This window comes from Chlorocebus sabaeus, chromosome 24, assembly GCF_047675955.1.
Source record: "Chlorocebus sabaeus isolate Y175 chromosome 24, mChlSab1.0.hap1, whole genome shotgun sequence".
Taxonomy (NCBI): domain Eukaryota; kingdom Metazoa; phylum Chordata; class Mammalia; order Primates; family Cercopithecidae; genus Chlorocebus; species Chlorocebus sabaeus.
In genome coordinates this window covers 11,930,728-12,507,443 of record NC_132927.1, presented here as the reverse complement: position 1 = coordinate 12,507,443, position 576,716 = coordinate 11,930,728, and the positions used below count along the sequence as shown (strand labels likewise).

Here is a 576,716-nt window from a genome sequence, read left to right as displayed (position 1 = left end):
TTCAGGGTATCTAGAGCACACCCTTGATTCTTAGTGCTTCTGATGAAGTTTCTGCTTCAATGGGACAACGGCTTTCTATCAAAGAGTGTCATAACATCTTATAAAAGACTGTCATAACACAGAACCCTTCTAATTGGTGTGGAGAGCTCTGCAAGAGCACAGTAGTTGTAAGCCATAGCATCACCTCTCTTTAGGGAGAGGGAACAAAATTTAATACACAGGGCGACAGAGAGATAATTAATTGCCTTCTTGGCAACCTACCACTCTACTGCCAATGGGATCACTGTGACAAGTTATGAAATTCAAGTCAAAATATTTAACTCAGCCACTTACTCAAGTGGTAGACCCAATTTTAGGCACCCCACAGTTAGGGTGCTCATAAAGAAAAGTCTTCTCTTCATTATTCTGCAGTAGCACATGTAACTGTTGGCATCTATGGGTGTTCTGTTGCCTCTATGAAGGATATATCTGTCTGTAAAATACACTCATATATTTCTTTCAGTGTAAGGAAGGAATGAGGAATACAGAGAATTATAATAAGCTGAATAGTTCCAGGAAAAATGCAAGAACTAGATCAAAAATGAGAAAAGATTAGTACTGAAAGTCTTCAAAAATAACCTGATACAAAGTGGTCCAATCAAAAGGGTGTAAGGGGATGAATTAACCAGTTTTCCCAAAAGAAATGCTGATTACACCAACTGGATCCACAGCTCCTGGAAGATGATAGGCCACCCTAATAAAGTCTAAGGATGTGAATTATACAACCAAGGCAGGAAATTCTGTGACCTAAGATTCAAGGGTCAGAGCAAAGGACAGGAGGCCCTAGGGAATGACTTGGAAGTAGGAAAGGGGAGGAAGGAAGGAAGACAGTTGTGTCTCTGTATTGATTAAGCCAGGGTCTTCACCTCCTCACTGGGTCAAGGCTGACAGAGCCAGGTTACAGGATTTCTTTTTTTTGAGAGGTAACATCTCCCTAATGAGAATATACAGAAAGTATTTCCTGCTATGTTTTAAGATTCGCAAACAATAAAATACACTTCGAGTACACAGTTTGATACGTTTAGATAAATGTAAACTATGGTGATGATTTACATCCATGTAATCATCACCACAGTCAAGATATATAACATTCCCATCATTCCAAAAGTTTCCTCAAGCCCTGTACAGTACCACCCCCAACCCCTAGGCAACCACTCATCTACCTTCTATTACCGTCAATCATTGCCTCTTATTGATGTCCATATAAGTGAAGTTCTGCTTTATATACTCTTTTTGTGCCTATCTTTTGTTAAGAAAAATTTTTATATTAATTTGTACTGTTTATAGCAGTAGTTCACTCCTCTGTATCGCTTCATAGGATTTCACTGCATGAATACACTATATTTATCCATTTACCTGCTGATGGACACTTCAATTGTTTCCAGATTTTGCTTCCAGATTTTTGGCCATTATGAATAGTTACTATGAACATTTGTACACACATCTTTGTGTGGACATGTTTTTATTTCACTCGCCTAGCAGTGGATTGCTGAATTGTATGGCAAAAAAAAAAGTGAATATTTTAACTTCATAAGAAACTGCCAAGCCATTTCCAAAGTGGCTGAATCATTCTACATTCCCACCAGTGATGTGTGAGAGTTCCCTCACTTCACATCCTCGTCAGCACTCAATATTATCTGTCTTTAATTTTAGCCATTATAGGGTATGTATGGTAGTACTTCATCAATGGTTTAATTTGCATTTTCGTGATTAATAATGTTGAGCATCTTTTTATATGCTTATTGACCATGCATATATCTTCTTTTGCTGAAGTGTCTGTTAAAATCTCTTATTTTTAAATTGAGTTGGTTCTTGCTATGTTGACTTCAATGTTTTTCTAAGAATGACAGCACTTCTCATCAATTTGATTTAGAGCTAGTAATTTGAGGCTCTCTAATGGCACTGCCAGGCTAAAAAATTGCTAGCCAAAGTTCAAGTGAAAGGGTCAAAAATGGATGGAATACATAAATCAGATCATATCACTCTCCTGCTAAAAAATCTGCCAATGGCTTTCCATGGCAATTAAAATAAAATCCAAACTCTTTATCTTGGTCCCCAAAGCCCCATGTGATTTGACCTCTGCATCCCTCTCCTACTTCATCTCTTGCCATCTCCCCTCACTCACCATGCTCCTGACACCTGCCTTTCTTTTTGTCCCTTAAACACATGTATTTGCTCCTGACGTTATCCCCTCTGCCTGGAATTCTACTCATGGAGAGCTTGATGTGCTGCCTCCTTCGAATGATTCAGTCTCAACTTTAACAACAGGGCTTCGCCACCTAATCCTGACAAACAGCACCCCTTAGTTCCTCTGTATGTTAGCATTTGTCACTACCTGCTATTATTTTATATTTTTATATGTGTTTATTGTCTGTTTCTTTCCAATATAATTCAGGCTTTACGAATACAGAAACTTTGCCTGGGTCATTGATTCATCTCTGGAACCTATAAGTGATGCCAAGAATATAATATCAGCTCACTCTGGCTATTTTTTTTAGGATAGTTGGTTCTCTTCCTTCTCAGCTGTTTCTCCCAACAAAAGATCCCAGCCTCTAGCATCAGAGTAGCCTTTGCTGGAGTCACAGAAGCCATCACTAGAGTATGCAACAAATGGATTCAATTTGAAGGCATCATCACCTCCCTCAGGTAAGAGCAATCTGACTTGTAAGATGAGATGAGTAAGAGAAAGGGGGGTAGCTTTCCGCCACAGGAGGGAAAAAGGACATTTCAGGTATTATTTTATAGACAATAAGTCTCTTTTTTTGGGTGGCCTCGAGTTTCTGGGGCATTATCTCTTCTCATTGTGGCAAAAGCTTTCAGTGTTCACAATGTTTTGATTGTTTCCTCTGAACCTCTTCAGTGGCAGAAAGCTTCAGCTTGCTTTCCAGGCCAGGTTCCCATCTGTCACTTCTAACCCTCATTTTTATTTCTTCTAATTCATGATCTGATCACTTCGATCCTTTGTAAAATACTTTAAACTCCATTTATTTTAATTCAAATTGGAAATGTAGAGCAAATATGGTGTTTTGGTTTTGGTTTCAGTTTTTTCTCCTGTCCCTCTGGGTTTCCCATCTTTTTCTCCTGGTCACTTAAAAATACGATAGATTAAATAGATTGATTGATAGAGACAGAGAGAAAGACATCCATATATTATTTGTGTTGTTGTCTGAGAGCATCTTTCAAGGCCCTCATGGCTGGTGACCACACAGAACCACTTTCCTGTTTCCTAAGTGTTATTTTTCCAATGCCAAATCTGGAAAGCACACATTCTCTGCCCATGTCCCAACTAATGAACCAAGTTTCCTCTGCTTCCAATTATTATAATCTCTATAAAGCCACAGGCCTTCTCTTTATGTGTTTAGTAATAAATAAAAAATAAAAATTAAATAAAAACCATTCCCAAGTTTTGAGTCAACTTTATGTATATAACACTTCCTAAATTACATGAAAGCCTTTTCCTTTAAGATCCCCCTCTGTAGAATTCATTTGTGAATTTAATCATTCATTTTGTTTTATTTATATTTTTTAGATGGAGTCTCACTCTGTCGCCCAGGCTGGCGTGCAATGGCACTATCTCAGTTCACTGCAACCTCCGCCTCCTGGGTTCAAGCAATTCTACCTCAACCTCCAAGTAGCTGCGATTACAGGCATGCACCACCACACCGGCTAATTTTTGTATTTTTAGTAGAGACGGGGTTTCACCATGTTGGCCAGGCTGGTCTCAAACTCTTGACCTCAAGTGTTCCACCTGCCTCGGCCTCCCAAAGTGCTGGGATCACAGGCGTGAGCCACTGCACTTGGCCTATTCATCAATTTTATAAGTAGTTAGTGAAAACCTAGCATATGCCAGATGCTGGGTATAGGTAGGAGGGGGAGGCTAACACATTCAAGAAACAGTAGACAGCTGCCACTTCTAAATGCTTTTGTTCTTAATGATGTACTAAATAATTACACATTATATGTTGTATTAGGGTTTTCCACAAAAACAGAAGCAATAGGATGTGTATATAGAGAGAGATTTAAGGAACTGGCTTGCATGATGGAGGAGGCTGGCAAGTCCAAATTCTGCAGGGTCGGCCAGCAGGCTGGAGACTGCACATGTTGGTTAGCCATTTAGAGATCCTCTTTTACGAAGTGCCTGCTCAAGTCTTTTGCCCATTTTTCTATTGGGTTACTTTTTCATCAGTTTGGATGAGCTCTTTATAAATTTTGGATTTGAGTTTTTTGTAGGGTATGTATTAATGTTTTGCAAATATCTTCTCCCACTCTCTGGCTTGCTTTTTCAGCCTCTTTGTGTTGCCTTTTGCTGAACAAAAGGTCTTAATTTTAACTTAGTCATATTTATCTATCTTTTCCTTTAGCTTTAGTGCATTTTAAGTCCTGTTTTTTAAATCCTAGCATTCTCAAGGTCATGAAGATATTCTTCTTTGTTTTCTTCTAGAAGTTTTATTTTTTACTTCTTGCAGATGTTTAATTTTCACATTTATAACTATAATCAACCTGAAATTGACATTTCCATATGATATGAGGTACTTATTATAAAGTAAAACATAGATGCAGAAAATATCACGAGGCAAATGTATAGCTTAATGAATTATTATGAGTCAAACACCACCCACGTCAAGAAATGGAACTTAACACATGCACTCATATGTTCATTGCAGCACCATTCACAATATCAAAGACATAGACTCAACCTAGCTGCCCATCAACCGTGAACTGGATGAAGAACACGTGGTACATATACATCATGGAATACTATGCAACCACAAAATGAATGAAATCATGTCCTTTGTAGCAACGTGGATGCAGCTGGAGGCCATTATCCCAAGCAAATAAACAGAGGAACAGAAGACCAAATACCACATGTTCTCACTTACAAAAGAAGCAACAATACATACTGGGAACTACTGTGTGGGGAGGGAAGAAAGGGGACAAGTGTTGAAAAACTAACTGTTGGGCAGTGTGCTCACTACCTGGGTGACAGGATCAACTGTACCCCAAACCTCAGCATAATGCAATATACCCAGGTAACAAACCTGCACATGTATCCCCTGAATCTAAAATAAAGATTGAAATTATTGGAAGGAAGGAAGGAAGGAAGGAAGGAAGGAAGGAAGGAAGGAAGGAAGGAAGGAAGGAAGGAAGGAAGGAATTTTTAGAAGAGACTGTTATGTTGCAATTAAAATTATGTTTATGAAGAGCGGGGAAAAAAAAAAAGAAATAGAACTTTGCCTGCCAGTACTGGAGCTCCTCCAGGTGCCCCTTCCCAATTTCAATCCTCTCCCAGAACCTGACTACTGAATGCTGTCAGAATTCTCCCATATTGTGCCAAAATGGCCAGGAGTTTATACCTCACCTCATTCCATCATTGCATGTGGGCTGCCCTGGGAAGGTATGATCCCAGGAAGGCAGCTCTTTGCAACTGAGACAGCTCCTGAAGTAGCTAACAGATCTTTGCAGCTAGGCAGCAAGTCTTCCCTGGGTGGCACATCTCCATCCCTCACACACCATGTCACCTAGTTTTGTTATAAATACTGTCTACTGCAACTTTATTTGAAATCACACTAAACCTACATAGATAAATTTGGAAGAATTTACATCTTTACAATATTTAGTTTTCCAGGCCAGGTATGGTGGCTCATGCCTATAATCCTAGCACTTTGGGAGGCCAAGGTGGGTGGATCACTTGAGATCTGGAGTTCGAGACCAGCCTAACATGGTGAAACCCCATCTCTACTAAAAACAAAATATTGCTGGGCGTGGTAGCGGGCGCCTCTGTAATCGTAGCTACTTGGGAGTCTGAGGCTCGAGAAACACTTGAACCTTGGGGGCAGAGGTTGCAGTGAGCCGAGATTGAACCACTGCATTCCAGCCTAGGTGACAGAGCAAGACTCTCTGATTCATCAAAAAAAAAAAAAAAAAAAAAAAAAAAAATTACTTTTCCAATACATAAAAATGGCATGTCTCTTCACTTAGTTTTATAGTTTTTATTTATAGAGAAGACTTACACATCTTTTGCTAGATTTTTCTTCTAGTTATCTAATGTTTTTGATGATATTGTGTTATTTTAAAAACTTTATTTTCCAATTGTTTACTGCGTTTTATATTGACATCATAGATAAGGTCCTTTCTAGATTCACTCATTACTTCTAACAGTTTTTCTGCAGATTTGTTTGGATTTTCTACACACATAATCATGCCATTTGCAAATAATGAAAGATTTATGTTTGTTTATTTATTTTTATTTATTTTTTATTTTTATAACTTTTATTTGCCTTTTTCTCTGTCGAGGATTCCCAGAAAGTGTTGAATAGTAGTGATGAAAGCAGTCTGTCTCATTCCTGATATCAAAGAGAAAGCTTTCAATATTTCACCAATATGTATGAAGTTGCTATAGGGTTTGTTTTTTTTTGTTTTTTTGTTTTTTTGTTTTTTGAGATGGAGTCTAGCTCTGTTGTCTAGGCTGGAGTGCAGTGGCATGATCTCAGCTCACTGCAACCCCCACCTCCCAAGTTCAAGTGATTCTCCTCCTGCCTCAGCCTCCCGAGTAGCTGGGACCACAGGTGTGCGCCACCACACCTTGCTAATTTTTTGTCTTTTGAAGACATATATTTTCAGATTAAAGAAGTTACTTCTATTCCTAAGTTTTCTTAACAATCATTGAATTTTGTTAAATGTTTGTTCTGTATCTTCTAAAATAATCATATTTTTTCTTTATTCTTTCATGTTATAAGTTACCTTAATATTTTTAATATTAAAGCAACTTTGGTGTAAAAGTAACTTGATTGAGATATAGATATTGTTTTATAAATCAATAGATTTGATTTGCAAATGTTTTATTTAGAATTTTTGCATCTTAGTTCACAGAAAGATTGGGTGTACTTTCTTACAATGTCTTTGTTACGTTTGGGTATGAAGGTTATGTTGACCTTATAAAACACGTTAAGAATAATTACTTTTTTTCTACTCTCTGGGATAATTTAAGAATGATGCTTTTTTAAATGAAGATTTGAGCATCTAGGCTTAGAGATTTCCATTTGGGAAGATATTCAACTTATTTTAATGGCTATAAGACTACTCAGATTTTCCATATCTTGTTGTATTATTTTTGCTAAGCTGTTATTTTCCAGCACTTTGTCCATTTTATCTACATCTTCAAAATTATTCACATAAAGTTCTTTGTAAATCATCTTATTTTCTTATTAATTTTGTAGAATCTGCAGTGATGTCCCCTTTTTCATTTCTGATATTAGTTATTTTGTGCCTTCACTCTTTCTTTCCCTGATCAGTCTTGCTAGAAGCTTATCGATTTGTTAATCTTTTCAAATAATCAAATTTGGCATTTTTATTCTATTGTATGTTTGCTTTTTACTTCTTTAATTTCTGTTTTCATCTTCATTTTTTTCCTTTTTTTACATTCTCTGGGCCCAATTTTCTGTAGCATTTCTAATGTCTTCAAAATGAATACTTTGATCATGACTTTTTCAGTGAAATAATGTAAGCATTTTAAGGCTAAAAACTTTCCTTTCTGCATGGTTTTAGTTATATTCTACAATAAGTTGTGCTATATCATATTTTTCATTCTCATTCAGTTGAAAATATTTTCTAGTTTTCATTGTACTGTCTTCTTTGACCCTTGTGTAATTAAGTAGTGTATTTCCAAAGATTTGGGCATTTTGTTGTTATCGCTCTGTTATCTAGCTTAACTTCACTGAGGCCTAAGAACATATCTGTAAATTTTTTCCTTGTCAAATGTGTCAAGAAATGCTATATGGCTCTGCATATGTGCAATATTGATGATGTTCCATGCTCTGCAGTTGCTGGTTACAGTATTCTATCTGTGGATAACATTGATTTTGTTAGTTTCATTAATCATATTAATAAACTTATATACTTAGAGTTTTGTGAGGTTCATCTTTTAGTTCTATCAATTACTGGTGGACATGTTTTGGAGTTTCTCACTATGATTCTGGAGTTTCTCACTATGATTCTATTTCTCCTTTAGTTCTAAAAATTTTGCTTCCTATATTTGGGACCTAGGTTATTAGATGCACACAATTTTATAATCACTTTATTTGAGGGTTCTTTGACCCTTTATCATTTTAAAATGTCTTTTTTTCATTGATAGTAATGTTTGTTTTTGGTTGATATCAGAATAACTCCTTTTGCTTAGGTTTTCTATGGTATTTGTTTTATTTATTTATTTATTTATTTATTTATTTATTTATTTATTTTTATTTACTTTGAGACGGCATCTCGCTCTGTTGCCCAGGCTGGAGTACAATGGTGTGACCTCGGCTCACTGCAACCTCCGCCTCCCAGTTCAAGCAATTCTGCCTCAGCCTCCCAAGTAGCTGGGACTCCAGGCATGTAACACTATGCTTGGCTAATTTTTGTATTTTTAGTAGAGACAGGGTTTCACCATGTTGGCCAGGATGGTCTTGATCTCTTGATCTTGTGATCTGCCCGCTTCAGCCTCCCAAAGTGCTGGGATTACAGGCATGAGCCACCATGCCCAGCCTTCTTTTAACTTTCAATCCTCCTTTGTATTTACATTCAAGATATATCTCTTCTAAGTATAATATAATCGGACAGAGTTCATTTTTAATATGGTTTGGCAACTTTTCTTTTTAAATTGGAGAATTTAGTCTATTAATATTGAATGTACTTGCAGATAAGTTTGGGTTTATATTTACCAACTTGTTTGTTTTCCTGTTTTACTTACCATTTCTTCAACTTGTTTTATGTTACTTTTTCTCTTCTTCTTGTCTTTAATGAATTACGTATATTGTTGTTCCATTTTCCCCTCTATTAACTTGTTAATTATATATTATTTTACTATTCTTTTAGTTGTTACCCTCCTTGACAGCATGCATTCTTGACTTTTTTTTTTTTTTTAGAGTACAAACTAATTATTTTATTATTCCCCAGACAATGTTAGGGTCCTTAGCATACTTTAACTCCATTTCCCCCCGACCACCACCTTCTTTATTATTTTCATTGTACACACATTTTAAACCTCATGAGCCCTTTGTTTGTTTATATAGCAAACATTCATTTATATTTGTTCTATTTGCCTTTTCAACTACTCTTCATTTATTCCTGTGCTTCTGTGGGTCTATCTGGAATCATTTTGCTTTTACCTAAAGACCTCCCTCTGGTACTTTATTTTTAGTAAAGCCTGTTTGTGAACAATTCTCTCAGGTTTTTGTCTGGAAATATTTTCATTCCACCTTCTCTTTGAAGGATACTTTTGCTGAGTAAAGAATTCTAGGTTGGCAGTTACTTTCTTCCAGTTGTCCTGGAGATTCTGAAGGCTACCTAATAACTTTAGCTAATTTTAGGCAGAAGGTAATTTATTAAAATGTGTTTTGTTGTCTGCAACTAGGAACTTTGATGACTACAGGGTTGAAAATCACTAGTCAGGTGTCCCATTCAATAATAATTGATGAGTTAATAATAATAACGATGAGTTGTAATTACACTTTTATCACATACAAATGTCTTATACATACTAAACTCTGCTTCTGAGTTTCGTATTACATTTTACTTATTATTCTTGCTATGGAAACAAGCTGTTATTTATTTTTAATTTATAATACATTAAATATCTAATAATATATTCTCACTTTGCTGCTTTTCTTTTTCAAAATTTTACTCATATATTCCCATCATTTTTTTCTTTCAGGTAATCTTAAGAATCATTCTACAAAGTTAGAAACAAAATCCTAAATATTATTAGGATTTTGATACGAAAGTGCCATATTTATAAATTAATTTACACTAAATTTACAATATGTCTTTACTCCAGGAACATGTTGGCTTCTGAGTTATAGAAGTTGCATGTCTCTGAGAAGACGTGTGTGTGTGTGTGTGTGTGTGTAGCCTGTACATTGCATCTTATTTTTGTTCATAAGTATAGAAGCTTTTATAGATATAAATGAAGTAGTTTTCAAAATGTTTGCTAACTGTTTGGCATACAGGAAAGTCACCACGCAGAATGCTCTAGTTATAATCATTTTTCCTTAATCCTTTTGACTTTTCAAGGCACACAATTCTATAATCAGAAAATAGGGACAATTTTACCTTTAATTTCCCAAGATTCGTGCTTCTTTTTAAACTAAACTTTAAACAACTTAAAGGAAAATGTTAAACATTGTGAAACATGGCATAATCCTACAATGTAATATTATTCAGCCATAAAAAATAATGAAGTGCTGATAAATACTACAATCATGGATGAACCTTGCAAACATTAAGTGAAAGAAGCCAGGCACAAAAGACCAAATATTGTATGATTACTTTTATACTGAAATCCAGAATAAAGAAATCTATGGAGACAGAAAATAGATTAATGGTTGCTTAAGGGTGGGGGAGAGGGAGGAATGTGGCAGGGGAGGGAGGTGGGATGGAAGGTATAAAGCTTCTTTTTAAGGTGATGTCTAAAATTGATTGTGGTTGCACATTATCCATGAATGTATGGTATGTGAACTAGATATCAATATACCTCAAAAAAATAAGAGCTGTCTACAGAATGAGAGAAAATTTTTGCAAACTATGCATCTGACAAAAGCCTACTATCCAGCATCTAGAAGGACCTTAAACAAATTTACAAGAAAAAAACAACCCCATTAAAAAGTGGGCAAAGGACATGAACAGACACTTTTCAAAAGAAGATATACATGTAGCCAACAAGCATATGAAAAAAAGCTCAACATCACTGATCATTAGAGAAATACAAATCAAAATCACAATGAGATAGTATTTTACAACAGTCCAAATGGCTATTACTAAAAAGTCAAAAAATAACATGTGCTGGCGAGGTTGCAGAGAAAAGGGAACGCTTATATACTGTTAGTGGGAGTGTAAATTAGTTCGACTATTGTGGAGATAGTGTAGCTACTCCTCGAAGACCTAAAAATGGAACTACAACTTGACCCAGCAATCCCATTACTGGGTATACACCCAAAGGAATATAAATCTTTGTATCATAAAGACATACGCACATGTATGTTCGTGGCAGCACTATTCATAATAGCAAAGACATAGAATCAACCTAAGTTGATTATCCTTAGCAAAATAATGCAGGAACAGAAAACCAAATACTGCATGTTCTCACTTATAAGAGCTAAATAATGAGAACACAGGGACATATAGATGGAAACAACACACACTGGGGCCTACTGGAGGGTGGAGGGTGGAAGGAGGGAGAGGATCAGGAAAAATAACTAATGGGTACTATGCTTAATACCTGGGTGATGAAATAATCTGTACAACAAACCCCCATGACATGAGTTTACCTATATAACAGACCTACACATGTACCCCTGAACTTAAAAAAAAGAGTTGGGATAACCTGAATCTTTGGCTTGTCCCTGACTTTTAAAAAGCTAGAATTTCAGTTACGTACAATTTTGGTTATAGGTTTTATATAGCCAATCATTTTGCTCTAAGGCCTCATTCACAAGTTTGTGCTTTGATATATATGGTAAGGAGACAGGAACACTGAAAACTGCATCTTCCAGACACTCTTCCGACTAGCTTCCAGTATGTTCTGCCAATGGAAGGCACTGGGAGAAGACTGGAAGACTGGAGGATGGAAGAAGCCATCCTCTTCCTATTTCTGGTTTCTGATAGTATATCTGATAGTGGCAGCAGCTGCAAGGACAGTCTAAACTTGATGCAGCAGCGACAGTAATACCAAAAGCAGTGGTAGCCAACAGCAGCAGCAACAGTGGGATGGCAGCTGAGGTTCCTGGATTCTGTCCAGCAGCTGACTCTCAAAGCAGGAGCCTCTGCGGCATGATGCCCTGACTGCTGGAAACCTGTGCCTTGAATACTAGTTGTTGACAGCAGTTGCTTTTTTCAGTAAACTTGTCTTCCTCCAGTCCTGGTTTAGGATCCCCCACAAAAGCAGAGCCTGATATAGGGACATTAGTACAGTAATGTACTTGAAGTGAGGGAGTGGAGAGATGAGACAGAGACAGAGGAAAAGACAATAAAGGGTATATTGATGAGCTATCACTACTGAGGGTAACTGGGGCTCCATTCTCCTTGGGGATCCTCAGAGGAACTGTGTACCATGCATACCGGAATGCCTCCTTATTGAGTTTTAACCCCGGTGGCTGATAGTTCTCTTTGGGGACACTAAATCCCCCGCACTCCGGGGCTGCTCCCGCATGCAGGCTGAGCAAGCTCCCAGGGCTTGGGGAAGTCTGAGACAGAAGAAATAACAGACTGGCTGTGGTGAAGTCAGAACCCACCCTTGCCCCATGGGATGTGGGCAGGGCACCAAGGCATCTTTGTATGGAAGTTGTATATGTTGTTTTCTTTGAGCATCAGAGTGATTATAAAATGCATTGTGAAGCTTTGAAATATTTAAAATAGTATCTCCTTCACTGAAGTTTTAAGGAATCGGTTTGTAAAACTATGAATCCAGTGCTTTTCTGGAGGTAGATCTTTGTTGACTTTTTACATTTCAAGATGTGCCTTCTTTTGCTGCATTTAAATCAACTACAGAAATAGGATGGGATTAGTTGGAACCCGAATAATTGACCAGATAACTAGAGGTTGTAAAACCTGCAATTATTTTTGCACCAACCTAATAAAAAGAAATCACAAAGCAAAATTTTCAACTGGCTTAGCTGCAGGCAGATATAGATCATAGACATAGATTTGGATTTTAAATATGCTCATCTCTATCAAGCAAAAGAATACGGAAAGAGTACCCAGAGATCCTGCCCACCAAAAAGGCCATAAAGAGTGCCAAATTTATAATATTCACTGAGGATAACTGAATTAGTCATGCTTGGTATTTCTGATATAGCACATCAGGGCATATAGAATACTCTCTATATGAATAAATAGAGAAATATACCTGAGGAAAGAGACAGCAAAGATAGAGGGATCCCTGGGGCACAAACAAAAGATACTTATAGTTAGAGAAAGTTCATTTTTTTCTTATTTTAAAAAACAAGTTATTTAAGATTTTGCATGAAATGTTTCGACTTTCCCTTCAGTGCAAAACCATTTTTCCCTCAAACGATTTACCTAATAGACATGAAGAACTGCTATCAAGGCTTTGCTCATGCAGTTATAACAGTGAGAAAATTATTTTACATCAGCTGCTGACAACTAGTCCCCCTCTCAGGGGCACATAATGAGAGAACTGTCAGGCAGATGAGTGTCCAGTGCGGAAATATTTAATTAATGAGCTCTTGTCTTGCCTCTAGGTAATTCTTCACAGTCCTAAGGATAGAGAGAGAGCACCCTCTGATCAATCCAGGGAATTAAAAAAACACACACATTCACTGCTGAAAGAATTTCAGTTTTCATTTTTTTTAAATCCAAGTTACCTATAAAATTTCATGGACTTATTTTTTTTAACATGCTTAAACTTTTAAAAGAGGAGACTGCCATATGATCTAGACTTAGCATTTCATATTTTAGATCTTAGGTCTTTAAGGAAAAATATAAGAGAAAGCTACTATGAATTCATTTCCACTTTTAATAACTGTAATTTGATCGTTTAAACGGCACTTCCATAGATTAGAAAACAGTAGCGCAATACATGGGAGATATTTATTCAGTGCATTCACAGTGTCTGCTGTGTGTTCTAGAGCCACAGATCCCTGTAATATATTTCCACAGTCCCCAATTTTGGAACCACCCCATACTTAAGACTGGAACAATGCCAGGCTGCTCTGGAATCCTGCTTTCTTGTATCAAGGCCTTTTGACTCTTTCTTGGAGAATCTTAACCTCTGGTCATGAGCTTGCATGTTCCCTTTAAGAATAACATATAGCATCTTATTCCTAGAAAGAGTTTCTTCCCTCTGTTGTTGCTGTTCTACAACAAAAGACTGGGGCTTGAGGGCAGGTGGGGGAAGGGGGAACTGAGAAGGTGAGGTGGGGGTGCAGAGTGGAATTCAGGGAGGTGTCACACTAAAAGCCAGATCTCTGGGTTTCTAATGCAATGCTCCCACCTTTAAACTAAGTAAGCAGAGAAAGCATTAAAAGAGTGGCTGGGCCTAAGCGTCTCCAGGATTTTTCCATCACCATTATTCCCCTTGTCCACCAATCCACAACCCACAAAAAGTTATTTTACTCCTGGTGAGATTAATAGAATACGTTATTTTTTTAATCGCACAAATTTGTGGGGTACATCAGACATTTTGTTACACATAATGGGTACTGAGTGACTCAGGGTATTTAGGGTGTCCGTCACCTGCGTACATGTTTGTTAAGCATAATCATCCTACTCTGCTATCAAACATTGAATTTATTCCTTCTATCTTACAGTATGTTTGTGGCTTTTAGCCCACTTCTCTTCATAACAGCATATTTTAAAGATAGAATCCACCATAGTTGTAACTCCTGGAAACTGACTCTGGCTTCTTCTGGTATATTTTTAGCATGTTTAAATCAAATTGTAATATCACTCTCGACTTCATCTAATATTCTAGAATTCCTAAAGATTACCGGTATCCATTTTTGTAATATTAATCAATTATCTACTTAATACATTTAGAACAATATAAGATCGTTCTATTTAAGTAAAGGCTAGGGATATTAAAATTAATTTTATAGGAGAACATTCTGAAGATTATTCTAAAAAAAATGAAGATGATCACCTGACATGACAATAAATTAACCCTGTGTAAAAATATTGGGGCAAAATGGAAGTTTATAATTTATTTAAAAAGAAAGTAAGAGAACATTGTATCTTGTAAAGCATTAATGAAAGCCTCTTTAGCAAAATATGACTAAAGAATTCAGGCATATCATTCGCAACACAAAAATACTGCAGATCCTGTACCTACTACAAATGGCATCCAGGTGACCAAGGCTGGCGTTCCCAGAATGTCACCGTGTCTGGTGTCTGTTTTGACTGGTCAGCATCCATGCCATGCTAATTATTAAGTATTTTAATATTATTCTTGCAAGTCTCCCCAAAATAACGTCAGTATCTGTTCTGTTCCCAACGGTCTTTAGCAACAGTTGCAAAGCACCCTCCTGCTACAGTAAAGAATTCTCCTTTATATCAAATCTAAATTACTTCTGTATTAGACAGAACCCTTTTAATTGCAAGTAACAGAAACAATACAAATTAGCTTGAGCATAAAGGGACTTTATTGGCTTGTGTTCCTGGATAGAGCTGGCCTCCAGAATTCAAAGTACATCATCTAGTCATCCTTGTTCTCTCTCCCCCTTCTCCTTTCCTCTTTCTGCAGCTCTCAATGAATTGACTTCCTTGCCTCCTCCTGAAGCCAGGCTTCCCCTAGGTATATGAGTTGGGAGCAGGAGAACAAAATTCCATATAGAAATCATATCTAGTCAAATCTGGATCACATGACAACCACTCCTATGAAGAAGGTAGAAGGAATGTGATATGGAAGGCACTGTCTTTGGCAACCCCACACCCAAGCAGGATGAGGAAGGGAAGGAGTCCTGCCACTCCCAGCAGGCCTCACATCAGCAGAATTAGTAGCTGGTGAGAAATGCAGAATCTGGAGCTGCATCCCAGACCCACCAAATCAGAATCCAGAGTTCAACAAGATCCCCAGCTGACTCCCATGCACTTTATAAATGGAGAAGGTTTTTCTCCTGGGAAATGTGCCGTGAAGGATGACATCATTACAGAAAGGGGAAGGAGGAAAAAAACAGATGTTCACTCACACACAACTGTGATGCCACGCAATTTCCTTTTGCCTAGTCTTCAGTAAAAATGATGAACTAATTATTATTCTAAGTATCACAAACATCAATACTCATTTTAAAAAACAGGCCAGGTGCAATGGCTCACCCCTGTAATCCCAGCACTTTGGAAGGCTGAGGCAGGCAGATAACTTGAGGCCAGGAGTTTGAGACCAGCCTGGCCAACATGACGAAAACCCATCTCTACTTAAAATACAAAAATTAGCTGGGCATGGTGATGCACGCCTATAGTCCCAGTTACTCAGGAGGCTGAGACATGAGAATCACTTCAACCCGGAAGGCAGAGTTGTAGTGAGCTGAGATCATGCCACTGCACTCCAGCCTGGGAGACAGAGTGAGACTCTGTCTCAAAAACAAACAAAACATCTGTAGATCTCCCTATAGTTTCTTGTTCTTTAAAATTCCTATTCTCCTTTATCAAGGCTAGCAGCTAACTTAGCTATTTTTAGTCTCACTTTTTATTTTAGAAATTATTTGCTATATAATGGCCAGGCACAGTGGCTCACACCTATAATCCCAGCACTTTGGGAGGCCAAGGCAGGTGGATCACTTGTGGCCAGGAGTTTGAGACCAGCCTGGCCAACATAGCGAAACCCCATCTCTACTAAAAATACAAAAATTAGCCAGGCATGGCAGCATGCACCTGTGGTCCCAGCCACTCAGGAGGCTGAGGCATGAGAATCACTTGAACCCAGGAGGTGGAGGCTGCAGTGAGCCGAGATCGTGCCACCGCACTCTAGCCTGGCTGATGGAGTGAGACTCTGTCTCCAAAAAAAAAAAAAAAGAGAGAGAGAGAGAAAGAAAGAAATTATTTGCTATATAAGGATTGTTGTTAGGAGGAAATCAACACTATAACTGTTTCTGTCTTTGACCCTGGTTAAATTACTCTATATTCTACCAGCATACCTACTTGCTATTGATAGGGGTAGCACAACCTAGTAGTTATGAGCATGGATCCGAAGCTAGGGGCTGGTGTAAATCATGATCTGCCACTTACTAGCTACGTTTCTTACCTCTCTTACCTTGATTTCCTCATCTGTAAAAGGGGCTCATCATAGTTGTGAGGAGAATGAAGTGAACTAATATTTGTGCCTGGTATGCAGTAAGCACTATGTATGTTTTTGAAACAAATAAACGTTGTTGGAGTGAAACCACCCAACATATCTCTAATGCTGCTTTGTGACTAATGGATTAAGTGAGCACTTTGAAAATATATATATTACTTGAGTGATTAAATTGCCAAGCTTCCCATTTCATTTACATCTTATTTCCATTTCTAGTGAATCACTCCTTCTAAGCACAAGGTTGTGAAAGGAAATCTTCTACACTAATAATAGCATTACAAGCTACTATAACCAAGGCTTACTTACATGATATCACCAAAGCTCCAATAAATTTCTCAATTTAAATATTAAAGTAAAAATCAGTCAATGATCTGTTAGCTGGAAATACCTGGGGTGAAAGAGTGATTACCACTAAAAAATAGATTGAAGCCATTGTTGCTTTTATAGCCTAGAGAAATGCAAAGATCTGTTATTCTAGGTAATTTACTTACTCTCTCTGCCTCCTTTATGGGCTGCTGGAAAGATTAAATGATTAATGTGTGAGAAGTGCTTAGAACAATGCCTGGCTCAAAGTAAGTAATCAGTAAATACCAGTTCTTATGATCACAGGTATTCCGAATATAGGTTGTGGCGATCAGGAGTTATGATGACCATGGCAGGTGGCAATGCCCCAAAGTGCAGAAGATGTCAATTCCTCTTCCACATCCCCAGTCAACACTCACATTCCTCTCCACAACCAAGAGAAGTGGGCATTAAAGAAAGGAAGGGCAAGAGGAAAGACAATTCTAAAAGATCACCAAGGCGTACGGTCTGAATTATTTGGACTAGCTCTGCTGTGATCTTAGCCAATTGACCCTCTGCCCTAATTTCCCTACCTGAAAAAAGAAGGCCAATTTATTAAGGGCTTTTTGATGCGTGGGTGAAAGAGGCTGTTAACACTCAAAAGTATTATAGATTAACAATCTTTCTAACCATTTTAAATATTAGCAAATGTTCCAGCTCACAAAGTGCCATGGTTTTAGTGGCCTGGAAAACGCTGCAATTTGTTCAAACATCAGTGGGTGTTATTTCTGGATGTTAATCAGTACCATTTACCTTGAGAACCTGGAAAATGTGTGGACTGTGCAAGTGCGCCATCTGCTGGTCCTGGAGACTCTGCGCCGCAGGGCAGGGATGCTTGTCCAATGAGGCCGGCACAGGAGCTCCTTGGAGAGCAGCAAACCAGGCAAAGCTGTTCCCACCACCTCAGGTCCTGGTGCTGAATTATCACAGTGAACACGTTGCTTTCCCACAGGCAGATGATGTGTTTGAGAGGGTATGTGTATGATCTTTAAATAGTTTTGTTCTTTGTGCTTACATTATCATCTAGGAACAAAAGATAATTTATTGCATCTCAGAAATGAAACGACTCTGAGATAGCATCTATTTCAAATGCCTCATTTTACACGTGAGAAAAAAATGTGGTCCAAGAGTCAGACAACTTTCCCAAGTTACTCAGCCAATAGTGGCAGGACAGGATCCCCAAAGCTCCTGCCTGGACACTTACTCTCACTACCTTGGAGAAGGTGAAGGAGGGCAGAGGAATCTGCCAAAACGAAGAAAACTTCCCAGCCAGTGTCCTGGGTCACTGTATACATCTTACTGACATGGGCACTTTAGCCATAGTTCGCAAAGAGCTTTAACTTCTCTTTTTATACCCATATAAAAACTTTCACCTCTGGTTGTAGCCAAAAGCCAAAGCCCTTTTATGCCCTATTGCACTTATGAAAGGGGAAAAATACAAGTGAGGATACTTTATCTTGTGATTATTTTCACTTCCTGAAAAGCCAAAGATCTAGCAGTTTAATCATAAAGTCTGTCCTGTCATTCAGCAGCAGATGCCAACCTCTTGCCTGGCAGTCACCAGAATAGACACAAGAACCCAACAGGTCAGAAAGTCTACACTCTTATTTCTCTACCAGAGAGAAGTCTCTCTTACCTTATACAGGCCAACTATTGTTTTTTCATTGGTCTTAGTCTAATACTGACATATTTGCCTGGGTCACCTGCCAGTCAACCAGGAGCGCTCATTCAGCCAGGGTGTGGGTACAGAGAAACTCTAGTGCCATCCAACAGAGGGCAGTAGTGCACAGACACATAACCACCCTGCTCAGCTCTCTCCTATCAGAAAAAAAGGGGGTGGGGGGCACAGGTGCATATTCTTGCTGCTCTGTGTTCTGAGAGTGGAGCCAAACATTTTTCAGATGCCAAAATCAATCTTAAAAGTCAATGATCTGACAAGGACAAATATTAATCACTAATTCCTGTTTCCCCCACTTCACGATGCTCAGCTTCATACTCTGCCCCTGAGCCTCCCAAACCAAAGTTCTTTTACCACGTCACAGAGACACAAGCCTTGGATCCATCCGAAAACAAGGCTGACAAGTTTCTCACCACCTAGCAACACAAAAAACTCTAAACACAATCCAAAGAATCCCCAAGGGAAACAGCTTCAAGAATCTTGAAAATCATACCTATTTTTGTTTGTAATGTGTGAAATTATTACAAGTATGTTCACCAAGAGGACTATTGATGGATGACTCACAATTTAGCTAAATTCAATGAACCACACACTGTGCCTATCCCAGTAGGTGACTCATGCATTTTTTATTTCAAGTATCAAGTGTTTGCCAAAAACAGTATTTAAAAAAAGTAATGAAAATTGTTCTGAAAGAGCTTATGAATAGGGTAGGACTACCCACCGACAGCCTCATTTGTGCTCTGACCACTTACATGGGATTTGGTGGGTGTGCTAGAGCAGTGCTCGACAGAGAGTGCGCTCCCCACAGCAACGCTGGCAGGCGGAGGGCAGGCTCTGCAACTCACCACGCGTGGTCATCTCCCTCAAACCCACGTCTCAGCAAGGACTCTAAAGCCCAGTGATGTATATGTGTTGGGGGGGGGCGGGTACATATAGGTTTTGCTAAAACATAGTAAAAATAATTGCATACTTACATTCAATTCCTGTTTGTCTTCTATTGAGCTTACCATTTCTCCCCCTACCTTTTGTAATTTAAGAAATCTAATTATCAGAGAAAAATGGAGGGAACGAAAGGTCACTGAGCAGAAATAATTAAAATGATTGCTGGTGAGGAACAGTTGAGGGGTGCAGACTTTATTCGGACCACTAGTGTTTTCACGTGCACCTGCTACTAGGCTATTCACAAAACCCTCAGTAAGATTCCCCCTTTCTCAGCCTGCTTCTCTGACCAGTCAAAGGAAAAGTTTTTAGGTCCCACTGACTTCCAAAAAAACCCTCAGGTTCACTGACCACCCGATAATACCCTTGTAAAGCTCAGAAAGACATTACTGCCTACTGATTTGGATGTTTTCATAAATATTTACAGCTTTGTGGTATTTCAAGGGGAAAGGATTTTCACACTTACAAATGCCTTTTCCAAGGATGTGAGGATGAGACAGAGTTCCCAGTGCTGTTAGTATTTATTGCTAAAGCTTACTCTTCTTTTAAATCACAAACAGTGACCATTTTTCAGGTTATGTGTTGACTTTTTAGTTTGCTGATCATTGCAAATTATGATGAAGTGTACACTTTCCTTTAAGGTCCCAGGAGACTTTCCTCCCCCCACGCATTGTGGACATTGCTTCTTTCATAAGCAGGTTCTAAAAAATAAGTGCAGGAGGAACTTAGTTGGCTGACCCAATGCTTTGCATTATATGGTCACTCCTTATAGGTTTCTGATATCTTGTTGCTTAGCAACATCTACACAGATATAATTTCCATCCGGTAGTGAAATCTAGTATTTTTGGCCTCTGTCAACATCAAGATAAGCTGATATCTAGAGACCCCACACAGCCAAGGATACTTGTTGCTATTTTAAGAGATAGAAGAGGCTCTCTTCTTCTTGCATGCCTCTTCTCTCTTCTGTTTATTAATTGCTGCATGACAAACTACCCCCCAAAACATAGTGCCCTAAAAAAACTCCTCATACAGTCTGTAGTTTGCCAAGGCTCGGCTGGATGGCTATGACATTTGATCCTTTATGCAACTGCAGTAAGATGGCAGCAGGAGCTAGAGTCTTCTCAAAGCCAGACTAGGCTGGACATCCAAGATGGCTTCTTCCCTCAAGTGACTGGTGCCTAGGCTGGGATGGCTGGAGCAGCTGGAGACTGGGCAGACATCTCCCTTGCCACAGGGCTAGCTTGGGCTTCACAGCACTGGCTTGCAGGAGGCAGGGTGGGTGGAAGAGGCTATGGGACTGATCCAATCATGGGAAGGGATATGTTATCACCGAGCCTTGTTAAGAATTGCTTGTGCATGCTGATAATAAAAGGAAGACCAACTTTTAGTTGGTTTTAGCATACTTTTTAAATTCTTTATAGACAATGCATCCCTTTAATCTCTGTACTTTTAAGTGGACCATTCCCACTGCCCCCAGCCTTGGTACACCACTGCCTCACAGCATGGCTGTTCCAGAGAGTTGGACTTTTTGCCTCATGACTAGCCTCCCCCAGAGCCTTCCAGGAAGAAAGGCAAAATCTGTGAGCCTTCTTATGACCTAGCCTCAGAAGTCATATAGCACTGCACCCCCAGCACTGTGTGGGGGCAAAAGCAAGTTGGGAGGACCATCCTAGATTCACGGGGAGAAGATCAAACCAGTATGAGTGCTGGAAAGGAGGCTTCCCTGTGTGCCATCTTTGGAGATGAGTAACCACATTCTCCATTACCACTTGCTCCATGTGGTTCAGAACCACATGATGATTTAACCAAAGCTGGGGTTGACTACACTTCAACTAACTGGAACCTACTACAATAGTAAGTGACTTTGCTGAAAGAGATTTTGAATTCAGAATTTCACTGGGCCTTAGGATCCTCTGATTGAATTTTCCTTAACTATTTCTTGCTGAAATAACAGAACTTCTGGTACATAGGGCTGGCCTACTGCCATGACTTCTGAGTCAATCAATTTAACTCATCTTAGCCTCAGGCCAAAATTCTCGCAAATGGCTATATTCATACTCAATTCCATTTCTCAAGTGTACTCATCTGACCAATTGGGAACTTTCCAGAGCCAGCTCTGGAGTCATAATTCAAAACTTTTCACAGAGGTCCTAGGCCAGCTGTGAATAGAATCTTCAGGTTTCCTGAACCCACAAACTATAGCCAACCTGGATGTCAAGACCCTACAGGCTTAACTATTTCTTAAAATAGCAATAGCAAGCCCTTCTTATGAGCCAGACACTGTTCTCTGCTTTACTAATAGTAACTCATCTAAAATTCATAACAACACTATGGGTAGTAACCATTATTATTATTTACAGATGAGGAAACTAAGACCCAAAGAGGTTAAGGAATGTGTCTTAGATTCCAAAGATAGCAAGTAGAAGAAACATTACAGTCAGATTCTAGAACCCAAGCTCTTAATCATCACGGAATGATACTTCATAAGTTGTACAGTCAGTATGGCTGGCAATAAAGGACATTTATATAATTATGCACCATATCCTTGAAAAAAGTTCTTTTAGTCAACAAGTAAATCAGCCAAATGTCTTAGACATTGTTTTAGTCCATTCAGGCTGCTATCACAAAATACTATAAAAGGGCTGGCTTATAACAACAGGAATTTCTCACAGTTCTGGAGGCTGGGATGTCCAAGGTCAAGGGACTGGCAGATTCAGTGTCTGCTGATGGTCTGCTTCCTGGTTCATAGATAGCACATTCTCACCACGTCCTCACATGGTGGAAGGGATGAATGAGTTCCCTTGGGTCTATTGTACAAGATTGCTAATCCCATTCACAAGGATTCTACCCTCACAACCCAATAACCTCCCAAAAGGCCCTACCTCCTAATATTATCACCTTGAGGGATAGAATTTCCACATAAAAATTTGTAGGGAAGGAGACACAAACATTCAGACCATAGCAGATGTACTAAGGGATACTAATGATATGATTTGCTCCCCCAACACAAATAGTTCAATATGTTCTGGGAGAGGCAAGACTAACACCCAAACAGTAAATGAACAGTATCAGATGCTACCATATGTAAATAAGACCTGAACTGTGTGGTGATTTAGACTGCAATATTCAGCTGAGGTCAGAAAAGATATTGTGATGCTGGACACGGCACTTTTCCATTCAGCCAAATCACAAAACTTGTATTTTTTTTTCACACATGCAATGTCATTCATGCCTTACGGTCTCTGTATAATGACATGATTAATACAGAGTGGTCCACTGAAAATCAGATCCATGGCATTACACAGCAGCCTGCCTTCAGTTGACTTTCCTCACGAACAGGCTATCACTCTGTACTCTTAGGATGTCATGAAGCAATAACAAAGATGAATTGGTTTTTTAGATGTTTTCACAGGGGGCGTGACTTACTGTCCCAGAGAGCAGGTTTCTTGCAGAGGAAAAGCTGAGCCCTCAATTGATTCCTTTACTGAGGTAGAAGTGTGGATTGTCTCAGGGAATAAAGCACCCTAAGGACTATCATATTCCAAGCTCCAAATCTGGCTCTTGCCTTAGGCTGGTCACTTAACCTGCAGACAGAGCAAAAAACTAAGGGTAAAGAACTTACAGGTAAATAACAACATTCAAAACATATTTTTCTGTGGTACAAAAATACTAAACAGACACTGCATTTGGGTGAAAACTATCCTTCAAGAGAACTGACCTATTCAAATATATCTACTTAACGGAATATTCTGGGTTCAGAATTGAGTGTGTTTTAAATTAAGACCCATATTTTTACTAATGAAGCACGAACTGAAAAAAACAGCATTGGGAAGAGAAAAATCAGATGTGTAGCATGCAAGAAGACTGCTTTGCTGCCTCTGCGGGGGAAATAAAGTTATGAGCATCATGCTAAAATTCAGTTAATTCATTCCTATCACATCTAATAGGACTACTTGAAATCACAAAGTGTCAGCAAATAATGATTCTTACTTCAATGGTAAATAAATACCTGTCACAATGATATTAAATTGCTCAAGACTAGACTCTGAGAGCATAACAAGTTGTTGCAGATCTTAAACTTTGAGCAAGAGCATATTTCAAAGAAATACCTTCTTTTAGGAGGAGATTTAAAAAGAATCAGTTATATTAACTGAGACTTCCTTAAAAATGAATTCAGCAAAGGCTGCTTATTGTTCTCTGAATATCTGATTAGCACGGACAGTTAATAGTCAAAATTCAAAATTCATCAACAGATTTTTATGACAACAGCTATCTTAACAGCAGACCTTTTAATATTATATCTTCAATGGCTTTTATGAAAATCCCCAGTTACTGAAAAATATATACTATTTTTCATGAGATTAATTTAACAAAAGTCTATCTCAAAATTTTTGAAACATTAAAAGATTTCTCACAAAGAAATCAGAATAGAGCTGTTGCAAAAACAGATAAAAAATCTATAAGATCACCTAACCTATTAAAACAATTATGTAATTGAATAATTTCTTAGTATAATAAACAAAATTATGTGTTCCTGATGCCATTAATTGTGTCAGCCCAATTAATTAACACTAGATACTATACGGAAAACAATCTATTTATATTTAAATTTTATAAAAGAACAAAAATATTTTTATTTTAAATTCCCAATAAATACCACACACCAATGGTCTTAACTGACCTAGTTTTAGCTAAAAGTAAAAACTACACTTAGGTTCAACCACAGAAAAGAAGAGGCCACTTTTCTAGATTAATTATTATGCTTCAATTATCTGGGAGCCATTAGTTCAGCTCTCATAATTCTAGGAAAGAGTTCTATCACCGTGTCACAGAAACCTTAAATTATATTCTAGTCCACGCTTAGAATTGTCTTACTGTCTCTTCCATACTTTTAAAAGCTGCATTCAACACTTGTCTTTGTGGTCTTTTGCTAAGGATCCGGGAGGCCTACAGGTCTGAACAAACACATTGTGGTCTTCCAACTGGTACCTGGCTTCTGCTACTGGATCTGCCAAGTGACTCCTCCCGTGACTCTGGAAGCCTTGAAAAACTTGGCATCATTCCTTCATCGTAGATTAACAATAACTTTATCCATCTTCTTTCCCACAACTATGGGAAAGGCTCTGAAAAAAAACAGAAATCATAACTTTGTACCTAATTTGTGATTTTTTTGTAGAAGGAAGTAAAGTTCTCTAGCAAAATTAAAGTAGAGATTGCACAATCTTTAAAATACTAATAATCATAATCTCAGCAATCTCTTTGCTATATTTAAAAACTTACAGGAATTTATAATAGCCTCAAACTGGAAACAACTTAAATGTCCATCAACAGGAAAGTAGATTCATACAATGGAATATTATTCAAGCATAAAAAGTATGAACTACTAATACATAAAACAACATGGACAAATCTCAAAAACATTATGCTGAATGAAAGAAGCCAGACTCATAAGAGTACTCATTGTATAATTCCATTCCTATGAAAGCCAAATACAGGTAAATGAATCTATGGAGCTAGAAATGAAATCATGGTTGCAGAATTAGGGTAATTTACTAGAAAATTGCACAAGGAAAATGGCAGAGGGTGGAAATGTTCCATATCTTTTTAAGGGGTGATATTACACAAGTATATATAATTATCAAAAATGTGAGCACTTAAAATCTGTGCATTTTATTGTACGTTACTTATATATATGTTAATAAAAGAATCTTAGCAAAATGTCTCCTACAGGAGTTACAATTTGCTAAGGACTCTTCCTCAGACCATAAGAATTGACTGAGAACTAATAATAGTATTAATCTCTGGGAGAAAGAAATGGGGACCAGGATTAGAGGTATTGGTCAAAGGGGACTCTAGCTTTATCTGTAACATTTTTCATCAGTTTAGCAGCTTGCTCTTTTCCCTTTTATCTAGGAGATGAGTTTATATTGGTATATGGAGCTGCCACATTATTTTTTAAGGTCATGTAGTTGTATCAGCCGGAGTTTATCAGGGAGGCAAAACCACTTAAAGTTATGGGCTGAGAGAGATAGTATAGAAATGAGACCTTGTACAAGTGTTGGGGGAGCTGAAGAAGTAAAGATCTGGGAGGGAGAATTTGACATTTCTGAAGAGTTGCTAGTCAATATGAGAAGCCCCTACAGTACTTCAGGCCACAAAGCGGTTCAACAAAGGGGAAGCTGGGGGGAATCTATGGGAAGCTGTTTCCTCTGTGAGTCTCTAGCAAGGTGCCAGTCAGGAGGAGAAGTTGAACATGGGGCAAAGAAAAGTGAGGGCTTGCCAGCAACCACCAGCCTCTCTGAGTCTGTCTCCCATCCAATCTCCATGCCTTTAAGAGAGTAACAGGTGCTGTTCACTTCCATCTTGCAGATGTCCCACTAATTCCTCTTTTGGCCAATTCTCACTTAGAATCCTACAGGAAAGGATTCTGGGAAACATAGTTCTAAGTTTTACCCAGTTAACCTGGTACTGGTACAAACTACCATGATAGTATTTCTTTGTACGGCTTTACTGTAATTTAATCAGTCACCTATTGATGAGCACTTGGGTTGTCACTGAGCTTTTGCTGTCACAAATGGTGTTGCAATGAATATCCCTGTCAATTCCCTCCCTCCACACATGCAGGAAGGCATCTGTAGAATACAACCCAGGTGAGGATTGGTCCAACTTGATCCAAATGTCCGTACCTAGTCCCCCAAAATTGGACCCAGCCTTGTGGGTGCTCACTGTAAGAGTCAGAGAGTAGGTACTGTGGCTTACTCTGTAGGTATTATGTAGGCACTATGTATATGGTACATAGTATATACTATGACTACTAGGTAATTTTGGCTCCCCCAAAATTACACCATTCAAGTAAAGGAAAACAGTTCCCAAAAGCAAAATAAACAGTTTTTATAGATTGAGGTTTTTCACCCTCAGTGCTGTTGACATTTAGAGCTGAATAATTCTTTGTTATCACAACAAAAATATCCTCTGAAAGGTAAACTCATACGTACACCACCACCCACCAATTGAGAACCACTGGAAAAACAACAGATTTTAAAATTTAGAAGTAGAGCTAAGTCATTTTGCATAATACAGAAAGAAAGGACTGGGGTTTGGAGGTGATAACATAGGTAAAAAGGGGACTGAGTATGGTGGCTCACTACTGTAATCCCAGTACTTTGGGAGGCCAAGGAGGGCGGATCACTTCAGGCCAAGAGTTCAAGGCCAGCCTGGCCAACATATCAAAACCCCCTATACTAAAACTACAAAAATAAGCCAGGAGTAGTGGCAGGTACCTGTAATTCTAGCTACTTGGGAGGCTGAGGCAGTAGAATCGCTTGAACCTGGACACGGGGGTTGCAGTGAGCTGAGACTGCACCACTGAACTCCAGCCTGGGCAAGAGAGGGAGACTCTGCCTCAAAAAAAGTGGAGGGGTGGGGGTTAAGAATATTAAACAAGGAAAAACGTAATTGAGAGAAGGAGTCAGAGAGAAAACAGCTCACAAGATAGGAAAGTAATATTGGACGTTGGAATGTGTCCAAAGAGGAACTATTTTTAAATTTTTGACATTTTAATTTTCCCTCAGGGTCTAAGAACAATCATTTCAAACATTGTGTTAATTTTTTTCCTAATTTTAATTATCTTCCTTATCCTCAGATCTTCAGGAAAAGTTCTCTACATATAACCACCTTATCTATGTTACTGGTACATTGAGGAGGTGTCCAGAGACAAAGAAACAAGATGGCAAACGCATGGACAAGATGCTATGAGGGAGTGGGATTCAGAAGAATGTCCCAGAACATAACACCGCTGGGAATCCACAGAAATACTGGGGAAAAGGCACAGTGGACTTCCCACTTTCCGTGGATGGGGTCTTCACCCATTTTAAGAGGCTATTAAAGGAAAAATTGACTGCAGGAGGCAGGTCAACTTGGAAACATGGGATATATTTTTTTTAATTTTAGTCATGGAGATATGGGAGGATGCATAGAGGCCTGGTATATAACTAAGAGCAGGGACTCCGGAGTCAGAGGGTCTGCGTTGGAATCCCAACTTTGCCGCTTATAACCATGTACTTTTGTGCAAGTTATTAAAGCCTCTGAGACTCCAATTCCTTCTCTGTAAATAGGGAAATAATAATACCTACCTCATAGGGTTGTCAAGAGGAGTAAATGAAGCACAATTGTAAAGTGGATGGACAAGAGCTTAGCGTGTACAAATTGCTGTACAAGGGCTTGTTAAATCATATAAATAAATATGCATCAAAATGTTAACAGTGATTCTTTTGAGGAATATTATTATGGGAGTTTTGAATTAAATTTAATATTCACCTCTGAATTGTTTAAATTTCCTACAAAGAGAATGTATTAATTCTAAAATCAGGAAAATATAATAAAAAGATTCCCATTTAGGAAGAAATGCAAAGTATCCATGAGAATCTTCATGATAAGCATCAGAAGCAAATTCTTTTCTACAACAAATGATAACAATCTACTGATTATAAAGTTTTCTGTTAAAATATAACCCCTATGTTTTAAAGAAGTTCAAATCTGGACATGTGTCCAGCTCAAGATTCAACTTATCTATCATCAGAAGACAAGTAAGACTAATGAACACATTTGTTCAGGCTCTGGTTCAATGATAAGAGTCTATTACCTTCATAGGACTCATTAGTGTCTGTCTGTAAGAGAGAATATGCTTGAATCATACAAATCTTGCATTTCTTAAACAGGGACCAGGTTCATTCATTATGGGTGAATAATTAAAACTGCTGTAGCTGTGTCTTTAATAAGAGTATCATACATCTATAACTATTATAGATCTATAATAGAATTATCAATAAATAGGACTCTGCCCTCTTATTTACACTTGGAAACAATAGCGATGTGCATACTGCATGCAAAATGCTCACATTGGAGGAACTTTAAAAATCACAATGTAACTCAGCTACATCTCTTACATTTTTACACAGGTTAAACTTGGTTTAACATAAAATCTACAAATATGTGTTACACTTTCATGCTGTGTAAGAACCGTATTCAGAGATTCCCAGGATTTAAAGGCATGCATGCTATTGTTCTTGCCTCCTGGGTGGCTTACAGTCTACTTGTGAGGACCACACATGTTCTTTGGCTGGTGGGGGCAGACAGGAGGGAGGAGTAGGAAAGGGACTTGTATTAGGAGACACTCAAATCTTCTTCTGCACCTACTGCAAATACCATCTGTCAGCCTATCCTTTCCCTCTTCTGTAACTCAGGCTAATCGATTACAAAAGCAGTAATAGACCCACCACATAGACAAGTGTGGGGCCCAGGAAACACTGGCAGTTTTGTTTTCCAAGAAGTAGACAGTGCAAGACCCCCGCAGCTTACATGATGGGACTATAGAACATCTAGCATAGAAGTCCCAACCTGCTATAACCAATAGAGGGGAAGGGAGAATTAAAGCAAGGATAGGGTGCTACTCCAAACTATTTTATGGACCAACACACTGAGAGTCCTTGCCCAGCCACGGGCCTCCATCTTTTAGCAAATGTATTCCTCCCTCATGATGGAATTAATTTCCCCCTTCCCAACTCCAACCACATGCTTACAGGAAAATGTGGCATGTTCTTATATGATCCTGACCTTCTTAGTCACAGCTGGCAACCAAGGCTGAGCAGCCACCTGACCCAGCCAACCAGAGTTCTCCCCTAACTTTTTTAAAAAAATGGATCTGGGAGAGTCAGTCTGTCTCTCTGATAGAAGAAGCTGTAAAAGGGGAACTCCCATGTAAGGTGTCAACAACCCCATTAACTGCCAAGTGGACAAACCTGGTCTGCAGTGGGAGAAAATAGAGCCAGCACCAGGAGAAGTAGAAACCAAAAAGAGAGACAAAGTCCTGACAAGCTGGTTCCTGGTTCGAGGGTTCCTGAGGCCCCGCTGCATTCCTTCCTGCTCCACTGGTGACTTGGTCGTCCTACTCTTCTTTCAGTCATGTCAACTACCCCAAGACCCTTCCATTAAATATCCCTTTTGCCTAAATGAGTTAAATAAGGACTTCTGACACTTATCTAACATCTAGTAACTCAAATTAGTTTTTCTCAACCCAAATAAACAATGGAATAATCCTTAAATATGGCTTGGGTACAGACAGCATATTTCTTTACAAAACAAATTCAGTGCTATGTTGATATTCTATTAGATTGATTGTTGTAATGGATTTCTCTAATTTGCCGAGATTTCATACCAAATTTGTGTGACAGATTTTTATTACTGAATTATTAGATTACCTTGAAGGACAGACCTTTGTATCTGTATTTTCCTTCTTTCTTTTCAATGATATTGTCTTATATTTGGTGGCAAGCAAAAACCTCAGGAACAACTTGGTAGACTTCATTTTCCAGGTATAAATTGTCCTGTGTATACATTACTCTTGGTCATATTTCATGAGGTTATAGTGTTTTAGAACTGGAAGGAATTTCATTATCTTTATAAACCTTTTGTTAGAAGCCAACTGGAGTCTGATAAAAATCTTGAAGAATCAAATAAGTATATATTCAATCAATACAACCTCTTTAGAACACTTCTAAATTACTACTTTCAGTCCAAAAAACAATAACACTATTTTCAATATTAATACCTACATTCAGTTTGGGAACCTTAATATCCCTTCTTTCTCAGTCCTTTAAGACAGAGACCAATCTGCCTTACTATAAAAGGAACAATAACAATATTAAAACAAATTGGTAGCATAAATAAAAACCATACAACCTCATTACCTTTGTGGAGTAAGTGATTACAGTGCTGCTGATTACCTGCAGAGGCAAAATGCTACCAGTGGCAATTTTGGTGAATTAACTGGGGTTTATTGGCATACTGTCAGGAATTTAGAATGACTCATGGAATGAGTGTTAATGGAGTGAAACCTTCATTCCATCTACTTGGCAAATGGCAAGGCAGTCTAATTGTTTTTCCCTAAAGCAACACAACAATCAGATATTTAGACAGCGCATTACTTCCTTTCCTACTGGAAGAAACAGGAGTCCTGAGACAAGAGAAGAGATCTAAAAAGCACCGAGATTTTTCTTTGAGTTTCATTAGATTTGCTGAACCTGCACTACATGTCTGAAACGCAGGACTGAACAAAAACAACTGCATTTCTAAGGTAAGCACAGTATCCAAGGGAGAAACTTTACGTTAATAAACAAATGTTACTGAGTACCCACTGTGGACTAAGCTCTGTGCTAGATACTTCTCAATCGTATTACCTAATAAGAAAGCAACTATGAAAAAAAAAGTATGAGACCATAATTAAAACTAGTTTGTAGAGTGTTCATATCACGGAAGTACCTAAGTCATACAACCCCTTACTATTCAAAGGGCGATCTGCCCATCGCCTGGGAGCCTGTTAGCAATGCTGAATCTCAAGCCCTACCCCAACCCATGAAATCAGAGCTACATTTTAACAGTCTCTCCATTTGCACATTCAAGTTTAAGCAGCACTGATTTAACCGACTGTCTTGGCTTATAATTGAGAAAAATAAGGCTCAGGGTAGTTAAGTGATGTGTCTGACCAAACAGCTAGTTAGGAACCCAGCTGGGACTCCCAGGTCTCTCAGCTCGCAGGCCAGTGGAAGGCAGGATACTGCAGGATTTCAGACAACAGGGACTTAAATGTGTGTCATTCCTTCAAATGACCACTGATTGCTCCCATCTTCTCTGTGCAAAGCACATACGTACAGAGAGCCTGAGTGAGCCCAATCATCCTGCCTCCTCCCAACACCTCCTCCCACTGACACTCCTGCACAGGCCTCCCTGGAGGGACTTCCCCTTTGCCTGTCCTCATTCTAACCTTTTCGAAGGCCCTGATACAGAACCAGCTGGCCCATGAAGCCTTCCCTAATGACTCCAGTCCTCTTCAGTTTCTGCCTTTTTAATTCAGATTTGCTCCTACATTCTGCATAGGGCATTCTAAACAGTTACTTATTACACCCTGACACATTTTCTAATATTATATACTAGACATATTGGCATATGGTTATATAACAATAATATAGATGCAATCTTTTTCTCTGTTGTGCTTTTCAATAATTGTATCTATGTATCCTTTCCAAAATAGATTACTTGTATTTTATCATATTAGACCATCACTTAACACAGTATCAGAAACAATACGAAACTCTTGGTGGTGGAAGGGATCCTCTCTAAAACATCCCCAAGACATAGACATTCAGTGTTTTACTTGCATACGTCCTGTGTTAGGAGGCTCACTACTTTTTTAAAAAACAGTACCTTTTTAATTCCTAACTTTAGTTATTAGAAAATTTTAAGCCAAAATCTACTTCTCACTAACTTCTACCAGTGTCCTCAGTTCTGCCCTTAGAGGTAGTTTTGAACTGGCTGAATCCATCTTCCACAGGAAAGCACTGCAAGTATTTGAACTAATTTAACAAAAATAATTTGGAAACACAGAAAGTCTAGCAATTAGGAGCAATGAAGACCTAAGCCTGTATCCTGCATTTCCTGTCTGTATGCTTCTTAATGAATTCATACTATCCATAAATTTGTGTTGAACACCCACTATGTGCTGGGCTCTATGGAGGACATGCCTTGTGGAGAGATTATAGGACAGAGGAAAGATGACGAGATCACACATACCCCTGAAGCTGCAGAATGGAAACAACTTCACAATGGAAGCTTGAGCCCATCTCATCTGACCTTGCATTTCATCCAGGTCTTCCTGAGCTACCAAAGTATAAGCCCCTCTAGTCATCCCACCCCTCCCACACACTCACTCCAATTTGGTTCTATGTACTTCCTTAGCAAATAATCTTCCCATAGCTGCTCTTCTAGAATTCCAACTCCCAAGTTAATAAACTCCGCTGAACTCTCAGCCTTTTCCCAGAACACTAACTCCATCTGCGTGGCAGGATTTCCACTGAGGATGCTGCCTTCCTCTCTACTAAAGTGAAGGCTGCTTATTTTCCCAATGATGACTCACAACAGAGCAAGAAAAGAAGGAGCTGCCATTCTTTAAGCCTCCCAATGGCCTTTTAGATTCCTCACTTATTCATTCATTCATTCAAACTAGGGTCCTTCACCCAGTATACAAACACATCTTCTAAGGCTAATGCATTCTAGTTACAGGAATAACTAGAGAATCTTGTGATAGTCCCTCTCAGCTCTAAAGGCAATTTGTCCTCTCTGGACAACTGTAACACTGAGTCAGGAACGGCTGAGCTGAGGACAGATTTTAGATTGTATTTCTGAATTCCATATTTCTTCCAAGGGGAGAAAAGTGAGATCTTTTCTGCTATTTCATCATCATATTACGATTTGGAGAGGAACATTCTACCTTCATAAATGCTAGAGAATGAAAGATAAACAATGGAATGTGTAATGCTAAAGGCTTATAAAGTTTAAACCTACCATGATTTAAAACGAGGTATCTGAGAGGAAAGAGGTGGTTGGTGCAGACTCCAGTGTGGGGGATTTTAAGGTGCCATGAGAGATGACAGAGGACAGGGTCATGGTGGGCGCTTTGGTTCCAGAAGAGGCCCAGGAGGAGGGTTCGGGCTCTTTGTGCCACATATCCTATTTGATTTCTGTGTGAAATGGCCTTCCCCCCGGGTTAAGCCAGCACCTGATGAAATGTCCTTCAGTGAGGCCTTGCTGAAGAGAAATCAGTACCTGGCTCCCGACTCTGCTGAACAGGACTCTTGTCTTTTCTCTGGTGATAAGAATAAACAACGTGACTGATATTTGATTGTGGCTCTAATTTGAAGTGCAAATTCAAGAAGTCTGACAGGTGGGATCATACAAAGAGAGAACGATGGCTACAGGCCACAATGCAGCTGCCCCGGTGGTAATACTAAAGACTCTGCCAACACTGGAAGCTGTTACTGCCCTGGGGAACAAAGCTGTGGAAAGCCTCACAGTACAAGATCCTGCTGAAGTTTTGACTGTGCTGACCAACAAAACTGCCTTAAAATCTCCAGTGAAAATTCTCACTACAACAGTGTCACTCCATCTTGGAAAACCGGACCCCAAAGTCTATTTGGAGAGCAAGGTGTTGCAGAATGCCTTGGCAGCCATCCCACCTGCCTGCTGGATTGAGAGAAATGCCTCTCAGTCCATAAAGTTCTCATCAGACTACTCAAGGACTTGAGGATTCGTTTTCCTGACTTTGAGCCACTCACATTCTGGATCCTTGAGCTACTGTGTCATTCTGCTGTGATGAACAACCTCACCAGACAGCCTTTGGCCCTGTTGCATATGAGCATTGCTTGCAGATTCTGGCTGAAGAACCGTTCCTGACAGGGTCAGTGGGTATCACTGACCCCTGTGAGAGTACACACAATCTGCAGGACATGGTCTGCACACTGCAGGACGTGGTCTGCCACACGGCTCCGACTCTGGTCCGAATCCTCTCACATGGTGGCTTTAGGAAGATCCTTGGCCAGGAGGGTGATGCCAGCCATCTTGCTTCTGAAATATCTACCTGGGATGAAGTGATAGTAACACCTTCAGAAAAGGCTTAAGAGAAACTGCCAGAGAAACAGGAAGGAGAGAAGAAAAGAAGACAGAAGAACCACCTCAAGGAGAGAAAGAGGAAAGCATGGAAACTCAGAAGTGGCCTTCCCTTCACTCCCTTTCCTACCCAAGGGGGAAGACCGGAGCCTAAGCTAGCTCCCACATGGTGGCAGGCATTTTCATGGGTCAGGAAGACAACAGGAAGGAAAATAAACCCTGTAGAAGGAAGTGTCAGTCCAGTGGGTTTTGATATTGGCTTAGCAGCCAGGGTCTCCCATTTGTGACCTATGCCGTCCATCTGTAATGAAATGAGATACCAACATTTCTTCCTCATACTCTAGAATCCCCAGCTCCTGAAAACCCCTCCCTCAACTAATAACTTTGCTGTTGAAATGTTGTGAGCTGTTAGTGTCTGGAAATCTTTTTCTAAGAAAAACAATGTAAATACTTCCTAGTAGGGCATATATAAATAATAAATATAAAAGGAGATAACCTGAGAGCAAATACTGCTTTGAAGATCTACAAATTTCTGCTTTTTCCTTAGTGACATAACTCCCAGTGAAGCTGTTGTTTATAGATTTTCCCTTCATTAATTTGGATGATATGAGCCTGAAGACTAAGGGACTTGGTAGAGAAAGAGAGCAATGACTATGGATGACTTTTATTGTGAACTTTGCAAATTAACAAAGCCATCTGGCTACAGAGAACCCCACTGGCTGACACTCAGGCCATGTCAACTTCTGTCTTTAACCAAGCTTTCACAACTTAAGAGATCTTCCAGCCTAACCTCACTGCCTGTCCTGGACTTCAAAAAGTATAGCTATGTAATTTGTTTATTGCATTCTATTTCATATTCTATTTTTATCCCCCAAATAGAGCTGCCTGAGAACAGAAACTGTTCTTCCTACTTCGTCTACAAAAAAGGCATAAAATCAATACATGTTAAGTTGAGACCTTTTGTACTTTCCTCATCAGAATACACAGTGTTTTAAGAACAGACTGCAAATTTTATCAGTGGAGTGTTACATATCAAGGAGGCCATCTTTTCTTTCACCTAAGATAGGGCTATATTAAAACAAGCACTTGATAAATGCCTTTTAGTGACACTATACTAAAAAAAAAAATCATTATAACGTTTAATAGATGCCTGCCACATGTACAAATATATACAGTAGTTTTAAAACAGTAGGTACAAAATAGAAAGGTTCCCATATCTTACCAAGTTGACAGCTAGCTTTTAAATAGCTGCAGCACACTGATAGACATTATGTAAGTGAATCCGTACTTCCAAATAGGCATGTTTTACACTTCTGAATATGTGAATAGAGGAATTGTTCTAAGGTATTCACTACACACGCATGTGTGGGCACACACATGCGCGCGCGCGCACACACACACATTTTCATCATTGGCAACTTTTTCCTGGATTCCTCAGACTTGAGTCAAGTGTGTTCACCCTCTCTGCCTTTCACCAGTGCCATCTCTTCATACACCCGTAACTATCTGGCACAGGGTGAAATCATGATTTAGCAAAAGGGCAAGTAGGAGGCAAAATGGAGTGCTATCTTCCGTAATTGCTATTTAAAGGAGACAATAAAAAGGATGAAACAAATTAAATTAGCAAAGAAGCAAGAGCATCCCAATGAACTGGCCAAGATAATCAACTTGGAAAATTAGCTATTAAACCTTCATGCATACTCATTTTCATAATTTTTTGTGTGTGCTTCTGAAATGCAACCCCCCATTGAAACAGCTGGGATGAAGGTGCTTCATTTCCCTGAGATAAGTCATTTGCAATTGGCCTTAATGAAATTAGAAGTGAGGTTTTTTAAATGCCCTGGTTCATCATTTCCCATTGCAGTACTGGAGTGTTTTGACTGGAGTTGGGGAAGTACGTAAAGGAGGTGAGAAGCTGGCTCAGACTAGTCACCTTTCTGAATTCTTCTACTTTATTTTATTCTCTTTTCCAAATGTATGTGCTAGAGTATGGATTTTGGTTTTCATTATCATTACCTTTATGTATCATCATCATCACCATATCATCATTATCACCATATCATCATCCTCATCATCATTTAAAAGACCTGATTTTTACTTATTTGCAGACTATCTTCCTTAAATATTTAAGGGTACGAATTTCTATGCATATTTTTTATCTTTTAATCTCATCTTATGCTCTCAATGTTAGTCCTTCTTATGTATAGGTCTTCATCCTTATGAAAGGCTAATCTTTTTTACAGCAGTCATTGAAAAGACCACAAGCATTAATAAAATCTATAAAGAATAAATATCCACACTTACTTTTACCCAATAATTCTAATTTTTTAGTCTGTGAGCTGTTACTAAAGTACAAAATAAGTAGCCAAACGCATTTATTTAAGATTCTTCTTTGGCACTTCCTTTCTATTCATCGGTTTGCTAAATTGCTACCTGGGGCAAAACAGGAATTAGAGCGCGTATTTAAACAGGACAAATTTTAATAGGAAGAAAAGCAATGAATTTGGATTATGAATTTGGATTATTCACAATCAAAAATTGTGAGAGCCAATGTCCTGAAGATTAGCTATTCACATAAGAATGTTTCCAATGAAGATTAAGAACATATCTTTATATAGCAGATTTTAGTGTGGTCTACTCCTCTTTTCCTTGATTTCACTTTTTCTAATTAAATATTTTAATCTACTGCTGAAGAAAATAATTTCTATAAACCCTTTTCTCCACATGTGAACAGTGAGTGGCATTTCTGAACTTAGGCAAGATTTAATAATCCCAGAACTCTCAGACCAGAATTTCAGAGGCCCCTAGATGTGTTCTGAGGCAGCTTAACAATACGATTTCACAGGCCTTGGGTGGCAGAAGGAGGTCCAAATGTATGTTTGGTACCTAAAAGGCCAATGTTCAAACTAACTAGTGCTCTGCATGTTCAGTCTTATTAATTCTTTATTTCTGAGAAAGAAATAAAAGACCAAATGAAAAGAGAAACTCTAAATCACGGGTGTCCAATCTTTTGGCTTCCTTGGGCCACATTGGAAGAATTATCTTAGGCCATACATAAAATACACTAACACTAATAATAGATGATGAGCTAAAAAATAAAAATAAAAATCACAAAAAAATTCGTGATGTTATAAGAAAGTTTACTAATTTGTGTTGGGCCATATTCAAAGCCATGTTGGGCTGCATGTGGCCCGTGGGCCGCAAGTTGGACATGACTGCTCTAAATCAAAGTAAGTAGATGGTACTTCAGGCCAAGTATTTGATATTCGTGTTAACTTTAGCTAAATGGAAAATGCCTGATGGCATACAATTAGATTAAAATACATTTTCACTAGAAAGACAAAGAGGTCTTACTTTTTGAGGTATCAATAAATAGCCCTTGGTAGATATACATCCTCGTAATTGTGCATTACTATTAACTTTGTATATTTTAAATTTATCAGAATAGGATGATGTGTGTCCCTGGTTCATAATTGTGTTAAAACATTTAAAATGAAAAACACATGTATTAAACTGTCACACCACCTGATGCATTTTTTCCTTTGTTAGGAATCAACACGTTAGATTTTCAAGTTGTTTTCTTGCCTGTTAAATTTCATTCCTGAAACATTTTTGAGTGCCTACTATTTCCCAGGTTACTGTATTTACTCTGGGAATTCAGTATAAGGGATGAATTAGACATACCCCCTGCCCCTACTAAAGAGACCACAGATACAGAGTTTGATGACAAACAACGAAATGTTACTATGCAACTTGGAAAATGAAATGTTTATGTTGTAAAAGATAAAGTAGACTATGTGTGTTTTATTGTTTTTCTGTTTTTTTTGTTTTTGTTTTTGTTTTTGAGATGGAGTCTCACTCCATCGCCCAGGCTGGAATGCAGGGGCACGATCTCAGCTCACTGCAACCTCCACCTCCTGGGTTCAAGTAATTCTCCTGCCTCAGCCTACCAAGTAGCTGAGATTACAGGTATATACCACCACACCTGGCTAATTTTTGTATTTTTAGTAGCAATGGGGTTTTTCCATGTTGGCCAGGTTGGTTTGAACTCGTGACCTCAAATGATTCACCTGCTTCAGTCTCCCAAAGTGCTAGGGTTACAGCCACGAGCTACCATGCCCAACCAATAAAGTAGAATATTTGCACTTAGAAACAATCCATTTTGTTCTTCTGGGTTTTATTTGTTTATTTATTTAGAGACAGGGTCTTACATTGTTGCCCAGACTGAAGTGCTATGGCCCATCAGAGCTCACTGCAGCCTGGAGCTCCTGGGATCCAGGGACCCTTCTACCTCAGCCTCCCAAAGCACTGAGAAGCATGAACCACTGCCCCTGGGGCCAAATTCTTTATTCTTTTTTTTTTTTTTTTTCGAGAAGGGATCTCACTAAGGCACCCAGACTCGAGTATAGTGGCATAATCATGGCTCACTGCAGCCTCAACTTCCCAGGCTCAATCAATCCTCCCACCTTAGCCTCCCTAGTAGCTGGGACTACAGGCGCACACCACCATGCCTGGCTAATATTTATATTTTTTGTAGAGACGGGTTTTGCTCCTGCCTCAGCCTCCCAAAATGCTGGGATTAGAGGCATGAGTCCCCACGCCTGGCCCTAATTCTTCATTGTTTGTTAAATCTTATGGTTGCAAAGAGCAAAAGGAGAAATGGTAAACATACATAGAATCCCAACTCTGTTCCAGGGATTTTATATTTTAAAATAATGCACCCTTGTCTCAAAGAATCATAAACCATAAGAGTTGAAAGAAAACATATTTTAAAAGTTAAGATTTTGGCCAGGTGCAGTGGCTCAAACCTGTCATCCCAACATTTTAGGAGGCTGAGGCTGGCAGATTGCTTGAGGCCAGGAGTTCAAGACCAGCCTAGGCAACATGGTGAAACCCCATCTCTACCAAAAAAATAAAATATATACATATATATATATACACATATACAAAAATTAGCCAGTATGGTGGTGAGCGCCTGTTGTCCCAGCTACTCAGGAGGCTGAGGCACGAGAATTGCTTGAACCCAGGAGGTCAAGGCTGCAGTGAGCTATGATCACACCTCTGCACTCCAGCCTGGACAACAGAGCAACACTCTGTCTCTAAAGAAAAAAGTAAGATTTAAATTAAAACTAAACTGATAGAGGAAGAGGTTAAACATAAGTTTTGAGGAACATTAATCTAGGTCACATGGTAAATAAGTGGACTTTTATGGTCTATTTGGGGTACCTGTGGTAGATTAAGGATGACTGCGAATTCTTTGCCACTCTTTCCACTGAGTAGACCACCTCTCCTTGAATCTAAATGGCCTCTATCACAATTTTGACAAACAGAAATAACGCTGAACTAGTTTTTCAGGCCCAGACCATAAGAAACTGGCAGCTTCCACTTTATATCTCTTGGAACACTCACTCTTGGAATTCAGCCCCCATCCTGTGAGGAAGCCTAAGCAGCCCCACAGAAAGGCCCTTGTAGAGAAGAACCAAGGACCCTGGCCAACAGCCCCCATCCAGCTCCCAGCTGACAGCCAACACCAAGTTGCCAGCCATGTGAGCCACACTGGAAGTGAATCCCCCAGCCTCAGTCTAGCTACCTCAGTTGACAACAGGTAGGACAAATGTAAACTGCCCAGATGTGCCCTTTTTAAATTTCTGACCCATAAAATTGTAAGTAAAATAAAATGTGCAGGGGGAAGAGGGTAGATTGTTATACAGTAACAGATCATCAAAACAGAACCTAATTATGATTCATACCATCAACTCTATGTGCAAAGTGGGTAAGAAAACAGGTTCCAGAGTCAGACTGCTTGGCATCCAGCTATGTAACCTTGAACAATTTGATATCTCCATGCCTCAGATTATTCTGCAAAATTAGGTTAACTATAATCTAAGTCAAGGATTTTTGAAAGAATTAAATGAGACAATTCACATAAGCACTTAGAAAGGGCCTAGCCCATAGCTAACATTATTGAGAATTCACTATTATCATCGTAGGAAAATGTGCTGAAAAGTTAGAAACTACCAATTTTAAATGGCCTTTAAAACACATATGTTCACAGCTCAAGACCTGTCTGTCTATCTATCGGATTCTTCAGCTTTACTCTCCTCAGCTTCCCATATAAAATCATGAGCATATCAGTGACTGTCTCCCTCAGGGTTAATTTGGTGTTATCCCAAGCTCTTATATTTCACGTACTGTGAAAAATATTGTTTCAAGAAATGGTCCACTCACCAAAATCGTGTATCTCAATTGTGTTAAGTATATAATGACTTGCCATGTTAGCAAGATAAATCCAGGGTTAATTTAATGTGAGCATTTGAGATTTATTTTATTTTTTCTGGTTCTGGGAACTTAAACATTTCTTCCACTTGATTTTTTTTCTCCCTTGTTTTTAGTTAGAAGCAGCATTCCACCAAGTAGATCCACAAGATGAATTTGCAAATAGCAGTTTCCAAACTTTTGAATTGTTCAACCTGAGGGACAGTTCCATCCCCATGAATACTTCACATAGTGTTTATCCTGCTCTTAAATGTTACCTGACTCTGCTACTACAAATCAAAGAACTGGTGATTTGTCTTGGGGTCTTAAATTAATTTTGAGCAGCTCTGCGAGTTGTGTCCCGTGAGAGAGCTTGTGGGGAGGAAAATCAGAGAAAAGCAAAAAAAAAAAAAAAAAAAAAAAAGGGAGAACAAAAACAAAAGAACACCCACAGGTTTGCAAACAGGTCTGAGTAATACACCAGTCCCATTAAAGTATGTTGTGAATCCCAAGACAATTAGTCTTCCTGTAAGAAGTGTATGTAGGAACACATTCTAAGTACATAGATTGTTGTCTGAAACTCAGAATAGTATCGCATATCAACCCAAAATGATCTCGCCACAGATCATAAATGACATTACTTGAAATATCTTAATTTATGCATCAGGTTCTTCGACATGGGAAAATTCCCTGAATATTTGTACAAAATGAAAGCGAAGAACACTATAAATTGAAATGTAATAAAAGGAGTTTATTTCCAAGCCACAGCTTGGAATCATCTCCGTTTTGAATGTTGCTGGCAAAGAATGTATTCTTGATTAGGCTTTGTTGATAGGCAAAATGTGGAGCATATTTCCAGTTCTATTAAGTCTCTGAGGCTCTAGAAATTCAGTTCTGAGCTACATAAAATAGATCAGCACAATTTCTCCTCTCCCACCAAGAGAAAAAGAAGCACCCAACCAAAATAGAACCGACAGTATACAAGATAATTCACAATTTCTAGGATGATCTCTGGACATATATACAAAGATGAAATGCCATGGAGGGGAGCAAAGTTAGAAGGTCTTAAGAAACAGCTGGCCAATGCCAATGATATAGGAGAAAAAGATGGAAGGAATGGGGAAGGGCAGAGAAACAAGCATAATTGGGAGGGAAGCAGGGAGAAATTCACGATGATATTACATCCTGTGTTAACAGAATTGCTTCTGGAGGCAACTGTGCCAGAAGTTGTTGCCCCCAGAATTTGCAGATATCTTATAGAAGTGAGAACGAGAACCCCAGGGGCCACTTCCTCATTTTGCCACTGGCCAGCTGTATGATCTTAGAAATATTAAATATTCTGCATTTGTTTTCCCAGATATGTAAAAAGAGCAATTACCACATGTTCCCTACTTGTCCTATAGAAATCTCTGAACTAGAATTATTTGAAAGTCTATGCAACTTGTAACTTATATGATACAATTTCACAGTTAAAATTTTTGTCATCCTCATTCTAAGAACCTATCCAAGGTGTAAACCTCATAAGCACTAAGGCCACACCTCAGCATCTTGGTTCTGCTTCTTACCTTGCAGGGAGGCTCAAAACCATCACAGAACCACAGAGAATGTCATTAGTTTTCTTACTTTTCTGGTTATTGTTGACCCTTAACTACAGGTCTCCTTCCTGGTGGGTTCCCCCCTCCATGGCTCCCCACGTCATGGGGCTGCATTTTTGTTGTCAGATTACCTCTAAACACACGGTCCCCCAGCAAACATTAAGTCCAATAAAAACATTACCAAAAGGTATTAAAAGTTGAGCCTGCGTTTTCACATTTCCTCTGGAGTCTTATTCTTGATAATTTACATAACTGCTTCAGAATATTGAACATGCATTTTTAAATGTCACTGCTTGCAGGGATTATTTGTATATTGCCTTAATTAACTTCAACTTCAAAATCTGGTGATCAGAATCGGGTTTTTTTTGTGCATTGTATCTCCTGGCCTCTCTAGCAGTGGTTTAATTAGGTTCCCAGCTTGCTTTCACCTAGATCAAAAGCGCGAAGAGGGGACTTGAGGAGGATTATCATAATAAATAAAATACACTTGCTTGTTCTTTCTTTCCTCATTCTGTGTGCATTTTTGCTTTTTTTTTTTTTTGGTTCATACTGTAGAAATAATGAATGCACAACATGCCTATTCTACATATGATTGTGTATCTAGCATTCTGCAGACATTTAACTTTTTTTTTTTTTTTTTTTTTTTTTGAGATGGAGTCTCGCTCTGTTGCCCAGGCTAGAGTACAGTTGTGCAATCTCGGCTCACTACAACCTCCATCTCCCAGGTTCAAGCCATTCTTCTGCCTCATCCTCCTGAGTAGCTGGGACTACAAGCGTGCACCACCACACCCAGGTAATTTTATTTTTTTTTTTTTTTTGTATGTTTAGTAGAGATGGGGTTTCACCATGTTAGCCAGGGTGGTCTCGAACTCCTGACCTCAGGTGATCTATCTGCCTCTGCCTCCCAAATTGGTGGGATTACAGGTGTGAGCCACTGTACCTGGCCTGACACTTAACTATTAAACCAAGAACTGTGTATTCCAAAAACTAAACCTACTTTCAAGCTCAACATTATGTCTCAAGGGAATGCAGAACAAATAACTCATACTATGTTTTTAGTGTTTTAGGTCTACACTCTTTCAGAAATGCTGGTATCAAGGAAGAAATGTCATCCAAACTATTTATTCAAAGTCATATTAGTTTTCAAATTGACAGAGAAATCACAAGATGGAATCATCTATCATCAGAATAGGCAAAGAGAAATGGGAAAGATCTCTGATTCATAGAAAAATGAAATCCAGATAAAATATTAGCTAGAGGAAATCTGTGTATATCATTCAATCTTTTGATGCTCATTTGGCCATTTTTCAAAAAATACAGAAGTATACAGTATAAAAAGTAAAAGGTTACCTATTCTCTCGCAGTCCTTCAACTAACTCCTCCTCCTCTTTCTTGGACAGCCATTGCTCAGAATTTACTGTGTAAATGTTTTCAAAACATTCTAGTACCCGATACACAATTGATATGTGTGTGTATATATAATGTTTATAAATATCATCGTGCAAATAATATCTATATGGATGTACACAGTTATACATCCATTTAATGATTTCCTTTTGATGAATATTTAGGTTGTTGAATATCCTAGCAGATACATCTTTGGGCACAAGTTTCAATATTTTTGGAGTACGTATTCCTAGGCATGGGGGAGTGAGGCTCCTGTTGGGGGATTCCAGCTGGAAAGAGGAGAGAAAATATTGAGGAATCAAGCAAGTGGTGGTAAGATGAGAGAAAGCAAGTTCTACTATGGGTACAAGAATGAGAAGAGGCTGGGCACAGTGACTCACACCTGTAATCCCAGCACTTTGGGAGGCCAAGGCGAGTGGATCACCTGAGGTCAGGAGTTCGAGACAAGCCTGACCAAGATGGAGAAACCCTGTCTCTACTAAAAATACAAAATTAGTCAGGTGTGGTGGTGCATCCCAGCTACTCAAGAGGCTGAGGCAGGAGAATCACTTGAACCCGGGAGGTGGAGGTTGCAGTGAGCCAAGATTGTGCCATTGCACTCCAGCCTGGGCAACAAGAGCAAAACTCCGTCTCAAAAAACAAAACAAAACTAAACAATGAGAAGAACCCTAAAATTTCCAAGTGTTGGAAACAGGAGCAAACATCAGACTTTTTAGCAAGATGTGCTAGTGTCTAAGGATGTAAGCCCTCTTTAATGTCTGACATTGAACAAATGAAGTGCAACAATCTGTCTAATTCATCAACAAATCTTCATTGACCATCTCAGACATACAGGCTTTAATCTGAGCTAGTGGTTTGCCTTGTCTTGGACTCAAATACTTGGCCTTATACATCTTTTTGTAAAACTCATTTTGTAATATCATGGAAGTGTAGTAGTACGGTTTTACTGTTTTGTTTCGTTTTGTTTTTGAGACAGGGTCTTGCTCTGTCACCCAGGCTGGGATGCAATGGCACAATCACATCTCACTGCAGCCTTGATCTCCAGGCGTTCACCACCATCCTGAGCAACATAGAAAAACCTCATCTCTACAAAAGAATTTTTTTTTTTTTTTTGAGATGGAGTCTCATTCTTTCGCACAGGCTGGAGTGCAGTGGAATAATCTCAGCTCACTGCAACCTCTGCCTCCCGGGTTCAAGTGATTCTCCTGCCTCAGCCTCCTGAGTATCTGAGATTACAGGCGCACACCACCACGCCTGGATACTTTCTGTATTTTTAGTAGAGATGGGGTTTCACCATGTTGGTCAGGCTGGTCTTGAACCCCTGACCTCGTGATCCACCCACCTTGGCCTCCCAAAGTGCTGGGATTATAGGTGTGAGCCACTGCGCCCAGCCAAAACTTTTTAAAAAATTAGCTGGGTGTGGTAGGGCATGCTTACAGTCCCAGCTACTCAGGAGGCTGAGGTAGGTGGATCACTTGAGCCTGGGAGGTTGAGGCTGCAGTGAGCTGTCATCATGGCACTGCACTCCAGGTTGGGTGACACAGTGAGACCTTCTTAAAAAAAAAAAAAAAAAAAAAAAAAGGAACATCTGGGCCAGAAATAGGAAGAAGTAGGAATATAACTATGAGCAAATCAATGGTACAACATCCCTAAAGAAAGAAACTGTTGGTCAGAAGGAAAAATGGTTAGGTTGGAACATAGAAAAATGAATGCTTATCCACACATTTGACCAAGGAAAAGGATGGCCCACTCGGGGACCAGCTGTAAGAGAAAAATTTCTTTATTATGGTTGCACGTTCATCAGACTCCCTGGCACTCTTATACAGAATTATGAACCCTCCTTGACCGAATTCCAAGCTTCTGACTTTAAACCTTTCAAGGTACTTCTACACAAAGAGTGTTCCCCATCTCTTATATTTCTTAGTACAGATTAAATATTTTATCTATACAACCATCAACAGTTTGGTTAATATGACTTTTTCCTTGAGAAACTGAACCACTATTAGTATACTGACATAATCCTGGAATAAATCAAACACTTATGCATATGTGCACAGTATTTAATTTTTTGTAGGAAACTGATTTAAACATTTCAAAAGGTCTACCATGATAGACTTCAGCAATTTTATAGAGAACCCAGTTAGCCCCCTGTAAAGCAAGGGTCTAAAAGAAATTTCACTTACGTTACCTATACTTTCACCTAATTATTTGTTTGGTTGAAGTTTTAGACTTCTATGACCCTTAATGGAAACAAAAACAGAATAATCATCCTTGCTTCAAAGTGCGGAGCCACTTCAGGATAGAGACAGCATAATGTAACAAAGAAGCAAGCAGTGTGAAAAGAAAACTGCAAAAAGGAGAACTTTCAGAGCCTTCTGAAGCAGGTCTCCTTAGAATGGCTTGAAGAGAATATCAGGTGTAACCACATAAACAAAACAAAAAGCTGGGCGTGCAGTGGCTCATGCCTATAATTCCAGCACTTTGGAGGCCAAGGCAGGTGAATTGCTTGAGTCCAGGAGTTTGAGACCAGACTAGGCAACATGGCAAAATCCCGTCTCTACAAAAATTACAAAAATTAACTGAGCCTCATGGTGTACACCTGTAGTCCCAGCTACTAGGGATGCTGAGGCAGATCACTTGAGCCGAGGAGGTCAAGGTTGCAGCAAAATGTGATCGTGCCACTGCACTCCAACCTGGGTGACAGAGCAAGACCCTGTCTCAAAAAAAAAACAAAAAAGCAAAAAAACAAAACCAAAAAGTCCCTCACTTCAACACTTCCATTCTTACAAGTAACTAAGAGCTGGCTATAGTCAGAATGGCAAAAATATTCCAAAATGAGTTTTACAAAAAGATATATAAGGCCAAGTATTTGAGTCCAAGACACAGCAAACCACTAGTGTATACCTGTATACTGATACGTGCTGCCAATGGTGTGTGGTAGGACTGCATATTTTAGAAACTGGAAGAGACCAGTTACGTGATATAAGAAATAACAATGTTTAGCAAATCAAATGTGCTATCTGTACAATAAGATTAGCAGGGTTTTTAAAAGTGCTTTTAGCCTAAATAATTTTTGGAAAACTCTAGAGGAGAGTGGTGGGGATTAGTGCTGCTGAGAGAAAGAGACAGAAAAGGACACTTAAGGTTTAAACTTATTTAAAAGTTAAAAATATTTTAAAATATCAAGAAGAGAGAACAAGAACCTCAGAAATGTAAAATGGTAAGACTAGGACTCTCCTAATATATTAAAAAGTGACAAGTATTTTAATGTAAAGGCATAAAAAATTAAAGGTAAAACTAGGAATAGATATAGGCTGGGTGTAGTTGCTCACACCTGTAATCCCAGCACTTTGGGAGGCCAAGACAGGTGGACTGCTTGAGGTCAGGAATTCAAGACCAGCCTGGTCAGCATGGTGAAACCCTGTCTCCACTAAAAATACAAAAATTAGCCAGGCATGGTGGTGCACACCTGCAATCCCAGTTACTCAGGAGGTTGAGGCCGGAGAATCACTTGAACCTGGGAGCCAGAGGTTGCAGTAAGCCCAGATTGCGCCACTGCACTCGGCCTGGGAGACAGAGTGAGACTCAATCTCAAAAACAAACAAAAAGAATATTAAACGATAAAATCATTATGCCTTAAAAATAAAAAATAAAACCAGACAAATTAAAATGGGTCAAATATATTCAAACAACAAAAATTCCAAAGCAGGTTTTTAAAGCATTTTGGGGCCAGTTTCTTTTCTTTTTTTTTTTTTTTTTTTGAGACAATCTCGCTCTGTTGCCCAGGCTGGAGGGCAGTGGCGTGATCTTGGCTCACTGCAACCCCCACCTCCTGGGTTGAAGTGATTCTCTTGCCTCAGATTCCTGAGTTGCTGGGATTACAGACATGCGCTACCACGCCCGGCTAATTTTTGTATTTTTAGTAGAGACGGGGTTTCACCATGTTGGCCAGGATGATCTCAAACTCCTGACCTCAGGTGATCCGTTTGGGGCCAAACTTTTTAACTTTTTATTATAGAGCATTCACATATATAAAAGGAAAGAAAATAGCAAGGTGCACTTATGTACCTCACCTGCTCAACAACCATCAACCTGCAACTAACCTTATTTCACCTGTACTTCCTACTTCCTTTCTCCTCCTCACTCTTCTACCTTTCCCCAGCTTCCCCTAACCCAGATTCTTTTTTGAAGTGCTCTGTTAAACACCGCTTCTCTCTGGATGGTGTGCTCATTTAATGACACTTAAATGCCCAATTCCTCAAGCTTTCACTGTTCGATTATCAAAACACTCTCATTCTGGTTCTTAACACTCTTGTTCATCATAAAACTCCATTCCCATTTTCATTTTAAGACTTCCCTCCTACCCCACACCATTTTTGCCTGCTCTCTGTCCCTTTTTCCCTAGTGCAGACTAGTCTTGACTCCCAAGACCTGGTGTGGGAGGAATCGTGGCCCACCCTCTCATAGCCATTTCTTCCAGATGCTTACCCAGCTGTGTTGGCAACATTTGAACAAAAACAGATTCCCATTCCCCAACTTAGTGAGGCAGGGAACCATTCCAGAATTGCCACTTCTCTTGGGGTGGAGGACAAGTGGATGACCCACGGCCTTCACCACTTGAGACAGGGGAAAAGGGGGGAAAGAGTTGTCACTCCTCGAACTGTGCATTCTCTCAAAAGGCACTCCCTCCTTGCCCCCAGTCCTCCTGGGAAGAGGTTGGCTGTGATGTTTCTGTTCAATGGCCACTATTCTCACTTAGAAGTGAATGATTCTACACCTTTTCCACTCAACTGTTACAGGACTGACTGCATAATCTGTAAGACCCACAGAAAAATAAAAATGCTAGGCCTCTCATTCAAAAATGATTCAGAATTTCAAGGTGGAGGACATTAGCAAGATGGTGCAATAGGAAGTTCCTGGCTCTAATCCACCTCACAAAAATACTGACTGGCAACTTCACAGACATGAATGCCTTTGTGAAAATCCCTGAATGCAGGGATGAAGTGGCTGAAGCATCCACTGTGGAGCTCAAAAATGCAGAAAAACTGCCTTAGAAGGAAAAGGTCAACTTCACTTTGACTACGTCACCCCTCCCTGAGGCCACACAGCACCACACCAAGTAGAGTTACAGTTTCTCCAGTGGGAAAAAGAAAGCCTGAGGTAGACATCCAGCTTTCCCAGTATTCTGGGCCCAGGGAGTCTGGGAGACCCACTGCCATCTCACCTCACAGGGTATGCTAAGGGAATTGGCAGGGCTGGACCACCTAAAGTTAGGTAGAAATAAAGAGACAGAGTGGGACTCACAGCAACCAGTGTCAGGATCTTGATGGTGTCACCAAGTCCCTGACATTAGCATTGCCCAACTAGAGAGCCCAGTCTGCCTACATCCAACTACAAAGCACAGCCTGCAGCCCTGCCTGACCAGGGAGCCCAGCCTACAGACCACCTAACTGCAAGGCCCAGACTGCAGTCATGTCAATCTAGAAGCACAGTAACAACCCTGACTGAGTACAGAGCACAGCCAGCAGCCCCCTACAACAAGAGAGCAGCCACACACTACCACACACTACCTTGGGCATGGGCAGCAGCCACACCCAACAGAGACCCAAGGATCAAGCCCCACTGGCCCACAGACACTATCAGCTGGCTGTTCCACAACCCCAGGCTGGGCTAACTGGTGAAGGTATTTCCCTGCCAAAGCAAACCTCTAAAGGCTAAAAGAGGGGACTGCTTCCTCAAATGCACAGACACCAATGCAAGGATAAAAAGATCATGAAGAATCAGGGGAGTGTGACACCACCAAAGGAAGCTAACAAAGTTCCAAGAGTCAGCCCTAAAGAAACAGAGATCTATACATTGACAAGCAAAGAATTCAGAATAATCCTTTTAAAAGTTCAATGAACTACCAGAAAACACAGATGCCAAAACTAAATTAGGAAAACAATATATGAATAAAATAAGAAGCTAACAAATAAATTAAATAACTAAAGACTTTCCCAGACAAATGAAAGCTGAAGGAGTTCATCACCACTAGACCTGCTTTATGATAAATGCTAAAGGGAATTCTCCAATCTGAAATGAAAGAACACTAATTACTAACATAAAAATGTATGAAAATATAAAACTCACTGGTCAAAATAAGTACATAATCAAATTCAAAATACCCTAATTCTGTAATGGTGGTGTGTAAATTACTTATTCCTAGTACAGTCATACCTCAGAGATATTGCAGGTTTAGTTCCACACCACCACAATAAAGCAAATATCTCAATAAAGCATGTCACATGAATTTTTTGGTTTCCCAGTATATATAAAAGTATTATTTAATTAGGTTGCAATGTTTATTAAGTGTGCAATAGCACTATGTCTAAAAAAATGTACAGACCTTAAAAATTCTTTATTGTTAAAAAAATGTTAACAATCACCTGAGCCTTAAGCAAGTTGCTGGTGGAGGGAGGGTCTTGTCTCAATGCTGACAGCTGCTGACTGATCTGGGAAGTAGTTAACTGAAAGTTGGGGTGGTTCTGGCAATTTCTTAAAATAAGACAATAAAATTTGCCACATTGACTGACTTGTCACAAAAGACTTCTCTGTAGCATGTGACACTGTTTGATGCATTTTACCCACAGTAGAACTTCTTTCAAAATTGGAGTCAATTCTCTCAAACCTTGCCACTGCATTATCAACTAAGTGTATAAATTTTTTTTTTTTTTTTTTTGAGACGGAGTCTCGCTCTGTAGCCCAGGCTGGAGTGCAGTGGCCGGATCTCAGCTCACTGCAAGCTCCGCCTCCCGGGTTTACGTCATTCTCCTGCCTCAGCCTCCCGAGTAGCTGGGACTACAGGCGCCCGCCACCTCACCCTGCTAGTTTTTTGTATTTTTTAGTAGAGACGGGGTTTCACCGTGTTAGCCAGGATGGTCTCGATCTCCTGGCCTCGTGATCCGCCCATCTCAGCCTCCCAAAGTGCTGGGATTACAGGCTTGAGCCACTGCGCCCGGCCAATATAATTCTAAATTATTCGTTGTCATTTCAACAATGTTCACAGCATCTTCATCAGGAGTACTTTTCATTTTAAGGAACTACTTTCTTTGCTCATCTGTAAGAAACAACTCCTTATCTGTTCCAGTTTTATCATGAGGTTGTAACAATTCAGTCAGATCTGTAGGCTCCACTTCTCATTTGAGTTTTATTATTTCTACCATATCTACAGTGACTTCTTCCACTGAAGTCTTGAACCCCTAAAAGTCATCCATGAGAGTTTGAATCAATTTCTTCCAAACTCTTGTTAAAGTTGATATTTTGGCCTCCTCCCATGAATCACAAATGTTAATGGCATCTGGAGGGATGAACCCTTTCCAGAAGGCTTTTAATTTACTTTGCCCAGATCCATCAAGGGAATCACTATCTATGGCAGCCTTATGAAATATATTTCTTAAATAATATGATTTGAAAGTTGAAACTACTCCTGGATCCATGGGCTGCAGAATGGATATCGTGTTAACAGGCATGAAAATAACATTGATTTCCTGTACATTTCCATTAGAGCTCTTGGGTGACCAGGTACCTTATAAATGAGCAGTATTACTTTGAATCAAATCATTTTGCTGAACAGAAAGTCTCAACAGTGGGCTTAAAATATTCAGTGAACCATGTCTAAACAGACATACTGTCATCTAGGCCTTGTTGTTCCATTTAGAGAACATGGGCAGAGTGGATTTAGCATAATTTTTAAGTGCCCTAGAATTTTCAGGATGGTAAATGAACATTAGCTTCAACTTAAAATCACCATCTGTATTAGCAGATGAGAGTCAGCCTGTCCCTTAAGCTTTGAAGCCAGCATTGACTTCTCCTCTCCGCTATGAAAGTCTTAGATGCCAACTTCTCCCAATATAAAACTGTTTCATTTACATGCAGAATCTGTTGTTTAGTGTAGCTCCCTTCATCAATGATCTTAGCTACATCTTCTGGACAACTTGCTGTACCATCTCCATCAGCACTTGCTGCTTCACCTTATACTTTTATGTTATGGAAATGGCTTTTTCCTTAAACCTCATGAACCAACCTCTGACAGCTTCCAATTTTTCTTCTGTAGCTTCCTCACTTCTGTCAGCCTTCATAGAATTGAAGAGAGTTAAGACCTTGCTCTCCATTAGGATTTAGCTTAAAGGAATGTTGTGGGTGATTTGATCTTCCATTGAAACCACTAAAACTTTCTCCATATCGGCAATAGGCTGTTTTACCTTCTTATCATTTGTGTACTCACTGGAGTAGCACTTTTATTTTCCTTCAAGAACACTTTCTTTGCATTCACAACTTGGCCATTTGGTACAAGAGACCCAGCTTTCAGCCTGTCTCAGCTTTCAACATGCCTTCCTCACTAAGCTTCACCATTTCTAGCTTTTGACTTAAAGTGGAAGACTTGTGACTCTTCCTTTCACTTGAGCACTTAGAGGCCATTGTAGGGTTAATAATTGGCCTAATATCAATATTATTGTGTCTCAGGGAATAGGGAGGCCCAAGGAGAGGGAGAGAGAAAAGGGAATGGCCAGTGAGTGAAGCTGTCAGAACACATACAACATTTATTATATTCACCATCTTACATGGTGTAGTTTGTGGTACCACAAAATAATTATAACAGTGATATCAAAGGTCACTGATCATAGACCACCATAATAGACATAATAATGAAAATTTTGAAATATTACAAGAATTAACAAAATGTGACACAGAGACACAAAGTGAGCACATGCTGTTGGAAAAATGGCACCAACACACTTGCTTGACAAAGGGCTACCACAAACCTCCCATTTGCAAAACACACAATATCTGTGAAGCACAATAAAATGAGATGTGTCTATATAAAGGTTAAATTACAAAATGGTTAAAAAATCTATAGCTACAATAATTTGTTAAGGGACATACAATAAAAAAAGATGCAAATTGTGATCTCAAAAACTTCATGTTGAGGGAAGAAGTAAAAGTACAGAGTTTTTGTATGTGATCAACGTTATCAGCTTAACATAGACTGTTATAACTACAAGGTATTTTATGTAAGCCTCATGATAAACGTGAGCAAAAATCTGTAATAGATATACAAAAGATAAAGAGAATTGAATCAAAGCATATCTCTACAGAAAATCATATCACAAAGGAAGACAGCAAGAAAGAGAGAAACAATAGAAAGAGAGAAACAATAGAAGCACAAAACAGCCAGAAAACAATTAACAAAATGGCAGTAGTTAGTCCTCACCTGTCAGTAGTTACCTTGAATGTAAATGAATTAACTTCTTCAATCAAAAGACATCGAAGAGCTGAATGGATTTTTTAAAATAAGCCAAACTATATTCTGCCTACAAACAAGAGACTCATTTCAGCTTTAAGGATACACTTACACTGAAATTGAAGGAATGGAAAAAGATATTTTTTGCAAATAAAACCAAAAGAAAGCCAGAATAGCTATATTTACACCAGATAAAATAGACGTTCAGTCAAAAACTGGCACAAGAGACAAAGAAGACCATTATATAATAAAGAAGGGACCAATTCACCAGAGGATATAACAATTATATATGTACATACACACGAGCGCGCACGCGCGCATGCTGGGCACAGTGGCTGACACCTGTAATCCCAGCACTTTAGGAGGCCAAAGTGGGTGGATCACGAAGTCAGGAGTTCAAGACCAGTCTGGCCAAGATGGTGAAACCCCATCTCTACTAAAAATACAAAATTAGCTGGGTGTGGTGGCAGGTGCCTGTAATCCCAGCTACTTGTGAGACTGAGGCAGAAGAATTGCTTGAACCCGGATGGCAGAGGTTGCACTAGCTGAGACTGCACCACTGCACTCCAGCCTGGGCAACAGACTGAGACTCTGTCTCAAAAAAAAAGAAAAAGAAAAAATATATATATACACTCAACATTGGAACATATAAATGTACAAAGCAAATATTAATAGATCTAGAGGGAGAGATAGAAACAATACAATAATAGTAGGGATTTCAACACCCTACTCCAGCAGTGGACAGATCATCCAGACAGATAATAAGGAAACATTGAACTTGGACTACACGTTAGACCAAATGGACCTAACAGACATATACAGAACATTCCATGCTATAATAGCAAAATACACACTCCTCAAGCACGCATGGGACATTCTTCAGGCCCAGACAGTATGTTAGGCCAAAAAACAAGCTTAACAAATTCAAGAATATTAAAATCATTCTGGATATCTTTTCTGAACAAAATGTTTACTAGAAATCAGTAACAAGAGGAAAATTCACAAATGCATAAAAATAAAACTACACATTCCTGAACAACCCATGGGTCAAAGAAGAAATCAAAAGGCAAATCAAAAACTATCTTCAGGCTCCAGACTGATACCAGACACAGAACCAGAACTGAAAATGAAAGAATTAAGGAAGGTTACATACAAAATGGTGGTACCCCCACCAAGTCCCCTTCTCCCACAGAACCTCAGAAAAGCAACAGCCAGAGTTCTACCTCTTCTCCCCACGCCCAAATCTACTGTTCCAACTAACACACACCCAGGGCAGAACATGGAGCACCTGTCTCTGGAAAAAAATAAACCCAGACCTTCAGATCACCAAATAGCCTCACAGAGAAGCCCACTAGCCAACAAGCCTTACCACCAACACACATACACATACAAACACACACACACACACACACCCCTTCCAATCAGCCTCCTGGTGTCTAACTAACTCTTACAATAGACAGCCTCAGAGACCAAAACAAACAGGTAAAAAAGAAAGAAGCCGAAAAAAAGAGACAAAATATAGAGCTGAAAATAACTCCAAATAAATCATAATACCTCACAGAGTTAAGAAAATAAACGTATCCATGAAGCAAGAACAATACACAATCAGAAATCAAACAGCTCTTGAAAATTAAAAAATATACAGTAGTTGAAATATTTAAAACTTAGCAGATTTGAAAATCTAGGAAAAATACAGCACTTTGGGAAGCCGAGGTGGGCAAATCACAAGGTCAGGAGATAGAGACCATCCTGGCTGACACGGTGAAACCTGTCTCTACTAACAAATACAAAAAATTAGCTGGGCGTGGTGGCGGGCGCCTGTAGTCCCAGCTACTCGGGGGGCTGAGGCAGGAGAATGGCCTGAACCCAGGAGGCGGAGCTTGCAGTGAGCCGAGACCGCGCCACTGCACTCCAGCTTAGGCGACAGAGCTAGACTCCACCACAAAAAAAAAAAAAGAAAGAAAAGAAAAGAAAATCTGGGAGAAATAAGTGATACTCGATGCTCAATAAACATTCATTAAAGCATTTATGCATGCATGAAAAAAATGAATGAATGACTACCAATTATTTTCATCCCCATTTCTTTCATAAGATTTCATCTTGTATTTTAGTTGCCAGCTAAATATTCTTATCTCTTTGTTTGGCATATCAAATTCCAGAGGCATAAAATGAAAATTTCCAGCAAATGGCATTTCTCAGTTTCTCAAATGCAGCTCACTTGTAAAGTCTACATTTCTGATAATAGTACAATCCCTCTCCCAACCCTGTATGCTAGAAATCTTGAGATTTCCCTGGGACTGTTTCTTTCCCCTTTCCCTCTACTTTCAAAAGTCACTGGGTCTTCTCAGATCTTCCATCACAGCATCTCCCATGCTTTCTTCCTCTTCTCTTACATCTCCATTCTAGTTCTTCCATTTAGTCTCACACAAACTGACACTCAGGCTAATGTAATTGAGTCCTAGCATCATTTCCCTGCTGCAGGCTCAGTTCATTTCAAACAATCCTAATGTGGCTGCTGGACCATCTTCTTCACATGTTGACTGCCATTCTATTGCTCAAAATCCTTTCATTAAACTCCCCTAGTACAATTCCTTTAGAGTCTATCCATCAGAAATCCATAGGATGGAAAACTATATATAAGTTTAAAATGAAATTTTCTAAAACTGTTTGATAATAAAGAAATGATTAAGATATAATTGAAATGAGAAAATAAGTCACCTAACTATATGAACAATACACTCCTAATTATGTATGTCTGTGTACAACAAAACTAGAAAAAGATACACCTGAGAACAGTGTCTGTGTCTGAGTTGTGTCATTATGGATAATTTTGTTTTCTTCTTTATGGTTTTATATATGTTCCAAGTTTTTAAATGAACTGTTACTATTGGATTTTTTTTTTTTTTTTTTTTTTTTTTGGATGGGAGTCTCGCTCTGTCACCCAGGCTGGAGTGCAGCGGCGCAATCTCGGCTCACTGCAAGCTCCGCCTCCTGGGTTCAGGCCATTCTCCTGCCTCAGCCTCCCGAGTAGCTGGGACTACAGGTGCCCGCGGCCACATCCGGCTAATTTTTTGTATTTTTAGTAGAGACGGGATTACAGGCGCGAGCCACCGTGCCTACTATTGGATTTTTAAATTAAATCTATCCATCCTTCAAGGCCAATTGAAACATGACTCCATTCATAAAGCCCCCTTGATTACTCATGTAATCAAATAGAAATATCTCTTTAATCTGATTTCTTACTATTCTTTTTTCATTCTTAAGACATTTGTCACAAACTGCCTTATACTATAGTTATTTTTTACAAGTCTTATATCACTTATTATATATTAAGCACTTTGCAGATACATTATGCATCCCCTAAAGGGCCTGGCACAGTGACGTGCATAAATAAATCCCTCAATAAATATTTATTAAATGATTTAGAGTATTTTCAGTTTATACAAAGGAGTACTAAATAATTCTCAAGTTGTATTCTATCACTAAATCTTTGATATTTATTTCCAACAGCATGCAAGTACAGAGTCAGCATCTAGTTTCATTTTATCAAAAGCCAAATTTGGATATAGAAACACTCCTTGAAAAGAATAGAACTTCTGCTGGGCATGGTGGCTCACACCTGTAATCCCAGCCCTTTGGGAGGCCAAGATGGGCAGATAATGAGATCAGGAGTTTGAGACCAGCCTGGCCAACATGGTGAAACCCTGTCTCTACTAAAAATACAAAAATTAGCCAAGCATGGTGGTGCACACCTATAATTCCAGCTACTCTGGAGTCTGAGGCAGGAGAATCACTTAAACCTGGGAGGCAGAGGTTGCAGTGAGCTGAGATCGCACCACTGAACTCCAGCCTGGGCAACAGAGTGAGACTCCATCTCAAAAAAACAAAATCAGATTTTTTGTATAATTCAAAAAATTGTGTCTTATTAAGAAATTGAAAAATCTGGAGAGAAAAACATTTTTAAAGTCTAAACCACCATATGAAGAAAGGCTTATTACAATAGGAATCAACTATGTATATAATTGTTTGTTTGTTTGTTGTATATTTTCCCACCAGATTGTAAGCTCCATGAGAGCAGAGATATTTGCAGCAACAATAACCAACAATTAGTTCGGTGGCTAGTACATACAGAGTGTTCAGTAAAATTTGTGAATGAATGAAAGGAAATAACATTAAATATAAAATTCCTATTGATGACAAAGATAGATATATTTTAAAGGGATAAACTTTGTAGATCAATGACTTTGTAGAAAAATAATAGAGAGGCTGTGTTCTGTTGCTAAGAAATCAAACCTCTTCTTTATGATGCCAAGACCAAATCTCTTTATACTATTCCAATTTTCATTTTCAGTTACTAGAATTCAGAGATTGGACCCAAGTATTTTTAATCTCTAGTTTTCAGAGTTTCGTAAGGCTCTCAGAACTAAAAGAAGCTATGCCAACACTTCTCTTGCTAGTTCATTCTTCTAGTTATCTGGATTTAACTGTCAATTAAAATAAAAAAATGAACTTGGAGGTTAGGAATAGCACTAACAGTAAAGAAACCCAGAAACCCTTGCATCCCAACAGACAATGAAAGGAAAGTGCCACTCTCCTTTCAAGTTCAATTGACAGCAATTAGTTCAGTGGCTAGTACATACAGGGTGTTCAGTAAAATTTACAGCAATCAGCAAAGGAATAAGCTGCCCATCCTACAATGTCTTTGCATCGGCTTACAGATCAGTGCTCAGCACTTCAGTAACAATGGAGTAAACCTTCGTGAGTTCTATATTTCAGCCATGGCTTTACTTTTTCTTTTTCTTTTTCTTTTTCTTCTTTTTTTTTTTCAATGGAGTCTTGATCTGTCACCAAGACGAGGGTGCAGCGGCATGATCTCGGCTCACTGCAACATCTGCTCCCAGGTTCAAGCAATTCTTCTCGTACCTCAGCCTCCTGAGTAGCTAGGATTATAAGTGTGTGCCACCATGTCCAGCTAATTGTTTTGTATTTTTAGTAGAGACCGGGTTTCACCATGTTGCCCAAGATGGTCTCGGACTCTTGAGCACAGGTGATCCGCCCACCTCGGCCTCCCAAAGTGCTGGCATTACAGGTGTGAGCCACCACGCCCGGCCAGCCATAGCTTTTCATGAAACGTTAGCAAAGGGTATTCCTCATAACATTAAAAGTAAAAAAAAAAAAGAGTCAATTATCACATATATAATGAGAGCACAGAAAACTAGATTTAGTCTAGTACATATTACACATTTGCCTAGGCATCTTCACCAGAAGAGACATAAAAATGCACAACACTCACCCCAAAATCACAAACAAAAGCATCATGTGGTTCTAGAATATGTCCAAGTTTAGAGTTACAGTTATCATACCCATGGGCTAGTCTAAATAACTTCGTACAATATCTGGATTCCTTGCTGGAATACTCTTCCCTTTTCCCAGAGTATCAATCAGGCATATCACAAGCTATTTAGTTGAGGCCAGACACGGTCTCACCAGGTCCAGTATGGGGAAAAGGATACAGGAAAGCTTGCTCGTTAATTGCTTACCTGGCCTCAGAAAACAGCAAATGTCATTTTCTAGTGGTGTATATTTAGCCACCCTCACCACCAATAAAATCGTATCTTTTCTTTTTTCTAAGACCTAAAGGGGTTGGAAGGAGTCAAGCAATATCCAAATAATTAACACTATTTCAAGGTGCTGAAAGTTTCAGAACTGCAGCAGGCCGCTCGTGAGTCAGGCTGGGACACTGGGACACTCTTAGAAGCCAATTTGAGACCTGCCAGCTCTACCTTTTCCTCCACAAACACTGTCACACCTTGCTCCCACCTCACTAAAATTCATCACCCCAAGGTCACAAGAGCTCAAAAAAAACAAAACAAAGACCAAAAAAAATTAGGTCAGTGCTTTTTGTGATTTAAGAAATCCAGTTCACATCCTATAAATTATGAAAAAGAGCTTCTCTCTAGAGCATGACCTGGACAAATTAGGAGACGTTACTCTCTTGTTAAACAGCACAAATATGAGTACAACTTCAGAAAAATACCACTAGATTTACTCTGAAGCTACTCTATTAAGTATCGGAAAAATTATAAAGTCTGCCTCCCATAGGAGATTTAACAAACTATGCACTAGCCAAGTAACTATTAGGCTAAAGTTGGGCATATTCCTGCGAGTAGTTGAGAGTAACTCAATTCCCTGCCCACACTATTAAGGCACCATGCATGGCTGAGGGTGGTTAATTGACTTGTCCCTGAAAGAGCTGTTTTCTTTACCCAAAGGATGGAGGTCCAATTATATGGGACCCTTAAAACAAATTGGAGTCAAATACCAGAAAGTATGCTGCAGAAAGCAGCCTTAAATGACAACCCAGGAAAGAACCTGATAGATAAATGTCCTTTGCAACGGCCATACTTTAGATGTTGCTACCCCATCATTAAGACCTATATGGTTGTTGTGGATGTGCAAGGCCCCAGAATCTAAGAGAGGTTGAAGAACACGATCACTTAGACTCACTGTTAGTAACCTGGATGGAAAAAGAAAAAAATAATGGTACGTGATGAAAATTTGAAAAAAAAAAAAAAGGCCTAACCAAAATACTGAAGAGTCAAAAGAACCTACTAGGAGAACAATAAAAGCTTAAAATATCATTGGCAAAAAAGCAAGGTAAGTGTATTAATCTACTCTTTAATTTGGCACCCCTAAGCAAAAAGTTAATATAAATGTCACCTTATTTTCATTCTAATCTTGTGTGTTGAAAATAGTGAAAGATAAGAGAGGTGGGCAGGATTTTTTTTTTTTTTACCTCTTTTAGTATCATCACTACTTGACCAGGCCACTTAAGAGAAATGGGTGACCTGAGGGAAAGATAGTAAGAAACTGTTTATCAACAAAACACTCCTTCTCTATAAATTCTGGATTATATCCCAACATAAAGAATACATGGGCTAAAAGAATCATATAACAAATTTGATTGTCTTACTCCATTTGGGTTGCTATAACAAAATACCTTAGACCGAGCAGCTTATAAACAACAGAAATTTATTTCTCACAGTTCCGGAGGCTGGGAAGTCCAAGATCAAGGCACCAGCCGATCCAGTGTCTAGTGTGAGCCTACCTCCCCTAGATGGTGCATTCCATCTGTCCTCACAAGGTGGAAGGGGCAAACAGGCTCTCTCAAGCCTCTTTTATTAAGGCAGAGCCTTCATAACCTAATAACCTCGCAAAGGCTCCACCTCTTAATACTCCCTCATTAGGAATTTAGGCTTCAACATATGGCGGTGGGGGCGGGGACACATTCAGGCCATAGCATTAACCAAACTCTACTTGATAAAAAGAATATCAGTATTTTTCTAAAATAATCAAAATCTTTATTATTACAGTTTCCTCTAAGTGGGATTGGAAGAATTAGAGTATTTGCCATGATCAGATTTAGATTTTTATAGGAGCACTAGAGGTGCTAGAAAGAGAAGAGACTTGAAGGAGGGAGAAGTAGCAAGAGTAGAAGAAGCAGGGAAACTAGTTAGGAAACCAATGCTAAGTTCCAGGAAAAAGATAGAGATGGCTTAGACCAGTGTACCAGAAATAGAAATGGTCACAAGTGATCAGATTTGGGATTTATCTTGAAGGTAGCACTACCAACAGGATTCTTTTAATGGAACAGATACATGATGTAAAAGAAGAGAAGAGTCAAGAATGATCTCAGATTTCTCTATTTATTTATTTATTTTTGTCATGTGAAACCAGGTAAAGAGTTTTGCCAGCTGCTGAGATGGTAAACAATGGGTGAAAAACAGGTTTAGGAGAAAAAAATCAACCTTTGTTTTAAATGTTAAATATGAAATGTCTATTGGACATATAAATGAAGATATTTAAAATAGTGTCTACATACGGGGAAAAACAGAGGTTAAAGATACAAATGTGGGTCATCTGCATGTGGATATTTGAAGTCATGAGACTGGATAGATCACATGAAGAGCAAGTTTAGATATGCAAAGAAGCCTCCCAAGCATTTGGTATCACTAAGAGGGGGAGGATACAGCAAAGATTACTGGGAAGAAGCAGCCACTGAAAGAAAGGAAAAGACAGGGAAAGAAAGAAACCACGAAACTAAGACACTACAATTCTCTGGAAACCAAATGAAGAAAATACTTAATGAAGTGGGAAGATTTTCCGTGTTAAATGATGCTGAGGGATTCAGTATGGTGAAAACCAAGAACTGAGCATTGGATTTGGCACCTTCCAGGTCATTGGTAACCTTGACAATGAAAAGAATTCTGTGGTAAAGGATACAAATCATAAAATGTACAGTTTTAACCATTTTTAAATGAACAATTTAATGGCATTAAACACATTCACATTGTCATGCAACAATTACCACCTTCTATCTCCAGAACTTCATCTTCCCAGACTAAAACACTGTATCCATTAAACAATAATTCCATAGTCCCTCCCCTGACAACCACCGTTCTACCTTCTGTCTTTGTAAAATTTGACTACTCTATAGGTCCCTCATATAAGGTGACTAATATAATATTTGTTGTCTTGTGACTGGCTTATTTCATAACATCTTCAATTTCAGATGTTTTCACATTCTGTCAAAGTGAACATTGGGCCAGGCGCGGTGGCTCACGCCTATAATCTCAGCAATTTGGGAGGCTGAGGTGGGCGGATCACTTGAGGTCAGGAGTTCAAGAGCAACCTGGCCAAACTGGTGAAACCCCATCTCTACTAAAAATACAAAAAATTAGCCAGGCATGGTGGCAGGTGCCTGTAATCCCAGCTACTTGGTAGGCTGAAGCAGGAGAATTGCTTGAACCTGGGAGGCGGAGGTTGCAGTGAGCCGAGATCGCCCCTTCAGCCTGGGCAAGAGAGTGAGACTCTGTCTTAAAAAAAAGAAAAAGAAAAAGAAAAAGAGAGAGAGAGAGAAAAGAAAAAAGGAAAGGAAACTTGAAGAAAGTGAGTTTAGTGACTTTCAACATTATAGAAATCATCAAGAGCAGCAAGATCAAAACTGGAACCAGGTTCCTGTCCCACAATCTTTCCAATTTAAGCCTGAGTGATTTGCTTTCTCTGAAAAACCTGTACATTTTCCCAAATAGGAAACATTTTAAATTGAAAAAAGCCCATTTGATTGTTCTGAAATAAAAGAATATTATATGTATAGATAAATCTTTTAAATTGAAACAATAATAAAATTGTCACTTTTGAGCCAAACAAGTACCAAAATAGTAACTTTCTTTTCACCAAGTTTTCTAACTTCATGCTTAATGTTCACCTTATAGACTAATGGAACAGAATAGAGAACCTAGAAATTAATCCATACAGCTACAGTGAACTCATTTCAACAAATGTGTCAAGGACGTACCTTGTAGAAAAGAGTCTCTTCAAATAAATGGTGCTGGGATAACTGGATATCCATATGCAGAAGAATGAAACTAGATCCCCATCTCTCTCCATATACAAAAATCAAATCAAAATGGATTAAAGGCTTACATCTAAAACCTCAAACTATGAAACTACTAAAAGAAAACATTGGGGAAATTCTCCAGGACATTGGTCTAAGCAAAGATTTCTTGAGTAATACCCAACAAGCACAAGCAAGCCAAGAAAAAATGAACATCAAGTTAAAAAGCTTCTGCACAGCAAAGGAAATAACTGACAAAGTTAAGACATAACCCACAGAACGGGAGAAAATGGGTAGTTTGCCAACAACCCATCTGACAAGGGATTAATAACCAGAATATATAAGGAACTCAAACAATGCTGTAGGAAAAATTTTAATAATCCGATTAATAATGGGATTTTTAAAAATCTGAATAGATATTTCTCAAAAGACATATGAATGGTAAACAGGCATATAAAAAGTTGCTCCACATTATCGATTATCAGAGAAATGCAAATCAAAACTATAATGAGATATTATCTCACCCCAATTAAAAAAGCCTGTATCCAAAGATAGGCAATAACAAACTCTGGCAATGGTGTGAAGAAAAGGGAACCCTCTTACAATGTTGGTGGGAATGTAAATTAGTAAAACCACTATGGAGAACAGTTTGGAGGTTCCTCAAAAACTAGAATATGATCTACCATATGATCCCGCAATCCCACTGCTAGGTATATACCCAAAAGAAAGGAAATCAGCACATCAGAGATATCTACAATCTAGATATCTAAACATTTTAGATATCTAAAATGTTTATGGCAGCACTATTCACAATAGCCAGGATTTGGAAGCACCCTAAGGGTTCACCAACAGATGAATAAAGAAAATGTAGTACATATACATAAGGGAATACTATTCAGCCATAAAAAAAGAATGAGACCCCGCCATTTGTAACGACATGGCTAGAACTGGAGGACATTATGTTAAGTGAAATAAGCTAGGCACGAGAAGACAAACATCACATGTTCTCACTTATTTGTGGGAGCTAAAAATTAAAACAATGCACTCATGGAGATAAAGAGTAGAATGATGGTTACCAGAGGCTGCGAAGTGTAATGGAGGCAGGGGGCAGAGAAGTGGGGACGGTTAATGGTTACAAAAATATAGCTAGATAGAATGAATAAGATTTAACATTTGCTAACACAACATAGTGATTATAATCGACAATATTGTACATTTTTAAAGAACTAAAAGAGTGTAATTGGAATGATTTTAACACAAAGTAAGGATAAATGCTTGAGGTGACAGCTCATTTAGCCTGATGTGATTACTATACATTGTATGCCGATATCAAAGTATCTAATGTGCCCTATATATATATACACCTACTATGTACCTGTAAAAATAAAAAATAAAAATAAATCAATAGAAGATCTTCCAAGTGATCACTTAGAAGTGATCTTTCTAAAAAGCACTGAACTCTTCAGAAAAAAATAATGATGTTGATCTTAATGATCAATATTTGGGCATAAGTTTTGCTTTATTATGTTATTATTAATTAGATATAATTTTTCTAGGACTATTATAAAATAAAAACAGAAAATGCTCCATATTTTTTAATGAAATTTTATTCTGGCCAAAGGATTACTTTGATCTTCTTTTAAAAGGAAAAACAAATTCTGGGTTAAAAGAATAATATGTAATTAGACAAACTGAGAATACAAAGGCATAGATCTGTTTCCAAAACACTTATACTCCATCAATGAATGTCATTAAATCTGTACTATAGGCCAAAGTTACACCATGAAATACCAGTATTTGAAATAATTTTGGACTAAGCATGGGGCTATAGAACTCACTTTAATTTGGGAACAAGTAAATACCTTTGTAAAAGTCTAAAATTCCTCACCCACTATATATTTGCAGTTTAAAGGAATATGCTTTGAGATCTCCTTAGTGATCTCCATAGAATATTTTCTCAAATTACACATGAAATCGGTAAAAAATATAGTACAATTTGTCACAAAGTGTGCCAGATCAAGAGGTAGCAGGGAGAGAAATTAAGGGGGAAAGGAAAATATACATATGTTTCAGATGCTGTAAGGTTATTCATATATAGGTCAAGAACAACCAAGCCCAAATCATCGTATAGAAACAAAGACAGGGATTCTTAATAGAAACTTAAAGCTCAAACAAATTATTGATGGTCAGATGTGTTTATTGTCTCCTATATCACATTTTAATCTCTGGACACTTTATGGTTCATGTAAACAAACTGTTTCAGTTCATTTTACTTTCTCTAGTCTAATGAGGTCCTGGGGTGTAGGGTTTACCATTCATAAAAGGTTTTTAAAGACAGCACTATCAGATTCAAACCTAATAGGCCCATCACATGTAAAATAGATCTCATCTTAAATATCCCTTCACCACATACCCACACAAACACACAGCTTTACTAATAGTATATTTGAAAATACTTTCCAACTCAGTGCTGGTGAACATTGAGAGTGGATAACTGGCTACCTTATACAAGCACAGCTGTATATATGCCCTTAACACTAAGTGTAATTTGGAGGAAAAAGCATACTAGACAGATGTCTGCTCCATGGTTTATAGGAGTATGTGATACCATCCGCACTTTTCACAGCTAAACCCTTGAAAACTTGGAGACAGACAAAGGAACCCAAACGTGAAGAGCATTCATTAAAAGATGTAAATAGCTAAGATCCGTGCTGTTTTGTTTCAATCTTCTTTATACTGCTGAAAACAGGAAAGCCTCCTGTCACGCAGACTCTGGGATTCTCAGAGTCCAATAAAGGTTAGTGACATTTTCAATTCATGTTTGTTTTCATTCTTCTAATCATGAACCCTGTGTCAGCCTGAGAAACCAGCTGAGAGTAATCCATAACCTTTTATAAGTGAAACATTAACTCACAGCTCGTTCTGATGTCTTTTTAACATAACACAAAAGCAAAAGCAAAAACACAATAATATACATGATAAAAACACGGTAGCCAAATGAGAAAGTTTGTTGAAACTTTCACAGCACAGAGTACCACCTACTTTAATGGCCAAATATTATTTACTAACTAGCCTAGATTGAGAATAAATATAAATACACCAACCAGAGTAACATCCAAATAGATATCAAGAAGAAATTACTAAAATATTTCAAGATTGCCATTAATTACCAATGCAGTGTCCATAATAGAATAGGCATGCACCACAGAAAATACTTTTTTCTTAATCCGTAATTTGTATTAATGCATCATTCCTCGGAAGGTAATAGTCTTCACTAAATGGGTGAGTTTCAAAGCTGATCAGAAACATACTGCTGTATCATCTTCCCTAATACCTATACCCACTGTTCTATAAGCTGCTCAGCAACATAGACATTTAGGCTGAAATCTAAATTGTAATACAGAATATGGTTCCTGATTGTTTCGCTGATGTCGACAGTTTGAAAGACTGAAGTTGGGTCTCCAAAACTATCTTCTGAGAGACATGAGTGTAATTTCTCCTGGAGAGTACATTCCTAATCAGATATTTAAGAAACTGGCTTTGCCATCCCAGTTGAGACACTCTGTGTATCTGGGTACTAAGTGGCATGATCATCAAAGACTTAGGGACACCAAGGAAGTGACTAATAAGCAAAATCCAGTTGAATTACACAACGGAGAGGCACTAGACCTGAGCAGTTAACTCTCCAATGTCAAGAGAGATCAATGTTGACGCCAAGAAGTGCCAATTTCCTAACCCAGGTAAAGAAAAGACAGTATATGAAAGTAAAAGCTCTGTGGAACAAGGCATGATTTATTCATCAGAGGGAAAGGGGTACCTTGCCAAGAAATACACCAGACCATGAGAAGCCTTCTACAGGGATAACAGCAAGAAACATGCAGATAACAAAGGCTTCTATTCTTCATCCCTATAGCTTCCAACATACAAAGAAACAAGCATCAATGGCTGAAAAGATTCCAGTGAATACAACACAACTCGAAGTTTGGAGAAATTAGAAGGAGAAGGGAAGAAATGGGCTAGCGATCCTAGTCTTTATTAACGTTTATTTCATTAGCTCTAATTGCTTCATTATTATAAACATTATTATATTCATATTTGTTTCATCTCAAACTAATTTAATTGGTAGAATTGTGTCCTTGCGATTATGTGATACAATTAGCTCTCATTAGTTCACATTTCACTCATTTTCTCCTGACTGATTGCACTACATACTGATGCTCACTAATATCAATATGTAATGTAATCAGTCAGGAGTAAAATGTTGTTAGTGTCTCTAAAACTATCATACTTATCATTCTGATTGTTTTCAAAGTACCAATATTCTTTCAATAATTTCTGTCTTAATAATGTGAAATTTGGTGTTAATAATACAATTTTTACTATACTTATTGACACAATGGTGAGCCATCATTTAAGTAATTAGAGAGAGCAAATGATTAATAAATTTAAAAAGACAAACTGCGATTTGCTCATGCAGCCTTTAAATCACAGAAAGTGAAGCGCCGATTATTTTTTTGGTTTTCTTCTGAATCATTAGGTTTTTCCCTTCCCCTCCCTAATCTTTTATTTTTCTTCATTGTTATGATCCTTCTATAATCGTGTGGAGAGCTTCAGGACAGCAAGAACCTGCAGCTGATGCTTTCTATGGGAGGTGAAGAGGTCCCTCGAATTGTGCTACTGTTAATTTGCCCTTTGAGCATCTACAGCAGGGAGTCCATAAAGACAGAAGCAAAGCATGGAGGTTTGTCTATCTGATTATCACGTCAGAAATGCTAAAGACTAAAAGGGAAGAAAAGGGCAAAAGGCTTTTTGTAATCAATTTTATAAAATCCACTGGGCTTTCAGTAGGGTCCATTTGGAAATACCCTGCTAGTTTACTCAGATGAAATACACACAGAGACTCTACATTCTCCTCCTGGACTATTTGAGCACTATTACTTAGAATGTGAATTTGTACATACATTTCTAAATAAAACACTTGCTGTCCCTTTTTCCCTCACCAAGAATTACACCCTGTGGTTCCCACTAAACTACAGATCATTCTGAGAGATATAATGGCACAGCAAACTCGACTATATTATTCCTCGGAGCAGAGCTTCCCAACAATACATGTATTTAACAGTCTTTTCAACTGGTCTTGAACAAGATCATAAGGTATAAACACACACACACATCCACACACAATACTCAGTGCCAGAAAATTTAAAGCAGCAAATGGCTTAATGGTTTTGATTTTTGCAAAGTTCTAAACAAAAATCATTTTAAGTAAATTCTAAAAAGAAGATGAATCTACATTACTTTTGCCAAAGCTAAATCCTACCTCAAATAATGGCAGAAGACATTTAAATACCAGAGTTGCTATAATAATCCCTGTTTGAATCATGGTTTCCCTGAACTGGGTTAAGCCTTTAGACAGAAACTAATTGCTACAAACACTAATTTTCAAGTCCCTTTTGTTTCCCTTTGCAGGCACCTCTGGACACAGAAGGTACCCAATTAGCAGAATTCACGGTCCTGATTGTGTATTGTGGGGCTAGTGTGTGGGCTGTATAAACACCGTTGATTACCATTCCTCTGTAATGGCTGATTTTTTGATTGCTTAATAAGGCCATCTATTCTGCATCAGGGCCTGGCAAAGCAGTTGGTGAAATCAGTCAGGTCACTTTTTTTTCTGGTCCGAGTAGCAGGAGGAGTCTGTGATGGTGGCAGTTGACTAAAAACATAATTACAGGCTATTTAATCGCATCTGTTTCCCCACTTAACATTGTTTGTTCAAGTTAGACATAGTTAAGTAAATCAAAAGGACAATAACAGCAAAAACACTAAAAAATTACTATTACATGGTTAAAACTCTAGGGTTTGATATAATTACAGAAAACATAGCTTGCAGTGACTTTTTTAAGGTACTAATTTTTATTAGATTCTATGCACACATTTTGCTTATTGGTTGTTGTTTTTTGGAATTTTTTAAAGATTCTGTGTTATGTAAATAACTATTTGTCTGACGGGACTGATTTCATGTGAAGGGTTCTACAGGGATGATATTATTTATGATGATGATTTTTATGTGCTCATCCAATGTTATAATTAGCAGTCAAGTAACTCCTATCCTGTTTCGTGATTAATAACTAATCCCATAAACACACCTTCCACTACATAGAATTGTCTAGATGGATGAGTCCAAGTGAGCATCAGACCCAAGGGCACCACCATTCACTCTGAGCTGCCCCCATCCTCCCTCTGAGTACCATACCTGTAATTTATCAATAACGCAAAACTGCTTGATAATCAAAGGGATAAAACTGAAAGGCACCCAGACAGCCAGAGCTGCCAACAGGCATCAGGCCAATGTTCCAACACAACTAAGCTAGCCACTGAATCCAGTAAATACAATGAATCAATATAGGGTCAGATGAAATGAGAGGCAGCTGCTCTTTCAGAAACATACCCCGTGCTCAGTACCACATGTAGCATGTTCATAAGATGACTTACAACCACATCCGGCAGATATTTTACTAAGCAATCTGCAGTACATGTTTTAGAATAACTGTCTTTTGTAAGTTGATGCAACAGAGAAAGTTGTCTTTTGTAACCTCCAACAAGACTGTTACAATTCAAGGCCTAACAGAGAAGGATTTGTAACTGAGAGCTACCCTCCACTCCTGGAGAGTCTGAAAGGAATCCTTAGGAAAGGAGGGTCATCTCCCTCAAAGTGTAATTGTCTTTATTAAAGATGTTTTTCAGGATAAGGAAACTACGTCTCAGTATTGATGTTAAATGAAGCAAGCATCATGCACATTATGAATAGAAGTTCTTGAAATATACTACCTACATGACAAATACCAAAGTATCCATTATGGCAGAATACACAGTTTACATTAATTTTAGTATTTTTGCATGATTTTAACTATTACATAGCTTTTAAATGTTTTTAAATATGTAAAGCTATCCTGAGGATAACTGGCACAGAGCATAGTTACCATAAATGCAATTAACAAAATCTTTCACTGATTTGCTATCTTATACAAAGACAGAGTGCCATTCCATGGAGCATCGTGTTTGACAGCTACTCATTATCTGTTTAGTGTTAAAATACATATTGAGGGCTTACTGCATATCAGGTACTGTGCTAGATATTGAGGTTAGAAGAGTAGAACACTGAAGAAGGCACAATCCCTGGCCTCAGGGAGCTTACAGTCTAGTGATGCAGACAGACAAGTACCTTAACAGGTAAATCACTGCCATCTGTGATAAGGTCTATGATGGAAACATATAATGCCCCACAGTGGAATGACCAGGGAATTTGATTCAGAGAAGGCCTCCAAGAAATTCCTTTTTAGCTGAGACTTCAGTGATAAGAAGGAGCTGGCCATGTGAAGACCAGGGTGGATGATGGAGAAGCAGAGCATTTCAGGCAGACCTATGGCATGTGCACAGGCAGGCCCTGAAGTGGGGAAGACATCAAGTGTTTAAGGAAGTGCCAGAAGTTCTTTGTGACTGCATCAAAGTTAGTAAGTGGAGAGATCACCAGAGGAAGAAGGAGACGTGGGCACAGAAGGACCAAGCAGACCCCAATAAGTCAAGGTAGGGGGTCAATTAAATTCAAAGTCCACCAGGAAGCTTCAAGTAAGAAAGCACCAAGATCTGATATAGATTTTTGAAAGGTCATTCTTCTATGGGAGAATAGACTAAAAGCAGCAAGATTGGACATGCTGGAATGAGGTAGGAAGCTGCAGTAGTCCAGGCAAGAGGAGATGGTATCTCAAATCGGGGAGCAGAGTTTGAATATGGAGAAAACTAGGGTATAGATTATGGAGATGGGAAGAAGAAGACACATTCGATAAATAATTTAGAGACAAAATAAAAGGTTCTGTGTATGTGTGTCTTGTCTCCCAACCAGACTGCAATTTCTTAGAGAGCAGAACCTGTCTTCAGACTTACACTGGGAAATCTCTGTCCAGTCAAATGTCAGACATTCACTTGGAACGAGGATTCTTTCCTCCTGGTTCTCACCTGCCTAGCCTTTCCATCACTGGGGCCAGCTGATTTGACCTGAACAAAACTTAATGTCATTATAATGCCAGGTTCTAAGGTATCTCAGGAACAAGCCCGATGAGGAGAGAGAAAGAATGTGTCTTAGCGGGACAGAAGCCCCAGGAAGGTGGCCAGCAGTCCAACACCTACTGTCATGGGTGCACACACTTGGACCATTACCACTGGCAGGAAAGTACTCTCTGGCAGGCAGTCACTGCCAAGGAAGGTACACAGGGTCAGGTTAGATTCCAAGTCAGGAGGATCAGGATCCATCATCCTTACATTTCCAATGTATTTCCTGCCCCTGTGTTAATCAGAAACTGGAGTAACCCTAAGGAACACACATTTGGAAGCATGATGGCAAGGCAGGGAATTTATTCAACAAATATTTATTGTACAACTTCTATGTCCAGGCATTAGTCTAGGTTCAGGAGTAGAGCAGTGAGTAAAAGTCTTTGCCTTCAATGAGCTTATATCCTTGTAAGGAAGACATATGAAAGCAAAATAAGTAACACATTAGATTAGAAAGAAAGGCACACCACAAAGAAAAATAAACCAGGATAATTCCATTTGGCTAGAACATAGGATTTATGGCAGAAAAATAGAAGAGAGAAGACTTACATGAAAGGCTGATGGAAGGCAAATTTGCTGATAAGAGAACTAATGAGCTGCAAAAGTACAGAGAACTGGAGGTCATGGTGATGGCAATGAGGAAACTCAGCTAGAGTTGAAGAATAATATAATTTTGGAGCTAGAGAGGGCCTTAGAGATTCTGAATCAACCCCCTAACTTTACAATAAGGTGAGATATAAGGGCTAGCTACCCAGTGACTTAGGATCTCTGCCATTTTCCTCTGCTCCTGTTGCTGTTCCAGCATCCCCTGCCATCCTACCTCCCCATGGTATGTTCTGGTTCTAGAGAGAAACTCCAGATTCAAGGTCTTGGAGGCAGAGCAAATTTGTGTGACAGGTGAGGCCCAAGGTGTGATTAACCCTGTGGGCAGCTGAAGTGTAGGGAGGGTAATGAATATCACTAGTTCATCATCTGCTACATGCTAAGTGCTTTACATGCATTCCTAATTTAACTCTCTCAACAACCCTGTAATGTAGCTATTATCTCCCACAACAGACATAAAAACCCAAGGTTACACAGCTGGAAAGGATTTAAACCTGGGCACATTTAACTCCAAAGCCCCTGTTCTTTCTATTATGCCACACAGTCTCCTAGCATAGGCTCAGTGAGTTCAAAAGGGGGCAGGGTTAAGCAGGAAGGTGAGGGGTGGGGAGGTCGAGATAAATGTCACTGTTCATGTAGTCATGACCTCTTACTGCAGACAGAGGGTTAGGGGCAAGGCTTCAAGAGGTTGGCAGAGTCGATGATATGGATATTAAAGTTCCTGAGGATGATGTTTCTATGTGGAATACGCATGTGTGCGTCATGTGTACGTATGCACACATTTACATGTACATGCAAGTGAGGGAGAACAAAGACCAAGATCAACATAGCTGGAGTTGAAAAGAGGCCTGTGAGCCCAGTACTCAAGTTCTCTGTGACTGAGGATATTAAAGTGAATGCTAAAGGGTTTATCATGCTTTGATTTTGAAAGTTATTAAGAAACTCCAGAGACGTATATGTAAGAAATCCAATTAAATAACAAACGTTCTGGAATAGGAAAGCAAGAATAAAGCCCATTTGCTACCAAAGACACCAGTAAAAGTGTAGCTTTTTATGACTCTCAAGCCAAAGGGTAGGAACCTATTAACAATAACATGAGAGCAGACTCTTTATTCTCCAATATGAGAAGCCACTGACCACAGTCCCACACAGCAGCCCCCACAAACACACAGGTGACTCTGGACAATGTCCTCTGGCAGTAGATGCCTGGAGGCCCAGAGTCTCAGTCCATCTTGATTGTTTCTTTCTGGAGAGTAATGGACAATGATGACTTTCTCAGTGACTCTCAAAATCATGGTCCCAAGCCCAGCAATATGTCCTATAACTTGTGTAAGGTACATGGATGTGCTTTAGTCAAGGAATAGGCCAAGGCGGATATACAGGCCTGCATGACTCAGGGAGTCTGGCACATAAGCGCACACCTCTAGTCTTATAAAACCTGTTTGTGTAAGTTCATACTTGGCTCTATGCCACTATTGTCTGTAAAAGGCATAACTGTCCTTCTGACGCTGTGCAGGGGCTCTTGGGGGCTTGGCTTAACTCAGCTCAATATGGCTTAACACGGTAGGCCTGCTGATGCCGAGAGAGAGCCAGAGCTGTCCATCTTTGCAGACAGACAGGAGGGAGCCGGGACACAGCTTGACTTACTTGTGCCCAGAGAGAGAAAGAGTTAAGCTGCTGACCCTGAAGGCAAGGGAGAGCCGGCCACACAGCTGTGTGTGGGGGCGGCCAGCTCAAGCAGCTGAGACAGGGCAGACAGTGAGAAAACTGTTGATGGGAAAGCTTCTGGATAAAGCTACATTTCACCCGCCTACGGCCCCCCAAGTGTTCTTTCTGCCCATCCACCAACTCCCTTGGACTTCAGCATGGGCTGGACCCAGACCCTGGGATCTGACAATTGGCGACAACGATGGGATGAAGTGAGTGGGTCTTCAGCCTCCAGGGCTCCAGGCTCGGCTATGTGGCTGCAGCATGGGCTGTGGTACCCGGTGGTACCCGTGCTGCTTGGATGAGCCCTAATGGAAACATAGGAGGCAGTGGACGTATCCCCCGCGAGTGTACAGAAAGCACGGAAGCACCTGGAAGTACGCAGCACTGAGAAGCAGCATGCCTTTACCAGCAGAGTCAGGGGGGCTTCGTGACTGTGCTGCGGGAAGTGCATACCCAGTCCCTGCAGGATGCAGCGCAGGGAGGAGGAGGAACCTTCATTGCAGGCTGGCCCAGCGATCCGCCAGAAAATAGAGCATGAGCAGCTGTTGGGCCCCAAGGGTGGGCCCAGAGACCCCCATCATGGCGGAACACATTTCTTATGGTGCGTGTGCCCCGTTATGCAAATAATGTCTGCAGTCATGTGCAGACTTAGTGCAAGTCATTCAGGAGGAGGAGGACATTGCTGTGCTGCCCGGTCCCGCCGGACCATTCCAGTTCAAAGAGTACCGGCTGCAGCTGGCGGAAGTACAAAGCCTTTTCTGTTGGATAAGAAACTGGCCAAGATACCTGGCTTGCGGGGAGTACTGGACGACCAGAGTCACCTGTGGACTTGGCAATCCACTGGTCACTGCACCCGGATAAGTTTCCGGGCAGAGCTGCATTTATCGAGGGCCATGAAGACTGGTCAGTGAAAGTGAAACCTGCGTCTTGGCATCTTGGCATTGGCCACTTGGCTCTCTGCTTATGCAGTGTGTATGTCTCTCCCATGCCTAAGGATGGGATTCTGGGGATGGATGTTTTGCACGGCTTGGCAGCTGTGCCGTCTGTCACAGATTTCATGGACCACTGGACAATGGAACTGGGACAGTCCACTGAGAGCCAGGAACAGTTTGCTTTCATGGAAACATGACAATGGACTTTCTCAGTGTTATATGCATAGGGCTCAGGATCTAGGGGTGCCTCAGGCCCCATGGCCTTATCTTGCATTAGGACTGCAGGCCCCAAAACCTCTTGTAAATCTGCTCAGGGACTTGTACTTAGTGTACTTCACTGTTCTAAGCAGGTGGGCTTATGCATAGGCTATACGAATAGCCCTATCATATATCATGGTTTTGTTGATGATGTTATATTAACCTCTGATTCGCTTGCAGGTTTAGAAGTGGCAGCACCCCTCTTACCTGGGATTGGGATGATGCGGCTGAGACTGCCTTCCTGGTAGCCAAGCAGGCTATTCAACAGGTACAGGTCCTATGAGTAGTCAACCAGAGGTGCCCGTTTAAGCTAGATGTGCATACGACCACAGATAATTGCAGTTAGGGCCTATAGCAGTGCAGGGAGCGCCTGAGTATGCTAGTAGGCTTTTGGTCCCGACTATGGAAGGGAGCTGAGCTCCAGTATCCTTTAATAGAGAAGCAGTTAGTAATAGCGGGATGGGTACATTCATGGATAACCACCCCCCAGACTGGGAAAGCAGTTAGTAACTGCATATGCTACTCTTCAGGCTCATAAAAGCATGTCAGGACAATTACAGTCACATAAATCATGTCAGGACAGTTACAGTCATTGTGCAGACAACTTACCCAGTAGCAGGATGGGTGTGTTCGTGGATAACAACCCCCATAGTGCAGACATCCACTTTAATGAAGTGGGACACCTACTTCGAACAGTGAAGTACACTAGGTACAAGTCCCTGAGCAGATTTACAAGAGGTTTTGGGGCCTGCAGTCCTAATGCAAGATAAGGTCATGGGTCCTGAGGCACCCCTAGGTCCTGAGCCTTCACTGTTAGGAAGGGCATCCCCCATTCCTAATAGGGCATAATATACAGATAGGTCTAGCTGGAGTGCTACTGCTGTCTAGACTGTTGTCACAGTCCAGCCTTGTACTGACACCATATGGTTTGAAACCAGGTGTAAACAGAGCAGCTAATGAGCTAAACTCAGGGCAGTGTGAATAATAATCACCCAAAGGGTGACACCTATGGTAATCTGCGCCTATGGCTGGGCAGTTAATCAAGGCTTATGTATATCGGGCCTGCATGCCCAAAGCCTATGTATCATACCTGTGTATCCAAAACCTGTGTCTCCCTCAGCCTGGGGGGTAGAGTATAAGGTACATGGATGTGCTTTGGTCAAGGAATAGGCCAAGGAGGATATCCAGGCCTGCATGATTGAGTCTGGCACGTAAGCACACACCTCCACTTGGTATATAATCTGTTTGTATAAGTTCATACTGGACCCTATGCCACTATTGTCTGTAAGAGGTATAACTGTCCTGCTGACGCTGTACAGGGACTCTTGGGGGCTTGGCTCGACTTGGCTCAACATGGCTTAAAATGGCAGGCGCGCTGGCACCCAGAGAGAAAGAGAGTGCCAGAGCTGTCCATCTTTGCAGACAGACAGGAGAGAGCCAGGATACATCTCAGCTTGCTCATGCCCAGAGAGAGAAAGGGTTAAGGTGCTGACCCTGAAGGCAAGGTAGAGCCAGCCACACAGCTGTGTGTGGGGGTGGCCAGCTCAAGCAGCCGAGACACGGCAGACAGTGAGAAAACCACTGATGAGAAAGCTGCTGAAAATAACTGCATTTCACCTGCCCACGGCCCCCCAGGTGTTCTTTCTGCCCATCCACCCACTCCCTCGGACTTCAGCATGGGCTGGACCCAGACCCTGGGATCTGACAACTTGTTACAAATGCAAATCCCGAGGCCCATCCTAGACCTACGGAATCTGAAGCTCTGTGAGCCCCAGCAATCTGTGACTTAACAAGCCTCTAGGTGAATCTGATGCCTCCTGAAGCTTAAGAATCACCCCCAAAACATCTCCCAGGAACAAGAGACAGTCTGCAGGCAAGAGAGCTACTGAGTCAGCAATCAGGAGTTACTTAGGGAAACAAGAAACCCCTATGTAAGCGTCCTGTTTTCAACAATTAAGTCAAGATTATAGAGATTACAAAAGGTATTTAATTTTATTAGACTCAGTTTTCAAGCAAAAAGAAAGCTAAAATCATTAACTGCCCACCTTACTCCCCCAAGAATGGCCATTATCAAAAAAATTGAAAAATAATAGATGTTATCAGGGATGGGGTGAAAAGAGAACACTTCTACACTGCTGGTGGGAATGTAAACTAGTACAACTATGGAAAACAGTGTGGAGATTCCTTAAAGAACTAAAAGTAGAAATACTGTTTGATCCAGCAATCCCACTATTGGATATCTACCCAGGTGAAAAGAAGTCATTATACGAAAAAGATATTTACACATGCATGTTTATAGCAGCACAATTCGCAATTGAGAAAATGTGAAACCAGCCCAAATGCCCGTCAATCAATGAGTGGATAAAGAAATTGTGATATATATATATGATGGAATATATATATATATATGATGGAATACTGCTCAGGCATAGAAAGGAATGAATTAATGGCATTCGCAGCAACCTGGATGGGACTGGAGACCATTATTCTAAGCAAAATAACTTGGGAATGGAAAACCAAATATCGTATGTTCTCACTCATAAGTGGGAGCTGAGCTATGGGATGCAAAGGCATAAGAATGATACAATGAACTTTGGGAACTCAGTGGATGGGGAAAGGTTGGGAAGGGGCTGAGGGATAAAAGACTACAAATTGGGTTCAAGGTATACTGCTCGGGTGATAGGTGCACCAAAATCCCACAAATTGCCACCAAAGAACTTATGTAACCAAATACCACCTGTTCCCCAAAAACCCATGGAAATAAAAACTTTAAAAAAATCAAATTAAAAAAGAAAAATCCTTAACCACATAGTGATCAGAAAACTTCACATTTTATCCTGCAAGCGAGTCTCTCAATCACTTTCAGCAAGAGGCAGCACCAGCACCTAGGAGAGCATGCTGGAGAGTCTGGGGAGAAGCGCCTGCTGGGCATCAAAATGGTGATAAGAGACATCGAAACAAAACACAGCTGAGCAACTGAACGGCCACTGAATAGCAATTGCCCTTTCACCTCAATTACTCCAGAGGGCAACTGTGGATTCCATGCAATCATGGCAAAATAATTGATGCTCACACTAATGACACTACTTCCTCAAAGAACAGCTATGTTCAGCATACTCTTTAAGATGACCAGTTTCATTAAAAATGTTAAAGGGACACTTTAAGGGGTAAACTTTAGTTATCCAGAAAGCCGATATAAAACATTTAAAACATATTTCTCAACAATACCAAATAAATGAAGTCTTTTGTAATTTTTTTTTTTAATCCTAGGGAAAAAAGTGACAACAAAAATAATTGGAAAGGAATTTGAGGCCTGGCAACTAGTGTGACTCTAACACCAACAAACTGCGACAAGGGGCAAATTACTAAGCACTTGGACTGTACTTTCTCTGGATAGATCGTTCATTTCTTGAAGGAGGGAGTCTAGGTAACCTCTTATATCCCATATTGTTTTAAAAATCTTAATCTATCATATAAGTCTATAGTCTCACCCCAGGCCCAGAAATTTCTTCCCTTGAAACTGTCTCACCTGAGAATCTACAAATTCCCTCAGGAAGCTGTTCTTCCCATACTGTCTGCCCCCAGAAGTTAGAGAATTTAACAGTTCACCTTAAGTGGTTACAATTCTGAAATTCAATATTCTTGGAAAAGGGATGTTATACTACATTGTATTTTTTTCCAAGAAATTGTTTAATCTATATAAGTTATTTGACTCGGTCATTAGCAATCTTTGTGCCAAGATAGCTCCTAATCAAATTCTGGCAGAATATAAGTACCATTGAGAAGAAAGCATACAGATCTTTCTTTCGAGAAGTACGTATTTTTCTTTCTGGTTGAGCAATGTTATGCAACAAATGCTTCCAACTGGCTTTCTATCAAGGAAAATCATTAAAGATGAAATGCTCTAAGGGACATGATCATAGAAGCCTGAGATGCTTGTAAGTAATTACATTCATGCTGATAATTAGAAGAAATAGTCTGTGTAGTGGATATAGTACAATCACCTTTCACCACTGGTCTTGGATTTGATTTCTCCAAGGAATGCCAAGAAAAGCCTTTATTTAGCTGCAGTTTATGCTTCCCTCAATCCACTTATTTTGTAATGTAAAAAAGGAGAATCTGAAAAAAGAGAATGGGCACCTTGACATTTTAACTGCTTTGTTTTTAATGAAAATTTGCTTCTTTGAAGTGAATATAAAGCAGGTATGGGCAACAAGCCAGGAAGTGCTTATTTATCACCGAATAGCCTCGCATGTCCTCAAATGCCTTAACCTAGCGTTTAGAATACGCTCAGATTTCCCTGCTAGCTTGTATGCCATGCTTATACAAAGCAAAGCATTTCTTAACAGCCAAACAACAGCGCGCGCACACACACACACACACAGTGTGCCCACAACCTTGGCAACAGGTCCCAATGCTCAGAACTTAAGAAGAAAATCTGCCTCCAAAGCCATCACTAGGTCAATGTGCATACGTGGATAGAGCAATTTATCAGAATTGGTGTTTCTCCCCGACGAGCACATTGACTGTGGTGAGCTTGGAATAAAATTGACAGTAATTCTCTTTTATATTTTATAGTGAATCTGTTGCCTGTAATCACTGTGGACGAAAATTTGTTATAATTTCACTTCTTAATCAAATGGATGCTCAAAGAGCAGAGAGGGCACTAAACCAAAGAGATACTTCTAGGTCCTTAGCCTGTCTAAAATGGTTAATACTGTTGCTCTCCCCCTGCTCTTGAAACTCTATTTTGGATTTCCAGTGGCTATGTTTTCTAGTTCTCGTTTCTCTCTTCCATTTCACTGTCTCCCACTGCCTGCCCCTTGAGCACACAAGTTCCTCCAGGGTTTTCTACCCAGCCCTTTTCTTTCTTATCCTATACTCTCTCCACAGGAAGAGGCGGCATCTTCCGCTAAAATCAAAAACATCTCGATGGGAATCCCAGTTTTACCATCCACCTGTTATGTAATCCCAGGCCTCAGTTTCCACTCAAACTTTCCCTCACCAGGTCCCCATGAGGATCAAGTGAGAGTTCAGATATCTGAGCACTGAGCAGAAAGCCCGATCATAGGAGGTTGTAGGGGGAAGAAATATCCTTTCTTCCCATCTTAGGTTCATGGCTGAGGCCCCTATGACAAAAGACAGATTAACAAGAGAAAAGCAAATAAATGTATTTAAGGTGAGTTTTACATAACACAGGAGCCCTCAGAAATGAAGCCCTGGGCCAGGTGCAGTGGTTTATGCCTTTAATCCCAGCACTTTGGGAGGCTGAGGCAGGCAGATCATGAGGTCAGGAGTTCAAGACCACCCTGGTCAATAGGTGAAAACCCCGTCTCCACTAAAAACACAAAAATTAGCGAGGTGTGGTGGCACATGCTTGTAATTCCAGCTACTTGGGAGGCTGAGGCAGGAGAATTGCTTGAACTTGGGAGGCAGAGGTTGCAGTGAGCCAAGATTGCACCATTGCACCTCAGCCTGCATGACAGAGCGAGACTCCATCTCAAAAAAGAAAAAAAAAAAGAAGAAGAAGAAGAAAAAGAAATGAAGCCCCAAAGAAAGTATATTTTTGTATTTTTTATGTTAGGTTTGATGAAGAGGTGGACAGCCGTGGAAAAGTATGATTGGACAAAGCATGTATGAGCTAAAAGTAATAAACTCAGGGGGGACTTGGCAAGGCCTGCTTAGATTCTTCTTGAATTTTCTCCACATTTTCCACTCCCTTCCTCCAGGCATAGGGAGGGCACTTCTCAGATGAGGATCTCATGGCCTGCTGCAGGGTAGAAGAATGAGAAGAAGGCAAGAGGGGGCTTTCTGCTTCTGCTGCCTTCTCAAATGCTAATGTGTCACATTTGGGGACAGCAGGTCCTCAGCCCCATCTAGGTACTCAATGTATTTATGTTCCTCCTCTTTTTCTTCTTCCTCAGGCAAATGCTTCCTCTCCCACAGCTATGAAATAATCCATGGACAATTCTTCAGTAGATGGGTGTTCCCTATATGTAGATGATGACCAAATCTATGTACACAGTTCATACCCCATTTCTATCAGCCAGCTGATGCTGGGCCCACAGGCACCTAAAACTTAGCACATCCAACATTAATTGTTATCACCTCACACACCCCTGTTGAGTTTAAATGTGTGCCCCCAAATACTTCATATAGTGAAGTTTTAGCCCCCAGCATCTCAGAATGTGGCCTTATTTTGAAAGAGGTTGTTGCAAATCTAACTAGTTAAAATGAGGTCGCACAGGATAGAGTGAATCACTAATCTCGTATGACTGGTGAGCTTATAAAAAGGGAAAATTTGTACACAGACACACATGCAGGGGGAACACCATGTGAAGGTTAGAGTTATGCTGCCACAAGCCAAGGAAATTCCAGAAGCTAGGAGTCAGGCCTAGAACAGAACCTTCCTTAGTGCCCTTGGAAGGAGCTAACTATGTTGACACCTTTGTCATGAACTTCTAGCCTCCAGAACCCTGTGACGCCAATTTGTGGTACTTTGTTATGGCAGCCTAAGACACCCACCCTGGGCTGCACCACACAGCTCTGGAAGGTGAAGTTCCCCACAAGGTCATCTCCCCAGCCACCTGGGCTTCGGTCACCTTTGACTTGCCCTTCTCTCTCCACCATCTCATCTGTCTTGCACTAAATCCTTTCAGCTCTGCTCAGGAAATAACTTTCTGTCTTTTTCCCATCCTGCAGACATGGACAGAGTCTGCCTCATCATCTGTCATCAGGCGACAACATAATTGGTTTTCTGACCTCACTGTACTTTGTCCACTTTAATCCTGCTTCCACACTGCCACCAGAGTCACTTTTTGAAATCACAGATCACAGATTGTAATGGTCCTTATGATTTAACCCCAATCTATCTTTTGGTTCCAACTTACAATGTTCTCTTTCAACCTCTCCTCTCACCCTAGAGTCCCTGCTAAAACATCACACTGCATCTCCAGACACTTCTGGGCAACTCCACCACCCCTAAATCTCCAGCCCTCTGTGCCTTTGCTGGTGCTTTTTATCTGGTTGGAACGCCCAGCATCTTTCTTCTTCAAAAGTCAAAATATTACTCAATCCTATTAAGGATAGAGATAAGGTAAGAAGAAAACACTGGGTATTAGTGAGAATCAATCAGTGAGTAACAGAAGTAAAAGGTGGTTGACAGGTTTTCATTTTAAGTATTACAGAGTGTTTTTCAAACACCTAAATCTCAACTATGTCTGGGAGATTATCCTGGTGTATAACACTTTATAAATTAGCCAACTATGATAGTATATCGTAGTTCATACTTGAATGACACTATCAAGGTTGAAACACTGAGTATAAGATATCTCTCTGCTCATTCAATGACAAAATCAGGTAAGAAAAATTCTAGCAAGGCTAGAACTTAACAACCGCCTAAAGTGAAATATGCCTTCTTGTTAGCTGGGCAGCAGCGTATTTGCCTAATTACATTACAGGAAGTTACATTCTAATCCAAGATTGTTTCATTAACATTAAAAATATAATATTCCTCTTACAAATTGTCCAGATTCCACAGGAGGCATTCCATTTTTAGGTGTTATCCTCATGTTTCTGATTTTCCCCGAACTCTACCGATTACAAGGTGTTGCACACACCCTTCTTGAGGAACATCTTAAAGAAGTTGTTTTCCCAAAACCTCTTTGACTCTTGTCAGCCCCTTCATTCCTCTCAAGCTTAACAAAAAATACACAAGTTGCTAAATCTAAAACCTAGACTATTTTACCAACTTAAGTCCTCATTTATGCTGTAGAACCTGGCTGAACTTCTCCATAACACTTTGACCAACTCCATGTCATGGATTCAAGTTATGTTATCTCTGGGGTCCTTGAAAAAACCCAACACATATATACCTTACATGAACACACAAAAAGGATTTGTCACTCGCATTCTACAAGCAGCTTTACTGAACTCCAGACTCAACCCTCAAGTCTCCAAATTGAAATCCGATCACTTTCCCACTGCCCCACTGCAGAAAGGGAAACCATTGATATTGTCTTGTTCTTCACTAACCCCTCTCCCAGACATGCGCACTCTGTGCGGCCTGTGCCCACCCACTTCTGTATCCTCTGAGTCCCTGCATGATTCAACACCAGTAATTCCCTTTTGCCACTCTCTGAGGGTGGGGGAGAGGGGAGGACTGAAGAAAAACTATTTTCAAAAGTAATTTTTCAAAGTGGCACAGTCAAAGTGGCAAAAGGTAACTATTTATCATAATTATGGTAATAAAGAGCATTATTACACTGTTGACCTTTGAGGTTGGAAGAGAAGCTTTCAGCTTACAAACATGAACTAATGAACGATGAATTTTAAAACCACGTGCTCTTCTCACTCTCCCATCCCCTGGACCCCATGCCAATGCCCATTTTCCTCTTATTGGTTAAAGTTCAAGTGGGGGTAGCATTGTAAGCTTAAATTTGGTGCAAAATAAAACAGACATTCTATTAATTGCAAAATTAAAAGCTCTTCCTGGAAGGGGTCCACCATTTTCACAGCCGACACCGCCCTCGCTCCCCACACTGCAGAGCCTGCTTGCAGGGCTGTAGGTGTTCTTCCTTGTCTTTCTTCACTGCTAATCATAGAGTCAGGAAGTTAAGAGGAATACTTTTTTCCTTCTTTTTTTTTTTTGTATATCCTATTGTTTAAATTATTTTTGGCACATAATTGTTCATGTTTATAGGGTACAGAATGATATTGTGATAGATACACATATACAATGTATAATGAGCGAATCAGGGTAATTAGCATAACCATCACAGGAGGAATACTTTTGTTGTTTTTAATCCAATTTTTGCTCCTTCTGTAGGAAAACTTTTTAATTCAATGAATTTCAATAATTTCATTTTTTAACTCAATTCAGGGATATTTCCTTTTTGCAAACTATTTTTCCACTGGTATTTTAAAAAATCAGTTAAAGATTTTTCTGTTTTCAATACAGCTTCTCTCTGAATTTTTCAACAGCCCCTGGTTGCCAAATTGTAAAATCCTAGTTTGTTTACATATAACCCTTCACAGAGCCACCAAGAGAATCAAACCTAAAGTGTACTTCCACCTCACCATGAGGCAGTCCCAAACACTTCCCACCTTCACACTATACACAAACACAGGCGTACCCACATGCACACACATGCATGCATCTTCCTGGCATGTTTGGAGGCCTCAAAGTTTTCGAAGAAATTTGGTCAGGGCTCCAAATAGTACTAGATTTCACACCAACACATAATTTACTATTGTTGAAGATAGAAATCCAAATATGAATTTTTTTAATTGCCAGGATTTGAACATATGCTTACCTTAGACCTCTTATTACCTCAATAGACCTCTGTCGATCTGTAAAGTTATTTTCTCTTTTTTATGTTTCTCTTTCTACCTGCTGATGGGTGCAAATTAAATACAAGTACTATATTTAAAAAGACAACCATGCCATCATGCTTGAAGCACTCTGAAATGGTTTATTCCTTTTACTTTAACCTTTCATTCAAATTTACTTTCTCCAGTATAGGGGGACATGGTTCTTTATTTCTGCCCTAGACTGCAAGGACCTAAATTGCAAGAATTAGTTATAAGAGGGCATTTAACAATACTGAAGTTTGCTTTTATACCACGCTCTACATCAAAGCACCAACCTTCAAGGGCCAGCTATATTCCTGTTATACAAGTTTATGAATTGCTCTACATTTTGTTATATCTTCAGCTTTAAATGCAACAATTTCCTCATATAAAAACATTGAGTGGTCTGTGAAAGATGTTGAAACACTCAGGGTATGATTCTTCATTGCAGAGCACAAAACTTGTCTACGCCTTGGGCTTATTAATATTTCATCTTCCTATAAGAAATGAAGTTTGCGGCCGGGCGCGGTGGCTCAAGCCTGTAATCCCAGCACTTTGGGAGGCCGAGACGGGCGGATCACGAGGTCAGGAAATCGAGACCCCTGGCTAACACAGTGAAACCCCGTCTCTACTAAAAAATACAAAAAACTAGCCGGGTGAGGTGGCGGGCGCCTGTAGTCCCAGCCACTCGGGAGGCTGAGGCAGGAGAATGGCGTGAACCCGGGAGGCGGAGCTTGCAGTGAGCTGAGATCTGGCCACTGCACTCCAGCCTGGGTGACAGAGCGAGACCCCGTCTCAAAAAAAAAAAAAAAAAAAAAAAAGAAATGAGGTTTGCTTTCTTTCCATAAAATAAATGAAATGGACCCATATGAGCACCATGTGATACTATTATGTCTGAAAGGGAGACAAATGGAAAAGGATAAAATTTTTCATGTAAAACTTTTAAACCAAGAGTTTAAAATCAGACCATTGAAAAATAATGCGGTATGTATTACCATCTCCATTTACATGAGGACACTAAAGCTCAGAGATGGGACCACAGCTACATAATTTACAGGGCCCAGTACAAAATGAAAACGCAGGGCCTCTTGTTCAAAAATTACCAAGAGTGTCAAAGCGACAGCAACAGAGTATTAAACTAAGCTCAGGGACCTGTGTGACTGCACAGATTGCACACATATGAAGACATTCCAACTCAGACATTAAATAACTTCTGTAAGATCAAGAGTTAAAAAGTAACTGGAGTTTGAACCCTGTAAGCTTGATTTCAAAATTTAGAACTCTCTTATCCTCAAACAATAAACATCGTTTCTTGAATCAAGCCAAACATAAAGATTATCTCGAGATAATCCATACGATAGTCTAATTACATCATCATTGATCCTCATTTTGCAGACAAGGAAACTGAGACTTACAAAGGTTGAGTAATTGTCTACTGAAGTAGATGGTTGCTATCTTTTGACTATCCAGCATCCACAACTCCTCCCTAATAGCACATCAATTCCCTTTTGAAGAATTACCTTTAGCAGAACATAAGCACCCTAAAGGCAGGATGTTTTCCTGTTCTCACCTATATCCTCAGTGCTCATAACACAGGTATATAGTAGATTATAAGTATTTGCTGACTGAGGTGTGTGTACTGTTTGCCCACCACAGCAAGGAGCCTACAGCCTCACAGGCTCTCTCCCTCAGAGGTTCCCTCCCATCACCTGTGCAGCAGGAGAGGGAGGGCAGCACATGCCCTAAGTTAGCACTCTCCAGAACTTTGATTCTTGAGTCCCACACAGAAAAGTTAGTGCCTGATCATTTCAATGGTCTTGACCTGACAAGAAATATAATGGACCATGCTTTTGTATAGGTTCTGTCTTGATTCCAAGCCTCACTCTCTAGCCTTCTCATTACATGTATGAGCTACTCACTACAATGCATACACATACATATGCAGATGTCAGGTGTCCCAAGCCCACCCTCAGGTTCCATGATTTACTAGAAGAACTGACAGAACTCTGAAGAACTGTTATGTATACTCATGATTATGGTTTATTACAGCAGAAGGATAAAGATCAGAATTAGCAAAGAAGCCAGCTGTGGTGGCTCACACCTGTAATTCCAGCACTTTGGGAGGCTGAGACGGGAGAAATGCTTGAAGCCAGGAGTTCAAGACCAGTCTGGGCAACAAAACAAGATTTTGTCTCTACCAAAAAAAAAAAAAAAAGGTTTTTAATCAGGCATGGTAGCACCTGTAGTCCCAGTTACTTGGGAGGCTGTGGCAGGAGGATAGCCTGAGCCCAGGAGTTCAAGGCTGCAGTGGGCTGTGATTGTGCCACTGCACTCCACCCTGGGCAACAGAGTGAGACACCATTTCTTTAAAAATAAATTAATTAAAAGTAAAATAAAATCAGCAAAGGAAAAAGACTCCTAGGGTGGAGTCCAAGAGGAACCAGGAGCAAGTCTCTAGTTGTCCTCTCTGAGCAGAGTTGCATGGACAGCACTTAATTCTCCCATCAGTGATGTGCAGCAACAAGGAAGCATTGCCAACCACGGAAGCTCACCCAATTCTTGGTGTCTAGGGTGTGTCTATTGCCAGCCGGTCAGATAGCTAGGCAGCATCTGTGTGACCACTACTTTGCTACTCAGTGTCCAGCCCCCAGAGATCACACTGATACAACATGACACAAGGCCTCAGGAGTACAAAAACACTCGTCTCAAGCAGGATGTTCCAAGGGCTCAGAGGCTGTCTCCCAGGAACCTGTCAAGCGCCAGTCCTCCTAAAGACAGGCCTTTCTTTGGAATGTTCAGGGCTTGAGCAATCTGCACCTGCTGGGTTAACCCTTGACTGCACAACATCCAATAAATCTCCTGGCTTTAATTAACTACAATTGATTTCTGTTGTTTGCAGCCAAAAACCTGTGCAATCACACAGCAAATAATTACAGAAGCAGAAAGTTCAGGTCTTCCTGATTCTAAAATTTATGTCCTGAAAAATTGGTTGTTATGAAACATCATTTAGCAAAGGAATTTGTCAAGTGGAAGAAGACTAATGGGCCACAGAAGTTAAGGCAAGACTCAGCAGTTCTCTCAGAAACTATCCTGAGGAAATAGTGAATAAATACACAAACATGGGTTTCAGTATTTATATGTACAAATATATTTATTGCCATATTATTTTTATGGTACAAAATTAAAATCAATTTACACACTCAACACATATGATTGGTTAAATCAGAAGCTGATAAACTTTTTCTGTAAATGCGCAATATAGTAACATAGCTGTACAGCTTTCAGCTTTGAAGGCTACACATCATTGCAACTTCTCAGCTGCTCGCTGTAGCGCTGAGGCAGCCACAGACAATAAACAAATGATTGTGGTTGTTTTCCAGTAAAATTTTATCTACATGAACAAGTGAGGATTTGACCTGCAAGCTATAGTTTGCCAACCCTTGGGTTAAATTATAATAAGTATTATTATACACAACGGAATATTTCATTTTTAAAAATTAAGTACATCTATACCTGCGATATAAAAAAAAGCAGATCTATCTGTACAGATGTGAAAAGATGCCTACTGACATATAACTAAGCAAATAAAACCTGTGGACTCATACCATATATATATTTTTGAGAAAAAAGATATTTGTATATGCACAGGGAAAAATGTAGAAATAAGACTGTTAATAGTGATTATCTCTGGAAGGCTGAAATTATGTGAAACTTTTACTTGCTATTTCATACATTTCTGTCCTGTTTGAAGTTTTTATTATAAACATATATATTTACAATCAGACAGAAAATTCTATTTCAGAAAAAATCATTAAGGCTGCAGCCAAGACGTATACTTAATCCTCTACTAAATTATTCAAGCTTCTAGTAAATTAGAAATCCTGAATCCAGGATGACTTCTGTTTGAGGTAGCAGCTCTTCCAGCCCAGGCATTAGTGCCATCACTCCTTAAAGTTCCTTCCAAGCCACGGTTCTAGAGAATTTTTCAAAATCCGATTTATTTTTTCTCTTCCCATCACAATGACTATCCTACCAATAATATTCCCTCAAAGGAAGAGATTTTTAACTACCTAAAAAAATATGAGCCCTGATAGAAGAAATGTTATATTTTGAGTGTGGAGGAATAATCCTTATATACAGCTCTGTCACACTACAAATTCTTGGAAGTCCAGTTTTCACATTTCATTTCTAAAATAATACACAAACGCCTGAAACCACCTTCTTAGAATTTACAGAAAAGCAGCGCTAAGAAACCCAGAGCCCTTAGAAGTTAAAAATATAACACCTTCTTGAATTGAATTTATATGCTGCATAAATGTAATTTATATACTATAATACTGAAAATATCCAATGCTAAGTTCCTTAGGATATACAAAAATACAAACACACATAATCTCTTTCTTTCTTTCAGTATCTTTTTTTTCTTTTTGCATTTTAGATGACTGCTAAGTTTCCTGATATTTATAGAGAAGAATAAAATCAAAAAGACAAGAACCCAAGCCTTCCACAGACCTCGTTTATCTCTCCAAGGGGTCATTTTGCACCAGAAGCTGTCTTTCAAAAAGAAAGACCACTGCTCATAGAAGGTTGGGTTTTGTCTCTCAATCACAGTGTCATGTAATTTCAGAGCAATAAACCATGCTCTAGCATTATGTGTATCAGATATTCCTCAGGAAACAAGGATGGTCTTATCTTTAAGTGCTTTTTTTTTTAAGATTGTCCCGAACTTTCTTACGTGTTCATCAAAAGATGACAGCTTAGTATCTGTTATTAACATAAGAAAACTGATTTGTAGATAGTTTGCTTAGATCCAGTCAAAGGAAGCCTCCCTTTCTGTTAATTGGATAATTAATGGCATTTTTCAAACCAGCATTGATCCAAGTACCTTTTATGCTCATTGGCAGATTGATTATCCATGAAGAAGTTCTGTTATATTTATTATCCATTTGGATGGGAAGGAAGGCCTTGGGGAAGGGACAAAAGGATTAGCTTTGTTTACTCCCCACTCTACCCTTTCAACATTCAGCCTCCTTTGTGAGTTGGCTGTGATTTGAGTCTTAGAAAGGATGAATCTTGACAAAAATCTTTAATAGAATTAAAATCTATTTCAGCCATCAAAAATAGAGTTTGATTATGTCTGTGCATTCATGGTTTCTTGGGGGGAGGGGCACAAAACTCTTGCCTATATTTATCTGCCAAGCCTTTTTTCTATACCCCTGTCGCCCGCCCCTACCTCCCTCTCTCTCATATTTCTATGACTAAAAGACAAAACCATGGGCTGGTTACTGCAACAGTATCATTTATTTGTGTTCTTCAGGCAGCCTGCAACACAGCCAGAAGATAATGGACACCTCATTTATTCAAGCTCTGAATGATCATATTTAATTCCCTGTGACAGCTGTCTTCCCCACATTAGCATTGCAAATAAGTTCGGTTTTGTAATGGCCTTCTATTGAACATGATTCAATTATGTGTGGTCCGTATCGAGGCAGGATGCGGTCTTAGTATCTATAGCAATATTTCTGCAAGCTGCTGCTCTTTACACTGCTCACATTTAAGCTGCCTGTTTACCACAATGCTTTCCTTGAACTGTGTTGAACTCCGTACACTTTCAAATAAAATAAAGAGGAATGAATGTAATTTGAAAAAGCAGTTACTGGGTGTATAGATATTATATACCTCCTCCCCTTTACGTATATAATCAACCTGGAAGCACTTGGAAAAAATTGCCAATTGTCCAATTTTACAACCCAGATAATAAAATCATTATGGCCAATTAAATGATTAGACAATGCTAGACACTCTGGGGTTCAATGCCTGGTTTTACATATCACTAACAACACACCATCGGGCATTAAGGCAATCAGTCTGAATTCAGTCATTTTCTTGTAATGGAGGTGAGAACCCTGCGCCTGGAAGGAAAGCGGCTTCTTCATGGACTAAAGGAAGATTCTAAAGTAACAAGATCTTAGCAAGGGGTGAAATGCAGCCCTCTATCCTCAAAAACGTACACCTCGCCAATTGGCTCCTGCCTTCAGAAGTTCATCTGCAGATGTAGCCATCACCTGGATTTCCATGGGATCCTCCAGCCCTGCTAGCTGTGGAACCCGCATGTGATGGAAAGAGGTCGCTGGGTAGGACAGAGGGGCCTACTCACCCAGACTCCATAAGACATCATCAGAGACCCTATGTCACAGTGACTCTGAAGCCAGCTGAGCTGGCTGCCCAATGCAACTCGTGGTCTCCAAAGGGACAAAAGCTCTCAGAGTTTTTACATCTGATGTTAGGAAGGAGCACTCATTCCTCAGGCCTCGAGTTTCCAGGCAGAACGACTTACCTAGACAGGACTCCCGGCTTCCTCATTGCTAGGCGTGAGTGACCGGCTGGTAGGGCTGGAAGCAGGAACTTGGCGGCCTTGACTCAGCTCTTTTCCCCTTTGGCTCTCTCTGCCTGTTGAAAGGGCGCATTCTGGTCTGGTGTCTCGGCCGTGTAGAGAGCTTAGTGGGGCAGAGCTGCTAAAGAGGCCAGACATTTGGGAGGTTACATTCAATTCCGGGAAGAGTTAATAACTGTACTTGACTCAAGTCATGTCCTCCAATACAGCCTTTCTCAGTTAAAAAAAAAAAAAAAAAAAAGCTGGTATCATCCATCTATCTGATTCCTGGGTCTGTCTCTCAGTTGGTTGGGAGATGAGGGAAAAGAGAGTTACCTATTGGGCTCAGCCCTTACACCTGCCAGCTCAATCCTTCCCCTGCTGTTTGACATTAGCGTAATGTGGGGCGGTGCTTATCAGACTTTAATTGTGCATGCACATCATCTGTTAAAATGCAGATTCTGATTCAGTATGTCTGGGATGGGGCCTGCGATGCTACATTTCTAACAGGTGCCTAGGTAATGTTGCTTTGGTAGCAAGACCATGCTTTGGTAGCAAGAATTTAAAATGTGGTCTCCAGGCCGGGCGCGGTGGCTCACGCCTGTAATCCCAGGACTCTGGGAGGCCAAGACGGGTGGATCACAAGGTCAGGAGATCGAGACCATCCTGGCTAACACGGTGAAACCCCGTCTCTACTAAAACTACAAAAAATTAGCCGGGCGTGGTGGCAGGCGCCTGTAGTCCCAGCTACTGGGAGGCTGAGGCAGGAGAATGGCGTGAACCCGGGAGGCGGAGCTTGCAGTGAGCTGAGATCGCGCCACCGCACTCCAGCCTGGAAGACAAAGTGAAACTCCTTCTCAAAAAAATAAAATAAAATAAAAAATAAAATGTGGTCTCCAAAACCGAGAGAATTCAGAGCAGACCCAGCTGCAATAACAAGTGGGGTCAAGGTGTTCTGTATCCTCTTCCTTCCCTTAAGGTGGGGATCTGCACATTTTATTGTGGATTATTATCATCTGGAAAGTTCGCAAACTCAGATTACTGAGACTCCCAAGAATTTTTGCTCAGCAGGCCTGGGGTAGAGCACAGGGATCTGCATTTTTAAGAAGGCTTTTCACATGTAATATGTCTTCTAACAGGTTATTCTCATGCAGATGGTCCTAGAACCACACTCTGACACAGGCTAAGGAGTCAGAAGATTCTTGCCTAGAACTACTCAATAATGCCACCTTGCTCTGTATGGCTCGTTACATGTTGCAAATTTGCCAACCATACATCTGATAAGGGGTTAATATCCAAAGTAACTATACATAATGAATCCAAATAACTCAGTAGCAAGGAAAAAAACAACTTGATCAAAAAATGGGCAAAGGATCTGATTAGACACTTCTCAAAAGAAGACATACAAATGACCAACAGGTCTATGAAAAAATGCTCAACATCACTAATCATCAGGGAAATGCAAATCTAAACCACAATGAGATATTCACCTCACACCTGTTAGAACAGCTATTATTCAAAAGATGAAAGACAACAGTTGTTGGCAAGGATATGGAGAAAAGGGGGCCCTTGTTCACTGTTGGTGGGAATGAAAATCAGTACAGCCATCATAGAAAACAGTTTGGAGGGTCCTCAAAAAGTTAAAAATAGAACCACCATATGATCCAGCAATCCCACTTCTGGGTATTTATCCAAAGGAAATGAAATTAGTTATGTCAAAGAGATATCTGCACTCCCAGGTTCACTGCAGCATTATTCACAATAGCCAGGATATGGAATCAATCAATCTAGTCCATCAAAGGATGAATGGATAAAGAAAATGTGGCATTTACGTACATAGGAATACTATTCAGCCTGAAAAGGAAAAAAAAAATCTTGCCATTTGCAACATCATAATGAATCTGGAGCACATGGTAAGTGAAATGAGCTAGACATAGTAAGACAAATACTGCATGATGTCATTTACATGTGGAATCTAAAAATGTCAGTGTCATAGGAACACAGAGTAGAATGGTGGTTGCAAGGGGCTGGGATGGTGGGGGTGGGGGAGAGATGTTGGTTAAAGGGTACAAAGTTTTAGTTAAATCTGATGAATACGGTTTGGAGATCTCTTGTACAGTATGGTGACTGCAGTTAATAATAATATATATTTTTAAATTAAGAATGTTTAAAGTTAAGATTTTAAATGCTCTTACCACAAAAAAATGTTAAGTATGTGTTAATTAACTTGATTTAATCATTTCACAACATATACATATATGAAAACATCACATTGTATACAATAAAGGTATATCATTTTATGTCATTTATACCTTAATGGAGCTGGGGGAATCTTTTTTAAAAAAGAAAATTCTCTATTATATTTAAGTCTGCAAACTAGACGTTACTGAAAGACTTCTCATAATACTTTGCCCAAACTGTCATTTATGCTCTCCAATGGCATCAGACAAAACTGTAGCCATAAGATTGCCCTTTCTTTCCTATGAGCTAGGGAAGCTTATTAGAGGGGCAAGGACACTGATATCTTGAAAAAAGGTTGCATTTTAACACACTAAGAATTACAGAGACAGAAGCAACATACAGCAAAAAGTGAGAATGTGAGCCTCTTTTCTTTAACCAGAGAGCATGAGTAAATAAGTAAATAGTATATAAACATTAAAATTTTACCATCTGGCTGTTCATAGCTCACTATATGCCGTATTCACAAGGAAATTTCTCATCCTAAAACACCAAGTCTATCAGAATAAATGAAATAGCTCTCTCTGGTAACTTGTGGACTTGAGGGATCCTTTGAAGGACGCCTCCCTATTCTATCCTAACTCCTATTTCCTGTATTTATTTTCTGCAGCCATTTTCTTAGGCATATAAAATAAATCATTCTACTTGGCCCCTCCAGACATCTACTGATAAGTCTACTCTAACTTGTTCAGTTTCTCACAGCTACACCACAATGCCTAGCAGAATCTTTAACTTTTCCAACTTTTCCTTTCTTTTTTTTCTTCTTGTGACTCTCCGGTTGTACTCGAGGTATTCTAATCATACCCTCTCTCTTGTTAGCTCCAATGATATCCCATGTCTCAAACCATCCTGTATTTTTTTACTTTTTTATTTTATTTATTTTCTTCTTTTTGGAGACAGAGTCTCACTCTGTCACCCAGGCTGGTGCAATCTCAGCTCACAGCAACCTCTGCCTCCCAGGTTCGAGCGATTCTCCTGACTCACCCTCCTGAGTAGCTGGGACTACAGGCGAACGCCACCACACCCAACTAATTTTTGTATTTTTTGTAGAGATGGGGTTTCACCATGTTGGCCAGGCTGATCTCAAACTCCTGACCTCAAGTGATCCGCCCGCCTCAGCCTCCCAAAGTGCTGGGATTACTGGAGTGAGAAACCACACCTGACCCATTTTATTCTTTCATCTGAGAGTTTCTCGCATCCCAGGATGGCATCATCCCAATGCCTGAAGTAATACATAAATTTAGTCTCTCCTTTCTCAAAAGGAAAAACACTTACTTTTTTTTTTTTTTTTTTTTTTTTGAGACTGAGTCTTACTTTATCACCCAGGCTGGAGTGCAGTGGGATGATCTCAGCTCACTGAAACCTCTGCCTCCTGGGTTCAAGCGCTTCTCCTGCCTCAGACTCCTGTGTAGCTGGGATTACAGGTGCACACCACCACACCCAGCTAATTTTTGTATTTTCAGTAGAGATGGGGTTTCATCACGTTGGCCAGGCTGGTCTCAAACTCCTGACCTCAGGTGATCTGCCTGCCTCGGCCTCCCAAAGTGCTGGGATTACAGGCATGAGCCACCACACCCAGCCAGGAAAAACACTTCTTGAAAGGAAAATAAACATAGTCCCAAGGTGAACTCCTACACGATAAATCCAAAGTATTTCTGCCATGTGTTTTACCATAGTATCTTAGTTCAATTGTGCTACTATAACAAAATATCTGAGACTGGGTAATTTATAAACAGCATAAATTTATTCCTTACAGTTCTGGAGGCTGGCAAGTCCAACATTGAGGCATCAGCAGATTCAGTGTCCAGTGAGGGCTGCTCTCTGCTTCCAAGATGGTGCCTATCGTTGTGTCTTCAAAGGCAGTAGGCAGAAGGGCAAGAGGGCAAAAAAGAGGCCAAATTCCCTCCCTCAAGCCCTTTAAAAGGGTACTAATCCCATTCATGAGGGCATACCTCTCATGATTAATCACCTCCTAAAGGCCCCATCTTTTATACTATCACCTTGGTAATTAGGTTTCAACATGTGAATTTGGGAGGAACACATAATTCAGACCATAGCATACAGGAAGGGTGAGATATGCATATCTCTTTGACAGCCATGTTCTCCAATATGGCCAAAGTCCAGTTGCCCATAGCCCCCAATCTCCACCCCATCTCATTGCATTAAGCTGTTAGTCAATTTAGAGGCTGAAGTTAAAGCTAGGTGCGGTGGCTCTCACCGATAATCCCAGCACTTTGGGAGGCTGAGGCAGGTGAATCACCAGAGGTCAGGAGTTCAAGACCAGCCTGGCCAACATGACAAAACCCCATCTCTACTAAAAATACAAAAATTACTCAGGCATGGTAGTGCATGCCCAGCTACTTGGGAGCCTGAGGCATGAGAATTGGTTGAACCTGGGAGGCGGAGGTTGCAGTGAGCCAAGATTGTGCCACTGTACTCCAGCCTGAGCAAGACACCATCAAAAAACAAAAAAAAGAAGAAAGAAAAAGAAAGAGAGAGAGAGAGAAAGAGAAAGAAAGAAGCTGAAGATAAATATGGTCATTCCTTTACTTGAGTGTCACTTAATAAAGGCATTCCTTTTGTTGATGACATTAGTAAACAGAAAACACAATGGGATAATGGAAGTTTGTTGAGTAAAAATGCAGAAGTCATCACAGAGAACATTCTAAAATTCTGCATTGCATACCACTCAACCTGTAAATCCAAAGGCATTTTGATTTTACCTCCCACCCATTCCACCCCAGCTTACCCTTCCTGCACCTCACTGCAGCAGACCTTGGCATCTTTACCTCATGCCCCAATCCTCTCACTTCTTTACACTTTCCCAAGATACCTGAACTCAATAAACTGCATGCTCCCTGATTTGCAATTACCCTTGACTATGGCTTCTTCTGCCCTGGAAGTGACGGTGACTGGAGTCTTTTCCAGACCCATCTCCTGCCTTTGCACTTCCATCACTGCGCATTCCTCCTCCAGGTCCCCTGCTCTGCCTTTCACATTCCTCTCCCAGTGATTGGGAGGTGGGCCACAGAGCTGAACCTCCTTTTCCCACACAATAACATACAGAAGCTGTCTTAGCAACAGGGCCTGGCATAAGCACAAGTCCTCATTTCAGAACCTACCTCTGAGGCCAAAGGAGTCCCTGGCAGGAGTCACTGTACCATGCCCATGAGTCTCTGGGCAACCCCAAACCACTTCAGAATACTCCAAGCCAATCTTCCAGGCACTTCTCAGGAGGCTGGCTCCACTTCAGCAAAGTGCCCTGCACTGAAAGACAAATTTTCCATTGGTAACTAGTGCAGTTAATGAGAGCGCTGGACACTCTGGCACTAAGGAAATTAGCCAGAATTTAATTCTGCCAACAAATTGCCTTGGGCTTGATGTCCCACCACGAGCATCCCTCGGGCCTGTTTTAAATTGTGGGTGTGTTTTTAAGTCTTCAAAAAATCAGACTATATTGGCTCCAAGACTGTAATAAAATGTCCTTGCTATATAAAGCAGAGTCTGTTCAGCACTAAGTATCTTCTGTGTAACAATTTGCCACACCCCAAGACATGCACGTTTGCGATGGGTGTAAGACCAGTCAGAGACACACAGTGGCAATGTGTGCCACATGTTCAATTTCGTCCTTGGCCTCTCTCCATTTTTATTTCCTTAACCATCATCTCATGAGAGTACCTGTTAATGCAGTGAATGTGATTTGTTTGACTTAAAATCAGGTACCTTTTCCACAGGTTAACAAATTGTTTGTAGTCACCACTTGGAAATTTCCTTTACTTTTAATAATTCTTTTCTGATTATGTAAATTTTATCCAATCCTCAAAATATATAGTGCCGACAGTGTAACAACTAGAAATAAATGAATACATTGCATACGCATTTTTTTATTTTGAGGAAAACAAGAGGGTTCAATTATTTTAGACCTCTAATTTTGCGTCATTATCTTCCCCTGGAAAATAACGTGACATCCAGCACTTTAAGTTCATCAAGAGACCTCAGTTACCACCCTCATCTGAGACGCATCATGCTCTTTATTTTGAAGAACCTACTCCCATCTGCCCACACATGAGACGTACCTGCATCCGAGAAAACAGTAAATGCAAGAAAGTCAATAACAAATGAAATTAAAATCTCAGCATTACTTCCAATTACTTTTTCCACACCTAGATACATGCAAATGCATCTCTGTATATCTGTATGTAGATACATTACTTATTTGTTTTATAAGTTTGGGAATCATACTATATGTATTATTTTATAACTTGCTTTTTCCATTTAACAACATCTATGAGGACTTTTTTCATGCATGCTTATTTTTTATGTTTGCCTATAACTAGAAAATAGATTTAATAAACAGTTTTTTTCCCAAAGCAAAATCAATATATTACCTTAGCCAGAAATATATGACAAACCTAAAGCAGATGATTGTTCCATTAACTAAATTTTAATTTTTTTCTTTCTATTTAATAAATGATTAGATAATCAAGTTTGTTTTTTCTGTTAAAAAGAAACAGTGTTCAGAACAAGGTTATTCTCCCAAGAAGTCCTGGTTATGTTATTCCTGAAGTTAAGAAAAAAAGGTTAAAAATTTTATATAAAAGTATTGAATGAATTTATATAAAAATATTATGTAATTAAATATCGAGTAATTCATGCATTATGCCATATTATGTGAATATAAATATTTCTATGAAACTTGTGACAACATTTAATAATGCTTCCAAAATCATCCCCTGCCTATATACAACATGATATTCCAACACGAAAAAATTTTTCAGAAATGGTTACATACAGCGGGTACAAAGTGGAGCACTTTAACTCTGTAGACTTAGAGTCAGAAGTTACAGGGAGGTAAAAAATTATGTGTCCCTGTTCACTTATTTTTTTTAAGTTGGACAAACAATTCAGCACTGTTGGAGAAACCCGCAAATCCATCCCAACATGGATGAAAAAATCCATTGTCTCTGTAAAAGAAATCCTTTTCTTGAAACAGCTGCCAAAGAAAAGCCACCAGCTGGCCTGATGGTTTGGCCAACAAAGCCGGCTAATGTGGAGATGATTATCAGATGGCAATATCCCAGGGACCTGGGTATCGCCAGCCAGAGCCTGCTGAATAGGTGACAAGCACCTTGAGTCCCCCAGGCCAAGTCCCCACCTTTCCAGGCTGTCTGGCATACATCACACAGAACTGTTGGCAGTCAGCTCTGGTTATGGCCCTTTCCAAATAATTTTCCCACATGTGAATTCTGAACAGGGGCTTGAGTTAGTGAAGCAAAAGCAGGACACTCTATTGTACACAGTCTCCTCTCGAAGCAACCAGGGGAACACATGGGCTTCAGTCCCGGTTCCAGGGTGCAGCTTCTACCAAAGGACAAAGAAATGATCATGCCATTTTACTGCCTCAAATATTATGTGCTGGTTCAGGATATGATGCCATTGTCCAGATTTTACTCTGAGGAAATTCTTTACCAAACTGTATCTAATATAGGATGTTCCTCATCAAAAACTACAACTTCCTACCAGACCAGAGTGATTCTCCAATTTGACCACCTTGTGCCCAGGAACAAAGCAAAGAGACTTAAAGCAGTCAAGATGTTCACTCTACACACAGCCCTGTCCCACATCTACTCACCATTTTCCCTTCCTCATTCACACAGCGTCTCCTCAAATTAGTGCAGGAAATGGCCCCTTCTCTCTCAGAACAAGACCTTATCTCCCACTTCACAGAGAAGATATGAGCTCCCTTAAGCCTAGTCACCCTCATACATACACACTCACACAGGCATGCGCGCACACACACATCATACACTGACCACCTCCACACACATCTTTATCGCTTCCCCCTATCTCAGAGGAAATGTCCTCTCCCCTCATGCCATGCTTATTATTATTATTATTTTTTTTTTTTTTTTTGAGATGGAGTCTCACTCTGTCACCCAGGCTGGAGTGCAGTGGCACGATCAGCCCTCTGCCTCCGGCTTCAAGCGATTCTCCTGCCTCAGCCTCCAGAGTACCTGAGACTACAGATGTGCACCACCATGCACTGGTAATTTTTGTATTTTTAGTAGAGATAGGGTTTCACTAGGTTGCCCAGGCTGGTCTTGAACTCCTGGCCTCAAGGGATTCACCCACCTCAGCCTCCCAAAGTGCTGTGATTACAGGTGTGAGCCACCACACCTGGCCTAGACTATGCTTTTGTTCTTCCCCTACTTCAGGATCCCATCAAACGCTTCCTTAACCTTAATCTTTTCCATTCTACTGGCTCCTTTCCCACTGCACACCAGTATATTCAGGTTCCTGACCCCCAGGCTACTTTCAGCCACCAGTTGGTTTCCTTCCCTTTACTGCCAAGCTTCCTGGGAAAAAACCTTACATCAGCACTCCATCCTTAACACCAGCCCTCCATCCTTAATCTCTTTATTCAAACCACTCAAGTTAAATCCTGCTTCCTGTCAGAGCCCTAAAGGTACACATTCTAAATCTCACTTTTCTCATCCTTAAAACCAGGATAACGATACAGCATTACTTAGGATGAGGGCTAAGCCATTGTAACAAGGAGACCCCACATTAGAGTGGCTTACCATAGAGGTTTATGCTATTCTTGCTGTAACATTCCTAAAACGAGAGGAACAGTCATCGGGGAAGCCATGCTCCATGTGATCACTCAGAGAACCAGGATTTTTCTATGCTGTTGTTTCATCAGATTTTAATGTGCGGTGAATCATCCAGCTCTTGTTAAAAAAATGCAGGTTCTGATTTAAGGTCTGGGATAGGGCTTGAGAGGCTGCCTTTTAAAAATTTATTTATTTATTTATTTATTTATTTATTTTTAGAGATGGAGTCTTGCTCTGTCACCCAGGCTGGAGTGCAGTGGTGCTATCTCAGCTCACTGCAACTTCCACCTCCCGGGTTCAAGTGATTCTCCCGCCTCAGCCTCCTGAGTAGCTGGGACTACAGGCATGCACCACCACGCCTGGCTAAATTTGGTATGTTTTGGTAGAGACAGGATTTTGTCATGTTGACCAGGCTTATCTTGAACTCCTGACCTTAAGCAATCCACCCACTTCGGCCTCCCAAAGTGCTCAATTTACAGGCATGAGCCACCATGCCCGGCAAGAGTCTGCATTTCTAACAAGTTTCCAGGTGATGCCTGGCTGCAGGGATATGAAGCGTACTCTGAGTAGGAGGAGCCTAGGGTGCTGCCCTTTCCTGTTTGATCAAAACTGGGTCATAGGCACCTCTGTATTCCAGCTCTCTAGAAGGGAAAGAGGGCATATGGATGAGTGCATGCTCAGGGTCCTAAGGCCCAGACTTGGGAGGCCCCATCTGCTCACATGCCACTGGCAAGCATGAGTCATATGGCCACACCTAGAGGCAAACAAGAGTGGGGACTTAGACATTATTTTTATCTATGGTGGTATTTTCTGGGAGGCACTGAGAACAAAGAGCAGATATATTTGAGTGTGGAACACTCGCCAAAACCAAGACAATTATTGGAATATCGTCAGCCATTCCAACTGCTACGGAGTGAAATGGTGTAGAATGGTGATGGCTGGAGCTGACAGTGGTTGGACAGCAGGGTAGAAAAGTGAAGGTGTGGCTTGAAGCACTGCACTATGACCCTAGGAAGGCAAGTACATCTCTAATAGAAATGACAGCCTGGGACACCACACATTCAGAAGTAGATATAGGAGTCATTTGCCCTTGCTGGTCTATTGTTGGCTCTCATGGAGGTTCAAATGTTCCTGTATAATTCTGGATATTGCTCAAGATGCAGGACCCCTGCAAGACTTGCTCGCATGCTGCCCAAGCTGAAGGCAACCAGAGTATGGCTATGGCATTTCCCTAAATGTTAGCTGTACAAAAGCGCATGTTCTACAGCAAGACTTTCTAAGTTTAAATCCCAGTTCTGCCACTTCCTGTGTGACCTTAGGCAACTTACTTCATCTCTCTGTGCCTCAGTTTTGTCACCTGTAAAATGAGGATAGCTATATTACTCATGTCATGAGATAATTTGAAGATTGAGAGTAGTGATATATTTTAGAAGCTTATACAATACCTGATACACAGTAATTCTTTAAATATCATGCTATGTTTTATCTCAACTTTATTTTCTTAAACTGCTGTAACCATGCAAAGTGGGTTCTCCTTGTTTGCTGCCTAGACAGAACTGATTTATCAAGACAGGAGAACTGCAATAGCAAAACAGTTTAGACCATGCACAGTGGCTCACACCTGTAATCCCAGTACTTTGGGAGGCTGAGGTGGGTGGATCACTTGAGGTCAAAAGTTCGAGACCAGCCTGGCCAACATGGTGAAACCCCATCTCTACTAAAAATACAAAAATTAACTGGGTGTGGTGGCTGGCAGGCACCTGTAATCCCAGCTACTCGGGAGGCTGAGGCAGGAGAATCGCTTGAACCTGGGAGATGGAGCGAGACTCCAGCCTGGGTGACACTGTGAGACTCTGTCTCAAAAAAAGAAAAAAAGAAAGAGTTTAATTCACGCAGAGTCGGCTGTAAGGGAGAATGGAGTTTTATTAGTACACAAATCAGTTTCCCCAAGAACTCAGGGATTGGGGTTTTTAAGGATAATTTGGTGGGTAGGGGGTTGGAAAGTGGGGAATGCTGATTGGTCAGGTCGGAGATGAAATTATAGCGAGCCAAAGCTGTCCTCTTGTGCTGAGTCAGTTCCTGAGTGGGAGCCATAAGACCATATGAGCCAATTTATCCATCTGAGTGGTGCCAGCTGATCCATTGAGTACAGGGCCTGCAAAATATCTCAAGCCCTCATCTTAGGTTTTACAACAGTGATGTTTTCCCAGGGGCAATTTGGGGAGGTTCAGAATCTTGCAGCCTCCAGCTGCATGACTCCTAAACCATAATTTCAAATGTTGTGGCTAATTTGTTAATCTCACAAAGGCAGTCTAGTCCCTAGGCAGGAAGGGGATTTGTTGGGGGAAAGGGCTGTTATTGTCAGCCGTAACTTTGTTTCAAAGTTAAACTATAAACTAAGTTCCTCCAAAAGTTAATTGGCCTACGCCCAGGAATAAACAAGGACAGCCTGAAGGTCAGAAGCAAGATGGAGTTGGTTAAGTCAGGTCTCTTTCACTGTAATAATGTTCTCAGTTATAATTTTTGCAAAGGTGATTTCACTTCTGACTTCCTCAGACCGGTCCAAAATTCATTTCTCACCATTCTAGCTCCTTTTTCCCTCGGTCGCCCTAAGTTGAAGAACAAGGCAGCTCAGGTTCTGTGATGATCCTGGCAACCTCACATACCCAAGTATAATGAGTGTGGAAGAAACCCACCTCGAATTACACTGGAGCACAGGACACAAGAACAACTTCTCATGAATTGCTCTTACGGTCAACCCTAAAAGAGTAGAAAGAAAGCAGCACGATCACCCTGGAAACTCCTTAGGGTCCAGATGCATTCCTAATAGTTCATGCCGAAGTTAAATCATCTCACTGCTCCCTTCCGCTGAAGACCTTTTGTACTATTGGTTTAAAATTCCAAGGGCAATGCTGAAGAGAAAAATAATTACCAAAGGATTCCAATAAACATAAAAGGTAGAGTTTGATTGGACTATGGAGAAGTCCTAGCTATGGAGAATGCCAAGGAGATAGAGCAGGCCTGTGCTTTGGGGACAATGGAGAGTACAGGGCTGATTGCTTATGGAAGCATTCTACATCTCATTTTAGCATCTTCTGACAACGCCATCTCTTTATCCCTCTGATGCTTCTTCCTTAAACCGCTGCCATTCCCAGAAGCATGCTACCACCCAAAACTGGAGCCCCTGACAATCAAAGCAACTGGAAGTGGCCATAGAAAGCGCTACGTGATGGAGTGAGAGCAGATGTCCATTCATTAAGGAACTTTCTCCAATAGGAAGGGGAGCCCTGTAAGAGGATATGGATTGAATGGTTCCATTCAATCACTTCATTTTACAGATTAATTTTTTAATCTAGACAACAAATATTTACAAATTCCTACTGTGTGCTGGGCACTGAGAGATGAGGAACTAATCTAGAAAATTTCAAGTCACATAGTTTTGAATGCTGGACCAGAGCCCATGTCTTTTGATCCCTGGCAAAGCATTCTCCATCTACGTCCTGCTCCTCCTAAGGGTCCGCTGTGCTCTGAGAACATGGGTTAATGTCTGCCACAGCTTTCCATTCTCAGGCAGGCAAATTTCTGCACAAGCAAAACCACAAGCAAATTTTACAGAGAAGTTCCTCTTTCCTCAGGGCCCAGTGAGGCAACTGAGAGGCTGATAGAAGCAAAACCACATTTGTTGAGCGCTGCCTATGTGCCAGGGCCTCTTCTAAATACTTCACCCACACTGTCCCATTTAATCCTCACAACCCCCTCACAGATGGGTACTATTGTAGCCCCATGTTACAGATGAACAAAAGTTTACAGAGGTGAAGAAGGAAAAAAAATCTTGCTCAGGATCTCATAGCTGATGAGCAGAGATCCATGCCTTAAACTCAGCTTTTCCCAGCAACAAAGCCAGAATTGTTTTCCACAGCTCACTGCCCAGTCATTTAATGAAATAAACAACTGATTGTTTCTGAGATCACAAGAGTTTTGGCATATAGGAGTGACATGGGATTGTTAAATACTCTGTAACTACAATACCATCAGATGGGGGTGATTTGTTCTTATGGTTTGTGGACTCCCTTTGGCTCTGTCCACCAAATCACTTTTTGGGGTTTTGCAAAATAGGAAACAAAAGTGACAATATTTTAAATCAAACAGGATCTATGTATTAGTTATACTGTGCCTATATCTCTATGTAAATGTTAAGTGGTTTTCACTAATTCCCAGAGCCACCTTATATACCAGTTTCTCTCTAAACTGGAGAAACCACATTTGAAGCAAATCAGGCACGAGCGAGCAGTGTAATAGAGAACGCCACCACAAGGGGGTTTCTCGTGTGTCTGTAATGTTCCACTAATTAAACTTTGGAAGCATTAAAGACTGTCTTCAATGTGTATACATACCCACAGTGCAGCCTGACAGAAAAAAAAAATCCATTCCAATGAGTCATGCACCAACAGTAGTGAACAAATGGATTTGAATTGTTAGGGTCCATAATTATGTGAAATACAGTTTTCTCTCTATGAAAAAGATTAGTTGTTCAGACATGCAGCTTATGAACCCAACTTTATGCAACATATATGTTTTTTTTTTTTTTCTTGCAGTACATCAAATAACTAAGCACACATGCCAATGACTGATTGTGACGGTTTTATCAGGAAGCCCCAGAAGCTAAAGGGGCAAACTTTTTGGCAATGTGCTACAGGAAGTAAGAAGAGGAGACTCGTTTCTAAAAATAAAAGAAAGAAACACAGTGAAAACATGAATGAAAAACATTCAAATCAATGCTACAGATTTGCTTTCCCACATCTGGATGTACCTTCAAACAAATCTCATTACCAAATAAAAACTAAAGAAATTAAAACAAGTCATGATGTTTCACCAGCTATGATTGTTCTGCTCCATTCAAAGATGCATAAAATACTTTTAAGATACAGGCCTAAAATGAATAAATAAGTAAATAAAAAGATACACGCCTAACCATGCCTTAGTGTAGTAAATCCAGTATGGTGCCAGCTTCACACCCATTCATTTAATTAAAGAGCCTACTCTGCAATCAAACCAATCCTGTGACTTAGCATGGGCAAATAAAAAATGATTTAAGGTAAATATAAGAACCACAGAGCCTGTCATTCAATTTAAGCTCCATGGATCCCACCTTGCTCATCAATTTAAAAAAAAAATATGAACTTCAACCTGCAAGAGTTTTGCAAAGCAAAAATGATAATACCCATTGAAAAGCACTTTTAACTGGGGAAAAAACTGTTCTGTTTAACATAGTGCAGGGCTTGACAACCACCAAAAATTAGAGTGTCCAGGCCATGCCCAAGCGTCACAGCTTCTCTAAAAAGAGTATGTTTCAAACTCCACCTTTCCAGCCTCTTCCTTGGTCCTACAGTGGTCAAGTGACTTCTGAGCCAGCCATCTTACCACTCCAAAGATGAGGTTCTTCAGCAAAACTCCTACCTTACAAGGGAAAAAAAATGTATATTGGAAAACTGGAATTGATCAAATAAGCCACATCAGAAAGGACTAAAGTGCTGATGACTGAATAAGAGCTAGGAGCTCATTGAACATAAATATAGGCTGGAGAATTTACAGAGATTCTTCAGAGACTGGAGAGAGAGATCCAAATCGCCTTCCTGTACCTGGCACTCAAGCTTACTATTGCCCCTAGCCATCAGGAAGCTTTGCACTGACTGTGAGGACAGGCTACCATCCCTGCAACTGGTTAGTCAATGTGTCTCTTCCTCACACACTGGCCATGTGCTCATGAGAGCAGGGGCTGTATGTGCCTGTTTCATTCATACTTCTGGCAACATGCTTGGTATATGATTTGCACTTATAAATGTTTGCTGAATACATAAATTAACTACTTCATGCATGGGTTCATGCATCGCTATATAGAAAACTGTGACCTCAAGATACAGATACTTGGCTGGGCATGGTGGCTCATGCCTGTAATCCTTGCACTTTGGGAGTCCAAGGCGGGAGGATTGCTTAAGTCAAGGAGTTTCTAGACTAGCCTGGGCAACATAGCACGAACTTGTCTTTACAAAAAAAAAATATATATATATATATATATATATATATATGCGTGTGTGTGTGTGTGTGCATGTATGTGTGTATATATATACACATGTGTGTATGTATATGTATTTAATTAAATGTTCATGTGTATGTACACACACACACACACACACACACACAGATATTGGATATCTTAATTTCTACTTCCCAAATATATTGAGTTTTCCTTATTAAGTCAAAAAATACAAACCCAACTAACATAATAAGAAAGTATAACAGCATTCTGCCCTCTTTTCTATTTCATTTTAGTTGGTTTTCATGAAATCTGTGTTTGTGAGAACACTATTAATGTGTTTGATGTATAAAGATTTTTTTTTCTTAGTTTAGTAAAATGGGAGAGGCTTCTATCTCCTCAAGTCCAAAGGAAATAGCCTTTCACCTGTGGTTTTAACTTCTGAATTATACAGTCACACATGAACATGAGTCTATTTCAAAAGCCATATTACAATGAAATAGAATGAAAGCTACCCAAAACATGTATCTAAAAAGAGCTAGATAAATCACACTTGCTGATATTCATATATTTAACAAATTGTTATAATATTTTATAAATCATCTGCTTTCAAATCTAATTGTTTTTCTTCTTAACAAACAATATTCTTTTCTAGAATGAAATTCTAACAAGTGAGTCCACTGCTTAAACTATGTGAGTGACTCTGCATTGACCTTTATGGCAGGTCTTACTCTGACCCTTGTTTGCCTCCCACTTGCATGCCCCACCATTCCTCCATAGATTCTGTGCCCCAACTAGACCGGACTATATTTAGCTCTACAAACATGTCAGGCCACTCTCTGTCTCCCCTGAGTGTTCATGTGTGCTGGCCACTGCCTCGACCTTCCTCTACCTCCTCAATCCTTCTGCCTTGGTAACACCAATTTGTCTTTCAGATCTTAGCGGAGACGTCCAGAAAGCCTTTTCTGAACACCACCACTCTTCCGCAACATGAAGTTAGGAGTCTTCTCTGTGCCCCTTCAAATACCCAGATCATACCTCTGTGCTACCATATCCTTACCAAGTGATTGCTTATTACCTGTGTGTATTCCTAGATAGTAGCTACTCCATGAGTATTATTGAATGTATGCATGCATGCTAAAAGAGGTAAGATAGACGACAAAGTGGTCCTTTCTCGCTAAGAGTTTATGTTTTGTACCTCAGTCATGTGCATGAGTAAGAAAATCACCTTACATCATGGCCTCTCCCCATAACAATCTTTATAGTCCTTTAAACAACTTTACGTAATAATGATAGGAAGATCCTAGAAGGATTTGCCTTAACCTCATACTAATAGTCATCATCCAGTAATTATTATCCTAAAATTACTTTTTTAGATTTTTTTTTTTTTTTTTTTTTTTTTTAGACGGAGTTTTGCTCTGTCTCCCAGACTGGAGTGCAGTGGCAAGATTTTGGCTCGCTGCAACCTCTGCCTCCCAGGTTCAAGTGATTCTCCTGCCTCAGTCTCCCAAGTAGCTGGGATTACAGGCATGCACCACCATGCCTGGCTAATCTTGTATTTTTAGTAGAGATGGGGTTTCACCATGTTGATCAGGCTGGTCTTGAACATCTGACCTCAAGTGATCCACCCACCTCAGCCTCCCAAAGTGCTGGGATTACAGGTGTGAGCCACTGAGCGGGCCTAATTTTGTTTGTAAATTAAAAATAGAGACAGGGTCTCACTATGTTGCCCAACCTAGTTCTTAACTCCTGGGCTCAAGTAATCCTTCTGCCTTAGCCTCCCAAAGTGCTGGGATTACAGGCATGAGCCACCACACCCAGCTGGTTGTACTAAAATTCCTTTTAAAAACTAATTTTTAGAATGTTTCCATTGCTGGCCAGGCACAGTGGCTCACATCTGTTAATCTCAGCACTTGGGAGGCTGAGGCGGGCAGATCGCTTGAGCCCAGGAGTTTGAGACCAGCTTCGGCAACATGGTGAAACCCTGTCTCTGCAAAAAAAATACAAAAAATCAGCCAGGCATGGTGGCACACGCCTATAGTCCCAGCTACTCGAGAGGCTAAAGTGGGAGAATTGCTTGAGCCAAAGAAGTCAAGGCTGCAGTGAGCTGAGATGGTGCCACTGCACTCCAGCCTGGGTGACAGAGTGAGACCCCACTTCAACAAAAAAGAAAGAAAGAAAGAAAGAAAGAAAGAAAGAAAGAAAGAAAGAAAGAAAGAAAGAAAGAAAGAAAGAAAGAAAGAAAGAAAGAAAGAAAGAAAGAAAGAAAGAAAAGAAAGAAGGAAAGAAAGAGAAAGAAAGAAAGAAAAGTCTCCACTGCTTATGTGAAAATTATAGATACTTCATCATATACACACATCACATGATTAAATGAAACTATAAAAAGGGGCCTTAATTTTCACATTGTTTTCAATGTGCAGTTTACCTGCTTTTTTTTTTAATCTCTGCACATGACATCAGTAAATGTCCAATGATGGTAGTGATCATGATGATAACAGTAATAGAAATAAATAATATAAAGAATGACATATCATTAAAAGCTCCAAGTTGCCCTCTAAAGACTTGGAACATGTTTCATGTGAGGCTCGTTTTCAAAGCTGGACGCCATCGTGAAAGAAATTCCCAGTTTTAAAAAGAAAACCAATTCTGAAAGATGTTGTTGACATTTGTGACCCCATGGAAATTATTTCAATCTGTGGGCAATTTGTTTTCAGTCTTTGTGTACAGCACAGAAAATTCAGTCAGCTCTCTATCACACAACACCTATCTCTGCATTCACTCTCTTTTCTTGGCTCATCAGGATGCAAAATAACCTAAACAAAATGACTACACTGACGTTTTCTTCAAATACCATAATAATTGTTACATTGTACTGACCAGAGACAAAACGAAATTTTATTTTCTGTTGATCACACACATCTTTTAATACATGAAAAATCACAAGACTATCATTCTCCCAAGGCTGCTTCTGCCAACAACTGTGACTGATTGGGATTCACAGAAAGCCCTCGGCCTCGTATGAACACGACAAGAGTCAAATTAGGTGGGCTGGGAGCAAAACAAAGAGCTGCAGAAAAGGAATCATCTCAAACTCAGCATTTTGACAGAACCTTCTTCATGCCAGCGCGCATGCTGCCTCATTAAATGATGTAGAAAGGTCAAAGGTTAATCAGCTTCAATTTGGCATGCATATTGAGTAGTTTTTAGTCATCATTTTATATTTCCAAATAAGAACCAAGAAACATTTCAAGTTAGTGGAGCATTTTCTAATGACAACTTTTAACTCTTCAGAGACAGAATTTCTCTCTAAGTCGCCCCTTTTCTGACAGTTTTAGTGAGGTATAATTGTCATTTAATAAACCATACATATTGAAAGTATACAATTTGGTAAGTTCTAACATGTGTATATAGGTGAAAAAAATTTCCCAAATCAAGATAATGAACATAATCTTCGCTTCCAAAAGATTCTTCCTGCACCATTGTAATCTCGCCTTCTTACTCCTGCCTCACCCATACCCAGACAACCACTAATCTGCTTTCTATCACTATAGATTAGTTTACATTTTCTAGAACTTTACATGAATAAAATCCTATAGTATGTACTCTTTTTAGTGTGGCTTCTTTCACTCAGAGTAATTATTTTCGTATTTATCCATGTTGCTCAGCTGGGAATGGTAGCTCACACCTGTAATCCCAGCACTTTGGGAGGCCAAGGCAGGAGAATCTCTTGAGATCAGGAATTCAAGACCAACCTGGACAACACAGTGAAACCCTATCTCTACCAAAAAATACAGAAAAAAAATTTAGGTGGGCATTGTGGCACGTACCTGTAATCCCAGCAACTTGGGAGACTGAGGCAGAAGAATCACTTGAGCCTGGGAGATGGAGGGTACAGTAAGCTGAGACTGCACCACTGTACTATAGCCTGGGTGACAGAATGAGACTCTGTCTCAAAAAAAAAAAGATTTATTCATGTTGTTCATATAAGTAGTATTCCATTGTTTGAATCTATGATAATTTATTCACTTGTTGAAGGTGAATTTGGGTTATTTGCAAATGCTTTTGGTTATTTTCTGCTATTAAGATTTGTGTACAAGTCTTTGTGTGGACACATGCTTTCATTTTTTTCTGGAGTAAATACCTACGAGTAGAACGATTGCATCATAGAGTAGATATGTGCTTAACTGTTTTCCAAAGTGTTGGTGTCATTTTACATTTCCACCAGCAATGTAACAGAGTCTCAGTTGTTCCATGTCCTCAGCAACACTTGGTATGGTTGATCCTTTTAATGGTAGACATTCTAATATGTATGTAATAGAATAGTATCAATTGTGGTTTTCATTCCCTTTTCCCTAACAACTAATGATGTTGGGCATTTTTATGTACTTATTTACCATTACATATCTTCTTTGATGACATGTCTGCTCAAATATTTTTAAAACAACTTTTAAAAAACAATTCTTTGTTTATGTTTTTTGATAGATGTTCAAAATGGCTATTTTCATTCAACTCATTCCTTTGATATTTTTTATTGCTGTGTTTTGAGAGTTTTTTGTATATTCTAAATACAAGTCCTTTCTCAGGTATGTGGATTGCAAATATTTTCTCCCAGTCTGTGGCTTATATTTTTATTCTCTTCACAGTGTTTTTTGAAGAGCAAACGTTCTAATTTTAATGAAGACCAACTTACTGATTTTTATTTTTGGTGTTACATCTAAGAAATCTTTGCCTAATCCAAGGTCACAATGGCTTTTGCCTATGTTTTTGTCTATATATTTTACAGCTTTAGGTTTTATATGTAGGTCTATGATCCATTTCGAGTTCGTATTTGTATATGGTACAAGTTATGAATTGCTATGTGGTGGGTTTGGGGTTTTGTTGATTATTTATCTATTATTTATTTTGCATACAAGTATCTGATTGTTCCAGTACCATTTGTTGAAAAGAATATTCTTTCTCCACTGAATTACCTTTGCATCTTGGTAAAAAAATCAAGTGATCATATATGTGATCACTTGTTGCCTTTTAATTCCCACTCTTTTCTTCATGGGCTAGTAAAACTAAGCACCTAACAGTGTCTTTGACTAGAAACATCATAGCAAACCACTGACCCTGCAGGAAGTTTGAGTAGTTGTTATAGTCAGAACTCTCAAAGATCATGCAAGGCCAAAGAAGAAAATATAGTTGTAATATAAATTTAGAAAGAGAAAGACAGCACTGCCAGTTAACCACGGAGGATAGAATACAAAGTTATCTCTGCTCCATTCCTAATCCTGTTAAACAAATTAAGAGAAATAAAAAGACATGATGCCACAAGGATAAAGAGAGCAGGAGAGTAGACAACAGCAAATGAAAGATAAAGACAAACAAAATCTTGGAATCTGGAAAAAAGAAGGATGGATGGTCAGTAACCTAACAAACCAGAGAAAGTTAAAAACTAAATGCCTGCATTAAGGAAAGCCAATGAGATGTACATCAATTCTACAGAAATACCCAGGAATTTGGAAGACAGGATACAGAGTGAAGTTGAAATGGTAAAACTAATTCCTCTCCATATGAGTCTCATCTCTCTCTGTCTGGTCTCTCTGCATGGGCTAATTTGGATTCCTCAGAGTAGAATTGTTGGGTTCCAAGAGCAAGTGTCCCAAAAGAGAAAGAGCCAAATGGAGACTGCTTTTTTTTTTATGATCTAGCCTCAGAAGTAACATAGCATCACTTCTGCTACAATAGTAGTAGTTACAAGTTCCTGCCCAGATTAAGAGGAGATAACACAGACTCCCATCTCTTAGTGAGAAGACTACCAGTCACACTGTAAGAAGAAAATGTGAGATGGGATATATTCGTTGGTACAGCCATCTTTGGAAAATAAAATCTACCTACTTTCATAAAGAAACAGAGACCCAGAGAAGTCTGTATTATCCAAATCACAGTCAGTAGCAGAGTAAGACTAGAAACTAGAAATCTGAACCCCTATTCCATGTTCCTTCCACTAACTCAACTTGACTCTTAATTTTATAAAATTCACAATGGTGAGACTACAGAGTTAATGGATAGAGAGAATTTAGTATAGGAAAATTCTGACCTGAACCCTAGGTAAGATTTTCACGATTCAGTGAGTTCAGGCCATAAAGAAACTATTTATTCAGCAGTAGAGCTATGAAAGTTAGGAAATCCTAGAAAGGAATTTTTAATAATTTTCAGATAAAAAAATGTTAATGACATCAATGGAGGAAAGGTTTGTAAGTCAGGCTTCCTCATTGCTGAGTTTCATGGCTTTATAAAAATTGGTGAATATGTTTTCTACAGACAGCTTCATTCTTTTTTTCAGAGAGTAATACAAATAATTCTAGCATGATTTAACTATCTAACAACAGGAATCAGGTATGGTTTTCTGAGCAAGTTAAATTCCAACAGTGTTACTCATTTTGATATGTTTTACTCTGGTAATTTATATATTTAAAGTAATGGTTTAATCAGGCTGGGTGTGGTGGCTCATGCCTGTAATCCCAGCACTTTGGGAGGCAGAGGCAGGTGGATCACTTGAGGTCAGGAGAGAAGCCTGGCCAACATGGTGAAACCCCGTCTCTACTAAAAATATAAAAATTGGCCAGGTGTAGTGGTGCACACCTGTGGTCCCAGCTACTGGGGTGGTTGAGGCAAGAGAATTGCTTGAACCCAGGAGGCGGAGGTTGCAGTGAGCCAAGACCATGCCACTGCACTTCACAGTGAGACTCTACCTCAAAAAAAAAAAAAAAAAAAAAAAAAGACAGTAATGATACAAAAAGGAATGAGATTAAATAGAAATAAAAAAATCTGTGAAGTCTTACTACATAATTTATCGTAGATTTAATTGGCCAAGGGCACATGTAATCTCAAGGTTAACCAATAAAAGAATAGCACAAGGAACAAAATTAATGAGCTAATAGAGGGAGTAAATAAAATCATTAAAATGTTTAATTCAGGATGGGTACGGTGGCTCACACCTATAATCCCAGCACTTTCGGAGACCGAAGCAAGCAGATCACCTGAGGTCAGGAGTTTGAGACTAGCCTGGCCAACATGGTGAAACCCCAGCTCTATAAAAATACAAAAATTATCTGGGCATGGTGGCGTGTACCTGTAGTACCAGCTACTCAGGGGGCTAAGGCAGGAGAATTGCTTGAACCTGGGAGGTGGAGCTTGCAGTGAGCCAAGATCGCATCATTACATTCCAATCTGGGCGTCAGAGCGAGACTCCGTCTCAAAAAAACAGTTTAATTCATTAAAAAGACAAAAATAAGGAGGAACAAAAGAGAACAGAGAACATGGGACAAATGTAAAGGAAAAGACAGCATATATATCCCAAATATATTAGTAATTACAATAAATATGTGAATACACAATAATGCATCTATCCACTCCATCTCTCAAGGAAGTTTCAGGTGTTACAAGTTTTTGCTATTACAAAAATACACTAACAAAAATGAAAGTGGAATCACTAAAGACTGTACATCTTCCACTTTATCAGGTCTTGCCAAACTGCTTTCCCTCATCATAAAACAGCTCCTCCTTCACCACATTCCTGTCAATGCTTGGTATCACCAGACTTAAAAAATTTGCCAGTCTCATGGGCATGAAGTAATGCCTTATAGCTTTAATTTGCATTTACCTTACCAAAGGTGAAGTTGAATATCTTTTATATATTAACCAGGAGAATTTCTTCTTCTGTGATTTGATTTCTTATACCATTTGCCCTTTTATTGTTGTGTTGTTTGATTTGCTTCTTAATTTATTTCATATGTTAGTCACTGGCTTGGATTACTGAGTAGATAATAGTACTCTTCATACAAAGAGAAAATAAAGATACAGGTTGGAGCTGCAGAAGTAGAAAAGAAAGAAAGAAAAGAGAGAGAGAGAAAGAAAGAAAAGGAGGGAGGGGGATGAAGGGGGAGGGAGGTGGGAAGGAAGAAAGGGAGGGAGGGAGGGAGGGAAGGAGGGAGGGAGGGAAAAGAAAAGAAGAGAAAAGAGAGAAAGAAATTCAGGCACATTTTTTAGTAACAGTTCATGAATTCAGTTTCAGATAATATATTGCAAATATCTTCTCAAAATGACTAAATTTAACTTTATGGTACTTTTTGCATTCAAATTTTAATATGATTAACATATTTATTTTCCCTATCTGACTTGTGCTTTTCATGTAAAAAATTCCTTCCCAACCTGGAGATTAAAGATGACTTCAGGCCGGGCGCGGTGGCTCAAGCCTGTAATCCCAGCACTTTGGGAGGCCGAGATGGGCGGATCACGAGGTCAGGAGATCGAGACCATCCTGGCTAACACGGTGAAACCCCGTCTCTACTAAAAAAAACACAAAAAACTAGCCGGGCGAAGTGGCGGGCGCCTGTAGTCCCCGCTACTCGGGAGGCTGAGGCAGGAGAATGGCGTAAACCCGGGAGGCGGAGCTTGCAGTGAGCTGAGATCTGGCCACTGCACTCCAGCCCGGGCGACAGAGCAAGACTCCGTCTCAAAAAAAAAAAAAAAAAAAAAAAAAGATGACTTCAAGTTTAAAAAGTTTTAGTTTTCTCTTTTAGGTCTTGAATCTTTCTAGAATTTAATTTTGCTTGTGGTATGAAATAAATATTCAGTTCTTTTCCACATAGCTAGCCAATTGTCCCAGTATCATTTATTAAATGATCTGTAATTTTCTTATTGATTTATACTGGCACCTCTGTTATATTCCAACATCTCACATCTATCTATAGTCTAATTGCCTATGTTTATGCCAATATCACACTGTTTTAATTGCTATCACTTCTTTTTTTTTTTTTTTGATATGCAATCTCGCTCTGTCGCCCAGGCTGCAGTGCAGTGGTGCCATCTCAGCTCACTGCAAGCTCCGCCTCCCAGGTTCATGCCATTCTCCTGCCTCAGCCTCCCGAGCAGCTGGGACTACAGGCACCCGCCACCACGCCTGGCTAACTTTTTTGTATTTTTAGTAGAGACGGGGTTTCACTGTGTTAGCCAGGATGGTCTTGATCTCCTGACCTCGTGATCCGCCCACCTAGGCCTCCCAAAGTGCTGGGATTACAGGTGTGAGCCACCGCGCCTGGCCAATTGCTCTGACTTCTTATTAAATCTTGTTATACAGTAAGATATCCCTCCCCTCACTTTTTTAAAATTATTTTGGCACTTCTTAGCATTTTATTATTCTATATGAATTTTAGTTTCAACTTGTCAAGTTTCAAGAAAAAAAACTGGAACTCTTAATAGAAAAATCAACGTTATGGGTTACATTGGAAAAAAATTACATCAATATTGAGTCTTCTACCTGTAAACTTATTACATATCTCCATTTACTTAATTATATTTTATATCCTTTAGCAAAGTTTTACAATTAATTCCTTTAAAGTCCTGCATATCTTTTGGTAAATATATTCTCAGTACCTTACATTTTTTGTTGCTATTTCACATGTCATTGCTTTAATATTTTCTATTTTTTTGTATATTGAACTTTTTCCAGTAATATTGCTGAAATTTCTCATAAGGCCTAATAATTTATCTGTAAACCCTTTTTTCTTTGTTTTTTTGTTTTGTTTTGTTTTTGTTTTTGTTTTTGTTTTTTTTTAGTCGGAGTCTCACTCTGTCACCCAGGCTGGAGTGCAGTGGCACAATTTTGGCTCATTGCAACCTCTGCCTCCTGGGTTCAGGCCATTCTCCTGCCTCAGCCTCCCAAGTAGCTGGGACTACAGGCACACAAAACCACACCTGGCTAATTTTTGTATTTTTGGTAGAAACGGGGTTTCACCGTGCTAGCCAGGCTGGTCTCAAACTCCTGACCTCAAGTGATCTGCCCGCTTCGGCCTCCCAAAGTGCTGAGATTACAGGTGTGAGCTGTAGTGCCTAGACTATAAACCCTCTTTTAAGAGAGTACTTCATGAAGGACAAAGGAACTTCCAAATCAAGTACCTGAATCCATTACTCTCTGAGCCAGGAAACAAAATATAAAGTTTTAAAAACCGAGAGGAAAGGAAATATTATTTCTTTTCATATCCTTATACAGACTATCTAGTGATTTTACCCTACTGTGAGGCCTGGCATAAATAATGAGAGTAATGTTCAGCAATGGCTTTGGAGGAAGGTTCACTCTTTAATCACTCTTTATGCTACTATAGTTTAAAAAAAAAAAAATGAGACTAAAGACAGAGTCAGGTCATGACTGACCTGTGTGCCAGGCTTTGAAGTCTGTATTTTATCCTGAAAGTAATACACTTAGCTCAGATTTGCATTTTGGAGTTTTATTTTAGAAAGAGCTCAAGCAGTACTAAGAGGGATAGACTGAGCATGTGTTTTTGAGGCAGGGAGCCCAGTCGAGATGCATTGCAGTAACTCCCTACATTACAAGCTTCATGAAGACAGGGTCAGTCGGTTTTGCTCACCACTGAATCCTCAGAGCCTAGCACCATGCTTGACACACAACGGATGCTCAATAAATACTTGTTGAATTAATTGATTCACCAATTAATTAATCTTAGGAAAAATAATCAGGTGGAACCAAAAATAGAGAGTTGAGATGGAAAGGAGAAGACAAAAATCTATAAATATTTTAAGCAAAGAGGCAATTATATATTGAGAGTGAGGGGAAAGAAGAAATTTAGACTGGTTCCCAGATTCCTGACTAGGATAACTGCATAGATAGAGATATCCTACAACCAGAGAGGGAACCAAAAATATAGACATGTTTACAGGGATATTTAATAAGTTCAGCTTCAGAATGTTGACTTTGAAGTACTTCCAACAGATTTGTCCAAAGAACAGTTGTATCCGTGGATCTGTAGATGCATTGGGAGGTTGCTGAGGTTATTGGCATCAGGGAGTTATGCTGAAGAAGGGTAGAGTTCAAGTCTCTTTTCTCTATGATGTGCTATATCCATCTTAAGCTACCCTGTGGTCTCAGGGAAATGTTTACAAGGACTTGAGCAGATCTGAAGTTGCCTCTTAAAGAAAAATGTGACCCCACCATAGAAACCTGAGTGACTCACCTCCATTTGCAAGTGACATGACCCTTCATTCAGGTAAGAGCAGAACCAAATACGTCACCCCTGCCATCTGCTCATCTTTAATCCAAATCATATCAGTGTGCCTTCAACAGTATATGCACACTTACTTCTCACCAGAGAAGTTCACCTGGGATTGACTGCTCTCCAGTTCTGATGGAAGGCCATTGAGTTGAAAGGGTTGATAGCCTAAGATTTATTCTCTGTCCACTTCTCTAAATATTCTACCATGCAGTCTAGTATAAAGTACCACATTAACTTAGTTCCTTCACTGAGTACCTCTTCAGTGTTATTCTCAGATTTTAACAAAGCCCAATATAAGAAAGAGACATGAATAAAACCCTGGAGCGTTTGCTTTAAGGTCTTTTCTGAGGTACTGACCTCTATATTTGTTCAATGTCCTTTACACATATTTTCTTATGATAAATTCCTTGTTATTTCCACTGGCATTTTTATTATAAAAGTAATTTTTGCATGTTGTTACAAAAAAAAAGTTTTTAAGCAATAGAAAAACTCCCACATCTATCTTCTTTCCTACCCACACAATTCTAAGCCCCAGAGGCCATCAAGTAGTCAGGATTCTTTCCATTGCAAATGCAAGACCTGTAGCTTGAATTAGAATACAAGAGAGGAATGGGAAGGGCAGTCCTAAGGGCCACAGGGAATGGAATACGGGGTGTAAACTTCTTATCTCTGCCTCTATGAGCTGTTAGTCATTCTCTCACTTTTCTCTGGTGGAGGAGAACAGGGCTTCCAGTGATGAGGGACCATAGCTTTCCATCGCCATCATCCAACAGGAAAAGAGATTTTTTTCCCCCTTAGAAAAATTCCAGGGGCATGCTCTAATTGGCTTGGCTTAGGTCAATGAAACGTTGTGATAGGCAGTGCTCAGAAACTCATGACTGAATAGAAGAAAAGCATTCCCTTAAGAAAGGTGGACACTGTCATCAAAAGAAGCAGGAAGTTGTGCTAAACAGCAAAAGTGACTAAAGACATCATATTATCATTAGTAGTTTTCTAGGTTCCAGACATTTTCTCTGAATTTACAAGCATATAAATACAGTCTTTCTATGTTTTATACAAATAAGAATATACTATGGCAAATTCCTTTTAGGAGTTTATCAAAGAAAAAATGTTCTCTACAAAATACTACATACTTTCTTTTGATTTGATAGTGAGAAATCTCTAATCCAGTATCTCTTTTTCTTGACTGACAGGAAGCTCAGCGCTGACTACAACATTCGGTTACTACAATGTTCAGTTACCATAACTATATTAAATCTCATAAGTATTTACTTTCCTCCTCTTTTCATAATTTTAGATTTCTAATTTCTAGCATGTCTAGCTTTATGGTACCTCAAATGTCTTTTATTGTAAACCACCTCAAATTCTTTTTGAAAAAAGATGAAATTTTTATTAAGTTCTTCTAGTATCTAGTATTTTTTCACTTTATTATTTTTTCCATTATGAAAGTAATGACTGCTTATTATACAAAATTTAGACAGTAAGTAGAAAAGTAAGGAGAAAAAAATTGCCCATGTTCCCACCACTGTTCTCACCACACATTATTAACATTTTGGTGTAATGCCTAGTTTTAAGAGTCAGAAACAGCCAAGTCATATAATTAGCTCAGTTGAATAGGTTCCTTACTAATCAAAATATCCCTGGAGACTTTAAATTATGGAAGGATCCAAGGAGGATTAACAACAATAAGGGAAGTCTCTGAAATTTTGACAATGCTTACCCAGAATTTATTCTTATAAGATTAGCAGTAACACACAGTCTACTAGTCCATCCTTCCCAAACATTGTCTACCCACACCTAAACTAAAATAAAGCTCAAAAACCAAATGCTACGTTTTCCTTAAGCCCCTAAACTTGTATTAATCCATAAATTCAGTGGGAAAATTATTCCAACCAAAGCAAAAGGTCATATTTTCTAGATATCATAGCCAAAATTATGTTTTTGAGGCACACATTTGATAACTAAGTAACGTTTAGATTACTAATTGTGTAAAGTTGCCAAGGTGATACAAGCAAAAGAAAAGTTCTACAGAAACTTTAAGATTATTTCCGTGCCTGCCTGTTTCCCCTACAAACAGAGCTATACTTTGACTTTGATGGAAAATTAAGAAAATAATTATACAAAATATTATAATTTTAATACAGGGATATTAGTCAGCTTGGGCTGCCATTATAAAATACCATAAACTGTATGGCCTAAACAACAGAAATTTATTTTCTCACAGTTCTGGAGGCTGAAAGTCCAAGATTAAGACGCCAGCATGGTCATCTTCTAGTGAGGGCTCTCTTCCCAACTTGTAGACAGCCACCTTCCTGATGTAACCTCACATTGCCTTTTCTTCATGCCTGCAAGTGAAGAGAAAGCAAGCTCTGGTGTCCTACTCTTCTAGGACACTAATCCTATCAGATCAGGGCCCTACCTTTATGACCTCATTTAGTCATAATTACTTCCATAAAGGCCATATGTCCATAAAGTCACATTGGGGGTTAGTCACATGATTTTTGAGGGATACAATTTAGTCTATAGCATTCCATTTGCTCCAATAGTCATATTTTCTGGCAGTAATTTTATGTAGCTCTGAATGTTTTGAAAATAAGCATTTACAGAGGGGTAAGTTCTTCACCTCCTCTCTGAATAACATTTCACCAATAGCATCACACAACAAAATAAGCTCCATAAAAACTAAACATGATATGAAGACACACATGGCAAGATATACATATATACATGTGGGCAAGGAGGGAGGGAATAGAGAGGTTCAAAGTTCATTCACTTCTGAATCAACTGAAACCTTTTGTTTCACCTTCAGATTTAGGTCCTAAAATACCTGGTATCATGAAATATAGCTAGGCTGGTAGGTAGATAGGTAGCTATGTTGAAACCATTAAAAATCGATGACCAAAGTAGGTATACATGAAAGAACTGGATTCAGAATAAACAATGCAAGTTGAAATTAGAACATTTTGTTTTATGATACCTTTATGTAAACTATGCTTGTGTTTAAATATGGAATCAGGAAACTATTTTGGATCAGAATTTAAAATAATCCCATTCTTTTGTATGTCTGATTAACACATTTGTCTTTGAGGTTCTTCATCTGAAGTACAAAGCTAAACAGAAAAATATATAAATCAAATATTTTGGCCCTTCCCTGGTCTTCCTACCATGGGCTGATACTATTCAGAAAGCATGTCTTTTTCCTCACAACATCTGAAGTACAATATAGAAATTCATCCTTTTCTATATTGAAACTGGGCCTTTCCCCAAGATTTTTATTTTGCATTTAACAAAATAACAGCAAATATCAGGTATTAGAAGGATCGAAACAACCTCTTCTATTCTGTTGTCCTTAGAACACCATCTTTTATTCATAGCTTCTCTTGTGGTGCTGGGAGGCAGATTCTGTTGCTATAGCAACGCCCTGAATATCCTTGGGGATAGCTTACAGTTTTACTTTTTTTTTGAACAACAAAGAGCCATTGATACTACATGTTGCCAAAGGTTATAAAAGTTGAATTCTAAAATGAAAATATTTCTTCTATAGAAGTGGTACACCATATGCGTCCCACAAATTCAAAGAGATATGTAAGGATATGACCTCTGTGTGAACACTGATGAATCTAGTATAATACTGTTTGGATTCAATGGATTATTCACAGCAGAAGTAGTTGAAGTGTATGCCTTGTTTTCTAAGACCACTGTGGGGGATAAGGGGTTTATTCCCAGTATCTGTAAAGATCCAGGAGCAAGAAAAGAAAAATAAATCAAAGGTCCCATCGCTTACATTTGGTTTGTTACTTTGTAATCACCTTCCCATCCCCACCCCCACCAAAATGAACTGCTATATCAAAATCCAATTACACTTTGACAGTAAATAGATCCTCAAAGAGTGGTTGTTACTGAATCCTTGCTCCTCAGAATAGATATTAAATGTACGAGATTCTCAAGTGCTCTGAAATCTGTATTCCTTGCTTCATTTTAACTGGATTCTCTTCATCTATGAAAAAAATTCCTTAGCTATCTGCTTTGTAAAACTGGGGAAAAAATTTCAAGTATTTCTTTCAAGATAAGTCATCTCATCGCCCTAGAAACCTGAGGGGATGCAGGGAAAAACACAAATGAGTTGAAGGCGCCACAGATTCGTTTCCTGGGAAAACAGCCGTAAGAGCTTATAGAGGCTCAGGAGATGGGAATCTGGATTTTTCTCAATAATGGGAGAGAGTGGTACATGCGAAAATGTAGATAAAACATTAGAATTGATCTCAATCTCCTCCACTCACCACAGCCTGAGCAAATATACTGGGGTTAGAAGACCCTCCCAGCAGATCAAGAAAAACCCATGACCCAAGGCCATTCATTCATTCTTCCTTTCTTTTGTCCATATACTAAGTGCATGTTATGTCCCAAGCCACTCAAAGGCTTTCCAAATGCTTATTAAATGCCTGATTGTACTCTTGAAGAGTTAGTCTCTAATTCAATAAAGCCTTCACTGGCACAGGTTCTATAGGTATAATATAGAAAACTTTATTAAAAATAACTGGTTTAGAAGGTAAGCATAACTAGTAAAAACAAGCACACAAATGGTGTTTCTAAATACCATTTCTCACTGAAAGGAACCAGGGTTACTTGGAGAAATGACTGATTCCAGAAATGGCTGGAATAGGGAAAATACAAGACAACCTGGAATATCTTGTTCAAGAAAGCAAGACAGTGCTTACACACTAATAGAGGCATGTCAAAAGGACACAAGAACTAATTTGAAGGAGTTCCCACTCTCCATATCTTGGACAATTTGATCATTAAAATTAATAATGACAGAGATAGGTTATGATATTAAATAAAAAATAAATGCATGAGTCCATAGTGATACTTAGAAGAAGACAAGGAGGCAGAGAAAGGGAGAAAAGAGGAGGAGGAGGAGGAGGTAAGGGAAAAATAAAAGAAGAAAGCTCTACTTTACAGAATACCAACTGTTATGGACTGAATTACATCCCCAACAAAATTTGTAGGTTAAAGCCTTAACCCCCAATGTAACTGTATTTGCAAAGAGGATCTTTAGGGAGGTAATTAAGGTTAAACAAGGCTCTAAGGGTTGGACCCTAATTCCACAGAACTGGTATCCTTATAAGAAGAAGAACACACCTGGCGGGGCACGGTGGCTCAAGCCTGTAATCCCAGCACTTTGGGAGGCCGAGACAGGCAGATCACGAGGTCAGGAGATCGAGACCATCCTGGCTAACATGGAGAAACCCCGTCTCTACTAAAAATACAAAAAACTAGCCGGGCGAGGTGGTGGGCGCCTGTAGTCCCAGCTACTCGGGAGGCTGAGCCAGGAGAATGGCGGGAACCCGGGAGGCGGAGCTTGCAGTGAGCTGAGATCCGGCCACCGCACTCCAGCCCGGGCCACAGAGTGAGACTCCGTCTCAAAAAAAAAAAAAAAGAAGAAGAAGAAGAACACACCAAAGGCCTCTCTCAAGCTTTCTCTCTCTCTCCCTCTTTCGCCCCATGCATATACACAGAGAAGAGATCCTGTGAGGACAAAGTGAAAAGGTGGCAACTCCAAGGCAGGAAGAGAGGCCACGCCAGAAACCAACTCTGGCAGCACATTGATCTTGACTTTGTAGCCTCCAGAACTATGAGAAAATAAATTTCAAGTTACGCCACCCAGATTGTGGTGTTTTGTTTGGCAGCCCAAGCAGACTAATACACTAACTAAAAAATACTGAGGAAATGATAGAGTTAGAAAATCACCTTTTTTCAACCACCAATGTAAAAATGATTAGTGGATACCAAAATCACTGGGTCAAAGATTATGGTTTTAAAATATCACCACATGGGTTAACTTTACAATAGGGAAATCAGGCATGACATCACTATCGTAACCAAGTAATCAAACTTAGCATCACCAATAGTAGGACAGCCTGGTATGTGCCTCCTGCTGGATCCAATAAGAAATATACACCACCTGCGGAGCACGGTGGCTCACACCTGTAATCCCAGCACTTTGGGAGGCCAAGACGGGTGGATCACGAGGTCAGGAGATCGAGACCATCCTGGCTAACACAGTGAAACCCCGTCTCTACTAAAAAAATACAAAAAAACTAGCCGGGCGAGGTGGCGGGCGCCTGTAGTCCCAGCTACTCGGGAGGCTGAGGCAGGAGAACGGCGTGAACCCGGGAGGCGGAGCTTGCAGTGAGTGGAGATCTTGCCACTGCCCTCCAGCGTGGGCGACAGAGCGAGACTCCGTCTCAAAAAAAAAAAAAAGAAAAAAAAAAGAAATATACATCACCTATCCAATATTCTTGCAAAGCATGTTTTACCTGAGCCTAATTGTGAGAAAACAATCAGACAAATCCCCCAAAAGGAGACATTTTTGCAAGGCAACGGACTTAGATCATTAAAATAGAGTCAATATCATAAATAAAAGAAGTCGTAGACCCCTTCTAGACTAAAAGTCTCTAAACATTACAACCACAGAATTAATCAACTTTCATAGGATCTTGGGTCAACAAAAGCACCTAAATAGATATATTGGGTATAACTGGGGAAATGTTTAATGGGCCGTATGTTAGATGACAAAACTGAATTCACATTAATTGTCTTCGGTAGGAACAGTGTAATGGGTATATGGAAAATTGTCTTTACACTTAGATATAAGTGCAAACCAAAGTATTACTGGATCAACTATCACAATGTCTGCAACTTCAAGTGGTTCAATAATAACAGAAAAGGATACATATATATATAAATGGGGACCAGGCACGGTGGCTCGCACCTATAGTCCCAGCACTTTGGGAGGCCAAGGCAGGTGGATCATTTGAGCTCAAGAGTTCAAGATCAGCCTGAACAACATGGTAAAAGCCCATCTCTACTAAAAATACAAAAATTAGCCGGGCATGGTTGTGCACACCTGTGGTCCCAGCTACTCAGAAGGCTGAGGTGGTAGGATTCCTTGAGCCCAGGGGGTGCAGGTTGCAGCGAGCCAAGATGGTGCTACTGCACTCCAGCCTGGGTGACAGAGTGAGACCCTGTCTCTAAATAAATAAATAGGGAGCAAAATAAAGCAGAGGTAGTGAAATGTTAATAATTGATGGATGTAGTTGTAAAGGGTATATAATGTTCAATGTATTATTCTTTCAACTTTTCTGTGATTTAAAATTTTTAATTTGCAGTTTAAAAAATAATTAAGAAATATAACTATACTAAAGTGCTCAGAAACATTTTATGGCCTATCACTCACTCTAGCTATTATTGACCATGCATCTACTGAGACCAAATGGTATAACCTAATGGTTAGCAAGCGTAGATGTTGGTTCCCAACAGACCTGGGTTCAAAACTTGTCTCTCAGACTTCATAGGTTTAATCTTTCTGCAGTGAAATGGGAATAATACGTAAGTGATAAGCAGTTGAGAAGATTAAATGGGGCATATAAAATCTCAGGAGGCAATTATTATTACTGGTGGTAGGAGGATAGGGATTGGAGGCTACACGCTCTGGTGAGCAGTCTCCACTAAAACTATGACATCACTTACTAACAATGAATGACTGCATTATATTATCAGTGACCATTTTTGTGGCAAGAGTCTTTTCATCCAAATCAAAAGTTCCTTGAAGGCAAGAACCATGTCTTTCCTGATTTCTATATCACCCAAAGAACCTTGTACAACGTTACACATGATAATATTTCATCTGTACGTTATGCTTAATTAGTGCTTCTCAACTATGGCTGCACATTAGAATCGCCTGGGAAGGCTTTTAAAAAGTCTGATCCCTGGACCCCATCCCCAGATCATTTTTATTTTGTTAGTCTGAAGTAGGACTTGGGCCTCAAGGTTTTTTTAAAAAAAAATCCCAGGGAGATTGTAAAAGGTTTATATTTTGTTTCTCCTTAGGGCAATGGCACAAGTCGCTGCTGCCAACTTTCCACCCGCCTTGGAGTAACCTGAAGTGTCAGATTAGGTAAATTTGTGTTTTAACATGTCAGCCTTCTCCCATGAGCTGCTAACTTCAGACCATTTGTAAGACCACCATCATTTAGGCTGTTAACATAAAACATAACAGATTTGTGCTTCACTTTATCAAAATGTATAATTATACCTAATGCTGCTCTTTCTTCAGTTGATGAAAACTATAAAAGGCCCTTTCCTAAACCCCAAGTCTGAGTAAGTTTTCACAATAGAACAAGCATCCAAACAGCAGAAACATGACTGTAACATTGAATTAGTTGATAATGTGGACTTTCACAATTCAGAAAATAATTTCATTTGTGTTCCAGAGAAACGAAAACAGAGGGCAGAACACCTGAAGGATAAAACAAATGGAGATCGGTGGGAGCAGAGGTCAGAATCAGTGAGCATAATAAGAAATGAGAACAAGAGCATTTTATCACCTCCATTTAGCCAGCTGCCAATGTTGGCAAACAAGTTCCTAATATGAATTTACCCAGGCACTGGTCTGAAAGTTGAGCATGCCCCTCCCTGCATCTTCCACATGAAAGCCACTGTGACCATGAGTCTCAGCTACAACATGGTGGTCTGACATATCCATGTACATTTTCCCTGCCCTTGGCCGTACACTTACCAACCTTGAACTACTGGGAAAGCATCATGTGTCATTAACATAATAAAGAGAAAGGGCACTCAGAGGGCATAATAAGATATAATTATAGACCCAACGTGGTGGCTCATGCCTGTAATCCCTGCACTTTGGGAGGCCGAGGTGGGCGGATCACCTGAGGTCAGGAGATCAAGCCCATCCTGGCTAACGCGGTGAAACCTCGTCTCTACTAAAAATACAAAAAATTAGCCGAGAGTGGTGGTATGTGCCTGTAATCCCAGCTACTCAGGAGGTTGAGGTAGAAGAATCGCTTGAACCAGGGAGGCAGAGGTTGCAGTGAGCTGAGATCACGCCACTGCACTCCAGCCTGGGTGACAGAGCTAGACTCCGTCTCAAAAAAAAAAAAAAAAGATATAAATAAGACTTTGTTTCTGTAAAGGAACCAGGGCTAAACCATTTCTAAGAACTCTCTATGCAATTCCTTACTTAATAACCAAGTAACCATGGTCAAGTTACTTAGCTTTTCAAAGCTGAAGTTTCCCCATCTGTCAAACTTAGATAGTAAAGTGCCTACTTCATCGGGTCGTTATGAGGATTAGAGAATGCATGTCAATGTTTAGCATGGTTTCTCACACATAGTATTATTAGCTAAATGGAAACTATTATTATATCTCTGATATAGTAATAAATCCAAACCCAGCAGTTTCTTGGGTGGAAAAATAAAACAAAGATATGAAAACCCAAATTAACTCCTATTTCCATTAATAGGAGTTAATAAAAAGCTTAGATTTAGATAAAATTTCAACAGATAATAATATGATGATTTATCCCAACTTTGCTTTGGCAGTATCTTCAAACAAAATTGAGATATTTAAAATCATCGTCCTTAAAAGAGGTCCTAAAGATTCAATTACTTATTGAATAGACAGTTTCAAATTTTATAAACAAATTCCCATTTCTTCTAATCCTAAGCCACGCCCTCCAAAAACAATAACAAAGATGATGTTATAGTGTCTCCTAGTGGGCCCATTTTCACTCATTGCCAACACATGTGTGACTAACAGTAAAGCATTTGAGAGTAAATTTTTAACTAAAAAGAACAATTCAAATGAGATAAAACCATATTGGGCAAGACAACATGGAAGCACCATGCACTAAGAGCTGGAAACTGGAGGTGAAAAAACATACATGGACTTGATTGGAGCAGAAGGAGTGAGAATTTAGTGATTAGCTAATGTAGGGAAGGAAAAATCTTTTCCCTCTCAGGTTCAATATCTGGGGGCCTATGAATTAAACTGGCAAAAGACAGATTAACAGGAGAAAAGGCATAAATAGTTATTGATTTCATATGTTATGTGTGAGGGGCTTCACAGAAAATAAGTAAAAACCCAAAGAAGCAGTTAGACAGGGGGCTTATATACAATTTTAACAAAGGGCAATAAATTATAGAGAAGTGACTAGACAAAGGAAAGTGGGTTTGGGCTCCTAGGGGTGGTATAATAAATTGTGAGAAGGTGACTAGGAAATATATGATGGATAAAGGTTGTTTAGAAAGGTTTGTTATGCACACTCTTCTCTGTGCCCTCTCTGGTCTTCCTGGAATGGGAGAGGGAAATGCTTTAACAAATAGCAATCTCTGTCACCTTTACAAAGAGAAATTTATGCCCTGCTTTTAGGCAGAAGCAGAGAGGGCAAAGAACTTTTCCTGGGTCTGCTGTTTCTTCAGTTGCCCTCAGCTTAAAGTAATCCTTATGCCAAAGTGGTATTTTGGGGGTGGCATATTCTGGACCCCTTCGCTAAAAAACAACTGAAGCCTCAAGTTGAAGCGTTTCCAGGAGAAGATTCTTCTAAGTAATACAATGTAGGTGGAAAAAATTATTTTGCCTACACATTTTGAAGTAGCCTAAAGGAGAAATATTAGAAGTGAACTAGATAAAATATGCCAAAAGAAAGTTAGAGTTTTTATTGTTACCAGAAAGAGGTACCAATCCAGACCCCAAGAGAGAGTTCTTGGATCTCATACAAGAAAGAAATTCGGGCAGAGTAAAGTGAAAACAAATGTATCAAGAAAGTAAAGGAAGAAAAGAACGGCTGCTCCATAGGCAGAGCGGCGCTAAGAGCTGCTGGTTGGTCATTTTTATGGTTATTTCTTGATTATATGCTAAACAAGGGGTGGATTATTCATGAATTTTCCTGGAAAGGAGCAGGAATTTCCTGGAATTGAGGGTCCCTCCCCATTTTAGACCATATAGGGTAACTTCTGGGTGTTGCCATGGCATTTGTAAACTGGCATGGCACTAGTGGGAGTGTAGATTAGCATGCTAATGTATTATAATTAGCATATAATGAGCAGCAAGGATGAACAGAGGTCAGTTTTGTCACCATGTGTTTTTGGCTGGTTTCTTTATCACATCTTGTTTTATAAGCAGGGTCTTTGTGACCTGTATCTTGAGCTGAGCTCCTATCTCATCCTGAGACTAAGAATGCCTAACCACCTGGGAATGCAACCCAGCATATCTCAGCCTCATTTTACCCAGCCCCTTTTAAAGATGGAGTCACTTTGGTTCAAACGCCTCTGACAGTATGAAGGTAAGAGAAAGGGAACTGACTTTAGAAATTCTCGAAAAGGCAAAACTAGATTGTCTCAAAGGTTTGTTTTTGGGGAACAGCCACTTTTGATGTTGTTCTTGTTAGCTTTTACTAGAGCTTTAAACAGTTAGGGAAATATTTACTAGAAGTATCATAACACAGATATGTATGCAGCATATATATCTATTTTACATTTATTAAATTTAACATGCAGTAGAACAAATAATAAATTTAAGGATTCTAGCCCCTTAATAGGAAAAGACTTATAACTACTCTAATGAAACAATTCCCATAAGAAGATGAAGTGCTACTTTTAAATCCAGGCGCTAGGTGGGCCGTTGGCAGCCTGCTAAACCTCTGTAGGCTTCAGTAACACTATGGATATAACAGAAGAGCTAGGTTCAATGGACCCGGAAGTCCTCTCCCTCGTGCAGTTGTTTCAGTATAAATGGATATGAGTCTTGTTAAAATGTGTCTCTTCCTTTACCCTCAGCCACACTTTTTTTTTTTTTTTTTGAGACGGAGTCTCGCTCTGTCGCCCAGGTTGGAGTGCTGTGGCCGGATCTCAGCTCACTGCAAGCTCCGCCTCCCGGGTTCACGCCATTCTCCTGCCTCAGCCTCCCGAGTAGCTGGGACTACAGGCGCCCGCCACGGCGCCCGGTAATCCCAGCACTTTGGGAGGCCGAGACGGGTGGATCACAAGGTCAGGAGATCGAGACCATCCTGGCTAACACGGTGAAACCCCGTCTCTACTAAAAAAATACAAAAAACTAGCCACACTTTTTAAATTGTATCTCTTACTCAAAAAAAATAGCTGCATTATGTATGATGGGATAAAAAACACATTTTCTTTCCTTTTCCTTTTATAAAAAGAACTGGATTACAGGTATTTTTAGGTTCCCAAAATCTCATAACACCAACATTTTGAACATTTTAAAATATATTACTATCTCAAGAAGCGGTAAAGTTTTTAACCAAGTCCTAATAATTAAACTTGGTTTGTAATGAATTACTAGGTTGGTGCAAAAGTAATGGCAAAAATTGCAATTTTTGCTATTACTTTTGCACCAACCTAATATTAGTATAGTTATTTAAATACCATTTGGAAAAATTGCAGAATGCTTTTCAAATTTCATATGCATCTAAGTATTAGCTCTCAGGATATTTGCAGATCACATTAAGTATAAGGGACTAATATATCTCCCACAGAAATGTATACCTCAACAAGCAAGAGCGTGGGATTAATTCAAGTTAAGCATGTTTTTACTGACCATGTTCATAGACCCCAAAGTGATTTCTTAAACTTTTCCAGTTATGCTTTTCCTTTATCTTGTTGCAAAATTTCATACTTACATTTTTTTATCCTATATCTTAGAGTAAAAAAGTTTTAAAATTATGCTAATGTATTAAAGTTATAATCCTAAACATGCAAAAAGTTCTGGCTCTCAAAGAACATTTTCTAGTCCCTAAGAGCTTGAAAGTAGCTCAGAGGACCAGCAGTAAGAGGAATGTTGCCCGTGATCACCTTTCACTGTTAAGCATGCTTTTTCCAGTTCAGTTTTGCCCTTCCTTTTCATTCTAGTTATTTGAGGCCTTTTCTAAGTACTGTCAAATAGGAAATTACCACAAAGACAAGTGGAAGAAAAAAACATTTTAAAAATAACTTCACACAGCACCTGCAATTCCAGTAAATGCCTCACTCTCAGAGTGTGCGGGCATTTGGAGATTTCTGTCAAATCAGTTGGGCTGCCCCACCGCAGGGATGGGTCGGTGTTCCCTTTTCAGCTCAGTAATCAAATAGCTTTGACTGGTCCGTGTCTGCTTTTGTCCACTTCTGACCTACATGTTCCTGTGAGGGACATCTTTGTCTCACTTTTCTTTGGTCACTGAGTTCATGTACCTCAATAGGCTAAGTCTTGCAGTCCATTAATGAGAATTCTCAGCTCAGCCCTAGGCCACCCAGAAACCCCGGTTGCATGTTCTCACTGAATGGCTTCACTGGTGGCCCATTCAAATGTGCTAATGTCAGAAAAAAAAGTTGAATGGGGCACCAATGTACACCATTGCCGAGGCAAAGTGACTGCGGCTTCCAACAAAGCTTCCGCTGTGGCAATGTTAAGCAGAGTTATCAATGGTGCGGAGGCTGAGCAAGGACTAATGCTCCAATCATGCCATCAACAGGTGGCACAGATGCAGCCACTTCAATATGAAATCACAGTGCAAAGTTCGCTGGCAATTCAATCCTCTCTCCAGCTTCCAATCTCCAGATACATTGTGTAGATATGCCTCCTTCTCTTTCTGGTTCTGAGAACCAGAATTGAATTGGTTTGCAGAAGACACTTTGGGTGAGAGATGAAGTGAGTGTTTGTTCTAATGAGTTACACCTCCAGTTGAGAAGCTTTCTTAAAGCCGTTTATTTCCTCACAGGTGTACAGAAGCAGATAAAGCATTTTCTCGGGGCTTATCCCAGAAGCACTAAAAGGGCATTTGAGCTCAGCAAAGTAATGTTTTGATTGTGCAAAACAGATATCACATTATGGCCCCATATTGCTACTTCTCGTAACAGAACATCTTGAATCACAACTAAATTATGAAGAGCTGATGACCAAACCAATTCTGTAGCCCCTCTTCCCCTAATCACGGCAAATGAAAGAAAAAAGATGATGCAGCAGCCCCCAAGTTTTCCTTCTAAATAGATATTTCTGGGAAGAAACATAAAAGGAACTAAAAAGTGAGGATTGTTATAGTTATTTTAAAATTCTCTTTAAGATCCCTGAGTTTCTGAATTATTCACAAATATACAGGATTCCCACACATTCACATGGAAGAATAGCCCAAAATTATAATCCCACTATCATCCAAACTTCACATCAAGATGAACCAGTCCCAAAGTCTCCCAGATTCCTAATCCTTAAATGCTGGTGATAGTCTACAGAACGAGGTCATTGCATGACAACCTCAGCCTTCTCAGAGGGCCCAAGATTTTGCTTGGCTACTCACTACAAGTCAAAATATACAGAAGTAGTATACAAAATATACTACTTTAGTTCTTCAACTCCTTCAAAACCATTTTTCTACTCCCAAATGAAAAATAGCATACAAAAAATGTATAGCATATCCTATCTCAGCTAACTTTTCAAAGTTATAATTTTATTGGAAGATAAAGTCCAAAGCATACAGTACACACACACACACACACACACACACACACACGAGCTCAACCCACATGGGTTATTATTATTATTATTATTATTTAGACAAGTCTCACTCTGTCGCCCAGGCTGGAGTGCAGTGGTGTGATCTTGGCTCACTGCAACCTCTGCCTCCTGGGTTCAAGCAATCCTCCCGCCTCAACTTCCCGAGTAGCTGGGACTACAGGCGCATGCCACTACGTCGGGCTAATTTTTATATTTTTAGTAGAGACGGGGTTTCACCATGTTGGCCAGGATGGTTTTGGTCTCTTGACCTTGTGCTCTGCCCGCCTTGGCCTCCCAAAATTGGGATTACAGGTGTGAGCCACCACGCCGGTCCATGACTTTTTAAATTTTCCAGAATGGTAACATTGGGGAAACCAACTAAAGAGTAGGCCCCAACAACTTGCTATGATCTCGTTTAAAGATGAATGATTTTCGTGGAGGGAATTCTCAGGGGCCCACATCGTCTATCTGACCCTGCATAGGGGCCCTCGTGGTGCCTCACTGTATCTGGTCACCAAGCCAGCATGGTGCTGGGCAGCTCTCCTACAGGAGCTTCCTTTTAAGACTTCAGCTCTAAGGTGACCCACACAATCCTCTCACTCACATATGTTAATGTCTTATGGGGAATCGTATTCCAGGTCAGCAGTTCTAGGCTCAAGAGGGAAAGAGACAGGTGCCCCAAAGCCACTAACTAGCCCTAAGAATCTTTATTTTCTTTCTCTTTTGCTGGCATATAAAAGGTTTCTCCCTCACTATTCCTCGCCTTCTAACTCCAGTAAGTTTTTCCCACTATTTTCCTCAGGCTAGATTAATGATGAAGCAAGTAAAGAAGGTCTTGCAAATTATTTGGAATTTTTACGTAATGTCACATTCATTTTCCCCTAATTTTTCATAATGAAAGTGAATTAATTTTGTACTTAGAAAAAATTATTTTTTAAATAATAAAGTTAATTAATCTTTGATCTTTCATTCCTCAGAAATGGAATTTTGCCCTCAAATAGTTAAGAAAATTAAATATTTGCATTTCATGTTAGTAAAAGAAACAACTGGCTAATTTTTGTTTTGTACTTACTCCTACCAGTTTATTGTGAAGGATACAACTCAGGAGCAGCTAAATGAAGAGATGCTGAGGGCAAGGCACACTCTGCGTGCACCACCTTCCTAGTGCCTCAATGTGGTCACAGACCTAGATGCTTCCACCTGGCTAGTGGAAGCAGCTATTTATTTGGAAAGAAAATCCAAATTACACAATCAAGGGGAAAAAAAAGTATTTTTTCTCTCTCCATAATTTCCTTATTAATCATACTTCACCCAAAGCTATTTAAGATTTATAAACTTAAATTTTATTTTATTTTATTTATTTTGAGTCAGGGTTTGGCTTGTTGCCCAGGCTGGAGTACAGTGGTACGATCTCAGCTCATTGCAACATCCGCCTCCCAGGCTCAAGCGATTCTCCTGCCTCAGCCTCCTGAGCAGCTGGGACTACAGGCGCCTCCCTGCCTGGCTCATTTTTGTAGTTTTTTGTAAAGATAGGATTTCACCATGTTGCCCAGGCTGGTCTGGAACTCCTGAGCTCAAGGGGTCTACCTGCCACAACCTCCCAAAGTGCTGGGATAACAGGCCTGAGCCACAGCGCCAGCCTAAACTTAAATTTTTTAAATCTATGGCTTCTTATGGGGACCTGAAGGCTGCATGACCATCCTTCACATAAACAGCTCAATTTAGAAGCCAGAAGGATTAGTATGTATTCTAAAGTACAAAAATAGCATAGATCATTTAAGTGGGGTAGCATCTCAGGGTATTTAGGTCTTGGTCCAGGAAACTACAACCAAGGGATGCCCTGGCTTACCCATTTGGGTTACTCTGGCAGATTTCTGTAGAGAAAGAGAAATATCTTTTCCTCACCCATTCTATGATCATGGCTGAGCCCCCTATAACAAAAGAAGAATTAACAAGAGAAAAGGTACAAATTTACTTAATATAACTTTTGCATAACACTTTGCATAACACGGGAGCCTTCATAAGGAAATGAAGACCTGAAGAAAGTGGTAAACCTTTATAATCTTTTAAGTTTGACAAACAAGCAGAGAGTCACGAAGACACATGATTGGATAAAAAGTATGATCTAATGTAATAAATGGGGGTGGGGAGTATTTAGCAAGGCCTGTTTGTTCAGATTCTTCTCTGTGTCCCTGTGTCCTCAGAGGTAAGGATGTTCCTTTCCTCCTGGTAGAGGAAGGGCACCTCTCAAATGAGTGTCTTATGACCCGCTTCACAGGAAAATCAGAAAAACCTTCCAGGTTTTCTTACCTGCTTCAGGGGAAGAACGCGGACAGGGTGAGAATGACTTCCTTGCTTCTGCGTTTTCTCACATGCCAAGGTGCAATATTTTGGAGTACCATGTCCTGAACCCCATCATTGCCAAATACAAAACGTAATGGTCCCTTTTTACAAAATAAACGTAAGTGAAAACTGGATTGGGTTAGAACCTTGCCACCTGGCTTGCATTATTTCTTTTATCTTCATTTTTTATGCAAATAAGCTTAAGAAGTCAGACCTTAAATGGCACTTTTTAAAAGTTGCCTCTGGATTTTACTTTCTTCACTGGCTCTAAAGAAGTTCCACAATTGCCCAGAAAGAATGGGTCAATCCCCAGCTGTCCCTTTGTTTACAATTCCTTCCCTCCTCCCTGTGGTCTCCTTTCCTGCACTCCCTCCCCTAGTGGCCCAAACTTTGCTTTTGAAGACCTCCTTGACTTCAGAGAAGTTAGACCATGTCGCGAATGTCTCTTCTTTCTCTAAGGCAGGCTAATAGAGATAATGGGCCCTGTGGGAGAGAAGAAGCCAAAGAAAGAGAAGAGTTCCTTTGGACACTTAAGGGAATTATTGACAAGGCTCAGCCGACTCAAACTCACAAATTAAAAAAATAAAAAGCAGCTGAGGTAGTTCTGTTAGGTCTTTTATGCAATCAAGTGAAATAAAGTCTGCTGACTTTTAGGTGGGGGAGTTCAAAAGGGGGATTGGAGAGGGAAGTAATTTAATTTCTTAAATCTTGCCTATGCCACATGCTGAAGATTCTAAATAAAGTTTTTGGCTAATTGAAACTATTAGTTGAGACTACACCCAGAAAAAGTTACTAGCATTTTGTTCACTGGACAGAAATGAAACAAAGAATGAATTTACTTAAGTGAGGAAAAGTCAGTATCAATCATTTGATAAGGGTTAGAAAGCAAGCACTTAAATGCTATTGTAGGAAGAATCAGAAAGAATTTAGCAAAAATCCCTTTTTTCTTCCACCGGCCTACATTTTTCCCTGAAGATAGACAAAGGACAAAGTTACTTTCCCAATTTCCATAATTTCAGTAAAGAACTCTTTGCAAGATTCTTCTGGTGTTGTTTTCAAGTCCTTAAAGCTTGGCCTTTTCTTGTATGGACTAGATATTATGTGTAGGAACTCAAGGATGGGAATACATCCACCAGCGCGTCTCCTTGGAGCAAAATCTGCCTCCATTAACTTTAAAGCTGAAACTCAGTAACTCCTGTTCTTCCTCCATCCTAACTCCAAAAATTCACTCACACTTACCCCCTCCTTTCCAAAGAATGACTAAATTGGGAGGCTGAGACAGAAACATTCCAAATAAGAATCAATCATTACATTGGTTCCAATTCTTCCTCTATGGTTACAAGGTGAGGAAAGTGTTGATGATACTGGTGAGAGCTGCATGACCACTCTTCACATAAACAGCTCAATTTAGAAGGCAGAAGGATTAGTATACATCCCAAAGTACAAAAATAGCATAGGTCATATTTGAGACATTAATACAAATATACATAGTAAACATTCTCCTGTTTACTTTGTTATTATTGTTATTACAAACAAATATTGTTTTGGTTTTTGTTTGTTTATTTGTTTGAGACAGAGTCTTGCTCTGTCGCCCAGGCTGGAGTGTAGTGGCATGATCTTGGCTCACTGCAACCTCTGCCTCCCAGGTTCAAGCGATTCTTCTGCCTCAGCCTCCCGAGTAGCTGGGACTACAGGCGTGTGCCACACACCCAGCTAATTTTTGTATTTTTAGTAGAGACGGAGTTTCACCACGTCGGCCAGGCTGGTCTCACTCTCTTGACCTCGTGATCCACCTGCCTCGGCCTCCCAAAATGCTGGGATTACAGGCATGAGCCACGGCACCCAGCCACAAATATTATTTTTATGAAAAAAAAATCACGTTTATTTTTTACCTGTCTTCCTTTTGACCCTAGTGCAGAATTAGTCTGGCATTGTGTGGACTCTACTCCTAGGAGGCGAATCCCTTCATTGAAAGAAAATCTTGCTGCAAGTATTCCACACTCAGTTACTAGATAAAAAGAACTAGCTGAGAAAGATGTATAGAAGGTATTTTAGGTCAACACAGCAAATTCCATATATGCCCATGGGTAGATCTATATCACAGAGCAGAAACATTCCATAGAAGATCTATTCCCTTATGGAATAACTTTTCTCCCTCACGCCCACTAAGCTTCCAAACAAGCATCCAGCTTTCTTCTCCAACAAACAACATTTGCATTGTAGAATCACTTTTTAGCAAGACATACGTGGAGTCTGAGTTTTAAAAGCAAGTGCCAATTGAAACAATTTATTGTACACAAATTTTAATTGTCTTTAAGGAAGGAAAGTCAATTATGTCAAGATCCCTAGCAAAGCTACCACCTAGTGACATGCTGCATATTTGGCCACACTTCCAGAGCTTGTCATAAGAGCTGCAGACGCCATCTTCCTGGACCGCTTTTGAAGTTGTAATGTTTTTGCGTTTCAAAGAGGTACCAAGACAATAGTAGGAAAGAAGAGAGTAGGTCAGACATTCAGAAAATGTCTGACATATTTTATGAACCTATGTGGCTTTCTATTTCATCATCAAAATCTTCCTCACCAAAGGATTAAAACTATAGAACACAGTGGATTTTATTAATTAGTATGGTCTATTAAAGACTTTGACATAAAATATTTAGCAATGAATTCTCTACACCAACTGGTTAGTGTACACTTTTTTCATGGAGGTGGCAAAAATAAACAGTAGGGCCCTTAACAAAATTATTTCAGATCTATCACCTTTTCTGGTAGCATTCTTAAAAGACTCTACCATCATCAAATGACCCTTCTGTTCTCTTGAATTCCATTGGCAAGAGTTACATAGCTCCTGGGTTAACTCTATGTAATAAATTAACAAATCTGAGTAAGATTTGTGTATTTAAAAATCAACAGCTCTGACTTCACTGCTCAGTACAATTTTCTGTATTGTAAGGCCTGATAAAGTTTTTAATCTTTTAACAACTTACAAAGTAAACAGTGACTGGCACCCAAACCTGAAAGAAAGCCAGCAGCAGGTCTAATGAAAATCATGCAGAGAGCCCATTAGACATTAAGTAAATACTCTGCTTCTGTTTTCTAGTCTCTTTTTGTTTGGTTACCATGGTGACCTGTTTTTGTGGGGGTAACTTGGAATGTATAAGAATTTGCTGCAATTAGATGCTTGTGTCCTATTGGCCAGTATGACACAGATAGTTTCTTTTCTTAAACTAAAAAGAAATAAAAGAGAAGAAAAGACGCTGGTGAATGTGGACAAAGCCAACATGCACTTTGGGAACCAAAGAAAAATTTTGTAAGCCTACTTATCTTTCAGAACTGTTTTCACAGTTGCTCGTAATAAAAAAGTCCATCTCTCCCAGCCTGTGATTACTCTCCATATCCTCCAGCCTGTGATTACTCTCCATATCCTCCAGCCTGTGATTGCTCTCCGTATCCTCCAGCCTGTGATTACTCTCCATATCCTCCAGCCTGTGATTGCTCTCCGTATCCTCCAGCCTGTGATTACTCTCCATATCCTCCAGCCTGTGATTACTCTCCATATCCTCCAGCCTGTGATTGCTCTCCGTATCCTCCAGCCTGTGATTGCTCTCCATATCCTCCAGCCTGTGATTTCTCACCTTCTTGACCTTTCCAACTACTCCTTAGCCGTAACACATATAGTGCACTTCATTTTACTTTCGTTATTCAATCATTGTTTTATGGATATGTCTTATCCCTTTAGGAGATTGCAAAAGTCCTTCAGGGCAGCAACCACATCTTCTACTTTTGAGGCAGCGTGATACAATGAGGAAACCCATGGAAGTGGAATTAGATGCAAACAATTGTGGTCTAGGTTCTGAAACCAATTAGTTGTTCAGTATTTAGATAAGTCTCTTTAACCTCATTGAGCCTCTGTTTCCATATAAGATTCATGCCCATAAAGGTGTAATAATTGGATTATCTTATACTGACTACAGTATTAAACCTGTGGTATATATTTACTTCTTTTTTTTTATTTTGTGATGGGGTCTCGCTATGTTGCCCAGGCTGGTCTTGAACTCCTGACCTCAAGCAATCCTCCCACCTCAGCCTCCCAAAGTGCTGAGATTACAGGCATGAATCACTGGACCTGGCCATGTTTACTATTTATACCCTGAATTAAGTTTAATTGATTCAATATTGTAGTTTAAAATTCTGTCTCGGGCAGCCCTAAATATATGGAAGATTAAGACAACTGCCTCTGCTCCCAAACCCAAGAGACTTTATCACTTTGTTATGGATTCTCAGACCACAGATTTTAAATCCATGTTTGGGTAGGGTGAGGATAGACTACTTCTAAGATGAAAAAAGGAAGCAACTTAGTTGTCTGTAGTTACAAAGAAAAATAAGAGTATCAGTACAAGCTCAAAGACTTTCTTAGCCTTTAGTGTCACCTGACTCATGAGAAAGCAAAACAGCATTACTATTGTGTCTCACCTAGATCCAGAGACTCAGAATGACAGAGGAATTGTTTACTTAAAATATCCTCACTCCTTTTCTTTCAAACAATATCTATTAAAGTTTAAACCTATCACTAGACATATCAAAGGGGTTCAAATCTCAGCTAGATTGTTGTGCAGTCCAAAGATTATCTAAATTCTCCTTCACTCACTGTGATCACTCCAGATGCTTTAAGCCCTTGTTCAGCCTGCTCAAGGAGGTTACCCATTCAGGCTATTTCAACATCTTCAGTGGTGAGAAACTCACCATACTTCAAAGCTATTCATCCCATGTTCAAGCAGCTCTAATTGTTAAATAATTCTTCCTTATATTAGAATCAAATCCCTCTTCTCTGCTATTCTATACTTCGGTCCCAGGCTAGAATTTGTCCGGGATTGTTTGCAATTCTTTCCTTCTGGGTACACATCAGTTTTCCAAATCCTTCTTCAAGAGGCTCACAGAGCTAAACACAGTCCTCTACTCTAGCTGACCAATGCAGTGCCACCTCCATAGTTAATTCAACATCATGACTGTGTTTCTGTTGAGGGCTATATGCCCAAGATAGGAAGATAAGTTAGACAATATTTTTGGTTTCAAGGAGATAAAGGTCTATAAGAGGAGCCAAGCCGGGGGTGATGGCTCATGCCTGTAATCCCAGCACATTGGGAGGCCAAGACGGGCTGATCAGAAGTTCGAGACCAGCCTGACCAATATGGTAAAACTCCGTCTCTACTAAAAATACAAAAATTAGCTGGGCGTGGTGGTGTGTGCCTGTAGTCCCAGCTACTCGGGAGGCTGAAGCAGAAGAATCGCTTGAACCTAGGAGGCGGAGGTTGCAGTGAACCGAGATCACACCACTATTGCACTCCAGCCTGGTGACAGAGCAAGACTCCATCTCAAAAAAAAAAAAAAAAAAAAAAAAAAAAAAAAAAAAAAAAAAACAAAGGGAGCCAAGAAGGTTAGCAAATATGTCCAAAAGAAGGATTAAGGGCTAAGGAGGAAAGTACTGTAATGTTCCAAAGAGGATGTTTTCAGTTCTCCCTCGGGCATGGGAAAGGACCAGCAAAAGTTTCATGGAGGAGGTGTTACCAGACAGTCCGAAGAAGGAGCTTTCCAGGCAGAAGCAATTATAAATGAAGGCTCTGTCATACAATTCAACATGATAAATTCAACTTCAAAAAGTTCATTTTGACCAAAATGCAAGGTATGAGGCATGACCAGGCAAGAACTGAGGTTGGAGGTGTAAGCAATGGAGGACAGTGTGTGCCACACGAAGGCGTCTGAACTGTGTCCTACAGTCCAGGGGTCTCCAAACTGGGGTGCGCACACCACAGGGGACGCACAAGATGATCCACTGGGGTAAGTTATCAGAACTTCTATTTTATTTTTACTTCAAGATTTAGGAAAAAGTTAAACTTCACTAATATTTCATTTCAATTGGTAATCAATAGGTCTGAATGACAAACTGTCACATGTCATATACCGTGAGCAGAGCATCCTGCAGGAAAATGGAATCCCACAATATGAAGGGTTGGACCATCACCTCGTCATTCTTTTTTTAATTATTGTAACATGTTGCATTTTATGGTGTCCAGTTAAATAAACTTATGAATATTACCTAGTTTTAAGCAAATAACTCTCATAAAATAGATAAAATTAAAAGAACTCTTCCAAGAAATACCACACTGAAGATAATTCTAATAGAGTTAGCACAAGAGAAACTGAGAAAAAGGCAAAATGGATCCTTCTATTCCTTGTATAACATCTTTGCCGGGTAAAAATACTAACAATTCATTAACCACAAACATGTGAGTGTGTGTGTGTATGTGTGTCTGTGTGTGTGTGTGTTGTATGTATGTGTATATAGATATATACATATATATGAAGAAGGCTATTTAAAATATGGATTTATATCTAGGCTATGAAGACTTTACAAAAATTTACTAAATTTGATAAAGATTAAAAAGTCTCTTTTGCAGGGTTTTTATTCAACAGTACAAGTTAAAAATACCTGTTCTTTCTGCCTTAGGAAGCATGGTCAACAATACTCTGAGAGGCTGGGCGCAGTGGCTTAAGCCTGTGGTCCCAGGACTTTGGGAGGCCAAGACGGGTGGATCACGAGGTCAGGAGATCGAGACCATCCTGGCTAACACAGTGAAACCCCGTCTCTACTAAAAAAATACAAAAAAACTAGCCGGGCGAGGTGGCGGGCGCCTGTAGTCCCAGCTACTCGGGAGGCTGAGGCAGGAGAATGGCGTGAACCCGGGAGGCGGAGCTTGCAGTGAGCTGAGATCGCGCCACTGCACTCCAGCCTGGGCGACAGAGCGAGACTCCGTCTCAAAAAAACCCAACAACAACAACATTCTGACATTCTGAGGGCGGTGTGGTGACCTTCTCACAGGATGCAGTGGCCCTGCCCACATTCCTTTTGTCCAGATTGTGACTATGCCAGACAACTGCATCTTGTCGCGACACCTGTGTTCTCCACCTGAGGGCTCTCTCCAGGGCCACAGATAGGCAGGCCAGAAGTGCTTCATTATTGGTGTCTAGCCAATGACAGGCAGATAAGAGCTGGAGAATGTATTGCTTTCCATGTGAAACAACTCAGAAAAATTCTGCAGTGGCTCCAGAGCGCCCTGGGGGAGCTGCCCACAGCAGAAAACTGCTTGAGAACATTCCCTGTGGTAGCTTCATTTCCTGCCTTTTCTCACTGCTGCCATCCCTTCCTGGGATCTCTTCCTCCCAAATCTATGATTAATTCTTACACTCGAATCTGTGCCTCAGGATCTGCTTCCTTGGGAACCCAACCTAAAACAGTGACTAAAAGGTATTAGAAAGAAGGAGGAGGAGAAACAGAGCTCGATATTTGAAGAAATACATATTACAAAATTTGCTAAATAGCTGGATCAAATTATAAATGTTTCTAACAACTATCTGTTCTTTATGTTTGTTAGACTCTGTGTCAGTAATAAAATACTCGAAGAGCAACTTTTTTTGTGAGCCAAAAATAAAATGTAAGCATATATTTTCATCACTATTAAAACACTGTGTTAAGTAAATAGTATAAAAACTAACTAAAAAGGAGAAAAAAGAGATCCTAGGGTACAGTGACAAAGTTAGCACCATAGTGAAATTCATTCCCCACATCATTACAGGCAAGACATGCATGAAAAGACAGTGACACCATGTTCTCACTTATAAGTGGGAGCTGAACAGTGAGAACACATGGACACAGGAGAGGAACAACACACACTGGGGCCTGTCAGGGGTTGGGTGGGGGTAGGGAGAGCATTAGCAAAAAGAGCTAATGGGTGAGGGGCTTAATACCTAGGTGGTGGGTTGATAGGTGCAGCAAAACACCATGGCACGTGTTTACCTGTGTAACAAACCTGCACATGTACCCCGGAACTTAAAATAAAAATAAATTTTTTTAAAAAAGCATTATACAACAATGAAAGAAAGAAAGAAAGAGAGAGAGAGAAACAAAGAAGGAAGGAAGGAAGGAAAGAAGGAAGGAAGGAAGGAAGGAAGGAAGGAAGGAAGGAAGGAAGGAAGGAAGGGTGATGCCAGATGAACACTCTATTGATGGAATTAATTTTATTAAAACAAAATCTTTATAGTCAAATCTATAATATTTTAAAGTAATATTTTAATGAGGTAAAAAAATTACCACGAAAATCTTACATATTACTCAGAGATCTGTTGATTGTCTCACAGCAAAGAAGTTAAAAAGAACTTGCATACTTAAAGATGAGTTACATATATTTCTCATACAAATAAATGTTCAAAATGTGCTTACCGATTTTATAATGGGAATATATTGCCATTAACATATTTCTAAATAAATAGGCTTAATCCGTACTTTCAGAATAGAGGTAAGAGTTTAACAGTAAGTGAGAAAGCAACTGTTTTCCAGAAGAAATGGTGGACAGAGCATTTTCAAAATGGCAGCAATTTGATAATTATGTGCTTTCATTACCAAAAACAGTGTATGAGTATAGTTCTCATATCTGCAGACTTAAAAGCATGAAAAGGAAATTTTCTAACTTACTCAAAAACTTTGTAAATAAAAGGTTTCAACAGAGGTTTGTTGTCATTAAAAATGTTGAAATGTAATACCTCTTCGTGCACAAGAACAACTGATTAAAAGAAAGGAAGATGAACTTCAAAAAAAAAAGTTTGAAAAATTGAATGGTATTAAATAATAAAAATTATGTTTTACTTATAGCCAGTGATGCCCTTCTTTCATTTATTTTTGAGTTATCCTGTGTTTAACCATTACAGCAATCAAAAACAAGTATCAAAATAAACGTAGCCAGGCTTGCTGGCTCACGCCTGTAATCCTAGCACTTTGGGAGGCTAAGCGGGGAGAATCGCTTGAGCCTAGGAGTTCGAGACCAGCCCAGGCAACATAGGGAGACCCCATCTCTACAAAATAATAAGGAAAAATTAGCCGGGTGTGGTGGTGTGCGCCTGTAGTCTCAGCTCCTTGGGAGACTGAGGTGGGAGGATTACTTGAGCTCAGGAGGTGGAGGCTGCACTGATCTGTAGCTGTTCCACTGCACTCCAGCCTGGGCAAGAGAGTGACACTCTGTCTGAAAACAAACACAAAATTCAAAAGCCTCAACTTTGAATCACTACATCAAAATATTGTTAATAAGCCAAGTTTTTAAAAAACAATAATGTTTTTTAAAAAATATTATTTTAAAACATTATTTACTTAAGCATATTGCAAAAATAGGCTGGCTGTTTTAATTTGTACTATTAGTAAATGATATTCAGAACAAATTTAATTTTTATTGTATCTCATCCTTTTAAAATTTATATTTTGTGTATGGTTTATCATATACAAAACCAGTAAATATATACATATTGGGTATGTCTGCTCCAAATATCCTTACGGATAGGGCACATATATAGAGAGAATGAAAAGCCTGAATGAAAATTTATTAAAGGGTTTGGAGGTGAAAAATAACATAATGAGATTTGTATTTTAGAAAGTATATTCTAGGGCCAGGTGTGATGGCTCACACCTGTAATCCCAGCACTTTGAGAGGCCAACGTGGGCAGATCATGAGGTCAGGAGTTTGAGACCAGCCTGGCCAACATGGTGAAACCCTGTCTCTACCGAAAATACAAAAATTAGCTGGGCATGGTGGCCGGCGCCTGTAATCCCAGCTACTGGAGAGGCTGAGGCAGGAGAATCGTTTGAACCCGGGAGGCGGAGGTTGCAGTGCGCCAAGATCGCACCATTGCACTCCAGCCTAGACAACGGAGTGAGACTCTGTCTCAAAAAAAGAAAGTATAATCTAGAGGAAGAGTAGATAGCCATGCAAGTTTGGAAACAGATGAGTTGGGAAACTACCTTGACAGTCCAGTAGAGATAATTATGCCTAAATCAACATAGTAATGATGGAGAGGAGATATGAACAGTGGCTAAAGTGAATAGAACCTGGAAAACCAACTGTGTGTGAGGATCACAGAAGATTTGAAATGAAGATGACTTGGTTCTTACTTTTGGGCATAACTAACTTCACTGATGGTAGTACATTCACCAAGACAGGACCTCCCAGATAGAAAATACCAAGAGAATAACATTTAGGAGAAAAAGCTAATGTATCCACTGCATCTGAGATGCTTGTGGGAAATAAGTATTGATGTCAGAAGGCTGGGCTTACAAATATAAAATTGAGAATTATTGGTTTATATGACACTTTATTACTTTATCAATGCAGCCTAAAAACAGATTATTTTCCTTTTTTGTGTGGTGGGGGGTAAGTCAGTTTTACATCCAATTAATTCACACAGCTTAAACTCTTAAACTGTTTTCACATGTGATATTGCTAAGGCATTTCTCTCTATATTCTGTTATTGCCATTGAGTTTTTGGACCTAAGGACAAGACTTTACCCTTGCACCTATCTGATTTCATCTTGCTAAAGTCAACCCATCGATTCACTTTTCAAGCTCTCCCGGGATGATGATCACCATCAAGCACATCCGCCGTAGCTTCTGGCTTTATTTTGTAACTTTCTAGTTTCTGTAAATTGAAAAGTTTTGTGTTCTTTCTTTTTGCCTCTCTTGGTTCTCAGGTACATGGTATGAAATTGATTAGCTCATGGCACCCTATCGTCATCAGTACCTGCATGTCTATTACTTTATTTTATTTATTTTATCGAGATGGAGTCTCACTCTGTTGCCTAGGCTGGAGTGCAGTAGCATGATCTTGGCTCACGGCAACCTCTGCCTCCTGGGTTCAAGCAATTCTCCTCCTTAGCCTTCCGAGTAGCTGGAATTACAGGCACGTGTCACCACATCCAGCTAATTTGTGTATTTTCGGTAGAGATGAGGTTTCGCCATGTTGGCCAGGCTGGTCTCGAACCCCTGACCTCAGGTGATCCACCCGCCTCGGCCTCCCAAAGTGCTGGGATTACAGGTGGGAACCACTGCGCCTGGCCCTATTTTATCTTATTTTTTATTTTGTTATTGTTGTTGCTCCCCCCTTATACCACATTCCCAATATTGTTTCTTCCCCTTACATTTTCTCCCACCATATTGGAACTAACATTAAAAAACAAATAAATAATAAGGGCTGTACAATGTTAACTTTCCCATCTGTGAGAATGCCAGCCAGGCCCAGTAGCTCACACCTGTAATCCCAGCTCTTTAGGAGATCGAGGTGGGAGGAGTGCTTGAGCCCAGGAGTTTGAGGTTATAGTGAGCTATGATCATTCCACTGCACTCCAGCCTGGATGACAGAGTGAGATGCAGTCTCTAAAAAAACAAAGAGGGGAGAGAGAGAGAGAGAGAGAGAGAGCCATATCTCTCCATTTATTCAGAAAAGAGGCAAGAAAGAGAGAGCCATATCTCTCCATTTATTCAGATTCATTCATTCAACAAATATTTCTTTGGTCCCTACGATGTTCCAGACTCTAAGAGTTTCTTTATATCTTTTTTATCAAGTTTTAATATTTTTCCATCAGTATTTTCTGCATTTCAAGTCACTTTCTAGATTCTTCAAGCTTTGTTGCTCTAATAAACGCCATCGTATTTTCCATTGCATATTTTAATTGCTTGGTGAAAGTGTAGAACTCCTCTTAATATTTTTGTTGTTGTTATTGTTGGAGTCTATCTAGCAACCTCACTGAACTCCTTCATTAATTTTAATAGCCTGTCAGTTGTCTTAAGTTTTCTGTGAAAATGAAATGTCAAATCATCTAAGAATAATGGCAGTACTATCTCTTCCCTTCCAGTCCTTGGACTTTTTCTATATTTTCTTGCCTTGCTGCATTAGCAGAGACAATTACTTTCGCAAGGATTTACAAACCACTCTCCCAATAATTGATAATGAGACCACCAACCTACAGTTTACAAATTAGCTTCTCTTCTCTTTTTGGAAAAAAAAAAAAAAGACTATTGAATTTTCTAAGAGCTCTCATTTTCAATATCTTTTATAAAAAATCCTCAGTTCAAACATTTTCAGAATTTTTGTATGCATTTCCTGAGGCAATTTTAAATGCTAAATGCCATGTTTTGAGTTGTCTTATAGGGAGAGTCAGGTTAAGGCCTAGATGATGCTAGAGAAAGGTAAGCAATGAGATTTTATTTGAATCTCAAGACTTTATGTAATAGTAGCTGAAATATAGGTTACATATCTTAATTTCATTTTTAGTATAGATTTACTCCCATCACACTTACTATCATCTTCAGAGTTGACCCCTAAAATAATAATAAATGGAAAAGCATGCGATGCATCATAGGGGTTACACGAGTTAACAGATTTTAGTAAGACACCATGTAATATTATATGAGGATGAAGAACCCTGAAGCCGAAGTTCATTTAGTATGTCATGGTTAATTCAGAGTAAAATCAAGAGTTAGTACCTGATTTATACCTGTTATGTAAAGATGTCTTAACTTCACTACATGATCATTTTGTCACTTTTCAAAAGCACTGAATTCCTGTTCAATTGAAAATGTTTCAAGAACAAACCTGTTTGGTCATTTAATTGACATTGCACATTAGTATATGAATAAATTTTTGCACATTACTTATATGTACTTCTCTTCATTACGCTGAATTTTTTTTTTTTTTTTTTTTTTTTTTTTTGAGACAGGGTCTCTGTTGCCCAGGATAGAGTACAGTGGCAAAATCATGGCTCACAACAGCCTCAACCTCCTGGACTTAAGTAATCCTCCCACCTCAGCCTCCCAAGGAGCTGGGACTACAGGGATGAGTCAACATGCCAGGCTAATTTTATATTTTTTGTGAAGATAGGGTCTCCCTGTGTTGCCCAGGCTGGTCTTGAATCCCTGAACTCAATAAATCCTCCTGCCTCAGCCTCCCAAAGGGCTAGGATTACAGATATGAGCCACTGCACTAGCTCCACCATGCTATAATAACTCTGTGTATCATTACACTTTTTGGCTTGCTTGACTGTGTTTTAGTGTCTGGTTAGCTAGTGACACTGACACCAAAACAAAGATTTGCCACGCATTTGGAGTAGACTAGTTCATAGTCAAATTTAAATAGTTTATTGTGAAACCGGGAAATTGTTGTAAAACTACACACAAAAAAACGTATTTATTCAGCTAGTACGTGTTAATATTTATTGCTTGGATAAAGACATTAAAAGTCGTGATATTATGCTCTTCTCCTTCTCCAGTCTTATTCACTTACCTCCTGTGATAAGGTTTTTTCATCATCCTCAAATGCAACTTTTATACTCACTCAAAAAATAATAATTACAGCAAGAAAATAGCAAGTGATACTACTTATTTTACTGTATTTATCCTGAGATGTGTGAAGTATTAGTTTAAGTTTTTTTCAGCTGGATTGAATTTAATTAATAATTTGGAATACTAAATAATTTTTCCATGGAAATTCACAATGTGGCCATAAGGATAAAAAGAACTCACATTAAGAAGAAGAGAAAGCAATAGACATACAGTGACAAAATATAGTAGAGTTAGTTAAAAGCACTAACAGCAGAAACATTCACTAAAGAGTCTTCTTCGGCCTTTTCTAGAGCAACAAATCTAAACAGTGCTATGCTTTATGTTGCTTTCTTTCACTTTACAGATGCTGAAAACTTTCAAGTTTCTATCTCCTAGAAGTGGGGTGGGGGAAAAGCTGGTTATTATTCCTAAACCCATTGAAATTGCATTTGTGGCATCAAAATGGATTTTTTTAAAGCAGGATGTTGGATTGACAGTAAAGCAGCTGCTCTGCAACAAACGAAAGCAAAAATTAATAAGAGACCTTAGCAAAAGAAAGACTATTGGTTTTGCACACCCAGAGCAAATTGGCTGGATTTAGAAGAGCACACTTTGATCTTTTCCAGACTAATTACTGCTCTGTGGTTTGACTGTTTTGTGCATTAGTTGCCCTTCATACAAAACCGAAACTGCTATGGTACACAGCTGTAATACAAATGAAAATTTGACATTCAGTAAACAAAGCATGGCAAGGGTCATTCTTTCAGCACAATAACTGCATAATACAATTTTAGAATGCCTTTTGTATACAAAAAAAATGACACATTTTAAGGCAGTTTTGAACTCAGAGTAGGCAGTCAAGGCTGTTTGTAAAAGACAGAGAAATTGCTCCCAACTCTGATCTATAAATATAGATTAAAAACAGTTTATTTTGACATTGTAGAAATGTTGAGGAATTTACATATTCACAGCAATAAATGCGTTCATTTCTAGAAGATGGTTTTTCATTTTTCTATAAGGTTAATTGGGAGCAAATTTCTTAAGTAGCAGTTTGCAGTAGCAATAATGGTGTTTATTCAGCAATATGATTCTGGATTTGCTCCTGAGAAGGAATTCAGATTATTTTATACATAGGTTTCACATAAAAGTATTTAATGCTATATTTATTTTTCAGAAAATATAATGAATTAAATGATATTTTCAACAACTACTAATTATTTAGAGATCACCATAATTATTAAAGCATAAATCTCTTTCTGCATAAGGAATATATTTAACATATAACTGGGTTATATAATCCTTCTAAATGCATTTTTAAGATGGTTTTGACAGTCACTTGAACAAGCTGTATAATAAAGTTATCATCAAATACTAAAAAATTGATCAAATATATTTAAAGATTTTTATACTATAATACTTGACTCAGTATGTATTTAAACTAATTTAACCTTTGGATCTGTGCAAACTTTACCCAGTTTTTCCCAATGTACACATTTAAGCAACTTCAAATATACCTATACTTTAAAAGTCAAAGGGCTTACAATAATTCCACCACTTAATGATGAAGTATTTCAAATGTAGAGAAATATTTGATCAAAGAAGTAATCTATCAGAAACATTCCTAGCTAGACTAGAACTAAAAAAAACATATCTTTATGCTTTGTTTCTATCTCAAACTTTTGAAAAGAGGTGACTTAGAGACTATTTATGATATCATTCATTTAACTGTTCATTAGAAACTGAAAAAAGGTTTATGCAGGATTGACTGATGGCCAACAACCGTAACCAAGACACTACACCTATGGGTGTTAAAGACTGCAAATATCGAACTCTTCCGTTCAAGCATTGGAGAATATCCCACATTCCACGTTGAGCATGTTTTCTCTCAGTCATTATTTCTTTAATTGCTATATGAATTATATAAATCTTCTGACCTTCAGTGCCTTCCCTTTTTGCTTTCAAAGTTAGCCAGCAACATCCGTCATATACACACACAAAGCTGTTTTCTAAATGCCTGTTTTTGTCTGGCTCATTTACCTTTACCTAACAGAACAGCTCTCCTGGGGGAGGGAAAAAAGAGTAGTTACCTATTCACAGCAAGAGACTTGAGAGTTCAGCACAATAGATTTTCACAATGTGTTTAGGAGAGGCACAGAACTACGGTACTAAGCACCATGCAGAAAGGTAGATAAATATATAGAGATAGAACCACAGAGCTCATCCAAGTGGACTGTAGAATAACAGAGAATCTATAGTGCTTTCTACTTCAGCAGCAATCAAAGCCAACCTCTGCAAATTAATCAGCCTGCAAAATACCAAGAATGGAGAAAAAGGATATTGATTCCTGGAGAAGTCACCTATATTTTATTTTCCCATTAAAAAATGATCACAGAATGCTATTCTAAAATGTGAACATCAAGTATAAAACAGACTAGTTCCTTTTTGCTAATACTTCTATGAGCATCTCAGAATGACTCCATGAAACTCTTTTTGTTTAATTTTCAGCTGGGTAGAGAATTGTTAAATAAACGCTTAAAGCATCGTTTACCGTGTGTGTGTGTGTGTGTGTGTGTGTGTGTGTGTTTGTGTGTGTGTGTGTGTGTGTTTTCTCAAGGGTGTTAGAGTCTTGGAGTTATAGAAATTTACTGATGACTCCATTGAGTGTTCTTTCTTTCCTATGACCATTAATTATTCAATGTCCTTTTTCATTTGCTTTCATCCTAAATCCTGCCTTCAGATTCACATACTGTCTGCAAAGCAACAAGGAATTAAGAAAGAGGTTTTTCTTCAAAATAGGTTTTCTGGTTAAACGCCCAAATTAAAGACCCTTTCCAACCTACTTTACTCAAAAGTTAAAAAGAAATACATTCATTGAAATATAATTTTTTACAAAAATCATAATTCTGGAAAACAAATTATATTTTATTTAGCAGTGTGAGCTGTTTTCCATAATGTTTTCTTAATGGTCCTATAAAATAATAAAGAATTCTTTCATGTGCTGTGTACATCAGTTTTCGCCCTGTGGCGGAATGGCTTTCTGAATTCCCACCTACCCCCAACCCCAAATGGTTAATGTTCCAAGTTTGTGCTTTGGGGGTTATTACAGTCACAGGTTCTGTTTTAAATTAAACACCTAATTAAAAGGAAGCCATTCATAAGTAGCAATGCACATAAATCAGAATGGAATAATAGGAGCTCCATATATATCGCCTTTTCCCACAAGGCTCTTAGAACATGTTTTGTGCCTAAGAAAAAAAACTGAAATTTGTCAATTAGCTCAATTGCAACCAGACCTCTTTGCTGAGTATACAAATTGGTCTCCACTACCACTAGCATGTTTTGGTGTGACAGAATGGCAGCAATTGTCATTTGCCTCCTAGAAGTAACCCCTAAAGCAGAATGTTCTCATAGGTCATTTTGAGACTATTACCAACATTACTTTGCTTCCTCCTGGCAAGAAGCTAACTCCATCCAAACAAAGAGAGAAAAGAATTCTCAACCTTTGGGTGAAATGTAAGTACTTTCAGGAAATCTCATTAAAAATTTGCTCCACATATCATGGGGCTTTTAATTGCTCCCCAAACCATTTTTCATCTTCTTAAGGTTGGAGGTTACAAGGTACTTTCAAAAATGGATTTAACACTTGCTGGTCACCGAGAGATTAAAGGCATAACTAGCCATGACTGGATGGCAAGACTGCTACCAAAGGCTTCACACCACAACTGATTAATGCCTTCTTTTCACTTCTCTGCATTCAAACACTTACAAACAAGATTGGAATTTTCAGGATTTATCAACATCCAGAACAGAAGGTAGCGCATTCTGAGCATTCCATCATAAAGAGAGGGTTTATTATAGAGCTGATTGCCCAATGGCCTTAGGGAAGTTATTTCACATTTCTCTTCCCCATCTGTAAAGTGGGAATAAAAGATGGATTTGTGGGATAAAGCTTGACATGGGTGAATAAATGAAATAATGTCTTTAAATGGTTTTAAAGTCAGATACTATTTAAGTACAAAAATAATATCTTCAACACATTGTGATCTTACATGAAAGCACAGGGAATGTAATCTGCTGTCTTTTCATCTGAACACGTTCAGTAACAATCACACTTGTTAAACACTTGTATACACTTCTGTAATAAAAGTTGTGCTGTCATCCAGGAGTTTATTATCTCAAATGAGAGATTCTATGTGAAAATACATTGTAAGGAATAAAGTACTATACTTGCAACAATAATAGTAATAGGTATTAAGTGCTTGCCTATACCAGGCTGTGTGAAACAAGGGTTTCTACAAGGATTTATTTAAACCTCACACAACCTTGGGAGATATCCCTATTTTATAAATGATAAACCTGACAATGAGCGACACTGAGTCACTTAACTGTGCTACGCAGCAGGAAAGGGAGAAACCAGGGAAGAAGCCAAGGTCTGTCTGTCTTCCAACCTCATGCACATGACGCACACTATATTATAAAAGAGATTGTTATGGCGATAATGCTGTCTTTTTCCCCAGATTAGACTTTGGTGGTTTTATCATGACTGACAATTTATGTCTTCAAAAATGCACGTGTTGTCCTGAATTAGAAAGCTGAAATGCGTCATATTTTGTTCATAAAAGGATTTTTCTAAATTGCTTTTCTTATTCAGTACTTGCTTTTGTAAAAAAGAAAGTATTACACCCTAGCAAAAATTGCTTCTATTCTTATTTTGTTGTTCATATGGGTTTAATAAGTGTTGTATACGCGAACCAATAACATCATGACTTGTTAACAGATTTCTAAATATTTAGTATTAACGTTTATGACACCAGAAAATACTGGTGAGAGTGACATTATTTTTGTATTCAAATAAATGCATAATTGCCAATTCTACATATGAATTTTCTAATCTAGAAATTTTCCTGGTATGGAAATAACAGATGTATAAATAAAACAGTATTTTCTTAAATAGTTTTATTTTAGTTAAGAATTTATAAGACTCACATTTTCAGGCAGGATACAATGGTTCACACCTGTAATCTCAGCACTTCGGGAAGTGGAGGTGGGAGGATTACTTGAGCCCAGTTGTTCAAGACCAGCCTGGGAAACAAAGTTTGACCCTCATCTCTATAAAAAAAAAAAATCAAAAAATAGCTGGTCATGGTGGTGCATGCCTGCGGTCCCAACTGCCCAGGAGGCTAAGGTGGGAGGATCATTTGAGCCCAGGAGGTTGAGGCTGCAGTGAGCTATGATCACGCCACTGCACTCCACCCTGAGTAACAAAGCAAGACCCTAAGAATCCTAAGTTTCAAACATTCATCTTAACAATGATGAACTCTATTCCCATTTCACAAGGAGACAAAGAAAGATCTTCATAGATGGTGAAACAAAATATTTTAATTTATTTCACAAGTTAAGTAAATTTAAAAAATATATCTGGCCCAACCACTGAAGGGTACTTCTAACTTTAAAAACATTTTTACAAGAAAAAAAAAAAAAAAGAATTCTAAATACTCGTTTCCACAATTTACATTTTAGAGTATTGTAATTAATTTTAGAACATGGTATATGAATGAAAAAAGGACTAAAAAATTAACTATAGTAATGTAAGTCTTGCTAAGATAATGAACTGGGCATTTTATTACAATGCTGAAGAAACATTTTCTGATATCAAAATATTTTCTTCATTCTAAAATTGTAGTTACTCTGAAAAGTTTAGAAAAAGATTAGGAGCTATGTTTTGAAGAAACTTGGTGTGAACTCTGCTAACAATGACCCAAATAAGTTTTTAGATTACTCTTTTAAGAAATTGCAGTATTTCATGCAAAATGGTACCCACTTTACCACTAAGGTAATTTTTTACTCACCACAAAATGAAAATCTATATTCTGCTCTTCCTTGCATGTCTTTTTAAAAACCTCAAACCAGAGCAATGAGTCACATTTTGGACCGTTTTCTTTTTTAATCTTCTTTACTCCTCTATTCTGTTTCTAAAGGGATACTTAGTTTTGACTAGATTGCAATTTCATTTGAAAAGAATTGGACAGGTTTTCTAGAGTGAGTTAAAGATTACACATGGAGAGTATTTTTGCCAGTTACCTTTAAAGATGCAAGGATCTTTACCCATGTAACAAACTTGCACATGTATCCTGGAACTTAAAATTAAGTTAAATTAAATTTTGTTTTTAAAGATGCAAGGATCTATATAAAGTGGTACATCTAGATTTAACGCAGGTAATGTTTGTTTGTCGTTTGTTTTTAGATAGTAACAGTGTAATTGTGACATTGGCAGGAAAAATATGTAAAATGTGCTTTTCACTTTTCTCTTTGGGTAAGCATAATTTGTAGGATTTTATTATATTGAGAATGCTAAATACATTAGTGAATTCCTCACACAATGACAACATCTGGTTTTGTTTTTAACTCAAATGGTTATAGGTATACAACACTATTTCGTGTTACTTACAATTAGAGTATGAAACTCAAGGCATGTGGCAAAAATTATAAATTATATCATTTTTATGAAAAAGAAAGGATTAAGAATTAGGCTCCTTGTTTTGTAAACAGACACTAAAACATGTAGATCAAGCAAGCCAGGGAAAGCCCAAAGTACAATAAGAATCAATAATTATTTTTATATAATAGCCAATATATAAAAATAATAAATGACTAAATGTTTTCCATGTGTCAAGCACTGTGCTATTTCACAAAAATGATTTTAATTAATTCCTTATAAAAACCACAAGGTAAGTATCCATTGTGCAAATGAGGAAAAAGAAGCTTGTTTTTTTCTTCTTTTTTTTTTAATTATACTTTATGTTCTAGGGTACATGTGCACAATGTGCAGGTTTGTTATGTATGTATACATGTGCCATGTTAGTGTGCTGCACCCATTAACTCATAATTTACATTAGGTACATCTCCTAGCGCTATCCCTCCCCCCTCCCCCCACCCCACAACAGGCCCCAATGTGTGATGTTCTCCTTCCTGTGTCCAAGTGTTCTCATTGCTCAATTCCCACCTATGAGTGAGAACATGCAGTGTTTGGTTTTCTGTTCTTGGGATAGTTGGCTGAGAATGATGGTTTCCAGCTGCATCCATGTACCTACAAAGGACATGAACTCATCCTTTTTCATGGCTGCATAGTATTCCATGGTGTATATGTGCCACATTTTCTTAATCCAGTCTGTCACTGATGGACATTTGGGTTGGCTCCCAGTCTTTGCTATTGTGAATAGTGCTGCATTAAACATATGTGTGCATGTGTCTTTATAGCAGCATGATTTATAATCCTTTGGGTATATACCCGGTAATGGGATGACTGGGTCAAATGGTATTTCTAGTTTAGATCCTTGAGGAATCACCACACTATCTTCCACAACGATTGAACTAGTTTACAGTCCCATCAACAATGTAAAAGTTCTCCTATTTCTCCACATCCTCTTCAGCACCTGTTGTTTCCTGACTTTTTAATGATCACCATTCTAACTGGTGTGAGATGGTATCTCATTGTGGTTTTGATTTGCATTTCTCTGATGGCCAGTGATGATGAGCATTTTTTCATGTGTCTGTTAGCTGCATAAATGTCTTCTTTTGAGAATTGTCTGTTCATATCCTTTGCGCACTTTTTGATGGGGTTGTTTTTTTCTTGTAAATCTGTTTGAGTAGAAGAAGCTTGTTGTGTCCAAGGTCACAGTTACAGAATTCAAGTCACTAAAATCTTTAATATCATAGTCTAGTAACTGTTCCTCATTGTTTAACAGCTAAGAAACTAAAGAAAAGCATAACTTTATCCTATACACTGTCTATAAATTATGGTAACAAAATATACATTGGGATTATAGTTCTACATGAAGAAACTTAGGAATAGAGATTTCTGGTATATGTTAAATATACATTTATTAGCAAATATTTAGTAAGTGACTTCTATATTCTAGGCACTGGGTCAGGTGTCTATGATACAATGATGAAAGAGAACATAGATCTTGCCATCTAAATAATCATAGTCTAAAAGAAGACAAATATTTAAGAGATCATTGCAATAAAACAAGAGAAGTGCTATAAAATCGTAATAATAGGTAGCACTTATGGTAAGCCAGTCATTGTTAATAAGCACTTTATATATTTACTCAGATAATCCTCTCGGCAATCTATGAGATAGAAACTAAAAAGATACATTTAAGGGTCTATTGGAACACAAGGAAGAAAACACTTCATTTTGCCTAGAAAGGTCAGACATTTGAGCTGAGTCCTATAGGATAACTATATCAACAAGAGGGGAGTGATGTATCAGCTTGTATAACATAAATTTTGCCACAGTAACCAAAAATCCCCAAATCTTGATGGCTTATGACAATAAATGTCCAAGATTGCTTGCAAAACCTGTAAGGTTGGCATGGGAACTCTGGTTCCCATGTCAGAGCCTCCAGCATCTGGTGCATGGCTGGTGGCTACAGCAAGGAAAGGGGAAATGATGGATCATGTACTGGCTCTTTGCATCTCTACCTATAAGACAGGTGTCACTTCTGCACCATTTTCATTTGCCAAAGCAAGTCACACGATCATACCTAGTTTTAATGGGGAAGGGCAGTGCCTTCCTACAATATACTCAGAAGGCAAAGAGCAGGAATACTGAGGAATCACCCTAACACCTCCCAAGGATTGGAGTAGATAAGTAACTCCAGGAAAAAGGACACGTGCAAAGGCACAGAAGTGAAAACGTGCTTGGTGCATGGTGGTTCATGGTGATTTCGATGATGAAAGCACAGGATGCACGGGGGAGAAAAGCATGAGGAGGAGAGGAAAAGGCAGGTGAGTGTCGAATCATGAAGACTCAACACACTCGCAAAGTTTAGACTTCATCTTTTTGACCACAGGAACTTATTGCAGCATTTTAAGCAAAGGAGAAATACAATCAAAATTTTCACTAAGAAAGTTCGGGCTAACTGGACTGGGGAGAAATCTTCCAAGCTTCCTCAGGTCATTGGCAGAATTCACTTCCTTGCAGCTATAGGACTGAGGATTTTAGATCCTTGCTAGAGGCTACTCTCAGCTCCTAAAAAGTCACTCACAGTTCTTTGCCAGATGGGCTTCTTCAATAAGGCCACTGACTTCGTGACAGTTTATTTATTCAAAACCATCAAGAAAGAGAGACTGTCACCCCAGGGAAAGCCCAGTCTCTCTTTGAAGGGCTGTCACCCAATCAAGTAAGGCCCACCCAGGATAATCTTTCAATTAACTCAAAAGCTGATTTGGAACTTTAATTATATCTGAAAAATCTCCTCATCTTTGTCATATTCTGTAGGTGAGAAGCAAGTCCAAGGCTTGGCATACATTTGCAGGGAGGGAGTTATACAGGGCAGACCACCAGGGGTAGAATCACTGGAGCCATCCTACAGCCATTTAGTCTGTCCACAGCAGGAACCAATTGAAAGGATACTTCAATTGTCATGGTGAAAAGTTGTAAGGTCCTGGACTAAGATAGATTCACAAATGTTTAGGAGCTATACGTATAGCTTAAATATAAATTGACTTTAATAAAACTTTAGGGAATTATCAGTTTTGTTCTTTATCTGTAGAACTAACTTCATAATACCCAAAGCACATAGTTTTAAATGTCTTGACCTTTAAAAAGAAAAGTGCCACAAATATTTCACATATCTGGCTCATTCTAAGAGCTAAAATAAAACAAAATATATGAATATCAGCTTACCAAGCATTGAGTCCTATGCCACAACTTACACATGAAAACTAGGAATTACTTCGTAATGATGCCAATAGGGTATATATATGTAGCATTGTATGACCTGAAAAATAAGGTATAGACTATAAATTTGCTAATAAAATGTATGTTGCATTTGTATAGCTTACTGTCAAAACAATTGTTTTTATATCTATTCATACACACACACACACACACAAACTAGCTTGTGAAACATATTTGTCTTGTTTTTAAAGGATAAAATAATTAATAAGTATTGTGCAAGACCTTCACTCATGTAATCTGAACTCCAACTCTGGAGAAATGAAAACTAAACAAACGTAGAGATGTCAACTGAGCCAAGGGCACTGCAGTTAGGGCTGAAAAGCAGAGATACTTAATAGCTGTCTTGGAGAGTGACAAATCACCTGCCTCAATTGGTTCTAACTAGAAATATCAGCCACATGTGCTTATTATGAGCCATAAATGTCCATAATCGATCAAAGATGGAAAAAAAAGAAAGTCATGTATCCATTACCCTGCTTCACCTTTAGAGACTTCCTTAATGCCTGCATTCTTAAAATGTAATACAAGACAAGTGCACATGTAGTCCCAGCTACTCCAGAGGCTGAGGAGGGGGCTTATTTGAGCCCAGGAGTTTGAATCCCACCTGGGCAACATAGCAAGCCCCTGTCTCTAAAAAAAAAAAAAAAAAAAAAAAAAAACATAAAAAGTGACCAATACAATTATTTTAGATTCTATGTCAGCCACCATATAAATTGAGCTGAAATTAGAGGCAATTAGCGATTGAGAGAGACCAGATAAAAATTGATATAAAACACACTGTAAAAGAGGCTGATTTCACTCTTCAGGATTGAAATGCACTGGTAGAAAAGTTGTGGAGCAACCTTTGAGGACTCAGTCTCTTGGCTAATCTTTTTAACTCAAGGGTAAAAACCAGAGAGGGGAAAAAAAAAAAAAATCCTCCCAAACTTTCAATATCCTTCAAAGACAAATTTCATGAAGAATCTCTGCTATCCAGAATGTCCAAGGCTCCCAAACATTTATTCTTCCAGAGACATGTTTTGCATCCTGAGCTTTGAAAAAAATGCCATGTTATTTGCATCAAAAGGAAAAACATATTTAATGATATCACAGGAAACAAACCTGCAGTTTCTTTCTAAAAGCTTCCTTTTTGTATGTATGAAAACTTCATGATACTTCCAAGAACCCAACCAGCCTAGATACCACCTTAAGGTGCTGCTTTTTAGAATTGTGTGACATGCATACTGCCTGCTAAGGATCTGCAAGGAGAGAAGTCAGAGGATAACGAGACAATTTCAGATGTTTTCACATTCTGTCAAAGTGAACATCGAGCCAGGTGCAGTGGCTCACGCCTGTAACACCAGCACTTTGGGAGGCCAAGGCAGGTGGATCACTTGAGGTCAGGAGTTCAAGACCAGCCTGACCAATATGGTGAAACCCCATCTCTAATAAAAATACAAAAAATTAGCCAGGCGTGGTGGTACATGCTTGTAATTTCAACTACTTGGGAGGCTAAGGCAGGAGGATCACTTGAACCCAGGCGGTGGAGGTTGCAATGAGCCGAGATGGTGCCACTGCACTCCAGCCTGGGCAACAGAGTGAGACTCTGTCTCAAAAAAAAAAAAGTGAACATTGGAAAGTGCTTATCGCTATTATTTACACAACATTGAAAGAAAAAGGAGATTTTGCAATTTGTTTTTGGTCTCAAACACTTCATTAGTACTCCTTGGGTAATGACCAAAAGATGATCGCATAGTAACACTGCAGCATATCACTGAAAGGAAAGCACTGGGGGACACATGGTTTTATGATCCTGACCTTTTGTGCCTCCCCAGCTAATATTTTACCTATAAAAATTAGCTTACAAACATATTCTGGGGATTCTTCATTCCTATCACAACCCATTACTATTTGAACAAGGAAGAATGAATATACATCTTGAGAAAAATAAAACCTTTATTGAGATATAATTAATATACAATAAACTGATTATATATAGGGATAAAATTGGTGAATTTTGGGCAGAAGTTTTAAATTTTGATGAAGTCCAATTTATCAGGTTTTTCTTTTGAGGATTGTGCTTTTGTTGTTGTATCTAAGAAATCGTTGCCTAAGTCATGGTCACAAAAATTTTCTCATATATTTTCCTAGTAGTTTTATTAATTTTGGGCTTTACATTAGAACTCTAATCCATCTTTATTTAATTTTTATATACAATACAAGGTATTGATCAAATTTCATTTTTTGCATATAGATATCTAATTTTTCCAGAAGCATTTGTTAAAAAGTTTTCTCCAGTGTGTGATGTTCCCCTTCCCGAGTCCAAGTGATCTCATTGTTCAGTTCCCGCCTATGAGTGAGAACATGCGGTGTTTGGTTTTCTGTTCTTGTGATAGTTTGCTAAGAATGATGGTTTCCAGCTGCATCCATGTCCCTACAAAGGACACAAACTCATCCTTTTTTATGGCTGCATAGTATTCCATGGTGTATATGTCATGGGGAGGGGGGAGGGGGGAGCGATTGCATTGGGAGTTATACCTGATGTAAATGACGAGTTGATGGGTGCAGCACACCAACATGGCACAAGTATACATATGTAGCAAACCTGCACGTTGTGCACATGTACCCTACAACTTAAAGTTTAATAATAATAAATAAATTTTTTTAAAAAATAAATAAATAAATAAAGTTTTCTCCACTGATTTTTCTCAAAAATCAGTTATCTATGAAAGTATGTATATGTTTCTGAACTCTATTCTGTTCCTTTGATCCATTTATCTATCTTTATCCAAGGCCATATTGTCTTGATTACTACAGCTTTATATTAAGCCTTGAACAAAGTTCATATTAGCCCATGACTTTGGTTTTCCTCCAAAATTGTTTTAGCTATTCTATATCCTTTGATTTCCATAAGAATCTAAAGATTAACTTGTTAATTTTTATAAAAAGATATGCTGAGATTTTTACAGCAACTGCATTGACTTAAAAATCAATTTGGAGAGATTTGATATTGTAGTGTAACAGGTCCCCCACCAGGTTACTTAAGGTCAAATGTCCACTGCTTGAACCCTGAAGGCTGGGCGGTGAGCCAAGGCCATGGTGCCTAGCCAAGGAGCAGGTGTCCCTGAGAACCCAAACATCCTAGAGAGTATCTGAGAACCTACTAAGAAAAACAGTCTCATCACTCAAATATAATATGCAAAAAGCCAGAAAATTAGCTTAAAGGCATTTTAGAGACAGGAGGTGGCATAGATCTCTAGAGCTGTCCTGCCGCTGTCCAGGAGTACCCTGTATAAAAGTCATAATAAACTCATCTGCTCATCAGGCTGAACTTAGGTCTGAGTCATTCTTTGGTCTCTTCACTCCTTCCCTGTTTGGGGGAGATGTTACATTTCCAAATTTTTCTCATAACTATTGGCATCACCAACAGGATCGACGAGACCAAATGATGAGTTAGGAGGGGTGTCTGCAGGGAGAATCCCCAGGGTAGTTAGCAACATGCATGTCGGGTGGAGTTGCCCAACTACTCAACCCTGTGGGCTACTACATGAGTATGGGGACACTCAGAAAACACTGGTGGGACTGAGCATGTACTCCAAGAAGCTAAGACATGAAAGTACTATAAGGATAGCAAACATGCTATGGTTGCAGTAAGGCTGGGTACTGAGAAATCATTAAGAGTAGAAATGGGAGAAAGGGTAGAAACTCCTGGAGAAGTTTAAACCCATGCCAGGTTTTCTACTACTCTAGCTGGTTGTGTATTATGGCCCTTTCTTGTGCACATTTTAAAATTGGCAGGCAAATTACAAAAAATAAAAATAAAATCAGAGTTCAAATGGTTAACCTGCAACTACAGAGTTAAGTCGAGTCTTCTAACGCTATTTTCTTTTCTGCCTGCTTTGAATCTCCTGTTATTAAGCTACTGGTATTGAGATAAAACTCACTGTTTATGGTCTTGCCAATTCAAGGCCACTTGGATATTTTGTTTTTCTATACAGTTCAGTCAGTTCTAGCTAAGATGTAAAACATAACTAAGTTGGCTTTAAAATGATTGGCAAAATAAAAATAGAAATGTCTTCAGAATTGTCAGCATGCATTTTTGTCTGCATTTACTGATTAGATGAGTTTTATATTTTCTTCTGCAAATATATTCTTCAGCAACATATTTTGTGTCTGCTAAAATATTTTAAGATGTCAGGGCTTGATGTGAAAGTTATAAGATGATCAACCCAGCCAAATATAGAATGATCTTCGTGTATTATTTATTATTTTATTTATTTATTTATTTATTTTTGAAAAGGACTTTCGCTCTTGTCACCCAGGCTGGAGTGCAGTGGCGCAATCTCGGCTCACTGCAACCTCAGCCTCCTGGGTTCAAGCTTTTCTCCTGCCTCAGCCTCCTGAGTAGCTAGTTGGGATTACGGGCATACCCCACCACACCCAATTAATTTTTATATTTTTATTAGAGATGAGGTTTCACCATGTTGGCCAGGCTGGTCTCGAACTCCTGACCTCAAGCAATCCACCTGCCTCAGTCTCCCAAAGCGCTGGAATTACAGGCATGAGTCACTGTGCCTGGCCTGTTTGTGTAATTTTTTTGACAAATAAGGCTAATTTAATATTGTGGGTTCAATGAAAACAGCTAAATTTTCTGAGTTATCAGCAAAACTTCCCAAGTGTTTAAGTTTCTTGCTTAGGTGAACACCTGATATTCAGAGGCTATTAAAATGGTTAAGAAGGAAGTAACTTAGAATGATAATTAGCTTTGTCCAATGTCTTGGTTCTCATGAATAATTTAGATAAACTACTAAAAATGAATAAATTATGTAAGTATACATGAGGTAAATGCTTGTAGGAAACTTTTTGTGTAGTTTTAAATCTTAAAATTATTTTAGATACTCATTAAATATCTGGGTCATTTTCAACTTAAAAAGGGCTAGATGTGGAGCATTGGTTACACTTCTGAGTCCATTAATGGGAAATAAAATCTATGATATGAGGGAAGCATTGGCAGACTTCAGTGAGCTGGACAAAAACAAGAACAAAGTCCAGAAAGTAATCAAGGAGCAAAAAGAGGATGGGCCAGAATGGGTGCCCACACACCTGCCCCAGCTCAGGCAGGCAGTGAATGTGAAGCAATACCACCTGCCAGGAGGACACTCTGAAATCACCCAAACAACTCAGCAATTAAATAAGGTACAGATAGGCCAGCCCAGAGTCCCTATAATAGCCCTGTGTGACTTGTGAAGAAGCCAGATGGCACCTGGAAAATGATGGTGGATTACAAAGTGGTGTCCCCTATACATGCAGCTGTAGCCAATATTGCTCACCTGCTAGACTAAGTGATCCTTAAGCTGAGGAACATTCATGCTGTGATTGACTTGACTAATGCCTTTTCCAGTGTTCCTTTAGCAGAAGATTCACAAGACCAGTTTGCCTTCATTTAGGATGGCCAACAATGGACTGGCCAGGTGCTACCATAGGATACCTGCCTAGCCCCTGCCACAGTATGGTTGCACAGACTCTCTTTGCCAGTCTAGACTCTCTTTGCCAATCCCAAACTCCCTGTTTCACTATACTAATGATAACATGCTAACCTCAGAGTCTCTTGCAGATCTGGAGACTGGTTTTATTAGTCTGTTTCCACACTGCTATAAAGAACTACCTGGGCCGGGCGCAGTGGCTCATGCCTGTAATCCCAGCGCTTTGGAGGCTGAGGCGGGCGGATCACCTGAAGTCAGGAGTTCAAGACTAGCCTGGCCAACATGGTGAAATCCTGTCCCTACTAAAAATACAAAGAACTACCTGAGACTGGGTAATTTATGAAGAAAAGAGGTTTGACTCACAGTTCCACAGGCTTAACAGGAATCATGACTGGGAGGCCTCAGGAAACTTACAATCATGGCAGAAGGCAAAGGGGAAGCGAGTACCTTCTTCATAGGGTGGCAGGAGAGAGAGAGAATGAGGGGGAAGTGCCACATACTTTTAAACCATCAGATCTCATGAGAACTCACTCACTATCACGAGAACAGCATGGTGAAATCCACCCCCAGGATCCACTCACCTCCTATCAGGTCCTTCCCTCAACGTTGGGAATTACAATTCCACATGAAATTTGGGGGCACACAGAGCCAAACTATATCACTGCTCTACAAACCATCACAGATGTCCTAAAGGACAGAAGATGGGAAAGCAACCCCTAGAAGAAATAAGGTCCTGGCATAGCCATCAAATTCCTGAGAGTTACCTGGTTGGGTAAGACACAAAACATACCTAGAACTGTGATTGATAAGATAGCACAGCAGCCTGTTCCCCAGACAGCAAAGCAACTTCAGGTTTTCCTAGGTTTACTGGGTTACTGGAGGATATTCATTCCTCATTTGGCACAAACCTTCTAGCTATTAAACACCCTAATAAAAAATGATTTAAAAAACAAAAAAATGGCCAGGCACAGTGGCTCACACCTGAAATCCCAGCACTTTGGGAGGCCAAGGCGGGTGGATCACCTGACATCAGGAGTTCAAGACCAGGCTGGCCAACATGGTGAAAACTCCATCTCTACAAAAAACACAAAAAACTAGCCGGGCATGGTGGTGGGCGCCGTAATCCCAGCTACTCGGGAGGCTGAGGCAGGAGAATCGCTTGAACCCGGGAGGCGGAGGTCGCACCACTGCACTCCAGCCTGGGCAACAAGAGCGAAAGTCCGTCTCAAATGAAAAAAAAGGGATTGGACACATAGAGCAAGAGACATTTGACAAAACAAAAATATTAGTGAAACAAGTCCAAGCATTAGAGCTCCACTGCCGCAGCAGCTTTCTATATTAGAAGTTGCTAGAGATGCCTTGGGGATGAATGGGGTTTGTGGCAAAAGCAACCAACTAGAATAGTATCTGTAGGGTTTTCATCCTAATTATGGAAAGGGGCGGAATCCCACTATAGAGTCCTAGAGCAACAGCTATTGGCCATATATAGGGCATTGTGACAAGCAGAGGCCATCATCACAAAGCAGACCATCGCAGTAAAAACTATCTGCCCCATAAATGGGTGAATGAAAGGCCTCCTAGCCAAGCCCACCTCTGGGATGGCACAATCACACATCCTCCAGAAAAGGCATGCCTGTCCACCACGGAGGGGTGTCCTGTCCACTAGTCCTCGAAGTCAGGCACTGCAGGAGGTGCTCAGACCCACCCACTGTGAAGAAGTGGAAGGAGCTGACATGACCATAGAGCCACCTCCCAGGCCAAACCACCATATATGAGGGGACCCTACCAACACCTGTTGGGGCCTGGTACACTGAGGGGTCTAGCAAAGGTATCTGGGCATTAGAACAAAACATAAAATGGTAGTTTCATTTACCTATAACCCAACAGGGGCAGGCCTCATAGAAAAAAAAGAATGGTCTGTAAAAAACCCAATTATGTGCACTATCCCAGGACAGCTGGTTAAGGTCCTGGAGTACAGTGGTGCAGTCTTAGCTCACTGCAACCTCTGCCCCCGCCCCAAGTTCAAGCAATACTCCTGCCTCAGCCTCCCAAGTAGCTGGGATCCACAGGCGCAGGCCACCACGCCCAGCTAATTTTTTTGTATTTTTAGTAGAGACAGTGTTTCACCATGTTGGCCAGGCTGGTCTGGAACTCATGACCTCAAGTAATACACCCACCTCGGCCTCCCAAAGTGCTGATATTACAGGTGTGAGCCACCATACAAACTTTAAATGAATCACCCACTACCACACATGGCGTCACTCCTATGAATGGTTGGCAGGACCTGTAAAACAGGCCCCACAAACTCTCAGGGTTACCTCTGAGACACTGAGACATGCTCCTGAAGCAGACAGCTGGGCTATGCTCCTGAGAACATGCGTGGATCTGCCAAGCAGTGACGGCTACATGGACATGAAGTTGAGCTGGAAAATGCCCCCATATTGGGTCAGTTTTATGGCACCAGAGAGTGCCATGAAGACTACGGGAGGGGAGATGGTCCCAGCTGTGCTCCTTGATGGAGGTCCAAGAGCCTTAGACATCAACACACAGCAGCACCAATACCTGCTGGAGCAATCACAGTATGGGTAGGATGGGCAAGGCCAGAAACTTTTCAATTGGCTATTATGCCTGCTCCTGGGAAAGGAAGCCATATGTAATACTGTCAGCCAGGCCTGAAGCCTGTTGTTGCCTCCCTAATAGGGCCAATGGCAGAAAATACAATGGTAATAATATTACAAACAGTGAATGCACTCATGAATGCCCTTGCTAAACATGTATTTATGCCCATAGGCTGTTTTTCCTACTACCCATGGCAGCTGGTAATGTCTTTCTTTCTTTTCTTTTTATTAATTTTTTTTATTATACTTTAAACTCTAGGGTACATGTGCACAATGTGCAGGTTTGTTACATATGTATACATGTGCCATGTTGGTGTGCTGCACCCGTTAACTCGTCATTTACATTAGGTATTTCTCCTACTGCTATCCTTCCCCCATCCCCCCACTCCACCACAGGTCCAGTGTGTGATGTTCCCCATCCTGTGTCCAAGTGTTCTCATTGTTCGATTCCCACCTATGAATGAGAACATGCGGTGTTTGGTTTTGTCCTTGGGATAGTTGGCTGAGAATGATGATTTCCAGCTTCGTCCAGGTCGCTACAAAGGACATGAACTCAACCTTTTTCACGGCTACATAGTATTCCATAGTATACATGTGCCACATTTTCTTAATCCAGTCTATCACTGATGGACATTTGGGTTGGCTCCCAGTCTTTGCTATTGTGAATAGTGCCGCAATATACATACATGTGCATGTGTCTTTATAGTAGCATGACTTATAATCCTTTGGGTATATATGCGATAATGGGATCACTGGGTCAAATGGTATTTCTAGTTCTAGATCCTTGAGGAATCACTACACTGTCTTCCACAATGGTTGACTAGTTTACACGCAGCTGGTAATGTCTTTCTAAACTGAGCTCTGACTACTGCAGCAGTCAGCAACCAGTCTGATTATTGGCTATAAGTATACCTCCCCCTATCCAATAAGAATGATATGCCTTGGAATATTCTGCCTTTCTCCTCACATAACTGGAGTGACTGGTTCAACAGCAGCGATAATGCAACCCAGGTTCACTGGGGATTGCATCCACCTGGACGCCTGATTACCAACTCAACGGAGACCCAACAACATGTGCCCTTATAGGCACTACCTGTTGCACCTATAACCCTGATGAAGAGAACAATGTCACTGATACAGTTCGGCTGTGTCCCCACCCAAAATCTCATTTTGAATTGTAATCCCCATAATCCCCACATTTCAAGGAAAAGACCAGGTGGAGGTAATTGAATAATGCTATTCTCATGATAGTGAGTGAATTCTCATGAGATCTGATGGTTTTATAAGTGTTTGGTTGTTCCTCCTGTGTTCATTCTCCCTCCTGCTGCCTTGTGAAGAAGATGCCTTGCTTCCTCTTCACCCTCTGCCATGATTGTAAATTTTCTGAGACCTTCCCAGCCATGTGGACCTGTGAGTCAATTAAGCCTCTTTCCTTTCTAAATCATCCAGTCCTGAGCAGTTCTTTATAGCAGTGTGATAATGGATTAATACAGTCACAGATGCTTTAAATGATTTTCCAACTGAGATCCATGATATAACCAATCAGGTGTCAGATCCACGATATAACCCAATCAGTTATTCTCAAATTGGTTACACACCTTACCTACTTACTGGAGTTGGGTTTTTCTAATAGGCATCATAATTGTAGTTTCTGCTTTATATGCTGTTTTGTATACTGTAGATGTGGTCTGTATGCACAGCCATGGTTATACATAACAGACCCGTAAACTTCTACCCCAATACCCCATGCAGGGACCCTTGTGCAAGATTGGTGGGAAGAGTGTAAGAGCTGGGGAACAAGGTGGATGGTAGTGTGACAGGTCCCCCACCAAGTTACTTAAGGGTGTATGTCCACTGCCTGAACCCTGAAGGCTGGTTGGTGAGCCAAGTCCATGGTGCCCAGCTGAGGAGCAGGTGTCTCTAAGAACCCAAATATCCCAGAGAGTATCCAAGAATCTACCAAGAAAAACAGTCTTGTCACTCAAACACAATAGCCAGAAAGCCAGAAAATTAGCTTAAAGGCAGTTTAGAGACAGGAAGTGGCCCAGATCTCTAGAGCTATCCTGCCACTGTCCAGGAGTACACTGTATGTAAGTCCCAATAAACTCATCTACTTAATAAGCTAGACTTGTCCAAGTCATTCTTTGGTCTCTTGGCTTCTTCCCTTTTTTGGGGATATGTTACAGTCCCAAGTTTTTCTCATAACAGATATCTTTACAATACAGAGTCTTCCTATCCTACACCTCTCCATTAATTTAGGTCTCTAATTTCTCTTAACAATGTTTTGCAATTTCCAGTATATAAGTTTTGCACATCTGTTGTCAAATTTATTCTAAGTATTTCATATTTTTAATGCTATATAGATAGAATTATTTATTTCAATTTCTAATTGTCCATTTCTAGCATTCAGAAACATAATTTATTATGATTTATATATATATATATAAAATATATATATATATATATGACCCTAGTGCAGGGATTTAGGGTTGAAAATATATGTATAACTTTTCCCAATTTTTTTTTAGAGACAGAATCTTGCTCTGTCATCCAGGCTGGAATGCAGTGGTATGATCATAGCTCACTGCAACTTCCACCTCCCGGCTCAAGCAATCCTCCCACCTCAGCCTCCCAAGTAGCTGGGACTACAGGCATGTGCCACCATGCCCAGGTAATTTTTTAAAAAATTTTATAGAGATTGGGATCTTGCTATTTACCCTGGCTGGTCTCAAACTCTTAACCTCAAGGGATCATCCTACCTTGGCCACCTAAAGTGCTGATATTACAGGCATAAGCCAACATGCCTGGCCTGTGTATAACTTTTAACTCCCTCAAAACTTAAGTATTAATAACCTACTGTTGACTGGAAGCCTTACCTATAACATGAGCAGTCAATTAATACATAATTTATATGTTATATGTATTATATACTATATTATAATAAAGTAAGTTAGAAAAAAGAAAATGTTATTAAGAAAATCATAAGAAAAGAAAATGTATTTACTATTCATTAAGTGGAAGCATATTGTCATAAAAGTCTTCAGCCTCATTGCCTTCACACTGAGTGGGCTGAGAAGGAAATGGAAGAGAGGTTGGTCTTCCTGTCTCAGGAGTGGCAGAGGAGGAAGAATATCCACATAGAAGTGGACCTGTGCAGTTCAAAGCCATGTTGTTCAAGAGTGGACTTCATAATATATAAAATACATAATTATAAGATGGTTGACTATCTTACACTCTGCAACATTGGTAAATTCATATTTCATATCATTTTTTTAAAATCCTTCAGATTTTCTACATCTTGCCTGATTGTACTGGCTAGTGCCTCCAATACAGTGTTGAATAGAAATAGTGAAAAGAAATATCCTTGCCTTTTTCTCAACCTTAGGGAAAGTGCATTGTATCTTTGCCCATCAAGCATGATGCTAACTCTAGATTTTTCACAGATGCACTTTATCAGGTTAAGGAAGTTCTTTTCTATTTCTAGTTTGCTGAGAGTTTTTGTTGGTTTTGTTTTGGTTTGGTTTGGTTTTTGGTTTGCAGACATCTGCTTAGTATAATAGCAGTATTCTACAAGTTTTGATGTGTTGTGTTTTCATTTCAATTCAGTTCAAAATGCTTTTTAATTTTTCTTTTGATTTCTTCTTTAATTCATGGGTTCTTTAGAACTTAGAAATGCACTTTTCAGTTTCCAAATATTTGAGAAATTTCCAAAGATCTTTTGCTTATTGATTTCTGATTTAATTCCATTGTGAGTGGAGAATGCACTTTTTTTTTTTTTTTTTTTTTTTTTGAGACGGAGTCTCCCTCTGTCGCCCGGGCTGGAGTGCAGGGGCCTGATCTCAGCTCACTGCAAGCTCCACCTCCCGGGTTCACGCCATTCCCCTGTCTCAGCCTCCCGAGTAGCTGGGACTACAGGCGCCCGCCACCTCGCCCGGCTAGTTTTTTGTATTTTTTAGTAGAGACAGGGTTTCACCGTGTTAGCCAGGATGGTCTCGATCTCCTGACCTCGTGATCTGCCCATCTCGGCCTCCCAAAGTGCTGGGATTACAGGCTTGAGCCACCGCGCCTGGCCAAGAATGCACATTTTTATGTGTAAATACCTTTAAACTTACAGAGACATGTTTCATGTCCTCAAAATATGGTCTATCTTGTATTGTGTGCATGTGAAAAAAAATGTGCATTCTGCTGCTGTTGGAGTTTTCTAAAAAGGTCAGTTAGATCAAGTTGGTTACCAGTGTTGTTCAAGTATTTTCTGTCTAGTTGTCCTATCAGTCATTGATAAAAAAGTTTTTAAATCTCTGTAATTGTGAATTTGTCTATTCTGTACATTTGTGGTTTGTGTATTTTGAATCTCTGTTATTAGGTGCCTGAATGTTTTGTATTGTTTTTTGCTCATGATGAATTGACTCCTTTATCATTATGATATCACATTCCTTCATCCATGCTAATGTTGTTTTGAAATCTGCTTTGTTTGCTATTAATAACTATTCTAGTTTTTGTTTAATTAATATTAGCATGGAATATCTTCTTCTTTTCTGTTACTTTTTACCTGTTTGTGTCTTTACATTTAAAGTGTATGTCTTGTAAGCAGCATATAATTGGATTTTGCTTTTTTTTTTTCAATCCAATCTGATCAGCTGTGCCTTACAATTAGGGTATTCAGACCATTTGCATTTAATCTCATCACTGATATGGTTAGTTTAAATCTATTATATGGCTATATTTTATATCTTAATCTGTTATTTTCCCTTTTCCACTTTTTCTGTCTTCTTCAGGGTTCACTGAATAAAATAAATATATTCTTGCTGAGTACAGAATTCAAAATTAAAATTTTTTTTTCACTGCTTGAAAGATGTTTCCTCTACTGTTTTAACACTTATATTGTTTCAGGTGGGAAATCTACTGTCATTGTTATCTTTGTTCCTTCATATGTAACATGTATATGGTAGGTAAAACAATTATCCATGCCTGGTTTAGATGGTAAGATTTGAGACTTTTGAGTTAGTGAATAGTTCAGATTTTTGACTTTGCATTGATGCTATAATGGGATGAGACCTTTGGAGAGCTGGGGATGAGGTGAATGTATTTTGCATTCAAGACAGATAGGTATATTTAGGTGCCAGAAGACAGACTATGCTAGATGGAATAATGGCCAAGATGTGCACGTCCTAATTCCTGGAACTTGTGACTATGTTAGGTTATATGGCAAAAAGTAACTAAGTCTGCAGATAGAATTAAGTTTGCTAATCAGATTACCTTAAAATAGGGAGATTATCCTGGATGGTATGGCTGGGTCCGATGTAATTACAAGAGTCCTTATTGGAAGAGACAGACAAAAGAGAGTCAGGAAAAAAGATGTGACTATGGAAGCAGAATCAGAGAGATGCCTTATTGTTGGTTTTTGAAGATGGAGGAAGGGGCTATGAGCCAAGGAATCCGGGTGGCTTCTAGAAATTGGAAAAAGCAGGGAAACACTTTCTTTCCTAAAGTGTCCAGGAAAGAATGAAGCCTTGATTCCTTCGAATCACTGCTCACACCTTGATTTTAGCACAGTGAGGCCCATGTCCTTCTTCTGACTTAGAGAATTGTAAGTCATAAATCTGTGTTTTAAGCCTCTATGTTTGAGATAACTTCTACGGCAGTGATAGGAAATTAATAAATGATTTTTCTTCTCTGGCTACCTTTAAGATTTTCTTTTTATCGTTTATTTTGATACATAGCATTTTTACATGCCATACACACATCCCATCTTTTCCCCAGAAAAAAATACTAATAGAAAATGCAATTTTAAAATGTTTTGTGCCACTAAAGGAAAAAGCAATAGTTCAGAAAAAGAAGAAGAAAGTTTAACAATGCATATGTAGATTATTTCTCAAAGCAAACGCTTTCTATTAAAGGTTGTAGATAGACCTTAAAAAGACTCTTCTCATCTCTTAGTTAAGTGTAGTCAATACCAACATCATCTTTAGAATGATTATACATTATTATTGACAACCTAAGATTTCATAATAAAGGAAGAAAAAAGGTATATATTAAAGCTACTCCATGGAGGAGAAATGTTCACAAATCAGTAATAGAAATGTTTCTATGTGTACACTGAAGGACATATGATAGGCTATTTACCTTAATCTGGTTTCATAATTTATGTAAATAAAATGCTTTAATACTGCTATCTGTTAATCCAACTAAATTCTATATTCTATATTCTATCAGGATTATAGAATGATATTAGGCTTTTAAAGCTCCTTCTGAGGAACTCAGAGTACTGGTGTTTATAATATGGTTTTAAATGGTCACAGTGGTCCCCAAAATTTTATCAAGGTAATAAATATTCCTAAATAAGGCCAATTCCCTACCCCACTCCCAAGTGCTAACATTGGCTGGAATTAGGAAAACTTATTTTCTAACTAAAGAAACCCTGAGGATATTTTTAAGTAAATAAGGATTAAAGGTTAGAAGAGGGCATTCAGCTGTGTAGACACAAAATGACTGAATTTTGGCAAAGCAAATTCATAATTATCAGATAATTTGAGGCAAATTATTTCCATGGAAAAAAATTTTCACTTTTAAAAATTACATGTCATATGTATTCATTTTCAAAAATTAGAAAATGAAATTAAGGAAGAAAATATTAACCCAAAACCCCACTGTCAAGAATTACCTCCACTAACATGTTGTGTGTATATGTTGAGCTCAGTATTTTCTGTTTGTCCCTTTAGTGCTACTCCCAATCCTCTCCACCTTGCTTTGTGCCGTGGGAGACTAATTATATGGTCTTCATCAAAGACTCCCTTTGAGATCTGACTTCGGGTAGGGCTTACTCAATGAAGAACACCAGGGAGAGAGAAGGAGGAAGAAGGAAAGAGAGGCCAAGACATTCATTTCCCAGCAACCACGCTGTAGAGTTGCTGTGAGAGGGCTACACCCTTTTACAAAAAGTCACAAGTCCTGTCAAAAGGCCCTCTTCCCCATAAATCTTCCTACCTAATTCCTCTGGCTCCTTCAGACAGGCCTAGACACGGTACGAACATCCTATCCCCCACACTCTTACAAACTCCAGGTTCTATACTATTCCTTGTTGTTTCTCTATATTCTGCCTATGCCTTATAAATAGTCCCTATATTGAACCCTAGTCAAGTTACTCAATTTGAGTATGCCTCCTGTATCCTGCTGCTACCTTGGCTACTATGTCTATCCAGATTTGTTAGTGTATACACAAACACACACACACACACACACACACACCCCTCACATTCATTTTTTTAACAAAGTACCTGCAAAATATGCCAGTTATTGTATAGTTGTATCAAAATCTAAACAATATATTAGAAATTTAAATTGTTTCATTTTTCTATTCTAAATAATGCAATGAATATCTATGTACATAAATTGTTTCCTTTTTCTATTCTAAATAATGCAATGAATATCTATATACATATATATACCTTTGCCCTCTTGTCTATATTAGTGCTGTAAAATACATTCTTAGCAGGAGTATTTCTGAGACAAAGGACATGTGCATATCTAAGGCTTTAGATATTGCCAACAGTCTTCCATACAGGCCATAATTATATTCACTTCCCCATATAGTATACAAGAATGCCCAAATGCCCATCCACTCACTAACCTTCTGTATTAGTCCATTCTTACGCTGCTAATAAAGACATACTCAAGACTGGGTAATTTATAAAGGAAAGAGGTTTAATTGACTCAGTTCCACAGATAGGGGAGGCCTCAGGAAACTTACAATCATGGTGGAAGAGGAAGCACACATGTCCTTCTTCATGTAGCAGTAGGAAGAAGTAGTGTTGGGCAAAGGGGGGGAACCCCTTATAAAATCATCAGGTCTTGTCTGGGCACAGTGGCTAACACCTATAATCCCAGCACTTTGGGAGGCCAAGGCGAGTGGATCACCTGAGGTCAGGAGTTCAAAACCAGCCTGGCTAACATGGTGAAACCCTGTCTCTACTAAAAAAAAAAAAAAAAAAAAAAAAAAAAAAATTAGCCAGGCATGGTGGTGTGTGCCTGTAGTCCCAACTACTCAGGAGGTTGAGACAGGAGAATTGCTTGAACCCGGGAGGTAGAGGTTACAGTGAACCAAGATTGTGCCACTGCACTCCAGCCTGGGCAACAGAGTGAGACTCCATCTCAAAAAAATAAAAAAAACTATCAGGTCTCATGAGAACTCACTCACTATCACAAGAACAGCAGCATGGGTGTAACCATTCCCATGATTCAACTACTCACACCAGGTCCCTCCCATGACATGTGGGGATTATGGGAACTATAATACAAGATAAGATTTTGGTGGGGACACAGTCAAACCATATCACCCTCCACCAAAACATTTTTGCAGAAAGAAAAATTAATCTTGTCAGTTCTATTGTATTCACACCACTTAGTACTGTGTGCTAAAGCTCTGCCTCAGGTCACCAAGTTGCTAGTTGAAAACCAATTCAAAAATAAGCTCTTAATGCCAATTTCAGATATTACAAGATAGAGCTTCCTGACATTTCCTCCTTATCCCAAGTGTCCCCCAATAAGTACAGCCTTCTAACTCATAAACACAATGCATAAAAATGTTGATTTTTTAGGGGTGGAAAAACACATAAACGTAAGTCCCAAACTAAAAGAAAGTAGGGTGAATCTAATTAAATCCCCAGTTTCTTTTGTAACATTTAAAATAAAATTATCACAAAATAACATTTAAGTCAATCCTATAAAAATGACTTGAATCCCATGTTGTAGAAAACATTCGAGTAAACTGCCTTGGAAAATGCAGGGATGGGTGAAATGTGCTCCTCTCCACTAGGGCCTACTGTGTAATGTAGGAAGCAGACACACAGAGGAGCAATGCTAAAAGGTATCTTAAAAACAGTAAAATTGACAAATAAATCTAAAACCTGTTTCTCTGAAAATGAAAGTATATCCTAAACAAAATTCCAGCTAATCAAGAAAAAAGAACACATACACATAGAAAGTAATGAATGAAATGGAAGCTATAGTCATAGATATGGCAGGGTTTTTTCTCTACAAAATACTATCAGCAACTCTGCTAAAACTTTAAATATATATATCAAATACAGAACTTTCTGGAAAAAAACATGAATTAAACATACCCATTAGATCAAAAACTATGGGAAAAAAAATGGAAAAGTTATTAAAGCAGAATTGACTACATATTAAAAGCAGAGTCTTAAATGCCCTTGTCCTGTTGCCCTTCCAACCCTGGGGGACATCACCCTCTGCCTCATCCACTCATCCTCTGAGCTTTGCTGGAGAAAAATCAAACAGTCAAGTAGATGGAATCTAATACAGTTTTACTGTCATCAACCTCAAATGGGCTCTCAGTACTGAATGACAACTATAGAACTATGTTTTTCTAGTTATGGTACTTTCTTATTCTCTACATCTCTATTCTCAAACTTTTGGATTCGGCCACCTCCTATCCTGCCAAATCATTCAGCAGGCAATCTGAGGCAATCAGACTTCTGTTTTCAGAAGGGAAACAAAAGCCATCAGAACGACTCCCTCAAATTCCTGCCACCAGAACAATAACACAAACCTACCTATATATGAATCTTCTTGTCTTTCTTTCTTGTTTCAGAGGAACAAGTGGCCTACCTCTTATGCCTTGTCAAGTACCTTACTCTGTTCATGTTTCTTCTCTTTCCTGTATCTTTGAACTGCCTCTCTCTGCTTGTTCCTTCCCATTGCCTTCCAATATCTCCCCTCCTACAGTCTCCTCCCTTTTCTGCTCCTCTTCTTTTCTTCATCTCTTTCATTTCACAACCCACCATATTCTGATTACTGGTCTCAACAAGACTTCTCTTGTCAAATTCACCCCTGATCTCCATGTTGTTAAATCAAACTGACACATTTCAGCTCTTCTCCTGCTTGTCCCTTAAACAGTATTTGGTACTATTGACAATACTGTCCTCACCTTCCACCTTAGGAACAGGGTTTTTATTTTCTACTTAGCCCATATCTCCACGGATTGAATTTTCACTTTGTAATACAATTTGTAATGATACATTGGTGCAGTTATTTAGTCATTACCACAAGGTAAAAAGAACACATCCTGCCAAAGTAAGTCTCCTTCCCACTCTTGTGCCCCAGCCCCCCAATTTCCTTACCCAGAGGTCATGTGCCACAAGGACTCTGTAAGTCCTGAGCTGCACAGTGCCATCTTTCCCACCATAAAAAGACTCTGCTTGTTGAAGAGCAAAGGCTGCACAGAAGAAACAGAGCTGAGAGACGGAGAGAGGTAGGTTCCTGATGACATTGTTGAACATATTGAACTAATTGACTCTGAAGCCTACTCAATTTCTAGTAACGAAGAATACATTCCTTTATTTTGCAAAACTGGCTTGAATTGGGTTTTTGTAATTTGCAGTTAAAATGGTCCTGCCTAATGCTGAGGAGAGAGAGTTTAGAAGTTCCTAAGACACAAAACTGGCAGGGCTTCACGATCAGCTGGATGTGAAAGCCAAATTTTCCAGGTGGAGATTTAGGCTGGGATAGGGTTGGATAGCATCCTAGATCCAAGCCTGGCAAAAGAAGTTTACATTTCACAAAGTTGCCATATGCAATTATATGTGTTAGGGTGAAGATCAGAAACTAAGAGTTCAAAAGCTGATAATTTAGGTAGATGGTCCAGACTAAGCCAAGGAATCAGACACTAGGGAGTCTACAGAATCTCGATCTTGAGTAAGCCTTAAAATGGGAAAAAGATCATTTTAGTTAAGGGAATCTGAAATAACAGTTGCCATGAAAAAGTCAAAGATCTAGAAACAAAGAGATCAAAGTTACACTGGATAGGTCTAGGGGTAACATATCTCAATAATCAAGGCAGGTAAACAAGCATATGAAATAGAAAAAAAGGGAAAGAAAATGGTGGAAGAAACTAATACTAGCAACCAAAGCCCTAAAAGAACCTGAGAAGAACAAGGACAGTTTGTTCTTTGGCTTATTTTGCAGTTACTACTGAAGGAAGATAGCTCTGGGGACAAATGACTGCATAGAAAGTCACAGTCACTAGTGCTAGTGACCGTGAAAGCAGTCTCATTAAGATAAAGGTAGGGGTCAGAAAATTAGATACTTTGAAGTGTTCTTAATTTAAGATATTAAAATAATAGAAAGCCTAGAAAGATCCAAGAAAATTACAACCAAAAAGATCATTCATATTTTGGACAATAAAGATAAAAGCAAGAAGGAGACATTGATGTTCAAATGATTATGGGCAAAAGCCCACAATCCAGTTAACATTGATGTTGTTTTCTTTTAGATGTGACAAAGAGAGAATCAAATTAAAATACTGACCTTGAGGATCTAAGAAATTATGCTTAACATGAATGTGTTTTTAAGTTAAAAGTGAGCACTTCTGATTGTACAATAATTCACTGCACAGTTTGTGCAATGCTTCTCTACACCCTGTGTGAAGCATGAATAACTGTTCCATTTTGGGCTCTGTGTTAATTCAGGCATCCTCTCCCAGCCATACACAATTCAGGATGGAACTGGAAGACTTTATCTAAAATTAAGAAAAGTTGCCTGGATGTGGTGGCACACGCCTGTAATCCCAACACTTTGGGAGATCACAGTGGGAGGATTGCTTGAGACCAGGTGTTCAAGACCAGCCTAGGCAACATAGTCAGATACCGTCATCACAAAAATATTTTAAACTAGCCAGGCGTGGTGGTGTACACCTCTGGTCCCAGCTACTCAGGATGCTTAGGCAGGAAGATCACTTGAAGTCAGGAGGTCGAGGCTGCAGTGAGCCATGATCACATCCCTATACAACAGCCTGGGTGACAGAGAGAAATGCCGTCTCGACCAAAAAAGAAAGAAAAAGAAAAAAGAAGAAAAAGAAAAGCTGCCTGTACTATCTATATCTCTGAGTTTCCCAATACCTGCTAGTCATTCGTAAGGTGAAGCCTATGTTAAACTTTTCAATTAGAAAATGCATTTGATAAGACTTTGGGGATGTAATTTAGTGGTGGAAAACACTTTTTGCTAGGTATAAGGTTCCTAAAAATACGTTGGGAGCCGGAATAAGACTGCTTATACCCCTCAGACACTCTCATCCTCTTCTCTGAACCCATACAAATAAATATTAAAACAATCAGAAATAACATGGACCATCCAAAGAACTAGTGTATTCCTACTTGTTTTAACTGAGTTATAGTTATTCTTATTTGTTTTAACAAATAGTAAGAATTGAGAAAATAAGTAAAGATTAACATGCTCTGTATTGCAACCAAAGTATTCAAACCAAAAAGACAAAAAATGTATAAAGGTGCATCATAAAAACTCATTTTCCTTTCATGGAGTTCAGAAACATCCCTGGAGATTTCTACTTCCAGGAAACTAGAGTAGATGCAATTTTTCCTATTTCTCCCACTAACTACAACTGAAAACTTCAAACATTTTATCTAAAACAAATGTAAGATGACTCTGAAAGGTGGGGAAAAAAAAAAGACAGACTAGGTTCTTGGGATCTGAGGAGCGACATGATGGTGAATTTCTTGGGTTTTCCTTTGTGCCTCATATCCCAGACTTGCAGCTGAAGAAACTGGCAACTCACAATTGCCAATGGGTACAGATAAGAAAAGCCCCAACAAAAACCTCTCTCTTGCCAAAGGACCAGCAAAAAGGCAGCCTAGCAAGACAGACAACTTTAAACCATAACCACTCTACTTTAACCAAACACCACAGAAAAAGCTGTAACCCCACCCCAACCCATGCTAGTAAAAGCATAGATTTCCATTCTCAAGAAAATGTAACAGGCCAGGCACGGTGGTTCACACCCGTAACCCCAGCACTTTGAGAGGCCAAGGTGGGCAGATCGCTTGAGCCCAGAAGTTTGAGACCAGCCTGCTCAACATGGTGAAACATCATCTCTACCAAAAAACTACAAAAAATTAGTTGGGTGTGGTGGCACATGCTTGTAGTCCCAGTTACTAGGGAGGCTGAGTGAGAGGATCACCTGAACTCGGGAACTGAGGCTGCAGTGAGCCATGAGCACGCCACTGTACTCCAGCCTGGGTGACAGGGCGAGACTGTCTCAAAAAAAAAAAGGAAAGAAAAGAAAATGTAATAAATGATGTAACAAAGCACCTCAGTACTCCCACAGAAATGGAGTGACAGGAGGCCTAGTGGAGAGTCAGGTCTTCCACCATCACCCAACACTAATGAGGCCACTCCTATCATGGTGTAGTGCAGACCATGTAAGAAGCCATAGCTCCCACACTTGCCCAGCAGTAATGAGGAGTTCCCCCCATACAAGTGTCAACAAATGCCAAGTGAGAAACTTAGACTTCCACTCCTACCTGGCAGTAATAACACAGTGTCCCCCAGTTGCCCTGCCAGAGTAGTGTTAGTAAAAAAAATAATAATAACAAATCAGCTAAAATAAAAGGTTTAAATAAGATCCAGAGTGTCGTAACATGATATGAAAATGTCCAGGCTTCAACAGAAAATCATTCATCCTATCAATAATCATGAAAAGCTCAGACTGAATGAGAAAAGATAACCAACAGATGCCCACAGTGAGATACAGAGCAATGTTAGAATTGTCTGACAAAGATTAAAGCAGCCATGATAAAAATGCCTCACTGACCAATTAAAAACACACTTGAAACAAATTTAAAAATAGCCTCAGGCCGGGCGTGGTGGCTCACGCCTATAATCCCAGCACTTTGGAGGCTGAGGTGGGAGGATCACCCAAGGTCAGGAGTTCAAGTCCAGCCTGACCAACATGGAGAAACCCCCGTCTCTCCTAAAAATACAAAATTAGCCAGGCGTGGTGGCACATGCCTGTAATCCCAGCTACTCACAAGGCTGAGTCAGGAGAATCACTTGAACCCAGGAGGTGGAGGTTGCAGTGAGCCAAGATCACGCCATTGTACTCCAGCCTGGGCAACAAGAGTGAAACTCTGTCTCAAAAAAAAAAAAAAAAAAAAAAAAAAAAAAAAAAAAAAAGCCTCAGCAAAGAAACTGATGCTATAAAGAATCAAATGGAAATTTTATTTTATTTTATTTTATTTGAGACAGAGTCTTGCTCTGTTGCCCAGGCTAGAGTGCAGTGGCGCAGTCTCGGCTCACTGCAACCTCCGCCTCCCAGGTTCAAGCAATTCTCCTGCCTCAGCCTCCTGAGTAGCTGGGATTATAGGTGTGAGCCACCATACCTGGCTAATTTTTGTATTTTTAGTAGAGACGGGGGTTTAGGATTTCACCATGTTGACCAGGTTGGTCTCTAACTCTTGACCTCAAGTGATCCACCTGCCTCAACCTCCCAAAGTGCTGGGATTACAGGCGTGAGCCACCGTGCCCAGTCTCAAATGGAAATTTTAGAACCGAAAAATAACCAAAATAAAAAGCTTAGTAGATTGGGTCCTGTTTTGTAATTCATTCTGCCAATCTCTGTATTTTAATTGGGGTATTTTGACTATTTATATTTTACATGATTATTTTTATGTTAGGGCTTAAGTCTGCCATTTTATTTTTGTTTTCTGATTGTTCTCTTTGTTCTTTATTTCTCTGTTTTATTTTTCCTGATTTCCTATGTGTTACGCACACCTTTTTTTAGAATTCCATTTTAATTTATCTATAATATTTGGAATGTACCTCTTTGTATCGATTTTTTTTTACTGGTTGCTTGAGTACTACATTATATATACACAACATATTCAATCTACTGGTGTTGAAGAAAAATCTTACCTCCCTTATGTCCCTTTATCCTCCCCCATTGATAACATAATTGTCTTAAATATTTCCTCTATAGATATTTAGAACCACATTTGACAGTGTTATAATTATTACTTCAACCATCAGGAGTAATTTTAAAAACCAAGAGGAGAAGGAAAGGCTTTTATTTCACCATATTTTTTCTTTTATGCTCTTTCTTCCTTCCTGATGTTCCAAGGTCCTTCTTTTATCATTTTCTTTCTATTTAGAGAACTTTCTTTAGCCCTTCTTTTAGGGTAAATCTGTTTAGGGTAAATCTGTTGGCAACAAATAGCCTTCCTTCATCTCAGAATAACTTCATTTCCCCTTCACTCTTGACAATTATTTTCACTAGGTGACAGTATCCCAGGTGGACAGTAATTTTATTTTAGCCCTTGAAAAATATTGTGACACTTTCTTCTGGCCTCCATGGTTTCTGATGAGACGTTTGCTGTTATTCTAATTGTTTTCCCCTTCCCCCAATAAGTAAGTTATCATTTTTCACTGAATGCTTTCAAGATGTTTTTTATTTGTCTTAAGCTTTCAGAAGTTTAATTATAACGTATCTTGGTGTGGATTTCTTTGGATCCAACCTGTTTGGATACCAGCTTCTTGCATTTGTAGGTTTAGGTCTCTTGACAATTTGCTGTATGTTTTTGGCCATTGTTTGTTTGAGTACTTGTTCAGCCCAGCCTCTTTTCTTTTCTCCTTCTGTGACTCTATTAAGAAAATGAAAGACAACCTACAGAGTAGTAGAAAGTATTTGCAAACCACATATAAGACAAGGGACAAGTTAATACCTAGAATATACAAAGAAATCTCAAAATTCAATGGTAAAGAAAAAAAAAAAAAACAGCCGGCACAGGGGCTCACACCTGTAATCCCAGCACTTTGGGAGGCCAAGGTGGACGGATTATGAGGTCAGGAGATTGAGACCATCCTGGCTATCACGGTGAAACCCCATCTCTACTGAAAACACAAAAATTAGCCGGGCGTGGTGGCGCGTGCCTATAGTCCCAGCTACTCACGAGGCTGAGGCAGGAGAATCACTTGAACCAGGGAAGCAGAGGTTGCAGTGAGCTGAGATCACGTCACTGCACTCCAGACTGGGCTACAGAGGGAGACTCTATCTCAAAAAAAGAAAAAGAAAAAGAAAATAATTTAATTAGAAAATGGGCAAAACACATGAAGAGACATTTTACAGATCTTAAATAAATGAAATTATTTTCAATGTCGTCAGTCATTAGGAAAATGTAAATTAAAACCAAAATTAAGTATTACTACATGCCTATCAGAATTGCTAAAATAAAAATAGAAACAACATCTAGTAGAGTGTGGAGAAACTGATCACAGATACATTGCTGGTGAAAATGTAAAGTAGTACAGACACTGAAATACAGTTTGGCAATTTCTTAAAAAGCTAAACATGCACCATACAACCCAGAAAATGCAGTCCTGGGCATTTGTCACAGAGAAGTGATCATTTATATTCACACAAAAACCTGTACATGAATATGCATAGCAGCTTTCTTCACAATAACCAATAAGATCATTTTTTTAACTATGTCACATCTATACCAGGGATGTCCAATCTTTTGGCCTCCTTGGGCCACATTAGAAGAAGAATTGTCTTGGGCCGCACATAAAACACACTAACACTAACAATGGCTGATGAGGTTGTTAAAATTGCAAAAAAAATCTCCTAATGTTTTAAGAAAGTTTACAAATTTGTGTTAGGCCGCATTCAAATCCTTCCTGGGCCACATGCAACCTGCAGGCCACCTGTTGGATAAGCTTGATCTATACCATAAAATATTACTCAGCAATTAAAAGAGAAACAAGTTATTAATACATACAATACCTTGGATGAATGTCCAGAGAACTATGCTGAGTTGTAAAAGCCAACTTCAAAAAGTTACGCACTGTCTAAGTCCATTTATGTAACATTCTTGGCTGGGCAAGGTGGCTCGCACCGGTAACCCCAGCACTTTGAGAGGCCGAGGTGAGCGGATCACCTAAGGACGGGCATTCGAGACCAGCCTGTGGTGAAACCCCATCTCTACTAAAACTACAAAAATTAGGGCTGGGCACAGTGGCTCATACCTGTAATCCCAGCACTTTGGGAGGCAGAGGCAGGCTGATCACCTGAGGTCGGGAGTTTGAGACCAGCTGGGCCAGCATGGTGAAAACCTGTCTCTACTAAAAATACAAAAATTAGCAGGCGTGGTGGCAAGTGCTTGTAATCCCAGCTACTCTGGAGGCTGAGGCAGGAGAATCACTTGAACCCAGGAGGCAGAGTTTGCAATGAGCCCAGATTGCGTCATTACACTCCAGCCTGGGCAACACAGCAAGACTCTGTCTCAAAAAAAAAGTAAATATATATATAGTTATATATAGTTTTATATATATAGTTAACTATATATCGTTATATATAGTTTTATATATAGTTATATATAGTTATAAGCTATATATAGCTATATATATGGCTATATATAGCTATACATAGTTATATATACATATAGAGAGAGAACATTCTTGAAATGACAAAATTATAGAAACTGAAAGCAGATTAGTGGTTGCCAGAGGCTAAAGAGGAGATAGAGTAAAAAGAGAAGAAGTATGGCTCTAAAAGGGCAATCTAAGGGATCCGTATAGAGATGAAGATATCAATATCGTGGTTGTGATACTATACAATAGTCTTGCAAGATGTTACCATTGTGGGGAACTTGGTGAAGGGTACATGGGATCTCTCTGTATTATTTCTTACTACAGAATGTGAATCTCAAAATCAACAGTTTAATTGTTTTAAGCAGTCCTTCATTACTTTGAAGAACCAACCTGAAGTCCACAATTTGGATCTTTGGATGTAGTTCCTTTAGCGCAGCTCCTCAAATATAGTTCTTCTCACTCTAGAGAGACAAGTTATCTGCCTGCATGCACCTGACACACAATTGTGGGACAGGGATACCAAAAGTGATATAGACACATCTGTTCCAAAAAGGGAGAGAATGGGAAGTACATGGAAATGACTGGTCCATAACAATTCTAAAATCCAGCAAAGCAAATGTTTGGAGTTCTGTGATTAGGATTCAATCCCATTCCTGCCTGAGAATAACTCTCAAGTCCTGGCTCCACTCTCTGGGACCTTGGCTTGGCTTTCTGATTCATCCTTTCTTTCTATGAAAGACAGCCCTATTTGAAGTGTCTTCAGATTGTTTTTTGTCATAGAAATTGGGGTGCAAAGGCCTCTTTTCCTTTTGTACTGTCTCTACCACTTTCAGGTGTTTCTGCCAAAAAAATTATCCTAAAATATTTGTGGGTCTCCTATAAACCTGAGTGGGATTCATCCTATTAGACAAAGCTATGCCCACGAGTCTCTGAAGATAAGTTTTCTCTACCTGGGGTTTCTCCTGAGACTGCTGAAGTACCAAATCCTTAAGCTCCTTGGAATTCTCTGAGGCACTTCTCTAGGTCTTTCTGAGATCTTAACAGAAGATTTTAAACTTCTACCCATGGCTTTATCTGTAGTGCCATAGATTTTATCTTTGTTCAGAAGCCATTTCTTAATTTTAGTACCATTTGTTTTGGGAAAGGCTGGAGACATCAAGTCCTGACTCCTTTACATCTAATATTCCTTCCTTTAGCTTATGTCCTTTCTCTTGTTATTATAAGCAACAAAAAGAAGCCAGAAGTATCCTCAACACTGCATAGAAATCTCCTTAACTAGATCACCCAGTTCATTAGACAACTTTTCTACTTCTTCAATTTTTAATTTCATTTATTTTCATTTTTTTAGTCAGGGTCTTGCTCTCTCACCCAGGCTGGAGTGCAGGGATGCAATCATGGCTCCTGCAGACTCAGCCTCCCTGGTTCAAGTGATCCTCCCACCTCAGCCAGAGAAGCTGGAACTAAAGGCATGCACCACCATATCCACTAATCTCTATTATTTTTTCTAAAGGTAGGGTGTCACTAAGTTGCCCAAGCTAGTCTCAAATTCCTGGCCTCAAGTGATACTCCCACCCCAGCCTCCAAAAATGCTGGGATTACAGGTATGAGACACCATGTCCAGTCAGTTGTCTAATCTTTAAGTTACCACAGACAACAATTACTCAACTTTCTGCTACTATGTAACAAGAATCCCCTTCTCTCCAATTTCTAATAATGTTCTTCTCACTTTTCTTTAATTCCTCACCCTTAGCTTTTTCAGAAGTCATTGGGCAAATACTAACAAACTTTTCAAAGCATTTCAGGTTTCACTACAACTCTCCCGACAGTCCTAGCTTCTACCCATTAACCTAGTTTAAAAACCACTCCCACATTTTAGGTTTTTGGTGTAGCAGCTCCCCACTTCTGGGCACCGCAATCAGTATTAGTTATCTATCACTGAGTAACAAACCACCCCCAAATTTAGCTTCTTAAAATAGAAACGAGTATGTATTTTCTCACACATTTTCTGTGAGTCAGGAATCCTGTTTAATTAATCCAGTTTAATTAATGGTTCTGCTTAAGGTCTCTCATGGGGTTGCAGTCAAGGTGGTACCTGGGCTGCAGTCATCTGGAGACTTGACTAAGTCTAGAGGATCCGCTTCCAAGACGACCCACTCACGACACTGGCAAGTTGACCTCTTGGCAGAAGATCTCAGTTTCTTATCATGTGGACCTTTCCATAGGCCTGCGTGAGTGTCTGCATGACACAGCAGCCAGCTTCCTGCAAAGTGAGTGATCCAAGAGATATTAGTATATAAGTTATTTTATTTTTTATGACCTGGTTGCAGCAGTCACACTTCATTTGTATAATATCCTATTGGCTAGACAGGTCAGTCCCATTCAATGTGAGAGGTACTACACAAGAATGTGAATACCAAAAGGTGAAAACCACTGGGGACCATCTTGGAAACTGGCATCTACCATGGTAGAACAGAAAATCTCAGAGTGAAAAACAAGAATTCTGAGTAAGAAATGTGCATATTGCAACAACTACTACACCAACTACTGTGAATGGTCTGAGAGAAATGGTGAAGGTGATGTGATAAACACACACATTAGCTGAGAAAGTTATTCAATATTTTGTTCACTGCCATCTTTTTTGATTTTTTTGAAATGTGATGGTCAATCTGATCACTGTAATGGGAGATTTAATGTTGCATGTTCTATGGTTTAAGTTATGAAGAGAACTATGGAAGCATTTCCACTGTTAGCAAGAATGTTAGGATTTTCAAGGCTTTCATAGAAGTTGCATTAAAAACTTTCACTGTGCTTTTCAGAAGGGATGTTAGGAAACATGACATTTTTCTATTATGACAATTGTAACACTATGACAGAACTGGTACAAATTTTTCTTAAAATGGATAGCCTTCTTATTAGAAGAAAAAATAATAATAGAATAAAAATTTCAGAGGTGTTCAAATTCAAAAAATGCTGGATCTGGAGGGATAAATAGCAATAATCTTAAGAGTAGCATTCACTCTAATCAGTAATCTTTGACTTCATTTAAACTATTTTTTTATTTTGTTTTGTTTTGTTTTGAGACAGAGTCTCGCTCCGTCACCCAGGCTGGAATGCGGTGGCACCATGTCGGCTCACTGCAATCTCCACTTCCCAGGTTCAAGCAACTCTCGTGCCTCAGCCTCCCGAGTAGCTGGGATTACAGGCATGCACCACCACACCTGGCTAACTTTTTGTATTTTTGGTAGAGCTAGGATTTCGCCATATTGGCCAGGTTGGTAAGTAAGTCACTTTTAAACGATTCAAATATTTTCCAAGAAAGAAAAACAGTTATCAGTCACATCATAATATGCGGCAGAAAAGAGAATAGTTCAAAGTGCCAAAACAAATTCTTCGAGAACTGTGGAAAAGGCACGTTCAATTATTTATAGTAAATGAACCAATAAACTTAAACTATACCTTTAGTTTCTTAAAATCTCATTGAATCTTACAGTATTGCAGAATATTTAGAAGCTTATGAGTGGTAAAAGCCTGGAATAGATTTTGCTCACAGTAATTCCAATAGGACATACATATGACTTGAAAATTAAGGTAGAGAATAATTTATCAGTCAAGTATTTGTAAATCAGAACTCATAACTACATCCTGGGAGAAATGGTAGAGAGTAGTGACATACTCAAAAATATGAAAGATGCAGGGTGGTACTCTCATCATCTTTATTTAATGTACCAGTTGAGTCTCCCAAAAAAAAATCATACAAATCATGCAAAACAGTGGACTGCTATAAATTTAACTAAGTGGTAGCCCCAGTCAGAGCTGCTGCACTACAATTTGCTATCTTTAATGGGATAGACTGACAACTTCTGGCATATAGTATGTAGCTATTAATCTGGTGAGTGCAGTTTTTTTAACCGTTATTATTACTATTATTATTTTGAGATGGAGTCTCACTCTGTCACCCAGGCTGGAGCGCACTGGCGCAATCTTGGCTCAGTGCAACCTCCACCTCCCAAGTTCAAGCGATTCTTCTGCCTCACCCTCCTGAGTAGCTGGGACTACAGGTATATACCACCATGCCCGGCTAATTTTTTATATTTTCAGTAGAGACAGGATTTCACCATGTTGGCCAGGCTGGTCTCAAACTCCTGACCTCAAGTGATCCACTACTTTGGTCTCCCAAAGTGCTGGGATTACAGGCTGAATGCAGTCTTTTAAATCCTTATCAGGAAAAAAGATCAGAAACAAATCATATTCATTTGTAACAGACATCAATACACATTAACAGTCTTGTCCTAGGGATATATTAACTCTCCTACTTTCTGTTGCAATGTAGTCCAAAGAGACTTTGATTGTGTGGACATTCCACAAAACATGATACTGGTCAATTATATTGATGACATCTTGTTAATGAACCTGGGGGTAGGGAATGGAGGCATGAAATGGCAAGTACTCTAAATGTGCTGGTAAGATAGATATGCATCAGAAAGTGAAAGAGAGACCATGTGGTGATTCAGAGACCTGTCCCATCAATGAAATTATCAGGGTCCCATTGGCCTCAATCATGCAGAGACATCCTATCCAAGGTAAAGAACAATTTATTGCACCTTGCACATCCTACTGCTAAGAAAGAGGCACAGTGAATGGTAGCCCTCTTCAGATTTTTAGATAGTATGCAAATTTGGGGATCCAACCCATTTGTCAATCCATGTGACTCCAAAGACTGCCAGTTTTGAACAGCATCCAGAGAGAGAGATCTGCAGCAGATTTAGGCTGTGGTACAAGCAGCCCTGACACATAAGCTATAAGCCAGCAAATTCTGTGGTGCTAGAGGTATCTGTGGTGGATGAGGGATGCTATGCAGTCTCTGGAAAGTGTCAGTAGAAAAACTGGACCGCCAGTGTTCCAGAACAACAGCAGAGAATTAGACATTGTTTCAAAGGCAGCTTCTGGCTTGCTATTGGCCCTCAATAGAGACTGAGCACCTGACCATCAGACATCAAGGGACTGTAAGAGCAGAGCTGTTCATCAGGAATTACACACAATAGTACATAGGTTAGGGGTGCAAAGTTGATACAAGCCAAAAATCCATCTGGAATAATCTTTAAAATTATTTTATTGTAAAACAAAATATGAAGATAGAAAAATCAATTAGAACAAATTTATAACTGAAGAAATTATGATAAGGCGAACAACACCTTTGTTGTTCCAGAAGCTGCTTCCATGTGTCCCAACCCAGTCACAACTCTTCCTCTTCCCACATATGTAATCACCATCTGGCTTTTATAATAATAACTTTCTTGCTTTTTAAAAATAGTTTTGTCGGCGGGGCGTGGTGGCTCATGACTGTAATCCCAGCACTTTGGGAGGCCGAGGCGGGTGGATCACGAGGTCAGGAGTTCAAGACCAGCCTGGCCAACATGGTGAAACCCAGACTCTACTAAAAATACAAAAATTAGCCGGGCGTGGGAGTGGATGCCTGTAATCCCAGCTACTCTGGGAGGCTGAGGCAGAGAATTGCTTGAACCTGGGAGGCAGAGGTTGCAGTGAGCCGAGATCGTGCCACTGCACTCCAGCCTGGGCAACAGAGTAAGACTCTGTCTCAAAAAAAAAAAAAAAGAAAAAGAAAGTTTGTCACTCAGATGTGCATCCCTACATGTTATCTGTTAGTCTTACTTGGTTAAAAAAAATACATGTCTTGTAAATGTCTCTTATTCTGTAAGTTCTTCCTCCATCCCCTCATTTCCTCATACTTTTCAGTTAAAGAACCTGGGCCATTTGACCCATAGAGTGTCCCACATTCTAGATTTTGCTGATTGCATATTCTTGGTGCAACCCAAGAAGTTCACCTGTCCTCTGAATTTCTGAAAATTGGCAGCTGGATCCAGAGACTGACTCAGACTTAGGTTCAAGACTATGAGACATATAATTTCTAATTATCTGTTTTTCATGATCTTAGTAGCCGTTGATGTTTAATGCTTATTGCCATTAACTAGAGAGTGCCAAATGGTGATGTTGAAGTTCTATCATTTTATTTTCATTTATTTGTTGGATTACCTTTCTAATGAGACCCTTACTCTCATTTACTTGTTTGTTACCAAGTTCACATAGGAAAGGCAGGATAAGTGTTGGATTTCCTCCCTTTATTCACCAGTTTCTTATTATTCCCCAAAGGTCTCACACACACACACGCACGCGCACACACACACACACTCTCACATATAATCATTATAAACTTTTCAATTTAAACATTTTTATAGGCTTCAATCTGTTTTAATTATTATCATTATTGGAGCTCAAATTGTCCCATCTTTGGCTATTAGAAGCCCTTTAAACCTGTCCTCTGAATCCTTTTGACATGACCCTAGTAATATACAATGAGACCCTAGTAGTTTTCTTTCTGATAATATAAGACATTCCAGGCTTGTCATGTTCATTTCTTGCCTAAGTCCTGGAATCAGTCATTTCTCTAAGAAGCCCTTTTTTGTAAATGAGAAATTGTGGTGAGAATTGTAGATTGTTCCACAATCTACGCACGCACAAAGGATACTCATTCCTTCTGGGCTGATCATTGCTTTTAGGCCTATACAGTAGGCAGAACTAGAAAATATAAATAAAATGCCTGATGCATCCACATTGATCATTCCAATTTCAACTCAATTTTATGCAATCTCTTTTCTATTATATCTGTATCTCCTTTTGCTACATGAGAATTCTGGTTCTCAAAGATGCAGAGGATCATGGAATTAGTATATTCCATAATTACTCACTTGATTACCTCATACTACACACACACAAGTCTCAGAATAATCATATTAATATTACCACCAATATGATTACTGAAAAAGTTCTTAAAATCCATATTCTCTCTACAGTCTTAAATAGAAATATTCTATTGAGGATTCAGGTTCAAGATGGCTGACTAGAGACATTGGACACTCACCTTCTCCAGAAAGAAGACCCAAAATTATGAAAAGATAAGCACACCTTGAATAGAACATCCAGGAGAGACCGCTAGAGTCCAACAGAGAAGTCTCAGCAAGCACCTGAGGCACAAAGGAGAAGGAAGCGAGTGGCCAGTTGGGAGCCAGAGGTGCTCGCTATTGTAGGGAAGGGTAAGTGAGAGAATGTCAGTGGTCCAATACTCCCCACCACAAAATACTGTAACCCCAGCCATGGGAAGCTCCTCTAACCACACAAACCCTGATGCTAGCATGGAGAGTGACCTGCAGACCCTGTAAGGACATTACACTGACAGAGAATTCATGCTGGGTCACTCACACCCCCTGAGACCTAAGCAGCTGCAACAGGGCACTACTGGGAGAGCACAGCCATCATGAGACGCATTCTGCCCCGGGAGCTACAGCTCCCATCTGTCCACATCCCAGGAGCCTTCACTGACATCCCCCAGTGTCCACCCAGAGGAATACAGTGGCACATCACTGGCTGGCCCCAAAGGTGCTGCAAGGTCCCCAGTACTCTAGCCCACAGGGAGCACTACTCCCCAGCGACAGATCTCAATCAAAAAGAAATTCATGAAATCCTGGAAAATTGCAGTGCACCAAAAAGGCAGGCCTGGACAAAGGAAAATAAAGTGTATGCTTTCTAGAGCCTGAGAGCTTCCCTGTCTGGGGCTGTGAGAAGCAACCCTGCCCCCAGAAGCAGCACAAACTCTGTGCTCAGGCTTACAAGCAGAGAGTGAGAACCCCTCCCCACCTCCACATACTGCCACAGCAGTTTCTCCAACCAGAAGCCAAGGTGGATAATCCTGAGAGCTGACAGTCTGGGGCTGAGATAAGTGACCCCACCCCTACCAGCAGAGCAGCCTCTGTGCTCAGGCTTGCCCATAGACAGCAGGACCTTCTCTCCCCTTTGTCACACTGCTGCAGCTGTAGCCACTGCTGCTGCCACCAGGAGCTAGGACAGGCAAGACAAAAGGCTGCCTGTCTGGGGCTGAGTGGCAACATGCCCCAACTGGCAATGTGGCTTCCGTGTCTGGACTGATGTGCAAAGGGCAGGGTCCCTTCCCACTTCTATGTGGTGCTGCGGTGCTGCTGCCACCAAGAGCAGGCAAGCCTGTGAGCTACATGTCTAGGGCTGTGAATGGTGACCTCATATCACAGCCACTGCCAACACCAGTGCACACTACTCAGACCCAGAGAATCATCCTGCCACTGCCACTGCCAACACCCATACCACACCAGTTGCCTAGGTATCTGAGAACTCATTCACCCTCCTGGCCCACCACTGCCACTGCCAGTATTTGAGCAAGCCACCTGAAGGCTCAAGAATTGACCTGCCTGGTCCCACTAACACCTGTGCCAGCAAGAACTAGTGTTCTTGGGGCTAAGAACAAGCACACTCAGCCCACTGCTGCCACCACTGGGGCCTAAAGACTGGCCCACATGGCAGCTCTGTCCCCAGCAAAACCTCATCACAGCCTCTACTAATAAATGCACCCTAAACAACCAAAGAAATCACAGATATCATTCACGCCACCTACAGTCAAAGAAATCATGCGGAGACTACACTACTGCACACAACCAGAATCAAAGCCCAAAGGGCCCTATCCAAGCAATGCTATTGATACATCTTCAGGAAAAAGTCCTCCCATATGAAAGCAAATTTTAAAAATTGAAAGAAATTACTACTACACCAGATGCACAGATATCAATTTAAGGATGCAGGAAACATGAAAAAGCAAGGAAATATGACACCTCAAGAACACAATAATTGCCCAGCAACAGATCCCAATCAAAAAGAAATTCATGAAATTCTGAAAACAGAATTCAAAAGTGTGATACTAAATAAGCTCAGTGAGATACAAAAGAATTCCGAAAAACAATACAAAGAAAAAAGAACAACAATTCAGAATATGAACGAGACAGGTAACAAAGAGATAAATATCATTAAAAAGGACCAAATAGAAATTCTAGGACTGGAAAACTCCTCGAATGAAATATAAAATACACTTGAAAGCTTCAATGATAGGCTAGATCTGCTTTCTCTATCAATGACAGAGAACATCCTAAAAGTAGCAAGAAAAAAGCATCTGGTCACTTACAAAGGAGCCCCTATTGGACTTCTCAGCAGATACTTTACAGGCCAGGAGAGAATAGGATGATATATTCAAAGTGCTGAACTACTCCTACCCAAGGATAGTACATCCAGCAAAATTATTCTTCAAAAATGAAGGAGAAATACAGTCTTTCCCAAGCAAATGCTGAGAGATTTCATCACTACTGAACTGACCTTACAATAAATGCTCAAGAAAGTCCTAAACCTGAAAGCAAAAAGATGACAGCATCATGAAAATATACAAACTTATAAAACTCACTCTAAAGCAAACACACAAATGAGGAAAAGACTCAAATGGTACCACCATAGGAAAACAGCAAACCACAAGGACAAACAATAAGAAAAAAAGAAAGGAAGGAAGCAATCAGAAAATAATTAACAATAAAGCAAATAAAACCTCACATATCAATAATTACTTCAAACGCAAATGGATTAAATTCTACACTTAAAAGATGTAGACTGGCTTAAGAAATTTTTAAAAAGTGAACCAACTATATGCTGCCTACAAGAAACACACTTTACCTGTAAAGACAGATACAGACTGAAAGTAAAAGGATAGAAAAAGATATTCTACACAAACAGAAATCAAAAGTGAGAAGGAATAGTTATATCAGATAAAACAGACTTTAAGTCAAAAACAGTTTTTTAAAAAAGACAAAGACAGTCATTATATAATGAGAAAGGGATAAATTCAGCAAGAGAATATAATAATTTTAAATACATATGCATCCAACACTGGAGCACCCAGATTCATAAGGCAAATATTACTAGATCTAAAGAAAGAGCTAGAGCTAGACTCTGATACAATAATAGTAGGAGACTTCAACTCCCCACTCCCAGAGAAACATTAGGCTTAAACTGAACTTTAGATCAAATGGACCTAATAGACATTTACAGAACATTTTATCCAATAACTGCAGAATAAACATTCTTCTCATCAGACATGGTACATTCACCAGGATTGACTATATGTTAGGCCAGAAAACGTGTCTCCACAAATTTTCAAAAATCAAAATTATATCCAGTATCTTCTCAGACCACAATGGAATAAAACTATATAAATCAATACTAGGAGGAACTTGGAAACTATGCAAGTACATGGAAATTAAACAACATGCTCTTGAATGACCATTAAGATGGAAATCAAAAATTTCTTGAAACAACCGAAAATAGAAACATAACATACAAAACCTGTGGGACACAGCAAAAGCAATGCTAAGAGAGAAGGGTATAGCAATAAATGCCTACATCAACAAAAATAAAGATTTTAAATAAACAATCTAATGATACACCCTAAGAAACTAGAAGAGCAAGAACCCAAAATTTGCAGAAGAAAAAAAAACAAAGATCAGAGGAGAACTAATGAAATAGAGCAAATATTTCAAAGAGCAAGCCTATATATATATAGACATATACATAGGCTCTTTGAAAAGATAAAAGTTATAAACCACTAGACTAACCAAGAAGAGAGAAGACCCAGATAAACAAAGTCAGAAATGAAAAAGGATACTTTACAATTGATACCACAGAAACACAAAAGATCATCAGAGATGATTATGAACAAGTAACTATATGATAACAAACTGGACTATGTAGAGGAAATGAATAAATTCCTGGAAACAAGACCCACCAAGATTGAATCAGGATAAAATAAAAAACCTGAACAGACCAGTAACAGGTAGTAAGATTGAATCAGCAATAAAAAGCCTCTCAACAAAGAAAAGTCCAGGACCAGATGGAATAACAGCTGAATTTTACCAAATGTAAAAAGAATTAATAACAATCCTCCTCAAACTATTCCAAAAACTTGCAAAGGAGGGAATTATCTCTTACTTATTCTACAAGGCCAGTAAATATCCCTGATTAACATAGATGCAAAAACCCTCAATGAAGTACTAGCAAACCAAGTGCAACGGCACATCAAAAAGATGATACACCATGATCAATCTAAATTTATACTAGGAATGCAAGGATAGTTGAGCACATGCAAATCAATAAACACGATATACCACATCAACAAAATGAAGGGCAAAACCATATGTTCATCTCAATAGATGCAGAAAAAGCATTTGACAAAATTCAATACCCCTTTCAGGATTAAAAACTCTCAACAAACTAGGCATAGAAGAATCATACCTCAAAATAATAAAGGCAATATAGAACAAACCCACAGCTATCATCATACTGAATGGGGAAACTTGAAAGTCTTTCCTCTACTAACTGGAACAAGTCAAGAATGCCCACTTTCACCACTTCTATTCAACATAGTACTGGAAGTCCTAGCCAGAGCAATCAGGCAAGAAAAAGAAATAAAAGGCATCTAACTTGGAAAAGAGGAAGTCAAATGATCCGTCTTTGCAGACAAAATAATTTTATAAGAGACTTAAATGTTAGACCTAATACCATAAAAATCCTAGAGGAAAACCTAGGTAGTACCATTCAGGACATAGGCATGGGCAAAGACTTCATGTCTAAAACACCAAAAGCAACGGCAGCAAAAGCCAAAATTGACAAATGGGATCTCATTAAACTAAAGAGCTTCTGCACAGCAAAAGAAACTACCATCAGAGTGAACAGGCAACCTACAGAATGGGAGAAAATTTTTGCAATCTACTCATCTGACAAAGGGCTAATATCCAGAACCTACAAAGAACTCAAACAAATTTACAAGAAAAAAACAAACAACCCCATCAAAAAGTGGGCAAAGGATATGAACAGACAGTTCTCAAAAGAAGACATTCATACAGCCAACAGACACATGAAAAAATGCTCATCATCACTGGCCATCAGAGAAATGCAAATCAAAACCACAATGAGATACCATCTCACACCAGTTAGAATGGCGATCATTCAAAAGTCAGGAAACAACAGGTGCTGGAGAGGATGTGGAGAAATAGGAACACTTTTACACTGTTGGTGGGATTGTAAACTAGTTCAACCATTATGGAAAACAGTATGGCGATTCCTCAAGGATCTAGAACTAGATGTACCATATGACCCAGCCATCCCATTACTGGGTATATACCCAAAGGATTATAAATTATGCTGCTATAAAGACACATGCACACGTATGTTTATTGCAGCACTATTCACAATAGCAAAGACTTGGAATCAACCCAAATGTCCATCAGTGACAGACTGGATTAAGAAAATGTGGCACATATACACCATGGAATACTATGCAGCCATAAAAAAGGATGAGTTTGTGTCCTTTGTAGGGACATGGATGCAGCTGGAAACCATCATTCTCAGCAAACTATCACGAGAACAGAAAACCAAACACCGCATGTTCTCACTCATAGGTGGGAACTGAACAATTAGATCACTTGGACTCGGGAAGGGGAACATCACACACCGGGGCCTATCATGGGGAGGGGGAAGGGGGGAGGGATTGCATTGGGAGTTATACCTGATGTAAATGACGAGTTGATGGGTGCAGCACACCAACATGGCACAAGTATACATATGTAGCAAACCTGCACGTTGTGCACATGTACCCTACAACTTGAAGTTTAATAATAATAAATAAATTTAAAAAAAAAATACACAAGCAACAGTTCTGCTGTGTTTTTTAAAAAGGATCATTTTTTCTTACAGATTTTATAAGCACTGCTTCACTGCTCTCCAAATCTGAATTGCCATGGAGAAGACTGAGAACTTTGACTTGATACTTTCCTCGGTTGCCTAAAGTATTGATTCTCACCTTTGAAGTCTAGTAAACCTAACCAATATATGTCTCAAGGTTTATCATTACAGGCCAGTGTCTCCAGGACATGTCTGTCCCTTCATATATAAATATGCATAATATATATGCATATATAAATACATATTATAATATATGTGTTTACATATAAAATTATTTTTCTGATTTATTTTAAAGATATATTTTATCACCATGTTAAAACAAACTCCAAAAGCAAAATACAAATGTCCATTACAAGTAAAAAAATAATAATAATAATAATAATAATTTTATATCTGGAAAAAACAAAAGATACCACAAAAAAACTCCTAGAACTGATAAACAAATTCAGTAAAATTACAGGATACAAAAACACAAAAATTGGTAGCATTTTTGCTAATGAAATAATGAAATAGGCAATAATAACCAATAATGAAATAAGCAAAAAAAATCCAGGAGGCAATCCCATTTACAATAGTTACCAAAAAATATACCTAGAAATAAATTTAACCAAGGAGGTGAAAGATCTCTACAAGGAAAACTGCAAAACACTGATGAAAGAAATTGAAGAGGATATGAATAAATGGAAAAACATTTTGTGCCCATGGATTGGAAGAATTCATATCATTAAAATGACCATACTGCCAAAGTAATCTACAGATTTAATACAATCCTTATCAAAAATACCAATATCATTTTTCACAGAAGCAGAAAAAAAATTCTAAAATCTGTATGGAACCAAGAAAGAACACAAATAGCCAAAGAAATACTGAGCAAAAAGAACCAAGCTGGAGGTATCACACTACCTGACTTCAAGACAGACTGCAAGTAACCAAAACAGCATGATGTTTGTATGAAAACAGACAAATAGACCAATCTAATAGAATAGAGAGCCCAGAAGTAAATCCACATATTTATAACCAACTGATCTTCAACAAAGCCACCAAGAACATACATTGGAGAAATGACACCCTCTTCAATAAATGGTGCTGAGACAAGTTGATAACCATACTGAGGAGACTGAGACTGGCTATCAGATACATAACCTGAAGAAAAAAGAAAGAAAGAAAGAAAAAGAATGAAACTGTACCCCCATCTTTCACCATATACAAAAGTCAACTCAAAATGGATTAAAGACTTAAATGTAAGACCTGAAACTATAAAAACACTAGAAGAAAACAGGGGAAACTCCTCAAGATACTGGTCTAGGCAAAGATTTTATGGCTAAGACCTCAAAAGCACAGACAATTAAAAAAAAAAAAATAGGCTGGGCACGGTGGCTCACACCTGTAATCTCAGCACTTTGGGAGGCCGACCTGGGCATATTGCTTGATCCCAGGAGTTCAAGACCAGCCTGGGCAACATGGTAAAAACCCAACTCTACCAAAAAAAATACAAAAATTAGCCAGGTGTTGTGGCACATACCTTTAGTCCCAGCTATTCAAGAGGCCAAGGTGGGAGGATCACTTGAACCAAGGAGGCAGAGGTTGCAGTGAGCCAAGATCACACCACTGCACTCCAGCCTGGCCAACAGAGTGAGACCCTGCCACAAAAAAGAAAACAAACAAACAAACAAAAAAAAAAACCCACACAAATGGAAGTATACTAAACTAAACAGCTTCTGTACAGCAAAAGAAACAACCAATGGAGTAAAGAGACAACCTCTTGAATGGGAGAAAATATTTGCAAATTACTCCTCGAACAGGGGACTAATATACAAAATATACAAGGAACTCAAACAGATCAACAGTGGAAAAAATAATTTCATTTAAAAATGGGTAAAGGCCTTATTTATTACAAAACAGAAATGTCTCATGACTTATCTATGTGTACCATATTTTAATAGATCTCATATACCAGAATTCAGATCATGAATGACTGACAGAATATTTTGTTGGGCAGTCCTGATTTAAAACTAAGACTGGCTTGTGGTTAAATGAATATGTTCAGTTTTTGAATTTAATAGTAATTCCAATTCAGTAAATGCTATCACTGTTTACCCCTTCCAAAGATATGATTAGACTTCATTAGTAATGTTCAACTTTTCACAAAGATGGTGAGTGCCATCTTAAAACTTACTGGAGATTGGTTTTATTTAGATTTATATAACTGGTTTAAATACAGTGGAAATTCCTTCACTGTCTCAGAATCAAGTAAGATTCACCTGTGTTTTGTGTTCATTTGCCCCTTAAATGCAAGGGTTGAAGATAAATAAGGTAGCAATGTCTACTTTATATTTTGGGGCTTAACTATGCCAATATAATCAGAATTCCCTGTATTTAAAACAGTTTCTTTTACTTATTGAAAGGCATTTTAATGTGGGGTTTATGTGTAATATCAAAGATTATTTAACACTTTTCACATTTTATAGATCTATAAGGTCACATGCTTTTAAAATAGTAGCAAGAATTCACTCTTGAATTCTTTACAATCTAAGTCAAACTAAGTTATAATTTAGGATTGTCTTTAAACAGCCATTCAGAAACATAAAACCATAGAAATTGTTGTGTATTTGTGATTGGGAATTGTGCTTTTGCCAACTTAAAAGGAATAAAGTAGAGGAGATAGACAAAAATTTTTAAATTATGTGTGATTTTAAAATTTTAAAATTTTAAAGACTTAAGACAATAAGAAAACCACAGATCATGAAAAAAAAAAAAAATGGGCAAAGGCCACGAAAAGACATTTCTCGAAACAAGACATAAATGCCCTATAGGTATATGGAAAAATGCTCAACATTACTAAATGATGAGGGAAATGCAAATAAAAACTACAATGAGATAGTGTCTCACCCCAGTTCTAATGGCTATTTATTATTAAAAAGACAAAAAATAACAGATGCTGGTAAGGATGTAGAGAAAAGGGTCTTTATACGCTGTTGATGGGAATGTAAATTAGTACAACTACTATAAAAAGCAGTATGGAGATTTCTCAGGAAACTAAAAGTATTAGATTTAGTTTCAGTAATCACAATATTGGGTATCTATCCAAAGGAAAAGAAATTAGTATATCAAAGTGATACCTGCGCTCGCAGGTTTATCACAGCACTATTAACGATAGCAAAGATGGCCAGGTGCAGTGGCTCACGCCTGTAATCCCAACACTTTGGGAGGCCGATGTGGGTGGATCACCTGAGGTCGGGAGTTTGAGACCAATGTGACGAACATTCTGAAACCCCTCTCTACTAAAAATACAAAATTGGCCAGGTATGGTGGTACATGCCTGTAATCCCAGCTACTTAGGAGGCTGAGGAAGGAGAGTCGCTTGAACCAGAAGGCAGAGGTTGTGGTGAGCCATGACCACGCCATTGCCTCCAGTCTGGGCAACAAGTATGAAACTCTGTCTCAGAAAACAACAACAAAATAAAACAATAGCAAAGATATGAAATCAAACTAAGTATCCATTGATGGATGAATGGATAGAGAAAATGTACTATATATACACAGTGGAATACTATTCAGCCATAAAAAGAGTGAACTCATGGCCAGGCTTGGTGGCTCATGCCTGTAATCCCAGCCCTTGGCCTCCCATGGGAGGCCAAGGCAGGTGGATCACTTGGGAGCAGGAGTTCGAGACCAGCCTGGACAATATGGTGAAATCCTGTCTCTACTAAAAATATAAAATTGTCTGGGTGTGGTAGCACCCACCTGTAATCCCAGTTACTTGGGAGGTTAAAATACAAGAATTGCTTGAATCCAGGAGGCGAAGACTGCAGTGAGGTGAGACTGTACCACTGCACTCCAACCTGTTGACAGAGTGAGACTCCATCAAAAACAAACAAACAAAAAAAATGAAATCATGTCATTGCAGCAACATGTATGGAACTGGTCAGTATGTTGCAGAAAATAGGCCAAGCACAGAAAGACACATACTGCATGTTCTCACCCGTATATGGGAGCTAAAAACTTTGATCTCATGGACATAGAGAATTGAATCATAGATAGATGGTCAATAACTGGGAAGGGTAGGTGGAGGAAGGAGGAGGGGATGAAGAGATGAAGAGAGGTTGGTTATGGGTATAAACACACAGTTAGATAGAAGAAATAAGTTATATTGTTTGATAGCAAGCTAGGGTGATTACACTTAGCAACTAGAAGAGAGGACTTGAAGTGATACCAACACATAAGAATAATAAACATTCAAGGTGATAGATACCCCAATTACCCTGACTTGATCATGATACATTCTATATACCTAACAAACACTCATGTCTAACCCATAAATATATAAAATATTATATATCAATAAAAGAGAAAATACTTGTACTATATTTACTTTGTCAGGACCACTATATACTACACTCTCTCTCCCTCTTTTTTTTTTTGAGACAGGGTCTTGCTCTGCCACCCAGGCTGGAGTGCTGTGGCATGATCACGGCTCACTGCAACTTCGATGTCCCTGGCTCAAGCAAGCAATCCTCCCATCTCGGCCTCCCGAGTAGCTGGGAAGGTGTGCACCACTACGCCCAGCTACTTTTTTAAATTTTTCGTAGAAACAGGGTCTCCTTATGTTACCCAGGCTGGTCTTGAACTCCTGGGCTTAAGCAATCGTCCTCCCTCAGTCTCCTAAGTATAGGTGTGAGCCGTTGTACCTGGGTTAGTCACTCCCTCTTAACTAGTGATGTGCTGGAGCCAGTTCATACCAGCTCAGGAAAGCCATTGCTAAATTTTCAGGAATTTTGCAAGCTAGTTGTTAAGCACATCTGTTATGTAAATTAAATTATGTACTATATAACTATATATGGTGTATAAATATTACTATATAATGGTGTGATGAGCACATCTCTTCTCAACTCAACATTCAGTGACATCATGTTGCTATCCTGAAATCAGCTATGGTGGAAATATTTATACCATAGAAATCAGCCAATGCTACAAATCAGGACTTGATTTATTGTTTTTCATGATTATCTTGACTTAAGAAAGTGATAAAGAAAATATTAATAATACAAATTAAACTTAAAAGTCTATTGTGTATATAGGCATTACATTTTACATAGCATCCCAAAAAAGGAGTAAATATTTAAAAACTATTATCCAATACATCAAAGAAGTCCCTTATATCTTTGACAAATTTGTGAACTTCTGATATACATCTTCATTGTTTCACATTTGTCTTACTAACACAAACAAAAATATCAACCAACATTCATGTTAGAGGGAATCATTCATCAATGACATGAGCAACTTCTTTGTTGAATCAGATGATAGTCATGCATTTATTCATAGTCTGATATTTGTGATACTATTATTGCAGGGATAATTTTTAAAACTGTTAGTGGATTTTGCAAAAAAAATAGCATCTCACACTAAAGTTATAGGTACAGGCTGAAAAGCAAGGTATTTCTTTTTTTTTTTTTGTATTAATACAATTTATTAAGCAAAACTGTAAAATGAAAGAGAAAATAATTTTTTAAAGCTCCCTTGTAAAGCAAAAACAACGGGAAATCCTAAGTCTAGTTACTAAATCATTTGGTCTTTTTTCTTTCTTTCTTTTTTTTTTTTTTTTTAATACTTTAAGTTCTAGGGTACACGTGCACAACATGCACATTGTTACATATGTATACTTCTGCCATGTTGGTGTGCTGCACCCATCAACTTGTCAGCACCTATCAACTCATCATTTACATCAGGTATAACTCCCAATGCCATCCCTCCACCCTCCCCCCTCCCCATAATAGGCCCCGGTGTGTGACGTTCCCCTTTCAGAGTCCAAGTAATCTCGTTGTTCAATTCCCACCTATGAGTGAGAACATGCGGTGTTTGGTTTTCTGTTCTTGCAATAGTTTGCTGAGAATGATGGTTTCCAGCTGCATCCATGTCCCTACAAAGGACACAAACTCATCCTTTTTTGTGGCTGCATAGTATTCCATGGTGTATATGTGCCACGTTTTCTTAATCCAGTCTGTCACTGATGGACATTTGGGTTGATTCCAAGTCTTTGCTATTGTGAATAGTGCTGCAATAAACATACGTGTGCATGTGTCTTTATAGCAGCATGATTTATAATCCTTTGGGTATATACCCAGTAATGGGATGGCTGGGTCATATGATATTTCTAGTTCTAGATCCTTGAGGAATCGCCATAATGTTTTCCACAATGGTTGAACCAGTTTACAATACCACCAACAGTGTAAAAGTGTTCCTATTTCTCCACATCCTCTCCAGCACCTGTTGTTTCCTGACTTTTGAATGATCGCCATTCTAACTGGTGTGAGATGGTATCTCACTGTGGTTTTGATTTGCATTTCTCTGATGACCAGTGATGATGAGCATTTTTTCATGTGCCTGTTGGCTGTATGAATGTCTTCTTTTGAGAAATGTCTGTTCATATCCTTTGCCCACTTTTTGATGGGATTGTTTTTCTCTCATAAATTTGTTTGAGTTCTTCGTAGGTTCTGGATATTAGCCCTTTGTCAGATGAGTAGATTGCAAAAATTTTCTCCCATCCTGTAGGTTGCCTGTTCACTCTGATGGTAGTTTCTTTTGCTGTGCAGAAGCTCTTTAGTTTAATTAGATCCTATTTGTCAATTATGGCTTTTGTTGCCGTTGCTTTTGGTGTTTTGGACATGAAGTCCTTGCCCATGCCTATGTCCTGAATGCTATTACCTAGGTTTTCTTCTAGGGTTTTTATGGTTTTAGGTCTAACATTTAAGTTTCTAATCCATCTTGAATTAATTTTCGTATAAGGAGTAAGGAAGGGATTCAGTTTCAGCTTTCTACTTATGGCTAGCCAATTTTCCCAGCACCATTTATTAAATAGGGAATCCTTTCCCCATTTCTTGTTTTTCTCGGGTTTGTCAAAGATTAGATGGCTGTAGATGTGTGGTATTATTTCTGAGGGCTCTGTTCTGTTCCCTTGGTCTATGTCTCTGTTTTGGTACCAGTACCATGCTGTTTTGGTTACTGTAGCCTTGTAGTAGAGTTTGAAGTCAGGTAGCGTGATGCCTCCAGCTTTGTTCTTTTGACTTAGGATTGTCTTGGCAATGTGGGGTCTTTTTTTGTTCCATATGAACTTTAAAGCAGTTTTTTCCAATTCTGTGAAGAAAGTTATTGGTAGCTTAATGGGGATGGCATTGAATCTATAGATTACCTTGGGCAGTATGACCATTGTCACGATATTGATTCCTCCTATCCATGGGCATGGTATGTTCTTCCATTTGTTTGTGTCCTCTTTTATTTCACTGAGCAGTGGTTTGTAGTTCTCCTTGAAGATGTCCTTTACATCCCATGTAAGTTGGATTCCTAGGTATTTTATTCTCTTTGAAGCAATTGTGAATGGAAGTTCATTCATGATTTGGCTCTCTGTTTGTTACTGGTGTATAAGAATGCTTGTGGTTTTTGCACATTGATTTTGTATCCTGAGACTTTGCTGAAGTTGCTTATCAGCTTAAGGAGATTTTGGGCTGAGATGATGGGGTTTTCTAAATATACAATCATGTCATCTGCAAACAGGAACAATTTGACTTCTTCTTTTCCTAACTGAATACCCTTTCTTTCTTTCTCTTGCCTGATTGCCCTAACCAGAACTTCCAACACTATGTTGAATAGGAGTGGTGAGAGAGGGCATCCCTCTCTTGTGCCAGTTTTCAAAGGGAATGCTTCCAGTTTTTGCCCATTCAGAATGATATTGGCTGTGGGTTTGTCATAAGTAGCTTTTATTATTTTGAGATACGTTCCATCAATACCAAATTTATTGAGAGTTTTTAGCATGAAGGGCTGTTGAATTTTGTCAAAGGCCTTTTCTGCATGTATTGAGATAATCATGTAGTTTTTGTCTTTGGTTCTGTTTATATGCTGGATTACGTTTATTGATTTGCGTATGTTGAACCAGCCTTGCATCCCAGGATTGAAGCCCACTTGATCATGGTGGATAAGCTTTTTGATGTGCTGCTGGATCCGGTTTGCTAGTATTTTATTGAGGATTTTGGCATCGATGTTCATCAGGGATATTGGTCTAAAATTCTCTTTTTTTGTTGTGTCTCTGCCAGGCTTAGGTATCAGGATGATGCTGGCCTCATAAAATGAGTTAGGGAGGAGTCCCTCTTTTTCTATTGATTGAAATAGTTTCAGAAGGAATGGTACCAGCTCCTCCTTGTACCTCCGGTAGAATTCGGCTGTGAATCCGTCTGGTCCTGGACTCTTTTTGGTTGGTAGGCTATTAATTATTGCCTCAATTTCAGAGCCGAAAAGCAAGGTATTTCAACTTAAAATGTATGTCATTTCTAAAAAAAAAAAAAAAAAAAAAAAACACAGTGCTGCTATTACCTTTCAGTTAGCCTTAGTTATACAGTTAATGTATTTAATGCTTACCAGTTCTTATTCTGATGTCTCTAGTCATTCTGCTTGTCTAAAGCTCATTCTCTTGTAGATTCTTTAGGTAGTATTTATTGGAATAATGGTCCCTCAGTTTTTGTTTGCTGACAACGATGTGTGGCCTTATCTCTGAAAGTCAGTTTTACTGAATATAAAATCTTTAGCTCACATTTTCTTTCTTGCATATCTTAAATAGGTTACTCCATTCTTATCTAGTATAAAGCATTCTGTTGAAACATTCAGTAATGTTTCTTTTCCTTATAAGTCACATGCTCTTTTTTTCTAGATGTTTGCCCAGTTTTTACTTTTTCCTTAAAGTTTAGTAATTTTACTAGAATATGTCTTGCTATTGATTCTTCTGATTGGATATTCTCAGTTACACTTTCAATACATAATTTGGAATCTTTTTTTATTTCAGCAAAGTTTTCTATATTCCAGTTTTTATTATTTGTTCTGTTCCTTTACTTTGGTTTTCTTCTTCAGGGACCCTATAATCCATGTAGTCAATATATTATTTGCCTGTCTTTAATATTTGCCACTTCCTCTTGAATCCCTTTAGTGTCCTTTCACATTTGTTTTCTATGTTTAATTTTCCCATTTTGCACTTTCTATTTCTTTTATGGCAGCATTTATTGAGTTTGTTCACTTTTATGTTCCTTCTAGCTTAGTCTTTACTTTTGAAATTATTTTTTCTTTTGTTTCTTATTCTTTGTTGAATTCTGCCACCTCATTTCTGAGTTTTTCTAATTGTGATATATTTGTTCTGTCATGTCTAACTAACATTTTCTTCATATCTTAGTTGTTTTGAAATAGTAGGTCATAGTTTTGATCTTTCTGGCATAGAAATATTATTCTCTGTACCTCTTATTCTTTTTCTTTTTTTATTTTATTATTTATTGATTTATTATTTATTTATTTTGAGATGGAATCTTGCTCTGTCACCAGGCTGGAGTAGCACCATCTCAGCTCACTGAAACCTCCACCTCCCGGGTTCAAGTGATTCTCCTGCCTCAGCCTCCTGAGTAGCTGTGACTACAGGCATGCACCACCATGCCCAGCTAATTTTTGTATTTTTAGTAGAGATGGGGTTTCACCACTTTGGCCAGGATGGTCTCGATCTCTTGACCTTGTGATCCGCCTGCCTTGGGCTCCCACAGTACTGGGATTACAGGCATGAGCCACCGCTCCCAGCCTCTTTTTCTCATAATAACTTTGTATGAGATTTGACCTTAACATTTTTTAACTGCTTAGTTCATGTGAAAATAGTTTTTCTGGACACCTAGAATAAGCAAGGTACAGGAAACCTCTATCATCACAGAGTTACCTCTTTGCGTGGTTGGTGCCCAATAAGATGGTAACTTGCTTTCTAAGTTTTCTTGGCTCTGTTTCCATACTCCACTTCAACCTGAACCATGTCTTTCCTTTCATCTCTGTTGTTTCTGTCCTGCTCAATTTTGATGCCACTCCCATGAGTTTCTCAGTGTGGACCTCTTACCCAGAAGGGTCCATTGTCAGGTCAGTTTTGAGAACTCTTCAGGGATAGACTTCTCTAGTTTTCTCAGTTCTTACCGCAGAACCCTTGCACTCGCTTGGTGCTGAAGAAAGCAAAATCCCTCCCTCTACGTTTCAGCTGCTCTTCTCCAACCTTGCTTTCCGGTGAATGCTTGGTGGCTACTTTAGGGTTCTGCTCTTTTTCTGTTCTTCCTTCTTCTTTCTCCTGCACAGTGGCTACTGGTGTTTGGGCCCCACCCATTTGTAGTTTGGAGTTTGTGGGGGAAATTTTCTATTTAGTTGTGTTGTAAATGGAGTCCATGAGTTTTTAGTTCTGTCTCTCAGTTTATCTGACAGTTTTTATGTAGAAAATAAGAGACTAAAAAACTACCTTACGTGGAGAAATACAAAGATTGAAACTATGCTGCTGCCATCATCATCTCCCCAGAATTCTCCGTCTAAAGTTAATTTTGTATAAAGGTAGAGGCCCAATTTCCATGTTTTCCCACCTGGATAACTACTTTCCCAAAACCCTATAATAACTATTTTTCCAAAAGTCTACTCTGTCATTGTTTTGCAATCCTGCCTCTGTTGTACATCAAGATCTTTAACTTTACTCATAATGTAATAGATTTAGAGGAAACTTTTATCCAATTCAAATTTACTCATATTTTTAAGAGACTCTTGTTTTAGATGTGAATATATGGTGTATGTGTGTGTACATACACATGTACGTATTCAAACACATGTCCCAGTCAAAAAGTTTTTGAAAAATATTGCCCTATGTAATCCAGAAGACTACCTTGGTGCCAATTGGCTCTCTTCAGCTTCATTTTTTTCCTTTGGTGTTGACCTTCTTATTGACTAAATTAGACCATTTAAAACCCAGGTGTTTATTCCTGGGTTCCTTTCAGATCTCTGGGGCAGAACTGCTAACAGTGGCCTTGGAGTTGAATGGTGCTGGGAGAAGAAATCCAGGGAGTTTGCAGCCTCTCTAATTTCAACACACAGGACCATCTCTCACACCTGTTCATGGTGACAGCTGGGAACTGCGGCTGGGTTTTTTGTTTTTGTTTGTTTGTTTGTCTTTAGATGGCCTTATTCCTTCCCAGAGGGCACAGGAATTTGTAAATTGAGACAGGAAATCATAGGGGAATTGGTAAATGTTAGAAATGTCTTTACTTTTAGGGAAACAGTTTGGAGACAAATAGTCTAGAATCTTGGGCCACCAATTGGCATGAAATTCTAACATATAAAACCTCGAAGTGCCCTCTGCTGGCAGCCCGTGTTCACCGCCACTAGTCTGTAATTACAAAATCATGCAGACTTCATTGGTACATACTAAGTTTTAAACTGATACACAGGGAGTTATGCTATATTTACTATCATGTTCTCCAACTAACAAAATGGAAATGGCACCCCGTGAGTTAGAATAGCTCTAAGTTACACAGAATCTATTGTTAAACGACAGCTTTTGCTACATGATTTTAAGTATTACAAACAAAACAAGTCTATACACTAATTGAAAATGAAATGGACTAGTCATTTATAATCATTGAGAATAATTGTTATATTAAAACTAACTGTTTTGGCCGGGTGCAATGGCTCAAGCCTGTAATCCCAGCACTTTGGGAGACTGCAGTGGGTGGATCACTTGAGGCCAGGGATTTGAGACCAGCCTGGCCAACATGGCAAAACCCACTCTACTAAAAATGCAAAATATTGCCGGGCATGGTGGCTTGCACCTGTAATCCCGGCTACTCGGGAGGCTGAGGTAGGAGAATCACTTGAACCTGTGAGGCGGAGGTTGCAGTGAGCTGAGGTCACACCACTACACTCCAGCTACCTAGGCTGCAGTGCAGCCACTTTGAAGAAACTTTAATTAAGGAAACTTTAATTCAAGGTATAGATCTCTTTTGAGTTCTTACTTTACCAAACAGTATTTTATATAGCTAAGTAAATTAGGATATTTTTGATATGGATTGAATATATTTAAAAATTGTTGTTAGTTTTGTGATATTGTCAGCTTTCTGATACTGTTGTTATGTTAAAATATTCCTAATATAAGTAAGTGGAGAGCTGATGGATGAAACATGCATAGTGAAGTGTTGGTAATTGTTGAATGAGCATGATGGACAACAGCATTCACTATTCTATTCTCTCTACTTTTTTGTATGTTTTAAAATGTCTAAAAGATAACAACACATCCATAGACACACATACTCATACTCATACACACAAACACAAACTTACAACTACAGTGCAATGTACTTCAGATTGAAATTTTCTGATAGGAAAAGTACATCGAAGTGCCACCTTCTATATTGTTGTTCAAACACTATAGACACACCAGTGCCATTGGGCACTGAGTTGTTTTACTTAAAAAAAATAAAAACTAATAGAATAATAAAATAAAAATTAGTAGTAGTAGAGTGTACTACATTTATAAAGTTAACATTTTGTGAGCAAGTGTAACTTTAAAAGAATTTTTTGCAAGAATTCCCAGGAATATATGGGGATATATTTGTATGAATGAATATGAATATATATGAGTTCAATTCATTCACCACTGTATAAGTGCAAAACACTTGATATAAAACACTTATCAAAAATGTTCTGCTGGCCAGGTGCAGTGAGTCACACCCATAATCTCAGCACTTTGAGAGGCTGAAGCTGGAGGATCACTTGAGCCCAAGAGTTCAAAACCAGCCTGGCCAACATAGAGCGACCCCATTTCTATTATTTAAAAAAAAAAGTTCTACCTGGCCAGTGGCTCACCCGTGTAATCCCAGCAAGCACGTTGGGAGGGAGAGGTGGAGGCAGGAGCATCGCCTGAGCCCAGGAGTTTGAGACTAGCCTAGGCAACACGGCCAGACTCCATCTCTACTAATTTTTTTTTTAATTAGCCATGTGTGGTGGCACCCTATCTGTAGTCCCAGCTACTCAGGAGGCAAAGGCAGGAGACTTGCTTAAGTCCAGGATTTAGAGGCTGCAACCGAGCTATGATCATGCCACTGCACTCCAGCCTGGGTGACAGAGTGAGATCCTATTCCTTTAAAAAAAAAAAAAAAAAAAAAAAAAAAAAAACCAGTTTGAATTGTTCTGAAAAAATTAAAAAAGTTTGTTATTAACTAAGTTTAACAAACTAAATCTTTTCAATCACTATCAGCTTCAACATCAACAAAGGGAGAAAACTATCACCAAGACTATTCAGCAACACATATACAATAATCCAGATTCACCTAGTTCACTACCTACAATGAAGAGAGCCACTTCACAATTCTAGCAACTTTTATTTCACTCTCATCTCTCACCATTTCCTTCCTGCACCCCAGGCAATTTGCTGCTCCCCAAACTCATCCCAACTCCCACATACCTCTAAGCCTTTATACCAGCTTTATACTGAGCTCCTCCCCACCTGGTGAGCACTTACTCATCAGTCGTTCAAAACTTGATGCAGAAGTCTCCTCCAGTGTAGAAGCCTGGCTGTAGGATCCAGTTTGGGGTAGGTAACTAGTGGGAAGCTGCTGCCCATAACTGCTTTGTTGACCATAGTTACTCTGCTGTCCATAGCTGCTCGGTTGCCCAGAGGTGTTCTGCTGAGAGTAACTGCTCTGATCATAACTAGTCGGCTGTGTAGAGGAATAGCTGGTAGGAGGGTAGGATGGAGGTGCAGTGACTGGCTGCATGGGGTAGCTCCCAGGTACATGGGGATAACTGTAGTTACTCTGTCCATATCCTAGGCCAGGCTGGTTGTAAACCCCTATGCTAGATTGAGGTTGACTAGTCTCCATGGGCTTGTTACCATCCTACGGTCTTGTAGGTACAGTGGCTGCTGGCTGCTGCCCATAGGCTGGGTAAGCAGGCTGAGTGCCATATGCAGACTGAGCAGTGTGGAGGCTTGGGTGGTGGTGATTGTAAGAGTGGTAGTATCATAAGCACCAGTGCCACACCCCTGGGCAGACTGGCTGTGTGCCCGAGGGGCAGTTGGAGTAGTATAACCAGTGGGAGGCTGTCCATAAGAAGTTGCATAGCCCATAGGTTGCAGTGGTCCGATCCTGGGTATAGCTGACATCAGTGGGCCGTCCATAGGTTCCTAGCTTTGTTGCCCATATGCCTGGGTGGTCTGTGCATATCCTTGAGTGGGCTGGGCAGTGTAAGCACGGTAGCCCTGCTGCACTGCAGCTTGGCTATAGGTACTGTAATCCTTTGATGCCATTTTCTCTCCTTCCTCCTCGTTCTCTCAACGTCCATTTCCTTCTTGCTCCCATTTAACTTTTATCTAAAAGATTATAGAAATCCTATGCTTCCCAATTTTCAAAGCTCTAATAATCTCATGCCTATATATTGAGGTCACTAAAACATTACTATAACTTTGGACATAATTCAGTGGACCAATGATAATGTTTACTCTCTAAGAAAAGAAACTAAGGCCGGGCGCGGTGGCTCAAGCCTGTAATCCCAGCACTTTGGGAGGCCGAGATGGGCGGATCACGAGGTCAGGAGATCGAGACCATCCTGGCTAACACGGTGAAACCCCGTCTCTACTAAAAAATACAAAAAAACTAGCCGGGCGAGATGGCGGGCGCCTGTAGTCCCAGCTACTCGGGAGGCTGAGGCAGGAGAATGGCGTAAACCCGGGAGGCGGAGCTTGCAGTGAGCTGAGATCCGGCCACTGCACTCCAGCCTGGGCGACAGAGCAAGACTCCGTCTCAAAAAAAAAAAAAAAAGAAAAGAAACTATGAAACACTCTAGTTCTAGATCTTTATATAAAAGATCAACAAAGTAACTCATTTTCCAGTATGAATTAATATTTGTTAATTTGCTATTTGTAAATTATCTGTATTAAATTATTAGTTAAGGCATCCCTGATTAATAATATTATAGAGATTAAATTGATTATAGTAGATAATTAAGTAAAAACACAACCACACAAAATTCTGTTTTAAGAATTTTGAGGATAAAATTGGGAGAAATGTGGGACAAAAATCTACAACATGGTTATTGATTTCATAGATAAATATAAACTATGTAGTTAGTCCTCCACATCTGTGGGTTTCACGTCAACCAACCACAGATGGAAAATATTCAGAAAAAAATGAATAGTTTCATCTGTACTGAACATGTACAGTCCTTTTTTTCTTGTCATTATTTCCTAAACAATACAGTATAACAAGTATTTACACAACATCATATTGAGAATTACAAGTAATCTAGAGATGAATTAAAGGATGATGTGCATAGGTTATATGCAAATAACCATGTTATATAAGGGACTTGAGCATCTGTGGATTTTGGTATTTGCAGGGATCCTGGAACCAATCCCCTGAGGATACTGATGGATGATTATATTTACTGCCACATCCCTTCAGAGCACTTTGATCTGTATTACAAGTTCTCGTGTTTCCTTTTGCTTAATTACAAACTTTGTTTCTACAGTAACTCTAAAGCATATAATCAGTTGCAATGTCCCTAAGGCTTTTACATGGTGAATTCTTTTCAGCTAATAAAGAGTAATAACAATGTAATCCTTGTGTAGAACTTTATCTTCTTCCTAAACATCTCTTAATTAGTATGCAATAGGATTAAATACAACTAAGTCTCACTATACCATTTTGAATAATTAGGAGGAAAAATACAAATTCTAACCTAGGCACCTAAGTCTTGTAGGAATTTACTGCCACCTTCAGGTTTTAATGAAAATGCACTGGGACTGTAGCTTTTAGATTTCCAGGTGATAGTCCCTAGTTAATATAGTAGAAATATTGTTTTCTGGATTTAGAAGTAAAGTACTACCTAATTTAGATTGCAGTACAAATGCATTTCAGGAAATGCCTTTAACCTTGTCTTTTTGTCTTTTGTGATTCTTTCAATAATGTGTAATTGAAAATTAAAGCCTGTTCTTTATCAGCCATTATAATTATATACTGGAAGTTCCCAGATCTGTGTCCAGAATGTACTTTGTATCATAGTCTAAACCTACAGGGGCGGGGGGGGGGGGGGGGGAGTGGGGGGGGTGGAGGGAAAACCTCTTACAGCAAACTGTTTTAAATGTTCCATGTGTCAATGCCTTCCAGCCAAAGGCCGCCAGGAACACACCTGTAGTTGCACAAGTTGGGTTTCTTGCTCACTTCAGGGAGGGAGAAACCACACCAGAGGGAACTGTGGATGTCTGAGTAAGAAGGTGTTAAAAGGGACTTACAGGATTTGGGCTTTTATTGGGAGACTTTTGATAGGGTTCAAGGAAGTGGGCTTTGCTCTGTCATAAAATGCTATCAGGAAATGGGGGCAATCCCATAATTTAGTATCTTAATAAGTTTTATTTATAAAGCAGGCAGAATGAAGTGAGGCTAATGCCATAATTGGTAAAGAAGCAGAAGTCATTCACATTAGCCAGAATAGGGGAATGTATCACATTTTTTGTGGTTTGCAGACTGACTTTATTTTTGTCTATATTTAGACAAGATGTTGTTGGGGTGGGCGTTGACCCCACTTCCTCACGGTCATACAGTGACCTTGATGTTGGTGTTCCGTGAGATTGTTTATGTTCAAGAGAACACCAAGGCCTATCGGGGAGTCAGGCAGTTCCTACTTGTCAGAGACTGCTTTTCTCTTTCTCATGAGTATATTTGTAATTCCATGAATACCTTTTTTTAATTCCTTGAATTTGTGGTGAAATAAAAATAAAAATAAAAGTTTTTTTATTTGTAAAAAATAAAAGTTTGTTATGATTTTTAAAGTGGATATCAACAGAATATGAAGTTCTACGTATGCATCATATGTTGCAAGGGTGTGAAATCCAGCTCAATGTCATTTGGAAAAAGGGGAATTTATTAGAAGACCCATGTAACATGAGGAAGACTGGAGTGTAGATGGACTATGAGTCAGCTCATAGCACGAGGTTAAATGCCAAGAAACTTCCCATCCACCTCTCATCTCTTCAGCTGTCTCCACAGGGCGGGAAATGTAATTGCCTATAATTTCCAAACTTTATTGTCTCAGTTCCAACATAAGATGGAGACTGATACTTTTCCCTGCAGTTATAGTTTAAGAGATCCAAGAGAAAGGTTTTAATTGGGGCAGGCTGAGTTACACGTTCACCTAGTGCACTCAACTAGGACCAAGAATTGTGGAGTATTAGAGAAAGGATTGTTCTCATTGGAACCACACGGTCAGATCAGGTAAGAAGCATTTCCTGGAAAAAGTAGAATTGAAGTTCTGGGTAAGCAAAAGATTTGAAAAAAAAGATTTAAAGCTGGGAGGAAAAAAAATCAGTTCTGGGTTCTAGAAATGTAACATTTGCTATAAAGAGAAAAATGAAAATAAAATAAAAAGAGAGAGACCCAGTTAGGCCATCACAATTATTTCAGTAAAATATACCAGAGGCTTGAACTAGGGCAGCACCAGTGGGGATAGAGAAAAGAGAATGCTTTCAGTTAGAAATGTTTCAGAGTTAGAATCTATAGGACTAGCTAATTCCATAGATGTGAGGAGTCAAAATTCACAAATAGCCCTTACATAGGATTTATCATGTAATATGCCCTGTTCTACACATTTGATATATATTCATTAAGTCCTCACCACAACCTTATGAAGGATTATTTCCATTTTCAGCTGGGGAAATTGAGGCATAAAAAGGTTAAGAAGTTAACGAAGGTTGACCGGGTGCAGTGGCTCATGCCTGTAATTCCAGCACTTTGGGAGGCTGAGGCAGGTGGATCACCTGAAGTCAGGAGTTTGAGACCAACCTGGACAACATTGTGAAACCCCGTTTCTACAAAAAATACAAAAATTAGCCAGGCATGGTGGCACGAGCCTGTAATCCCAGCTACTCAGGAGGCTGAGGCAGGAGAATCACTTGAACCCGGGAGGTGGAGGTTGCAGTGAGCCAAGATCGCGCCATTGCACTCCAGCCTGGGCAACGAGAGCAAGATTCTGTCTCAAAAAAAAAAAAAAAAAAAGAAGAAGTTACCCAAGGTCATACAGCTGATAAATGGTAGTGTTCACATCCAGCTAATCTGGCTCCAAAATTCATGAGTTTAGCCACCTGCCACGACCTCTCCAAGGTCTGAATTTGGGTGGGTGGTTGTGTGCATCAAGGGTGGAAGCACAAATAGACTACATTCCAGACTGGGAGAGGAATGTGCAGAGGAGATAATATTTGGTTTTCTGTACATTAAGTTGTAAATGTGTTAAGAGAGTAATAGACGGAAATGCCCAATGGGCAATTTGAATATATAACTCGGGTAAGGGTAGAGGCTTAAATTTAGAATTTGTTAGAATCTAAATGGTAGCTGAAGCCAATGAGTGAATGAAATCTTCTAAAAGGAGTAGAACGACGGCCTAACATGCAGCCCAGAGAAAAACAAAGAGAAGGTAGAAGAATGATCTTCAATAATGACCTAGAAATTAACTAACCCAGTGTTTCTGATGATTAGGAGAAATAGGCATCATCATACACTGTTAGTAGGAGTGTAAATGGTACAATTTGTTTGCAGGGAAGTTTGGCAGTATCTAATAAAACACAAATTTTCCCTACCATTTTTTGACCCAGCAATTCTACTGGAAATTTATGCTACAAATACACTCCTTCCTAGCGTCAAAGATATATGTACAACAATGTTCACTGCAGCCTTGTTTAATAAGAAGGAAGAAAGAGAAGGAGGGACGAAGGAAGGAAGGAAAACAGCAACCTCAGTGTTCATTAGTATTGTGCTGGCATTCCATACCATAGAATTCTATGTGGTTATTCCATAAAAATAAATACCATGTGGTCATTAACAAGAACAAAGTAGATCTCTGGAAACTTCTTCTTTTTTTTTTTTTTTTTTTGAGACGAGTCTCGCACTGTCACCCAGGCTGGAGTGCAGTGGCACGATCTTGGCTCACTGCAGCCTCCACCTCCCAGGTTCAAGCAATTCTCCTACCTCAGCCTCCCAAGTAGCTGGGATTACAGGCGCCCGCCACCATGCCCAGCTAATTTTTTTGTGTATTTTTGGTAGAGACGGGGTCTCCCTATGTTGGCCAGGCTGATCTCGAACTCCTGACCTTGTGATTCGCCTGCCTCGGCCTCCCAAAGTGCTGGGATTACAGGCTATGGAAAGATCATCAACACGCACTAGAAATATTCAGTGATGGGGGAAAAAGACAAAAAAAAACAAAAAAACAAAAAACCAACAATGTTTAAAAAGAAAGAAAAAGAGCTAAGTTATATTAGTTCATTTTCATGCTGCTGATAAAGACATAACCAAGAAAGGGTAATTTATACAGGAAAAAGGGGTTTAAGGACTTACAGTTCCACGTGGCTGGGGAGGCCTCACAATCATAGCAGAAGGCAAAGAGGAGCAAGTCACAACTTACATGGATGGCAGCAGGCAAAAATAGAGAGTTTGTGCGGTTTTAAAAACTCCCGTTTTTAAAACCATCAGATCTTGTGAGAGTCATTCACTATCATGAGAATAGCGTAGGAAACACCGTCCCCCATAATTCAATCACTTCCCACCAGGTTCCTCCCATGACACAAGAAAATTAATTCAAGATGAGATTTGGGTGGGCATACAGCAAAACCGTATTAGAGGTATAGGAGAATACATGTAATGTTCCTTTAGTGTAAATAATAGGCCTGCTATACCCTTTTCTACTTACCTGGCAGAAAACAACCAATATAAAACGTAGAATCTTACAGAATCTTTTAAAATCTTCAGAATGGAGGTACAAGAAAAACAAATCCAGAGACCCAGGAGAGGTCACAGAAGGCACCAGGCAGGCAGCAGCCTCACCTTCTTGAGTCTCCTGCCTTGGCAGCCTTGCACAGAGTGGGCGTGAGCCATGACCTGTGCTGAGAATTTTCCTGGGAATGTGCACAGGGGAGGAGGGAAAGAAAAGCTCTAAAAGAAGGGAACGGTGAGTGCACACCCTTGAGCTCCCCTCTTTATGAGAAACCCGAGATGCCCAATAGAACATTTAGGCCTGAGAGACGGTGTAGCTCAAATATGTGCAGGAAAGACCCAAAGCAAGTTGGCCCTTGTGTAGTGGATAATCTGTTATTATATGTACATATATAAATACATCTGTAAAATAAAAGTTAACACCATGGAGTGTAAGGTTCAAATAAAAAACTACTAGTCAATGAATCATCTAAAAAGTACCTTAAGTCTTTAAAAAAAAAATCTTCCTTAATAAGTGCAATTAACCATAGATGTACTTAAACATAATATACTGAAATCACGCATTTATCTTCAAACAAGTTCAAGCACTTTACTATCTCTGCTATTAACAATGCCATTTTCAAAATACTTCAATAATAAATGAAATATGATATTTCCTTCAACATCCTTCTAACAGCCAATGTCATTTAGCCTCTGCTTAAGGGTCTGGTTTTCTCTCAGCAGTTGAACATCATTCCGTAACCTTTACTAGCAGAGATAAAATGCTACCATGTGGCTTCTGAACTAGAATTATGATAATTCTCTCAAGAGAATGCAACAGTCTTCTGGCAAGGTCACCACCTCAAACCTGTATTAAAAATGGGAAAACAGAAAAGGAAGAAAAAAAATAGACTCTAAAGACTGTTACTACATAACTTCTTCTCTTGACCTTCCTTTAATAAAATGTGTCTTGAAAGAGAACAAATTAGCTTCAAGTTTAACAGCAAAGAAATTTTAGCCTTCTACCACTAAACAGACATATTTTTCAGAAAGATTAGCAACATAAGATAATCAATAGTTTTAGAACATCCAGACTATAAATTTTGGACCGAGTGCAGTGGCTCACACCTGGAATCTCAGTAAATAATCCCAATGTAATCCCAATGTAAATTATTAAACTGACACTTGGCGTACACTTTAATCTGCTGTAAATTGACCAGTCTAACATCTCCAGAATTGTCACTTTGGGGCACGTATTAGTTTGTTAGGGCTGCCATAACAAAATACTGTAGACTAGGTGGCTTAAATAACAGAAATTTATTTTTTCACAGTTCTGCAGGCTAGAAATCCAAGATCAAAGACATGATTAACTTCATCACCTCTCTCAAGTCCCTATCATCAAATATAGTCACATTCTGAGGTACTGGGGGGCAAAGTTTCAATATATGAATTTTGGGCTGGGTGTGATGGCTTACGCCTGTAATCCCAGCACTTGAGATTACGGCAGGCAGATCATGAGGTCAGGAGTTCAAGACCAGCCTGACCAACATGGTGAAGCCCCATCTCTATGAAAAATACAAAAATTAGCTGGGCATGGTGGTATGCATCTGTAATCCCAGCTACTCAGGAGGCTGAGGCAGGAGAATCGCTTGAACCCAGGAGACGGAGGTTGCAGTGAGCCAAGATCGCACCACTGCACTCCAGCCCCGGCAACAGAGTGAGACTCCGTGTCAAAAAATAAATAAATTGTGTGTGTGTGTGTGTATATATATACATAAAATCCAATAACAGATCATATAAGGTTTCTGTACCTATGAAATAGAAAGCAAGACTTTGGCCCACGATGACCAGTGGGGAACTACCCCTGTTAAGCCCTAACTGACACACCAGCCACAACTCCTGTACTTCATCTATAGACAACATAAGGAACATTCATTTTCTCTAACTCCATTCTGAGCATTCATGTTCTTTTTAAAATATTTTATATTTCCTCATCTTTAGCAACTAAAATAGTTTGCATTCCAATTTAGCAAGAAACCACATAAATCCTAAGTGATGTATTAATTCATCCTACATCCAATTTTTTTTTTTTTTTTTTTTGGAAACAGTCTCACTCTGTCACCAGACTGGAATGCAGTGGCACGATCTCCGATCTCCGCTCACTACGACCTCCACCTCCCAGGTTCAAGCAATTCTCCTGCCTCAGCTTCCCGAGTAGCTGGGACTACAGGCGCATGCCACCATGCCCAGCTAATTTTTATATTTTTAGTAGAGATGGGGTTTCACCATGTTGGCCAGGCTGATCTCAATCTCTTAACCTTGTGATCCGCCCGCCTCGGCCTCCCAAAGTGCTGGGATTACAGGTGTAAGCCACCGCGCCCAGCCTATCCTACATTCATTTTCTTATAAGAGAAACTCATTTTAGTTCAGTTTTATTGTATCAGATTTACCGGGTCCAAAAACAAAAAGAAAAAACAGTTAACTTCTCCTGTAGGTGTTAAGTAGATTTTTTCTCATTCTCTTAACTCTTACTGTAACAGAAATTAAAGTGCACAAGACCATCAAAAATACATGATTTGGTTGTACCCTAAATATGGGGCACATGTCCTCAGGACTTCCTGAGGCTGTGTCATGGGGAAAAAAAAATAACATACATACATATATATATATATTATATATATATATATATATTCCAGCCAGTTGTGCTGCCATATTGAAGGTTTCAATTCTTTCTACTGTTCCTGAAGCTTTCGAAGTTTTTCTTCATTTTAAATAATTATTAATGAGGCATACATGGTTCTGCAACTGGTGTTCCAAGTAATGCATACATCAGAACAACTTTTACATGAAGAAGGCTGCAAAAAGTACTCAGTGTCCAGCCCACCAATACGAACAGTGATAAAGGGGACAAATCAGGAGTGTGCCATTACTATTTGCCAATAATTACTAGTTGAAGAATTGCATTAGTGATACTTAGACAGTATCTCTTTTTACAAACTAGGAAACAGCAGGAGGGGATGGAACAAACATGAAAAACTAGGAGCTGTGACAATAAAGGTCCAGAAATTGATCCTGAGACAGAAGCTGATCACAAACACAGGAGCAGCAGCAGCCACTACATCACATTTTGGAGTTTCTAACAATTTTCCTAAATTAAACTTTATGACCAGACATCTAACAGCAAACTGCCAACAACAAAATATATTTTATAGCATTTTAGTCATAGATAAGCATATGCTTTTCTGAATCTTAATATTATGGTAGAATACTACATTTGATATAAATACTAAAGTTTTAAAAGTAAATGTACTAAATCATAGTTTTAAAATAAAGATTTTCTAGGCCAGGTGCAGTGTCTCACCCCTGTAATCCCAACACTTTGGGAGGCCAAGGCATGTGGATCACCTGAGGTCAGGAGTTTGAGACCAGTCTGGCCAACATGGCGAAACCCCGTCTCTACTAAAAATACACAAATTAGCTAGGCACAGTGGCACGCACCTGGAATCCCAGCTACTCAGGAGGCTGAAGCAGGAGAATCGCTTGAGCCCGGGAGGTGGAGGTTGCAGTGAGCCAAGATTGTGCCACTGCACTCCAGCCTGGGTGACAGAGTGAGACTCCATCTCCAAAAATAAAAATAAAAATAAAAAAACAAAGATTTTCTATTTAGAATTTCATAACTTACACTGTACCTTTTAATCAAAGTACAATATATATGCATATATTTTAAAATTAAGTATAACTTAGCTGTCTTGAAGATCTAAATATACCACAGAAAGTGCTGGGATTACAGGTATGAGCCACTGCACCCAGGCCACCCCATATCTATTAACGTAAACCAATTCAAATCTTTCTTAGAAGTGGATAGGTTATAAAAAGAACTAAATACACATAAGTAATCCAAGACACTACAAATCACACTCAAACACATCTTTTTATTATATACTAAATTTAAAAATACAAATCTTATTAAAAATGCTTATCAAACATTGTATACATAAGTACTGTCAAATACTATTGGGTTATGACATTATGTACATTTGCTAATGTTAATTAGAAACAGAACAATGTAATATCACTTTGCTGACACTGAATTTCAGAAGTTAAGTGTTTTAAAATTTGGCAACTATGAAGTAGTGATCTGCACAGGAAGATGTTTGGAGAGGTAAAATAATAAGAAAACAAACGGAATAACGCAGATATTTCTGCAGTAAGTGTTAATGAGTAGATTTCTTCCTCATCCTCTTAACTCTTATTGTAACAGAAATTAAAGTGCACAAGACCACCAAGAATACTTGATTTGGTGTACCCTAAATATATACTACAGCCGGTTGTGCTGCCATATTGAGGGTTTTAATTCTTTGTACTGTTCCTGAGGTTTTGGAAGTTAATTTTGAATGTGGCTAAGGGAAGGGAGGCCAACACTTTCTAAATTGCACCAAATGGCCTTAAAGTGTAGAAATACCAAAGATAAAAATATTAATTTGGAAACAGATTCAAGGAAATAATCCCTGTCTACTTTGCCCTAGGAATAAAATTAGAATAGGACACAGTTTTACCTCTGGAAAATGCTTACTAAAATCTGTTTCAAAAGACCAGACATGTACAGCAAGCACAATACTGTCAGTTATTGTTCACCACTTATATACTGCATCATAAATACCAGGTATAAATACCTGCCTCTAAAGGGCCACTAGAAATACAGGTAGAAGCATGTGATCACTTTACGCAAATTTTACTCATTAGGTATAATTTGTAAAAATAGGTCACCGCCCCACCATACAATCAAGGAAGAGGAAAAGAAAAGTTGCTATTCTACAAAAGTGCTCCTTTTAGCTTTCAAACCCAATAGCTTAATTTTGGGTAAAACAAGATTGTAAGGTACGGCCATCAGTTCTAAATAAGCTGATGATGCCATATATACATCCTCATATATATACATATATATATACACTCATATATATATGTTTAAATTTCAGTTCTGATTTAACACTAATGTACTAGTACAAACCATTTATAGGAAACATTTTATAGACCTTATTTACAAACACACAATGAATGACAAAGATATGGAAAATTTTTTAAATTGCAGATAAATGTAGTCATAGTTTACTAAAGATAAAACAAATTTGCATAACTTTTTTAAAAACCAAAGAAAAATCTTTAGAAAGAAACCCCTACCATATACAGTATATCTATTGGTCATCAGACCTAAGAGGCAAATCAACGTAAGGATCATGATAAAATTTTTATTACTGTTTCTTTTAATAACATATCAATGAGATCTACTTAGAGTACTACCTACAAATACACATTCTCTCATGATTCAGTGAGAATATTAAGTTATTGAATACATTTTTTTTACTCTCATGGCACATTACATTTGGTAACACTAATAAGGTAAATTTAGATAACACTTAAATCATGATTATGAATGTTTAATTGAATATTTTCCTTTCTGTAGCTGTGAAATGTAAAGCTTAGATTTGCTTCCATCAGGTCTCTTAAACCAAACTTCATCATGGTTAATTGTTGTAATTACAGCACTAAAAAGAAAAAAAGAAAAGAATGAATGAATGAATTACAATATGTCTCCTCAATTCATTTTAGATTATTACCTATATAAAACCAAAATAAACTGGCCTACAACAGTAGACTCTGGTGTATAATTGTCGTTTACCAGAATGCTGCGTATCAGCAGTGCATGCTGCCAAAAATATCACATTCAGCAATACTTAGTAGATCATCCTTTTCTTAATAGAGTTGGTAAAATTTACTATTAGTACTATTAAAAGCACGTTCTTCCTACTCCATCCCCACCCCACCTCTTAAAAAAACAAAACAAAACTGGAGTTAAAAGCACTACTTATCTGGTATCATACTTGTAACTCATGTCAGCCCCGGCTTCAGAAAATCTTTCAAATACTAATCTCTAATTCCCAATGTCAAACCATCTACAGTACTTTTATACCAGTTTTTTTTTTTTCACTACTAATCTTTACAAAAAAAGATCTACTTCTTGAAATAGATGTGTATTTTATTCTTTTTTTAATTATTTATTTATTTTTTATTTATTTTGAGATAGAGTCTCACTCTGTCGCCCAGACTGGAGTGCAGTGGCGCAATCTCAGCTCACTGCAACCTCCACCTCCCAGGTTCAAGTGATTCTCCTGCCTCAACCTCCCAAGTAGCTGGGACTACAGGCACATGCCATCATGCCCAGCTAATTTTTGTATTTTTAATACAGATGGGGTTTCACAATACTGGCCAGGCTGGTCTTGAACTCCCGACCTCGTGATCCACCTTCCTCGGCTTCCCAAAGTGTTGGGATTACAGGTGTGAGCCACTGCACCCGGCCTAATTATTTATTTTTTAAAGAGTGAATAGGAATTTTTTGTTTGTTTGTTTTTTGAGACTGGGTCTCTCTGTCACCCAGGTTGAAATGCCACAATCAGGGTTTAACCTCCCGGGCTCAAGTGATCTCACCTCAGCCTGAGTAGTTGGGACTAAGGGTACCTGCCACCACACCCGAATGATTTTTTTACTTTATAGAGATGGAGTTCTCTACAAAAAGACCAGCTAGGGCTGGTCTCAAACACCTTGGCTCAAGTGATTCTCCTGCCTTGGCCTTCCCAAGTAATGGAATTACTACAGGAAAGAGCTATTGTACCTGGCCTCATCTCTTTTTAAACAACTTTTATGCTAAGTAGTGGTAAAATATCTCAAAAACAATAAAATAAATAGAAGAATCCAGGAGTATCATATATAAACTAGTAGTTAGTTCAATGAGCTTCTATGAGAAAAGCTATTATACACAATGTCCTAAAAATTTAAAGACAAAATTATAATCTTACAATTAAAACCACTGTATTTGGAAAATGCGTACTGTAGACTAAACTCAAGTTGTATTATTTACCACTGATACCTACAAAACCATATTTTGTTACCACAGAAGGTACTACTCTGAGAATTATATCCTATATCACTGGAGAATGAAAGATGATGAACATTAATATTTTCAAAAGGTCACAACCAGATAAAATTAGAAGGCTATATAAACAGTTTTATAAACTTTATTTAAGCCTAGACATACTATTAGGACTTTTAAAAGGCAGTTTTCAAGTTACACTTCATTGTTGTTGTTATTGTTAGAGAGACAAGGTCTCACTCTGTTGCCCAGCCTGGAGTACAGTGGTGTGGTGAAATGAGGCCAAGAGCCTCAAACTCTTGGGCTCAAGCGATCCTCCTGCACAAGCAGCTAGGACTATAAGCACACACTGCCATATCTGGCTAATTTTTTTTAAATTTTGTAGAAACAGGGTCTTGCCAAGTTGTCCAAGCTAGTCTTGAACTCCTGGCTTCATGTAATCCTCCTGCCTCGTCTTCCCAAACTGCTAGGATTATAGGTGTGAGCCACAGCACCCAGCCCTAGGTTATACTTTAATTACTATTAATCTTAAGGGTTTTATTAATTTTCCATTTATTTCCTATTGATACAAATTCTTTTTATCTAAAATACTCTAACACATCCAAAAAAGTTAAAGATTACTAGTTCCACCAAAAATTCATAATAGTCTGGTTTAAGGGTCATTATAGCACAATCCTAACAATTCATCTACTAGAAGAATTAAGAAACAGGATCAGCTACCTGGCTAAATAATTTCAACATTTCCCCTTGCATTAAAGTTTGTGTTCATAAACTTAATATGAAGTCTGGTTCATACACATTAACACTGCAGTACACACATGTAATCAAGCCATATGTCAAGTGAAAAAAAAAGGATCCACAAGCAACTAATGATATAGGTACACTATGGAGGCAGGAAATATTTCATTGACAACAATGTTGTAAATGACAATACTGAGCAACACTGAAATAATAAAGGCTTTTTTACCTTGTAGGACATTCATCTTTTTTATCTATACATATTGTTTGTCCACGTATATACCATTCACCATCATAATACAGTCTTCCCTCCTCAGATCTAGCACTGTGCAGATGTTTTTCCAGTTTCACAGGTGCTAAAGGGATCAGTTCAAAAACCGTTATATTAATAAAACACTGTCAGAAGAACAAAGGGTCTGAATATTAAGAATTAATATCAATCCATGCATATGTAAAAAAGGACTAAAAATATTTCTTAAATAACAAACCTAAAATGTAATAAAAAGATTTATTCCTTATATTCTTTTACATAATCATTAAGTTTTTAATATAACTACTAAACAAAGCTAAACAATGAACAATAAATCATCAATTGATTAATCAAGTACCAGAAGGGGAGGCAGGTATGTCATCAATTATTAGTGCTAATTTTAAGTAGTATATAAAATATAAATTGCCATATTTCAATTGAAAATTATACTTATTCTTTACCCTGCAGGCATCTGATATATCAAAAGAAGCAGAGTTTAATACATGTTCCAAGTGTTCCCCAGGCTTTTAATTCTAAAAAGGAAATATCCTAAGTACAACTTCTATTTTTAAATTCCAGAAATCATCTGGCATTAGTCAGATAACTCACACAGGAAAAATCATCTTTTTTATGGAAATACAGTGTCAAAAGCATACCATGAAGTCATTCAAATGTTAGCTCCTGAGAGGGCTTCCTAACTACTCTACCCACTCCTCAGCTAATTGTTATCTCAACTGCACAGTTCTTTTAGAGTAATTACTATAATCTGTAACTATTTTCTTAACTGTTTATCTACATATATATGATTCCACCTCCCCTAAAGAGGCTTCAGGAGGTTCATCTTTTTTTTTTTTTTTTACCATTGTATCCTCAGGGCTTAAAATACCATCTGGTATATTCTTTCATTTAACAAATGTTGTCTGAACACTTCCTATACACAAGGAAGTATGCTGGGGAAAAAGCCGTGACCAAAAGAGATATGGTTCTAGCCTTTGTGGAGCTTACAATCCAGTTAGGAGATAGACAAAATTAAAAAGTACAAATTGAGGCCAGACACAGTGGCTCACGCCTGTAATCCCAGCACTTTGGGAGGCCAAGGTGAGTGGATCACGAGGTCAGCAGATCAAGATCCTCCTGGCTAACACGGTGAAACCCCGTCTCTACTAAAAATACAAAAAATTAGCCAAGAGAGGTGGCGGGCGCCTGTAGTCCCAGCTACTCAGGAGGCTGAGGTAGGAGAATGGCGGGAACCCGGGAGGCGGAGCTTGCAGTAAGCCAAGACCGGGCGACCGCACTCCAGCATGGGCGACAGAGCGAGACTCCGTCTCAAAAAAAAAAAAAAAGGACAAATTGAGTGAAGTGCTGTAAGTAAAACTAATAGGATACAATGCTGAAGATAACAAGAGTGGGAGGGAGACACACTCAACTATGATAATGAGATTCTCAAAAGGAATCTATTACCCAAAAATGTTAAGAACCACTGCTCTACAGGTCTAGGCAGCTGCTCTGGCAGTTAATTCCCCAGGGCAAATACTGCTGCAATGTCCTCACATAATACAAAGTTTAAAGGAATCACTGGGTTAAAAATAAAATGGAATTTTTTTTTTTCTTAGAGATGGAATCTTGCTCTGTTGCCCAGTGTAGTGGTGTGATCATGGCTCACTGGAGCCTCGACCTCCAGGGCTCAAGTGATCCTCCCACTTCAGCCTCCCAAGTAGCTGAGACTACAAGTACACACTGCCAAGCCTGGCTAATTTTTGTATTTTTTGTAGAGATAGGGTCTCATCATCTTGCCCAGGCAGGTCTCAAAACTCCTGGGCTCAAGTGATCCTTCTGCCTTGGCCTCCCAAAGTGCTGGGATCACACTAGGCATGAGCCACCATGCCCAGCCTAAAACAGAAATTGGTCTCTTACAGATGACTTAAGCTGTTTAAATGTGACTAGAAATTCCTTTCCTAAGTATTTCAAATATGTTTTTCTTTTTAATCTAGCTTCATTGTCCTTAGAAGGATTAGGAAATCTCACCTATAGTGAAAGAAGGCAGAAATGGAGAAACTTATCCTAAACACTAACGTCAATCACATTTTGGCAGTGATTTTAGACTTAAAAAAAAAAAAAAAATCAAGGAAGTGTAACTTGATATGAATTTTACTAAGGCATATCAGAATGTGTAAATGTCAGCATTCTGATCTCTCTCCTCAGAAAATGCACATGCAGAGTTTTGCACATAATTTCAGAGGATTCACAGAATCTCTGAAGCCAACCCACAAATTCCAAATACTTCCGCTACAGAATGACAGAGCCCATAAAAAACACCACATAAATACTTTTTGAGTTACTGATCCAGTATTAGCAATAAGAATGTAGCTAAACACTGAAAGAATTATACCACATTCAGAAATTTTGAAACTTTTACATGAAACAATGACTCCAGAAGAATTCCTCATAATTTCAGGTACGGTGTTCACTGATGAAATAAAACCACTGATGGGAGAGTTCTTTAGTATGTAGATGATTTAACAACCTTGATTCAACAAGTCTCCAAAGAGAGTATTTCTCAACTCAGATTAAATGACTTACGTTCCGTTTTCACTCTGTGTGGCCCCAATGTAGCCATTGCCTTAATGAAAAAAAAAAAAAGGAAGAAAGAAGTCTGAGTTCAGACTGAAAATATATTTTGGTGTCTATTTAATATATACAATACTACTGATTAACTCCAGAACAAAGACAGCAAAGTATAACCATTAGCTGCTCTAATAAATTTTTAATGTCTAAGACCATAAAGAATATGAGGGATAACAATTTCTCCTAGAGATGTTTTTAATATCTGAAATAATGTCTAACTCTCAACTAAGAAATTTACAAAAATGAAAAACTATAATATGGAAAACAAGCCTCCACTTTTAGGCAAGAACAGAAAAGACTATAATTCTTGAATGTTTAATGATAGGATGCAAGACACATAAGGGTTCAAATGTTCTTTTGTTCAACAAATATTTATCAAGTGTTTTCTATAAGCCAGAACCAGCTAAAGGACTAGGCACAGATGGTGATGTTATTCTTTTTGGGCAAACTAAATAAATGTTTTTTGGACTTTTTCATAAATTATTAGTTATATTATAACAGAAAAAATACAAACTGCTGACTCTAACCCTTAAAATATCCTTGTAGTTCACTGTTATCTGTAATAGTATTAAATTGCCTTAGAAAAATGTTGCAAAAGCAAAGCATATTTACAATAATCATATTTTGATGTACTAATAAAAAAAATAGAATCTTAAAAAGACTATGAAAATATACTTGTGTTCCACTGCTCTTTAATCATACCTTCCTAATTGTTGTCCAGTCTTCAAGAATATCAAGATCTTGTAGCATATAAACTATATAGGGACGTTGAATAGTCAAGGTCAATTTAGCTGTAAGAATAACACACTTTGAATTATATTTCCAAAGTACTATGTTTCAGCAAATGGAACAATGATTTATGGGCATAATGCTTTGGCATCCTAAATTCTAACTTCAAATTATTCTTCAAACCACTTAGTACCAGCATAAATACAGTCTAGTACTTCTGATGTCATAACTACATGCCCTTAATTCCATGATATCATTGATTGTAATATATATCACTAACCTAATCACTGGTTTTTAAGGTGGAGAGGAAAAGATGGGGGTAGAGGGATAGTATCATAGGGAATGCCAAAACTGAATATACATATTAATTTATACTCCAATTTCGGAAACATTTAAAAATGTTTTTAAAAAGTACACGAAGCTAGGCGCGGTGGCTCATGCCTGTAATCCTAGCACTTTGGAAGGCCAATGCGGGCTTGGGCCCAGGAGTTTAAGACCAGTTTGGGCAATATGGCAAAACCCCATCTCTACAAAAAATACAAAAATTAGCCAGGCGGAGTGGCACGCGCCTGTAGTCCCAGCTACTCAGGAGGCTAAGGTGGGAGGAGCACCTGAGCCTGAGAGGTTGAAGCTAAGGTGAGCCATGATTGTGCCACTGCACTCCAGCCTGGGTGGCACAGTGAGACCCTGTCTCAAAAAGACAAAAAAGTACACGAGAATTAAACAATCATACCGTATATTAAGTGGCTATTTCACATCAAAGCCCTTGGTGAACAACAAGTCACATTAATTTTCAAAGTTGAGATCATGACTGAATTTCTTGTCCTCTCCCACCTCCCTTGACTTAAAGTATATACTATATCTTCTGTCTTCAGTCATTTTATAAATAAATCATCTTTTGCTTATTACAGGATCATGCAAATAAAGTCAATGTTTACAAATAAAAGTTATAAAGGCATGCACAATGGAAAAACATACATCAAGAAAAAAAGAAACAGAAAATTTGGAAAAGGATATCTGAAACAACAACTGGCTTCTTTTTGTCAGGACTGAAAGGATCCTTCCTCTTTTTTCTTGACTGAAGCTCATCATTCCACAGCTCTGGCAGGTAAATAAAGATTAAGTATTAGTGGGTTTCTGGTGAACGAAGGAGAAAAAAAGACTATAATTTTACGGTGGCTATTTAGTCACATGTAAAAATGTACAAAACTTCATTGGCAGTTGGGTATATATACATTAAGCTGTACATAATTTCATGAGCGCTACGTGTTTAAGTTTTCCTCTGCCTTTATTAAAGCAAAAATCAATTTGGCACTTAATGACTAAGAACTGATTACCATACTGTCATGCACTTTGTAAAATTTGTATTACATGCATTGTCTCACCTAATCCTCAAAGCTACCACTGAGGTAGGTATTCTTATTGTTTTCCTTTTACAGGCAAGGAGATTGATTTAGAAAAGTGAAGTAACTGTCCATGGTCACCAGACTAGTAGGTGAGGGAGCACTGGCACTAGGCTCAGCTTATCTGACCCCCCATGCCTACCCCAAAGAGAAGTAAACTTTGTAACAGATAAAGTAATATATACTCAAGAACTGTAGGATAACCTACAGGATAGGTAGGATAGACCTTCCACTCAATGCAGAAAACCTTTCTGTAATACCCTGAAAAAGCCAAATTCACACTTGACTGATCTAATCATTAATAAGTTATTCCTTTTTCTGAAACAAAAATCTAACCCCCTATAACTTCTATCAGTTTGTCCTACCTTGTATGATGTCAAAAAGGTTTTCATTCCTTCTTCCACATGACAGTCTTTTAAGACTTTCAGGGGAAAATATATACTGCAGCTAACTTCCAATACTATTCTTTTTTTTGTTTTTTGGGAGAGTCTGGAGTGCAGTGGTGCCATCGTGGCTCACTGCAATCTCGAACTCCTGGGATCAAATGATGCTTCCACCTCAGTCTTCTGCATAGCTGGGACTACAGAGGTAGATGTGCAGCACCACATCCAGCCCTGACACTATTCTGCCAGTAGGTTCCTGTCATACTTCTGTTTCGTCCCTTGTCATGTGCTCCATTTTATACATCTTTCTAAAGTGTGAATTCAAATTACAATAACAATATAATCACCATCACATGAAATTCTTTAGAGCTCTTCCCCTTTTCTTCTTTCCTGGGACATTTCATTTACATAATATTAATATTAGAAGACTAAGATATGATGAGACACTACAGTAAACCAAAGGTTTGGTGCCACTCAAACATCACAATCATATCATTCTCCTCACCTGAGGTAATATCAATGCTGTGCCTATCCTCTTCAAGCCTTCTTATCTTCTCCTCTAGTTCACTCTGGACTGTATCATATAGCAACAGCTTTTCGCTCTGGGGAGAAAAACAGATTATACTTAAGTAGAAGGAAAAAACTTGGTGTATTTTAATTAAGAGTACCAAATAACTTAAAGCACTTTAATATATGATGCTTTTGTTTGCTTTTCCAATTCAATTAAAAAATTTAAAGAAGAAATGTCAAATACATGAAAGAAATAAAACTAGAAAACATAGAATCTATGCATAGATTTAACTACATGCAATTACATTCTGTATAAGAACATCTAAATTATGTGTAAGGTACATTTAGAGGTAAATATTTACTTTAAAAAAACTCACAGCAAACCCCTATGGCCCCTTTTAAATATAAGTAGGTCCCATCTGTCACCATAATGGAAAATTTATCCTATAAAGTATATAATTATAAAATGGATATTTTCTCAAAGGAGTAATAATTGGGTCATTATGCCTCACTAATATCTCAGCATCATATTAAAATAGGCAAAGAGAAAGATTTAAGTACAAATTTTATAATTATTTAAAATAATTCAATTAGAGTCTAAATTATAAAATTACAGACTAATCATATCCAAATCTCTCCACAAAATTATAGACAGATTGAATCGCTAAAATAGACAAGACTGGCAAATAGACTAGAACCCAGGTCTACTAGCTCTAGTCCATGTTTTTAATTATAGAATGCTGTAGCCCTAATTTAAAAAGCCATAAAATGTATGTAATATATAAAGATTACATAAAAAACCTATAGCCACATGTTTATCTCTAGTGAAGGATATCAGATGATTGGATATAGCTAGTGTGACTGTCTTGCAGAAGCTATTGGGATATAGTTGGATATGACTATATGTAGAAAACACAGGCCACACCCATGTAGGCTGTATTCCTGGTGTCAATCAGGAAGCCCTCTCCCTTGAGTTTGAAATTTAGAAACTAGACATGCTTGAAGGGTTTCCTGAGTGTCAGGGAAAAGATGGCTTGTATGAATTTGAGGCAAGCCAGGAGCTAAGGAGAAAGCAACGCTGAAAACTAAAACTAGATTTCACATCAAACATGGTTTCATTGCATGCTGTTCTCTGTACTTACTTCCTTCTGCTTGTTCCCTTGCCTTTGGTAAAGCCTTATGAAATATTCCAGCCTTATCTATATTGTGCTACAAGACTTGGAAAATATCAGAGAAAAAGGGAGTGCAATCCCCCTCCACAAGACCATGGTAGCAGCTATAAATAGATCCAATCTCCCCAACCAAAGATGACTCTTAATGCAGAGTTGGAGTGATAAGCCTTTTGCTTTTAAGAATATGAACATTTAATTGGTGTATTCTCTTTTCTTCCTATTGACAAATTAGGCCAAGTAGAAATTCTTTTAAAAATCCACTAATCATTCTTTATTATTTTTTAAAAAGCCACAATGAAACTGAAATGTTTGAAGCATTGAAAGCATCTCTAAACATACCAGAAGTATACTTTAAAGCAGAACTGCCATGAATCCATTCTCATTCTTATTTCTCTTTCTTTTTCTTGGAAAGTTTTCTCCAGCTTCTCAAGACCCTCAAAAAGCTCCCCTGAAGGGAAAATGAAGCCCTAATAGAACAGCTAGAAGATACCAAGAAAAGAAGGGGGCAAACTCTCTTGCTTTGGTGACTGTGGAGGTTTTTTAATATATATACGCTTTAAGTTCTAGGGTACATGTGCACAACGTACAGCTTTGTTACATATGTATACATGTGCCTTGTTGGTGTGCTGTACCCATTAACTCGTCATTTACATTAGGTATTTCTCCTAATGCTATCCTTCCCCCATCCCCCCACTCCACGACAGGCCCAGTGTGTGATGTTCTCCACCCTGTGTCCAAGTGTTCTCATTGTTCAATTCCCACCTATGAGTGAGAACATGCAGTGTTTGGTCTTCTGTCCTTGTGATAGTTTGCTCAGAACGATGGTTTCTAGCTTCATCCATGTCCCTACAAAGGACATGAACTCATTCTTTTTTATGGCTGTATAGTATTCCATGGTGTATATGTGCCACATTTCGTTTTCTTAATCCAGTCTATCATTGATGGACATTTGGGTTAGTTCCAAGTCTTTGCTATTGTGAACAGTGCCGCAATAAACATACGTGTGCATGTGTCTTTATAGCAGCATGATTTATAATCCTTTGGGTATATACCCAGTAACGGGATGGCTGGGTCAAATGGTAATTCTAGTTCTAGATCCTTAAGGAATCGCCACACTGTGTTCCACAATGGTTGAACTAGTTTACATTCCCACCAACAGTGTAAAAGTGTTCCTATTTCTCCACATCCTCTCCAGCACCTGTTGTTTCCTGACTTTTTAATGATCGCCATTCCAACTGGTGTGAGACAGTATCTCACTGTGGTTTTGATTTGCATTTCTCTGATGGCCAGTGATGATGAGCACTTTTTCATGTGTCTGTTGACTGCAAAAATGTCTTCTTTTTAGAAGTGTCTGTTCATATCCTTTACCCACTTTTTGATGGGGTTGATTTTTTCTTGTAAATTTGTTTAAGTTCTTTGTAGATTCCGGATATTAGCCCTTTGTCAGATGGGTAGATTGCAAAAATTTTCTCCCATTCTGTAGGTTGCCTGTTCACTCTGACAGTAGTTTCTTTTGCTGTGCAGAAGCTCTTTAGTTTAATTAGATCCCATTTGTCAGTTTTGGCTTTTGTTGCCATTGCTTTTGACATTTTAGTAATGAAGTCCTTGCCCATGCCTATGTCCTGAATGGTATTTCCTAGGTTTTCTTCTAGGGTTTTTATGGTTTTAGGTCTTACCTTTAAGTCTTTAATCCATCTTGAGTTAATTTTTGTATAAGGTGTAAGGAAGGGATCCAGTTTCAGTTTTCCGCATATGGCTAGCCAGTTTTCCCAACACCATTTATTAAATAGGGAATCCTTTCCCCAGTGCTTGTTTTTGTCAGGTTTGTCAAAGATCAGATGATTGTAGATGTGTGGTATTATTTCCAAGGGCTCTATTCTGTTCCATTAGTCTATATCTCTGTTTTGGTACCAGTACCATGCTGTTTGGGTTACTGTAGCCTTGTAGTATAGTTTGAAGTCAGGTAGCATGATGCCTCCAGCTTTGTTCTTTTTGCTTAGGATTGTCTTGGCAATGCAGGCTCTTTTTTGGATCCATATGAACTTTAAAGTAGTTTTTTCCAATTCTGTGAAGAAAGTCATTGGTAGCTTGATGGGGATGACACTGAATCTATAAATTACCTTGGGCAGTATGGCCATTTTCACAATACTGATTCTTCCTATCCACAAGCATGGAATGTTCTTCCATTTGTTTGTGTCTTCTTTTATTTCGTTCAACAGTGAAGGTTTCTATGTTCAGTAGTTATTTTGGGTTTTTTTTTGTTGTTGTTGTTGTTGTTGTTTTCTGATAGGGAGTCTCCCTCTGTCTCCCAGGCTGGAGTGCAGTGGCACGATCCTGGCTTACTGCAAGCTCCGCCTCCTGGGTTCAGGTCATCTTCCTGCCTCAGCCTGCCCAGTAGCTGGACTACAGGCACCGGCCACCACACCCGGCTAATTTTTTGTATTTTTAGTAGAGACGGGGTTTCACCATGTTAGTCAGGATGGTCTCGATCTCCTGACCTCGTGATCCACCCACCTCAGCCTCCCAAAGTGCTGGGATTACAGGCGTGAGCCACAGTGCCCTGCAGTTATTTTGGTTTTTAAAAAAATTCTACTCGGCCGGGCGCGGTGGCTCGCACCTGTAATCCCAGCACTTTGGGAGGCCAAGGTGGGTGGATCACAAGGTCAGGAGACTGAGGCCATCCTGGCTAACACGGTGAAACTCCATCTCTACTAAAAATACAAAAAATTAACCAGGCGTGGTGGCGGGCGCCTGTAGTCCCAGCTACTTGGGAGGCTGAGGCAGGAGAATGGCATGAACCTGGGAGGCGGAGCTTGCAGTGAGCTGAGATCGCGCCACTGCACTCCAGCCTGGGAGACAGAGCAAGACTCCATCTCAAAAAAAAAAACAAAAACAAAACAAAACAAAAAAAAAACTACTACTCATAAGTATAGGTTTAGTTTCAAGATCCCACATCCCTCTAGTCTCCACATCTAGACTTACTGATCCTACTCACTAATAACCCCTTTCCCAGGCTGACACTGATGCTGCTTCTCATCAGGAGACCTTCAAAGAGCCCCAGGAAACTGGCCCCAGGCTTCCATTATTGTACCCACCTCACACGGACTTGTATTCAGAACTAACTCCTCTTTGGCAGTTCCCTGATTTACATGCATCACAATTCTCAACTTCTATCAGGACTGCAGCCCTGGAAGATTTTCATGGGCTAATATTATCAGAGACTGACACATTAAAAAGCTACAATAGTTTTTTTTGTTGTTTTTTTTTTTTTAAGCATACTGCATTGGAATAAAAAAATGCAGAATAGAATTTTAAAACTCAGAAACAGACCCTGGCTATGGAGAAATGACAAAGGTGACTTTTCAAATCATCTGGAAATCTGATATCAATAAATGACAATAGAAAAAAGAGTTTAGGCCAGCCACGGTGGCTCACGCCTGTAATCCTAGCACTTTGGGAGGCTGCGGCAGGCAGATTACTTGAGGTCAGGAGTTCAAAACCAGCCTGGCCAACATGGTGAAACCTCGTTGTCTCTACCAGAAATACAAAAACATTATCCGGACACGGTGGTAGACACCTGTAACCCCAGCTACTCAGGAGGCTGAGGCACTAGAATCGCTTGAGCCCAGAAGGCAGAGGTTGCAGGAAGCTGAGATCACGCCACTGCACTCCAGCCTGGGTGACAGAGCGAGACTCTGTCTCAAAAAATAAGAAAAATGAGTTTACCTATATCCTGAAAAGGTTTTGCTTTACATTATACATAATTTACACATAAAAGTAAATGGACTAAACAATTAAATTTATAAAATGAAACCTAAAAGAAAATATTAAAGAAATAATATATAAGAAATTTCCCAGAACTAAAGATACGAGTTTTTTTATTAAAAAGTTCATCTTGCCAGGCATGATGGCACACCCCTATATTCCAGCACTTTGGGATGCTGAGGCAGGAGGATCACTTGAGCCCAGGAGTTTGAGACCTGCTTAGGCAACATAGTGAGACCCCATCTCTACAAAATATTTTTTAAAATTAGCTAAGCATGGCAGCATGGGCCAGCTACTCAGGAAACTGACGCAGGAGGATTGCTTGAGCCCAGGAGTTGGAAGCTGCAATGAGTTATGACTGCACCACTGTACTCAAGCCTGGGCAATAGAACAAGACTCTCTCTCTTAAAAAAAAATTCAAATAAATACATAAAATCAAAAGCTCCTCTGGGTATCCAGCACAATGAACAAAAAAAAGACCACATCAAAGCACATCATCTCACAATCCCACAATACCCAGATGAGAATAAAGAGAAGATCCTAAACGTATTCAGGAAGAAAACAGGTCATGTACAAAGGATCAGGAAGCAAAATGGTAAGAGACTTTACAAAAGCAATGTTGGAAGCTACAAGATAATGGAACAATGCCTTCAAAATTCTGAGGAAACATGATTTCTATCTAGAATATCATACTCTTAAGTGTGACAGTGAAGATGTTTTCAGATAGGAAAGATGTGGTGGTTTTAAAACATATCAAGTAATCCTTTGATACTCCTAACTTCAAATGGTAGAGACTAATACTCTTTCTTGAATATGGGTAGGACAGGCCAGGTACAGTGGCTCACGCCCGTACTCCCAGCACTTTGGGAGGCTGAGGCTGGCAGATCATTTGAGGTCAGGAGTTCAAGACCAGCCTGGCCAACATGGTGAAACCCAGTCTCTACTATAAAAAAGGAAAAAATAAGCCAGGCATAGTGCAGGCACCTATAATCTCAGCTACTCGAGAGGCTGAGGCAGGAGAATCACCTGAACCCAAGAGGTGGAGGTTGCAGTGATCCGAGATCGCACCACTGCACTCCAGCCTGGGTGACTAAGCAAGGTTCCGTCCCCCCTCAAAAAAATGAGTAGGGCGTAGCAACTGACTTATAATGAACAGAATGTGGCAGAAATCTAGGTCATAAAAACAGTCACCTCTGTCTTGCTATCTTGGATCACTAAGTCTGGAAGAACCTGGGCACCAGGTTATGAGGACACTCAATCAGCCTGCGGAGAGACCCATGTGAGAACTAAGACTTCTCACCAAGAACCAGCAACAACTTGCCAGCCTGTGAATGAGTCACCTTGGAAGCGGATGCACCAGCCTAATCAAGCCTTGAGATGACTGCATCCCTGGCTGATATCTTCACTGCAACTTCATGGGATTGCCTGACCCAGAACCATCAAGCTAAGTTGCTCCCAAATTCCTGGCCACTAAGACTGCAAAATAATAAATGTTTATTGTTGCGTTAAGCCACTAAGTTTTGGAGTAATTAATTACAAAGCAATAGACAAGCAATACAAGAAGTCTCAAAAAACTAACTTCTAGAAATCCTCTCTCAGGATGCTACTGAAAGATACACTCTACCAAACTTAAGGAGAAAATAAGATGCTAGCAGAGGAGAGGTGAAGGGGACATCAAGGTTGGTGGTAAAGAGATGCCCCAAAAAGACACATGCAGCTGGCCTCCATCTGAAAGATGGAGCAGGAGGACAGGGGACAGGAGGGATAGAGGGGTTGCTTCCAGGAGGGAGTCCTTCACTCCCTTTCATACTTATACTTATAATCCCATACTTATACTTATAATCCCAGTACTTTGGGAGGCCAAAGCGGGAGGATCGCTTGAGGCCAGGGGTTCAAAATCAGCCTAGGCAATATAGCAAGACCCCCATTTCTATAAAAAAAATTTTTTTTAAAGAAAGGAATATAAGGGTAAAAATCCAAAGCAATTGATAAATGAGTTAGAAATATAATTGCCACTGGGATATAGAATTTAAAAATAGGACAGGAGACAGCTGTTTTTCATCATAAATTATAAAGCTATGCCTTCAAAAATATATACACACATTACTTGCCAACGACATATATGTGTGTGTGTGTATATATGTGTGTGTGTGTGTGTATGTGTGTGTGTATATATATATATATTTTTTTTTTTTTCCTTGAGACGGAGTCTTGCTCTGTTGCCCAGACTGGAGTGCAGTGGCACGATCTCATCTCACCGTAACCTCCACCTCCCAGGTTCAAGTGATTTTACTGCCTCAGCCTCCCAAGTAGCTGGGATTACAGGTGGGTGTGACCACGCCCAGCTAATTTTTCTATTTTTAGTAGAGACGGGTTTTATCATATTGGCCAGGTTGGTCATGAACTCCTGACCTCAAGTGATCCGCCTGCCTCGGCCTCCCAAAGTGCTGGGATTACAGGCATGAGCCACCGCGCGCGGCCACAGCAAATTTTTCAGAAGGGTGTCTACAGACATAGCATGCTCATAAAATGCTGCTTGAAAATAAGTTAGGATACAAAATAGTACATTCAAAATCATACCAGCTGGTTTTTTGAAAAATAGGCCAGGCATGGTGGCTCACACCTGTAATCCCAGCACTTTGGGAGGCTGAGGTGGGAGATTACTTGAGGCCAGGAGTTTGAGACCAGCCCCTGGGCAACATGGCAAACCCTGTGTCTACTAACTATACAAAAAATTAGCCAGTGTGGTGGCAGATGCCTGCTGTAATCCCAGCTACTCGGGAGGTTGAGGCACAAGAATAGCTTAAGCCTGGGAGGCAGAGTTTACGATGAGCTGAGATCGCACCACTACACTCCAGCCTGGGCGACAGAACAAGACTCTGTCTCAAAAACAAAACCCAAAAAAAAAGTACATACTTATTAACAGTGATTACCTCTGGTTGGAAGATTATAGTTGATTTTATCTTTCTTTAGACTTATTTCTCAATAGTCGTTTACTAATGTCATAATCAGAAAAAAATTAAGTGAATAAACAACCAAAAGATCAGACCCCTGAATACTTTTCACCAATTTTCTCAAGAACCTGAATCCTAACATCACCACTGAAGGCTTCTGACTGAGACCTTGCTACCACCTGCTGTCAGATCTTAATAGTCACATCTCAAGCCCTGCGGTGAGGCTTAACTGAGATAACCTAAATAAAGCATCTCCATCTGTCTTTGTGTCTGGCACATTGTCATATTCTATACATGTGATTTCCTTCCTTAATTTGATACAAACCATCTGCTGCCGCTTGCCCCTGTGGTTTCGGGGATACTTTCTGTATGCATGCCTGTGTGAACGTGTCCAGTCTCTGGTCCTGCCCCTCCTCTCTATCTGCTGCTAAACAAACTTTTATTCTGACAATCGGTAGGGTGTCTTCCTTCTTTCCACTTCCCTTGCCTCGCAGAATTATTTCCATATGAGTCAAATGTAAGAACAAAAGAATAAGCAGATCAAAAGCCCTGAATAATGACATTCAGATTAAATGGTAAACTGCATGAATGAGTAGAAAGATCAAATGATTTCAATCCTGGTTCTGCTGCTCACTAATTTTGTGACCCTAAGCAAATTACTCAACTTCTACTAGCCTCAGTTAACCCATTCATAAAATTGAGATAATTCCTATTCTATAATGTTGTTGAAAGGATTAAAATGACAGAGTAAATATAAAATATACAGCATTTTGGATAGGTTGCCTTTCACCCTGCTTCATTTCCTCTATCTAGAATGTCTTTGAACTACCAGTAACTTCAGATTAATTATATAATAGATGATTTAAAACAGATTACATGTTAAACATAAAAATATCAGGCCACAACTAAACTATTAATAGAAGAAATTTAGGTTAATATTTAGCATCTCCATGACTTTCAAAGCTGAAAAATGATAGAAGAGAAAGAAGACCAATGTGTTTGCTTTAATAAAAAATACTACTTGTTGACTTCTGCTTCTTAGAATACAGTAGACTAGATACCCAACACACCTAGACAGATTTCCTGGATAAAATATCACAAACATCCTTTTAAAGATATTCCTAAACTCTTAAGAAAATAAAGTTGTGGCTTGACACATGGCTCACACTTGTAACCCTAATGCTTTGGGAGGCTGAGGTGGGAGAACTGCTGAAGAACAGGAGTTCAAGACCAGCCTGGGAAACACAGCAAGACCCCCATCTCTACAAAAAAAAAAAAAAGAAAATAAAAGAAAATAAGGGATATCCCCAAGCACCCAAAATCAACAAGGAGCTAGAAACCAGCATGTTAACCTGATGAAGCTGTGGCTTCCTTAAAGGAATTTGCTGGTATCAATAACCTAGAGGCATGTTTTTCAGGGCTATCTGGGAAAAAGAGAAAGGTCCTAATGAGAGTAGGGAACTGGAACTGCGATCTCTGCACAAAGCCCTGGAAGACTACAATGTGAAAGTAAACTAAAAAGATCCACCTGAGGGAAATATAATATGTCTGTCTCTGCCTAGGCAGTAAGGGGTGGTGGGGGCGGGGGGGGGGGCAGTTTTCCCTGAAACTATGTCCTCTCAAGCATAACTTCTATGTACTTGAAATTCAAACACAGACTACCTGCACCTTCCAAGAAATCCCAAGCACAAAATTAGTCATTGGCTAGTGGCACACCATGATGTCTAGCTGAAACAATCCAGCAGAAATAAAGCTAGAGACTGAGGAGCTACATCCTCGGACCAGTGCTCACAGAATTCCTATCAATAGTCTGCCTTAGGTCAGAATCATAACATAGGGAATAAGCTGTGAGATATGGAAGAAATAAAAAACAGTAGACTTAGACAGCAAAGAACTTCAGATAATAATTTACAGAATAAAGAGATATGGAGTTCCAGAAGAAGGAAGTAGAGAAAATGGAACAGGAAAAATATCAGAAAAGATAATGGCTGAGAAATTCCAGAACTGAAGGAAAATATGAATTCAGAAAGCACAACAAACCCAAGTCAGGAGAGAAAAATAATCTATATGGGGACACACAGTAGAAAAACCAAAGATCAACAAAGAGCTTAAATGCAGCCAGTAAGAAGGAAACCCAGCTTATCGACAAATGACTGCAGACTTGCTCTTAAGCACAGACTGTGGAAAGTAAGATCCTAAAAACTTTAAGAGAAAATAACTGTCATCCTAGAATCTTATATTCCCCTACACTGTCCTTCAAGAATTATTCCAAATAAAGCTATTTTCAGATGAATAAAAAGTGAGTTTACCACTAAGAGACTCAGTGAAGAGATGCCTAGGATGTTCTTTAAGAAGCAAAAAGGAGCCTGCATGGAAGGGTTGTAACTCAAAAACAGTGAGCAAGAAACCAATAAAATATGGATAAACCTAAAAAGAACTAACTATATGAGACCAAAATAATGTCTCATTTGAAGGGGAAAAAGCAAGATGGAACTAAAATACTGAACAACTATAACTTGTATTACAATTTGGGAGGGAATGACTGTAGTTAGAGGGTTCTAAGGTCCTTTATAGTAAGAAGGTGGGCAGAGTTAATAATTTTTAGATTCTATTAATATAGATATGCATGCTGAAAATTTAAGGCAATTATTAAAATAATAGAAATGGAAGGTATGAGGGTAATCACTAACAGAAATAGAGGATATAACTTTATGACAAAATTTTTAAAACTTGATAAATTAACCCCTCCAAAAAAGTTATGAAGGAATTAAAAAGGACAAATCAGAACAAATGGAAAACTCAAAATACGTTAGCATTAAATATCAAAATATGGGTTGGGCACAGTGGCTCATGCCTAAAATCCCAGCACTTTGGGAGGCTGAGGCAGGAGGATCACTTGAGCCCAGGAGCTCAAGACCCAGTCTGGGCAACATAGCCAGACTGTGCCTGTACAAAAAGATTTTTTTTTTCTTAATTAGCCAGGCATGGTGGCTTGCACCTGTAGTCACAGCTACTTGGGAGGCTGGGGCAAAAGGATTGCTTAAGCTCAGGAGTTTCAGGCTGCAGTGAGCCACAATCACACCACTGCACTCCAGCTGAGCGACAATGAGACCGTCTCAAAAAATCATCATCATCATCAAAGTAATCACTATAAATATAATTGGACTAAATTTACCAGTTAAAAAGTAGAAGTAGTTAGAATGAATTTTTAAAAAATCATCAAGATATATGCTATTTAAAAAGTGATAAAATAAAATATAAGGCCAGAAAAAAAGTTTTTAAAAAAATGAAAAAAATTTCATCACACAAATGCCATGCCAAATAAAACTAAGGTGGCCGTTTTAATTATCAGACAAAATAGACTTTTAAAATCCCTTTTTAATGTTTTTCTGTCTCTGAAACATGGACAGAAGAGCATTAAAATAGGATAAATATTACATTTTTTAGAAGGATATAAAAATTTTTAAATGTCTTGAGTATGATAATAAAGTCTCTCTCTATATATATATAGATAGATAGATACAGATATAAAGCAAAGACTGATAGAAATATAAGGAGATATTGAGAAAACAATCCCATTTACAACCACAACAATAAAACAATTAGAAATAAACAATTAGGAATAAAACAATTAGGAATAAATTTAACCTAAGAGCTGAAAGACTAGTATATTGAAAACAACAAACATCAATAAAAGAAATTAAAGAAGACACAAATGGAAAGACATCACAGTTCGTGGATTGGAAGACTTATATTGTTACAATGTCAATACTACTCAAAGCGATTTACAGATTCATTACAACCCCTATCAAAACACCAGTGGAGTTATGCATGGTGGCACATGCCTGTAGTCCCAACTATTATACTTAGGAGACTGACTTGGGAGGATCACCTGAGTCCACGAGTTTAAGGCTACAGTGGGTATGATCATGCCACTGCGTTCCAACCTAAGTGATAGAGTAAGACATTGTCTCATCAAAAAATAATTCCAGTGGGTTTTTCTTTTATCTGGTTCACGTTCTGCCATGACAGTGGCATTTTTCACAGAAATAGAGAAAACAATCCTAAAATTCATAAAGGAACCACAAAGGACTCCATATAGCCAAAATGATGCCGATCAAGACAAAGCTGGAACCATCACATTACTTCATTTCAAAATATATTACAAAGCTACAATAATCAAAACAGTATAGTACTCTCATACAGACCAATGGAACAGAATAGGGAGCCTTGAAATAAACCCATCCATGTATAGTCAAGTGATCTTCAACAAGGGTGTCAAGAATACACAATGGGAAAAAAACAGTCTTTTCAAAAGATGGTGTTTGAATGCTACAATGAACAAGGAAGTGCACATATCTCTGAGCTACTGGTTTCGTTTTCTTCAGGTGTATGCCTGGAAGTGGGGTTGCTGGCTCACATGGTGGCTCTACTTTTAATTTTCTGAGGCACCGCCATACTGTTTTCCAAAATGGCTGCACCAACTGACATTCCCACCAACAGTACACAGGGGTTTCCTTTCTTCCACATCCTTTCCAACACTTATTTCTCTCAATTTAATTTATTATATTTTCTATGAAAAACACCTGTATGCTTAAAAGCTAAAACCACATGCCAAGGAATTCTTAAAAGAAATCTTAACCTCCTCCTCCTGTCTTCTTGCCCTTCCTCTCTCTCTCCTGTAGGTCTTCTATAGGTCTCCTATAGGGTTTTTTTGCTAGCTTTTTGTACTTCTTTTCAAAAAAATAAGCAAGCAACATAGAGAAGCATTTATATTTCTATCCCTCTTTTTTAAAGAGTAGTACACTATCTATACCTTTTTTTTTTTTTTTGGAACACTTTTTTGTTTAGACATCTGGAAATCACTTCATGTCAACTCATAGAGGTCTTCCTCATTCCTTTTTACATCCTCATGGTACTCCATTGCAGGAAAGTAGCAGAGTTTATTCAACCTTTCTCCTGTAGGCCAACACCGTGTGTGGTTTCACATTAACCAAGGGATCAAATAATAACTTGTAATGAAACAAATCCACCAGATGGTAATGGGAAGTACAGGGCATTATCTACAAGCTATTCTTGCCAAATATATTAAATCTGAGTCTAATCATGAGGAAGCAAAAGACAAATCAGATTGCGAAACATCCAAGATAATCTTCCTGGACTTTTCAACAATGTCAAGACCAGAAAAGGCAAAGCAATAAATAAGAGGGAGCTAAGAAGTGAAGGAAACAAAAGATATAAGAAACCAAATTCTGTGCTTGATCCTTGGGTGGGTCCAGGATTAGCTGAAAACTAAAACTGGACAAAACAAAACTAAATAATGTTTTGGGAGGCAACTTTTGTGAGAACTGTACATTAAATGAGATTATTAAATCAATGTTAAAATCCAAAAATAAAATGGTGTTGGGAAAACTGGATATCCACATGCAAAAGAATGAAACTGGACCCTTATTGCACAACACACACAAAAATAAATTCAAAGCAGATTAAAGACTTAAACGTAAGAGCTGAATGTAAAAGCTGAAACATAAAACTGAAACTATAAAGCTCCTAGAATAAAACATAGACGATAAGCTTCATGACACTGGTCTTGGCACTGCTTTCTTTGATATGACACAAAAAGCACAGTCAACAAAAGCAAAAATAGACAAGCGAGACTACCAAAACTAAAAAGCTTCTGCACAGCAAAGAAAACAACAGAGTGAAAAGGCAACCTACTGAAGGCCGGGCACGGTGGCTCATGCCTGTAATCCCAGCAGTTTGGGAGGCTGAGGCAGGAGGATCACCTGAGGGTCAGAAGTTTGAGACCAGTCTGACCAACATGGAGAAACACCACGTCTACTAAAAATACAAAATTAACCAGGCGTGGTGGTGCATGCCTGTAATCCAAGCTACTCAGGAGGTTGAGGCAGGGAAATCACTTGAACCCAGGAGGTAGAGGTTGGGGTGAGCCAAGATCACACCATTGCACTCCAGCCTGGGCAACAAGAGCGAAACTCCGTCTCAAAAAAAAAAAAAAAAAAAAAAAGGAAAGGCAACCTACTAAATGGGAGAATATATTTGCAAACCATATATCTGATAAGGCAGTAATATCCAAAATATGTAAGAAATTCTTTGGCCAAGCACAGTGGCTCATGCCTGTAATCTCAGCATTTTGGGAGGCCGAGGCGGGTGGATAACTTGAGATCAGGAGTTTGAGACCAGCCTGACCAACATGTTGAAACTCCATCTCTACTAGAATTACAAAAAAAATTAGCCAGGCCTGGTGGCACATGCCTGTAGCCCCAGCTACTGGGGAGGCACGAGAATCGTTTGATTCCGGGAGACAGAAGTTGCAGTGAGCCGAGATCACACCACTCCAGTCTGGGTGACAGAACGAGACTGTGTCAACATTAAAAAAAAAAAGAAAAAGAAAGAAAATATTCAACTCAGTAGCAAAAGCCCAAATGATCAGATTTTAAAATAGGCAAAAGACTTCAATAGATATTCCTCCAAAAACATACAATGGACAACAGGTATGTGAAAAGATGCTCAATATCATTAATCATCAGGGAAATGCAAATTAAAACAATGATTTATCACCCCACACCTGTTAGAATGGCCATTATCAAAAAGACAGGTGACAGGCTGGGTGCAGTGGTTCATAACTATAATTTCCACATTTTGAGAGACCAAGCTGGGAGGATCACTTGAGGCCAGGAGTTTGAGACCAGCCTGGGCAACATAGCACAACCCCATCTGCACAAAAATAAAATAAAATTAGCCAGGTGTGGTGGCACATGCCTACAGTCCTACCTACTTGGGAGGCTGAGGTGAGAGAGCTGCTTGAGCCTGGGAGTTTGAGGATGCAGTAAGCTATGATCGTGTCACTGCACTCCAGCCTGGGCAACAGAACAACACTGTCTCAAAAACAAACAAAAAGACAAAAGATAACAAGTGTTGGCAGCAGGAGTGTGGAGAAAAAGGAGCCCTTGTTCACTGTTGGGAACTTAAACTAGTACAGCCATTATGGAAAACAGCACAGAGGTTTCAAAAATTTAAAAATACAACTACAGGCCAGGGTACAGTGTCTCATGCCTGTAATCACGGCACTTTGGGAGGCCAAGGTAGGAGGATCACTTGAGCCCAGGAGTTGAGACCAGCCTGGGCAACACAGTGAGACTCTGTCTCTATAAAAAATTTAAAAAGAAAAAGAAAAAATACAATTTCCAGCAATTCCACTTCTAGGTACACATCCAAAGGAAATGAAATCAGTATGTCAAAGATATCTGCACTCCCATGTTCACTACAGCATTATTCACCTCCAAGATATGGAAGTTCATCCACTGATGAAACATAAGTGTCCATCAATGGATGAATTGATAAAGAAAATTGATATATATACACACAACAGAATGCTATTCAGCCTTAAAACAGAAGGAAATCCTGTCACTTGTGACAACATGAATGAACCTAGAGGACATTACTAAAGTTAAATAAGTCAGGCATAGAAAGATAAATATGATCTCATTTACATGTAGGATCTAAAAAAAATCAAACTCACAGAAGAGTAGAATGGTGGTTACCAAGAAATGTGGGAGTGGGCAGTGGGGCAGGGTATGGGAAATGTTCACCAAAGGGTACAAAATTTCAGTTAGACATGGGAAATAAGTTCTGGAGATCTATTGTACAGGATAATATTATAACAGGTAATAATAACGTATCATAGCCAGATGCAGTGGCGCACAACTGTAGTCCCAGCTACTTGGAAGGCTGAGGTAGCGGGCTCACTTAAGGCCAAGAGTTCAAGGCCAGCCTGAGCAACATAGAAAGACCCTATCTCTAAAAATAAAAAAACTAATAATAATAATAATAATGTATTGTATACTGGAATCTTGCTAAGACAGTAGGTTCTAAATGTTCTCATCACAAAACAAATGGAATGTGAGGTGATGGCTATGTTAATTACCTTGACTTAATCATTCCACAACATATACATATATCAAAACATCATGCTGTACACCATAAGTATATACAATTTAAACATTTGTCAATTTAAAATTAATTACTTTTTTAAAAAGAAAACAGTCTGGAGCATCCTGAAAAAAATATCACATAATCCAGCAATCCCACTTCTGGGTATTAAACCTAAAGAATTGAAATCAGCATCTCAAAGAAATATTTGTACTTCCACATTCATTGCAGCACTGTTTATAACAGCAAAGACATGGAAACCACCTAAATACCCACAGACAGAGGAATGGGGTAAAGAAAATGTAGTCAATACATAGATTATTATTCAGCCTTAGAACAGAAGGAAATCCTATCATTATCAGCAGCATATGGACATCATGCTAAGTGAAATAAGCCAGTCACAGAGGAAAATAGTGGATGATACCACTTGTATGAGGTATATAAGCTAGTCAGACACACAGAAGCAGAGAACAGAATGGTGGTTTCCAGGCGTGGCGGAGGGGGAAATGGGGAGTTGCTATTCAACAGGTATAAAGTCTCAGTATGCCAAATGATTAAGTTCTAGAGATCTGCTGTACAACATTATGCCTATAGCTAACCGTATTGCACCTCATCATTAGTACCTTTAGCCTCCAAATCTCAAACGGTGAGTGACTACTGTTTTGAAGAGAATGGTACATTGAACTTTTTAGGAAATAAAGAAGGAAACTTAGCCTGGGCAACAAACTGAGACCCTGTCTCTACAAAATATTTTTAAATATTAGCTGGGCACAGTGGCACACACCTATAGTACCAGGTACTTGAGAGATTGAGGTGCAGGATTAATTGAGCTCCAGAATTCGTGGCTTCAATGAGCTATGGTCGTGCCACTGCACTCAAGCCTGGGTGAACAGACCCTGTTTCTAGAAAAAAAAAAGAAGAAGAAAAAGAAAACTAACTGAAAAAAAAAATACAAAGAGATGGCCAGGTGCAGTGCGTTAGGCGTGTAATTTGAGCACTTTGGGAGGCAAAGGTGGCAGATCGCTTGAGCCCAGGAGTTCGAGACCAACCGGGGCAACATGGTAAAACTCCATCTTTACCAAAAAAAATATATATATATAAAGTAGCCAGGCTGGTGACACATGGCTGTAGTCCCAGCTACTGGAGATGCTGAGGTGGGAGGATTGCTTGAACTCAGGAGGCAGACGTTGCAGTGAGCTGTGATCACACCACTGCACTCTAGCCCAGGCAACAAAGGGAGATGCTGCATTTTGTTTTGTTTTGTTTAAAAACAAAAACAAACAAAAAAAAACCAGCAATATAAACAAATCCACCATCACAGAGAGAAATTCTGACATGTTTCTCTCAGTAAGGGAAAGATAAAGTAGACCAAAAAATGAGTTTAAAAAAGGAGTCCATATTTATATAAATTAATTAATTGAATGTGTTATGAGGAACAAGGTATTTGCATAGTTTCAAAGTCCTTCTCAAAATATTTATCACAATGGGAAAAAAGTAAGTTTACCTGGGGAAACCTGGAAGACATCACTTAAATCAAGTGATCAAAGTGGATATCACCAATAATGGTACATATCAAAACTGTGTACTGCTTGACAGAATTCAATGAGAAGAACACAGCATCACTGCTGAGATTTTTCTGCCAGATGCAAAACCTGATTCGAATCATGAAGAAATAGCAGACCAACTCAAAACTGAGGAACATTCTACAAAATAACTGGCCTGAAATTTTCAAAAATATAAAGATCATGAAAGTTTAGATAAGACTAAGGAATTGTTTCACATTGAAGGAGACTAAAAAGACATGAAAACTAAATGCAATGACAATGACAATATGTGGTCTGATTTTTTTTTTCTTTTTTTTTTTTTTTTTTAAGACACAATCTCACTCTGTCACCTAGGCTGGGGTGCAGTGGCATGATCATGGCTCACTGCAGCCTCAACATCGTAGGCTCAAGCAACCCTCTGCCTCAGTCTCCCGAGTAGCTGGGACTACAGGTGTGTGCCACCATGCCCAGTTTTTTTGTTTTGTTTTGTTTTGTTTTGTAGGGACAGGGTCTTTGCTTTGCTACCCAGGCTAGTCTCAAACTCCTGAGCTCAAACAGTCCTCCCACCTCAGGCTCCCAAAGCGCTAGGACTACAGGCATGAGCCACGGCACCCAACCCATTTCCTGATTTTGATGACTATACTTTGGTTATATAAAAGAATGTTCCTCATTTGTTTCTAACATACATTAAAGGGCTCAGGGGTAATAGTGCATCATGCTGTAAACTCACTCTCAAATAGTTCACCAAAATGAGTTCTATGGACTTTCTTACAACTTACTGAGTGTGACACTATTAAAAATCTATATCATAGCCAGGTGCAGTGGCACAGTCCCAGTTACTCGGGAGGTTAAGATGGGAGGACTGCTTGAGGTCAGGAATTCAAGGCTACAGTGCACTATGATCACGCTAGTGAATAGCCACTGCACTCCAGTCTGGGAAACCCAGTAAGACCCCCATCTCTAAAAAATGTGTGTATGTGTATATATATCACAAAGACCAGATGTACGAAACACTCATGGAACTACTGCACTCTTAACTATATACTTCTGTGGAAGAGAAAAATACAGAATATTCTTAACTGAGTTTATGAATCTTGTAATCAAATAAAAGACAGTACAAGAATTGACAATTAAATCAATTAAATCTCACTTGCAAACACAGAAGAAAAAGAATCATTCCTGGAATCCAAGAATGGTTTAACATTAGGAAATCCATTAACAACCTAAGTCACCACAGCAATAGATCATGAGAATAAAACCATGACTAATTCAATAGAGGCAGACAAAGCATTTAACAAAATTTAACTATTTGTAAAATTTCTGAGAAAAAAAGAAGAGGAAATTTCCCTAACATGACAAAGAGTATTTACCAAAACTCAAAAGAAAATATCATACTTATTGGAAAACTGTTAGAAGCATTCCCTTAAGATCAAGAACATAACAACGATATTTGCTTTCACTGCTTCTATTCCATGTTGTATTGGAGGTCCTATCAGTACCATTAAAACAAACAAAACAAGTAAGAGGAAGATGAGAATAAAAGAAACAAACTGCTATTATTCACAAATAACATTATTACATGGAAAATATGAAAATCTGCATGCAAATTATTAGAATTACGAACAGAGGTCCACCCTGGGCAATATGTGAGATCCCATCTCTACAAAAAAAAATTTTTAATTAGCTGGGTGTGGTGGCATACGCCTATATTCCTAACTACTTAGGAGCCTGAGGTGGGAGGATCATTTAAGCAGGGGAGTTCAAGGCTGCAGTGAGCTATAATCAGGCCACCACCGCACAGCCTGGGTGATACAGTGAGACCATGTCTCTAAAAAAAAAAAATTAATTAGAAAAGAGAGGTATGTAAGGTTGCTGGATGTGATATCAATATACAAAATTATTTTTGATATAGCAGCAAAAAATAAAAAGTAATTTTTTTAGTGATGTAGTCTTGCTATGTTGCCCAGACTGGTCTTGAACTCTTGGACTCAGCAATCTTCCCACCTCAGCAACTCAAGTAGCTGGAACTACAGGCGCGCACCACCACACAAAAGTAATTTTTTGGCGGTGGCTGGCAAGATGGCCAAATAGGAACAGCTCGAGTCTGCAGCTCCCAGCAAGATCAACGCAGAAGGCAGGTGATTTCTGCATTTCCAACTAGGGTACCTTGTTCATCTCATTGAGATTGGTTAAACAGTGGGTACAGCCCACAGAGGGCGAGCCAAAGCAGGGTGGGGCATCACCTCACCTGGGAAGCACAAGGTGTTGGGGAACTCCCTCCCCTAGCCAAAGGAAGCCAGGAGGGATTATGCCGTGAGGAATGGTGCATTCCGACCCAGATACTAGGCTTTTTCCATGGTCTTCACAACCCACAGACCAGGAGATTCCCTCAGTTTCCTACGCCACCAGGGCCCTGGGTTTCAAGCACAAAACTGGGCAGCCTTTTGGGCAGACACCGAGTTAGCTGCAGGAGCTTTTTTTCATACCCCAGTGGCACCTGGAACGCCAGTGAGAAACAACCATTTACTCCCCTGGAAGAGGGGCTGAAGCCATGGAGCCAAGTGTTCTTGCTTAGCAGATGCCACTCCCAAGGAGCCCAGCAAGCTAAGATGCAATGGCTTGAAATTCTCCCTGCTAGCACAGCAGTCGGAAGTTGACCTGGGACACCTGAGCTTGGTGAGGGGAGGGGCGTCCGCCATTACTGAGACTTGAGTAAGCAGTTTTCCCCTCACAGTGTAAACAAAGCCACCAGGAAGTTGCAACTGGGCAGAGCCCACGGCAGTGCCACAAAGCCACTGGAGCCAGACTGCCTCTCTAGATTCCTCCTCTCTGGGCAGGGCATCCCTGAAAGAAAGGCAGCAGCCCCAGTCAGAGGCTTATAGATAAAACTCCCATCTCCCTAGGATAGAGCACCTGGGGGAAGGTGTGGCTGTGGGCGCAGCTTCAGCAAACATAAACATTCCTGCCTGCCAGCTCTGAAGGGAGCAGTGGGGCACTCAAGCTCTGCTAAGAGAAAGACTGCCTCCTCAAGTGGGTCCCTGACCCCTGTGCCTCCAGACTGGGAGACACCTCCTAGCAGGGGTGAACAGACACCTCATACAGGAGAGCTCTGGCTGGCATCTGGTGGGTGCCCCTCTGGCACAAAGCTTCCAGAGGAAGGAACAGGCAGCCTCCACTGGTGATACCCAGGTAAACAGGGTCTGGAGTGGACCTCCAGCAAACTCCAGCAGACCTGCAGCAGAGGGGTCTGACTGTTACAAGGAAAACTAACGAACAGAAAGGAATAGCATCAATGTCAACAAAAAGGATGTCCACAGAGAAACCTCATCCAAAGGTCACCAACATCAAAGACCAAAGGTAGATAAACCCACGAGGATGAGGAAAAACCAGAGCAAAAAGGCTGAAAATTCCAAAAACCACAACGCCTCTTCTCCTCCAAAAGATCACAACTTACCAGTAAGGGAACTTACCAGCAAGGGAACAAAACTGGATGGAGAATGAGCTTGACGAATTGGCAGAAGTAGGATTCAGTAGGTGGGTAATAAACTCCTCCAAGCTAAAAGAGCATGTTCTAACCCAATGCAAGGAAGCTAAGAACCTTGATAAAAGGTTACAGGAAATGCTAACTGGAATAACTAGTTAAGAGAACAACATAAATGACCTGATGGAGCTGAAAAACACAGCATGAGAACTTCATAAAGCATCCACAAGTATCAATGGCCGAATCGATCAAGAGGAGAAAGGATATCGGAGATTGAAGATCAACTTAATGAAATAAAGCATGAAGACAAGATTAGAGAAAAAAGAAATAAGAGCAATGAACAAACCCTCCAAGAAATATGGGACTACATGAAATGACCAAACCTAACGTTTGACTGGCGTACCTGAAAGTGACAGGGAGAATGGAACCAAGTTGGAAAAAACTCTTCAGGATTTTATCCAAGAGCACTTCCAGGCTGACATTCAAATTCAGGAAATACAGAGACCACCACAAAGATATTCCTCGAGAATAGCGACCCCAAGACACATAATTGTCAGATTCACCAATGTTGAAATGAAGGAAAAATGTTAAGGGCAGCCAGAGAGAAAGGTCGGGTTACCCACAAAGGGAAGCCCATCAGACTAAGAGTGGATCTCTCTGCAGAAACCCTACAAGCCAGAAGAGAGTGGAGGCCAATATTCAACATTCTTAAAGAATTTTCAACCCAGATTTTCATATCCAGCCAAACTAAGCTTCATAAGCAAAGGAAAAATAAAATCCTTTACAGACAAGCAAATGCTGAGAGATTTTGTCACCACCAGGTCTGCCTTACAAGAGCTCCTGAAGGAAGCACTAAATATGAAAAGGAAAAACTGGTACCAGCCACTACAAAAACAAACCAAACTGTAAAGACCATCGACGCTATGAAGAAACTGCATCAACTAACAAGCAAAATAACCAGATAGCATCATAATGACAGGATCGAATTCACACATAACAATATTTACCTTAAATATAAATGGTCTAAATGCCCCAATTATAAGACACAGACTGGCAAACTGGATAGAGTCAAGACCCATCTCATGTACAAAGAAAGACATAAGCTCAAAAGAAAGGGATGGAGGAATATTTACCAAACAAATGGAAAGAAAAAAAAAAAAAAAAAGGAAGGGATTGCAATCCTAGTCTCTGATAAAACAGACTTTAAACCAACAAAGATCAAAAAAGACAAAGAAGGGCATTACATAATGGTAAAGGGATCAATGCAACAAGATAGTTAGGAACTAACTATCCTAAATATATATGCACCCAATACAGGAGCACTCAGATTCATAAAGAAAGCTCTTAGAGACCTACAAAGAGACTCCCACACAATAATAGTGAGAGACTTTAACACCCCACTGTCAATATTAGACAGATCAATGAGACAGAAAATTAACAAGGATATTCAGGACTTGAACTCAGCTCTGGACCAAGTGGACCTAATAGACATCTACAGAACTCTCCACCCCAAATCAACAGGATATATGTTCTTCTCAGCACCACATCATACTAATTCTAAAATCAACCACATAGGCCAGGCATGGTGGCTTACGCCTGTAATCCCAGCACTTTGGGAGACCCAGGCGGGCGGATCACAAGGTCAGGAGATTGAGACCATCCTGGCTAACAAGTGAAACTCCATCTCTACTAAAAATACAAAACATTAGCCAGCGTGGTGACGGGCGCAGGTAGTCCCAGCTACTCAGGAGACTGAGGCAGCAGAATGGCCTGAACCAGGAGGCAGAGCTTGCAGTGAGCTGAGATCGCGCCACTGCACTCCAGCCTGGGGTACAGAGATAGACTCCGTCTCAAAAAACCAAAAAAAAAAAAGGCCGGGCGCGGTGGCTCACGCCTGTAATCCCAGCGCTTTCGGAGGCCAAGGCGGGTGGATCACAAGGTCAGGAGATCGAAACCATCCTGGCTAACATGGTGAAACCCCATCTCTACTAAAAATACAAAAAATTAGCCAGGCATGTGGCCGGCGCCTGTAGCCCCAACTACTCAGCTACTCCGGAGGTGGAGGCAGGAGAATGGTGTGAACCCGGAAGGCGGAGCTTGCAGTGAGCCGAGATCACGCCACTGCACTCCAGCCTGGGCGAAGAGCGAGACTCCACCTCAAAAAAATAAATAAATAAAAATAAAATAAAATAAAAAGTTAAAATAAAAATAAAAAATAAAATTGACCACAGAATTGGAAGTAAAACACTCCTCAGAAAATGCCAAAGAACGGAAATCATAACAAACAGTCTCTCAGACCACAGTGCAATCAAATTAGAACTCAGGATTAAGATATTCACCCAAAACTGCACAACTACATGGAAACTGAACAACCTGCTCCTGAATGACTACTGGGTAAATAACAAAATTAAGGCAGAAATAAATAAGTTATTTTAAACCAATGAGAACGAAGACACAACATACCAGAATATCTGGGACACACCTAACGCAGTGTTTAGAGGGAAAATTATAGCACTAAATGCCCACAGGAGAAAATGGTTAAGAGCTAAAATTGACATCACAATTGAAAGAACTAGAGAAGCAAGAGCAAACAAATTCAAAAGCTAGCAGAAGACAAGATATAACAAAGATCGGAGCAGAACTGAAGGAGATAGAGACTCAAAAAACCCTTCAAAAAAATCAATGAATCCAGGAGCTGGTTTTAGATAGACTGCTAGCCAGACTAATAAAGAAGAAAAGAGAGAAGGATCAAATAGAACCAATAAAAAATAATAAAGGGGACATCACCACTGATCCCACAGAAATACAAACTACCACCAGAGAATACTATAAACACCTCTATGCAAATAAACTAGAAAATACAGAAGAAATTGATACATTCCTGGACACATACACCTTCCCAACACTAAAGCAGGAAGAAGTCAAATCCCTGAATAGACCAATAACAAGTTCTGAAATTTAGGCACTAATTAATACCCTACCAACCAAAAAAAAGCCCAGGACCAGATGGATTCACAGTCAAATTCTACCAGAGGTACAAAGAGGAGCTGGTACCATTCCTTCTGAAACTATTCCAAACAACAGAAAAAGAGGGAATCTTCTAACTCATTTTATGAGGCCAGTATCATCCTGATACCAAAACTTGACAGAGACACAACAAAAAAAGAAAATTTTAGGGCAATATCCCTGATTCATATCAATATGAAAATCCTCAATAACATACTGGCAAACCGAATCCAGCAGCCCATAAAAAGCTTATCCACCATAATCAAGTCGGCTTCATACCTGGGAAGCAAGGCTGGTTCAACATACACAAATCAATAAACGTAATCCATCACATAAACAGGACCAATGACAAAAACCACATGATTATCTCAATAGATGCAGAAAAGACTTTCGATAAAATTCAACACCCCTTCATGCTAAAAACTCTCAATGAACTAGGTATTGACGAACGTATCTCAAAATAATAAGAGCTATTTATGACAAACCCACAGCCAATATCATACTGAATGAGCAAAAGCTGGAAGCATTCCCTTTGAAAACCAGCACAAGACAAGGATGCCCTCTCTCACCACTTGTATTCAACAAAGTATTGGAAGTTCTGGCCAGGGCAGTCAAGTGAGAGAAAGAAATAAAGCGTATTCAAATAGGAAGAGAGGAAGTCAAATTATCTCTGTTTGCAGATGACATGATTGTATATTTAGAAAACCCTATCATCTCAGCCCAAAATCTCCTTAAGCTGATAAGCAACTTCAGCAAAGTCTCAGCATACAAAATCAATGTGCAAAAATCACAAGCATTCCTATACACAAATAATAGACAAACAGAGACCCAAATCATGAGTGAACTCGTATTCACAATTGCTACAAAGAGAATAAAATACCTAGGAATCTAACTTACAAGCGATGTGAAGGACCTTTTCAAGGAGAACTACAAACCACTGCTCAAGGAAATAAGAGAGGACACAAACAAATGGAAAAACATGCCATGTTCATGGATAGGAATAATCAGTATCGTGAAAATGGCCATTCTGTCCAAAGTAATTTATAGATTCAATGCTATTCCGATCAAGCTACAATTGACTTTCTTCAAAGAATTAGAAAAAACTCCTTTAAAGTTCATATGGAACCAAAAAAGAGCCCATATAGCCAAGACAATCCTAAGCAAAAAGAACAAAGCTGGAAGCATCATGCTACCTGACTTCAAACTATATTACAGTAACCAGAACAGCATGGTGCTGGTACCAAAACAGATATATAGGCCAATGGAACAGAACAGAGGCCTCAGAAATAACACTACACATCTACAACCATCTGATCTTTGACAAACCTGACAAAAACAACCATTGGGGAAAGGATTCCCTATTTAATAAATGGTGTTGGGAAAACTGACTAGCCTTATGCAGAAAACTGAAACTGGACCCCTTCCTTACACCTTATACAAAAATTAACTCAAGATGGATTAAAGATTTAAACACAAGACCTAAAACCATAAAAACCCTAGAAGAAAACCTAGGAAATACCATTCAGGACATAGGCATGGGCAAAGACTTCATGAAGAAAATACCAAAAGCAATGGCAACAAAAGCCAAAATTGATAAATGGGATCTAATTAAACTAAAGAGCTTCTGCACAGCAAAAGAAACTATCATCAGAGTGAACAGGTGAACTACAGAATGGGAGAAAATTTTTGCAATCTACCCATCTGACACAGGGCTAATATCCAGAATCTACGAGCAACTAAACAAATTTATAAGACAAAAACAACCCCATCAAAAAGTGGGCAAAGGATATGAACACTTCTCAAAAGAAGACATTTATGCAGCCAACAAACATGAAAAAAAGCTCATCATCACTGGTCATCAGAGAAATGCAAATGAAAACCACAATGAGATACCATCTCATGCCAGTTAGAATGGCAATCATTAAAAAGTCAGGAAACAACAGATGCTGGAGAGGATGTGGAGAAATAGGAATGCTTTTACACTGTTGGTGGGAGTGTAAATTAGTTGAAACATTGTAGAAGACAGTGTGGCAATTCCTCAAGCATCTACAACCAGAAATACCACTTGAACCAGGAATCCCATTACTGGGTATACACCCAGAGGATTATAAATCATTCTACTATAAAGAAACATGCACATGTATGTTTATTGCAGCACTGTTCACAATAGCAAAGACTTGGAACCAACCCAAAGGCCCATCAATGAAAGACCTGATAAAGAAAACGTGGCACATATACACCATGGAATGCTATGCAGCCATAAAAAAGCATGAGTTGATGTCCTTTGCAGGGACATGGATGAAATTGAAAACCATCATTATCAGCAAACCAACACAAGAACAGAAAACCAAACACCGCATGTTCTCACTCATAAGTGGGAACTGAACAATGAGAACCCATGGACACAGGGAGGGAGACATCACACACCAAGGCCTGTCGGGGGGTGGAGAGCTAGGGGAGGAATAGCATTAGCAGAAATACCTAATGTAGATGACAAGTTGATGGGTGCAGCAAACCACCATGGTACATGTATACCTATGTAACAAACCTGCACGTTCTGCACATGTATCCCAGAACTTGAAGTATAATTTTTTTAAGTTGTTACTTAAAAAAAAATAATAAAATTGGGGCCAGGCATGGTGGCTCAAGCCTGTAATCCCAGCATTTTAGGTCAAGGCGGGCGGATCACCTGAAGTCAGGAGTTTGAGAGCAGCTTGGCCAACACGGTGAAACCTTGTCTCTACTAAAAATACAAAAAAAAAAAAAAAAAAAAAAAAATTAGCCAGGTATGGTGGCACATGCCTGTAGTCCCAGCAACTTGGGAGGCTGAGGCAAGAGAATCGCTTAAACCCGGGAGGCAGAGGATGCAGTCAGCCAGGATCATCATACCACTGCACTCCAGCCTGGGCAACTGAATAAGACCTTGTCTCAGGAAAAAAAAAAAAAAAAAAAAAAAAAAAAAAACAGGGAAGAAGAAGAGAAGAAGAAAAAGAGAAAAGTAAGAGTATCAAGTTACAGAGTTATCAAGACTTACGAGACTAAAAGCAATAGAAAAAGATACTGTGATGCTGGTGCAGAAATAGCCAAACAGAACAAATGAAACAAATGGAACAAATGAAAAAAGTTAACAGGCCAGCTCATATATGGGCATTTGATATACAAAAAAGAGAAAATTGCTGATTTGTGGGGAAATAAGGGTGTATGTAATAAATAGTGTTGACATTACCTATCTATATACACAAAAAAATAAAATTAGAACCATACTTTTTTTTTTTGACCCAGAGTTTTGCTCTTGTCGCCCAGACTGGAGTGCAATGGCACGATCTTAGCTCACTGCAACCCCCACCTCCCGGGTTCAAGTGATTCTCCTGTCTCAGACTCCCGAGTAGCTGGGATTACAGGCACATGCCACCACGCCCAGCTAATTTTTGTATTTTTAGTGGAAACAGGGTTTCATCACATTGGTCAGGCTGGTCTCAAACTCCTGACAAACAGAGAGCCAAATCATGAGTGAACTCCCATTTACAATTGCTACGAAGAGATTAAAATACCTAGGAATATAACTTACAAGGGATGTCAAGGACCTCTTCAAGGAGAACTACAAACCACTGCTCGAGGAAATAAGAGAGGACATAAATAAATGGAAGAACATTCCATGCTCATGGACAGGAAGAATCGATACCGTGAAAATGGCCATCAGGTGATTCACCCGCTCGGCCTCCCAAAATGCTGGGATTACAGGCATAAGCCACCACATCCGGCCTAGAACCATACTTTATACCATATACAAAAACTAATTAAAGGTAGTTTTGCAATCTAAATGTTGAAAGCAAAATGTCAAATTTTAAAGGAAAACACATCTTTTTACCTCAAAATAGGAAGACACAAAAAGCACATACTTGGCTCACACCTGTAATCTCAACACTTTGGGAGTCCAAAGCAGGAAGACTGTTTGAGCCCAGGAGTTTGAGACCAGCCTGGGCAACATAGTGGAATCCCTTCTCTACAAAACATTTTTTAAATTAGCTAGGTGTGATGGCATGCATCTGTAGTCCCAGCTATTCAGGAGGCTGAGGCAGGAGGATGGCTTGAGGCCAGGGGAGTAGAGGCTGCAGTGAGCCATGATCATGCCACTGCACTCCAGCCTGGGTAACAGAGTGACACCCTGTTTCAAAACAAAAGAAACCAAACACATCCCATAAATAAAAAGATAATAAATTCAACTACATTAAAATGTAAAACTTCTTTGCAGCAAGTGATTAGAAAGAGTGAAAACATCGTACCACCTGGGCAAAAATATTTGCAAAGTATATAACCAGCAAAGCATTTATAGCCAGAATATATAAAGAACTTATATAGTCAATGAGGAAAAGACTAAAGGCCAACACAAAGGGAAGAAATACAAACAGGCACTTCTTAGGAAAAAATATCCAAGCAGCTAGTAAACGCCAAAAAGATAATCAATCTCAGTTGTAATTATGAAAATGAAACAATGAGCTCTATCGTTTTATACCTAACTACTCTTAGTTTATGGCATATTAAAGTGACAGAAGAATCGTTATAGAACTTGTCCTCTTATTTCTACCTGTATATCTATAATCTTGTCTTGATTTGATAAAAAGTTATCTGCAAAATGGGCACTATGGGGTTTTTTTTGTTTGTTGTTGTGGTAGCTGTTATTTCTGAGGCAGGGTGTCGCTCTGTTACCCAGGCTGCAGAGCAGTGGCACAATCACAGCTCACTGTAGCCTCAACCTCCCAAGGGCAAGCAATCCCCCCACCTCAGCCTCCTGAGTAGCTAGGACTACAGCCACCTGCCACCATGCCCAGCTAATTTTTCTATTTTTTGTAGAGGCAGGGGGTCTCACTATGTTGCCCAGACTGGTCTCGACCTCCTGAGCTCAAGCAATCCTCTTGCCTCAGCCTCCTAAACTCTTCGGATCATAGGTGTGAGGCACCATGCCTGGTGGGCACTATGTTTTTTATATGCTATAAATATTTTTAACCCGTTTATGCCTAGTGTTCCATTACTGAAATGTTAAGCTTGTGGGAATTATTTATATCCTACTGCTCAAGGTCATCACCAAGATCTGATTTTTCACATACACACAAAATTGCAACCTTCAGCATAAATGGGTTAAATGCAAAATAAACAGAACATATAGAAAAATACACCTTTTTTTTTTCCCCATAAATAGAGAATTCTGCCCAAAGATGTGGAAATAGGTCTAAACAGACAGAAACTAATTCTATAGCTCAAAATCCTAATTGCACCATTGGGTGTATATTTTGTAAGTAAGTCTAATCCACATTATACTAATTATACTAATATTGTCAACAATGCCAGGTGACATAATCATTGCAAAGTCTTTTTAAAGTAACAGCTGCAAAACTTCTAAAATTATCTCAGTTTTTTTCTATGGTCCTTTCTTTGTGTCCTATCTCCAATACAGCTTCCAATGCAACTCTATTCTTTTTTTTTTAGATCACACACAAATGATGAGCTAAAGTACTATTTAATTTTGTTTTACTTAGTTTACTTTTTTAACTACTACACTCAGAAAAGGCTTGAAGAGATGAAATTAGCTTAAAAGTTATGCAAAATGACAGTACCTCACAATGCTGGCGAGAAGCTTGAATTTCACATTCATATTTGTTCTTTACAGATTCTAAGCAGAGCTCTCTATAGATTCCTGCAACCAAACACAATTACTCTGATTATGTTAGCAATGAGGAGTTCCATTATCACTTCCCTACAGGAATTCTGTCCTCACTGTATTTAATAAGATGGATCAAGGAAAAATTGAAAAGTGAGTCTAACTTTATCTTTAAAGACTAAAAATAAAAAGGCTCACTTAAAATACATATCCAAAAAGATTAGAAATTAAGAGTTTCAGAGCTAGAAAGAAACTGTACTGCTAGTTTTTGTTCTTAACCTATTCTTCTAAAGATTACTCCTAAATGTTTGATACAGAATGATCAAAATGAAAATAAAACTCTTTTCCTATGAAAAACAATCTCTCGAGTTTCTCAAAATAGAAATGGAGACAATAAACTCTGGTGTCATCAATCACATATACTCAGAGTAACAGTTAGATACTATACCCCACCAAAACCACTTTTTTTTTTAACTATTATTTTCAATCCAAAGCTTCCATGAGGAGTAAATGTATATAAACTGATATAACAAAATCAATTATGTCTGGAGTGCTCTTGACAGGACTTTATCTAGAGGAAAGATACCCAAGATAGTTTAACTTAGACCTAACAGGACAATAGTATAAAATAGGTAACATGGCCATGCAAATATGTCACTACAAAAACGGCACGCAAAGAGCTCTGGATATGTATTCTAAGCTTTATGCCATAGTTGGCCCTAGAAATGTAATTATCTATCTTTGTATAGTAAAGGCAAGAGACAGGTATCTGGAACTATGTCATCAGCAACACATTCACACACACTACTCTGCAAAATCAAAATATAAAAGAGGCCAGAGTAGAAAAGTAAATAATCAACTCAAGTATTATTTCCTGATCATCCACGTAACCTAAAAGAACAAAGAAAATTAGGGATATTTTTGCTTCTAAGGGTACGTTAAGTCAATATGTAAAGATAGCAGTGAAGAGTATCATATCATCCACATAATACTAAGCACTCAAAAATAAAATTTGGTTAAAGGAGGGTTTAGTAAAAAGAACTTATTATCAACAATGCCTTAGGTATTATCTAACAGGTACATAAGGATCAATTAGTGCCGCATAAGAGAAAAACAACCAGCATCTCCACTAATTAAAGTTTAGTTTTTGACCATGAAAAACCATATATATCCCTTGATTACGAGTGCTAGGACATGATACTGAGGCTGGATCCCACTTACAAACATAAGACTGAAATGTAACCACACAAGTATAGTGCATCTTTGTTTATTCGTAGCCACAAATGAGTAACCAAACTTATCAAAGTAAAAAAGAAAAAATAAATTATCTAGTTCAAGGCAAGTTTCCTGTTCTATAATATCTTGATCAAACATTTTAAAATTTTTTTATAAATTAAAAAAAATCCTATCACTCTTACATATAAAAAAAACGCCAAGAGCACTTAAACTTTAATTTCTCTAATAGGGAATTAAAGCGTGACAGTAACAGTCTCTCTTAATCAAAGTATCATGGTTTCTAGTTGTTTCACCACATGTGGAACTATCTTCTCAACAACACTATAAGCAACTTGAGGGTTTTTTTTTTCTTTAATCCCCCACAGCATCAGAGCAAAGCAAGAGGTATTTAATACATAAAATGACTGTGGGCTAACTGAAAGTAAAATATTCTAGTCGATGTAAATATGCCTGTAATCCCATCAACATAAAACACTTACTTGATAAACACCTTTTAAAGCTATTGAAGAGTTTACATTCTATATATGGAAAAGATTCTTCACTTTCCTACCTGCTACCTTTGTACGAATTTGCATATTTTCCTGTAAAGTTGCCAGCGGTTCCAAGTATTCTGGTGCTTTTCCAGCTATGACTTCTTGTAGTTTTGCATCCACCTGACTTAATCGTTCTTTATAAAGTCTTAACAAAGCAAAAAATTAATACGTTAATTTAAAAATCTCAACAAAGGCTAACAATGTGCCATTTCTATACATTATTTGTTCCTAATATCATTTATATTCTAACAATCTATCAAATGTATTTTTGCCTTGATCTCAAGCAGAGAACTGTTACATTATTTGACTTTATGCACATAATCACAAAATAGATATCTATCATGTTTAAAGTATCACTCTTTAATGGTCAATTACCAATACAAAAAATAAAATTGAAATAACTACTTTTTGGCACTATTAATTTTGTTTTTGTTTTAACCACAGAACAATAAAACCAATTCTAAGACAAAAGGTCATTTAAACACTGAGTTTAAAAGAAACAAAGAAATCATTTTGAATAGACATTACCAGTTGTCAAAATAAATAATTACTTGGCTTCTCTCTACCTTTCCTGAAAAGGAGTCAGTATTACTGTATTCAGCCTACTTAATTTTATTTATTCTTTTTTTTTTTTTTTTTGAGACGGAGTCTCGCTCCATCCCCCAGGCTGGAGTGCAGTGGCGCAATCTCAGTCACTGCAAGCTCCACCTCCAGAGTTTACGCCATTCTCCTGCCTCAGCCTCCCGAGTAGCTGGGACTGCAGGCACCCGCCACCACGCCCGGCTAATTTTTTTTTTTTCTGTATTTTTTAGTAGAGACGAGGTATCACCGTGTTAGCCAGGATGGTCTCGATCTCCTGACCTTGTGATCCACCCACCTCAGCCTCCCAAAGTGCTGGGATTACAGGCGTGACCCACCGCGCCAGGCCCAGCCTACTTAATTTTTTAAAAGAACAAAGACGAAGTAGACTAATGAAGGTAAAACCAATGTCTTTATGACCTGACGTATTAAGTTTGTTTCAACTACAAATAAAGAAGCCATAACAAAATTAGTTGCTCAATGAACAAGGAACTCAAAAATGGGGCAGGAGGTCCCTGTTACTTACAAATACTCTAACTTGCCAGCTGTCACACCAATACCTTTAGAGTATGATACAACTCAGTGTTTATTTTGGCAATAATCCTGCAGGACAGAATTTTTTTTTTTTTTTTAAGACAGGGTCTTACTCTGTTGCCCAGGCTGCAGTGCAATGGCACGAGCACAGCTCACTGCAGCCTTGACCTGGGTTCAATCGATCCACCTGCCTTAACGTCCCAAGTAGCTGGGACCACAGGCACATATCACCACATCCAGCTAATTTTTAAGTTTTTTGTGGAGACCAGGTCTTCCTATGTTGCCCAGGCTGGTCTCCAACTCCTGGGTTCAAACCCACAAAAAACCCCTGCCTCCAAACCTTCAGTTTAGTTAATGAGGTCTTTAGTAGACAAACAATAGCTGAACCTCTTTCAGATTGGTCAGTCCCAAAAATACAAAATACAAAAGGAAAAACAGCTGAGACTGAATCTAGTTGCTCTCGTGCTAGTATACAAGTGACAAGGTTGAGATTCAGTGACAACAGCCTTCTAAAGTCACTACTTACTGATCTTTGAGATCGGTAAACTGTTTTTCAAGATTGGACATTTCATCCAAACATTCCATTCTTCTTCTCTCACAGTCTTCATCATCCATTTCTGTTAATAAAAACGCAAATATAAAAGATAAACTTAATTTTCAAATTTATCTGAACATCTCAAATATATCTGAACATAATTCAAATAGGAAGAAAAACTGTAATATGAAGGCAAGACCTATATTAAGCCTTAAAAGAAAATAAACATTTATCAAAAATAATAACTTCTGCTGGGCATGGTGGCTCATGCCTCTAATTCCAGCAGTTTGGAAAGCCAAGGCAGGAGGACAGACTGAGCCCAGGAGTTCGAGATCAGCCTGGGCAATATAGGAAGATCCCATCTCTACAAAAAAAAAAAAAAAAGATATTAGCTGGGCATAGTACCATGAGCCTGTGGTCTCACCTACTGGGAGGCTGAGGCAAGAGGATCGCCTGAGCCCAGGAGTTGGAGGCTGCAGTAAGCCATGATTGTGACATTGCACTCCACCCTGGGTGACAGACTGACCTAGTCTGAAGAAAAAAAAAAAAAAATCCACTGTAGATTTAATCTAAAATACAGATGAGTATATAAAACTATACCAGTCTCTAGACCCTCTTATTTTTATTCATTTTTAAATCACTTTAAAGGACTGACTATAAGCTATGACTATAAAGTAATTAGCCCACTTTTGGTTTGTTTTCCACCAACTCACCAGAATGTAGCACCAAAATGATTGTGTCCTTTAAAGGCTAACATTGCTCAAAAACACTTTTGGGATTCTTCTTTCAAACTGCTCACATGGCTGATTTGCCAGTCACATAAAAAAGAAAAGTAGCCAGGCGTGGTGGCTCATCCCTGTAATCCCAGCACTTTGGGAGGCTGAGGCCAGAGGATTGCTTGAGCTCAAGAGTTCAAGACCAGCCTGGGCAAGGTGGTAAAACCCCATGTCTACTAAAAATACAAAAATTAGCCAGACATAGTGGTGGATGCCTGTAGTCCCAACTACTAGAGAGACTGAGGTGGGAGGATTGTTTGAACTTGAGAAGCAGAGGTTGCAGTGAGCCAAGACTGCACAAGCCTGGGCAACAGAGACCCTGTCTCAAAAAAAAAAGAAAAGTGAAAGAAAGGCCAGGCACGGTGGCCCATGCTTGTAATCCCAGCACTTTGGGAGGCCAAGGCAGGTGGATCACCTGAGGCCAGGAGTTTGAGACCAGCCTGACCAAAATGGAGGAGCCCCATCTCTACTAAAAATACAAAATTAGCTGGGTGTGGTGGCACATGCCTGTAATCCCTGCTACTTGGGAGGTTGAGGCAGGAAAATCGCTTGAACCCAGGAGGTGGAGGTTGTGGTGAGCCGAGATTGTGCCACTGCACTCCAGCCTGGGCAACAAGAGCAAAACTCCATCTCAAAAAAAGAAAAAGAAAAAAGGAAACTAATCTTATTTTGTTTACCACAGGCTCTCCTGGTCTGCCATTCCTACGTTCCCATTGTTCTGTCTCCCCATGTTACTATCAGTCAGTGAGAAAGAGGCAAATGAGGAGGAAAATACAAACTTTTTAAGGAAAGCAACTGTTAATTACCAGGTCTGTCCTATAGTCCACATTTTCTATGTTCACATCACATATATTCATTCATCAAAATAACTGAAGCACAAAATGATCTGCATCTTGATCTTCATCAAATAAAAGTCAAACTATGAGAAAGAGTTAAATCACGTTCAATTATTTTTATATAACAAGGAAGGCTATGACTTTTTTTCTAATTTTCTAAAACAGATTAAAAATATTTCTGGCTCTTGATTGCTTACTTCTTGGCTACTTAAAACTTGGTCCCTCAAGATGACTCACTATCCAAGTTCTTTGGACAGTAGAGACTTTTCTGTAGCCTTAGAATTTGCTCAGTACCAACATTTGAGAAGAAAACACTGTGAAAGTTTAACATGAAAGACATATGGTAGAACAGAGATGCTTTAACAAGCAAAATGCAAAATGTATTTAAACAATTTCTTTGCACTTAAACTTTTGGCTTGCAGTTCAAATTATTACCACATTCTTCAAAAATTAAGTTGTCCATTATTTTCTGGGATGGAATTTTTAAAAGTTAAAAATCACAACAGTCAACATAAAAATTATAGGGGGAGAATTTTAACAAATGGAATTTTATGAGATCCTAGCTCCTATCATAAATGCAAGAACATTTGAAGATAAAATACTTTATAGAGCTAAGAAATATATTCACAAACAGTCCAGGTGCAGTGGCTTACGCCTGTAATCCCAGCACTTTGGGAGGCATAGGCGTGTGGATCACTTGAAGTCAGGAGTTCAAGACCTGCCTGGCCAATGTGGCAAAACCCCATCTCTACTAAAAATACAAAAATTAGCCAGGTGTGATGGCGGATGCCTGTAATCCCAGCTATTCAGGAGGCTGAGGCTGGAGAATCACTTTAACCCAGGAGGCAGGGGTTGCAGCGAGCCGAGATCACGCCATTGCACTCCAGCCTGGGTGACAGAGTGAGACTCGGTCTCAAAAAAAAATTAAAAAAAAAAAAAAAGAAATATATTCCCATACAGTCTAGATGTTCTCCTTTCTCTATATTCCCCACTTTTGAAATCTCACCTACTTTCAAGGCAAGGCAGATGACTTACAAATTATTCTCCCCTTCCATATCAGGCAGGTTCCAATGTCACACTTGCATTTGTCAGTTGGGCATTCTTAAACATACTGCCATCACTCCAAAAGCAACATGTCGGCCAGGCAGGGTGGTTCACACCTGTAATCCTAACACTTTGGGAGGCCAATGCAGGCGGATCACCTAAGGTCAGGAGTTCGAGACCATCCTGGCCAAGATGGTGAAACACAAAAATTATCTGAGCACTGTGGTGCATACCTGTAATTCCAGCTACTCTGGAGGCTGAGGCAGGAGAATCGCTTGAACCCCGGAGGTGGAGGTTGCAGTGAGCTGAGATCACGCCACTGCACTTCAGCCTGGGTGACAGAGTGAGACTCTGTCTCAAAAAAAAAAAAAAAAAAAAAGCAACATAACATGTCTGGCGGGGCACGGTGGCTCACATCTGTAAACCCAGCACTTTGGGAGGCCGAGGCAGGTGGATCGCCTGAGCAGGAGTTCAAGACCAGCCTGACCAATACAGTGAAACCCGTCTCTACTAAAAACACAAAAACTTAGCCGGGCGTTGGCGGTGGGCACCTGTAATCCCAGCTACTCAGGAGGCTGAGGCAGGAGAATTGCTTGAACCCCAGAGGCAAAGGTTGCAGTGAGCCGAGATGGTGCCATTGCACTCCAGCCTGGGTGCCAAGAGCAAAACTCCTTCTCCAAAAAAAAAAAAAAAAAAAAAGGCCGGTTGCGGTAGCTCACGCCTGTAATCCCAGCACATTAGGAGATCGAGGCGGGTGGATCACGAGGTCAGAGTTTGAGACCAGCCTGGCCAATATGGAGAAACTCTGTCTCTACTAAAAATACAAAAAGTTAGCTTGGTGTGGTAGTGTGTGCCTGTAATCACAGCTATTCAGGAGGCTGAGGCAGGAGAATTGCTTGAACCTGGGAGGTGGAGGTTACAGTGAGCCAAGATCATGCCATTGCACTCCAGGCTGGGCAATAGAGCGAGACTCCGTTTCAAAGAGAAAAAAAAAAAAAAAATGGCACAAGTATACATATGTAGCAAACCTGCACGTTGTGCACATGTACCCTACAACTTGAAGTTTAATAATAATAAATTAAAAAAAAAAAAAAGCAACATGTCTGAAATACTCTTATCTTTCACCTTCATCTCAAATCTTTCACTTTTCTATTTCTGTTGATGCTACCGCCACTCTCCTTGTATCTTGGTTTTTCTCTTACCTTCAATCCTAAACTTGCATTCATCAATCCTGTTTTGTGCTTTCTTTGAAATCCCTCACATCTATATTTCCTGTTCCTTTCCGACCTCAAGTTCTTCTCCCAAGGTTTTCACGCTTTTGAATAAGCCCTAAACTCTGGCCCTTGTACTTTTCCTTACATTCCTCTCCCTATAGGGATACCCGCAACCCCAACCCAAATTCTACTCATTCTTCAAGATAATTAAGGTAATCCCACCTTCTTCAGCTAGCCTTTGTGACCACCACCCAATACTGAAACGATTTCCTCTGCCTCTAAATTCCCACAGCAATATTTAGTTAAGCATTCATTTGGCAATTTAATCAAGTGGTGACGTATGACAGCTCTTAAGAGAGCCCAGATAATAACTATTTATCCCTCACATTGAGTACTATCCAGTGCTGCACAAAGAAGTCACTCATAAATATTTTTGGATGGCTGATTTATTGATTGAAATTATATCCTTCCATGGAGATTTGCTTTGCAAGGGAAACATGAAAAGAGGGCATGTGGATGATACTAGGCTATCATCAACCTATCATCAATGCTTGACCAAAATCAGGCCAAGACAAAGAAGTCAGTCTCATCTCCATCACTTCAATCGAAGGAAAATAATCCCGGTAATCACAAATTCCATTTCACTTTGGAATAAACATTCCTAAAAGTTCGCAAAATTTATTTGTGGTGTTAATCTGCCCTCCTTCTCCCCCACCCCAAAATAATTTAAAATAGCCCAAAGTTAGAAAAAAAATTGAAGGGAAGAAAAGACTTGGAGAATTTTCAACGCTGCCAAAACTCAGCCAATTTATAAGCATATGAAGATGCAAAATGAGCCCGAATGTTGGTCCCTTCCTCTCAGTCTTGCAAACTTCAGGGAGCTACTGAACGGGACAGCTCTCAAGTTAGCCCCCGAAAAGGCACTGACGTAAAAGTGCTGACCGGCAAGTTGACTTGGAAACTGAGGTTAATTACTAAGCCGACACTCGGCCCCGGCAACCCACCAGCGATGAGAAGTGAGGGTTGCAAAGCAGAAAATAGGGACAGAGGTCGGTGGGCTGGGGAGAGGAGGCATTTCCAGTTTGTCTGCTGTGGGAAGTTCTCCGCCTCGGCCGGTCGCTCCAGAGCACCACCGGGGGCAGGACTGCGCCTCGTTCGGGAGCTGGGCAAGCCCAGGCCCGCCCCGCCCCGCCGCCGAGACCCGTCATGAGCCAGACAGCGCCCAGCGACCGGTCCGGGTGCAGCCCAGAGCCCGGAGCCAGTCTCCGCCCCTTCCCTCTGTCCCCGCCCCGCTTTCCCAGCAGGACGCGGCCGCCTGGCGTGCAGAGAGCGGCCTGTCGCGCGCTGGGCGCGGGGACTCAGGGTCCCAGCCCTGCTGGGTCGCGCACCTGAGCTATCTCCATCCTCGGAGACCGACGAACTCTCAGTGTCCTCGTCCTCGGAGCTGCTCCCCTCATTTTCGGCGTAGTCCACCTCCATCTCATCGTGATGGTTGGTCTCCTTCTTATCCCCTCGGGAATGGACCGGCATTTTCAAGCCGCGCCGTCGCTTCCCACTCCCGGCGCCCAGCCCGGCCACCGCCGCTTCAGTGAAGGGCGCGCGGAACGCCCCGACCCACCCAGCGGCCGAGCCTGCTCGCCCCCTTGGCTCCTCCCCGCCCCCGGCCCGGGCCTCACAACCTAACCCGCAAGCTCTGCGATGGGAGCTCTGCCATTGGCGGAGGCGGTCCACCGAGCCAGAGGGCGGGGCTTGCCCTGCTCTGGTACGATTGGTTGTCCGTAATTACGACGCGGCCTTCCGATGCTTGCCGGGAGTTGTGGTTCGTAGGGCTCAGACCTGCAGGGGCTGCACCCTTCCATGCCTCGGCAGCCCTGATCACTTCTTTTTTCTGGACTTCAAGTCCCACAAGGCACGAAAGCTGACCCTCTGGATCGCAGTTTATAAACTAAACAGAAACAGATTGTGCGAATTTAGTGTGTATTTATCTATTTCCCGCCAAGTGATTGTTTGACCTGCCTGACTATCCGAGATGTTACTGTCAGATGTGAAAGTGTCTTTTGCCTAAAAGAATCTTTGCCTGCTCATTGAGCCTGGGGACCTGGAGAACCGTCTCTTTTACTAAGTACCTTTATTACCTACCACTAATAAACTGTTTTATTTAATTATTAACTATAGACGATAACTTGCAGTTTCTATGTTGCGCAAAAATCTTTATTCTTGAAACTTTTACAATACAGAAAGTAAGTTTTGTATTGGCATTTTCAATCTAGTATTTTTGCATTTATTTTTTACCAGATGCAGTCGCAAAATGTCATCAGTCCTGATTTAACTTTAGTTTTCAATGAAAAATACATACTTAGTGAGATGTACTTTCTCAAAAAAAGGGTACATAGACAAGGAAGACTCAGTAACTCATTAACTGACCACTTACCCTCTGTATCAGGTATCTTGGTAAGCTCTTTACATGAGTTTAGTGAGTTTAAGTCTCAATTTAATAGCCGAGTTAGGTGTCATTGTTATTCCCATTTTACAGATAAGGAAACTTCTTTTGCAGACCAATCTTAAAACTATATTTTACCCCTTATAACGACAGGGTTTCTTCCTGAAGTGGCAATTTGCTATTGAAAAATAGTACAGGCCGGCAGGGTGGCTAACGCCTGTAGTCCCCACACTTTAGGAGGCCGAGGCAAGCAGATCACTTGAGGTCAGGAGTTTGAGACCAACCTGGCCAACATGGTGAAACCCAATCTCCAGAGGCTGAGGTGAGAGAATCGCTTGAACACAGGAGGTCAAGGTTGCAGTGAGCTGACATTGCACCACTGCACTCCAGCCTAGGTGACAGAGTGAGACCCTGTCTCCTGTCTCAAAGAGAAAAAAAAAAAAGTTCATAGAATATTGTGAATTGTATAGCACTGCATTCTCAAAGACAAAGGCCAAAGATACGAAGTTAAATTTGCAATTTTATTTAGTTATCTATTTATTTAGAGATAGGATCTGGGTCTGTGGCCCAAGCTGGAGTGCAGTAGCAACCTCAAATTTCTGGGCACAAGCGATCATCTCCCCTCAGCCTCCCAAATACCTGAGACCACAGGCACATGCCACCATGCCCAGCTAATATTTTCTTTTTTTTTTAGTGACAGGGTCTAGCCCAGGCTAGTCTCGAACTCTAGTCTCAAGCAATCTGTCCGCCTCAGCCTCCCAAAGCACTGAGATTCCCAGGTATGAGCCACTGTGCCCGACCTAGATTTGTAATTTAATGACAGAAAACTTTGAAGTTCTACACATCTCTTACAGAGTAAAATACAAAATAAGGGATGTGTATTATATTTAGTGTCAGCCTACTTCTCCCTTTCTCATTGTACAGTATTCTCCAAAATTGAACTCCTTATAGTTTCTAAACACACAAGCTGTTTCTCATTTCAATGTCTTTGCACATTCTATTTCCTTTACAACCCTGTTCCTCTCCTTTTCTTTTTCAAAGCCACTTTTTAGACAACACACGTCACTGTCAGCACCTCTACCATTCAAGGCACTCCTGTTCCTTCAGGTGACTGCTGTATTTTGAAACTTGCAAGTTTATACTTGTTCCTATCACAATATGTTGTAAGCATATGTTAGCAAATGCATCTCACCTATTGGATTGTGAGTTCCTTGAGAGCAGAGGCTGTCTTAATCTGAAATGCAAATACAAAGGCATGCGGTAGTCAGGCAGGTCAAGTTACAAGATGTAAGCTTTACATGAGTGGTACCGATTAAAGGGGGCAGCTGCTTTTGGCCCCAGCCAATTGTTACTACCTGAGAATTTTGGCCTACTGATGTCAGACCTTCTGATTTCAAAGAGAAACCAGAAATTTGGATCTCTATGTGAAATATCTAGAACTATAAACATTATCTCAAGTGATGTTTTTTGTTTTGTTTTGTGTTCTTTAAACTTCAGATCAAACAAAAACAGCTGTGGGTAAAATCCCCGGCCTCTAAATATTTGTTATATCAGCAGCTATCAGAGTGTGTGCTAAATCATAACAATTAGATTTATGGTGACTCAATGTGCCAAGTGTGTTATGTGCTTTAAGTACATTAATTCACTGAATCTTCATAACAATCCTGTAAAGTCGATACTATTATGCCCTCCATTTTATAGATGAAAAAACCCAGGCACAGAGCAGTTACAGTACTTGGCCAAAGTCACACTGCTACTATGTAACAGATCTAGGATTTAAACTTGAGTAGTCTGACATAAGAATCTGTGTGCAACCACTGGCATGCAGTGCGCCCCTCGTGGTTGCTGTTTCTGCTGTTCCAGGAAAAACAGAGGGAAGGTGGAAAGGAGGAGGCATGGGTTCTTGCCCTCCTTCTCCTAGTAACCAACTGATAAAGTTTGGCAAACCACATAATCTCTGATCTGTTGTAAAATAAGAAGTTTGCAGTGTATTAACTTTAAGTTCTCTTCCAGCTCTAAAATTCCTGTCATCATTAAGTTTATTTTTAAGGCAGACAGAATAATAGGAGAGTATGCAATTAGAGTTGCATGAGAGTATTTTGCCTAAGGTAAGAGTTTCTCTCACCTCTTCTCAAACAGATTTTAGAAAAGATGCTTAGGGAATGTGAGAAGAACCGTAACAGGGAAAAGTTAATAAGGCTAAAAACTAATTTTGTTGATTTAGAAAATACAAAATAAAATAATGTCATGGAAGCAGAATGAAGTTTCCTTAATCAAGGCAGTTAAAAGGGTAATAATGATAATTATTATATTATTATTATTATTATTACGCAGTTGGGAGGTCCAGGATGCCTTACATTTATGTAGCACTTCACATTTTACATACAGCCTATACAAACATTAGATATATTTTAAGTCTCACTTGTTATTAATCATCCATATTTACATATTTGTAGAGCTCTGAAACTCATAGCCAGTCATCATCAAAATCTCCTATATCTTCATTCTCTTCCCTGAACTATTCCCTCAATATTCTTGTTCTAAAGGAAATATGGCTCTCCCTTAGGACCTTGCTTCCTTTGTACCCTCCTCCTCCTCCTGAGCCTTGTCATGGAGTAGATATGCTCCTCGTTCTTTTTTCATCCAGAGGCTCCTGCTTCCCTCTTGCCTAAAATCTGCCAGTTTGTCATCAGGATATACCACACAGTATATATGTGGGTGTCATCTATATACCCCAGGGTCACTCCCTCTCACGTTCTGAAGAATTTAGCTCCTGGCTCAGTGTCATTCTCTCCAGTAACACGCCTATCATAATTCTTGGTAGGTAATCTCATAGCACTCCATCTCCTACTGGGTTTGCTCTGGTACAAAGTAGACACATAGTAATGTTGGCATTTTCCTTGTAGTTTTCCTCCCCTATCTTCTTTGGGGTATACTTTTTTTCTAGTCTGTTTTGTGTCATATTTTAAGTCATAAATATTTAAACACAGAGAACGGTATTCAGAACATTGCATATGTAACACAGTACCTACCTCTCAGCTCTGTCTAATCTTAGCATTTTACATTTGCTTCCGATGCTTCTCAATCCTAATTCTCTCCTTCCCTTTCCAGAGTAATCATTATCTGGTTTTTGGTTACCATGTGCTTTTGGTTACCCATGCATCTATACATACTATTTTTGCATATGTATCCAAAAATAATGTATAGTATTGTTTGGCCTGTTTAAAGTGCTCATATTTTTATTTTATTTATTTATTTATTTATTGTTACTATTTTTTATTTTAGAAAAATTTTGTGGTTTTATTGTACCACGAGGCATTGAAACATCTGAACAAATCAATGTCTGGGCGGTGAGGCAGCTTCTTTCTCTTCACTTCTTTGGGTTACTAGAGCAACTTGTCAGTAGATTAAAAAAAAAAAAAAAAAAAGGACAACCTTTTGCATTACTTAAGTCTTTCCAAGGCATGCGCTGGTACAACACAAACGTCCCTCCTCAGATACAACTAGTCTAGCGTCCAGACATCATGCACAACACCTTGGCGGCGGCAGCGCACTGCGCCCACTCCCACCGCGGCCCTGCTCATTTGTGCGTGATATTTAGAGCATCTGGAGGAGTGAGAATAGCACTGGGCAGAGGAGGGAGGAAGAAACAACGTGAGTGCCTGCTGAGAGGAGGTCAGCCGAAGTTGTGCAGGGCGAGCCTAAACACGTCATTGGTGCAAACCCAAGCATTGTTGATGTTCTTTAATAGGAACATCTGGTGGAACCCCATGATGGGGGTCTTCATCTGCCTTAAGCTGGCTCACAACTGTGCTGATGATGCAGCTATGTGGCGTGGGCTGATGGTCCTGCGCAGTGATGCTGTGCTGCATTTTCTGAAACGGAAGGCTAGACAACTTCTCCACGATGGGAGCTTTCCCCTGGAACTGCTGTCCTTCCCACTTAAGGCATGATATGTCAATGTAAGTTGCACCTAGTTGGGTTCTATCGTTATCAAATAACTGGTGGTAATGTGGAATTTTATTCCACATTAGATTGGATCCAATCTGCTTCCATATTGGCTTGTCTCCCATTCTGGAGCGTCACCCGACCTCGCAGAGGGACCCGAGGGACTGGCATGATGGCTGCAGCGGCGGCAGCAAGCCAGCATGGTCTCAAAGTGCTCATATCTTTAAGTGGTCTCATGCATTACATATGCTACAACTTGACTTTCTCCTCAGTGATGTTTTTGAGATTTACCCGTTGTGATTCAGGTAGCTGTCATCCAGTTATTTTTACCTGCCATAACGTGTTAAATTTAGTAAATATATTCTACTGAATGAATATTACAGATTACCCATTTACCTGTTAATGGACAGGGAGGCTGCTCCCAATTTTTTCACTATTAAAAACAGTTGTCTCAGACCCAGCACAGTGGCTCACGCCTGTAATGCCAGCACTTTGGCAGGCTGAGGCAGGCGGATCACTTGAGATTGGAAGTTGGAGACCGACCTGGGCAACATGGTGAAACCCTGTCTCAACAAAAAATACAAAAATTAGCCGGGTGTGGTGGTGCATGCCTGTAGTCCCACCTATTTGGGAGGTTGAGGTAGGAGGATGGCTTGAGCCTGGGAGGTCCAGGCTCCAGTGAGCTGTGATTGTGCCACTTCACTCCAACCTGAGTGACAGACAGAGTAAGCCCCTGTCTTTAAAAAATAAATAAATAAATAAAATAGTTGCCTCAGTGAACATTGCATTTGTTTGTTTGTTTGTTTTTGTTTTTAGACAGAGTTTCACTCTTCTTGCCCAGGCTAGAGTGCAATGGCACCATCTCGGCTCACTACAACCTCCGCCTCCCAGGTTCAAGCAATTCTCCTGCGTCAGCCTCCCAGGTGGCTGGGATTACAGGCGCCCACCACCATGCCCAACTAATTTTGTATTTTTGGTAGAAATGGGGTTTCACCATGTTGGTCAGGCTGGTCTCGAACTCCTGACCTCAGGTGATCCACCCACTTCAGCCTCCCAAAGTGCTGGGATTACAGGGGTGAGCCACCGTGCCCAGCCTTGAACATTGTTGTGTGCACCTTTTCTTCAGGCATAATTGTGAGAATTTCTCTAGGTCAGTGTCTCCAAAGTGGGAGGGGTATATTCAAGAACTGTATCCTGGGGGGCAGGAAGGAAATATGAAAATATGTGTTTATAAAATTTTTAATTTCATCTTTGTTTGGAATAAAGTAGGTATAAGGAAGCAGTTAGAATTCCAGGTTTTACTCTGATTTACCTTCATTATATTCCTTGTGCTTGTTTTTAATCAGCAGACCCAGCTTCTGAAATAAAGCAAACGTAATTCCAGCTCCACCACATGGTGGGGCAGAGACATCAGCTACACAATCCATAAACTTTGTCTACTGATGGACTCAGGCCAAATGCTAGGAGTTGGAAAAACAAAGGACACCAGAGGCTACTACTAATAGCTAATATCGAATCAGGATAAATATTCTCATCATTCAAACTAAAGGGGCTTTAGGACCTACACTGACAACTAGATGAGACCAACTTATAATTATTCCAACTACATGAAACTGTGATTCCAATTTTTTAAGAATGAAACAATCCCCCAGGCTCAGTGGTTCATGCCCGTAAACCCAGTACTTTGGGAGGCTGAAGGGGGCAGATCACTTGAGCCAAGGAGTTTAAGACCAGCCTGGTCAACATGGTGAAACCCTGTTTCTTCCAAAAATACAAAAAGTAGCTGAGCATGGTGGTGCACGCCTGTGGTCCCAGCTACTTGGAAGGTGGAGGCACGAGAATTGCTTGAACCCAGGAGGCAGAGGTTGCAGTGAGTCAAGATTACAACACCACACTCCAGCTTGGGTGACAGAGCAAGGCTCTGTCTCAAACAAACAAACAAAAAAAAATTGCAAGCTGAACCAATTGAGATGTTTATGGTGTTGGCTATTATTTGTGCTGTAATCATCAGACCTCTTCAATCAGGGCATGACCAAGATTAACTTTTTCCTCCCAAATTGATGTGGATGGTCTAATGCTGTGGGCTTCATCTTCAACATCATCTTGTCCCTTTTTAAAATAAGTTTTCTGTCTGTAAACTGCTGATTTATTTGGAGCATCATCCCCATACACTTCTTGTAAAGCATCAGTGAGTTCACTATCCTTCCATCCAAGCTTCATCATAAATTTGGTGTTTGTTCTTGATTCAACTTTAGCAGAATTCACATTGCTCTGATAGGGGCTCTTTACAAACTGATGTTTTATTCTTCTTAGCGCCTCAAACTAGATTCTGTTCAGACATGTTATAACAAGTTAATATAAGCTTATTTTGTTGAAAAAAAATTGACATCTATAGTTTTGGGATTTTTCTTTGGTTTGTTTGTTTGTTTGTTTGAGATAGGGTCTCCCTCTGTTGCCTAGCTTGGAGTGCAGTGGCATGATCACAGCTCACTGCAACCTCTGCCTTCCGAGCTCAAGCAATCTTCCCACCTCAGCCTCCCGAGTAGCTGGGACTACAGGCACGTGCCACCATGTCCAGCTAATTTTTGTATTAGCCATGGACAACATATCTCACCATGTTGCCCAGGCTGGCCTTGACTCCTGGGCTCAAGCCATTCACCTGCCTCGGCCTCCCAAAGTGCTGGGACTACAGGTGTGAGCCACTGTGCTCAGCCAGTTTTTTTGTTTGTTTGTTTGTTTATAATACACATTTTTAATGAACTTTTTGAATACCCCCTCATATCTCTCTCTCAATTCTTGGAAGGCAAGATTAACAACCTAGTTTAGGTTTGGTGATGTGAAACTTTATCATGGGTGACTCCATTTTGATTCTTAGTCTGATCTGTGGGGGCCTAGTGCAGGAACTTAGTCCAAAACAATAGCCTCCTATAATTTGTATTTAACCTGAAGTACTGTTCTGGATTCAATAGATTCATTGGTGAACAAATGAGACACGGCTTATTACTTCATAGAACTTAGGGAAAAGTAGAGAGATAAATATTAAGCAGCTTTACAAACTGAGGTATGCTCTCTGATGGTGTTATGAGAGCATAATACAGAGACCCAATTGAGACTGGGAGTGGATGGCAGGTAAGGCTTCTCTAAAGTAGTAATATTTCAGCTAAGACCTGAGAGATGAGTAGGAATTAGCCCAGATTGGAATGAGAGGAGGGACATTATAAGCTGAGAGAATAGTATATTGAAGGTCCTGAATTAGAAAAAAACTTGGCATATTCATGTTTGAGGAATAAAGAGACTACTGTGGATGGTTATTAATGTTCAAGAATGAAAGAGACACAAGGTGAGATTCATGAGATAAGCAAAGGCTTGATAAGTTATGGTAAGGAAATTAGAATTTTTTTAAAATCCTAAATACAGTGGATATTATTGGGGAGTTCCTAAGAAAAGAAGATAAGATTAGATTAGTGATAAAATTACATTGATTTGAGATTAGATCTTATAAAAAGATGATTGGTTGCTTAGTAGAAAATGATACTTTATCTCAATATCAATCAGATACTGTGATAAAATATTCTGACAGCTTAAACAGGTAGAGGCTGTGTGGGGAAAACAAAATAGACAAATTTGAGATATTTGGGAGGTAAGATTGACAAAACTTGATAGTAAATTAAATTTGGGGCATGAGAGAGAAGATTAAAATATAGTTTACTTGTCTCTATATTGGAGTCATTTCCTTATGCTACTAAATAATATCAGCAGTCATTGCGTCAAGAAATTTTGACATATTTTGCTTGAGTTCCATACTCACTGTGTATGATTTTCAGCTCTCTGTTCATAATAAATCACATTTCATTTAATGCTTCTTGACTTGTCTGTGAATATTACTTGCTTTCTTTAAAAATTAAATATCAAAAGATAACTGAACACAATAAATCATGATCAATGCAATTACAACAGAAAGATATGGTCAGGCACGGTGGCTCACGCCTGTACCCAGCACTTTGGGAGGCCAAGGCAGGTGGATGGCTAGAGTACCCAGGAGCTCAAGACCAGCCTAAACAGCATGGTGAGACCCCATCTCTACAAAAAATACAAAAATTAGCCAGGTGTGGTAGTGCATGCCCATAGTAACAGCTACTCAGCGTGGAGATTCACTTGAGCCTGGGAGGTTGAGGCTGCAGTGAGCCGAGAATTGTGCATAGAAAGATATTACAAAACATATTGACATTGGAACTGATGTACAAAAGCAATGATGGGTGAAATAACTGGTCCCTTAGCATGAAGGCAGTGGTACCAAACTGTACTGATATTCATTGTATTCTTCATTGTCACACACAGTAAAAATGAAAAGCCAGTTTCACTTAGGACTGTCCTTGATGAAGCAGTTGCTCTTTATATGCTCATTTTGTCACATAAAATACAGAAACTATGTGTACGTAATGTTTAGAATTTTATAAGGAGCAAGGACTAATGCTGCATACTAAAATACAATGGTGGTCTTAATAAAAAAAAATTGTGCAATTGAGTTGTGAACTGACCTAGCGACTTTATTCAGAAAATGACATCTTTACATGAAAGAAGTGATAAACAAACTACAGTAATTCAGACATGGGTATTTGGCATATTGGCAAAAATAAATAGAATGCGCCTGTCATTTTAGGAGAACAATTGACATTATTTGTTACCAAGGATAAAATTTAAGCTTCTAAGTAAAAAATCAGAAATTTGAAAAACTTTTACCAACCATTGTGAGTATGAAAACTTTCCAACACTTAAAGGCTTTCTGATGTATGTGAGGTTTTTTTTTTATGTTATTTAATGCAATGTGTTAGCATTTTAAAGATCTGTGTAAGTCAGCAAACAATTATTTTGATGAATGCATAATGTTACAAAATCATGTATAGGTGAAAGATCTATTCAGAGCACAAGACTTTAATGTAAGGAGTACAAAATGTTTACTGATAGGCTTTCATATTTCGTACTGCAACTCATCTTTAAGAAACTACCTCTTGCTGGGAGCTTGACGTTGGGTACACGTGGACATAATCTTTATGGCAGACACTGGAGACTACCAGAAGGTGGCAGCAGGGAGCGGAGAAAGGGTTGAAAAACTATCGCGTACTATACTCTTTCCCTGCGTGATGGATACAATTGTACCCCAAACCTCAGCATCATGCAGTATACCCATGTAACAAACCTGCACATGTGCCCCCTGAATCTAAGATAAAAGTTGAAATTTTAAAAACTACCACTTGTTGCCTTTTATTGTAGTGTCAACAGTTATCTGAAAAAGATATTAAAACACTCTTTTTACCAATTACATATACATAGGAAGCCAGATTATCTTCATATATTTCAACCAAAAAAGAATAGCGTATGTAAGAATCCAGCTGTCTTTAATTAAGCCAAACTATAAGCAAATTTGCAAAAAAAAAAAAAAAAAGCAATAACACTTTTCTCACCAAATATTTTCTGTGATAGAAAAAAAAATAGATTTTTTTTTTTCTGCTGGGTAGTCTAGGGGAAATTTTTTAAATTTAAATAAAAATATATATATTTTTGAGATGGAGTCTCACTCTCGCCCAGGCTGGGGTGCAGTGGCATGATCTCGTCTCACTGCAACCTCCACCACCTCCCAAGTTCAAGCAATCCTCCTGCCTCAGCCTCCTGAGTAGCTGGGTTTTGACCGTGTTGGGCAGGCTGGTCTCGAACTCCTGACCTCAAGTGATTTGCCTGCCTTGGCCTCCTGAAGTGCTAGGATTACAGGCATGAGCCACCACGCCCAGCCAGAAACTATTCTATATGATACTGTAATTGTGGATACATGACCCGATGCATTTGCCAATAATCATAGAACTATTTTATAGCATATAGAATGAACCTTAATGTATGCATATTAAAAGAAATCATTTAAGAGTCAGAGGATCCTGGCTGGAACACAAAATGTGACAAAATAATCAAACTATATTATAATGTATGAAAGAACCTCACTAAAGAAGGTGTAGAAAAAGGTACTTATATGGGAATGAGTGGAATCTGTAAGACTAAAGGCAAAAGAAAATATACATATGCACTGTACTCTAGTTAATAAAGTTGCTTCTCATGGGAAAGTAGGTTAACAATTCTGATACTGTTATACATGTACACTGCAATTAAATAATTAAGTAAATGTTTGGTATATGGTGGGAACCAAGTATCTTATTGTTGGAGTGGGAGTTTATAAGTAAAGGGAGGAGGGTAGAATGATTCATCTAGTAATGGATTAGAGTTGAGGCACCACATAGGTATTAATTCACATTTAGCTTAATACAGATACAGATGGTTACATACAGAAATATTTATAGGTATGTGTATATAGATGTGCTAGTAAACACATGTGTACACTTGGCCCTCCATATCCATGAGTGCTGCATCTGTGAATTCCACCAACTAGGAATCAGAAAAAAAAATGGAAGGTTACATCTCTAATGAACACCTACAAATGTTTTTTCTTGTCATTATTCCCTAAACAAAACAGAATACCAACTATTTACATAGCATTTACATTGCATTATGTATTCAAAATAATCTAGAAATGATCTGAAGTATATGGGTGGGGGTGGAGCACGGTGGTTCACACCTGTAATCCCAGCACTTTAGAAGGCTAAGGCCGGCGGATTGCTTGAGCCCAGGAGTTCAAGACCAGCCTGGGCAACATGGCGAAACCCAATCTTTACTAAAAGTCAAACAAATTAGCTGAGTGTGGTGGTGAGCCCCTGGGAGGCGGAGGTTGCAGTGAGCTGAGATTGCGCCACTGCACTCCAGCCTGGGTGACAGAGTGAGACTCTGTCTCAGAAAAAAAAAAAAAAAAATAGAATAGTTTCACCACCCTAAAAAATATCCCATCCTTCACCTATTCAATCTTCTTCTACCTCCCCTCAATCCGCTTGCAACCACTGATCTTTTTACTATTGCTATAATATTGCCTTTTCCAGAATGTCATATAACTAGAATCACACAGTATGTAGCCTTTTCAGACTGGCTTATTTCACTTAGCAATATGCATTTAAATGTCATACATGTCTTTTTGTGGCTCAAGAACTCATTTCTTTTTATTGCTGAATAATATTCCATTGTATGGATGTACCACAGTTTGTTTATTCATTTAACTATTGAAAGATATCTTGGTTGCTTCTAGTTTTTGGAGTTAGGAATAAAATTGTTATAAACATTTGGGTGTAGGTCAGGCGTGGTGGTTCATGCCCGTAATCTGTAATCCCAACACTTTGGGAAGCTGAGGCAGGGGGATCCATTGAGGCCAGGAGTTAAAGACCAGCTTGGGAAAAATAGTGAGACCTTGTCTCTACTAAATTTGTGTGTGTGTGTGTGGGAGTTTCACTCTTGTTGCCCAGGCTGGAGTGCAATGGCGCGATCTCAGTTCACTGCAACCTCCGCCTCGCAGGTTCAAGCGATTCTCCTGCCTCAGACTCCCGAGTAGCTGGGATTACAGGCACGCACCACCACTCCCAGCTAATTTTGTATTTTTAATAGAGAAGGGGTTTCTCCATGTTGGTCAGGCTGGTCTTGAAATCCTGACCTCAGGTAATCCGCCTGCCTCGGCCTCCCAAAGTACTGGGATTACACGCATGAGCCACCACACCCAGCCCTCTACTAAAATTTTTTTAAAATTAGCTGAACTTTTTGGCATGTGCCTGTGTTCTCAACTACATGGGAGGCTGAGGTGAGAGGATTGCTTGAGTCCAGAATGTTATATATATATGTGTGTATATATACATGTGTGTGTATATATATGTTTGTGTATATAAGTGTGTGTGTATGTGTGTGTGTGTGTGTGTGTGTGTGTATATATATTTTTTTAGACAGAGTCTTGCTCTGTCACCCAGGCTGGAGTTCAGTGGTACAATCTTGGCTCACTGCAACCTCTACCTCCTGGGTTCAAGCAAATCTCCTTCCTCAGCCTCCTGAGTGGCTGGAATTCAGGTGCACCTCACCACGCCAGGCTAATTTTTTTGTATTTTTGGTAGAGATGGGGTTTCACCATGTTGGTCAGGCTGGTCTTGAACTCCTGACCTTGTGATCCGCCTGCCTCGGCCTCCCAAAGTGCTGGGATTACAGGCATGAGCCACCGCACCCAGCCCTCACAAGTAATATTTCAAAGGTAATTTTTTGGGTTTTATTTCCATGATAATTATGTCTGCTGTGGGGAAGACTTATGCTTTCAAAGAATTTTAATATTTAAATCAATGGGAAGAGAAAACCAGGCAGTGGGATGGGTGTGCCATATCTAAATCACATTATGCTAGTTTGTTTTGCAATGGTGTTTTCATTTTTTCTCAGGTATGCCAGCCATATAATTATTATTAATGATATGTTACATTTTTATTCTCTAAAATTATGTCACTCATTTGCCAAACATTTACTGAGTGCTTGTGCAAGAGAAAGGAAGGGAAAGTGACATTCATTTTTCTATTTGACACATATTTATTGAGCCTATCTTGCAAAGAGCACTTTGCAAGAAGACTGGGGTACAACTTTAGACAAAATCTATATGGTCTCTGTCCTCAGGGAGTTTACAATCTCATGAAAGAGCGAATCTTTAAACAGTTACACAAATTACTCTACTTAAATTCTATGAAGGAAAGGAATGTTACGAGATGTGTCATTATAGAAGTAACTTTCAATACTTTTCTCACCTAATTATCACAATCACTGATGTAGTTTACAAATGAGGAAAATGAGGCTGAGACTGAACTACATGCCAAGGGCCCAAGAGCAAGTAAATCCTTGCAAGTAAAAAACAGAATGTCTAATTTAGGTCTATGTCATTCTAAAGATCATGCTTGAAAACACTGTATTGTAGCCTAAATTTCATGAAACTGTGAGGGACAGACCTTATTTTGATTTTATTAATAAGAAAACTAGTGCTGAGAGGAGCTAGAACTAAAATCTCTTGAACAATCCCCTTATTTTTCTATTATGTTATAAGCTTCCTCAAAACTTGTATAGTTTGTAAGTTTGATGATACAAACAAACCATACATGGAGAAACTGAATAAATTTTTTGTACTTTAAAAAATATAGGATTGTTGTTGAAACAAGCTACCATTAAGCAAAGTACTTATATTTTAACACAATTCTGGCAAATGCCTTACATCTCTCCTTTGCTGATTTTGTTATTTTTCTGTTAATCGCATATTTCATTGGACAAGTCTATTGCTATGGGTCAGAATAAAGAAGGAAACAGTTCTTCAAACAAGCAAACTCACTCTTCATCAAATTATTTTGTGGAGGAAAGTTTCCTGATCAGGGGCAGTGGCCTCACGCCTGTAATCCCAGCAGTTTGGGAGGCTGAGGCGGGCGGATCACTAGAGTCTAAGAGTTTTAGACCAGTTTGGGCAACATGGCGAAACCCTGTCTCTACAAAAAACACAAAAATTAGCTGGATGTGGTGGCGCGCGCCTGTGGTCCCAGCTACTCGGTAGGCTGAGGTGGGAGCATCACCTGAGCCTGGGAGGCTGAGGCTTCAGTGTGCCAAGATCGCACCACTGCACTTCAGCCTGGGCGACAGAGACCTTGTCTGGAAAGAAAAAGAAAAATAAAAAAGGTACCAATAAAAATTTCAATTTATGTCATTCAGAATTTCACGGATTTTTTTCAGCTATTGCAGATTCTTCAGATGACTCCATCAATGCAATAAGAATCTTGAATTTTTCTTTGCAGAGGAAAAACCGACAACATATTCATCTTTATGTGGGGTGCAGATAGGGAAAAGATTTTTAAAACCACAATAAAAAAAGGAAAGCAAGATTACTTTTATTTAAAAAACCTAGATAGCTCTGCTTAAGCCTTTCTGTTGTCAAGTCGTTTGCAGCAAAAAACAGGGATATGATATAGCAAACAGAAAAAACATGAAAAAAATCACATACATAGTGCAGGAAATATTATTAGTAATAGATTTAGGACAGAATAAATTGCCCAACTGTAGCTTCGTTTATCTTTCTGCTAGAGGATCTGGTGGCCACAACAACTTATGCACATTTTCAAAGAAAGATCATGGACATATTTAATAAAGATTACTTCTCTTTTCTTATTACTATCATTTTGCTTACGATGGAGCACGCAGTAACTACCTTTCTTGCCTTTCTTGAGATTCTCCTTTGGCTGCTTACACAGGAAACCAAGGCGGGGAGTGCCACGGGTGATCTCATGCTGGCATGACGTCAAGAACCCTTGACGTCAGAAGGCGGTTGCCACGGACACCGTTCGCCACCGACGGCAGAGTCGTGAAACCCCATCACTACCACACTCGTCTCCGTTTCGGCCTCTGCAGGGTGTAAGCTGCTAAAGAAGCTTCAACCTTAAGGGGGCCTCAGGGAGAGAGTTGTGCTGCTGCCGCCGAGAGCTCCACCTCCGTGGCTCTGGGTCCGGGGCCCCGGCCTGTGGCGGCGAGCGGCGGCCGCTGGAGGCGAGCGGCGGCTGCAGGCGGCCCGCCCGGGTCTATCTCGCTCCGTGCAGGGCCGGGAGAGGGATCCGCCATATTGGAGCCGGGGCCGGAGGTGCCTTGGAGCCGCGGCGCGAGGCGGGTGGAGGTGGCGGCCCTGGTCTGGATCGAGGAGGAGTCGGCTCTGCCCTGGCCCGCAAGGCTGGGGAGCTAATGAGGCGCTTCGGCTAGTCTCCTCCCCGCCCACTCCCTCCACTTTCTGCCGCCGGGACCCGGCTGGGAGCCGGCTGTGGCAGTGGCAGTGGCAGTGGCAGTGGCAGCGGCAGGATGTTCTCCAAGAAGCCGCACGGGGACGTGAAGAAGTCCACCCAGAAGGTGCTGGACACCAAGAAGGACGCACTGACTCGCCTCAAGCACCTGCGCATCGTCATCGGTGAGGAGCAAGGGGTGGCAGCGCCGAGGCCTGGGTTGCCCGGCCTTCCCTTTCCTGGGAGCCCCTGCGGACTCTCCCTCGGGACCTGGCGCGGTGCAGGAGAGGGCAAATCGTAGCCTCTGCGGAGACGCGGGAGGGTGAATAATTCGGAGAAGCGAAAACTTGGCAGTTGGCAGCACTAATTACGGTTTACGCAGGAATATCTAATTTTGAGTTAATAGTCTGAATTCATTTTTTAAAATGGGTATTACTGTAAAAACTTAGATCTTTAAGACTTTGCGGGGAGACCTGGCATTGTGGATAATGGTGTTTATAGGATATGTTTGCCAGATGACTACTGCCAACCCCACCCAAGTAAAAAGAAAAATAAAATCCTTTCTCAGACAATATAAACCTTAATCTTTCAAGTTTCTTGGCAGATGAAGACAAGGAGGAAGCAGTCACACCTCTTTGGGAAGTGGGTGGTTCCCAAAAAGCTGTGGGAAGGAGCCCCGCCCTTTTGTTAATGCACCTTGTTCATCACTAGTCATTTAGAGGGAGAACTATTATAGGTAGTTTATCTCATCCTTTGCTTCTCAGGAATTGTATATAATTCTATTTTTATTTAATTAAAAAAATTTTTTTGTACCGTCGTCTGCCCTTAAGTTCTGTCTACTGCTGGTAGACCAAACAGTGCTCTAAGTTTTGAATATAATGTTAATCGACTCTTTTGAATACTTAGTCATTTGGTAGGCTGGTAAGGGTTGTTATAATACTTATGGAACTTCTGGTCCAGTAAATGGATTTTTTAGATGAAGACATTTGAGATGAAAAGGAAAGTTATTTTGCCTGTGTTGATACGTAGAGTTAATGGTAGAACTGGCTGAAGAAGATGCATTCATCCAGATGCCTGAATCCTAGTTCAGAGTTTATCTCGAGCTGTCTTCCTGATGCGTATTTGTTTTGGAAAGTGATGTTTATTTAGTGAAAAAAGTAAGTCCCTTATTTGAGGTACATGTTTCTCTAGTCTATTGTTTACTCATACCACCAGGATACCACCAATATTACCCAATATTACCCATTTCTATGATGCTTTACTGTTTACAGTGATTTCACGTAAATAATGATAATCCTTGCAGTAACTCTATAGGTAGGTATTATCATTCTCCATTTTTTACAAACAAAAAAGCTGAAGTTTGGAAACATCAAGTAGTCAGCCAGCTACTAGGAGGCTGAGTCAGAACTGGAACCCAGATTTGTGTCTCTAGTTTTTTTTTTTTATTCTTTCTACATTTATGACAGCTAATCTTTGTCACAAGTAAATTGTATTTATTCCAGTGGAGTAGTAAGAAAGCAGTTAATCCAGTTTAGAGCTATAAAAAGCTCAGTTTTCAAGAAAATATAAAGCTTCTAAATATAGTGGAGATTGTGATCTTTTTGTTTTCATTCTACTTGAGAATTAAGCCATTGAAATAAAGATTTAGCTGAGAATAGGACACAAAGTTAATATGTGAATGCAGGAGAGGGACCACAGGTAATGGCAATTTGAAATTGAACACTTAATGGAGCTTGAAACCTACTTGGGATAAGCTGTAGGTTAGGTAACGGCACAGCTATAAAGTTGAGTTCCAATAAAGTATTGAGATTTCCTAAATTAAGGGCTATACTTTATTTATAGAATGGTTAAGGAATTATTTATATATACTTTTTTGGCATAGAGTTTTTTTCCATCTGGGAGACATGGAAAATTAAAAGATAAATTAAGAGAGAGGTCACACATACAAGGTATTTTGTAGGACTTAGCTTGCTTGGTTTGAAAACAAAACAAATCTTTTATTGTTGTTGTTAATTTTGTTTGAAATACACTTAATGTAATTTCTAAGAAAACGAATGAGACAAAGTAGAATGACAAAAACTAGTGTCTTTTAGAGGTCTGCCAGTCAGGTATTTGATTTTGCAGATGGAAAAGCCACTTTCAGTCTTTTTTGGAAGAAGGTACAGGTTTTAAATAAGGTAAACACAATGAGGAAACTAGTTTGCAGAGTAACTGAGTATTGCCAGTTACACAGGCTTTTGATTTTTGTTTGGTCCCATAGTTCATATGGGACCAAACAGAACTGCTATTCACTCAGGGTACTTATAGGAGGATTCAGTGCGTCCATATGTATGAGAACATAATCATAATTTAAATATCCTCTGTAAACTTTTTTTCCTGGCGTGTGTTCCCACTGTAGGACAATCCAAGTTAAATTTATAGAACTTGACTCTGAGGATTTAGATTTAAATCTGGTATGTTTATTGATATTATTACATACTTGATTTGTAGAAACTAAAGTCAGGGTTTTCTTAAAACAGAAAAAAAAGCCTTGTCTGGTTTCTAAAGCTGTTGTCCTTTCTACCTACCCCCTCTCACCCATTTTACAAGTAATGGTAATGATACTATAAATTAGCACATGTAAATTGGCTAACATAATGTTTGGCATGTAGTGGGTATTGACTAAATGTTAGTTTTGTTTTACTTTAAAGCTAACAGTTCTGTCCTCTTGATGTAAAAATAAAAAGATAAGTGCTTATTTAGCTAAAAATATATTATTTATTGTTAAAGAATTCTGACAGCTTTATTGAGGTATAATTGGCATATAGTCAATTGCACATATTTAAAGTACATAATTGAATAATTTTTACATATGTATATCTCATGAAACTATCATAACAAAGATTTAAAATATCCAATCAAGATAACAAATATAGATAGGGACAATCAGGATAATATATGTATAATCAGCTGGGTGCCGTAGCTTACGCCTGTAATCCCAGTACTTTGGGAGGCTGAGGTGGGCAGATCACGACGTCAGGAATTCAAGACCAGCCTGGCCAACACAGTGAAACCCCGTCTCTATTAAAAATCAGGCATAGTGGCACGCACCTGTAGTCCCAGATACTTGGGAGGCTGAGGCAGGAGAATTGCGTGAACACCAGAGGCGGAGGTTGTGGTGAGTCAAGATCACGCTACTGCACTCCAGCCTGGGCAACAGAGCGAGACTCTGTCTCAGAAAAAAAAAAAAAGAAAAAAAATATGTGCGTGTATATATGTGTATATATATATATATATATATGTAAGTATACATAACCTCCCAAAGTTTTCTCATGCCCCTTTGTAATATCTTTTTCCCATCCCAGTTGCACTCTCCCACCTTTCCTGAGCAACCAGTAATCTACTGTCACCCTTGATTAGTCTGCATTATCTAGGGTTTTATATAAATGGAATTATACAGTATATAAATGGAATTATGCTGTACGATCATTTTATGTTTGATTTCTTCTGTTTTTTTTTTGAGATGGAGTCTCACTCTGTCGCCCAGGCGTGATCTTGGCTCACTGCAACCACTGCCTCAGCCTCTTGAGTAGCTGGGATTACAGGTGCCGCACCACCATGCTAGCCTAATTTTTTTTTTTTTTTGTATTTTAGTAGAGACGGGGTTTCAGTGTGTTGCCCAGGCTGGTTTTGAACTCCTGAGCTCAGGCAATCCACCTGCCTCAGCCTCCCAAAGTGCTGGGATTACAGGCATGAGCCACTGCGCCCGGCCTTTTTTTTTTTATTTCTAGTAGAGATAGGGTTTCACCATGTTGGTCAGGCTGGTCTTGAACTCCTGACCTCATGATCCGCCTGCTTCAGCCTCCCAAAGTGCTGGGATGATAGGTGTGAGCCATCGCGCCCGCCATTATTCACAGTTTTTAAATCCATTCACCTGTTGATGGAAATATGGGTTGTTCTTGGCTGTTACAAATAAAGCTGCTGTGAAAGACCTATGCTTTATTTCTCTTGGATAAATACCTAGGATTGAAATGTCCGGATCATATGGCAGTTGTACATTTAGCTTTGTAAGAGATGGTCAAATTGTTTTTCACCATTTTACATACTCACCAGCAGTGATGAGAGTTCCAGTTCCTACACATATGCACCACCAGCACCAATCAGTATGGCCAGTCTTAATTTCAGCCACTCAGCCACTCTTAAGTGTGTACTGGTTATAATTAGTAGTTCCTTGATACCAAATCTCTCTTTTTTTTTTTTTTGAGATGGAGTCTTGCCCTGTCTCCCAAGCTGGAGTGCAGTGTGCAGTGGCGAGATCTCAGCTCACCTCACCCTCCACCTCCTGGGTTCAAGCAGTTCTCCTGCCTCAGCCTCCAGGTAGCTGGGATTACAGGTGGGCACCACCATGCCTGGCTAATTTTTGTACTTTTAGTAGAGATGGAGTTTTGCCATGTTGGCCAGGCTGGTCTTGAAATCCTGAACTCAGGTGATCGGCCCACCTTGGCCTCCCAAAATGTTGGGATTACAGGCGGGCGTGACCCACTGTGCCAGGCCTCAGATATCTTTTTATTGTACTTGTTTGCCGTTGTATAACTTCTTTGATGAGTTTGTGTTTAAATCTTTTACATGTTTTTTAATTAAGTTTTTTGCTTTCTTAATTCAGTTTTGAAAGTTCTTTAGGCCAGGTGCAGTGACTCATGCCTGTAATCTCTGCACTTTGGAAGGCCGAGGCAGGTGGCTCACTTGAGGTCAGGAGTTCGAGACCAGCCCAGCCAACATGGTGAAACCCCGTCTCTACTAAAAATAACCAGGTGTGGTAGCACACGCCTGTAATCCAGCTATTCAGGAGGCTGAGACGGCAGAATTGCTTGAACCTGGGAGGTGGAAGTTTGCAGTGAGCCGAGATTGTGCAACTGCACCCCAGCCTGGGTGACAGAGTGAGACTCTCAAAAAAGGAAAAAGAAAGTTCTTTATATTCTGGATACAGATACTGTATCAGACACATGATTTGCAAAGTTATTTTTCCCAGTCTTTGGACTGTCTCTTCATTCTCTTAAAGTTTTCTTTGAAGAAGTTTCTTTGAAGAAGCAGAAATGCTTAATTTTTATTGTCTATATATCAATTTTTTCTTTATGGTTTTTGCTTTTTGATTTTGTATCTAAAATCTTTGCCCAACCCATGCTCACAAAGATTTTCTTCTTGCTTTTTTCTAGAAGTTTTACAGTTTTAGGATCTATTTTGCTCTGTGATTCATCTTGAGTTTTAAGCTATGATATGAGGTGGCTTGAAGTTTATGTTTTTGCATTTGATATCCAGTTGTTCCAGCTCTGTTTGTTGAAAAAGACTATCTTTACTGAATTGCCTTTGTACTTTTGCCAGAACTTAGTTTTCCAGAAATATGTGTGGGCCTATTTCTGGACTCTATTTTGTTCCAGTGATCTGTTTATCTTCGTTGGTGCCAGTACCACAGTGTTTGATTACTGTAACTTTATAATAAATCTTGAAATCAAGTAGTGTTGTCCCTCCCACTTTGTTCTTCCTTTTCAAAGTTTCTTTTTTCCCCAAATGCCAGGTCCTTTACATTTCCATATGAACTTTAAAATTTGTTGAGCTTGGTGTGGTGGCTCATACATGTAATCCCAGCACTTTGGGAGGCTGAAGTGGGCAGATTGCTTGAGCCTAGGAGTTTGAGACCAACTTGAGCTTGGACAACATGCTGAAACCCCATCTCTCCAAAAAGGAAAAAGAAAAAGAAAAAAAGCTGAGCTTGGTAGTGTGTGCCTGGGATCCCAGCCACCTGGGAGGCTGAGGTGAGAGGATCACGTGTGCCTGGAATGTCGAGACTGCAATGAGCCGTGATGGCACCACTGCACTCCAGCCTGGGTGACACAGTGACTGACACTCTGTCTTTTTTTTTTTTTTTTTAAAGGTGGTCAATTTCTTAAAAACCCACCACCACCACCACCAAAAAACCTATTGGGATTTTGATTGGGCTTATGTTGAATCTGTAGATCAGTTTGGGAAAATTGACAATATTGAATACACTGATTCATGAACAAGGCGTTTCTCCACCTACTTAAGACTTCTTTAATTTCTCTCAGCAGTGTTTTGTAGTTCAGTGTGCAGGTCTTACACATCTTTTGTCAGACTTATCCCTAAATATTTTCTACTTTGATCTTTTATAAATGTTACCTTTTTATCTATTTCTGATTGGATCTCATATCGGGAAATACCACTGATTTGTGTATATTGAGCTTATGTCCTACAAACCTGCTGAACTGACTTAGTTCTGTTATTTATTTATCTTTTTGAGACAGAGTCTCACTCTGTCGCCCAGGCTGGAGTGCAGTGGCATGATCTTGGCTCACTGCAACCTCCGCCTCCCAGGTTCAAGCAATTCTCCTGCCTCAGCCTACTGAGTAGTTGGGATTACAGGCACACACCACCAAGGCTGGCTGATTTTTGTATTTGTAGTAGAGACGGGGTTTCACCATGTTGGTAAGGCTGGTCTTGAACTCCAGACCTCGTGATCCACCCGCCTCGGTCTCCCAAAGTCCTGGGATTACAGGTGTGAGCTACAGTGCCCAGCAAGTTCTGTTAGTTTTTTGTAGATTCTTTTGGTTATTTTTCATAGAGAATCAGTCTACAAATATAGTTTTACTTCTTCCTTTCCAATCTGGATGCCTTTTGTTTCTTTTTCTCGCCTTACTGAAGTGACTAGAACCTCCAGTATGACATAGACTAGAAGTAATGAGAGTGGGCAGTCTCATCTTGTTCTTGATCTTAGGGGTAAAGCAATCGATTGATTTTTTTTCACTGTATAGTATGATACTAACTGTAGGTTTTTTGTAGATGCCCTTTATCAGGTTTAGAGAGTTTCATTCTATTCCTGGTTGGCTGAGGGTTTCCCAGGAATAGAATTCCCAGGAATCCAACATCAGGAATGGATGTTGGATTTATTGAATGCTTTTCTGTTTCTGTTGATATAAACAGAAGATTTCATCTAAGTTGTCAAATTTATAGGTATAAATTATTCATTATACTCTCTTATTATCCTTTTAATATTATAGGATTCATGTCCGAGTGTAGTGGCTGATGCCTGTAATCCCAGCACTTGGGAGGGCAAGGCGGGTGGATCACTTGAGGTCAGGAGTTGGAGACCAGCCTGACCAACATGCTGAAATCCTGTCTGAACTAAAAATACAAAAGTAGCCGGACCTTGTGGCTCATGCTTGTAGTCCCAGCTACTAGGGAGGCTGAGGCAGGAGAATCACTTGAACCCAGGAGGCAGAGGTTGCAGTGAGCTGAGATTATGCCACTGTACTCCAGCCTGGGCAACAAAGCAGGACTCTCAAATGTGTGTGTGTATGTATATATATAGTAGGACCCATGGTAATGTAATCTTTTTCATTTCTTGTCTGATAATTTGTCTTTCTTTTCCTGATCAGCCTGACTAGAGTCTTACTACTTTTATTGATCTTCTAAAGAACCATCTTTTGGTTTTATTGATTTTTCTCTCTCTGTGTGTATGTGTGTGTGTGTGTGTTTAGGTTCCTTGATATCTGCTTTGGTTTTTGCTATTTTCTTTTTTATTTTTGGAGGCGGGAGGTAGGAGACAGAGTTTCGCTCTTGTCACCCAGGCTGGAGTGCAGTGGCACAATCTTGCCTCACTGCAACCTCTGCCTCCCGGGTTCAAGCGATTCTCCTGCCTCAGCCTTCTGAGTAGCTGGGACTACAGGCGTGCGCCACCCTGCCTGGCTCATTTTTGTATTTTTAGTAGAGTCGAGGTTTTACCATGCTGGCCAGGCTGGTCTCAAACTCCTGACCTCAAGTGATCCACATGCCTCGGCCTCCCAAAATGCTGGGATTACAGGCATGAGTTACCATGCCCAGCAGTCTTTGTTATTTTCTTTCTTCTGCTTAGTTTAGTTTAATTTGCTCTTTTTGTAGTTTCATAAATGGTAAACTGTGGTTATTGATTTGAAACTGTTCTTCTTTCTACTATAGGCATTTAGTGATAAAAATTTTCCCCTAACTAGCATCTCACAACTTAGGATATTTTGTATTTTCATTTTCATTTATTTCCAAAATACTTTCTAACTTTCCTTTTGAGTTTTTTAATCTATGGGTTATATACAAGTCTGTTCTTTAACTTCAAATATTTGTAGATTATTCAGATACCTTTTAGTTATTGATTTCAAATTCAATTCCATTGTAGTTAGAAAACATTATTTTTTGTGACCCGAATTATTTAAAAGTTAATGAAATTTGTTTGATGGTCCAGAGATGTTTTAACTTGATAAATTTCCTTTATGCACTTGAAAGGAATATATATTCTGCTCTTGGTGGGTTAAGTGTTTGAAAAATGTCAATTAGGATGAGTTGCTTGTTAGTGTTGTTCAAGTCTTCTCTGTCCTTAATGAATTTCTGTCTGGTTGTTTTCATCAAGTATTGAGAGAAGAGTGTTGAAGTTTCTCACTGTAATTGTGGGTTTTGTCTATTTTCTTTTGAACTTCTATCACTATTTGCTTCATATATTTTGAAGCTCTGTCATTGGTTGTCTAAACCTTTAGGATTATTTCTTTTTGATGAATTGACTCCTTTATCATTTTGAAATGATACCTTTCTCCCTGGTAATAATCTTTGCTTTGGAATCTACTTTGATATTAATATAGCCATTGCCACTTTCATTTGATTAGTGTTAGCAGGATATATATATTCCCATCTTTTAAATCTACTTGTGTTTTTATATTTGAAGTGGGTTTATATTGTTGGCAGCATATGGTTGGGTCTTTTTTATCTAACCTAATTATGCCTTTTAATTGAGATGTTTGGATAGTTACATTTAACATGATTGTTGATATGGTTAGGTTTGAGTTTGTCATCTTTCTGTTGGTTTTCTGTTTGACCTGTCTGTTCCTTAGTTCCCTTTTTTCTCCCTTCTTTTGAATTAGTTGAGCAAATTTTATGATTCTTTTCCCTCGATTTATTATTTCAGTGATTGCTTTATGATTTATAGTGTACATCTATTTTTGTTTTGTTTTGTTTTGTTTTCCGAGACTGAGTCTTGCTCTGCCACCCAGGCTGGAGTGCAGTGTGCAATCTTGGCTCACTGCAACCTCCGCCTCCCAGGTTCGAGTGATTCTCCTGCCTCAGCTTCCCAAGTAACTGGGATTACAGGCACGCATCACCATGCCCGGCTTATTTTTGTATTTTTAGTAGAAATGGGGTCTCCCCATGTTGGCCAGGCTGGTCTCGAACTTCTGACCTCAGGTGATCTGCCCTCCTCAGCCTCCTGAAGTGCTGGAATTACATGTGAGCCACCGTGCTCAGCTTATGGTATACATCTTTAACTTGCCAGAGTATACACCTTTAAGTGATATTATACCACTTCCCATGTAGTATAAGAACCTTGTAAGAATCTAATTCCATTTCTCCACCCAACCTTTATGCTTTTGTTGTCATATATTTTACTTATCCTGCTATCAGCCATACACTATATTATTTTGTTTAAACAAGCAGTGATCTTTTAAAGATTTTTAAATAATAAAAAGTCTCATATTTACCCATGTAGTACCATTTCCAGTGCTTTTCATTTCTTTGCATACTTTTTATTTATTTATTTATTTTTTTGAGACAGAGCCTTGCTCTGTCGCCCAGTCTGGAGTGCAATGGTGTAATCTTGGCTCACTACTGCCTCCACCTCCTGAGTTCAAGCGATTCTTGTGCCTCAGCCTGCAAAATAGCTGGGATTACAGGCATGTACCACTACACCTGGCTAATTTCTTTTTTTTTTGTATTTTTAGTAGAGATGAAGTTTGCTGTGTTGGCGAGACTGGTTTCGAACTCATGGCCCCAAGTGATCGCCTGCCTGGGCCTCCCAAAGTGCTGGGATTACAGGCATAAGCCACCATGCCCAGCCGATATTTCTATTCAGTATAATTTTGTTTCTGTGTGAAGGACTGCCTTTAACATTTTTTTCTGTGATGATGATCTGCTGGTAATAGATTCTTAAAAAAAATTTTTTTTGGATACATAATTTGTAGGTATTTATGGGATACATGTGACATTTTGATACATGCATACAATATATCATGCTCGAATCCAGGTATTTAGGATATTCACCGCCTTGAACATTTATTATTTATTAGTGCTGGAAACATTTCAAGTCTTCTCTTACAGGCTGGGCATGGTAGATAATGCCTGGAATTCCAACACTTTGGGAGATCAAGACAGGAGAATTGCTTGAGCCCAGGAATTTGAGACCAGCCTGGACAACAATGCAAGATCCTGTCTCTACAGAAAATTTAAAAAATTAGCCAGGTATTGTGGCATGCACTTGTGGTCCCAGTGTTTCAGGAAGCTGAGATGATGGGATTGCTTGAGTCCAGGAGATTGAGGCTGCCTACAGTCAGCTTTGTTCATGCCCCTTCACACTAGCCTGGGCGACAGTCCAAGACCCTGTTTCAGCGGGGGGAAAAAAAGCCGAGCGTGTTGGCTCACACCTGTAATCCCAGCACTTTGGGAGGCTGAGGCTGGTGGATGGCCTGAGCCCAGGAGTTCAAGACCATCCTGGGCAACAAGGCAAAACCCTGCCTCTACAAAAAGTACAAAAATTACACAGATGTGGTGGCAGCCACCTGTGATCCCAGCTACTTGAGAGGCTGAGGTAGGAGGATTGCTTGAGCCCAGGAGGTCGAGGCTGCAGTGAGCCGTCATCATGTCAGTGCACTCTAGCCTGGATGACAGAGCAAGACCCTGTCTCCCAAAAAAAAAGTCTCTTCTAGCTTTTTAAAAATTTTTTTTGAGACGTAGTTTTGCTCTTGTTGCCCAGGCTAGAGTGCAATGGCGTGATCTCGGCTCACTGCAACCTCCGCATCCTGGGTTCAAGCAATTCTCCTGCCTCAGCCTCCCAAGTAGCTGGGATTACAGGCATGTGCCATCACACCCAGCTACTTTTGTATTTTTAGTAGACACAGGGTTTCTCCATCTTGGTAAGCTGGTCTCGAACTCCCAACCTCAGGTGATCCCGCCCTCCTTGGCCTCCCAAAGTGCTGGGATTATAGGTGTGAGCCACCGCGCCCGGCCTCTTCTAGCTATTTTGAGATATACAATATATTGTTAACTATATAGTCACCCTACCATGTTATCAAATGACAGAATTTATTCCTTCTAACTAACTGTATGTTTATATGCATTAGCCAACCTTTCTTTATTCCCCCTCCTCTGTATGTGATGGATTCTTTATGCTTTTGTTTGTCTGAAAAAGTCTTTACTTTGGCATCTTTTTTTTTCTTTTTTTGAGTCGGAGTCTCGCTCTTTCACCAGGTTGGAGTGAGTAGCATGATCTCAGCCCACTGCAACCTCTGCTTCCTGGGTTCGAGTGATTCTCCTACTTCAGCCTCCTGAGTAGCTGGGACTACAGGCACACACCACCATGCCCAGCTATTTTTTGTATTTTTAGTGGAGATGGGGTTTCACCATTTTGGCCGGGATGATTTTGATCTCTTGGCCTTGTGATCCTCCCGCCTCAGCCTCCCAAAGTGCTGGGTTTACAGGCGTGAGCCACTGCGCCCGCCCTTGGCTTCTTTTTTAAAGATACTTTTAGGAGGCCAAGGTGGCTGGATCACGAGGTCAGGAGATCGAGACCATCCTGGCTAACATGGTGAAACCCCATCTCTACTAAAGATACACAAAATTAGCCAAGTGTGGTGGCAGGTGCCTGTAGTCCCAGCTACTCGGGGGGCTCAGGCAGGAGTATTGCTTGAACCCAGGAGGCAGAGGTTGCAGAGAGCCAAGATCTGAGATCGCGCCACTGCACTCCAGCCTAGGCAACAGAGCGAGACTCCATCTCAAAAAAAAAGATACTTTTGTTCTCTTTAGAATTCTAGGTTGATGGCTTTTTTCCCTTTGTTCTCCACTGTCTTCTTGTTTGTATTGTTTCTGATAAGAAGTCTGCTATTATCTGTATCTTACTTTTTATGGAAGATGTCATTTTCTTTTCTGGGTGCTTTTAAGACCTCTTCATCACTGATATTGAGGAATTTGATTATCATGTACCTTGGTTAGTTTTTTTCATATTTCTTGGCTTAAGGTTCATTGAGCTTCTTGGATTTGTGGGTTTATAGTTTTCATCAAACTTGGAAAAATTTTGGTCATTATTTTTCACTTCTTTCTCCCCCTTTACGTTTAGAACTCTATTTACTACCGTATTAGGGAATATTAATATTAGAATATTAAGAAGTATTATTGGTATATTGGAAAGTCTCATAGTTTACTGATTTTTTTTCATGTTTTGGATTTTTTTCCTCTGTGTGTTTCATCTTGGATAGTTTCTATTGCTATGTCTTCAAGTTCACTAATCTTTTCTTCTGCCATTCTGTCTAGTTGATTTTTTATCTCAGAAATTATAGTTTTTATCTAGTTCATCTTGGGCCTTGTTTTATATCATCTATGTGTCTTCTTAACTTTTTGAACATATTGAATACAGTTAAAATAATATAGTTCTCTACTAATTGTGACATCTCTTTCAATTCTAGAATTTCAGTTTATTATCCTCCTTCCTTATCCTGGTTTGTTTTCCTGATTCTTTGTGTACCTGGTAATTTTTGGCTATCTGATATTCTGAATTTTACTTTCTTATATTTTGGACCCACCCAGCAAATCATAAAAGCAATATATTTTGGGAATTTTTCTATTTCTATAAATTCTTTTTTTGTTTCGTTTTGTTTTTGGAGACAGGGTCTCAGTCTGTCACGACCTCCTGGGCTCAAACGATCCTCCTACCTCAGTCTCCCGAGTAGCTGGGGACTACAGGTGCGTGCCACCACAGCCAGCTAATTTTTTTTTTTTTTTTTTGGTAGAGAAATGGGGTTTTTCCATGTTGCCCAGGCTGGCCTCAAGCTCCTGGGCTCAAGTGATCTGCCCACCTCGGCCTCCCAAAGCGCTGGGATTACAGGTGTGAGCCACCGTGTGCGGCCACCTATAAATTCTTGAGCTTTTTTCCGGGATACAGTTAAGTTATTTGAAAACAGTTTTATTATTTTGGGTCTTGCTTTTATGATTTGTTGGGTGGGTCCATTTTGGGTTAATTATTGTCTAGTATAAGGCAATACCTTCCTCAGTATTTGACCCAATGCCCCACGAATTATGAGATTTTATTTTTATAGTCCAGCTTTTGGGAACAAGCACTGTTCCCAGTCCTGTGTGAGCACCTGGTACTGCTCCCTCCAATACTTCAGCATGGTTCTTCTGTCTTGAGTAGTTTCCTCATAAGTATACTATCATCATACTTAAAGGGGACTCTCTGTAGTCTCCTGGACTCTCTCTGTGTGTAGCTCTCTCCTCCTTGGTGCTGTGTTCTGTGAACTCTGATTGCCTTGGTCTTCCTGGGTGCTCGGCTTCACTTTCTTAATTCATGGAATTTGCTGTGTCCACCTGGATTTGCTTTCCTCTCACCTTGACTTAGAAGCTGTCCTAAGGCAGTAAGCTGGAGTGGTCATAGGGCATACCTTGTTTGTTTGCTGTCTTTCAGGAATCACTTTCCTCACCTGATGTCTGTACATGCTGAAACAATTAAAATAACACACACGGAAAAAGCAACAGTTTTCAAGACACTGGACATCAGTTGCTGATACTAAGAGGTTCTCTTAAATAAAGGAGACTGAACATTGGTTTTATACCAAACAACTTGGTCCCCATTTTTTACTTTTTTATATTTAGAGAAGGAATTTGTTGTCATAAATTGATTAGTGAAAAATGTTTGTCTTTCTCTAAGCTTGAATGTATTTATGGGTTCACAAAGAAATATCTTTTTGAGTAAAATATCTTTACTTAGAAAGTATTCAGTAGGTATAAATGGTAATACATAAATATAAATTGTATATATTTATTAAATAAATGACTTAAAAATAGTATGGATTGGCTGGGTGTGGTGGCTCATGCCTGTAATCCCAGCACTTTGGGAGGCTGAGGTGGGCAGATCACGAGGTCAGGAGATCGAGACCATCCTGGCTAATACGGTGAAACTCCTTCTCTACTAAAAATACAAAAAAATTAGCCGGGCATGGTGGTGGGCGCCTGTAGTCCCAGCTACTCAGGAGGCTGAGGCAGGAGAATCCGGGAGGCGGAGCTTGCAGTGAGCCCACATAGCGCCACTGCACTCCAGCCTGGGTAATAGAGTGAGACTCTGTCTCAAAACAAAACAAACAAAAAAAAACAAAAACAAAAAATAGTACGGATTATCAGATTTGGCTGAAAATCTAAGAATGTGTGAACTGTAACCTGCCTATAAAAATAAACCAACTAGCACTTTGGGAGGCCGAGGCGGGCGGATCACAAGGTCAGGAGATCGAGACCATGGTGAAACCCCGTCTCTACTAAAAAATAGAAAAAAATTAGCCGGGCGCAGTGGCGGACGCCTGTAGTCCCAGCTACTCGGGAGGCTGAGGTAGGAGAATGGCGTGAACCCGGGAGGCGGAGCTTGCAGTGAGCCGAGATTGCGCCACTGCACTCCAGCCTGGGCGACAGAGCGAGACTCCGTCTCAAAAAAAAAAAAATAAAATAAAAAATAAAAAAATAAATAAATAAACCAACTAACTATATGTGTGTGTGTGTGCACATATATTCAGATATATATAAAATAAATTTATATAGAGATGGAGATTTTCCTGTGTTGCTCTGGCTGGTCTTGAACTCCTGAGCTCAAGTTATCTGACCGCCTCGACCTCCCAAAGTGCTGGGATTATAGGCGTGAGCCACTGTGCCCAGCCAAACTTGATTATTTTTAAAGAGTTTGATGTACAGTGTTAGTAAGTAATCCTGTATGCATGACATTAGATGCTTTAACATTCTTTAATTTGTATATAATGTAATACATGTTCTTTAATTTGAATCTGTCTGATTTGAAAAATGAATTTCACCTCATTGAACTACTTTATGTATTTCTGAAGAATTGATTTACTTTGCAGAATATTGACATAAACAGTGTTACTGATTGACCTTAATAGAACAAGCTTTTTCAAATATTGTAAATTGTCATTGTATTAACATTTTGTTTATTAAGGATTTTATTGCATCTGAAGGATTTTACGTGGCTTATAGGATTGAATAAAATGTGGAATAGAACAATTAATGATAAAACAGGCAACAACTGAATAGCCATCACTTAAAGGAAACATCAGTTTTCAGAGATGAGCTGATTACAGCAATAAGGCATTGAATTTGGTTCGTAGATTTCCTGGTACCTAGGGTGGAAAGAGAAATGTGTTGGGTTACAAGCTTTCAGTATCTTAGAAAAGAAAGCATCCATTTGTTGTTACTGTTTTTGGTTAAAACTTTTTTTAATTCTAAATTTATTCACTCTGTGTGTGTGTGTGTGTGTGTGTGTGTGTGTGATCTAATGTCTCTTCTCTCTGAAGGGTACACATCATAGAACTAGACCTTGGAGAAAATAGCAGAATAGGTGATTAATACATCTACTTTAATAAATGACATCACCATCCTCTCGTCATAGGTTACTAAGACAAGAAACTTTCATCTTTAACAATGTGGTAGAAAAAGATAAATAATTTATGTTGAGACTCCAGCTGGAGTTTGAAATGTCTGTGGGGCAACTTCACATCTCCCAGCCCACTCCTGTACTTTTCTGGCTTTATAATAATATTTGAATCTGTTCCTTTTTTCTCTGTTCTTACCATCATTTCTTTAGTTTAAATTTTTGTTGTTTCTTGCTTGAACTTTTGCAGCAACTTACTAGTTGATCTCCCTATGCAGGTCTTTTTTTTTTTTTCTTCTTGAATCTCTTACATGGTCCTGTCACAATCTGTCTTCTTTTCTTTTCTTTTCTTTTGTTTTCTTTTACTTTCTTTTCTTTTGTTTTCTTTCTCTTTTTTTTTTTTTTGAGACAGGGTCTCACTCTGTCGCCCAGGCTGGAGTGCAGGGGCATGGACTCACTGCAACCTCTACTTCCTAGGTTCAAGCAATTCTCATGTCTCAGCCTCCTGAGTAGCTGGGATTACCGGCATGCACCGCCATGCCCTGCTAGCTTTTGTATTTTTAATAGAGATGGGGTTTCACCATGTTGGCCAGGCTGGTTTTGAACTCTGCACCTCAAGCAATCCACCCGCCCTGGCCTCCCCAAGTGCTAGAATTGCAGGTGTGAGCCACCATACCCAACCAGGTCCTGTAGCAATCTTTCTAAAGCACATTAAGAGCATATCACTAGCCGGGCATGGTGGTTCACACCTATGATCCCAGTACTTTGAGAGGCCAAGGTGGGTGGATCACTTGACGTCAGGAGTTCGAGACCAGCCTGGCTAACATGGTGAAAGCACGTCTCTACTTAAAATACAAAAAATAGCTGGGTGTGGTGGCAGGCACCTGTAATCCCAGCTACCTGGGAGACTGAGGCAGGAGAATCTCTTGAACCCAGGAAGCAGAGGTTGCAGTGAGCCGAAATCGTGCCACTGTACTCCAGTCTGAGCAACAGAGCAAGACTCTTTAAAAAAAACCAGAAGAGCACGTCACTAACTGCTCTAAAACTCTCCATGGCTTCCCTTTGCCTACGTAATACAGTACAAAATCCTTGGCCAGTATTTAAGACAATCTATTATCTGATCCTAGCCTACCTTTTCAGCTAAGTGTTGAAGTACTTGAATTATATAAAAAACAAAGCAGCATAATAACATTCTTCAAGATGTTTCTTATAGAAATGATTTTTAGGTGACACTGTTGCAAATGCATACTTCTTTTTTTTTTTTTTGAGACGGAGCCTCGCTCTGTTGCCCAGGCTGGAGTGCAGTGGCACGATATAGGCTCACTGCAAGCTCCACCTCCTGGGTTCACGCCATTCTCCTGCCTCAGCCTCCCGAGTAGCTGGCACTACAGGTACCCTTCACCACGCCCGGCTAATATTTTGTATTTTTAGTAGAGATGGGGTTTCACCGTGTTAGCCAGGATGGTCTCAATCTCCTGACCTTGTGATCTGCCCATCTCGGCCTCCCAAAGTGTTGGGATTACAGGTGTGAGCCACCGCGCCCGGCCCATACTTTTTTTTTTTTTTTGAGACGGAGTTTCACTCTTGTCTCCCAGGCTAGAGTGCAATAGCATGATCTCAGCTCACTGCAACCTCCGCCTCCCAGGTTCAAGCGATTCTCCTGCCTCTGCCTCCCGAGTAGCTGGGATTACAGGCCCCTGTAGCTGGGATTACAGGCCCCTGCCACCAATGCCTGGCTAATTTTTTTGTATTTTTAGTAGAGACAGGGTTTTGCCATGTTGGCCAGTCTGGTCTTGAACTTTTGACTTAAGGTGATCCACCCACCTCGGCCTCCCAAAGTGCTGGGAGTATACTTTTTTAATGTAAATACTTTGCACATTAAGTTGAAAGACATATGTTGCATATGCCCTTATCTGAATTCTAATTCTCCTCTGAAGATGCAGATCCCCTTGTATCCCTACTCTAATAAGTGATGGATTCTCCTATGCCTGAAGAAGTCAGACTTCCTACTATTGTAATATTGCTACTGTTATGCCTCTGTTGCTGGTATTATACTTCAGCACCCATCTGAAAATTCATCTTGCTTTGAGGTGCATGCGTCTTGAGCACACCATCTTTCAAACTTTGTCACTGCTCTTATTTCTCAACCTCCTGGGTCACTTCATTAAGTTTATCAAGGACTTTGATACCTGGCTTATCATCTTAAGACTGCTTCATCTCTTGCTACCATTTTAAGGTCTTTTAATAGATAATGAAACTGCTCTTTTAACTTCTCATGTTCACTGTATTTGATACACTTAAATAACCACGCTACTATTCCATTTAAGCAATTACCCTTTTGCACACTTCTGTTACAAAAGTTTAACAAAAAGTTTCATAGGAAAATGTACATGACCTGATTTTTACATCATAATAAAATTGGCCCTTTGGAGAGGGGACTTGAATTTCTCTGCTGAACAACCATTATTTATACTTGTTCCAAGGTTTCTTTTTTTTCTTTTTCTTTTTTCTTTTTTTTTTTTTTTAGACAGTGTCATCTTGTTGCCTAGGCTGGAGTGCAGCGGCATGATCTGGGTTCACTGCAACCTCTGCCTCCCCAGTTCAAGCAGTTTCCCCACTGCAGCCTCCTGAGTAGCTGGGATTACAGGCGCCCACTACCATGCCTGGCTAATTGTTGTAGTTTTAATAGAGATGGGATTTCACCATGTTGGCCAGGCTGGTCTCGAACTCCCGACCTCAAGTGATCCGCCCTCCTCGGCCTCCCAAAGTGCTGGGATTAAAGGCATGAACCACCGCGCTTGGCCTGTTCCAAGGTTTCTAACACTCTGGTACTATTTCCTCATATTACCACCATTCCAGTATCATTGTTGCCTACTAGTTGCCATCTCCACATCTCTCTTGAGATTAATAAAGGGGTCAGATCCCCACAATATTCTTTGGACATGTCTGCCACAGTTTAACTTCAATTCTAACTTATTTTTTTTGTTTTTGTTTTTTGTTTATTTTTTGAGACGAATCTCACTCCGTCACCCAGGCTGGAGTTCAGTGGTGAGATCTCGGCTCACTGCAACCTCTGCCTCCTGGGTTCAAGCTATTCTTGTGCCTCAGCCTCTGGAGTAGCTGGGACCACAGGCGCATGCCACCATGCCAGCTAATTTGTGTATTTTTAGTAGAGACGGGGTTCATCATGTTGGCCAGGCTGATCTCAAACTCCGGCTTCAAGTGATCCACCTCCTTGGCCTCCCAAAGTGCTGGGATTACAGGCATGAGCCATTGCACCCGGCCAATTCTAGCTTCTTGTCTATACATTTTTTTCAACTCGGGAGAGTGAGCTTTGCTCGTGTTGACTACTTCATGGGCCCAGAGCTGCTGTGAAATGTAATTTGTGGCTTCACTCATGCTCCTGTGATAGCCCTGGTGTTTTGTGTTTGACCAGACTTTTCTTATGTAACCAAATCACCAAATCCTACCTTTAATGTTGATATTTTCTGGTGTTCTGTCCTCCAGCTCTCTTTTGTTCTAACTCTTTATATCAGTGGTCCCCAAACTTTTTGACACCAGGGACCAGTTTCATAGAAGATCGTCTTTCTACAGACAGTGGGGGTGAGGAATGGTTTCGGGATGAAACTGTTCCACCTCAGAAGATCATCAGGCATTAGATTTTTTTTTGAGACAGGGTCTTGCTCTGTCACCCAGGCTGTAGTGCAGTGGGACGATCTTGACTCACTGCAACCTACACCTTCTGGGTTCAAGTGATTCTCCTGCCTCAGCCTCCCTAGTAGCTGGGGCAACAGGCGTGTGTCACCACCCCTGACTCTTTTTGTATTTTTAGTAGAAATGGAATTTCACCATGTTGCCCAGGGTGGTGTGGTCTTGAACTCCTGACCTCAAGTGATCCGCCCACCTTGGCCTCCCAAAGTGCTAGGATTATAGTCCTGAGCCACCACCAATCAGGCATTAGATTCTTATAAGGAGGGTGCGTTCTAGATCCTTTACATGTACAGTCTGTGATGCCTGTGCCATAGCTAATGATATTTATAATACCAGACTGCCACTGCCTTCCCATCACCCTTATATCTGAAAGCTTCTACTCTTCTTTAAAATCTCAGGGCAGAATCTATAGATAGCCTCTATGAAGTCTTCCCTATCATGTGGGTATAGGAGCTTTTTGTACACTATGCATCTTTCCCTCTAGTAATTTGATTTTTTTTATTATGACATATTTATTTATTTACATGCCTTTCTGAGGGCAGATGTGTGTCTTTTCATGTTCATATTCCTAGACTTAGCATAGTGCCTGGCATATAATCAGTGTTCAGTAAATATTATTTAGTTCATGATGAATATATTAGGTTGGAGGGGAGCAAAATTGCTGTTTTGTGAGCAACTCGTGAGCGAGCAACTGACAGTGGTAAAAAAGACATGTAAAGTCAGCATTCCTTGGGTTGTCTTAAGTATCGGTGCAAAGAAATGTGGTTCATAAACTAATGTCCATAATGTAATATAGAAAAACAAACAAAAATATAAAACAGGACTTTAACTGAAAAATATTTATGATATTATGGCAGAGGTTATAAGATAATCTTCCTTGTTAAAAACTTTAGACAAATTAAAACAGAGTTTAATTGAACAAAGAATTTGTGAATTGGGCAGCTTCTCCACCCCTCACTATGTTCCCAGGCTGGTCTTGAACTCCTGGCCTCAAGTAATCCTCCTGCCTTAGCCTCCTAAAGCACTAGGATTACAGGCATGAGCCACTGTTTTTAAATAAAACTTTTGATCTTCGGTTTACCTGTATATAAAATAAAAATAATAATACCTCAAATATGAATGAAAAAATGAATTTGAACCACAGTTTACAGAAAAAGTTCAAACATCATTTGACTTTTCATAGGAACCTTAAGGAAATAAAATTGAATCAGGGATGTTGTGACTTGCTTAACGTTAAGAAGTAGAATTTGTTCTTAAAAAAACAAATTGAGGGCTGGGCGCGGTGGCTCACGCCTGTAATCCCAGCACTTTGGGAGGCCGAGGCGGGCGGATCACAAGGTCAGGAGATCAAGACCAGGGTGAAACCCCGTCTCTACTAAAAATACAAAAATTTAGCCGGGCGCGGTGGCGGGCGCCTGTAGTCCCAGCTACTCAGGAAGCTGAGTCGGGAGAATGGCGTGATCCCGGGAGGCGGAGCTTGTAGTGAGCCAAGATCGTGCCACTGCACTCCAGCCAGGGGGACAGAGCAAGACTCGTTCTCAAAAGAAAAAAAAAAAAAAAAAAAACCAAATTGAGTACCAGATGCAGTGGCTCAAACCTGTAATCCCAGTACTTTGGGAGGCTGAGGCAAGCAAATCACGAGGTCAGGAGTTTGAGACCAGGCTGGCCAACATGATGAAATCCCATTTCTACTAAAAATACAAAAATTTAGCTGGGCGTGGTGGTGGATGCCTGTAATCTCAGCTACCTAGGAGGCTGAGACAGGAGAATTGCTTGAATCCAGAAGGCTGAAGTTGCATTGAGCTGGTATCGCACCACTGCACTCCAGCCCGGGCAACAGTGTGAGACTCCATCTCAAAAATAAATAAAATAAAATAAAATAAAATAAAATACTGAGTAGAAATCCCTGAATGATCTTGATGTGGTTTAAATTCTATACTTCTGTCTCAGTCTTTATTAGAAATGGGTAAATTAGGGTCTGCGTGCAGTGACTTACACTTGTAATCCCAGCACTCTGGGAGGCCAAGGCAGGAGGATTGCTTGGGCCCAGGAGTTTGAGACCAGCCTGGGAGACATAATGAGACCCCCATCTCTACAACTTTTTTTTTTTTAATTGGCTGGGCATGGTGACATGTACCTGTTGTCCCAGCTACTTGGGAGACTGAGGCAGGAGAATCATGAGCCCAGGAGGTCGAGGCCGCAGCAAGACCCTGTCTCAAAAAAAAAAAAAAAAAGAAAAGAAAAAAAGAAATGGGTAAATTAGAAAATTATTTAAGCTATGTGTTAGAAAACAAAGGAGAATTAAATGAATGAAAGGAAATAAAATTTCTTGTTGATATTTATTTCAAAAAATGCAAGGAAGTCACCTAGCAACGATTACTCTTTCCTTTTCCACCCAAACCTAAAATAGAATAACTAGGATAAGAGGTGTGTTTGTGTTACCAAAAATTTGTTATTTTTATATGTGAATTCTTTTAAGTTGGTAGCTTCAAGGTTCCCAGTCGTCTTCCCTTTTCCATCAATTGTTCTTAGGGATAAGCTACTTACTGTAAATACGCCATTTCTTATAAAATGTGTTTAATAAAAATAATTACCTGTTCTTGCTTGTATCTTGTTCCTTGAAATGTGAAAATGATGGATCTGATCTGATCTCTATCTGATCTGATCTTCACAGATAGTTTGAGAACCATTTGAATGAATAGATACAGTACTTTGCTAAATTTTGGGTAACTGCAAAGGAGTAAAAGAGTTAATGGTATCGTAAAAGAGAATCATGTCAAATATGAAACATGAGTATAAAAGAGAAGAATCATATCTAAATAAGTGGCTCAGAGAAAGCTTCATGGGGCAGTGACATTTGATCTGTGCCTTGGAAGATGGTGATTAGAATTTCAATAGATAGAAGTGAAGAAAGAGAACCTTTTGTAGTTCATAAGCGTGATGATTGGGTTTTCACACTCATATATGAGATGTACCTCCCACAAACCTTTTTATGATGTTGGCACATTACCCATCTGATATGATTTTTTTTAAAAAAAAGACATGAAGGAAAAGCAGTTAGGATAAGAGCACAGACACGAATGCAGGCAAGTGGAAGGCAGTGGTCCTTCTAGCTTTTAAAAATGAAGATATTAGACCTCAACCTTAAAATTTTGATTTAATAGCAAGGTAAATAGAAAAGAACTAGTGTTTGTGAGAGATACTGTGGAGAGATACTTTATGGATTAGGTAACCAGATTTTTTTTTTTTTAAACAGAGTGCTGGAATGCAGTGGTGTGATCTCGGCTCACTGCAGCCTCCGCCTCCCGGGTTCATGCCGTTCTCCTGCCTCAACCTCCCAAGTAGCTGGGACTACAGGCACCTGCCAGCACGCCTGGCTAACTATTTGTATTTTTTAGTAGAGACGGGGTTAGCCAGGATGGTCTCAATCTCCTGACCTCGTGACCTCGTGATCCGCCCACCTCAGCCTCCCAAAGTGGTGTGATTACAGGCCAGAGCCACTGTGCCCAGCTGGTAAACAGATTTTAATCAAGATTTCAGAAATGGAGATGATGCCACTTCTCTGACTGTATCACTCTACTTTTTAAAACCCTGTTTTACTGGCAAATTCATAACAGGAACATATTTCTTTATTTCTTACCTCCAGCACCACTATCAAGGCTGTTCAGCCTACACACTGAAACTCTGTATCGCCGGGCGCAGTGGCTCACGCCTGTAATCCCAGCACTTTGGGAGGCCGAGGCGGGCCGAGGCGGGCGGATCACAAGGTCAGGAGATCAAGACCACGGTGAAACCCCGTCTCTACTAAAAATACAAAAAATTAGCCGGGCGCAGTGGCAGGTGCCTGTAGTCCCAGCTACTCAGGAGGCTGAGGCAGGAGAATGACGTGAACCCGGTAGGCGGAGCTTGCAGTGAGCCGAGATCGCGCCACTGCACTCCAGCCTGGGCGACAGAGCCAGACTCCGTCTCAAAAAAAAAAAAAGAAAAAAAGAAACTCTGTATCATTCCTTCTCTTATGTTTTTTTTCTTTGTGAGACAAGATCTCACTCTGTCACCCAGGTTGGAGTGCAGTGGCACAATCTCAGCTCACTACAACCTCTGCCTCCCAGGCTCAAGCAATTCTCCCACCTCAGCCTCCCGAGTAGCTGGAACCACAGTTGTGCACTACCACGCCCAGCTAATTTTTTGTAGTTTTTTGTTGAGATGGTCTCAAACTCTTGAGCGAGCACAAGTGCTCCACCCACCTCAGCCTCCCAAAGTGCTGGGATTGCAGGCATGAGCCACTGCGCCTGGCCCATTCCTTCTTTCCATAGTCAATACTATTACTCAAAATGTAGTCCACAAACTGGTACTAGTTTACTGACTGTTATTACAGGTCTGCAACAGCTTAATTATGGAAATTGAGTATGTTGAGAAGGTCATCTCAGTGGGTCATCTCAGTTTGACAGTACTGTGATATCCAAGCACGTGATTAGTGGACTTGTCTTATGAAATGGGGTGTAGATCAATCCTGGTGCTTTTCACCTTATTTTCTAGTAATACATTTATCGTAAAGCGTTGGTCTGTGACAAATTGGAATTTAAAAACAAAAACAAAAACACTCATCCTTCACTCGCAGTTCGAGAACATGAGCTATACAGTGCATTTAGAATTAACTTCCTCTGCTTTTATCCTCTGTTATTTCAAAGTATATTTTCTCTTCCGAGTATAACAGGATTTTTCTTATTCAGTGTAATGCATTTCCCAGTATATAAAACCTCTTTTTACTTCTCTATAATTTAAAGTATTTGCATTGTGCAAAAACTTAATGTTTATAAAATGTCTGCCTATATTTGTTTTAGCCACTTTAGATTTTAAATTTCCAGATACCGTATGTTTAATTATTTTCAGTATCCAAAAGAATGTCTTTGAGTGTTAGGGAAATGATTTAATGAATCAAGAAATTATCTGTTTTGGACATGTAGAACTAGATACAGAATATTGGCAGTACTGTTTTATTTTTTATTTATTTATTTATTTATTTACTTGTAGAGATAGGGTCTGGCTATATTGCCAGGCTGGTCTCAAATCCCTGGCCTCAAGCTATCCTCCCACTTCAACCTCCCAAAGTGTTGAGATTATGGGTGTGAACCACCATGCATGACCAGTAGTACTGTATTTTGATTACTCTCCTATTATCAGACTACTCAATTTAAAAAATGACATTATTTTGTATTCTATAATAATGGTATACTAATAGCTAGCTAGTCTTCAACTGCGTAAATGTGAAGGTAATGCATTTGCTTGCAATAAATATCAGTAACTTGATGATATAACAATGTGTAATATCTAGACATAGGGGGAAAAAAATTGCTTTTCTCAGTCTAATCTCCATGAGCTCTTCTGCTCCTTTTTAGGTTAATTCTTTTCAAACTGCCCAAGAAGGTAAAGCTCTCAGATTCACTTACCGAGGTAGGGTCTGGCAGATCTCACAAATTAGGATGTCAAGGGGTTGAATATTAGATGAGCTAAAAGGAATAGATCGACAAAAAAGGAAAAGAAACAAAGTCATACCTTTTAGCAGTCACTCCCCATTTCTCTTTACTTCCTGCCCGCGCCACCCATTACTTTCCATCTCTATGGTTGACTCTTCTGCATGTTTCATATAAATAAAATAAGAAATATATGGCCTTTTGTGTCTGGCTTCTTTCACTTAGCATAATGTTTTCAAAGTCCATCACATTGTGGCATATACTACTACTTCGTGCTTTGTACGGCTAGATAATATTCATTGTATGGATTATACCATATTTTGTCTCTCCATTCATCAATTGGTGGACATTTGGGTTATTTCCACTGTTTGACCATTATGAATAATAATGTTCTGAACATTTGGTGGGCATACATTTTGTTTCTTTTTCTTTTTTTGATAGAGATGAGACACTTTTGCCATGTTGCCCAGCCTGAGCTTATGTTTTCAATTCTTGGGTATATAATGTTCTAGGAATGGAATTGCTGGGTCATATGATAACTCTATATTTAACTTTTTAGGGGCTTGCCACACTGTTTTCCAGAGTGGCTTTATCATTTATATTCCTACCAGCAACGTACAAAGATTCAAATTTCCCCATATTGCCAACACTTGGTATTGTCTGTCTTTCTGATTATAGCTATTATAGTGGGTTGGAAGTAGTATCTCATTGTGGTTTTGCTTTGCATTTCCCTGATGGCTAATGATTTTTTCATGAGCTTACTGGCTATTCATATATCTTCTTAGGAGAAATATATATTCAAATCCTTTGATCATTAAAAAAATTTTTTTACAATTGTATTATAAGAATTATTTCTATATTCTGGATACTAATGTTTTAAAATCAGGTATATAATTGGCAAATATTTTCTTGCATTCTGTAGGTTATTTTCTCATTTTCTTAATAATGTCCTCTGAAGCAAAAAGGTTTTGAATTTTGATGAAGTCAAATTTATTTTTTCTTTTGTTGCTTGTGCATTTAGTGTCATACCTAAGAAAGAACTGACTGATTCAAGGTCATGTTTTATTCTGAGTTTTATAATTTTAGTTTTTACATTTAGGTTTTTGGTTTTTGATCCATTGAGTTAATTTTTGAAGTATAGTCTTCATTCTTTTCGACCATCTGTTGAAAAGACTTTTGAAGGGTACCGAACAACTCAATGAGAAAAAAAAAATCAACCATTTGTTAAAAATACTTTTTTTTTTCCTCATTGAGTTGTTTGGTACCCTTGTCGATGATCCATTGATCATCAGTGTAAGGATTTATTTCTGAACTCTCATTGTTCTATTCATCTATATGTCTATCCTTATCCCAGTACCATACTCTGTTGATTAGTGTAGCTTTGCAGTAAGTTTGAAATGAGAAAATGTCAGTTCTCCAGCATTGTTCGTAGTGGCTCATGCCTGTAATCTCAGGACTTTGGAAGTAGAGGTGAGAGGGTCACTTGAGTCCAGGAGTTTGAGACCAGCCTGGGCAACATGTGGCAACGCCTGTCTCTACAAAAAATTTAAAAAATGAGCCAGGTATGATGTCATACACTTGTAGTCCCAGTGATTCAGGAGGCTGAGGTGGGAAGATTGCTTGAGTCCGGGAGGTTGAGGCTGCAGTGAGCTGTGACTGCGCCACTGCGTTCCAGCCTAGGTAACAGAGTGAGACTCCATTTAAAAAAAAAAGACTATGTTGACTATTTTGGATCACTTGCATTTTCTTTTGAATTTTAGGATTAACTTGTCAGTTTTTGCAAAAAACTATGTTAGGATTTTGGTAAAGAGTGCATTAAGGCTGGGTGCGGTAGCTCACACCTGTAATCCCAGCACTTTGGGAGGCCATGGTGGGCGGATCACCTGAGGTTAGGAGTTCAAGACCAGCCTGGCCAACCTCGTCTCTACTAAAAATACAGAAATTAGCTGGGTGTGGTGGCAAATGCATGTAATCGCAGCTACTCAGGAGGCTGAGGCAGGAGAATCTCTTGAACCTGGAAGGCGGAGGTTGCAGTGAGCTGAGATCCTGCCACTGCACTCCAGCCTGGGCAACAGAATGATACTCTGTCTCAAAAAAAGAAAAAATAGAAAAAAAAAAAAAAGAGTACATTGAATCTTTAGGTATATTTGGGGGCTGTTGCTATCTTAACAGCATTCAGTCTTAAACACAGAGAATGTCTCCATTTGTTTTAGTCTTTTTTTTAGTAATGTTTTGTAAGTTTCCAGTATACAAGTCTTGTACTTCTTTTGTTAAATTTAAGTATTTTATTCTTTTTCATACTATTGTAAATGGAATTGTTTGCTTAATTTCACTTTTGTGTTGTTCATTGCCAGTGTATAGAAATACAGTTGATTTTTCTTATTGATCTTGTATTCTGCAACCTAGTTGAGCTTGTTTGTCAGTATGATAGGATTTTTTGGTGCATTCCTTAGGATTTTTGATATCCAAGATCATGTCATTTATGAGTAGAGATAGTAATGCTTTGGACTTTACAATGTGTATGGCTTCTATTTCTGTTTCATGTGTAACTGTCTTGGCTAGAATTTATAGTATAATATTAAAAGTAACAAAAAGACATCCTTGTCTTGTTCATGCTTTTAGGGGTAAAGCTTTCAATCTTTTATCACTAAGTGTGATGTTAGTTGTGACCTTTTCATAGATACCCTTTATCAGGTTAAGAAATACTGTTCTTTTCCTAGCTTTTTGAGTATCTTTAGGATGAAATGATGTTGGGTTTTGTCAGATGTTTTTTCTGTGTCTATTGAAACTATCATGTGAGTTTTGACCTTTATGTTAACATAAGGTGTTACAGTGATTGATTTTTGTATATTGAACCAACCTTGCCTTCTAGGATGAATGTCACTTAGTCATAGTGTGAATGTGTATGTGTGTGTGTGTATGCATATATATATATATATATAGCTAGATTCAGTTTTCTAGTATTTTGTCGAGGATTTTTACATTCATATTCATAGAGGATATTGGTCTGTATTTTTCTTGTAATGTTTTTGTCTGATCTTGGTATGAGAGTATTGGCCTCATAGAATGAGCAGGAAGTATACTCCATTTTTTGGAAGAGTTGGTAGGATTCACCCATAAGCCATTTGAGTCCAAGCTTTTCTTTGAAGTAGTTTTTTTCCCCCTCACTAATTCAATCTTCTCATTCATTGAAGGTTGTTTTAGCATTTCTATGTCTTCTTGAATCAGTTTTGGTGGTTTGTGGCTTTCTAGTAATTTGTTCATTTCATATAGGCTGTCTGATTTGCTAGCATACTTATAGTTGCTTATAGTATTCTCTTGATTTTTATTTCTGTAGGGTTAGTAGTAATGTGTTATATTCCAGTCCAGATTAGTGATTTGAATCTTATGTCTTTCTCATTTTGGACGGTCTAGCTAACAGTTTGTCAAGTTTGTTGAGTTTTTCAAAGAACCAATTTTTGTTTCAATGATTTTTTTTTGTTTTTTGTTTTTTTTTTGATCTCCATTTATGTCCTTTCTAATCTTTATTTCCTTCTTTGTGCTTTAGGATTAGTTTGCTCCTTATTTTTGTATGTATGTATGACCACACCTGGCTATTTTTAATTTCTTTGTAGAGATGGAGTCTCACTATGTTGCCCTGGCTGGTCTTGAACTACTGGGCTCAATTGAGACTCCTGCCTGGCCTCCCAAAGGGTTGGGATTATAGGCATGAACCAATGCGCCCAGCCAATGTTCTTACTTCCTAAGGTGGAACATTAGGTTGATTTTCAGATTTCTTTTTCATATAGCAATTTAAAGCTATAGATTTTTCTGTAAGCACTGTATTAGCTGGATGCCATAAGTTTTGGTATGTTGTATTTTCATTTACATTCATCTCAAAGATTTTCTGACTTCTCCTGTGATTTTTCTTTGACCAATTGGTTATTTAGTTGTGTATTGCTAAATTTCCACATATTTGTGAGTTTTCTTAATTTCCTTGTGTTATTGATTTCTAATTTCATTCCACTGTGGCCAGATAACATACTTTGTCTTCAGTCCTTTTAAGTTACTGAAGTTTATTTTATAGCCTTACATATGATCTATTTTGGATAGTATTCATGTGCATTTGAAAAGACTGTGTATTCCTTTGTTGTTGGATGGGCATTCAATAGATGTCTGTTAGATCTGGTTGCATTATAGTATTGTTTAGGTCTTCTATTTTCACTTCTGTCTTTTCTATTCATTATTGAAAGTAGAGTATTGACTCTTAAAACCATCACTGAATTGTCTGTATATTCCTTCAATTCTGTCAGTTTCTGCTTTGGGGTTGGGAGTTCTGTTGTTAAGTGCATGTATGTTCACAATTGTTATATCTTCTTAAAATATTAACCCTTTAACCATTATAAAATGTCCTTCTTCTCTAGTAATTTTTTTTTTTTTTTTTTGAGACAGAGTCTAGCTCTGTTACCCAGGCTGGAGTGCAGTGGTGCGATCTCGACTTACTGCAACCTCTGCCTCCCGGGTTCAAGCGATTCTTCTGATTCAGCCTCCCGGGTAGCTGGGACTACAGGCGCCCACCACCACGCCCAGCTAATTTTTGTATTTTTAGTAGAGATGGGGTTTTACTGTGTTGGCCAGGATGGTCTCGATCTCTTAACCTCGGGATCCGCCCACCTCGGCCTCCTACAGTGCTGGAATTATAGGCATGAGCCACTGCGCCCTACTGACAGGATAACCTACTGACAGGAAAATAGCACAGACTCATCTTGACTGGAATTACAAAACCCAGATTTCACTCCTGTTTGTAACACTTACTACCTATGTGACTTTTCACAGAACTAGACAAAATAATAATGCTTAACACAAAGTGAAAGTTTTCTAAACAATGCGTACTATTCTCAGCACTTCACAGAAACTAATTCCTATAATCTACATAGCAATACTACAAAATTAGTACCATTATTATCTCCATTTTACAGATGAGAAAATTTAGGTACAGAGAGTCTAAGAAACTTAGTTCATAAGCAGAGTCAGGATTTAAACAACAGGAACCCTAGGTCTATTCAGCCTCCAATGTAACACATCTGTAAAAAAAAGAATACTAAATATTTACCTATTATCTGCCTATAAGAATAATAGTCATCAAACACTAGTTAAATATATTTTATCAAATATCAAAATAAAAACACATACAACTGAAATAAAGAGGAAAGGTGTTCTAGTTTTCCCACAGAATAGTTTAAAGAATTATGAAATTAGAATAAAACAGGCTTGGGCTGAGCAAGGTGGTTGACATCTGTAATCCCAGTACTTTAGGAGGCTGAAGTGGGAGAGTTGTTTGAGGCCAGGAGTTTGAGACCAGCCTGGGCAACACATTGAGACCCCATTTCTACAAAACTAAAAAATCAGCCAAGCATGGTGGCATGTACCTATAGTCCCAGCAACTCTGGACACTAAGGTGGGGGAATTCCTTGAGCCTAGGAATTTAAGCTAAGTTGCAGTGTGCTATGATTGAGCCAATGCACTACAGTCTAGGCAACAGAGGGGGAGACCTTGTCACTAAAAATAATTTTGATCATTTTGATCACCCTAATTTTGATCATTTTTATTAGCATTAGAAAGTACATAATTTGGCCGGGCGCGGTGGCTCAAGCCTGTAATCCCAGCATTGTGGGAGGCCGAGGCGGGCGGATCACGAGGTCAGGAGATCCAGACCATCCTGGCTAACACGGTGAAACCCCGTCTCTACTGAAAATAGAAAACATTAGCTGGGCGTGATGGCGGGCGCCTGTAGTCCCCGCTACTCTGGGGGCTGAGGCAGGAGAATGGCGTGAACCCAGGAGGTGGAGCTTGCGGTGAGCCGAGATTGTGCCACTGCACTCCAGCCTGGGCGACAGAGCGAGATTCCGTCTCAAGGAAAAAAAAAAAGAAAATACATAATTTCCAGACTTTGTTAGCATGCCTTATGGGAAGGAAATCGAGAGACAATGTTTTGGCTCCTAATATGTTGCAAAATCTTGAGTTGATTCATGTTTGCTTTTGTTGTGTTTTTTTCTGGTTTGCTTTGTTATTGTTCCCATTTTCTCTTTTCTCCTAGAACATTGTGTTTTTGAAACATTAATTTTAGGAAATTTAGAGGTAATTATAGCAGCCTATTTCTTTCTTTATCATCATTATTATTATTATTATTTTTAGTGACAAGGTCTCCCCCTCTGTTGCCTAGACTGTAGTGCATTGGCTCAATCATAGCACACTGCAACTTAGCTTAAATTTCTAGGCTCAAGGAATTCCCCTACCTTAGTCTCCAGAGTTGCTGGAACTATAGGTACATGCCACCATACTTGGCTGATTTTTTAGTTTTGTAGAAATGGGGTCTCAATGTGTTGCCCAGGCTGGTCTCAAACTCCTGGCCTCAAACAACTCTCCCACTTCAGCCTCCTAAAGTACTGGGATTACAGATGTCAACCACCTTGCTCAGCCCAAGCCTGTTTTATTCTAATTTCATAATTCTTTAAACTATTCTGTGGGAAAACTAGAACACCTTTCCTCTTTATTTCAGTTGTATGTGTTTTTATTTTGATATTTGATAAAATATATTTAACTAGTGTTTGATGACTATTATTCTTATAGGCAGATAATAGGTAAATATTTAGTATTCTTTTTTTTACAGATGTGTTACATTGGAGGCTGAATAGACCTAGGGTTCCTGTTGTTTAAATCCTGACTCTGCTTATGAACTAAGTTTCTTAGACCCTCTGTACCTAAATTTTCTCATCTGTAAAATGGAGATAATAATGGTACTAATTTTGTAGTATTGCTATGTAGATTATAGGAATTAGTTTCTGTGAAGTGCTGAGAATAGTGCGCATTGTTTAGAAAACTTTCACTTTGTGTTAAGCATTATTATTTTGTCTAGTTCTGTGAAAAGTCACATAGGTAGTGTTACAAACAGGAGTGAAATCTGGGTTTTGTAATTCCAGTCAAGATGAGTCTGTGCTATTTTCCTGTCAGTAGGTTGTGCAGTCTTTTCCAAGGTAAAAACTTCCATATTGTATGAACTGACTATAATAAAGTAAAAATAATTAATTTTGTTAGTAATAAAACACATTTGAGTACATATTGTTTGCTCGGCATTGTGCCAATTTTTAGAAATCCTGAGGTAGACACAGTTTCTATTCTAAAGATGCTAGACTAGTCCTGGAAGAAAGACGATAAGACAGTTGAAACATTGTTCTTTCCATAGAAGATAAATGTACAGAATCCAAGGGAATAGAGAGGAAAGGCATCTATCCCTTTCCTTGTGGAATGGCAGAACAAAAAACAGTCTTGGAAAATCACATAGATAAAACATCACTAAAGAGTTACTGTGCCAGGTGTTGTGACTCACACCTGTAATCCCAACACTTTGAGACCAAGACAGGAGACCAGCCTGGGCAACATAACAAGACCCCATCTCTACAAAAGTTAGCTAGGTGTGGTGGGGAGGTACCTGGGTCCCAGGTACTTTTGGAGGCTGAGGTGGGAGGATTGCTTGAACTCAGGATGAAGCTGCAGTGAGTTGTAATCATGCCACTGCACTCTAGCCTGGGTGACAGAGTGAGACCCTGTCCCCTCCAAAAAATTATGATGAATATTCATAGGATATGATAATGAAAGAGTTTAAAGTACTATCTGTATGTTGTTACTATTTCACATTATTTTGAAATCTTCTGTTGAGCCTTAGTGCATTCTAAGAAATTAATTGATGTTTACCTTTAACTTGAGTTTATTTACAATGAGTATTTCTTTATTTCCTTTCAAAAATCTTTTATTTTTTCAGTTGCCTTTTAAAATTATATTTTGAGGCTGGACGCCATGGCTCACGCCTGTAATCGCAGCACTTTGGGAGACTGAGGTGGGCAGATCACTTGAAATCAGGCTGGCCAACATGGTGAAACCCCGTCTCTGCTGAAAATATACAAATTAGCCAGGTGTGGTAGTGGGCACCTGTAATCCCAGCTACTCGGGAGTCTGAGACAGGAGAATCGCTTGAACCCTGGAGATGGAGGTTGCAGTTAGCCGAGATTGTACCACTTCACTACAGCCTGGGCCGCAGAGCAAGACACCGTCTTAAAAAAATAAAACAGAAACAAAAAATTATATTTTGTATTGTAAGAGAAGTAATGTGCTTTTTATAAACAGTTTAGAATAGTAGGAAGTATATAAAGTAGAATTTCTCCACTCTTTTTCACTAATGTTCTCACTTACCCTGAAAATGAACTAAGCAACAATAAAACTAGTCATGCTCCCTAGAGGTAATGCTGCCTAGTTGTTTGGTATCTTCTATGCATAAATACATATACATATACATAAGTACATGTAAGCATATCTCAAGTCTACTTGTTTATTTTTATTAAAATGTTCTAAGCTTTAGCCAAAATGAATTTTTTTTCTAGATACTATCATAGCTCACGTTTTTCTTTCTTTTTTTCATTAATAAGTTTTTATTGGTAGCACTTAAAAATGATTTCTTTTTGTTAACAAAATATATTATTACAATTAATTTCCCCATGTCATTTTGTTTCTTAAAATGTGATTGCAAGGAAATTTAAAATCACGTATGTAGCTAATATTTGTGGGTTGCATTATATTTCTAGGAGACTGTACTGATTTAGACAGATTGCTGGTTCTGCATTTGCTAATCTCTTCCAAGAAGGACCCAGAAACTACAGTTCTCCAGTCTGGATCTCAGAGATTTTGAGAGAACCAGGCCACTTTGACCTTTTTTTTTTTTTTTTTTTAAAGCTTCATAGTAAATTATTTTTTATTTTTTAAAATTATACTTTAAGTTCTAGCGTATGTGTGTATAACACGCAGGTTTATTACGTATGTGTACATGCATACCTCACGTTTTTCTTCTTACTCCATGTATTTTTTATGCCTTGAATGTCCTTCCCATTCAACTCCACCACTTTATGTCTAGTGTTCTTCCTGTCCTTAAAAGTCTTTTCAGATATTATGTACTCTGTCAGGCCTTTTTTCTTTCCCCACCTTTGTGTTTTATTGAGCTTTGAAAGTACTCTTGTGTTTCTAAACTGCCATGTACTTTGACATCTCACTTTTAGTACTAACACTTTCTACTGTTCATACAATTATTCGTTTAATTTTACATGCTCTGCTCTTACTGACAGTTTCTTTAGAGCAGTACTGTCTGTGTTTGAGCTTTTTAATCCCTAAATACTTATTTACAAAGCCTATTTTTGGGTACCTATTTACTGAATAAATAGTTTCAGACATTATAAATTATTCTTTTTTTTTTTTTCCCTGAGGTGGATTCTCACTCTGTCTGCCAGGCTAGAATGCAATGGTATAATCTTGGCTCAGTGTAGCCTCTGCCTCCTGGGTTCAAGTGATTCTCATGCCTCAGCCTCCCAAGTAGCTGAGATTACAGGTGCACGCCAACACACCCAGCTGATTTTTGTATTTTTAGTAGAGATGAGGTTTCACCGTGTTGGCCAGGCTTGTCTCGAACTCCTGACCTCAGGTATCTGCCCGCCTCGGCCTCCCAAAGTGTTGGGATTACAGGCGTGAGCCACCGTGCCTGACCTTCCGATGTCGTAAATTATTATTCTGATTTTAAACTGTCTTGGAGAGAACGTTAGGGAAGCTGTAGCTATGAATTGCAAATAGAACTTAACTTTTTTTTTTGTACGATTAATTATTTTGGATAAGTTTTTCTGAGCCATTGTTTTCTTGATCAGTTTTTAAAATTAAAACTAAAATCTGCAAAGACTAAAGTTTTAAGAATGAGGATATAGACATAGAAATACATATTGTAAATAATAGAATAGAATTTTAGGAGCAGTTCTTTGACTTTGAAGGAAACTTGTCGCTGAATATTTGCTAAACTTGATTTAATATACATGTAAATAAACAGTAAATTGTTTTTATTTTTCAGAGAATGCAGAATCTATTGATCTTAAACAGTTTTTCGACCAACATTTTTCACATATATACTATGTGTTCTTTGAAAATTTTGTGACTATTGAAGCTAGTCTTAAACAGAAAGGTAAGATGCTAACATATATCTTGGCTTATGTTAATATTTCTAATAATTGTCATAAACATAACTTAAAGACTCTTGGACATATTGTTTCATTTATTTTTGTCAGACAACTTTTTGCTTTCCCTCTCACACTATTATCATAGGGCTAGTGACCTGTATTTGAAAGACAACTAACGTGTTAGCGTTACTATCCTTATTACTTTACAATGGCTTTGAAGATTTACTTTTTCACTGGTCAGGTTGATTTGTTCCCTCATTCTGCCTTCTTTGGTTCTGCCCTAGGAGCATGTGACACGTTTGAGCAGTCGTTTTCATATTTTCATTTTCAGAGCTTATTTGAAGTTCTTTGTAATATGTCATGATTTGTTTCTAGACATAAATATGTAGAACCTAAATTTAATTACAGTACTCAAAAGAGTAAAGAGAGTGACTATGATATTGTCGCCACAATGAATGGAGTATGCTTTAAATATTTTACTAGATAATTGCTGGGGGAAAAAAAAAAACCTTCATTCTTGAAATATTTTAAGTTCATTAAGTGATTGTTAACAATGAGGGCAAAATGATATGTTTTAAATGTTTTCTTATAAAAATGTTTTAGGTCACAAGTCTCAAAGAGAGGAATTGGATGCTATACTTTTTATTTTTGAGGTAAGTGCTTCTGAATCTAACTTTTCCCTTTTTCAGAAATAATTTTTGGAACATACAAAGGGATATATTTAAATTATAAAACATGTAATGAAACACTGTGAATTCGCCAGCCTTTCTAAGAACTAAATCTAAGTTTTTAAAATATGCCTGACTGAATCCTATACTTTTTGAGGTACAGTGTATTACTTTTTGGTGCAGATATAATTATGTTTTTATACATTTGACACCACAAAATTGGTATGATATTCAATGTGTTTGCAAACGATGAAACTTTTAATTTGTCAGAGGTTTAGTGAAATGGAAAACTTGTTTTTGTTTTAACTCCAAAACATTCTTACCTAAGAAGGTATATTACTGTAGCTTTTGTGTGCCTAAGGGACTTATTGTTTTGGTTCACTGCGTTTCATTGCAAACTTGTTTAAAATAGTCTTAAATATTTTAAAAATTGTCATTTTACATTAGATTGGAGATGGGGCAAGTCTATAAATAAAAGTCAGGAAACATAGCTCATAGGTAAATGAACAAAATTTTGATGCTCTGCTAATTTTTTTAAAAAAAATTTATCACACTCTTAAAAATTAAGACCCTTTCACCCCCCTTTTAAAATAACTCCTTGCTCTTGGCTGTGTGTGGTGGTTCAAAGTAATCCCTGCACTTTGGCTGAGGCGGGAGGATCATTTGAGCTCCGGAGTTAGAGACCAGCCTGGGCAGCACAGCAAGACAGTCTCTACTAAAAATCAAAAAAGTTAGCCAGGCATGTTGGTGGCAGGTGCTTGTAGTGGTAGTGACTCAGGAGGCTGAGGTGGGAGGATCCCTTGAACCCAGGAGGTTGAAACTGTAGTGAGCCGTGATTGTGCCACTGCACTCTTGGGCAAGAGAGTGAGACCCTGTCTCAAAAATAATAAGAATTCACTCTTTAGTATTTTGATATAATTTAGAAGAATTTGAATAACATCATTTTTATGTCTCTTAGCCGTTGATTTAGTTAAAGGGGGGAAAAAAAAGAATTTTTCAAGAGTTCCCAACAGCAGTAACACTGATGTTAGTATCTGTTCTGCAGTTAATTTTCATTAGTCTTGACCCCTGAGGAATTTGATTATATTACTTCCTGAAGTGTTTGCATGAACTGTTCACAAGGAGAATATTGAAACATACATGCTTTGAGAAAGAGTAAAAATATCCACAGAGAAAGCAAGCTAATGATTCCTGGAAAGTATTCCTTCAAATGTTCATGCTTGCCTTAAATTCAGGAAACTGAGATGATTGCTTAGTTAATAGAAGTCCTTTTGGAGTATTTCTTATATGTAAAAATAACTATTTTTCTCTATGTAATATATACTGATTATTTTTTATTCTTTACATAGAAATGTTTGTCTTTAATGGATCACTAAATTTTACTAGAAAAAAGATCTGAGATACCAGGTTTTCATCTTTTGAAAAAATCATTTAATTTTTGTGCTGACGTTCTTCTATTTATAGTGAGGGACCTCTACCTTTAGAAACTAAGGATGAAAAAGAAATCATAAATAAAGTGATTTCCTTTTTCTGGAACAAAAAGCATGATTATGTAATGTTAATAATATTATGGTAGAGGATTTATATTCTGTGCAGTTTAGGGCACATGTAATCTCTTTAACTTTTTATTTACGATATAAAAAGATATAAGGGGCTAAATCTAAAGTATAATTATTAGTCATAATTTAGAAATGCTTTTGAATAGTTTACAAATTTGTCTTTTCAACTTTTCTATAATTTTATATCTTTCTATACAAAAATAAATATAATTATGCAGTTGTTGGCCAGCTGTGGGAGACATAGGGAGGACAAAGGTAAAAGAGTTTATGTGTCTCATGTGGGACCAGCATTTATCTGTGTAGAACTTTAAAATTTCTTTATCATCCTTTCATGTGGAGTTTACTAAAGAAGATGATATCAAAGAGAAGACAAGGAAGTATAAAATATGCGTGTCATCCTTTGATCAGTATATTATCAAGGTAGAGGTTTTGGAAATAGGTGAATTGAATTTGGAACCTCTGTTCTTTCACTTTCTAACTTTGTAACCTAAGTGCACTACTTAACCCATTTCTTCATTTGTTGAATGAGATAAACAAACCCTCCTTTTGAATGATTGCAAGGATTAATGCAAGGTATATTAATTAATATATCATTATATAATAAAGTGCCTAGTGTTTGACCTTATGAGCATTCATTTAATGGTGTTCTAAATAATAGTAAGAACAGCAATAACAACAAACACACAAAAATGTCACTCAGCAAGTGGATGAGTATTGAGAGCACTGTTTAGTAGTAAGGTAGCTCTTGATCAAGAATAATCCACACAGGTATAATATTAAGGGAAATAAAAGGCAGAGTTTTGAACATATTTGTGTAAAGATTTTATTACTAATTAATGGAAACCTATATATGTTAGCTTAACTATAGGGCTCCTAAAATTGTAAATCCTGCTCTCTGTCCAGGTGCAGTGGCTCACACTTGTAATCCCAGCACTTTTGGAGGCCAAGGCAGGAGGATTGCTTGAGGCCAGAAGCTTGGGCACAGCCTGGACAACATAGTGATACTCCATCTCCACAAAAATAAAAAATAAAAAAAAAATTGAGCTGGGCATGGTGGCACACACCTATAGTCCTGTTTGGGAGGCCGAGATGAGTGAATCGCTTGAACCCATGAATTCGAGGCTACGGTGAATTATGATCACACCACTGCACTGCAGCCAGGGTGACAGGGTGAAACCCCCACCTCTTAAAAAAAAATTTGCTCTCTGCCGGGCGCAGTGGCTCAAGCCTGTAATCCCAGCACTTTGGGAGGCCGAGACGGGCGGATCACGAGGTTAGGAGATCAAGACCATCCTGGCTAACACGGTGAAACCCCATCTCTACTAAAAAAATACAAATAACTAGCCAGGCGAGGTGGCAGGTGCCTGTAGTCCCAGCTACTCAGGAGGCTGAGGCAGGAGAATGGCGTGAACCCGGGAGGCGGAGCTTGCAGTGAGCTGAGATCCGGCCCCTGCACTCCAGCCCGGGCGACAGAGCAAGATTCCGTCTCAAAAAAAAAAAATTTGCTCTCATACCTATATCCATCATAGCATCTAAATACCTTTAGTTTCACATGATTAACTCAGTATAAATATTTGATGGGGTTCTTATGAAATCAAAATATTTGCTCTAGGATTATCAAAACAGGAGAAAGAACCATTAGAAGAAAGAGAAAATGTCACAAATATTAACATCTGGAAGAATTGAAACTCATCATGATATCCACAATATAGAAATTCTAAGAATTGCTAGACATAGGGGCACGTGCCTGTATTCCCACCTTGTTGGGAGGCTGAGGCAGGAGGATCGCTTGAGTCTGGGAATTCAAGGCTATGGTGCACTATGGTCATGCTTCTGAATAGCCAGTGCACTCCAGCCTGTGCAACATAGCAAGACTCTGTCTCTAAAGGGGGAAAAAAAGAAAATCTAGAAATAGTAAATAAGTATTTTAAATATATTAGAATTAGCGTTTAATCATTAGGAAAACATATACCTTCTATATTATTGTAAAAGATATATTTTGTTAATTTCTTGTTCCAAGTACTGGTTAGTATTGCTTATTGTTTTTTGAGATTTTCAAATAGTGATCAACATGCTAGTGCTAAAATAATGTCAATACTATCAGATTAGCTTAGGTACTATTTTGTAGTTTTTTGTTTGTTTTATTTTGTTTAGAGACAGAGTTTTGCTCTTATTGCCCAGGCTGGAGTGCAATGGTGTGATCTCAGCTCACTGTAACCTCTGCCTCTCGGGTTCGAGCGATTCTCCTGCCTCAGCCTCCTGAGTAGCTGGGATTACAAGTGCCTGCTGCCACACCTGGCTAATTTTTGTATTTTTAGTAGAGACGGGGTTTCGCCATATTGGCCAGGCTGGTCTCGAACTTCTGACCTCAGGTGATCCACCCACCTCGGCCTCCCAAAGCACTGGGATTACAGGTGTGAGCCATCGTACCTGGCCTATTTTGTATTTGTTATACTTAGTGAGCCCTTTAATTTTTCATATTTTGCAGGATGTGAACTCATTACTTGGTTTTATTCTTTTCTTTTTTCTCTTTATATTGATTTTTAGAAAATTTTACAACTTCTTCCAGAAAGAATTCATCAGCGATGGCAGTTTCATAGTATTGGTGAGTAATTCAAGTATGTATTTCATATTTGAAACAAAGAATAATATATGAAAAATGCTCTTTAATGGGTTGTTAGTTGAAATGAATTAATAGGTGATGCTTTAGTAAAAAGAAAATAAAGAATACAAGAACAGATTGACTAGGAATATAAGAAAAATTATAGATGAAGGGTTTGTAGTCAAAATGCCATAGGAAGTTTTTGGATCCACTGCTTCCTTTATTCTGATACATTAACAGTGATGATAAAACTATAAAACAAAAAAGCAAGATTAGCGTCAAGACAAATATCTCTGTGAATCAGAAATGGAAGAAAAATGCAAAGTGCCAAACAGAATGGACATTTGTGTTGTTTCTAGTTTCTTTACTTATTGTTTGCTAGTTATATTTGTTTTATTGTGTATTCCTTTGGATTTACTACTATGATAGGGTTATATCTTCTGTGAATGAGTACAGTTACTTTTTTTTTTTTCTAATTGGATGCCTTTAATTTCTTCTTTATTTCTTTTTTGTTTATTGTGCCTCCAGTACAATATTGAATAAAAGTGGCAAGAAAGAGCAGACATTCTTACATTATTCCTGATTTCAGGGAGAAAGATAATGGTCAGTCTTTCACCATTATATATGATTTTAGCTGTAGTTTTTTTGTAGATGTCTTTTATCCAGTTGAAGACGTTCTGTTCCTAGTTTGAGAGTTTTTAATCATAAGTATACATTGTAATTTGCCAGATACTTTTTCTGCGTCTATTGATGCGATCATTATCAGTGTCATTGGTGCTTTTGTCATTTATTCTATTAATATTGTGTATTTTACTAATTGATTTTCAAGTGTCAAACCAACTTTCCATCCCTGAGGTAAATCCTATTTACTATTTATAGTCCTTTTTATTTGTTGCTTGTTTCAGTTTGCCTCTCTGTTTATGATGAATATTGTACTGTATTTTATTTTGTCGTCTTTATTTGGCTTTACTATTAAGATAGCTATAGAAGTTTAGAAGTGGTCCCTCTTCTGTTTTCTGAAAGAGTTTGTGAATGAGTGGTAGGTAGCATTTTCTTCTTTAAATAGTTGATAAAATTCAATAGTGAGGCCATTTGTACTTGGACTTTTCTTTGTGATATTTGTAATTATTACTTCAATTTCTTTACTTGTTATAGGTTTATTCAGATTTTATATATCTCTTTGAGTCAGTTTGATAATTTGTTTCTTTCTAGGAACCAATTTGTTAGTATAAAGTTGTTTAAGTTACTCCTTTATAGTAATCCTTTTAATTCTCATAGGGTCAATAGTGATGTCCCCTTTCATTCTTTTTTTTTTTTTTTAACATTACAGAAACTATTTATTTATTTATTCATTCATTCATTCTTTAGTGGTTTCAACTTTATTTTTAGATTCAGGGGATACATATGCGGATTTGTTACTTGTGTTTATCTCATGATGCTGAGGTTTAGGTTATGATTGATCCTGTCACCCAGGTGGTGAACATAGTACCTAATAGTTTGTTTTTCAACCCTTGTCCCTCTAGTACTTCCCAATATCTATTGTTGCCATTTTTATGTCCGTGAGTACCCAGTGTTTAGCTCCCACTTACAAGTGAGAATATGTGATACTTGGTTTTCTGTTCCCATGTCAATTTGCTTTAGGATAATGGCCTCCAGCTGTATCTATGTTGCTAAATGTTGCTACAGAGGACATGATTTTATTCTTTTTAATGGCTATATCCGCTTCCTCCTTGATTTTGGTCATTTATGTCTTCTCTCCTATTTTATCGGCCAGTCTAGCTATTTGTCATATTTGTTGATCTTTTCAAAGAACAAACTTTTGATATCATTGATTTTCTTTATACTTTTTCTGCTTTCTATTTTCTTGTTTTCCATTCTGGTCTTTGATTTATATATATATATATATATATATATATATATATATATTTTTTTTTTTTTTTTTTTTTTTTTTTAGATGGAGTTTCGCTCTTGTTTCCCAGGCTGGAGTACAATGCCACGATCTCGGCTCACCACAACCTCTGCCTCCCAAATTCAAGTGATCCTCCTGCTTCAACCTCCCAAGTAGCTGGGATTATAGGCATGTACCCCCACACCCAGCTAATTTTGTATTTTTAGTAGAGATGGCGTTTCTGCATGTTGGTCAGGCTGGTCACGAACTCCCGACCTCAGGTGATCCGCCCACCTCTGCCTCCCAAAGTGCTGGGATTAAAGACGTGAGCAACTGCACCCAACCTACTTATTTTTTGTAGTACTGTATTTGTTTTTTTTTTTTTTTTTTAAGAGACAGGATCTTTTTCTGTCACCCAGGCTGAAGTGCAGTGCTGTGATTGATCATGGTTCACTGAAGCCTTGAAATGGGCTTAAGCCATCCCCCCACTTAGCCTTTTAAGTAGCTGGGACCACAGGTGCACACCACCAGGCCCGGCTCACTTTTTAAAATTATTTTTTTAGAGACAGGATCTTGCTTTGTTGCCCAGGCTGGTCTCAAACCTTCAGCTTCAAGCAATCCTCCTACCCCAACCTCCCAAAGTGCTAGGATTACAGGTGTAAGCCATCATACTCGACCTCTTATTTTTTATAAAACATTCTGTGGCAGGCCTGATGCCCAATGCCTGTCATCTCAGCCCTTGGCAGAGGCTGAAACAGAATGATCACTTGAGGCCAGGAGTTTGAGACCAGCTTGAGCAACATAGTGAGACTCTGTCTTTAAAGACAAAAAAAAAAATTTTTTAAGTTAGCCTCACTTGTTGGCATGTGCCTGTAATCCCTGCTACTCGGGAGGCTGAGGCAGGAGGATCACTTAAGTCCAGAAATTCAAGGCTGCAGTAAGCTATGATCACACTGCTATACTCCAATTTGGGTGACAGAACGAGACACAATCTCTAAAACATGAAAATAAGGACAGATACAGTGACTCATGCCTGTAATCCCAGCACTTTGAGAGCCTGAGGCAGGTGAATCGCTTGAGCATAGGCGTTTGAGACCAGCCTGGGCAACATGGTGAAACCCCATCTCAGAAAAAAGTACAAAAATTATCCAGACATGGTGACTCCTTCCTATAGTCCCACCTCCTTGGGAGGCTGATTTGGGAAGATCATCTGAACTTGATGAGGTCAAGGCTGCAGTGAGCCAAGGTCATGCCACTGCACTTTAGCCTGAGTAAAAAAATGATACCCCGTCTCAACAACAACAACAACAAATTAATTAAAAAAGAGAGAAATTCTGCTTGCTTTGGGTTTAATTTACTATTCTGTAGTGATGCTATCTTGGCTCACTGCAACCTCTGCCTCCTGGATTTGGGCGATTCTCCTGCCTCAGCCTCCTGAGTAACTGGGACTACAGGCACATGCCACCACATCCAGCTAATTTTTGTATTTTTACAAAAATTAGGATTTCACCATGTTGGCCAGGATGGTCTCGGTCTCCTGACCTCGTGATCCACCCTCGTCAGCCTCCCAAAGTGCTGGGATTACAGGTGTGAGTCACCGTGCCTGGCCCTGTTTCTAGTTTTTTAAGATGTAACCATAGAATATTAATCTGATAGATTTCTTCTTTTCTGATATAGATATTTAAAACTATAAATTTCCCTCTAAGCTTTGCCTTAAATCCATCCCATAAATTTTAGTATGTTGTGTTTTCATTTTCGTTCAATTGAAAATATTTTTTCATGTTTTTTTTATTTCTTCTTCAACCTGTAACTTATTTAAGAGTGTTATTATTTTTAAGCTCTTCAAATATTTGATGTTTCCACAATTTTTTTCCTTTTTGATTTATAACTTAATTCCTTTGTCATCAGAAAAAATATTTTTGCATGATTTTAATCTTAAAGTTATTGAGATGTTTTGTGGCCCAGAGTATAGGCTCTCTTGAAGAATGTTCCAGTGTGCTTGGAATGAATGTTTATTCTAGAGTCATTTAAAATATTAAATTTAGTTTTCAATATGGCATTCAATAAAAATTATTAAATTAATGTATGGCAATTATGTAATCATTGAAGAACAAGAAAGGACTTGAATGAATAAATGGAATTTTGTGCAATATTCATGGGAGATAAACTTGATAGTGTAAAGGCAACAGTTTTTTAAAAATTTGCATGATATATTTATCCCTACTGTATTAGAGAGATAGAGACTAACTTTTCATTTTCAAGGATTGATGAACAATCATCCATAAGTTCTTGAAGTTGAGTAATAGGAAACTTGTTTTTCAAACCATTTGGCTACTGTAAGAAGTTGCTGGTCACAAAATGCACGTCCAGTAAACTACAGTCCTATTGGCAACCCTTGGTTTGAGAGTACAACAGGGATACTCACTGCTGGCAGTCCTGCCATGTTTACAGGTTGTGTAAAAATAGCATCCTGGGCACTTCCTGTTCTGTGGTCTTCTTTGATGAACTCCAAGTATGGTACTGCCTCACTCAAGGTGGTGTGGGAGTTAGCATACTCCAGAGTTAAAAGCATTCACAAAATCATTAGCAATGAGACATCTCACTTTCTGTGCTTTGATGAAATAATTTTTATATTTTTATGTTAACAAGAAAACATTTCCTGAGAGAATTCTTCCTCTTACAAAATCATTGAACCCTTCTCATCTGGTTGCAACATCCATGGCTTCAGTAGACACATCAGTGTCACATCTGTGACCATATTGTAGCCCATCAAATCTTGCTATACTCGATGCTGCTTCTGATATGCATAATAGATGGTAGCAGACAATTGAATAAGTGAACTTCAGTTACTTTGGTCCCCTCAGACTCAAAGAGGTCAGCAGCTTTGGACCAAAGAGACTGTTCTTCACTTGATAATTCCAGTACAAGATATTCCTTTGGAATTCCTATACATAGTTTGCTCACATTTGTCAAACTGGGAAGCATGAATGGTTTAACAGGATCCTGTACTGTGGTAGAATCCTTAGGGTCGTGTCCAGCCAGTACACCCAAGACAATTGCTGTATCATCCACACATCTGGTTAAGAGTCCTTGCACATCCATCAGATTCTCCGGGGAAATGAGACCATGATGGAAAACTATTTGAAACCAACAAGCCCACAGTAGGCAGCAGGATTTCTGATCAGTCCTCCTGTATCTGATCCTAAAGCCGCATAGCATGTGAATGCCGATACGGCAACTGCACTCCCACCTGAGCTTCCTCCAGTTATCAGCCAGTCTGAATCTTCATTCTCAAAGTGGAGATTCTACTTCCTCTTTTCTCTATATTGTTTTGAATAACTCCAGGGTTTTTTTTAACTGGTCCAAATACGCCATCTGTGTTTCCAGTTCTCATAGCAAACTCATCTAAATTTGTTTTTCCATTAGTAGAGTTCCCTAATCCAACAACTTCGGAACTACTATAGCATTACCTTTCAGCATATTTGATGCACATGTAAGACAATTTTTGGCTGGGTGCAGTGGCTCACGCCTGTAATCCCAGCACTTTGAGAGGCCAAGGTGGGTGGATCACCTGAGCCAAGGAGTTTGAGACCAGCCTGGGTAACATGGAAGTACCCCAACTCTACAAAAAAAAAAATGGAAAAATTAGCTGGGTGTGGTAGTGTGTGTCTGTGTTCCCAGCTACTGGGGAGGTGAGAGGATAGCTTGAGACAAAGAGGCTGAGGCTGCAGTAAGCCATGATTGTACCACTGCAGTCCCGCCTGGGTGACAGAGCAAGAATCTGTCTCCAACAAATGAATTTGTTAAGTATATTAACATTAATATTAAATGTATATACCGTGTATATAAAATATATATCATGTATATCAAATATATATACACACACACATATAACAATTATTAACATTCCTGTAGGGATTTTTAAATGTAGCCTAACAAATTTATCTTAAAGTTTATATGTAAAATAAAAGCCAAAGCAATTGGGAAGAATAACAAGTCGGACCAAGAGGGTGGTGGTGGTGGCTATTTTCATGCCTGATAACAAGATAAATTATAAAATTATACTAACAAAGACACTGTTACTGATGTAGGGATGGATAAGTGGGTGAATGAAAAGGAACATGGAGATGAGCCAAAGACCTAAGCTTATGTATGGAAGCTTGAAATATGATTGAGATGGCATTTTAGTTCATTTGAACATCATAAACCCCAAAATAGTACTATACTTGGTTTTCCATTTGCAAAAAAACGAATTCTCTTCCACCCACAAGGAAATACATTTCTGATAGATTTCAGGACCTACATGTGAAAAGCAACACATAAAAACTTTTTGAAGTGAATATTTAGTTTATAATTTTAATGTAAGGAAGGATTTCTTTAGACATAGAAAGAACACGTAAGAAAGAAAAACATTGGCAAATTGATTATATTAAAATTTAAGGCCAGGCAGGGTGTCTTATGCCTGTAATCTCAGCACTTTGGGAGGCCAAGGTGGACAGATCACTTGAGCTCAGGAATTTGAGACCAGCCTGGGCAACATGACAAAACCCCATCTCTACAAAAAATACAAAAATTATCATCCAAGCATGGTGGCATGTGCCTTTAGTCCCAGCTATCTGGGGGCTGTGGCAAGAGGATTACTTGAGCTCAGGAGGTCAAGGCTGCAATGAGCCATGATCACGCCACTGCACTCTAGCCTGGGTGACAGAGTGAGAACCTGTCTCAAAAAAAAAAAAAAAAAAAAAAAAAAGAATTAAAACTTATCTGCATCAGAATATACCACCTCCCCACCCAACAAAAACTTGAATTGTTTGGGAAAATATATTTTCAATTCATAGAAACAGACACAGAATTAGTAATACAGAAGGAACTCCATGTATATATATATAAATATAAAGAAAGCCAGGTGTAGTGGCCCACACCTGTAATCCCAGTACTTTGGGAGGCCAAGGTGGGAGGATCACTTGAGGCCAGGAGTTCCAGATCAGCCTTGGCAACATAATGAGGCCCTCTACAAAAAGTACATAAATTAGCCAGACCTGGTGGTGCACATCTGTAGTCCCAGCTACTCAGGAGGCTGAGGTGGGAGGATCACTTGAACCTAGGAATTTGAGGCTGCAGTGATCTATGATTGCACCGCTATTCTCCAGCCTGAACTCCAGAATGAACAACAGAACAAGACCCCATCTCTTTAGGGGGGAAAAAAGGACAACTAAATTTAAAATTGTACAAAGGATAAAACAGGGAAACCTTGAATGGCCAAATTAAAAGATGTTCAGTGTCGCTAGGAAATATCAAATGAAAGCAATATTAAGATAGTTAACATACATCAGATTATCAAATATTAGAGCATCTGTCAATGTTTTGTGCTGCCAACAATATGGTACTAGAGCCCTCCCATATACTGCTGGTAGTACTATTAATTGTCACAACTCCTTTGGAGAGAATTATCTAATATTTGGTAAAGCTGAAAGTGATTTTATTCCTATTTATATACCTCAGGGAAACTCAGGTGTGTACAGGGAATCATGAACAAGAACTATTTATTATGGTACTCTTGGAATAGCAAAAATCTGAAAACAAACCAAATGTCTTAATATAAAGATGATAAATAAATTTTGGTATGTTCATACAGTGGAATAGTTTGCACTTCTTAAAATGTATTAACTAGAGCTACATTGATAAGTATAGATAAATATCTTAAGCTAATGTTGTATGTGAAAAGTAACTTATAAATGACTTTTAAAAAATAAATGACTTGTATGAAACAGTTTATATTATTTTTATGGATTTATAAATGTGTAGTAATAATATAAAAATATTTTTGGAAATGATTAATACCAAAGCCTAGATAATGGTTTCCTCTGGGGAAGAAAGGAACAGTATGATTTGGGCCTCAGTGATACCTGTACGGTAAAGTAAAACATTGGAGATAATGCAGGTAAGTGAAACAAACATGGAACTATGTGTAGATTTATTCATACTGAATGGTGGTTCTCATGTTATTTTCAGTATTTTATTGTAGGTTTGAAATACTTCATGATTGAAAAGAAAAAAAAATTAATGACTTTGTGCAACTTAGAAAATTAGTATAATGGAAATATTTGTTAGGAAATATTACAGTTAAGGATGTTCATATGGTTAACTAAATGAAAATTTTCTATAGTGGATTTCATTTGGATAGTGATAAAGTATTTTATTCTTAGTCTAAATAAGAGATTTATAATAGATTGTTGTGTTAAGTGCAATTTTGGGCCTAGGTTTTGTTAATTAAAAAAATCATGTTTAATTGCAATAAAGCATGTGTTGAAAAGGTGATTCTTTTTATATGCCCTTCCGATCCCAAGTATGGCCAGAAGGATATAAAGGTCACCAAGAATAATTTGGAGGTTGCCAAGGACTTACTTAAAAGTGTTTTCAAGTCCGACCGAGAACTCTGACATTTACAAATAGATAAGATGTGAATATTTAAAATCATGTTTTCTTTTCAGGTTTGATTTTAAAGAAACTACTTCACACAGGAAACTCCTTAAAGGTACAACTGTGTTTATTTTCTATGACTTTAAAAATACTGAGTAGAACATACATGCCACCTGTTAACACTTTTCATACCTAAACTTTTTCCTAAAGATCTTTGAATTGTCTTCAGTTTATTTAATTGAAATGAATTCACTTAAAATGTAGCAAGAGGCCAGGTGCAGTGGCTCACTCCTGTAACCCCTGCACTTTGGGAGGCTGAGGTGGGTGTATCACTTGAAGCCAGGAGTTGGAGACCAGCCTGACCAACATGGTGAAACCCTGTCTCTACTAAAAATACAAAAATTAGCTAGGCATGGTGGCAGGCGCCTGTACTCACAGCTACTTGGGCAGCTGAGGCAGGAGAATTGCTTGAACCCTGGAGGCGGAGGTTGCAGTGAGCTGAGATCACGCCACTGCACTCCAGCCGGGCGGCAGAGTGAGACTGTATCTAAAAAAAAAAAAAAAAAAAAAAAAGTAACAAGAGTTTGTTTGACAAACCATTCTAGGTTGACTGGGGACATTGAAAAATTGTTGTACTTTGCCACTCAGTGGACTCATTCACCAGCAATCTTGCCTCTTTATGGTCCCCAGAAGAAAAACATTATTTAGTCATTCGACAGATTATTCTTCATTCCACCATAGCCACTATTAGATGTAGAGGGAAGTAGGGGAGATACATATATATATATATATAAACGTTTTTGTTTCTTTTTCATTATGTCATTGTACTGTAATAAGAGAAGCTGCCCATTCCGAAAATATCTTACTGTAGGTTAGATAAAGTAACATTATTACAGGGGCTTTTGACTTCATGGCTTGGGTATAAAAGTACAAAGGAATAAGCCTTCCTGTAGCTTTTCTCCTGTTATCTGGCTGAACCGTGAAAGTGACAGCAGTTGAATACCTTTGACAGTGGCCATGAACAAGCTCTGATAAGGTAATTTCCGAAGCTATCAGTGAGATTACATAGTGGAAGAATGAGTGTTTTGCTTGTCAGAGATTGAATTTTCCTCTATTTCTTTTACTGTTTTTATGCTGAGAGAATGTTCATTAATCAATTAAAATATTTATTGTCGTCTGTGTACAGGGTATTGTTTTAGGTGCTTTAATAGAGTAGAACAAAGTTGCTATCTTGGAGCTTAGAATCAAATAATAAGGAAATGAGATAATTTCAGAGAGGTTTTAAATAATTTTATTTAAATAATTTAAATCACTTTATTTTAACTTAATAATTTTAATAATTTCAGAACTTTTCAGGGGCAAGAACATTGAATTCGCAATGTGCCAGGATCCCCATAACCATTCCTCCTTTTACCAAACTCATTCTCACTACTAACAGTCATTGTTCTCTCTCTTCTTGCTTCTTGGATTAGACTGGTGGTGATGGGAGGTAGGCAAGGAGGGAAGCAGACAAGAAGGAAATGATTTTCTAATTTTTATAAATGGAAATTATAGAATAAAAATTACCTGATGCCTTTAGAGAACAAGTTCATTCTATACTTGTTAAAAATCCGTGCATTTGTATTTCCAAATAATGATTTCAATAGATGCTATTGATATGTCTTGTCTCTCTCCTCTTCCTCAACTTCCCTTTCCTTCCCTGCCTGGCCTTTTGAAAGTATCATTCTGTAATCATCATCTAGAGAACTTTGTTTTTCAAAGGAAGGAAGGATTTCCATTATAAATAAAAATACTGTCTATTTTCATTTTATTTTATTTTAGATTAGGCGAGAAGGTGTTCGTCTTTTCTTACTGTGGTTGCAAGCTCTTCAGAATAACTGTAGCAAAGAACAGCTCTGGATGTTTTCATGCTTAATCCCTGGATTTTCAGCACCACAGTCTGAACATGGACCTCGAACTTTAGATAATCTTATTAATCCTCCACTCAACCTTCAAGAAAGTAAGATTCATGGGATGTTACCTGTCAGTATGTTTAAGCTTTCTATGTAGTCTCTTAGTGTATTTTTTCAAATGTCTGTGCATTAATTAACTGGGTAATCCAAGGCAATGTTTTAAAGCATAGCTTTTACTATTATTCAGGTATCATGAAGTCAGCAGATCAAGAAAGCTGTTGAAATAATAGTTTGTTACTCACAGTTCCCAAGCGGAAGGGGCATGCCATGCCACAAGGGCTACTTGGAGAAGTACCAGAGTTGGTCAGGAGGCAGAGGGAACTGGGAAAAACATGGGCAAGAGTCTTTATTATGATTTCTGTGGCAAGAAACAGGCAACCCAAGTTAAGCAAGTTTAGGATTAGCTAGTTTGAATAATTCCAGTGGGCTGTAGGGCGTAAGAATTGTCCCTAGTTGTCTAGTACCCAGTCCTTTTGTAATTAGGGCAAAGGAGTAGTCACCCTGAATGTGAGTGTAGAGGAGGTGGTAGGGGTGTGGGCTCTGGATTGGTTGGTTTGAATATGAAAGGCATGCTCACAGGCTAGTCACTTACTGTCTCTAGGAACTGGCTAGCCCTGGGAAGGACATATTCTTTCTAGAATCAGTAAGGCTTCAGAGGTGTAAGCATCAAAAACCTGCGGTTAATACAAATCATTTAACATTTTTCATTAGTTACTATTACATATCACCTTGTATCCTGGAGTTAATTGGATATACATTGAAGTACAAGTGTGTTTTATTTTGTCCATTAGATATGACTGTGAAAATGTTATATGTAAATTAAATTTTTATAAATTTTCATAAATAGTATTGCTATTTAAAAATTTATAATTTCAGTGATGTTTAATTTTTGCTTTCATTCATTAGTGAGTCTTTGTGCTTTTTACCTTTTTTCTAATATTCTTTTTTTTTTTTTTTGAGACAGAATCTCACTCTGTCACCCAGGCTGGAGTGCAGTGGCGTGGCCTTGGCTCACTGCAACCTCTACCTTCTGGGTTCAAACAATTCTTCGGCCTCAGCCTCCCTAGTGCCTTGGGCTATTGTTGCCTATGCTGTAGTGCACTCCCATGATCGGCTCACTGTGACCTCAGACTCTTGGGCTCAAGTCAATAACGGACTACAGGTGCATGCCACCCACCACACCTGGCTCATTTTAAAATTTTTTGTAGAGATATGGGGTCTTGCTATGTTGCCTGGCTGGCCTTAAACTCCTAAAGTCAAGCAGTCCTCCACCTTTACCTCCCAAAATGTTGGGATCGCAGGTGTCAGCCACTATGTCTGGTCTACTTAACAGATGTTCTATAAGCATTTTTTCTTCTGCCTCTCTTTATAGAGGGGTTTTCTTTCATCACTTTTTTTTAAGAGGTAAGGTCTCAAAGTTGTGTTGCCCAGATTAGAGTGCCGTGGCTTTTCACAGGTGCGACCATAATGCACTGTAGCCTTGAACTCTTGGGCTCAGGCAGTCCTCCAGCCTCTTCCTGAGTAGCTGGGACTACAGATGCATACCACCACACCCACTCTTTCATCAGTGTTTTTGTGGATGACTTTAAAAATAATTATTATTCATTTTAAATACATTTGTGACTGACTTCTGCCCCTTCTCTTTTTGAGAATAGAAGTTTTGCTTTTTAGTCTATAAGATGTGGAAAATATGGAATCTCTGTATACTCCCCAGTGGAGACTAAGACATATTTATGGGAAGAGTGAGTATTAAGGGGATTTTTATAGCTTCACAAAATAAAGCTTTCATAAAGTGTGTTCTTCTGTATGATGACAGTGGTCCAGGAAGTCCAGAGTACAGATGATAAAGTTTGTACTTTCTTTTCTTTCTTTTTTTTTTTTTTTTTTTTTTTTGAGACAAGAGTCTCACTCTGTCGCCCAGGCTGGAGTGCAGTGGCGCAATCTCGATTCACTGCAACCTCCACCTCCCAGTTCAAGCAATTCTCATGCTCCACAGTAGCTGAGATTACAGGCACGTGCCACCACGCCAGGCTAATTTTTTGTATTTTTAGTAGAGATGGGGTTTCACCATGTTGGCCAGGCTGGTCTCGAACTCCTGACCTCAGATGATCCACCTGCCTTGGCCTCCCAAAGTGCTGGGATTATAGGCGTGAGCCACTGCGCCCGGCCTAAAGTTTGTATTCTTAAAGAATAATTTTTAAAAATGAATGGCAGAATAACATACCATGTATTATTTAAGAACTGAAATCTACCTCTGTTGTGAGCTTGCTGGTTGATATTTACTGAGAGTCAGGTTTAGGGACCTACATGTGTTTACCAGGTACTAATTGTTCAGCTTAGGAAATATTTAAGAGATTTCAGCTAATTGTGGGTTGACTTTCTTGCATTTGCATTTGTTATAATGAATTTTTTTGAACATCTGAAAAGTAAAAAATATAAAACTTTCTTATTTTGTAAGTGTTAACAGATTGGTACTTTGATAAATAACTGCATTATTACAAATGTTTGTGATCTTATGGAATTTTTGTAATGGCAGTCTTCATGTGAATTTCAAATTGCCAGAAGTTCTTTCTCAACTGAGATGTTACATACTTGTAATCGCTGTGTTATTTGTCTGTCCATCCCTTTGTCACATTCTCTCAATCAAGGGTTCACAAAACAGCTGATTATTAAAATTTGTGGCCAGGCACGTTGGCTCACACCTGTAATCCTAGCACTTTGGGAGGCTGAGGTGGGCAAATCACCTGAGATCAGGAATTTGAGACCAGCCTGGCCAACATGGTGAAACCCCATCTACTAAAAATACAAAAATTAGCTGGGTGTGGTGGCAGAAGCCTGGAATCCCAGCTACTTGGGGGGCTGAGACAGGAGAATCGCTTGAACCTAGGAGGCGTAGGTTGCAGTGAGCCAAGATCGTGCCATTGCACTCCAGCCTGGGTAACAGAGTGAGACTCCATCTCAAAAATAATAATAATAAATAAATAAAATTTATTGTTGTGATCAACTATCAGGGATGATCTCAAGATTTATTTCAAGGATCAGTCATTAGAAAGTTTTCTAGCAATTTTCATTGCATACACATTTTGCAGTTAAAGTTTATTTGGTTATATTATTGTTTACTAAATTTGTTTCGTAACTATACTATTCTTTTGTCTTTGGATAGCTCAAGTCACTATAGAAGAAATCACTCCTCTTGTCCCCCCACAATCAGGAGATAAAGGGCAAGAAGATCTCACAAGCTATTTTCTTGAAGCACTTCTAAAATACATAGTAATTCAGGTACTTGTTATCTTCTTTGATATCACACTCCTTACTATCCTATATGGGTGATTCCCTTTTCTCTCTCTTACCATTATTCTATCATAGTAGATATTTGCTTGTTTTCTTTTCGTCAGGGAGGTTGGAGGGGAAGGATCAATGGCTTGCTTTTAATTAGCTTTAGCTTTTAAGCTTTTGCAAGTGTAATCAACCAAGTGATGGTGGTAGGGGATATTTCCTACACTTGTCATGTAAACTCAAATTTTAGATTCTTCTTTGGGGTAAAATAGACTCTTCACTCTACAAGGGTATTCCTGAGTTACAAAAATTCTCTCTTCATGTTTTTTCCCTGTATTCCTCTATTCATCCTTGGCTGCCATAATAAAAAGGACAGAAAGTACAAGGACTTGTTTTTCTTGCATCTGTAGTGGAAACCTTAGCAGCAGACAGTAACTGCTCCAGGTTCATCACATAGTAGATGCATATATTTGCTTATTTTCTTGAAGAAGTGACAAATTTTTGCTACTGAAAATACGTTAATATCTCTTTCTCAAATCATTGGAGGGATGATGACACTCTTAGGAATCCAGACAGGGACATTTTTGTAGACTCTTTATGTGTATACCTTCTTATGTGAGACAGTTGCGCTTATTTTCTAATCCTTTCATTTGTAATCAGCAGTTGTGATACTTCAAATGAAAAGCTGAAAATTGTTTGATTTAGGAATCAATCTGCCAATAGGGAGGCGGGCTGCAGGATGATCAGGAGAAATGTAATTTACACTTAAACCTGTTTGTATCTTTTGAATTTCTAGGTGCGTGTATTTTGCAAGGTAACCTATTCACCTTTAGATATAAAATGTACATACCCTGATTGATGAAAACGCTTTTATTCGCACATTTCTTGTAACGGCTCCAAACACAAAAATTCCTTATACCTCAGAAACAAACATTATAAAGTTGATTTGGACCCTAAACTAGATTGCCAGAGTTTGAACCCTGATTCCACATTTTACTAATAGTGTGGCCATTGGCAAATTACTTAACCACTTGCTGTTTCTGTGTCCTTATTTGTAAAATAGAGATAAAAATAACACCATTTTGGTGTTTGAGGCCTAAATAGTGAAAAGTGCTCAGAATAAAATATTGCACAGCACACCGTAAGTGTTCTGTAGTGGGCAGATGTTATGATCATCATTGTTATTACTAGTTTTTCTTTAAAAAATACTTTTGTACTTCGTATAGATTTTAAATATTGCTTTACTGATTTATTGAGCTATAATTGATACACAATAAACTGCAACATTTGAAATTTAATGAATTTTATTACATGTATATATCCATGAAACCTTTACCACAATTAAGATAATGTATATATTTATCACCTCTAGGAATTTTCTTGGATCTTTGTTTGCTTTTTTATTTGTTTGTTTGAGACAAAGTCTTGCTCTGTCACCCAGGCTGGAGTACAGTGGCCCAATTATAGCTTACAGCAGCCTCAACCTCCTGGGCTCAAGTGATCCTGCCACCTCAGCCTCCCAAGTAGCTGGGACTACAGACCACTGAGCCGGGCTAATTAAAACTTTTTTTTTTTTAGAGCGATAAGGTCTCACTCTGTTGCCCAGGCTGGTCTCAAACTCCTAAGCTCAAGTGATCTTCCCACTTGAATCACAGCCTCGCAAAATGCTGTGATTATAGGTGTGAGCCACCATGCCCCTTGGATCCCTTTGTAATTCATCCCCTTGAATTACTACATCATCATTTTATCCTTAGACATCCATTGATCTGTTTTTTGTCATTATAGAATAGTTTGCCTTTTCCATAGTTTTATGTAAATTTAATCATAGGGTACATACTTTTTTTGGTCTTGTTTTCTGTTTGATTATTTTGAGAATTGTCTGTCTTGTACGTGTCGGTAGTTTGCTCCTTTTATAGCATTCCATTGTGGGGGATGCACCAGTTTATCCAGTTATTTGTTCATGGTTATTTGAGTGGTCTCTAATTTTTGGCTATTTAAAGTAAAACTGCTATGAATATTGGTAAACAAGTTTTTGCGTGAACATATAACAGTAGAATGGTTGGGTCAGATAGTAGGGGTATATACTGACTATTTAAGAAACTAGCAAACTGTTTTCCAAATGACTGTACCTTTTTACATTCCACCAGCAATATGTTAAGACTTATACAATTGCTTCATACGCTCACCAACAGTTGGTATGGTCAATTTGTAATTTTAGCTATTTTAGTGAATGTGTAGTGGTATCTCATTATGGTTTTAATTTGTATTTCCCTAACAGCTAATGGTACATTGAATATCTTTTTATGTGCTTATTTTTCATCCATTTATCTTGGATGAAGTATCTGTTCACTTTTTTTTGCCCATTTTTAAATTGGGTTGTCTTATTAAGTTTTTTATGTGTTTTAGAAAGAAGTCCTTAATCAGATGTATGTTTTGCAAATATTTTCTTCCAGTAGCTCGTCTTTCCATTTTCATGGCAGTTTTTTAAGAAGTTTTTTGTTTTGATGAAGTCCACTATACCACTTTTTTAATGGATCTGACTTTCAGAGTTGTTTCTAATCTTCGCCTAATCAAATGTCACAAAGATATTCTCCTACGTTTTCTTCTTGAAGTTTTATAGTTTTTTTTGGTTTTACATTAAGGTCTGTGGTCCATTTTGAGCTAATTCTGATGTATGAGCAATATTGGCCTTAATCCTTTGATTAAGGTAGTGTCTGCCAGGCTTTTCCAGTGTAATATCAGTAAGTATTGCACTGGAAAATCAACAAGTATTTTGTGGGAAGTACTGTGTAGCTACCTAAATATTACATTTCTTATAGAAATTTCACACGTTTTAACATCCATTGAAGGCTTTTGACTTTGTAGTTATGAGGGTTATTACCAAATGGTAATTTTTTAAAAACAGCTTTTTTGAGATATGATGCACATTTCATACAGTTCACTCACTTAAAACATACAGTTCAGTGTTTTTTAAGTATATTCACAAGGTTACACAACCATCACAGTATAATTTTAGTGCTAATAAGAAACCTCATACCCATTAGGAGTCAGTCATCCCCAGCCCTAGGCAAACATGAATTGATTTTCTGTCTCTGTGTATTTGCCTGTTCTGGACATTTCATGTTAATAGGATCATACAATATGTAGTCTTTATTGACTAGCTTCTTTTACTTAGCACATGTTTTCAAGGTGTATCCATGTTGTAGCATGTATCGATACTTCATGTTTATTGCGCTGAATAATATTATATTGTATACATATACAATATTTTGTTTATCTCTTCATCAGCCAATGAATATTTGAGTTATTTCCACTTTTTGGCCAACTGGTGATATCAATTCCATCATTAATTCTACATTCAAGAGTTGGCTACATACTGTAGGAAAAAGCTTTCTCCCCTCCCTGTTTGTTTACTTACTTATTTATCTCAACATGAATTTATGCATTCCTGTGAATTCATGTGTTAGTATTTACTACAGTTACTAATTTTGATGCTCAGATTGTCCTAAATTTGTCTAGTGGAAGTTCCTTCAAGCTGACTCCTATGCCTTTGAATTGTTTCCATCTTTGAGCACTTCCATACTTCCTGGCACCACAAGATGTTCCAAGCTCATCTCATACCTTCCTTGCTCTCTCTGGAATCTGCTGCTTCTCTAAGCTGTCATTCATTTTAATGAAGAATTGTATTCACAGACACAGACACACACAAATCCATATTCCTGTCTGTCTGTCTGTCTGTCTGTCTGTCTATCATAATGTTAATTCATACCCATTTTCCAAATTTCGATCTAGTACCACAGGGTTCGTTCCCATTTCTTCCTTTCCATATTTATAACTCTTACCTGTCAATGAGAAATGTGGCTCATATTATTCTCAGTGTATTTACTTATTTAATCAGTTCCCCCTTGTGTATGATCAATCTCCTGTTGCCACCATTGCCCTCCTCTGCAGACATTCTCCTTAACTTGATTGGGTTCCATTACCCCATTCTGGGCCTTTGCCAACCACCTGCTTGGATGTCTTTCTCGTACCCTATATTATACTACTGTATCTCTTTCTGTCCTCACTTCTCCCACTTCGTGGACACCCTCCTCACCCCTCTCAGACTGTGAGTCCCCACTGGGTTCCTGCCTCTGCTGTACCCTCTTTATGGATGCCTTGTGTCCTGTGCTCAGGCTCTGATTATCTGCACTTGACTGCTGCTACTGCTTACATACACACACTCCTACCACATATGCTTATGTATTTTGTATGATTTTTTAGGCTGAATTATTCAGGAAGGGACAAAAAGGAGAGAACTTTAATATTTTTGTCATTAGTAGGGCCAACTTTTGTATAATTTTCATAGTTTTTTGAAGCACACTTCTAGGATATTTTAAAAATATACGTAATGTACTTGTTTGACATTAGACCAATTTAAAAGATTTGTCCTTACGCTATGTATCATGATCTTTAGTGTTAACAATTCAGTGTATTGCAACCTTTTATAAGCTTGTTTATAATTGCTAATACTTCCTTTTAAGAGATTCTTTCTTCTGGAATGATTCTAATTATATAATTTATTTTTAGGTAAAAAGTTTAGAATGGAAGAACAAAGAAAACCAAGAAAGGGGATTTTCATTTTTGTTTTCACATTTTAAGAAATATTACTTGCCTTATATTTTTCCAAACATCTGTAAGGAAAACAGTTTATATCATCCTATACTTGGTAGGTAATGTTTGGAATTTTCTGAAAGAACACACATAAGAGTAAAATAATCTCTCACTGTAAAGTTGGCATTTGTTACTGCAGGAAACTGATCATATTTAATACTTGTATTGGTTGGTACAGATATGATACCTAGATTCATACTGAAAGCAAATTTATATTAATAGGAAATTTTCAATGAGAATGAGTTTTTTTTTTTTTTTTTTTTTAAAGAGACAGGGACTCACTCTGTCACCAAGGAGGCTAGAGTGCAATGGCATGATTATAGTTCACTGTAGCCTTGAACTGCTGAACTCAGGCAATCCTCCCATCTCAGCCTCCCCAGTAGCTAGGACAACAGTCATGCACCACCACATCTGGCTAATTATTATTTTTTTTAGAGATAGGGTCTCCCTATGTTGCCCAGGCTGGTCTTGAACTCCTAGCTTCAAGTGATCCTCCCCCTTGGCCTCCCAAAGTGCTGGAATTGTAAGCGTGAGCCACCACATACAGCCAACAATGAACAGATTTTTTAAAAACTCATTCTCTGGATCTTATCAATTAGAAAAGTTAGCCCACCAGAAATATTTGTGATTGTAAATTAAACTGAATTCTTGTTTGGTATGATCCTTAGACTATACTATAAATTTTATTTTTAAGGTCCCCCCATATGGGGGTTCAATCAAATATTAGTCTTATTCAAATTCTATTTGAATAATTACATAGCCATGTTTCATCCAGTATTTATATAGTTGGTGCAAAAGTAATGGCAGTTTTTGCAATTACTTTTAATAATTATTGCCCCAACATATCTCTTGGAGCCTTGAGCCTAGAGCCTTGTGTACAAATCCTGGGTTAGAAACTTATCTCTGCCATATATAGAAGGTATTGGTCATCCGTAGGTAAATTGTCTCTTTCCCAGAAAGGGGTTCCTAATACCAAGTTTAGGGAATTAACAGGCTTAGGTAAAACTTCATATTTGGTATGACTTCAAAATATGTGTTTCAGTGTTAGGTTAATTGAAGTGAGCTCTTATTTATTTTAAATGGTTCTGGAAGCTTCTTTGTACTTAGGTAGGTTTATTGAACTTTTTGATATTTTGTAAAAATAGATGTTTCTATATATCATCCTGGTATATATGGTTCACTCTTCTGAGTTCCGTGCAACATCTGGCAGATTTTGAAATGTCATTTTTGTGCTAAAGCTACTTCTAAAACCAGAATAGAGTAACAATATTTTCTTAAATATTTAAAAATGTAGGTCTTTTCTAAACATAATTTCTTTCTTATTTTGGTTTTCCTTTTCCTTTTATTTTGCACAGACATCCCACAGATGAGACCAAAGCCACATTATGTCATGATAAAGAAAGATGCTGAAACCAATGAAGCAATCTATTGTACAAAGGAGCCTTTCATTAAGGCTCGTGTTATTGTCATTCGTTGGCTGGTTTCTTTCTGGCTGGAGCCAAAACCACATACAGGACCTCATATTCCTGGGATGGAAGGTGAAGTCTTGCCAAAGAATATTCAGGTAATGCACAAATGAGGCAGGCTTGTTAAAGTTAGAAATGGCTTTTGAGATTTAGTCCATTGATTTCAATTGCCTTAGGTGGAGAGTACACTTAAATAATAGTGCTATTTTATTTGTATAAATATATTTTATAAATGCAAATTTTACTTATAGAGTTAATAAGTTTCTTAATAAAGAAATGAAACTTGGGAAGTATAGAAGATAATTTCATTAGTATATCAGTCTCAGCTTCTTATTTCTATATTTTAATTATACAATACTAAAAATATTCTTTATTGTACAGATAAATCTTACAAGTGAAAATAACTGTGATCAAATGGTAGGACCTTGATGGCCCTTTTTATTTGGGGGCATTCACAAAATGCAGATTAAAAGACCTGTTCACACCCCCTTCCCCCCTTTTTCAACAAAGACTCCCAGTCTAGAAATGTGATATAAAATCATAAAGCAATACAGTAGAGTAATATTTCAAGCTGTTGTTTTGGATTTAACAGTTTACCTTTTTTTCATACTTCTTTTTAATTTTCTCTTTTCCCTCATTTTACATTTTCCTAAACGTGTCTACATTACAGTATTTTTACTATTTTTATTTTCCTTTCCTCAGATTTTCTTACTTAGTTTTTAAAATCTTAAACTATGTGTGTTTTTTCTATAACACCTTAAATCTTTTATAAGTAGGATAAAGGTATAAAGTGTGTTTAATTAATCAAAATTCAGAAAATTTGAGTTTTATTCCTCTTAGTTTATTTATTTATAGCAAACTGTATGGTGTGTTTCCTCCAAAACTTTTCTCTAAGTTCTGTAAGTGTGAAAATTCTCAAGCAGAACTATCTGCTTTCTGATCCTAGAACGTAATGGATGAAAATCATAAATGTTTTTAGTTGGAAAGGTATATTTGAGATCATTTCTTTAAGCTCTGTTATTTTATGGATGACAAAACTGAGGCCAAAAATTGAGTAACTTAACAGAAAGTAATTTATACCACAGAATAGTGCTACTTCTACCATATAGGAATTTGCTTATCACCACCTTAAGACTTAATTTTCCCCTGTCTTTCTGGTTAGGCTTGATCTTCAGCCTTGGTGAAAATTCCATTGTTAGAATTACAGAATTTTCTCTCAAGTTTTCTAGTATTTTCTTTTAGTTTCGTTTCTACTTCTGTCATAAATTTTGTTCCTTTGTTTTTTGTTTTGTTTAAGAAGCTTTTACTTATGTAAATTTTTGTCCACAGTAAAATAGAGATAATTTTAAACCTTAAGGTTTTATTAGGTAAACATTCTGATGTTAAGTTATTTACTTATTCTTGAAGGTCTGAGCTGTCTCTAATTCCATTATTCATCCACCCAGCTTTAATTAATAACTTGTTTGAACTGTAGACTTACTGAGAAACATGTATAACTATAGGTGGATAGATGATTAATTACCACACATTTTGGAGTATCTCTGTCACTTAGATGTTGAGTTATTTGCATTGCCAATTAATTATTTAGAATGGCTTTTAGATGAAACTCTATGCTCAGAGTTTAAGCAGTGGTATAGATTACTTGGGAAATGTTTTGGATTTTGTCAGTATTACCTATTAAAAGACAAAATACACAGTGAAATGATTATGATATTGTGTCTCTCTCTCTTTTTTTTGTATTTTAGAGAGCAGCTGCTAGTTTAGTATCCAGAGAAGAAAGCAAAAATGATAATGCTGATAAAGCAGACAGAACTACAGAACCCGAACAGTCTCATTCCAATACAAGCACTCTCACGGAGCGAGAACCTAGCTCATCTAGTCTCTGTAGTATTGATGAAGAACATCTCACAGACATTGAAATAGTTCGCAGAGTTTTTTCTTCTAAAAGAAGTAATGTAAACTTTGTGACAGAGATATTTCGTCAGGTAACATACATCTCAGTATTTTTAATTTATAAGGGAGGCTTTTATCTTTAATATTAAACATACTGATTTTTAGCTGGGAACAGTGGTGTGTACCTTTAGCTGTAGTTGTTCAGGAGGCAGAGGTGGGAGAATTGCTTGAACCCAGGAGTTTGAGGGCACTTTGAACAACATGCAGAGACTGCATCTCTTAAGAAAGGAAAGGAAAGGAAAGGGAAAGGAAAAGGGAAGGGGAAGGGGAAGGGGAGGGAAGGGAAGGGAACAGAAGGGAAGGGAGACAGAAAGGAGGAAGGAAGGAAGGAAGGAAGGAAGGAAGGAAGGAAGGAAGGAAGGAAGGAAGGAAGGAAGGAAGGAAGGAAGGAAGGAAGGAAGGAAAGGGAAGGGAAGGGAAGGGAAGGGAAGGGAAGGGAGGGAGGGAGGGAGGGAGGGAAGGGAGGAAGGAGATTACTGATTATTAGCTATTTAAAATATATTCTTCATGTAGATTTTTTAAGTTTATACTTAGTTTATAAAATGTATCTCTAATCCTTTAGTATTTTCTATTCTTTATATATTTAGTTTGTGATACTTTTAACTTAATAATTACTTTTCCCCTTATACTCCTGTTACCAGAATAATTTTTAAAATTGCTCATTATAGATTGAAACTCTTCTATCATTTGATTAATAAACTATAGTGAAATTATTTTATCTTCCATTCTCTCATCAGTAAATGGTTTATGATTTTAGGAAGGGAGGTTTTTATTGCTTTTACCCTCAAGGCTTAGTTTTGTCCTCTAAGGCATTCTGAAGTCAAAGTTGATTAAGACAGATATTTCTTAGGGAAAATATAGAAAGAAAGGGAAAATAAAAGAACAAAAAGCTATTTCACATGAAGATAGCTAGAAATCCCTAAGTGCATGTTCTCAAATATGTAGAAATTTTGTGGAAAAGAAACCTTATGAAAACTACCATTTGCTCTTGATGGCAAAGGCACTTAACTTTTACAGGTAAACAACATTGAGTTTTGCATCTGAGGGGGATCATTCAGGTGTCTCAGCAAGTAAGTGGTAGATCTTCAACTATGAAATGCCCACATCCTGGTTCCCATGTCAGTGCTCTTTATTCAGTGCCACACTGCGTTCACATACCAGGGAGCTCTCTAGGCAAAGCAAATACTCTTGATCTCCCACACATGTTTATTGATGTGTAAAACAAAGCATGAGACAGCATTAGTCTTGTCAGCCTAAATTAAAGAAACAAACTTGTTTTCATTTTTTGTCCAGCGTTAGCAGTGGTTCTAGCCAGATTTAAGGTTTGTGTTAACAGAATATATAACAATTGGGAAAGGAAAGATATTTGACAAATTATGTTGGAATACTTGTGGGGAATTTTAAAGCTTTTAGAACTATTCAGCCTTTCCAGTTGTTGAGTCAGTTTAAATAAGTTTATTTTTCTAGACATTTACTTATTGTGTTTGTTTTCAAATTTGTTGACAAAGCTCATCACATCCTCTTATCCTTTTAACCTCTAAAGCATTTATATTCATATTCCTCCTTTTCATTCCCATCAGTGCAGTATTTGCCTGGTAATTTTTTAATTTTTTTGCAGAGTGGGGTCTGGCTATGTTGTCCAGGCTGGTCTTGAACTCCTGGCCTCAAGCTATCCTCCTGCCTTGGCCTCCCAAAGCGCTGGGATTACAGACACGAGCCACTGTGCCTGGCCCTATCCCTTGTTTGTTTCTCTCTCTCTTTTTTTTTTTTTTTTTTTTTTTTTTTTTGATGGTGATTCTTGCCAGAGATTTGTCAGTTTTATTGTTTTCTTTCTGTCTTTTTCTATCTTTTCCCCCGAGACCCCATTCCTTTTCCTTTAGTGGTTGTCGTATAAGTTTTAACATGTATACTTCACTTTTCAAGTTCTAAAGTTATTTTTTTACCCTCTTCCTAATCAATACAAGGACCTTAGAACCCTACTAGTCTGATTTTTCCCCCCAACACATATATTAAGTAATTTTGTTCTGTTTTTTGTGTTGGTGTATATTTGTTATATATTTGCCACTTTATTTTATCATGATTTCTTCCCTTTCAGATCTTCTATTTAGAATCACTTTCCTCTGCTTGAAGTTCATCATTTAGAAATTACTTTAGTGGATGTATGTTGGTATCAAACACTTTTAATTTTATGATTTTCCCAACTTTATTGAGGTATACCCAACAAATAAAAATTGCATATATTTAAGGTATACATTGTGATGTTTTGATATACCTATACATTGCGGATGATTACTACAATCAATCTGGTTAACATAATCATGGCCTTACGTAGATAAAATTTCATTTGCTTATATATGGTAAGAACACTTAGGATAAAATCTTCTAGCAAATTTCAAGTGTAAAATACAGGATTATTAACTATAGTCACCATGCTAGATATCCAGAACCTGTTCATCCCACATAACTGAACCTTTGTACATTTTGATCAGCATCTCCCATTTTGCCTACTGCTCAACCCTTAGTCACTACCTTTCTACTCTGTTTTTATAAGTTTGATTTTTTAAATTGCACATTTAAGTAAGATTATACATAAATTGTCTTTCTGTATCTAGCTTATTTATTTCACTTAGCATAATGTCTGCTGGGTTAGTCCATGTTGTTGCAAATGGTGGAATTTCCCTCTTTTTGTTTTTTTGAAACAGGGCCTTACTCCATTTCCCAGGCTATAGTACAGTGGTGTGATCACAGTTCACTGCTCAAGTGATACTTATGCCTCAGCCTCCTGAGTAGCTGGGACTACAGGTGCACACCACAATGCCTACCTAATTTTAAAAAATTATTTTATAGAGAGGGGTTCTCACTGTATCGCCCAGGCTGATCTCTAAGTCCCTGCCTCAAGTGATCCTCTCACGTCGGCCTCCCAACATGCTGGGATTGAAGGCGTGAGCCACTATGCCTGGCCCCAGGATTTTCTGCTTTTTTTTTTTTTTTTTTTTTTTTTTTTGAGATGAAATCTCGTGCTGTTTCCCAGGCTGGATATGGTGGCACTATCTTGGCTTACTGCAAGCTCCACCTCCCGGGTTCAAGGAGTTCTCATGCCTCAGCCTCCTGGGTAGCTGGGATTACAGGCATGCACCACCACGTCCGGCTAATTTTTGTATTTTTAGTAGAGACGGGGTTTCACCATGTTGGTCAGGCTGGTCTCAAACTCCTCACCTCGTGATCTGCCCACCTTGGCCTCCCAAAGTGTTGGGATTACAGGTGTGAGCCACTGTGCCCGGCCAGATTTTCTGCTTTTTGAAGGCTGGATAATACTCTGTGTGTGTGTGTGTGTGTGTGTGTGTGTGTGTGTGTGTGTGTATGTGTATGTTTCTGGCTCTCTGCTCTGTTCCATTGCTCTATATATCTGTTTTTAATGCTGGTACCATAGGGTTTTGATTACTGTTTTGTAATGTATTTTGAAATCAAGACATGTGGGTACCTCCTGCTTTGTTCTCCTTGCTCAAGATTATTCCAGGTCTTTTGTTGCTTCTTCATAGAGGAATTAACTGCTAATTTATGAACTTGAATATTCTGGTTTCTTTGACAGTTATTTCTCATTATAAATTTATAAATTATCACTCTGATTTTATACATCAGTTTTTAGCTATGGCTAATATCAGTTTTTCCTCACAATTCATATTTAGCATGTTGGCAAAATAATATTTTGAAATCTGCCAGGACGTAGGTCTCTGGTGTGTAGTAAATTCAAGCCACTGGGATGTAGTCTGACAATTTGTGTAATATTTTAGCTCTGGAGGATATTAACTTTTTAAGATTATTAAATTTTGTTTTTCAGTGTTTTAGATTGACAGCAAAATTGAGTGGAAAGTACATACTAATTTTTTAAAACAGGTTAATTTTTCTGTATCTTAGAATTTCTTTGGGATCATTTTAACTATTTTAATGTTTTAAATTTTATTTTGAATGTTTTTAAGGGAGGCCGAGCTGTTGCTACAACTGTAAAATAAATATTCTTAAAGCAGGCAGTGATGATCAAAATCTTACCATTTGACCATTAAGCTGCTAGAATATGAGAGTGATAATTTAGGAATGAGTTGATTAAAGAAAGTAACAAATAAAGTAGTTTACTAAGGAATTAATAATAGCAAATAAACAAAAGGATTAACAAATAACAATAAATATTCTGTTGATATTGCACGTTAACTTTTCATCATCTTGGGAGCTTTTTTGCTGGTTTCATTCAGATAAAATAAGTTCATTTGACCACATGGTTATTATTTAATACACCTACTGATATCTCTAGAATAGAAAGTGGCAGGTTTTAGGTAAGGGTTTTGTGATTTTTAAGGTTGATATTAGCAGGTAGTGTCATAAAAGAATAATAAAAGTAAAAGAAATTTAATTCTTTTTTTTTTTTCTTTTTTTTTTTTGAGATGGAGTCTCGTTCTTGTTGCCCAGGCTGGAGTGCAGTGGTGTGACCTCAGTTCACTGCAACCTCTGCCTCTCAGGTTCAAGTGATTCCCCTGCCTCAGCCTCCCGAGTATTTGGTATTACAGGCATGTGCCACCGTGCCTGGCTAATTTTGTATTTTTAGTAGAGACAGGGTTTCTCCATGTTGGTCAGGCTGGTCTTGAACTCCCGCCCTCAGGTGATCCGCCTGCCTTGGCCTCCCAAAGTGCTGGGATTACAGGCGTGAGCCACCGCACCCAGCAGCAATTTAATTCTATTTGCACCTAAAAAGTAAAGTAAAAATATTAACCCATAAACACAAACACACACAAGGAAAAGACTTTGGGTGATGAGATTAAGAGTATTTTTGCTGTTTTACTTTTCCATGTCTGGATTGTGTAAATCTTTTTCTATGAAAATGTGTATTTGTGATGAGGAAAATATTTATATTTTTTTAAGATCCCAGAAAATACCAGAAGAAAAGAATAACTATGAGATTTTTCTTTTAAATTTTGCCTTATTGTTAGACTATAGAACTTGATTATATGTAAAATGAAATATACAAGCCTTAACTTTTTTCTTTGTATGCTTGGAAAAGGTGAGGTACCTTATTACATATGATTTTTTATTAGATTTTGGAGGCAAATTTAATTTTTATTTTAAAATCAAAATCTATTTTAAAAGTAATAGTTCTCAAAAAGACAATGATGACTGGGTGTGGTGGTGTGTGCCTATAGTTCAAGCTACTCAGGAGACAGAGACAGGAGAATCGCTTGAGGCCAGGAGTTCAGTCTAGCCTGGGCAATGTAGCGAGATCCTGTCCCTAAAATAATAAAAAAATTTAAAAACCACAATAATGTAAGTTGCAAAAAAGTGCAACTTATGAAAAGTTGTATTTACATTGACCTTTGTAAGAGCTCAATTATTTCAGGAAGCAAGGAATATCACCATTCTGAGTAATACAATTTCAACTAATCTTTACTACTTCTACTTGAAGTCAGTTCCTGTCTACCACAAACATTCCTATATCAGTGTGCAAATAATTTGGAGACAACAGGCTTTTTATGACAATGAATTGGTTAACTTTTAAAAGTTGTTTTTTATCTCACATTTTATAATAAGATAGAAATACATGTACAGCAGGTCTTTTAGAAACATTGTTTAACTATAATGTTGATGGCAAAAAAAAAAAGATTCCCAGCAGGGGCCACTGTCTGTGTGGAGTTTGCATGTTCTCTCCATGTCTGTGTGGGTTTTCTCTAGGTACTACAGTTTCCTCCCATATCCCAAAGCTGTGCGCATTAGGTGAATTGGTGTGTCTAAATGGTCTCAGTCTGGGTGAGTGTTGGGGTGTATGTGATTGCACCCCACAATGGAATGGCATCCTGTCCAGGGCTGGGTTCCTGTCTTGGCCCTGAGCTGCTGGGATACACTGGCCACCAGTGACCCCGAATTAGAATATTTGGGTAATTAATTGTCTTACTTTTATTAATCTTTCTTAAATGTACATATAGCTCACATTTATTTCAGTGTTTAATATTGTAAGTGTTTTGGTCTCTATTTAGAAGTTTGGTGATTTTTTTTTTTTTACTAGAAATATCCCATAGGAACTTAACTCTTAATGACAAAATAAGTTTTGTTATATGTCATCGTTTTGCTTAAAGTTGCAGTTTCCAAGAATCCGTGATGTGATGTCAAAAACATTGCTCCTTTAGTGGTTTGTGGCAAAGGAAAAAGTATCATTATCTTGATTCTCCTTTTTTTCCCTAGGCATTTTTATTACCAATTTGTGAAGCAGCAGCCATGAGAAAAGTGGTAAAAGTATATCAAGAATGGATCCAACAAGAGGAAAAACCTTTGTTCATGCAAGAGCCTGAAGAAATTGTGATCACTTCTTCAGACCTCCCTTGCATTGAAAATGTCACAGACCATGATACTTCAATGGAAGAAGGAGAAAAAAGAGAAGAGGTAAAGTTATAAGATTTATATATTTTAGTGTTAGTCTAATAGATTAAGACTTTTGCAGAAACATAATAATGGGTTACCACAAATATACTTATTAAATGGGAAGATAAATATATCTTTCCATATATTTTGTAACAATTTAGGTAATATAACAGTAGTCATCTCAGTACTGTGGAGGGAAAGCCCTGTGATACCACAACTTTTAAAAATTAATATTGAGGTTGTATACTGATTCTTTAAGCCATTGTCTAGATAAAAATTATATACTATTATAAAGGTATAATATTTCAAACTGTGATACTACATCAAAATGGATTTTAAAATACATACTTTTGGGGGGGTTATTACCAAACCACAATTCCTCCTTCCCTGGAAGGAGTAACTGTTTAGGAGTGGCTACCCAGCACAAGCCATAATGTTTGTGCTCCCTCCTTGGAATCTTTTGCACTAGAGCTGATTTCAGAATGTGAAACTTCTTGACTTGGTAAAATAAGTTCTTTTGTGATAAGAAAGACTAGAGTTTACTCACAGCGGGGAAACGATGAGGAAAGAGAGAGTAGTAGAGGTGGCATTTGGGTCCCTGGTTCCATTTTTTCCTTTGGTTGTTCAACCTTTGTCACAGGTCAGGCTCTCCAACAGCAGATGCTAAGATGGAGTTAGGAGTGCAGAAAGTTTATTGAAAGCGATTTATCTGTTTTGTCTGATTTGCCTTTCACCATAAAGTTGTCTGCAATTGATACATATCTTGCTAAATCTAGATAGGAACGATTGAGTAATGTTTATTCACTTCAGTGGTTAATCTAACCTCATCAGTGGAATTTAGTCAGGATACTAATGTATGAATGAATAGGCCAATTCTGTAGGGATTTGATGAGCCTGAGCATTTGTGTGTGTATAAATGTGTATATGTATATATACACACATACGTAGAGCACCCTCCCTCCTTCTAAGAAAGGGAAAAATGTAACTGAGAAATGTAATTGAAGTAAATAAAATTAACCATATAAATTATGAAATAATATCTACAGTCCTAATTCTTACACAGCAATGAAAAATATCAAATTTATTGATATTTTTATGCTGGAAAATAAACCTATGAGTTTAAAAAGAATTTGCCTTCCCTGACCTTTTTAGTCATGATGTGCCATATATAATGAGCCTACCCCCACATCATTTACTATTCTTAAATAAGAATGATGGATAATATAAGCTATCTACATGTATAATTGAAAAACAAACAATGGAAGGAATGAAAGAGAGGAAAGGGTAGATTGGTGGTGTTAGGTGTGCTGTGTAGGTTTGTTCTATTTGTTACTCAAGTACTGTGACCAGCACTGACTGCCATTAGAGATGTAGTTTTTCAAAGTGGTAGCAACTCTTGCAAATGATGTGGACCAAACCCAAAAGGTATAATGTATTGGTTTACATTTCTGATACACTGAATATATAAAGGAGTCATTTAAATTTTTGGTGTTACAGTTATAAAGTGGAATTATGTTATAAATTCAGATAATTGTAAATGAATTTTTAATTTTATTTTTTATTGTTGTTATTATTTTGAAACAAGGTTTTCCTCTGTCGCCCTGGCTGGAATGCAGTGGTGTGATCTCAGCTCACTGTAACCTCCACCTTCCAGGCTCAAGCCATCATCAACCTCAGCCACCCGAGTAGCTGGGACTACAGGCATTCGCCACCACGCCTGGCTAATTTTTTTGTATTTTTAGTAGAGACAGGGTTTCACCATGTTTCCGAGCTGGTCTTGAACTCCTGAGCTTAAGTGACCTGCCCACCTCAGCCTCCCAAAGTGCTGGGGATGACAGGTGGGAGCCACAGCACTGACCTAAATAGACTTTTAAAATTCTCATAGTATCTGTGAGACATTTGAAAGACATACAGAATATAAGACAGTTTCTTTTTGTGTGTGTGTAGGACTGTCATGTGCTGTGTAGGATGCTTTGCATTCTCTGTCCTATTTCATTAAATTCCAGTGGTATCTTTTACTTCTTGTGACAAGAAAACACTCACAAATTTCAAACTACCATACAAAGCTTTTGGTTGCCCATATTGAGAACAAGTGTTGGAGGTAGAAACATGAGCAGACATTATTTCTACCTTCACATAACTTCTGGTTTAGCCGGAAGACAAACATACAAAGTAAGTATTATAAGACAGTGTTACTGTTATGATCCTAGAGCATGAAAAAGAGAATACCTAACTCTGCTTGGGGAAATCAGGGAATGCTTTATGGAAGAGGTAGTATAAGATAAAAGAGCAGGTAGGCAAATGGGAAAGATGACACACAGTGTGAATAGCATCTACAAAATGTATGAAAAACCTTGAAAATATTTCTATTTGGCTGCAGCGTAGAGTAGATGAGACAGAACAGCAGGAAATATGAGATAGACAGGATTAGATTCTGTTCAGTAACTTGTATGCCATGTTAGTGGATTTTAATTACATTCTAGAAACTGGAAAGCCTTTGAAGCGTTTTGAGTAAAAGAGTAGCATGAATAGTTACATACTTCAGAAGGTCATACCAGGCCCAGAATGGAGGATAGATTGTAGGTCAGTCTGTAGGCCAGGCGACCAATTAGGAAGGATTAGCAAAGTTCGAAAGTGAGTTGATAAGTACCTGATCTAGGACAGTAGTAGTTGCAGTGGAAGTATAAGGGAGAGGACAGATACATTAGTGTCTTTGAGGAATGGGGAGGTGTCGCAAGTTTCTTTCTTTTGCACCCGGAGTTGTTGCTATTCACACATGGATGGGAATTTTAAACAGCTCAAGTTTGGTGATGGCTAAGGCAGCTAGAGGGATTGGGTTGTCAGGAATGGGGAGAATCTGATTAATAAACTTATTTTTAAATATCTTAAGTTTGAGATGCTTGTGGGTCATTCAGGAAGTGCTCTTCAGAAGACATTTGATTACAGGGACATGGAGCTTAAGAGAAAGGCTAGACTAGACCATGGCATGTTGTATTGGCTACTCAGGGCAGGGTTCCAGTACTGTTTCTGGTAATGGCAGAGCTGTTTGTATTGGACTAAACCTCTTGCATATTACAAACCCTATAAAAAATATTTTTGTAAACCTTAACTAGTTAAAGATATTGGTAAGTGACAAGAAGGGAAAAACTGGAGGGACACTTTAAAAAGAGAACTAGAGTAGCATTTCTGTTTGTGCTTTTTAACTGAGGGAACTCCCTTGTCTCTAAGACTTGTTACTGCTAAAATGCAAGCAGAAAGCTGTCATCTCAGTGATTTGAAGTTTCAATATTCTTTGAATAATAAGAATTTTAGTACTCCTAAGTAGGATAAACATAAGCCATTTTCTTTGTCATTTATTTGGATTCTGACATTTAATTTAGAACAGAATTCATCTTTTTACAAAGCTGTAGGTAATATAATCCCATTCTTGAATGTGTGAGAGTATGAAAGGGAGGTTTATACATTAGACCTGTAGGAGAATACTCTCTGGAATGATACAATCTCTGACTGCTCATTATGGTTTTGTTGTTGTTGTTGTTGTTGTTTTACTTTATATTTTTGTCATTGAGAATGCTTTTTTACAGTGAATATACATTGTTTTTGCAATTGGATAAGACATCATCTATTTTGAGAGAAAGAAACCTGTTTAGCACTGGGACCTAATAATTTCATTTACCTTTTCAACTTAACTGACTAGTTGCAGCATTCTTATTAATGAAATATTAAAAACTTGTTATTTTGCTTCAGGAAAATGGGACCAATACTGCTGATCTTGTTCGAAATTCCAGTTGGGCAAAAAATGGCTCCTACCAAGGTGCTCTTCATAACGCCTCTGAAGAAGCCACAGAACAAAACATACGAGCTGGTACCCAGGCAGTTTTGCAGGTGGATCACTTTATGGCTATTTTTAAAAGTAAAATAATCATTAAATATTTCAGTTCAGTATTTCAGTATATAGTATACTTTTCACAATATAATAAATTCACCACCTACATTTATCATTATGCCATATTATTTTTATTTTTTCCTTTCATCACTTAATATATATGTATTAATAAACATTACATATTATTCTAGAGAATTTTAAATGTTATATAAATTATGTCATGGCATACTGTCATCTGCAACTGATTTTTTTATTAGCCATTCTGTTTATGAGATTTGTTGTTACTATGCAGCCGTAATTCATTTTAACTATTTTGTGATATTGTAGTTTATTTCACATTTTACTTATTCATTTTTCTGTTAATGGTCTTTTGTTTCCAGTTTTTCACTATTCCAAATAGTACTACAGTGAACTTTTTTTTTTTTTGAGATGTAGTTTTCACTCTTGTTGCCCAGGCTAGAGTGCAATGATGCGATCTCGGCCCACTGCAACCTCTGCCTCCTGGGTTCAAATGATTCTCCTGCCTCAGCCTCCCAAGCAGCTGGGATTAAAGGCGCGTGCCACTGTGCTTGGCTAATTTTTGTATTTTTAGTGGAGATGAGGTTTTACCATGTTGGCCAGCCTGGTGTTGAACCTCCTGACCTCAGGTGATCCACCCACCTCAGCCTCTCAAAGTGCTGGGATTATAGGTGTGAGCCACTGCACCTGGCTATGAATATTCTTTTTTTTTGAGATGGAGTTTCACTGTTGTTGTCCAGATTGGAGTGCAATGGCACGATCTTGGCTCACTGCAACCTCTGCCTCCTGGGTTCAAGCAATTCTCCTGCCTCAGCCTCCCAAGAAGCTGGGATTACAGGTGCCCACCACCATGCCCGGCTAATTTTTTTGTATTTTTGGTAGAGATGGGGTTTCATCATATTGGCCAGTCTGGTCTCAAACTCCTGACCTCAGGTAATCCACCCACCTTGGCCTCCCAAAGTGCTGCGATTATAGGCGTGAGCCACCGCGCTCCGCTGTGAACATTCTTATACATGTATTTTTATATGCATCTGGGAAAATTTCCCTAGGGTATATACCAAAAGTGGAATTACCACTTTTGGTAATTGTAGAATGTGTACATTAATAACTTTAATATTATCGCCCAATTGTTCTCCACTTTGTCAGAATAATTTACATTCCCTCTAGTTGTGTTTGGGAGTTCTCATTTCCTTATGTTCTCCCTATTACTTGCACTGTCAGATTTTAATTTTTTGCTAGTCCTTTACATGTGAAACATTGACTCATTTTAAAAAAAGGTTTATGTTTTTCCATTTTAATTTGCTTTTCCTTCATCAGTACTGAATTTGAGCATCTTTTCTTATCTATGAATTCATATGCTTTTCCATTATTTTGGATGTTGGTCTTAATGGTTTGTAGGAGTTCATTATATTCATTCACTTTTTTTTTTTTTGAGATGGAGCCTCATTCTTGTCACCCAGGCTAGAGTGCAGTGGCGCAATCTCGGCTCACTGCAACCTCTGCCTCCCAGGTTCAAGCAAATCTCCTGCCTCAACCTCTTGAGTAGCTGGGATTACAGGCATGCGCCACCATGCCTGGCTAATTTTTGTATTTTTGTAGAGATGGGTTTTTGCCGTGTTGGCCAGGCTGGTCTTAAACTCCTGACCTCAAGTGATCTGCCTGCCTCAGCCTCCCAAAGTGTTGGGATTACAGGCATGAGCCACTGTGCCTGGCCAGTCATTCACTTTTTAAATCAAACTGTCCTTGTCAAGGCCACATGTGACCTCTACATTGTTAAATCAGATGTACATTTTTTTAGTCCTAATCCTGCTTGATTAGAAGCATTTACAGGGTAGATCATTCCCTCCCCATTGAAATGCTTCTTTGCCTGGCCTCCAGAATAGCATATCTTCCTGTTTCTTCTCACTTCATTGTCCACTTCTTAAAGCAGATTCTTTCACTGATTTTTCTGTAAAGCCCTGACCTTTTCATGTTGAAGTGCCCAGGAATCAGTTCTTGGATCTCTTATTCTCTTGTCTCATCCATATAGATGGCTTTAAATATCATCTATATGCTACAGCTTCAGATTTTTATAAGTAGTCTAGGATCCCTCATCTGAACTCTGTGAATCCTTAACTAAAATATTCAGATATCAAGTTGTCATTTTCACTTGGCTATCTAATAAATATCTCAAATTTGAGTGCTTTTCCTGCAGTCTTCCTTGTTTCATTTATTGGCAACTCTGTTTTCCATTTACCTTAATGTTTGTCTAATTTAACGACAAATCCTGTCTGCTCTCCCTTCATAATGTGTATGGAATCTTACTACTGCTCAGCACACACACTACGTCTTTTGTCTAAGTGTCTACAATCTTTCATCTGTAATATTGTGGTAAGTTTCTAATTAGTCTCCCTGCTTCTGCCCTGCGCACCTGTCACTCTGGTCTGACCAGAGGGATCCTGTAAAATGTAAGTCAGATTATGTCATTTTTCTGCTCAGAACCCTCTAGTGGCTTTCCATTATCGCTAGGCAGCAATGCAAAAGTCTTTATAATGGTCTATAAGGCTTTATATCATTGCTCCTTAGAGTGTGGTCCATAGACAAGGACTGGCCCACAGCATAACTGCAAAACTGAGAATAAAAGTTTAGAAATGAAATAATTTAATATCTCTTGATTCTGTTAAAAAGTTTGCATTTGAATTTTGTCTTACTCTTTTTTCATTTCCTTTTGTCTATTCATTTTTCCCCCAGTTGATAGTCTTTATTTTTATTTTTTATTCTTCCATAGGTTATTGGGGTACCAGTGGTATTTGGTTACATGAGAAAGTTCTTTAGTGGTGATAGGAGATTTTGGTGCACCTATCACCCGAGCAGCATACACTGCACCCTATTTGCAGTCTTTTATCCCTTACCCCCTCCCACCCTTCCTACAAGTCCCCAAAGTCCATTGTATCATTCTTATGCCTTTGTGTCCTCATAGCTTAGTTCCCACATATCAGTGAGAACATACGATGTTTGGTTTTCTATTCCTGAGTTGCTTCACTTAGAATAATAGTCTCTAATCTCATCCAGGTTGCTGCAAATGCCATTAATTCATTCCTTTTCACGGCTGAGGCAGTATTCCATTGTCTCTATGTACCACAGTTTATCCACTCATTGATTGATGGGCATTTGGGTTGGTTCCACAATTGCAGTTGTGAGTTGTGCTGCTATAAACTTGCATGCTATAAACTTGTTGTGTGCATCACAAGTTTAAGTTTGTGTGCTATAAACTTGTGTGCTGCTATAAACTTGTTTTCATATAATGACTTGTTTTCCTCTGGGTAGATACCCAGTAGTGGGATTGCTGGATCAAAATGGTAGTTCTACTTTTAGTTCTTTAAGGAATCTCCACACTGTTTTCCATAGTGGCTGTACTAGTTTACATTCCCACCAACAATGTAAAAGTGTTCCCTGATCACCACATCCATGCCAACATCTACTGTTTTTTGATTTTTTTTTTTTATTATGGCCATTCTTGCAGGAGTAAGGTGGTATTGCATTGTGGTTTTGATTTTGAGCATTTTTTCATATGTTTGTTGGCCATTTGTCTATCTTCTTTTGAGAATTGTCTATTCATGTCCTTAGCCCACTTTTTGATGGGATCTTTTTTTTTTCCTTACTGATTTGTTTGAATTCATTGTAGATTTTGGATATTAGTCCTTTGTCAGATGTCTAGATTGTGAAGATTTCCCCCTACTCTGTGGGTTTTCTCTTTACTCTGCTGACTGTTCCTTTTGCTGTATAAAAGCTCTTTAGTTTAATTAAGTCCCAGCTGTTTTCTTTGTTTTTATACTGCTTTGGGGTTCTTGGTCATGAAATCCTTGCCTAAGCCAATGTCTAGAGGGGTTTTTCCAATGTTATCTTCTAGAATTTTTATAGTTTCAGGTCTTAGATTTAAGTCCTTAATCCATCTTCAGTTGATTTTTGTGTAAGATGAGAGATGAGGATCCAGTTTCGTTCTGCTACACGTGGCTAACCTATTATTCCAGCACCATTTATTGAAAAGGGTGTCATTTCCCCACTTTATGTTTTTGTTTGCTTTGTCAAAGATCAGTTGGCTGTAAGTATTTGGGTTTATTTATGGGTTCTCTATTCTGTTCCACTGGTCTCTGTGCCTATTTTTATACCAGTACCATGCTGTTTTGGTGACCATGGCCTTAACAGTATAGTTTGAAATCAGGTAGTGTGATACCTCCAGATTTGTTCTTTTTGCTTAGTCTTGCTTTGGCTATGTGGGCCCTTTTTTGGTTCCATATGAATTTTAGAATTGTTTTTTCTAATTCTGTGAAGGATTACGGTGGCATTTTGGTAGAGATTGCGTTGAATTTGTAGATCGCTTTTGGCAGTATGGTGATTTTCACAATACTGATTTTACCCATCCATGAGCATAGGATGTGTTTCCATTTGTTTGTGTCATTTGTGATTTCTTTCAGTGGTGTTTGTAGTTTTCCTTGTAGAGATCTTTCGCCTCCTTGGTTAGATATATTCCTAAGTATTATTATTATTATTATTATTATTATTTTATTTTGCAGCTATAATAAAAGGGGTTAAGTTCTTGATTTGATTCTCTGCTTGGTTGCTGTTGGTGTATCTCCTGTTTTGTTTCTTAATGAGCTTATTTGGATTTTCTCTTCTTTTCTTGGTTACTCTTTCTAATGGTCTATCAATTTTATTTATCTTTTCAAAGAACCAGTTTTTTGTCTCATTTATCTTTTTGTATTTCGTTTATTTTCATTTAGTACTGCTCTGATCTTGGTTATTTCCTTTCTTCTGCTGGGTTTGGGTTTGGTTTGTTCTTGTTTCTCTAGTTCCTTGAGGTGTGACCTTAGACTGTCAGTTTGTTCTCTTTCAGTCTTTTTTGATGTAGGTTTTTAGGGCTATGAACTTTCCTCTTAGCACCACCTTTGCTGTATCACAGAGGTTTTGATAGATTGTGTCATTATTGTCGTTCAGTTCAGATAATTTTTCTGTTTGATTGCTTGTTTGTTTTTGAGACAGAGTTTCACTCTTGTTGTCCAGGCTGGAGTGCAATGGTGCAATCTCAGCTCACCGCAACCTCCACCTTCCGGGTTCAAGCAATTCTCCTGCCTCAGCCTCCTGGGTAGCTGGGATTACAGGCATGCACCACCATGCCTGGCTAATTTTGTATTTTTAGTAGAGACAGGGTTTCTCCATGTTGGTCAAGCTGGTCTTGAACTCCCACCCTCAGGTGATCCACCCGCCTCAGCCTACCAGAGTGCTGGGATTACAGGCATGAGCCACTGCACCCGGCCAGAAGAACTTTTAAATTTCCATCTGGATTTTGTTTTTGACACACTGCTCATTCAGGAGCAGGTTATTTAATTTCCATGTATTTGCATGGTTTTGAAGGTTCCTTTTGGAGTTGATTTTGTTTTATTCCATTGTGGTCTGAGAGAGTGCTTTGATAGAATTTTAAATTTTTAAAATTTATTGATGCTCATTTTGTGATTTATCATATGGCCTATATTGCAGGAGGTTCCATGCGCTGTTGAATAGAATGTGTATTCTGCGGTTGTTGGATGAAATGTTCTGTATATATCTGTTAAGTCCATTTGTTCCAAGGTATAGTTTAAATCTATTATTTCTTTGTTGTCTGTCTGTCTTGATGACCTGTCTAGTGTTGTCAGTGGAGTATTGAAGTCCCCCACTATTATTGTGATGCTGTCTATCTCATTTCTTAGGTCTATTAATAGTTGTTTTATAAATTTGGGAGCTCCAGTGTTAGGTGCATATATGTTTGGGATTGTGATATTTTCCTGTTGGACAAGGCCTTTTACCATTATATAATGTCCATCTTTGTCTCTTTTAACTGCTGTTGCTTTGAAGTTTGTTTTGTCTGGTATAAGAATAGCTACCCCTGCTTGCTTTTGGAGTTCATTTGCGTGAAATGCGTTTTTCCACCTCTTTACTTATGTCAGTCCTTCTGTGTTTGGTGAGTCTCCTGAAAGCAGCAGATAGTTGGTTGGTGAGTTCTTATCCATTCTACAGTTCTCTATCTTTTAAGTGGAGCATTTAGACCGTTTACATTCAATGTTAGTATCAAGGTGTGAGGTACCATTCCATTCATTGTACATTTGTTGCCTGTGTACTTTGGTTTTTTTGGTTTTTGCTTTTGCTTTTTAAATTGTATTTTTGTTTTATAGGTCCTGTGTGATTTATGCTTTAAAAATGTTCTGTTTTGATATGTTTCTAGGATTGTTTCAAGATTTAAAGCACCTTTTATCCATTATTTTAGTGGTGGCTTGGTATTGGCAAATTCTCTCAGCATTTGTTTATCTGAAAAAGACTGTATCTTTCCTTCATATATGATGCTTAGTTTTGCTGGATACAAAATTCTTGGCTGATAATTGTTTTGTTTGAGGAGGCTGAAGATAAGGCTCCAATCCCTTCTACCCTGTAAGGTTTCTGCTGATTCAATCTCTGTTAATCTGACAGGTTTTCCTTTGTAGGTTACCTGATACTTTTGTCTCACAGCTCTTAAGATTCCTTCCTTCATCTTAACTTTAGATAATGTGATGACAGTGTGCCTAGGCGATGATCTTTTTGCAATGAATTTCCCGGGTGTTCTTTGTACTTCTTGTATTTGGATGTGTGCGTCTCTAGCAAGGCCAGGGAAGCTTTCCTTGATTATTCCCCCCAATATGTTTTCCAAACTTTTAGATTTCTCTTCTTCCTCAGGAACACCAATTATTCTTAGATTTGTTTGTTTAACATAATCCCAGACTTCTTGGAGGCTTTGTTCATATTTTCTTATCTTTTTTCTTTGTCTTTGTTGTGTTGGGTTAATTTGAAGACCTTGTCTTCAAGCTCTGAATTTCTTTCTTCTACTTGTTCAGTTTTATTGCTGAGACTTTCCAGAGCATTTTGCATTTCTGTAAGTGTATCCAGTGTTTCCTGAATTTTTTATTGCTTTTTCTTTAAGTTATTTATTTCCTTGAATATTTTTCCCTTCACTTCGTGTATCGTTTTTTGGATTTCCTTGCATTGGGCTTTGCCTTTCTCTGGTGCATCCCTGATTAGCTTAATAACTAACCTCCTGAATTCTTTTTCAGGTAAATCAGGGATTTATTGGTTTGGATCCATTGCTGAGGAACTAGTGTAATTTTTTGGTGGTGTTAAAGAGCCTTGTTTTGTCATATTACCAAAGTTAGTTTTCTGGTTCCTTCTCATTTGGGTAGGCTCTGTCAGAGGGAAGGTCTAAGGCTGAAGGCTGTTGCTCAGATTCTTTTGTCCCATAGGGTGTTCTTTTGATGTAGTACTCCCCCCCTTTTCCTATGGATGTGGCTTCCTGTGAGCTGAACTGCAGTGATAGTTGTCTCTCTTCTGTGTCTAGCCACCCAGCCAGTCTACCCAGCTCCAGAGTTTGTCTGCGCAGAGTCGTGTGATGTGAACTGTCTGTGGTTCTCTCAGCTGTGGATACCAGCAGCTGTTCTAGTGGAGGTGGCAGCAGGTGAAATGGACTCTGTGAGAGTTCTTAGCTTTGGTGGTTTAATTGTTTTTGTGCTGGTTGGCCTCTTGCTGGGAGGTGGCACATTCCAGAAAGCATGAGCTATAGTAGTATGGAAAGAAACTGATGGTGGGTGGGGCCCCAGATCTTCCTAGAGCATATGCCCTTTGTCTTCGTTTAACAAGGTGGTTAGGGAAGGCCCATCAGGTGGGGGCAGGGCTAGGTGTGTCTGAGCTCAGACTCTCCTTGGGTGGGTCTTGCTACAGCTGCTGTGAGGGATGGGAGTGAAGTTCCCAGGTCAATGGAGTTGTGTACCTACGAGGATTATGGCCGCCTCTGCTGAGTTATGCAGGTTGTCAGGGAAGTCAGGGAAAGTCGGCAGTCACAGGCCTTACCCAGCTCCCAAGCAATCTGAAGGGCCTGTCTTTCTCCCACCATGCCACCTTAACAACACTAAGTCTGTTTCCAGACAGTGGGCGAGCAGGGCTTGAGAACTTGTCCTGGGCTACCCTCCTCCCAGCTGTGAAAGAAAAGGGCTTTGGTTCTTCCCTTGCCTGTGGAGTCTGCACACCAGATTCACACCCTCCTTTGAGTTCTGGCCAGGAGGCTTCTTGCCTGGTTCAAATTGTTACAGAGTTCAGCTGGAGACTTCCTTCTCCTTGTGGCATTTTCCACGCACCTCTGGCTGCCATCCCAAAGGATCCCTGTGGTGCCAGGCAGGAATGGCCTGCCTGGGGACCCAGCGAGGTCCCAGGGCCTTTCCCACTGCTTTCTCTACCCCTGTATTTCCCTCAGCTCTCTAAATTTACTCCGCTCCAGATAAGGTCAGAAATTTCTCCCACAAACTCGACATTCAGTTTCCCCAGTGGGTGTATGTTTTTGGGAGAGGAGGATCTCCCTTTCCCACTTCTGCAATTTGGGAACTCACAGCATTTGGAGTGTCTTCCGGGTCCAGCAGGAGCAGTCCGCTTCCTTCAGAGGGTCTGTGGATCCTTTTGGGATTCCTGATTTGTTCTTGAAGTTGTTCTGGAGGTAAAATTCATGATGTGAGCCTACTTATGCTGCTCTGTCTGTCAAAGTCGGAGCTGCAATTTAGTTCTGCCTCTCATCAGCCGTGACGATCTCTCTCCCAATCTCTGTTCATTCTTAATTGTATTTTAAGTTAGGATTTGATCTGCAAAAGATTGGGGCTGGGGGAGACCTGTTCTTTTGCTACAGGTAGTGTGAGAAGCTTTGGTCCACATACTGTGGCTGTTTTTCAGCATCATCTTCCACTGCTTTTCCCCTGGTTTACTTCACTCTATACTCCTTGCTTTTCCTCAAGAATGTTAGGCAGGCTCTCACATCAGGTCCTTTGAACTTGATTTTCCTCTTTTTCCAAAATACTATTCTCCCAGACAGGAACATAGCTCCATTTGTCTTTTCCTTTTCAGTTTGCTGATATTTATTATCTACCACCCACTCTTCCTTTTATGCTTACTGGGCCCCTCAGATCAATGGGATGAGAGTGAGCGCCCTTGTCTTATTCTTGGCTTTTTGTGGTATTTCTCAAGTTCTGGTACTATGTATATACATTTTTTATACTTTTTTTATAAATGCTCTTTTTTATATTAATGAATGTTTGCTTTTTTCTTAGTTTACTAAAAATTGTTTTCAGTCATAAGTGTTGAATGCTTTTTCTGCATACATAGTGATAATAATACTTTTTTCTATTTTAATATTTTGATGAGATATAGTAATATATTTTTCTAATGGAATCTTTTATCACCAAAACAGATATACAAACATAAAAATAAATAAGAAAAAGAAGATACAGTGTTTTGAACAACTCATTCAGAAGATTCTTCCTGATTTAGATGTCATCTTTTATCCTAAACTATGTGTATTTATTCATTTTTTTTTTCAATTTATTACAGCAATAGAGCTATTATATTAAAGCTTCTCAGTTTAGAAGTACTGTTTTTTAGGCCAGGTGCAGTGGCTCTTGCCTGTAATCTCAGCAACTTGGGAAGCCAATGTGGGCGGATCACTTGAGGCCATGAGTTTGAGACCAGCCTGGCCAATATAGCAAAACCCTACCTCTAGTAAAAATACAAAAATTAGGCTGGCATGGTGGCACACATGCCTATAATCCCAGCTACTTGGGAGGCTAAGGCAAGAGGATCTGTTGAACCCAGGAGGCAGAGGTTACAGAGAGCCCAAATCATACCCCTGCATTCCAGCCTGGGTGACTAAACAAGACTGTCTCAAAAAAAAAAAAAAAAAATACTGTTGTTTGCACTTGGTTTATTTTCTTTGGGTACCTACTGTTAACTTGATATTTGTCTAGATAAACATAAAAATAGATAGGTTTAATGAGTTTACGTTTCAGTTATTAAGCTTGTGGTAGAATTAACCCACAGTGTGATCAGTGTCTGTTTCTCTTTGAATAAGAAATTTGCCATTGAAATTCCTTTGTGAATAGCTAATGATTTCTTTTGTCTTAGGTGTTTATTATAAACTCATCAAATATATTTCTTCTTGAACCTGCAAATGAAATTAAAAATCTTCTGGATGAGCACACAGATATGTGTAAACGCATTCTTAACATTTATCGGTACATGGTTGTACAAGTATCAATGGACAAAAAGACTTGGTAAAAAAAATTTTTATCCTTTGTGTCTATGTGTTTTTTATTGTGTACACAGGTATAGTAATTTTTAGAGAAATAGTGTCTGTGAAGAGGGCTTGTTTAGAATATTATAAGGGCTCCTATTATTGAATAAATATAAAATTAATCATAGTGACAATAGTTCCTTTCACCTTATCTGAAACATCTTTGTTCAGACTTCCATAAGACCCCTTGGACTATCTTCCTGAAGTGAGCATGTAATGGCCTCATCCTCCTCAACCCCTAAGGAATGAATACATGCATACAAACGTGTATGAGTAAATGAAGTTTACTTGTATGTGAATGAGTTAATGAATAAGTTGATGATTGACTGAATGCCTGAATCCTTCATCTGGCATTCAGAGCTGTATACCGTCAGGCCCTGCCTACTTTTCCTGTCTGAAGTCTAACCTCCAACTTTCAGGATAAGATCCTGCTTTCCAGCTTTATCAAGTTTCTCTTCCCTGGGCACCTTCTGAACTTTCCTTTAGAATGCCTAATTCTGCTATTTTTCCTAAACTGTGCCTTAGATTCACCTTCCTGTTTCTATATATCCTTACTTAAATTTTTTTCTTCTCTTGTTTCCATTTTATATTTGTACTTCTGTATAGTTCTTATGAAAACTTTCTTGATCCCTAAAATACTTGTGTAAATGTCTGTTTATCACCATAGAACCGAGAACCCCTAGAAGGTATTTACAGGTTGTCTTATTTTTATATTTCCTACATTTCTGAGTATAGTACATTATATATCATTGGTGCTCTATAAATACTTTTCTAATTGATTGGAAAAATAGACCTTTTGGGGATATGCAGTTCTGCAGTTTTTGTAAAAATGAAATGTTTATCATAAAATTCAAACAAAGAAAAGTTTAAAATAAGAAAAAAGCTCAGAGGTTCACTCTCTAGAGATGTTAGTGATGTTTGTGCTTTGGTGAATATCTAGCTCATCAAACCACACACACAGTTATATAGTATTATACCATATATATGCGCCATAATTTTCTTAACCAGTCTTCTACTGATGGACATGTAGTTATTTCTCTCTGTTTTGGGGCAAAGAGAGGACAATGAACATTCTTATATATATTTCATTTTCCTCTACAGTGACAAAACATAAATTAGGCATGTGCTTTGAGTAAGTATTCCTAATTTTTTAAGAAATAAGACTGATTATTCAAAGCATATGCCTAATTTATGTATAAAATGGCTTTATATTTTGAAAAGATTCTTTACTAACAGTATTAATAGAATTGCATGTAGAAGTAGTTATTATTGTTAACACATTTGGGACAATTCTTCGTGCCACGTAGCTTTCTAAGCGCTTTACACATATTTTCTTACTTAATTCTTACAGCACCCTATGATACAGATAATACTGGGAAGTTAAGTAACTTGTCCTTGTTCACACAGCTATTGAGCAGTGAACAGAGATTTGAACTATGGTTTTTCTGACTTCAGAGCCCAAGTTATTATTAGCCAGTAACTATACTACATTGGACAATTCTTTTGTTAGTCCTTTTTTTTCTTTCTGTATACTTTGAATCATTGATGAGCCAGATTATAGTGACTACCTTGCTATATAGAAAACAATTTTAGAATTTTTGTTAATTTTTTAACTTCCCTTGAAGTAATAGCATTTTGGGAGGTTTTTCATATATTTTACATTGAATTTTTATATTGAGAGAGACGGTTTCGCTATGTTGCCCAGGCTGTTCTTGAGCTCCTGAGCTGAAGTGATCTACCTGCCTTGAGCTCCTAAAGTGCTGGGATTACAGGTGTGAGCTACCACACTTGGCCAGAATTTGTAAAACTTTATTAATTAAAATCATTTTTATCATATTACAAAGTGAAAAGATTGTATGATTTATGGGTGAGTTATGGTTTGACAACAAATAAGATTTATTTGGAAAATCTATGCTTTATTGCATTTGTCGTTGATTTCAAATAGCTTTTTATTTCGTGTAGCTAAGCTGGAAGCATAAGGTTACAAATGTGGCACCTTTGATTTTTATTCTGTGAATAAATACATGCATTTATTTGCTAATATGTCCAGGATATTTTTAATGTAGTGATATTTTCTGTTTGATTCTACTCTGACTTCTCAGAAGAACCATGACATCTAGATCTAGGATCTGTTGCTACCCCTTCCACATTTCTCACAGTAACTGTTCCATGTATCACGATGCCTGGAATGGACTTGCAAAATAACCAGAGGGGAGGAGGCTGTGATAGAGAATTGGGCTGATATACCCAACTGAAAGTCCCTTGTTAGCCTCTTTTTTATATGTGGTTGAATCAAGTTTTGAAATATCAGTGTAAATAAGGTAGTTTTATGGTTTTAATAATAAGCATCTAAGAGAAAGAGACAAGGTAAGGATAATAATAGAATTGGTTCAACTTGCAGTACAGACAAAAAATTAAAGATTAAAAAATGGCATAATGAAAAGAGTGGAAAGAAACAATAGAGTAATGGCCCTTGATTAATTATGAAGCTCACTGCAGACTCAAACTCCTAGGCTCAAGTGATCCCCCCACCTCAGCCTCCTGAGTAGCAGAGACTATAGGCATATGCCACCACACCTAGCTGATTTTTGTTTTTTTTTTTTTAAGAAACAGGTCTTGCTATGTTGCCCAGTCTTCTTTGTGATCTATTAATTAAGATGTCATCTAATTTCTGAAATTGAGATTGGTATGATTCTGAATATGTAGTTATTCTCCATATTATAAAGATGGATTTGATTGGATTCCATCTGGGTAGAACTATATTGTGTAGATGAGTGTTCTTCAGATAGCTCCTTAAGATTGCTACTTGATTTGTGGTTGGGGAGACGGGAGCATTCTCCACATTATCACTTCCGATTCCTCAGCTTTTGAATAGGTTTTTATTTGATGAGAGGATATTGTGGCTGATAAATGATTTTAAATGATTGATGTTGATATATAAAATGGAATTTTAATTTTTAATATTTAAGGAACTCCAAAAATTTGAAATTGTCTTTCAAAGATGTTTGATATTTGAGTTTTTATAAGAAGTATATATCTGAAAGTTAACTGTTAACCAAATGCAAACATATGCAAGAAGGAAACATTAATCAATCTTTATTTTAAGGGAACAGATGCTGCTTGTGTTGCTCAGAGTCACGGAGTCTGTACTGAAGATGCCATCACAAGCTTTTCTACAGTTCCAAGGGAAAAAAAATATGACCTTGGCAGGTCGACTTGCAGGACCACTTTTCCAGGCAATAAAAATAAATAAATAGATGAATAACTGGATAGATATGGGTTTTTTGTTTTGTTTTGTTTTGTTGTTGTTGTTTATGTGTCTTTTGAGATTCATTGAACCCTGAACTTGTTACCAGGAAAAAAATGTTTTAAATTAGAGATTATTTCTTATTTATTAAGGGATCTTTTGTAGAGCTAACTTAAAAGTTGCTTATCTAAATAAGCTATTTGCCCTACATACAACCTAGTATGAGTGGAGGTAATATCAGATCTGTGAACAAGCAGGCTAATGATATTTATTTTATCTCTTGTGTGGTATACATAATGTGTGGTTGCAAAAACCTAGCAGAGTTTTTAGGGATAATGACCTGACTGCTTTATGAGTTTCCATATCTCTGGGACTGCTAGGAAAAACTGTCTTTTTATGTTATTCTGTAATAATGAAAAAACAATAAATAATTAAGATTGATTCTTATCATGCTTTCTTTTAATAAGACTTTATTCTCCTCCCTTCTCAATTGGTGGTAGTTTGATTACACAGAAATTCTATATTGTTTTTTAAATCTGAGGATAGAGTGTTGACTTGAAATGTATTATGGATTCTTTGAAAAATAGAAAACAAAATATTGTTTTTTAAGATGATACATGAAATACAAATACATGATTCTTAATGTCAAAGGTAAAAGCTGTCTCAGATCTAATTCTTGGCCATGGGTGTAGCCATTTAAATTGGTTGGAGTTTTTTTTTCATATATTAGCCATTTACCTAGAATTATATGCTGGTGTTGAACAGTCCTTTAAAACCAGCTACATGTATCATCTAAACTCCTCTTAACTTCATTAACCATTTTTTGTTTTTTCATTCAAGTTTACCCATTGTTAGAGCTAACCTGATGGTGGGAGCTACAGGAAGATAAAATTTTATCTTGCTATGTGAAACAACTTTTTTTTGTAGTCTGAGTATTAAAGTAGTCTTTTTTTTGGTAGTCTTTTTTTTTTTTTAGTCTGAGCATTAAATTAAAGATAAATTGGGAGGTCACTAGTTACTACAGGTCTGTACTTAAACTCTGTTCATTTTCATCTTTACATTTCAGGTATGAATTTATGTGAATTCCTTTCTAAATGTTGTAGAATTAAGCTTTTGAGAATCTTTATTTTATGACTTGTTTCTTCAATCAGAGGACATATCTTTAGTAGAAATCCACAAAATCTCAGGGGGTACTGGCTAATCAGTTTCTGTCCTTTTATGAATTTTTTTAATCCTGTGATCAGATTTATTACAGAATGCTTTTAATTTAAAATTTAATTTCAATCTTTACATATACATTTTCAAAAATACATTTGATTAAGTTAAATATATCTCTATTATGTTGTTTCTTTATATTATTAAAAAACATTTTCAAGTTGTGGTTAGTGGTTTCCATCCTTAATTTGGGAATGTAAGTTTTGGTTTTTTAGTTCAGTAACTCAACATTTTCAACACTTAAAAGTATGGAGACTATTTTTTAAATAGTATTTATTTAACATTAATGTAATGCAGCATAAGAGACAATTATTGATTTAGGGAGATGCCTTTTTAGTTTAGATTGCTGGATGTTGGGAGTTGGCAGTTGTTGAAATTTATAGTAGATTCTGACAATTACATGAATTGCTTTTACAAGTATTATCTACTAAAAAAAGCATGAGATTTTAAATTTTGCTTGTTTTTAAGTATTTTTTAAAGAATTGAGTGTCTGATTTTGAAGTCACACACTAAACACATCTTATTGTTATATCTGATATTTGTCTTTGTAGACCCTTATAGTTGCCTGGATCAAAGCAAACCTAAATGTGTACATCTCCCGAGAACTTTGGGATGACTTACTGTCAGTATTGTCATCGTTGACCTATTGGGAAGAGTTGGCCACTGAGTGGTCACTGACTATGGAGACATTAACTAAAGTTTTAGCTAGGAATTTATATAGTTTGGATCTCAGTGATTTACCATTGGATAAGCTGAGTGAACAGAAACAAAAAAAGCACAAAGGGAAAGGTAAGAATTGTTCATAGAGATGCTTTATATAAATTTGTTTAAATAATTGAGTCAGGGAAAACCATTCCAGGGAGAGGGTGAGGGTGAAATAAGTAGAATCTTAAATATGTTATTTTTAAGAATTAAACAAAATGAAAATGTATAAAATATGATTCCTTTTTATCATAAGCAGTTTTTTCTTAGAACTGAGAAGGTGGTTTCATGTTACTCTATTTAAAATGTACATAATAATTATTTTAAAAATGGTTTTTGAAAGCACTTACTTAGTTTTAACTAAAAGCAAACATTCCCTAGACATGAAATACGTGTCTGTCTAATGTTAAAAGGGAGTGGGGCAGTAGTGTAATGATAATATCATTAATATACGTTTTTTAAAAACTCAGTTTTTTAGGATTTTGCCTTTTTTTTCCCCCCCGCAAGACAGGGCCTCACTCAGTTGCCTAGGCTAGAGTATAGTAGCACAATCATGGCTTACTGCAGCCTCGACCTCCCAGGCTCAAGGGATCTCCCTGCCTCAGCTTCCCAAGTAGCTGGGACTGCAGGCATATGCCACCGTGCTCAGCTAAATTTTTTTGTCTGTATTTCTTGTAGTGACATGGTTTCACCATATTATCCAGGCTAGTCTCGAACTCCTGGGCTCAAACAGTTTGCCCACCTCCACCTCCCAAAGTGCTGGGATTACAGGTGTGAGCTACTACACCCAGCCAGTATTTTACATTGTTAAATATTAGTTGCTAGCTAGAGTTTACATCTAAGTCACATTTCATACTTTTGTCCAGGGTATTAATGTGCTCCAACTACTTTTTCCTGGACTATATTTCCCAAGTGGCTATTATTGGCAGATTAGAGATTTAGTAACCATCACCGCAGGATGGGTTTTGTTTAGCACATTTCCTGTCTTTTTTTCTTGTCTGAATGTTTCATTTTTATTCCAAAGCAAGTGGGTGGCAGAGAATTTCTAATAGCTTATTGCTAATGGTGTAATTTTAAAATTCTGCATCAGTTTTGGGATATGATTTATACCTAAAGTGAAGCTCATAAAAGCCTTACAGTACATAGCGTTTTATCTTACTATTTTATAATTTGTGTAAGCAAACCTAAGACTCTGAGGCAAGGTAGCACACATAACTTGAAGATATTATTGATCAAGTAACAGTATATTGAGATTGAAAATCTACATTTCTAGGAGTTGGACATGAATTTCAGAAAGTTTCAGTTGACAAGTCATTTTCTAGAGGATGGAGTCGTGATCAGCCTGGCCAAGCCCCAATGAGACAGAGGAGTGCAACAACCACTGGTTCTCCAGGAACCGAAAAGGCGAGGAGTATAGTACGGCAGAAAACTGTTGGTATGTACTCTTGAAAATCATGAGAATGGTACAGGGTGCTACATTTATAGTCCCTGGTAGCAATTTATATCAATATATCATTTTTCTTACCAGTTGATTGTTGTGAAATGAAAAACTGCCATAGCAAAGCCATTTTCCTTGTTATATCCTATGTTATCCCTTTATGCTATTAAGATTTATCAGACATTATGTGGTTTGTTTTACTGTAGAGAACCATAATTTTAAAATGTTATTTTACAGAATTGAAGAAGTAGAACTGTGATTCACTTTACAGAACTCAAGTATTAACTGGTATAGTTTCATTAAAGGAATTTACTCACAAATATGGAAAATTAGGGTAGCTAATTTCCAGTGCTACATTTATATAGTAGTTTCATGAACTTCCAACAAGAATCTCATTTTCTCTGCTGGCAGACAGCTGAGGCCAACATGGAGTCTATTCCTGAGTTTCTTGCTGCTTTTAACAAAAATGGAAGAACATTCTATAACCTGGGGGAACAGCAACAAAGGAACAATGTTGGGAACAATTTCTGGGCATAAAATCGCACAGCATACTGTGGAATTAGCTACCATCTCATTCCTTTTTCTCAGAGGTTTATAAACTTGGCTGAATTATAGTAGAAAGAGAACTGTAATGAGAAACAAGGAGGGCTTTTTCCTAATCTCTTTTCTTTCTTCTCTTTGATCACTACATAGCTAGGTAACCCTGGACAGTCTACCAAATGTTTGTAGGCTTTTTTTTAAAAGAGAGAGCTCACTCTGTTGCCTTTGTTAGATCGTAGCTCACTGCAGCCCTAGACTCCTGGGCTCAAAGTAATCCTACCTCATCCCTCCCCTGAGCCTCTTGAGTAGCTGGGACTATAGGCACATGCCACCATGCCAGGCTAACTTTATTTTTCAGAGAGACAGGGTCTTGCTATGTTGCCCAGGCTGGTCTTCAGTTCCTGGCCTTAAGTAGTCCCCTCACTTTGGCCTCCCAGAGTGCTGAGATTGCAGGTGCGAGCCATGGCACCCAGCCTTTTCTAGGCTTTTTAAGTACTTCAGCTGTGTAGTGGGAATGATAATACTGCTCATTCCTGAAACAAAATTGCCTGAAGTTATTCCAGGGTTTACAATCAGTGCTTCTGTGGAAAGAGAATTTTCCATGGGAATGTATCTGTATTTAATGGTAATCAGTGAAAAACACTTAATTTTAGAGAAATTTAAAGTCATTATTGTAAGGATACATCTTGTATAAAAAATTAGGTTCTAAAGTGTTAAGAATTATGGTTTGAAAGGAGGAAACAACTAGAAAGAAAATAAGAGAGTAAAGATTTTAAAAATTAAGATACATGGTTAATGTAAAATCCTTTAAAAGGATAACATATTCAGAATTGTCTTATGCTTTTAAAATAAGCATAGAATTACATTGATTGTATGTTCCAAGCTAGAATAATAAGACAATATATAAGGAAAAAGTTATTGTAGTATGAAAATGAATATAATGGGAATTTTACTATAAAATTACTTTTTGGAATCCTAAGGAAAATGATTATATTTGAAATGCCTTCCTTCATTTTATATTAATGTCACAATTATAGAAAATATTTGTGTATTAAGAAGAAATTGTTGGCTGGGTGCGGTGGCTCACGCCTGTAATCCTAGCACTTTGGGAGGCTGAGGCCTGCGGATCATGAGGTCAGGAGTTCAAGACCAGCCTGACCAACATGCTGAAACCCCGTCTCTACTAAAAATACAAAAAAAAATTAGCCGAGCATGGTGGCATGTGCCTGTAAGCCCGGCTACTCGGGAGGCTGAGGCAGGAGAATCGCTTGAACCCGGGAGGCAAAGGTTGCAGTGAGCAGACATCGAGCCACTGCACTCCAGCCTCGGGCAACAGAGGGAGACTCTATCTCAAAAAAAAAGAAGAAATTGTTCTTTTAAGTGTGAATTTTTATTTTATTTATATCTCATCTTTTTAAAAAAGTACATTTTTTTTTCTGATTATAGAAGTAATTTATGCTTAGTGTAGAAAGTAACATTTAGGGAAGCATAAAGACCCATTAGCTGTCTAATGAGAAGTAATCATTGTTAACATGTTGGCATATATCTTTGTAGTCTTTTACATAGCATGTAATGAGTAAAATATTCATGCTGACTTCATAGCTCATGGTGATTACTTTCTAGTTGTACTGATGTCAAAACAGCCTTGTCTGAACGGAACAAGCTTATGAAACAAAGTTAAAGCCTTAAAAATTTGTTGAGAAAGATACCTGCATAAAGTTCAAAAAAGGGGCAGCAGATTAAATTAGGATGTTGTTTGGGCATATTTTAAAAAATTTTTAACATTGGTGTTTTTTTTTTTTTCTTTCTGAGACAGAGTCACCTAAGCTAGAGTGCAGAGGTGCAATCTCAGCTCACTGCAGTCTGCCTCCCGGGTTCAAGTGATTCTCCTGACTCAGTCTTCAGTAGCTGGTATTACAGGCACACACCACCACACCCAGCTGATTTTGTATTTTTAGTAGAGATGAGATTTCACTATGTTGGCCAGGCTGGTCTTGAACTCCTGACCTCAAGTGATCCACCCGCCTCAGCCTCCCAAAGTGCTGGGTTTAACATTAATTTTTCCAGCCTGGGCAACATGGCAAAACTCTGTCTCTACCAAAAAAATACAAAAAAGTTAGCCGGGTGTGCTAGCACATGCCTGTAGTGCCAGCTACTTGGTGGACTGAGGTAGGAAGATCTCTCGAGCCCAGGAGGTTGAGGTGGCAGTGAGCTGAGATCACACCACTGCACTCCAGCCTGGATGACAAAGTGAGACCCTGTTTCAAAAAAAAAAAAACAAAAAAAAACCACATCCATTTTTTAAATTTATTTATTTATTTATGTATTTATTGGGATGGAGTCTCGCTCTGTTGCCCAGGCTGGCGTGATCTCAGCTCACTGCAACCTCTGCTTCTGGCTTCAAGCGATTCTCCTGCCACAACCTCCCAAGTAGCTGGGACTACAGGCATGTGCCACCATGCCTGGCTAATTTTTGTATTTTCAGTGGAGACAGTTTCACCATGTTGGCCAGGCTGGTCTCAAACTCCTGACTTTAGGTGATCCACCCACCTCGGCCTCCCAAAGTGCTGGGATTATAGATGTGAGCCTCTGTGCCCAGCCTTTATGTTCTTCATGAATGTACATGGTTAAAAATTTAGACTGTGATTAAGTGTATACATTGTAGTAAGTCTCCCTCATCAGTATTCCCCACCCTCCCATTTCACCTCACTAGAGGCAACCACTATTACCAGTTTCTTGAGCATCCTAAAGATACTTTATGTCTATACTGGCTTATAGCATAACATATACAATCTTGTGAATCATGGCTTTACACATGTGAATGAAAAACAATTCCTTTAAGTACTTACTATAAAATTGCTGTTCTATGCATTAAGGATATAGTTCTGAACAAAGCAAGTAAATTCCACCGGGGCTGACAATTCTAGTGTTGGGGAAGAAATATAATAAGCAAATAAACCAGTAAACATATCATGAGGTAGTAAAGTTATGAAGAAAAGTCAAATCAGGATAAAGGAATAGAAAGTGTTGGAGCTAAGGACATAGGACTGTTTTAAGTAGGGAGGTCAGGGAAAGCTTATTCTATCCTATAAGAACAAAGACCTGAATTGGGAAAGTGCATTCCAGGCAGAAGGAAAAGTGAAAGTCCCAGAGCTAGGAATGTGCTCTAGGGCTTTTGAGTGTTTGAGGAAGAGTAAGGAAAGAAGAGAGTGTTAGGAGATGAAGTCAAGCTATAATGATATATCTTAAAGATTATTATATATCAGAAAAATGTTGGCCAGGCACGGTGGCTCACACCTGTAATCCCAGCATTTTGGGAGGCCGAGGCAGGAGGATCAGTTGAGGCCAGGGGTTCGAGACCAGCCTGGACAACATGGTAAAACCCCATCTCTACTAAAACTACAAAAATTAGCTGATCGTGCTAATACACACCTGTGGTCTCTAGACCCTGCTACTCAGGAGGCTGAGGCAAGAGAATTGCTTGAACCAGGAGGCGGAGGTTGCAGTAAGCCAAGATTATACCACTGCACTCGGCAGAGCGAGACTCTTGTCTCAAAAAAAAAAAAAAGTCGAACTTCCTATATCATAATTACATGGAAGTACTATAATTTAACCTATCTCCTGAAGATGAATATACATTTTGTAATTTTGTGCTATTAAAAATGGTGCAGAATAGGCTGGGCACAGTGGCTTATTCCTGTAATCCCAGCACTTTGGGAGGCCGAGGCAGGAGGATCACCTGAGGTCAGGTGTTCAAGACTATCATGGCTAATATGGTGAAATCCCATTTCTACTAAAAATACAAAAAATTAGCCAGCGTGGTAGCGTGCGCCTGTAATCCCAGCTACTCTGGAGGCTGAGGCAGGAGAATTGCTTGAACCTGGGAGGCAGAGGTTGCAGTGGGCCGAGATCGCACCATTGCACTCCAGCTTGGGCAACAAGAGCGAAACTCCATCTCAAAAAAAAAAAAAAAAATGTATAGAATATACTTATGTGTTCTTCTATATTTTGTGCATATATGCAAGTATATCTATAGGTTAAGTCTGTAGGGTTTGAAATTAATTTGCCCTCTAAAGAGAGGAACCTTTGTAGCCTTAATAGATTTAAGCAAGGATCATTAGTAGATATCAAAAACATTAATAAGTAAAGGATTGCTTGGGAAGAGGATATTCACTTGTTGCCAAGGACTATCTTACAGATTATTTATATTTGCAAAGGGTAAATATACCTTTACAGTGGAGGGATCTGGAATCAAGCCATTATACCTAACTTCTAGTTTATAGTATATATAGGAGATAGAAGAACAAATTAAATGACTCCAAGAGAAAATAATTGAACAAAATTAGAATGTAGTACATTTTATGAGACAACTGGTCTAGCCTCTTCAAAAGCACAGTATCATTTTTAAAAAGTTGAGGTGGGATCTGTTTTAGGCTCAAGAGACAATAACCAGATGCAATATATGAACTCTTGCAGAATCCTTGTTTGAAAAATGTTATAAAAATTATTTTGGGATATCTTGGTAACTTTGAATATGGATTGAATATCAGATGATATGGAATTTGAGTAAATTTTTTTAGGTGTGATAATGGTGTTGGTATATAGGAGGATGATCTTACCTGTAGATGAATCCTGAAATATTTAGGGATGAAGACTCATGGTATCTGCAGCTTACTTTCAAATACTTCAGCAAAAATGTACACACAAATATAAAGCAAATATGGCAGAATGCTAAGCAGTTGAATCTAGGTGGAAGTATACCTGTTTACATTGCAATAGTCTTTTTTTTTTTTTTTTTGAGACAGAGTCTCACTGTGTCACCCAGGCTGGAGTGCAGTGGCGTGATCTTGGCTCACTGCAACCTCCCGGCTTCAAGAGATTCTCCTGCCTTAGCCTCCCAAGTAGAGTAGCTGGGACTATAGGTGCACACCAGCATGCCTGGCTAATTTTTGTATTTTTAGTAGAGATGGGGTTTCACCATGTTGGCCAGGCTGGTCTTGAACTCTTGACCTCGAGTAATCCACCCTCCTCAGCCTCCCAAAGTGCTGGGATTATAGGTGCAAGCCACCACGCCTCACCACCTTTTAATTTTTTCTACATTTGAAAATTTTCTTAATAAAAAATTGAGAAGAAAGAGGTTTTTTAAAAAGTCATTAGATGACTCGTATTGCCAGCAACATAGTGAACTTGATATTCTGGAACTATTAGATATTCTTGCTAGCATTTTGTCGCACCACTGGTTTGCAAACAGAGAAACCTGTAAGACTCTCCTTACTCACTTCCTTGACCAAAATAAACAAAACTATGGGCAGAAAATGGAGTGATGAGCAGTAAGCACACTGGAAAAGTGGGATGATCTTGAAGCAAATTGCTGATAATCACTTCTGGGATCCAGACTAAGACTTGAGCAAGCTTCAAGGTTGGAGGACTGAATTGAAGACTTCCATGTTAAATTGGTTATCTTGACAAGGATACAAGTTAATTTCCGGTCAGTAATGCTTCCTGGAAATTGTGCAAGCAAACACAAATTACCTCTGGAGTAATTCACTCTCAATTAGGCCTCCAGAAATTCCACAGATTAGAATCAACCAAATATGAGTTCACAAAGATTATTCAATAAACATGGAAACAAATTATATAAATGAGTTAGCAAAAAAGGGAGAGAGATTGAGATTCCTTAAGATTTTAATCCCTAATATTGGAATAAAATAACCAATTTTGTAACCAATAAAATAACCATGTTTGAAATGTTTAAAGAGGAAAATGATAAGCTCATTAAAATGATTAAAAGGAACCAAATAGAACTTTGAGAAATAAAAATATAATTCCTGAAAGAAAAAAAAAACAGTGTTAAACAACACATAAGATATAAATAAAGAGAGAATCGGTAACTTGGATTAGAAATTTGAGGAAATTACCCAGGACGTTGAGATGAGAAATGTGAAGGAGAGGGTAAGAAATTTGTAGAACAGGATGAGAGGGTCTGATGTGTCTAGTTGGAATACCAGAAGGAGAGATTGAAGGAGAGGCAGTATTTCAAGAATGACAGAGAATGTATTAAAGCTATGAGTCTATAGGAACAGAAGCATATAGTATACCAAATAAGTAAGTAGAAACCCATACTTAAACACACTGCAGTGGCATAGCAGAATGGAAAGACGAAGAAAAGAGCATAAAGGCTGCAAAGAGAAAAAATACATAATCTTTCAGAAAAAAACAGTTATGCTGAAAACAGTGTTCTCAGCACTGACAATGAAGACAGAACAGCAGGATAATATCTTCAAAGTGCTAAGGAAAAATAACTATCATTATAGAATTGTGTACTGACAAAACTTTCAAAATGGAGGGTAAAACAAAGACAACTGTGGATTGACCTTAATGATATAACTTCTAAAAGAATATGTCAGGAAAGAAAATCCCAGAATTAAAGTCTGAGATGTAAGAAGGATAAATGATCAAAGAAAGTGGTAAATGTGTAGGTAAATCTAAATAAATATTATCTGAATATAGTAATTTTGGAATTGAAGGTAGAATTTAAATACTGGTCATTCATAATATATAGTTCAGAAAGAGTTTAGTGAGAGTCTAAATATTCTCAAATACTTGTTCAGGGTGAGGTAGAGAGCTGGTGTTATTGCATTAACTTTAGACTTTAAAAATATAGGGTAAAAAGGCAACCCAATTAAAAATGGACAAAGGATTTGAATGGACATTTCTCTAAAGAAGATACACAAATGGCCAATAAGCACATGCTCAAAAACACTAGCTATCAGAGAAATGCAAATGAAAATCACAATAAGATGCCACTTTACACCCACCCACTAGGATGGCTATTGTTTATCAAAATACGAATATTAAGTGTTGGTGAGGAGGTGGAGAAATTGGAATCCTTATATATTGCTAGTGGGCATGTAAAATGGTACAACTACTTTGAAAAACACTCTGGAAATCAGTTCCTTTAAAGTTAAAATTATATGACCCAGCAATCCCATTCACAGGTATATATCCAAGAGACTTGAAGAGTGGCTGCTGTCATCAATTTTTTTTTTTTTTAATTTTGAGATGGAGTCTTGCTCTGTCACCCACACTGGAGTGCAGTGGCACCATCTCAGCTCACTGCAACCTCTGACTCCTGAGTTCAAGCAATTTTCCTGCCTCAGCTTCCTGAGTAGCTGGGATTACAGGCCTGCCACTATGCCTGGCTAATTTTTGTATTCTAGTAGAGACATGATTTCACCATGTTGGCCAGGCTGGTCTTGAACTTCTGGCCTCAAGCAGTCCACCCGCCTGGGCCTCCCAAAGTGCTGGGATTATAGGAGTGGGCCACCACGCCTGGCCCGCTCACTTCAATTTTATATACTTGTTGCCAAAATCAATTTTAAGTGCAGTTTATTTCCTATTCTCAAAAAGTTCATGACCAAAAATTAGCCAGGCGTGGCGTGTGTGCCTGTATTCCCAACTACTCGGGAGGCTGAGGCAGGAGGATGGCGTGAACCCGGGAGGCGGAGCTTGCAGTAAGCCAAGATCACGCCACTGCACTCCAGCCTGGGCTACAGAGCGAGACTCTTAAAAAAATAAAATAAAAGTTCATGACCTTCTGAGACTGCCAAATTAATATCCATATGCTCTAGTATTACTATAGTATTGGGACCAATCTGATTTATCTTAATGGATTTTTCTGGTATATTTTCTCACTATTCCCTTTTGCATATTGCACGTAAAAGCTGAAAAATAACTTCCCAATAATCCTGTAAACACAAAAAACTTTAGATTCCTCCTCGTCATTGAGAAGGGAGTAACCTGATAAAACTGTTTTTAGAGATTAATTTGGAAATGTTGAGTACTGTGAATTTAAGAAGAAACTAGTGGAACCTGAAGTGGGTAGCTTTATTAATGTAAAGTCAGGACCAGGGGTAAAGGACGAATGGTGGGGATAGAGAATAACGGAGTTGCTCAAGCTAGAAGTCTGGGAATTAGCCTCAACTCTTCTGACTCTCTCCTATATCCCCAAACTCTGATTGAATCATCATATCCTGATGATTATATCTTGAGCTAAGTATCTGTCACCTTTCTTCACTTCTTTACATTTCCACTGCTGCTATCTTGGTCCAGTACACCATTACATCTACATTGCTGCACGAGTTTCCTAACTTCCCTGCATCAGTTTTTCACAACCTCCAGATCCGTTTTCTACCTTATTGTCATAGTGGTATTAAGAATAATTTCAAATTGATGTCACTTTTTTGCTTATATTTTTCAGTGGTCTTTTATTGCTCTTGGGATAAAATTGAAAATCTTACCATGATTTTTATAAGGCCCTGCATGATTAGGCCTCTGCCCACTTTTCCAATCTCATTTTATTCCTTTCTCCTTTGCTCTCTACTTTCTACATTACTAGACTTCATTTATTAAAACAGTGAGAGAAGAAAATTCACCAACCTGGAGTTTTAGATCCAGCCTCTCCTTCACTTTTGAAGGACAAATAAGGGATATATTCTGAGACATGCATCAGTAGGCGATTTCTTCATTGTGCAAACATCATAGAATGTATTACAGAAACCTAGGTGACATAGTCTACTACATACCTAGGCTGTATGGTGTAGCCTATTGCTTCTAGGCTGCAAACCTGTACACCATGTAACTGTACCGAATATTGTAGGCAATTATAATACAGTGGTAAATATTTGTGTATCTAAGCATATCTAAACATAGAAATGGTACAGTAAAAATAAAGTATTATAATCTCTACAGCTAAAATAGAGTATTATAAATATCAAATCTACAGTAAAAAATAGAGTATTATCCATAAGGACCACCATCATACATGCAGTCTGTTGGTGACCGAAACATCATTATGCAGTGCATGACATGACTATGTTAATTTCAGATGAAGCAGACTTTAGAACAAGGAGAATTATCAAGAATAAAGAGGGGTGTTACATAAAGATGATTAATTCTGGCCAGGCGTGGTGGCTTACGCCTGTAATCCCAGCACTTTGGGAGGCCAAGGAGGGTGGATCACCTGAGGTCAGGAGTTTGAGACCAGCCTGGCCAACGTGGTGGAACCCTGTCTCTACTAAAATACAAAAACTTAGCCGGGCTTATTGGCACATGCCTGTAGTCCCAGCTACTCGGGAGACCAAGGCAGGAGAATTGCTTGAGCACAGGAGGCAGAGGTTGCAGTGAGCTGAGATCATGCTACTGCACTCCAGCCTGGGCAACAGAGCAAGACTCCATTTCAAAAAAAATAAAATAAAAGATGATTAATTAATTCTTCAAGAAGACATACTAATCCTTAGTGTGTATTCACTGACAACAGAGTATCAAAATACATGAGGCAAAAACTGATAAATCTGCCCAGAGAAATACAAAAAGTAATGGTACTGTGGCTGGATATTTAACATCTTTCTATCAGTAATGGAGGGATCCAGCAGGCAGAAAATCAGTGAGGACATAAATGAAGTGAATAGCACTATCAGTCAACTTGATCCAATTATGACATCTATAAATTGCTTAATCCAGCAGAGATTATACTCATTCTTCTCAAACTCATGCAAAACATTCACCAAGACCACATTCTGGGTCATAAAACTTGTCTTAATAAACTAAAAGGAATAGAAATCATACAAAATATACCCTCTGACTGCAATGGATTTAACTATAAATCAATGACGGAAAAAGTTGGAAAACTCTAAAATACTTGGAGATTAAACGACACACTTCTAAATAATGCACAGCTCGAAGATGTTTCAAGAGAAATTGTAGAATATTTTGAACTAAATGAAAATATAACATCAAAATTTGTGGGCAGTGAAAGCTGTGCTTAGAGGAAAATGTACAGTATTGAAAGTATATATTACTAGAGAAGAAAGATCTAAAACCAGTAATCTAAGCTTCCACCATAGGAAACTTGAAAAAAACAAATCCAAAGTAAGTAGAAGAAAAGAAATAATAAAAATTAGAGCAAAAAACTGGGAAGTTGAAAACAGGAAATCACTAGAGAAAAATCAACAAAACTGAAAGTTGGGTCTTAGAAAATATCAACAAAACCAATAAATCTCTAGCTAAGTTAAATAAGAAAAAAAATAAGATATCAATTATTAATACCAGAAATGAAAGAAGAACCATTACCAGTGATCCTTTTATTATTATTATTTGTTTTATTTTTAATTTTTGTGAGTATACAGTACGTATATATATTTATGGGATACATGAGATATTTTGATACAGGCATGCAATGCATACTAATCACATCAGTGTAAATGGGGTATTCATTACCTCAGACATTTATTATTTGTGTTTCAAACCATCCAATTATATTCTTTTAGTTATTTTTAAATTTACAATTAAATTATTTTTTGCTATAGTCACCTTGTTGTACTAGCAAATACTAGGTCTTATTCATTCTTTTTTTTTTTTTGTACTCATTAACCATCTGCACTTACCCTTTCCCCCACTATACTTCCAAGCCTCTAGTAACTATCCTTCTACTCTCTATCTCCATGAATTCAGTTGTTTTAATTTTTAGCTCCCACAGGTAAGTGAGAGCATGTGATGTTTGTCTTTCTGTGCCTGGCTTATTTCACTTAACATAGTGACCTCATATCAGGATCTCATTCTTTTTTATGGTTGAATAATACTTTATTGTGTATATATACCACATATCCTTTATCCATTCATCTGTTGATGGATACTTAGGTTGCTTCCATATCTTGGCTATTGTAAATAGTGTTGCAGTAAACGTGGGAGTGCAGATATCTCTTTGATAAACTGATTTCCTTTCTTTTGGCTATATACCCAGGAGTGGGATTGCTGGATTGGTAACTCTATTTCTAGTTTTTTGAGAAATCTCCAAACTGTTCTCCATAGTGGTTGTACTAACTTACATTCTTACCAACAGTATGTGAGGGTTCCCTTTTCTTCACATCCTGGCCAGGATTTGTTATTGCCTGTCTTTTGGATAAAAGCCATTTTGACTGGGGTGAGATATCTCATTGTAGTTTTGATTTGCATTTCTCTGATTATCAGTTATGTAGAGCACCTTTTCATATACCTGTTTGTCATTTGTATGTCTTCTCTTGAGAAATATGTATCAGATCTTTTGTCCATTTTTAATTGGATTATTAAATTTTTTCCTGTAGAGTTGTTTGAGCCCCTTGTGTATTCTAGTTATTAATCCCTTGTCAGATGCATACTTTGCAAGTGTTTTTTCCCATTCTGTGGGTCGTCTCTTCACTTTGTTGACCATTTACTTTGCTGTGCAGAAGGTTTTTAACATGATCTCATCTCATTTGTCCATTTTTACTTTGGTGGCCTGTGGATATTATTTAAGAAGTCTTTGTCCACTTCGTTGTCCTGGAGAGTTTCCCCAAAGTTTTCTTTCAGTGTCATAGTTTGAGATCTTAGATTTAAGTCTTTAATCCATTTTGATTTGATTTCTGCATATGGAGAAAGATAGGGATCAAGTTTCATTCTTCTGCATATGGATATCCAGTTATCCCAGCACCATTTATTGAAGATACTGTCCTTTCTCCAGTGTATGTTCTTGGCATTTTTATTGAAAATGAGTTCACTGCAGAAATGTAGATTCGTTTCTGGGTTCTCTGTTCTGCTCCATTGGTCTATGTATCTGTTTTTATGATCCTTTTATTTACTGATAAAAGAATTAAATTTGATAACCTAAAAGAAATAGACCAATTACTTGAAAGGTACAATCTACCAAAACTCATACAAGAAGAACTAGATAATCTGAACAGCCTGATACGTATTAATGAAATTGAATCAATAACTAACAACCTTCCAAATTAGAAAGTACCAGGCCCAGATGGTGAATTCTACTGAACATTTAAGAAAGAAATAATTCTCCACAATTTCTCTCAAAAAATAGAAGCAGAAGGAATACTTCCTAATTCTTTTGAGGAGTACTGCATTACCCTAATGCAATTCATCTCATCAGCAGGCTAAAGAAGAAAAGCCATATGATCACATTCATAGATGCAGAAAAGCATTTGGCAAAATCCAACACCCATTTAGGATAAAAACTCTCAGCCAGGCGCAGTGGCTCACGCCTGTAATCCCAGCAATTTGGGAGGCCGAGGTGGGCAGATCACGAGGTCAGGAGATCAAGACCATCCTGGTTAACATGGTGAAACCCTGTCTCTACTAAAAATACAAAAAAATTAACTGGGCATGGTGGCAGGTGCCTGTAGTCCCAGCTACTCAGGAAGCTGAGGCAGGAGAATGGCATGAACCCGGGAGGCGGAGCTTGCAGTGAGCCAAGATCATGCCACTGCACTCCAGGCTGGGCGACAGAGCCAGACTCCATCTCAAAAACAAAACAAAACGAAACAAAATTCTCAGCAAAGTAGGAAAAGGGGGGACTACCTCAACTTGATAAATCTGTTATAAAATAAAAACACAGGACAACCTACCTCTAGCATCATAGTTAATGGTGAGAAACTGGTTTTTTTTTCTGCTCAGATCCACAAGACAAGGATATCTCACTATTCCTGTAAGACAGGAAAAGGAAATAAAAGGTCTACAGATTGGGAAGAAATAAATAAAGCTATCTTTGTATATGACATGATTATGTGGAAAATTTCAAGGTGACAACCTCCTGAAACTAATAAGCCATTATAGCAAGGTTATAGGATGCCAGATTTATATATAAAAGTCAAGTTGCTCCCGCCATACCAGCAATGAACAACTGGACTTTGAAACTAAAAGCACAGTACCATTTACACTAGCACCAAAAATCTCCAAAACAATTAGGTATAAATCTAGCAAAATATTTACAAGATCTATATAAGGAAAACTATGAAACTTTGATGAAAGAAATCAAAGAATATCTAAATAAGTTGAGAGGTCTAGTTCATGTACATGGATAGAAAAACTCACTATTGGCAAAATGTCATTTCTTCCCTACTTAATCTGTAGATTCAATACAATCTCAGTTGATTGTGTTCTTAACAAGTTATTTTGTGGATATTGACAGAAAGAATCTAAAATTTATATAGAAAGGCAGAGCATGAGCAACATGACAAAACCTCTCTCTACAAAAAATACAAAAACCAGCTGGACGTGGTGTCATGTGCCTGTAGTCCCAGCTACTTGGGAGCCTGAGATGGGAGGAGTGCTTGAGTTCAGGAGGTCAAGGCTGCAGTGAGCCATGATTGTGCCCCTGCACTCTCTAGCCTGAGTAACACAGCAAGATCTTGTATCGGGGGGAAAAAAAAAAGGAAAGACAAAAGAGCCAAAAGAGCCAGAAGAGTCAACACAGTATTAAAGGAAAAGAATGAATTGAGAGAAGGGCCAGAACCTGACTTCAAAATTTACTATAGTAATCAAGAAAGTATGGTATGCATGAGAGAATAGACAAATAGATGGAATAAAATAGAGATGCCAGAAACAGACCCACACAACTAGAGTCCCCTGATCTTTGACAAAGGAGCAAAGGCAATTCAATAAAGAAAGGATGGTCTTTTCAACATGGTGCTGTAACAATTGGACATCCATCCACGTGCCAAAAAAAGATGGATCTATACACAGACCTTACATCTTTCACAAAAATTAACCTAAAACAGATCATAGACCTAAATGTAATGTACAAAAGTATAAAACACCTAGAAGACAACATAAGAGAAAGTCTAGGACACCTAGGGTTTGGCAATGAGTTTTATGATACAACACCAACAATAAAATTCATGAAAGAAAAAATTGCTAAGTTGGACTTTATTAAATTTAAAACTCTGCTTTGTGAGAGACATTGTTAAGGGAATGAAATAACAAGTCAGATTGGGAGAAAATCTGCAAAACACATAGCTGATGAAGGACTGATTCTAAAATATACAAAGAACTCTTAATATTCAACAGGAAGAGAACAACCTGAAAAATGGGCAAAAGATGTGAACAAACACCTCACCAAAGAAGATATAGAGATGGCAAGTAAACATAGGAAAAGATGCTCAACATCGTATGTCATTAGAGTATTGCAAATTAAGACAAGAAACCACTACACACCTAAAAGAATGGCTAAAATCCAAAATACAGACAACACCAAATGCTGGCAGGGAAGTGTAGCAATGGGAACTCTCATTGGTGGTGGAAATACAAAATTATATCATCACATTGGGAGACAGGTAGTTTCTTTCAAACCTAAACATAGTCTTACTGTAGGATCCAACCATAGCACCCTTTGTATTTACCTATATAAGTTGAAAACATGTCCACACAAACATCTGCACATAAATATTTATAGCAGCTTTAGTTGTAATTGTCTAAGATATTCTTCAATAGGTGAATGGACAAACTGTTGTACATCCATAAAATGGAATATTATTCCATGATAAAAAGAAATGAGCTTTCAGGCCATGAAAAAAAAAAAAGTGAAGAAACTGAATGAGTATTGCTGAGTAAAAGAAGCTAATCTGAAAAGACTACATACTGTATGATTTCAACTATATGACACTGTGGAAAAGGCAAACTTTTGTCAACAGTAAAAAGATGACTGGTTTCCAGGCACTAGGAATAGGGGGGTGGGGCTAGAAGGGATGAATAGGTGGAAGCAAGCACAGAGAATAAAGATGTGAAACTATTTTGTATGGTACTGTAATGTTATATATGTGTCATTATACTTTCTTAAAACCCATAGAAGGTACTACATAAACAGTGATCCCTAATGTAAACTATGGACTTTAGCAATACTGTATCAATATGAGCTTGTTAATTGTAGTGAATGTACCATGCTAATACAATATGTTAATAATTGGGGAAACTGGTAGGGAGGGAGAAAGGGATGTATGGAAACTCTTTGTAGTTGCCACTCATTTTTTATCTGTAAATCTAAAACTGTTTTGAAAAATGTATATTCTTTTTAAAAAATGTATTTTTCGGAATAGAAAATAATTTAGACATTTGAAATAACCACAGATTTATCTGTAAAATTTTTAATTCATTTTTTAGTTTGTATCATTCTCCATTTATTTATTTTCTGACTTGCATTGGGAGAAACAAATTGTATTTCTGACATTGATTTATATTTCTTTTTTATGAAGTGTTTCCTTAACAAACCTCATTGCTCTCTCATTAAAACTGTATTTTTTCCTATGATTTTGAATTACCTGATAGAGTGATAGAATATTTAACTTTTTCTGACTGTCTTAAACAGCTTTCTTTATACTGGTGATCTAAACTGATGTAAGCACCTTATGTCCTTACAATTCATGAAGGCACTAGTATAGTCTATGTTGAAATTTGCAAATTAGCAGTTTTGTCACGTAACGTTTCAAAGACTTATTTTACTGGTTGCTTTCTAGGATTTTCAGATAGAAATTGTAAGAGAATTTTTTTGTTTTTTCTTTGAAATTCTAAGATAATTTATTCATTATTTTTCACTTAATAAACATATAGGCAACTTACCTGCATTTAAAAAATATTAAGCATGATGTAATCCTTTTATCTCAGAATACTCAAGATGGCTTTATTAAGGTAAATTTTGTTATTAATAGTTAAGTTTAAAATGTAAAAAATGTGGAGAGTATGTCTGTGGTTTTGCTTATGCTAACAAATATTAAGAGAGATTGCAATGAATTTAAGAATCATTTTTGAATATACTCATAAGCAATGTAACTTGCTTGCATTTATGATATGGGACCTGGTGTTCAACTTCTGGAGCATATATATCACTGTTTTGTTTGCAGATTTTGCTTTTCAATTATGTGTATTATGATAATAAGCCTACATTTGGGAACTTCAACAGGTATTTCTGCCAATGGATAGGAATGTATACATAATGTGAATTTTAATAAATAGGGAAGAAAATGTATAATACTTTGGAAATGAGAAAATTCCGGAGTTGCCTTCCTCATGTTTATTTTTTGTATTTGTATGCTGTTAGTGATCCATCACATTTGCTGTCCATGGATTTCTTATGCTATACGGAAACTCCAGAGTACAAGTTACAGTTTTTTATATATTCTATATGGTCCGAGGTGAATTTATGGGAATGCATTTTTTTTTTTTTTTGAGAGGAGAAAAGATAAACCTTCAAAAATTGTCATGCTCATAATTTGAAAATCTGTTTTTACTTTTTGATGTTATGTTTTTCATACTGCCCATTAAGCATATTATAGATTTATGATCACTGATGTATGTGCTAATAGGAATGTCAGTAACTGTTTAGGTTAGTAAATCCCAAAAGATCTCAATAACTAATTCATTGTAAATAATTTTCTGTAGTGAGGGTCACATAGCTGTGAAGCCATTGATAGACTTCTAAGTATGTCTAAAGACTCAGAGTTTAGTTAAAACAACAACAGAAGGAGGTGACCATTTTTGCTCCATTTTTTAGGGTTTTTAAATTTGTTTTTGAGTCAGTCTTACTCTGTTGCCCAGGCTGGAGTACAGTGGCACAAACACGGCTCATTATAGCCTTGACCTCCTAGACTCAAGTGATCCTCCTGCCTCCAGCCCTCAGAGTAGCTGGGACCACAGGGACGCACCACCACACCCAGCTAATGTTTTAGTTTTTGTTTTTTGTAGAGATGGGGTCTCCCTCAGTTGCCCAAGCAGGTCTCGGACTCTTGGACTCAAGCCATCCTCCTGCCTTGGTCTCCCAAAGTGCTGGAATTACAGGTGTGAGCTACCACACCAGCCGAAGGGTAACATTTTTAAAGAATTCATTCAGAATCACAACACAGATGTATTTCATTATTAATGGAAAAAGTTCCAAGGCAAATGCCCAAGCTCTTCCTTCAAGTTTGTGTTGCGAAAGAAAGGAAAAAAGGAGTTTTTATTTCCCAGAAATTATCCCTAGGGGAAAAAAGAAAAACTTGTAATTTATCTGTGGAATCAAAAATTCAATTCAAGTTTTTAAAAAATGTATTTTAAAATTCTGGCTAATATGGTGAAACCCCATCTCTACTAAAAATACAAAAATTAGCCATTCGTGGTGGTGGGCACCTGTAGTCCCAGCTACTCGAGAGGCTGAGGCAGGAGAATGGCATGAACCTGGGAGATGGAGCTTGCAGTGAGCCGAGATGGCGCCACTGCACTCCAGCCTGGGTGACAGAGTGAGACTCCGTCTAAAAAACAAACAAAAAAAATACATACATATATATATATAAAATGTGATTACAACTATAGATGATATTTTACCCTCTGTGTAACACTTTAAGATTTGCATATGTATTTGTGTCTTTGACCAGTTTTAATGAGTGATTATGTTGGAGTCAACATAACTTTTGTTTCAAATTAGATTATAAAATTGTTGGTGACTTTCTCAAGAAGGAAAGAAGCTAGCAGGAAAACTGGAATAGGGTGAGATTCTGACATTTTGTATATGGGTTGTTTTTAAAATACACTTGATCTTTAATACATAACATGGTAAGCCATACACTAAAGACAAATTGTTGCCGTTATCTTAGCATATTCCACGCTTCTATATTTTTTACATACAGATTGTTCTTAAAGAATCCTTAATTTTATTGGCATTCATACATTTTTTTAATCTGTGATTATCTTTTTCCAGTTATAAACTATGAAATGCATTTAGTTTTTGGTTACTGTTTGTTTTTACTTTCTCCTCCGTATCTTCACAGCCTGAAATTGTTTTTCAAATGGTTAAGCTGGACTCCTACTCAAATATAGATATTAAGTAAAAGTAAAAAATTATTGCACTTATATGTGGTAGGGAGTAGGGATTCAAAGATCGGAAGATATGGTTCTTGCATTCGAAAAGTTGGGTAGGCTGACCTAAAAACATACAGTCCATGAGAAATAGATTGTAAGCTTTGCAAAAGTGGGAATTCTTGTTTGTTTTTGTTTATTGCTGTGTTGCCAGTAAAGTAAATAATTGTTTGGGAGAGTTAGAAAAGCCTCTCAGGGACTGGGCATGGTGGCTTATTCATGTAATCCCAGTACTTGGGAGACCAATATGAGAGGGTCGCTTGAGCACAGGAGTTCGACGCCAGCGTGGATAACATAGCGAGACCTTGTTTCCACTCAAAATAGAGGGGGAAAAAAAAAAAAAAAAAAGCCAAGCATGGTGACACATGCCTGTGGTCCCAGCTACTCTGGAGGCTAAGGTGGGAGAATTGGCTTGAGCCGAGGAGTTCAAGGTTGCAGCAAGCTATGATGATGCCACTCCTGCCTAGACAGCAGAGTAAGACTGTCTCAAAAAAAGAAAAAGAGAAAAAAGCTTCTCAGATGAGATGGTACTTCAAGTATGAAGGAGTATGTCAGGAAGAAAGAGACACCAAGGACATTAGCAACATACAAAGACATGATGTGATGGTGAAAGAGAATGAAAATTTTAAGGAACTTTGTAAAATTCTGAGTGATGGCAGCATGGGAGGACAGTAAAAGAAAACAAAGTCTTACTGAGTGGTAGCTTGTAGGCAAGTCTTAAAGGCCTTGTGTGCGTTGTGTAATAATCTAAGGAATTTAAACTTCAGGGAACCAAGTCTGTCCAGTAATCAGGGAAACTCAGGAATTTGAAATGATGTTAATATTCAAACTATTTATTTTACCATCATTGCTATTACACTGGATATTATTCAATATTGTTTCTTTCAAGTCCTTGATTCATGTGTAACAATAACTATAACTTAATCAAGAATCCTTGAAATAAATGTTTTTTTTAAAAATCTCTGGGAGATATAAACTTGATTATTTCTAAGTGAACTATAATTTATCTTTAATTTTTGTGAACTAGGGACTCTCCTAAGAAATTATCAAATACAACTACAAATGCAATTTTTAAAAAGTAATCCAGTTTAAAGCTATCTTTGAAAACAATTTTGTTTTTGTGTTTATGATTTGAATAAGCACAAAATTATCTATTTGTATCAAGAACCCAATTTTTCATGCTGTGCAAATTGTGTTTTCTATAAATGTTTCTATGTAAAAATTTTAATTATACTCTTATACTTTATTATAAAAGATACTGATTTGATTAGCATTCTCTTACCAGAAACATATACTAGCCATGAGATTAAATCCTTTTGACTATGAATTACCTAAAAATTTCTAAGAAAGACCATTGAGTGATTTAGAAAACTTTGTTAAACAGTATGAAAGTAGTAATGATTTGTTCTTATAATTCAGCCTTATTAAGAAGAATGGCTCAGGATTGCCTAGAAATATGCCCAAATATTGTTCCAAAAGTTTCTTTGAATTATTAATATTGAGTTATTTTCAATGTTTCCATTCAGTGAATTTCTCAACCCTTGGTTTTGAGAACATAATGCTAATTAAGGTGTCTGCTGTTGTTTAATGCTATTCCATTGTAACTGCTAATAATAGCATTTTCCTGCTTTATATAAAAAAATTATATTCAAAATGTGTGTGTGTTCTCTGATTTCTTTTCTTACAGCTTGCCAGTATTTGCCGTGCTGAAATGTTTTAATTTATAATTTCCTTCCTTTGTACCTTTTAGTTTTCTCTGTTGCTGCTTTTTCTGTGACACGAGCCTTTCATTATAGTCACTCTTCTTTTTTCCTTCCCCACTTCTTTCTTTTCCTTTTTTAAAGCCATGAGAAGCCGATCCATTGGTGAATGTGCTCTGCCATCGGCCTATATACGCAGTGCTAAAAGTGCTCCTGTTCTGATCCATACTTCCAAACCCTTCTTGCCTGATATTGTTCTCACTCCCCTTTCTGATGAGCTTTCAGGTAGTGCCACCTCTGCTAATTTCTGCACCACCTTTTTCACTTTTTAATCCTCTGCTTTCAAATTTTGCTTAATCAAATAAACTCTTTAAAGTTAATTTCTTTGGGGGAGGTGTGGGAAACTGGGAAAATGATTGAGAAATCAACATTTTGAGTTATTTGAAGTCTAATGCTGTCCTTGCAGTTCATTCTGGAAGTGCTAAGTTTAGTGCTGTGCCAATGTCCAGTATTTTTGGTTGTAAATGGCCAATTTTTTTTTTTTTTTTTTTTGCTCATGTTTTTTTCTTCCTCTCAGGTGGTTAAAAGAAGTAGTAGTATATATTTATATCATAGATGTCTTGTAAAAGATGACTTAGAAAGATAATCAACACTGACTTTTAATTTCCCATTGTTTTGACTGACAATATGGTAAATCTTGAATAATTTATTCTGCATTGTCTATAGGAATGGAACTAAGTAAGGGCAATCAGTATTTGGGAAAAGTATATAATCTAAAAGTTGCTTTGGAATAAATCTTTGTATTTATATTACATGTAATCATATATAGAATTCTAAGGACTCACTCATTTTTAAACCATTCTGTGAAGCCCTGACTTCCAAGGAGCCTCAAAACCTGCTTAGCTTTCCGGTTCTGCCTCAGGTCCTTGGTCTCCAGTACTGGGATGGTCTGCTCTTTCATTAAACTTTAATTAACATGTAATAAAATATATAGATCCATAGACTCAGTTGAATGAGTTTTGAAAATTGTACACACCCCTATTAACCCTCACCACAAACAAATTATAGAACATTTCCACTACCTCAGAAAGTTTCCCAGTGACCTTTTTGAGTCAGTCACCACGCACTCCTCCCCTCCACACAATTATAACAACTTTTTGCTGTTCATCACCATAGATCAGTTTTGTTTAAAAAAAAATTTGGGGCATAAGTAAAATCATACAATGTGCAAATTGTGCTAACTCAAAGAAACCTACTTGTTTTGTTAACTTTGGAACCATAATATAATTAATTATAATGAAATTGGAGTTGATTTTTCAGTTTAATCGATGACAATAATAGAAAAATTGGCCTCAACCCAAACCTTAATATCCAGTAAGTATTGATGGATGATGAATGGATGTATTTCACACCAGTAAAATTAAGCAACCTGAATATTTTAAGCTACCAGTGCAGAAAATTAGTAAGATTTAAAAATATGTAGATGTGATAATATGAATTTTAATAGATGGTAGGAAATAGCACACAATTTTGTTACATATGATGCTTAGCTACAAATAAAGAATTAGAATATTTTTGTCTCTTTAGTTCTCCATTTAAGCACTGTACCTCCTTATGTGAGTAGCACAGATTTTGGCTGCTTACATCAAAGTATAATCTAGTTACTTAAGATGGCAAACAATGTTTCTGTTCTTAAAACTGAATTAGATACAGCTAAAAGAAACTCTGGGTTTTTTTGTAAACTTCTCTTGGATACATTTTTTGCTCCTAGCTTTTATAAAAGACATACTTAGAACATTTAATGCAAACCATTCTTGACATGTTTAGAAAAATTAAAATGAGCTTTGGCCACTTCCATTATTATTTTATTCTATTCGTTTATTTATATTAAGCACAGAATTTGAATTCTTTTGGCCACTAATTCTTAAAAGTTTGATTGGATTAGACATTCCACTACTGTCTTAAAAAACTGTCGAAAGATTTATTTTTTTCTCCATATCTTAAAGGATTTACAGAATTTCTCATTTGTACCTTAATGTTTTGACAAATATTCATGTTAACTGCTAAAACATTTTTGAATAGCTAAAACAAAGATAAGGTTGTTCCTTTCAAAATATTTTAGATTGGTGCTATACCCAGGATGAGAAGTTCTTATTTCAGAATTCTTGTTTTGCTGTAAATACATAATTCAGAAAGTTTACCTTTTTAATGCTTTTATGATTTAAACATTTATGAACACTGTTTGAAAGGAATTTTCTAAATGGCAGTTTTATTTGTTGTATTCCTTTTCCCTATCTGGGGTAATATGCTTTCTATGATAAATTTAAAGATTTAGATAATGTTGAGACATCAGTCACTAAAACAAAACAAACTTTGTATCTGATTATCAAAATAATGTTCATTTTAGAAAACATGGATTACATGGAAAAGCATATGAAAAATATACATAATCCTCCAAAACCAGTGATAATTTATTGACGACTTCAGATGCTTTTACTGCCAGTTTTTTATGCTTGTGTACATTTAAAATATAAAAACATAATTACAGTTAGTTTTGAATTAAAAATCATGTTTTCTCTTAGAATAAGAGGCAAGGAACCTGCCACTTTAAAATAGCAGCAAAATCCCTCCTTTCCTGATAACTGACTTGTGAATGAAGTCAGGATTTTTCAAGCTGATGTAAATTTAGAATACTTTCCAGGAGATGCAAATTGGTGTATAGAGGAAAAGATTAAAGATTCATAGTGCAAATCAACATATTAAAGACCCTTAGAAAACCTGTTAAAAAAACAAAACTGTTGGCCTGGCGTGGTGGCTCACACCTGTAACCAGCATTTTGGGAGGCCGAGGCAGGCGAATCACGAGGTCAAGAGATCAAGACCGTCCTGGCTAACGCGGTGAAACCATGTGTTATTGATATCCTGTGATATTGATATCCTGTGCCATTAAGGTTCCAGAGAGAACCAATATGAAAATTAAACAGGATTAATCTTACACCAGTTTACATTGTAGAAATCTAAATTATTGGATTGGTTTTTGCCTCTGCAATTCTTAGAGGCAAATTAAAGGCTTGGAGTTTGCTTCTTCAGGTGTTAGGTGTACAGCGAAGAAGAGAGGAAGAGATAAGAGAAAATGTAGGGGTTATAAGAATAGAGATTTGTAAAAATAGTGCTAAATTAAAAAACAAAAATCACCAAAATCTTAGATCATCAACCAGTCATACTTTTTAATTGCTGATGTTTCTTCCAAGGTTTGAGTAAATTTTACTTTAGAATAGTTTAATGTACAGAGAATTAATAAGAAAGTGAACTGTATGAAGGGGAAAAAGTAAATGGTTTTTCATGCTTTTGTAGCTCTCCCTCATGTGAATTGGCTTAAACGAACTCATAAAATATTTCCTGAGTGTATCTCTGAAATCAGGAATCGAGGTTTCTTCAAGCACTTCACCAAAAAAAAAACCTCAGTGAAACAACTCGTAGACAATCTACTTCTAGCTTACAGTTAAAGGTAGAATTTGTCAGAAAAATATTTTTCGGATACTTTCCGATAACAGGAGAGGTAAAAGGAAAGTCCTTTTAAATCCTTTTTTTTTTTTTTTTTTTTTTTTTAACGTACTAAATCTATGAGAAAGGACCATGAGTTTTTTAAGTATTAAGTATCCTGCTTGGTTCCCAGCCCTTTTTTCCTTCTCCAGTGTTCTTGCTGTAACTGTCTGTACTACCTGCATTGTTGTAAGTATGATGCTATATGATAGAGCTTTATATACAGCTATAGACTAGTGTAGTTGAACAGTTGAGTATTCTTGAAGAGTTAAATTTTTTTTTTTTTTTTTTTTTTTTTTAATTTGCTCTGTTGCTTAGGCTGTAGTGCAGTGGTGCGAACATGACTCACTGCAGCCTTGACTTCCCTGCCTCAGCCTCCCATGTAGCTGGGATCATAGGCACATGCCACCACATCTGGCTAATTTTTTTATTTTTTTATAGAGACAGAGTCGTAACCCAGGGAATTTCTGAACATGAAGTTGCCCAGGCTGGTCTCAAACTCCTGGTCTCAAGCGATCCTCCCCACATTGACCTCCCAAAAGGCTGGGATTACAGGCATGAACCACCACACCCAGCGCTTAAAGAGTTTTTCTTAAGTTCTGGGGACCAGTTTGAGGGCACTGTGTCAATGCACTGTTTCTTAACATCAGACTCATCTATAACAGCTTGAAAAATATGCATCAAATTTGATACAATATGTTGGCTTGCACAAACATCTAATATAATTTATTCTGGTGTCTGGGCAAGTTCACTCCTTGACCGGCCTCTCATTGGCCTTTGATAATCACTTATTTGATAATTACTGTGCTAGATTGTATACGTTTGGTAACCCAGCCTGACAGTCATTATTTTCTTGATAAATGGTTAAGAGAGAAGCCAGAAATCTGAATCATTATTCTTAAGCAAATTGCTTTTACTGCCAAAAGTAACACTTTAGTGAAAAAAGGGATATAAAAGAGTATAAACATGGTAGGCAGCTTTATGTATACTTCCACACGTTTCTTATTATTTTCTAATCCAGTACTATGAGTTTCTCATCCTGAAATTAAGCTTACAGACCCAATTTCTTTCAACCAGTTCCCAAAACTTATTTGTCATTTTTGTTGCTAGTGGACTCTGGTCTATCTAGGCTGTAGTATGTAGACTGCTAATGTTGGGGACCGATCTCTTTTTATTAACAAAGCTTTATTATTTGAATTGAGCTCCTTATACTTCTGTTTTGTGACTGTTATCAACCAAAAATAAAATGATATGTCTCACAGGCCTATCCTTTTCCTAAATTCTGCCCATTATGGAGAATTTTTCATCTCATCAAAAAAGTAGGCCCTTCTTTATACAATCAAGAATTTTTTCCTGTCATCAATGTACAAGAGGATATTAATATTTTACAAATTTTTCACTTGTAATCTGCTGATTGTAGCATAATTCCAATTAGATTTTTTTTTAAGAGATAGGGTCTCACTGTGTTGCCCACACTTGATTGCTGTGGTGCCATCCTAGCTTACTGCAGTCTGGAACTGCTGGGCTCCAGCAGTCCTCCCACCTCAGCCTCCTGGCAAATTTTTTTTTTCCTGGAATAATTTACGTTAATTTTTTTGAGACAGAGTCTTGCTCTGTTGCCTAGGCTGGAATGCAGCGGTGTGATCTTGGCTTACTGCAACCTCTGCTTCCTGGGCTCAAGCAATTCTTGTACTTCAGCCTCCTGAGTAACTGGGACTACAGAAGCCTACCACCACGCCCAGCTAATTTTTTTAAATTTTTGGTAGAGATGGGGTTTCACCATGTTGGCCAGGCTGATCTTGAACTCTTGACCTTAGGTGATCCGCCCACCTTGGCCTCCCAAAGTGCTGGAATTACAAGTGTGAGCCACTGCGCCCGGCCTACATTAATTTTTAAAAAAGAACATCTCAGGAAAATGTGAAGCTAACTTAAACATGACATTATATAGCATACTCATTAGCAAAACACTATACTTTTCTTAACATAAAAAATGTATTGGTAGTTTATGTTAAGAATTTTAAAATCAGGAAAACAATATTAGAATAAAAAAGAAGATAGTCGACTGGGCTAAATTTTAGTAGTTTAAATGAAAACTATTGAGCTTGATTTGTTGCTTATAAGTCTTTTCATATGATTACAATAATGTAAAAACTGCTTTGAATTACCTACAAATTGAACATCTAATCTTAAAAAGATAGAATTTTAATAGCCTCTGTTAATAATATTTGAAAATAGATGCTCTATAGTTTTTTGTTTTTTTTGTTTTGTTTTGTTTTTTGCTGTATATAGTTTTTACTTACCTTAAAGTACATTGCCATTGTTGCCCAAATAGACAAAAACGTAGGTAATCAGCAGAAAAAAAACTGAGTTTCAAAATGGCATCAATTTCTATGTAAACTAGTTTAAATGATATTACGAATTCAGGAGCCATAAAAATATTACTGATAGCTAACATTCGTGCTTAATCAGTAAAATAATTTAACTTTAATAAAGGGGATTTTGGCACTTGAGTCTATGCATCATTTCAGAAATTATTAAAATTTTCTAGTGATATGGTAGTATTTTAACTGAAGAGTTTTTTTGTGAGTAACTAACTTGCTTTTTACCAATAAGCAGCTACTTTTTTTTTTTTAAGGCAAGCTTTTCTTCTACCAGTATTTATTAAGCCCATACTATATGACAGGTCCTCTTTCAAGCAATAGAGATATTGCAATGAACAAAACCAAAATCCTCAAGAAACTTAAATCTAGAGGAAAGGAGTACTTTTTTCTTAACCTTTTATAAGCTGGTAGTATACTTTAATGTACAGCTTTCCTTTCAAACTAACAAAGAAAACTTTTTGAACAAAATATTTCTGGGAAAAAACCGGTTTTTAAATCTAGAAATAATTGACACACTTTAATGCTAAACAGTATTAAGGAAACCCAGAGATAAAACTTGACATTTCTGTAACTTTATAGGCTATACAGGAAACATTTTCTCAATGTTCAAAAGCAGGTTTTGTAAATCACTTGAAAACTATTTTATTGTTTCACTCATTAAATGGTTTCTAATGCTTTAGATTAACATTTAATTGGAAAGACTATACTTTCAAGCATAATTTCTAAGGTGTGTTACTAGAGGACTTTCTCTGAACATGTGAGCACTGGAATACGGGAAGAGAGTGTGCAGTGTTCTCTTAGTGTGAAACAGACCTTTGGTGTTGCTTTGCTGCAGCTGCCATTTGCCTTGAGTGGTCATTCTTCTTTTCCTCCAGGAGAGTAAGAGAACACAGTTGGTTTCCCTTAAGAAAAAGAAAAGAAAGAGAAAAAACATATAAGATTTTATTTAAAAGCTTTCATTTTTAAGTTAAAATATAAGCAACATAATTAAATTGTTTTGAGGGCATTTTTGTTTAAACCTGATGCCACCATTATTTTTAGCAATTCAATACAAAGTTTTTTTTGTTGTTTCCTTCTGTATAATTTACTAACATTTGTTTTAGTTAGATTTTTATTTCTAACATTCTTAGCTTTATAGAGATAAATCACTATGCTGCTCTATGGGTTTTTAAAATTCATTTTGTTTATATTGAGATATAACCAAAGCCTGGCTTTATGGTTTCTTAATAATGCAATTAATTTTTACCAAGTTTTATTTAAAAATTAATAAATTATTTCATGAGTACAAAACATATATGATGTATTATTCAAGAGATTAAGAGTAAAGATTAATTTCTGCCTTACTTTACACCACAGCTCCTCACTTTGTAGCTGTGTAACTTTGGGTAAGTCACTTAAACAGTTTCTTCATTTATAAAATAGGCGTAGCTCCTACTTCATGGGGTTATTGTGAGGATTAAATGAATGATACGTCAGATGCTTACAAAAACACCTGGCGTATGGAAAATACTGTGTATAGTTTAGTTATTATTTAGTCTTTTTCTCAGTAAAGTTCAGCTGTAATGTATTTGTTCAACTAATGTAAGGCTTGTTAGAGTCAATTAAGCTTAATTCAGGTGCCATTTGTATTGACATAATACATCCCTCTTGATCTGAATTTAGCATGAAGTTGATTTCATGTCAGTGTTATTTTCTTCTTTGATTTTATGTAATTAGGATTGTTATGTGCCATGAAAGAACTGTATTTAAAGCTTAAGACTTTAAAACATTGTTTAAATTTAAATTCTCCAATACTACAATATTGGTAGAAAAAATCCAGTTACATTTTTTTTTAAAGCTGTTTCCCTCTTAAGCTTGCATAGAAGTTTTAGATACTCATATATGGTAACAAAGTTTTAGGGAAAAAAAATAGGCTGAAATACTGGTTAAGTTTTCTAATATACAAGATGTGAGGGCTGAGTTTGGGAAGGAATTCCTAAACACAGAACATCATAATAATCTTTCCTGGCTTCTTTAGAATGGAAAAATTGTGAAATATCAATAAAAGAAATTAAAAATTAAAACTAATATTTTACTTTTTCTGACATTCATATATTTGTTAGCATCATAATGTTTTTATGATTTTAATCTTTTGAAATCTTGATTTTGACCTTTGGTAAAATTAATTCCAAGCTATAAAATTTGTAAGAATTCTTATAGAACAGCTATACAGTCTTTATCCTTTGCTGAGTTCTTTAGAATATTGTGTGGAAAGAAATTGAGAGTGCATGCTGAATATAATCTCTGTCATTGAGGCAGAAGTTCTTATGATCCTTTATGGCAGATGTAAAAAACTGAAATATTTATGTTTGTCAAGATGCACAGATATGAGTTAGTTATCTGCTGTATTAAACACTTTATAAGTGCATCACAGTGAAGTTTGTAAGCAAATGTTTCACTTTTCATTTAGAAAAATTTCTCAATGGAGTGCATGAGGAAGAAAAACAATGTCATTTTTTAAAGTTGCACATTCCCCTCAGTTTAAGGACAAAAAGTTAATTATTTCAGCTTCAGAAGATACTATATATTTAACCTATGTTGAGAGCCTACTAGTGTATCACTAGGAATATACTAGAATCTTGGCATAATACAAACCTCTGTTGATCTCAATTTAGTATAAAGTAGGTCCGTTTGGACCTCATACAAAGAGGATGATATAAATGAAATTGCAGGAAGACTAGCCTTTTTCAGCCATAGTAACATGGATCCCAAAAATACTTTGAATGACTATCTCCATTTTATAAATGAGGAAACTAGTCTCAAAGTCTAGAGTAAGAATCAACAAATTACTTTGTAATCTTGGACAAGTCACTGCTTTGCCTCTGGATCTAAATTTTCTCATTTGATTGTTCAGTTATAGTTCTGTTTCATTTAACTTTTCTGCAAGAAGCCTAATAAGTAGCAACAGCTGACTTTTTGACTCTGTCCTTTCTTCATTATATTTTGCTGACTTCTGAAAACAATGTTTTTGTTGTTGTTATTTCTAAGTAACTTACAGACCATGATGGATTCATAGACATTGTATTTTGCTTTCAAAATTCCTGTTGAGAATTTGTATATACCTGAACAGTTAAATGATTATTTCTTCCTGTGATTTTCAATTTCATAAATATTTTTGAGGGTTTACCATAAACTTAACACGAAAGACAGTGAAAATAATGCAGTGATATGCAGCACTAAGCCTGTGTCTCAAACTTTTTTTATTGTAAATTTGATAAAGTAATTTAACCTCTCTGGGCTTCAATTTTCTCATTTGTGAGATAGTTAAATTAGATAATCTCTCTGTGAGATAGTTAAATTAGATAAAGAATCATCTATAATTCTTTTTTTTTTTTTTTTCGAGATGGAGTTTTGCTCTTGTTGCCCAGGCTGGAGTGCAATGGTGTGATCCAGCTCACCACAACCTCCGCCTCCCAGGTTCAAGCAATTCTCCTGCCTCAGCCTCCTGAGTAGCTGGGATTACAGGCAGGCACCGCCATGCCCAGCTAATTTTGTATTTTTAGTAGAGATGGGGTTTCTCCATGTTGGTCAGGCTGGTCTTGAACTCCCGACCTCAGGTGATCTGCCCACCTCAGCCTCCCAAAGTGCTGGGATTTTGGTGTGAGCCACCATGCCCAGCCTATAATTCTTAAAAGGAGATGTACGAAGCCAGAGATACAGTTTTTAGAACTTGATGGTTGTTTAATGGAAAGGGCCAATAACAGGCAGGTAAAATTTCTTCCTAGCAGATTTAAGTGGTGGTTTTGCCAAAAAACAAAAGAATACAATTGATTTTATAAAAAATATATTGACTTTATTTGATGTCAGTGAATAAGATTTTAATAGTGTAATAAAGTAAAACACCTTGGGAGAACAGTTTCCTGACAAAGAGAACTTTAAGAAGAGGGTAGGGAGTTTCATTTCTAATATGTAATCAAACAGAGAAGCAAAATTTGAAGAAAAGATGCCTCTTACCTTTTTGGGAAGGAAGCTGGAGGATTTATTAGACCCTATAAGAGTCTACAGTGGGATACTTGGATCGGCTTTCTGTGTTAACGTGTATTTTTTCTGCATGGAACTTAAATAAGTAGGAAAAATTTAATGGCATTTGAGTTGCTTGATTTATTGGCACAGCTCTATCTTTATCTGCACTTCCAAATGTTTCATCATCTCACTGTTTCTATGCATGTTAATATTTTAAAATGTGTTTTGGTAGTTTTCTAATTCATTGACACTACATGCTATATTGACTTGTGCCCATCATTTTTTTAAAAAAACAGATTTGTATTTTGATTTTTTTTCATTGAGCTTACAAAAACTCAGATTTTTTTTTTATTTTAAAGCATATGCTTTAGGGTATTATTGAAATTAATAATTATTTTTTATATTCATCTAGTTCTTCTCTACATAATTTTTTTTTTCTTTTACAGATATTGATGATGCTCAAATACTTCCCCGCTCAACTAGAGTCAGACATTTTTCACAAAGTGAAGAAACTGGAAATGAAGTTTTTGGTGCTTTGAATGAGGAGCAGCCATTGCCTCGAAGTAGCAGCACTTCTGACATCTTGGAACCATTCACTGTTGAACGAGCCAAAGGTGCAGTTCCTGTCATTGACAGTTCATCCCGTCATGCACCAAGCTTGCAGAGTTCCACAGAGGCTTCTTCAATAACTAGATCCACTGAAAGCCACATCACTGATACTCATAGTAGAGAGTCTTCTCTGGAAGTTGGTGATAGCATATATGACCATCTTTGTCATTTAATAGGTCCAGTAGAACTTGCAGATTCAGCTTTTGAACAAATCCAGTACATTGACCTTGAAGGAGATGATGATCTTCTTTCCACCCTGAAAGAATATTTTAAGGAAAACCAGGAAAATCATAGTAAAAATGAGATAGGTAAAGACCCAGCCTCTCAGGAAGTGACTATTGCAGTAAATAGGGGTGAAAGGTTATCCTTAGATAAATTAGAATGCACAGATCAGGAAATTGAATCAGAAAATATCACCTCTTTTGTTGGGACTCCTGAAAACCTACAGTTTCAGAAAGAACCAAACTCAGCTGTCTTCATGAGTAATATCGCACCTAACCAGTCAGGCAGTTTTATTAGAACACAAATTTCTGAAAAATCTAAGCAACCAAACAGTGATAAACAGCCATCAGAGCCTAGTTCAGATAGCCCTTGTGATAAAGAAAAAAGGAAACATCTGTACAGACAAGCAGCTACAGAATTAGATGCTTGTGTTGATGTAACACTAGTTGAAAAGCTTAAGAGTGTGCAAATTAATGAAAAAATCACTGTCCCACATGTTATGCGTGCCAAGAAAGCAACACTAAAAGCACCTGTTAACCGCAGAATGCCTCATGTTGCAAGTACTAGCAAACTTTCTCCAACTAAAAGGAGCTTGTCTGAAACAGTAACTCATAGAGCCAAAATCATGAAAATTGCTACTAAAAAACGAAATAGTGTTCATGTTACTTTTAGGCCATCCACTGAGTCCGTTCAGTTTTATAATCCTCTGGAAAACAAAGAGGCTCCATGGAAGATGAGACTGCGGAAGCTCGGTGGCTTTAGTAGTGGTAGCAGCAATAGCAGCACCAGCAACACCCATACCAGCTCAAATAGTGCTACGGAGCTAGTAAAACCTGGTGTGTACAGACCTCTAGATACACTTGGTACTGCATCAGTAAGTAGTAAAACAGTGAAGGAATCCACAGAGATTCCCACCACCATATTACAAAAAGAAGGAATTGCAAGTAGTCAGTTAGGTAGTCGTAGTACTCTTAGGTCATCAACTCATGAGGCAGGACTACAGCAGGGCTCCCTGGGTGGCGTTTATAAAACTGTTGTACATGCTCTTTCGAAGCCGAAGGCAAATGTTTCCCCACAGAGGCAGAACAGAATGCCACCAGAGGCTCCACTGAGGGATCTGTACAGTCATGTAATGGGCTATTTTGGAAGGAAAGCTGCAGGTGAGCACTAACAGTGTGCAGAGCGCAAAAGGAGAAAGACAGCACCAGTTTGGCTTAATGCAACTGAAGCAAGCTATAAGCAATCAAAAAGCTTTGGGATGGTCACTGCTTTCTCTCTGTTTGGTTATGCATGCGCCTTTTCCCAGCTGTATTTTTCCCAGCATAGAATGTTTATTTAAATTACTAATTTCCCTTATAAGGCATTTAGTTAAACCTCTTTGCTGCTGAACAACATAGGAAAGTGGATGTATAGGAAAATTTCAATGACCTATCAAAGACTACCTAAATCAAGTATTTTTCTGAGTGTGTACCACAAGTGTGGAAATTAAGTTTACCAAGGAGTTATTATGCTTTCTTCCCCACCCCACTATAGTTTAAAAGGGCACCAGATACTTCTAATTGAATTCATTTATTTTTACTGCTGATCTATTTGGTTTTGTATTTTTTCTTGATATAAATTATTTTGACAACTAACATAATAGGAATCAAGGTCCTACAGCCAGCACCAACATTATAGTTAACTATCAGTGATGAGGAATTATTTCTTAAATCTCAAAGTGAATTTAATCACTTTTCATTTAAGCCATTTCCAAACATGCTGTAGGCTTTTAGTTTTGCATTCATTTATATAGAATGCGAGTTGTGTCCTTGAAACACTTTCATTATTCTGGGATTTTAAATGTACATAAAGGTTTCACAGTAGCCAATCGTGATTTAAATATGGAACCTCTATGGACAGATAACAGAAAGCAAGATTATGGTAACGTTTTCTCTATCTTGAGTCAAAGTTAAAATAACTTTACGTATGTAGACTATTAACTTTCAGCAGTAAGGTTGGTTTTGATTTTATTTGTTTTAACATGGTTTTGTTAGCATGATTAACAACGCTGTATAATGCATCTTGCATTGAGCCATTAATGCCACCTGAGGGCAGTATTTGACAGCTTAGCAAAGCCTGGCCAGTAATATAAAGATAATGGTATTTCACAGTGAGCTTCTGACCAGTGTATTTTCTTAATCTGAAATACTTTGTAGTTTATTAGGAATATAAACAGTGCTCATTTTCCTTTCATTGCAGAGAAATCAACTTTTCAATAGCATAGTAGTGACATAGATACCGTATTATTTTCTATAAGTTAGTTTCCCAAGTCTAAAACTTTCTTGTTAATATAAGTGGTAAAAATACTAATAATGTAGAGATTAAAAAAATCAAAATAACTATTTTGGATTTTTTTTGTAAGAAAAACCTTTGTGAAAGTCAACTTTGTATTCTTAAAGCACTAAAATTAGATTTTATAGTGGATAGAAACAGCAGTATATCAAAACCATAGAATTTGTATTTATAAATACTCAAATGCATTTGTATCCCACTGAGTTTTGCATAGATTCAAAGGATATATTCCCTGAAAACATTCTTTGGGGGAAATAGGAAATTATAAATTGTTAAGGCTCTAAATAGAAACATTGAGTCAGGAAAAAAGATAAATATACCAGTTTCTTTATAGGCAATATTAACCTAACTTCAGCTAGTGCTTATCTATAAGCTTTCTTGCTGTTTAAAGTTATACTGAAGATTGACTAACATCTGCTTAGTTAAATAAAGTAAATATCAATTTACTAATTCTTAAAATTAAATCTAAAAGAAGGGAAATTATTCATAAATGCATGTTTGGCAAATAATTGGCAAAGACACTTTGTTTTGGGTTGTCGTTTGTTTCAAAGTTAGAAAATGCAGTTAAGTTTTTCCTCACTATATATAGTTATTTATTTATTTTTAGTCAATAAAGAGGACATGAGCCAAAAACTGCCTCCTCTTAATAGTGATATTGGCAGCAGCAGTGCTAATGTTCCTGATCTGATGGATGAGTTTATAGCAGAAAGACTTCGAAGTGGTAATGCCTCGGTAAGTTTTATTTTATATATTTGGTTTTATAGAGGAGGGTAGAAAAACTAACAGATATGTACCTTTTTACATATATGCCAATTTCTATATGGGAATTCTTATTCAAAATAACCTTTCCTCAAAATATAACCCTTTTTATGAATTAAGATTTTTGAATTACATTTTTATAATATTTTTTATCTAAAGACATAAAACAAACAGCCTCATAATTTTCACCAGGGTGAAAGATCAGACAAGTACCTGTGCACAAGTACACAGGTATAAGCAGCTACCTTCCTAGTCTCCCCTTTTTTCGTCTTTGCTCATAGGTTACCCTGGTGCCAGCTGCCAGCCCTCAATGGGAAAGAGCAATGGAGGCCTTCTGTCCCAGCTCCCATAGTTAGATAAATAAATAAATAAATATAATTTAATATATAATTTAAAATAAAAATACATATATAATTTTTATTTTTGTCTCAAGATCTGTTTGTGAACAAGCTCCCATTAGTTTTGCTAGCATAAATATTGCTTAACCATTTTAGATAACTTTGGAAGAGACTTAAAAGTTATCTTTATCTGGAATGTTAGGATTATGGCAACATGAAAGCAGAGGCTCTTTTATCTCTAATAATGCTTCATTGTTAGGGAAGGGTAAATACATGTGGAATTGCTTTCCTTTTGAGACGGAATCTCGCTTTGTCTCCCAGGGTGGAGTGCAGTGCTCACTGCAGCCTCCGTCTCCTGGGTTCCAGCAATTCTCCTGCCTCAGCCCCCCGAGTAGCTAGGATTACAGGCACACGCCACCATGCCTGGCTAATTTTTCTATTTTTAGTAGAGACAGGGTTTCACCATGTTGGCCAGGCTGGTCTCGAACTCCTTACCGCAGGTGATCTGCCCACCTCAGCCTCCCAAAGTGCTGGGATTACTGGAGTGAACCACTGTACTGGACCTGGAATTCGTTTTTTAAAATTGTCATTTCTTTGGATTTGACCTCTCTGTAACTCCATTATATAGCCCCTCCTTTTTTTTCTTTTTAGGCTTACTTTTTTTCCCTTGAGTGGATAAAAATCATTGAATGACATATTTGCTGTCATTCTTTCCACTCTCCCACTGTCTTTTTTGTTTGCTGCTTTTTTTCCACTTAAATTCTCTTTCTGCTGTTTTAATTTATATTCACTGCATGGATCCTACTGAGGCTTAAGAGTCACAGACCCAGCATCATATGATATTTCGGTCTTTAGGCAGGCCAACAATAGGTCAGGCAGGCTCTAGCTCCATTCAGTTACATAGATTATTTGGTGAGTGTGTTCTCTACTCCTACTTCAGCCTCTAAATCTCAGCATGTATTATGATGGTTTGGAAATTAAAAGTTTCAGATGCTTGAAGAGAATAAAAACTTTTTTTTAATAGTAAAATATTTCTTGAATTTTTAGACTATGACAAGAAGAGGAAGTAGTCCAGGCAGCCTTGAAATTCCCAAAGACCTCCCTGATATTCTAAACAAGCAGAACCAGATGCGCCCTATTGATGACCCAGGTGTGCCCTCAGAATGGACTTCTCCTGCCAGTGCAGGGAGCAGTGATCTTATCAGCTCAGATAGTCATTCGGATTCTTTCAGCGCTTTCCAATATGATGGCCGAAAATTTGACAGCAAGTATCTTTTCTATTTGGATACTATGTTTTATGTTGATTGTCTTCTATTCAAGACTGACTTACGGATTATGTAGCCATCACCTTCCTCTCCAATGTTACCTAGGCAGTGGCTCCCACATTAGAAAAAAAAAAAAAATTAGAGATAGGGTCTCGCTATGTTGTGTGGGCCAGTCTTGAACTCCTAGCCTGAAGCAGTACTCCTGCCTCAGCCTTCCGAGTAGCTGGGATTACAGGTGCAAGGTGTCATTCCTGGCCCCACTTATTTTTATTTCAATTTTCAGTGAAATTTCAAAGGAAGTTTTAGGGAATCACCTTAAGTCGAAGCTACTACTTTATTTTGCCAAATTAAGAGCATTAAAAAAAAAAAAAAATGTGATCCGTTCTTAAAAGAAATGACATTTTTAAGACCAAAACTGTAGAAAGGAAAATAATTTAGGTTGGACCTGTTACTAAAAACACAGTCATGATTATGAGTTACCACTGTTTCACACACTCATATTTGAGAACCAAATATTTGAATTATGTTCAATGCTACAGTACCCAGAACTTCCCTTGAATAATTGCTCCGTGTTACAGTAACATCAGTGATATTATTTGGTGCTGTATTGTTACCACTTAGTTATTCAGCTATAATTCTATATTGCACTTGGCAGTCAGTGAAGGGCACCAAATTCTTAAAAAAGAAGTCAAAACCTTGGGAACTAAGTTTGTGAAGAACTGGGAGATGCGTTGGAGAATTACGTTTCCTCCCTTCATGGCTTGTACACTATTCTGATCTAATTATAATCTTCAGAGTATTAAGATTATTTACACTTGTCTGAGTGATATGTAAACAGAATAGATGTACAGGGAATGTTTATGTTTGATCATTTTGGTGATTTAGCTCTCTTGTAAATATTTTTACTTTGTAATTGGGACTCATATAATAACTTTTATTCTTCCTGTAGATTTTGGCTTTGGAGCTGACACTGGGGTTACGTCCTCTGCTGATGTGGATTCAGGTTCTGGCCATCACCAGAGTGCTGAAGAGCAGGAAGTGGCTAGTCTAACTACTCTTCATATAGATTCTGAAACAAGCAGTCTTAATCAGCAAGCTTTCTCTGCTGAAGTTGCAACTATTACTGGTAAAGTTATTCATGGGAATGTGTTTCTTAATGTATTTTTTAAACCTCCGAAGAATTTGATTAAAATTTTGAGAGATTTTAAGTATTACTTATTACTATTTAAGTATTGGTTTTTTTAAATTCATCTTTATGTAACAGTGAAGGGGAGAAAAGACATTAGTTTCTTGACCTGAGGTCCACTGGGTTAAACTTCAGAGGACTCTGTGAACTCATAGTATCTTATGCAATATTTTGTATATATATGCACAACATTTTCTGCAGGATTAAAAAAAAAGTTTGATGGGAACATAATAGATGTATATGTATATGGAGTACATGAGATAGTTGGAGTGATTTTTAAAATAAATAAAGTTTAAAGTACTGGACTCTACCTTTGTCATTCAGAGTTAACCTAGATTTTTATGATTTCTTTAGCAAAGTATTTATTATAGAAAATATAAAACACACTGCTTAATAGAAGGCCTGTTTGTCAATGTACTAATATTCTGTGTTTAGATAGTAATTTGTGCTTTTTGGAAACTTTTTACATGTGATCAAACCCAACCATAATGTGATAAGTGGGGTCTTAAAGCCAATCATGTAAAATGCAGAGTCACATTATTGCAATGTTAGTGAAGTGATTAGAGTGAGCCTCAGCAGCTAATAGCCCATAGTTCTTGGGGGTTCCATTCTATAATCCAACCTCACTGTGGTTCCAGCTACAGTTTTCCCCTTGATGGGTGGTTATCCACTCCAGCTTAATTATCCATGGGATGGTTTTGCATCTTGTGGTTGGCTGGAACTTGCAAGACTGGAGCAGTGATTTCTGCATCTCTACACTAGTCAAGCATATTTCCTCACGCAACCCAGACAGAGGAAATTTGAGCCAGGGGAATTCTAAAAGTTAGAAACCCATTCTCTGTTTTCATATCCTGCCTCCTTTTTTCCCAGATGATAAGAACTTTAGCAGCGCCATTGCAGAATGGGGCCCTCGTGGAGGATGGGAACCAACTGGGTTAGAGCTACAGTTCCATCATTACAGGATTTAAATTACTCAAAGTGGAATACTAGAGAAAACTCTTATTTTATAATGAATACCTCTTACTTTAGTTGTTCTTAAATGTAAATGAAAAGATACTTAACATTGATAGTAACCAGGGAATGCAAATAAAAACCACAACGAGATCCTACTACATATACTGAAATTGTTCAAGTTAAAAACACTGAAAATCCAAAGTGTTGAAATGAGTGTGGAGCAACTAGAATCACATACATTGCTAGTGAGAATGTAAAATGATCAAGTCACTCTGGGAAAATATGGCAGTAACTTTTAAAGTTAAACATACATTTATTATGTGACCATTTTTAGATATGTATTTTCCTTGGACAGTTGTACACAAAAGTTCATGGCAGATTTATTCACAGTATTTAAGAACTGAAAACAAACCAAATGTCTATCAGTTGGTCAGTGGATACATTGCAGTATATTCATTCACTGAATATTCACTGAAATAATATGCAGTAATAAAAAAAGAATTAAATATTAATATATGCAAAAACATAGGTGAATCTTGAAAATGTGCTAAATGAAAGAAGTCAAATACAAAAGACTCCATAATTATAATTTATTATTCTATGTGTATAACATTCTAAAATAGAAAGGACTGTAGTGAAAACGTAAATCACCGCTTACTTGGAAAGGATAGGTGTCAGTTGAGGGGACTGACTACAGATGGGCATAAGAAAACTTTTTCTGGTGATGGAACTGTTTTATATTTTGATTGTGATGTTGGTTACAAGACCACGTACAGTTGCCATTTTCATATAACTGTATACTTAAAAGTGGATGTGTTTTAAAAAATAAATGTAGGCTTTATGTTCTATAACACAAATTTTAATACTATCAAAACTTTAAGCTATTAATCAGACTGTTGTGTTTTCAAAAGATTTCCATATATAAAAGACATTTTTTATTTCTTAATTGTCTGTAGTTATCAAAAATAAAGTTCCAAACAAAAGTTCCAAAAAATAAAATGATATATATGGAGAACTCATTTTAAGTCTTTTGCCTTTATGTTTTTTGGATAATTTAACTTCTAAGAATTCTTAATATTTATGTAACCTCTATTTACTCTATGTAGTGACTATTTTCAGGTCTCTACTGGGAAGTTTTATGAGGCATTCTAATCTTAATCAGTACCATTAGTAATAGTGCAGAGGTGTTGTTTAAGACACTAAAGCAGTTGTATTCATTTCTGTTTAAAAGACACAAAATTCAGCAAAGATAAAACTCCATATACACAATATATAAATGATTCAATACAGTATTTTCCAAGGGTGAAGTTTGTATACATTTTACTAACACAGTAGTACTTTATGAAAGGGATGTTAGTACTCCTGAAATCATCTATTTTCCTATAATATAAAAGTTTTCAGAAATTACGGAAGAAATCTAGTATAGGACACAAGAATGAAAATTAAATAACCTCTTTTTAGGTCATGAATATCTTTATAGGAATAGTTTTATTGCTTTTAAAAAAAAACCATTTAAGAGGAAAAAGCCTCTTAAGTAAGTGAGCCATTATAGAGTTTTAAAAATAAAATAGGCTGGGCGTGGTGGCTCACGCCTGTAATCCCAGCACTTTGGAAGGCTGAGGTAGGCAGATCACGAGATCGGGAGCTCGAGACCATCCTGGCTAACATGATGAAACCCTGTCTCTACTAAAAATACAAAAAATTAGCCGGGCATAGTGGCGGGTGCCTGTAGTCCCAGCTACTCAGAAGGCTGAGGCAGAAGAATGGCATGAACCAGGAGGCGGAGCTTGCAGTGAGCCGAGATTGCACCACTGCACTCCATCCTGGGGGACAGAGCGAGACTCCGTCTCAAAAACAAAAGCAAAAAAAAATAGAAAAATAAATTAATAAAATTAAAGGCAGTAGTGATTCTCTGGTGATTCTCTGATAGCTAATATAAAATTATTTAAAATCTTAGTTCTTGGCCTGGTGTGGTGGCTCACACCTGTAATCCCAGTACTTTGGGAGGCCAGGGTGGGTGAATCACCTCAGGTCAGGAGTTCGAGACCAGCCTGGCCAACACAGTGAAATCACGTCTCTACTAAAAATACAAAAAATTAGCCAGGTATGGTGGTGGACGCCTGTAATCCCAGCTACTTGGGAGGCTGAGGCAGGAGAATTGCTTGAACCCAGGAGGTGGAGGATGCAGTGAGGTGAGATCATGCCACTGCACTCCAGCCTGGGCAACAGAGCGAGACTCCGTCTCCAAAAAAAATATAATAAAATAAAATCTTAGTTCTTAAAAATGAATTCTATTTTTATGGATCAAAACAATACATGTAGATAAAGAGGTTTATATTTCAAAGCATTTGACCAAAGGCTGATGTCTCTTTGGCATGTACTTAAAAGTTTTTGGTAAACATTAAGGTTATAATTTTCATTATGTGTATGTGTTTGTCCTAAGATATAGAATACTTAAGTTTCTGTAACTGTCCTTTAACAAATGATTTTTCTGCCATATGAATTTACTCCAAATCTCAAATAAAGGAAAGGAAACTTTCTACCTGCTATGTATCATAATTGAGCCTAGATAGAATCATATGATTACTCATTTGATACATGATTATCATATGATTATATGATTATTGTGATAACACCTGATAACATAATCCAGTTCTATATGTACTTTTTTAGGCACTTACTGTGCTACTTAAAAAAACACCTATATGATATGTGGAATTCCACTTTTATAGAATTAATATAAATACAGATCATCCTTGACTTACCATGATTAACAACTTACAATTTTTCAACTTTACAGTGGTGTGAAAGCAATTCTTATTCAGTAGAAGCCATACTTCAAGTACTCATACAACCATTGTTTTTCGCTTTCAGTACAGTAGTCAGTAAATTACATGAGATAATCAATACTTTATTACAAAACAGGCTTTGCGTTAGATGATTTTGCCCAACTATAAGCTAATTTAAGTGTTCTGAGCATGTTTAGGGTAGGCTGGGCTAAGCTATGATGTTCAGTTGATTAGGTGTATTAGGTGCAATTTTGACTTACGATATTTTCAATTTACAATGAGTTTATTGGGTGTAACCCCATCATAAGTCAGGCAGCATCTATATGTATGTAATTTATATTGGTTTTTTGCTTTACTACGTAGAAAGAGGTAATGAGGGCAGAGGTTTACAGTTACTGAGTTCAAAATATTGATATTTTTCTGCTACAAGAAGCTTAACATAAAAAGACCTACTGTTTTAACAACTTGCTTGGTACTAGCAGCACTATATTATAACCACCACAAGTTGTTCTGTACAGCAGTAATTTGTGCTGTACTTTGTTTAAGTTAACAGAAGTACCTGCTGTGTACCAGGTACTATACCAGGCACTAGCACTACTACAGTATATAACAGAATTCCTGTTCTTACAAAGTTTATACTCTACTGGGGAATATTTAAAATTGAACAGGTAGTTTCAAGTCAGTGTAATGAGTGGTGTAATAGAGAGGTGCAAGGTTCAGTGAGAGCATCTAGCAGAGACTCTGTAATCATACTTGGCAGGATCAGGAGTAGGCTTCAAAAAGAAGATTAGGGCTCCATGCAAAGGAAAAAGCCAGAGGTATGATGTAATAATACTCTAATAAATACAAGTAGTTTACTTTCCATAATTGGACATAAAAGTTCTAGGTGGGTTGTGGAGAAGAAAGAAAGTTACAGAGAGACTTGAGAACCATACTAGGAAGTTGGGGCTTATGCTGAGGCCAGTGAGGGGCCACTAAAGGATTTTAAATGAGGAAGTGACAGGATCAAACTAGATTTTTAGATTTTTTTGCTGCCTTATGGAGAATGGATTGGGAGAGGGAAGTCGGGATGTCGGAGAGACTGAAGGACCACTGTAAACCAAGGATTGATAGTCACATATAGAGCAGCAGTGAGCAAGTGCCTCAGTTCTTAAATTGCTCCAACTCTGAATTAAGTGAAATAGAATGACAGTGGGTACTAGAGTTTCTATAGCTGGGCCAGAAATGGGAGTAGATAGTCTTACTTTCACTAATGGCTCCTGTCATTTGGTACATCCAGTCTTGATTCTATACTATCAATAGTCCCATGGTAGACATGAGACAAGACTCCTAGATATAAAAGCTTGTACAATATTATGATTTTCGTGACCTCCAGTTGTAAAGCCAGTTTATAACTGATTTTATCTTTCGGTGTTTAAAATTTGTTTTATTTAGGGTGTTAAACATTACATCTTAGGTAGGATATTGAATACTCTTTATGGTAATTTTATGAAATTATATTTACAGGTTCAGAAAGTGCTTCCCCAGTCCATTCACCTCTGGGCTCCAGGTCACAGACGCCTTCCCCTTCTACGTTGAATATAGATCACATGGAACAGAAGGATCTGCAGCTCGATGAGAAGCTCCACCACTCTGTTCTTCAGACACCAGATGATCTAGGCAATATTTCAAAATTAGATATTTACCTTTTTTCTTTTAGGGCATCAGTGTCAGGAGATCATAAATAAGGCATCTTGTATTTGATTATATATGATTATTGTAAATATTTTGGACTTTTCTAAGTCCTTTGGAAATTTGTTAATGTAACTTTTTCTTGTTCTTAAAGATATTTGTTGTCTGAGTTTTACTCGTTTTATTATAGTTGATTAGAGTCCTCAACTTAGTTATTGCATTATTTTCAAGTACTGTATTATCATTTATTGATATTGGTACTGTTTCTTAAAACAGGAAATACATAATTTGGCATCCTTATTCTTAGTTTTATACCTAAAGAACCTAGTAACCCATAGGAGAACATAGTAACATTATCACTTGTTAGTCAAGCTTTCAGTGAAACAATTTTTTAAACCATTTTTTTATTTTGATTCAGCAAATTTATCAACTAAATTTAATTTAAAAGTAGAAATCCAGATGAATATTTTCAAGTAAATGTTAAAAAGTGACTTGGGAAACCTAAGTAACTGCCAAGTTTTTTTAAAGGTTATTTTTGCTAGATTTTGTATGATGTAACAAACATCAGTTAGACATTTTGCAAATATACCATAAATTGGTCAAAGACACAGTTAATGAGATATTTACAATGAATAAAAAGCTAGTTTTCATTGGTAAGGTAGCACATTTATTCTCTGACCAAAGGAAGAAATTTAAAACTATATAACTTCTGAACTTTTTTTTAAAAGGCCCATTTCTTTTAAAATTGTCTGTAGAGGCGAGGTTTCGCCATGTTGCCCAGGCTGGTCTCAAGCTTCTGAGCTCAAGTGACCCACCTGCCTTGGCCTCCCAAGATTACAGCTGTGAGCCACCACACCCGGCCCAAGGGACCCATTCGTTAACATGCAATTGCCTTGTAATTATATAGCCCTAATTTTCTGGTTTTTGGATTATTTCTGATCTTTTCTTTTTCTCCTTTGATCTGCAGTTGTTTATTTGTTTACAGTTATTTCCCATGGAAAAAAACTTCAAAGTTATAGAAGAGTTTCAAGGCTAGTAAAATGAACACACATAAACCCTTTATATAAATTCATCAATTAATATTTTGCCACTTTGTCTATATATACACACAGCACATACATGCACAAAATACCCTGCCCTTCCCACATGTCCCCTGAACCTTTTTTTTTTTGCTGAGGCATATAAGAGGAAATTGCGAATATCAGATCCTTCAGACCTAAACACATTAGTGGATATGTCCTAATAATAAGTGTATGTTTTCTGCATAATCACAATATAATGGCCATATTCATGATATTTAACATAGATACATAGGTGATATTTTAGTCTATAGTCATAAGTCCTCAATTGTCCCAATAATGCCCTTTATGGCTACACCACCCCATCAGCAATCCAATAAAGAATTTAATCATGCCGGGTACCGTGGTTCATGCCTGTCATCCCAGCACTTTGGGAGGCCAAGGCAGGTGGATCACCTGAGGTCAGGAGTTTGAGACCACTCTGGTCAACATGGTGAAACCCTATCTCTACTAAAAATACAAAAATTAGCCGATCATGGTGGCACGCACCTGTCGTCCCAGCTACTCAGAAGGCTGAGGCAGGAAAATTGCTTGAACCTGAGAGGTGGAGGTTGCAGTGAACTGAGGTCGTGCCACTGCACTCCAACCTGGGTGACAGTGAGACTCTGTCTCAAAAAAAAAAAAAAAAAAAAAAAGGATTTAATCAAAGAGCACACATTGTTGCTTGCTTTTTAATAATTTAAAATTTTGTTAGCTTTGAGAAGGATAAGGTAGAGGCAAATCAGTTGATTTATCATTGTATTATGAAGGTGCTCTGGAGTAGGGAGGCATTAGCATCAATGGTTAACACTTCAGTGTGTTTTGTTTGTTTTAGTGGCTTTACACAAGAAGCCTTTTTTTTTTTTGTAATGGAGAAAGACTAGTACCTTTTTAATAATACAGTCAGTTGTATACTTTATATGCAAAGAGAAAAAAAGTTAACCATTAGGAGTAAAGAATACACATGTACTAAGAATTAAATTATTATAAATTCTCAATATGTTGGAATGTTTTCAAGCGTGAGAAATCATAACTTTATCGTTCTTTCAGTCTACAGAATTTTTAGTTCCCAAAGTTCTTTAGATGCATAGATATCTCTGTTGACTTTTTAATTATTTTCTATAGCCTTTTCCATTATATATATTGAGTAGAATAATGGATTTTTTTTTAAAGCTGGAGGCAACCTATAATGATATCTAGCAAAACCATCTATTTTACAGATGAGGACATGTATCCTTAGAGAGGTTATTAAATAACTTTTATAACACATAATTAGTAGCAGAAAGAGACTAGAACTAAGGTTACCTATCTTTCTTATAATCTTGTCAGTATTGTAGGCAAAATACAGTTATGGTAATTTTGATTATGTTTAAATTTTAGTTAAAATGTTTATTTTTCAGTCGGGTGCGGTGGCTCACGCCTGTAATCCCAGCACTTTGGGAGGCCAGGGTGGGCGGATCACTAGGTCAGGAGTTCGAGACCAGTCTGGCCAACATAGTGAAACCCGGTTTCAACTAAAAGTACAAAAAAAATTAGCCGGGTGTGATGGTGTGCACCTGTAATCCCAGCTACTTGGGAGGCTGAGGCAGGAGAATTGCGTGAACCCAGCAGGCAGAGGTTGCAGTGAGCCGAGATCGTGCCATTGCACTCCAGCCCAGGAGAGAGTGCAAGACTCCATCTCAAAAAAAAAAAAAAAAGTTTATTTTTCATGCCATTATGCTAACTCTTAGTGCTAGTCTGGGATGTAGCTACAAAGAAAAGGCTTATGAAGGCTTCCTACATGATCTGCCTTTAGCCTGAGGTTTTCCATTAATTTGATGATATAACCTGAAGTAGCTGTTAGATAAAAGTGAGAATATGTGCTTATAAATTTGATGTTTTTATCCAACATAGATTTCTCTATCTGGCATAGATAGAAATCTCTCTGTCTGCAAAGTAAGTAGTAGTTACATAGAAGCACTATTGAATAACTAGCTGTTGACATAATAATTATCTTATAATAATTCCTTATTATCTCATAATAATAAGTGAGGTTTTGACCTTATCAGGAAAAAAAAAATGTATGTTGATATTTCTTTTATTCACTTCTGTAGATATTTAAGATTGTTAATTTAGCTTGGTTTCTTGGGGGATTTTATGTTCAGTTCACTGAAAAATGGCTGACACTATATATATTTTTTTTTCTATAGAAATTAGTGAATTTCCATCAGAATGTTGTAGTGTGATGGCAGGAGGTACTCTGACTGGATGGCATGCTGATGTTGCTACTGTAATGTGGCGAAGAATGCTAGGCATTTTGGGAGATGTAAATTCAATCATGGATCCTGAAATACATGCTCAAGTTTTTGATTACCTCTGTGAACTTTGGCAGAATCTAGCTAAGGTAAAAAGAAATAGAGGATATAAGTGGAGAAGAAAATAAAAATATTTAAAAATAGAAGAAGCATTAGAAAACATTTGTGACACCCTTTTTGACTGTAGATAAACTGGTACCCGGCATGGTGAAGTCACTTAATTGTAATTAAATAATAAGTGCAGAAACTGGATTTGAACTTCAGTTTAAGGTAAACTGGAAGAGATAACAGTTTTCATACGTTTGTTTCTTTTTATTTGAAAATTACAGATTAGAGATAACCTCGGCATTTCAACTGATAATCTGACCTCCCCTTCTCCACCAGTTTTAATTCCTCCACTGAGAATTCTTACACCTTGGCTTTTTAAGGTAAGCTTAATATATAAAATGTGAGTTTAAAATTTTTCATTTAGTAACTCTTAAACATTTTATAGAGATTTTGGCTATTATATAGACTCCTAGAGCACTTAACTTTTTAAGCAGTATCCTTAGGAAGTCATTAGGCATTACATAGAGAAGAGGGTGAGCATGCTAAAATTAGTCGGGATATATTGCTGTTGATTATTTCATAAAACACAAGTGAATATAGAGAGGTATGTCTGTGTTGTATTTAACTGAATTATAAACTTCGAGTTGTATCACAGAGTATGCTGTGTATTAAAAGTTGTGACCTGGTGAGGTGACTCACGCCTGTAAGCCCAGCACTTTGGGAGGCTGAGCCGGGTGGATCACCTGAGGTCAGGAGTTTGAGACCAGCCTGGCCAACATGGTGAAACCCCGTCTCTACTAAAAATACAAAAAATCAGCTGGGCATGGTGGTGGGCGCCTGTAATCCCAGCCACTAGGGAGGCTGAGGCAGGAGAATCGCTTGAACCCAGGAGGCGGAGGTTGCAGTGAGCTGAGATGGCGCCATTGCACTCCAGCCTGTGCGACAAGAGCAAAACTCCATCTTTAAAAAAAAGTTTTAATTCTTTTTTGTTTGTTTTTTAAAAGACAGGGCCTCGCTCTGTCACCCAGTCTGGAGTGCAGTGGCATGATCACAGCTCACTGCAGCCTTGAACTCCTGGGCTCAAGCAATCCTCCCACCTCAGCCTTCCAAGTAGCTGGGACTACTACAGGCGTATGCCACCATGCCTGGCTAATTTTTTATTTTTTTGTAAAGACAGTCTCTTTATGTTGCCCAGGCTGGTCTCAAACTCGTGGCCTCAAGAGAACCTTCTGCCTTGGCCTGCCAAAGTGCTGGGATTACAGGCTTAAGCCACTGTGCCCAGCCAAAATATTTAATTATTTTAAGTATTGATATGTTTGGTACATTTTCCTAAGTGGAACAGTTTATGGTTATACCTACATTGTATCATTTTGGATGATGATAATTTCAGTAATCCTGATTTTTAGTTCATTAAAGAAATTAGGCCAACATGGAAATAAATGAGATTATATACATTGTTTGCCATATTCAGTTGCTTAAGTTATTTAGCAAATAGTATTTCTTTTTGAACATTAAAACTGATCTTTTAATTTTAGGCAACCATGTTGACTGACAAATATAAACAAGGTAAATTACATGCATATAAACTTATTTGTAATACAATGAAAAGAAGACAAGATGTTTCTCCAAATAGAGATTTTTTAACACATTTCTACAATATAATGCATTGTGGATTACTTCATATTGACCAGGTAACTATATATATATTATCTAAGAAGTAGTTTATATCATATTATCTTTGATTCTTGATTCTGTTTAACTCTTGCCTTTTAAGGTCTAGAAGTTAAACTCTCCCCCTTATTTAGTGATCTATATACAATTTACTTCAATTTTATGACCTTATTTGTTCTTGAAACATGGTTGAAAAATCAAGCTATTATTGTAGGTAGAGGATTGAGGTAGTTCTCCATCTTTAATGTTGTACCAACCAGTTCACTTTTTGAAGCAATTAAACCATCCTTTGCTTAGGCTGATACCTTCCTTTAATGTTCTAATGTGCCTACTCTTAGGCATTTTGTGACTGATACTTGAGGCATATGGATATGTTTATCTAGTCATGCAACAGTCAGGTTTTTTGCAGTCTAAGAATCAGCACATCACATTTTCTTATTACTGTCAATTATATTGGCATAGCGTACATTGATTTGATAATTATATGAGTTATAATCATTAAATAGTCATAAATGTAACCTTAGAATTACTTTGGGAGTCTTGATCTCGGCCATAAACTAAAAAGTGTAGGAGGTTGCAAGTCAAAATAATGTAAATATGTTTATCCTAATATGATCAACTTGTAGGTCATTTAGAGAGTATATTAATATTAAAGGTGATAATATCTCTTTCTGAAAAATGAAAAAACTTTTTGCATTAATTTAAAATTAGTGTGCTACCTTGTAAACATGTCTCAAAAAATAACTCTTGATTACTAGAAAAAGAGAGCTTTTGTTTAAGATAAGTTGTACTGAATAATACAACTGAATACACTGTATCCTCATAGTAAATTCCAAAGACAAAGTAAATTAATAATCAGGTTAGGAACATTCCCTTAAAAGTGCCTAGGTCTAGATTTCTGAGGCTAGATACCTATCATTAAAGGACTTCAGTTTATTTTAAAAAGAGAATCTTTCCATTGTCACATAACAGGTCATGTGGATTCAGAAACCAGAGTTATTGCACAGAAGCAACTAGGTGACAGGAGAAAACTGCTATGCAGTTTAGTTTTACATTGTGGGGGCCTTGTACTTTTAACCTTCTGAAGCAAAGAGCCTTCCTTAATCTCTAGTGTGAAAAAAGTGCTGTTATTTATGCCAGTTAAATGAATGTATTTTCAGTTTACTTTCCATTGATAGAATATAATATTAAGCATGGATTATTTGGAAGAATTGAAATTAGTCTTTCCAATTAGCCAATGTACAGTAATTACCTTTTTTATTATTTCATATATTATCTATTTTTAATGATACTGATTAGCTGATACTCAAGATTACATATGTGATATTCTTTTTTCCTTCTTTATTCTAAGGATATTGTCAATACAATCATCAAACACTGCTCACCTCAGTTTTTTTCACTTGGTTTGCCTGGTGCCACAATGCTTATTATGGATTTTATTGTAGCAGCTGGTAGAGTGGCTTCTTCAGCTTTTCTCAATGTAAGTCATTTCCTGTTCCTTATCATATAACGAACTTTAGTTAGCCAGGATTCAACTAACAGAGTTGATAAAACATAACAAGATGATATTCAGGAAATTTTGTAATTTAGTTGGAATTGATTGCTTCTCCTACATTAAAAAAAGTAAGAAATTCTGAAATATAAGAAAGCACTAAAATCAGTAAAATCTGATAAGCAAAACAGGATTTAAAGTTGAGGAAATCTAAAGAAACGGAGGGAAGAAAGCAAAGAGCGAGCAATGGACTATAGCAAGAGGTAAGAAACAATGGTGAGTCATCATCACACAGTGTATATGTATATGAAATCATCGTATTGTACACCCTGAATATATATTGTCTTTAACAATTTTATATATATTTTTTTTAAAAAGTGGTAAGACAACCACCATAGGAGGACATACGTCCTGGGAATAAACTCTCTCTCTCTCTTTTTTCTTGAGATGAAAGTCTCTGTCGCCCAGGCTGAAGTGCAGTGGTGTGATCCTGGCTCACTGCCACCTCTGCCTCTCGGGTTCAAGTGATTCTCCTGCCTCAGCCTCCTCAGTAGCTGGGATTACAGGCAGACACCACCACACCCAGCTGATTTTTCTATTTTTAGTAGTGACAGGGTTTCACCATGTTGGTCAGGCTGGTCTCGAACTCCTGAACTTGTGATCCACCCACCTCAGCCTCCCAAAGTGCTGGGATTGCAGGCGTGAGCCACCGCGCCCAGCCAGGAGTAAACTCTCAAACTGCATGTGAAGATTTTCATACGGTCGTGGAATTGTGAGACAATGCTAAGTAAACTGGTATAAATGGAATATGTTCATCTGTAAGTGGAAGAGGTGAGCTAGAGAGGAAGGCAGTAATGCTGAAAATGTTAGATGGAAGCCTAAGGAAGGAATGAATAACCATTGAAGGATTTTAAGCAAGGACTAGATGATCAAATTTATATTTTGGAAGGATCACTCTGGAGCAAAATGTAAATAAAAAATAATAACTGGAAGTCTACTAGAAAAAACTAAGGGTTTTTGTGAGAAAAATATACTTGTCTAGTACTGTGTAACTTGAAGAGCAGTTTAATATACCTTATTTCATTGTTAAGCTGCAACAGTGAAAGATCAATAGTGAATAGAAGGAGTTCTATTTGGGGCCTAGTAAGATGCATGTTAGACATCCATGAGGAAGATGTCAAAAGAATAATTGCATATACTCAAGGGACATGTCAGGACTGAAAATAAAAGCTGGGCAACATTAGCTTATAGACGATATTTAAAGCCATGAAACTGGATACAGTCACCTAGTGGAAACAGACAAAGCAGCAGCGGTATTTATAGCTGTATAACCCTGTTTTTCCAGTTCCCTGAAAACAGTAATCATGTCTTACTCATCTTGGTATCTCCAGAGCCTAGCATAGCACCATGCTTGGTTAGTTACTGAATATGTGTTCATTTAGCACCTAGTATATACTCAACCTTGTACTGAGCTCTTTTGTGGTTATTAAACTTCCTCCTCCCCTTGTGTACAGAATGTTTTTGTAGGTGAAATACAGAGGGATATAGAATAAATTGGATAATACTTTGTGCTCAAGCAACATAATGCCTGCTGCCGGGGATATGGAGAAGTATATTAACAACTCCAGAATGTAGGGCATCAAATAGGTACCAATAAGAGGAGCACAGCATAGTAGTTAAAAGCATTGTCTAGAGCTGACCTGCTTGGGTTCAAATCCTGGCTCTGCGACTTATGAGCTGTGTGACCTTGGGCAAGTTACTGAATGTCTCTGTGTGTCAGTTTCTTCATCTATAAAATAAAGATGGCCAGGCATGGTGGTTCATGCCTGTAATTCCAGCACTTTGGGAGGCTAAGGCGGGTGGATCACCTGAGGTCGGGAGTTCAAGACTAGTCTGACCAACATGGTGAAACCCCGTCTCTACTGAAAATACAAAATTAGCTGGGCATGGTGGCGCATGCCTGTAATTCCAGCTACTCGGGAGGCTGACACAGGAGAATCGCTTGAACCCGGGAGGCGGAGTTTGCAGTTAGCCGAGATCGCACCATTGCACTCCAGCCTGGGCAACAAGAGCAAAACTCTGTCTCAAAAAAAATAAAAAACAAAAAAATAAAGATAACTTGCCTCATAGGATTAGTTTATAAGGATTTGTAACATGATTGGAACATTATTTGACACTTTATATGTGCAATATAAGTTTGTTGAAATTATTTGGTAATTCAGAGAATGGAGAGATCTTATTTGTTTAGGGCTATCATGGAGGTTTCATGGAAAATATATATGACTATGTCCCTGAAAGATTAGTAGTATTTGTTTAAGTAAAAATGGAGATGAGGAACAGTATTCCAGACAGAGGTAAACAGGCATGAGGGAGATGTATTCAAGGAATGACAAATAATCCATTTTGTTTAGGAGCTAGTTAATCTGTAAGAGTGTAATAGGCAAAAAGAATAGAGAGGTACTTTATTTTTTAAAAAAAAAAATTAGCGAGATAAAATATACATATCTAATTTACCATTTTTATCATTTCAATTAATTTTTCTGTTTGTTTTGTTTTGTTTTTGAGATAGGGTCTTGCTCTGTAGCACAGGTTGGGGTGCAGTGGCACAATCGAGGCTCACTGCAGCCTTTACCTCCTGGGCTTAAGCAGTCCTCCCACATCAGCCTCCCAAGTAGCTGAGACTGTAGGCACACACCTGTAGTCCCAGGCACCATGCCTGGTAATGTTTTTAACTTTTTGTGGAAACAGGGTCTCACCATGTTTCCCAGGCTGGTCTTGAATTCCTGGGCTCAAGTAATCCTCCCTGCCTTGGCCTTGTAAGGTGCTGGGATTATAGGCATGAGTACCTGAGCTATCATTTTTTAATATACACTTTTTTTTTTTTTTTTTTTTTTGAGACAGAGTCTCTCTCTGTCAGTCAGACTGGAGTGCAGTAATACGATCTTGGCTCACTGCAATCTCTGCCTCCCATGTTCAAGTGATTCTTTCACCTCAGCCTCCCGAGTAGTGGGACTACAGGCACTTGCCACCACGCTGGGCTAATTTTTGTATTTTTAGTAGAGATGAGGTTTCACCATTTTGGCCAGGCTGGTCTCAAACTCCTGACCTTAGGTGATCTGCCCACCTTGGCCTCCCAAAGTCCTAGGATTACAGGCATGAGCCACCACACCCAGCCTTATATTTTAAATATATTTATATTATTTTTTTTCCCTCTTCTTTCCTCCTTTCCCTGCTTCCGGGCCTCTGGTAACCACCAATCTATTCTCTTATCTTCATGAAATCCACTTTAGCTCCCACATATGAAAGAGAACATGTGGCATTTGTCTTTCTGTGTTTGGCTTATTGCAGTTAACATAATGTTCTCCAGTTCTACCCGTGTTGCTGCAAATGACAGGATTTTGTTCTTTTTCATGGCTACATAATGTTTCATTGTGTATAAGTACCACATTTTCTTTATCCATTCATTTGTTGATGGGCACATAAGTTGAGTCTATGTCTTAGCTGTTGTGAATACTGTGTGGTAAACACAGGAGTGCAGGTATCTTTTTGATATCTTGATTTCCTTTCTTTTGTATATACACCCAATTGTGGAATTTCTGGATTATATGGAAGTTCTATTTTTGATTTTTTGAGGAACCTTCTTGCTGTTCTCCATAGCAGCTATGCTAATTTACATTCCCACCAACAGTGTATGAAGGTCCCCTTAGAAAGGTGTTTTAGATCTTTGCTACACAAAGTGTGATCTGCACATCAGAAACATTTAGCATGATCTGGGTGCTCATTAGTAATGCAGAATCTCAGACCCCATCCCAGACCTATTTACTGAATCAGAATCTGCATTTTAACTAGATCACAAGTAAGTGGCAAAATCATTAAAGATTGAGAAGCACTGCTTTGGACTACATTTTGGAAAGGTCTTGAATGCCAGGAATCAGATTATAATGCTATATTAGATAAACAGTTAAGTGTTGTTGTTGTTGTTGTTGTTGTTGTTTGAGACGGAGTCTCGCTCTGTCACCAGACTGGAGTGCAGTGGCATGATCTCGGCTGACTGCAACTTCCGCCTCCTGGGTTCAAGCGATTCTCCTGCCTCAGCCTCCTGAGTAGCTGGGACTACAGGCACGCCACCACACCTAGTTAATTTTTGTATTTTTACTAGAGATGGGGTTTCACCATGTTGGCCAAGATGGTCTTGATCTGTTGATCTTGTGATCCGCCCGCCTCAGCCTCCCAAAGTGCTGGAATTACAGGCATGAGCCATCGCGCCTAGCCGCAGTTAAGTTTTTTTAAAGTGGTGAGAGAGATGACTGAATCCATCCTTTGGGATTGTTAAATAAGTATTAATCTGGCAGTAGATTAATGGAAGACAAACTAGAGATGGTAAACAAGTCACAGGGTTATAGTATAATCAAAGTACATAGACTATAAATCTCTTGGATACTAGCAAAAGTTGATAGAATTCAGAAGATGCCAATATATAAACCAATGTCCTTTTTTATTAATTTACTGTGAAAACTAGTAGTGTTCAATGGGTTATTCCAGATGACTAGTCAGCACATTTCCTGCAGCTTTTTTCAAGATTCTGCAGGATAATTAAGCCCTAATGTCATAAGGCATCTATTTTGTGTAACTAATCCATTTGAAATGACTAATTTCTCTCTTATGTATCTAATACTGTGCATTATGTAACATCCTTGAGAAAATGTAGAATATAGTCATTTTTTGCATTCTCTGGTTCATATGAGGGATACCTGTTGAGAAAGGCTGCATAGGAAACTAAATCATTGCAAGAATCAAGCATAACATATCTCCATAATAAGGTTAAAACAAGTCATTTCCTCTGGTGGTGTTGGAAATACCCAGTCCAGGCTGGGCATGGTGGCTCACACCTGTAATCCCAGCACTTTGGGGAGGCTGACACAGGCAGATCACTTGAGGTCAGGAGTTTGAGACTAGCCTGGCCAACGTGGTGAAACTCCATCTCTACTACAAATAGAAAAATTAGCCGGGCATGGTGGTGCACGCCTGTAATCCCAGCTACTCAGGAGTCTGAGATGGGAGAGATGGGAGGATTGTTTGAACCTGGGAGGCAGAGGTTGCAGTGAGCCGAGATCGTGCCACTATACTCCAGCCTGCACGACAGAGTGAAACTCCTTCTTAAAAAAAAATAAATAAATAAAAAGGGAGGAAACACCTAGTCCAATTCTTGCTCTTTGTATTCTTATTTTAGATTTTGTTCATATCATCTCCCTTTTGTTAATGCTGTCTGCCCCCCACCCCCTCATCATCACAGTCACTGTTAGAACATCTTCATCATCACCATCTTGCTCATATACATCTCCCTACCCCAAACTCTTGGTAACTCAAATTTATGTTCTGTCTTTATGGATTTGCCTGCATATTTTATATTACATGAGCCTGTATTTTAATTGTTTGTTTACAAATCTCTCTCTCTCCCTGGACTGTAAACTTCTTAAGGATAAGTACAGTGTCTTAGCTAACTTCTTGTCTCCAGCCCTTAAGACAGACTATATTACATAGAAAGCTCGATAATGGAATAATTGATTTGGTTTTGCCTTTCTTAATTATGATCACATTCCATGTCTGCCCTCATTATATCCACATACCTGAATATTCAGTTACCTCATCTACCTATATAGAAAAACTCTCAGCTAATCTCTTTCATTAAATACTGATTTTTAAGATCAATTTCATTTGTATAAGATAACTTTTATTTTAAATTGGAATGGTAGATCTGAGTTCACTCTGCCCTTTTATACTGCTGCCTTGTATCTTTAAATCCAGATTGTTTTTTAATCTGGAAACAAGTTGTTTTGTTGAAAATCATGTAATAGAGTATTACACCATTGCCTCTATTACAATATTTATTCAGATGTGGAAATCCTCTTGGAGATTGGTTCTCAATTTATGTGAATAGAAGTATTATATTTCTAATAGATTTGTGCTTAGCATTTTTGTTAGGTATTATTAAACATATAAATCAATTTGCAGATGTTTTAGTAAATAAAACAATATATTAGTAGGAGGATGTTGATGTTTGATGGGCATGTAAGAAGGCAGAAGAGAAAAAAGAATTGTTCAGTGTTGGTAATTCAGAAATGGCTAAATACAGCTAAGGAAAAAAGATGAAAATTTACCTTCATCGGCAGTCCAAGTCCAGACAAATTCTAATGTTGCTTCTAGTAAGTGGTATAGGCAGTGCTTTTCTTATGTGCATAATATCATGAAAACCATCTAGATTGGTTCCTCTTTCATATAGTTAATGTTTTTTCTTCTTTATTCATGCTTGGTAATAAATATAATCTAGTGAAATTAAGTCATCAGCTTATTAGAACAGTATGTCACAATGTGTGAGTTACCTTTAAAATTATTTATATTTTTACTTATTAGGGTGAATTGATGCTTGTAGATAAGGTATATTTGTTTTTACAGTCTTACTAACTGTGGCCGATTTGAGGAAAGCTGTGCTACTTGTTTATTGCATTTATTAACAATAACAGTAGTTCATGTGGAAAGTATAAATGGAAACTTAAATCTTTTTGTGTTTTCCCTTTCCTTTTTAAATTTTGTTTTATATATCACTTCCCTGTCTAATGTAGTTGGATAATAAAGCATCTTTTCTGATAATTTCATAACACCAGTATATTTTTAAACTTTTTAAAAATGTGATACATAGGCACCAAGAGTAGAAGCACAAGTTCTTCTGGGATCTTTGGTTTGCTTTCCCAACTTATGTTGTGAACTGCCTTCTCTTCATCCCAACATTCCTGATGTTGCTGTGTCTCAGTTTACAGATGTTAAGGTAAGAAATGAGATGCTAATTTTTAGCACTCAAATTATTTTATAATCAGAAAGTATATGCAATAAAATTTGTATTCTTTCTTTTCTTTTTGAAATCTACACAATTGTTAAAGATTTTTGCACATTGATTTTTGTATTCTGAGACTTTGCTGAAGTTGCTTATCAGCTTAAGGAGATTTTGGGCTGAGATGATGGGGTTTTCTAAATATACAATCATGTCATCAAAGAGGAAGACAATTTGACTTCCTCTTTTCTTAATTAAATACCCTTTATTTCCTTCTCCTGCCTGATTGCCCTGGCCAGAACTTCCAACACTATGTTGAGCAGGAGTGGTGAGAGAGGGCATCCCTGTCTTGTGCCAGTTTTCAAAGGGAATGCTTCCAGTTTTTGCTCATTCAGTATGATATTGGCTGTGGGTTTGTCATAAATAGCTCTTATTATTTTGAGATATATCCCATCAACACCTAATTTATTGAGAGTTTCTAGCATGAAGGGCTGTTGAATTTTGTCAAAGGCCTTTTCTGCATGTATTGAGATAATCATGTGGTTTTTGTCTTTGGTTCTGTTTATATGCTGGATTACGTTTATTGATTTGCATATGTTGAACCAGCCTTGCATCCCAGGGATGAAGCCCACTTGATCATGGTGGATAAGCTTTTTGAATGCTGCTGGATTCGGTTTGCCAGTATTTTCTTGAGGATTTTTGCATCGATGTTCATCAGGGATATTGGTCTAAAATTCTCTTTTTTTTGTTGTGTCTCTGCCAGGCTTTGGTATCAGGATGACACTGGCCTCATAAAATGAGTTAGGGAGGATTTCCTCTTTTTCTTTTTTTTATTTTATTTTATTTTATTTATTTATTTATTTATTTATTTTAATTATACTTTAAGTTCTAGGGTACATGTACATAGCATGCAGGTTTGTTACATATGTATACTTGTGCCATGTTGGTGTGCTGCACCCATCAACTCGTCAGCACCCATCAATTCGTCATTTACATCAGGTATAACTCCCAATGCAATCCCTTCCCCCTCCCCCCTCCCCATGATAGGCCCCTGTGTGTGATGTTCCCCTTCCCGAGTCCAAGTGATCTCATTGTTCGGTTCCCACCTATGAGTGAGAACATGCGGTGCTTGGTTTTATATTCTTGTGATAGTTTGCTAAGAATGATGGTTTCCAGCTGCATCCATGTCCCTACAAAGGACACAAACTCATCCTTTTTTATGGCTGCATAGTATTCCATGGTGTATATGTGCCACATTTTCTTAATCCAGTCTGTCACTGATGGACATTTGGGTTGATTCCAAGTCTTTGCTATTGTGAATAGTGCCGCAATAAACATACGTGTTCGTGTGTCTTTATAGCAGCATGATTTATAATCCTTTGGGTATATACCCAGTAATGGGATGGCTGGGTCATATGGTACATCTAGTTCTAGATCCTTGAGGAATCGCCATACTGTTTTCCATAATGGTTGAACTAGTTTACAATCCCACCAACAGTGTAAAAGAGTTCCTATTTCTCCACATCCTCTCCAGCACCTGTTGTTTCCTGACTTTTTAATGATCACCATTCTAACTGGTGTGAGATGGTATCTCATTGTGGTTTTGATTTGCATTTCTCTGATGGCCAGTGATGATGAGCATTTTTTCATGTGTCTGTTGGCTGTATGAATGTCTTCTTTTGAGAAATGTCTGTTCATATCCTTTGCCCACTTTTTGATGGGGTTGTTTGTTTTTTTCTTGTAAATTTGTTTGAGTTCTTTGTAGGTTCTGGATATTAGCCCTTTGTCAGATGAGTAGATTGCAAAAATTTTCTCCCATTCTGTAGGTTGCCTGTTCACTCTGATGGTAGTTTCTTTTGCTGTGCAGAAGCTCTTTAGTTTAATGAGATCCCATTTGTCAATTTTGGCTTTTGCTGCCGTTGCTTTTGGTGTTTTAGACATGAAGTCTTTGCCCATGCCTATGTCCTGAATGGTACTACCTAGGTTTTCCTCTAGGGTTTTTATGGTATTAGGTTTAACATTTAAGTCTCTAATCCATCTTGAATTAATTTTCGTATAAGGAGTAAGGAAAGGATCCAGTTTCAGCTTTCTACTTATGGCTAGCCAATTTTCCCAGCACCATTTATTAAATAGGGAATCCTTTCCCCATTTCTTGTTTCTCTCAGGTTTGTCAAAGATCAGATGGCTGTAGATGTGTGGTATTATTTCTGAGGACTCTGTTCTGTTCCATTGGTCTATATCTCTGTTTTGGTACCAGTACCATGCTGTTTTGGTTACTGTAGCCTTGTAGTATAGTTTGAAGTCAGGTAGCGTGATGCCTCCAGCTTTGTTCTTTTGACTTAGGATTGTCTTGGAGATGCGGGCTCTTTTTTGGTTCCGTATGAACTTTAAAGCAGTTTTTTCCAATTCTGTGAAGAAACTCATTGGTAGCTTGATGGGGATGGCATTGAATCTATAAATAACCTTGGGCAGTATGGCCATTTTCACGATATTGATTCTCCCTATCCATGAGCATGGTATGTTCTTCCATTTGTTTGTGTCCTCTTTTATTTCACTGAGCAGTGGTTTGTAGTTCTCCTTGAAGAGGTCCTTTACATCCCTTGTAAGTTGGATTCCTAGGTATTTTATTCTCTTTGAAGCAATTGTGAATGGAAGTTCATTCATGATTTGGCTCTCTGTTTGTCTGTTACTGGTGTATAAGAATGCTTGTGATTTTTGCACATTAATTTTGTATCCTGAGACTTTGCTGAAGTTGCTTATCAGCTTAAGGAGATTTTGGGCTGAGACAATGGGGTTTTCTAAATATACAATCATGTCATCTGCAAACAGGGACAATTTGACTTCTTCTTTTCCTAACTGAATCCCCTTGATTTCTTTCTCTTGCCTGATTGCCCTAACCAGAACTTCCAACACTATGTTGAATAGGAGTGGTGAGAGAGGGCATCCCTCTCTTGTGCCAGTTTTCAAAGGGAATTTTTCCAGTTTTTGCCCATTCAGAATGATATTGGCTGTGGGCTTGTCATAAATAGCTATTATTATTTTGAGGTACGTTCCAGCAATACCGACTTTATTGAGCGTTTTTAGCATGATGGGCTGTTGAATTTTGTCAAAAGCCTTTTCTGCATCTATTGAGATAATCATGTGGTTCTTGTCTTTGGTTCTGTTTATATGCTGGATTATGTTTATTGATTTGCGAATGTTGAACCAGCCTTGCATCCCAGGGATGAAGCCCACTTGATCATGGTGGATAAGCTTTTTGATGTGCTGCTGAATCCGGTTTGCCAGTATTTTCTTGAGGATTTTTGCATCGATGTTCATCAGGGATATTGGTCTAAAATTCTCTTTTTTTGTGTGTCTCTGCCAGGCTTTGGTATCAGGATGATGTTGGCCTCATAAAATGAGTTAGGGAGGATTCCCTCTTTTTCTATTGATTGGAATAGTTTCAGAAGGAATGGTACCAGCTCCTCCTTGTACCTCTGGTAGAATTCAGCTGTGAATCCATCTGGTCCTGGACTTTTTTTGGTTGGTAGGCTATTAATTATTGCCTCAATTTCAGAGCCTGCTATTGGTCTATTCAGGGATTCAACTTCTTCCTGGTTTAGTCTTGGAAGAGTGTAAGTGTCCAGGAAATTATCCATTTCTTCTAGATTTTCTAGTTTATTTGTGTAGAGGTGTTTATAGTATTCTCTGATGGTAGTTTGTATTTCTGTGGGGTCGGTGGTGATATCCCCTTTATCATTTTTTATTGCATCTATTTGATTCTTCTCTCTTTTCTTCTTTATTAGTCTCGCTAGCGGTCTGTCAATTTTGTTGATCTTTTCAAGAAACCAACTCCTGGATTCATTGATTTTTTGGAGGGTTTTTTGTGTCTCTATCTCCTTCAGTTCTGCTCTGATCTTAGTTATTTCTTGCCTTCTGCTAGCTTTCGAATGTGTTTGCTCTTGCTTCTCTAGTTCTTTTAATTGTGATGTTAGAGTGTCAATTTTAGATCTTTCCTGCTTTCTCTTGTGGGCATTTAGTGCTATAAATTTCCCTCTACACACTGCTTTAAATGTGTCCCAGAGATTCTGGTATGTTGTATCTTTGTTCTCATTGGTTTCAAAGAACATCTTTATTTCTGCCTTCATTTCGTTATGTACCCAGTAGTCATTCAGGAGCAGGTTGTTCAGTTTCCATGTAGTTGAGCGGTTTTGATTGAGTTTCTTAGTCCTGAGTTCTAGTTTGATTGCACTGTGGTCTGAGAGACAGTTTGTTATAATTTCTGTTCTTGTACATTGCTGAGGAGTGCTTTACTTCCAATTATGTGGTCAATTTTGGAGTAAGTGCGATGTGGTGCTGAGAAGAATGTATATTCTGTTGATTTGGGTGGAGAGTTCTATAGATGTCTATTAGGTCTGCTTGCTGCAGAGATGAGTTCAATTCCTGGATATCCTTGTTAACTTTCTGTCTCGTTGATCTGTCTAATGTTGACAGTGGAGTGTTGAAGTCTCCCATTATTATTGTATGGGAGTCTAAGTCTCTTTGTAAGTCTCTAAGGACTTGCTTTATGAATCTGGGTGCTCCTGTATTGGGTACATATATATTTAGGATAGTTAGCTCTTCCTGTTGAATTGATCCTTTTACCATTATGTAATGGCCTTCTTTGTCTCTTTTGATCTTTGATGGTTTAAAGTCTGTTTTATCAGAGACTAGTATTGCAACCCCTGCTTTTTTTTGTTCTCCATTTGCTTGGTAAATCTTCCTCCATCCCTTTATTTTGAGCCTATGTGTGTCTCTGCATGTGAGATGGGTCTCCTGAATACAGCAGACTGATGGGTCTTGACTCTTTATCCAGTTTGCCAGTCTGTGTCTTTTAATTGGAGCATTTAGTCCATTTACATTTAAGGTTAATATTGTTAAGTGTGAACTTGATCATGCCATTATGATATTAACTGGTTATTTTGCTCGTTAGTTGATGCAGTTTCTTCCTAGCCTCAATGGTCTTTACATTTTGGCATGTTTTTGCAATGGCTGGTACCAGTTGTTCCTTTCCATGTTTAGTGCTTCCTTCAGGGTCTCTTGTAAGGCAGGCCTAGTGGTGACGAAATCTCTAAGCATTTGCTTATCTGTAAAGGATTTTATTTCTCCTTCACTTATGAAACTTAGTTTGGCTGGATATGAAATTCTGGGTTGAAAATTCTTTTCTTTAAGAATGTTGAATATTGGGCCCCACTCTCTTCTGGCTTGTAGAGTTTCTGCCGAGAGATCTGCTGTTAGTCTGATGGGCTTCCCTTTGTGGGTAACCCGACCTTTCTCTCTGGCTGCCCTTAAGATTTTTTCCTTCATTTCAACTTTGGTGAATCTGGCAATTATGTGTCTTGGAGTTGCTCTTCTCGAGGAGTATCTTTGTGGCGTTCTCTGTATTTCCTGGATTTGAATGTTGGCCTGCCCTACTAGGTTGGGGAAGTTCTCCTGGATGATATCCTGAAGAGTGTTTTCCAACTTGGTTCCATTTTCCCCCTCACTTTCAGGCACCCCAATCAGACGTAGATTTGGTCTTTTTACATAATCCCATACTTCTTGCAGGCTTTGTTCATTTCTTTTTCTTCTTTTTTCTTTTGGTTTCTCTTCTCGCTTCATTTCATTCATTTGATCCTCAGTCGCTGATACTCTTTCTTCCAGTTCATCGAGTCGGTTACTGAAGCTTGTGCGTTTGTCAGGTATTTCTCGTGTCATGGTTTTCATCTCTTTCATTTCGTTTATGACCTTCTCTGCATTACTCACTCTAGCCATCAATTCTTCCACTTTTTTTCCAAGATTTTTAGTTTCTTTGCGCTGGGTACATATTCCTCCTTTAGCTCTGAGAAGTTTGATGGACTGAAGCCTTCTTCTCTCATCTCGTCAAAATCATTCTCCGTCAAGCTTTGATCCGTTGCTGGTGATGAGCTGTGCTCCTTTGCCGGGGGAGATGCACTCTTTATTTTTTGAATTTCCAGCTTTTCTGCCCTGCTTTTTCCCCATCTTTGTGGTTTTATCTGCCTCTGGTCTTTGATGATGGTGACGTACTGATGGGGTTTTGGTGTAGGTGTCCTTCCTGTTTGATAGTTTTCCTTCTAACAGTCAGGACCCTTAGCTGTAGGTCTGTTGGAGATTGCTTGAGGTCCACTCCAGACCCTGTTTGCCTGGGTATCAGCAGCAGAGGCTGCAGAAGCTAGAATATTGCTCAAGAGCGAGTGTACCTGTCTGATTCTTGCTTTGGAAGCTTCCTCTCAGGGGTGTACTCCACCCTGTGAGGTGTGGGGTGTCAGACTGCCCCTAGTGGGGGATGTCTCCCAGTTAGGCTACTCAGGGGTCAGGGACCCACTTGAGCAGGCAGTCTGTCCCTTCTCAGATCTCAACCTCCTTGTTGGGAGATCCACTACTCTCTTCAAAGCTGTCAGAGTCCTTTGCATCTGCAGAGGTTTCTGCTGCTTTTGTTTATCTGTGGCCTGTCCCCAGAGGTGGAGTCTACAGAGACAGGCAGGTTTCCTTGAGCTGCTGTGAGCTCCACCCAGTTCGAGCTTCCCAGCGGCTTTGTTTACCTACTTAAGCCTCAGCAATGGCGGGCGCCCCTCCCCCAGCCTCGCTGCTGCCTTGCGGTTAGATCGCAGACTGCTGTGCTAGCAATGAGGGACGCTCCATGGGCGTGGGACCCTCCCGGCCAGGTGTGGGATATAATCTCCTGGTGTGCCCACGTGCTCAGTATTGGGGTGGGAGTTACCCGATTTTCCAGGTGCTGTGTGTCTCAGTTACCCTGGCTAGGAAAAGGGATTCCCTTCCCCCTTGCGCTTCCCAGGTGAGGGGATGCCTCACCCTGCTTCAGCTCTTGCTGGTCGGGCTGCAGCAGCTGACCAGCACCGATTGTCCAGCACTCCCTAGTGAGATGAACCCAGTACCTCAGTTGAAAATGCAGAAATCACCAGTCTTCTGTGTCGCTGGCGCTGGGAGTTGGAGACTGGAGCTGTTCCTATTCGGCCATCTTGCTCTGCCCCCCCTCCCAGATTCCCTCTTTTTCTATTGATTGCAGTATCCTCCAGACACAAAAGCTTGAATGCTCATTAGGAGCATATCCTTTTTTGTGTTTAAAACATAAATCTAATGGCATTTTTGTTCTCCTGAGCCACTATAATATTTGACCCTGTTGGTGTTCGTGTCCTTTTCTGAATGTCTCTTTGTCTTTTATTGCACAGATTCTCGCCTAAGTATTCTGACTCCTTAATCGACTAATTTTCTTTTCTCTATTTGCTAAACATATATCCAGTTCAATATTTTACCCTTGTATTTCTTCTTTGCTTTCTCCCCTTTAAATATTTTATTCATTTACATAATTTTAACTAATATTTTAACTTGTCTCAAAATTCATTGTCATATTTTACAAATTATTAAGGATGAATATTTCTCCCTTAGCTTTATTGAGGTAAAATTGACAAAAATTTTGTATATTTAAGGTGTGCAATATGGTGTCTTGATACACATATACAGTGTGATAAAGATCAAGCCAAATAACATATCCATCACCTCACATAGTTACCTTTTTTTGATGAGAAGGAGTAAGAGAAACCAAGATCTACTGTCTTAGCAGGTTTCAAGTGTACGATACTGGTACCTGTAGTCACTGTTAATTGTAGTCACCATGCTGTACATTAAGTCTCCAGAGTTTAGTCAGCCTACGTATTTGAAACTTTGTAACCTTTAACCAACATTTTCCTGTTTCACCCACTCCCTAGCCCCTGCTAACTACCATTGTACTCTCTGCTTCCAAGACTTCAACTTTTTATATTCCACATGTAGGTGAGAACATGCAGTATTTGTCTTTGTCTGCCTCTCATATTTCACATAGCATCATGTCCTCCAGGTTGATTCATATTGTCACAAATGACAAGATTTCCTTCTTTTTAAAGGCTGAGTGGTATTCTATTGTATGTGTATTCATGTATTTGTGTGGGTGTGTCACATTTTCTTTATCCATTAGTCCTTCAAGGGACACTTAGGTTTTTTCCGTATCTTAGCTATTGTAAATAATTCTGCAATGAACATAGCAGTGCACTTATCTCTTTGACATGCTAATTTCATTTCCTTTGGATATATATACCCAGAAGTCCGATTGCTTTGGATTGTATGGACATTTTAATAATTCTGTAATCTATGGACATGGATATGTTTCTATTTATTTCTGTCTTTTTCTGTTTCTTTCATCAGTGTTTTATAGTTTTCCGCATACAGATCTTTTACCTCTTTTGTTATGCGTATTCCTAAGTATTTTGTTGTTTTCGATGCTATTGTTAAATTGGATTATTTTCTTAATTTCTTTTTCAGATAGTTCACTGTTAGTGTAGAGAAACACAACTGATTTTTGTATGTTTTGTTTCCTGCTACTGTACTGAGTTTATTAGTTCTAACAGTTTTTTGGTGGAGTCTGTAGAGTTTTTTATATATTAGATTATGTCATCTGTAGACAGAGACAGCTTTAATTCTTTCTTTCCAGTATGGATGCCTTCTCTTTTTTCTGCCTAATTGCTCTGGCGAGGACTTCCAATACTATATTGAATAGAAGTGGCAAGAGTGGGCATCTTAATCTTGTTCCTAATCTTAAAGTAAAACCTTTCAGCTTTTTGCTGTTGATTATGATGTTATCTGTGGGCTTGTTATGTTGAGGTACACCCTCATTTGTTGAGTTACAACCTCATTCGTTGAGTTTTTATCACGAAAGGATGTCATATTTTTCATGCAAAAAAATTTTATATTTTATCATGAAAGGATATTCATACCTTTGAGCTATGTATTCTACTTAAGTGCTTTTTCTTCACCTATTGACATAATAAGATTTTTGTCCTTTGTTCTGTTAATATGATGTATTAGTTTTATTGCTTTGTATATGTTGAACCATCCTTGCATCATAATGATAAATCCTGCTTAATTATGACATATGACCCTTTTAATTTTCTGGTGAATTTGGTTTGCTAGTATTTTATTGAGGATTTTCGCATCTATATTCATCAGGGATATTGGCCTGTAATTAATTTTTTTTTTCTGGTAATGCTTTTGTTTGACTTTGATGTCAGGGTAATGCTGGCCTCTTAAAATGAGTTTTGAAGTATTCGCTCATCTTCAGTATTTTGGAAATGTTTGAGAAGGATTCTTCTCAGATTCTTTATTTGAAATACTTTGTAGAATTCACTGGTGAAGCCATCTGGTTCTGACTTGTAATGATATTTCTCACAATTTTTAAAACCTTCATACCTATGAGCTATTAATTCTACTTTAATTATCTGCCTTTATCACTCTTCTAATCAGGAAGAAATGTTATTTTTTTGAACATATGCTTTTGGCTATAAATTTCAGAAACTTTAGCTACTTTTATAAATAATATTGGTCTCTTTAATGGTAATATGTACATGAGAACAAAGACTGCTTTAATAACTACTTAGTAAATATTTGTAGAATTAATGAGTGAAAGCTCAGTCATTGCTGTTAACTATTTCCCCCTTATTTTAGGAACTTATAATCAAAACTGTATTAAGCTCGGCAAGAGATGAGCCCTCTGGTCCTGCACGGTAGGTCTTAGACTGAATGTAACTATTCTGTGTTTGGAATATTAGAAGTTGACTGAATTTTTATAGCAGCCCAGATTGTTTTAGATGCATAAAAGCCATTCTGAATTACAATTTTAAGTTACTTGAATGGTTAAGTGTTCTTACTTATTTTCATGATTTAAATACTAACCATTCTTCATAAACAGAATCCTAGTCACCTTTTTCAGTAACTTCACTCTTTATCTCTGAAATGATTTGTTTTAATTTTATTTTATTTAAGTACATTTTGTTTATTATTCAGTTATATTTGTCAGTGTCTTTTATGCAGTACCTTGAAATGCAGTAGCAGGTACCCAATGAATTTTTGTTAAATTGAATTAAAATAAAATATTTTATTATAGAAAGTAATATACCTAAGGAAATAGTATATTTTAATATTTATAAATATTTGATCAAGATTTTTAAAAATAGAATATAAGTCATAGTTTTCGATTTTTTTCTAAATGTCTTAAGAAATAAAAGCTGACATTTTCTCTGTTTTACAAAACCTTTTCAAAAAAAGATTGAGATTTAAATTAGCAGGTTACTAGTAGCATACCATGTTTCTTCTCTTCCCCAAAATAACATTAAGTCATATTTTATATTTCTTGATGCTAATTCTAATAGTACATCATTTGCCGCAACATTAGTCTGTGCTACTACTCCTCAGATCTACATCTCTGTAAAGCTCCCGTTTTCCAGTTATCTACACATTTTTTGACCCAAAGTTCAAAAGGTACAGATCATGGCTTTGATGATTTGGATTCTTATTCTAATTTAAATCTTTTTCCAGCAAATAAAAATAATGTACAGTGAACCATTTGTTTAAATTAAGACATAGCTCCAGTTTTTAAAATTTTAATTGCATATTTTTCTCTCTTAATAGCCAAGCTAACTAAAAACAAATATCTTTGAGAAAATTGTTCTTTTACGCTAATCCCAATTAAGTTTACAAGGATTTTCGTATAATATTGTTTCATTTAATTCTCATCACAATTTTGAGAGTTTAATAGAATCACCCTCTTCTTCCAGTTTTGCTAGCCAGATACCGATGCTTAGAAAGTTAACAGTAAGTCTCTGATAATGCATAACTGGTGGGACGGGGGTGTAGGCAAGCTAGCTAACATTTTTAAAGCCCTTTGTATGTGTGTGCTAGGCACTGTTCTAAGTGCCTTATATTTGTTATCTCTTTGAATTTTGTGATACCTCTATGAGACAGGTATAATTTTCATCCACCTTTTAACAGAAAAGAAAACTAGAACCCAGGGAATTTCAATAATCTGCCCTATCATCTAGATATGACAGAACCCTGGCAGTTTGTCTTCAGAGGCTCATTAGATGCACAATTAAGAAGTGGCAATACCAAGTTTGACCTTAGTGCTTAAAATTGTAGAGCTTTTGCTTTTTGAAAACAAAACAAAACAAAACTATGTTGCTCCTCAAGTGGAAGAATGTGGAAACCTAAAACATAGCTGCCTAGAAGTAGACCTGGGAATCATTAACACAACAACTTGTGTTATGGAGAATATGGAAAAACCCCAGAAGCTGAATTTAAGCATTGTCTCAACTTGTTTTTCTATACCTTTTTAGTATATGTTTTTTTAGAAACATATTCCCAGGCCAGGCATGGTGACTTATGCCTGGAAGCCCAGCACTTTTGGAGGCCGAAAAGAGCGGATCACCTGAGGTCAGGAGTTCAAAACCAGCCTGGCCAACGTGGTGAAACCTCATCTCTACTAAAAATACAAAAAATTAGCCGAGTGTGGTAGTGTAGCCCTGTAGTTCCAGCTACTCAGGAGGCTGAGGCAGGAGAATTGCTTGAACCGGGGAGGTGGAGGTTGCAGTGAGCGGAGATCGTGCCACTGCACTGCAGCCTGGGCAAGACAGAGTGAGACTCTGTCTCAAAAAAAGAAAAAAGAAACTTAATACTCCCAGTCTGAGCAGGAGCAGAGAATTAAGCTATATGCTGGGAATAATCTAGATTATTCTGACATCTTGTGGAGGGGGGTGTAGGAAACTCTACATGCAAGAAAAAAATATATATATCCTTTCTTACCTCCTCGTGTTACAATAAAAATTGTTAAACATTTGTATTCTCAGTCTCTGCCTTTAGTTAGCTGCATCCATGGAGAGCTTTGCTTCACTTCAGAGTTTATTGTTGCTTTAGGATTATAGATGTTTCCATAGCTAAACCCGAAGCTTGGTTAGTTAATGCTACAAATATTACCTAGGATTTATGGATGAACAACAGTAGGGAAAAAATAAAGTAGTAGACTTCATCTAGAAGACTCTCAGGTAATTTTCATAGTAAACAGTTTGGTAGCCTTAACACTCTAGACTAAAAGAAGAGACTTATATAAGTTTCTAAAAAAACATATACTAAATCTACTGTGTTAAGGAAGAAAAATCTGCATTGAATTTTTCTGAAGTTTAGCCTTCCACTGAAATTAAGAATATCAGTATCTGGACATGGCATATATAACAGGATACTAGAAGAAGATGACTGTTTTGAAACTTAGAACCATTATGCATTTTATCAGAAGCTTAAACTTGAACACACTAATAGAGTCCTTACTGATTCTAATCATTAAATAACTCTCTTCAAGCTGACACCCAGCTGAAATTATATTGCTATAGAAATGAAGCTTTGCAATACATTAGGGAACAGGATAAAAATTCTACAAGTTCTGTTTCTGTTGGATTTTAAAATAAGTTACATAAATTTTATGTTCTCAATTTGTTTTAAAAATAATGTGTAGCTAGAAGTGTTAAATTTAAAATATACAAAAATATTTAACATACTCCATCAGCTTCATGTTTTTACTTAAGTTCATTTTGCTGTTGTCAGTCAATAAAATTACACTTTCCATTTTGAAAGCAGGTTACATTTTGTTTGGGAAGGCTTGTAGCAATGTCAGTCTGTTAACATGGATTTTTTAAAAACGTGTGTGGTATCCCAGCCTATAGTCTTCTTAGTAAATTATAATAGAAAATTAGGCTCAGAAGTTTTAGGATTCTGCTTTCTTCATACTTTCTCTTCTTTGGTTACCAGTTAATGTTTAGAGTAACAAGTTCATTAATTCGTTTTAAATCGTGCATGTTCATTCTGTGTCAGTTCATTGTGGGTCATGTTTGTGGTGGTGGTTTCATTTTATGTAACCGTTGTTGTTTGCCTTTTTTGCAGATGTGTAGCACTTTGTAGTTTAGGTATTTGGATTTGTGAAGAACTAGTTCATGAGTCTCATCATCCTCAAATTAAGGAAGCTCTGAATGTGATTTGTGTTTCCTTAAAGGTAAATAAAACTGTTTAGTGAAATATATTAAGATAGTAGAGAATGCATGTTTTTTTCCTCCAAATATTTATTATATCTTGTGTAACATTTAGTAAATGTTTTCATTACTTTATTATTCTTTTATTTTCTTGATCCTGACTCATTCCTTAAAAATTGTTCTATTTCTTGAATTTAGGGTATCTTTATGGTGACTCATTTTTTTTTTTTTTTAATTTATTTATTATTATTAAACTTCAAGTTGTAGGGTACATGTGCACAACGTGCAGGTTTGCTACATATGTATACTTGTGCCATGTTGGTGTGCTGCACCCATCAACTCGTCATTTACATCAGGTATAACTCATGGTGACTCATTTTTATCTCAACTTTTTATGTATTTAGCTTTGCCCCTAAACTATATATGGTAGATGTCTAAAAAAGGAAACCCATGATTTAAAACATATATAGGATTTTTCTGTTTTTCTTTTTTAACTAGTATTTCTGTAACTTACTGCTCTTTGATCTTTATTACCACTCCCTGAATTCTTGAGCTGTTCAGTTTTTTTGCTTTATCTTTTCAAGTTAAGCGCCTTCTTTGTAGGCAGAACAAGATTTTTTCAGTAGTAATAATGTAATTATTTGGAGAGTCTGAATGAATAAATGAGTACTCTTTGTTTATGAAAGGATGCATGATATTATTGTTGTTTTAAGACTTGTAAAAAACCCACAGCACCTGTATAAGACTGTAAACATACAAAGTAGTTAATAAATATTTTTAAATAATAGTTACATGACAGATATTTCTAAAGATTTACTATGAGGCACGTTGCTAGACAGAGTGAGGGATAACAATAGGAAAAATTTATAAATACTAGCTTCAAGATGTTAATAGTAGCTGAAAAAGATTAAAATGAGAATAATAAAACATAAAAACCAGAGAGTACTAAATGGGTATATAATATAAACTGAGTGTATAATATAAACTGCTGATTGAGTTCGGAAGAAACAGAAATCATTTTGACTTAGTTATCAGAGAAGACTGGAAAAGAGGAGACACATTGGGGTTTGAAGTGTGGGTGAAATGTGGACATAGAGAAGCATAAGAAGTTTGTCTTTATGCCATTGGGGAGTCATCTGAGTTTTAAGCATAATGTCAGTATCATAACAGTGCTATAGAAGATTAATTTGGAAGTGTGGTGAATAGTTGATTGGAACGGGGCAAAGATTGATAAAAAGAATAGTGATTTAGAGGCCATTGCATAAATCCGCATAAGAGAAAATGCAACAAAACTTTAATGAGGACAGTCAAACATTACAAAGGAAAATTAAAGTTGTACGTGTCTTTAGAATGTGTTGTGATTTTTTTTATTTTGCAGCTGGAGATTTATCTTAATCACTTATAAATGTAGGATTTATAATCCTACAAATATATGAAATGTAAAAAATTTCAGCAGATAATGCTTTGATGAAAAGTTCATCAAGAAAATTTTTAAAACAATTTTTTTTTGTTATTGCAGTTTACTAATAAAACAGTAGCCCACGTGGCTTGTAACATGCTTCACATGCTGGTTCATTATGTACCTAGACTTCAGATTTACCAGCCTGATTCTCCCTTGAAAATTATTCAAGTAAGTAATTTCTCATTTATTTATTATGACCTTGTTAAATTTTTTTTAGATTTGGATACTTTGAATTGTAAAATTATTTAATAGTTTAAAATTTTTTTTACATAGCTAAATAATGGCTACCCATCATGCTTTTTTGTGGTATCAAAGTTCTTGATAGTTCCCTTGTCTTTTATGTTAGAAGACTGTATTCCTGGTTTTGGACAAAGTAAAAGCACTAGAAACAATTTATTAGGCCAAGCCCAGTGGCTTATGCCTGTAATCCAGGCACTTTGGGAGACTTTAAGTTGGAAGGATCGCTTGAGGCCAGCCTAGGTAACATAGCAAGACCCTGTCTTAACAAACAGTTAAACAAAAAACAATTTATTAGTTGTAGTGAAAATTATGTGTAAACCTATGTCATTGTCTTCATAAACATACATGTTGCTTCATTCCCGCTTCATTCCCTCTTAAGTAGGGAAAACATACCATCATTCCAGTTAGCAAAATCAGGACATTATTTTTTTTCTTTTTTCTTTAGCCAGTCATTTGTGAATTTTTGTTCATTCTAATTTGTTATCTCCTGTGCTTCCTGCAACACCTGACATACTTCAGTCCTTCATTATTTCTTTCTTGAGATATTGGTGTTGCCTCCTTCTGGTTTTTGTGGTCTTGCTCTTAAAGTCATCATTCACATTTACATGGCTCTTACCATATCACGTACCCGGAAAAAAAAAAAAAAAAAAAAAAAAAAGGACTGATTTTCCTTTGACTGTAAAATGAAGCCCAAATTCTTTAGCTGTGAATTCAGGGCCTCCACAGGAGAACTCAACTGGTTTTTTAAGAATCATATACAGATTCCTTTGAAACGCCATGTTGTTCAGGCAAATGAATCTGCTTATCATCACTTAAACATACCCCTGGCTTTCTTCCTCCTATCTGAAATGCTTTGCTTCTCTTCTCTAGTGCCCTCATCTTTCAGTGATTGGCTTAAATACCATCTCCTCAAAAAATAAAAATCCCCATCTGCTCTCCCTAACTAGAATTTATCATTCTTATCTTCCTGTCTTTATAACATTTTTAGGAAAGATGAGAACTCATATTTATTAAACACCTACCATGTACCAGTCACCTTTTCATATGATATCTCATTTAATTCTTAGAAGTTTTTTGAGATAGATTATTCCCTTCCCTGTCGCTAATCTCCCCCCTTATTTAAGATGAGAGAACTGAGGATTTAATAACTATATGAGAGTCATAAGCTAAGAGAACAGGACTCAGACCCAAGTCTGTAAGATTTCAAAGTTCATGCTTTTCCCACTCAGTCATCTTACCAGCCTCTGTTACAGCACTGAATGTAGTAAGTATCGCACTAGTGAGTAAAATCTTTGTCTGTATAAAGTGTATTTAGAGGAATTTTCTACTTACTGCATTGAGGCAATAATTTCTAAAAATGTAATAGCATACAATACAACGAAAATAAAAATACAATAAATATATACCTATACATTTTTAACATGCACATAAAAAAATTAAATGAGACTAAATGATTTCCGGGGTAAATGATAACACTGTATATGAAGATTTTGCCTTTTTTTAAGTAATGTCTTTTTCATTTACTTTGTATTCTGTACTTTATATTTATTCAAATAATATTCGGTGTATGATATATGTTAATTTAAAAAGCCACATTTGGCTGGGCACGGTGGCTCATGCCTATAATCCCAGCACTTTGGGAGGCCGAGGTGGGCGGATCACCAGAGGTTGTGAGTTCGAGACCAGCCTGGCCAACGTGACGAAACCCCGTCTCTACTAAAAATACAAAAATTAGCTGGGCGTGGTGGCCCACACCTGTAATCCCAACTACTCAGGAGGCTGAGGCAAGAGAATCACTTGAACCGAGAGCCGAGATCACTCGACTACACTCCAGCCTGGGTGGCTGAGTGAGACTCCGTCTCAAAAAAATAAATAAAAAGTCACATTATTTTAAAAAGCCGTGTGTGTGTGTGTGTGTGTGTGTGTGTGTGTGTGTTTAAATAAAAGGCCTGGAAAGGCAATAGAGTAGATTTCTTCAGGTGACTGGATTACAGTGGTTTTTTGTTGTTTTGAGACAGGGTCTCTGTCACCCAGGCTCCCAGAGTGGGTATGGGCCAGCCACTGTGCCCAGCCTATGATGGTTTTTATTAGTCTTTTTCTTATCTGTATCTTTTAATTTTTCTATAATGAACATATATTTTCTGTGTGTTTATACATATTGATTTACCCCGTTGAATTGGGAAGAAACCCATTTATGGTTGACACAATATATATAATTTTGGTTCCATACATGAGGATTATAAATAATTGATAGTTAAGTGTACTTGAAAAGCTTGCCTATTAAGCATTACTTTGAAATAACAGTGTTAATGTGTTTAGAATAAATTTGCAGCAGTAGGTTTTGTATCACTTCAGAATTTAACAATTCAGTTTCAGAATGTACCATTAATTTGACATATATAGAGCTCCTTTTTAAAAAATTTTTTTTTGCTTACAGATCCTAATAGCTACTATCACCCATCTTTTACCAAGTACAGAAGCTTCATCTTATGAAATGGACAAGAGGGTAATTTAAATTTTGTTTGATGATTAATATGTGGTTATTTAGTAAAGTATTTGTATTTTAAAACTTTAATGGTATGTGTATTTACATGGTAAAAATTTATCTTTGTTCAGAATCAACTATAGTGTGAAATGTCTTTCTGTTATGTAAGTATAACTAAATTATATTTTGGTTCACATTTCATTGCCATTTGATAAAATCTTTGAGTCTCAAGATTGTAAGGAACCTTAGAGGACATTCTGTCTACCTCTATTTCACTACATTCTGCCAAATTGTGTTCTTACCTATGCCTGAAGATTATTAATTCTGAGGAATTCATCACCTCTAAAGGCAGCCACTTGTTTTTGTATAGATAGAAAGTAAAGATATAATATATAGAGATATGTCACTTAAAAGAAGACATCTCCTCTGTCTGCCAAAACATTCTATTAGGTGTCATTTACCTCAGTAAATTTATTATAAGGGTTCTTTAATTTTTTCAGATATTATATTTACCAGTTCTGGAGTTTCTTTTTGTTTTGTTTTGTTTTTAAGTTTTCATATCTTACCTGAAATTCTGCATTTCTTCATCAGTTATATACATCTTCTCTTATAGATACTTTAACATATTTATAATAATTAAAATAGAGTCCTTGACTACTAAATCCAGTATCTGTGTCATCACTAACTCCGTTTCTATTGAGTTTTTTTCCTGTTGACTATGAGTTTCATTTTCCTGTTATTATGTCTATTTTTTAATTAAATGCCTGACATTATACATAAATGTTGTAGAGACTGTAGGTCTGTGCTGCTCACTATGGTAGCTGCTAACTGCTTATTGCTTTCAGTTTACATTAAATTTAAAGTTCACATGAAAAATGTAATTCCTTGTTTGCAAATACCAAGTGCTCAATAGCCACATGGGCAAATATAGACCATTTTCATCATTGCACAAAGTTCTATCAGACAAGGCTGCTCTAGATTCTATTAGTTTCCTCTGAGAATTATTCTCATCTCTTCCCATGTCACATCTCAATCTTGAGTTCTATTCTCCAGGTCTCCCCTTAACCATATTGTTTTGAAATCTCAAGTATGTTTTATTTACTGCTTATGTTCTTATTAATTTACAGAAATCTGAAGCTGTAGTTATGTTTCTGGACCTATTCCTAGTTATTTTCTTGTGTGGCATACATGAGGCTTTTATACTTTTTTCCTTTCTTACTGTCGGCCATTATCATTTCTTACTGACTTCATGTGTTTACTGCAAAACTTTTATTCTTTCCCTTTATATTCAGTTTAAACACCGTTTGAACAGATTGTTTAGCTCTTGATAAATACTTCATCATCATCTTCTTCATCTTTAAAAGAGACATATACTCCATTTTTATTTTTTTGATTTAAAATTTTTAAAATTTTTTTGAGGCAGAGTCATCTTACTCTGTCACCCAAGCTGGAGTACTGTGGCGCAGTCTCAGCTCACTGCAACCTCTGCCTCCCAGGTTCAAGCGGGTCTCGTGTCTCAGCCACTCAAGTAACTGGGATTACAGGTGTACACCACCATGCCTGGCCAATTTTGTATTTTCAGTAGAGATGTGTGTGTGTAGGGGGCAGGGTCGCATCATCTTGGCCAGGCTGGTCTCAAACTCCTGGCCTCAAGTGATCCACCTGCCTCAGCCTCCCAAAGTGCTGGGATTACAGGCATGAGCTACCTCATCTGGACTCCATTTTTAGCAAAGTGTCCTTCACTTTAGTGTCGCAGGCTATGGTCTAGAATTCCAAATCCAGTTTATGAATAATATCTGGATAACTAATTGTTCATCTTTTTCTATATCATCTTTGTCTTCCAGAAATCTAGCTATTAATATGAAAAAGCTATACTTCTAAGTTTTTGCTTTCTTGCCCACTAAATTTATTAAACTTTTTTTTATCATAAAATATGAGTGTGGCATTCTGCTAGGCACTAAACAGAGATAAACATGATACTCCCTGTTCTCATGGAATTTAAAAATTAGAGACACAAATGAGGCAACACAATGTAATAAATACTTAGTATAAAAAGTAGAAAAATGTGTAAGATACCAGGTAGAATAGAGAAAGAAGTAATTAACTATTGTGGAAGGGCTTATTTAGGAAAAATTCTTTTAAAGTTAAATAGAGACATAAATAGAGACAAGAAGTAGAATCAGAAACTTATTCCAAGTGGTGTGAATAGCATGTGTAAACCTGGGGACTATGAAATAGTATGGTTTGTTTTGGAGAAACAACTAGGCTGTTCCATATTTTAGAATGTGAAGTGAATGGTTAAGAGCTAGGAAAATGAAACTTTTAAGATAGGAAGGGGCCAGATAATGAAGGGCCTTGGATGCCACACTGTGAACGTGGGATTTCTATGAAAGTGACTTTTTCGAAGGGTTTTTATTTTAAAATATGACCAGATTTGTGAGAAATCACTTGAGAAAATGTGAAAGTTGACTTAAAAGTCAAATATGGTGATTATTATTAAAATCATCTTTATAAGAAAGGATGATGCTCTGAACTAAGGCTAAAGGAATAGAGAACAGGTACACAGAAAGTCGAGTCCACAACCAAGGTAAGGAATACAGGAAGGAGCAGCTTTGTTGGAACAGTGAGTTTCAGTTTTAAGTTTGTTGCATGTAAAAAGTAATATCCAGATGGAGACCACCAGCAAAGCAATTATATACCTGATTAGAAAATTTGATGCTGAAAATAAAATTATTGGCATTGTCAGTACTTGAGTAGTATTAACATTGTGAGAATACATGAGATCACTTAAGGCAATATAGTAGAGTAAGATGAGTCAGCAAAGTATAGCACATTGAAGAATAACAGTTAAGGAGAAGGCAGAGAAAGATGATTCAGTAAAAGTGACTGAAAGGCCTAGTAGGAAACCTAGGAAGAACACCAGGTCTAGGAGAGAGTAATCACGTAGAAGACAAAATCAAATCATCCTGAAAATACTTTTTTGATCTCAGATTTTATTCATTCTTTTTTTTTTTTTTTTTTTTTGAGACAGGATCTCACTCTGTCACCCAGGCTGGAGTACAGAGGTGCAATCTGGGTTCACTGCAACCTTCACCTCCCACACTCAAGTGATCCTCCCACCTCAGCCCCCAAAATGGGACCACAGGTGTACACCACCATGCTGAGCTAATTATTGTATTTTTAGTAGTGTGAGTCACTGTGCCCAGCCTATCATTCACTCTTCTTTTTTTTTTTTTTTTTTTTTTTGAGATAGAGTCTCGCTTTGTTGCCCAGGCTGGAGTACTGTGGCACAATCTCGGCTCACTGCAGCCTCCACCTCCTGGGTTCAAGCAATTCTCCTGCCTCAGCCTCCCAAGTAACTGGGACTAGAGTAGCTGGGACTACAGACACATGCCACCACACCTGCTAGTTTTTTGGTTTTTGTTTTTTGGGGTTTTTTTGTATTTTTTGTAGAGACAGGGTTTCACCATATGGGCCAGGCTGGTCTTGAACTCCTGACCTCGTGATCCACTCGCCTCGGCCTCCCAAAGTGTTGGGTTTACAGGCGTGAGCCACCCTACCCAGCCTCAAATATGCTTTATCTTAAACATCTTATTTATTTATTTATTTAGAGACGGAGTCTTGCTCTGTCGCCCAGGCTGGAGTGCAGTGGCGTGATCTCAGCTCACTGCAACCTCCACCTCCCAGGTTCAAGCAGTTCTCCTGCCTCAGCTTCCCTAGTAGCTGGGGCTACAAGCATATACCACCATGCCCGGCTAATTTTTGTATTTTTGTTGGAGATGGGGTTTCACCATATTGGCCAGGCTGGTCTCGAATTCCTGACCTCAGGTGATCCACCTGCCTGGACCTCCCAAAGTGCTAGGATTACAGGCATGAGCCACCACACCTGCCCTTAAACGTCTTTAGAATTACATTCCTCTCTGTGTGATAAACATCAGAATATTACCTAAATCCACTGGTTCTTCTCCACTGTGTTGCATTCCAGTATCTTCTAATTTTTTTGAATTGGGTTTTTTTTATCTTTTATTGGAAGCTTGCACACTACGTATGGACAAATAGATATATTGAAGCATTTTAATTGTGTTATTATTTCTCTAGGAACTCTTAATCTCATGTAAGCCACCAGTATAGGGAGGTATTTATCAGCATGGTATTCAGATTGCTGCTCCTTACCTCAAATGTTTAAGAATTTGAATAAACTGTATATGGGCCAGGAGTTTTTAGACTTCTCAAATGGCTCATTGTCATTGGTGAATATGGGCTTGGGCTAACAAGTTTTAAAAGATAAATTCAATAAAAATAAAGCAAAAAGAACATTTATATAGTGATTTTTTTAAAAAATCACGTGCCAGCAGTGTGTACTTTATATGCATTATTTCAATGTCAAAACAACTTTATAATCTTGATAAATATTTTTTAATCCCTATTCTTCATAGAGAATTGAGCCTTAGAAAGGTTAAGTTGCCTAAGGTCACTCAATTGTTACTAGATAATCAGAGCCAAGACTGGAATCTGTGCTTGACAGATAGATGCCAACATTCATATTGTTTTTAGTTAGAAACATCAGTTGAGAGCTTCCATTTGAGTTTTATGGTGGAATTGTTTTCTTTTAACATAATTTCAAGTTTATAGAAACATTGATAGTACAAAGAATTCTTTATATTGGTTCACCACATTTGCTGTATCCCTTTGTATGTAGTATGAAATACAGAGAGAAATGTATTACTGCTGACTACTTTATTGCATTTTTCCTAAAATCAAGCAATTCTCTTATATAACCACAAAATAGTTATCAACATGAGGAAATTAGCATTAGTATTAGTGATACATTTGTATTATATAGATATTTCACTAGTTGTCTCACTAATGTCCTCTAGGGCAAAAGAAATTCCCAAATTATGCCTTACATGCAGTCATAATGTCTCTTTAGCCTTCTATAATATGGAACAGGTTCTTAACCTTTCTATATTTCTTGACCTTGACATTTTAAAGAATATAGTCTAGTTACTGTATAAAATGTCCTGCATTTTGGCTTTGTGTTTCAGCACGATTAGGTTTGTCATTATTGGATTTAAATTAGGCATATTTGGCAGGAATACCTCAGAAGATTTTGTGTACCTCTTAATACATTTTATCAGGTGTCACAGATGTCAGTTTGTTTCATTACTGATTGGTGCTAACTTTAGTCAAATGATTAAGGTTGTGTCTGCCAGGTGTTTCCACTGTAAAGCTACTATTTAACCCTTTTCAATGAATTAGTATTTGTTAGACAATACTTTGAGACTATACTATATAAATATTTGGCTCCTTAAATTTCCACTAACTGGTTTTGCTAATCATTAATGACTCTTACCAGAAACAATTATTGTTTCAGTAGCTGCCAAATGATGATTTCCTAATTCATCATCCTTTCTACATTCATTAGTTAGCTTTCTGCTTATAAGGAAGAGCTCTCCTTTCTTTCTTATTCATCTTATTTCAGTGTGGGCTCATGATTGTGATTTTATGCAATGATTTGTAATCCTTAACTATTATTTATTTTGGTGCTCAAAATGTCTCATGCTTAGCCAGTGGGAGCCCCTTCAAAGTGGCTTCTTTTTCATAAATTCCCATTATTTTGGGGGCATGCTTTTAATTTCTGTCAGCACACAATTTTCCAGACTCACTTTGTGCTTTCCCTGTCCCAGCCCTGAAATTACCCATTTCCCCAAGAAACTCTGCTTCCATTAAGTGGCAAATGGTATTTAGAAATCAATATCTAAGAACTAGGCATGCACATTGCTATTGGGGTATCTTTTCTTAAGGCCCCTTTGGCAGATACAGCTAGGAAATACATAACACGTACACACACACACACACACCCATCTCTATGTCTGCTATAGACTGAATGTTTGTGTGTCTCCTGAAGTTCATATATGGAAATACTAATGCCCAGTGTCATGGGATTTGGAGGTGGGGCCTTTGAGAGGTAATTAGGTCATGAGGATGAAGCCCTCATCAATGGGATTAGTGCCCTTATAAGAAGAGAACTATATCCACCGTGTGAAGATACACTGGAAGGTGGTCATCTACAAGCCAGAAGAGGACCCTCACAGATACTGAATTGACTGCCACCTTTATCTTCATCTTTCTGGCTTTCAGAACTGTGAGGAATAAATTTCTCTTGTTTAAGCCACCCAGTGTATAGTATTTGTAATGCCAGCACGGGTAGAATAAGACGGATTCTAATTAAAAGTATTAAAAACCTTGAGTTCACACTGACACCTCCAATTCTTATTTTATTTTATTTTATTTTATTTTACTTTACTTTAAGTTCCAGGATACATGTGCAGAATGTGGAGGTTTGTTACATCAGTAGACATGTACCATGGTGTTTTGCTTCTCCTGTCAACCCATCACCACATGCGTTAGCTATTTGTCCTGATGTTCTCCCTCCCCTTCCCCCGCCGACAGGCCCTGGTCTGACACCTCCACTTCTTTTTTTTTTTTTTTTTTTTTGATGTAGAAAACTTTATTATTATTGTTATTGTTATGGTTGTGGTTATTTTTCACTGTGCCTTCCTCAGCACTGTAAGTCCGAAAGAGCCCTTTTGCAAAATTTCATCTTTTTCTTGTTAATAATAGAGATCACTGTGCCTCTAAATGGTGTTTGGTCAGTGAGTTTTGTAATCTTTTTTTTTAAATTTATTTATTATTATTATTATTATACTTTAAGTTCTAGGGTACATGTGCATAACGTGCAGGTTTGTTACATATGTATACTTGTGCCATGTTGGTGTGCTGCACCCATCAACTCATCAGCACCCCTCAACTCGTCATTTACATCAGGTATAACTCCCAATGCAATCCCTCCCAACACCTCCACTTCTAATCCAACACCACGAGATTCAGTCCATCCTTCCCCGTTTTCCTTATTTGTAACTCCCTGCTCCAGCAATGAAAAATCTGGTTTCCATATTGATTATTTATCTGGATATGTTTAGTTCTTTGTGCTGTTCTATTTTAAAAAATTATTAACTTATGCCTCTTTATAGTTAAGAGTTCTTATTGTCTTTACCAAGAGAGATTATTGTTTGAAAAATGTGTTCATAAGTTACTTGGGTTACTTCCTATTCCCCCTTTCCCACTTCAGTATGTTTATATAATTAACTTGAAATTCAGTTCAGGTCACTTTTTTCTGTTTGTATGCAGTGTAGGGTCTTTCCTCCATCTCTGTTGTTTTTATTTTTTTAGTCTATGGTTCATCCATCCTATGATTATTTTTTCACAAATGAACAGATGCACGTATATTGTCTTTTATTCCTTGTTTGTTACACATAAGCCTAGATAGTCTTTGCTTTGGATTTTTCACTTGACAGTGTATCTTGGAAATTCATAATACGTAAGTTCATAGAGATCTTCCCCATCTTTTTATTTATTTGAAATTTTTCTGGGTACATAGTAGGTGTATATATTTATAGAGTGCATGTAATATTTTGACACAGACATACAGTACATAATACATCAGGGTAAATGGGGTATTCTTCACCTCAAGCACTTATCTTTTCTGTGTGTTACAAAATAATCCAATTATATGTTTTTAGTTATTTTTAAGTGCACAATTCAGTTATTTTTTGCTGTAGTTACTCTGTTTTGCTAGCAAATATTTTATTCATTCTATTTTTTTAGAACCTATTAACCATCCCCACTTACCCCGTACTCCCCACTGCCCTTCCTAGTCTCTGGTAATCATCATTCTACTCTCTATCTCCATGAGTTCAATTGGTTTCATTTTTTTCTCCCACAGATCAGTGAGAGCATGCAATGTTTGTCTTTCTGTGCCTGACTTATTTCACTTAACATAATGACTTCCAGTTCCATCTATCTTGTTGCAAATGACAAGATCTCATTCTTTTTTATGGCTAAATAGTACTCCATTGCATATATGTACAACATTTTCTTCATTCATCTGTTGATGGACATTTAGGTTGGTCCCAAATTTTGGCTATTGTAAATAATACTGCAATAAACGCGGGAGTGTATATATCTCTTAGATATGCTGATTTCCTTTCATTTGGGTATATACCTAGCAGTAGGATTACTGGATCATATAGCAGTTCTCTTTTTTTTTAGTTTTTTGAGGAACCTCCAAACTGTTCTGCATAGTGGTTGTACTAACATAACATTCCCACCAACAGTGTATGAGGGTTCCCTTTTCTCCACTTCCTCGCCAGCATTTATTGCCTGCCTTTTGGATAAAACCCATTTTATTTATTTTTATTATTATTATTATACTTTAAGTTCTAGGGTACATGTGCACAACTTGCAGCTTTGTTACATATGTATACATGTGCCATGTTGGTGTGCTGCACCCATTAACTCGTCATTTATGTTAGGTATATCTCCTAATGCTATCCTTCCCCCATCTCCCTACCCCACCACAGGCCTCAGTGTGTGATGTTCCCCATCCTGTGTCCAAGTGATCTCATTGTTTAGTTCCCACCTATGAGTGAGAACATGCAGTGTTTGATTTTCTGTCCTTGAAGTAGTTTGCTCAGAATGATGGTTTCCAGCTTCATCCATCTCCCTACAAAGGACATGAACTCATCCTTTTTTATGCCTGCATAGTATTCCATGGTGTATATGTGCCACAGTTTCTTAATCCAGTCTCTCATTGATGGACGTTTGGGTTGGTTCCAAGTCTTTGCTATCGTGAATAGTGCCGCAATAAACATTAAGTGTGCATGTGTTTTTATAGCAGCATGACTTACAATCCTTTGGGTATGTACCAAGTAATGGGATGGCTGGGTCAAATGATATTTCTAGTTCTAGATCCCTGAGGAATCGCCACACTGTCTTCCACAATGGTTGAACTAGTTTACAGTCCCACCAACAGTGTAAAAGTGTTCCTAGTTCTCCACATCCTCTCCAGCATCTGTTGTTTCCTGACTTTTTAATGATCACCATTCTAACTGGTGTGAGATGGTATCTCATTTTGGGAGAAAAACCATTTTAACTGAGGTGAAATGATATCTCATTGTATTTGGTAGTTTTGATTTACATTTCTCTGATGATGTTGAGCATCTTTTCATATGTGTTCATATGAACTTGTTTTCATATGTTCATATGAACATATTAACTTGTTTTCCTTATTTATGTCTTCTTTTGAGAAATGTCTATTCAGATCTTCTGCCCATTTTAAATCAAATTATTAGAATTTTTTCTGTAGTGTTGTTTGAATTCCTTGTATATTCTGGTTATTAATCTCCCTAGTCAGATGGATACTTTGCAAATATTTTCTCCCCTTCTGTGGGTTGTCTCTTCACTTTGTTGACCATTTACTTTGCCGTGCAAAAGCTTTTTAACTTAATGTGATCCAATTTGTTCATTTTTATTTTAGTTGCCTGTGCTTGTAGGGTATTACTCCAGAAATCTGCCCAGTCCAATGCCCTCAAGTTTCCCCAGTATTTTCTTGTAGTAGTTTCATAATTTGAGGTCTTAGATTTAAGTCTCTAATGCTTTTGGATTTGAGTTTTATATATGGCAAGAGTTATGGGTCTAGTTTTGTTCCTCTGCATATAGATAACCCCAGTTATCTCAGCATCATATATTGAAGAGACTGTCCTTTCCATAATGTATGTTATTTGCCTTTGTTTAAAATGACTTCACTGTAGATGTACGATTTGTTTCTGGGTTGTCTATACTGTTCCATTGGTCTTTGTGTCCATTTTTATGCCAGTTCCATACTGTTTTGGTAATTATAGCTCTGTAGTATTATATGAAATCAGATAATGTGAGTCTTCCAGTTTTGTTCATTTTACCTAGGACAGCTTTGACTGTTTTGGGGTCTTTTATTGTTCCATGTAAATTTTAGGATTGTTTGTTCTGTTTCTATAAAGAATGTCATTGGCATTTTGATAGGGATTGCATTGAACCTATAGATTGATTTGGGTAGTATGGACATGATTGTTGAAAATAATGATTCTTTCAATACATGGACATGGAATAGCTTTCCATTGTTTAGTGTCTTTTTCAATTTCTTTCATCAGTGTTTTACAGTTTTTATGGTAGAAATCTTTAACTTCTCAGATTAAGTTTATTCCCAACTATTTAATTTCACTTGTAGCTATTGTAAATGGCATTACTTTCTTAATTTCTTTTTCAGACTGTTCACTGTTGGCACATAGAAATGCTACTGATTTTTGTATGTTGATTTTGTATCCTGCAACTTTACTGAATTTGACTTTGTTTATCAGTTCTAATAGTTTTTTGATAGAGTCTTTAGGTCTTTCCAAATAAAAGATCATATCATCTGCAAACAAGGATAATTTGATGTCTTCCTTTCCAATTTGCATACCCTTTATTTCTCTCTCGTCTGCTTGCTCTAGCTAGGACTACCAGTACTATGTTGAATAATAGTGGTGAAAGTGGACACCTTTGTCTTGTTCTAGATCTTAGAGGAAAGGATTTCAGTTTCTCTCCATTCAGAATGATACTAGCTGTGAGTCTGTCATATATGGCTTTTATTATGTTGAGATATGTTCCTTCCCAGTTTTTTGGGGGTGTAGGGAGGAGGTGTTCATCATGAAGGGATGTTGAATTTATCAGATGCTTTTTTCAGCAGCAACTGCAATTATCACAAAGGTTTTTGTCCTTCATTTTGTTAATAAAATGTATCACATTGATTGATTTGTATATGTTGAATCATCCTTGAATCCCTGGGATAAATCTCCCTTGGTCATGATGAGTGATCTTTCTAATGTATTGTTGAATTTGGTTTGCTAGTATTTTGTTCAGGATTTCTGTGTCAATGTTCATCAGGAATATTGGCCTGTAGTTTTCTTTTTGTAGATGTCTTTTGTTTTAGAGAGAATGAGTTTGGAAATACTTCCTCCCCTGTTTTTCAGAATATTTCAGAAGGATTGGTATTAGTTCTTTAAATGTTTGGTAGAATTTAGCAATGAAACCACTGGGTCCTGGGCCTTTCTTTGGTGACAGACTTATTATTATAGCTTTAATCTCGTTATATGTTACTGGTCTGTTCAGGTTTTACATTTCTTCATGGTTCAATCTTAATAGGTTGTATGTGTCTAGGAGTTTATCCATTTCTTCTAGGTTTTCCAGTTTATTGGCATATAGTTGATCATAGTAGCCTGTCTGTTGATCTTCTGATTTCTGCTATATCAGTTTTTAATGTCTCCTCTTTCATTTCTGATTTTATTTTGGTCTTGTTTCTTTTTTTCTTAGTGGCTAAAGGTTTATCAATTTTGTTTATCCTTTTAAAAAATCAATTTTTATTTCATTTCCCAATTTTTCATTTCATTGATCTTTTGTATTTTTGCCATTTCAGTTTTATTTATTTCTGCTCTGATCTTTATTATTTTTCTTCTGCTTACTTTGGGTTTGGTTTGCTCTTGCTTTTCTGGTTCTTTAAGATGCATTGTTAGGTTGTTTATTTGAAGTTTATCTGCTTTTTTGATGTAGGTGCTTATAGCTATAAACTTCCCTCTTAGTACTGCTTTCACTGTATCCTATAGGTTTTGATATGTTGTGTTTTTATTATTTGTTTCCAGATATTTTTCAGTTTTTTTCTTAATCTCTTCATTGACCCACAGATCATTCAGGAAGATATTGTTTAATTTCCTTTTTTTTTTTTTTCTTTTGAGACAGAGTCTCAGGCTGGAGTACAGTGGCACAATCTCGACTCACTGCAAGCTCCGCCTCCCAAGCTCACACCATTCTCCTGCCTCAGCCTCCCAAGTAACTGGGACTACAGGCATCTGCCACCACACCCAGCTAATTTTTTGTATTTTTAGTAGAGACAGGGTTTCACTGTGTTAGCCAGGATGGTCTCAATCTCCTGACCTCATGATCCACCCACCTCAGCCTCCGAAAGTGCTGGGATTACAGGTGTGAGCCACCGAACCCCGCCAATATTGTTTAATTTCTAAGTGTTTGTATAGTTTCCAAAGTTCCTCTTATTTTTGATTTCTAGTTTTATTCCATTGGGGTCAGAGAAGATACTTAATATTATTTCAGTTTTTAAAAATATATTCAGACTTATTTTTTGGCCTAACATGTGGTCTATCCTTTAGAATGTTATATATGTTGAGGAGAAAAATGTGCATTCCACAGCCATTGGATGAAATGTTCTGTAAATATCTATTAGGTCCATTTGGTCTATACTACACATTAAGTCCAACGTCTCTGTTGATTTTCTGTCTGGATGAAATGTCCAATGCTGAAAGTGGGGTGTTTAAGTCTTCAGCTATTATTGTATTGGCATATATCTCTCTCTTTAGCTCTAATAATATTTGCTTTATATATCAGGGTGCTCCAGTGTTGAGTGCATACATACTTATAATTGTTTTATCCTCTTGGTGAATTAACCCCTTTATTATTACATAATGACCATTTTTGTCTTGAAATCTATTTTGTCTGATGTAAGTGTAACTACTTCTGCTTTTTTGGTTTCCATTTGCGTAAAACATCTTCATCCCTTTATTTTCAGTATATGTGTGTCTTTACAGGGCAAAGTATGTTTCTTGTAGGCAACAGATCATTGGGTTTTATTTTTTTAATCCGTTCAGCCACTCTCTCTTTTGATTGAGTTTAGTCTATTTACATTCAGTGGTTTTTATTTTTTATTCTTTTTTCTTTCTTTCTTTCTTTCTTTTTTTTTGAGATGGAGTCTCACTCTGTCACTCCGGCTGGAGTGCAGTGGCACAATCCCAGCTCACTGCAGCCTCTACATCCTGGGTTCAAACAATTCTCTTGTCTCAGCCTTCCAACTAGCTGGGACTATAAGCACACACCACCACACCTGGCTAATTTTTAGTTTTTTAATAGTCTTAGGATTTCACCATGCAGGCCAGGCTGGTCTCAAACTCCTGACCTCAGGTGATCTGCTTACCTCAGCCTCCCAGAGTGTTGGGATTACAGGTGTGAACCACCATGCCCAGCCTCAGTGATATTATTGATAAGTAGGTACTTACTCCTCCCACTTTGTTATTTATTTTCTTGCTGTTTTTCAGGCTTGTCATCCTTCTTTCCTTCCTTCCTGTTCTCCTTTTAGTGAAAGTGATTTTCTCTGGTAGTATGGTTTTGTTTCTTGCTTTTTATTTTTTGTGTATCCATTGTATGTGTTTATATTGGAGGTTACCATAAGGCTTACAAGTAATATCTTATAACCCATTATTTTAAACTAATGACAACTTGACACTGACTGCATAAACAAACAAGCAAAAAGAAAATAACAACTCTACATGTTAACTTCATCCCCCTGCTTTGTAACTTTTTATTCTTTCTATTTATATCTTATTGTGCTGTCCATGTCTTGAAAAGTTGTTGTTGTTATTATTTTTGTTTGGTTCATCTTTTCATCTTTCTACTTCAATATGAGTAGTTTACACACTACAATTACAGCGTTATAATATTCTGTGGTTTTCTGTTTACTTACTATCACCAGTGGGTTTTGGACCTTCAGATAATTTCTTAATGCTCATTAACATTCTTTTCTTTCAGACTGAAGAAATCCCTTTAGCATTTCTTGTGGGACAGATCTGGTGTTTGAAATCCCTCAGCTTTTGTTTGTCTGGGAAAGTCTGTATTTCTTCTCCATGTTCAAAGAATAGTTTCACCAGATGTATCATTTTAGAATAAGGTTTTTTTTTTTCCTTTAGCACTTTAAATATGTCATGCCATTCTCTCCTGGCCTGTAAGATTTCTACTGAGAAGTCTGCTTCCAAATGAATTGGAGCTCCATTTTATGTTACTTGTTTCTTTTGTCTTGCTACTTTTATAATCCTTCTTTTATCCTTGATCTTTGAGAGTTTGATTATTAAATGTCTTAAGGTAGTCATATTTGGATTAAATCTGCTTAGTGTTCTATAACCTACTCATACTTGAGTGTTCATATCTTTCTCTGGGTTTGGGAAGTTCTATGATTTTATCCCTCTTAACAAACTTTATGTCCCAGTCTATTTCCTCTTTAAGGCCAATAACTCTAGATTTACCCTTTTGATGCTTTTTTTCTAGTTCTTATAGGTGTGTTTTATTCTGTTTTTCTTCTTTTTTCTTTCGTCTCCTCTGTGTATTTTCAAATAGCTTGTCTTCAGCCTCACTAATTGTTTCTTCTGCATGATCCATTTTGCCATTAAAGAACTCTGATGCATTCTTCAGTATACTAGTTGCATTTTTCAGCTCCAGAATTTCTACTTGGTTCTTTTTAATTATTTCATTCTCTTTGTTAAATTTATCTGATAGGATGCTGAATTTGTTCTCTGTGTTATCTTGACTTTCACTGAGCTTCTTGAAAACAGCTGTTTTGAATTCTCTGTCAGAAAGGTCACATCTCTGTCTCTGGGATTGGTCATTGGTGCCTTATTTAATTCATTTGGTGAGGTCATGTTTTCCTGGATGGTCTTGATGTTTGTCGATGTTCATCGGTGTGTGGGCATTGAAGAGTTAGGTATTTATCATAGTCTTCGCGTCTGGGTTTGTTTGTCTCTCCCCCTAAGCATTACCTTTCCTGTGTGTATTTCTGCATCCTTTCTTTTTACTCACTACTCTGATCTACCAGTAAACTTTTTAAATATTCTCACACTTAAGGTGGACTTTTTCTTTCTGGCAGGCTTTTAGATCAGTCTTAGTTTCACAGCAAGTTCCCATCTTCTCTCTTTCACAGTTTTTCCCAAACTACCTTTGCTTTTCATGAAAACCTGCAATGGGAGAATAGGAGAAAGGTGCTGGGATTTGCTTCATATTTTTCTCGTATAATTTGAGGCTCAGTGCAGTGGCTCATGCCTGTAATCTGAGCACTTTGAGAGGCCAAGGCAGACAGATCAATTTAGGCTGGGAGTTTGAGACCAGCCCGGCCAACATGGCAAAACCTCATCTCCCCTAAAAATACAAAACTTACCCGGGCACAGTGGCACATGCCTATAATCCCAGTTACTTAGGTGGCTGAGGCACAAGAATCACTTGAACCCAGAAAGTGAAGGTTGCGGTGAGCTGAGATCACGCCACTGCACTCCAGCCTCGGTGACAGAGCAATACTGTCTCAAAAATAAAAATTGAAAAAATAGATAATTTGGAGTTTGGATGTTCTTTGTCTTCTGATAATACGGAAGCTGTTGGTTTTGTGAGGTTTTATTGGACCTTCTTATTGTTCCTTATTTTATTATTATTATTTTTTGGAAGATATGTTAGAAAATGTAGACCAGAATTACTTGAGTTGGAGAGTTTGTCTTTAAAGATTAGCAGGTCTCTTGTTGCTATTTCATTGTCAGTTTCATGATACTATTTGTGATGCTTTAGTACAATGAATTCTGCTATTTTATTCCTCATTTTGTATAAAAAGTGTCCTGTTTATAGCATTCATTAGTTTAAAAGTGTCCATCCAGTCATGATGGTGTGCACCTGTAGTCCCAGCTGTTTGGAAGTCAGAGGCTGGAACATTGCCTGAGCCCAAGAGTTCAAGGCCAGCCTGGGCAATATAGCAAGACTCCATCTCTTTAAAAAAAACAAAAAACAAAAAAAAAACATGTTCAGTAGATTCATTTAGTAAAATGAGTAACAATTTCAAAAAGTACTTAAGGTAGTCTTACTGGCAGGATATTCAGTGAGATGTTGTTAAGTTAGAAAAGGAAAGTGGAAGTGATTATAATATATATGGACTTCCATTTGTGTTCCATTCCTTGAGCAATGAAGTAAGTATAGTTAATTGATATGTGTTGTCTTTTAAGCTTGCTGTTTTTATATTAATTTTAACATTTCTGTTTTTATTATACTTATTGTTTCATTATGCTTGCCCTGACATATGAAAGAGAAACCCACAATAATGTTCATATACAATATCTTAAAATCAGTTAGATCTAGGTAAATGTTAATAGTGGAACTTAGGGTTGATGATTCCAGAAACAAATTTTGGAAACTCAAGAATAAGAAAACGAATTTTTAAGAAGCGTGTATTTTATGAATGTGCAATTGTAATTATCCTATTGTTACAGTTGGTAGTATCTTTACTTCTCTGCCTTCTGGACTGGATCATGGCCTTACCTCTAAAGACACTGCTCCAACCATTTCATGCTACGGGAGCAGAAAGTGATAAAACAGAAAAATCTGTTCTCAATTGCATTTATAAGGTAAACTTCCTTGCTTTATTATTTATTTGATAACCAAGAGTTTTTAAAACTTAGAGAAATAACATTTCTCAGTATAACATTTTTATTCTTTTAGAGCTAGAAAATTTCTAAGGACACAGATTTAGCTTACAATGCCTAAGGGTAATTTAAAAGTACTTCCTACAAGACACTGTTGTTTCACTACAAAATTTTGAGAGGAATTAGATCATTGTTACATATGAGTATAATTAAATTTTAGTCATTCTTTGTAAGAGGTATTGAATTTTACGTTGATTTTTTTTTTTCTTTTTTTGAAACAGAGTTTCGCTCTTGTCACCCAGGCTGGAGTGCAATGGCTCAATCTCGGCTCACTGCAACCTCCGTCTCTTGGGTTCAAGCAATTCTCTTGCCTCAGTCTCCTGAGTAGCTGGGATTACAGGCACCCACCACCACACCTGGCTAATTTTTGTATTTTTAGTAGACGCAGGGTTTCGCTACGTTGGCCAGGCTGGTCTGGAACTCCTGATCTCAGGTGATCCACCCGACTCAGCCTCCCAAAGCACTGGGATTACAGGCATGAGCCACCACGCCGGCCTAATGTTTTAAAATATTTGCGAAGCTCTTGTGTTACCGGTTGATTTTTATGTTCCTTTAACTTTTATTTATCTATCTTTTTTTTTTTTTTAAAGTAAAACTGGGTGTTTTCTTTTCCCCTGTATTTTCAGGTTTTACATGGGTGTGTTTATGGAGCTCAGTGTTTTAGCAATCCAAGGTATTTTCCCATGAGCCTCTCTGATTTGGCATCTGTAGATTATGATCCTTTTATGCATTTGGAAAGTCTGAAAGAGCCTGAACCTCTGCACTCTCCTGACTCAGAACGATCTTCTAAACTCCAGCCAGTAACAGAAGGTAACATGAATTCTCTTCAGGACAATATTGTTGCTTGGGTTCTCTCTCTCAAGGTATATAACTTGAGGCCATGGGTGGAAATGTTGGAGGAGAGTAGTCTTACTTTGTAGTTGTTTAACCATGTATGTATAGCACAAGTTCATTATTAATTAAAGAAATAACTTCACATGCACAATTACTAATATTATATGTTGACATTCATTTTATGCAAATTCAGTATGCCTTATCTGAAATGCATGGGACCAGAAGTGTTAAAGATTTGGGATTTTTTAACCTTTTGGAATATTTGCATTATACTTATCAGTTGAGCATCCCTAATCTGAAAATCCAAAATCTGTAATGCTCCAATGAGCATTTCCTTTGAGCATCATGTCAACACTCAAAATTTTTGGATTTCAGATTTTCAGATTAGGGATACTCAACATGTACTTCTGGCTAAATTATTCTCAGAAGTTCTTTTTGATATTTTGTATATAATGGAATTTATATAGAATAAAAAATTTAGCTTTGGAGTCTGACCTGAATTTTGACTCTCAATTGCTGAGTATCTGTTTTCTTATTTGTAAATGCAGATAACACTAGTTTCCTCTAAGGTTTTTTTTAAGTACTAAGTAAGATAATATATGTAAAGCCCTTTGCACAATCCTTACTTAGTACATAGTTAACTCAGTAACATTTTTAAGCCACGTTGTTTCTACATTTAGAGCATTCTCTATCTGATAGAAGAGAAAGATATAATAGAAGCAAATAACATTATGAGTATAACAGTAGAAGTATATATAAGATATAGAAGTAAACTAGAGGAACCCAGCAATTGCTGAAGGTTTTAAGAAGGGGAGATACATGATATAATTTATATTAAGAGCACTTTTGATCATAGTATTTTATAGGAGTTGGTAAATTATGGCCCAGGCCTACCGCCTGTTTTTATAGTTTTATTGTTATACATCCATATTGCCATTATGGCTACTTTTGTATAACAACAGCAGTATTGAGTAATAGAGATTGTGTGGCTCACAAAACCAAAAATATTTATTATCTGGCCCTTTATAGAAAAAGTTTACTGACTCCTAGTATATTAGATTAATTTGGCCCGTTAACTCAGAAGCAGAGAGAGCAATTCTGAGGCTGTTGCAATAGGTTAAGCAACAGTTGCTGAAGGCTTAAACTAAATTTTTTGTTGAGTTACTGAAGAATGGTAGTAGGAATGGAAGGACAAGGTGAACTTGAGATGTATGTAGGACGTAAAGTCAGAAGGCTTTTGTAAAGAGAAGAGGAATCTAAAATAGGTTTCTGACTTGGAGATTGGTTAGATTTTCCCCAAACGAGAATAATCTTACTAGAGTAAGAATATTAGAGAAAGTACAGATTTGGGAGGGAAAATTAGTAGGGCAGTTGGAAATGGTTTAGTGTGGGGGACCTACTGGATATTCATGTGAAAACATCTAATGGACAGTTAGTTGTATATACAAATCTAGATCTTAGAGAGATCTTTGTTAGGAATATATATTTACATGTGTGGGTTCTGAGAAGAAAACATTGGAAAGGAAGGAAAATCAGGAGAGTAATTTCTCAGAAACCAAGAGAAGTTTTTTTGTTTGTTTTTTGTTTTGTTTTGTTTTGTTTTGTTTTGTTTTGTTTTTGAGATGGAATCTCACTCTGTCACCCAGGCTGGAATGCAGTGGCGCCATCTCATCTCCCTGCAACTTCCGCTTCCTGAGTTCAAGTGATTCTCCTGCCTCAGCCTCTGGAGTAGCTGGGACTACAGGCATGCGCCACTGCACCCAACTAATTTTTTTTATTTTTAGTAGAGACCGGGTTTCACCGTATTGGCCAGGCTGGTCTCGAACTCCTGACCTCGTGATTCGCCTGCCTCGGCCTCCCAAAATGTTGGGATTACAGGCATTAGCCACCGCGTCCGGCCGAGAAAGCTTTTAAAAGGTTAGCCAACAGTGTTAAATGATAGATCAACTACAAAAGTAATGACAAATGTATCAGCTTTAGTTCACCAGAGAAGTAGGCAGAGTCAGATGGCTGTGGTTTGAGGAGCAAGCAGGAAATAAGACAGTGGAGTTGGCTGGCTGCAGTGGCTCACGCCTGTAATCCCAGCACTTTGGGAGGCTGAGGCAGGTGAATCACCCGAGTTCGGGAGTTCCAGACCAACCTGACCAACATGGTGAAACCCCATCTCTACTAAAAACACAAAATTAGCAGGGCGTGGTGGCGCATGCCTGTAATCCCAGCTACTCAGGAGGCTGAGGCAGGAGAATCACTTGAACTGGGAGGCGGAGGTTGCCGTGAGCCGAGGTCGCGCCATTGCACTCCAGCCTGGGCAACAAGAGTGAAACTCCGGCTTTAAAAAATAAATAAATAAATAAAGACAGTGGAGTCATCCATGGAAAGTATTCTTTAAAGAAGCTTGACTTTAAAAATAAGTAAATAAAGGAAACAAAAATGCAATAAAACGGTTGATAAGCTAAAGGATGATTTAGGGTTAAAAGTTTTAGGGATGAAGAGAGTTGAACTTATTTATAAGCTGAGAAGAAAGTAAGTGGGAAGGGTATCATTAATAGAGTGAAGTCCCTGAGGGGATGAGCTAGAAAGTATAGGTGCTAGGATTAGCCCTTCTTCTGAGACCAGAAAGAAGAAGAAGATTTAAGTAATTAAGATAATTGACAGAAGTTACTGAGGCCCTAAGAGAAAACAAAACTCACAAAGTTTTGGATGCGCCTATCAACAATTAGTAAGATGGGTGTGGCAGAGAAATACAGAGGAGCTGTGGATTTGAGAATATTGGTATACAGCTTAGCCATGGAACCTAGGCTTGATAAGGATCAAACTGCTGCCAGGAAGTGGTTAGCTTTAAGTTGGGAGAAAATAGAGTGATCTAGAGAGTCATAAAGTAGATATGGTTGGTAATAAGAAGTTAGAGCAGTGGTTGTCAGCCTTGGCTGCATATTAGAATACTGACGTTCCAGTCCCATCCATAGAGATTTTGATATATTAATCTGGGATTTGCTGAGATTGTTTAAAGCTCTGCATGTGACTAATATGCAGCCACAGTTGAGAACCACTGAGAGCATCATTGGTATATTAGGACAGTTATTTTTAAAACTTTTTTTAGGTAGCAGAACCTCTTCAAATAAATTTTATAAGGAAGCTCAGTTTGGAAAACTTTAAAAAATAGAACCACAGCAGAGTGTAGGCGTGGGGTACTACCAGTTTCTTTCCTGTCCATCTCTAAGGGCCTTCCCCAAGAACTTTACAAAACACAATTGAGAAGTCACTACACTAGGAGGTTGTGGTCAAAGAGTGGGCTAGTAAGGAAAAGTTTGATTTTTAAACGTAGAATAGTTACAAATGAATAAAACATCTAAGATGTGTCCATGATAATGGATTGATGGCATACAATGAAAGTGAAAGTATGAACTTAGAGGCCAAGGAAGTTGAGCTAGGGTTTTGGTTTGACCATAAGGTACAGATAGTTTGTCTGGAACATAAATACCCTATGAAATAGGAATTTAAGATTTAAATTGTTTCTCAAATGTAAAAGAGATATAACAAGCAGTATAAAGCAAAAAAAAAAAAAAAATAGACAAAGTTTATATAAGCAATTTAAAATTGTATTTTTAGATTTGACATAATAAGATACCATGTTTATTTTACTTAAAAATATGGGTATGTGAAAATACTAGTTGACCTCTGCACATTTAAGGTGTAAAATGGCAGTTTTTATTCAAGACAGCAGAGTATGTTTCTTGAACAAAGCAATAGAGTTTGCTTAGGTCAAAGGAAGTTTTAATTTTAGATTTTGTACAAAATTTACCATACCAATATCAAACAGTCACTGTAAAAGAAACAAAGGAAAATATGTGAATAGATTAGCTTGATATTGATATCAGATACTCTGTGCAGTGCCCTTCTCTAAATGTATCAAGTTGTTCCCTTTGGACTTCCTCAAAGGTTTTACGGACCAGATAAGTGCAGAACCTTTTAGGAACAGCTGTGAGCTAACAGCACATAATTCTCTGGTCTGTAGTGACTACATGCTCTGGGTGTTTTTTAATGTGGCAAAAATGCGTGATCATTGTGCCCTTGTCTAAGGCATGTTTCATCATCTTCAAGTACTTTTTTGGCCAAAGAATTCTAAACATTGAGTGTCGCTAATAAGCTCAGTATTGGATTTAACAAGTCTGATTTGAAAACTATTGGCAGGAGTATCTGTAATTATTAAATTTACTAAAGAATAAAGCAAGGTAGTGAAGTTGGCTTTTTGTCAAATGGCAGTAGTCTTATTAGCAAAAAGTCATCATTTGCCGGGTCAGAGTGAAAGGAGGCTCCAAAGGATTCATTCTGTCCTAATTATAGTTTCACCTATACTTATTATGCAAAGCTAATATTTAAAGCATTTGCCAAAATTAACTTCCTCTGCATGTTCTATTACAGTGCAGTGAATTGCAGCAGCTTTTTATGTCTTGCTGCTTTTGTATGCCATAATAACCTGTAATTATGGGTTTGCTGCAAATGCTGTAGGGTTTGTTTAATCTGACAATCTGAAAAGACAACCCTGAATAGACTTACACAAAGCCTTTGAAACATCGATATCTCCATTTTACATTTTCTCACAAGACTGGTTATTTTAGAATTTTATTTTAAATATCTAAACTAGAGAAATTCATGTCTTCTTTATATCTTAGTAGATAAGTAGAAAAGAGATATGTATGTTGTATAGTTTATAGCTCAAAAATAAGTATAAATAAATTTAGTGCCCAGTTAACAATTTGAGAGTTTTTTATACCTTTATATATAGACGTATATCCTGAATTTAGAGAAGCAACTTAGGGCAGAAAATGCTTTACCTGTATCTGAGATTTAAATTTATTCTTTTCATGTTTTCAATGTGGGTAATTATGACAGACTTGTGAAAAAGCTCATTTAAGCTGCATACTCACTGTCTCTACCTTTGGGAAGAAGATATATGGGATGGACTGGTACTTGGGCTTGGAGGTTTATGTTTTAGGGAAAGACCTGGCTCATTCTGGGAGTTTATTTATAAGTAGGTTTGAAAAAGAGACTCATAAGACCTATGTTACTTATAATGCTCTTTAAATTGAATGATTTTTTTATTGTTTCTGTTATTTCCGGTTTTGTATGTAAGAGTTTTTAACTCATCTTTACAAATAAGTATGCAATTCTTACAGAAAAATGGAGTTTAAGGAATCTTACGTATTTGTGATCATGAATCACAGAGCAAGCCAAAGCCAGGGATTCTTCTCTTTTCTATAGTTGTTTCTTTTAAATTATATTCTTTCCCTTCTTCAGAATGTAAACTTCTATGTTATGCAAAGAGGACTTAATGCTTAAAATGAGTCATCTATTTAAGTATATCACTCAGAAGGGAGAGTGAAGAATAGAAAAATCTTTTTCTATATTAAAAATTTAAAAATGACTAGTTTTAATTTTTGTTACCATTTAAAATTCGATTTAGTCTTGATTTTTTTCCATTGATCTGTGCTTTTTATTTAGTAATTTATGCTAAGTAATACTTTTTTGAAGTTCTTATACACAGAGAAAAATAAATTTTGAATTCATTGTTTCCATATCTCACAAAGAAAAAGACAGTTTAACAAAAGAGAAAAAAGTATGGAAATTAGACCTGTGGTAAAGAGGGAAATAACACTGAGCTGGGAAGCAAAAGACATCTCCTCTGGTAGGCAAATCACTTAACTTTGCAAACCCATTTGTCCTCATGTGCAAAATGAGGACTACCAGCTAAATTATCCCCTTACAGCGTGAACTTTTTTTATATTCTAGGTTACAATTAGGGAAGGGAAAGCAAACACTAGATTCAAGCTGTTTCTTGTCATATAGCTCAAAATACTTTTTACTTTGCTTACATTCTTAAAAACAAAGGATTGAATTAGTGTTAATCATTTAGTGTTATTAATCTAGTGTTGAATGGCTGGTTATTAGTAACAATCATAAAAATAATTTTTAAAAATTTCAATATAATTGGAACTTTTATTTTTTTTACTTTTTATTTTTTTAAGACAGAGCCTCACTCCTATTACCCAGGCTGGAGTGCAATGGCGTGATCTCAGTTCACTGCAACCTCCACCTGCCAGGTTCAAGTGATTCTCCTGCCTCAGCCTCCCGAGTAGCGGGGACTACAGGTGGGCAGCACCACACCCAGCTAATTTTTGTATTTTTTGGTAGGGACACGGTATCACCATGTTGGCCAGGCTGGTCTCAAAACTACTGACCTCAGGTGATTGGCCCGCCTCGGCCTCCCAAAGTGGTAGGATTACAGGTGTGAGCCACCATACCCAGCCATTAATTGGAACTTTTAAACTAAGAAATGTTTGGCCGGGTGCGTCGCTCACATCTGTAATCCCAGCACTTTGGGAGGCCCTGGCTAGTGGATCACTTGGGGTCAAGAGATCAAGACCAGCCTGGCCAACATGGTGAAGCCTCTTCTGTAATACAAAAATTATCCAGGCGTGGTGGCACATGCTTGTAATACCAGCTATTTGGGAAGCTGAGGCACGAGAATTGCTTGAACTCAGGAGACAGAGGCTGCAGTGAACCGAGATCGTGCCACTGCACTCCAGCCTGGGTGACACAGCAAGACTCTGTCTCAAACAAAAACCAATAAATAAACTAAGAAATGTTTATATTTACATGTATGTAGATATAACTTCGTTGATAATGGGAAATTAAAATTTTGATACTCTGACATTTTAAAAGTAACCAAAGCCCAAAGGAAACTATTCTTTTTTGGAATTGGAGAAGATGGTATTAACATTAATGGCATAGTAGCTGGTTGGTTGGTTTGCCTATACCCAGTGGTATTGGTTCTGAGTCTTGAAGGCTAAAGCCTTGAAAATGTAAGACTATTCTTTTCTCTTGCCTCTTTTAAAGTGATTATACCATCAATGCACAAACTGGTCTCCCCTTTTTTTTTTGAGTTAGGTTTATTGAGGTATACTTTACATAAAATAAAATATTCTTTTTTGATGAGGGAATATTTTTCTTTATTGAGGTATAGTTTACATAAAATAAAAATTCTTTTTTGGTGAGGGAATTTTTCATATTGATTATGTTGGTGGTAACACAATTATATACAATTACCAAAAGTCATCAAACTAAACACAAAATTGGGCATGTATGTAAATCAGAACATTCTTAAATCTGTATCTGGCCCGGCCCGGTGGCTCACACCTGTAATCCCAGCATTTCGGGAGGCCGAGGTGGGGGATCACGAGGTCAAGAGTTCAAGACCAGGCTGGCCAATATGGTGAAACCCTGCCTCTACTAAAAATACAAAAATTAGCTGGGTGTGGCAGCGTGCGCCTGTAGTCCCAGGCTGCTCGGCAGGCTGAGCAGGAGAATCACTTGAACCCGGGAGGCGGAGATTGTAGTGAGCCAAGATCGCGCCACTGCACTCCAGCCTGGGAGGCAGAGTGAGACTCCATCTGAAAAATAAAAAAATAAAAAATTTTAAAAATCTGTGTTTATTGTGACAAATCCTTATTTGCTCTGACAGGCCCTAGTGTTCCCAACTGATTAACTGTCAGAGAATGTAAATACTCAGACAAGATCACTCTGTTACTGTGGTATAATAATACAGAAACACAATCACTCTGTAATTACGTCTAAAATTAAGTAGAGACAAGAATGTTTTAAACACACACACACACACAGATACACACACACACGCCCCTACCTAAACATCCTAACATGAATGACTAATGCTTCTTTACCAAAGACAACTCTCCTCCCACCTGTTAGATGAAACGCATTAAGGCAACAGTCAACTAGTTGTCCCCATTTCCTGACACCACTCAATCCCAAACTGGCTTCCACATCAACACCCCTCAGAATCACGGTCTTTAGCCCTCCTTAGATTGGCAGTCTTTAACTAGTTGGTTTTGACAAATTATTGTCTATCTCCTTTCTCCTTTCCCCCATTACTCTCTCTGTGTTCCCTGTCTTCCTTCTCCCCTTCCCCTCCCTTTTCCTCCTTCTTCAGATTCTGACATTGGGCATCTTGCCTTTCCAAGCCTCTTAAACTACTAATATTCTTTGAGTTTTCTCTTTCGACTGTTTCCTATGATTTTTTAGTTATTTGTATGAATATGCTTCTTACCTGTTTTCCTCCCTATTGTACTTGAGGAAAAAAAATATTTCTTACATATAACTGACTGCTAGACTATACCACATTGACCCTGAAGAATACCTTAGAAAAATGTAAGTAGGTCCAGCAAATATTTTTGTTTTTAAAATAAAATCTCTTGTGCATACAGGTACTGGCTATACTGACTTGCTGTTTAAGTTTATTCTGATTCCCAGAGTTTACTTGGAATGTCACCTTTTCTGAAACATTTTTACATTATCTGTAAAAGTCAGATTTAAATGACATTTAAGGCATCTACAAACTGTCTCTGAATCTGGAATCTATTAATGGAGATAAGAAACTTATCAGTTAAACAGATTTCATTGTGTTTTTGTTTTTGTTTTTGTTTTGTTTTGTTGTTGTTGGAGATATGGTCTTGCTTTGACACCTGGGCTGGAGTGCAGCGGCCACCACGCTGGGCTAATTTTAGTATTACTATTATTATTTTTATTTATAGAAACATAGTCTCCCTATGTTGCCCAGGCTGGTCTCAAGCTCCTAGGCTCAAGCAGTCCTCCCACCTCAGCCTCCCAAAGTGCTGAGATTACAGACATGTGTTACAGCGCCTGGCCATCTTTGGCTTTTTAACGTGCATTAGCGATTTCATGATTGGTTTATAATACTTCTGATTCTTCAAAAGTGATCCATATATAAGGGCCTTGGTTTAAATTATGGGCCCATTAGCAAAAATTTCAGAAAGGGCTTCCTTATAAACAAAACTTCATCGAAGAATGGTTTTCCTGCTTTTTTTGCCATCATTGCTGTGATACGGAATCTAAATTGGAAATATTAACAATGTGATAAAATTCCTGTTTGTTGTCTAATGTTTCATTGTCATATGATTCCCGAGGAAGCAGCAATATTCCCATTCATTTATATTTTTTATTTCCAGTGAAAACTCAAATGCAGCATGGATTAATCTCTATAGCAGCCCGCACTGTTATTACACATCTGGTAAATCACCTGGGCCATTATCCAATGAGTGGTGGTCCTGCTATGCTAACAAGTCAGGTGTGTGAAAATCACGACAACCATTACAGTGAAAGTACTGAACTTTCTCCTGAACTCTTTGAGAGTCCAAATATCCAGTTCTTTGTGTTAAATAATACCACCTTAGTGTCCTGTATCCAGATCAGATCAGAAGAGAATATGCCTGGAGGAGGTTTATCTGCTGGCCTTGCATCAGCCAATTCAAATGTCAGAATCATAGTACGTGATCTCTCTGGAAAATATTCATGGGATTCTGCTATACTGTATGGCCCACCTCCTGTAAGTGGCTTGTCAGAACCTACATCTTTGATGCTTTCGTTGTCTCACCAAGAGAATCCAGAAGAGCCTCCAACATCTAATGAATGCTTAGAAGATATAACAGTAAAAGATGGACTTTCTCTCCAGTTTAAAAGATTTAGAGAAACTGTACCAACTTGGGATACAATAAGAGATGAAGAAGATGTTCTTGATGAGCTCTTGCAGTATTTAGGTGTTACTAGTCCTGAATGCTTACAGAGAACTGGAATCTCACTTAATATTCCTGCTCCACAACCTGTGTGCATTTCTGAAAAACAAGAAAATGATGTTATTAATGCTATCCTTAAGCAACATACAGAAGAAAAAGAATTTGTTGAGAAGCACTTTAATGACTTAAACATGAAAGCTGTGGAACAAGATGAACCAATACCTCAGAAACCTCAGTCAGCATTTTATTATTGCAGATTGCTTCTTAGTATATTGGGAATGAATTCCTGGGACAAACGGTAAGCATAAGGGAGAAATTTTTTCTTTTTTTTTTTTTTTTTTTTCGGTCTTATTCATCTTCTGATGAAGCATTTTATTTTCTGTTCTTTTCCTCACTAAATTGTACCTACCAATTAGTTCTTTGACTCATTTTTTGCAGTTTTTTTTTTTTTTTTTTGAGGCCACTGAGTTATATTGGGATTCAGAGGAATAAAATAATCCAGCAAATTATCGATATTTTCAAAATGACTACTAGAACTATTTGACTTAGAAATTATGGCTCATTTTTCAACCTTCCTGTAAGCCTAATAATTTTTTTTTAGAAACCGCAATATGATTATTTCCAGTTTGAATCAGGGAAATTAACTCAAGATTCAAGATCAAATCAAAAAAAGAATCTGAAGTTAAAAAAAAATTTTTTTTCTGATGCATGTTACAAAACCTTATTAAAAACTTACAATAAACTCATGAGGTATTCAAGTAAGTTAGGTAGGAGCTAAATGAAAAGAACAATAGGCTTAAATCAGAAGACCTAGCTTAAAGTTACTTAACTTTTGAGCCTCAGGCTGCAGTCTACAAATTGAGAGTAGTTCCCACCTCACATACTGGGAATAATTAAATTAGATAATGTACATAAAACACTGGCATTGTACACTAATGTAGAACATTATTAACATACATTTAGGTTTTAATTCCTATGTCACACAACCCTGTAGGTAGTGGAAGGAGTGGTAATGTATTGTCTCTGTCAATTTATGGTAGGAGGGGAAGCTCAGGTATCAATGAACGAATAAATCTTAAAGTAATTCAAATGCATATCAAGCATTGAAGTAGAGTTCTGCTTGTTTACTTAGTATTTATACTCTTAGTTGATTTAAACTCTTCCACTTATTAGAAGGGAATATCCTCTGCCTTATAGGAAAGCCTCTTATTAGAAGGGAGGAAGGAATATAGGGAAGCCATTTATTAGAAGAGAAGAATATCCTCTGCCTTATAGGAAATGTTATATCTCAGGAACAGTTTGCCATATGGTATGACCAAATATAGGTAATTGCCACTCAGTTATCGTATAAATGCATTCTACTCTGTTTTGCTGTAGAATGGTCCATATGTTGTCCCTTGGGAAAAATTAAAGATGAGAAGCTGTATTTTACTTCAGCAAGCATTGATTTTATGAAAATAATTTGTACATATTTAGCACCCACGGAAGGGATTTGGTAAAATTATTCACTGCTTTGTAGTCTAAAAATTATAAAACAAGGAAGAAAGAAAATTCCATCTGGATTACACTTGCTTACTTGGTAATGATTTAGATTCTGTGAATATTTTATTTCTCATGAGGTACAACTTTCTCACATTTTTATGAGACTCTTGAAAAGAACCTGTAAAGTACTTTTATCCATTTTCCTAGATATGAGTTTAGGAGGCTCACAGCATCTGCAAGGAAAGATTGAAGTGGCCAATTGATATGATCCACTAGCAGAAATGTATGAAGGCCTGGTGGAAATAATGACATATATTCTTTACGTTTTTTTTAGGGTCTGTTCTCCTTTGTGTTAGAAGTATGAAAAGGCAAGAAAAGTATAAAAGTTGCATGAGTAGAGTGGAAAGTATTTCCGGGACTGTCATGTCATTCACTGCAAAGGTGATGAAAATGTTTATAAATCTCTCTATTTAGGAGGAGCTTTCATCTCCTGAAGAAAAATGAAAAGCTACTTAGAGAACTTAGGAACTTGGATTCAAGGCAGTGGTAAGTTGTTGGAAAATCTTCACATAACTACCAACTCTCAGGTATTTCTCTGTTTAGAATAATACTGTGAATAATATTTTAAATAGTGTATAATACTATATTATTGATTTATAACTTTCTGAGCAATAATTTTTTAAGAAAAATTTAGGACTGCATAGAATGTTAGGTATCTTTGAATTGTTTATGCCTCTTTTTTTTTTTTTTTTTTTTTTTTTTTTTTTGAGACAAAGTCTCGCACTGCCGCCCAGGCCGGAGTGCAGTGGCGTGATCTCGGCTCAGCCTCCGGAGTAGCTGGGACTACAGGCACCCACAAACGTGTCCGGCTAATTTTTTTTTTTTTGTATTTTTTAGTGGAGACGGTGTTTCACCGTGTTAGCTAGAATGGTCTCGATCTCCTGACCTCGTGATCTGCCCGCCTCAGCCTCCCAAAGTGCTGGGATTACAGGCTTGAGCCTTCGTGCCCAGCTTGTTTATGCCTTTTTTATGCATTTCAGAATCATCTTTTGAATCACAGAAAACTAATTGGACCTGTAAAATGTCCTTTGGTTTTTCCCATATTTAGACAAACCTTAGTCACATCTCTCATTAATTAAATCCAGTGATTCTGACAGATTGGGAAGCAGGTTTGAAAAAAGCTACCCATAGGAATGCATAGTGAATAAGATGATTCAGGCCATTCCCACATCAAACAATTCTTTATCTTCCTCGTCTCTTCTTTAAAATTTCTGTATTGAGCCATCTTTTCTTGCTCACCTTCAGTTTGAGAAAAGCCTTTTTTTAAATCTATTTGTATTTCTGCTTTCTGCCATCTCTGCCTGCTTTAGGATCGTCTTCAAAAAGTTATCTCCTCTTTATGTTATATTTCTTCTTGTTCCTCTTAATAAACATGTTTGTTATCTGCCTTTAAACAAAACAAAGCATAAAACAAAACTTTCCTCAGTTACTCTACTTTCCAGCTATAGTCCTATTCTCATTCCTTTTACTGCCAAATGTATAGAGAAATATAATCTTTACTCACTTCCTGTAATTTCTAACTGGTTTTGGTTGTTGTTTTTAGCTTTTCTCAAAATGATCTTGGAATAATTATTTGGTTATTACAGAAAATATAAAACAAAAATATAATCTATATAACACTGTACTACTTTTTTTTTTTTACAGAACTGGAATCATAGGGATATTACCAAGTTTTTTGTTTGTTTGTTTGTTTGTGTTGTATTATATTGTGATCATTTCCTCAGTCATTTAGATATTCTCCAAAAATAATCTTTTTTTTTTTTTTTTTGAGACAGAGTCTTGCTCTGTCGCTCAGGCTGGAGTGCAGTGGAGCGATCTCGGCTCACTGCAACCTCCACCTCTCAGGTTCACACCAGTCTCCCGTCTCAGCCTCCTGAGTAGCTGGGACTATAGGCGGATGCCCACCACCACGCCCAGCTAATTTTGTTTTTGTATTTTTAGTAGAAATGGGGTTTCACCATGTTAGCCAGGATAGTCTTGATTGCCTCACCTCGTGATCCACCCACCTTGGCCTCCCAAAGTGCTGGGATTACAGCTGTGAGCCACTGCGCCCAGCCTAAAAATAATCTTTTATGATGCCAAGTTTTATGATTGTTGTACATTTAAGTTGTTTTTAATTTCTTGCCACATGATAGAGTCCTAGCAATAGAATTATTGAGGTCAAATCGTATCAGGATAGTTCATGCCATGTTTATTGTGAAATTGCTTCTATTAAGTAATAATTTGTAATTTCACCAACATTTTATAACAGCACCTGTATAACTTCAACCTGGCCAGCACCGGATACTAATCACCCTTTTTTAACCTTTATAGCTTGAGAAGCAGATCATGGTACCGCTTTAATTTTTTTTTCTTTTTTGCTAGTGATGTTAATATTTTCCATATATTTGTATGAAATTTTCATCTGTTTTCAAATTATCTGTTGGTGTTCTTTTTCTAGTTTTCAATTTAAGAATTTTTCTTAATTGTAAGAACTCTCCGTGTGTGTGTGTGTGTGTGTGTGTGTGTGTGTGTGTGTGACAGAGAGAGAGAGATTAACTTTTGTGCTATTTGTGGGAGCTTTCCTGGTTAGTTGTTTAGTTTTCAGTTTTCAACATCAGATCATTTAACACACATATTTTTTCATTTTATGTATCATTTCTCTCAATTTCCTTCTTTGGATTTCTTGAATTATTTGTTGTGCTTAAACGTTTTGTCTTGAAATCAGTTAAATATTCTAGCACATTTCCTTATTTCTTTCTAGTTGTTTTTGTTTGTTTGTTTTGTTTTGTTTTGTTTGAGACGGAGTCTTCTGTTGCCTAGGTGGGAGTGCAATGGCACAACCTCAGCTGAGTGCAGTCTCCACCTCCCAGGTTCAAGTGATTCATGTGCCTCAGCCTTCTGACCACACATCACACCTGGCTAATTTTGTACTTTTAGTGTAAGAGACAGCATTTTGCCATGTTGGCTAGGTTAGTCTTGTACTCCTAGCCTCAGGTGATTTGCCTGCCTCAGCCTCCCAAAGTGCTGGGATTACAGGCATGCGCCATCGGGCCCAGCCTTTCCTTCTATATCTTTATTTGATTGAGGTGGTAATTATTTTACATTTAATTCTGTATTCATTTTGAAATATATTCTGATTTGTGGAATGATAACTGGAACTGGTTTGGATGTTGAAAAACAGTCTATTTTAATAATTTGTTGAATAAACTATACCTTTGCCATTGATTTGATGCTTCCTTTATTAAATGTTAAGCTCTCTGCTTCACAGCTGTTTATTTCTGTTGCTTTGTCTATCATTTTTATTTTATTTTTTATTTTTGTGGGCACATTGTAGGTGTATATATTTATTTATTTAATTTTTTTTTTTGTATTATACTTTTAAGTTCTAGGGTACAGGTGCACAACGTGCAGGTTTGATACGTACATATACATGTGCCATGTTGGTTTGCTGCACCCATTAACTCATCATTTACATTAGGTATTTCTCGTAGTGCTATCCCTACCCCAGCCCCCAAACCCCCAACAGGCCCCATTGTGTTATGTTCCCCACTCTGTGTCCAACTGATCTCATTGTTCAGTTCCCACCTATGGGTGAGAACATGCGGTGTTTAGTTTTCTATCCTTGTGATAGTTTGCTGAGAGTGATGGTTTCCAGCTTTGTCCATGTCCCTACAAAGGACATTAACTCATCCTTTTTTATGGCTGCATAGTATTCCATGGTGTATATGTGTCACAGTTTCTTAATCCAGTCTATCATTGATGGACATTTGGGTTGGTTCCAAGTCTTTGCTATTGTGAATAGTGTCTCAGTGAACATAGGTGTGCATGTGTCTTTATAGTAGCATGATTTATAATCCTTTGGGTATATCCCCAGTAATGGTATTGCTGGGTCAAATGGTAATTCTAGTTCTAGGTCCTTGAGGAATCGCCACACTGTCTTCCACAATGGTTGAATTAATTTACAGTCCCACCAACAGTGTAAAAGTGTTCCTATTTCTCCACATCCTCTCCAGCATCTGTTGTTTACTGACTCTTTAATGATTGCCATTCTAACTGGCGTGAGATAGTATCTCATTGTGGTTTTGATTTGCATTTCTCTGATGACCAGTGATGATGAGCATTTTTTCATGTGTCTGTTGGCTGCATAGATGTCTTCTTTTGAGAAGTGTCTGTTCAAATCCTTTGCCCACTTTTTGGTGGGGTTGTTTGTTTTTTTTCTTATAAATTTGTTTGAGTTCTTTGTAGATTCTGGATATCAGCCCTTTGTCAGAGGGTAGGTTGTAAAAATTTTCTTCCATTCTGTAGGTTGCCTTTTAACTCTGATGATAGTTTCTTTTACTGTGCAGTAGCTCTTTAGTTTAATTAGATCCCATTTGTCTATTTTGGCTTTTGTTGCCATGGCTTTTGGTGTTTTAGTCATGAAGTCCTAGCCCATGCCTATGTCCTGAATGGTATTTCCTAGGTTTTCTTCTAGGGCTTTTATGGTTTTAGGTCTAACATTTAAGTCTTTAATCCATCTTGAATTAATTTTTGTGTAAGGTGTAAGGAAGAGATCCAGTTTCAGCTTTCTACATATGGCTAGCCAGTTTTCCCAGCACCATTTATTAAATAGGGAATCCTTTCTCCATTTCTTGTTTTTGTCAGGTTTGTCAAAGATGAGATGGTTGTAGATGTATGGTGTTATTTCTGAGGCCTCTGTTCTGTTCTATTGGTCTATATGTCTGTTTTGGTACCAGTACCATGCTGTTTGGGTTACTGTAGCCTTGTAGTATAGTTTGAAGTCAGGTAGCATGATGCCTCCAGCTTTGTTCTTTTTGCTTAGGATTGTCTTGGCAATGCAGGCTCTTTTTTTGTTCCATATGAACTTTAAAGTAGTTTTTTCCAATTCTCTGAAGAAAGTCATTAGTAGCTTGATGGGGATGGCATTGAATCTATAAATTACTCTGGGCAGTATGGCCATTTTCATGGTAGTGATTCTTCCTATCCATGAGCATGGAATATTCTTCCATTTGTTTGTGTCCTCTTTTATTTCGTCAAGCCGTAGTTTGTAGTTCTCCTTGAAGAGGTCCTTCACATCCATTGTAAGTTGGATTCCTAGGTATTGTATTCTCTTTGTAGCAATTGTGAATGGAAGTTCACTCATGATTTAACTATCTTGTTTGTCTGTTAATGATGTATAGGAATGCTTGTGATTTTTGCACATTGATGTTGTATCCTGAGACTTTGCTGGAGTTGCTTGTCAGCTTAAGGAGATTTTGGGCTGAGACGATGGGGTTTTCTGAATATACAATCATGTCATTTGCAAACAGGAACAATATGACTTCCTCTTTTCCTAATTGAATACCTTTTATTTCTTTCTCTTGCCTGACTGCCCTGGCCAGAACTTCCAACACTATGTTGAATAGGAGTGGTGAGAGAGGGCATCCCTGTCTTGTACCAGTTTTCAATGGAAATGCTTCCAGTTTTTGCCCATTCAGTATGGTATTGGCTGTGGGTTTGTCATAAATAGCTCTTGTTATTTTGAGATACGTTCCATCAGTACCTAGTTGACTGAGAGTTTTTAGCATGAAGGGCTATTGAATTTTGTCGAAGGCCTTTTCTGCATCTATTGAGATAATCAGGTGGTTTTTGTCATTGGTTCTGTTTATGTGATGGATTATGTTTATTGTTTTGCGTATATTGAACCAGCCTTGCATCCCAGAGATGAAGCTGTCTTGATGGTGGTGAATAAGTTTTTTGATTTGCTGCTGGATTCGGTTTGCCAGTATTTTATTGAGGATTTTCGCATTGATGTTCATCAGGGCTATTGGTCTAAAATTCTCTTTTTTTGTTGTGTCTCTGCCAGGCTTTGGTATCAGGATGATGCTGGCCTCATAAAATGAGTTACGGAGGATTCCCTCTTTTTCTGTTGATTGGAATAGTTTCAGAAGGAATGGTACCAGCTCCTCTTTGTACCTCTGGTAGAATTTGGCTGTGAATCCGTCTGGTCCTGGACTTTTTTTCGTTGGTAGGCTATTAATTATTGCCTCAATTTCAGAGCCTGTAATTGGTCTATTCAGAGATTCAGCTTCTTCTTGGCTTAGTCCTGGGAGGGTGTATGTATCCAGGGATTTACCATTTCTTGTAGATTTTCTAGTTTATTTGCATAGAGGTGTTTATAGTATTCTCTGATGGTAGTTTGTACTTTTGTGGGATTGGTGGTGATATCCACTTTATCATTTTTTATTGTGTCTATTGATTCTTATCTCTTTTCTTCTTTATTAGTCTTGTTAGCAGTCTATCAATTTTGTTGATCTTTTCAAAAAACCAGGTCCTGGATTCATTGATTGTTTTGAAGGAATTTTTTATGTCTCTATCTCTTTAAGTTCTGCTCTGATCTTAGTTATTTCTTGTCTTCTGCTTGCTTTTGAATTTATTTGCTCTTGCTTCTCTAGTTTTTTAATTGTGATGTTAGGGTATCGATTTTAGATCTTTCCTGCTTTCTCTTGTGGGCACTTATTGCTATAAATTTCCCTGTAGGTGTATATATTTAATGGAGTACATAAGATGTTTTCATACAGACATGCAATGTCTAATAATCACATCATGGAAAATGAGGTATTCATTCTTTTTGTTATGTTCTAGTTGTACTCTTTTATTTATTTGTCTTTTTTTCATGTAATCTTGCTCCTTCTAACACTTAGTCTTCTGGTTAGATTTGTGTATCATTTTTGTGTAACTATTACATTGTTTAATATAGCTTTATAGTATATTTTAATATCTGATAGACCAAGTCGTCTTCTTCACCCCACCACACACATTATTCCTCTTTTCTTTGATATTCTCACCTACTTATTCTTCCAGATACATTTAAAATTATGCTGCTGTTTTTCAGGAAAAAAAGTCCCATTGGTATTTGATTGGATTTTCAGTTAAACTCTCATGAAGAAAAAGCAGAGCACCATTATAATCATCAGTCTTCCCATTCATAATTATAGTATATTTTCATTTATTCTGAGACCCAGACATTGCTTATTTGTATATTTCTAGGTGTTTTATTGTTTTGTTGATATTCTGAATAGGATTTTTCCCCCATTACATTTTCTAGGTTTTTCTATTTTTAATATTTAGTTTACAAACACTGAAGTGAATTCTCTTATTGATTTTAAACGTTTTATTGTCTGTCTCAGGATTTGTCTAGATATGTAATCATTATCTACAGATAATCTCCTTTCTAGTAGTTATGCTTGTTTTTGCTTATATCATGTCTTATTGCACTGACCAGAACTTGCAGGATAGTGTTTAATAGTATAGTAACAGTGGACATCCTTGTCTTTGCTGATTTTAATGAAAACAGCTCTTCTATTTCATCATTAAGGAAGATACTAGTTACTAGTTTTAAAAAGATAATTTTTATTATGCTGAGAAAGTACCCTGTTTTCTAGGAGGTCTTATATGGAAACGATGTTAAATTATATCAAAATTATTTTCAGCATCTATTCAAATTTTCATATAGTTTTGGTTTTTTAACTAATTGGTGTATATTGCATTTTAATATCACTAGACTGCTAATATCAAATGATATTTGCATTTTTGAGATAAACCCTGCCTGATCTTTTGGCTTCCCATTGTGGTAGATTTACCAGAATTTCATTTTGAGTTCAGGTATAGTCTACTATTAGCAAATTATGTAGTTATTTTTTGTCCTGTTCCTGTTATGTTTTTAGAATTGAGGTTATACCCAGCTTCATAACATGAATATTACCTGTTGCTTAAAATTTTGGAAGAAATCATAAAATTTCTAATTTTTCTTTCAGTTTGTTTCATCTTATTACTCTTCTCAGGTTTTCTTTTAGTTCTTGGGGAAATTTTACTTTTTTTGTTTGTTTTCTATTTTCTAAAAATCCATTTCATTGAGACTTCTAAATAGATACTAGTAGAGATTCATACATGGTGTTATAATTTTTATTAGATTTCCTTTTTCATTTTTGTTTTTTGGGTTTTTTTTTTAAATTTTGTTGATGCAGACAATCTACTTAGTCTTTTCAAAGAAACAGATCCTAATTTGTTACATTCTGTTATGTTCTATTTCTAACTCATTATTTTGTTTTGTTTTTTTCTTTTTTATAAAGTTTATTTCCTTTTCTTATATCTGGAATTGATTTCTATGTATCTTTGTTTTATTCTTTAACAATGAAATAATCTTAGACTGTAAATTCCACACCCCTCTCCGCCCCCTGCCCCCGCCACAGGACAGAGTTTTGCTATTGTCACCGAGGCTGGAGTGCAATGACATATCAGGTCACTGCAGCCTCTGCCTTCAGGATTCAGGTAATTCTCTTGCCTCAGCCTCCCGAGTAGCTGTTTACAGGCATGCGCCACCATGCCTGGCTAATTTTTGTATTTTTAGTAGAGATGGGGTTTCACCATATTGGCCAGGCTGGTCTCGAACTCCTGACCTTAAGTGATCTGCCTGCCTCAGCCTCCCAAAGTGCTGGGATTACAGGCATGAGCCACTGTGCCCGACCTAATTTTTGTATTTTTAGTAGAGACGGGGTTTCACCATGTTGGCCAGACTGGTCTGTAACTCCTGGCCTTAGGTGATCCGCCCACCTCAGCATCCCAAAGTGCTGGGATTATAGGTGTGAGCCACACTCCCAGTCCCCATCTTGTCCATTCTTGAAGTCTCAGCTTAAACATCACTTTATATGGAAAGCTTTACGTTAATCTACTCCTATGCTTCACCTTCCTTCCCAGACTATGTTTGAATCTCCTTCCATATGCTTTCACAGAACCCTGTAACATGTCCCTGTCATAGCATTTATCATATTGCATAGTTATTATTATCATTATTGTTTAGCTATTCTTATTCTTTCCAAGACGATTATAAGAACTCTCTTAGTAGTCTGTGGGTTCTCAATTCTGATTGTTCTCCATAACAGTTTATCTTGGTACTAGATGGTCAAGTCCTTGGGAACAGGAATCATATCACTTTTTCTGTCTTGCTTACCTCAGAACAATATAGCTCCTACCTCTACTGCTATATTGAAACTGTCTTTCTGAAGGTTAGTATCCTGACCATCAAGTCTAAAGTTCTTTTCGTCCTCACCAGCCTCATTCATTTACCTAATTAAACTTAAATTTAACTTCATAGGTGTGTGTGGTGTTTAGATTTACAAAAGAACTGATAGGAAAGTACAGAGTTTCCATATATTCTCCATTCCCCCTGTACAGTTTCCCCTATTATTTACATCTTACATTAGTGTCTGAAGTCCAAAGTTTACATTAGGGTTCATTCTTTGTATTGGTTTTGATAAATGTGTACTGACATGTATCTACCATTAGAGTATCACACAGAAGAGTTTCACTGCTCTAAAAATCTATTGTATATTAAATCCCCTAAATATCTAATACTGTTATCTATTCTGTCTTTAAAATTCTCTCGATCATTTTAAAGTCCTCTCCCCCAACTTCTATGACACTAAAATTACTCAGTTCAACTCCTAATTCTCTGATTATTTCAGGTCTTCACTGGTTCATTTTCTGTTTCTTACCTTCAAAACATAGGTATCTCCCTCATTTTTCTTTTACCTGCCTCTCTACTATCATTCTTGGTCACATTTCTTTTCAAAATGAGATCTTCCTCCTGATTGTTATATTTATGTTTAGAAGTACCCTTTGAGACTTACCCAAATTTAACCATTTCCTTTCCCTTGCCTTTAGGTTTTCATAATCATGATGTCCATTCTTCTTCTTATCTCTCAATTATGTCTCTTCTTACCTTTACGGCTCCCATCTCATTGATTCCTGTCCTTATCCCTTCTTTCCAAAACACTTTTAACAACTGTCTAAGTACTCTGTGGGATCTCATCTCCTGACTCTTCCCCATCTAGACAATCTGGACCACTGACATAATCTTTCTAACATAAAAATTTGATGTTCATAAGAACACTCCTTAGTGACTCCCTGATAATGCCTGACCAGATCCTTCAGTCTAGAGCTCAATCTGTACCAGCCATCTTGGCTATTCAGTTTCTTTAAATTACCTTTTTTATTTCTTGGCTCGTGCTAAACTGCCTCCATTCTCATACATACCTTGAATGAATTGTGGTATGAATACATACCTCAATTCTTATACAAACCTCCATTCTCATACATACCTTGAAGGGGAGACATTGCCTTGAGGCAGCATAAATTTTTTTATACACTAAATTAAATGAATGCGTGGCATTTATTTGTTTGCTTTTTAAAAATAATTTAAAAGAAAACTACATATTTTTTTAATACAATGAGCTCAAGTAAAAATTCATTCTAATTATATGACAGTAAGACAGCTTTTGAGCTTTCTTAAACCAGGAAACCCGGAAACAAACCTGATTACTTGTCTAGGGAGGACTAGGGAGGAAGAAAATGAAAGATTACTTTGTTAGCAGACTTACCTCACTAAACCATTTATAGATTATTTTCTTTGCCTAGACTAATTGTTTCCTATTCCTTGTGGTTGAACCACCAGAGTTTTAAATTTCAAATCACAAAATGATATGTATTATTTTATTGCAAAGTATATACAGGGATTTAGAAATGCTTAAAACTTGACAGATGTCACTTTGAGTTTCCGGTAGTGAGCTAATAATATTTTGCCAGTACTATACATATTCTTATAGAACATTTGTAGTTGCAAGTTCACTAATTTTAATTATTTTTTCTAATACATTTGCCTCATTATTCACTATTGTGGCGCATATTAATCTAATGATAATACAACAAACATTTTAGCAGCCATAGTTAGTAAGTAGAAAAATAAGAAGGAATAGTGAAAGATTAATTGACATAAAGTGCAGCTGAACTCTGCTTCTCTTTTATTGCATTTTAAAGATTCATTTTCTGGTTTTTTCCTATATGGCACATATACTTCTCTCAACTTTTAAATTTATATAGTATTAGATGAAGATTTCTATCCAGCTCTTCCCAATTTTATAAATTATTGTGTATAAGCTCTAATTGATAGCCCTTTTCCTGAAAAAGCAAAAACACTGAGAAGTTTTTTTCTTTCACAATTAGAATTTACACATAATAGATTATGCTTTCAAATTAAAATTTTAATAGTTTGACTGAGACATAATTTACAATACAATTAATTCATTTAAAATGTACATATTTTTAGTATATTCACAGGGTTGTACGACTATCACCCCAATCTAATTTTTAGGTTATTTTACTTCCTCTGAAAAGAAACCTGGTATCCATTACCCACCAGTCCCTTTCTTTCCTCCTGTCCCTAGATAACACATATCTACTTTCTGTCTCTATAAATTTGCCTATTCTGGACACTTCATATAAATGGAATCAAATAATATATGGGTTTTTGTGGCAGCTTTTCTTAGCATGGTGATTTCAAAGTTCATTCATGATGCAGCATGTTTCTACTTTATTTCTTTTTATTACCAGAAACCATTTCATTATATTGATAAATATCTGTTTATCCATTCATCAGTTGATGGACGTTTCAGTTGGTTTCACTTTTGGGCTAATATGAATAATGCTGCTGTGAACATTCATGTTCAGTTTTTTGTGTGGACATGTTTTGAATATATACCTAGGAGTAGAATTGCTGGATGATATGATAACTCTCTGTTTCACCATTGGAGGAACTGCAAACTGTTTTACACACCAGCTGTACCATTTTACATTCCCACCAGTGATATATGAGTGTTACATACTCTCCATGCCCTAGCCTATACTTGTTATTGTCATTCTTTTTTATTATACTCACCTTAGTGGATATGAAGTGGTATCTTGTGAGTTTGTGGGACTTTTTTAGTATTGATTTTTCCTGTACAGCTTTGATCAGCCTAAAATATCTCATGATTTTGATTTGCATTTCCCTAATGACTTATCATGAGTATTTTTCATTGCTATGATAATTGGCTATGTATATGTTGTTTGAAAAAATGTCTATTTAAATGTGTACTGGGTTGAATAGTATTCTCTCAGAATCTCATGTCCACCCTGAAACTCAGAGTTCAATTTGGAAGTAGAGTTTTCAGTTATGATGAGGTCACACTGTACTAGATTTGGCCCTAAATCTGATTACTTGTGTCCTTATAAGAAAGCCATGTGAAGAAACACTTCTGCATACAGAGGAAAGATGCCTTTGTAAAGATGGAGGCAGAAATTGTAGTCATAGAGCCACAAGCCAAGTAATGCTGAAGAATTGTCAGCAACAACTGGAATATTAGAAGAGGCAAGGAAGGATGCTCCCCTACAACCTTTAGAAGGAGCATGGCCCTGTGCCTTGATTTCTGACTTTTAGCATGCAGCACTGTGAGAGAATAAATATTTTTTGTTGAGAGCAACCTAGTTTGCGTAATTTGTTACAGAAACCCTAGGAAAATAATACAAACATCTTTGCCTATTTTTTAAATTGGGTTATGTGACCGGGCATGGAGGCTCACACCTGTAATCCCAGCACTTTGGAAGGCCAAGGCGGGCAGATAACATGAGGTCAGGAGTTCAAGACCAGCCTGGCCAACATAGTGAAACCCCGACTCTACTAAAAATGCAAAAATTAGCCAAGTATGGTGGTGCACACCTGTAATCCCTGTTACGCAGGAGGCTGAGACACAAGAATCACTTGAACCCAAGAGGCAGAGGCTGCAGTGAGCTGACATTGTGCCACTGCACTCCAGCCTAGATGACAGAGGGAGACTCCATCTCAAAAAAAAAAAGTGAATAAAATAAAAAATAAAATAGAATTGGGCTTTTACTACTGACTTTAAAGTCCTTTGTATGTGTGTTCTAGATACAAGTTCTTTATCAGATATATGATTTGCAGTTTTTTTCTCATTCTGTAAATTGTCATTTCACTTTCACGATGGTATCATTCATAGCACAAAAAATTTAATTTTGATAAAGTTCAGTTTGCCTATTTTTCTTTTGTCACTTGTGCTTTTTGTGTTGTATTTAAGAAGACTTTGCTTAGGCCGGGCGTGGTGGCTCATGCCTATAATCCCAGCACTTTAGGAGGCCAAGGCGGGCGGATCACGAGGTCAGGACATCGAGACCATCCTGGCTAACATGGTGAAACCCCGTCTCTACTAAAAATACAAAAAAAATAGCTAGGTGTGGTGGTGGGTGCCTGTAGTCCAGCCACTTAGGAGGCTGAGGCAGGAGAATGGCGTGAACCTGGGAGGCAGAGCTTGCAGTGAGCCAGGATTGCACCACTACACTCCAGCCTGGGCGACAGAGCAAGATTCCGTCTCAAAAAAAAAAAAAAAAGACCTTGCCTAATATAAGATCCTTTGGGTTTTTTTTTTTTTTTTTAATGAGTTTTATAGTTTCAGCCCTTACATTTTTGATTTATGAGTCATTTGATTCAATTTTTTATATGGTGTAAGAATCTGACTTCATTTTTTTTTTTTTTTTTTTTTAAACAGAGTCTCATTCTGTCACCCAGGCTGGAGTACAGTGGCGCAGTCACAGCTCACTGCAACCTCAACCTCCTGGGCTCAAGTGATCTTCCTGCGTCAGCCTCCCAGGTAGCTGGGACTGCAGGCGCATGCCACCATGCCTGGCCAATTTTTAAATTTTTGTAGAGATGAGGTCTCATTTTGTTGCCTAGGCTGATCTTGAGCTCCTGTGCCCCAGCAATCTTCCTAACGGCCTCCCAAAGTGCTGGGATTACAGGTGTGAGCCATTGTGCCTGGCCCCAACTTCATTCTTTTTCATGTAGATATCTAGTTGTCCCGGTATCATTTGTTGAAAACACTATTTATTGAAATGTCTTGATTCCATTATCAAAAAGCTATTAACTATAAATATGAGTTTATTTCTGATCACATGATTCTGTTCCACTGATTTTTGTCTCATCTTGCGTCAGTACTATGAGTGCTTTGATGACTTTTGTAGCAAGTTTTGAAATCAAGAAGTATGAGTTCTCCAATTCCATTCTTTTTCAAGATTGTTTTGGCCATTTTGGGGCTATTACATTTTCCTGTGAATTTTAGGATGAGCTTGTCAATTTCAGAGGGTTTTTTTTTTCCTTTTTTCTCTTTTTATTTTTAGTGGGGATAGAGTCTCACTCTTTTGCCCAGCCTGGAGTGCAGTGGCATGATCAGAGCTCACTGCAGCCTGGAATTCCTGAGCTCAAGTGATCCTCCCACCTCACCTCATTCTCCCCAGTAGCTAGGACTACAGGCATGTGCCACCATGCCCGGCCAATTTTTTTTTTTTTTTTTTTTTTTGTAGAGATGGGGTCTCACTGTGTTGCCTGGGCTGGGTGTTTTTCTCTTTTCTTTTTCTTTTTTTTTTTTTCTTTTTTGAGTTGGAGTCTCACTCTGTTGCCAGGCTGGAGTGCAGTGGCACGATCTTGGGGCTCACTGCATCCTCCACCTCCCGGGTTCAAGAGATTCTCCTGCCTCAGCCTCCCGAGTAGCTGGGACTACAGGCACATACAACCACACCCAGCTAATTTTTGTATTTTTAGTAGAGATGAGGTTTTACCATGTTGGCCAGGATGGTCTCGCCCTCTTGATCTCTTAAGCTCATGATCCACCTGCCTTGGCCTCCCTAAGTGCTGGGATTACAGGTGTGAGCCACCATGCCTGGCCCCAGGCTGGTCTTAAACTCCTGGCCTCAAGCAGTCCTCCTGCCTGAGCCTCACAAAGTGTTGGGATTACAGGCATGAGCGACCACACTCAGCCAAACTTGCCAATTTCTATTATCAAAGGCAGCTGGGATTTTGATAGGGATTACATTAAATCTGTAGATAAGTTTGGGGGATGCTATCATCTTAACAATATTAAGTCTTTAGGCCCATGAACATGAGTGTTTTTAAATGTAGATCTTTAATTTCTTTCAACAGTGTTTTATAATTTTCAAAATATAAGTTTTGCTCTTCACAGTAAATTTATACTCAAGTATTACTCTTTTTGGTGCTATTATAAAAGGATTTTTAAAATTTTGTTTTTTGTTTTTGGATTGTTTATTGCTAGTGTATAGAACTTCAGTTTTTGTATATTTGATCTTATATCTTGCAGCCTTGCTGAACTTGTTTATTAGCTCTAAGAACCTTTTTAGCAGATTCCTTAGGATTTTCTATATAAAAAATCACCTCATGTGCAAGTCAGATATTTTTACTTCTTCCTTTCTAATCAAATTATTAATTCAAAGTCTTCATTTGTTATAGGTCTATTCGGGTATTCTGTTTCTTTTTAAGGTTGGTTTTAGAAATTGTGTCTTTCGGCCGGATGCCGAATCTGTAATCCCAGCACTTTGGGAGGCCGAGGCGGCGGATCACGAGGTCAGGAGATCATAACCATCCTGGCTAACATGGTGAAACCCCATCTCTACTGAAAATACAACAAATTAGCCTTGTGTGGTGGCAGGCGCCTGTAGTCCCAGCTACTCGGGAGGCTGAGGCAGGAGAATGGCATGAACCCGGGAAGCAGAGCTTGCAGTGAGCAGAGATCGTACCACTGCACTCCAGCCTGGGCGACAGAGCGAGACTCCATCTCAAAAAAAAAAAAAGAAATTGTGTCTTTCTTGGAATTTGTTCATTTTATCTAATTTAATTTGTTGACATACAAAGGCTTATAGCATTTCCTTATAATATTTTTTATTCCTGTAAAATATTTAGTGGTGTCCCTTCTTTCTTTCCTGATAGTCGTTTTGAGTCTTTTTTTATTGCTCAGTCTAGCTAAAGATGGCTAATTTTGTTGATCATCTTAAAGAGCCAACTTTTGGGTTCATTGATTTTTTTTCTCTATTGTTTTTCTCTTCTATTTTATTTATTTCCACTGTAGTCTTTATTATTTTCTTTTCTTTCTTCTGCTTGCTTTGAATTTAGTTGCTTTTTTTTTTTTTTTTTTTTTTTTTGGAGACAGGGTCTCACTGTGTCACCCAGGCTGGAGTGCAATGGCACAGTCATGGCTCACTGCAGCCTGGAACTCCCAGGCTCAAGTGATCCTCCCCAAGTAGCTGGGACCACTGGTGTGCACCATCACACCCAGCTGGTTTTTTTCTTTTTGTAGGGATGGGGTCTCACTGTATTGCCTAGGGTGATCTCGAACTCCTGGGCTCAAGCAGTTTTTCTACCTTGGCCTCCGCAAGCACTAGGATTACAGGTATGAATCACTGTGCCAGTTTTGTAAGGTGGAGGGTTTGGTTATTGGTATGAAATCTTTTTTAAAACTTTTTTTTCTTTCATTCTCAAAGGAAGTGAATGAAATCTTTTTTAATAGAGGCATTTAGATCTGTAAATTTCCCAATGAGCACTGCTTTACTTATAGGCCACATTTTCATTCATTCTCTTTTTATTTTCATTTTTTATTTTCATTCATCTCTAAGTATTTTCTCATTTCCCTTGAGATTTATTCTTTGACCCACTGGTAATTTAGGAGTATATTGTTACATTTTCACACATTTGTGAATTACCCAAATTTTCTTTCATTGATTTCTACTTTCATTCCATTGTGGATAAAAAATATACCTTGTGTGATTTCAAATTGTTTAAATTTATCAAGGCTTGTTTTATGGTCTATCCTGGAAATTGTTTCACATATGCTTGAGAAGAATGTGTTTTTGCTACTGTAAGATAGAGTATTCTGTAGATGTCAGGTAGGTCTGGTTGTCATATTATTGTTCCAGTCTTCTGTTTCCTTGTTGATATTTTCTAGTTGTTCTGTCCATTATTGAAAGTGGGATATTAAAATCTTCAACTATTATTGAGGAAATGTCTGTTTCTGCCTTCAGTTCTGTCTTTGTTTTGCATCATGTATTTTGGGGCTCTGTTTTTGGGTACATATATGTTTGTAATTTTCATCTTTTCCTGTTAGTTTGACCTTGTATCATTTGAAATATCTGTATCTCTAACATTTTTTGTTTTAAAGTCTTATTTTAGTATAGCCACTGTAGCTCTTTTGGTTTCTATTTTATGGTACTTGTTTCTACTCCTTTGACTTCAACTTTATCTGTGTCTTTGAATCCAAAAATATATTGTTGGTTGTTGTTTGCTTGTTCATTTGTTTATTTTCTAGCAACTTGGTCTCCCCACAGTAATTAGCCTCTGATCTCCCTGCTCAGATTTTTTAAAAATTGTTTTTCTTTTAGCCTGGCTAATGAGGGGTCTTCCCTGGATTATCACATACTTATTGGTCAAAATTTGTGCTTAGTCCTCCTTACCAGTTTGATTTTTTTTTCCCCCTTACCATTTGATTTTTATCATTTACTGTGGGATGTGTGTGGCTTGGAGACTGCTATCACAGTTGAGAGTGTGTTTGTTTTTTTGTCCCACATTCACCAGGAGACTAATAGCTTGAAGGTTCACTCCTGATTACTCCAAAGAGGGTACAGCTTTGGGTATGCACACAGTCTTCCAGACTGCAAGGAATGACTGGATGTTATTTTTAAGTCTTAGCTTCCCAGGAGTCGACCCTGAGTTCAGGTTATTCAGTGCCAGTGAGGATTTACCTTGTTTTGATAAGTCTCTGTGTGACTTGGGGAATGCTTTCATGTCTGTCCATCCTACATCTTACTCTAATTGTTCCTTATTGGGTGCAGCCTAGTGCATGTGCACAGGATTTTTGACCTCCAAAATTGACTGTGATTCCCCAAAGGGTACTTCTTGGCTGTCTCATTTCCTGATTCTATTAAAGTTCTGGCTGTTTTGCTTGTCATAGGGCTGCCAGCTTCTCTTAATTGCTTTCCTCCAAGCTCTGTTGCAAATAATGTCAGCCCTTTCAGGCAGAACTGCTACAGAGTTCTTTGTCCTTATAACCTACCTTGCACCCTGGGCAAAACCTATCTCTCACTACACCTGACCTGGGGTCACGGATCAGCTTTTCCTGGAGTGACAGGGTCACTCTACAAGTCAGCACCTGGAAGGAGTTGGCAGTCCCTGGTCTTAGCTCGCTCTCCTGGCAGAAACTCTACCCTGTGAGCAAGCTAGAATGGAGAAGATTGAGACCCTCAACGTTTTGCTCCTGGAGCTTCTGCCCTAAGAGAGGGAGGGAAGGAGAGGAGACCTGGTTCTTTCAGCCACACCTATCTAAAATAGATCTTCTGTAACATGGGGCTGAAGAAGGATGAGAAATGCCTCTAATAACCTGTCTCTTCCATGGGGAAACCATAGCTCCAGATTGGAAGCTGGAGAGAGAGGGAACCTCTATCTTCTAGGCCTGAGTAGGATGCCCAGGGCAAAACTTCTGCAACATTGAGCTGAGGGAGTGGGGCAAGGAAACAAGTTGTAATTCATATATCAAAAGCTCTGTGTTGTTACTGAGATTTACTGAGTTTTCTTGAATGAATGTTTCACTGTTTGCTCTGTGACTTTAGGACAGTATACAGGGACTTAAAATAATGTTTTAAATTTTTTCAACAGATAAGCTGTGTTTTGCTTGGGAGAGAGGCTGTGTAGATCCTTATTCTGCAGATTTGGAAGTCTCCCCATTCCCACATCATATTTTACTGCTTACACTAGCATATCTTGATGACACATCTGATACACTGAAAGTTTGCCTATGTGCTCATCATCTAAAGTAAAATATTCCATTATTGAAAGCAGTTGAAACATCTTTCTTGCTGATATTGAACCTACTATCATGATTTGGTAACTTGCTCCAGATGTGTGGGAAAATTCGGTTGTCAGACTCAATTTTTTAAAGAACTTTAATTCTTATTTACTTGTTGTTGTTGTTGTTGCAGGGTTTGTTTGTTTTTTTAATTCCTACATGATATAGTAGTGAAAACTTTACTAATGGTCTTAAAGTTTTTTAACCCAAGCTTTGTTAAATCAACCTAAAGTAAATGTAGCATGACTTAGTTTGGAAAGCCAAATTGCAAAGCTAAATTTCAAACAAGAAATGTGCTTTTATGAACACTTAATTTTAGAGAGAACTAAAAATAAAATGTCTAAGAACTTGGCTGTTACTCCATACAGTTTTATATTTGTAAACAAACTGCATAACTATGCTTTCATCAACGTTGGACCACATATACGACAGTAGTCTCATAAGATTAGAATACCTTGTTTTTGCTGCGCCCTTTTTGTTTATGTGTATTTATATACACAAATACTTAATATGTTACAATTGCCTACAGTATTCCTACAGTAACATGTTGTACAGATTTGTAGCTTAGCAACAATAGGCTATACCTGATAGCCAAGGTTGTGTAGTAGTCTGTACCATCTAGGTTTATGTGAGTACATCTATAATGTTCATACAATAACAGAATTGCCTGAAGACACATTTCTCAGAATGTATCCCTGTTGTTAAACAACACTTAACTGTGGGTGTTTCTTCTACATTGTAAGTACTTTGAAGGATTGGATCCTTTCTCACTCATCTCTGTACTCCTACCTAGTTCTAAAATGCAGTCCCTTCAACCATGGGATTCGGCTACATTGCAAAACAGACAATTCTTGAGATGCTTTATGTATTCACACCTATGTGTCCTTCCTGATGATCTTTCTCTTCATTTGTCGAATATTTCTCACCTTCATCTAACTCAATTTAATCTTCTTTAAGTTTCTGTTTCTGCAGTCAAAAATGATCATGCCTGTCTTTGATTCCAATGGCAATTTTGTAGTAATTTTTTACTTACGTTGCATTTATATCTCCTTCTGTAGACTATAAGATCTAATCCTTTTTAATCTTTTTATTGCTACATACTTTGTACATAGAACTTAATTGTTGGATGAATGAGTAGATAAAATGGTGATTAAACGAGTGGTGTAATCTTTTGTTTTATAGCCGAGAGACACACAAGATTGCAGTATTTTATGTTGCTGAAGGACAAGAAGACAAACACTCCATTCTCACCAATACAGGAGGAAGTCAAGCATATGAAGATTTTGTAGCTGGTCTTGGTTGGGAGGTATTATTTTTAAATTATACGAAATATTTATGTTTGGAAGCATAAGGTTTTTTTTCTTTCTTTTTTTCCTAGCTTATTATAGAAGCATTATTTTAGGAGATACAACAGCTTAACAACTAATTTGTTATTGTTTCTGCCTTCCATTTTGTCTGCACATACAGCAGCAGTTGGGACTTTGAAAGGAAAGGTGTTGACTATTTTATGAGACAGTATATTGTGAAAGAGTACTAAACTCATAGGTTTATAAGATCTGGATTTTCCTTACAGCTGTGACCACTGGACTGGTGGTCTTCAAACTAGGACCTTATGGCTACACAAAGGCTTTCCAGGAATATGTGGGTATACATAGTTTTGAGGAAATTAGCTTCCAGATCCTCAAGTTTACCAAAACTAATGCCAGAAAACCCTTCTGCAGTCTCTTGTCTCTCATTTACTTTGTAAAAGAAAGGCATACTACTCACCCACCCCAAATCGTACAGTGTCCCAGAGGGTTTTAGCACCAACAAAATAGACAGTTCTAGTGGGTATACTTTCAGGAGAAAGTCCCTGCCAGCAAAACAAGAAATTTTGAAAGGTGTTATACTTTATGTCATTCAAGAAACCAACCCATGTCAAGATTCCTGTACCAAATCTGTCTATCTTAGAATTATAACTCAGAAGGTAGGTATTTGTCATAAGGATTTGGATGAATATGTTTATTTGAATTGAAAAATGAAGTATCAGACGTGTTCTAGAACAGAAAGTAAATCTGATGTGGCTGATTGGCTTGTGATCAATTTAATACCAGACACTTTGCATATATTGAGTCAGCCAAATCTGTAGCTCCAAGATTTTGATGAAAATATATTTAAAGCACATATATTTATTATATAGTATACTGGAAATTGTATCCTTGGCAACCATTTAAATTTTTTATGAAAATTTTTATTATAGTTTTCAATTTAATAGTTTCCCAAAATTGCTGTAGAGAGTATATGAGCAAAATTGTTAAAGAGCACTGCATTAGACTATAAGCTTGTAGAGGGCAGGCACTTTTATCTCAGTGATTTTTTTTTTTTTTTTTAAATTCCCAGTGCCTTTTACAGTGTCTGATATGTAAGCCTTTAGTGTTTTGTATATATTTTTATGGCTAATCTAACCTATTTTTTTATGATTTTTTCCTTGGGATACATAGCTTATTTATAAATGTGTAGTTTTATTTCAAAATATGTGAGTTTTTTCTAGATGTCGTTATTGATACCTAATTCTATCCCATTGTGATTACAGAATATACTCTGTAAGATTTCAGTATTTTGAAATATAATGTATCTCAGTATAGGTACCCTATTCCCTTGAAAAAAATGTGTATATTCTGTAGTTATTGAGTGTAATGAACTAGGTATGTCAGTTAGGTCAAGGTGGTTGTTGGTAGTATTTAAATCAGTATGTTTTTACTGACTTCATTTCTTTTAAAAATTTTTATTGCTACATAATAATTGTACATATTTATGTGGAACATATAATTTTGATAAGTGCATACAATGTGTAGTGATCAGTTCAGGATATTTAGGATACCCATCACTTCTAACATTTATCATTTGTGTTGGAAACATTTCAAATCTCCTCTTCTAACTATTTTGAAATAAACAACATTTTGTTGTTAACTATAGTCATGCTAATGTGCTATTGAACTGTAGGGCTTATTCCTTCTATCTCACTATATGTTTTGTCTTCGTTAGCCAGCCTGTCTTCATCTCCACACCACAACCACCACCTTCACCAGCCTCTGGTAACTGTCATTCTATTTGTTACCTCCATGAGATCAACTTTTTTAGCTCCCACATCTGAGTGAGAACATGTAATGTTTGTCTTTCTGTGTCTGGTTTATTTGTCTTAACATAATGACCTCCAATTCCATCCATGCTTCTGCAAATGATAGGATTCCATTCCTTTTTATGACTGAATAGTATTGCATTGTGATACATACCACATTTTCTTTATTCAGTCATCTGTTGATGGTTGTTTCTATATCTTGGCTGTTGTGAGTAAAGCTGCAATAAATATGGCAGTGCAGGTATCCCTTTGATATACTGATTTCCTTTTCTTTGAATAAATACCCAGTAGTGGGATTTATGGATCATATTAACCTGCTGTTTTACCTTAAGTGAGTTATTTAAGCTCTGTATGCCTCTTTCCTTATTTGTCAAAGGTAATATACTTTTTTACCCAACAGAGGTGATGTGAAGTTCAATTGAGCTTATATATGTGAAAATGCTTTGAAAAGTACAAAAAAAAACCCTAAGTAGATTTTCTGTTAAAATGTAAAATACCATAAAAGTATTAGTAATAGTAAGGGAGACATGAAAAAGAACAAGTTAGGAATATTTACACTTTTTGATTTCAAAACTTAATACAGAGCAATGCTAATCAAGGTAGCGTGGATAGATCCTGGGGCAGAACTTAGGAAAAAAAAAAAGAAGATAGTGTAGTACTGCTGGTACAAGGATAAACATATAGATCAATGGAATAGAATTGAGAGTCCAGAAATAAACCCCGTATTTGTGGTCAGCTGTTTTTGACAAGGGTGCCACAACCATCCAATGGAGAAAGAACAGTCTTTTCAACAAATGGTGCTAAGACTATGAGCCATATGCAAAGAATGAAGCCAGACTCTTACCCCATACCATGTACAAAAATTAACTCCAAATGGATCACAGACCTAAATGTAAGACCTAGAATTTTAAAACTTTAGAAGAAAATATAGGAGTAAATCCTCGTGATCTTGGATTTTGCAAAGGATTTTTAGATAAGACACAAAGCATGAGCAACAAAGACAGAACCAGATAATTGTACTTTATTAAAATTAAAATTTTTGTGCTTCAAGATGAAGTCTGATAAGAGACTAGTATCTAGAATATACAAACAAGTTATACAAATCAATGATTAGAAGATACCCAACTAAAAAATGGTCAAAGGACCTAAATAGACATTTCTCCACAAAAGATATATAAATGACCAATAAGCACATGAAAAGATGCTCAACATCCTTTGCTATCGGGGAAATGCAAATCAAAACCATAGTAGGTATCACTTCACACCCATTAAGATAACTACAATCAGAAAGTCAGGTAATAACAACTGTTGGCTAGGATTAGGAGCAATCTGAACCCTCATACACTGCTAGTAGGTATGTAAAATGTGTAACCACTGTGGAAAACATTCTGGCAGTTCATCAAACAGTTAAATGTAGAGTTGCCATATGACCAAACAGTTCTACCCCCAAAGTATATACCCAAGGGAAATGAAAGCATATGTCCATGCAAAAGCCTGGCCATGAATGTTCATGGCAGCATTATTTACTCTAGCAAAATGGTAGAAACAACCCAGATGTCCATCAGTGGATAAATGGCTAAACTGTGGTGTATCCAATAAAAGGGAATATTATTCAGTCATAAAACGGAACAAAGTGATTATGTGCTACAGCATGAATGTACCTTGAAAACATTGTACTAAATGAAAGAAACCAATCATCAAGATCACATATTAATGGTTCCTTTATATGTAATATCCACAATAGGTATATCAATAGAGACAGAAGGTAGGTTAATGGTTGCTTAGGGCTGGTTAGGGGCATGAGAGAGGAAGGGGGTGACAACTAAAAGATACGGAGTTTCTTTGGGAAGTGATGAAAATGTTCTATAATTGACTGTAGTGATGATTGCACTTAACTGTGAATATCCTGAAATCCATTAAATTGTACAGAGAAGATTTCCACTTCTGGGAAAGTCAAATAGATATACTTTCTTTATTCTTCCTACTGAGTACAATAAGCATAAGACATTACATGTAAAACAAGCATAAGAAGACTCTGAAAGATGGAGAGAAGACAGAATAACTAGGGACTTTAGGACTGAAGAATGACATAGTGGTGCATTTTCTGGATTTTCTTTTTTGCTTCATATATCCCAGACTTGGAGTTGAAGAAGCCAGCAACCTAGAAACACCAATGGGTACAGACAAAAAGCACCAACCAAAGCCTGCTCTTTCTAGCTAAAGGACCAGGAAAGGAGCAACCTAAAAAGGCAGAAAAACATTTAGATAATAACTGCACTACTCCAGCCAAACACCACAGAAAATTCCTTGACCCCATCCCCACCCTGACAGCAAAGGTCAGGTAAGGAGCCTAGACTTGCATCTTCATGAGGCTGTTATGAGGTGCCCCCGACACCACACTGGAATACTATCAAATAGTGCCAGAGAAGGCCAAGTAAAAATCCAAGACTTTCATGTCTACCAGTTGGTAATGAGTCTCCCGTTCACACCTAAGTGTCAGTGGAGACTACATGGGAAACGTAGAATTCCATCGCCACCAATATTATTGAGGCACCTGCTCTCCACTGGAGTCATTGCAGAGGAGGCTTTATGGAGAATTGGGACTTTTACCATCACCCAGCAGTAGTGAGGTCACCCTTACCGCTGTGTCAGTGAACATCACATAGGAAGCTAGAACTCCTGCCTCCACATATCAGTAATGAGGATCGTCCCTGCTTCCCAGGTGTCAACAGAGATTGAGTAGAGAACATATAATTCCACCTCCACCTGGCAGAAACAAGTCAGCACTTTCACCTGATTCTCTGCTCTTTTCCCTGATACAGCAGAGTCTTCAAACAACCAGCTAAAACAGGAATTTTAAATAAGATCCAGAGTCTCATGAAAATGTGTACATTTCAATAAAAAATTACGCATAATATCCAGAACCAGGAAAATCTCAAACTGAATTTTAAAAAAAACAACAGATGCCCACACCAAGATCACAAATATTTAAAGCAACCTTGATAGAAATGCTTCAGTAAGTAATTGGTACCACAATTGAAACAAATGAAAACTAGTCTTACCTAAGAAATAGAAAATGTAAAGAACAATCAAATGAAAGTTTTAGAGTGAAAAATATAATAACTGAAATAAAAGACTCTGTAGTTGCACCCAACCAACCAAGTGGAGTGGGAATGGGGGTACAGAAGAATCAGTAAACTGGAAGATAAAACAGTATAAACAGCCTGGACAGCAGAGAAAATAAACTTAGGCTGGGCATGGTGGCTTACACCTGTAACCCTAGCACTTGGCGAGGTTGAAGCTGGAGATTGCTTGAGCCAGGAGTTTTGAGACCAGCCTGGGTGATGTAGTGAGATCCCCTCTCTACAAAAAAATACAAAAATTAGCCAGGTGTGGTGGTGGGCACCTGTGATCCCAGCTACTTGGGAGGATGATGGGAGGATTGCTTGAGTCCAGGAGGTAGAGGTTACAGTGAGTAAAGATCATGTCACTGCTCTCCAGCCTGGGTGACAGAGCAGACCCTGTATCAAGAAAAGAAATAAGAAAAAGAAAAAGAAAAAAAAAGGAAAAGAAAAGAAACCTAAAAATAATGAACAGAGCATCAGGGACCTGAGGGACATTAACAAAAAAAAATCTGGCGTTCTGTTATCTGAGTCAAGAAGGAGAGGAGAAAGAGCCTGGTCTGAAAAAGTACTTGAAATACTTGAAGAAAGTGCTGAAAACTTCCTAAATTTGGTGAGAGACTTAAAGCTGTAGATTCAAAAAGCTCGGTGAAACCCAAACAGGATAAATCAAAAGAAATCTATAGTAACACATCATAATTTAATTTCTGAAAACTAAAGACAAAAATTCTTGAAAGCATCCAGAGAATAAGTGTACCTTATCTGTCGGGGGGAAACTATTAGAAAGATAGCAAACTTCTTATCAGAAACTGGGGGAGCCAGGGAAGTGGCATAGCATTTTTTTAAGTGCTGAAAGAAAAGAACTGTCAACCCAGAATCTGTTTTTTGTTTGTTTATTTGTCTGTTTATTTGTTTTGAGGTGGAATCTTGCTCTCTCATTCAGGCTAGTGTGCAGTGGCGCGATCTTGGCTCATTGCAACCTCCACCTCCTGGGTTCAAGTGATTCTTGTACCTTAGCCTCCCAACATAACTGGGATTACAGTCATGCACCACCACACCCAGCTAAATTTTTGTGTAATTTTGGTAGAGACAGGGTTTCACCATGTTGGCCAGGCTGGTCTCAAACTCCTGGCCTGATGATCCACCCACCTCGGCCTCCCAAAGCGCTGAGATTACAGGCATGAGCCACTGTGCCCAGCAGACCCAGAATCTGACAGCTCACAAACATATCCTTCAGGAATGAAGAGAAGGTCACAACATTCTCAAATGAAGAGAAACTTAGAGAACTTGTTACTAGCAGACCTACCCTAAAGCAATCACTGAAAGAAGTTCTATTAATAATAGAAAGCAAATGATAAAAGGAGGAACTTTGAAACATCAGGAAGGCAGACCATGGCAAAAAAAAATGGGTAAATATAATCAATGTGCTTTCTCATCTTGAGTTGTCTTAATTATTTTTAACTGTTGAAGCAAAAATTATAACACTTTCTGATGTGTTTTCAAATATATGTAGAGGAAATATTTATCACAATTATATTTCAAATGGGATGGTAAAGGAGCATACAGTAAGGTAGAGTTACTTTACTTAAGCAGGTAAAATGACAACACTAGTAGGCTGTGATAAGCTATGTATATATAATGTAATACATAGAGCAACCACTACAAAAGTATATAAAAATGTACACTCAAAAAAATGATAGATAAAAACAGAGTTCTAGAAAATGTTCAAGTAACCCACAGGAGGCAGGAAAAGTAAAACAGAGAAATGAAAAACATAGAAAATAAACAGAAAACAGAAAATAAGATGGCAAGCTTACGCCTTATTAACCTGTCAATAATTACATGAAATATAAATAATCTAAATGTACCAATTAAAAGAGATTGGCAGAGTGGATTAAAAAATATGACCTACCTATGTGTTACCTAAAAGAAACTCACTTGAAATACAAGAATATAGGCTGGGTGCAGTGGCTCACACCTGTAATCCCAGCACTTTGGGAGGCCAAGGTGGGCTGGTCACCTGAGGTCAGGAGTTCGAAACCAGCCTGGCCAACATGGTGAAACCCTCTGTACTAAAAGTGCAAAAAGTAGCCAGGCATGGTGGTCGGCACCTGTAATCCCAGCTACTCAGGAGGCTGAGGCAGGAGAATTGCTTGAACCTGGGAGACAGAGGTTGCAGTGAGCCAAGATCACGCCACTGCATTCCAGCCTGGGTGACAAGAGCAAGACTCCATCTCAAAGAAAAAGAAAAAGAAAAAAGAAAAAAAAAATTATATATATATATATATATATATATATATATATATATATATAATACAATATAGACTGGCAGAAAGTTGAAAGATAGAAAAAGTTATAGTGTGCAAAAAAAAATCAAAGAAAAGCCAGAGTGGCTGCATTAATATCAGATCAACTTTAGAGCAAAGAAAATTGCTGGAGATCAGAGGGACATTATATAATTATAAAAGGATCAGTTCACCAAGAAGACATAGCAACGCTAAATGCGTGTGCGCCAAACAACAGAGCTACAAAATATGTGGCACAAAAGCTGATAGAACTGAAAGAAGAAATAGAGAAATTCACAATTACAGTTGAAGACTTCACTCCTCAACAGTTAAGAGAAAAACTAAACAAAATCAGCAAGTACATGGAGGAATTCAACAACAGCACCTACCAACAAGATCTAATCTACATATGTAAAATATTCCACCCAACAATGGCAGAATATACGTTATTTTCAAGTTCCCACAGAGCATATACCAAGATAGATCATACCCTGGGCCATAAAACAAGCCTTAACAAATTTAAAAGCATTGAAATAATAGAATATGTCCTTGAACAACAGTGGAATCAAACTTGAAATCATTAACAAAAAGATAACAGGAAAATCTCCAAACACTTGAAAAGGTTATATCCTATGTCCTTCAATTCATATAACATTCTTGAAATGATAGTTATAGAAGTGAAGAACAGATGAGTGAGTGATTGCCAGGGGTTAAGAAGGGGATACAGTAGAAGGGAAGTGGGTATGGCTCACATAACAGGGCAATAGGGGGGGATCCTTGAATTTTTGAACATGCTCTGTCTCATAGCTGTATCAGTGTCCTCAGTATCCTGGTGGTGATAGAGTTTTGCACTGGGGGGCTCTGGGTAAAGTGTACATGGGATTTCTTTTTAATTTTTTCATTTCTTCATGTGACTCTCCAGATGTTTATTTTAAACAATAGAGATCAGCAAGTGTTAAGTGTTTACAGCAAAGGAACACTAAACTGAGACTTTCTCCTTTATGTTATCAGAGAATTTACTTGAAAATAAGTAACTTTCTAACTAAAGTAAAACAAAACAAAAAATCTACCTGGAGATACCATTTGTCACCTATCAGATTAGCAAAGATCATAAAGTTGATAATATACTATATCTGAAAGGATATGAGGGAAACAGGCATCCTCATACATTGTTGGTGGCATCTGTGGAGGGCAACTTGGTAGTGTTTTAGTATTAGAAGTCCACATGCCCTTTGACTTAAAGTTTCACGTATAACTATTTGTCCGTAGCTCTACTTTCACAAATGGAACATGATATGAGTTCAGTGTTATTTGCTGCAGCATTGACTGTGATAGCAAAAGACAGAAAACAACCTAAATATCCTCCAAGTAGGGGACTAAATTACTGTACATCAGTAAAATGAACTTCTGTGAAGCCAGGAACCAAAAATGAGGACTCTCTTTACTTACTAATAAGGAGTATTTTTCAAGATATATTAATTCCAAAAGCAAGATGCAGAATGTTTTATATGCATGTACTGTGTGTATGTGCACACAAACGTGCATGGATATGTGCACATAAACATATAAGAATTTAGTTATATATGCAGATAATATTTTTCTAAAGATACTTAAATTGCTTTCTGAGAAGGTAACTGAGTAGTTGCAGGTGAGAGACATGGAAGGAAGAATTTTGGTATGCTTTTTTAATACTTTAAAATTTTTAATTATGTAAGTGTATTACTGAGTTAAAAATAAATTTTAAACTGGAAGAGATTGAGGTAATCTTACAGTAATGGCATAAAAATCTAACAATCATATATGTATTCAGCCATTAGTAACTGATAATGATATTTGAGATGTGTTCAGTTCACATGGTGCAGGGATTTTTTTTTGTAATTCTCCATTTTATCTGTTATTCTCATATTTTTATTGTAAAGCATATATATAAATGGTTTTTTCTAAGTAGGGAAATACTGGTGATTTTTAATTTTTTTTTCTTCTCCTTTATTTCCCTAATTTTCTGCAATGAACACAAATTCTTGGCTTCTGTGCATCACACAGGTCCAGAGAATATCATCCAATGCAACAACCCTGATGTTAACATGTATTATATTTATAATCAGAAAATAAAAATTATTTTAAAATCCTTTTACAGATCATTTTGTTGGTTTTTAAATGTAATTAAACTGTAGTTCTGCATTTCTAATTGTTGTGGACTGTGATAAGTACTAACAAATCAGGAAGCCAGTTTTATAAGTAAATACAACACACCGAATTAATCATTTTGTCAAACGATCTTACTGTTTTAACTTTTCCCCAAACTATTTCCGTACTTGATTTTTTTCTCCCTGGCCTTGGTGTGCTCTGACAGCCTTTATAATTTACCATTAACACCTAGTAGGCTAACAAAAGATGCATAGTACACAGCAGTTGATACCTTTCCTAGTTAACTCCTACTAATTACAGATCCTCAAATACTTAAGAAGTACCAGTACAAACAAATCAATTCTAACAATTCTAGATTAAGTATTGGTTGATAACACGCAAAAGACTTTGTTCCCAATTTTTTTCTTAAGCAAGAAGTTTTGAGTCTTTCTCAGTACTGTGTTTGGGTTTTGTTTAATTAATTTATGTGGTTCTTCATTACTTCTAGGTAAATCTTACAAACCATTGTGGTTTTATGGGAGGACTACAAAAAAACAAAAGCACTGGATTGACCACTCCATATTTTGCTACCTCTACAGTAGAAGTAATATTTCACGTGTCAACAAGGATGCCTTCTGATTCTGATGATTCTTTGACCAAAAAAGTAAGTGCTGAGAAGTGCTTTCAAATTAAAATGCTCATAATTGAGGCAGTTAATACATAAAGTACATAAGTAAGAAATGGAATTGGTTAAGCACTGTTTCTGGTTATACTATACCACTCCACCCAGTGATGTCTTGAAAATAGATTGGTTGTACAGCAAACTATGTTTTCTTGATGGAACAATGATATGGTTAAAGGTTGCAGTCTTTTTTAAAAGTTTATTGTGTGTATTTAGGGTTTACAACATGATGTTGTAGAATACATATAGATAATAAAATGGTTACTATATTGAAGCAAATTAGCATATCTATCAGCTCACCTAGTTTTTTTTTGTGTGCGTATGACAAGAACAGCTAAAATCTACTTATTTAGCAAAATCCCAAATACCATACAATTTTTATTGTGCATTAAATCTCTAGACTTGTTCAACTTACATATCTACTACTTTGTATCCTTTGAGCTTCGTGTCCCCATTTCATCCCCCCTCCACCCCTGGTAACCAGTCTTATTCTCTATCTCTGTATATTTTCTCCTTGTTTTTTTTAGATTCCACATATAAGTGATATCATGCAATATTTTTTCTTTCTGTGTCTGGCCTATTTCACTTAGGACACATAATGTCCTCCAAGTCCATTCATGTGTAGGAAGTGGCAGAATCTCCTTTTTTAAGGTTGAATAATATTCCATTGTATGCATATATACCACATTTTATCAGTTTGTACATTGATGGACAGTTTTGCATATCTTGGTTATTATGAATAATACTGCAGTGAACATAGGAATGCAGATATCCTGAGGTGGTAGTGATTTAGTCTCCTTTGAGTATATGCCCAGAAAAAGGTTTGCTAGGTCATATGGTAGTTCTATGTTTAATTTCTTTAAGAACCTCCTTTTGTTTCATAATTGCTGTACAGTCTACATTTCTACCAACAGTGTGCTAGTGTTCCCCTTTCTCCACATCTTTACCAATGTTTGTTATCTCTTACCTTTTTGGCAGTAGCATTCTAATGAGTATAAAGTGATATCTCATAGTGGTTTTAATTTGCATTTCTGTGATGATTAATGTGATTGCTGAGTCTTTTCATATACCAGTTCACCATTTTTATGTCGTCTTTGAATAACTGTCTGTTTAGGTCCTTAGCCCAGTTTTTAATCAGGTTATTTGTTTTTCTGCTATTGACTTAAAAGACCCTTATAAATTTTAGATATTAATCCCTTAATAGATAAGCGGTTTGCAAATGTTTTCCCTCTGTAGGGTGCCTTTTCATTTTGCTGACTGTTACCTTTGTTCTGCAGAAGCTTTTTAGTTTTATGTAGTACCATTTATTTATTTTTGCATTTGTAGCCGGAGCTTTTGATGTGATGTCCAAAAAAAATCATTGCCAAGGCCAGTATCAAGGAGCTTTTCTTCTATATCCTCTTTTAAGTTTCATGTCTTATATTTTGGTCTTTTCTCCATTTTAAGTTGATTTTTGTATATGGTGTAAGATAAGGATCCAGTTTTATTCTTTTCCATGTGGAAATGCCATTTTCCCAAGACCATGTTGAAGAGACTATCCTTTCCGTGTTGATCTTCTTGGTGCCCTTGTGAAAAATTAGTTTACTGTATGTGTTTGAATTTATTTCTGGGATCTCTGTTTTGTTCCACTGGCATATGCTTCTGTTTTTACGCCAGTACCATACCATTCTGATGACTGTAGCTTTGTAATATAATATAATATAATATAATATAATATAATATAATATATATTTGTATATAATGTAATATAATATAAATATAATATTTGTTTCTTTTTAGACAAGTTCTCACTCTTTCACCCAGGCTGGAATGCAGTGGTGCCCAATCACAGTTCACTGTAGCTTCAGCTTCTGGGCTCAAGTGATTCTTCCTCAGCTTCCTGAGTAGCTGTAACTATAGGCACTCGCCACCGTGCTGGCTAATTTATGTATTTTTGGAAGAGATGGGGTTTTGCCATGTTTCCCAGGCTGGTCTCAAACTTTTGGGCTCAAGCAATCCCTCTTCAGCCTCCAAAAGTGCTGGGATTATAGGCGTAAGCCACTGTGCCCAGCCTGTAATATAATTTTAAATCTGGGAATATGATGCCCCTTTGTGTTTTTTTCTCAGTTTAGCTTTGGCTATTTGAGTTTTTTTTGTGGTTCCATACGAATTTTAGAATTGATTTTTCTATTTCTGTGAAAAATGCCATTGGAGTTTTTATGGGGATTCCATTAAATTTGTATATTTCTTTGGGTAGTGTGAACATTTTAACAATATTAGTTATTTCAATCCAAGATGTCTTTCCATTTCATTGTGTTTTACATTTCTATCATCAATGTTTTATAGTTTTCAGAGTACAAATCTTTCACCTCCTTGGTTAATTTATTTCTAAGTATTTTTATGGTATCATAAATTGTTTTCTTGATTTTTCAGCTAAGTCATTTCTTGATTTTTCAGCTAAGTCATAATTTGTATATAGAATTGCTAGCAATTTTTGTATGTTGATTTTGTATCCTGCACCGTTACTGAATTCATATGTTAGTTGTAACACAGTTTTTGTGGAATCTCTGAGGATTTCTACATAGCGGATCATGTCATCTGCAAATAAAGATAATTTCACTTTTTCTGTTGTGATTTGGATGCCTTATATTTCTTTTTCTTGTCTGATTGTTCTTGCTAGTACTTCCAGTACTATCTTGAATAGATGCAGCAAAAGTGGGCATCCTTGCCCTGTATCAGATGTTAATAGAAAAGCCTTCAGTTTTTCCTCATTGCTTATAATATTAGTGAAGGGTTTTTCATAAGTTACCTTTACTGTGTTGAAGAACTTTCCTTCTATACCTAAACTGTCAAGAGTTTTACTCAATAAATGATGTTGGACTTAGTTGAATGCTTTTTCTACATCAATTGAGATGATCACATGATCGCATAGTTTTTAACTTTTATTCCATTAATGTGATGTATCACATCAATTGATTTGTGTTCATTAAATCAGCTTTGCATGCTAAGGATAAATCCCACTTCGTCTTGATGTATAACCTTTTTGATATGTTGTTGGATTGGTTCAGTTTGCTAATATTTTATTGAGGATTTTTGCATCAGTGTTCATCAGAGAAATTGACCTGTTGTTTTGTTTCCTTCTGGTATCTTTGTCTAGCTTAGGGATCGAGGAGATGCTGGCTTTATAAAATGTGTTGGAAGTATTCCCCCTCACTCTAGTTTTTGGAAGAGTTTAAATATTGGTAATAATTCTTTGTTTGGTTGAATTTAGCTGTGAAACTGTCTAGTTCTGGGCTTTTTGTTGAAGGTTTCTAATTAATTCTTCAATCTCTTTGTTATTGGTCTGTTCAGACTTTCCGTTTCTTCCTAATTCAATTTTGGTAGGCTGTTTTATTCTAGAAACTTACCCATTTCCTCTAGTTTATCCAATTTGTTGGCATACAGTTGTTCATAATAGTCCTTATTTCTGAAGTGTCTGTTGTAATGTCTTCACTTTCATTTCTGATTGGTTACAGTCTTAACAAAGGATTTATCTTCAAGAAAATAGGGATGTATTAATCTGTTTTCACACTGCTATAAAGATACTACCTGAGACTGGGTGATTTTTAAACAAAAGAGGTGTAATTAACTCACAGTTCCACAAGGTTAGAGAGGACTCAGGAAACTTAAAATAGTGGCAAAGGCAAAGGGGAAGCAAGGAACATCTTACATGGCTGCAGGCAAGAGAGTGAACAAAGGGGAAGTGCCACACTTTAAAACCATCAGCTCTCATGAGAACTCATTCTCTATCACAAGAACAACACAGGTGAAACCTTCCGCATAATCCAGTCACCTCCCATCAGGTTCCTCCCTTCACACATGTGGATTACAATTTGAGATAAGATTTAGTTGGGGACACAGAGCCACACCCTATCGAGGGATATAACAAACTGAAAGATTTCTGTGTTTGTTTACATTGGTAAAATTCTATTTCAAGGCCCTTAGTACATGGACTCAGATAGAATGTTTATATTGATTGAGGGAGAAGAAAAAATAAAATAGAAATTATTCCAGGCCAGGTGTGGTGGCTTATGCCTGTAATCCCAGCAATTTGGGAGGCCAAGGTGGAAGGATTGCTTTAGCCCAAGAGTTTGAGACCAGCATGAGTAACATAGCAAGACCCCCTACCAAAAATTTAAAAATTAGCCAGGCATGGTGGCATGTGCCTATAGTCTCAATTACTCAGGAGGCTACTGTGGGAGGATTGCTTGAGCCTGGGATGTCCCAGCTACAGTGAGCTGTGATCACACCACTACACTCCAACCTGGGTGACAAAGTGAGACCCTGTCTCAGAAAAACATACATACATACATACATACATAGCACTTAAAATATAACATGCTGTATCCCATACGTTCGGGCTAAAACTAATGTAGCAAATAAGTGGTATTTAATTGAAATAAATCTTGCTACCTTAGAATCTGTAAGGGATATCGTAGAATGATATTCATGGTCCACAACTGTTAAAATTTACACCACCATTTTGCTGTAGCTCACACAGCCATTGAAAAGTCATTGTAGCTACAGAGATAACCTCAGAGTACAGTTGTATGTATTCAACTCATATTTGGTTTTGTGAGAAATGTTTTTAAAAGTAAAACTTTTAAAAACACAAGGTCAGGAGATCGAGACCATGGTGAAACCCCGTCTCTACTAAAAATAGAAAAAAATTAGCCGGGCGCAGTGGCGGGCGCCTGTAGTCCCAGCTACTCGGGAGGCTGAGGCAGGAGAATGGCGTGAACCCGGGAGGCGGAGCTTGCAGTGAGCCGAGATTGCGCCACTGCACTCCAGCCTGGGCGACAGAGCGAGACTCCGTCTCAAAAAAAAAAAAAAAAAAAAAAAAAAAAGTAAAACTTTATCCAACATTTCTCCTTTACCTCTTCCTTCTCCTCCTCTTTCTTCTCAGTTTGTTTGTTTTTGCCCTAGGGTTTTACTGAAAATCCTGTCCTCAGTTTATCTAAAACTATTACTAAATGTAACCAACTGAATATGATCAGCCATTTCATTTGATACTCTGTTGCCTGATATCAAAGCTCTTCGCACTTCACTAATAAGCTTTGAAACAGGGTTATTAACATATTGTTTTTGAAAGGAAGTTTAGGACTCTTTACAAATCTTTTATAAGATTTGATTGACTTACTGTATTGGTCTGTTTTCACATTGCTGTAAAGAATACTGATACTGGGTAATTTATAAAGAAAAGAGGTTTAATTGACTCACAGTTCCATATGACTGGGGAGGGCTTGGGAGACTTACAATCATGGTAGAAGGGGAAACAGGCACATGTTATGTGGCAGCAGGCAACAGAGAGTGTGAGCATGTGAAGGAGTAACTGTCAAACATTTATAAAACCATCAGCTCTCATGAGAACTCACTACCACTAGAATAGCATAGGGGAAACTGCCACGATGATCCAATCACCTCCCACCAGGTTCCTCTCTCAATACCCAGTGATTACAATTCAAGATGAGATTTGGTTGGGGACACAAAGGCAGACTGTATCAACTACCTTTTATGGCTTTTGTTTAGATTTTAGAGTATTGTTAGAAATTGCCTAATAAATGGATAATAGCTAAGAAAACTAATATATGAGCACTGATTAGATTGCAATGAGTGGTGGGGTAGAGGTAATTAATAAGTCTAGGAAAGCATATTCAGTAAAAAGTTTGCTACAGAATTTCTTGGCATATGCTTTTTAGAAGTACGAGATAAGACATCAATACTGATAATGGTATATGATGTTAAATAGGATTGGAATAAAGTGAAGGTTTGTTAAAACTTCACATAAACCATTTTTTTCCAGGAATTCATCTTAAATCTCTTTGAAAATAAATCATACCCAAAGTAGACACAATTGTAAGTATAGTGTGAAAAGATAAATAAGCCAGGCACAGTGGCTGACACTTGTAATCCCAGTACTTTGGGAGGCTAAAGTGGGAGGATTGCTCAAGCCCAAAGTTCGAGGCCAGCCTGGTTAACATAATGACACCCTGTCCTTACAAAAAAAATTAGCCAGGCATGGTGGTGCATGCTTGTAGTCCCAGCTATTTGGAGGCTGAGGTAGAAAGATTGCTTGAGTCCAAGAACTTGAGGCTGCAATGTACCAAGATTGCACCACTGCACTCCAGCCTCAGTGACAGAGTAAAACACTGTCTCAAAAATAACTAACTAAATAAATAAATAAATTTAATCGTGGCTTCATGGACATAACTTTTAAACCCCAATGCAGAGTGTAAAATTAATAATATATTACTATTGTACTGTTCTACAATAGTGACTGTCTTAAGTATATTTCTCATATATTTCTTTTTTAAACATTTATTTTTTTAATTGATCAATTGAAATTGTGTATATTTATGGTATACAACACACTTTTATATATGTAAACATTGTGGAATAGCTAAATCAAGCTAATTAAAATATGCATTACTTCACATACCAGTTTTTCATGCTGAGAACACTTAACATCTATTCTCTTAGCAATTTTCAAGTGTACAGCATGTTGTTCTTAACTATAGTCATTATGTTGTGCAATAGCTCTCTTTAACCCATTCCTCCTAACTGAAATTTTGTGTCCCCTGACCAGCTTCTCTCCAATTTCAAACTCTTCCCTATAAGCACTGACTCTCTCCATTTAAGGAAAATGACATATAATGAAACCAATTGTATTTTATCATCAACCTTATAATGAAACTATGAAGGATATGACATTATTTGAAGGCCTGCTATATGTTGTTTTGCTTAAAGTCGCAGTTTCCAAGAACCTATTGATGACATTGTGAGGACTTACTGTACTGCATCTTTCTATGAGTTCAACTTTTTTAGATTCCACTTAAAAGTGAAATCATGCATTGTCTTTTTGTGCCTGGCTTAATGTACCTAACATAATGTCCTCTAGGTTAATCCGTGTTTTTATAAATGACAGAATTTCCTTCATTTGTAAGGTTGAATAGTATTCTATTTTGTATCTGTACCACATTTTCTTTATCCATTCATCAAATGATGGACTCTTAGATTGATTCCATATCCTGGTTATTGTGAATAAGGCTGCACTGAACGTGAGCATGCAGATAATCTCTTTGACACACTGATTTCATTTTCTCTGGATATATACCCAGTAGTGGGATTGCTGGATCATAATGATAGTTCTAATTTTTAATTTTTTGAAGAACCCCCATACTGTTTTCCATAATGCCTGTACTAATTTAAATTCCCACCACCTATGTACCAAAGTCCCCTTTTTTCCACATCCTTGCCATTACATTTTGTCTTTTTGATAATAGTCATTCTAATAGGCTATCTCATCATGGTTTTAATTTGTAAAAATTAATAGTATCTTAGATTGAAAACCTAAGAGTGGAACAAACTAGATTGTTTTCTATTAAAATGCCTTTTTTATTAAAGAAAACTATGTCACGATATTTGTACTTCACTGTATTAAACTTGGTAATTATATGGCACTTGATACTTTACTCCTGTGACCTTTGTAGAAATGTCAAATAAGATGCCTGTTTCCCGGCAGCAAAAGCCAAAATTGACAAATGGGATCTCATCAAACTAAAGAGCTTCTGCACAGCAAAAGAAACTACCATCAGAGTGAGCAGGCAACCTACAGAATGGGAGAAAATTTTTGCAATCTACTCATCTGACAAAGGGCTAATATCCAGAACCTACAAAGAACTCAAACAAATTTACAAGAAAAAAACAAACAACCCCATCAAAAAGTGGGCAAAGGATATGAACAGACATTTCTCAAAAGAAGACATTCATACAGCCAACAGACACATGAAAAAATGCTCATCATCACTGGCCATCAGAGAAATGCAAATCAAAACCACAATGAGATACCATCTCACACCAGTTAGAATGGCGATCATTCAAAAGTCAGGAAACAACAGGTGCTGGAGAGGATGTGGAGAAATAGGAACACTTTTACACTGTTGGTGGGATTGTAAACTAGTTCAACCATTATGGAAAACAGTATGGCGATTCCTCAAGGATCTAGAACTAGATGTACCATATGACCCAGCCATCCCATTACTGGGTATATACCCAAAGGATTATAAATTATGCTGCTATAAGGACACATGCACACGTATGTTTATTGCAGCACTGTTCACAATAGCAAAGACTTGGAATCAACCCAAATGTCCATCAGTGACAGATTGGATTAAGAAAATGTGGCACATATACACCATGGAATACTATGCAGCCATAAAAAAGGATGAGTTTGTGTCCTTTGTAGGGACATGGATGCAGCTGGAAACCATCATTCTTAGCAAACTATCACAAGAACAGAAAACCAAACACCGCATGTTCTCACTCGTAGGTGGGAACTGAACAATGAGATCACTTGGACTCGGGAAGGGGAACATCACACACCGGGGCCTATCATGGGGAGGGGGGAGGGGGGAGGGATTGCATTGGGAGTTATACCTGATGTAAATGACGAGTTGATGGGTGCAGCACACCAACATGGCACAAGTATACATATATAGCAAACCTGCACGTTGTGCACATGTACCCTACAACTTGAAGTTTAATAATAATAAATAAATTTAAAAAAAAAAAAAAATTAAAAAAAAAAAGATGCCTGTTTCCCTCAAAATAGTCACAAGCGTCCTTAATTATTTTAAAAGAAGCATCTGAAATTGATGTTTAATAATCCTTTATCATAGCAAATAAGACAAATTTTAGACATGATAGCACCATTTAAGAGTTGTTGGCCGGGCGTGATGGCTCATGCCTGTAATCCCAGCACTTTGAGAGGCCGAGGCAGATGGAACATGAGGTCAAGAGGTTGATGGATCATAAGCTCAAGAGATTGAGAGTATCCTGGCCAACATGGTGAAACCCTATCTTTACTAAAAATACAAAAAACTAGCTGGGCATGATGGTGCACGCCTGTAGTCCCAGCTACTCGGGAGGCTGAGGCAGGAGAATCGCTTGAACCCAGAAGGCAGAGGTTGCAGTAAGCCAAGATCACGCCACTGCACTCCAGCCTGGTGACAGAGCGAGACTCCATCTCAAAAAAAAAAAAGAGTTGTTAAATGATTGAGTTTTATTTTATTTATTTATTTATTTTTAATTATACTTTAAGTTCTAGGGCACATGTGCACAATGTGCAGCTTTGTTACGTATGTATACATGTGCCATGTTGGTGTGCTGCACCCATCAACTCATCATTTACATTAGGTATATCTCCTAATGCTATCCCTCCCCACTCCCCCTACCCCACAATAGGCCCTGGTGTGTAATGTTCCCCACCCTGTGTCCAAGTGTTCTCATTGTTCAATTCTCACCTACGAGTGAGAACATGCAGTGTTTGGTTTTCTATCCTTGCAATAGTTTGCTCAGAATGATGGTTTCCAGCTTCATCCATCTCCCTACAAAGGACATGAACTCATCCTTTTTTATGGCTGCATAGTATTCCATGGTGTATATGTGCCACATTTTCTTAATCGAGTCTATCATTGATGGACATTTGGGTTGGTTCCAAGTCTTTGCTATCGTGAATAGTGCCGCAATAAACATTAAGTGTGCATGTGTCTTTATAGCAGCATGATTTATACTCCTTTGGGTATATACCCACTAATGGGATGGCTTGGTCAAATGGTATTTCTAGTTCTAGATTCTTGAGGAATCGCCACACTGTTTTCCACAATGGTTGAACTAGTTTACTACCATCAGAGAATACTATAAACACCTCTATGCAAATAAACTAGAAAATCTAGAAGAAATGAATAAATTCCTGGACACATACACCCTCCCAAGACTAAACCAGGAAGAAGTTGAATCCCTGAATAGACCAGTAACAGGCTCTGAAATTGAGGCAATAATTAATAGCCTACCAACCAAAAAAAGTCCAGGACCAGACGGATTCACAGCCAAATTCTACCAGAGGTACAAAGAGGAGTTGGTACCATTCCTTCTGAAACTATTCCTATCAATAGAAAAAGAGGGACTCCTCCCTAACTCATTTTATGAGGCGAGCATCATCCTGATACCAAAGCCTGGCAGAGACACACACAAAAGAAGAGAATTTTAGACCAATATCCCTGAGGAACATTGATGCGAAAATCCTCAATAAAATACTGGCAAACCAAATCCAACAGCACATCAAAAAGCTTATCCACCACGATCAAGTTGGCTTCATCCCTGGGATGCAAGGCTGGTTCAACATATGCAAATCCATAAACGTCATCCATCATATAAACAGAACCAAAGACAAAAACCACATGATTGTCCATGATTATCTCAATAGATGCAGAAAAGGCCTTCGACAAAATTCAACAGCCATTCATGCTAAAAACTCTCAGTAAACTAGGTATTGATGGGACTTATCTCAAAATAATAAGAGCTATTTATGACAAACCCACAGCCAATATCATACTGAATGGGCAAAAACTGGAAGCATTCCCTTTGAATACTGGCACAAGACAAGGATGTCCTCTCTCACCACTTCTATTCAATATAGTGTTGGAAGTTCTGGCCAGGGCAGTCAGGCAAGAGAAAGAAATATAAAGGGTTTTCAATTAGGAAAAGAAGAAGTCAAATTGTCCCTGTTTGCAGATGACATGATTGTATATTTAGAAAACCCCATTGTCTCAGCACAAAAGAAGCTGATAAGCAACTTCAGCAAAGTCTCAGAATACAAAATCAATGTGCAAAAATGGCAAGCATTCCTGTATGCCAATAGTAGACAAACGGAGAGCCAAATAATAAGTCAACTCCCATTCACAATTGCTTCAAAGAGAATAAAATACCTAGGAATCCAACTTACAAGGGATGTAAAGGACCTCTTCAAGGAGAACTACAAAATACTGCTCAATGAAATAAAAGAGGACACGAACAAATGTAAGAACATTCCAAGCTCATGGATCGGAAGAATCAATATCATGAAAATGACCATACTACCCGAGGTAATTTATAGATTCAATGCCGTCCCCATCAAGCTACCAATGACTCTCTTCACAGAATTGGAAAAACTATTTTAAAGTTCATATGGAACCCAAAAAGAGCCCACATTGCCAAGACAATCCTAAGCCAAAAGAACAAAGCTGGAGGCATCACGCTACCTGACTTCAAACTATGCTACAAGGCTATAGTAATCAAAACAGCATGGTACTGGTACCAAAACAGAGTTATAGACCAATGGAATAGAACAGAGCCCTCAGAAATAATACCACACATCTACAACCATCTGATCTTTGACAAACCTGACAGAAACAAGAAATGGGGAAAGGATTCCCTATTTAATAAATGGTGCTGGGAAAACTGGCTAGCCATATGTAGAAAGCTGAAACTGGATCCCTTCCTTATACCTTATACAAAAAAAGTGATTGAGTTTTAATTAAAGTTGCACTCTGAAATGGTGAAACTTTTATGCACTAGATTTATTAGAGAATAACTTCTTTTTAACTATTTTAAAAATTATTTTTAACTAATTGATTGGCTTTAAGTACTCTCACAGTGTTTTGCAACCATCACCACTGTCTCTTTCCAGAACTTTTGCATTTTCATTTGGTCCAAAATGTTTCTTAATTTCTCTTGAGATATCTTCTTTGACCTGTGTGTTTTTAAGAAGTATGTTGTTTAATCTCCAGATATTTTGGGGTTTTCCAACTATCTTTCTGTTACTGATTTCTAATTTAATTCCATTGTTTGAGAGCAGACATTTTATGATTTCTATTCTTTTGAATTTCTGAAGGTGTGTTTGATGGTGCAAAATGTGGTCTATCTTGGTGAATGTTCCATGTGAGTTTGAAGTTGTGTCAGTTTTTGCTTGATGCATTTTGATGCTTTGTTAGGCACCTACATGTACGGATCACTATGTCATCTTGTAGTATTGACTCCTTTATTATATGAGGCTCCTCTTTATCCCTGATAACTTTCTTGCTCTGAAGTCTGTTCTGTCTGAAATTAATATAGCTATTCCTGCTTTCTTTTGATTAGTATTAGCATTGTATATCTTTTTACTTTTAGTCTATATTTGTCTTTAGAGTGGCTTTCTTGTAAACAATATGTTTTTAGCTCCACTCTGACAGTATCTTTTAATTGGTATATTTATAACATTGATTTTTGAAGTGATTATTAATATAGTTGAATTAATATCTACTATATTCTTTACTATTTTCTATTTCTGTCTACTGTATTCTGTTTTCTATTGTTGCCCTTGTTCTTTGTTCCTATTTTTGTCTTTTATACTTTTTCTGCCTTTTCTTGTTTTAATTGAGCATTTATATGATTCCATTCTCTCTCCTTTCTTAACATATCAATTATGATTCTTTTTTAACTTTTAGTGATTGCTATTGAGTTTACACTATACATTTGTAGTTAATCTAAGTTACAAGTCTGCTTTCAAATTACACTATACCGGCTGGGTACAGTGGCTAACATCTGTAATCCCAGCACTTTGGGAAGCAGAGGCTGGCAGATCTGTTGAACCCAGGAGTTCAAGACCAGCCCGGGCAACATGGTGAAACCTTGTTTCTACAAGAAACACAGAAGTTAGCCAAGCATGCTGGTGCATCCCCCTGGTCCCAGCGACTTGGGAGGCTGAGGTGAGAGGATCACCTGAGCTTGGGGAGGTTGAGGCTGCAGTGGGCCATGATTGTGCCACTGCACTCCAGCTTGGGTGACAAAGGGAGACCCTGTCTCAAAAAAAATTATACTGTACTGCTTATATGATATTGTACTGCTTGCAATAGCACAATATTCCTAATCCCTCCTTCCCATCCCTTGTATCATTGCTGTCATTCATTTCACTTATTTTAGGTATATATAAGCATATATATATAAATATGAGCATATATATTCAAATACATTGCTGTTATTATTAAACTATATTCTGTTAAACCAATTACGACTAAGAAAAAAGTTTTAATTTACCCTCAATTATTCATTCTGTCATGCTCTTCCTTTCATGATGTAGATCCAAGTTTCTGACATACATGTTTTTCTTCTCTCCGAAGAACTTGTTTTAACATTTCTTGAAAGGTAGGTCTGCAGGCTGCAAATTCCCTCAATTTTTGTTTGCCTGAGAAAGTCTATTTCTTTTTCACTTTTGAAGGATAGTTTCACAGGGTACAGAATTCTAGGTGTGTGGTATTTTTTTTCTCTCAGTACTTTAAATATTTCACTATACTCTCTTCTTGCTTATGTAATTCCTAAGACATCAGAAGTAATTTTTATCTTTGCTACTCTGTAGGTACGATTTTTTTTCCTTGGGCTTCTTTGAATAATTTGTTCTTTCTCCTTGATTTTCCGAGTTTAAATATGATGCACCTAGGCATAGTTTTTTGACATTTACCCTGCTTGGTGCTCACTGAGCTTCCTGGATCTGGGTTTATGACTGACATTAAGTTGGGGAAATTCTCAGTTATCTTTGCTTCAAATATTGCTTCTGTTCCTTTTTCTCTTTCTTCTTCTTTTGGTATTCCCATTACATGTATTTACATCTTTCATGGTCGTCCCACAGTTTTTGTATATTCTTTTGAATATAAGTCTTTTTTTCTCTTTGCTTTTCTGTTTTGGAGGTTGCTATTGAGATATCTTGAAACTCAGAGATTCTTTCCTCAGCTGTGTCTTGTCTGTGAATGAGCCTATCAAAGACATTTTAAAATTTCTGTTCCAGTGTTTTTTTTTACTCTAGCATTTTTTCTTTAATTTTTTTCCCTGGAATTTCCATCTCTCTACATACCTTGTCCATTTGTTCTTACATGTTGTCTACTTTTTCCATTAGAGCCCCATAGCATATTAACCTTAGTTGTTTTAAACTTAGCATGTTTTCAAGATTCATTCATGTTGTAGCATACATCAGAACTTCGTTCCTTTTTAAAGCTGATTAATAATCTGTTGCAAGTATATGCCTCAATTTGTTTACCCATTCATCTGTGGCTGGAAATTGGGTTGTTTCCACCTTTTGGTTCTTGTAAACAATGTTGCAGTGAACATTGGCATACAAATATCTATTTGAATCCCTGTTTTCAGTTTGGCTATATAGCTAGGAGTGGAATCGCTGTGGTCATATAGTAATTGTATGTTTAGCTTTCTGAGAAGTCAGGATGTTTTCTATAGCAACCACATCATTTTATATTTCCACCAGCAATGCCTAAGTGTTGCAGTTTTTCCACATCTTTGCTAACACTTGTTATTTTCTGTTTTAAAAAAATAATTATAGCCATAGTAGTAGGTGTGAAATGATATTTTGTTGTGGTTTTGACTTGTATTTCCCTTCTAATGATATTGAACATCTTTTCATGTGCTTATTGCCCATTTGTATATACTCTTTGGAGAAATGTCTTATTTTCTCTAGTAGTAATTTAAATCGATTTAAGTAAAATTTACCTTGTCAGTGTCAAACTAAATTAAAGCAATGCTTAAGCTCTGTATGTATGAAAAATGTGGTCATATACCTCCTGACACTCCCATTCTCCAAGAAACAATAGCAACTTTTAAGTCCAACAGAAAGGGAATTTTTGTTTGATCTCATAATTCAGTGTAATTAGCCTAAACCTTCTTTTCATAGAAATTGTTTAAAACCTTATAAACATTGATTTATCTGTATACTGATGTTTCCCATTTCCCTATACTTAATGACTCTTGCCTTAATCTGTTCCTCAGAGTTCTAGTATATGGGGTTTTTCTAAGTAGCAGGCTTATATTTTAGTTTTATTTTGGTATCACTTTATTTTTGATAGGTTAAATGTTTAAACTTAATAATAGAAGCCAGTTGTCTCATACCGGTTGTCCTTGATAAAAAATCACTTTCTGTATTGGTATTTTTTCTCCTGAATTTAATAAATTCCACATTAGTGGTAATAAGTTGAGGCCTAGAACATGTGTCCTATTATAAATGAACAATTGGATATCATTAGGTTGTCCCCCCTGTCCTTTGTACATTTATCTTTAGGTGTGTTAATCCATTCAGTAGACACATTAATGAGCACTGGTTGAAGTATAATATTGGAGGAAGTAAGGCTTGTTGACCTCAGCAAGGAGTTTAATACCTCTAATTAAATTAGATAGTCGACAGTCAGTATAAAGAAATAGCCATGCCTCTGGCAAGCTAGAATTATTTATGACTCTGGTCCTTTGCTTTAAACTTGGTAGGATAAAATCATTTATATCTATTTTATAGAAACTAATTTTAGTTTTGACTTTTTATTTAAAATATGTGATTTGTAAATTATTTTCAAACATTTTATTTTCTCAGAATGAGAAGTAAATATCCTTGGACCTATTTAAATGTAGCATTTATATTTCTTGTGAAGAGAAGCTTTTTCAAGGCTCAAGACAGTAGCAGCAGAATATTTATAACATAGACTATACTTCTTGAGCAGATTAGCCAAACATTCAGTTTAGCTAAGTTTCTCTTAGAATTGTTGTACCACCATATAAAAATCCTGATATAACCCCAGTCCAAGCAATCTGTTCTATAAATTATCTCTACTTGAGGAAGATTGATGGAAAATGGTTAAAAATAATTTCCACTTAGCTGAGTGTATTCACCCCTAAAAATCAAAAGTGCTGCAAGCATTGGTGTAAAGTGTTCACAGGAGCCTCTCTTATTTCCTCTGTCTCCTTGTTCTAGCCACTTGCTGATACTCTGCTTCATAGGTAGCTGAATCATCCTTTTAGAAGTTTGATGAAGATCAAGTTGAGATAATTGTAACATACTTAGTTGAACTCTCTAGTCTATCTTTCATTTCCTGGACCCCCCCAAAATAGGGGGAAAGAAGCACTTTATTTAAGTCCATTTCCTCTGAATTACTATTAGTGTAATGGAAGGTGTTTCCTTTTCTGTCTTGAAGTTTAGTCACAATAGTTGTGCAAATAAATGAACCTTGTAGTGCTGCTTGGTCTGATTTTTTATTTTACGTCTGTTTTTCTTTATTTTGGACAGAAATATAAGATACTTTCCAAAGAACTATATACTAAATATAGTCTGGAAAATGAATTTGTTCAAAAAACAAATTTAAGGAATAATTTTTAGATTTTTTCATTATTTTAGTAAAAGTGAAGTTAGGATTATATTTAATAAATGCTGTGAAATTATACTTATTGTTTGAGTCCCAAATATAATAACCTTATAGAGGAAACTGCTCCTAACTCCAATTTTTGCATATATACTCCTGATGACAAGAATAGAGGATTGAGAAAACAGAAAATATCAATGGTTCAGTACAAGTTTATCTCACCACAGTAAATGTTATGTGGGTGAGATAGCAGAGGCCTCTCATTGTATAGGAAATAAAACTTTTTTTTTTCTTTTTTTTTCTTTTTCCTTTTTTTTTTTTTTTTTTTTTTTTTGAGACAGAGTCTCACTCTGTCACCATGATGGAGTGCAATGGTGCAATCTCTGCTCACTGCAAACTCCACCTCCTGGGTTCAAGTGATTCTCCTGACTCAGCCTCCCGAGTAGCTGGGACTACAGGCATGCACCACCACACCCAGCCAGTTCTGGTATTGTTAGTAGAGACAAGGTTTCACCATGTTGGCTAGGATGGTCTCGATCTCTTGACCCCATGATCCGCCCACCTCAGCCTCCCAAAGTGCTGGGATTACAGGCGTGAGCCACCGCACCCAGCTGGGAATAAAACTCTAATTCCTCACTATGGCCCTACGTAATTTGGCCCCACCAGCCGCCTACCTCTAGATCTCATCTCCTGTCTTTTTTCTTTTCATTTACCATAATCTGGTCTCACTGACTGTCATTCTAACCTTCCAACATGTCAAACTCATTCACATCTTAAGGGCTCTGTACACTTACTACTGTCTCGGTTTGAAATGTTTTTTATCCACATTATCGGACTTCCTCATTCTAATTGTTCTGTTCTTAAACTGATGTGACAGTTTCTTAGAAAGACCTTTTTAGACCATCCTAGCTAAATAAGCCCCCTCCTACTCAGGAACTTTATCACATTACCCTATATTATTTTCTTTATAGATTTATCACCGTGTAGGTTTATCTAGTTTATTTTTGTATATGTTTATCTGACTTCTCCCACTAGAATATCAAGGTCATGAGAACCAGGACTTTGTCTCTTTTGCTTACTGCTATATCTCCAGCACCTAGTACCAGGCCTATTGGCATTTAACAAATGTTTGTTCAGTGAATTACCACAGCTACCACAGCCACAAATCAAAAGATCTATAGACACCTTTGTCTTAGTGACACACTTATCAAAGTGACATATTTAAATAAATGCCATAACTGCAGATAGTTCTGTTTTTATGCTATGTACTAGGTAATGATAGGAAAAAAATGCAACTTAAGTATCTTTTCAATAGTCACCAGTATTTATTGAATGCCCACTCTGCTTAGGCATAGTATTGGATGCTGTGCCTGTTGTTTTCAAGAAACTTCTCCCGATTGCTAAAAATGAATAATCTAAACAGCAAGTGAATGTAGGAAAATATGTATGACTGCTAGAAAGTATATTAAAACATGTTTTCTCACATGATTGAGGGCTATATCACAGAGTGTGTTTTACTAAGTGTGAGTGCCTGAAAGATGGGGGAAAGAATGGGGACTTGGGGCAGTAAGAATACTAAGTTCGTTTCTACATATATACCCCTATCTCCTGAAGTAACTGCCTAACCTAATTAACTTCTGTATGTTCTTCAGCTTTTAGTTCAAGAGCTATTATAGATCCATGCCCTTTGTTATTTGTATTCAGAAAAGTATATTAATTTTTAGAGCATCATTTGTATTTTTAAATTATTTATTTATTTATTTATTGTATTGTTATTTTACTCTGGCTCCTCCACTGTACACAAAGGTTCGAGAGCAGAGACCATGTCTCTTTTTACTCATTGTTGTATCTGCAAAAGCTAGCATTTGGTCAGCTCTCATTATTTGAATGAAAGAAGGTGGATATGAAGGAGGGAGGGAGGGAAGAGAGAAAAGACTTTTAAGACCTCATGAATTAGTATGTATGGTATATGGGATGAGTAGCATGTGATCTAGGACTATGCCTAAGCAGAGTGGGCATTCAATAAATACTGGTGACTATTGAAAAGATACTTAAGTTGCATTTTTTTCCTATCATTACCTAGTACATAGCATAAAAACAGAACTATCTGCAGTTATGGCATTTATTTAAATATGTCACTTTGATAAGTGTGTCACTAAGACAAAGGTGTCTATAGATCTTTTGATTTGTGGCTGTGGTAGCTGTGGTAATTCACTGAACAAACATTTGTTAAATGCCAATAGGCCTGGTACTAGGTGCTGGAGATATAGCAGTAAGCAAAAGAGACAAAGCAGTAGAGGAATAGGAAGGAAAGCACGAAAAAGGAATATAGTACTTTTTTTAAAAAATGAAGAGCTCATTAGAGATGTAGTAAGGAAAATAGAGGGAATCAAAAAAGACTAAAAGACTATCAGATTTTAATCCTGAGTGATTATAATTAGTTGTTAGGTACTTTTAACACAAATGGAGAAGTCAGGAGGATAAGCTGATTTAGTGAGAGACATAATACAGTTCCTTTATAAGAATTCTAGTCTCCAGCCCCAGATAAATGATATTATATGGCACTGAGGAAATCTAGAATTGACTCTGGAATTCCTGTTGGTAATCATGGAGAATGAGTACATTGCCATAAGGTGAATGTCTTAGTCCATTCAGGCTGATATAACAAAAATACCATAGACTGAATGGCTTATAAACCACAGAAATTTATTTCTCACAGTTCTGGGGGCTGAGAAATCTAAGATCAAGATGCTCACAGATTCATTGTCTGCTGAGGGACCACTCCCTCATTCACAGATGACCATCTTCTCATTGTAACCTTATATATAATAGCAGAAGAGTCAAGTAAGCTCTCTGGGGTCTCTTTTGTAAGGACACTAATCCGTTATAAAGGAACCCTCATAACCTAATCACCTCCCAGAGTCCCCTATCTTCCAATACCATCGCATTGAGGGGTAAGGATTTCAGGATATGAATTTGGGGGGGTGGGCAGGATGCAAACATTCAGTCTGTAGCAATGGGTAAACATCTGATTTACACAAAAGAACACGGAGCAGGCCATAGACTATAGAAATTAACCAACATTCATGAGCTTCATGTCAGTGCCTGGCAAAATAGGATTATTAAACAGATGGTTTGTGAGCACTTAGATAATGAAGTGTAGTGATCACTAGGAGCCACCATGAGTTCACCATAACAAATCACATCAAACTAACTTAATTTGTTTTAATAGGATTACTAGATTAGGGAAAACCATAGACTGCAATAAAGCATTTAACTAAGTTGCTTGTTGTGGACAAGTTGAAGAAATGTGGTCTTCGTAACAGTTTGGTAAGTATATTCATGAATGATTGTATAATCATATTCATAGCACGTAAGTTAATTATTTAACAAGAAGCAATATAGGGAGGTGGTTACAGTATAGGTTCTGGAACCAGCCTGCCTGGGTTTGAATCCTGGCTCTGCCACTTACTATTTGTGACCTTAGGTGAGTTACTTCATCCTTTTAAGCTTCAATTCCTCACCTGTAAAAATAGGGATAATAGTATTGTTGTGGAAATTTAATGAATTGTCACAAACAGTAAGGACTTAATAAATACCTTTAATAAATATAGGATGTGGATTTTTTTAACCAGGAGGAAAGCGTATAATGACTTGCTATAAGGCTCTTAACCAAGCCTGTCCCATTTGACACTTTTGTCCAAAATGTAAATGAAGACACTGGAATTTCAACTCAAGGATAGCCCAAATCTGGCAGAGTGCCAGCACATGAATAGCAGAGTCAGGTTAACAATAGACCTTCATAGGCTTAAAGATAATCTGAACCTGGCAAGGGAAAATTATGAAATCCCTTCTTTAGTTCTAGCAGTCAGTTGTACCTGCTTAAAAGAACTTGGTAAGAAAAAGACTTAGAAGCTTGAATTGACTACAAGTTCCATTTAAGCCATCACTTTTAAAATGCAGAAAGTAATTTATTGAACAGACCAAAGGAAGAAACAGCCCCATTGTGGGTTTGCTGTATTATCCAGAGCGTGTGTTGATACTGTATTCTGTTCCATACACAAGTTTAATAGAAACATTAGTAAACTGAAACTGTAACCCAAGATAATGAATATGTTTGTTAAGAGGAGCTAAGAAGAACCCTTTTAACCTGGAAAAGGAAAGGTGAGATGTATATTAGACTGATCTTCAGATAACGGAAAAGATAATATATAGAATACAGATTGGATTTATTTGGTAAGACTCATTTTGGAAGAGCTAGCATCTGGAAGACAGTTTGACAGTTTTTAGCTTAGTATTAACATGTTCTAATGATTGTAGCTCTTTAAAAATGAAATGGGGGCCAGACGCGGTGGCTCACACCTGTAATCCCAGCACTTTGGGAGGCTGAGGCCAGCGGATCACCTGAGGTCAGGAGTTCAAGACCAGCCTGGCCAACATGGCAAAACCCTGTCTCTACTAAAAATAAAAAATTAGCTGGGCATGGTGGTAGGCGCCTGTAATCCCAGCTACTTGGGAAGCTGAGGCAAGAGAATCACTTGAACCCAGGAGGCAGAGGTTGCAGTATGCCGAGATCGTACCATTGCACTCCAGCCTGGGCAACAAGAGTGAACTCCGTCTCAAAATAAATAAATAAGAAATGGGTTGATTTGTGAATTCATAAAATCCCCAACCTTAGAAGTATTCAAGCAGAGGCAGGGTGTCTACTTATCAGGCATATGGTGGCACAGCTTCTGTATTAGGTGGGAAACTAGAACTTTAAGGTCTCTTCCAGTATTAACATTCTAGTGTATTTGAGGACTTCACTTGTACACACGTTGAATTTCATTTAGCTGCTTTGTCTTCTTCAATTAATAATAGTCATCTGTAGCCTATGTTATGTATCTTGAGTTCCAAAATGACTTCAGTAGCAGTTGAAAGAAAGTTAGAAGAGTAGTTTGGTTGCCAATCATTTTAACAGACCTATCCCATGTACACAAGTCTTCTTCTCTATTTCAGAAATGAATTAGCATCTGGGTCAATAAACATATAAGTAGCAACTTCTTCGGTGGTTTTGGAGTATAGCAAAACCTACTGGTTATCCATAGGACACAATCTTTTTTTTCTTTCTTTGAGATGGAGTCTAACTGTGTCGCACAGGCTGGAGTGCAGTGGCATGATCTCAGCTCTCTGCAACTTCTACCTCCCAGTTTCAAGGAATCCTCCCTCCTCAGCCTCCTGAGTAGCTGGGATTACAGGTGTGTGCCACCACACCTGTCTAATTTTTGTATTTTTAGTAGAGACGGGATTTCACTATGTTGGCCAGGCTGGTCTCAAAACTCCTGACCTCAGGTAATTCGCCTGCCTCGGCCTCCCGGAGGGCTTAGATTGCAAGTGTGAGCCACCACACCCTGCCCCATAGGACACAATCTTGTAAGTCCATAGAGAGGAATACATAAAATCAATATTAAATAATATATTAAGTATGTCAAACATACATATGCCTGAAATTTCTATTAATGCTTAACCATTAAAAATTGATTCTTTCAGTAGTCTTTCAAAAATTCCCAAGTCACATAGCAATGATTAGCAATTTCTCAATTTGTATCTAATTACCTTATAATAGATTTTAAAGATATAAAAACATGCCTCATTATAACAGCCTAAAATAATTACTTTTTTAGCATTTGAATGTAAATGATAAGGGATTTCATGAAGCTTTTCCCTTAAAATGTTTGAACATATTTAGAATGACTTTGTTATGTACATAGTTCTATGCCAGAAATCTTCATTACAAGAGCTTGGCAAAAATATGTTGCTCTTTTCCATTAAACTTATTTAACAGACTTTTAATATCATACAGAAGATATTTGAACAAGCTTCAGTTATAAAAGTACGCTTGCCCTTTTTTTCTCGTTTCTTTAGATAAGTGGACACTAGAAATTATAGATAGTTTTGGCAAGAGTTCAAGGGTTAATGTAGCAGATAAATAAAAGGAATTTTCTGTAAATTGAGACCTGCATTATTTCAGTTGTCTTGTCTTTCCTTACCTAACTCATTTAATTTTAAAAAGTAAATACCTAAATTCTTCCTGACAGTGTGCTCAGCTTTTACTATCGTTTATTACTTCAATTATACTTGATATCACTTAGAACAATCTGCCATTTGGAAATCTCAGTATAGCCTGGAGCTTAGTATTAGATCTGGCTGCTATTGTAACATGTACAGCATATGACATTAATGTATCAAAATTAGATTGGATCATCCCTCCTGGTTAAATTTATTTCACATTTCTTTTGTATTCAGTTAACATAAACCTATTAGGGAAGCTGACACATGGGGATGGCTGTATAGGAAGGATATTTTTAAAGTATTTTGATTAAAAAATGAAATTATGAAGCCATGGCTTTTCTGAGTTGTGTAATCTTTTTTGCTTTTTAAAAATGTCACAAAGCCCAAGTCTCACACGTTTATATTATTCAACTTGTGTATGTATATAAGGAGTTACTCCAGGATTAAGGAGTGACAGAAGAGAGGCTTTCACTAATTGGACTTAACTCCTCTCTTTGTTTAAGTCATATTTTAAGTTCTTTTTCTTACCCTATGTTCATCCTTAAGCCAAAATAAATGACGTATTTCTGAAATAGAAATTGCCCGTATGTTAGATGATAGCGTAAATATTGATGACAGTTATCCCAGGTTTACTCTTCTAAACCTTTCCACCTGCCGTGTGTCTAGTTATCTGAAACTAATGGAAATCCCGTGTAAGATCTGCACTAAAAGTCAACTCAAATGCTCACAGTGGCAGAATCAATAAATGCACTAGTATAATGAAATTTTATAATAAAATGCATTATTCTATAGCATTCTCTCTGAAGAAAACTCAAGACTAAAGGGCATTAAGTTCATTTTTTTAATACCTTATCAGAAATCCAATTTCTGAATGTTTTATATTTTTACAGTTTTAATTATCATAATGTTAACTGTCTCTGATTGCCAGAAACACCTTTGTAAGCAAGCACCACAAACATTTAAATAACATCTTGAGGGTCTAACAATTCTCAAGACATCTATTTGGAAGAATATTTCAGTTTCATAGGCAAAGAAAACCTGGAAATGAATTTGTTAAACCAAATATAATCAACTTTCTCGTACTCAATTGGGGATTATCCAATCTATGAGTTATTTACTACCTTTTTTAAAACAATCTTTTAAAAGATCTGTTAGTGGAGAATTGGTGCAGTTGCTGGTTAAGGAGAGTATTTGGGCTATATGTGAATCTTTTTAAATCTAAGTTATCTGTTTCCCATTGATTATTGACAATTGAAATTATCTGGTCTTCTGCAGTGTCTCCTAATGTTTTTGAATGTTTGTGTTTCATATGTAAAACTGATCAAGCGCAATTTAACAATTTTTTAATTTCGTTTTTCCCCTTTTTATGTTGTATGTGACTGTAGGACTGTACTTAAAGAGCTTTTAAAGCAGTATAAATTATTTTCTTGTTTTTTCAGTTGAGACATTTGGGAAATGATGAAGTGCACATTGTTTGGTCAGAGCATACTAGAGACTACAGGAGAGGAATTATTCCCACAGAATTTGGTGATGTCCTTATTGTAATATATCCAATGAAAAATCACATGTTCAGTATTCAGATAATGAAAAAACCAGAGGTAAGAACTCCTTATCTTCCATTTTAATAATAGATTTTGGTTCTATAGGGGTTCATTGGTTTTTTTCCATATTACAGAATAAAATTTGGAGTAGGCATCAAGTTGCGAAAGTGAGGGTAAATGTAACATAGACCTTGGTAGCTACATGGATTGCCTAAACCTGGTTCAGAAGGAGCTAAAACAGAATAAATAGCAAGAAACTGTGTTCAAATGGGGAATTTGGGTAGGTAGTGCCAGAGTGAAAGTTCCTTTGTACCAAGCTCAAAAAGGACTTACCTTTTATTAAGAGAACAATTACAGTTTCCTAAAAAACACAGCAAGAAGTAACATTTCCTTTAGAATAGGAATATATGATTCCTATATTTTTAGTTGTTACATCTTATTAAGATTACATCATTATTAGTCATGTCAATAAATGAGGATTCTACAAATTGAAAAAAATAAGCCAAATGGTTCAGTCACCTATCCTATAGTTGGATGTCTTATATATACACCGTAAAATTCAAACACACTATTGCAGAAATATTTTCTTCAAGGATAATAAAAGTTTGGTAGTATTTTTGGTGTGTTTCTTCCCTTTTTTAAACTGAATTCTTCAGTTTCTAGAAAACCTACATTTGACAATTGATTATGAATCTTCAGAATTCCTTGAATTGTATTGTTTCTCATGTTTGAATTTCTTATGTATGAATTTAGGTTTCTTCAGGGTTCACCTAAACCAGAGGTCAGCAGACTGTGGCCCATAGCCTGGTTTCATACAACCCACAAGCTAAGAATGTTTCTGTTTTGGTTTTGGGGTTTTCTATATTTTTAAAGAGACGTTTTTTATTGTTGTTGTTGGTTTTGTTTTGGCTTTTGGTTTTTTTGAGATAGAGTCTTGCTCTCGCTCTGTTGCCCAGGCTGGAGTGCGGTAGCGCAATCTCAGCTCACTGCAACCTCCGCCTCCTGGGTTCAAGCAGTTCCCTGTCTCAGCCTCCCGAGTAGCTGCTACTACAGGTGCCTGCCCCCATACCCAACTAATTTTTCTATTTTTAGTAGAGACAGATTTTCACCATCTTGGTCAGGCTGGTCTCGAACTCTCTACCTCAGGTCATCAGGCCTCCCAAAGTGCTGGGATTACAGGCGTGAGCCACCGCACCCAGCCTTAAAGAGTTAAAAAAAAAAAAAAAAAAAAAAAGGAAGAATATACAACAGAGAGAACATGTGACCACAAAATCTAAAATATTTACCATCTTATCCAGAGCTTATGTCCTTGCCTTCAGCTGCCATTTATGCCAACCTTATTCAAACAGAATTTCTAAGTTTTGAAACTGTGAGTGAGTCACCTCACAAAAATAACATTTAATTATCAAAACATAGATTTTTTTCTAGTAAACTATGTAATGAGGATTTTAGGTTCTGTAGTAAAGCTAGTGTCACACAAAAATAATGAAGAACTAACTTCTAGGCTATAGTGTTGACTTTTTGTATACAACTGAAACTAGTAAAATTTGAAAATTGGCTAAGTGTGTAAATTATTTACTCAGTTACATGAAGAATATAGTTCTTTTGAATAGACACCCTATAAACCTTTGGCATTTTTTGTTTATTGTCCTAGTATGAGTGACGCATCATAGAAAAGAATTGAATTCAAATAGTATTTTTACTGAAGGAAGAACTAAAGCAGCAGCAAAAATACTTTTGGATACAAAGTATCTTGATTGCTCTTATTTACAATCTGTCTATAATTTGAATATAAAATTATGTTCTGATTTCTCAATCAGGTTCCCTTCTTTGGTCCCCTTTTTGATGGTGCTATTGTGAATGGAAAGGTTCTACCCATTATGGTTAGAGCAACAGCTATAAATGCAAGCCGTGCTCTGAAATCGCTGATTCCGTTGTATCAAAACTTGTATCCTTTTTTTAACGTAATGGTTTCTACTCTAATGTATGTCTACTCACAAAGGTAAATATTTCTTATGTATTGTTAAAGCCTTTTATTTTCTAGGGTTTTTTTAATTATTAATTTTTATAGAAATGGAGTATCATTATGTAGCCCTGGCTTATCTCAAACTCCTGGGCTCAAGTGATTGTCCCACCTCAGTCGGCCTCCTAAAGTGCTGGGATTACAGGTGTGAACCACTGCACCCAGCCTGAGTCTCTATTTATTGATGTATAGATGGTGGAGTTCCTCCCCAATGTTGGAGCATTTATGATATTTGAATGATGTATTTTCTTTCACATGCTTTTTTTTTTTTTTTTGAGATGGAGTGTCACTTTTGTCACCCAGGCTGGAGTGCAATGGTGAGATCTTGGCTCACTGCAACCTCCAACTCCGAGGTTCAAGCAATTCTTCTGCGTCAGCTTCCCAAGTAGCTGGGATTACAGGTGTCCACCACCATGCCCAGCTAGTTTTTGTATTTTTAGTAGAGACGGGTTTTCACCATGTTGGCCATGCTGGTCTCGAACTCCTGACCTCAGGTGATCCGCCCGCCTCAGCCTCCCAAAGTGCTGGGATTACAGACCTGAGCCACTGTGCCCAGCCCTCTTTTACATACTTTTAATCAGTACTAATCTTTTGGTTAATTAGAGTCTCATTATGTGTCAGGTACTCTACTACTCTGGAGTTGCAGAAATAATCAAAACAGTCTTTGCAAATAATTCAATCTAGTTGGGGAAACATACTATGTTCAGCATACATGTTTTAATAGAGATATGGGCAGGTATTCCAGAAGTATAGTAACAAGGGGTCTCTCACCTGGATGGGGTGGTATTGTCAGGAAACATTTCTGAAAAAGTGAGGATTGTAGCAATTTTGAAGGACAAATAAGAGTTAATCAGGTGGATGAGCCTAAGAGCCTTCCAAGCAGAGGGAACAACATAATCAGAGACATGGAGGTATGAGAAGATGTGGAATATTTAAGAGCATAACTTCCAGAGCCAGATTGCCTAAACTCACATGCTGGCCATGCTTTCTTAGCTGTGTAGCCTTGGGAAAATAATTTAACCTTTTTGAGCCTGAGTTTTCTTGTCTATAAAATGAGAATGATAAGAATATCTAGCTCATGGTGTTATGACAACTAATGAGTCAATATGTATAAAGCTCTTAAAACAATGCCTGGCACACAACATACACAAAGTTTTAAATTTTAAATTGTTTTCTGATATTCCTTTCTAAAATGAATTATTTATGTTTTTCATATGCTTTTTTTATATGATTTAAGACATTTTATTTTTTATAATAAACTGTAAATGATAAGCTTTAAAGGAAGGTTTTTAAAAATATCTTATGTTCCAGTCCACATGAAATAGATTTATTATCTTAACTTAGTAGTCTACCATGTACATTTTCTTCTTTTGATGAAAATTGACTTAAGCAATCTGATTACTCTGTAACTTCTCATGTATTCTGACACAGTGAAATGGAATTGCAGGTGGATCATGGTATGTTACACTGATGAAGCTTAATGACATTTCTGTGGTACTTCTTTTTCATAGCATTTATATCTTCACTAACTTTAAATTGAAAACTCATATTTGAAGTAGTCATTTTAGTGAAACGATAAGGACTAAAATGGACCTTGAATTGTTAACAAAAGTATAATTTGGAGACATCCACTAAATAGAGATTTATCAATTGAAAAGAAATTTCGGTAGGCAAGTTCAGTGAGTAGTATGGACATAGCGAGTTTATTTCTAAGTCACTTGTCTTTGACTATACAGTCTGTTGATTGTTTCTGAAGATTATTTTGAAGACTGTATTGTCTGTTGATTGTTTGAAGCATCAGGAGGAACTATTCAAGAAGACCCTTGAGTTTTTGTGAACCCTGCTGAGCTCAGCCAGCAATCAGTTTCATTTCCTTTACCTTTGGGGCCTGGAATCTTGAGTCTTTTCACCAGATGTGAACAAACTATGATTCATGAAACCCATACTCACAGCTTACCATTGATAAGGTCCACACATACCATGTGCCTTTTTTAGGAATTACAGCATCATTCCCTAGACACAGTATCTTTTTCCTTTAAACAAAACAAGGTGCTTACTGACAAATTCTTACTTTCCTAATCTACTTTTTCTTTTTTTTTTTTTTTTTTTTTTTTTTTTTTTTTTTTTTTTTTTTTTTTTTTTTGAGACGGAGTCTCGCTCTGTCGCCCAGGCTGGAGTGCAGTGGCCGATCTCAGCTCACTGCAAGCTCCGCCTCCCGGGTTTACGCCATTCTCCTGCCTCAGCCTCCCGAGTAGCTGGGACTACAGGCGCCCGCCACCGCGCCCGGCTAGTTTTTTGTATTTTTTTTAGTAGAGACGGGGTTTCACCATGTTAGCCAGGATGGTCTCGATCTCCTGACCTCGTGATCCGCCCGTCTCGGCCTCCCAAAGTGCTAGGATTACAGGCTTGAGCCACCGCGCCCGGTCTAATCTACTTTTTCTAAATTTTTATTATTCTGATTTTTATGTCATTGTAATACAGGTTGGATATCCCTTCTCTGAAATTCTTGAGACCAGAAGTGTTTCAGATTTCAGATTTTTCTGATCTGAATACCTGAAATCTGAAATCCTCCAATGAATGCTTCCTTTGAGTGTCATGTCAGAGCTCAAAAGTTTCAGATTTTGGAGCATTTTAGATTTCAGATTTTCAGCTTAGGGATACTCAACCTGTACTTCCATAAAAGCTTTGTAGTTTTAATCTGTTTATTGGAGTATACTTTTCAGTTTGTTGTCTCTTGAATATCTCTAGAACAGTAGCTAATCTTATGTGGAATATACAGGTTATTACCCATAAACTTTATCCACTTTGTTAGCTTCATCAAGGATGTTTACTCTCTGACTTTTGCCTCTTTCACAATTCACTGTATCCTAATGTCCATTCTGAGAGTTAGTGTCCTCTGTCATTTCATTAAAGGTGCAATTGAAAGTGGAGTGCAGAGGTAGATATGGAAGAGTTTGCACTTTCTTGTGTAAATAAATGTCTTAGGTCTTTTTGGGAAGTGGTGAGATCAATTAGATTGTAATGCAAAACTATTTGCCTCTTATGTCATAAAATAGGAACTCAACTTATTGAACAAGCACAGACTTTCTGACCTGAGGTACAACAACATTTAAGATGCACTCCTTACCAAGTAGTTTTAAAATGCAAACTCAAGAGTTTTGGGAATATGGCTTAATTTTTTTTCTACATCCCAGTTCATAGTCTTCTATTTCAGACTTCATATTACACTAGAGGTATATAAAATCTGGCTTTGCAGTTAGAAAGCATTAATTTTTAACTCAAGCTCTGCCTTGTGATCTTGGCCAAGTCACGGAATCTCTGAACCTCACTTTTTTCAACTGTAAAAAAGATGCTAATAACCATCTTAGAATTGTTGTGAAGATTAAATGAGTTAATGAACTCGGATGTACTTAGTAAATGTAATCATAAGTTACATTATTTTGTGCAATGATTAATCCTGTTATGTGTAAAGATTACAGTCAATATAAAACAAGTCTACCCAACACCAAGGAATTGCCTAATTGGGTTTTTATGTTTGGTTGATTGGTAGGTTGATTGATTGGGTTGGATTTTTCAGGCCTACTTCATCATGTTTTTAATAGCCAATCTTGCTGAGATGTAATAGATACCACATTGGAGAAAATTGACGAAAATAGTAAACATGAATACTTTATTTAAACACAAAATCTGAAGTTTTCTACCAGCAAAATTACTTCTGGGACACAGAGTAAATACATTAAATCATGTAGATCAAAAAATTTTTCTTGACTTGGAATCTTGAGTTTAGAAACGGCAGGAAATTGTTTTCCCATACTACCTGGGTGTAGTATATATACCTAGTGTAGTATGTATATACATGCAGCAAAGGCTAGTAGTATCTCTACTTAATACATACTTACATATATATATTATAAATATGTATATTATGTACAAAGTTCTATATTCTAAATGTTGGGGGGAAATTACTTCATACAGGTGGATGATTTGATTTTCAAATGAACATTTATAAATAAACAACTAGACATTTGTATTTTAAGATATTGAAATGCAGGTACATCTATCTTAATTTTAAATAAATACTTGTTTCAGAAACATAATGTATTAAATTTTAAGATGTACGTTTTTGAAATATCAGATTAAGTTATTAAGGAAAAAATGAAGCATTCTAAAATTGGTCAACAATTTAGTTAACATAAATTACAACAGAAATTGCGATACAAGTAGGCTTTGGAAACCAGCAGTTAATCCTTTACTCCTCATAAAAGAAATGAAGGGATTAAAAAAAAAAATCAACTTGATTATATTTGGGTAATTGTACTGCTGTGTCAGTTATTTTATGCCCAATAAAAGTACCCACTAAGATTCCACAGCATAAATTGTGCTATTTATGATCATTAAATACAGTTTAAATTTTATCCTAGGAACATCTTCTGTAACCATGAATCTAATGTTGTTCACTAAATGGGGCAATATTGATTGTCATATGCTACCCAAATCGATCATGCCGGCAGCCAGAATTACAGTAATCTGTCCATATTGATGACTGTCTTTCCAGCTGAAACCTCTCCTTCACTTCATTTGTTTCTTACATTACTTGTACTGGAAAAGCATTTTCTTACAACCTTGATTTTGTCAGCTAGGTACTTTTTTTTTCAGGCAGGGGAGGGGTCTGGAGCTTAATTTGTTAGTTTGATCATGCAATTAGAATTGAAATGCAACACTGGGGAGGAAAACCAAGCAGATTCTGTGTAACCATTGGACCAGAGAAGTATTTCAGCTTTAATTCTAGCCATCATTTATTAGCTACTTATTGAAAGGGTGTTCATGGTTTTTTGTTTCTGTTTTTGCAGTGGGAATCATAATCCCAAATTATTAATTTCATGACCTCAGCCATCATAGATTCTATTCTTAAATAAAAATTTTAAAGTAATTATTTCTTTTGATCCTAAAGACATTTTGACTATGACTTCTGAATATACAAATGTTAAATATGATATTTTTAGGTAAATACTGTTTCTTTTTTTAAGTGAGATTTATTATACATAGAAATTTGCAGAATTTGCAATATATAATCATGTTGTAGTAGTGAGGGTTCTCAGAGAAACAGAACCAATAGGATATATATATAAAGGGAGAGAAAAGAGATTTGTTTTAAGGAATTTGTTCAGGTAGTTGTGGGGGCTGTCAAGTTCAAAATCTGTAGGAGACTCAGGGGAGAGTTGATGTTGCAGTCTGAGTCCGAAGGCAGAATTCTGTCCTTCCTCAGGGGACCGCCCACCTGCATTATAGAGGGTAATCTGCTTTACCCAAAGTCTACTGATTTAAATGGTAATCAAATCTAAAATATAACTATAACAGTATAAATATAACAGTATTATACAGTAATTATGAGTATATTTGTTATATTAATATTATAAAATATAACAGTAACATCTAGACTGATGTTTGACCAAAAACTAGGTCCCATGACCCAGCCAAGTTTACATAAAATTAACCAACATATCCTGTTTTTCTTTTCTTTTTATCCTTATTACAAATTATAATTTGAGAAAAGTACATAAATCATAAATGTACTAGGTAATGAATTATTACAGTTTAACTATCAAGTCAAGAAATAAAATTGTAATTTTTCTTCCTTCAAAAATATTTATTGATCACTTACACAGTAAAGATTTTGAGAGGGATAAAAGACAAATCAGATAGTAATCCTATCCTCACAAGCTTTTAATTTAACAAGGAGAGAATAATATATACATTACTAATTATAATAGAAGATTAAATGAAAGTTTCCTGGTAAGGTTATAGATAAAATGCTATAAAAGTTCCAAGGAAGAAGAAATTACTTTGGAGTAAGATCAGGAAAGAATGTTTAGAAAATCTGGGCCTCAAAAGGTGGGGTTTGAGTAGATGAAATGCAACATGTCTGTTATAATTCTTGTTATTTATAGTCTTAAGGCTTTGTATGTATGCATATATGTATATTATATAAGTATAATATTCTGAAATATACAGTATGGGGGATATTATATAATTAAATGGCATTTTAAAAGAATACTTTATTCCTCGATTTAGAATATTCTTTCCTCCCACAACTAGTATTATTTGATTTCTTCTAATCTGTTTAGATTTGACTTTTCCTTAAATACCAGAATTGGGTTTCTGTTTAACTTGATCAGGCAGATTACCAGAAGTCAGTGATTATTCTTCAATTACTCACAGTTTATTATCCCTCAAGGTCTACTATTCAAATGTACAGTACCTGTTGCAAAGTAAGAGAGCCAAAACTAAGTGGAATGGAATTGATTGGTTCTGCTAATGCAGTTGCCTTTCGTTATGATAAAACACTATAAAACCTCTTGGGGGGGGGGTCTGTCAGTATTGTTGCCATTTCACGTTAGAAGAAAATGAGTTTATTGAGAAACTATATAATTTTATGTATCTACTGTCTTTTGTAGATTATTTCCTCAGAAGATAACATCAATAAGTATGGGTTATCCTTAATTTAATGTGTAAAAAGAGGATAATAGTACCAAATTCAGGATGATGTAAGGATTAAGTAAAATTATCCACATGAAGCACTAGGTAACCTATCTGTCATGTAGCAAGAGTTCAGAAAATGGTAGCTACATGGGAGTTAATGACGCTATCATTATTATTGTCTACATTGACACTTGGGATATTCTTCTAAAATGCAAACCTTAGTACAGACAGTCCCCAGTTTAGGATGGTTCAGCTTTATGATGGTACAATTTCTATTTCAGTGGAAATCGTACTTAGAATTTTGAATTTTGATTCAAATTCAGGAGAATTGCTTGAATCTGGGAAGCAGAGGTTGCACTGAGCCAAGATCATACCATTGCACTCCAGCCTGGGTGACAAGAGTGAAACTCCATCTCAAAAAAATATAGGCTTTGCATTAGATGATTTTGCCCAACTGTAGGCTATTGTAAGTGTTCCAGGCACATTTAAAGTAGGCTGTAAGGTTATATCTTATAACTCGGGTAAGTTATAATGTTCAGTAAGTTAGGTGTATTAAATGCATTTTCAATTTATGATGAGTATTTTGGGATGTAACCCCATCATAAGTCATGAAACATCTGTATACTAAAAGACTTATGATGGCTTTTAACTGCTTATTGAAACAAGTCTAAATTTTTTGATGACCTGGAAGCAATTATTTTTACCTTACCCTCCCTACCCTTATATTTCTCACTGTAGTTTTGTCAAATATACCTGTACTCCTCCCCAGCTCCATCCCCCATCTTTACCCTCATCTCCTACCACACTGATGCCCAGGGCACACTATGTGTCCAGCTAAGTTATATTCATTATTCCCGAATGCGCTTCTTTTTCAGGCCCATGTTGTTACCCCAATAATGCCCATCTCTACTTTTTCTACCTAACATACTCATTATTCATGACCCAAATATCCTTTGTTTTTTTAAAAAAAAAAAAAAAAAAAAAAACAAAACTCCTTTACTATGCAAAACTATTGTTTACACTGCCTCAAAACATTTTGTTATAGTACTTACTGTATGTGTACATATTATCAAGTCTTACTTATCCTTGTTTCACTAACTTCAAGCACAGTGCCTAGCCTATGGTAGATGGCTAGTAATTTATTGTAATAGAACAAGGTGGATGTATTTATTATCTGTATTTTTGAAGTTTATATTTAGCAGGGATTTTTTTTTTTTTTTTTTTTTTTTTTTTTTTTTTTTGAGACGGAGTCTCTCTCTATTGCCCAGGCTGGAGTGCAGTGGCACGATCTCAGCTCACTGCAAGCTCCACCTCCTGGATTCAAGCAATTCTCCTGCCTCAGCCTCCCAAGTAGCTGGGACTACAGGCACATGCCACCACGCCCAGCTAATTTTTGTATTTTTAGTAGAGATGGGATTTCACCGTGTTAGCCAGGATGATCCTGATCTCCTGACCTCGTGATCTGCCTACCTTGGCCTCCCAAAGTGCTGGAATTATAGGCTTGAGCCACCACGCCCGGCCATGGATTCTTTTAAGAATGAAAAACCCCCAAATATTTTTTGTAGTAACTTATAGTTTGTGATTTGTATTAGACTAGGCTACAACTCTTAAGAGTTTGCTGGGTAGGTAAGAAGAGGAAACCTAGGATCAGTGAAAATTGCCTCTTATACATGAATAAGCTAGACTAGCACACATACAAGGGTTTTTTATTTTGACTACTTAATCAGTAGTATATTTTTATTAGAGACCATTATCGTTTACTGAAGATAATTTTCAGACATCATTAATGAGGGTTTTCACTTCATTTGGGGTTGGGAGATCTTTTAGGGAGAAAAATGAGCTAAGACACCTCTGACTTGATGGCAGTGGCAGATGGCTTGGGGAGGATACATCTTGGTGTCCCCTCCAAGAAGGAGGCAGCATGAGGCTGAGCCCTGAAGGCTCACACTTCCTGCTGTAAGGCAAGGAAAGTGGTAGCAACAGGAGAGCAGTAGCGGGAAGCAATAGGAGTCTGGATACTGATAAGGTTTCCAATTTTGCTGCTTTAACATTTGTACCACCTATGTTAGTGAGTCCATTAGGATCTCTTAAAATTTTGTGCCATTTGTTCTTCATGCTTTCCATGAACGTCTTAAATATCATGGACAAATTGATTAGTTGTTAAATTGATTAGTTGTTAAGTCAAATTGATTGTTAAATCAACTAAGATGTATAGTTATGGTCATTCTCTTCAAAAGAAGAAAAGATAATTCTTCGAATAAAATGTCTCACCAGCTAAGTGATCCAAGTTTTGTGGTCTTTGAAATGCTTACAGCCATTGTGCTACTGGTAGTAACCATTGTAGTAGGATCGCTCCAAGAGCAGACAAACATTCTTCTTTACCTAACAATCTGTTCCGTAATTGGAGGATTTAAATCTCCTGTATTCAGCCAGCCGCGATGGCTCACACCTGTAATACCAGCACTTTGGGAGGTCAAGGCGAGCAGATCACTTGAGGCCAGGAGTTCAAGACAAGCCTGGGCTATATAGTGAAGCCCCGTCTCTACTAAAAATATGAAAAATTGGCCAGGCATGATGGCACACGCCTATAATCCCAGCCACTCAGGAGGCTTGAGACATGAGAATTGCTTGAACCCAGAGGTTGCAGTGAGCCCAGATTGCACCAGTGTACTCCAGCCTGGGCAGCAGAGTAAGACTGTCTCCAAAACAACAACAACAAAAAACCCCTGTATTAAAGACTGGCATTACAATTAAAGAACTTTTTGCTGTGCTTGCACATCCGCTTGTCATGGGTTTTGCTGCCAAGTCTTGTAGTCTTTGTAGTCTGTGTATACAGAGGAATTATTTAAACAGGGGCCCCATATGTGTGCCACACTTCTCCAGTGACTCTAATATATTTTTGATTATGTCAGTTTTAATTTATTTAGCTATTCTTTTCAAAATGGCAGTATATGCCTGTTGATTATGTTACTGTGTGTGTGTGTGGTTTTTTTTTTTTTTTTTTTTGAGACAGAGTTTTGCTCTTTCACCCAGGCTGGAGTGCAGTGGCGCCATCTCGGCTCACTGCATCCTCCACCTTCCAGTTTCAAGTGATCCTCCTGCCTCAGCCTCCCAAGTACCTGGGATTACAGGTGCCTGCCACCACACCCAGCTAATTAATTTTGTATTTTTAGTAGTGGCAGGGTTTCACCATGTTGGCCAGGCTGCTCTCAAACTCCTGACCTCATGATCCACCTGCCTCGGCCTCCCAAAGTGCTGGGATTACAGGTGTGAGCCACCGCGCCCTGCCGATGTTACTGTATTTCAAAGGTACTGCATACCTGTAAAGATGGTAGTTTTGGTGTAGCAAATCCATGTCCTTTCAAAAAGCAATAAATGTGAATCTCTGATATGTAATAACTTTGTGATAATAGTAAAGAAGGTTTATTCTGTCTGAAAATAGCATTGTCTCTTAATGGTCTCTAGAGACAGTCTTTAAGGTTTTACTACTATTGACCAATAATTACTTACAGTTAAACTGTGGGAGCTCACCAAAATGGCTTCATTACATGGCCAACTTCTATTTCGGTTAACGTTGTTTTAATTCTAGAGATATTTTCAATTTTTATCTTCTACCAAGAACTTAATGCACTAATGATAAACTTAAGCAATTTGGGGTTATTCAGCAATAGTGATATAGACCAAGTAGGACGGTAAAGGTGATTAATTTTAAGTGGGAGAGGATAGTAGGGTGAGAGAATGGGATAGAAATTAGAGGAATGGCTTTACTATGGAAGAATTCTGCTAATATTTCAAAGACACATGGGACTTTTCTAGGCAGATATGGTCAGGGAAGAGTTTTTAGGGGTAAGAAGTGGGCATCGAGGCATAAAAGTGTGATATGGTCAAGAGATAAAAGGTGTTCAGTACTGCTGGATGATATAAAGGGAAGAGCAGTAGCAGATAAAGATCAAGAAGTAGGTCAAAACCAGATAATATAGTCAAGCAGAAAGAAAATCAACATAAATATGGTTTTCTAATGCTACTGATTATTTTATGGCAGCCAGTGTCTAAGGTAACAGTTCCTTCTGCTTTTGTGTGTTTTTTACCTGTTGACTAGCGAAAGTTACAGCTTGAATTTCTTATTTTTCATTTTCTAGCAGAGCCTTTCCAAAATGTTTATTGATCATTATTTTCATAAAGTCTTTTTTATGATAATTAGTTAAGCAATAATTGCCAGGCTAATAGCCAGTATTGCATTTTCTCAATGAGACTAAAAAGGTCTCTAAATGTTTGGTAATATTCTTACGTATGTATCATTTTTAAAAGTGCATCTGAGATTTTCATATTTCTTATGATAGATTCATAATAGACTCTTCATTCTTGCACAACAGTCCTTTACACTTTTCCTATGAGATACTTTTATACAATTAATTGAGTTTTTACACATTATTACACTTTCACACGTTATTGATGAATAAAGTGCTTTTGTCCTAGTCTTATAATACATTGGCTTCATGGCAACAACAACAAAAATACCAAAAGAAAGCATTACCACCATCTTTTCTGTTTTGTCAAATTTGGTGTAGCAGTGTGGTCCACATATGCCAATCCGGACAGTTGGGTCATATCACAGTGCAAGAGAAGAAAGAACTCCATCAGGGCATGGACAAACTACAGTATTCCCTAAAAACAACCAAACTTGAAGTTTACTTCTATCTTTATCAGCTTCTCATCTGTGCTGGAAGAGGGTTTTGGTTTTTTTTTTTTTTTTTCTGTATTAAAACCCTATGATGTTGCAGTTAGTGATGACTGTGCACTGCTTCGCTCACATTATTGTTCACCACACCTACTACATAATGTACAAGTTTTATTCTACTCTTTGTTTAAATATGAAAATAACTGCAGATTCAGATGCTATTTGGGAATTTCAAAGAGCAAAGAAAAAAGGATGTAAAGCTGAAATTAGTCTTTAAACATGTTTGACATAGGAACTGAAGTGCTTTTCATTCATTCTTTTCATTGACTAAACATAGGCCTTTCGATATTAAATTTTTAATAACAATAATGGAATTAAAATTAAACTATGGGTCACAAATCTATCCATTTTCTCCTAACTGCTGTTCCTCTCAAACACTAGAATACAGCCTATTTAAATCTTAACTTTTGCTTGCCAAACCACTGTTACCGTCCATCTGTTCATGCCAATTGTAAAGAAGGTTCAGTTTGTAGTGAAGCTTTGCATTTCACATAAGGTATGTGAAGTGAAATTTCACAAGGGACATGATGGATCCTGATTCTTAGTGATAAACCTTTGGGGCCATCAGGGTTGGCATATGGTCCAGTATGATATGAAGGCTTGGGTTCCCTGGCTTCACTTCTTTGGCGTGAAGCTGATAAAACCTGGCTCTTGAGTATTATTTCACTGGACACCAATCATGGGCAGCAGGAACTGCCCATTTAACTCTCTGTGGGAAGGAAGCCCAGAGAGCATTCACAATGGTACCATTGTCGAGTTGCAAACTGCTCTGAACAGCTTGACAGCACTAGGGAGGAGGGGAAGGAGTTGCTTTACTAATTGCTGTTCAGAAAAGAAGCAAAAATAGCTGTTGCAGAACTGATGTTTCTACATTTACTTAGTCTCTTGATAAAAATGTTGACTTTTATTTAGCACGTAGCTACTATCAAAAAAGAAGGCAAATGAATATAAGCAACCACCTGTAGTAATTCCTTATTAACATGCCATTATCTGTTTTTAGCCCATTAGATTATTGCAGAGCAAAAGTCAGTTTTGCCTTATGTTTTTTTATTAGATGAAAATAAGGAACTTTTTATCTTCATAAGAATTTAATTGAGGTGAAGTGGATAAAATCATCACATTCACATGTCAGATAAGGTTATAAATTTGGTTTAATTTACTTTTTGCTTTTTAGGATTCCCAAATACCATCTGAATACATATAAACGATATTAGTATAGAAATGTAAACTAAATTTCTGCGTAACACAAGTGCTAAAATAATCCACTAAAGATAAATTAGTGAGCATATCTTAAGGTTAAATGCCGGATTTATCATTTAAATGAGTAACTCATAACTATTTCAGTCGTGTATGATTATCTCACTCACTGAATTCCCTCTGGTTGGATTTTTTTAAATGTGCAGGTTGTTTCCTTTTCTATGAAATATTGTATGCCCTGATATTTATATAAATACTTCTCTTGGACTTTCTGTTTTCTTCTAGTCAGCTTTATCAGCAAACAGTTGGGTAGTTCTGTTGCAAAGAAACAATGATCTACAACCTGAAAAAAAAATTAATGCTTATTTTCAGACTCCAGGGATTCTGACCCCCATAGATGATTCTTTCTTTTCAGCTGAAATGAAGTTGACTAAATTATATTGCAGCATTATAATTTATGCAGCATGTTCTTAAATAGGATAAGGAAGAGGTATTTTAAGAAACCTTTTAAATCTGTAAATTTTTTTAATGGGATGCTCTTGCTAGATTTGGGGAAATTCAAGTGCATGTTTTGTAAAATCAGTAAATCTGTAAAATTTACTAGTATTTCATATCCTGTGTTCTCTTAAGTAATTTTAGTAAATGGGCACCAGTGCAGTATTTCAAAAACAGTAATTCATTGAATGCCCATTCTTCCTTTTACTGCAGAATAGATTGTATTTAAGTCAAGATTAATGGATAGATTTTGATGTTAAAGTCCAGTTCTAAGCCTATCATTCCCTGGAGGCATATAGTGCATTAGTTTAAGCCAATGTACTGCTTATCATAGATTCTATGACACTGTCTTAAATGACAGTTTACTGTACTTTGTTTCTACTTACTATGATAATAAAATCACTTTTTTTGTATTCCCAATAATGATAGCACTTAAATAAAATCTTAATTAAATTAGTGCACATTTAGGTAGAGATAACACTTAAGTAATTGTACACTGTAAAATTTCACTTATTTGGTTGTTTTTTTTTTTTTTTTCCTTTTTGTAGTCTTCTGACAGGGTCCAAGTAGATCTTTCCAAGAATAAGAGGACATTATAATTTCATTAAATGAGAGAACATTATAATTTCACTAAATTTGAAATCCAGATAACCTAGTTTTTGTTTGGCTTCATACAACTTTCATGAAAGTGGAATAAATATATATATATATACACACACACACACACACACGCACACACACATATTGGATAATCATATTAGTGCTTTTTGAAACCCACCAATGATTATTGGATTATTAAATCAGGAAGGATTTTCAGAGCCTTTAGGTAGGTTTAAATTTTTAAGCCTATTTATTTAAGGTTAATCTTTTTAAATGTATTTACACAAACTTTGGTGGAATTGGGCTTATCAACTTTTTACTTAATGTTTTCATTTAGTAATTGACTGATTTATGAGCAATTATATGTGGTCCAAATTTTATTCAACTCCAGCTTTCAATAATAGGGCTATCCTCACACTGCCTTAGCACCTGTTATGGATTTTGAGTCATCTGGCAGCCCATGGGACTTAGATAAAGAAGTACCAGGTGTCCTGCCTGTCTCCTAATTGAGACGCAGTGAAAACAATATAGACTTGGCAATATGGTTAAAAGGATGGATTAAAGCCCAGCTTTGTCTGCTCTGACAAATCACAGCTTTTCCTTCATGGTGTAGATAGTATCAACTACTAAAGAATTTCATGAATATAAGGCATCTTAAAAATAGACAATAATTTGTCATAACCTGTTGCAGACTTTCAGAAGAATTTTTATTAACATAGTATAAGCAATATTAATAACAAGATTCATGCAGTTTGTTTAGGGGAATTTTATTTTTTACTACATGTGAACTAGACTGCATGTTTCTGGAAGAAATTAGTTAGAGTAGGAAAGAAATGGAGTATCTTTCCCTCTGCCAGATCTTAATTTATCAGATCTTGCTTTATAAAGTAAGCAGTATAGTTTGCTTTCATCTTATAAATGAACAGTGTATATCAGTCCATGAGATACTAATTACCCTGTGTATTCCGGAAAATTTTCTACTTTACTACCAGTAATAACCATGAGATCCTTGAGATGTACTTGCAAAATATATCTACCCATATGCTATGTCTCAAAAAAATTCTTATTTTTCATTCTTTTTTCAAGATCCTGTGTAATGATATTGCCTCAGAATGTTTAAAGATATTTCAAGGCCTTTTAAAACTGAAGTGCCAAATGTGGTTTGTTTTCAAATTTTTATTTTAGAATATGCAAGGGGTTTTACTGTGTAAATAGTCACTAATGTATAGTAAACTATAGTATAGCAAATAGTATTTTACTCTACTATGTAAACAAACACCTTTCAAAAATTGCCAGTCTTAGAATTTAAGCTAATATTCATTATTTTGAGATAACTAAAAGACCTAATATACCTTTGCTTTTTCACCACACAACACCCAGGTCATTGAGACTAGATGTAGAGAGAGCATTGGACTATTAATTAAAAGACCAAGATTCTAGTCCCAGCTCTATCCATCAGCAGCTTTGTTTATCCAAGCAAATCGCTGTACTCTCCATTCAGGCAAGCCTTATTGCTGCCCATAAACATTAGTAAAATAAACTAATTTTACCAAGCTTCTTGAAAATGATGGATGTATCTTTCCTCTAGTTCAAACTGTCCTAAATATTCTCAATAAATGATGCCTTGTCTTGGGATAACCTCTTTCAAGGTGGCCTTTTTAAAAACCTAAATATTTAACATTTTTCAAGTGTTACTCTTCAAGGATATTATTACTTCTATTCTTATGGTATACAGAGCAGTTTTGTAAATCTGTCTAAAATGATTTGAAATTACACTTCATTTAATTTTCTCTGTAAAGATTTTCTTATTCTTCCCTTTTTTCCCTTCTCTATAAATGGCCACTTAAGCAAATAGAATTAGTTTGACTAAATTCATTGTCTTATACCATTGTAGAATTTATGAAAAAATTTTAAACTTTAAAAAAATTATCACAACAAAGGGGGAAATGTTTGTTTCAATGCTAAATTATGAGTTATAATTACATTGCCTAAAGAAAAAAATCTTTCTTTAAGATTATGAGGATTTAAATAAGTAATTATCAATTTTCTTTTCTCTTAATGTAATACTTTACATATTTATACATTGTGCTTTATTTACCTTTTTTTTGGTTCCAGAGAGGGCCAGCAAGATCAAGGGGCATGGTAAGAACCAAAATCTTTCTCACAAGAAAGATTCAAACTCTAAATCCATTTCTAGCAAAGTTCCAACTATATTTGCCCCAAAAAGGTTTGCCTTTACGGAGCCATATGGGGATTAGAGGAAAGGGGCTGTCAGCATAACAGACATCTCCCAATCCACTATCGAACCAACTTTATTCATTCCTCCTAGAAGATATGAACAGTCATTGAATACTACCAGGCCCTGTGTTGGGTGTTGAAGACATAAAGGTAAGAAGACAAGGTCTCTGTCCCTGTGGCATTGGTCTCACCACTAGCCTGTAACCACAAAATGGACAATTAAAATATCAATAACATAAGTAGAATGGCTGGATTACTAGTCTCTAGAGTGAAGAAGTAACATTGAAGAACCACCAAATCTGCTCCCCGAGAACTGGGGACAAAAACTATTTCTTAAGAAAGTGTATTTAGTAGACGAGCAAGCCTAAGAGCTCTCTAAGGGGGGCCTGGCAGGTGGGTGCTTTGCAGCAATCTTCAAGATGTATGATGTAGAAACTCACCATAGCCAATTTCAGGCTATCAACCTTACAAACTTCATGAGTATTGAATAATTTACTCTAATCTGCTCTACTTAAGTAGTACTCAGATTTCAGCTACTTTAAGTTACAACTCAAATATGACTTAAGTTGCACTCTCCAAAAAAATTTTTTAAATCAGTAGGCACCATTTCTAAGTAATTATTGGAACGCTCCCTCTTCCTATGCTTACTATTCTTGGAATCTTCTGTCTAGAGAAGGGAGATAAAATTCCTAAGTGCTGAAACCACAAAGAAGCTATAGAAATATATGAGTGTGGGGAAGTGCTTACTAAATTAAGAATTTCAGAATGGGCCTTAAATTCCTGAGACTATGCCATTGAGCACAGATATAAACACTTTATACTTGTCTTTATTTTAAAATGAGCCAATCTTTTTTCTTTAGGAAATAAAACATGAAACCTGAACTTGAAAGGAAAATAAGCAGTTATACAGATCTTTGACATCTGCTTACAAGTTGTAATTTTTATAATTCCTTTTTGTGAAAATTACACCTTATATTCATTATTGTGTATAACGTATGTATACACATATATATATATACACACACATTTCCATTTCTTTCAGACTAGTCACAAATTAGACTTGAACTGAATGTTTATACAGCCTACTGGTTGTGTCATGGAATTACAAAACTGAAAGCTTTCCCTTTTCTAACACCACAAGCAGTTCAGAATTACCAGATTAGTAAAATTATTGTGGAGAATGAAAAGTGTTGCTTCTTTAAAGCCAAATCTACCTTTATCTATTCTTCTATGTGTTAATGAAGTTGAAATACTTGATACTACATAACCTTCTGCAGTATCTTTTGTCCTTTTCCCCCATGAGAAATCAGTTTCCTTGCATCAAAATAAGTCAAAAGTCCCTCTCTCTGTACATGCCACAAACAAGAAATATTAGTAGTATTATCAAAGAGTTCTTGCACATGAATACAGGTATATTTCTTAAATTGACTTCAAAAATTGTCCTCCTAGAGACAGCACCTGCTATTTACAAAGATGTGAGCCAAAGGTCAAAATAAACTATTTCAGGACAGGTGTCCGGGCACTTTGTGTTACCCTGTATTTGTATCCTTTATCTTCAACACCCTATGAAGTGAGCAGGTGATGGTATCCTTGTTTAACTTACAGATGTATCCCCATTTAACATACAGATAAATTATGGCACAGAAAATTTATGCTTATCTTTCCAGGATCAGTCTGAAACTGAACCCAGTTTCTTAATAGCTGGTCTTGAAGCTTAAAATCAAGAGTAATAACCTAAAATATGTAATGATGTTAACTTAATGAATTACAGATTAGATTTAAACTTATTTCTTTACACTATAGATGTTTTGTTCCCTTATTTTTAGAATAGTAATATTCCTTCCCCCCTTTTTTCCTTTTGTAGAAAGCGAAAGGAGGATTAGTGGATAATTATTTTGCTGTGATTGCAGCACCTGTGTGTTATTTTTTTATTTTTATTTTTTGATTGGCTAGTTCTGTATTAAAGAGCTAAAAGTCTCCCTCATCACATGGTTTTTATTAGCTAATTTTGGCTTGAGTTGTTTTAAATTTACAACCAAAATCTGCTTACTTCAACTTAGATTTGTACTTTAAATTTTTGTTCTGAATTTCTTTGTTTACCTTCACCTTTTTATCATCCTACCCATTTCAGTTTTTTAATTTCAATGCCAGTGGCAATGTGCACTCACCATATAAAACTATAGCTTAAGTTGTCCTGTTGTTGCCAGCTGTGGAGTTTGTGTGCCACTCAATGTATATGTACTAATGACTCTTCCCTAGAGAGAGGCCTTTTATGGAATAAGTGTCTAACCTATTATAATGAGATATAGGAATTAACTACTTTGGATGATTACAATTGCAGATTCTAACAGCACTGTTTGGAACTTTAATCATCTCAATCACAAAAAGCACCTCTTTGTGGACCCAGGACTGTGGTTTAAGTGCTTAGAGTTTATTATATTTCCTTAATACATGTTTTCGGAAGTAAAAAAAAAAAAGGGGGGGAGTAGGGGAAGATGTATGTCCTGTAGATTGGGTTGGCTTGTTTTCATGTTGTTATTTATTAATTTTGCTACATCAAACTGGGAAACTTATAAAGATCATTTAGCTTTTAGAAGGTGATTTACCTTAGATATAATTATTTTACCAAGCTAACAGTGTTTCCTGTAGATGACCCCCCAAAAAGGTAACTTACCTAGTAAGTGATGAGCACTGTAGTTTTTTCATTTAAATTCAACCATTAATGATTGCTTCCCTTCACTGTGCCACCTAGACTTGAACTTTTAAAAATAATTTTAGAAAGCATTGTTTTCATTAATGAGATTTATTTGATTTATTGTAAATTTCTTAAATATATTTTTTATACACAATGAATATGTTATATCTGGATAATTTTAGTTTTGTACAGCTGTGTATTAGAGTTTTTTCCATTTTATAAGCTTCTTTTTGTATAAGGAAGTAGAATTAGTCTGCAAAATGTATTTTAGCTAGATAATCATTTTCTTGCTTTGATGAATTTACTGTATTAGAAATATCCTCCCTTTAGAAATATTAACATTTGCTTTCTTTCTGCCTAATTTTTATATAAACTCTAAATATAATAAGGTAAAATATTTCATTTATAGGCCCTCTGAAAGTAGAACATTTTTAAAAGCAGGTAGGTGTCTCCACCCTACTTTTCATGAAGCGTTTTACCCATTCAAGCAGACTTTTAAAAACAGCTTGTTTTGATAGCAGACTGTTCTCCTGTGGGCCTTCAGCCTTTGCTTCCTGGCAGCACCTTTGGTGCGAAAAGAGAGTGATCAATTGGAAGACTATCAGTGCCAGCATGCATAGAGTGATAAGTTAACACACCACTGGGAATTTCTAGGGCCCACCAAGATACTTCACTTCTAATGTGCTAACAAGCTCATTTTTCTACCTCTTGCCTCTTCAGTTATTTTTTTTCTCAGAAGAGCTTAGAAGTTGAGTGCATCAGGCATAATGAAAAGCTCTGTAGGAGGGAGAAGCAATAACCCCATTTTTCCCTTTTCAGCCAAATAGAAAATTAGTTTCTGGTAATACACAAAGGCCAGTATTTTTTGTACAAGGGGCACTGCTGTGAATCAAAGGACTCTATTAACTGCAGAAAATTCGGCAGCTGTGAATCTCCCCCAATGAAAAAAGTACTTTCCAACAAGTTGTGAGATATGTGGTATTATTTAGATTGTACCATCAGTTTCATCCTCTTCCATTTATAACCATATACCCCCTTTAAAAGTGTGCTATATTACTTGTTTATGTTAAGACTCAAAAATGTCTGTATTATCCTCATGTAAAATCCTTGATGCTGATCATTTTAGTATGCATCTTGTCCTGTTGCTTCCCACCTCAGAAGTAAAATTCTTTTGAAGTTCATCTCCAGTATACAGAATGGAAAGTAATAGATTGCTAGGAATTGGGATTCAAGGTTATTTTCATATTTGATACATAAGATAAATTGTAATAGAAGCAGATAAATTATAATATAAAAGCCACTTAGCAAAAGATACCACAATCAAAGTCCAAGTGCATAATGAATATAGTCTTGCCTTTAACTCTCATACTTTTTTTTTTCTCTTCTTAGTAAACTTGTAAATATAATTAACTGGCCGTGGTATCTCCCATTGAATTATTAAAATTATCTTCCTTTCAAATTATTTTTTGGGTCTTGTAGGCTTAGTCTACAATTTCTAGAATTGTAGAATTGTATAGAACTATATAATAATTAAATAGCAATTTTTAAAAATAAGGAATTTTGAGGGGAAATATTAAAGTGGACTTTGGGGAAAAAATTCAGTGGAAAGAAAGAAGAACTGGTAGACAAATCTTTATTATCCTTATTTAAATGTCTTATGTAAAGCCTGTCAACATAGCACACTGAGTACCACAGGGAAACTTTTAAAAGTTTTAAAAGAAAGGTTAACTGATTTCTCAGTTCAGGAACTATACGACATGAAGTCAGCATGTGAGTTTTTCCTGATAATTGTATGTTGCTGCCTGCTGCTCTACATTTTGACAGCCATTTCCATAGTTGCTTTCGTGAACAACAGAAATATTCTCTCTCTTTCTCGCCCTCTCTGTGCTAACAGCACAATCAGGCCTGCTGAAACAGGAAGCCTGGAGTGGGTTGTTCAAAAGCAACAACACTTCAAGGTACTGGTTGCTTGTCAATAATATCAGAGAAGAAAATGTGGTGAAAGGGAACTACAGTATTTTTCTGTCAGTGTCAGTGCCCTGGAGATGCTTTGTTAGACAGTATTTAGGAGTCCTGTGGACTCTTTGCAAATATTCCTGCTTGTTTCAGTGTTATAATTGACTAGGTATTTTTTCCCAGCATACAGATTCAGCTATGTATTTATCTTAACCACATGGAGTTATTCGAGGATTACAGCAACAGTAGTCTTCCATTCAAAATGAGAACAATTGTTGAGAAAATGCAGGGATTTTAGAAAAAGAAGAAGATATGTAGGAATTTTTCACAATAAATCTTTACAAATGAAAAACAGAATTTTGGACATAGTATCTTAAGCAACATTACGATGTTTATTGCGTGGCTTTTGAGAGTAAATCTGCAGATGTGATTAACAAGATAAGATGAGCCCAGTCTGATAGAAATTTCAGCCTAGACTCCTGATAGAAATTGAATCCTTTCTCAAGTAAACTGTTGATCTCCTTCATTTCAGCAGTTTAGTATTATTGTAAATATTATCTAATAAATGTCTCCTTGTTAAGCTGTCATTTATAGTGGGATCATGAAGAATAAACTTACATTAAAAACTATATTTTTGCACTTTAAAAATCCATAGTTAATGATACATAAGAATAATTAGTGAATAATTCTATTTATTAAGAAGTAATGGCTTAGCAATCATAGCAGTCCTTTTTGATAAGATTTTTTTTCCAGTATAAGCTGCACTTAAGTTTATCCTTAACCAAAGGAAATCAGCTATGAGGAGAGAGCACGGTACCTGCAAACAATTGTCCAGCACCACTTAGAACCAACAACATTTGAAGATTTTGCAGCACAGGTTTTTTCTCCAGCTCCCTACCACCATTTACCATCTGATGCCGGTAAGATTAAAAGCAAGTATTAGTTACTTGTTATTGAAACTTGAAATGCAGTACCCTTTTGTTCTAAAAACTTGCTTGAAAAAAATTGTAATCATTGAAATATGAATTTTGTATCACTATTTAATATTTGAATTTGGCCTATAAATTTGATTTATGGTTTCTTTTACCTAAATGCAGTTCCTTAAAAGGTCAACAATCTTCATAAAAGTACATGTACCACATTTTATATGAGCTAATATTCAATGACTCTTGCATCTTCTGGAATCACTTCTGAAGTATCTGCAAAAGAAATACAAGTTAAGCATGCACTCTGAACTTTAGAGGATCAAATTTTATGGCCAAAAATATCACCCTATCATCTCTGATTTTACAGATAAAGCTAAAATAACTGGTCTAGATTTAGAAGTATTTGATATTGTAATTCATGTTATAATAATTAAAGATTGTAAGAGGGTACTGCATTTTATGATAATTTTGAAGAAATCAGTAAGAAAATAAATGACTCGTGGCCTTCCTATTCTGTAATATCTTGCACTCCTTATGATTGTTTCATTTATTTTCCCTCTTTAGATCATTAAATATCAGTTCTGTTTATCTGAAGGTAAGACAAAGTGTCAACCAAAACACCCTCTGTTCTTCTCCCATTTCCTTTTTTCAAAATTAGCAAGCTCTAAGCTTGTAACTTAAACAATAAATAAACTTAACACTGTCCAGTTCATACTAAACATTTCAGAAATTGTCACTAAATTTTTTCCAGTATTACACTGACTAACCCAGGTCTGCATGAAACACTAACATGGTTTGGGGATAAAAATAACTAATAATAGAATCCCTTGGTTGAAATTAGTTACACCTTGTTATATTGACCTTTTTTTTTCTGTTTCTCAGCATGAAAAAGTAGTACTATTGAACTGAAGTAGTGTGTCTTTGTATTTTGTGATGTGTTGCATTGTTATGGTATATCCTAACTCATCAAATGATAACTCTCTGTGTGCCTTGCACTTCACTAGGCACCTAAAATACAAAGATGACTGTTGTAATGGTATTCAAGGAAAGCAGGAAAAGAGAACATAATATGCTTGAAGTTTATCATAATAAACCTTCAAATTCTCTTTATATTAAATAAGTTTTCTTTATATTAAATAAATTCAAAAGGCACAACACTTCTTTTCTAGCCTAATTTATTTGGAAAAAAGTTACTGTAATTCTCAATTGAGATTTAGTTAGTGAAATTAAAGCTTCCATTCCTGTCATCATTAAATTGCCATTAGAAAAATAATTTTACAAAAAAATTTAGATCCCTTTCAGATAGTATAAAAGACCTGTAGCAAAGAGAAAACCGTATTAGACCAGGTTGAATCCTTTGAAAGAGATAAAATGTCTAAGATTCACTTTAATGGATTGACACTATTCAAAATTACTCAGTTTGGCATTAAAAAAGATGGTAAAAGAGAAATATTAAAAATTAATGAACAGCAAAATAAGTATATCTGGCAGTTTTATTGTTTAATAATGGAGAATGTCTGATAAAATGTCAGACTATATTAAAAGAGATATAAATAACACTTGTGTATCATATAGTCAAGCTATAAATTTCACAAGTGAAAAATATTGATAATAGAACCACACTTGGGCTAACTTTCCCCCTTAAATTGATAAAGACTGTTCAGTTCTCATGTGTCGTCGTTTACCAGCTGTACTCTTTCGTATTTGTCATCTTAATGTTCTCCCCATATTTTGCATGTTATCCTGCACATTTGGCCAGGTATTATGGAAGTGAGTAGTGTTCTCACTTCTGAGACATTAAAGGATGCTACAGCAGCCAAGTCAAGGTTCTGTTGGCTTCATTTTTAATGTGTCTTACAAAATTATTATGTAAGTTGTTTAAAATAACACTTATGATTGTCTAAATAGTAGTAAAAATGTGAATTTGAACATGAACCTAATATTATGGTATACATTTTTTTCAGTTACTTTTTAAGAGTTGTCACTGCATTTAAGAACCATTCTCTAATTTTAATATGCACTCTAATTTTCAAAAGGGTGTTTTTGCTTGTAAATAACTTGTGCCAGTATTACTGAATACATTTCTATATAAGTTTTTGCAGACTTTAATAGTTATGACAGAAATTTTTATCAGAGTGGTTCTCAGTTCAACACAAAATAAAAATGAAATATTTACTCTTACAGTAGCAAAAACATAGAATCTGAAAAATAATTTTTTTCCAGTTATCTCAAATCTAAATTTTTCTGTCATAAATCCCATACATAGAGAGCTCCCTTTAAAGTTATATGTCAAAGTGGACAGAGAAGACATAAAATGAGCTGCATAATAGCAGTTTGGACCTGACTGCTGGTTTGCAAAAATGACATAATAGTGTAAAGTTTTTAATCTTTTTTCTAGCATGAGTATAAAATGTGTTCACCACATTGAGGAAATGGATTCATAATTGCAATTGAAAATCAACTTTAGATATCCTGTGCACACCCTGTGTATAAAAAATAGTAGTAATCAATACTAATGTAGTCATTTGAAATTAAGTTTTAAAGAAATGCCAGAATGGTGATTATATTCTGTCTAACCAACCCTATAACATAATTATATTCAGTGGAGTAGTATAGAAAAATAATATTTTTCTAAGATTTCTTAATTTGGTTCAAGATTATCTAAAACCCACTTTCTGGTTAGCGGTAACGTGCATATCAACTGTGGTGACATTTAAATCCGAGAAAACATTTTTCCGTGTTACTTTCAGTATTATTAAAATAGATATGAAAGATTTTGGTGCATCATAGTTGATCCATAAATTTCATAACTGTATTTTCTCAGAATGTACTGTCTGTGGCAGTAGACTGATACTTAAGGGAAATTATTTTTATCCCTAAGGTCATTGAGGGAAATATCGTGATGTCACACTTTGTTGATCTTTCATAACTACGTTAAAATATTATTAGATTTTTCTTGTCTTTTATTTTTAAAAAATTACAGGAAAAAATCCCTTTATCTTTGTCAGGCATGTGTGTGGAAAATATCAAAAGTTTTTAGTGACTTCTTAAAGTTTTTTCATATTTACAAACACCTCTCCTTTAATTATAAACTTTAAAATGAAATTACTGCTCTTCTTGGCCAGATTACACTGTTTGTTCAATATGTACTTGTGTCTCCCAATATACATTGTCTTTTCAACATCATCTTTTTTTATTTTGTAATAAGAGAAATTCTAGAATGCCAACAAGAAACAGGATCCTGTTTTGCTGAAAGTGTATAGTAAATATTAATTGGTTTAACTTTCTCAATTTCAACATAAAAATATACTCATAATTTTTTGGAGTATTATGTCTTTACGTTACAGATTTTAGCTGTTTAACAACTAAAGGGTTGATAGGTGTTTCTCTCTGTCTTCATATATACATAGATATACATTCACAAACATATATCTATACATACATAACACTTTTTATAATTACTTTTGGAGAATATAGGCATTCCTATTTAAAGGAATATTATAACATTAATAAAATTGAAATATAATTTTTATGACACCAAATTCAGAGATAATCCACAGTGACTATGAAAACCCAGAGTAGTATGTAGTCTGCCTTCTAACCTCAGTTGTGCTGTTAATTTGCAAAATCTATCTTCCCATATGTAGATAGGATGGGATTTATGATAGTCAGATCTATTTCTTTGAATCTTTGAGTGGGATGGATCATCAAAATTTAGCCATTGCTTTAGATAACCTCTTTTAGCTCAATGTCCTTCTTTAAAAGTTATTTAAACTACTCAGGCTTTGAAATGTTCTGAAATAAAATATTTTAGCTCCTTAGAAGATAGTTATTTTATAAGTATCTTAAATATTAGTAAGTGCCAACAGAAGAATTAGTTTCCTGCAATATATAACATAAGCTATAAATTTGTTTATTTAATAATTTTGTTTTTGTTTTTGTTTTTTTGAGACAGAGGCTGGAGTGCAGTGGCACAGTCTTGGCTCACTGCAACCTCTGCTTCCCGGGTTCAAGCAATTCTCCTGCCTCAGCCTCCCAAGTAGCTAGGATTACAGGCACACGCCACCACTCCTGGCTGATTTTTTTATTTTTGGTAAAGACGAGATTTCACCATGTTGGCCAGGCTGGTCTCAAACTCCTGACCTCAGGTGATCCACCCACCTCAGCCTCCTAAATTGCTGGGATTACAGGTGTGAGCCACCATGCTTGGCTAGTTAATGTTTTTAAAAACAGATTCCTGCTCATATTAATTTATCATTAGATTAGCCTGAAATTATAGGCAGCCAGATATGTTCTGTTTGATACTTTGAACTTGGAAATTTGGCTTATATGTTGTTGACCAAGAGGCAAGTAATAATCTTAAATAGGACCCACTAACCTTTTGTGATGACTGCTGATTCAGTTTCCACATAGAACATTCATTCAGATGTGAAATTTTTGTAATGAAAATAATAAAATAATAATTGTGCTATTACTGAGTGCCAGACACTGTGCTCAGTACTGTACGTACATTCTCTCATTTAATCTTCATTGCAGTTCTATGAAATTTAAAAGAAAAAAATGCTTACCCAGAGTCACCTGGTACTTTGTCAAGCTAGTATTTCAACTTAGACTGATGTGACTTCAGAGGGCATGATCTCAACTATTACAGTTACCCATTTAGTCTAAATATTTTCATCCCCTTCCTGCTGTTGATTGAGAGAAAGAGAGATATTGCCCAATAACCTGTCATATTTACAAATTATAAATTGTTAAAGATTTTTATTTTAAGGGTTTTATTTTCCCACCCATTGAAAAATCTTTTTTTTTCCATGTATCTTCAAGGTTGCCAGGGGGGAAGTATGAGCTTTGGAATCAAACTAATCTGGATTTAATTCCTAGTTCTGCCAGTTGTTATCCATATAAATGCAAATTAATCAACTCTTCCAATTTTTTCATTTCCAAAATTTTCATTTACAAATTTTGTCATTTGTAAAATATGACAAGCTTGGCATGATTTATTCTAAATCTAAAATACTAGTAGTTCTTGAATGTTATCTTAAAATGAAACCACATGTTTCCCTTTATTTCTCTACTATTTTAAATTGTTATTTCCCGGCCAGGCATGGTGGCTCACGCCTGTAATCCCAACATTTTGGGAGGCTGAGGCAGGCAGATCACTTGAGGCCAAGAGATCAAGACCAGCCTGGCCAGCATGGCAAAACCCTTCTCTACTAAAAACATAAAAATTAACTGGGCATGGTGGCACACGCCTGTAATCCCAGCTACTCAGGAGGCTAAGGCAGGAGAATCACTTGAACCCAGGAGGCAGAGACTACAGTGAGCTGAAATCATGCCACTGCACTCCAGCCCGGGTAACAGAGTGAAACTCCCTCTCAAAATAAATAAATAAAAATAAAAAAGAAATTGTGTTATTTCCTTTACGATATTCAGTGCCATCCATGCTAGTCTTAATAACTTATCAACTCCTTTAAAAATATTAAAAGCAAGGTTATTTGGGTAGCCTTTAACCTTTAATATAAGGTTGTATTTTATAGAACTATCAACATAAGAGAGAATAAATTTCCCTCAAACTAAATTTAATGGTGTGTTGTGCGTTTCACATTTGAACAATAATATTTTGTATAGGTGGTCATTTTCTTCAAAAATATTCCTCATTTCTATCCCTTCCTTTCTAAACCTCATCTGTTCTGATTCAAAATGTATCAGCTTTTATTTTTCTGTTTAATAGCCTTATTATGTAGCTATACTTACTGTGCACCTACTATGTGCCAGTATCTTTGCATATGTAATCTTAATCCCTGTGACGACTTGACAAAATAGCAAGTATTATCTCCATTTTATGAATACAAAAATGTCTCAAGTCAGTTTGCCCAAGATCAAACAGATGGTAAAGTGACAGAGTCAGCATTTAATCTAGGACTGTCTAACCTATGCCCATGTTCTATCTAATACATCACATTGTCGCTGGAGTTCAGTATTAATTGAAATTGCTTTTAAAGATACAATATTTTATAGGGCTATATTTGCCCAATAATTAGCAGCTTTAAAGCAGTCATACCTGTCATCAAACAGTACAAACGAAACCACAATTAAAAACAATCTTTCAAGCTCCCTCTTATAATCCCTATAGATCCCAAAAGTCATATTTATTATGTTAATTGTAATAATAGTTTATTGTAATCGATGTGCAATATATTAATCAATTTATCTCATCAGATTACACAATCTGTGTGAGCACTGTAAGAATGTTAGTAACAGATACAGTATGCACAAACATAGGAGCTCATATGTACTCTTAAAACCTTATCCTTGAGGATATATTAATAATAGAAATAAATCAGAATTCTTTATGACTCAGGTAGTATAAATCAACAGGTAGATTAGGATGTGAAATGAAATGTAGGTTGTTACTACATTTTTTACATCTAAAATTGAAGTCTTTCCACTGTAAATTATTTATGGAGTTTGGGAATGTTGAATATATACCACAAATATAATTTGCTAAATTGTTAGGAAGTACTGATAACTATACACCACACACACTAAAAATCCTAATTTGATTCAATTGAGTGAAGGAAGATTTCACTTTGAAGGCAGTGAGGAAGACATGGAAGAATTGTTTTTGAAGAAAACATTCTTTGAGTTTGTCATAATGTAGAGCAGTGCTCTCTCTGATAAAACCTTCTATGGTGATGGAAATGTTCTATATCTGCACTGTCTAATGTGGAAGCTGCTAACTACATGTGGCTGTTGAACACTTGAAATGTGGCTAGTGTACTGAGGAACTGAATTTTTATTTAATTCATTTTAATTCAATAAATTTAAACTTAATGTGGCTGTGGCTACCACATTGGACAATGCAGCTCTAGAGATTTTATGTCTGAGTGATTAGGATAACATGCCACCAGTACAGTGAACACTTTAAAAGGTAGATATTTACAGAATCTCTCATAGACCTTTTTTCTTCTTTTCTTTTTTTCCTATTTGAACTTGTTTTGTTAGTTGGTAAGTATAACATTTGAATTTACAAAGCATTGTCATTGTGAACCATCATCCTAACTCATTGCATGCCCAATTATATTTCATAATAAACACCTTTATTCCTCTCTCTCTGCTCCTCAGTTAACACCTATAAAATTCTGCACTTGTGTCTCTCATATCTGTTATCTATCTTCTCTTTTGCTCTCTCACTTCTGCTTGCTACTCCATTTCTTCATTCACAACAAAGAAAGAAATGCAGTGATAGTTCTCTTCCTCCCAAAACCTCCGCTAGAAAACATTGGCCATCTCAAGGTAAACAGCAGTGGGAGGGCCTCTCATGATGGCCGGGAATGATATGCATTACCAGAAAAGCATGAGCTACTACTGCTCTTCACTTTCCTTCTGCCATCCATCTGCCGTGCTTCCCTAAAGGGGGCCATGGATTCATATTCTCCCATAAATTTTCCAGTATGGGTCCGCTATGAACCAATTCAGATCTTCAGGAAGAGTAAAGGTGAACAGAAATATGTTTCCTTCTCCTTGTATTTTGAAGGCCAGTCTTATTTCAATTAGAAAATAATGCTGGAAAAGTTACTTTGAGAAGAAGGGCAATTGACCTAGATTATGAGTGACAGGATATTTTTCCTTGGAAACATATATTTTTTCTTAAGTATAACTCTAACATTTGGTCTTAAGAACATTTTGAAGGCCGAGTGTGGTGGCTCATGCTTGTAATCCCAGCACTTTGGGAGGCCCAGGCAGGCAGATCACGAGGTCAGGAGACTGAGACCATCCTGGCCAACATGGTGAAACCCCATCTCTACTAAAATACAAAAAAATTAGCCGGGCGTGGTGGTCCACACCTATAGTCCCAGCTACTCAGGAGGCTGAGGCAGGGGAATCACTTGACCCCGGGAGGCGGAGATTGCAGTGAGCCGAGATTGCACCACCGCACTGCAGTCTGGCGACAGTGAGACTCCCGTCTTAAAAAAAAAAAAAAAATTGAAGTGTTCTACAAAGACATATTCTCAATTGCTTAAGACATCTCAATAGGATCTTCACCCCTTATTGAACTTTTTGTTTTTCTTTATAAACATCAGTAACTTCAGTTTAAGCACAAACATTTCATATATATGAACGTGCTAGCCTATTTCCTAGTTTGAAGTATCAATGAGGTGCTACATTTGCTAACAAATATGCCAAAAGTCTCCCTGTAAAGTAAGGACATGTATGTATACAGTTAAACTTGCAACCTGTGTGGTGTTTTTGTTTGTAAAACACATAAAGAAAATTTTCATGTACTTAAGACCCATAAAATCTGGATTAAAATGCCTTAAAATATCCAGAATTTCTTGTTCTTACTCTGTTTTCAGATTTTTTTTCTGAAGGACTTTTAGTTTTAATGTGATTTTAATCAATTACTCATTTTGTTTAGGAAATATTTGAGAGCCTACAATGTGCAAGGTTCTGTAGTATTGCTGCATATTAGAGAATAATAATTTATAGAAATAAAGTACAGAGATGAAAAACTACTTTATAAATGACACAAAGAACTTTCCTATTTGATTTTGTTTTACTTCTAAAATTGTGTATCTACTAATTCTACTGGTTACCTGCTTGCTTATGATTGAATAAGATACCTGCAAAAGTTTTTAAGTTAATGAAAACAAAAGCATTGTTTATCTCTTTTACATTAAGACATCTTGGGGGAGTCAGTTTGCCCTTTTTTAACTGACATTCAGATGAGAATTCTTGTCCTCCCCTCATACACAAATTTATCTTGCTCCTTCTTAAAGCCGTATTTAAATACCTAGCATGTATATGATCTTATATTGCTGAGTTCCTTTTTTTGTTTTGTTTTGTTTATAAGGGCATCTAGTGAAACTGACTTCCGTTTTGAAACCCGTGGTTCCAAAAGTGTTTGGAACTGTTTGGTGCTGTTTTTCAAGTTTGAGTAGTGAAGGCCCTTTTCTTGGTTGTACCCTGAATCCTAGAGATAGGAATTGGTCCTTCTCACCTGCTTCTTGACCCCTTCCCTGCATGCTAATGGTGCTTTGGATCCTTGTTCTTTCTGGCTCAAAGATTTTGCTTCCCACTGCTTTTTCCAGGGTTCTAGCCCTGGGAATGATGATTGGCGCTTTCTTGCTAACATGAGCCAGCAGATTGCTGGGTTTTAAATACATTAGTAGGCTATTGTAACAAGCAAGTTTGGGGCTTGCTTTTTCCCTCAAAAGACCTTATTAAGGGATAGGATCCTTGCTGCAGATTAGTAGCAGAAAGATTACTTCTCAGGGGATGAGAGGCTGGATAACTGTAGTAATGCTCTTGCTGTTTCCTACAGGCTCCTACCCAGAGATTCTACCCAGTGAAACTCCCACAGCAACGCAGGTAGATGGGGCTGACCTGGCCTCTCCAATGTCTCCTCGAACTAGCAAAAGCCGCATGTCCATGAAGTTGCGTCGTTCCTCTGGCTCAGCCAATAAATCCTAAGGAGACAGCCCAACAGTGATCAGCAGTAGCCACCTTAGCACGAACATAGGGTTAACCCTTTCAGTCCTTTGTGTCTGCCATAACATGCATGTTTCTTCCTGTACATTTATTTGAGAAAACACTGGATTTAAATAATTTTAAATAATTTGTAGCTTAATATTAAAGATTTGGGTTATTTATTGTTTCATTTTTTTCCCACAGTCCAAGCTGCCATATTTTGAGGGCAGGGGGGAGTTTTATTCTACACCCTTTACCTTCCTAGATAATTATGTCTAAGTAGTTTTATCTTTAATTTCATGGTTAACTTTGAGCCAAAATACAATTGGACAACTAGTGTCATTATTTATTGTGCCCCATTGCAACTTTATGGTTCAATAAATATATAATTTTTTACAAATGTAAAATTTTAAATTTAAGCATTTGTAAAGTTACAGCAAAAGATGTACCTGTTAATACACAGAATGTGTACAGATTATTTATGTTATGACAATAAAACACTCAAAGTAAATGGTCTTTAGCATCTCAAATTCCAACTGAAATCATTTTAGTGTTAACTTTTCTTCCCAAAGCAATGTCTCATTTCTTGGCTGTGCAGGTGATGCCATGTTATATCCAATAACTAGAAAAATCACTGTGCTGAACTTTATGTTTAGCTTCCAAGTATTTTTCTAATGTTTTGCATTTCAAGTGGGTATCACTGTTAAATGCCATTTGTTTTCAGATTGTGGCCTTTTATTATTGGCTGCTAGATCCTGGTGTATCTATGTTCTTTTTTAAGCACCAAAAAGAAGATAGGGAAGAAAAGAAGGAAAATTTTCTGATGTAAGTATGTTGTTCAAATTATGAGTATTATTTTTAAAAAAGGAAAAAGGAACGTGACCCAGGAGTCTAAGTTAAATCTAATATTGTTAATACTGAACTTGCAGGTGCAGGTTGGTATACATTCCACCCTCTAGAAGTATTTTCTTACAGTAGATAAGCTGCTCACATTTTATTTTGAATGGGCATCTCCTGAGGAAATGTAGCATGACATTGGTACTAACTGCATGTGTAAATACATCATACTGGCAAACCATAAAATATAAATTATGTATCATCATTCATGTAGTAGCTATAATTTGTAACAGTGGGGGAAAAAGGTGACATGGTATTTAATAATACAATAAAAATATTCCTATCACTTCCTATCCATGAGTGTTGATGTGTCTTCTATGTTTCATATATTTTCAATAAGTAGGGCTATATGAGTAGTGAGGAGATTTAAAGCATGAACCTAGATTATCTTAGATAATCATGAAAAATGAACTTGAATTCCCTTTTCAAGATACATTCCAACTTATTTCTCAGTGATCCTACCACAGTCATTAAAAACACAGGAAATTTTACATCTTCATAAAGGCTGGCCAGAAACTTCACCCAATGCGGTTGGTTAGATTGTTAGTTTATCTCAGCTTCGTGTTTTTGTTTTTTGAGACGGAGTCATGCTCTGTCACCCAGGCTGGAGTGCAGTGGAGTGATCTCGGTTCACTGCAACCTCCACCTCCCAAGTTCAAGCAGTTCTTCTACCTCAGCCTCCCGAATAGCTGGAACTATAGGTGTGTGCCACAATGCCTAGCTAATTTTTTGTTTTTTGTTTTTTGTTTTTTTAGTAGAAATGGGGTTTCACTGTGTTAGCCAGGATGGTCTCGATCTCCTGACCTCGTGATCCGACCGCCTCGGCCTCCCAAAGTGCTGGGATCACAGCTTCATGTTTTTTTGATTCTTAAATTTTACTTTGTTTTATAATATACTTTCAGCAATAAAACTTTGTACTGACAAGTTTTCTAAGACAACCTTTCAGAACTTCTGTGCACTCAATTTTTTGTTTTCTTACAAATGAAAACTAAAAGTCCTATGTAAGCTGATGTAGAAGATAAACAAATGGATAGAGTCCTTGGGAAGAAGATTGAACAATATAAACAATTTCCTGCAGCCAAGGTGAAGAATTACAAAAAGGAAAATCAGAGTAACTGCATATATGTTTCTAAAGTGCTATAAAAAAATTAATGGATTGATGATACATAACAATATGGAGTAAAAATACAAACCTGAAATAGTGAAATTAATTAGCACCATTAAAATACTTTTTTTCATCTTCAGGTAACACTGTTCACTAGTTTGAAATATATATACATACTTAAAATATATTTTCTGTCAACATTTCTTGGGGGGATGTCTTTTTTAGATTTAAAGACTAGTGCATATTCCTTGCCTTTTGGAGCTCAGTCTTTGCAGCCATACTTCAAAGGAAGATTTTTCATTGCATTCCTGCACCATTACATTCATTTGCAAAATATTTCCGTCTTTGTATTCTGTCCAAATGGGTCACTAACATTCTAAAACAGGATAGCGACATTGGGTAGATAAGAAATGTGGCTTTGAAAATAGGCTGTGTTCAACAGGATTCTTAAGACAAACACAGAACACAACAAAAGCACAGACTATGTACATTTATTTGGTGGTAAGCGTCTTACAAATATGGGCTTTCTGTCAAGCAGTGCTCAGCCAGTGTCCCAACTCTGGCTATTAAGGAATTAGTACAGAATGTACACTGAAATGGTTTTTTAAAAAAAATCAAAAGTTGCTGCTGAAAAGAAAATACTGAATATTGAGCAAATTGCCATTCAGTTCCCTAGTGGATTATAGGTGTTAACATCTTCCTTAAGCTGTACATATTTTCATAATGAATACACAGTATGAGATTTACAGCAGAAGCATTAAACAATTTGGGTGAAACCCCATTAAAACAGTCAAACTTGAGGAAACGACTTCTGTATTTCCAAAAAGCCATTTAAAGAAAGGTTTGAAGTAGCTCTTCCTGAATACTGCACACAAAATAGCTGAGAATTTTAGGGGGTGTCTCAACTCCAGTAAAGTAGCATCCTCCCCACCTCCAAACACCAACTTAAGAATGGACATGTACATATAATTGGCCAAAGGAAAGTTTACGGGGGAGATCCCCACGCACCCCAAAAGCAGCAAACATCCTCTTTCATTTTCTGCCAGGTCTTGAATCTCCTTAAGTTTGGCACCAGTCACATAACTTTTAATTCACAGATACAGTGCAAAATATCTGATCCTATTGAGACAGAAGCTGCATAGGCGCCTGTGATGACAAGAGGAAAAAAACATTGGTGACTCCCAAAGGGTAGCCAGAACCCTTTGTGGACACTGAGACATGCACACATTCACCGCGACTTTCCATAGGAATTACAAATCATATAGGATTCGTTAGGGTCTCCAGAGTTTTAAGGGGGAAAAATCCTATTTTAGTGGGGAAAGTGAGAAGGATTTAAAGTTAACAGTCTTTGATCTCAAGGTTTGTACCATATACATACCTGCTCTAGAAAGGGATATTACATTTCACTGTCTGCTCCTCTGGTAGAACATTGACTACAGGGAGAATTTTAGGAGGGAGAAACATAGGAAGGAATGAAAGTAAACTTGCAAGTTGAAGAAAGCCCCACAGAAATTCCCATGATCTGTTTCCTCTAAGGCCAACCTCGAAATCATCCTTTCTTTCGTCCCTCAGCAGCCAGGCCGCAGTGGCATCTGCAGCAGCAGCACTTGCCGGCTTTCTGAGGGGTGGCACTTATTGATGTGCCGGGTCAGCCCCGGAGAACTAAAAAACGTGGACGGACAGTGCTTGCACGAGAAAATTTGCTGGGCACTCCCGTCAGATGGCCCGCTAGGGCCCGGCGTTTCGGAAGGAGCCCCCGCCAGAGCGGGCAGGAGCAGCTCCTCGCGGACAGCATGCCACAGCCGGTGCTTCTCCCTGATATCTGCGGTAGGGAAGTGCGCTCCGCACAACGGGCAAGCGAAGGCAAGTGGGGCACCGCGTTCGGAGCCAAAGCCCGGCGCTAGCGCACGGACCGAGCCCGCCTCGTGAGTGCTCAGGTGCTTGCGCAGATAGGCTTGGCGACGAAACTTTTTGTGGCAATATGGGCACACGAAAATTTCGGATCCCCCGCCACCACTGGTACTGCCCGGCACAGGCACCCGGCGCCCGAACACCCCCTCCGTGTAGGGGCCCTGTGGCAGCGGTGGCTCTGGATGCGTCAGCACCTGGAGGCCCTGCCTCGGGGCGCTGTCCGGGTGCTGATCCGCCCCGGAGCTGTCCCTGGCCTGCGGGTGCTGATCCGCAGTCCGCTCTATCCGGCTGTTCTCCTTTCCCTCCTCCAGAAAAGATGCAATGGCCCCGGATTCCCGGGAGGCCGAAGACGACGAAGAAGGCGGCTTCCCGTCGGCGGAGGAGACTGTGGCGGCGTTTGCAGCCGCGGGACGCGGCTTATGCCAGCGGCGATGGGAGGCCAGGTTCGCAGGACAGCTGAACACCTTGTCGCACTCAGGGCAACGGTACTCTACGCGCACGATGCGGGAGCAGCGGTGCTGGGCCAGCGCGAAGGGGTCTGCGTACTGCTCCTTGCACAGCTGGCAGATGAACTCGCCCAGCGGCGTGCGGCTGCCCCCCAAGCCCCGAGACGGCGCTCCGGGCTCCTCCTCCTTGATCTTCAGGCCCAGGACAGGGGATGTGGTCACCTCATCGGCAAAGCTCAACTTCCTCATGGCCTTTGGCTTCTTGATTCCCGCGGCTGCGGGTCCAGACGCGCAGCCCGTGGGTGCCTTGCCACGGCGCTCGCCGCCGGCCGCCCGTTTCAGACTCTGCAGGGCGGTCGATAGGGGCACAGGGTCCGGCTGAAGCGCGGGCTCTGGGAACGGCGCCCGGAGCGGCAGCAGGAACTGCTCCCCCGAGGTCGGTGCGGCTGCTGGCGCCACGGAGCAGGAGAAAGCGGCCACGGCGGCGGCGCCCCCGGGGAAGGACTCGGCGGAGACGGGCGAGCTGAGGCAGCGCTCCAGGAACGCCCGACGCAGCTCTGCGCCGGCCGGCTTCGCTGGACTGGGGCTGGGGCCGGGGCTGCGGCTGGGCCCGGGACCTTCCCTGCCACCCGCCCGCCACTCCGCGCCTTCCCGCCCGCCCGCCCCCGGGCTCACCCCAGCCGCCCGACATGGCGACCCCGACAGTTCCCGGGCCGCCTCCTCCGTCAGCCCCTTTCCGGGTTCCTCCCGGGTGGGGCGGGCCGCCCGCTCCGTACCGGGCAAGGAGGCCCTGGGAGCCTCCTCCAAGAAGGGCGGCGCCCCCTGGGGCCCCAGCAGAGGGAAGACATGCTCCGCAAGGCGAACTCGGTACGAGCAGCCTGTCCGTTTAGTTCGCTTCACCAGGAAGCCCCTTGGCATGGTGGAGTCGAGAGCGCTCGGGGAAAAGAGGAAAGGGGGCGCCACGGGGACTGAGAGCCGGACAGCAGATGAACTAGAAGAGCTTCGCCGCGGCTGTCATGCCAGGGCTCTCTTTATAGCTGAGACGCGGGCCGGGGTCCCGCCGGGCCGCCCCGGGCTGGTCCGGCCAATCAGGAGTGGGAGCGGGCGCCGGGGGCGGGGCTTTCTCCCGTCCCGACTCACGGAGCAGACGAATCTGGCGGCTGCGCCGGACGCCCAGCCCCGCCTCACAGCGCCGTGGACCTGCCCCTGCGGCCGGCTGGGTCCGCCTCCCGCTGCAGCCTCCCGGGCGAAGACGCCAGACGGTAAGGTCCAGCGTGTGAGGGAGCTCGACACTCCCCTACTCGACCGCCTCCGCGGAGCGTCCCACTGGGGAGCCAGGCGAAAAGGCCACCTCACGACGCCCTCCGCTTGGGCCGGGACCCGGCTGCCCAATACCCGAGGGCGTCTAGCTGAAAAGCTCCGGCCCTGCGCCGGACGGCCGAGCGGAAGGGGCGGTGGGCAGAGGGTGTGGCGCAGACCACTGGGTGGGTGTCCGCGAGGGAACCAGTGCACGTCCTTTGCGGGTATTGAGCTAATGAGAAGTGCGACCGAGCGGCCGAGCAGCTGACTCCACCGCCCTGTGGCTGCTCTTGGCGGCGGGAGCATGTCCGCCCGTCTGTATCGATCGGGCCCGCGCGCGGCGGCGACACTCGAGAGTTCATCTCCGCAGAAGGGCTCTCAGCGCGGGAGAGCGTGCCTGCCCGCCGCCAGCCTCCGAGTCGGGACGCCCGAGCGCGGCTGGGTCCTGGGCCTCCGCTCTCTTAAGTGCTTCTCCTTGATGGGAGCAGGAGTAGGGAGAGGAAAGGAGGATCTCATTTTCCACTGTCCTCACATAAAGTGGTTTCTCTGTTCACACTTTCCACTTGTACTACCCAGAGTATGACTTAATGCCTAACCGGCCTGTTTAGCATGGAGTAGATTGAGTGAGAAATGCCAGGGGAATCAGCATTACAGCTGCTTCCCCGTACACCACAAGTGATACTTTGCAAAAGGTGTGCTGTAGAGCAAACTCTACAGATTTTGATCTGGCATCCTGCAGTGCTCCCGCCACTATTTTGAGAACTAGAAGAGGTTTGAAAGTGTTTAGTAGTAATTGAACTAGGCAACAATTAGACCATCTATGACAGATGTAAAGTGCCAAGATCCATAATATAGATAAATAAAGTGTCAGAACAGGAAGGGGAACGAACTATGTGCTCAAGTCTCCTTACTAAACCAAATTGGAGAAAAAGACTGACAGGTGTTTTAAAAGTACACGATAGCATAACAGATGTAGTCATCAATAAAACACATTGTCTTTCTTCAGTGAATGAAGTATTTTTACAAGGAGAACATTATTTTGGGAAAGATTTGGAAGTAATTATATATTAATCATTGACTATGTTGTAGGCATTCTGCTTAAGTAATCTCTAATCTTCACACACACACACACACACACACACAACATGTACACACACAAACTAGAAAGGAGATATTATTACTCTCTTTTTTCAATGTGGTGATTGAGCCATTTGGTTAGATAATGGGTAAAAGCCAAGCAGAGCTCAGATTCAAACTTGTTCTGGCTAATTCCAAAGTCCAGACTCTTTCCTCTACACCAATGGCTTCAAACTATATTTTTTCTTAATCACATCCCACAATAATAAATGTGTTTTATAGTATATACACACATGTAACTGAAACAAAAGTCTCACAAAATAATACTGTGGGTCCTAATCTGTTTGTTAATTATGAAATCATACATTGAAATGATTGCAGTGCATTCTCATATTTTTCATTCTATCGTGTTTTGTTTTTTAAAAATACCAGTCATAGAAAATACATTGATTTTGTAATTTACAAATGGATTAGGACCCACAATTTGAAAAGCACTCATTATATTGTCTCTCATTAAATAGCATGAAATCATACAAAATTAAATAAACCTGATACTGTATAATCACAATTAATATCTGAACCACTGTTTAAAATATTTGAGTCCTTTAGCAGTGTTGGTAAACTTAGTTTCCCAAACTGGTAATTTCTGACATGTCAGCTTATGTATGACTTCTAACTCAAATTCTCAATTCTCCTTTCCTCCTCACAATCCATACATATTATGTGGTGTGGAAAAATCTGATGTAATAATTTTAATACTTTAAGATAACCCCTTTTCTAGAGAGAGAAGGGACTCTTCCCCAGAGGCATAGTACTTTGTAAGAATTGCTGTCAGATCTTTTCTACCAGATCCAATAGTTCCAATAGCTCTCTCCTTCCCTTCCAAAGTATGATCTGATAACAACCTTTCTGGAAATCATTGTAACAATTTACATCAGAAGCTTTAAAAAGTATGTATACATTTAATCTACCAATTCCTCCTTTAATAAGTCATCCAAAAGAAGAGTGAAGATTTATGCACAAAGCTGTTTATCACAGTGTTATTTGTAATTGTAAATAATCAGAAACCATCTTGAGTAAACTATGGTGTAGTCATGTTATAGATGATTATGTAGCTATAAAAATGTAATGATAGAGACAAACATATATACCATAACTAAGCAAAAACAGCAGGCAACAAAATTGCTTATACAATAAAGAGCTCAGTTATGAAAAAAACAAAATGCATAAGACAGTGGAAGGAAATATGCCAAAATGTTGTTGGGATTGCCTCTAGTAAGTAGGAATTGAAATAGTCTTTTTTTAACTTTTTTGTTAAAATATTTTGCAATAATCATATATTACTCTGATAATCAGAAAAAAAATTGCAAAACTGCCTTAAATCCTTTCTGGAGTTAAATGTGGTACCCTTCCCCTAGGATACTAGCACACTGCAACATCAAATGGAGAACTGTACAGATAAGTAGCATTCTCCAGGGCCATCTGTTTGAAATCTGGCCCTAGAGGAGAGGTGACAAGCCTCAATCATGCCACAGGCCTTCTAGTTGAAGAACACTTTTGGGGAAAGACTAAGGGTTAAAAGATAGAAAGGATTAAAATGTGGGGAAGAGGAATAATTTAAATGCATAATCCCCCCTGGGGTATAAACTTACATGATCCCTCAAGATACAAACACTCTTTCTGTAGTTTCTCACTTAAAAATTATGATAAATAGGGTGGTGCCAAAGCAAGATTATGAAATCTTTGTTTTATTTAATATCTACATCCTTTCTCTTCACAAAAACATTAAACATTCAAGACCTTTCTCTGCTCTCAGTTATACTTTGGTAAAAACTCATACTCACTGGATTATCTCTCAAGCTGTTTACATTTTATGCTTTCTCTCTCTAATTGTGGGATACCTTTAATTTAAATTCAGTAATTTTGAGATAATATAAATCAGAACATTTTTTGAAGAGAGAGGAGACTTCTTGCCCTGAAATCAGTGTGAATAAGACAGGCTCAGAGGACTAACCTCTTTTTATCACTTGAATATCTGGGAGATTACTCAGAAGGAACTTTATTTCTTCTGTTTCTCTGCCCCTCACCTCCACTTAGACATGTCCCTGTAAAAGGTTAACACCAGCTGCAGCTACTAGAGGCCCATTGTCCCCAGGAACTTGAAAGTCAAACAGTCTCTCACAAATCTAAAACCAAACTCTTGATTTCCTCTCCTAAACTTAATCCCCATCTCAGTTTTCCTCATCCCAGTAAATGGCACCTTCATTCAATTAGCTGCCTCAGCCAAAACCCAAAGACTTTGGGTTAAAGCTAAACACCCCATATTCAATCCATTAGCAGTTCTTATCAGCTCTATCTTCAAAGCATTTCCTGAATCTGAATCTTCTCAAATTCTCTACCACCGTTACTCTATTTGGTCTCTTGCTTCCATCCTTGCCTCCTTATAATGTATACTTTATTCAGCAGCAAGATGCATCCTATTAGAATATAAGTCTGATTCTTTCACTTATCTGTTCAGAATCTTCAAGTGGCTTCCCAACACATTTAGAATAAAATCCAAAGCTCTGCTTGGTCCCTGGATATTCTTAAACCACATCTCCCACTACTCTTTTCCTCATTCAGTCTGCTCCATCTAAGTGGACTTCTTATTTTCCTCAAACATGACAAGCACACTTCCACCTCAAGGCTGTTTATTCTGCCAGAATGTTTTTTCTTCAGATATGCTCACATCTTGTTTCTTAACTTCATTTGTGGATCTTTACTCAAATAATGCCACCTGAGAAAGATCTTCCCTGACCACCCAAACTAAAATAGCAGCCCTAACCCACCATACCCTTCATCATTTTCTTTTTTTTCTCTTCTGCCCGAAGGATACCTTCATCATTTTCTGTCCCTTTACTTTTTCTTCATAGCATTTATCACTATTTGCCACTATATTATGTATTTGTTAATTGTCTGTTGTCTCTATAAAATCCAGGATGGCAGGTTCTTTGTTTTGTTCTCAGCTTCGTTTTCATCTGGTATCTAGATCAATGCCTGACATATGTAAATGAATTGATGTCTAAAATCATGAGCTACCAGGTTCAAAAAAAAGCATCACAGTTTCTTGTTACTGCAACCCACAGGCCTGAAGCCCACCCTGCCTGAGTACAAAAGAAAGCATACAAAGTCGTAAGGAGTTCTAGATCCTAGGCATATGGGAATCTTAGTCCAGGCAAATGAAAGGAATAGGAAAGTCTTTCTTGTGCCATATGCCCTTGGAAGTCTTTTCTTCCCATCTCAGCCACTTGACCCATGGCTTAGATCACTGCCATTTTCTTCCTCCGAAGCCATTACCTATAGGGAAAATAAACCTCAATTCATGACAGGAGTCTCTTATTTTAAGCTGTTTAGTACCCAGGATACTAGAAGAATGGGAGCAGAAAGAAGCTGGTCAGCTACTTAGTAGGAAAGACAAGACTGGCAAGAGAAAACTACATGTTTAGGAAACAAGGAATTTTAGGCAAAAATAAGATACACAGGATAGGATCCAGTTTATTGAGAAGTTCAATCTAGGACATTTAAAGGGAGGTTGTATAGGGTAGTTAGTTGAGGGCACAGGCTTTAAAGTGAGACAGTTTGAGTTCAGTAGAGTTCCAACTCCACTACTAGCTGTTTAATCTTAAGCAATTTATTTAGTCTTTTTAACCCTCAGTTTCCTCATCACAAATGGAAATAGAAATAATTATCTCACAGGGTACTTTGGGCATTACATGTTATTGTGTACATAAAACACTTATCACAATGCATGGCACATAGTGAGTCTTAAATGAAAAGAGGGTATTATTAAGTGTCTAAGGTGAAGGAACACTATTGACACTAATGGCAACTCAATTCTACAGAAATAACAGTAATTTCTTGTGTGACTGGCTTATATTTTATACCTAATTATGATGCAAGACAGTAGTGATTATGCATACCATTTAATATGCTCAAAACTAACTTTGTTTCATGTGGTTAAAACAAAATTCACAACAGATGTAAAACACAAAAGAAGGCAATGTAGTGTACTGGGTTATGCCCATGATTTGGAGTCAGTCAGATCTGAGTTTGAATCCTGGCTCTGCCATTTCTTATTGTGTAACTTAAACAGGCTGTTTAACCTCGCTGGCTTCAGTTTCTTATCTCATAGGCATGACAACACGGTACAGTATTCTCCATAAATGGGCCATCAGTCTGTTATTTTTGTCCTAAGAGGGTGTAAGGAGTGGAGAAGCTGAGACTGGAAAGATAAACTGGGGCAAGATTGCAAAGCCCATTATAACCGCACTAAATTGAGTGCGGGTATTTTTAAGTGAAAGCTACTGATTTTTTAAAAGCATTTAAATGATATAATCAAGTATTTGCTTTGAAAAGATATCTATAACAGCTATGTTGGAGCAATGCAGCTGTGAGGCTGAGGGAAAGACATGGAGAAGGTAAGAGAGTGGGATGAGACTTGAGGCATGGAGCTCAGCTGAACAAATATTAAAACAGTTGATAGAAGATGAAGTGGGCCTAATCATTCAAATGTTGAATAGATTTAAATAATTGACTGATGTACTCTATAATTATACTTATCTATGTTTTCCTCCCTATATTAAGCAGTAAAATAGAAAATACACATTCTAAAAACTTGAAAGCAGAGAGAATTTATAACGGCTTTCATTTGGTCATGAAAAACTGTCGAGATTGAAATTCACTTCAAGCCATATAAGCAATGGGAAAATAGTGAACTTGAACTAGAAGAAAAGGATTTTCAATAGCATAAGATGTCAAATAGAAGAGGCTTTTTAATTTCTTTATGCTGGGTACATGATAGTTCTTTACTCTCAGCCATTCTCACATTCCAAATCACTAGCACTAACTCTGTCTTCTAAGACAGCTCTCTCATCAAACTATTTTAGCCACTTCTTTGGCTCAATATGAAATTCTACTATATTGCAGACACTTAAACGTTTGTCAATGTTGTATAAAGATAACTTCCTAATATTATTAGAGATCTGTTTATAAGAATGCTTACCTCCCTACTTCCAGCCTTAAACGAATAAGTATTTTCTGGAGCTGGCTCATTGCTAATAAAGAGTAGATTTGAATCCTAGCACTGTCCTTTACTAAAGAGGTGATCTTCGGCTGGGCACGGTGGCTTATGCCTATAATCCTAGTGCTTTGGGAGGCCAAGGCAGGTGGGTCACCTGAGTTCAGGAGTTCGAGACCAGCCTGGCCAACATGGTGAAACCCCATCTCTACAAAAAATACAAAAATTAGCCAAGCCTGGTGGCACTTGCCTGTAATCCCAGCTACCCAGGAGGCTGAGGCAGGAGAATCACTTGAACTTAGGAGGCAGAGGTTGCAGTGAGCCGAGATCGTGACACTGCACAGGTTGCAGTGAGCCGAGATCACAACACTGCACTCCAGCTTAGGCGACAGAGTGGGACTTCATCTCAAAAAAAGAAAAAAAAAAGGAGGGGGGGGTGATCTTAAACTTTTTGCTCAATCTCTCTGTGTCTTAGTTATTTTTCCCAAATTAGGCATAATAATACGGACAAAATAGAATGAGAGTTAAATTAAAGAAGATAAACTAGTATCCCCTACAGAGCTGGCTCTTACTAGTGCTCAATATTGGTATGTTTGCATTGCTTGTAAACTCCTAAGGGTGGAACCTGACTATCTAACCTGCTTTTATGTACACAAATAATATGTTATATGTGTTCCAAATAAACACTTGGGAATAATGAAAATTGCTACCTGACTGGGAAGGGGAAGAGCCATGTCAATTTTTATCTATATATTTATATTTATATTTAAGATTCCATTCACATGCTTGAAAAGAATGTATATTTTGCAGTTGTACATACCAAGTTTTATAATATGCCTGCCCCTCCACATATATATGGTAATTTATGTTATTTCTCTTTGTAGTCTCTCAACTTTTGCTATATAAAATCTTGAGACTTTCTCATAGTCTTAAGATTCATATGAATGAAAAACAATATCCATTTGGTTAATTGAAACCTCTCGTAAGTATAAAGTATCCCTCTTTATCTGTAGTAATGCTTTCTGCCTTAAAGTGTTTTGTCTGATGTTTTCCTCTAGACATATCAGCTTTCTTTTCGTTGGTGTTTACAAGGTATGTATTTTCCTTTTAATTTCAACCTTTCTTTATTATTATGTTTTACATGTGTCTCCTATTAATAGCAGTTGGATTTTTTTTAACAGTCAATTTTTAACTTTTAACTGAACCATTTAGTCCTTTTACATTTCTTGCTACTATATTTAGAATTAAATATGCCATTTTCCAAAGTGCTTTCATTTGTCTGATCTATTACATTTCTTCTTCTCTCCTTTTTGTTCTCTTTTAGATTGATATCTGATTTTTATGTATCAAATCCTCCTCTTTACCAGTTTAAAATTATATTCTTTGTATTATTTTATTGATTACTTTTAAAATTAAATTATACATTTTTAATTTATCAAAATTTAATAATGTAAGGAAGTCAGAACAGTTAAACTCCATATATTCTTTCCTGATTTATATGTTATTGTTGTGTATTTTAATTTTGTATTTTTGAAAGTCCACAAGACTAATATTATTGTTTTATACACTTAAACACTGGATTTACTTACACAATTCCATTTTCTTTGCTCTTAATTCCTTGTATCTAAGACTTTTCATGTGAGATCATTCTCCTCCTACCTGAAATACACGCTTTAAAATTTCCTTCATTGTAGATTTGATAGTGGCAAAATACGTCTCCTCTAGTGTATCTCAAATGTCGTTATTTTATGTACTGATTTTAGGTTGGTAACTGTTTTGTTTCAGCACAATGAAAATAACATTCCACTGTCTCCTCTTTCCCATTTTTACTAGTGGAAAGTCAGCTGTTAGTATATTAGGGCTCTTTTGAAAGTAATTTCCTTTTCTCTGGATTTTTTTGTTTTGTTTTGTTTTTTATTTTTTGTTTTTGAGATGGAGTTGTCGCCCAGGCTGGAGTGTAGGGGTATCTCAGCTCACTGCAGCCTCCGCCTCCTGGGTTCAAGTGATTCTCATGCCTCAGCCTCCTGAGTAACTGGGATTACAGGCGCACACCACCACGCCCAGCTAATTTTTGTATTTTTAGTAGAGACAGGGTTTCGCTATGTTGGCCCAGCTGGTCTTGAACTCCTGACCTCAGGTGATCTGCCTGCCTCGGCCTCCCAAAGTGCTAGGATTACAGGCGTGAGCCACCACACCTGGCCTGGATTATTTTAATTTTTGTTTTTAGTCTTCAATCTTAAGAAGTTTCACTTTAGTACACTTAGGTATGAATTTCTTTTCATTTATTATGCTTTCAGTTTGTAAGACTTCTTAAAATCAGTGCTTTGAAGTAATGTCAGTTTGAAAAATCCTAAGCAGTTAACTTTCCAGATAATTGCTTCTGTTTTATCTTGTATTTTTTCCTCCTTCTAGAACCCTGGCCAAACCTATGTTAGACGTTCTCACTATACCTTCTGTGTCTTTTTCCTTCTTTTATGTATTTTTTTCTTTTCTTTTCTTTTTTTCTTGCCTCTGGAATATTTCTTCTGATGTTCTTCAGGTTTACTAAATCTTGAAGTATGTCTAATGTCATATACACTTAAAATCTGTTGGATTTTATTATCAATTTATTTATTCACTTGAGACAGGGTCTCGCTTTGTCGCCAGGCTGGAGTGCAGTGGCGCAATCTCAGCTCACCGCAATCTCCACCTCCCAGGTTCAAGCGATTCTCCTGCCTCAGCCTCCCGAGTAACTGGGATTACAGGTGTGTGCCACCATACCCAGCTAATTTGTGTATTTTTAGTAGAGACAGAGTTTCACCATGTTGACCAGGATGGTCTCAATCTCCTGACCTCGTGATCCGCCTGCCTCAGCCTTCCAAAGTGCTGGGATTACAGGCTTGAGCCATCGCACCTGGCCCTGGATTTTAAATTTTGATTTAAAAAATTTAGCTATAAAATGTATTTTTATTTATAAAATAAAAATATATTTAAAATCACAATAAAATTCTATATGGTTCTTTTTTGAAAGTCAAACCTGCTACATTACTCTGTGGTTTTCTGTTCTCTATAGATAGCATCAAGTTGGTCTTTTGTCTTTAAACATACTCTTCATAATTATTTTGTAGTCTTATTTTATAGTCTGAGTCTGATAAATTCAATATTTGAGATATTTGTGAGTGTTTTTATTGTCTGTTGTCTCTGCTGATACTTGCCCATTTAATCTAGTTTCCTTGTGTATCTGGTGTTTTTTGATTATGTGCTGAACATTACATTTGAAGAATTATTTCTAGAAATGGTTTTAGGCCTATAATAAAGGTGTCTTACTTCAAAGAAGATTTATATTTGCTTGTGGCACTACCAATCTAGAATTACTTTAACCTAACTCAAGGCTTGAAATTCACTGACCCAGGCAATTTGAATACAAGCAGTAAATACTCAAGGGCTTTGGAGTCCCAATATCTTGTCGGGGAGGATCTTCTATTAGATTTCCTATCTTATACACATCCTGGGTTTTGCTTTCTGTCTCCCTTGCCCTGCAAGTCTACCAGAATGAAGACTCTAATTGTCATGAGTCAGAAAATTTCCTCAGGGCAGAACAGCCTCCACATATGGGTTCCCATTTTTCCTTCACCTTTAGTAATTTCTTACTATCTTGCATACCCTTTTATGCTTTAAGAATATTTTTTAAATCCAGTCTTTTAGTTATTTTCTTTTTTTTTTTTTTTTTTTTGTGAGACGGAGTCTGGCTCTGTCACCCAGGCTGGAGTGCAGTGGCCGGATCTCTGCTCACCGCAAGCTCCGCCTCCCGGGTTCACGCCATTCTCCTGCCTCAGCCTCCTAGGCGACAGAGTAAGACTCTGTCTGAAAAAAATAAATAAAAATGTTGTTTTGTGAAAATAAACTTGTATTTTATTATTAATGAAGCTTAAAATCTTATAATCTATTTATTGAAATTGTAATTTTACTGTTTGTAATTTAACCTATTCAAACGTTCTGTTTATTTTTCTTAGAGTCCTTTGTCTATTATATAGCTGGTACCACCAGAAAAAACCATTTCCATTATTAAAATATTAAAATACTTCCATAACATTAGCAAATAACCACTACCTTTCTAAATGATCTTCCCCTTGACTCTGGTCAGTTATTGTAGCCTCTTCACTACCCACCTCCCCACTATCCATCAGCTAAAGAGTTAATGCCCAACATACCAATGGGTCTCTAGGGCCCTGCTCCAGCTCTACGGCCATTATCAGTTCTGATTGGATAGTAACCATTTCATAATATTGTTAAATACTTTAACATAACCCCTGTGGATACATATTTTTCCCATTTGACAATTGACTGACTGACTGACTGACTGACTGAGAAAGAGTCTCACCCTGTCACCCAGGCTAGAGTGTAGTGGCACAATCATGGCTCACTGAAGCTTTGACTCCCCTGGCTCAAGTGATCCTTCCACCTTAGCCTCCCCAGTAGCTGGGACTGCAGGGGCGAGCCACCACACCTGGCTAATTTTTAAATTTTTTTTGTAAAGATGGGGTCTCCCTATCTTGCCCAGGCTGGTGTCAGACTCCTGGGCTCAAGCGATCCTCCCACTTCCCAAAGTGCTGGGATCACAGATGTGAGCCACTGTGCCTAGCCAGTAAGACTTTAAAATGCATCAAACTGTATTCCTTTTTCCTTCCAAATTCTCTTTTCTTCGTTTTTATTTATAATTAGTTGCTATCTCTCCCAAAATTATTACTACTACTCTAGCTATTTTCTTTTAAATTATCTCTCAGCTCTTAAAAATCTACAAAGGAATTTATTCACAAACCTATATAAGCTTTTCATTGAATTTTACTATGCTTTACACATTTATCAAACTTATCTATTTTAATGCTTTTGGCAGACATCATAGATTCCAAATTTTATTAATATCAGTAAAGGCCAAAATAAAGTAATAGTTCATTTTGGACAAGTAGTAAAACATTTTGAAATAATTTTTGCTTATGATATGTGTACCTCCTGAAGAAAGAGTAAGCTAATTTTTTGGACTAAGTCATTTTCATACTTGCTTATCATATTGACCTAGCTCTTTTATGGTCTTCTGCCAAAATATCAGTTAAATATTGTGATCTATTTTTTATGATTATTCTGTTTTAAATCTGATAACCACACCATTGCATTTTTATCCAGGCAATATCTTCCCAGCATTTCAATTATCTTAATCTCATGCAGACCCACATCAAAGTCTTTTACAAACATTTAGATATATTGTTTGTCCATGGAGTTTTCTTTATCCACAAACTTGTTGAGTAATTTTATAAGACCAAATAAATCAGATTTGCCTGGCATGATTTGTCTTCATAAAATAATGCTGTCCTCTGCCCATCACATTGTTATCTAAATGATTTCAGATCAATTTGGTTCCCTCTAACTTGGGCAATTGCATTCTGCCAGCCCCAAACTCCCTCTGTTTTTCAATTGGAGACATTATTTTTCCTTTCACTTAACAAAGTGTTCTGTGAAGCAAGCAGGCAAGTATCTGAACCAATAAAGCCTAGTTTCCTGAAGATTTGTATCTGATAACTAACTGAAACTATGTATTATATCAATGTCATAGTTTTAACTGGTGACATTATTACCTAAATCATTATACTGGATGTCATAAGTAGTGTTTTGTTACATCAATAGGAAATGTAGGCCAAAACAGAGTATTTCTTTCATATGTACTTATAGGACACACTAACACTGGATTCCATGCTACATAGTTAGATTTACTTAAAATTGAGTTTTATATCAGAAGTTAATAATGAGATACACTGGATATGAAATTATTTCATTAGAAAAATTGTTATACTACACCAGGATGATCATTGTGCTTCATCCAAGAAAAATGATAGTTATCCTGTATTTCAAGGTAAATGAACAAAAACTCTATTCATTGCTTACTGTATCATTACACAAAATGGGTAAATTTGTTGATGCTATTTCTCTTACATTTATATGAGGGCTTTTGAAGTCTGTGGCTTATTTCCGTAAGTAACATTTACCTTAAACTGTATGTTAACTTTGGGAAAATCAAAAAGGTGCTAGGCTAACTAACTAGCTAACAAATTTAATGGATTTACAAAGCATTATTTCCAGGAGAGTTAACAACCTACTTCCCTTTGGTGTTCCTGTATTTTTTTTTTTTTAAGAGATAGGGTCTTGCTTTGTTGCCCAGGATGGAGTGCAGTGGCATGATCACAGCTCACTATAACCTTGATGATATTCCTATGTTTTAATTTCAACCAGGCTCAGCCTAAACTGACATATACAGATTCCCCGATGTTCAACTCTTGTTATAAATGTTTAAAACAACCAAACCAACCCAGATTTTAACACTCAGTTATAATACCCAGGGAATAATTTGCCCACTGGGAGAATGTATGTGTAAATTTTTTGCTTGGGAGCCATTTTGATCAGCATTTGTAGCACCAAATGCACATAGTTCATGAAACAGTAACTTGATAGAGGATACTATAAGGCAGCGTAAATAGAATAAGTTTTAAAAGACTGTCATTATTTACTCACTACAAGTATCTCCTTTACTAATATAGTTACAGTTTCTCTATCCAACAATGAATGAATCAAAACCCAGGAGAAACATGAGCAGACTAGAGGAAATTATCTATAATATTAAATCATTGTATCCTCTAATCTTAACTGTTTTTGTTGGTAAATTATTTTTTTTTAATTAGGGACATGATAGCTCATAGAATAAATTATAAAATATTTCTTGTTCTTTTATTTTTTCTGCTTAAATATCAACCATCCTAATTTAGTGGAAGACATTAAGTACAGTGTTTTGGAGGGGGTGTGTTGGAAATGATTATTAAAGAGAACAGTATTATTGTGAGAGAGCATGTTTGAAAATCTCGTCTACATTTCCTTTACTTCCTTTATATTTCTCTGGGGACCTTACATGGGGTAATTAGAATATTAGCCTGGTTGCTATTGCCTAACAGAGTTGCGTGTCACTAATAAAACCTTTTCCTGCCTTGCTACATTGTATCTATGGTACTTATATGTAAAGAGTGTTATGCTTTACAATAAGCAGATTTCCCCAAAAGCTTATTTGTTGTTCATGTTTTGGCAGGTAGAGGAGATTGTTAAGAGACAGAAGAGCAAAGAAGGCTAAACCAAGAGAACTTTAAAACTTTAACATTCTAAACCAAGATTTCTCATCTGAACTACAGTACACAGAAAATTACTTGACTATTTTCTCACTTCTCCCAAGGGTGGCACATAACTAGTGCCATTCTAGACACACAGGAAGAAGTTCATTTGTTATACACAATGGATTCCTTAAAGTGCCAGGACTTAATTTTCCCGGAAACCAGTCAAGAAAGACTTACCACTATGTTTAAACATAATTCCTTAAATAGTACATTGTAACTTCAAGATATAGTTGAAACTTATGTAAGCAGCTTTGATAATTTCTATTATTCTCATAAAATCTATTATGAATAAAGAAATTGATTTGCTCCCTGAAAAGGTTAATTGTGATTAACCTTTGAAACTTTAACAATTAAAGCAGCATTGTTATCTCAAATCTTTTATGGATCAAGATTTAGAGTGCTAGTTAATTAAGACAAGAGCCACATGGTATATTCATTAACATTCAATTCATTTCCACTGCTTAAAAAGTCTTAACTTGCTGTCAAAATCAATAGTTTTTTCCTAGTTTGGTCAGCAGCTGATTGATAGACAACTTAACTTTTTAAAGGTTTCAACTTCAACCACTTGATTGAAAAAATATAAGAACAAGCCCAGACAACATAGTGAGACCTCGTCTCTACTAAACAACAGCAGCAAAAACAGCCTGGGTAAAATAGGGAGACCTCGTCTCTACAAATAATTATAATAAAAAATAAGCTGGGCATGGTGGTGCACGTCTGTGATCCCAGCTACTCAGGAGGCTGAGGCACAAGGATCTCTTGAGCCTGCAAGGTTGAGACTGGAGTAAGTTGTGATCATGTCACTGCACTACAGCCTGGGTGACAAAGTGAGACCCTGTCTCAAAAAAAAAAAAAAAAAAAAAAAAAAAACCTGGGAAGGTGGTATGCTCCTGTAGTCCCTGCTATTCCTGAGACTGAGGCAGAAGGATAGCTTGAGCCCAGGAAATTGAGGCTGTAGTGAGCTACGGTCATGCCACTGCACTTTAGCCTGGGTGACAGAGTGAGACCCCATCTTGAAAAAAAATAGAAATATGTGAAAGAACAAATAACTATAAGCACCACTTTTTTCAGTGTGAATTAAAGTCTTTACTTAAAGGAAATCAATATGCATTAATAGGATTTTTAATAAATAAAAAACTAGGGCCGGGTACGGTGGTTCACGCCTGTAATCCCAACACTTTGGGAGGCCAAGCAAGGCAGGCAGATTGCTTGAGGCCAGGAGTTTGGGACCAGCCTGGGCAACATAGTGAAACCCCATCTCTACTGAAAGTGCAAAAAATTATCTGAGCATACTGGCACATGCCTGTGGTTCAAGCTACTCAGGGGGCTGAGGTGGGAAAATCACCTGAGCCCCAGAAGTCCAAGCTGCAGTGAATTGTGATCAGGCCACTGCACTCCAGCCTGGATGATGGGAACAAGACCCTGTCTAAATAAGTAAATAAGAAACTAGGACTACAATATTTATTCTTATTGAGCTATTATATCTATCTTCCCTGGGCAGAACCCCCTAAAGAAAGTGACAACAAAAGAGAACACAGAAAAGTGGTAGATAAAAAGGCAAGTTGGGGGAAGAAAAAGACATCTGTGAATGAATAACATAGTGGACCTAAAACATATTAGATATCCATTAGTGTATTTCAAGAGTCTACACAATGCCCCGTAAATATTTAATATTTCAAATAAGGGTGTGTGTGTGTGTGTGTGTGTGTGTGTAGGGTACAACTACGAACATATATTGGACAATTATGTGAGAAAGCCTCATCATGACCATTTTCACTGAACAACTTCACCGTAAGTGGAGGATTTTCTGAAACTGAAATTGCTATTTGCACGACATGGTGCATTGAAGCAATTCAAGGCTTTCATTCCACTTCACTGGAAATGAAGATTCACTATATTAACGTTCTCTAGACACTTATGTGGTGTGAAATTATGCCCCTCAATTACAAATTCTTCCAGCCTTCTCTCTCTTTGCTTCTCTATTTTCAAGTTTCATTTCAAATACTTCACAAAATATTTGGCCTTACTTGGCATAAAAGAAGCAAACCTCTGTGCCTTCTTTTTCCCACCTTTATATGGAGATAATAACACTTGCCTCACTCATAAAGATATTGTGAGACATAATCTTTTGTAAAGTACTTTAGAAACCTTAGATGTGAGGGTTAATGGAAGTAAAAACTGTATTGTCATCTATTCTTCCAGTTCCTTTCAAATTGGCCATTTTCTTTTTTGTTTTGTTGCTATCGTTTGGATGTTAAGAAGAAATATTATGCTATTGAATGTTGAAATTTAGTTTTATCTCCTTCAACTTCTTCTATTTTTATTTCTTTGTGAGCCCCTTTTGGTTTCACTACCATAAAATCATTGCTTCCATGAACTGAGTCAAGTGTGACCTGTCTTATAGCTAACACACCTGGATATAGTCTAATCTTACAACCAAGGAGCCTCCCAAATACTAATCCATAATGTAAGACTTCATGAAGGCATTATTGGACACTATTGCCACTATCTGCCACTCTGTGACCTTATATTATCTCTCATTAAATTGTGAACACCCTTGAGAGAAGTGACTGGGTCTATCCACAAAGTACCTAGCACAGTGTTGTTGGTTTTTTGGATTTTTTTTTTTTTTTTTTTTTTTTTTTTTTTTGAGATGGAGTCTCTCTCTGTCACC

General features: G+C 37.9%; 3 protein-coding genes, 1 long non-coding RNA gene, 2 other non-coding genes and 6 pseudogenes across 14 annotated transcripts; 4 read left to right on the top strand and 8 right to left on the bottom strand.

Annotated features, from left to right (window-relative positions):
- Positions 1–16,994: 16,994 nt before the first annotated feature.
- On the bottom strand, positions 16,995–94,766 carry LOC103228831 (uncharacterized). The gene is made up of 5 exons (XR_005235333.2): positions 93,537–94,766; positions 89,509–89,686; positions 24,771–24,904; positions 23,208–23,365; positions 16,995–18,187 (listed from the first exon to the last, which is right to left on the bottom strand). It is a non-coding gene; the product is annotated as an uncharacterized lncRNA (long non-coding RNA).
- Positions 33,514–34,431, top strand: LOC140710108 (interleukin enhancer-binding factor 2 homolog pseudogene; annotated as a pseudogene).
- Positions 94,767–206,145: 111,379 nt separating the features above from the next.
- LOC103229890 (RNA-binding protein EWS pseudogene) lies at positions 206,146–207,158 on the bottom strand (annotated as a pseudogene).
- A 9,327-nt stretch (positions 207,159–216,485) lies between these two features.
- BRMS1L (BRMS1 like transcriptional repressor) lies at positions 216,486–264,664 on the bottom strand. Of its 2 annotated transcripts, XM_007986500.3 has the most exons (11): positions 264,343–264,445; positions 260,667–260,779; positions 259,076–259,166; positions 257,454–257,581; positions 255,624–255,703; positions 226,132–226,228; positions 224,858–224,941; positions 223,814–223,878; positions 223,067–223,106; positions 220,466–220,592; positions 216,486–218,116 (listed from the first exon to the last, which is right to left on the bottom strand). In XM_007986500.3, exons 3-11 carry the CDS (start codon positions 259,162–259,164, stop codon positions 217,999–218,001), a joined length of 828 nt encoding a protein of 275 aa, XP_007984691.1. In that variant the 5' UTR covers positions 259,165–259,166; positions 260,667–260,779; positions 264,343–264,445; the 3' UTR covers positions 216,486–217,998. The 2 variants fall into 2 exon arrangements, with proteins under 2 accessions (XP_007984691.1, XP_007984690.1); XM_007986499.3 differs by lacking the exon at positions 260,667–260,779 and having other exon boundaries at positions 264,343–264,664.
- Positions 264,665–269,044: 4,380 nt separating this feature from the next.
- LOC103228827 (nuclear transport factor 2 pseudogene) lies at positions 269,045–269,467 on the bottom strand (annotated as a pseudogene).
- A 10,139-nt stretch (positions 269,468–279,606) lies between these two features.
- RALGAPA1 (Ral GTPase activating protein catalytic subunit alpha 1) lies at positions 279,607–556,254 on the top strand. Of its 8 annotated transcripts, none has more exons than XM_007986490.3 (42): positions 279,607–280,215; positions 314,604–314,714; positions 315,313–315,362; positions 319,484–319,541; positions 327,918–327,961; positions 329,668–329,845; positions 332,962–333,077; positions 337,644–337,782; positions 339,083–339,291; positions 340,939–341,178; positions 347,369–347,566; positions 351,293–351,430; positions 361,425–361,573; positions 364,700–364,829; positions 366,607–366,844; positions 368,031–368,192; positions 388,265–388,405; positions 398,492–400,036; positions 401,815–401,939; positions 403,352–403,568; positions 404,519–404,695; positions 410,005–410,157; positions 413,417–413,610; positions 413,851–413,949; positions 415,105–415,260; positions 416,592–416,720; positions 423,430–423,555; positions 433,072–433,130; positions 436,333–436,441; positions 437,938–438,048; positions 440,558–440,626; positions 456,595–456,729; positions 457,434–457,617; positions 466,686–467,547; positions 469,206–469,277; positions 488,504–488,627; positions 498,482–498,637; positions 522,144–522,302; positions 524,066–524,193; positions 545,463–545,587; positions 546,158–546,188; positions 554,919–556,254. In XM_007986490.3, the coding sequence occupies exons 1-41, from the start codon at positions 280,110–280,112 to the stop codon at positions 546,163–546,165; spliced, it is 7,629 nt and encodes a 2,542-aa protein (XP_007984681.1). In that variant the 5' UTR covers positions 279,607–280,109; the 3' UTR covers positions 546,166–546,188; positions 554,919–556,254. The 8 variants fall into 8 exon arrangements, with proteins under 8 accessions (XP_007984681.1, XP_007984679.1, XP_037839826.1 ...); XM_007986496.3 differs by having other exon boundaries at positions 279,630–280,215; positions 398,492–398,659; XM_007986488.3 differs by lacking the exon at positions 546,158–546,188 and having other exon boundaries at positions 279,608–280,215.
- On the bottom strand, positions 297,875–298,498 carry LOC119619100 (small nuclear ribonucleoprotein G pseudogene; annotated as a pseudogene).
- LOC119619190 (small nucleolar RNA U13) lies at positions 302,133–302,236 on the top strand. The gene has a single exon (XR_005235620.1). It is a non-coding gene; the product is annotated as a small nucleolar RNA U13 (small nucleolar RNA).
- LOC103229880 (glutamyl-tRNA(Gln) amidotransferase subunit A, mitochondrial pseudogene) lies at positions 323,647–327,869 on the bottom strand (annotated as a pseudogene).
- On the bottom strand, positions 333,404–333,540 carry LOC119619173 (small nucleolar RNA SNORA31). The gene has a single exon (XR_005235605.1). It is a non-coding gene; the product is annotated as a small nucleolar RNA SNORA31 (small nucleolar RNA).
- Positions 394,741–394,941, top strand: LOC119619208 (small nucleolar RNA U3; annotated as a pseudogene).
- A 1,286-nt stretch (positions 556,255–557,540) lies between the features above and the next one.
- INSM2 (INSM transcriptional repressor 2) lies at positions 557,541–560,430 on the bottom strand. The gene has a single exon (XM_007986486.3). It carries the CDS (start codon positions 560,339–560,341, stop codon positions 558,635–558,637), a length of 1,707 nt encoding a protein of 568 aa, XP_007984677.3. The 5' UTR covers positions 560,342–560,430; the 3' UTR covers positions 557,541–558,634.
- Positions 560,431–576,716: the final 16,286 nt, after the last annotated feature.

What these genes read in the sequence shown, in the direction of transcription:
- BRMS1L (XM_007986499.3), bottom strand. Translation starts at nt 264,484, where the DNA reads ATGCCGGTCCATTCCCGAGGGGATAAGAAGGAGACCAACCATCACGAT. An exon ending in AATTCGTACAAAGGTAGCAG is followed by an intron (nt 255,704 to 257,453) that starts GTAGGAAAGTGA and finishes GTTTGGTTGCAG; the next exon opens with GAATCTATAGAGAGCTCTGC. An exon ending in GAAGCCAGTTGTTGTTTCAG is followed by an intron (nt 223,879 to 224,857) that starts ATATCCTTTTCC and finishes TGACTATTCAAC; the next exon opens with GTCCCTATATAGTTTATATG.
- RALGAPA1 (XM_007986488.3), top strand. Translation starts at nt 280,110, where the DNA reads ATGTTCTCCAAGAAGCCGCACGGGGACGTGAAGAAGTCCACCCAGAAG. An exon ending in TTTGGCAGAATCTAGCTAAG is followed by an intron (nt 413,611 to 413,850) that starts GTAAAAAGAAAT and finishes TGAAAATTACAG; the next exon opens with ATTAGAGATAACCTCGGCAT. An exon ending in CTTCTTCAGCTTTTCTCAAT is followed by an intron (nt 416,721 to 423,429) that starts GTAAGTCATTTC and finishes TGTGATACATAG; the next exon opens with GCACCAAGAGTAGAAGCACA.
- INSM2 (XM_007986486.3), bottom strand. Translation starts at nt 560,341, where the DNA reads ATGCCAAGGGGCTTCCTGGTGAAGCGAACTAAACGGACAGGCTGCTCG.